Below are 548,172 nucleotides of genomic sequence, written 5' to 3'. Positions count from 1 at the left end.
GGTGGCCGCCGGAGCCACCCTTAAATCCTGAACCTAATCATCCTATTCATAATATTGACAATAATCAACAAATAAATGTGCCTTCTAAGCTATTAAACAATAGCGACTATTCCAAGATTTACGAAAATGTTGATAAAATGTGTGCAGAGATGTCGCAAAATAATGGAGTCTCAGATGAATTTCTGAATAGCAATAATAACAATGGCGTCCACGGAGACAATACAAATGGCGTCTCTGGAGATTTTACAAATGGCGTCCCTAAAGCCATTTCAACCGACTCAAATTTAGCAGCGTCATCAAGCAAACTTCAACAAATATTACAAAATGACAGCAACTGTTTCATCAAAGTATTAGAAAGGAGAAAGAGAGCTGGTGCAAACAACTCGCCATCCTCTTCTAAAAAACCAATGAACGCAAAAGACAACATGATGAATAACCGATTGAACTTGAATCAAGAACGAGACAACATTATAAACAACAGCAACAGATATAAGATTCTTCAAGATCAAGACAAAGACGATAGTAACATGGAGACTGAAGAGCAGACCAGCAGTCAAGATGCCCAACCCGCAGCCGTAGTTGAAAATCAAAAATGGTGCCCCTACATCTACATCACAGGTTTAAAATCTAGTGTTATACGTAACTTTATTTTATCCGATTTTGCTAGTGAAATTAATAATAATAAAGTAGTATTAAGAACTGACGGGTATGGTAGAGTTCAAGTCCGTGTCAAAAACCCTGATTTACATTCCGTCCTTTTTAACAATTTTAAAAAGTCAAAAAATGTGGAAGGCCACTCCTTCACTCCCAAATCCTTACGTACACAGAGAAAAATATGACCCGCTAAAAACTAACAGATTGCCATATTGTTTTACCTTCCATACATTTCATAAGGAAATCTTATTAAAATCAACGATTAATAAGGTTTTTTTAAGGAGATTTCTTATTATTTTTATAGAGAAAATCTTATTAAAATTTGACTGAAAAGTTGATTTTTTTTTGCAACTTAGCACTAGAACAAAAATCGCGATCAATATTTTCATGGCAGGTTGGTTCAGGTGGTAAGGTGGGTGACTAATGGTTTGAAGTCTCCAGTTCGATTCCCAGCCTGGTCATCGTTTTTTTTATTTTTTTGCAGATTTTAAAACAATAAGGAAAACCCGATTGTTTTAATAAGGTTTCCTTCTTGGATGAAAACCATAGAGAAATCTTATTGTTTTTGTTCTATTTTATGTGGTCTATTTTTCTCTGTGTAATCCATCCATTCTTCTCAAAGGCCTTGCAGGTTGTTTCCCTCCTTCAGATGTCAGAGAGGAATTACTTAGAATAGACAATTCACTAAATATTATTCAAATTAAACCCTTCACCACCAAGTGGTCGAAAGATAATAAATATGACTTAGATATTTTCCTATGTACAGTTAACAGCAATGAAGACATCGTTAAACTCAGAAAAATCAAAATTGTTTTACACCACAGAATTTGGTGGGACTCTATTAAAAGGGAGGGCCCGATTCAATGCTTTAATTGTCAAAGATTCGGACATGGTAGCAGATACTGTGCCTACGAGTCTCGTTGCGTTAAATGTGGGAAAAATCACGAAGCTAATCAAACCGAGGATTGCACAAATAAAGCAAATGATGAGGGTTCTCCCTCACAAGTCTTCTGTATTAACTGTGAGCAAGCAGGTCACCCAGCTAGCTTTAGCCAGTGTCCGAAAAGATTACTACATATTAAAAATCAAGAAATTAAAGCTGAATCTAGTAATACTATAAAAATTACACGTTTCGCTGAAGTTAACTCTTCAGCAACACCTTTTATTACATCAAACAACTCATATGCTGCTACAGCAAAAAAAGTTCTTCAGCCTAGAATATCTTTGCCTCGTAAATCTTCTGCTGGTGTTGGAGAATCCTCTATTTTTGGGGACTTCTTAAACGAATCAATCAAACTTTTCGGTGTCCCTATTAACATTCTGATTGGTAAGGTTAAATCCTTTTGGCCAGAGTATAAACAACTCAATGAACAAGACAAACCGGGGGCGTATCTCGGTTTCATTGCCTCTCTTTCACCATGAACATGAAAGCCCTCTCTATCAACATTAACTCGCTAATCTCTACAGAAAAATGTTCCGACCTGCGCCTTCTAATTGAAGACATTAGACCCACTGTGGTTCTTATACAAGAAACTCATTTAAAAACTTTTCATAGAAGATATTTTGATAACTATAAATTCATTAGAAATGATTCAGGTGTTGGGACTGGAGTTTTAATTAAAGACTCTATTCAACACTCAATCATACCCTTTAACAATAATGTTATTTCAGCCACAATTATTAGCATTCAATCTTATGATTCCCATGGTCAGTTAGATAAAATTGCTTTAGTTTCGATTTATATTCCAGGTAATTCTGGGCAATGTTTACAACAAGCTCTGGATGATCTGTTTGATGCGTTAACAGGTTACAGTCACTTTATTATTGGTGGTGACTTTAATTCCCGTCACCCTTTTTGGGGAGATAATGTCACCAACGTAAACGGCCACAACCTCTTTGATTGGTATCAGAATAACCTCTTTCGCACAGACATCACTTCGCCGGGCGAACCAACTTTTCCAAGGTCATCATCACATATTGATTTTTTTTTAACCTCTCCAAGTCTTACTTCTAGCTCTGTCCAGCAACAAAATTATTCTTGCGTCACTCTAGACGCCATCTCTGATCACTTTTCGGTTCTTTTAGCTTTAAACATCATCAATTTCAACCCCATTCCTGATATACAAGAGCACCCTATTTCATTTAAAAACACTAATTGGAACCACTGTAATAGAGAATTAGTAACTATTACCAATAGTCATTCCATCCCAAATGACGTTAATCTCTCAAATTTTGAAATAGATAATCAAATTGAATTTCTCACAAACGCCCTTAACACCTGTATGATTAACCACTCTTCTATTCAAAAAATCAGAAGCTCTTACAAAAACATTAGTTCAGACACCTTAAACTTTATGAAAACTAGAAAGATTTGGAAAAGGCAGTTGAAACGCATTTTCCATAGCAATGGAAACCGTTTAAACTCTAACTACCTAGAACTCTCTGCTCGTATTTCATGCTTAAGTAAAATCATTAAAGATAAAATTCGAATTGATCTCAACGAAAACCTTAAAACCAGACTTCGAAACCTTAAACCCTCACCTATGGTTTTTAAAGAAATAAATCAAATAACTGGCAGTAAAAATAAATCTAATCCATCTGAAATTCCAATTGTATTCAGAAACAGCACTCTTTCCACTGATTCCGAAAAAGTAATCGCTTTTCAAAATTTTTTCACTGATCTGTATTCAAATCAAAATCTTCGTATCAATCCGGTCACTGCTGTTGAAATAGCTACTTCAAAAAATGCATTTTTAGCTTGGAATAATAATCCAACCATCTCTTTCTTTTCAATAACTAACAAGTCTGATCTTCAATCTTCCAGTGAATTTGTTTCTACTGACTTTATCAAATCAACAATCATGAGTTTAAACAATAAAAAATCTTCTGGTCCTGACAAAATTTCAAATTTCTTTTTAAAAAAATGTTGTAATTCAATTTTAAAATTTTTGACTATTATCATTAACAATTGCCTAAATAATTTCTACTTCCCAAATATGTGGAAAGAGGCTATCCTTCTGCCAATCAAGAAAAAAGGTTCTTCCAATGATATTGAAAATTTTAGACCAATTTCACTTCTTTCCAACTTAGGGAAAATTCTTGAGAGAGCTATATACAGACAAATCGAAACCTTTTGCCAAGATAATAACATCATTCCAAACACCCAATTTGGGTTTAAGAAATTTCACTCTACGGAACACGCCATCATGTACCTCGAAAATATAATACTTGAAAACCTTCGAAAAAGAGAGTGCACTGTCACTTGCTCATTGGACTTAAAAAAAGCATTCGATTCAGTGTGGCATGATGGCCTTATTTCCAAAATGATTTCCCTGAATTTTCCAACTAACTCAATAAAAATCATTTCTAATTTCCTATCAAACAGATCTTTTAAAGTCAAAATTGGTTCGACCTTTTCAGAAGCTATTCAAATTTTCGCCGGGATCCCTCAAGGTTCCTTCTTGGTCCCCTTTTTATACAATATCTTCATTCATGATTTACCCTCTTCACTCGGACATTCACAAAGCATACAATACGCAGACGATACGGTTATTTTTGCCTCTTCTGAAAGACCTCACGATGCCCTGAATTTTATTAAAAGTCATGTCGAAAGACTTGTCGACTACTTTAACCACTGGGGCATATCCATCAATTATCAAAAAAGCGAGTTGATTTGTTTTAGAAACGCTTCCCCTCGTGGTCATCACTTAGCAGTGAGAGAAAGCAAGCAACTCAAACTTTTTATTAATGGAAATCTGATCCCACTTAAAAAACAGATAAAATATCTTGGAATTAACTTCCATGAGAGACTAAGAATGAACCCCCACGCTCGTATTGCTCTTAATAAAAGTAAAGCTGCAGCAGCCCAGCTTAAATTTCTCTTCAGATCTTCCTTTGTGGACAAAAGCACCAAACTCCTCCTATATAAAACACTTATCAGACCTATCCTCTCATACGGCTTCATTTCATGGTTTAAAATTTCTCCAACTGTAGCTAAAGAACTTCAAATATTCGAAAGATATGTCTTAAGATTCTGTATAAACAAACATAGACGACCAGGTGGAAAATGGTATAAAAATGCTATCATATATGGCGAGTCAAATACGATACCTTTACTCTCATACCTTTTCGACCTGGTTACGAAAAGAATTCGTTCTTTTAGTTATCATGACAACCCCCTGATTAGAAATGTATATACAGCTAATATTGAATTTGCCATTGAAGATAGGTATTATGCATCTCCAATTAGCTTGGCGAACCCCTCGTCTTCCCAATTATTTCAACTTCATGACAACGAATTCCTCTCTGACTTCTATGGGAGGGGCAATCCAAATGTATATAGAGGCTAATAGATGGAACTCAACTCATTCAAACACTTTTTGTGGCTTTTTTTTTAAATTAAAATGTTAACACACTTGAACAATTCCAGATCTCAAAAATTTTTTCTAAATAATGTACAAATTTTAAACTTTATGAAAATTCTAAATTATTTGCTTTATTTAACTAAATGAACAATGTACAAATTTTATGAAACTAAACTCTATACCATGTATAATGAAAAACTTATGTAATACCTTTTGTGGTATGATGCATTTATCGACTCGTGTCAATGAGGGGACTTTTGTGTCCTTTTTGGCACGAGTCGATATCTGCCTCTTGTTAATTTGTTAATTTTTTTTTATCTAGTTTTAAGTACTCAATCACAATATGTACATTCTGAAAAGTGCCCTGAGCAACACTTAAACACATATGTAACTAGTCAAGTTATTTACTATTTTTTCAAAAGATAATGTAAATCTTTTTATAAAAATTTGTATGTATGAGCTAGACCAATTCAAAGTCAGCAACAAAACCTAGTATAAGTTTTACTACTTTTATAAATCAAATGTTAAAAAAAAAGAAAGTCTCAATAAACTTAAATTGAATTGAATTGAAATAATTTTCTAAGTACGAATAATTTGCGGGTCACTCTGGCGTATGCGTATCATTTTGTTTTATATTGTAAAACTTCAACAGTTCACATTACTTTAATTAGTGGAAGTTTACCATTCGATAAAAGAACTATCAAAATGTGAATGGATTTGATAAGCTCATAATGTAACGGTATGTGAAAAAGTCTTTAATGAAAGTAAACTATTTCCTGAATTTCAAAATCACAAAACAAAACTGTTGAAATAATTTGGATATTTTATTTTTATTGCAATAAACAAAATTAAAACAAATAATTTTGAGCCTTAAAATTTCACAACTTAATTTCAACTTCAAGAGCAAAAGTAAGTTATTTTTTTTTTCTCTTTCTTTTAGAATGAACACAAAAAGAACAACAAACTGTCATCTGGTTTCATCGATATATAGACACACCGTAAATACTGTCAAAGTTGTCATTTATTATAATATCTTCGCCAGAAAAAAAAAAGTTTAAAGTCAATCCTTAACATGAAGCTGCTTTCATGCCACACATACGCAAAACTTTTTCGCACCCCCTAACTTTTCTATACATTGAAACCACGTTTCCCATCATGATGATGCCGTAAAATACTTCAACACCGCTCTAAGGCATATGCATAATATCCGTGCCGCTAACACCGCTCCGCCACAGCAGCTATGTGTAAACAGGATTTATATTTAAAGTTCTATTTAAATGCCAAATGTCTTGAATTTACATTAAAGTATTTTTCTTTTTCATCTCGCTCTTGCTTTTGGTGTCACACAAGGACCTCTTTCTATGTTTTAAACAATTACCTGCTTCAACAACAGGTAAAAAAGTTTGGATTTTATTTCCCTTCTCGCACATGTATTTATTTTTATATATTTTAGAGACTTTGAGAAACGAAGTGCAAAGTGTTTTCTGAAATTGAAATATTTCATGCGTGACGACGACGATGAGACATAAGGATATGTTGTACCTAGAAACCTACAAGAAGTATGAGTTGACGAAATTTAAACTTTTCGCACAAAAAAAAAACACTTTACACATGGAACCAAAAAAAAAAAAAAACAAGAAAAGCTGTTCAAAGTTGTGGCAACACACCTAATATAACATTCATGCTCCTGTCAAGACTCAAAGTTAAATTAAGAAAATCGTTCTTGTGCAACAGCATTCAATGAGAAAGACGATAAAGTTAATAACATGCATTCATTTTTTTAAATAAATAAAACTTAGTCATTTGTTATTTGAAAATATTAAAGATTTAAGAACTACCTATGTAAGTTTACATTTTCTCACAAAAATGACTTGAGACTTTTGATTTCTTGCAAAGTTTACTGACCAATTTTGTATTCTTTCATCCATCTTGGCCAACTTCGCAGAAATGAAAAACTTTCCTGCAAAAAAGTTTTGAGCTTGTCCAGGGTGTGCTGAAGAGCGATTTTTAAAGAACAGTGATAGAAGTGATATGAGCAGCAGTTATAAATAGCAGTTAATGGGTGATATGCATAAAAAGGTAGTGCTTACTTAAAGTAAAAGGTTAAAATACCTAAATACTATAAATTCTAGTAAAAGGTAAAATTCATAGTATTTACTTAATTTCGTGTGCATACAAAAAAGTACCTGCTAGCAGGCAAATACTTTTAGAGCCATTTTATTCACTATTCCTTAACTTGAAGGAAAATCCAAAGTTAGATAACTTTTGAGTTCACTATATAAAATCAAATAAAATAAAATAAATAAAATAAAATAAAATAAAATAAAATAAAATAAAATAAAATAAAATAAAATAAAATAAAATAAAATAAAATAAAATAAAATAAAATAAAATAAAATAAAATAAAATAAAATAAAATAAAATAAAATAAAATAAAATAAAATAAAATAAAATAAAATAAAATAAGATAAAATAAAAATAGAAAATATAAAATAGAAACAAACAACAATTTTTATCACAAACTTTTTTTCTATTTTGCATTCAACTTTACGCATTTATGTATATACGCACGTATACAATAAGGAATTCACTTCAAGAAATCACTACATTTATTTACATACTATATTTGAAAACAAAATATCGTTTTGAATTTTTTGAAAACAGAAAGGGTCTTCCATGTTATCATCTTTAGTAGGTGTTTGAATTAGGTACACGGCCGATTTTCCAAAAGAAGTATGTACATTATGTAATTTATTTTGATTAGTTTTTTCTTCTTTTGTTTGTGATATTTTAAGACTGACAACCTTTTGTAACAAAAATAAAATTTTAAAAATAACATTTTAAGTGGAGAATCTAAAGTTTGCTCGAAAACTTTTGATATTTTCGGAAGTTGAGAAAATCCAAAGTTAATTAATAGTCCGGTCAAATTAGACTAAAATAAGGGGGTCAGGTTACATTAATTCCCAGCAATTTGAAAATTGGTAGGATTGTTGAAAACACCATCATAAATTAAATCTAAAAAGTCCTCATCGATCCGAGGTCTGGAAAAAAATTTTAAACACCTGTGGTATAAAATAAATCTATAGAAACCTAAGTGGCCAACTTTCTTAAAAATATTCCCCTTAGACGAGAATATTTTTAAGAAAGTTGGCCATTTAGGTTTCTATAGATTTATTTTATATGACAGGTGTTTAAATTTTTTCATACAATACTTTTTTTACATTTTGCATCAAAAAACAGATTTCAAAAATTTTCTTACAAAAATGTGCAATAGCTATGTAGTTTTTAAAGCTTTTATGTACTCATACAATTATTGAAGAAAATGATAAAAAAAAAGAAATAATAAAATTCATTCATTCGTGGTTGTAGTGAACGAAAACATAAGATGATAAAATTTAAAATACACTGAACGAAAAAAAGCCAATATTTTATGAACTGGTTGCGATAGAACTTTTTTCTATCTGTTTTTAGAACAGTCATAGGTGTAGCTATCAGCCGTTTTAAGGTTGTCGATTCTCTATTGCACACCCTGTATATATTCAGACATAATCTAAACAAAAATTCCTAGGGAAATGGTTTCGGGAGAAGGGCCCCAATCGGAAAAAATGGCGATAATTTCCATTTTTTTTTTGCTTTCCCCATATTCTTAACCATTGAAGAACGAAAATCAAGCTCAAAAAATAATGAAATTTCAGGAACTTTTCAGTTAGGAGTTTTTTTTCAGAATAGGCCTGATTATGACGATTACAACTCAACTTCAACTTTTTGAATCGTTATACCTAAGAAACGGTGGGTCTTAGGAAAAAAAGTGTCATGACACTTTTTATATATAATAATCTGGTCTACAATTCTTGCGTTGAAAATTTTTTGATAAGACTTACCGTTTTGCTGAAAATCGTGAAAAACCAGTTTTTGTGACCTTTGACCCCCCGTAAATTTTTTTCCAGACCTCGGATCGATGAGGACTTTTTAGATTTAATTTATGATGGTGTTTTCAACAATCATAACAATTTTCAGCTTGCTGGGAATTAATGTAACCTCGAATGTCTAAATTGACCGGACTATAACTCTAGATTTGAAAATTTTAAGTTGAAAACGTCAACTATCAGTGAATAAAAACAAATTCCGAAGTTGAAACTAAATCCCAAAGTTGAGTTCAACTTCTAGTGAACAAAATCGCCCTTAGTAGATACTAAATTCATCCAAGTAAAAACTAAAATTCACCCAAAAATAATAATAATTATTTTTTTTAAATGATTGGTATTCGTTTCGTATTTAAGCCTAGATAATAGAATGTATGCAATTATCTTTGCTATCAGGTATGCAGCTGAAGCGAAATGAAAACTTTCTTACAGAACAAACACAACGAAATTGTAAACGAAAAAATTTTTTTCATCTTGGCCAAAATTCTTACCTATGCCCGAACATTTGGAAAAATTAAAATCATTTGTCACTAGCATTTAATTTTCCAAGTCATTTTACTTTGTATAAAAAAGAGTTTTTTTATTTGGAGACCAAGACAAATTTTAGTTTTGCTTTAGCAGCGTATACTACGCCTTACAAATAAATTGTTCTGAAAGTTTTACCGTGTTATCCAATACAAATTTTTACTTTTTCTTTAATTTGAGTTTGTGAACATCTGTTTGTGTTATTTTGTGAGTCAAAAGTAAACTTAACAGCAGCATTAAAAAATCGAAATCGATATAACAATCAGACATGACATGACGGCTCTAACAATTTTGTAAAAAAAAAAATCTAATGTTTGCACCGTAATTAACGGTATTTACCTTAGAACCGTTTTGTCGTAAACGACACCACCGATTTCAATAAAAAAAATTTGAACAAAAACGATTTATTGGCCTTAATATTAAAATAAGTCAAAATTTTTTTGGATAAAAAAAAGATCGAAATTTTGTATGAAAAATCTATTTTGAAAACGGCTCAATGAATTTTATTGAAACTTTATCTTTATTTATCAATTAATTTCTTCTTTTCAATGGTATACAATTTTTTTTGAAAAATTTGTAAACATTTTTATATGAAAAAAAAACTTCTTAAAAAAAAAAAAACCACCCTAGATTTCCAAATTTTTTTTCTAAAAATTCTTTGCGTTGCATTTAAAAAAACGTATATTACTTTTTTAAGATTGCGTCAAAATATGACTCAACACTCCTATTTATAGGTTTCATGGCTTCATAATTGCGGTTTTAAAACAAAAAAGTATATACTATCAATTTTACAAGTTGGCATTTTGTAACTTTGAAAAAATCTAGTAATACCTGAAGAAAAAAAGGTAGGTATGTACATACTAATTTTTATGTATACGGAATAAAGTATTTACTAAAAAAGTTCATCCAAAAAAGTAGTTACTACGACTGATAGTAAATACTTTATTTTTAGCATTTACTTGATTTTTATGCATAGCAAAAATAGCATATACTTGTAAAAGCATTTACAATTTTGTATGCATATCACCCAATGTTGCAAGTTACTCTTAAAATTTTCTTTCTGATTTGAAATATAATTGAAATTATGGAATACAAAATAAATGAAATTAAAGTGACCATTTTCGATATTTTTAATGAGAAATAACTCCCTGAATTTCTGGTATTTCAAATTGGTCTCCTCTTTTTCTCCTCTTTTTCGTAAATTTTTTCACAGTAAATTTTTCTCTACATCTTTGCTTTTTTCATCGTTTATCAAATTGTTACATAGAAGAACAGAATCCTCAGAATCCTAAAAAAGCAAAGAGAACATTTTCTGAAAACGAGCAGTGAAGTTACAAATAACAGAAAGCAGTTATACTTTATACATGTTGATCATTGTATAAAAAAAGAACACAATTAATTGGATTGGGTTATACTTTTGTAATGCTGTGGTCTGAGCAGTGAGCAGCGATATTGAAGAGCAACAATAGCAATTGTTCTCTGCTCAGTGGAAGAGCAGAGTGATTGATAGCAGCTATCGCAATAGCAGCTTCATCACTAAGCTTGTCCAATATTTTTTAAAAATTCCAAAAAACTTACCAACACTTTATGATGATGATGATGATGATGATGATGATATGAAGAACTTGAAAAAATACTCCCATGATATTCATTATTTATTATTTTTTTCTATGAAAAAGATACAACACTATCAACACAACTCAGGTAGAAGAAATTGAATTGAAAATTTAAATTGGAAAAGTTTGCATCGATTTGACAAACAGCAATACCAACAACAACAAAAAAAAACGCATTTCAGCATGCAGGAGCAGCTAAAGTTAAAGGAAGCATCGTTTTGGAAATCCATCCCTCTTACCCTCTACCCATTCAGTTCAAACCTCGCATCACTCCAACCGAACCAAAGATATACAACAGTTACAAATATTCTTGTGGTATATACGAATGAGAGAGTGTATCTCAACAAATCATCTTGTCATTGCGATTGTATCGAAAATTTATTGCAACTTTGGAGCATAAAATGGAGAAACATTTGCTGCACTTATGTTCTTTGTCAGGTGGATTTTCTACGAAATTTCAAGAAAAATAAAAAAACAAAAAACTTTCAAAACACAACGAAGACGACGAACAGCGACATTGCGTTGTAAGTTTTTCTTCGTGATATATTTTTAATGGAAAATGAAAATTTTTCGTCGTGTTGCAGCTTAAAAACTAACAAATAATAGTGGAAGATAGTTATGCAAATAGTTTGAAGGTAATGTTGAGCATATACTTAAAAAAAATTGTTTTTGTATTATTTCGAAATGTTTTGAGGTCTTGGTATAAAAGGGGTAAACTTTTTGGAAAAACGGAATTCAAGTGTGTCAATAAAACTTTTGTTAAACATTTTAATGCTCAGTAATGTGTTCGTGGAGAAACTGAAACTTATTGAGTTTCAAAATTGAAAGTTTTCTCTTTGTTTTTCTTTTGATTATTTTCGACGTAAATGGTTTATTTATATTTTGGAGGAAAATGTATAACTTTATGTTTCGTAGATTCGTTTTCGAGTTTGTAAATATCTAAGATCTTATTGAGGGAGGGGTCTTAATGATGTTTAATGGTCAGATAAAAATGATGTTAATATCCACAAAATGATCTCCATAACATATGTCCAATCGTTTGCTTTTTATACTTAAGCCTAAAATCCTATTCGCGCAACCAGAAATTTTTGAAGTGAAAACTTCTTTAGTATCGTAGTGATTTGAAACAAGATGAAACGAAAACGCAACACGACTTCAACTTGTTATAACTTTTTTGTTTTAATAGATAGATGAATGAAATTTGTACTGTAGATAATTAATAAATGTACAAAATTTCAATTAATTTCATATTCAAAATTCTGAGATAACGGTAAAAAGTTATCTTTTTCTTTACTCGTTATATCTTTTTATTTAGTGCACATACAAATTGATTTAAGTTTAATACGCATGCTGATAACATAACCTTTCATTTGATATATCACAATTAACTGTACAAGCTCTACAAGTTACACAATCTTAAATTGAAAAACTTGAAACATACCTCAAAACACCTGTGGAGATCTGTTGACGGTAACCAGTGTAGGAAGTACCGTAATATCAGCTTGAAATTTCCACATAGTTTTTTTCTAGGCATGGTAGAAATATGATTCATACGTCATATTAAAGGTGAAATAACCTTTCAGATGATATACAATTTACTAATAGGTTGTCATTTAAAAAAATATATTTAATGGTGTTAAAACAGAAAAAAGATTGATTTTTTTGCTTTTTTGATGAAAAGCGATTTGGTTTGAAAAAATAAGCTCTTTTTGTAGATGTTGTATAGACATGGACGGTATAAATATTTTGAGCTGAAACAATAAGCTTTCAGATGATATGAAATAAAATTAAAAATAGGTAGATTTTTTCTTTTTTTTACAAGAAAGTGTTTTTTTTAAGGTTTCACTTCTACCACTTGTGAATTGCACACATGACTTTTTTCTTAATTCAATAATTGAAAACAGTCTTATAATTTTCTAAAACAAAAAATTCAATTAAAGTGACATGTTTTTGTCCATTCATTGAACATTGACATTCTTTAAAGCGTTTTTAAATTTAATTTTCGATTGATAAATAGTTTTGCATACTTTTACCTGCACCTACCATGTAAAATATTAAACAACCTATGAAGTGGAGCTATGAAAATCATTTTACAGTTTTTCTCTAAGAAAAAAAAATATCACGCATACGCCAAAGTGACCCAGATTTACATTAAAAGATATATTTGATAATTTTCTTCCAATTTAAGAGACATACAACCAACATATTCAGGCATAAAGAAAATGAACAACTGAGTTCAGCACGTACTTGCTCTTATGGAGAAGTTTACTTACAATATTAAAGTTTTTGTAAAAATAATATTTTTATTTAAGAATATTTTTAATAACAGGTCTATTCTTAATACTTTCTACTTTAATCAGTTAACATTTCGGGTATGATTATACCCTTCTTCGGGACTCTTTTAAAATTAATATATCTTAAAAATAAATTTAAAGAAAATATATATGTACTTACAATTTTTGTTTAGCTCTTTTAAATATTTATCAGGCTTTTACGTCCTAAAATGACGTTTGTTCCATACAAAAACGTCATTTAAAAATTTAAAAGCCTTTTAAATGTTTATGAAATCGGTCATTAGTGTTTTATCTTTCATTTTATTTATTGAAGTTTTATTGTAAGTATAGATATTTTTTTTTTTTTCATTTATTTTTAAGGTATAATATTTTAAAGAGAGTCCTGAAGAAAAACTAATAAAAAACCTGCCCACATATGTAAAAGTAAAATTATTTTATTTAAAAGGTCACCAAAAACCAATAGTTAAACTATTTTTAACTTAATTTTGTAATAATTTTACTAAAAACAGAATAGCATAAAATTTGTTATTAATAGTACAAAAACATCTCTTTTAATGGTTTTAACCTCCCAACTTCTTAAATCACAAAGACTTTCATATACCAGTAGGTACCTACAACTTGTCTTAAAGTTTTGAGGCGTTTGCAAACGAACAGAGAATCGATTTCGGTAAAGTTACTTTAATTTTGAAATCTCTTTGCATATCAATTTGTATTTCAATACCCTCAAGAACTTCAAGCTGCCTGCCATCACCTTTTTTTAACATCATTGTTATACCTACATATTCTGAAAAAAATTTCATCTGAAAATAATAAATACCTTTCCATTATCCAATGATGCGAGATGAAAAATCGAACCCCGAAGTTTGTTTCCTGTTTATAAAATGGAGAAATGTAAAATCCTGAATGGTAATGGAGTTAATTTTGGGTTTCCATCAACCGAAAAAATAAAATACCACAGAAAAAAAAAAAATACCAACCGAAAAAAAAACACAAAATATATACAAAGCAGAAACAATTGGATCGAAATACAACAAATGAATACCATTAAATCCATGATATCCATGTGGTTGAAGGCTCTTGGATCCCTTTAGGAGGAAAATTTCGACGCAATTTCTGCGGGCGATCATTTCTCTCTCGACTCGAAGTTGCACGACATTTGAATATCTAATTCAATGACTTGGATTAAGCTCTGTGTGGCAATGGTGATGACGAAACAACCTAACCTTATATTACGGATGAGGAAGTATGTATTTGTATATAGTATTATCCCCGTGTTTATCTTGGAATGGAAGTCATCCTTATTTTGGGTTGACTGTTGACGACGATGATGGCGATGACTATGACACGAGGCCAAGGATAAATCCGTAAGCATTATATAGAACAAAGATTATTAGGAATTTATTTATGTGTGCAGAAGGAATCTCACTGCCATGTAGCATGAAGAAGTCCCATCAACAGATTGCAAATGATGACAGAACTTTGGTTAGATTTGAAAATCCTCTTAGAAATGGATTTAGGTCAAACGGATTACTTTTTGAAATCGAATGGTTTCAACTGTGGCTATTGGATAATCTTATAGGAGCATATTGGTTAAAGAATCTTTAAAGGACCCAGGAACTCGATAGTGAGTTTTAAATATGTTTTTGAGATAATTTCTTTGTGACACACTTTTTTAGACTAGATTTTTAAATCAGCATAACTTTTTACATAATCCTTTTAGGGCGATTTTGTTCACTATTGCTCAACTTGGAGCAAACTCTCAAGTTGACAAACTTGAGAGTTGACTTTAACTCGAGAGTTAAAACAAAAGTTGAGAATCTATGTTGTTCACTATTTTTTTCTTAACTCTCGAGTTTAAAAAACAAAAGTTGGCCAACTTTCAGTTTTGAAAATATCCCTGGGATATTTGTGACAGCAAAGACAAATAATGTCAGTTTATAATCATCTTTTTATGTTTTTGTCATCAGTTAGAATTTTAATTAAGTTTGTGTTTTATTTTTGGTGTTCAAAATGTCTAAGATTTTTTATTAGTACGATTGTACGTGCGCGCCGTTTTTCAAGAATTTCAAATTCAAATCATTTGATTGATTTGATAAAATTATATTATTTGTATGGCTGTCAGTAATATAAAATGCGGAGTAATTGAAATAAATGTAACTGGATAGATGTGAATAGCGTCGGAAATGGTCTTTAGCACCAGAAAAAAATAGTTTTTTCACAAAGAAATTTCTAAATTTGAAGGTTTTAATAACTGTACATTTTGATAATATGTACATAAGAAAATAAATAATGCAATTCTTTCTCTTTAAATTTGTCTTTGTTTTCGTTTTGTTTTTGCATCATATTTTTTTCTATGAATTTGTTCTTTTCCATGAGCAACATTTTATATCGATACCACTAAAAAGAAAATGTTATTTTTCGATTTTTTCCTTCGGAACATTAATTTTTATCACAATAACTGCCAACAAAATTTTGACAGAAAAATAAAAAAATAATAATTTTAAAGCAAACTCTCAAGTTTGGTCGGCAAACTTCTACTTTTTCCGGAAGTTGAGAAAACCGAAAGTTTATAAACTCTCGAGTTGAGAATCGAAAGTTAAAAACGTCAACTTTGCGTGAACAAAACAAAATCCAGAAGTTGAAGATAAAAATCCTCAAGTTATGCTCAACTTCTAGTGAACAAAATCACCCTTAATCATTGAAAAATTAAATCCGTTCTATGTTCGTGAAAAAAGTGCTAAAAATACAGAGTTCCTGCTAAGGACACACTGAATTTGGTAATTTATTGTCCGTTTTTGATTATTTTTTTGAGTCTTAGAAATTTTTAAAATGGCGTGGATGTGGTGCAGCCGTAGTTCGGTGGTTTACAAATTTTTGATCATGGTGCGGACGTGGTGCAGCGTTGGGTGGTGCGGCGCAATACAAATTTCTGATAATAGTGCGAACGTGAAGCAGCTTAGGTGCGGCGGTCAAAAATAGCTGCGGACGTGGTGCAACGGCGCACATTGTGACAAATCGCTCATCTAGCGGAATTTAATTAAAAAATCACTTGCAAGAATCTATGCAAAAGCCGGTTTTATGTGAAACTAATACCTTGTACTAAGTAAGTGTGATTCAATTTTTGTGTGGAGATAACGCAAACAAAAAATAACTGTTCTTAAAGTTGGAATTTGTTATTTTTTTTAGGTAAAATTGAGGTTTAAAGGTGCTTTGGTTACCATGGTTTTTTAAGTGTTTTTAATTTGTTATTGAAAATTTTGTGTGATTTTTATTAAATATAACACAGGAGCATATCAATTTAAGTAAAATCTCATTTCATATGATGTTCAATACCTTGCTATTTTGCTTAAAAGTTGAAAAATCGTGTTTTTTTGGGTTAATCTTTACATTAAATGGAGATAATTTAATATTATTCCGCATTATTCCATTGAAAATCCATATTAGTTTTAAAGCTTAATATATTGGCTTTCCTTTTGCATTTTAAGTGGCTGCGCATAACTGCGACACCCATACATTTTTTTTTTCATTTTCGAACTAGCCTTCCAGAAAAATAACTACTATGGAAAGAATCAAAAACAAAATTATAAGGATTGTAATGTTAATTTGAAACGTTTTTTGTGTTGATTTTTTTTGCCATTAACAGGTGTATTAAATGGTCTTTATTTTTGTTTTCTAAAAATAATTTTCGTAATTTTAAGACGCAAATTCTTGATGTTTGGATGTCTTAATCTAAAATTAAATTCCCTGCACCACCAGTGCTAACTCAATACTTACAGGGATATCTAATTTTTGTTTTTCAGGCACCTTAAACTTCCAACTAACTCTATGTGTTAAATTTCAAAGAGTGTTTTTGTTCATGCCAAAGTTATCGAAAATACCCAAAAAATAAAAATCTGATAAAAAAGTTGTTTCCTTATGTTTCAATTTTCTCAAAAACTAGAAGGCATTGGAACATATGGTTTTTAGTGATTGAAAAAGAATCAATTGAGACAGTTGGATGTATCAATCAATTCTGCATTGACATTCACAGTCTTAAAAAAAAATAGTATTCTATGTGTTTTTTGAAACTTTTTTTCCCCAAATTTTGACTTTGAAATCGATTATTTCAAAAACTTTTTGTTATAATAACTTGATTTAAAAATAACAATTTAGTATAAAACGTTAGCTTTTGAAAAAAGTATCATTCATAACTGTGAGTGTTGCCGTCATTTTAAAATATTTTTTTCTTTATTTTAAGTATTTTTTTTTTTTTTGAAAATTGCCCCTCCCTCTTAAACGGGGGGAGATCGACCCCCTCTCTGGTAGTAAAAAATGCTTGCATTTAACTCCTCTGCAAGAATACGTTACAATTTTTCACCTTCTGAGTTATCGAACTTTTGCCTAAAAATGACCCAAATTAAACCTCTTTTGGCTAAAAATATGAAAAAATATTAACAAAATTGTTGCTATAGGTCGTTTCAAATCAAAAGTCCCATGGAAAATTGAGCAAAAATAAAAAAAACTCATTCGCTTACTGGAAGTAAGCATTTACGAGGCAGCTGAACTTTTTCTAAAATTACTATAAAATAATGAAGAACAGTTCTTGATATCCCTATTTTAATTAATTGATCCGTCTGTGAGATTCACTGGGTAAGCCTCAGAAAGCGGAGGCAAGTCTCCCGGGCTTGCATCACTCGATATCCGCGGACAATACAAAAAAACATACAATTATTTAATTATTTATCATTTGAAGGCAGTTGGGATAACTTTGCCGAAGATATTGTTATAGGACTAGGTGAAGATGGACCAGAAATGTCCAGTTTATATCATAGCAATTTATAACTTAAAATTCTATTCACATCTTTTCATTTGTATAATTGGGCAGTAAATATCTTATTTTTATTTTTCAATTATTTTGGAGTCGTCACCATAGAAATCATTAATAAACAAATTCAGATTTTTCGTTTGCTAATTTTTTTCTCTAGCATTTCTTTCATTCAAACAAGCATGATTTGTTGTTATTTTTGAGTTGATTTGTCGCAATGAGCCAATAAAATTGAGTTTTTTGTTTATTTGTTCTCAATTTTATTGGAAGGGAGAAAATAAACTCTGAGTCAGGACTTTTGATTTGAAACGACCTATAATTACCTCCCGACGAAAGCGTATTTCGACGAAAATCCAATCAAAGTAGCGGAAGAATTTTCATTAAACACAAAAAAAAAAAAAAAATACAAAAATAAATGAAAAGGTCGCACTTACTTGCTTTTAGGTTAAAAGTTGGTTAGAATATTAAAGCTTTTTAAAAATGTATGAAGGATTTTTTTAAAGAAATTTAGAAATACAAAAATTAAAAATTGATATAGTTTGACCTTCAAACAAAGTATGCCATTTAATTTGTTTTGTAACACAGAATTTTAACCAAAAAAAAAAAAAAATTAAAATCCGTTTTTTTTTTTTAATATTGTTTTTTGTATACCTAATAACAATATTATGAAATAAAAAAGGAAATATTAATTTACACATAAAAACAAAGTTTTAATAAAATTCAAATTCAATAATTTAAAAAAAAATTGATTTTCCAAAAAAAAAAATTGATCTTTTTTAAAAAACCAAAAATATTTTTTTTAAGGTTTTTTTTTTTTTAATTTTAATGTTAGTATAAGAACTTTTTATATACAATTTTCATTAAAATCGAAAATCAGCTATTAAGGAATTAGTTCCATGGCAAGTACCATTAATAAAGGTCCAACAAATATTTTCCTTTTTTCAATAGTGCGGCCTTATTTTAAGCACTACATGATTTGTATCTAAGCAAAATTACCCTATTAAAAATGGAACTCCGCCGCACCGCCGCCGCACAGTGTGACAATCCGCTCATCTAGCGGAATTAAATTAATAGCGCTCACAGATTACAACTTTTCAAGGATTTTTTTTTGTTGAATTTATAACAAATATATACAAAATGAAATTTATAGGTCGTTTCAAATCAAAAGTCCTGACTCAGAGTTTATTTTCTCCCTTCCAATAAAATTGAGAACAAATAAACAAAAAACTCAATTTTATTGGCTCATTGCGACAAATCAACTCAAAAATAACAACAAATCATGCTTGTTTGAATGAAAGAAATGCTAGAGAAAAAAATTAGCAAACGAAAAATCTGAATTTGTTTATTAATGATTTCTATGGTGACGACTCCAAAATAATTGAAAAATAAAAATAAGATATTTACTGCCCAATTATACAAATGAAAAGATGTGAATAGAATTTTAAGTTATAAATTGCTATGATATAAACTGGACATTTCTGGTCCATCTTCACCTAGTCCTATAACAATATCTTCGGCAAAGTTATCCCAACTGCCTTCAAATGATAAATAATTAAATAATTGTATGTTTTTTTGTATTGTCCGCGGATATCGAGTGATGCAAGCCCGGGAGACTTGCCTCCGCTTTCTGAGGCTTACCCAGTGAATCTCACAGACGGATCAATTAATTAAAATAGGGATATCAAGAACTGTTCTTCATTATTTTATAGTAATTTTAGAAAAAGTTCAGCTGCCTCGTAAATGCTTACTTCCAGTAAGCGAATGAGTTTTTTTTATTTTTGCTCAATTTTCCATGGGACTTTTGATTTGAAACGACCTATAGTAGTATCTTACAATACAATCTATTTTGTTTTGACCTGACCTATTTACCAAGAAAGGTATTCCTGCAGAATGAGTTAATGTAAAAAGTTCGCTTAGTTCTTTTCATCATACAGTAAAAGTTGTTATAAACCACTTTCTCGCGACAAGCTGTAAGCTTTATCAATTAAATTCCTCTTTAACTTTGTAAGACCAAAAAAAAATAATTTTATTAATTTTTTTTAGTTATTTTTACATTATTTTCACATATTAACAAAATTAATTTTTTGTAGACTTAAGACAATTTTAGACTATTTTCCTATTCTCATTTTGTTCTTCTTCTTATTTCTGCCAACTCTTTTAGCTGGTAAAGTTTCTCGTTTTCTTCTTAGTTGATAGATCGATGTACCCTGATAAAAAAAATTAACTCAAACACAGATCACTTTTAAGGAATCACACATTGTTCAAAATTCACCTTATAAAATGGGATGAAATTACTATGAGAGTTTGATGGCTGCATAAAATTTCCAACCAAAGAAAAATTTTCATTTTTGCCACAGTTACTTTGCAATGCTACACTTTTACTTGCAAAAACTAAAATAATAAGATACACGACTACGACTTTCAAAAACATTCTGCTTGTGATGTGAAATAAAAATTTAGACTCAGCTTGTAACTTTAATATCCACAGGCTTTATAAACATTTTAAAGCTTGTAATGATTTTTCATCAAGAATTGAGAACAATACTTTCTAATAACCTGGAAAATACTGAACAAAAGTATTGTATTGATCGGAATTTTAATTAATTTTAAAATCAAAACCACACATTTTCCTTAATCTTTTTTCATCACTATATCATAAAAGACAATCAGTATTAAAATATAAAAGGCAAAATGAATGATGATAAAGATTGCTTCACAATAAAAAAGTGTAGTTACATTTTTTCAATCTGAAATATTTCATAATTTTTTTTTTTAATTTTGGTTACGTATACGCCATAGAAGACACAACATACTCCATACTGATGCTGATAATGATATACTGAGTGATCAAAAGATTTTGTCTTGTTGATGTCTAGAAGCAGTTTTGTTTAGTGTTTTAAATAAAGGCGAAAAAAAGTATGAAAATTAAATGATTTTGTAAATCTTAATTATATAAATACTCTCGAAATTTCTATATGTCGTTAAAATAACTCCTTCAAATGTATCCTCATAGTTAATCAAAATTGTATGTTCTTATAAAATCATCAAACAAATTCCCATATAGAAACCATCTTCTTACTAATTAAAATACAATTGTGAAATGAAGAGTAATGTAAACTTCTTGTGTTCTTACATTATGTACCTTTCATAATGTATAGATTATATAGAGTTAGGAGCTGAAGTTAATGGGATTCAACGGATAATGGAAACTATTAATTAAACACTCAAATGCATTCGACATAGTGTATTCCATTAGTTGAAGAGACATTGAAAGTAATTGTTATGCTTTATAGGAGTAAGGTATTTGGTAATCTATATGTATGTATACAAATGTTAACATCAATAATGTAAATGAATTATTGGGGAAATTGGGGTGATAGTCTAAGGATTAGATTAAAAACAAATAATATCACTATTGATATTACAAGCAATACAGAATTAACAACCATTAATATCTACACATCTCAATCTCAATTAAATCATACCAATAGAACTGCATTTAAATATTGACTGAATCACTGTGTATAAGGCTTATTTTCGTTTATAGTAGCTAACAACTTACTGAAAGACGTGCTCCAGGTTGTAAATAGGTGAAGGGTTTTATTTCTAATGGAGCAACCAATTTGGAAATACCCTTATCTGAGGATTGAAATTACTAGAGACACAAGATTTTATAAAATGCAGGTTACTTCTTTATTTTTTAGAGGAAACATATTTTTAATCAAATTTGAAAATTATTTTTAAAAGTTAATACAAAAACATAAGTAATTATTAATACTATTTAGCATTTATTTATAGTTATAACCTTTCCAGACTTTGTACGAAGTTGAACGGAACGACATGCTCTCTTTATCCTTGATGGTACACTCTCAACCGCGTCATTTAGTTCCTAAAATAAAATTAAAAAAAAAAAAAAACAATATTGGAAATAACTTATAATGAACATAATTCAATTTTGAGTCAATTCAATTTAATTTTTGAGAATTTCGAAAATTAGGCCTATGTAAATACACAATAAGCATCATTAAAAAACATAATATCTACTCACCTTTGGGCCTTGAACTAGATTAGACCTATCACTAATTATATCAGAGTGTTCTTGTTGTTCTTTTTGTTGTTGTCCTGAGCTTTCAACAGCACCTTGAACTGCTTTTTTTGGAATTACTAGTCGTGATTTTCTTGGTTCAGGTAAGGCGAAGACCACAGATAGAAAAGCCAACATAAATATTATTTTAAAAGACATTTTGTTGCTAGTTAATCTTGTTATAAGATATTTGTTAAAGTTTTGAATTTAACTGATAATTATCTACGATTTTGTATTCATTTTATACTCCTCAATTGTGAAATAAGCTTCGGTCGGTCACCAAAACAATAATGATAATGTAGATAAAAAGTTAATCAATGGTGATTTTAATTTTTGAAATTAACCGAATTTCCAGATATAATTTGTGTGGATTTTCTTTTGTTGTTGATAAAACGCATATTCATATTGGTAAGAAAATTTTTAACTGAAACAAATAATCAGAATCAATTAAGTCAATGAATAAATCAATGCATGCTGTGGAGAAATTTGTTTTCTCAACAACATTTATGTTGCCAAATCTACAAATGATTGTTTAACTCCCCTCATTTCCGCAGGCATATATTTTTGGTATGAATATCAATTTAATAGAGCATTTCGATATGCGTTATCAATGTAAATGTAGTTTAATGTTAAATTGATTTATTTATTTATTTATTTAACTCCTTAGGTAACAATGGTAAAACTTAAAAAATATTAATTTAATTGTATCATAAATTTTATAAGAAAAAAGTATTAAAAAGTGGTTTTAAATTTACGAAATCAATTTTTAAATGATTTTAATTTTCAAACTTTGTTGTAGGCCATTAAATTTCTTCTATAAAACAGAATTATTGTATTTTTTTTTTAATTGTTGCTGACGTTCTTATATTATTATTTTGTGTACAAAATTTGATCAAAAAAAATGATTTTTCAAAAAAAAATTAATTTTATTTTAAATCCAAAATTGATGTTTTTTTTTAATTTTTAAACTATAAAGTTACCTACCTAAACATATTCGAACAATATTTTCATGAAAACAGTTCTATGACGGTTTTCTAACGATTCAAAAAATATAAGATTTACTTCAAAAGTAATACCTTTTGTGCCACAGCACACTTTTTTTAAATCAAAATTGCTATTCCCTGTATAGGGAATCACCCAAAAACCTTCCAAAGGGTAGTGTAGAACTGGGTTACTTTTGCACAATTTTTAGTTTGCAGACCCTCTTGGGGCACTCTTGAACAGTGCTAAATCTTCGTCCTAAAATTATAATTTGATTTTGAGATCCGTTCTTTTAATTTAAACAAAAATTACATGATCACATTTTTTGCGGTTTAATAATTCATTTTACTTAATTAAGTAAATTAACTTAGAAAATAAAATTGCTTAGAACATCCATAAAATATCTTTAAAATCATCTGCACTATGGAAGGTTTTCGTGAAAAATGTGTTTGCATAGTTCTATTTTGAAATTATTATTTTCAAATTATAAGAACGAAAATTCAAGGAAGCTTACATATCTCAAGAACATTTAAAAAATGCAGCCCGATCGACTCAGTTGATAGTCCCTCCATAAAAAAACAATGAACTTTGTCCAAAAAAAAATAACAAGCAATGAATCAATATATAACTGGGGCCCTATTTTGTAAAACGATTATCGTTAAAACTACTTGGTTTTCGTTGAAATGCGACTACGTATTACGATAATCGTTTAACTTCAACGATCATTGACTTAATATATATGGACTGCTAGAAGTCAGCTAAGGTTGGTTCAACTTGTTTCTTGCCGATACTAGCACACTAACCAAAAGCGGAGAATAAGTGCAACTTTTTTGACAATCGATATTCGCGCTTAAAAATTTAAAAAAAAATTAACAAACGGAAAATATAAAAACAATTTTTTTCCAAACACTTTTTTTTATTAGTTTTTATTCAAATATTCATATATTCATTGACCTACTATATAAGGACTGCTAGTCGTTTGACTTTTCCATACAAAAATTGAAAAAAAAATGATTCCACATCTTTCTAGCTCTACTAGCGGTATAACCTTAGACGGCGAAAAGAGGAAACTTTTAGTGAATGACATCTGTCGTTAAAAGGTAGTGCTTTCTCTGTTTTTCTATATTTGTTCCTTTCGCACTTCGTCAAAAATGTTGCACTTATTCTCCGCTTTTTTTTAGGGCGCTAGTATCGCGAAGAAACAAGTGGAACCAACCTGAATATGCTTCTAGCAGTCCATATATATTAAGTCAATGCATATATTTATATATTTTAAGCACTAAACCACTAAAACGAAATAATTTAAATTAAAACACACAAAAAAAACCACACCGCCATGTTTGTTTATGTTTTGCGAAGTGCGAAAGGAACAAATAAGGAAAAACAGAGAAAGCACTACCTTTCGACAACCTATGTCACTCGTTAAAAATTTCCTCTTTTCGCCGTCTAAAGTTATACCGCTAGTAGAGCTAGAAAGAAGTGGAATCATTTTTTTTCAATTTTTGTATGGAAGAATCAAACGACTAGCAGTCCATATATAGTAGGTCAATGTCAACGATACTAGTTAATCTTAACGACTGCCATTTACCTATAGTTTAAATTTCGTTTTCGTTCAGCTGTCACAATATTTGTGTTTGCTGGTTGAATTCATGTGAGCCTCAAAAGCCTTTAGTTTGGCCAAAAGACTTTCTCGTTTTACATAATCGCTCTTTGTCTTGACTATCGTTTACTTAAGTATCGGTGATTTGCCGCTCGTTTCGTATTACGTAACAGACCCACTGGGAGGCTTTTCTCCCATTTTTAAAACCAATCCATTTAGTCCCACAAGTGGATCACTGGTAATAAAGCTGACATGTGCTAGAGATTTGAACCCCTCGATAGCTTAATCGTAGCAGCGCCAAAAAATGATTCAACAAAAAAAAACGTTTTAAAAAATTTTATTTTTAAAGTTTATTGAAATATCGTCGGTTTCATAAGAAAACCTCGTAGCTCCACTTTTTTTCAAAAATGACTTTTGAATGACATTCTTTAGAAAATATGTCAACGGAGGAACCCAGAAAATTTGGGGTCATTCCGAAAACTCTAAATAGACTTAAATTCAAATTTTGCACAGCGCGTTTCTTTCCAACTACTCTGTTGTTTGTTTACTCTTTTGTCTCTCCTGTAAAATTTTGATTTTGGGAGTTACGAGGTTTTCTCATGAGACCGACAATATGCAAGTTCAGTACGAAAGGGAATTAATGATGAATCTACAATATTTTTTAACCACCTCAAATTAAAAACAAAAATTATTATTAATACAAAAATATTTACAAATTTTATTTATAATAATAATTTTTTTTTTAAATAATTATATAATTTTTGAAATTGAATTAAAGCTCTATTTAACTTTTAAATTATATTTAATTTATCACAACATGCAAACTATCTAAAATGAATCATCTTTTCCCAATTCCACGGATGTTGATGCGAGTCGTTTTGCATTCAACTCTTCAAGCGATTTATAAATCTCAGCCAATTCATCTTTTGGTGGAGATTGACTCATGCTTTGACTCTGACTAGATTCGAATTCCATTGTATCATTGTGCTTAGACTTGGCTATGCTCAACATTTGCTGACGGCGATTTTCCAAAAGTTTTCGTTTCCTTAAAAAAAAGAGAAGAAAAAATAAGTTACTCAATTTAGATGCAGTTAATATGATACTAACTTATTTGGGCTCTTCTTAGTTTTTTCTCTCGCAGTAAACGTTGAAGCCCGTTTAGTTGTCTCCTTGCTGTTTTCTGTTGAAAGGCTTACTTTTGGCAGAGGAATCTGTTCTTTGATACTTTCAGATATTTCCAAAAAATCTTTGGAAAATGCATTGATGTGAGAGTAACGATTGTCAAAGACATCTTCATCAAATTCTTCCGTAGCTACCGTCTCTGTAATTATTAATTTAGACAAATGGAGAGAACATCAACTTGATTTTAAGAATTAACATACTTCTTTCTAAAACAGCGCCTTCAGCAATGTACTGTTTTATTTCAAGATCTTTCTTCTTGATGGTATTTTTCAGTTCCTTGATTTGTTCTGCCAAATAATGAATTGACATAAAAAGTGGATTCGTGATTATCTTTTGGAACTAAAAAGCGCAATGGTTTTATTAAACGAACTTCACACAATAGTCTTATGGGTCAAAATCATGGAGGTGGAAGATTTGATGTTCAGGCATATTTTTAAATCAAAACAACATTTAATTAGAGATTTTTTCTCATTTACCTACCAATTCCAATAATATGTTTACGTTATAAAAGTTTTCATTTCTTTTGTATTTCATCTAGTATACGAGTATACACCAAAAAAGCGTTCCGGGACATCTCAATGTCCATAACTCAAAAAGTGAAATTCATATGACTTAAAAGCACATTAAAGTCATTTTTAAGTATTTCTTTTCTTAACACGACTTATACACAATATCCCTTATAAATTTGTAAATCTCTTACAAAAAAATATTATTATTTATACATTCATCATTTAACGTAAAAATCGTGCTGCAAGCAGTTTTTTAAGTTGACATTATATAGATTTATCATTCCACACCTATTTTTATGGATAAATATAGTAAATGTATGTTATAAGTTAGTTTGAGTTTCATCAATTAACCGTCATTCCGGGAACGCTTTTTTTGCTGTATGCTTGGATTAAAATTTTATTTTTTGGTGATCAAAAGATCGTAGGATCAAAAATCTATGCCACCACAATATAATCTCAAAAATATTTCGTTTTACTTTGTGACATAAAAAATTTAAAATAAATTAAGGTCAAAATGTCATTTCCGGGAACGCTCTTAGAATCTGAATAAATAATGTAACATAATTCTGGATTTTTCGGGTATTTTAAATCAGTATTTGAAATTGTATTGAAAATTTTACAGACGTACATAATGTAGGTATATGGGTCAAAATACTATTTAGTGCTTAAAAGTTGTACCTTTGAAATTTCAATGATTATAAACTTCTTTTTCAAGACATTTTTTATTGAGTTTTAAAATATTTAAACAACAGCGAAAACAAACTATAAGAAATCAAGCCAGAACTATAAGAAAGCCATTAGGATAAAGATAAGTATACAAATTAAATATATAAGCAATTTTTATAACATTTTTTCTTAGAGTCCTGAGGAAAATTGTAAGCACAATCGAAACGTCGACAAAAAAGAAAAAGTAAAATCAAAATACAACCTGTAGCCAAAGAAGAAGATAACATTCATTATTGAATTCGATTTTTGTAAATTTTGCAAAAAAAAATAAAACTAGAAAAATGTTTCCAGAAAAGTTGTGTGGAAGAAAATTTTTTCACGTTAGAACGTTTACCAGTGTTTTAATTAACACAAGAGTGTTTGTTTAATGATATTTTAAAAGTTTCATTGAAAAAAAGTTAAATTATTTTATGTTTTTCAACTGTTCGAGAAAAGGAAACCAAATTTTACCGATTTACCTTACTCGAACACGTCTGTTCGGAAATAGGCAACAGTCATAAATTCGTGTTTTACTTTTTTACAACCAAATATGATTGCAAATTGAATCTTTTCAATTTTCTAATTTCAAGAACAGCAAAAAAATGAAAAACTCCTATTTTCGAACACCTTTTTCCTGGTGTTTCGAGAACGTGAAACTAAAAAAACTAAAGATTTCCTTTTTTCCAACACCCAGAGTTCGTTTAAATTAAGTTTAAGTTAAAATTAAGGTTTTTTGGCAAGAAAAGTGCCGTATTAAAATAAGAGGAAAGATTTTCTTAATTTCTTGCACCTAAACAAAGCATCTACTGTGCAAATGCATTCCCAAATAAAATTAAAAAAAAAATCCTTTTACATTAAAGTGAACATTTTTTTAAATTTTGTTTAATCTTTTGTTTAATTTTTAAGATAAATGCATTTTAAAGTTTTATAAGAATTCCTCCAAATCCAGTTTTATTTAATTCAAATATATTGGGATGCAATTTTTTTTTTTTAATAATAATATTTACACAAATAAAGTACCTACAAAATTTTAATTTTTAAGCGTATTTATAGCTGCGTTCCTTTGGAAATATTTATCTACTGCTTTGTACTTAAAGCTGCTTTGAACTACTTTTCAGTATAGCAAAAGTAGTTCAAAGTAGTTTTAAGTACTAAGCAGTAGATAAATATTTCCAAAGGAACGCAGCTTATATGTTTTTAGTGAGATATGTTATTTTAACCAAACTATTTTTCGTTCAAGAATAAGATTATTTCGAGTTGTGTCCTAGGTGTCAATATTGGAATTATTTTTTTTTTTTAAGAATTTTAATTTTTCGGCGATTAACTTTTGTATTTTAAACGAATCAATCGATTAAATTATTTTCCCGTCATTTCCGTCATTGATGAAAAAAGTTAAGGAACTGAGTTGTGCTGTTTTAACCAAACACTTATTTAAAAGTTTAAGAATTTTTGCTTGGTCAAAACAACACAAGTTGGAGTTATGCCATTATGATCAAACATAATTTTAGAAAAAGGAGTTAAGTGTGGTTAGGGCCATTGAATGTCTTTGGAACTAGTTTACTTAGAGTTATGCTGTTTAGACCAAACGAAAATAGATTTTTTTTAAATAGTTCTGCATACTTAACTCATTTTCGAAAAAAAAAAAAATGGACTTATGCTCTTAATACCAAACTCCATAGATATAATATATTATTTTGCTAGCCAATCAACTGCTATATTTATAGTTTTATGTTCCAATAAAATAAATTCGTTAAAAGGATTCAAATTTTGGCCCAAAAACATTTTTTTTTAGGGTAAACGACTTTTTAATTTTCGTGTTCGAAAACAGGAAACTCTATGTTCGGCTTTGTGTACGATAATACTAGGCAAAAATTATTGTTTTCAAATTTATCGTTTTTTTTACTGATAACACTGGTTTACAGCCAAAATGGACACTCAATCCCACTATTTTTTTTTCTTACCTAATTTGACCTCAAGAACTCGGAAATCACTTTAAAAAAAATTACGATGGATACGTTTTCGAGATATAATTTTTCAAAGATTCTTGTCGTTTTTTTGTCCAGCATACTTAGTATTCGGGCTATATCTTGAGTAGTAAACAACTAATCTGAACAGAAAAACCGGTTCCTGAAAGCTGATCAAATAAGCTACAAACACTGGAATAACTTTTTTGGGTCACTCCAAAAGTTTAAGTGCATTGTATCAAAACACTTAAAGGAAATTTTTGCAAAAAAAGAGTTTCTTACTGACATAAAAAATCTATATCTTGCGAATTATCGTAGTTTTATATTTTTTGTGTGTAGTACACTTTCTGGCAAATATAACAAGATAATTTTCTTCAAAATCTGTTTATAAGTTATAAAGATATGATAATTTTTGTAACGATCAATATTTTCGACTTTTTTTTTATTTTATGTGTTTTGGTCTATAACTTGAAAAGGAAGCCGAATATGAAAATTTTTATTAAGTAATTTTTTGTAGATAATTAAATTTCCTATCGATATGAAAAACTATTCGAAAAAGAGAAAAACATTACATTTTTGGTGTTTTTACTAAATAGTCTTTTTTTATCCTTTAAGCATTTATAGATATTGAACATGTAAAGGAAAAAAAAATACTTTATTTTTCAACATAATGGTCACAAAAATTGAATACGGCTAAAATTGGATAAAATATGGACTTTCAAAATCTACTGTTTTTGGTCTCTTTGAGCCATTTTTCTTTAACTTTAAAAAGTCGATTTTTTTAAGTGTTTTTGATACAATGCACTTAAACTTTTGGAGTGACCCAAAAAAGTTATTCCAGTGTTTGTTGCTTATTTGATCAGGATTTCAGGAAACGGTTTTTCTGTTCAGATTAGTTGTTTATTGCTCAAGATATAGCCCGAATACTAAGTACGCTGAAAAAAAAAACGACAAAAAAACTTTGAAAAATCATATGTATCTCGAAAACCTATCCATAAATATTTTTTTAGATACGATTTTCGAGTTTTCTGGGCTCAAATCTATACGAAAAGTATAACGGCACTTGGTGTCCCAAACATTTTTATATTTTTGTAAACTAGTGTAATTTCAATGAAAAAAATAATATTATCAGACATAAAAATATTTGAGTTTTTCTTTCAGAATAAATTCACATACAATTTGTAAAATCAGTTAAAGTATTTTTCACAACATGTTCTTTCTTCAAAGTCAATGTCCGTAAACTGTTCGGGAACCGGGAACTGGTGCCACTACCCTACATCATTCACATTGATACTATTTCTATAAAGACCCCTAAAGTCGTTTTGAAGAGATCACCACCATTTACTTTTTCTAGTACTAATTTTGAGGTTTTGAGGTAAATTAAAAAATACACAACTTTTCGAATGTTCATTAATCGTTTGTCCCCAATAGTGGTGCGTGACAAAACAAGGTTTTATTGTTTTTTGATAGTTTAAGATGTTAGGAAAAGCAACGGCTGAAATTATTTCAAAATGGGACCATAACTTTCCCATTTTTTTTTTTTTTTCTTGTAAAGAATTTTTTGAGGAAAAATTTACTTATTTTTTTCTTCATCAGAATAGGTACACCCTTGTTATCTTTAATGTTTTTGTGGATTTCGAACAAATTTACCATTAAAACAAATAACTGGACTTTCTTTAGTGTAATTAAATAATCATACTACCATTTTGAAAAACATTGGTGGATTAAAATCGCTAAATTTTGGCGAAAACACCTTGAGAAATAAAACAAACAATGAAGGATCCACAAGTACTGGTATGATTAAAAAAAATTACGAATTGTGGATATGCTCTATTCAGACTTCAGATAGAAACATTCCGGGGTAAAAAAAAATTAATGGTGGTAAAAAAAAATGCAAAAAAAAAACACTTTGACGAGTAAATTTATACATGTGCTACCAGTTTTGGTGGATTAACGACAAGAATAAAAGTGAAAAACGGTTGTTATTTGTAATTTTAGGACAGTAAATAGAATGGTCATTAGTTCCAATCTTTTAAAATGGCTGAATTTTGAAAAGATACCGTCACTAAACCAAGAACAGAATTGTATGCGTTTAAGGTTTTTGAAATTCCTTACCACATGAAAAGATGAGTGGCATTTCTTGTTATTTTTGGATTAACGAACTTTTAATTTTGATGTCCTTGATGAGTTAAACTATCAGTTTAACATTCTGCGAAAGGAGACACCATTTTAAGACCACCTTCATTGTTAAAAAAAGAAGTGTTAAGGCTTGGAAGAAAGTAATCTATTACAATAATACAAATAATGAATTTCAAACGTGAAGAATGGTCACAATTATTTGTAAATGAATATTCAAGAAACTTTTCCTCAATTCTCTGGTATTTGTGAACCAGTATATACTGAATTTTTCAACAGGACCGCGCCTCCTATCACAAAAAATGCTCTGTAAAATATTGGGAGGAAGTACAACTTTAGGAAGTAGTTCAGTATCTACCATAGAAAACAACCCTAAACATTGTTTAAAATGTATGGAAATGGCTAGCCCGTACTGATAAAACTTGTGATAGTCGATTTTCAGACAAAAATTTTTCCTAACCCACCATTTGACAATTTAGGGAAAAGATTCAGATAGTTTGCATAAAGAGATTTAACAATGCAATTTCTGGACAGTTTTGTTGTTTTTTTATGAATAAAAACGCAGCTATCTAAAAAAATAAAATAGGTAAATTACATTTTTAAAAAGAATTTGGTTTAAATTCATTTTATGGACCACTTTGACATCATTCTCTATGTGTACCTATTCTGATGAAACAAAAAAATAACTCAGTTTTTCGATGTGAAATGTTTTGCCATAGAGAAACAAGAAAAATAACCACACGTTTTGAATTATTTTTCCTACACTGTAAGGAAAAAACGAATACTGCAGGGGCGTATACAGGTTTGCTTCTTGGGGGGGGTCATGCCAATTTTTTTTTTTTTTTTCAAAAGTTTTGATAGCAGGCATAAACCTGAAAATGGGCTTTTTGAATTATTAAACATTAAAATTTGTGCGTCTTGCATTTCGAATCGAAAAGTTCCGAATGTAGTTCTAAAAATAACCAAACAAAAACGGTATGAGATTCGTTTAAGTTTAGCGTTAAGCCTTAAAGCCTAGAACGCTGCTGATGTGTAAAGAAATTTTTCGTCGGTCTCCACGAGGACAACGAAATGCTTGCGAAATCTGGACCGAAAAATACTCAAAAATTGCAAAACATAAATGAAAAAAAAGCAAACACGCATCGCAGAAAGACATGCAATGACAAAATGAACAACAAAAACAAACAAAAAAACTCAAAATGTCATTTTTCCACACAGAATGAATGTCCCCGGCAATTGTTTGTGTGCGAAAAAGAAGTTTAGACTTTCAATTTCGTTGTGCCGAACAGCGTGCTACAGAACGAAAAGTTGAACGAAATTTTTTGGTTTACCATTTCGTTGTTTCATTTTTGTATGGGATTTTTCGTTTCTTATCAGCAGCGTACTAGGCTTTAATTTTGACCAATTGAGGCTATCCTCTCCTAAAAATAAAATGTACTGTACGAGTACTTCGATTGAATAATTTGCCTTAAAACAAATTTTCATTGTTCATTGCTAGCCCAGAAAGTTAAAATAAAAATCGTTTTTACTTAATGACAGTTTTAACTTTTGAATTAAAAGTCTTCCTAACCTCAGGCAAACGAATCGCAAAGTTTTTTAAAAAAAATTGCATTTGAAAATATAATTTTTTTTAAATTTTGTTTTAAAATTGTATGGGAATTTAAAATACCTCTATAAAAATGGTAAAGACAAAAAAAATAATTTTGGCGATATTTTGGAATTCGTCCGTTTTCAGGTATTAATCAGCGGCTTACAATATAAAAAACATTCAGTTGTATTTATTAGATTAAGCCCTGCTTTTTCAATCGTCAGATAGACTATCAGAAGAATAAAGGTCACTATAAAAAAAAACTTTTATTCCTAGGAATAAGCTCTAACTTAGGTTTATCTAACTATTCAAAACATTAGCCCTAAGTGATATTTAATAATAATATTTAAATTGCCTTAGATAAGGTTGCTTACATTGCTTCTATAATTGGCTGGCCATTGATGATTAACAAATCGATAGTTGTTTCAAAAAATGCAACAGATCTAGCAAATTTAGTATGTACAAAATACTGTTATATTCTGTAAGCGAACAAAATTCACCAAATTTTATCAGACGAATGTATTGAACTGGAACATTGCAAAAAACTAAAAGATTTGAGAAATGATATCCTTCTTTAACATTTTGCCGATGACGAATTTTATCAACAGAATTGACCTCCACACAGCAAGGCCACAGAAAGCTTCCCTATTTAAAACATATTTTATTCACTTCATCATATAAAAAAATAGAAGATATGGCTGCTTCTTTTATTTGCTGGTAAGCAGTGTCTTGCCCTTAAGATATTATTTTTGTGTACCTACTAGATTCAATTTCTTTTAAAAAGCTTTGAATATAATACTTATCCGGATTTTGTTTCCATACAAAACTCTACAGCTCAACTAATATTATCGAACGAATCAAAATAATCCTAATCCAGCATAGCGTTCGCTAAAAATATGACCACATCCCCAAAATATGGTAAAATAGTTTGTTTGAATACCAAAAATTTTGTTTACTTTTAATTTTCGTTCATGTTCTAAAACTTCAACATTTTGAAAATAATCTTACTCAAGAGATTTCAGTATCACATAACAAATTCTTTTTTAAGTTCTGAGTTCTTGGGGGGGTCATGACCCCGTGAACCCCCCTCCCCCCCCCCCTTGTATACGCCGTTGGAATACTGAACATTTGAAAAGTTGTGTACTTATTCTGATGAAAAGGAGTGTATACATTTTTGTGCTCTGCTCATTCATGAGCCGACAAATTATGGCTAAAGCCAACATTTGACCATGAAATACTTATCATAAAACTAAGTCTGTTTTTTTAAGAATTCGGTCCTCGAAATTTCCCACCTCCATAATTTTGACCCTTATAATGGGGTCTCTTACTCACCTCATCTTTATGAAGAATTGTAAGATTCCATTCAAAGTTGAATGGACGCTCCATAATGTGATATTTGAGAATCACATTATTGCCATAGTCAGTAGCTTCAATGGACACTGTTGTTGGTTTGGCTGATTTAAGAGTGCTGATGACTGTTTCTTTGTCATAGTGGATTCGTTTGTTTAAGTTCTTTCTCATAAACAAAAATTAATGATAAATTGTTGTGAAATGTTAAATACATATTTATTTTATTGGAATTTACCTTTGATCTTTGAATAATTTCGCTGATGTTACAATTTTCAGACCAAATCTCTTTGAGATTGTATAAATAATATTTGAAGGTGTCTTCTTCGAAAGAACATTTGAAGAAGAAATTTTGTTCATTATTATTTTTTATTGCATGCCACATAATTTAATAAATTAATAACTATTTGAAACTTGGTATAAAAATTATTTAAGCTAAATTAAAATTGAATAGTGTTTATTTTGGTTTTGAGAATTTTGACATAATTCACGAATGACGTGGTGTTACGTTACGTTTTGACATTTTCTAGTAGGTACACAAACCAATGTAATATAAAGTGAACATGACGTAAATTAAGATATTGAACGCGTTCAAGGCTGAATGAAATTTTATTGTAATGCTACGTTTTCACCTTAGAGGATATAATAGGTGTGTTTTTTATTACCACCGGGCTTAACTGGACAAATAAAACGCAGTCGGGGCTAAGCAATTTACATGTTAAATACAACAACACCTTAGCTCCGTGGGCTTACTTGTTTAGCCCGGAGATTTCTCTGGGCTTAACTTTTTGAACAGTTTTAAATCTGAGCTACCAAACTATTTTTTTCAAAAATTGTTTAGAATTTGTTTAAAAACGTGAAAAATCACTTTTGGAATAACGAAACGTATTTAACTAGTTTTGGTAGCATACATTTTTGTGTCTCTTTGTAAAATTAACAAGAAAAATACAAGAAATACCCGAAAGCGAAAATATGACAACTCTAAATTTTTGTTGTTTTCGGAACATTCAATGTGCAGTGCTGCCAAGATTTCAGGTTAAGCCCCGAGGCGTTTTTTTTTGTCCAGTTAAGACCGGTGGTAATAAAAAAACACACCTAATATATGGAGTGCTAGTTCCTATACCTAATACATTGTAACGCCATATGCATGGATAGGGGTCGCTGCCTTCGTTTTTCAGTGCGAGGCCGGTTCCGCAGCTGTAAATAAACACGCGAACGAACTAACAGCACAACCACTCCATATATTATATCCTCTAAGGTTTTCACCAAATCCAAATCTAGATTTAGCACAGGGGATTTAGTAAACTGGATAAGATGATTTATATAAGTTTTTTTTTTAACACCTCTTCAAAAATCAGATCGTAATTTCAATATTTCTGGATAAAAAATACTAACAGCTCAATTTTCAGCTGTGTAGTGTGTACTGTAGAGTGAAACGTTTTTGGACTTTTCTTTCAGATCACTGCATGGAACATGCAGTGATCGACATTGCGACATGGCGACAAGGCGACATGGCGACAAGTGACAAGTTGACATGGCGACAAGGCGACATGACAAGGCGACATGGCGACATGACAATATGGTGACAAGGCGACATGGCGACATGGTGACAAGTAGACATGGCGACAAGGCGACAAAACGACATGGCGACATGGAGACAAAGCGACATGGCGACAAGGTGACAGGGTGACATGGCGACAAGGCGACAAAACGACATGGCGACATGGAGACAAGGCGACATGGCGACAAGGTGACATGGTGACATCGCGACATGGCGACAAGTGACAAGGTGGCATCCCGACAAACAATTTTGGTTCTATAAAGCTTTACAGATGCAATTGTTGCTTCTGTAAAGCATTATAGAAGCAAAATTGTTAGTAGGGATGGCGACATGGCAATATGGTGACAAGGCGACATGGCGAATTGCGACGGCGACAAGGCGACAAGTTGATATGGCGACAAGGTGACATGGCGACAAGGTGACATGGCAACATGGTGACATGGCAATATGGTGACAAGACGACATGGCGACAAGGCGACATGGTGACAAGGTGACAAGGCGACAAGGTGACATGGCGTCAAGGCAACATCCACTGTAATATCTTACTCTTTCGTAGTCAAGTCGAAAGTGATTTAATTCTAGTTTTGGCTCTCCTTTTATAGCCAGAAAACAATCAAAAAATATTAATTAATTACGAGGCTTTGAATTTTAGAAAATAAAAATAAATAATTATAAAAATTAAAATTAAAGTCAAAGGCGACATTGATTTCAAACTTATATAAAAATAAAATATAAAAATAATAGACAAAGACGGTACTGCATGCTAACAACAATAATGTGTTGTTACAAATCTACTTAGCTAAATCTCGGATTAAGCGTAGGTGGAAACATAGTATAACGCATTTTAAAATATGACGATGAACGAACATCTTGTTTCATTATTAAATAATGAAAATTGTTAGACAAGATAAAAAAAAATTCTGACAGTTAATGATATTTTTTTCAATAAAATAAATAATGTTTTATGAATAAATGTTATAATTCGTTTGCTCTTTGGCAAAGATAGTAAATTACATCATAAGTTTTTTGACTTGGGATCATCTCATCCCAAGAACCCAAGGTTCTCGTTTGTTTCTGTGACAGTGAGACACCCTGTATATTTTGTTAAAAAATTTTAAAGTTGCATTTAACCGAAATCATTTTTCTTATTAAAAACTTGCCAATATAAATTGGGAATCCCATTTGTCACACAAAAAAAATGATAAAGAACAAAACAAAGGATATTAAGCAATATTGTACAAAAAATCACACTCTGAAGGATAAGATCGTTGATCTGATCAGCTATAAAAGAAAAATACTTCCTATGTAAGCTATCAGTTGAATTAAAACTTTTTAACAAATAATTTTAAAAATTATAATTATTTACATATATCATCTTCAAAATGTCTTTTAAAATTATATTTATGTTGGCATTCCTTACTGTGGTTTTCGGGCTCCCAGAACCAAAGAAGACTGCAGTTGAGGTTTTAAAACAACCAATTAACAATATTGTAAAAAGTTCAGATAAACTTTGTAATAAAATTGTTAAAGCAAATGATGAACCCAAACTTGCTCAGGATCCCGAAGTGAGTATTATACATTTTGTGTGTATAAAAGACGAAAATTCTATTAAATAATGATCGTAATTTTTAGGCATTGAAGGAGGATCCGGTTAAGAGTGTTCCCTTATTGAGATACAGACGGGCATGCCGTTCCGTACAATTTAAAACAAAATCTGGAAAAGTTATAACTGTAAAGAAATGTTAAATATATAAATTATTAATTTTTTTCAATTTCAAATTTTACCTTGATAAAATCAATAATTATACTTTTTTTTTGAAAAAATAAATAAAATAAACTTTTTTAAGTATTATTCCAAATTTTTAAAATGTAAAGATTAAGGTGAATTTTTATTTTTGTATTTTCACATCGGTCACTTCCATTGTTTGCCTCATATTTCCCTGATAAGAAATTGTCACATATTGCAATAAATCAAATTAAATCGATTTTAAATTTTGTTTTTTTTTTTATTTTAATTCTTAGATTAAATATAGCGTTTCATATTTTGTTGTTGAAAATTTACAGAATGTGTGTGTGTTTTATATTTTTTTTTTTGTTTTTATGTTTTTTTTTTTGTTAAGAAAAAATACCTAACTTAAAATAAATAATAAATCTTATTAGCATCAGCCTCAAAATAATAAATTTAAACATTATTTTGTCTTTTTTTTTCTTGCCATTTTAAACCTAATTATGTTCATAATTATTAAGTGATAAATAAAAAAAAAAAAAACAAAAACATTATTCAACTTATTACCTATAACACAAATACACCATAATTAAATATAAATAATTATAATTATCAAAACATTTATTTTTTTAGATATTTATTTAATACGGTGTGGAATGTGGATAAATCTTTCAATTGTTGGTATTAGTTGATAAATTTCACCTCAACCAAACGTCTTTCAGATCACGCATTTTTAGATCTGGAAGAAACAAAAATATTTTTTTTTAATTAGAGAAAATAATAATTGTTTTTTTTCAGTTTTATAAAAGTTTTATAAAAATTTACAATGCATTTCTTGAAATAAGATAAATCCAATTTTATATATAATTAATAAAAAAAATTGTTAAATTAGATTGTTTTTCTTAAAAACAAAAAAAAATCCTTAATTTTGTTCATCCTCGTACCTTTAGTACATTTTTAAAAACTGTACAACATTAAGAGCAGGTAAAACAGTTCAAAAAGTCAATGCAATAAAAATGTATAAACAAATTTTTGAGGAACTTTTTCGTGAGAGAGAGAGGAAGACCATGTCAACGAAACAGTGAAAAAATTGTTTGTGGAATCTAAAGAAATCAAAATCAAAATTAAGTCAATACCATTACTCTAAGAAAAACTTATTGACGATTTTACGCAAAGGTTCTTAAATGTTCAGGTTCACTACCATAGTTAAAATAAGCTCATAACTGATGAAATTTGAGATGTGGGTTTTAGATTTAGATGAAGAAGGGACAAAGTCCTTAAAAATATTTTTGGTGGAAAACCTTCTTTTTTTTTGAAGAGTTGAGTTATTTTTTACAAAGGTATCACGTAACAGCTGTCATAAATTTTGTCAAATTTAAACTTGTTGAAGAAATTTTTTACTTATGGCGTTTTCGATTGGCTCTCCGGAAGCGTCCGGAATCATTCAGAAGCCTTCTGAAAGTGTTTTATTCGCACAAAACTGACAGACAGAACGCTTCTGAGAAGAGAAATTCTCTTCTCGATTTCAAAACAGAATCCAATCAAAAAGCACTAATACATATATACTCACATGTCAAATAAACACTCAATCATGTTTTTTATTGTTTTTCATTCACTTTTTTTTTTTTTTTTTTGAAATTAATTTGTTAATTTACTTTCAAACAATTCAATTATGCTTTTAAAATAAAAAATAATAAAAAACGTTTAAAAAACGAATTCCACATTAATTTGTTGAACATTAGGCACAATTTTCTTTTATGTCGTTTTCGATTGGAAACACTCAAGGATTCACTCATTCTGAAATCGAATAAAACAGTTTGAATCGCTTCCACTCAATTTTGTTTTTTTTTTTTGTTTATGTTTGTTTTTATTTGAAATTCAAAATGTCAAATATGGCATAGGATTTGAAAAATAATTTATATTAAAAGAAAATTGTGCCTAATGTTCAACAAATTAATGTGGAATTCGTTTTTTATACGTTTTTAAAATATTTTAAAAGCATAATTGAATTGTTTGAAAGTAAATTAACAAATTAATTTCAAAAAATAAAAAAAAAGTGAATGAAAAACAATAAAAAACATGATTGAGTGTTTATTTGACATGTGAGTATATATGTATTAGTGCTTTTTGATTGGATTCTGTTTTGAAATCTAGAAGAGAATTTCTCTTCTCAGAAGCGTTCTGTCTGTCAGTTTTGTGCAAATAAAACACTTTCAGAAGGCTTCTGAATGATTCCGGACGCTTCCGGAGAGCCAATCGAAAACGCCATTAATATAAATTATTTTTGAAATCCTATGCCATATTTGACATTTTGAATTTCAAATAAAAACAAACATAAACAAAAAAAAAACAAAATTGAGTGGAAGCGATTCAAACTGTTTTATTGGATTTCAGAATGAGTGAATCCTTGAGTGTTTCCAATCGAAAACGACATTAATGAGTTTTCAATTGAGTGGACGAAATTATCTTGATTGAAAAGAAAATTAGGAAATGTGTTTCATTTACAAAAACAAACAAGAATCTATCCAATCTATAAAAATTTTTTAAATGAAATAATGTTTTTTTTTTTTTGTGAAATAGGTCAAGCTCCAAAAAATGGTATATTCTTACGAGCTTTATTTAAAATTTTATACTTTCCAATGGAAATTACGAATTAAATATGTCTATGTGAAATGGTGTATTTTGAAGAGAAGAGAACATGTGTAATTTGAGGTTGGAATCAATGATCATCATGGATGAAAGGGTGTTTTTTTTATGGGAAAAAAATTGATGTGGTGCTTTAAAGAGAAGTTAAGAATAAAGAGACTTCATAATGTTTAAGAATTAAATACTTTATCATTGTCCTAAACTGCCCCTCGCCTTATATCTTCCACAATGGAAAGCAGTAAGGGAGCCGTCTTTGGTTGTCCAATTTTGTTGGATGATAGAAATTAATATGACAATTATGAACAATTACATAATATTAAAAATATGAAAATGATCATCAAAAAATTTTTTCACCCTATATGTTCTATACACCCTAGTGAACATTTCACTTTAAATTATTAAATTTTAAATTATTGATCTTAAACTACAGGGTGCAACAATGTTTTGAAGCTGAATTTCTTGAGACACTAAGCCTCAATTTATTTAATCAATTAAAGTTCCTTTTAAAAATTACAAAATTATAAAATTTCCTCTTTTAAATGGAGAATTTAAATTTAATAAAATGTGAATAATTGCAACTCTTTTTAATTTGCTTATAATTTCATTGTAATATCTTATTTAAATGATAGGTACTAGTAGCTAATGGCAATTGTTAAACGAGGGAGTTTAAGAGCTACGCAGTTCGATTGTGTCCTTATAATTTAATTGGAAGGTCCTAATATTTTTATTATTTTTGTGCATACAAAATTCACAACGCTCTTAAATAAAAAAAAAATGTTTTTATTGCCTTTCGTTATTTGGATTTAAGCAAAATGATTAATGGAGTATATAATTACCAGAGCGCTTATGTGGCCAAACAAGATCATACCGATTCATCATTGTTGTGCTAGGCCTACGATAATAATAAATAATATACGTATAAGACAATTTCGAAAAACTTAAAAATTAATCACTAACCTGTATGGATGTTTCAAACAGCCATATACTTCACGATACCGCCCATACAATGTTCCATATGATACTCCCAATAATTTTGCAGCTTTTTTCATTTCCAATTTTTTATTTTTTATTGCATCCAAGACCTACAAAAAAAACATCAAAAATCAAAATCATATTAACAAATTCACAAAACAATATCCTTACCCTTTTCGTAAATGGTTCCTCCCAGAACTGTGGTCTTCTCCCTGTCGACAAATATGCATCCATTTTAACCACATCATCCCATTGAGCCAATTCTTCAGATGTTAATTGTGTTTCAGACTCATCATTTTTACTATTACTCTGCTCATCAGTGTCTTGATCCTCTCCACCGAGCTCATTCAAATCCTGATCAATTGAATACTTTCTTTCATCTTCAACTGTGATTTCTTGTTCGGGTTCATTTTCTTGATCTGGATGTGACTCGTTATTTTGATAATATTCCGGCCCAGGACCGGTTACCGATTCTTGTGAAACGGATTTTTCCGTACTGTGTTGGGGTTCGGTATCCTCTGATTCAACATGCCGGTGTTGCCATTCAGTTGGTTCAGGGCTAACATGGATTGGTTCTTCAGTATCGCGGGGGGCTGAACGTTGTCGTTCTTCTACTTGTGGGGGTGGTGAATCAAGACGGGTTCGCACCTCCGGGTACATTAATTCACAATTAGGTGCAACATGTGACATTTTGGGGCTAAAAACGGAATCAATGGTTACATGGTTATTTTGTATTATGCAGGTTAGGGTGGGTCCAAAAAATCGAAAGTCTTTTTTTTATTTTATAGTCAAAAAATCTACATAAAAAATGTCTTAAATACTTTTTTCATTTTTAATTTTCAAAATTTTCTAATTCACTGGAAAGTCATTATTATCTAATTAGCAAGATGTATTGTTGTAAAAGCTTAAACGTTCTACAAACAAGTTTTGGGCTTAAAATTGATTGCTTTAACCGATTAGAAGATATTCGTATCCAAATAGCAATGCATACTTTTCAGTGAATTAGAATAAGAAAATTTTGAAAAGTAAAAAATATTTTTATATTTTTTTTAACTTTAACTCAAATATCTTTTAAATGGTTATACAAACGCAAAAAGTGTACAGGATATTTTTTATAGAACGTTCAATTTCCTACAAGAATATGAAAAAAAAATTTGATAAAAAGTCGATTTATTAAAAAAAAAAGATGTTTTTTAGTAGAAGATTGATGTAAAAATGGAAAATTGCGGAGGACATTCCCAGTAATATAAAAAGCTCATATTTGGTGAGTATATTTTAGAGATGTCTAGCAATCGATTTTTCCGAGTATAAAATTAAAAAAATAAAAAAAGAATTTCGATTTTTTTTTTACCCACCCTAATGGTTTTATATTGTGTTATTAAGGGAACACTTACGTGCTAAAAACATCATATGAATCATCTAATGGCGGACGACCTCTTTTCCTTTTTGGTCCAATATATTCGCCACCACTAGACGAGGGCATTGGTGTTAACATTGGCATACGCGGTGCTAACCTATTATTACTGCCCGATGATGGTGGCAAGGGTGACGAAGGCGGCCTACTATCATGATAATTATTTCGTGGCGGTGACCTTTGGTCATTGTGTGGAATGTTTTCTTGCATACGTGGATGATGGTCCATCATAACTGGGTCAGTCTCTTCATCCCTCCAGGAAACTTCGGCTAAACCTTTTATCTTAAGGTCATCGGCTGTTTTCAAAAGCGATGCCAAACTTGCCTGCAAAAATTAATTTATCAATTTTGTTTTATTTATAAATTAAAATGTTGAAAAGTTTTTTTTTTTTTTTCTTACATGTTCAACATTAATTTCTCCTTTATACATGAATTCAATTAAACATTTAACATCGGCAAATGTAACATCCTTTATTATTATTATTGGATCTCTTTCGCTGGCATAATTTGTTAATACTTGATCGAAAAATGTACTACACGCACATAAAACAACACGATGTGCCCGAATCAATTGTCCCTCACATGCTAGTGTCACATCACAGAAGCATCCACGATCTAACAAATGTGAGAACATTGTTTGTAAATTGCTGTGATGGTATTTCCATCGTAGACAATACTGTTGAGGCAACATTTTGATCTGAAATTCAAAGTAAAAATTGGGATTACAAATTAATACAAGAGAAAGATATCAAACAAAAAATTTATTTTTAGAAAAAACATTAAAAATTATTTTTTTTTTTGTAAATCCAAAATTGATATTTTTGAAAATATTTTTTAATTTTTAAATTAAGGTTAACATAACGTGTTCGTAGAAAATTTTTCAGAAATAAAGAAAACGGTTCTAAGGCAGTCACCTTTAGTAACAGTTCAAAAATATTTTTTGATTTCAAAATAATTACTTTATTTTCAGCAGTAGGTACACGAATTTTTTTTAACCCTTTCGGACCCAGCGTTACTCTCATGTAACATATTTTTAAAAATTCGTAAAAAATATTAAATTAAATAATTTTTAAGGTTTCGATGGCTTAATTGAAAGATAATAATGCCTAGTTACTGGATTAGTACAAAAAGTTAGTCAAAAATCATAACTTTAATTTTTTTTTATCAAAAAAGGGACTGAAATTTACATCCTAACAGCCGTTTTTGAGGTAAACAACTTTCAGTTCATATTGCTATCACCAAAATTAGTAGTTAAAAAAAAATGTTTCCTATAGAGTGAATCACTCAAATTCCTTAACTACCAAGTTTGATGCAAGTCGTTTCAGTGGTTTGGTAGCTAGAGACACACAGACAGACAGAAAGAATTGCGGGACAAACATTTTTGGCATTTTTCATCATCGTTATGTCATGTCTCATTGTAATTTCGAGTTCAAATTTTTTACGAATCATAAACCTGCCCTATTGTGTCTATATCGGAAGTAAAGAAGTTGTGTTAAAAATTGAGGTTTGTTTAAGAAATTTTAAGAGCATAACGAAACCAGAAAACAATCTTATAAGTTTTTCGACTTAGAAAACATGGTGACTGTGTGACACCCTGTATATATTTTATATGTATATTAGGTATATTCATATTTAAGATATTTTTCATTTTTGTTTTCTTGTTTATTAGATGTGCCCCAGAACCAAGGTTGTAAAAAGTATTTTAATGTTTAATGCACTCATCTACAAATTTAAAAAAAAAAATGCCCGACTCCCGACAAGAGCAACTCTTATTTTGAAAGTTTCTTGGAATATTAATGCTTTTTAAGAATTCATAAAATTAAGAAATTTAAAAACAAAAAGAAAATGATTTAAAAGTTGAAAAAAAATTCCTTTAAAAGGTTTTGACTTTTTTTTAATTTCTTGAACAAGGAAATTGAGAAATTTTTTTTTTTTTTAAATCTTAAGGCACTGTTTTTTGAAATATGTATTTTATTTTTAAAAAAAGCTTTCAACCACTTTTCAAAAACATGTGGGTACGCAATAAAAAGGACAATATTAATCAAAAATTCATTAGGCCGTTTAAAAAATTGATTTTGAGTTGCAATAAATATTTTTTTAATGCAATTTTTTTTATTTGCAATACTTTTTTTTAATTTCAAATGCATTTTTTAATTGATATTTTTATCTATTTATACCAAAAAATCCGAAAAGGGAAATCTTAAAATTCAAAGTACCTACCTAAATGATAAATAACGCTGGTTAGAATGAAAATCGCTTTTTTTGTCTTCCTCATCCAAACTCAAAGTTATTCAATTCAGGTTTTTGAAATACCGTAAACCGGTAAAAAATTTTTCAGGTCGGCGGACCCCTCTTAAGAATAAATTGAAATTATTATTATGTATAAGAATTGTTAAATTAACAGTAAGTTGAAAACATGTTTTTATAAGAATATTATTTATTAAAATGTTATTGAAAGTAGGTAGGTAAATTACATACATATCGTCGTTTTACATAGTTTTACTAATTTGAGGGTGCTCTTTCCGAATTTGAAAACCGTTTTGTCAAAAAAAAAAATTCATTCCGTAGATAATATAATTTAATGGGACATAGAACAATAAAAACAGGGAAGTAGCCTTTTGAAAATGAGCCCGGGAATTCTTGATTGTTCTAAGTCCCATCATATTTTGTTCTAAGTCCACTTTTTATTTAAGGAAAAAACGTACTTGTATAGGAATTGTTCTATGTCCAATTTTGGGTTTTTAGTTTAAAAAAATATTTAAAAATAGTATGCACCTACTAATGAGGTAAACTTGTATATTTTATTCAAGACAAAAGAAAAAACTTTATAAAAAAGATAACTTGAATGGCAACCGAGCAGAAAATTGTCGCTTTAAACCAATTTGAAACTTAAAAATCGTGCCCTGTAAAATTTGCTTTTTGTGACTTAGAACAATTTTGCTTTACGGCGACGATATGTAAGCAGTTAGTCCAATAATCAGAGTGATAGCTGGTTTTTTAATTCTTAAATTAAGTTCTACATGTGATACTAATTTATTTCAATACATATTTACATATTTTAGCTATAAGAAGATTTAAAAAAAGCTTTTTCACTTAAATATGAAGAAATTAATACTTTAATAGCTCTTTGCGATATTAACCCTCTGTAGGCACACCTCTTTTTTGTGACGTGATAGGCACACGGGTGCGAATATGGCTTCTACTTTTTCATGTCGCTAGAACTTTTTTATGTCTCATATTTTATAGAGAAAACGCATATGAAATTGATGTAGAATTTTCCGAGGAATTCGAATATTGTTTTCACAATAAAAAAAAAATGTATTTACACCATTATAAAGAGACTTTTTTGCACCCACTTTTTTGAAAAAATTGTAATTTTTTCATTTTTGTCGTGCCAAATTCGCACCCGTGTGCCGACAAAGGGTTAAAGTATATTGCTTTCTAGCATTTAACCAGAAAGAATGATGTCCTTAAATACAAGTTGAGCTGAGCAGTTCAAATGACAAATTTATTTCTTTCAGGAAAAAATTCATATTTTTCGCGAAGCTAGAAGAGTTAAAAAAGCACTTCGTTGCACTTTTGTAATTAAAACTCGATTCATGTATTTATAATTGAAAAGTGTAAAAATGGTATAGAATGGGAGTAAAGTGAGGAGTTAGTAAAGGTAATGTTCCTTTAGGAACAAAGTTAGTTGAGCGTCACATTGGAACAATGTTAAAGATATTATTGAAAAGCTGTCGCGGACCCACTGAAATTTTACGCGGACCCCCAGGGTCCGCTGACCACAGGTTGAGAACCGATGTACTAGTGGATATAGTTAAATGTAATTAATTGAAGTAAAATACCAAAAATGAAATGATTTAATTTTAAAATATGAGTTTGTTTAGATTGTTTATATAAAATAAATAATGCATTTATCTCTGAGTTTTTGGTTTATGCTGTTCGAAAATACTATTCATTGTTATATTAAATACCAAAAAATGTGTAAATACCAGCTTTACCTTATGTCTACATTAATTTTAAAAGCTTTTTTAATTTTGAAATAACCAAAGTTTAATTACATTTCAAAATTAAACAGTGTACAAAAATTTAACATAACACAGCCAGTTCTGAAGGGGTTTATTTTACAGTCTAAATTTTGTAATCTTTTATATACGTTATTTATTTGAGAAGATTGTTTTTCTTTTTTAATATTCTATCTTCAACCTGAACATAAGTAGTATAGAGACCTTTAACCTTTTTTGAGTTTCGGGCCAAACGTCATTATGGCAGAATTTGCTAGTGTTTTTTTTTTTTGTTATTATTATTTTACTTTAACGTTCAACGTTACCTCCGTTATATTAAACTTTTTTTATTTTTAATGGTATTTCTTATACAGCTATACTCTTATTAACATAGACTTTTTAAAGCCATATCTTCATTCTGCCAGAGGTTGCTGCTGCTTTTTTTAATATCCCTCGTTATACAATTTTTTTTTCCTTTTTGCTCTTTGCAAATTATAAAAAAAGGACGAGACATAATTTTTTTGAGAAAAATAAAATAAAAAAAAAAAGGAAAAATGAATAAGAAAATGCAAGCCCTTTGCCTTTGTCACATAAAATTAAAAAAGCAACAAAAAAAAAAAAAAGAAAATGTGTACCTCATCATCCCTTGAGAGCTAAAAATATATATGTATGGATAAAAAAAAGTACAAAAACAAATTGGGGCCATAAGAGGGAAAAGCTGCCAGCACATTTTTTTTTTTTTTATTTTCCTTTTATATTTTTTTTTTATTTTGGCTCCACATTACATTTTTCATTTTCATTTTATGTGAGACTTGCTATAAGGGTGAATTGTCGGGGGGTTCGAAGAGCAAAACGAAATATTTTCTGAAAAAAAAAAAAGATTTTTTTATTTTGTACAATTTTTCAACTCCCAACGCAATAGGGTGGTGGGTGATGGAATGGTAGTAGCAGCAAGGTGGGTGTTGGGTAATGGAGGCGGCTATTGGCACAGTGCTAAGTATGGGATGGTGAAGAATAGAATTTTTATGGAATTTTCTCATTTTTTATACAATTTTCTTTGGCAAAAAAAAAAATATTTCTACGGTGCTGCTGCTAGCTGGCCGGGTTGAGGATTTTTTTTATATTTTTTTATTTTTCATTTTATTTTTATATTTTTTTTCTGCACATAAAACACGTTTTTCATTTCAGAAAAATCGATACTTATATATAATTCTTTTTTTTTTTTTTTGTATTTTTTATGTTTAGAGGGGAATGGGTTTGGTTGGATTTTCTTTTTTTTTTCGACCGCTCTTAGTGGAAATTGAAAAATATCTGAATAAATTTTTGTGGCGCAAAAAAAAAAAGAAATTTTCTGTTTTTTTTGTGCAGGAAATACTAATTAAGAGCTTTTAAAAAATTAATTAACGAAAGAAACTCAAGGCAAAGGATAATGCTTCGTATATTAATGTCATGAGGAATATTTATAACAAAACGCTGCTTGGAAATTTCCGATTCCTATTTTTTTTATTATCAATGAGGTATATTTGTCTTTAAAATATGGAACATTGAAATAGGATAAGTTGAGGTTATTAAAATGTGAAATTGAAGTCGATGTTGTGGTCGACACAACACAACACAAATCCAAAAATGCTGAGCTTTGAGATTGTATATAGAAATACGACCAATTTTTCAAATTATTTCTTCACAATTTGCTATAGACAAATAAATTCATGTGAAGTACCTAATAAATAATGGAATAAAAACCATATCTCAAAATGAGCAGAATTTGTCAAGACCAAACACCAATTTTTTTATTTGTTAAAATAAGCACTTAGCTATATTTAAAGTTAAGTAAGGAACACATATTAATATAGATACACAAATTAAAACAAAAAAATAAACGAATTTATTTTTGTAAACAGTGCTAAGTTTTTCAAATAACTTTTTCAAAAAAGGCAAAACATTATACCAATTATGTGTCTGTCTGTCTCTATCTTGAGCTGAAGCGATTTACTTCAAACTTCGTAGTTAAAGGTTTTACTAGAGGGGAAATCGATATATTATTTTTAGAACCAAAACTAACGGTACTTGCCAAAACGTAAAAGACGTAACTGATTTCAACGAAAATTTTGCACAAAAACGTTGTAGCAGGAGTAGGTAATCATAATATTTTTTATTCAAAATTTTTCAAAAAAAAAAAAAAAAAAAATGGCGAAAATTTATAGTCAGTCTATTTAAGGGAATTAACATGACACTAGTTAACACCATTCTAACTTTCCTCTTACTTTTTTTTTAAGTTAGAATAGAAGATTGTTTTAAGAAAAAAAATGTATGTAATTAAAACAAAGCATACTTTAAAGCCAGAACTATAATTGTCGGATCGTCGGATGCAAACGGAGGGGAACAGCGCTCGCAACCGCACTCGACGGATGAAAACTTATCGAAAATACAAAGAAAACAACAACAATTGACAGTAGCTTCCGACTCCATCCGCCAATTATAGTTCTGGCTTAAGCCTACTATCATACTAAATTTGTTTTAGTTTCGAATTAAATCGGCATAATTTTTTTTTTTTTTTGATAAATCGATAAATCAATTTTATGAAACCGGATGAATGGATTTTTTTTAACATAATTTTTATGTGACCATTAAAAAATCGTATCTTTTTCCTATATATTGGCATATAAATTTTTTTTTTTTTTTTGAAAATTTGTGTACCTACCTAAAAAAAAATTTTTTTAAACGGTTTTGACCACTTTATTAAAAAAAAGAAATATTGTTAGAATACTTTGTAATATCAAACAAAATTTATGGCATACTTCATTTGGAGGTCAAAAGGACATAAATTGATGTTTTTTTTACATTTTTGAAAAACAAATTTTATATTATTCTGATGTTTTAATAAAATTTCTTATAAAATTAAATTGAAAATATATACATATTAGACCAGGGTCGATAATTTTTGAAACCAAAAAAAATCATAGTAGGATGAAACCCATTGGAAAAGGAGGTGAACATGATGAAAATTAAAGGAAAAATAAATTACGGGCGAGCCGAGTTCGGGAAGTGGGTGGGTTGAGTTTTTAATGGTAAAAAATGGTATATCTTGATTTCCGGCAAAACTACAAATCCTATAGAAAAAAGTTGTATGGCAAAGTTGTAGGTAATAAAAAGATCTACAACTTTTGTATCAACAATTTTTTCACATAACCTCAAAATGTATGTGAAAAATTCAAAAAACTGAGTTTTTGGTTTTTTATTTTTATCTTTTTCAAAAATAAAAATTTTTCTACGAAATTTGGTGAAAACTTACTCTATTATGTTCCGAATACACTGTAATTTATTTGATTTAAAACATTAATTTGTTCACCTTATTTTGACTTAATACCAAAAAAACACCCTAATTTTCAATCGAAAATTCACGTGTCAAAATATCAGCTTTTTTCAAAAAGTCGGTGGGCATTTCGTTCGTTAAAATGTCTTTTTTCTGATGGTGTAAAAAAAATTTTACATTAGTATACTATAGAACATGTTCTAGTAAAATTCAAAAAATGAAAAAAGCTTGAATTCGAAAAAAAATTTTTAACATTGTTTACAATTTTGGCCTATTTATTCAAATTTACACTTTAATTACTCAAAAAACGTAAGATTTCATGTAACATTGATTAATCTTACGTTTTTTGAGTAATTAAAGTGTAAATTTGAATAAATAGGCCAAAATTGTAAACAATGTCAAAAATTTTTTTTCGAATTCAAGCTTTTTTCATTTTTTGAATTTTACTAGAACATGTTCTATAGTATACTAATGTAAAATTTTTTTTACACCATCAGAAAATAGACATTTTAACGAACGAAATGCTTACCGACTTTTTGAAAAAAGCTGATATTTTGACACGTGAATTTTCGATTGAAAATTAGGGTGTTTTTTTGGTATTAAGTCAAAATAAGGTGAACAAATTAATATTTTAAATCAAATAAATTACAGTGTATTTGGGAAATAATAAGGTAAGTTTTCACCAAATTTCGTATAAAAATTTTTGTTTTTGAAAAAGATAAAAATAAAAAACCAAAAACTCGGTTTTTTGAACTTTTCACATAAATTTTGAGGTTATGTGAAAAAATTGTTGATACAAAAGTTGTAGATCTTTTTATTACCTACAACTTTGCTATACAACTTTTTTCTATAGGATTTGTAGTTTTGCCGGAAATCGAGATATACCATTTTTTACCATTAAAAACTCAACCCACCCACTTCCCGAACTCGGCTCGCCCGTAATTTATTTTTCCTTTCATTCTTATCATATTCCCCTCCTTTTCCAATGGGTTTCATCCTACTATGATTTTTTTGTACTTTTTAATGTTTTTGAAGGCATCGGCACTGGTCTATATATTTTTTTATTTTTAAAAGCTTTAGTACTATTTTTTAATATAAGAGCAAGTACGTGCATTTTTTTTTTATTAATCACTCACAGAGATTCATTGCAGTGATTAAAAAAAAAAATTATGAAGTTTACACTTACATTAGTGTGGTCCACGTTATAAGGCAAAAAAATAAACCATATAATTCATTACTTCAACACCCATTATTTTGCTACAGACATCAATACCAACATATGCTAAAAGTTTTAGCCCTCAAAAGTAAAAGGAAGAGGGCGCTCATCAGCATTGAAATATTAGACTTTGTTACCCTTAATACCTGATTATATCATATTAGGATTTGGCTTGGAGTTGGAATTTGGCTTAAACATGATAAGCACGCATGTTCCCGACAACCAAGTAAATGATTTTCATGTTTCTTTGGTTTTGAGTCACTAGCTCATATTTCATTGATTGATTCTGTTTTGTTTTAACTTTAAGCAAAAAATACTTACAGACGAATTTAATGAACAAAAATTATCTGTGAAAATATCACTTAACTATTGGGGTTTATGAAAGAAAAAACATATCATGAAAAACTTTACCACAACATAACTTAATTCACTTGATAAATCATAGAAAAAGTTAATTACAAGGCATGCGGACCCAGCTATAACAGCATCTGAGCAAAAACTTTAAGCCTGTTGAGCGCCCACCTACACTTTACCTAAAAAGCTGAAATTTCACGTGTGTAATACAAAACACATATGCAACCAATTTTTTAGTGGGGAACAACGGAAATGTAAAAACCAAAAAATTGGACCACCCTAACTTACATACATAATATGTACATAAATTCTTGCCCTATAACATGCTCAGGAAAAATTTTTTTGCTACCACCTTTATTTCAATTAAAAAAAAAAAAACAATCCTTAAAAACGCAATTTTTTCTAGCACCGAGATGGCTTCATAGACCCTTAAAAAGTGATATAATATTTATTTTTAACACAATTTCAAGGTAAATACACATTTTTTTCTTAATTTTTGATCCAGTAATTCTTTGAGTAACTGTAGGTACATTTTCAAAGCGAAATCGATAAAAAAAACTTATTTAAAAAGAAAAAAAAATAAATTAAAAAAATTGTAACATTCAGTTAATTTAAAAACAAAATAATGATAATACCATTAATAAAAGGTGTTACGAAATATCCGTTGTAATCTAGAAATTGATGAAAACAATAGCTACTTTCTGCCTATTGCCTTAAATCCAATACCGACCTATTCCATTCATAACTTAATAAAGTTGAATTGCTATTAATTTCAAGAAATGTGTTAACCCAATTGATTTATCGTTATCAAGTTACTCCCGAAAAATTTCATTATCTCCAACTATTATTATTATTACACGAATTACTATTTAATTTCACTGTGTTTGTTCGTAGGTACGCAATGTAATTGTATTTTAGTACCTAGGTATTTTTATAAAAAAAAAATTTACATCAATGCATAATCGTAGATGAAACTACAAAAGTTGCAAAATAAAAGTTCTCACCTACAGCAGAGTGAGTTTTTTTTTTTTTTTTTTGATATTAAAAATTAAAATTAACAGATGTCTCCTACAGAGGGTCATGAATTTATCAAAAAGAAATATAAATACAAAAAAAAAAAAAACATATAAATGCTTAATTGTCCACTTCATGTGTGTGGACCACACAGGGGACTTCCATTTCTTTGTGCAATTCATGGCCGATTCATTAATCATCGTCAACTCATAATGCAACTTAATAATCTTTCCAATATTTTTTCCAGTCGCATATACTTTTGCATGATGTTTTTTTTTTTTTTTCATAGCAATTGTTTCAGCTAGTAGAAATATGAGAAAAAAAAATCAAGAAAACTCTTGTAATTATTGCGCAGAATTGAAAGGATTTTTTATTCGAAAAGGAAGTTCAGACTGTAAACATAAATTGAACTGTCTTGCATTTCCTTTCCATTAAAATGGTTACTGATTTTATATGCTTTTGACATCGAGTAACCTACATAGTTTTTTCTTTGCAAAACCCAAAATGCCATATTTCAGCGCCTAAAATATATGTACTAAATACAAATTTATGATATTTCAAAATCTTAGTGCTTTTCATAACTACTAATGGATTTTTGAAGCTACTAGTCCAGTCAAGTTAGCTTAAAAAAGGCAAATAGCAAAATTAATTAAGTAAAAGCTTAAAATTGGTGGAGACCTAAAATAAGGCATTTAATTGAACATAGTAAAAGTCCTGACCTCTATCTCCAGGGCCGGATTGGCAATATGGAGAAAAATGGGCGCCAATCAAGAAAAAATTAAGCTAATAAAATTCTCTACAAAAAAGATCTTATTAATTTTTTTTCATATCTTGAGTGGTTTTTTTGTTATACAGCGGTAAACACAAAAAATATTGTCACTTGATAGTAGAAGATCCCGCCATGGGATGACCTACCTACCATCATCGTTATACCAGTTGAGAGTTATATTTAGGTAAAGGTAGTGTCTAAAGAAACAGTTTTAAAGGTTTTAACAAAATATTTTGTCAGAGAAAATTAAATTTAAAAATTTATACAGTGTGTCCCAAAAGTAATGGATCAAACGAAATATGCTGAAAGGCCAACTTTAGAGCTCTCAGAATTTGGTAACTTGTTCATCCCAAATTCTTACGGTTTTCGATTTAATGCAGTTTTGTGTGAAATTTCGAAAAATCCTGACTTCGCAACAGTACAAACAATTTTTAACAAACAATTCACCAAAAATCAGCACGAAAGGTATTTGGAATGATGTTTATGGTTTTAGAGAGCAAACATAAAATAACTTGACAACTATTTGCCAAATTTTTGATTTAACTTAGATTTTTTGCTTTTAGTGTTTTTTGGAAAAATTGCAAATTTTTTAATTTTTACATTTCAATACACTGTTTAACAAAAAAAATATTTTTCTCGTGGCCTAATACGTTTGTAGGGATTGAATATAAATATTATTAATTTCGTTTTTTTACTTTGCCGTCTTTGCAAATAACTGAGATATGATGAAAAAACTGGATTGGCGCCCCTTTTTGTCCATATTGCCAATCCGGCCCTGGAGGCAAAGGTCAGGACTTTATCTATGTTCAATAGTATGCCTCAACAATTTTCAGCTTTTACCTAATTAATTTAGTTATTTTTGCTAATTTGATTGGACTATACCTAGTTCCAATTTGTCACTTCTGATTTGGATGAAAAATTATTTCAAAATTAGTTGGTAGAATGAGGTGGTAGAATAAATCTGTAAATATATGTAGTTTTAAATTCACATAACAAAGTTCTTCTTTCCAACTCTTTTTTATTTTTTGTATTAATCATTACTTTTTCTTTTACAAGTGATTTAAATTACAAACTAAACATTGTTACTGTTAATGTTACATATAAAGTTCAAGTTGGTCTTTGCAAATTTCATCAGAATATGCAAAATAATTCTCGTGAATATTCCACATTGGTTTCAAATTTATTCCCAACACAAAAAAATAATAAAAAAAAAAAAAAAACAAAAAAACATACAAAAAAGTATTGATCAAATTTGAAGTTAAATTTATACACAGAATTTGGTGTTGTTTTTCCCTTAAAACTGTTCCCTATCTAAAAAAAAAATCATATTACGCTCATAAAGAACATCCTTTTTCCATTCCATATGAAATTTTTTTACTTTAATCTTTTTTTTTTTTCCTTTATATGTATGTATTTTCTGGCGTCAGTTTTATTTTTATTCTCTCTAAAAAAAAAAAAAAACTTGTACAAGGAACTTACATACATGCTGTTTTTTTTATTCTTTTTTTCATTTTCAGTTCCAAAAAAAAAAAACAAAAAAAAACTCTTTCCCTTGTTTCATACTCAACCCTGCTGCCTTCTTCGAAAACCTTCTAAATAAATTTACCTTCCTTTGCACATTTTTAATCTGAACCAAAAAAAAAAGGAACAAATAAAAATGAAAATACAGGCAAAAAAATATCCATCCATCCTCTGCGCTTGTTAGGTCGAAAGTGTCTCCTAACCCTTGGTATTACTAAAAAAAATATTAATTTTTTTTTCAACAAAAATAAAATACCTCTTCTATTTTGGTTTTTTTTTTCTAAATATCGATTTTTTCGAAGGGATGTGAATATTTTTAGCAATTGTAATTCAGTTATATTTTTGTACGAAGCCAAAAAGAGAGCAGCAAAAATCGACTGTAACATTACAAAAAAAAAAATAATAAAAAAATATTCGGTTGGTAAAAAAACTTAAAAGCATTTGAAAGACCATCCATCCATTGCGACGTACATATACATACGTATCTTACAGCTATGTACATATTTTGACCATTCTAAAGAATAAAAATGTATCTACCTAGCTTCAATTTTGAAATGTTATTCATGTTTCGTTCAGATTTCTGAAATAATGCCAATATTTTGAAAAAAAAGCTTAAGGCCAGGAACTTGCTTTTTTAAATATTCATTGTATAGAAGGAAAAATATAAATTTTAGCTAAAATTATTCAAAATTTCAAAACTACTTAATATAAACGAGTATATTATTGTTTTGTCATATTCAGAAAATCAATGACATACTATAAGATTGCTATAGTTTTTGGAAATGGCATCAAATGCTTTCTTGAAAAATACAGAAAATTGATGTCGTGTCAAATCGGAGAAAAATCAACATAAAATCAAAAAAAAAAAAAACTCTGATTTGTGTATTTTTTTAGAGGTTAAAAATAAAAGTGGTACAAAAGTATTGTCCCAAAATGGAGGTGCCATTTGAGCGATATAATTTATTCATAAAAATTTAAAGGACTAGTCAAATTGTTTTAGAAAGTTCTGATGTAGTTTTTTTATGTTATATGGGGGTTCTGAAAACGAAATTGAATTTATTTAACATTGTAACGGACAAAATAGACTTCGAATTTGGTTTCAGCGACTTAAAAAGCATATATTTAATATAGTCGCACTCCCAGACCAAAACAAAAAAAATTTTTTGAGGCTGTGACATTTTTTGAGGTTATCTTGAAAACCTGACCTGATGAGGCAAAATGGACTTTGGATTTGGATTAAGCGACCCTAAAAACTTATGAATTCCACTAAAAAATTACTCAAAACACAATATATAAAGTTATACTATCCCTTATAAAAGGTTTGAGATAGTCATCGAAAAAAAACCGTTATCTTAAAAACTGTCCATTTTTTTTACTTTCTGTCCATATCGACTTTTGATCAAGAGCTTCAAGAGAACAACAACAGGGGAGAAGGGGGTACATTTGACACTTAGTTTTTAAAGGTCTGTATTTTCGAAAACTGTTAATGTTTTCCAATGTTTTGTTTTGTATTTGATTTATTGACTATTCAAGATTATACTAGCATTAATTTTTTTTGTTTTACAACATTACAACATTTAAAAAAATTATGTTTTCTAAAAAAAGTCATTTTGTCAAAAGTGCCCCGATCCCGGGGCACTTTTGACTTTAAAAGGGGTACATTTGACAATGGTGGATTAAACCCCACATCGTGTGCATTAAATTTTTAAAACAATCAGTGGATCTTACACGTCTATTATTTAATTAGAAAATAAAAATACTTTTTTGGTTTTAAACAATATACACTCCCTGTTCAATAATCCGTGCCTACCACGGAGAAGAAGACTACCAACACACACATGACATGCCAACCAACAACACCAACCAACGATCGTGTGTGTTTCCTTATTCTTCCCTCCCTCTCTTCTCCTCAGTCGTAATAAGATCTTTCAATAAAGAGGACACGCAGTCCAATTAGAACAAATACAATGTGTTGTGTTTTATTTACATTATTTATTAATCATAAATTATACAGTCCACTATAAAGTTACTAATAGATTATTGTTCACGGTCCTTCGTAGCCCAATATTGAGCTATGCACCTCTAAAAGTATATTAAGGTTTTATTATAAATGTAGTGCCGTTAATAATAATGATAAAAAAAAAAAACATTTCTAATTGAAAAATAAACAACCACCATCAGCGGTGCTTTCGTGTTTGTCCAAGTGCAAGTGCGAAAAATGAATAAAAAAAAATAGAAAAACAAAGACAAAAAATTCTCTCGAGTTAAAAAAAAAAGGGAATTCAAATTCAAACAGAAAAACAAAGTAAAAAAAAAAAAAAAAAAAACAAAATACCTGTTCATGTTGTGCTAGTTTGGGATATTATTTTGGTGATAACTCACTGGGAGCAATACGAGTTGTACACGGATACGATCTAACAGCGGATAAGTGCTTGAAATTCATGGAAGCTGAAATAAGAGATGAAGCACAAAGGAAATCAACAGCTGATCTAGCTGTGGAGCCTGTTTCAACATGTTTCATGGAATGCATTATACATACATAGGTACATTCCTATGTGAAAAACATATGTAAGTTATATCTATCATGATTATAAACCAAACAAAACTTTTTTAATAACTATACCTTTACATACACATATCTAAAAACATATGTACATATATACCTGCAAAACAAAAAACAAAAAAAAAAACAAAAAATCATTATGTACCCCTACAGGTACATGAGACTGTTTTCCGACCAATACATTTTTTAATATTATTCCTACCTAGAAATAATAAATCAATCATCATACTACTATCGATATTCATTTCAATTTCATCATTTTCGTACTCAAACAATTTCCTGGGATAAATCATAAACATTTCTAAAACCATCCTTTAACTTTTCACCAAAAGTAAAAAGTAACCAAAGAGCAATAGAAATTATTTTCAATCCATAAATCTGCCCAAAATGACAGTATAGAATCGCAACGATTTGCAATTTTTTAAACATGTACATACATAGATAGGTATCTATCAAGCTACCTACCTTCAATTGTGCACACGACCGGTACATACATAATTATACAGTCAGATGATTATGCATTAAATGTACCTAATGGCTAAGGGATAAGCTAAGAAAACACACAATTTACCATATACATATTTTCATACAAAAAAAAATCATTACAAATTGGAATCACAAAAAGAGACATCGGCTTGTGAATTGTGATAGGTAATTTTCTTTATAGGTTATGTATGTTTGTGTCACTTGTGTGTCCTTTAAATTCTTATACATGGCTTGGCGCCTGTAGCAAAAAAAGGCAAAAGTGATAAGCTTTTCGCTACCTGCTTTATAAAGATCATTTGAATAGCTGAAATTCTAATATTTATTTCACAATTTCGCAATGCACGCAAATGATGCCTGTGTAGTAGGTATGTATCTTTTTACATGAGCAATTATCTTCTTCTTTCTTCACTAAATGGGATTGCATATTTTGTTATTTTTTTTTTGCGCAACTTAAGGTTTGTTATTGTTGTACTGATGGTCTGTTTTGGTGCAGCTGTTGGAATAAGAAATCCCGTTAGGTAATCTTTACTTCTCTTTTTTATGGATGTAGTAAGAATTTTGTTTTCGTCAGTCATTTAGGGTGTTGTTTGTGTCGCGTGTCACTACACATTACACTTTTGTTGTTGTTCGTTGAGATTGAGAATTGTTTAAATGGCGCAGGTAGCTTTGTTGCCCTTTTTCTTTCTTTCGGATGGATAGGTACGTCCAAGTTTTTAAATGTGACTGAAGAGTCTGGGTGCCTAAGCCTAGCAAATGCTAGATTGAATTAAAGTAATGCTAAATTGAATTATGTTTGAGCGGACGCATGGTTGTAGTTTGGCATTTATGCTTTTAAAAGGAAATAAAAATCCGTTGTAGTAGGTACGGTTTCTATCTGGGTATATAATTCATTTATAAATATAACAATAAGAAATAGGTACGCATATCAAGGTTGCGTTTTTATAAAAAGGATTTTTGTACATTACATACATCTATTACATACTTTGCACATGCACCTACATATATAATGTATTTATATACTATAAAGGATGAAACCGAAATAAAAAGGAGATAAATTTCATCAAGTTAAATTTCTTTTGGTGTACGTACCTATCTACCTACGCTTATTGTGCCCTCAATAAAAAAAAAAAAACAAAAACAAAAAAAACAAACAAAACCAAAAACATGGGTGGTAAATATGCACACTCTTAATCTATTTGCATCGATTTGTTGTTGTGGTATATGTCGTGCAGCTATTAAGAAAGTAAACCCGTTAGGTCATCTTTATTACCCTTTTAATTTGTATAGGTAGCAAGAGAGTTTTGTTTTCGTTTTCGTCAGTAATTTAAGGATGCGTTGCTTGTGTCGGGGTCACTTGAGTACACATTAAATAGTCTTTTTAATTTTATGGTTGTTTTTCGTTCAAATCGCGAATTGTTTTTATGGTGCAGGTACCTAGGAAGATTTGTTTTATTTTAGTGATGAGTCTGTGTACCTACAGAAGTGCCAAGTAACAACGTATATACATCTCCACACACAAAATATGCGATGAGATGATCGCGGATACAATAAGTAAAGTACCTACTAGGTCCCTATGAATCAAAACATAGCAAATAAAAATATCCACTGCCACGAATATCAATTAGGACCATCTCTCTTTGTCTATGTAGGTAGGTAGTAGGTACCTACATTGTCCAATTGTGGCAGGTTTGGCACATATAAAAAAAAAAAAAAAACAGAAAATTATAAAAAAAAAACATATCTACATTATGTACCTATTAAGAAAAACAAGAAGATTAATTTAAATAAATTTAAATTACAATTCTCACATTAAAATACCATTTTTGACCCGCCAAACTATTTGCGAGAAAATAGAAATAGCGGTTCTACACCAATGTGTATGAATATATCTATTTATTCGAGAATTTACCTACGCGCTACGCATTTGTCTATTTGTTTTGCAAAAGTATGTATGTAGCCCAATTCGTTTTTTGTGCGAACAATTTCCTTTCCTTTGTTTTAGGGTTTGTTGTTGTGAAGAATCTATGCAGCTTTTGAAATAGAAAATTCCGTTAGGTTGTTTATTGCCCTTTTTGTAGAAAAAGAATTTTCTCGTCATTGGTTCAGTCAAGTAGGTAGGCAGGCATACATTTGGTTGCACACCACACATTTTACTATACAGTAAGATCATTACCATTTTTTGTCGGCTCAGATTGAGAATTCGTGTTTGATGGTGTAGGAAGGTATTTTTGAGCGAAATTCTTTTATGAGGGAAGGAATCATAATCTTAGACAGCCACATCACAGGCAATTAAGAATTATTTTATGACACCTATTTGTATTTTATTTTCGTTCTGATTTAGGTAGGTTTCGTGGTGAGTTTGAAGTTCAGATGTGCCAAGGCTTAATTGAGTTGTGGTCATAATTCAATTACCTACTTAGGTACAAAGCCAATTGAAATACATTTTCCTATGTTATAGCGATTGATAGATAGTGGCTGTAAGCTTTTTCAGTTGTTGTATCTCCTTGGGTAGGATTTGGACACAAGACAATAAAAAATATATCACTTTTCTTAACAAAAACAAAGAAAAAAAAAAAAAAAAACCTTTAATGTTTTATAGTTTAAGGCTATAAAACTTTATGCAAATGTATTCATTTCGTTGTTTGAAGTAATGCATACAAAACTTGAGCGCTTGTACCTTATTTAAAAGCAAATCAAATAAAAAAAAAAAATCATGTGTGCAATTCACACGTGGTAGAAGTGAAACCTTAAAAAATCATTTTTCTTGCAAAAAAAAAAAAAAATAGAAAAAATCTACCTAGTTTTATTCTATCACCTATAAATCCAGGTTTTTTATATGACAACCTATATAAAATTTTATACCATGTGAAAGCTTATTGTTTCACCTTGTATAATGATGTATAATTCTTATTTCAAAAATGTCTACAAGAGAAGTTAGATTTTTTTTTAAAGTCAACCATGTCGAATTTCCAGACTGAGATTACGGTACTTCCTACACAGGTGTTTTGAGGTATTTTTCAATTTCAATTAAAGATTACATAACTTGTAGAGCACGTACCGTTATGTGTGATATATCAAATAAAAGGTTATGTTATCAGCATGCGTATTAAAGTTAAATCAAATTTGTATGTGGACTAGATCAAAAGATATAACGTGTGTTAGAAAAGAACATCTTTTTACCGTTATCTCCGAATTTTGAATATGAAATTAATTGAAATTTTGTACAATTATAATTTATTTAATTACCTATCTACAGTACAAATTTCATTCATCTGTCTATTAAAACAAAAAAGTTATAACCAGTTGAAGTCGTGTCGCGTTTTCGTTTCATCTTGTTTTAAATCACTACGATACTAAAGAAGTTTTCACTTCAAAAAAAAAAAAAAAAAAAAAAAAAAACAATAAAAAAACAAAAGCAAGCAATAATATTATAAAGACAACTGCCATATTTCACTACCTAAATCGTTTCTTGACCTAACTAAAGGTTTATCACACACTTATGCACTTAAAAGGAAGTGTATATGTTAAATTTCTGGGGTTAAGAAGAAAATTGTCTCAGAAGGAAATAAAACAACAAAAACTGCAAAGAGTCCGGAACAAGTAGGAAACCATTATACAATCACAGTTTCATATCATATCAAACGTTTAAATCGATAAATAAATTCTGAATGCACAAATAGTTGAACTCAATTAATTTTTCATTTGAAGGAACTCATATTTTTGTTAATAAAAGACTAACAATCAAAACAAAATAATTCATTTCATAAAAGAGGATTTGCCTATATAGAACTAGGAGTGTGAAAACACACATTCTTGCAGGAAAGTTGTTGCCTGCAAAGGATGCACTTTTGATATCTCTTACTGAGTGTGCGTTCTTACAAAACGCACATTCTTGCAGACAAGTTGTTACAAACGATAACATTTTGATTCGTATAATATATTCCAATTTTGAGTGTACGTTCGCAGGATGAATCATTTGTTAATGAGACAAAATTCATCCCAGCGTACATTCTTGCCGAAAAGCAGATCGCCTACATAAGGTGTCCTTTTCTCAATTCCATTTTGAGTGTACGTTCTTACAAAACGTACATTCTTACAAAAAAGCAGATCGCCTACATAGGGTGCCCTTTTCACAATTCAATTTTGAGTGTGCGTTCGCAGGATGAATCATTTGTTCAGAAGACAAAATTCATCCCGGCGTACATTCTAACATGAAACCAAGATGAAGCATTTGAGAGACTAAATTCAAACCAAAAACATCAGTTGATATCAAATGTTCAACAATACAAAACACTTCAAACACGTGTGTACATAATAAAAAAAATCAGTATCCATTAAAACTGCACAAGAAAAGGCAGCTACATCAGATCGATCGCACTCATTAAAAAAGGTTTAGGAATTGAAAAATACTAAATTTATAAGAAAAACAAAAGTTCTTCATCCACACCTATGCAAGAGACCTGTTCAATTAGTTATTTTCAAATCACACAAATTAACTTAGGAATTAAATCATTGGAAGTAGAGTCATAAAGCAAACTCAATAAACAAAATTCAACAAACTAAGCAAAATCAAATCATAAAAAATTTCAAAGAGTATCATGCAGAACAAAAATCCTAGTACATTTACATTTTACATCTATGTATGTATTTACTAACTTAAACTGTGTTATTTATGGGTTTATTGTGCAAGAGAAATATTAAAAAAAAAAAAATTTTTGGTACCTGTACATATATAAAATAAGGTACACAAGGTTGGTGTTCGGGGTTTGACTTTGGTGTTTTAGGTTGACTTTGGGTTGGGTAACTTTTTGACTTTGGGTTGGACTAGGAGTGTGCATCCACACAAGGTGCACATTCTTGCAGAAAAGGATCTACCTACAATGGGTAACCTTTTGACTTTGGGTTGGACTAGGAGTGTGCATCCACACGAGGTGCACATTCTTGCAGAAAAGGATCTACCTACAATGGGTAACCTTTTGACTTTGGGTGGGACTAGGAGTGTGCATCCACACGAGGTGCACATTCTTGCAGAAAAGGATCTACCTACAATGGGTAACCTTTTGACTTTGGGTTGGACTAGGAGTGTGCATCCACACGAGGTGCACATTCTTGCAGAAAAGGTATTACCTACAATGGGTAACCTTTTGACATTGGGTTGGACTAGGAGTGTGCATCCACACGAGGTGCACATTCTTGCAGAAAAGGATCTACCTACAATGGGTAACCTTTTGACATTGCAGAAAAGGACCTACCTACAATGGGTAACCTTTTGACGTTCAAGAAAAGGACCTACCTACAATGGGTAACCTTTTGACATTGGGTTGGACTAGGAGTGTGCATCCACACGAGGTGCACATTCTTGCAGAAAAGGATCTACCTACAATGGGTAACCTTTTGACATTGCAGAAAAGGACCTACCTACAATGGGTAACCCTTTGACGTTCAAGAAAAGGACCTACCTACAATGGGTAACCTTTTGACATTCAAGAAAAGGACCTACCTACAATGGGTAACCTTTTGACATTCAAGAAAAGGACCTACCTACAATGGGTAACCTTTTGACATTGCAGAAAAGGACCTACCTACAATGGGTAACCTTTTGACGTTCAAGAAAAGGACCTACCTACAATGGGTAACCTTTTGACATTCAAGAAAAGGACCTACCTACAATGGGTAACCTTTTGACATTCAAGAAAAGGACCTACCTACAATGGGTAACCTTTTGACATTGCAGAAAAGGACCTACCTACAATGGGTAACCTTTTGACATTCAAGAAAAGGACCTACCTACAATGGGTAACCTTTTGACATTCAAGAAAAGGACCTACCTACAATGGGTAACCTTTTGACATTCAAGAAAAGGACCTACCTACAATGGGTAACCTTTTGACATTGCAGAAAAGGACCTACCAACAATGGGTAACCTTTTGACGTTCAAGAAAAGGACCTACCTACAATGGGTAACCTTTTGACATTCAAGAAAAGGACCTACCTACAATGGGTAACCTTTTGACATTCAAGAAAAGGACCTACCTACAATGGGTAACCTTTTGACATTCAAGAAAAGGACCTACCTACAATGGGTAACCTTTTGACATTCAAGAAAAGGACCTACCTACAATGGGTAACCTTTTGACATTCAAGAAAAGGACCTACCTACAATGGGTAACCTTTTGACGTTCAAGAAAAGGACCTACCTACAATGGGTAACCTTTTGACATTCAAGAAAAGGACCTACCTACAATGGGTAACCTTTTGACATTCAAGAAAAGGACCTACCTACAATGGGTAACCTTTTGACATTCAAGAAAAGGACCTACCTACAATGGGTAACCTTTTGACATTCAAGAAAAGGACCTACCTACAATGGGTAACCTTTTGACATTGCAGAAAAGGACCTACCTACAATGGGTAACCTTTTGACGTTCAAGAAAAGGACCTACCTACAATGGGTAACCTTTTGACATTCAAGAAAAGAACCTACCTACAATGGGTAACCTTTTGACATTGCAGAAAAGGACCTACCTACAATGGGTAACCTTTTGACATTCAAGAAAAGGACCTACCTACAATGGGTAACCTTTTGACATTGCAGAAAAGGACCTACCTACAATGGGTAACCTTTTGACGTTCAAGAAAAGGACCTACCTACAATGGGTAACCTTTTGACGTTCAAGAAAAGGACCTACCTACAATGGGTAACCTTTTGACAATAAATTAGTATATACCCACAAGAGGCGCACGAGATAGAACGTAATTAAAAAAAAAAAAAAAAAAAATCGAAACATACACATTTCAAAAATACATTTATAAAATATATTCCTTCAAGTAGGAAGCATGACTAAATATTTTCTTCTTTATTTTCTTTTCTTTCCGAGCATTTCCAACACAGAGAAATGGCTGAGAAAGCCATATGAGACACGACACAGCTTTTTCAATTCTCTTGATTCTGTAGAATCAAAGTGGGCAGGGACATCTGTTCATAGGCAGATCAAACCCACAACACAAGCCACACAAAGCAGGATATCAATGGCAGCAAATGATTCCGTCAAATGCTGACATCTGGTCAGCAGCAGCAAGAACAACAAGAACCACAGCACAGCACAGCACCAACATGAGCTAGTGATTCATCAAAACCGTCAACAGAATACTGAATACACCAACAACTTTCAATAGCTCTTCAATTTTTACCACAAGAATGCAGCAGGATCTACAAGTTTTGCAAAATCATCAGCAAAATATTTGCAAAATAAAATGGATCAAGTTTTTCCTCACACAAATTAGAAAAATTTTCATCAAAAAGTTAAAGCACACACTGAAAACACTCCAAGAGTTTTGCAGCCATCCGTTTCACCAACAATAACAGTAGGATGCGACTGCGTAAACAGCTTTTACAACATCTAGCAGAATTGGTGGACCACATCGGAATCTCCAAATTATTCAGCAGACCTTCAGCCAGCAAGTCACAAGGTCTATATGAGCACTATGGCCACCATAAACATTACAAAATACCCGAATCGACTTGGTTTTTTTCATTGGCATATACACGCAGGGGCGCCAATGTTTTCCCAATGTCCTTGAGCAAATGCTATTCGGAAGGAGCCCCAAAGCAGAACCTCCAAAGCAGAACTTCAAGCAAAATAACAATCGGAAGATATTAAACCGAAGGTTTAAAGTGGGCAGGATGTTCAATAATCCGTGCCTACCACGGAGAAGAAGACTACCAACACACACATGACATGCCAACCAACAACACCAACCAACGATCGTGTGTGTTTCCTTATTCTTCCCTCCCTCTCTTCTCCTCAGTCGTAATAAGATCTTTCAATAAAGAGGACACGCAGTCCAATTAGAACAAATACAATGTGTTGTGTTTTATTTACATTATTTATTAATCATAAATTATACAGTCCACTATAAAGTTACTAATAGATTATTGTTCACTCCCCTTCAACTGAATAAGCACACAAATTTTCAAAGGTATTTTGTCGATTTTTTCCTAAGATTGATCTTTCATGTAACATTTGATGATGTTTACAGTTAGCTTACGATGTTGAGAAACCAAATCAGAAAGAATAATTCTCAAAGTACCTCTATTTCTTTTCGTGTTCTCTTACAAAGCGTCCCATATGGAAAAATGCAGTTTTTTTTTGCGTCAACTGAATAGACACACTGTCTTTCAAGGTCAATATCTTCGTTGTTTATGAGAGTTTTGAGGTGTTTGGCATACCAAATCAAAGGTTGAAATGTTCTCAGTTAGATTTTGTCATTTAATTAAAATTTAGTAGATTAAAAGCTTTGAATACTGTCGACAGAGCTTAAATTAATTTTTTAACGGAACAAGTACTGACCGGGTCTGCTATAGCTACCAAAATTGATCGGAGTTTTAGTGTGTTGCCTATTCGTACCTCAAAAATAAAAGTTCGTACAGGAAAAATATGAATTAAGGTAAAAAACGGCAAAAATAGCAGTTAATCGACGAGAAATTTTGAGATCTGCCTCCAATTCATTTGACTCTGGGGCAAAAATCAAACAAAAAGCTGGTGTTTCTGCAAGTGTTTCAACACTCCGCAGAGTAATTAACAGCACGGATCATTTTAACCCATTAAAAGTCCAAAAGAAACCAACTTTAAACAAGCAACAAAAAGGTATTCGTTTAGAATTTTCTAGACTCCATATGAGCTGGAAAAATGAGTGACGCAAAGTGGTTTTTTTCATTTGAAAAAAGTCAATTTTGATGGCCCCGATGACTTATAACCATCAAAATTGAACTTTTTCAAATGAGAAAAACCACTTTGCGTCACTCATTTTTCCAGCTCATATGGAGTCTAGAAAAAAACAAAAAACCCTAAAATATTTAAAAAAAATCTCTCCATTTAAATCTTAATCAAAATTAATCGATGTCGATTAACTTTTAAATAATTTATTAAATAAATAATTTCCCAAATTCAACGTAAAAATGTGCCCAAATTGCAAAAGTCAAAGGTGCCCCGAAGGAGCTTCATAACTGTTTTTCTTTTTTTTTCAATAACTAATACTATTTTTTTACAAAGCTGGTTTTAATTTACTTAACTTTAAGCATAGTGCTATCAAAATATTGATTCAGCATTGAAAAAACTTTTTATTAGGTTCAGAAATCGCTTACATACCGGTGGTCAAAAATAAGATCAGAAATACAGAAAACACGAAAACACGTGGTACTCCGCGAAAAGTTAACGAAAGACTGCAAAATTTCTTTAAATCAAACTAAGCTTCTTTCTTCATCCAAACTATTGTTAATAAAGGGCACGATCATACCGGAAAACGCAAAGTCAAATGTGCCCCGGTGTCAAATGTACCCCCGCTTACCCTACTAAAATTTCAGACAATTTCACCGAGGGCCACTTCACATACAAAATGTGCGGGGTCCTCTTCTAATATTTTTCAAAAAAAAAAAAATTTTGGTAGGTATGCCATTTTAAAGAAATAATTAATTTACACTCAAAAACTAAATTTCGAAATATTTCCCTAAGCTGTTTTCAAAAAAAATTTGGTTCTTATCTGTAAAATTATACACAAAAATGTTAATCAAAATCGTTAGAGCCGTTTTTGAAAAATGTATTTTTTATATTTCCGTTATATGACCTGTCAGTTACTTTTGGTCCTAAAAACAAAACTTCAATTTCTCCTCTAGGAAATCACCAAAGACTGTTTACAATCAAGTTCGTTCAGGTCAAAACTATTTAAGGATATGGTTCTGTAACTTTTTACTTGCGATATAGGTACTATATATCAAGTTATGCATTCCTTTAAAAAAAAAAAGTTGAGATAACATTTTTCCATGACATTACGATGGTAGACAATGCCAAAAAAGTGGGTCCTGGAAGTCCGTCTGTCTGTCTGTCTGTCAGTCTATCTGTCTGTATATGGAGCTACAGCCTAAACTGATGTCAAATTTGGTATGTAGCGTTATTTGGAGACTCTCCAGAGGGGTTTTGGAATTAATTTTTTTGGACCAAAAATAACGGTACTTGTCATATACCGATTTTAGTAAAATTGAAATATCTCAAAAACGGCTCCAAAGATTTTGTTTAAAAAATTCAAATAGTAGTTTTAAGCTAAGGTCTATTTTCTAATGAAAACATTTTTGTTTAAAAATCATTATTAACGGTACCTGCCATAGAACGGTTTTTTTTTCAAATCCGATTATCTCCGAAACTGCTTATTCGATTTCAACGAAACTTTTTGTGAAGAAGCATTTATATAATTTAAATATGAACAAAAAATTAAATTTCCAAAAAAATAATTTTTGGATTTTTAAAAAAATTTTGAAAATTTTTAAAAATCAAATTTTCGAAAACGGGACATTGAATTTTTTTGAAATTTTGTTTTAAGATGTTGACTAGTGATTTCTACAAAATGACATACATGAAAAATATTTGCATTAAAAAAATGTTATTGCAACTAAAAAATTTTGTTAAAAAAATATTTAAAGTTAAAAAAATTTCAATGCGAAATGTATATATTAAATATTTTTTTTTTCGGCGTATTTAAGTTATTTAAATATTCATTAATATTTAATATTTTGTACCCAAACTTACCCCACTTTCCCCTAAATGGACTCAGAGTATTGTAATAATATACCAAATAAAATAATAAATTCCAAAAATCAATTACTTATGAAACTTTTTTCCAATAAAGTGAAAAATTCTCCGAAAAAAAAACCTGTTAAATATTTTCTATAAAAATAAACTACGAATGTAGAAATTCCACTTACGGACTTGAATTTTTTTACAAAATTCAAAATAACAAGGTTAAACGAAGTGCACATTTTAATAACTTAATCAAATGAAAAAAAAAATAATAATAATAAATTCAAACTATGAATATTTTTCAACGGAACAGTAAAATAAAGTAACGAGAGAAAATATAAAAAAAAATTAAAAAAAAAAAAAACTTTATTTTGATTGTAAATTAAGCCGGAAAAAAAAATTCAGGCAAGATTCTCATTCAAGTCTTGTTTATTTTTTTATTCTATCTCCATAGGTAAGGTATTCGACGACGTTTTAACTAGCTTCTGTTCAATGCACCAGAGTATAAAAACACTCTTACATACGTATATTGTATATCTACAGGTTACACATTATATCTACACCATAAAAATGGCAATTTTTTTGTATCTAGATTTTTCCCAAAGAATTCACTTCAAATCAAAACAAAAACAAAAACAAAACAAAAAAATAAATAAATTTTTTTTATGAAGCTAGAACCTGTTGGGTACTTCCCTAGCTAGCTGGACCATCAACTCTTTGGTGGTGATGATGCAGCTCTTGACTCAACCAGATGCATTCCTATATTGCAAATAAAAAAAAAAAAAAAAAACAAAACAAAACAAAAAAAAAAAGCCACCGGAAAAGACGAGAATGCAAAAATTATTGAAGTCGAAGACAAAATTGTTTGAAGAAAAAAACAAAATCGAGCAAAACACTACGAGGTTTAGGAAAATTAAGATAAAAATAATAAAAAAAAATCTAACAAGACAAAAAATTGATAGATACCTTGCTGAAAATAATGGGGTATCTATAGCTACATGAATGCCAAAGATAGCTAGTAAATGAAATAAAAAATAATATAAAATGCACAACACGGTCGTACGTATTTGATTTAATCTGTAATGACTTTAAATTGGTTTTTCATTGAAATATGTAAAAACTAATAAAAAGTTATGTTTTTACATTTCTTTATTTTAGCACTTATAGCGAATAAAAACTCATTTAAAAAAAAAAAAAACAGATTTTCGAATAGGTAACATTAATGAAAATTTCTATAAAATAAAAAAATATTGAATTTGTAACTTTTTTAATTCTTTTTTTTTATCTACAGATGATTTGTACATAAAAGTTACGACAAAAAGTTAGAGCGCTTAATTTGGCTCGAAATTAAAAAAAAAAAAATGTATGGTAGGGCGTATTAGGGCTTAGGGGAGCCTTTATCATATTTTTCTTGTGCTTTCGAAAATTTTTAAAAATTAGGCAAAAATTGCTACAAAATAAAGGAAATACTTAAAATAACTTTCTATACCTTTATTTAAATTTCTTACCAAATCAAGTGGGTTTGATTAATAGGGTTTGAAAAATTTATTTATTGTATTCTTCTTGTGTTTAATCATTCTTTTCGAATAATTTATAAAAAAATGTCAAATACCCTATGCATTATTAAAAATAACAGAACAAGCAACAAACCAAAACAAAAACCTTAAAAAACATATTTTTTTTTAATATTCATGCGATTGGATTTTTGTATTTTACTTTTATTTTCTATTATAATTTATAACTACTATTAAATACCTACTAGGTATATTTGTATTGTTTTTTTTTTTTTCAATGCAAAAACAAAAGTAAGGACTCAAAAAAATAAATCAAAAACACTCGTTTAACAATTCTTACGAAAGTTACAAATAAAAGTTGCGGGTGTGACATTTGATATTTTGGATTAATATTATTAAACATTGTTGAAGTAAAAATATAAAAAAAAAAATATTAAATGAATTTGCCGCTATCATAGCTAGGGCACTACATAGATATATACAGCTACAATATTCAACGATGGGACGGATGAGATCATAATAAAGAACGATTAGAAAGTAAGGATCATTGAATTTTTTGCAAATCTTATTATGAAACAAAGGCTAAGGCAACTTTCTTGCCTAACTTGTTATTATGTCAATATGTGGTGGTTGAATAACAGCGTTGCATCAACAAAACAATACTCTTAAATCATTAAATTTTTAAACTCTTTCGACTATACATTTATTCTTCTTTAATATGTAATTAACTATGCACTTTTTATTTTGTTAAGCTTTATTTCATTTTGTTGCACCATTCAAGAACTCCGTCGATGTCATGTTGTTAGAAGAAATAGTCACTTGGGTTCTTTAAACCTTAAAGTCATCTGCATTTTTAACAATATAGAGATATCATTTAGAAAAAGATTATAAATAAAAGTGGCCCGATATGGTTTCCTTGTGGAACTGCAGATGAAACAACAATCTTTGACACCTTAATTTAATATGTTCGCAGACAATTTTATTTAAATAGTTTAGGAAAGCATGAAAGTTTTGCAATAAATTGATGATTCTCTGCGTTATTCTTGTTTCCAATTTTTTTGGTTAAAATCCACAAATAGTTGCCGAAACGAAGTATAGGTACCAAACGCTTTTTGGTTGACCAAATTTGTGTTTCTATTTACATCAAGCTCCTTCAGTTCAATCGAACCAAGGAAGATCTCCGACCAGCGTTGTGCAAATGTGCCCAATTGGGCCATTTGGCCCAAGAATTTATATTTTGGCCCCGTGCCCAGGGCCAACAGCAAATGGCCCCATTTAATGAAATTCTTTAATTAATACAGGCATTTTTACAAAATAAATTAGTTGTATTAACAATTTGATGATTTTTTAAGTAGTTATCGACTAAAGATCGATTGTCAAAATATTTTGCGAATGCATTCACTGAAGAGAAAGGACGACAAATGATATTTCTTCTCCTTTATCTTTATATCTAGTTTAAACCTGATTGATAAAGGCTTCTGAAGTATTCAGTATTTTTATTTCATTGGGAAAAAGACTAAAATGATTTTAAAAAGTTTATGGCAAAAAAAAAAAAAACAAAAACATTTAATAAAATCCAAAATAAATTAAATATATTAGATTGTTAAGAACCAATTTTCCTGGCCTAGTTCGGTAGTTCGGAAGCCCCGGTTGTTCGATCTTCATGAAAACAAATTTGGGGACTTTATTTATAAAGTTATATCTAACATAGAAGAAACAGTTTGGATCAAATAACTTATTCGGTCAAACCAATAGGCTGCGAGTTATAGATCAATTACAGTTTTCCAACATTGCGGAATTCGCCATTTGGTGATGAAATGATCCAAAGACCAGGGCTTAAGTTTTTCTATTACCTTCCTTTTATTAGACTATTATTATTTAGTGACCCTTTTTTGCGACCGTTTTGAGTTTCCCAACGGCAACACTGCTCAGCGTTACCGCTAAGCGACTTTAGTCGCTATAAGCAATAAGCGACCTTTTTGAAGCCTTAGCGACCAAGCGACGACTTTTTATTCAAAGCGACCTTTTCACCAATTTCATAATAGCGAAATTTCTAGAAATTGTATTTCTTTTTACCTCTGAATATTTAGAGCTTCAATTTCTTTTTTCGTTACGAAAGTATTCTGAACTTGTTCAGAGCGCGAATAAAATAACTGAGCAGACCGAGTTGAATGCTGAACACAAGCATTTAGCAAGTGATATTGAAAAAAAGAATTTCAAACAAATAAAATAATGGTGCAAAAGTGCAGTAGTCGGTCTAGTTTTTTTTTATTTTAATTTAAGTTTTAAATTTAATTTCTTGTTTCTGTAAAAGAAAATTTAAGGTAAATAGACAAATGTTCAGAGGCTATTCAGAGCGTGCTCCGAATGTTCTGGTTCTGTTCAGAGCTTTTTTCTGAATTGAAAAAGAAAAACGCCTACCCATAAACTCATCCATTTTACCTACCCACAACTTCAATTCAAACTCAAAGAACAAAAAGATGAAATTTTCAGTGAAATTGGAAAGGGAAAAAAATATATTGGGAAACTTGAAAGTCTTTTTTCATTTAATATTTTATCATTGTTCAAATTAAATGTTTCATACTTCAAATCTTAACGGTCCAAGCGTAGCGTCGAACTAAATTTAAGTTCCTAAAATGAAGACTGTTTTTTTTTGTTTCTAATTTTGTTATTTTTTTGTTGTTAATAAAAACTTTGTTTCAAGACAACTTGAGTTTATTTTTCTATGTAAAAACATATGAAAACCGTTTAGTGACCTTCTTTTTTAAATAGCGAATTCTTCGACAAAAAAGCTACTTTTTTTAAATTTTTTAGATTAGCGACTTTTAAAAATATAAACGGTAACGCTGACACTGCTTACTTGTATCTATAGACTATAGTACCTACTTATGTATGTATATATTTAGTTTGTGTTTAACTTATTAGAAAAAATAATTAAATAAACAAAATATACCTGGTTTATGTGTTTTGATATGTGTTTTAAAAAAAAATTTTTACATGAAAAATGAAATGGCCCCTAAAATGTTGAAATGGCCCCGAAAGTGGCCCCTTATATTTATTTTCCAAGAACAACGCTGTCTCCGACCCATTGAAGTTTTACAGATAATTTTGTCACATAACTGAGAATATAATGTAAAAAAATGAAATGTAAGTATAATATCATTAAATTCCGCATCATCCAAATTACACGCGAGTCAAAGTATTGGACCCCTGACCTAGCCTAACTAAACTATGGTTAACCCAGGTCATATGGAAAAATGTTTGTGAATTCATTCATCATGTCGGTAGATTAATATGCCTTTTTGTTAGAGGTTAGGAAGAACTTATGGAATTTGGGATCAAACTTAAACCAAAACCTTCAACTTAAACAAATTCAGTTGATTTATCTTAATTAGATTTATGAAAAATTTAAACGAAATATTTATTAATTGCCATTCCAATATTACTTACATTATCTTAATTTACAAATACCTATCAATTTAATTGGAAATTGATTACATAATCAAAAAAAAAATATTTCCAAAGGCCATTTCAAAGTTGAGTGTTCTGTAAGATTTTTGTTTTCATATTTTGAGATAAGATTTTGTTTTTGGTTTCATTCGAAACAAAAAAAAAAAAATCTCAGAATCTACCCATCCATATCCAACGCAAATTTTTTTTACCGCACTAATAAAAAAATAAATAAACAAAACAATAAGAAAACACTCGCGTGTATGAATTGTAAATAATGTGTGTGTGGTGTGTTAATTGAATATGATATTATTTTTTTAGAAGCCCTCACAAACAATGGAAACAAAACAGGTCACCGTAGATTTTTGGCGCTTTTTTTTTGTTATTTTTTATGAAATTCTGTTTTTGACTGTTTTTTTAATTTATTTTCGCTCTTGTTGTTGGTAGATAGGTTATAAGCTTTGTTTTTGTTCTCAAAAAAAAAAAAAAAAAAATACGAAAAGATTTTGTTCGAGATTTTAATCATGACGAAAAAAAAAATGATAAGCGATAACTAGCGATTATTTTTGGTAGCAAGTATTTTTTTTTTTTTTTTTGAAAAGTTACAATTTTGACAATTTAGATAGGTATTTGAGAATCCTATAAAATATGTTTAAAAAACATTAATATTTTTTTAACTGATTCCAGTAAAAAAAAAAAAACTCAATTTCTTGGTTTGGCATATTTTTACGGATGAATTGATAAATTGTACAGATCACGATGAAAATGAGGCGAAATAAGCAAAAATAATTTTTTGAATTTAAAAATAAAGAAATACTTAAAACTTAGAACAAGAAAACTATATTTCAATGTAAACATAATGTTAAAAATATTAAATACTAATGTTAAAAATAAATGTACTTTTTTTGTGCATTTCGTAGATATGAAACTAAAACCCATAAAAGCTCAAGGTGTGGCAAACGAAACGATTTTATGTTTCTTTTTTTTTTGCATGTAAAAACAAAACAGTATGATGTATAAAGTGCATTCGACCGTCAAGTACAGACAAAACTTAAAAAATACAGAAATATCTTTCTTTTTGCTGTTCTTTTTTTCAGACTGTCTCGTTTTAATTCTTGGGTATTGTATTTTTAGTAGATATACAACATTCCTCTTTGAAAAATTAAAAAAAAAAATATAAGAGGATACCAAAATAATAAAGGATATAAAAAATCAACCAAGAAATTTTATAGATTTCGAAGTGTTAATGCCTCACCAAATTTATAAAAGTTTGTGTTAAGACATCTAAAGGACTATTGTACACTTAAACAATGAAGAACGAATTTTTAAAATTAAACAAACAAAAAATATAGACAAAATCATGCATTTTCAATTTTCACATGAAATACACCGGGAATTTTCTGTTTCTATCAATCTTATTTTTAACGTCCTGTAGAAAAACTTTATTTCAATTAAAATTCGTAAAATATTGAGTTGAAATGAAAAAATATAAAAAGGGCAGATAAATATGTGTACTTAAGTGTAAAAGGGTTGGAAGGATGTTAAAATTCTAAAAATTAAAAAAAAAATGTATTTTCTTTTTTTTTAAATATATGTTTTAAAAAAATATTGGTATGACATTAATTATGAAATAAACATGAAAACAAATTTTCAAAATAATATTTTTCCGTTGTAATAGATTTTTCTTAAGTCCAAACATTTTTTTTTTAAGTTTTTCTTATTTTTTTTTTTCTGTGAGTCAAGGGGGTGTACCAATTTTCATATGGGGCTCCGAGAAATTAGGTCCCAGGAAATAAGGACCCAATAAAAAAATGAAATAAGGTCCCAAAAAAATACACACAAAACAACAACAACGAAATTTCTTAAATTTTGGGGTATTATTTCATTTTTTGAGGCCTTGTTTCATTTTGTTTTTGAGGCATAATTTCATTACGAAATAAGGCCCCCATGAAATTAGACCCCAACACTTATTTTGGGGCTTACTTTCATTTTATTTTAAAAACAATTTGGGGCTTTATTTAATTTTTTATAATTTACATAAAAATAATGCTATACTAAATTATCTTTCAAAAAAACTGTTGTAAGATTCCGCTTATGAAGGACCCACAATTGGCAAAGTACCGCATATTGTGGACTCCCTGTTGGTTTGCAGCAATATCTTTACATTGAAAAACATTAGTAAATAATAGAATAGCTGAAAAAATCGAGCGATTTTTAAGCTATTCTGTTACTTACTAATGCTTTTCAATGTAAAGATATTGCTGCAAACCAACAGGGAGTAACAGAAAAGCTGCAAGAAATTGAAAGGCATTAGTTTGCAGCACGATCTTAACATTGAAAAGCATTATTAAATAACACAATAGCTGAAAAAATCGCGCGATTTGCACGATGCCTTTTCATGTTAAGACCGTGTAGTAGCGATTTCTTGCAGCTATTCTGTTACTCCCTGATGGTTTGCAGTACGATGTTTACATTGGAAAGCATTAGAAAGTAACAGAATAGCTGAAAAATCGCGCGATTTCTTCAGCTATTCTAAAAATAAATTAATTATGAAAAAGAAAAATTGGGGTTTTATTTCATTTTTCTAAAAAAAGTTCAAACCAAGTTGGGACTTTATTTCATTTATTTTTGGGGCATTTTTTCATTTCGATGGGGCCTTGTTTCATTGGGGCATATTTTCATTATGAAAAAATACCCCAATTTGGGGCCTAATTTCATTTTTTTCTTTTGGGGCCTTATTTCCTGGGGCCTAATTTCGCGGAGCCCAATTTTCAACCTGGTGCACTTTTTTCGGCTATTTTGACCGGAGTATTATTTAAATTAATAAAAAAAAATATTTAAATAGACTCCATTTAAAGCCGTTTTCTTGGTAAGTGTTCGAAGACAGGTTATTAAAATTCTTACACAGCGTCCAACAGAAAAGATGAGTTGGGTAAATATAATTCCCACGAAAATACGACTTTATTTAAATCTGTAAAACTGTTAAACATTCAAAAACCCAAATTTTGGTAACTTGCCTCTCTCTATCTTCTTAAAGAATAGCTACGGAGTACCAAACACTTGAGCTTTGACATAAAACTTTCAAAATTTGAAAGTGAATATTTTTGGCTAACAAACTTTTTTGAAATAAAATCGATTTAAAAATTTAAGGAAGAAAAATGAGGAAGGGGGAATTGGCCAATATTGAAAAATATTATGACGGAACGCTCAAACATTTACTTTAGGATTTCCTCATTTCGTAAGTTAGTAAAATTTAATAATCGACTTCTCGGAAATCTGATAAATTCTAACTTAATTTATTCAAAGGAGTTTGTGTTGGAGGCTCTTTAAATCACAATTATTCAATAGGTCAAATAAAGCCAATTACTGGGGAAATTTCATATTTTTTTTTTATATAAAAATAGTTCTTGTGACAACAACCTATGATCAAAAAAATGCCTTCAAAAACTAAATATTTTCCCTAGATTTTCTATTGTTTACTTATTTTAAACGAAGGTTTTATTTTTTAAACACGCGATATAAAAACACAAAAAACTTGTTTCATAGTCATATATTCAAAAGAGTCACCTTGCACTTAAAAAATATATAAAAAAAAAAAAGCCCAGTATATAAGTTGGTTGTCAATTTATCATATTCATATACTGTTTTTATTATTTTTTTCTTTTTTTTTTCATTTCCTACAAAAATATGACAAAAAAATTTAGTTTCAAAATAAAAACAACAACAACAAGCTATAAAAAAAATAAAACCAAAAAAAAACGCACACATGAAATATACATACAAACAAACAAAAAAAAAACGACTCATTTTTCTTCGTCATAAAAAACGAAGGCTATTAACCAACAACCAACCCCCTCTTTCCCTTATTCAACACAGTAGTGTATGACCGGCAAAATACAACACACATATGCCTTTATTTTTTTTACTTGTTTTTTATTTTTTTTTTTTTTTTTTGTACCGTATATATTCATGCACATATTAAATTTATATGCATATACCTACATTGTATATAAAAAAAAAAAAAAACAACAATATAAAAACGGAAAAATAAAAAACCCACCCGGCCATCACTCGTCAGAGGTAATTTTTATTTTGAAATTACAAAAAAAAAAAAAAACATTTTTTTCTTCAAAAGACGATAACAAAGAAATGCAATTCAAAATGCAATGGAAAAATACATATACATATCGTAGTAGCGTAGTAAGGAAATTAATATTAAAAATAAAATTACAAAAAAAAACACAGTGAGTCAGTATATTGGAGGGTTCTAGAAAACGAAAACAGTTTGGGATAATCAATTTATTTTTTTTTTTTTTTTTTCATTTATGTAGTTAGCTTCCATGGAAAATTGTAGACGATTTATTAATTATGTGTAATTAATTAAAAATTTCAGTCTTATAAACATTTTTTTTAATGTTTTTGATTAATTAAAAATCTGCATATGAAAATTCAATGGAAAATTTGTTGGCCTCAAGCTTAAATTTAATGATGAACTCTATTCAAAGTGTACAGAGAGCTCGGAAAATTAAAATTTTTTATTTGCGAAAAGTACAAACAAGGATTACCCAAGTTCGTGCTTTCGTGCAAAACGACACTCAAGGATGAATGGGTTCATTTTTTCTAAACCTATTTTAATTTTGACATTGTTGATTGTTTACTTAAAAATTATTTTGTTTGATTTAGATATGTATTTAAAAAAAAAAATAAGAATAAAATAGATAACAATCCTAACACAATTTTTAAAAATTGTAGAAACAATTGCATTTTGTCAAGGAAATTCTATTTATAACCCGTTGCTGATGTGCGAATGTGTCTCTCCTTCAATTCAAAATCAACTCTTTTTTTAATAGAAAGCTGATTATAATAAAGGCTTTTTAAGTGATACCTATGGGTGTCCTTTTCATAAAATTAGTATGATTCTCACTAAATGGAATTTCAGCCTCTATTTTCTAAAAATCAAATATTTATTTTACAAGAGCATAAAAAGTAACTTAATTCAAATTTATTTTTATAAAAAAAAATTAAATTTCAATTGTAACGGGTGTGACACAGTTACATCATTTTTTGTTCCTGGTTGGTGTATTATTCACTATTTAACACCTCTAACAGCTTCAACTCCTAATGTATTTAGTCAGATATCATAAATAAATCTCAACCTTTTGAAAGGTTCTTTAATAACACTTATTTGTTGCCATTTTAAATAAAGGTCATAAAATAACCTTTATTTTAAAAAAAGGTCTGAGGGAAACCTTTGTTTAATATTTTTTTATGTTTCGGTCAACCAGTGAGATTTATCGCTGAGAGAAAAAAATAAATCTCATCTGCAAATTTATCAATTAGAACATCGGTCTCCTGAAATATTTGAAATGGCATTGTTTGGGCTTGTTGTTGTCGTCCCAGCATCTAAATTTAGGGTGCTGATTCCGAAAACAACATTATATTTTTACTTGCGATATAGGTACTATATATCAAGTTATGCATTCGTACAAAAAAAAAAAGTTGAGATAACATTTTTCCATGACATTACGATGGTAGACAATGCCAAAAAAGTGGGTCCCGGAAGTCCGTCTGTCTGTCTGTCTGTATAAGGAGCTACAGCCTAAACGGACGGACCGATTAATGTCAAACTTGGTATGTAGCGTTATTTGGCGACTCTCCAGAGGGGTTTTTGGAATTAACTTTTTTGGACCAAAAATAACGGTACTTGCCATATAACGATTTTAGTAAAATTGAAATATCTCGAAAACAGCTCCAACGATTTTGTTTAAAAAATTCAAATGTTAGTTTTAAGTAAAAGTCTATCTTTTAATGGAAAAATTTTTTTTTGAAAATCATTATTAACGGTACCTGCCATAGAACGGTTTTTTTCAAATCCGATTATCTCCGAAACTGCTTATTCGATTTCAACGAAACTTTTTGTGAAGAAGCATTTCTATAATTTAAATATAAACCAAAAATAAAATTTAAAAAAAAATAATTTTTGGATTTTAAAAAAAAATTTGAAAATTTTTTTTTTGAAAAATCAAATTTTCGAAAACGGGACATTGAATTTTTTTTGAAATTTTGTTTTTAGATGTTGGTTGGTAATTTCTACAAAATGGCATACCAATTTTATTTTAAAACTTTTTTTCCAAAAAATTATTTATAAAAAATTATTTTTTTTAAAAACGGCTCTAACGATTTTGAAAATTTTTTTTCTAAAAATGCATGTTAATATATCAATCAAAACTGCATACTTGTTTTGGAGGGCAATTTAATTTTAGATTTTATTTTATTTTTTTAAAAAACGAATTTTATTTTTTTTTTTTCCAAATTCCTATATAAAGTCTTAAAAATTAAGGCAACTTTAACTCTAAGAGCAAGTTCGTACGACCCAGCCGTGCATTTTATTTCTACTAGCTCTAGTTTTTAAATTATTCATACATGAAAAGGCATAGAAATTCATATAATTTTTTTGAAATAAATGATATTTCAATTATCCTAAAACACATTTTTCCAGATATTTAGAAAATGTTAATTTGATATTTAAAAAATATTAAATTGGTATTGGTTTTTTTTTCGGTGTAGTCAAAACACTTTAATCAAAAAAAAAATCCTTTATTGAATTCGGTTAAATATTTTTTTTTTTATTTAAGTGCTTGTTTTAGAAAATGGCAGTAGAATATTTCAAATTTAAAACTTGTTCCATTTGTTAAGTTGTAATATTCAGTCAAAAACAGAAGTGCTCCATAAGTTTTGCATTAATTTAGGTCTTTAAAGGAAATGTGCGCTTACCAAGCGACTTCTTCTAAATAGCCGAAATTTGCTGCGGTGCTTGTTTTTAACTAGTTCAACAATTAATGCGAGTTTGAATATTCTGTCGTTATTTGAATAGAATTAAGAGGGGTGTCGAAATTGTCCTGAGTTATTTCCTGTAAATAAGGGTTGTAATATTAACTTATTTCTAAGATATGTATATTGATTTTTTTTTAAATTTGTTGACACAAAGGGTACTTAACTTTTCACTATGACTAAGTTATGGAATATATTAATAAATATAACACATGAAAAAAAATTTAACAAGTCTGCTGACTAGACATTTCCTTTAATAGTTTCAAATCATAATAATGTGGCGAAAAAAAAATTGGAAAATAAAAGCATTTTTTATTACGAAAAAGTTTTAATAAGGTCATGTTAAAATTTTTTCAATAATTTTTTTTTTTTCAAAAATCTGAGTTTAATTACCATTTTTCAAAAACCCTTCATTGAATTTTCTTAATTTAAATTTTACAGTTATGAATAAGCTTCCAGCTTTTTAAAAATGTATATTTAATAATGTAGGTGTTGCCGTTGTGTTCAAATATTGTTTTTTTTTTTTTGTATTTGAAGTCAATTTATGAGAAAATAGCATCTATCGCTTTAACAATGGAAGATTGTCCCTCACTCCCATATATTTTGTTTCCGTTAATTTTCCAGAAAATCTTTTGGCATCAATTAATTTATGAAATTTAAGCAGAATTTTTGAAAACAATTTTTTGTTGTTCACAAAAATCCTGCAATTTTTAATCTATATATAAAAAAGAACATCAAAATCAGAGCTGTTCCCTAATATTGCCATTTTTTGAGCTTTAGTTACTCCACTAGTATCAAATCTCATAAAACTGTTTCAAAAAAAAAATAAAGCTGAGTTCCTATATTTGATTTAAAATAAGTGATTTTATTTCAATTTGAACTTCATTTTCATATAAAACAGTAGCTTACATAAAAGAAACAGATATTATAAAACAGGCGCTAAACTTTTTGTATTAAAAATATCTATGACTTGAGCCATCCTAACGTCGGTAACCCTAGTGAAACATTTACTTCATTTCTCACCAAAAAAAATCAACAGTTTAAATAAAAATCCAAAAGGTTAAAGTCTTATTTTAGATGAAATTTAATCGGGCATTTTTAAATTAAAAAAAAAGAATTTTTTAATTGATTATTTGATCGTTTGCAGTCTAAAACCGATTAAGAAGTCGTTAATAGACTTTGAGAGTCAAAACAAAAAATTTAAATAAAAACTTCAAATTGTTTCTTTTAAATAAAAATCCCGCCCCAAAAAAAACCAAAAACTGACTGTAACCTTAAAGAAAATAAAAAAAAAATTCCTAATAAATGTTTCCATTTCATAGAATTTTGAAATACTTACATCTTGTGGTTTTTCAATTTGATCATCAAAATAATGAATCATTAAATAATTCTTTTGTTATTTTAACACTGAAACTGGACAAACCCCTATGATAGATTTTAATCAACCAAGCTTGGGACCTAACTACCAAAGTACATGACAGCTTTTTAATATTCATTCGAAAAAAAAAACTACAAGAAAATTAATAAGAAAAACACTAAAGTTCCAGTTAATAGACTTACTAAAAAAAAATGAATTTAAACTAAGCAATTGTTTATACCTACATATATATTTTATAAATTTCCAGAAAAAATCCTCTTTTCTTGGTTATAAATAAATCTTTAAAAAATTAATGGTTTTTATAATGGCTGCCATAATTTTACAAAACTTAAATATAAAAAAAAAGTTATGTGAAATATTAAGTATTCCTTTTTTATTTTTTTTTTTAATAAATTTTTTAATTTTTTTTTAATTATTTTATTTTTTTCTTATTTATTTTTTTTACAAATAACTTTTTAAAATGATAAATAAATAAATAATAAATTCCCAAGAAAATGTTCAAAATTTATGAAAAAAAAGAACACCCTGAAACTTTATTTTAGTTATCATTACCATTTATCAATTTCTTAAATTTTTTTTATTTAAAATGAGTCTAAATATATCAACCGCACTGTATCTTAAATGACACAAAAAAAAAATATTCAGGGATAAAAAGCAACAAAACAAAATACACTTATCGATTTTTCTCGAAAAAGATATTTTTTCTAAGATAAGTGAGACAAAAATAAAAAAATAATAAAAAAGAAATGTATATCTACGAGCTTAAAACGAAAAAAAAATTAAACTATTTTAGAATAAAGTGCAAGATAAAAAAAAAATCAAAACATGTAATGTACTTCGCGCTGCGCGCCTTCTTCACTCATTGCATTCAAATTCAGAAGGCGGGAATTTTTTTTGTTTTTCCTTCACATGCATTATTTGAATTTATAATCATCTGAAAAGCCTTCAATTTAAATTGTAAAATACAAAAAAAAAATGGTTTTAAACTATACAAGCCACTTAAAAAAAAAATGAATTAAATTGACTTGAAATATGTATATTTACAAAACAGAAAAAAAAAATAAATACAAAAAACTTGCTTATATCGTTCGAAAGTAATTATCTTCTGGCACTTCACCACTTGATCCCCTTTGTTGACTATAACGTATTTTCTTTGTTACATTAATTTTTTTTTTGCGGTTTTTTTTTTTTTTTGTTATTTCCCCTTCGTGCAACTTGTTTTTTGTTTGTTTTTATTATTTTCTTTTTTTTTTTTTAATTATTACCAGCGATAGTCACATTTTTGATTCATGGAAAAAATTTATATAGACAAAAACAAGGGACTTTTTTTTATTGTTGAATTTCATCAATAAAAAAAATTTCAATATTGCCAGATGTTGAACTTATTTTAGATGCTGTTTCATTGTTTTCTTTTTATTTATTTAAATTTAAAATGTTTTTTTTTAGGAAAGTTAAAGGGAAAGAAATGACTAGGTCAAAGTTCAAGTATCAAGTCTCAAACATAAAGATACTGTCAAAATGATAAAAAAAAACTATTGCATTCCAATTTTCTCATGATTTAGAGAAAAGCTGGAAATATTTTCAGTGAAATAAATAAATAAAAGTTGAAAATTACGAATAAGAAAGACTTTTTTCATTCATTAATATTACAAATTAAAATAATCTTCATCTAATTCTAAACCAATGGAAACACTATTGTGTATCTCCTGTTCTTCATTCTTTGACATTAGTTGGATCTTAACTTACAAAAATAATTTTTTTAGGGTTTCGAATAAGCTTTTTATCCTCGGCAACAATAAAACAAAACATAAATCTAGATTCTAGATAATATCCCTCCTATAGAAATCAACGTGTTAATAAATCAAAACGTTATCCATTTGCATGTATTACTCAAAACTTCAATTTAATTTTTTTGGAAACTATAATTTTAGACTTAAGAAAACATCCCCTAAGATTTGACCTTGACGTAGTGGGGGTGCTTGACGTGCGATCGTCTTGCAACTCAGGTGTAGGAGCAACTCACAAACATAACTTGCCCAGGGGCGTACACTCCCTTGGGGCAAGCGGGGCGACGGACGCCACGGGGCCCCCGACCGACCTCAGGGCCCCCACTGGAGACAATGCAGAAAAGGAAACTGTTGGCATAAATTGAGTAACGAAGTAAATTAAAATGTATTTGAATCACTTCGGATACATGGGACCATGGGAGACAAATTATGTCATTCAGTGTAATGTATAATGCATTGGTAGCCACACAATATATATTGATTTGATAAAAAGGTTACGCCAGGGGGCCCCCAAAAATAATAAACTGCTTTTTTAAAAGAAAAATTATAATTTTATCTTAGGGCCCCAAAAAATATAACTTGAAAAATCTTTGCAACCACAGATAAAACATTAGAGGCCCTAAAAAAGCAAAAAACAACTTCAAGCCAGGGTCCTGCAGGGGCCCCAAATGCCTTTACTTCAGGACTTGTTTTTTAAATTAAATTACATTTATTGATGGATTACTAAATATTACTAAGGAGCCCCCAAAAATAAGACTTCGGGGATCCAAAAATATTATATGAAGGGTCCCAAAAAATAATTTTTCAGAAACCCCTTTAGTTGAGAGGCAATCAAATATTAATTTGATGGCCCCAAAATCTATTACTAAGGAGCCCAAAAATATTCATCAAATTTTCTGATGACATGACAAATATTATTTGAGGATCCTCAAAAGCTATTACTTCCGTGGTTCAAAATAATCAAATGGAAAATTCAATTCTAAGCTAAAAAAATGTATTTAAGGGGTCTCTAAATATTTAATTTTGGGGGCCCCCAGTACAAGTATTTACTACTTTTAAGATTGAAATTTTAAGTAAGTATAGCAAAGTGCATTACGAACATATTAAAACATTAAAATAAACCTAAAAATAAATAAGCCATACAAACAAAATTTATGGCGTATACGTACTTTTTTTGTATCTAAGGGGCCCACAAATATCAAAGGGGCCCCAAAATTTATTCTTGCCCCGGGGCCCCGACGACTCAACGTACGCCACCGAACTTAGCAAAACAAAAACTTTAATAGCGTTTTCGTTTGGGAATTCTAAGAAGCGTCCGGGACTGTCCGATCCGGAATGCCAAACGATCAGAGTTAGATACTTTTTTTTTATTCTGAAGTTTGGGTTTCTTTGTATTTGTGAAACATCAAATGCGAACGTCTGATGAAAGTTTTGTTTTGTTTATTTTTTTTTTATTATCATTAAGTTATCTATTTTTGTTTTCTTTCTTCACATTATTTTAATATAGTTTAAAGTTTGTGCATAGTTAAAAATCTTGAAATTGAGAAATGAATAACAAAGAATGACATTTCATTACTTTGACGTCTTAAGTGTTAACATGTGTGCGTGATTCTGGTTTTGATTCTGCCTCAAAATTCGGAATCGATTTTCTCTTTTTTTCAGAATTAGAACTGTCATTGAGTGCCAAACGATCAGTTTCAGAATCGTTCGGGAGAATTCCGGACAGTCCCGGACGACCAAACGAAAACGCTATAAGTTAGAAAGCTTGAAAATAAATAATGGAAAAAGCTATCAATTATGATATAGCCCAGTCAAATTAAACATTTCAAATGGGAAAAATTAGATCGTTTTTTTTTATAGGATATGGTAGAGGGGATCACTGAGAGCTTAAAACCAGTTTTTCGGGAAAATCGACCTTGAGCCAAAGCCGCCATCTTGGATTAAAGGTAAAACACGTTTTAGTGAATAACTCGGCCATTTTTGATTTTAGACAAAAATGAGACAGATAAAACTTGTAGAAAATTTTATTTTCTATAACTTTTATCTTAATAAATTTTTCTATATGACCCATATTTTTCGAGTTAATTTTAAAAAACTATACCTCTACTCAGCTTAAACTTTATACCCGATTTGATTATAGATTTTAAGATCAACGCAATATGGGAGTGTTTTTATATGTTTTTGGGGATGAGAAATCTAGCTGCAATGTTAATTTTTGCAAATTCTTGAAATTTGATAAACAAAAGGAAATATCTCAAAATCGGTAAGTGTCATTTTAAACAAAATGAGTAAATATTATAATTGATGTCCAGCAAGACAATTAAGTCTTTGAATTTTTCAAATCGGTTCAATTGTTTATAATAAAAGATTAAAAGAAAGAGTGAGTTGTAAACAATTGGTTATATCTTAGGCATTAATGAACCGATTTGAAAAATTCAAAGACTTAATTTTGTTTAAAATGACACTTACCGATTTTTAGATAGTTCCTTTTGTTTATAAAATTTCAAGAATATGCAAAAATTGCACCTAGATTTCTCATCCCCAAAAACATATAAAAACACTCCCATATTGCGTTGATCTTAAAATCGATAATCAAAGCGGGTATAAAGTTTTTTGTCAAAAATAAAAAAAATGGGCGCGTTATTCACTGAAAAGTGTTTTACCTTTAATCCAAGATAGCGGCTTTGGCTCAAGGTCGATTTTTCCGAAAAACTGGTTTAATGCTCTCAGTGATCCCCTCTACCGTCCTATAAAAAAATTTCAAGATCTAATTTTTTCCATTTCAGCTTAATTTTTTGTACATCCTTACTGGGCTAACATAAATCGGGCGGGTTGTACGCCAGGTTTCGACAGATATTGCGACGGCCTACCGGCAAACGTGTTATCTTATTCATTTTTTTTTAGGTTTTATGGTAACTTATTTGCAGGTTATTTGTTATTTCTATTTGAAACCAATGGCAGACAGATTTTTTTTTTAACTTTTCGTGAAATTACACAATCTTGAAGATCTGATCAATAGTATTTTTTTGCTGATTAATTTTTGTTGGATTAACTAAAGTAAAAAAATTAATAATAAAACATTCTTAGCAAGCTCATGCCATACACTGCTCGTCGATAGAATAGGTTCATCCTAAAGAAGAGTTTTTTTTACGATAAACCTACTTATGGATATTTCCATTGTAACGGGTATGACACAGTTACATAGATTTTTGTTCCTGTTTGGTTACTATTCACTAAATAAGTTATTAAATAACTTCAACACCTAATGTATTAAGTTAAGTTGTTAATATGTTTTTTTAAATCTCATTTTAAGATATTGGGCCACTTAATATTTTACCTAGAAGGGTGTTTATAACGATGCGCAGAAAGCAAATTAAATGAATTTTTGTGAAATTTGTGATTATTAGATGGCTCATGTACGTCCTCCTAGGTAAAATATTGATTGGCCCAAAATCTTTAAATGAGGTTAAGGGTTATATATATTGTATTAACAATCCTATTAATTTGATGCTTTTATCACAAGCTGCACAATTATTTTTCATACTAAAAAAAACACCCTTTAAACCCGAAATATTTTGATGGACATATTTTATTATTTTTTTCTATGGTAAATGAAACGTCGGTACAAAATTTTATCAGCCTACCACTTTTTTTCAAAGAGCAATTGGTAATATTCTGATTCTTAAAAATACCTTGAAATCATGTATCATATCAATAATAATGTTTCATTACCTATTCTATGATATGCAACAAAGCGAATGCAAGACAGAAAAACTCTTGTATCTTCTACCCTTCCGGATGGAATACAAGGTGCTAATCCGTCTTAAAATATATACCTAATATTTTAACAATTTATTTTTAATCAAATTCAGTTATCAATAAAATTCGATTCAGTTCGGGCCATTTAGCAAATCAACTGTTCCGTTCAATATTTTGCTCCTAAATATTGTTGTCTTTGTACTACATAAATTGGACACACTCCAATAAAGTGAAAGCAGTCCTCTTTTGATTCGAGGTTACACAACGTTCAGAAACGATCAAAACTTCCATTATAGGGTGCACCAGGTTAGCCCAGGGACCTCGCATCTGGTTTTAAATACAAGGGAGATTCGTTTGTAACTATGCAAGTCGCAAAAATAGTTATCAGCTATTAGATTAAAGTTGGGTTTTGAGTACAAGAATCTGCTGTCCGACTGCTGGGCTTCCGCTACAAGCAAAGCTCTCTGATTATCTTCAAACTTTTGTATTGTACGATACAACCGATCTTTTAATATAATTCTTTCGCATGGAATTATCTTCGTATCTTCTCCATAGATTTCGCCATTTCTTCATCCACCAATCATTATTTCGGATTTCATACTGCAGCATTTTTCGTACGAGTCGTGATTCGGAAAAGTCGAGCACTTTTAAAATATAGTCGGTTTGTGTTTTAAGAGTAGTAGTAAAAATTGTAGGTGAACCTGTTTCTAAGTAAAAAGCATAATTTGGAGTTTTTATTGGCAAGTTAAAAAATTTTTTGATGAAACTTTTTTCCATTTCTTCAAATTCATCGGTTCCCCATACTTTTAAAGCGTAACACAATATCGATTTAACGACTCAATCAAAAATTTTGTACTTTGTTGACAGACTAACGTGTTCATTGAATAAAACATTTTTACACGTTTATAAGTTTCTGGTAAGTTTTAGTTTTTTCTTCAAAATGAGTTTTGAAATCAAGTGTTGTATTAAGCTTTACTCCCAAATAAGTATATTCTCTCACAACATTAAGACGGTTAAGTCTTTAAAACCAATTATAGCTTTGTATTGAGTTACCCCGACTATTTCTTGAGAAAATCAATACCTTCGATTTATCTATCTTAATGTAAAAGTCCCCACTTTTCACAATGTCATCATTAATTTCTTTTACACTTTTCACAAAATATTCGTTAAATTTATTAGCAATCAGTTTGTTGCCTCTGGTTTTGGTTCCATCAATTTTAATCACATTTTTCTCTATTTTATCATTTCCTAAAACTAGTGACTTGATATACCTACATTGCTGCTAAAAATTTTAAAACTTAAAAATGGAACCAAATATAGTTTTAATATTTTTTCTAGGTCGTAAATATATGTTAAGGAATTCCAACAGAAAATAATGATCTTTAATACATACAAACATTTAAAAAATTGAAAAATTAATGAGAGTCAGAATTTCGGCTGTGAAAAACTAACCGGATTTTTTAATGTTTGTGTTCAAAATTAATATTTTGTTCAGAAACCTTGGTTTTTGAAGACTGCTCGGCACCAACGAGACTTGGAGTCGGCCAAATTAAATAAAATAGACAAGGAATATGCACGCAGTCATTTTTCAAAGCCACAAGTACGTTAGTTTCTGAGGTGTGCTTTCTTTTCACTGCTCGTCGCTTAAAGATAGCCCACAAATTTTCAATCGGGTTCAAGTCGGATAATTGTTACTGTTTTTCTAAGCAAGGAGTATTGTCTGCCCCAAACTACTGTTTTACGAGCTTTTAAGAATTTTTGGCATCATAACTTGCACGAAGAGCCAATGTAAAGATGTTTCTTTCTGCTTTTATGGAGTCATTATCGACTCCAACATCTCTCTATTCTTTAAATGATCCATTATTCCGTTGATTTGGTGTACGGCCAGAGCCTGAAGTTGAAAAAAAAAAAAAAAAAAAACCATCACTGATCCTCCGCTGTGTTCATGGTAGGGAGTATATTTTTTTGGTTTCAAACATGTGAATGTTTGAGCGCCTGGTTTCCATTTCACACAATTAAAAATTCCTTTTATCACTGAAAAAGATATTTTTCCGTTTTTTTATCGAGCAATTCAGATGATTTCTTGTAAATACAACCAGATGAAGTATTTTCATTATAATATTTAAAGTGTTTCTTAAGATCCTTTCATTGCCTCTCTTTTTAGGCAATGCTTACTATTATGGAATGGTGTTTTTCCGAACCGAGAGACATAAAGATACAAATTTCTCACACCCTTTCTTACTGTAATTGTAGTTCAAGTACAGATTAAGGCAGATTAATCTCCTCACCAATCGTTTAAGAAGTCGCATAAGGATCTTTTATCAAAAAACTCTTTATTTGCCTATCAGTTTTTAGGGCTATTTTGTGATGGGACCCACCAAAGTGATCTGATTCAACTGAATTTTGCCTTTTTACTGTTTGTTGATATAATACTCACTTGACGTTGCAATTTGCAACATCCCAAATGGATAACATTTTGTTTTATTTCGACTTGAAAGTGTTTTAAGACTTCGTAACGAATTGGATGTCTATAACGCGTTATTTTTCGTATTATATTTAATATTTTATACAATTCACAAAGCTAACAACTTTGTTTGTCTTTGCAAACAAAAATTTTAATGAAGTGATACTTAAAACCGTTATCTCAATACTGAGAATCGAAATCCTTGAAAAATTCGGTTAGTTTTTCACAGCCGAAATTCTGACTGCTTAATTTTTTCAATTTTTTAAATTTTTGTATGTATTAAAGATCATTATTTTTTGTTGAAATTGCGTAACTGATATATAAACGACCTAGAAAAAATATTAAAACAATATTTGGTTCCAGTTTTGAGTTATAAAATTTGCATTGATGAAAATGACAAAAAAAATCCGGAATGTTTTTAGCAGCACTGTACTTACTTCACTTTTTTTAAAGTGACTCTAACCTAGGGTTGCCATGCGTCCGTGTTCCGTGTTCTGTTCCAATATAATCAAAACTCAAAAATGTGCGTATGAGGTACTGCTACTGGTTAGTGAATTCTCTGACCAACAAAAATGTATTTTAATAAATTATTTAAATTTTATAATTTATTACAGTAGGTACCTTATTGTAAGACTCAAGGTGCAAAATTTTAAACGATTAAGAGCCGATTTTTCAATCTTCTAATAAACAGTCAGTTAACTGTTCAACGAATAAATTTATTAGGCTCATAAACAATCGGATAACAACATTGAATTTTTCAATCAAGAATAATTTATTCTACAGAGTAACAAAAAAAAAATTGTCAAATTCAAAAATATTCAAAACTAAACGTCATTTTTATTTATAATTGTTTTTGTTTTCTTGTGCTTCTCTGTATTTTTTGTCAAAATTATTTCAAAGCAGCTCTGACAATTGACACAGTATTTTTATTGAAATAATTCCTTAGAATAATTTTTATTCCTCTCTGAAAGAAGCAGATAGTTTTATTCATAGGAATAAGCTATATCTGCCTGTTGAAAAAATGATTTTTTCTCTATCAGGGGAATAAGTACTAACTGACTGTTTAACTGACTATTGAAAAATTGGCCCTAAGAAAAATATAAGGACGCTTAAGTAAGTTGCTAAGTCAAAAAGACCATTTCTTAACTTAAATAGTAACTTACTAAAAATTCTATTAGCATTTAACTAAGGGCCAATTTTTCAATAGTCAGTTAAACAGTCATTTAGTACTTATTCCTAAGGATAGAGAAAAAATCAATTTTTCAACAAGCAGATAGGGTAGAGTTGCCTATTTGCGGCCGTCTCCAGTTACCGGCCACCTTTCGGAAAATCGTTAAAACTAGTGATTTCAAAGGGGTTTATTCCAAATTTTCACTCGTATGCTTTTCTAACCTATAAGAGAACAGAATAAGAGCAAAATTTTGGAATAAACCCTACGAAATCCCTAATTATAACGATTATCCGAAAGGTGGCCGGAAACTGGAGACGGCCGAAAATAGGCAACACTACCCTATAGCTTATTCCTTAGAATAAAACTATCTGCTTCTTTCAGAGACGAATAAAAATTATTCTAAGTAATAATCTCAACAAAAATATTGTGTCAGTTGTCAAAGCTGTTTTGAAAGAATTTTGAAAAAAATACTGTGGAACACAAGAAAACAAAAACAATCATAAATAAAATTTAAAATTTTGAGCAATTGGATTTTAATGGAATTTAAAATTTTTTTTTACTGCAACTATGTACATTCTTTTGTAATATTAGCTAAAATTTGTACTTTTATTTTTTTTTTTTTGTGAAAAAAATAAGAAAAAAATGCTACGGGAACAAGGGTTAAAAATGTGATTTTTAGTTAAATTTTGAAAAGATTGTTCCGCTTTTTTTTTGTTTTCATAAAACTATGCATTCCTTTTGTCCTAGATTTGTACTCTTTTTTGTGTCCTTATTTGTCCGGGAAAGTCCGGGATTTTACATCTCGATTACTAGTTTCGTCAAAATATATATGGCAACCCTACTCTAACCAAATGAAACGGAGTGTCTAAATCTACATTCAAAAATTTAATCTTTTGATATCACAACGATTAGCTATCTGCTTTCATTCTACCTAACCTTTACAAACAATTATACACAAATACAAAAATAAACAGTAGGTACCAATAAAATAACTTACTAAGAACCTAGTTCTAATTTCCTACTATTTTATCTAAAATGGCAATACTGTTTAATTTATGATTATTCATCTTTTGTTTTTGTTACCTATTTCGCATCACTCCTGACGAAATAATAAATGAGTCTATTCTACGACATAAAAAACACAAAATAAAGTAAAAAAAAAGCAATCAAAATCACTCAGGCCCCCTTACAGTCTCACCCGCAACGCAATTATACCTATTTTCAACTACCTTAACCCCGAGCCCAGCCTACCATCGCCGATACCGACACCAAACACCGAACCGATCCGACAGAATACAACCCCATCTAACGCCCGCACTTCGCACTCCGCAATCGAACCGAAACCCCCTCCAAACAATCAGCAAAAACAAATCAAATCACACGCAAGGTGGTTGTTTTTGTTTACCAATTCCACACAACTTCTGAAAATCTGAACAAAAAAAAAAAAACATACAAAAAAAACAACCCCGCTTTAATATTTTCTTGTTTGTTTTATTTATTTATTCAATGCCAAATTAATTAAACTATAAATTTTTCTTTCATAAAAAAAAAATTTACTTAAAAAATTCACAAAAAAAATTGTTACTTACGTCTCAAAGTATTTTTTTCAAAAATCCAAAAAAAAAAAACAAATATTTTAATTAAACTCTGTTCGTTTACTTTTTTTTTATTGTTTATTTCACATACACATACAAGTCCAAAGATAAAAAAGTTAATTTTATTAATTTCACATCGAATAAGAAAAAAACAACAACCGAATTCAAAAAATTGAAGATGTTATTTATTTTTGAGTGAAATTTGAAAATAATACGACCCAGCACATCCGCAAAACAACTTGACACTACGAAAGAAAACTCAGCACTGGCGGAGGAAATAGGCAGCTGGCTGAAATTAATTATGAAAAACGTCAATAATCTTTTTTTTACTCACACTCCACTCCAACTTTTTCACTCATATACACAACACACTCTCTATAGCTCTAGCACAAGTATAGTGGGAACACTTTTTTGAAACGTGCGATTTTTGTTTTTTTTTTTGTTTGTGTTGTTTTTTTGAAAATGTGAAATACGGTACCTACACAGTGTCAGTGAGAAATACAAATACAACACACAAGTAAAAAAAAAAAAAAAACAGTTTTTACGGATATACACATTTATACATCCATATAAATTTGTGTGTTAATTTACTTTTGCATATGTATTGGTTTGCAAAATTTTCCGAAACTGTTATTTCTCTTTGGACTTTTCCACATTATTAAAACATACATATAAAAAGAGCACCGTAAAATAAGATAAGAGAATAGATTTTTGAAGATTTTCTTTTCACTTGGTATTCGTGGAAAGGGATATTTTTGGTTGGAATGGTATTTCTGAGGGTGATGTTGGACTAGGGAAATTTGTTTGTGTGGAATTCTTGAATGGAAATCAATACAAAATATTAGGGTTGCGTTTATATGACCCTCTTTAGATTTTTGAAATGAAATTTAGACAGATATTCTAGATATTTCATATTAGGGGTATTCAAATTATGCTTGTGTAGTTCGCGAACGAACTAGTTCAATGAACTAGTTCATCTTGGTGAACTACAGAACTTAGTTCACTTACCTAGTTCAATTTAGTTCGCGAATAGCGAAAAAGATTTGTTTCAACAAACTAAACAGCAACCTCAAGCAGTCGTAATATGACATTCCGAAACAGCTTGCGCTCACCTTACATTATCATTTTTTTAATATATTTTTTGGGTGAAAGGAAGTCCCATCTGAATAGGGAATTTTCAAATTTGGTCCTTGTCTCCTTGTCTTATACGACGACAGCGCCCATTTTAACCCAAAAGACGTTTAAAGAAGGGGTGCAGAAACTCAAACAAGAACAAAAAACAAGTAGCATTTTGGTCCTTGCATTACTATGATTTCCATGTAATGAAAGCAAAACGTACTTCTTCTGGACTTTTGTCAGGAACCAGAACGACAAGTATATGAACGAAATTAAGAATTTTTATAGAAAATAAAATATGTACATATCTGTTATTTTTAGGTTGTATTTGTTTTATTATGTAGAATGCGTCAATTTTACATAAATTTGGATACAGTTTGTACAAACCAGTTTTGTTTTTAATTCTAACAAAACCGGAGTGATTAAAATAAATTGAACTAAAATGAACTAGTTCAGAACTAGTTCATTAGTGTGATTTGAACTAAAGTGATCGATCACTCAAATGAACTAAAGTGCCCAACTCTAATTCAAATGGTCTTGTATCGTTGCAAAAGTGTAACATTTTCTTAAATTTAAACAGCCAAATATACAGACTACAACTTTATTACACTTTTGCAATACCCTAACCCTATTGCAAAAATAAAATACAAAATTTGCCTTTTGTAGTTGTGGTAGTAGAAAAATAAAATTTAGCAATTTTACACCTTTTCGTTGCACCGGATCGTGAATGTGTTTCTTTATTTTTTCCGAATATTCCAAAAACGTGGAACACGCCTATTTCGTTTCTTTATTCCTCGGAATATTCCGGATAAACTTTTTTATTGTTTCTTTATCCATTCCGGAATATTTGGAATGCATTCTTTTTATTCAAAGTCAGACCAGGAATTTATGGAATATTCTTTCACACATACGCAGTTGTGTGTAGGTTGTAGTGAGAAGCTGTCAGTTTTTCAACAAAAACAAAAAATTAAAATGCGCTCTAAAGCAATTTTTGCACATAAATAAATACAAATTGTGTAAAAAAATAATTAATTAATACAAAAGTTTTTATTCTAGGTAATTGTTTTTATTTCTCCATCTTATTCATGAAAAAAGAAATATAAGAGATAATAAAAGATGATTTTATATGTGTTTGTGTTTTAACTAAAAAATGTGGTTGAACAGCTGATTGACATTCTTTTTAAGCTATTTCTGTTTCTTTATTTTTGCGTTCTGGATTTTCTGGATAAACTATTTTGTTTCGCCGGTCTATTCTATTCCTTATTCGGAAAAAATAATGAAACACACTAATTATAAAGAATTGATAGGTGTCCCACCAAGTGAGACACAGTGAGCTCAGCTGAGAGCTCACTTTTTTTTTGGAGACGAAAATTGTTTGGATTCATTTCTCAGTTTTCTTTCTCTTTCTTCCATTTTTTTGTTCTTATTGCGCCTAAGTTTATTTTTTGGTGGTGTGCAGTTATAAAAGTGCTGCAAACATGAAAGACTTAATAAAAATTTTAAGAAAATGTTATTATTTTGAGTTTGCTTCACGAAATAATTTATTTTGAAATAATTTTTTGAAATATATTGGATTCATGTGAGAAATTTGTAGGTACCACAAAATCAGTTTGCTCTATTTCAAAATGACATTGAGCGCTCAGAGATTTTTTTCTTGGTGGGACGCGCCTTATATGAAAATAAATTAATGGGTTGAATCGTTTATTTTCAAAACATGATAAGTCCATTTTGAATAATTTTTGTCTCACACATAAAAGAGATGATATTATTTATTCTTACGAATTCAAATCTTAATTAATAAATACTTTATTATTTAAGGATAATATTTGTAATAAAAGAATAAAGGTTAAAGCCTTGTAATTAAGGCTCAAAAAGTGAAAAAGTACAAAAAAAGTTGAAAATTTTCAAATGCATTTTTGTATAGTTTTCCGGACTGGAAAATTAAAACAAATGATGCAGAAAGCTTATTTTTTGGCCTAAAAACAATTTGTATGCTCTTTTTCTAAAAGTGGTGTATGTAGTTAAGGCTTTAAACTCGGGTGTCCGAGGTTCGATTCCCGAAATTGGAATTGTTTTTTTTTTTTCTCAATAATCGTCAATAACTAAACGATAGTTAAATAGTCTTGTTTTTGGAGAATTTATTCGTTTTTGAATGCAATATTTGATTTTATAAAAGTGTTTGGGAATTTATTCCAGTCAACGATTAAATTGTAAACTCCACAAACAAACAAAAAAAATAATGATTTGATTTGTCTCTAAGTTGCCTTCTTATTCGTATCGTACCTATATAATTTTGAAAAATTTTGCTATAGTTGAACCAATATGAATTTTTTTAATGACCCAAAAGTCAAAACTTACATACATTGAATACAATTTTGGAAAATGCGTAAGGTGTTTTGTTACACATATTAAAATAATTTACTCTAACATTATGGTTATTTGTAAAAATTAATCATAATATTTTTTTTTTTGTTTGTGGAGTTTGCAAATTAATCGGTGATTGAAATAAATTAATAAACACTTTTAAAAAATCAAATATTGCATCCAAAAACGAATAAATCCTCAAAAAACGAGACCTATTTAGCTATCGTTTATTTATTGACGATTATTGAGAAAATAAAAAAAAAACAAAATTCCAATTTCGGAAATCGAACCTCGGACACCCGAGTAAGAGGCAACTACTAAATCACCTAGACCATCGGTTCTCAATCTGTGGTCTGCGGACCCCTGGGGGTCCTCAAAAAATTTTAGGGGGTCCGCGTCAGCTTTTCCATAAAGGCTTGGCCACACCGGAGGGTATGCGGTATAGCGGTAACGATATTTGTACTAAAAAAATTCCACACCTGAACGTTGATGTGTCAGTTTGGAATTTTTTTCATACAAGTACCCTCACCGCTACCCGTACCGCTACCGCATACCCTCCAGTGTGGCCAAGCCTTAAAGCATCAGAAAAACGTATTTAGCATTATTCTAATGTGACGCTCAACAAACTTTGTTCTTTTTATCTTTTTAACTAATTTCCTCGTATTGCATTTTCTTACCCCTCTCAATAATAAATACATGAATCTAATTTTAATTACTAAAGGATCACGAAGTGCTTTTCTATATGTATAATGTCATGGGCTTGCTGCCTACTGCCGGAGCGAAAACTAATTTTCTGCAAATTCAAAATTCTACCCCCTGCTAAATTCAATGATTTTTTCAAATATATTTTCCCACCGCTAGGGGTCACGGATTGCAATGCAAAAATGTATGTTTTCTGGCATTATATTTAAAAATGTTTCACTTCAGAGTTGGCACTAAAAAAAAATTATATAAAAAAAATTAAGGAAGTAAACTAAACTTTAAGGGGTAATAACACCTTGTAAACCACGAAATCGAGCGTCATTTTCATTAGGGTATAAAACAAAGAAGAAATATTATTTTCTTTTGGTGTTTGTTTAGTTTAATTAAGTATATTAATAGGTAACAGAATAGGCTAATGTTAAATTTTGTAATGATGTGAAATTTTTTAAATGGCGGTGTAGTTCAGGATGATAGTAAAATCCTGTGCTACCATCGGGCGACCAACTAACTCCTACAGTTTTTAACCGATTGGGCTGAAATTTTGTGTGGAGCTTAAAAATACTATTTTCTAGTGAAGTACGTAGGATTTTTTTGAAATATTAATTTTTAAAGAAATGGCATTAGTTTGAAAAAATTATTTCATTCCAAAAAACAAAATTCGTTGAAAAAAGACCATAAAATCGGTAAATTTTAATATTTCAAAAAAATCCTACGTACTTCACTTATATAATAAAATGATATAAGAAAAAAACAAATATTATTTTTTATACGCTTTTAAAAGTTGTTTTGAAGGATTCCATTTGTGGCAATCAACTCTATTTAACAATTCCTTGCAACTCATAATTGCATTTATTGTATTTACTTCCAATCTGTTTCGTTTTGTATCTTTCATAATAAAGAGTTGCGAAAAAACTCGTTCTGCCGCTGCGCTGCTGTGCGGAAGACTTAATAAAGCACTAACAAAATCCTTTTTCAGAGGGAAAAGTGTTTCATTAAGAGCATTTAAAAAAAAAAATATTTCTGACCAAAATTCTTCTATTTCTAATGAATTCGAAACCATAGTTTGGCTAAGTAGTGTTCGCCATTCCATATCGAGGTTTTCAATTTCATTTTCGTTAATCAAGTCGGGAATGGAAGAAATTATTGAAGTTGCACTTTCTGCTAAATTTAAATTTAAATGCCTTGAATATGTTTCAGAATTTCGTCATCAAAATCGATTCGCTGTGAAATTTGAGGTCTTATAATATTCTCGGCAAACACCTTTAAATTCAATTATTTCATTTATTTCAATTCAATTAATTTCAATCAGCTCGTTCACCAAACAAACCATTTTACCACGTTTACCTGGTTTCATGAATACCCTTAGAGAAAGCACAGACAGATTTCAGATTCTTTTGGCCAGAAATTCGGAAGAAGGGAAAATTGTTTCCTCTCTTGGGGCGCTCTTTTGTGTGAAAAACTACACAGTTTCAGAGTACCTAAACAAGAATTGAGTTTAAAATGTTGAGAAAAAGTAGAATTATTTCTGTTTTCGTTTCCAACTGTACGCTCGCCATTTTGTATGTAGCCATTTTGTGAGCTGCCATTTTGTACATACAAAATGTAAATAAAACCTTTTTCAAAATTCTGATCACAATGTGCACTGTTTACTGTGACCAGCGATGCCAACTGAGGCATAATTATGCCTTTTAGACATAATATTATTAGCTAAGGCATTGAGGCTAATTTTTTGCCAAAAAGGTATAATTTTTTCATTCCATTCTTGTTTTTATTTTAAAAGTTTCCAATAATTTTTTAAATCTTTTGGTAAATAAAAATACCAAAAATTATAATATTATAATAATATCTTTTATTCGACATTTTATTTACAGAATTTCTTTTTACCATTTATAACTCTTGGTAAGGTTAAATTTTTCGGAGAATTTCATCCTCACTAATCAATTTTATTAGAATTCTGAATCTGTAAAAAAGCAATTTTGTTTCTATAAAAAGGTCTAAAACGCTTGCAAATAGGCAAGTGAACAAAATTGGTGGCATTGGTGAACAAAATTGGTGGCATTGGTGAACAAAATTGGTCATTAATTTTTTTCCAATAATGTAAAGCAATAAATGAATTCCCTTGAAGAAAATAAGTTGCCCTTTCGTGACAAATAAGTAGCCTTAACATAATGTATAAAGCCTTAACTACATTGGCTCAAAAAGTGAAAAAGTACAAAAGTGAAAATTTTCAAACGCATTTTTGTATAGTTTTTCGGCCTGAAAAATTAAAACAAATGATGCAGAAAGCTTATTTTTTGGTCAAACAAACAATTTTTATACTCTTTTTCACAAAACAATTGCTCTAGCCAGAAAAAAAATATTTTCACTTTTGTACTTTTTCAAAAAGTGGTGAATGTAGCTAAGCCTTTAATCAATCAAATAAACATTTCGTTTTGTGTTCTTGCACTTTTTGTATATAATTTTTCGAACATTAACTAAGAAATCTAAATTGGGGCATAATTTAATTGAAAATGCATAATTTTTTCTCGAGTGAGGCATAATTTTGACTGAATGGGTTGACAACGCTGAGTGTGTATCTACTTGTTCAATTTTAAATATAAAAAAAAAACAGATTACTTTTTAAATTCAAAAAAAAAGTAAAAATCGTTTCACTTTACAAAAAAAAATCGAAATACCTACTTTCTCCCAAAGTAGTCTATGCTTAAAATTCCATCCATATATTTCCCATCATTTTAGAATTCCACACTCATTCCCACCATACATCCCTGCATTCATACGGAAGCTGCAATTTTTCACAAGAAAAGAAGAACAAAAAAAAGAAAACCGAAAAAAAGGGGATATTTTTTCCGCGAGGTAAATTTATCCACCATTTTCCTTAAATTCAGCCGTCTGTCAGTTTGGTGTTGCACGTCAACTTGCCAATCACGTCGTTTCTTTTTTCCTTTTTTTGCTTTTGCTGCCCCATTCGCCTGTTGTCTGTCGCACACACACATACACGAGAAAAAAAAACTTGAAAAAAAAACGAGCAGAAGAAAAAGAAAGCAGCGAAAAGGTCAGAACGAACGTAAAAAGAAAAAAACCTTAATCCATTCAATTTCGATAATTTCACATAAATTCAATTGAAAATTTAAAAAATTTTCTTTCCAAATTTCCAACAGCAAACACACCAAACAGGAAAAGGAATTTTTTTTTCACATTTCACATTTTTTGAGAAGATAGAAAAAAAAAAAAAAATTCCCACGAAACACACAAAGGATCAAAAGAGTTAGAAACGACTAGCAGCACTAACCTATAAAAAAAGAAAGAGAAGCAAAACACCATCATCATGTATTCGAATGGCTTCACCCATCATCCCCACCAGCCCCCATTCTATGGAGCACCTCGACCCGATCGACCATACGGTGCTGCCCGAAATAATCCCGGAGTTGGTGGTGGCAATGCCCAAGGAGCACCTCCAACCAATCTAAATGGTGATGCTTCAGCATCCGGACATTACAACAACGCCGCAATCGGCTATCCAGGTAATTATGGTGGCTTTCAGAATGCTCCCGCACGAGGAGGAGGAAATTACCAGGGAAATTCACCAGCAAATGGTGGAAACTATTATGGCGGCGGTGGTGGTGCGACTTTTCAACGAAAACCAAATTTCGTTCCACGCCCCAAGACCCAATTTAGCAACAACAATAATTTCCTTCAACAACAATCTATGTCGCATCATCAAATGAATTCCATTCCAATGGGTATGCTTTCCAAAGAGGAAAAAGCCGAGTTACAACGTGAAAAAGCTAAAAATCCTGGTCGTAATTTGGTCAAGCCCCAATGGGATAATTTACAACCTTTTCAAAAGAATTTTTATGTTCCACATCCTAATTCGATTGCTTTAAGTGAGCAAGGGGTTTCGGATTTGCGTAAAGATATGCAAATCACGGTTGTCGGCAATGCCGTTCCACATCCGATAACTAATTTTGAAGAATCATCTTTGCCCGAATACGCAATTCAAGAGATGATGCGTCAGGGTTTTACTAAGCCAACAGCTATTCAATCTCAAGGTTGGCCAATTGCGTTATCTGGTAGGGATTTGGTGGGAATTGCTCAGACTGGTTCTGGCAAGACTTTGGCTTATATGCTGCCAGCAATGGTTCATATTTCGAATCAGCCTCCTTTGCAGAGAGGAGAGGGACCGATTGCATTGGTTCTAGCGCCAACGCGTGAGTTGGCCCAGCAAATTCAGACTGTGGTTCGTGATTATGGATGTCAGGCAACTCCGCAGGAGATTCGTCATACTTGTATTTTTGGGGGAAGCTCAAAGGTGCCCCAAGCTCGTGATTTAGAGCGTGGAGTTGAGGTTGTCATAGCCACTCCGGGACGCTTGATTGATTTCCTTGAAAATCGCATTACTAATCTATCTCGTTGTACTTATTTAGTACTCGATGAAGCTGATCGTATGTTGGATATGGGTTTTGAACCTCAGATTCGTAAAATTATCGAACAAATTCGTCCTGATCGTCAAGTTGTTATGTGGTCAGCAACATGGCCAAAAGAAGTACAAGCGTTAGCTGAAGACTTTTTAACCGATTATATACAAATTAATATCGGTTCGTTAAATTTGGCTGCAAATCATAATATTCGACAGATTATTGATATTTGCCAAGAGGAAGAGAAACCACAGAAGATTGTTAATTTGCTTAAAGAAATTGGCCAGGCTATTACGACAAGTAAAATAATTATATTTGTGGAGACAAAGATTAAAGTTGAAGAGATCTTGCAAATAATTCGTAATGAAGGATATACAGCGACTTCGATACATGGTGATAAGTCACAGGCGGAGCGGGACTCTGTATTGAAGGATTTCCGCAATGGCAAATCGAATATATTGATTGCTACAGATGTGGCATCGCGTGGATTGGATGTTGAAGATTTGCAGTATGTTATTAATTATGATTATCCAAATTCATCGGAGAATTATGTGCATCGCATTGGACGTACAGGTGAGAAGTTGTTTTGTTTTCATATTTTTGTTTTTATTATTCAAGTTCAAATTGGACTTTATTTTATATTTCAAATGGGTGTGAGTTCTATTTCACGTTATACATATTATGAATATAAATGTTTTAGTTTTAAAGTTGGCAAAAGGTAAGAAAATTTCAATAATTTTAAGAATGCAAACTAAATACGCATTTAAATTGCAATTAGAAAAAAAAAAAACAAAAAATACTGCGCAAGTAAGTAGCAGTTAGTTAGTAATAATAAAATCTTTAATTTGACTGATTGAAAACAAAGCATGCAAATCGATCTGAAGTTTTTCCAAGGAAGTTGTTCCTAACTGTTCTCTTTGTTATTAAATGACATTGCTTAGGTATTTTTCAAAGTGGATTATTTTCTTTTTGGTTAGAACATAATTAATCTGATTTATGCAAATGGACACAATGGTGTATACTTTGTTTATCACGAACTAATTCAGCTAATGTAAAGTTCAGTATTTCTGTGCCTACTTTTGTAGTTTTTTAATTCAGTTCAAAATGAAATGAAAACAAATATTCCTTCTTATGTGACCTTTTTAGTAAAATGAATTATACTAGGGTATGATTGAAATAAAACTAACTCAAGAAAAGACCTATAGCCCACAAACCCTAGTATAATTGAAATGAAAACAGTATGTAGTTTTTTTTTAAGTTGAAGCTTTTTGAAGTTTTAGCTTTTTAAGGCAATTTTCACACTTTTCTTTTATTCTGATATAGGTTTTTCATAAATTATGCAGAATTTTGTTCAAATTCGAAATTTCTGAATAAAGAAATAATTTTGAACAAAATTTCTTATTATTTTAACGGGATAAAATTTATTGTTTTATAGCTAACGCAAATGCTTAAGTTACAAATCAAATTTTTAAATAACCACATTTTATAGGTAAATTAAATTACATATTAAGTTCCAAGATTTGTTCTTATTGTTTACTAGTTTTGATTTAAACGTATTCGTATGTGTCCGTCCCTATTGTGCATCATCCTGAGATCTATATCATTTTGTTTGATGTAGATCTCAAGAAAATGTACTGAAAAATGAGATAGGCCTTTAGCTCATTCTTTTTGCATATGAGCCATTGATCTATATTAAAAAAAAAAAGAATTTCCACCTTACAGTAACCAACAAGTTCATTGTATTTATTAAGCACTTTACTTCTATTGGGCAAAAATTATAAACCTTGTAAAGTGCGGACATAAATAAGACAAATGTATAATGTAAAATAAAAGTCTTCTTCTTACAAAGGAATTATTTATTAACAATTAGGTCAGAACTTGATAAAAAATGCACAAGGAATAAAAACATTTCAAAAATTTTCACAAAAAAAAATATATATAATAGATAACTTAATATTTATAGTTACAAGTAATTTGATTTCGTGCGCAAATAAATATTCTCACACTCCTCCTCATTTGCTTACCAAACCGCATTTTATTCATAAAAATCCAAGTCGAGATGAAGCAAGAGGTTTTGTATATTTTCTGAAGAACAGTATGTACTTACATAAAATGAAATCAACTTAATCCTTAAACAAAATGAGTTTTCGTATCTATATGCTTGGATCTATAACTTAACTTCTCCTCCTGAATCAACTTTTTCTTCGAACAAAGTAGTTGGAGTAGAATGTTCGCGGTGAAGAGATGAAAGAAGTCCTCTTAAACAAATCGCTTCAGACAAGGCGACATTCAGCTTACGTGCTGTATAATGAAACACAAGTTTGCTCTCTGCATGTCCAGCTTCCAGGTACTCCATTCAATAAGAAGATGTGAAACGAGTTCAATTTCGGGATGCTCGATCTTCTGTCCAATTTGCGTCTGCATAACGCATCAATTTTTCTTCATGATTTTTAATTCTGCTCGTATTGAGTATAATTGTCGAAGTTCCAAGAAGACATTCAAGAACTCGTCTTAGCTCTGTCCAATCTGTTTGACTTGGAAAACTTGTCATGCTAGCTAAAATCGAAACTAATGCAACAATATTATGTCGCATTTTAGTGGCTATATATGTAGAGCAAACTGCCAACTAACTTTTGGTATTTCCGTAATCATCAAAAAGTTTGTCAATGTATTGCTTCTGCCGAGTACAAAAATTCCCTTGACCGTCCTTTATTACCTCTAGTCCTAAGTAGTGATGTATGTGTCTTTAATATTTTTTATTTCAAAGTGAGATTTCAGCAGTTATTCTGTGTCTGCGATGCATTGCTTTGAAGTACTCGCAACGATGATGTCATCGACATATTTAAGAAGATAAATTGTTGTCTTGCCCTTTTTTCTTGTAAACAAACATCGATCTGATAAGCTCTGATGTCTGATCAAATCCGTTTCTAGTCAAAACTTCTGATATCGTTTGATTCCAAGAAAACGTTGCCTGCTTCAATCCATATAGACTTTTTTGAAGTTCACAAACAAGATGTCGATCATCAGATTGAAATCCAGGAGGCTGCTTCATATAAATGTCTTCATTTAACTTAATGTTTAAAAATGCTGACTTCGCATCAAAGTGCTTTACATTCATTTTTCGGTACGGCCAGTGAAGGCAAAATTCGGAAAGTGGCTTGTCTAACAATTGGAGCAAAGACTGTCATGGTTAGGTAAAATGGGCTGACAGTTGATGTTGTTACCGTCACACTTAGATCAATGTAGATCCCTTGTGATACCCTGAAGTGTTAAAACCTCATTAAAAAAGTGTAAACCTATGAATCCTATGGTTTGTCGAGCCATTTGGTAGACTTGACAAAGTTCAGTAGGCTGTTGCCTGACAGTTCTGATAGTTCTTCTAATTCATTAAAGAAGTAGTTCCCTAAAAATGTTTTTCTAGTGCGGCAGAGAGCTGGACATAGACAAAGAAGTGAGTGGTGTCTTCCTGTTCGTCCTCATTGCCGCAGCCTCTACATAGGTCATCTGTGCTAAGCCCTATTTTCTTTTTATGGTAGCCCAGTAGGTTATGTCCCGTTAAGATACCTATAAGGGATCTTAAGGAAGGTTTACTGAGTAGTAAGATCTTATTAGATTTTTTCTCGTCGTAATTCGGCCAAAGTTTCCTGGTGTGACCGCAGGTATCTAGGAGGTTCCATCTTTCATTGGTTTTTTGAAAAACATGTTTGACGATATTTCGTTTCATTTCACATTGTGGGATTCTGATGTCATGGTCTATGAGAGAAGGATCAAGTACAGAGCCTTCCTTTGAAGACTGTCACAATCAGTTCCAAATTTTTGTGCAACCATTCTTGCCTTAAATCGTCCAACTTTCCCTTCAACATCACGTTTAATCTTATAATATCCACTTGCAACCAACGATATTCGCATTTTCTGGAGGTGAGACTAGAATCCATGTCTTATTTTTATTTAAGCTAAGTATACACGTTTGCAAGGTATTAACATTGGCCGAACTTTCAAAGTCTTCTTATAGCAACCAATGAGCTGCCAATTATCAATTTTCTACCAAATGAAATTTTTTTGTTTATACGGTAGGTTCATTTTAACTAAAAAATTAGACAAATCATAGGAGAAAATCAGCTGACATCTGCGGCCAAGTTTTTTGTCAAAATTTAATGTTATTTAAACTTGTTTTCAATTCTCTCATTAGTTTTCTGTCAAAAACAGAAAACCGCATGCGAAAATGTTTTGTCGTTTTTCATGAATTGAAAAAAAAAACAAAACTCTTTTTCTCAATTACGAATACAAAATTATCTGCCAATATTAAAAATTGGATAATGTTGTTAGTAAGAACATCATCCAATGACCAATAAGGCAGCAATCGTTCAATAATTTGAAAATTAAAAAAATTGTGTGTTTAGAAGAGTTCATATGTACGATTGCAAGAAGTTTGACAATTTTTGGAAAGCCAATTGGGAAAAGATTGGATGTTTACATGGTTGATAGAAAATTGGTTAAAATTTGTTGCGAAAAATCGGCCAATATTATAAGACCTTCCAATCGTGCATACTTAACTTAAGCTTAAGATGTTGTCTGATTAACCAATACATCACATTTATATGACTGCATGCGAATACAGTCGTTGTTATTGTTCTAGAAACTGTAAATTCTATTTACTTTGCAAAATATCCCGTTTAGTCAAAGCAAAGTGTACATTGCTGCGGAAAAATTCAAGTATAAAAATTTATTACTTGCACTTGTGTATCTTTTTTTTTCTCATTAGGAATACGTACCCGAAAGCCCATAAGTGAAAATATTGATTTTTCGCATATAACATACAAATAACGCTTAAATCGAAACTTATTATTATATAAAATGGTCAAGTTAATTACTAATTAAACATGTTCTTCGTTAAAACCAAGATGCCGACTAAGACTAATACGATCTAGTGTGGTCGATACAATCAAGAATTGATAACATCTTATTTGATTCGATCGATGGTTTGCAATTGAACATTTTACGTCGTTTATCTTTGCTTACAAGAAAAATACCATAAAAAAAAACAACAAAAGCATTCTCACATTGTTGTTTTTAACCTCTTCAAAGTAAAATTTTACTCCTTAAATTCAGGTGGCCTGAATTCAACATGGCCAATATCAATAAGTTACATACTGGTAGTCAACAATTTTATCTAAAAATTATTGCTATTATTTTAGGGCGAAATTACAAAAACTTTGCGATTAAAACCGTGCATAATTTAATGCGAGCATCAAACTCAAGTAAATTAGAAAAAATTAATGTATAAAAAACATTCCATTCTTTTTATGTACTATAATAGCTGCGTTCCTTTGGGAACAGTATTTATCTACTTCTTAGTATTTTATACTGCTTTGAACTACTTTTTAAATAGAGAAATAGTAGATAGTAATTTTTTTCATATGCGAATATATGAAAAATCGGGGTAAACAAAATAAATCAGGGCATCAAGCTTATTTTTATCAAGAAACATAATTAAAATAACAGAAGTCATAGTTTTCTGTGTGTTCAATTACATACAATCTTACAGATTATGAATTAAAACTCCTAAGAAAATCCTCCGACCGAAATTTATGTAAATTTCGTTTTCGTCTAAACTCTAAACGAAAGATGATTCAAGTAAAAAGAGAACACAAATCTTTCGACGATTATGATGCATATCGCTCATTTACCTGAACACTGTAATAACTAAAAACAAAACTGGTTTTTCAGGAAAGGAGTTTTAAATTTAGTATCGATCTTTTTTTGTTTTTAAAAAGTTAATTTCTAAAACAACTAGTGCTTCTTTTCCGTCAGTTTAAAAAGCTAAGAAATGACTTTTTGCAGGATTAAAGATTACTTTATTCTAATAACTTCTGCATTAATAACTCAAAATTCGTGATTTTTGAGTTATGACAGTATTCAAGTAAATGAGTGATATATTAATTTCATTATATTTTCTAACCTTCTGTGTAAATGTGTTACGCTGTCAATTTATGTATATTAAAAACAAGATTTATAAAATTTTATTATACCATATTTGAAATTTTCATTCATTAATTTCATTAGTCAGCAATTCTGCCATGAACTTAACATCAAATGCGGAAAACAAAAACTCTTTGTTGACACACAGCAGATAAATTTCCTAAGTTATTTGTGATTCCCCGCGATGTTTAAGCTTCAGATAGAAATGGGATCAAGAGCAGTATATGCTTGTGATGCAACAACATATATGTATTCTACATTTATTTTTTGAGAAGCAATATTTCACTAAGTATTAACACTAGACTGATTCAAAAAAAATTTTTTTTTTCTTCAAAGCATTGTTGAAAATATTGTTGGAAATGACGAAAAAAAAATACTGCAAAGTTTCAGCGATTTAACTCTTACAAACTAATTTCCCAAAATTAGGGTAGTTTTCTTAATGTTATTTTTTGTCTTTAATTATAGGACGTTGCCAGCAATTGGGAACCTCTTACACCTTCTTTACACCAGACAATGCCAAGCAAGCACGTGAGTTGATCTCCGTTTTAGAAGAGGCTGGCCAGCAGGCCCCCTCAAATCTTGTCGAGCTCGCGCGTAATGCATCAAAGGGTGGCAGCAGCGGCAATGTGAAACGTTGGCAACAAAACCAACAACAACAACAGCAGCAAATGCAACGTAACAATCCGTTGAACTATCAAGCAAACAGACAACAGCAGCAGCAACAACAACAGCAAAAGACATTCCATACTGGTAACAACAATTCTTGGAATCAATCGCAGCAATGGCAAAACAATGGCATGGGCAACGCTGAACCACGGACAACATTCCGACCACAACGACCCATGCAACAACAACAGCCGCGTCCAATGCTAGGCGGCTATCATCACCAAGCGAATGGCGGCGGTTACATGCCCGGACCACCACCCCACATGTACCGACCACGCAGCCATCATCCTCAATTCATTCCAAATGGTAACCAACAACAGCAGCAGCAAATGCGCTACAATCAACAACAACAACAGCAGAAATCAATGTATGAGAAGGCCGGCGTCGATGGTGTTCAGGCCAATGGAAGCGGACAGCAGCAACAAGGACAGCAACAGCAACAGAACGCATATTCCCCATCGCATCACGCAAATGGAGGTGGCTCTGGGGAATACCCCAACAATGTATCCACACCACCATCGACAGCAATGTATGCAGCTCCAGCTCAGTCTCCACCAGCTGCAGCGTATATGTATGATGCAAGCGGTGTCATGGCATCAGCAGTAGCAGCTGCGGCCGCTGCAGCTGCCGCCGGAGCACCATTCGGATCGTATGCAACAGGAGCGCCACCACCACCACAATCTGGTGCGGTGTACTATCATCCCCAGTACGCTACGGTAAACCCGGCCGCTGCTGTAGCGGCAGCCGCAGCTGCAGCTGACGCCGCCGGCCTACAACAGTAGAGCGCCACTGGTTCAGAGCGACGAAAGCAGATTAATCTTTCTTTCCAATGAGTTCCATATTGTTTGCCGCATCCTCTAACCTTACCAAACCCCAAAAAAACCCATCCCCCTCTTTCTCTTAATGAAATCAAATTATCTTAATCAATTTTATTTCTCACATTTGTTATTTTGTTCATATTCTCTCTTTTTCTCTCACTCTTGTTTGTTAATTTTTTTTTCTCAGAGTTTTTTTTTTTTCATTTATATTTAATTTATTTATTAGTATTAAATTAAACAAAAACAAATCGGTAACTAAAAATCGCATTATTTACAAAAGCAAATACGTAAATTATTTCCATCCATATATACATACATTTTTGTTTTTGCTGCACGTGAAGCATTCGTTTTCGATAAATAATTGATAACCTCCTTCCGAGGAATTTCAAGTTTTTCGAAACTAGAATTTTTCTAAAAAATAAGTGACCAAGCATCTTTGACACATAATGTATTTACATATATTAGTTCTATCCAAAATTTATTTATCATTATATTATTGGAGAAATCGGAAATGTTTTTTTTTTTTTTTGTATATCTCTTTTTTTGGAGCGACTCCTCCGAATTATCAAAAAATGCTAATTTCAAATATGTAATGGTAAAATCTATTATATATTTTCCTTTTCTAGTTTTTAAAACTTTTTATATTAGTTTCTAGTAAAAAAAAACCATATAAACACGTATAAAAAATTTCTTCCGAAGCTGATGGTACATTACCATCTATTCGGTTGAACTTTTAAATCGCATTTCTCTTCCAACACAATTAATTATATATAAATAAAAATAAATACATTCGGAATAGAATTTCGAATGACACATTAAAATTCGAAATGAACAAACAAAACATATTTAAATTATGAAGCGAAAATGACTTATATTTTTAATTGTCATTTCTTTAGTTTTAAAAAACAAACAAAACAAAATTCTTTAAGCATTTTAGCCAATTCGGAGAGAACTCCGAATTGCGAGAAATAATTAAAAAAAAAGAAGAAAGAAGAAAAAAAAAAACGCAAAAAATCTCTCTGAAATTTATCGTTTTTCTTTACAAAAAAAAAAAGTTTATTTTTTTTTTTTTTTATATAAACATTAATTAATTTTTTTTTGTTTTTGTTTTACACGAATTTTTTCTGAGTAAACAAGAAGAAATGAAAACAAAAGAAGCTATCATTTCTCAAATTGAAGAAGATAAAATTTATTAATACTAAATAAATAACGCATAAGTATAAAGAAGAAAAGAGAAGAGGATAAAAAAGAAGTATGAAAAGAAAATTAAACAAGAATTATTTACTATTATATTATATATATAGATATATATATAATTTAAATACAAGTGAATATGTGAAGAATATTATATATAACCTATTCAAGAATTACACAAAAAAGAATTAATATACAACACATAATACACATTCAAAAAAATAAAAAAAGAAACAAAAAACAAAATATGAAGAACATGGATGAACATTTTAAAAATATTAATAACTTTGAAATGTGAATTGTAATGAAATAATTATTAAAACGTTCTCATATCTCTGGTTTTCTTTAAAAAAAAAAAACAAAATTATTTATATATTACAAGTTTTGTGATTCTGTTTCAGTGCTGTTCTGTTTTGCTGCTGTACTTGGTTCCGTTCCGTCGTTGGGGCTTGAATTCCACTTGAATCCACTTTAGTTTAGGTGCTTTAGGTACTACAATGACCACAGTAGAAGAAAACACTCATTCTCCTCCGGAATTCTTAGTTGGATTTCGAGAACTTAAGGATTATATTTGAGGTAAGTCTTGTTTTGTACCGATTATTTTGTTTACGAAATAATTTGTGTAGTTAAATTTTGTATTATAGTTTTCAGTCTTAACCAGTTTGTTCATTGGTGGATGACTTAATACCTATTTTTAAGCAACTATTCATTGCCATAGTCTCCACAAAGGAAACCTGAATACAAAATTTACATACGTTTACATAATTTGGACACAGTGATGAAAAATATCCTTAAGAGTCTGATTTTGTTAGCAATTTACAGAGCAGTATTCAAATTGAGTAAAAACATAAAAATAGAAGTTTTTATAAAACATGATATTTTGTAAACAGCAATAATATTTTTAATAAGTGCTTTCATTTGTTCGATTAATTTTTATATAATGTTAAAGCAAGTAGAATCCAACTGATTAATTGTACAAAATGATTTTTAATTATTCTCATAAAATAATATATAATGCAAATATTGATGTACATAAGGGTGGTCCTGATTCTTAATTTTGTTTAATGCATTCTAATTTTTTCCCGATCTGAATTTCATCTTTTAAGTTGCAGTAAATTTTTAAGTTACCTAAATTATTATTAATATAGCCGTGTATTTTGTACAACTCAGAAGTTACTCATTCTTTTCATTTTTACAATAAAATAAAAAAAAAATGAGTAGTTGCTGTGTTGTAGAAAAAACTGGGCTTATGAAGACAAATTAAGAAAACTAAAGACTTTTTTTATTAACAATTTTGAATTGAGACGGCTAATTTGTATAACTACAGTATCACCCTTATTAATATTTTTTGTTTGTGCTGAAAGAAATAATTTTTACAGAAAAAAAAAAATATTAAAAACATTGTACATACTTAATATTTATACAAAATTATGTTTGAATATTTCATAATTTGTGATTTTAATTGCGAATGTTTTCCATTTTCATACAAAGCTCAATTATTTGAATAGAAAACGAGAAAATAAAATCAAACATTGTATTTGAAAATTTATTCGAAGAAATTAACGAAGCAAAATATCAAAAATAAAAACTTAACACTTAAACAATTAAGTCAATTTTTGTTTGTATTTTGTTGCATCATATCTGAACATTTGGATACAAATGGATAAAATTAGTTAGAATTTTGTAGGGTCGTATAGTTTTTAACGATTTTTCAATTATGTAACATTTTGTGATTTTTTTTTTTTTTTTGAGAAGTTATGATTAACTTTTTCTTGAAAAAAAGCTCGTGGTTTATTTTAATTTATTTTTGGCTATACATTAGGATATCCTAATTTTAATGCTCATATAAAATTATTCACCAAGTTTCAATTCCCTATCTTTATGGTTTCCATACAAAATTGTATCTATAAATTACTTGTATTTTTGAAGTGTTTCATTTAAAATTTTGTTAACACTGCACAATTGTTACAAATATCTTCAGCACTTGAGAAGTGCACGAACAAATTAATTTTATTTCTTTAATGTTAAAAGAAACGTCAATATCATTTTTTCATGATAATGTTTGAAAAAAAAAGTCAGAAAAAAAGCTATCACGGAATCCATTGTAATTGTCATCATTTTGTTGGTTTTCATAACAAATCTACGATACAAATGGAATTCGTTATAAATTTATTAATTTTGACGAGTCTGAAAATGTAGTTTTCGTCATGCTGCCCATGGGGTGGTCAATCCACTGAAGCGATTGGGTTCAAACTTGGTTGTTAAGTGTTTTTGACAGAGGTCGAAAAAAATCTCAACCTTTTCAAAGATCTTTCAATTACACTTATCTCCTGAGATTTTTATTTATGATCTCTCAATAACCGCCGTATGAGCAACGGCGTATACAAGGGGGGGGTCACGGGGTCATGACCCCCCCCAAGAACTCAGAACTTAAAAAAGAATTTGTTATGTGATACTGAAATCTCTTGAGTAATATTATTTTTAAAATGTTGAAGTTTTAGAACATGAACGAAAATTAAAGGTAAAAAAAATTTTTGGTATTCAAACAAACTATTTTACCATCTTTTGGGGATGTGGTCATATTTTTAGCGAACGCTATGCTGGATTAGGATTATTTTGATTCGTTCGATAATATTAGTTGAGCTGTGCTGTAGAGTTTTGTATGGAAACAAAATCCGGATAAGTATTATATTCAAAGCTTTTTAAAAGAAATTGAATCTAGTAGGTACACAAAAATAATATCTTAAGGGCAAGACACTGCTTACCAGCAAATAAAAGAAGCAGTCATATCTTCTATTTTTTTATATGATGAAGTGAATAAAATATGTTTTAAATAGGGAAGCTTTCTGTGGCCTTGCTGTGTGGAGGTCAATTCTGTTGATAAAATTCGTCATCGGCAAAATGTTAAAGAAGGATATCATTTCTCAAATCTTTTTAGTTTTTTGCAATGTTCCAGTTCAATACATTCGTCTGATAAAATTTGGTGAATTTTGTTTGCTTACAGAATATAACAGTATTTTGTACATACTAAATTTGCTAGATCTGTTGCATTTTTTAAAACAACTATCGATTTGTTAATCATCAATGGCCAGCCAATTATAGAAGCAATGTAAGCAACCTTATCTAAGGCAATTTAAATATTATTATTAAATATCACTTAGGGCTAATTTTTTGAATAGTTAGATAAACCTAAGTTAGAGCTTATTCCTACGAATAAAAGTTTTTTTTTATAGTGACCTTTATTCTTCTGATAGTCTATCTGACGATTGAAAAAGCAGGGCTTAATCTAAAAAATACAACTGAATGTTTCTTATATTGTAAACCGCTGATTAATACCTGAAAACGGTTGAATTTCAAAATATCGCCAAAATTATTTTTTTTGTCTTTACTATTTTAATAGTGGTATTTTAAATTCCCATACAATTTTAAAACAAAATTTAAAAAAAAATTATATTTTCAATGCAATTTTTTTTACAAAACTGCGATTCGTTTGCCTGAGGTTAGGAAGACTTAATTCAAAAGTTAAAACTGTTATTAAGTAAAAACGATTTTTATTTTAACTTTCTGGGCTAGCGGAAAACAATGAACAGTTGTTTTAAGGAAAATTATTCAATCGAAGTACTCGTTCAGTACATTTTATTTTTAGGAGAGGATAGCCTCAATTGGTCAAAATTAAAGAATAGTGCGCTGCTAATAAGAAACGAAAAATCCCATACAAAAATGAAACAACGAAATGGTAAACCAAAAATTTCGTTCAACTTTTCGTTCTGTAGTACGCTGTTCGGCACAACGAAATTGAAAGTCTAAACTTCTTTTTCGCACACAAACAATTGCCGGGGACATTCATTGTGTGTGGAAAAATGACATTTTGAGTTTTTAATTGCTCTATAGGGCAAGTACTGTTTTCGTGTCGAAAAAAAAATTTGAGGTTTTAATCAAAACCAACATTACGATGATGGGGAATTCCAAAAAAGTGGGTCTCGCAATTCCGTCCGTGTTTCTGTACGTCTGTGCGTCCGTGCGGTTGTGCGTCCATCTGTACACATTTCCACAGATTAAACGGGTGGACGGCTTTTTTTCAAATTTGGTACAGATGATTTTTATGGAATTTTGAAAGTTGTTTTTTTTTTTTTGTTTTTTTGTATCTCCCTTAGAAAGTGTACCTCGCATACAAATTTTTCAATTCAAACCAAATAACTCGAAAACGGCTCTAACGATTTTGATTAAACTTTGCAAACGTAATATTCAAAGCAATTGCAATAGAACTGCATTTTTTCAAAAAAGTCAAATAAAAAAAACATTTTTTTTTTTCATTTAACAAAATTTTGCCCTAAATGTCGGCTCTTCCCCAACATCAACAAAATTTCTTTAATTCTATATAGAGGCAGCTTTTAAAATCTACAAGTAAACCAACATAAAAATGTTTTAAACTGCAAGAGCAAGTACGTGCGACCCCAGTCGTGCATTTTATTTTGTTTGTTTTTGTTGTTCATTTTGTCATTGCATGTCTTTCTGCGATGCGTGTTTGCTTTTTTTTCATTTATGTTTTGCAATTTTTGAGTATTTTTCGGTCCAGATTTCGCAAGCATTTCGTTGTACTCGTGGAGACCGACGAAAAATTTCGTTTCACATCAGCAGCGTTCTAGGCTTTAAGGTTTAACGCTAAACTTAAACGAATCTCATACCGTTTATATTGGTTATTTTTAGAACTATACATTCGGAACTTTTCGATTCGAAATGCAAGACGCACAAATTTTAATGTTTAATAATTCAAAAAGCCCATTTTCAGGTTTATGCCTGCTATCAAAACTTTGAAAAAAAAAAAAAAAATTGGCATGACCCCCCCCCAAGAAGCAAACCTGTATACGCCCCTGCGTATGAGAGAAAGAAAGATAATTAAAATAATTAATATTACCAATCAGTAAAGCCAGAACTATAATTGGAGGATGGAGTCGGAAGCTAATGTCAATTGTTGTTGTTTTCTTTGATTTTTCGATAAGTTTTCATCCGTCGAGTGCGGTTGCGAGCGCTTTTCCCTCCGTTTCATCCGACAATTATAGTTCTGGCTAAAGCCCTTGCAAATTTTCTGTGCCACCATATTATTTTTGAAAATTAAAATTAAAAGTCAACCAAAGACCGAAAAAAATGATTTTAGAAAAAATAAATTTAAATCACAGACTTAAACCTAAATATAAGTGGTTAATGTTTCAATATCTGGGGTGAGATTCTGTATGGCGAAAACGAACAAACGTTTTCGTGTGTGCGAAAGGTTTGATTCATACAACTTGAAAAACGAAAGAAATTGTTCTGTAGCTGTCACAAATTTTCTTTCGTTTTTCAAAAACGAACGATCGTTTTCGTTTCGTTTTTTATAGAATGTACCCCCTGTTTTTTGTTATTCGATTAGGAGAAAATTGACCAAAATTAACGGCACCTGTTTTCTTAATATCAACAAAAATTCTGATACAGAAATGTTTGCGTTGCCTTAATATTAACATTTCCCAAAGCTATTTAAATTTTTTTTTTTTAACTATGGTGTTATGTTTCGAAAAATAATTTCTTACCAATAGGGGTACTCACGATTCGATGCAAATGGTCTTGTATCGTTGCAAAAGTGTAACATTTTCTTACACTAATGTCGAATTCCTTTCAATAGTCTATTTAATAGACCCGAGCTCCAGAGCAAAAATAGAACAAATTCGTTCAAGACTTTTTATTGGCGATTATGATTCCTTGGCATACAAGAATACTCCAGCCAAAAGTGCTACTAAATCCGTTGGTGCATTTCTGAGAAAACGGCAACACTGGTCGGTTTTCAGTTTTTTTGATTTAACTCGAAAACCAAGCCTGACTTTGAAATGGTTCAAAGACACTTTTCATAGCAAATTAAATTTTCTGTCAAGTTAAGATGGTTAATAAATTTTAAAAATTATTTTTGACTAAAATTCTAACCTAAAATCAAAGAAAAAAAAGTTAAAAAATTGACAATTTTATTTTTTCTTACTAAATCAAGGGGCATTTTGTGTATGTAGCCGGGACGTCCAAACTTTGTACTAATGAAATAAAGTAGAGGTAAAATCCTTTGATAATATGCAATTTTAATTTTTTTTTGTCAAGAAACAACTTAAATGTACCTATTCAAAAATTAGCACTTTTTCTAAATTTCTGACTTTTTTAGTTAAAAGCAAGTTTTTAAAACTCGATAAAATCGTATTAATTGGTAACTTTTTGACTTTTAAAGTAAACATACTTCGAAGGATTGATTTAATATAAACTAAATATGGCAAACAAAAAAATTTATTTGCATCCTTATGGCCTTTTGTGCAATTTTGTGTATGTGCATTTTTATAAATACGGGTTGAATGGATGGACGGAGAGCCATTAGCTTTGGTCTATTGCATAGAAGAACATTTAAGACCAACTCTTTTACTGTTTTCAATGGCCTGAAAAACAATTCTTGAAAAATCTGCGACCAACGAAAAGTTTCTCTTGAAAAACGAAAACAATACTCTAATGAGTTTGAAACAAAATAGCTCAGGCAAATTAGTAAATCCAATTGCACTTTTCGCGGGATAAATTTTTTTCATGGAACGTATTTAGGTGAATGTCCTTATAGTAAAAGTGAATTTTTTGGGATGATAAGATATCGGGAACAGCCGCCATCTTGGAAAAGAGGTCGGTGCCGTTTTTATTTTATAACTCCATTTTTACTCATTTAAACCAAAAATGTCCAAGGATAGACTTATTATAAATTAAATTATCTAAAAAATGATATACAAGTGAATTCCGTGAACTGGTTAAATTCAATTTTATAGTCGGTCAAAGTCCAGGTTCTTCTCGCAAGGTTAAGACAATATGACATTTTTCCAAATATCTGAAGAACTTTTTATTTGTTTGGGATTTTCTTAAAGAATGAATTATAGCACTTTTAATTATCGATGAAATGAACCCTTTATTGTTTTTGTAACCATCACATTGCAGAAGCAACCAAACGTCGAAGTCATGATATACGATTTTTTAACTGAACATTTCAATAGTTCAAATAAACAATCAAAAATTAAACACAATAGTCTCGAAAACATAACGGCTTACACGCCTCATATCTTGAGTTATACTTATCGTAATGCTGAGATTGAGGTGTTCATGTTTAGGAAAAATGACAGGGCATCAGTTCTTATATTTAGAATTATAAATAATGTCACTTTAGCTTATTCACATTAATTGGAAAATTCACTTCATTTAAAACCTCGAAAACCATATAAAGGTTAACATTAAAGATTTCAAACTTTGAATTCAATATTTAGACGAATATAGTTAAAAAACTGTTTACTTATATTTTGGTTATGCCTCCATTTCAAAAATTTGCTCGATCTAATAGAAGAAAACTTGTTATTTTCTCACTTTTGACTAGTAGAATGTGAGCTTCGACGTTAGGTGGCTCATACATTATGTTGGTTACAGTTACGAGAAAGGGCTCATTTTATAGATATTTAAAAGTGCTATAATTCATTCTTTAAGAAAATCCCAAACAAATAAAAAGTTCTTCGGATATTTGAAAAAATGTCATATTGTCTTAACCTTGCGAGAAGAACATGGACTTTGACCGACTATAAAATTGAATTTAACTAGTTCACGGAATTCATTTGTATATCATTTTTTAGATAATTTAATTTATAATAAGTCTATCCTTGGACATTTTTGGTTTAAATGAGTAAAAATGGAGTTATAAAATAAAAACGGCACCGACCTCTTTTCCAAGATGGCGGCTGTTCCCGATATCTTATCATCCCAAAAAATTCACTTTTACTATAAGGACATTCACCTAAATACGTTCCATGAAAAAAATTTATCCCGCGAAAAGTGCAATTGGATTTACTAATTTGCCTGAGCTATTTTGTTTCAAACTCATTAGAGTATTGTTTTCGTTTTTCAAGAGAAACTTTTCGTTGGTCGCAGATTTTTCAAGAATTGTTTTTCAGGCCATTGAAAACAGTAAAAGAGTTGGTCTTAAATGTTCTTCTATGCAATAGACCAAAGCTAATGGCTCTCCGTCCATCCATTCAACCCGTATTTATAAAAATGCACATACACAAAATTGCACAAAAGGCCATAAGGATGCAAATAAATTTTTTTGTTTGCCATATTTAGTTTATATTAAATCAATCCTTCGAAGTATGTTTACTTTAAAAGTCAAAAAGTTACCAATTAATACGATTTTATCGAGTTTTAAAAACTTGCTTTTAACTAAAAAAGTCAGAAATTTAGAAAAAGTGCTAATTTTTGAATAGGTACATTTAAGTTGTTTCTTGACAAAAAAAAATTAAAATTGCATATTATCAAAGGATTTTACCTCTACTTTATTTCATTAGTACAAAGTTTGGACGTCCCGGCTACATACACAAAATGCCCCTTGATTTAGTAAGAAAAAATAAAATTGTCAATTTTTTAACTTTTTTTTCTTTGATTTTAGGTTAGAATTTTAGTCAAAAATAATTTTTAAAATTTATTAACCATCTTAACTTGACAGAAAATTTAATTTGCTATGAAAAGTGTCTTTGAACCATTTCAAAGTCAGGCTTGGTTTTCGAGTTAAATCAAAAAAACTGAAAACCGACCAGTGTTGCCGTTTTCTCAGAAATGCACCAACGGATTTAGTAGCACTTTTGGCTGGAGTATTCTTGTATGGCAAGGAATCATAATCAGCAATAAAAACTCTTGAACGAATTTGTTCCATCCAAAAGGGTCTATTCAATAGACTACAACAAAAAAAAATACAAATCGATCTCAATGCGTTAAACGTGTTGTAAACCATAGAGAAAGGAATACCGAGTGACGCGACTTCGGGGGGTTTTTCTCTTCGACCCTTCAAGCTGCAATGAGAGAAAAAACTCCACAGTGCTTATATGTGGTAGTTTTCCCATGCATTTTAAATGGCACCAACACATTCAACTGTGGAGTTTTGCTCAACAATTTAAGTGCCCAATAAGACGAATTAATTCATAAAGAGTAATCATGCCTATTACCGAAGACGCAGAAGCACTGCGGCGGGAATGAGATTCACTTTCGTCAGATTTCCTATTACTGAACTCTCCGTTGCGGAAGTGATAGAATGACATTTGACATACATATATCGGTAACAGTTTAGGGTGGTTTCGTGTATCGGTAATACAGTTTATCCCGGGGAGTTCACGGATTGAAATTTGATACTGTTGCGGATCGAGTAGATTCCCGGGGAGTGAATCACTGCTTCTTCGGTAATAGGCATGAATAATATGGTAAGTTGAGAGAGGGAATGAAAGTTTTGAGGGTTTTCAGTTTTTTGTCTCGTCGGTTTTTTTTTGCAAAAACCGGTTTAAACCGGGAGAACAAAAAAACCGGTTGACTGAAGCAAAAAAACCGAAACCGGTTTAAACCGGCCGGTTTTTGTTTTGACCACCAATCGCCTATTTCATCGCCTTGTCTTCATCAATAAAAGTGAGTTCTCACAACATGGAAAACTAGCTCGAAATTTGACAGAGAATGCACCAATTTTGACAATTATAGACCACTTTTTTAAATTTTTTTTTGGTGTTTCACTTACCAACTCTATAGGTAGGATGTAAACCCCGTCCTGTACTTCTTATTCAATGCTTGCCCTCAAATAAATAAATCCCAAATTCTAAGTTATTGGGCAGGTTCAGAAACGTTAGGGACTAAATATTTAGGTAATTTCTCGGACTCTGATTGGTCAACTGTCAAAAAAAATCCATCCAATTTAGGTAATTTTATTGGAAAGCTAACTGGAAAATTAGGCAAGAAAATTTTACCTAAAATTCTAGGAAAGTTTTTTTTGTCAACATGACAGCTGATTGTTTTCAATTATAGAATTTCGTTAGCAAAATTGAATTTATTTGTGTGAAAAACGAATTAAAAGTGCATTATCGGTTATAATAAATAATATTTATTTATTAAAGTAAAGTTAAATTCGGTGTTTGTCCCATGCGGTCTTAATTAAATTTCGAAATTTGACAATAACATCATATCCAAACTAATTTAGTCAATTAACGCAAATTTCGGTTCAGAAAATGACGTTGCTTAAATATTTAGTCCCTAATATTTCCTGAACGTGCCCATTCTCATTTTTATTCTATTATAGTGTAATGACTGCCTTAAGATCTTCCATTTATCTCAAGCAAATTTCCTTAAAAAAACACCTGTATCCAACAATGCCCCCACATTATCTGTCAAAAAAAATCCCTTTGTTTTTTTTTTTTTTTTTTTTGACAACTGACATTTTGCCACCCAGTTTGCCAAATAGAAATAATTTTTTTTTGTGTGAGATGAAAGAAAACTTTTAACTCTGCGTGCAGAAAATTTTAAACATATTTTTATCAAAATAACACAAATAACTTAAAAAAGTCTTTTTTATTAGACAATAAATTAAATACTACACTTATAAGAAATACATATAAATAAAAACGAAATTTGTAAATCTTCCCACCTTATAAAAATTTTTTAAACAAAAAAAAAAAATTTTACTATAAGCTACAAGTGCCCAAAGAACGACGACGACGATACGATTTAAAACAGATTGCTTATAATAAAATAAAACAAGATGGTAAAACTATATTCAATAAGTGTTTTTTACAAAGGACCCACTGAGGGTCGTCTCTTAAAGGCCGCCTACGATTTGCAATCATTTTCATTCTTCCAAAGAGGCGCTGTACAAGAATTTATGGGGTAAGAATGAGGGCTTAGCTTAAGAGATGACTAATTTACAAACTTATCGATTGAATCTTTTTCTTTTTTTTTGTATCGCATAAAGATTTGCATCTAAAACGATTGTCGAAAGAACTCAACCAGCCACTCGACAATCGGTCAAACAAGATGCTTACATGTGTCATGTTTATGTTCGAGCTGATAACCTGGGTGGTGTCTTAATTGCCGATCATGAATATCCACAACGAGTGGCGCATACCCTAATTACTAAGGTTCTCGATGAATTCGCTGCACGCATTCCGGCCGAACAATATCAATCTGGTGGCGAACCAGATGCCCACTTTGATTTCCCAACACTGCCTCAATATTTGGCAAAATATCAAGATCCCAAAGAAGCCGATGCAATGACTAAAATGCAAAATGATCTCGATGAAACCAAAATCATTCTTAAAAATACAATTGAAGCTGTGCTGGAGAGGGGGGAAAAGCTAGATGACATGGTTATTAAATCGGAGAATCTCTCATACCAAAGCAAAGCATTTTATAAGACGGCCAAGAAGACGAATGCATGTTGTAGTTTTAGCTAAGCAGAAAAATACTTTTCACAAAGATTTAATATGCAGCAATATACTCATTCTTCTCATTGTCTTCATAAGAGTCATATTTTTTGTTTTGCTTTTTTAAAATGATATATAATAAAATATTGTTGGATCCATATGCATTCCCTAGGGGCTTCACGGGCTTCACAATTAACTGCTTTGACGTTGAGCCTGGGTCTTATAATTACAAAAAAAATATATATATATTCATCGCTTTAAAAAAAATAATCAAATTATTTGTGTACATGTTCTTACACGACAACAACACAATAGTTGCTTTTTAGTAAAGTAAGTTTATGTTAAAACTTGAAACACCTTTTTATATATTATTTAGTTCTTTGAATTCTGCAAGGTATGACAATGTCGGATTATCACCCTAGGAACTAGGAGCTCTGAATGATGCTTAGAGCACTCAGTCTATGGACATTATGATTCTTGATTCAATGGTTTCTATTCTTTTAGGACCATAAAGCAGTCAGTAAATTTACAAGGATATTAGCTGCGTTCCTTTGAAAAATATTTATCTGCTGCTTAGTACTTCAAGCTGCTTTGAACTACTTTTCCAATAGAGCAAAAGTAGTTTAAAGTAATTTTTAGTACTAAGCAGTAGATAAATGTTCCCAAATGAACGCAGCTATTTTCAAATGATGTGTAAAGTATTTTGTTTAAGGGGTATCGACATTTTCTCCTAGAACTTCTGAGCAGTTAAGATTTGCGAACTGCCATTGCCATACCTTGTATTATAAATTCTACAAAGCAAAGATCACTTTAAAAGACATTACATCTACACAACACGTCACATACAAAAAATTGTAAATTTGTTGAATATACAAAATAAATTTCATTTTTGGTTAACCGAATTTAAGTCAGTTAGTCACTAAGTTTTTCTTTCTTTTATATAATACCTACAACATATTTTATAGATGTTAAAATTATTAAACAAAAGATATTCAACCCTTTCACGAATTCAATCACAATTCAAACTAAGTTACGATCCTAAAAATATTTATAAGTATATTTATAATACAAAATCTTATTTGAATTTGCATTACGAATAGATTATATAACGGTTTTACAGGATTAGAACTTAATTATAGCCCCGTTTTTTCTACAACTCAGTAACTAATTTTTGTTTATTTTATTTGCAAACAAAATAAATACCTAATTTACTTGTGTAATTTGTTTGTGTTTTGCATTAAAAATAAAAATGAGTAGGTAGCTACTGAGTTTTAGAAAAAACCAAGGTTTTTGTAATTCCGATAGGATTCGTGACAAATGCTGAATATTTGATATAAAAAAAAGGTGTAATTGAAAAGTGAAAGACTTAAAATTTATATAACCTAACATAAAATTATATTAGTCTAAATTTAAATAATAATAAATATAAATGTATTGGTGTGTTTATGTAAAGTAAGAAAGACCTTTTAAAAGAAAGTTAAAATTTGATGGGTAGCATAAATAAAATTATAAAAAAAAAACAAATATTTGAATTTGGCAATGCAATAAATAATAAACTTACTACTACCTATTACGTGTTGGAAGAAAAGTTTTTTTTTTCATTTTATCTTTGAAATTCTTATCTCTAGCTAAAGTTTAATTGCTTCATCTGATCTTATTTCTATGCAGCATTCTTATCTACATACATACAATGCGATTCACTTGATTGGGGGCATTATAATTGATTTTTAATTGCGGCCTAAATGTACTTTATATCAATTTATATATTCGTGGGAATATTCAAATGTGAGAAACTAATATCACATGACCAGATGATAGAGAATACAAACGAAGTGTTCTATTTGAAAAGATTTTACAGTACGATGGATCGATTTTATTTTTATTTTGTAATTCGGTCATTGGTACAAAGTTGTCCCCGCCATAAATGAAAACTGTAAATAAACCTAATTAAATTGTTTGAATAATTTCATTGAATAGTGTCCCAAATTTGATTAAAGAAAAACACTTTTTTTAACGTAAATTAAATGGTGAAAATAAAGTTACATAATTTTTCTTTAATTCACATTATAAATGAGTGTGAAATATCAACATAGATAAGTAATACTTGTCTTTAAAAAGATGTTCTAGATAAGATGTTAAGAAAAGTATGGAAATCGAAAATTTAGCAATTCTTGATTTCTAATCTACAATACCTTTGTTAAGATTAGTCGCTTTAAAAAAAATTGAAACGTAAAGTGTTTCTTGTTTGTTCGTTCCTGATGGGAAAAACTTTCTATCAATGCCTGAAATCTAGAATAAAATCAAAAATTAAATCAATCCACCCTACTCCACAGGCTTAACCTTATTTCAATGTTTGTAGGTATCCAATAAACTTTTGGGTTGCGACTTGCGAACCAAAGTTAAATAATGGTACATCAAAAATGATTGTTATTAGAAATTACTTTCATAAAACACTTTTTTAGTATTATTTTCGAATTTTTTTTTAACAGCTGAACCGATTTTAACAAAATTTTGATATAAAAAGATTTATAGGTTAATACAAAATAATTTGAATTTTTATAAATTTAAAAACTGTAGTTATTACAAATGTTATGAAATGCACGACTGGGGTCGTACGTGCTTTCTCAAGTTTGTTAAGATACTAAAAAATTCATAAAAGAAAAAAAAAATAATTTTAGAAGAATTTATTTTAAACTTAAAAAAGAGTATAAAATTTGTTTTAAAAGTACATAAAGATGTCTTCAAAAAATCTTTTTAAATGACATGAATGAGTCGATTCGGTGACCTATACGGTAAGCAAAAATTACCTATGAGTTAAAAAAGAAAAATGTCAACCTTGTTGACAACTTTGTCATACGAAGCGTAAATATTTAAGCTTAATTCCCTTTTGCATTTAAAATGATCAATTTCATTTCTTTTAGTCAATTTTAGTCATTTTTTTATATAATTTCCCCTTCCTCTTAAGAGGAGTGAGATAGACAACCTCCTCCCACTCTAAAGAAATTCTTTGTATATGGTATAAGGAGACAAGGCAATATCATTAGCGATTTCATTTTCATTCTTTTCTGCGCATCTGTACAAAATTTGCCAAATGGCGTTATAAGTTTTTGGAGTTTGATTTGTCCAAGTCAAAAGCAACAACAATTTCTAAGAAAAGTAACAACAATTTCAAGAGACAGCTTTCAAAAACTTAGGAAGTCATCTTTTTTTCTTTCATCTGAAAGTTATCGTTACTGAATATCTTCGCATGATATTACCTTGTCTCCTTATACCATGCCTCTATCTGACCCTTTAAATAGTCACATTTAACTATTTTAACCAATGATTTTAACAGTTAAAATTGACTAATTACTAGTTAATTAATATGGAAAATGCTTCGATTTTTAACTATAGGGCTGCAACAGAATCTGTCAAAGCCAAATCTGAAAACCCCGAGCTTGATGAACATGACAGATACAAATTTTAAATTTAATATAACACGAGTTTTAAATTAATTTTCGTATGAATTTATTATCTAAATTTTTTCTGACTGTTTAAAAGACTCTTGTTAAATTATTTTTTTTTTTTTTGTTAAAAAACATAACTTTATAGTTCCCAAATGGAAAAAACAAATGTCAAGTTCATCAAAGTGGACAGTTTGACGTTTGAGCACTTCTTGCTTAAAAGCCCTATTTAAAATAGTTATCTAGATTAAGTATAAAAATAGTTATGTATAGATATATGACTATTTTTTCTCTGAGTGTAGTAATCGTCATACTTTGACTTTTCGTTTAATAGGCCTCTTAAGCAAAAGTAATGTTAAACAATACGGCAATTTTTAACCCACGGATGTTAAGATATTTTTAATGACCGACCGACGCCGCACACTGGGGCCTACTATATGGGATGGATGCCCAAAAGTCCATTTCTTAAATTATAACTTTTACGTTTTTTTTTTTGTTTTATTTCATGAGAATATGTTCTTCCCTATCTATTTCTCAGCTTTATATTCATTTTGAAGTTTGTAGTTGTTGAATTCTTTTCCAATTACTCATCTTAATTGAATCATTTATTTTCAAAACATGATAAGTCCACTTTTTTTCAAAATTCGTTTTTTTGACTAAATTGTCACTCTGGGGATAACCACGTCTATCTTCAAAATAATGAAGTATCTACTCCATCTATATCCGATTTTACAGCTAAGCGAAATATTTTTTTAGTATCAAAAACAGGATAAGTCCCGGACTTATCATCTTTTGAAAATAAACAACAGCTTTTTTATGTGTAATTCTATATTAAGCTACTGGCTGAAAATCTTAAGTTTAAAGAGTCTTTAAAGTTAAAGAAGCACTCCGGACATTATATTTTAATCTCAAATACAATTTTGTGATAGACTGGGGATGAAAGCAAAATTGTGTACCCATTTTTAAACTAATTTCAAATCCGTTTATTTTCAAAGAATGATAAGTCCAAAAGCGTTTTAATTTTTTATCTTTTGAACTATCTATCCAAAAATTAAAAACGAAACTGTATTTTGTACCTAGGAAATAGTTCTAAAGAATATATTTTTTATAACTTTTGCTACACACATCAAAAGAAAATAGAACGTTTTTTTCTTCTCCTGCAAAATTTAAAATCATGGACTTATCATGTTTTGAAAGTAAATGATTCAATTGTTTATTTCAAGAAATCAAACACGAGTTTGCAACTTTGTTTCAAAACATTTATTTATAACGGTATAGTATTCGTTGACATAACACAAAGGAAAATGTTAAAAAACTAAAAATTATTTGTTTTCTCGCTCCAACCTTAAGGCAAGATTGGGAAACTTCAAATGTCAAAAAGCAAATGTCAAAGAGTCTAAAAATTTCAAATCTGTTTAAAATTTCTGCCTCTCGTTCTTACCATAAAGTGCGAGTGAGAAAAAACACAAACACGTCAAAATGAGTCGGTTGACTGAGGCCAATGTGAACACCGTCTTAAACATCTTTTTATTCATTATTAATTATATTTGTTTCACCCTGTACAACCAAAACAAAAACTAACAATGCCCCCCAACTGACATATGTCACTCTCCTCTTATCGCAACAAATCCCATGACTCATGCTACATAAAAAAAACTTGCATAATAATTATCGCAATTGCAAGTTGTGATTGTTGATATATAAAAAAAAAATCAAACAGGTGCATAGCGCATATTCCTCTCTCACCTCTTCTCATGGGCTTATGTGTCATGTGCATATGCAAAAAGTAAACAAAACTGCAAGTGCAACCTCTCTTATCACACTATCAGCAGTAGCTTTGTTTACTTGCGCGCCTCTTGGCATCCTTTTCATTTCAATTTTATTATTTATTCAACTCAAATAAAACTGAAAAAGCACCTACATCGACATCACCAACCATGCATGTGTAATCTCTCTCAAAACTATATAGAATCATCAGAAAAAGCTCCATGTCGGGGTAGAGTGCGCTAAGTGAGCGGTGTGCCAACGGTGCCGACTGCCGCCGCCGAGTCGATTTTTGCTAAAATTAAACATTTGAGGCAAAGACTCGTAGCTGCTTGCAGGGTACTCGGGACAAGTGCTGCCGCTGTTCGTACGTAGCTGGCCAAAAAGTAATAAAAATACATATATATAAATATAGATAAGATAAAATATATCTAGAATCTGTGAAAAAAATCACTCTTCTTAGTGCCTAATTTGCTCCTACTATCTTTTTTGTCCAAACATAGAAGAAATCATACCCCCGACTGTGATTTGTGCTATTTTAGAATAATTATGAATTATGTGATGTAAATTTCACAATAACCTGTGATTATTTTAAATCGAAGAAAAGTGAAAAAAAAAAGAAAATCAGAAAATGAGTGTCAAGGGACTCCCCCTCATAGTAGTTTGAGGTGCAAGGATTTTTTAAGTGAAAATTAAGTTCATAAATGGACTGCAGTAAAATCAATGTTGATGAACTGAGAATTGAATTTTCTTGATATAGCTAAAGCTATGTTGAAAAGAAAAAAAAAAAAGGAAAAATCCGGCAGTGTCGTCGTTTTGTAGCTGGTGTGTCGCTTGAATTTATTTTTGGAGCATACAGGCAAGCGTACACGCTCTTCTCCGCATATTTGAACTTTTCTTGTTTCTTCTCATTTCGGCTTTTTTTCTGTGTTCTGTAAAATGAAATGATCTTTAAATACAAATTGTTAAAGTGTTACCAGATGCAAACATTTTTAACATAAAAGCTTAGAAAAGAAAAATGTTTTTTACCTAATGTATAAATAGGGTAAATTATGCTATTGTTGGTTATCGGGAAATGGCAAACCAAATAAAAATAAGTTATAAGAGACGAAGTCGGTTTTTGCAACAGAATGCAATCGCTCCACTCTTCGCTCAATTATTATTCGCTCAAAAGTTGAACTTTTTTAAATTCATCATGTGTTTATTGTTTATTCGTTTTTATTTTTTCATTCTCAGTGGAACTATTTGTTTATAAGAATGAAAACTAATAAACACGAAATTATTTATCTATAGGCTTGGTCACACCGGATGCGGTAAGCGGTAGCGGTACGGGTAATTGTATGTACCCGTACCGCTACCGCATACCGCATCGTAGTGTGGTCAAGCCTTAAAATGTAAGAAAAGACGATTTTTTGGACGAGTGTGTGTCCGTAGTGTGACTGTATTCTGTTTACAGTTTAATTTGATTTTTTTTTGTTGAAAGACGACTTCTACACGAAGACGAAGACGTAGACGCACAAGATGCACATAAGAGCAAGTAAGGAGAAATCGATCTTTCTCTCTCCCTTGTTCTTATGTGCAATGTGCATCTTGTGCGTCTACGACAAAAGATTAAAGGCTTGGCCACACCGAAGGGTACATGAGGGAGCGGTGTTTACCCACACCGCTCCCTCATGTACCCTTCGGAAAATGATGTTCCAAACTGGAACATCAAAATTCAGCTGTGGAAATTTTTTCATACAATTACCCGAACCGCTACCACATGTACCCTTCGGTGTGGCCAAGCCTTGACTTCATAAGTAGAAAAGCATAAATTATTTTTTTGAAAATAAATTAACAAATTAATTTCGGAAAAAAAATTGAATGAAAAACAAAAAAAAAAGCAATGATTAATTGTTTCTTTGACATGCAAGTATTCATGTCTTAGTGCTTTTTCATTGGATTCTGATTTGAAATCGAAAAGAGAATTTCTCTTCTGAGAAGTGTTCTGCTTGTCATATTCGTGCCAATAAAACACTTTCAGAAGGCGTCTGAATAGAATCATGCTTTCGGACTGCCAATCGAAAACGACCTTAGATTTTAGTTTTTTAAAAATGTGTACATTTTCTTTCACAAAAAAAAAAAAAAGAACTACCAAGAGAAAAATGTGTATATTTATTTTTCCAGTTTTGAAAAAAGTGGCTATTGTAGATAATGTCGTTTTATTTTAAATCCACTGAGAGTACCTACACTTCTTTTAAAACTTTTTTTTGCACTTTTGTGATTTTGTATTCCTTTACGCCACAATATTGAAAAGGCTACAATAGGTGTGAGCTTGTGCATGTGAGCGAAAACGCAAAATTCTATATGACTGGCTATAAAAATCTACTTCCATTTACGTTCCATCACTCCAGAAAATAGGTTAATCCGAAGTACTCAGTAGAGTGAAGGAAAGCTACAACGTAAAGGGACATTTTGAACATATTTTCAATTCAATTTAGTTTATTGAACTTGTTATTTACAATTGACTTAAAATTAACTTATTTCTAAGATACATTGGTTGATATAAAATTTTGTTGGCACAGAAGGGGCCTAACCTTATACAATGACTAAGTTATAAAATATAAATAAATATTATAAATGGATAAACTTAATTTAAAAGGTCTGCAGACTAGGTTGTCCTCGGGGTGTTCAGACCCGGATGTCCAGTTGAGGGGTTGGTTGAGTTGGGTTGGTTAGATTGGCGTTTAGCCACGATAGTGTGCCGACTGGGTGTCGGCGTAAAAGTTAACTGCTTCTTCGTTGTCCATTGAAATTATGTGCTCATCCAGTATATCCAAAGCGCAAAGGTACCTAGGTTCCGGATGTCGTTGTTGGGCTATCATTCTTCTCATCAGCTGATTGGGGTGGTTGGCGATATTTCCTACAAGTATCTTCGCCGATCGCAGTAGATACTTGTCCAGTGGTATGATTTTTGCTTCCTCGTAGAGTCGCTTGTTGCTATAGTATTTTTGTCGCTGTCGATCGAAGTAAAGTCCGGTACGTAAAGGGACATGACACATTGTTTTCTGTAATCATTGAACGAAAGATCTATAATGTTTCAAATTAACTGAAAGCAAGAAATAAGTTTATAAAAACAGCTAAAAACAAAATCATATATGGAAAATTAGAATTTTGACGATTGTTTTTTATATTTCTTGAGAAATGGCAAACATGCTTTCAACTCCTCTATTGATGCGAAAATTTTGAAGGAATCCTCTATTTGTTCCCATTATTTTGTTGTTAAAGCCTGGTACGCTGCTCGCGCTAAATTTTAGCTCCCATACAAATTATCGAAAATTTTTAGCCAAGATAAAATGGATCCCATACAAGTTATCGATAACTTGTATAGGAATTTTATCTCAGCTAAAATTTAGCTAAACATTGTATGGAAGCTAAAATTTGTATGGGAGCTAAAATTTAGCGCGAGCAGCGTACCAGGCTTAAGGCCTTAATTTTAGCCGAGATAAAATCCCCATACAAGTTATCGATAGTTTGTATGGGTTCCATTTTAGCTCGGCGAAAATGTTTCGATAATTTGTATGGGAGCTAAATATTTATCTCGAACTGCGTACCAGGCCTAAGGTGTAAATTTTGCACTTTTTCACTTTAACAATGCGGCTAGGCTAGTTATTTTTTAAACAACAAATAACGGCTCTTTCATATAGCAATTTATGGAAACTAATTTTTTTCCAAAAATGTCCCTGCGATTTTAAATACAAAATTCGAGTGCTTAATTAATTAACAAAACTAATCGAACACAACAATAGCCGTATGTGAACTTCTCAATTTGATTCCAACAGAAGGTTTTCGAAATAATTTTTTTTTTTTAATGAAAAAAAAATTTTTCAACTAGGTATTTTTGTTCGGTACGAAAGCTAAAATTTCTGACCTGCCTTCTTTACTTATAATATTTTATTATTAATTACAATATTATAATAAATGAATCAAATTTATTAACGTGATGCGATCAGTTTTGATTTGTTCGCACATTTATTATGTAATTTCTTAATTAATTATAGGTACTGTGCAGGTTAGTACAAATTTTAAAACATCAATCTCAGCATTATACTGACGCAATTTGCACTACATAAAATAAAACCATATCCAAACTATTTCTAAAAATACACACACAGTAGGTAGTTGCTCGGGAGAGGAGAATTGAGTTTGGTGGTTTAATGGTATTTTAGTGAAATGACCACGTGTGAAGTTGAAGATTTATAAACAAACGAAAATAAATGTGTAATACCGGCGGCCGGCGGCGGCAGCGGAGACTACCGTTTGTAATACATTTTCTATCTTTACAATATAAACTTTCTATTTTCATGTAAAGATACACAAATGTACTCTTGGGGTCATTGACACATTCATAAATATTATTATATATGCATATGGTTGATACATTTCTGTATATTAAGTGATAAAGATTTTAGATTAAGCTACGAAAAATTAAAATTGTACAATTTAAAGTAGAATATGTACATATTTTGGCCTGTTTTTTTTTTTGTATTTTAGTTTAACCCCTTGTAGCCCCATGTGACATTTCTGTAACAAACCGAAAAAGATCGCCCAAAAGCAGAATAAAACATATTTTTATTCTTTTAAAGCTTCATACATAATCTTTAAGAATTGCTTTATCGAAATAATGCGCCATATTTCTAATAAATAGCACCAATAGTTTTAAATTGGCAGTCAATGTTGAAAGTTCGGCTTTTTTGGAAAACAAGCAAATTTATGTAAAAACTATGAAATTCAGAAAAAATATTTTTCGTGCATAAACTAACGGGGTTTTATTTTTGGATTTTAGGAATGCGCCTAAAAATAAATATTAGATAGCTTTTTGTTTGAATTTTTGCATTTATATACAAAATTAAATTATTTAAACTTTTTTTTTACTGCGTAAATTTCGAAATAACTAAGCAAATAATGAATTTATTGAATTTTAAAAAAATACGTGTTTTATTATAGCTAAAGCCCTTTCGATTTATATAATTAATTTTAAAATTTACGATGTTGGGTTACAAGGGGTTAAATTATTGTGATTTAACCAAATGTCAAGAGAATAAAATACAGTTGAGGTGCACGTTTGCTCTTAAAGTAAAAAAAAGATTATTTTGAGGAAGTAGCATTTTTTAAGGTAAACCAAAATTAACGGACATATTAATCACTTTGGATTTAGTTTGGATTAAAGTTAATTTTAATCCGATTTTCATAAATCCAAGGATATAATTTTTTGTTCATATTATTCACTCAAAAAAAGGTTATGTAATTATTCAATAAATTACATAAGTATAATTTGTATTTATCTTTACTTTTTCTTTGCAAAATACTTGACAAAACAACTGAACATTGTGCATATGAATTTTACATCTTTTACATATGTATTTATGAAGTTAAACAGACCCCCAGAGAGCAGTTTAAATGAGAATGGGCAAATTTGTATGGAACGCGGACGTTGCGCGGCCAAAAATGATTTTTGAAAATCATTGATGTATAGTTAAGTCATAAAAGTATTTTGCAAAAGTTTTTTCCCTATGACGTGCCTAACAAATGGATAAACTGCATTTTTGCATTCAACACTTTTTATCGATTTTCTCAATATTACAACTGTATTTTAAATGCAAACTGCTGAAGCTCTGTCATTTTTCCTGACCCTAAAGACCCTAACTTGAATATCCGACAAATAGAGACCAAAATATAACATTTATTAAACCACACTTTTGAATTTTTTTTTAGAGTTTTTTGTTCAATATTTTGTAAGCTTGAATCAATGAAAACTCTCAAAAAAAGTCTCGGTAGTGTTGGTTTAAAAAGCTTATATTAGCTGTGTTCCTTTGGCCTTAAGTATCTACTGCTATAAGTACTTCTGGTTGTATTCAACTCAATTTCTTCTATAGAAAAAATGTCTTTGAATGGATTTAGAAGAACTAAAAAGTAATTTGCTGAGCCCAAAGGTCCAAAGGAACACAGCCAATAAGAGTTCTTTTGGTCGGATATTCAAGATTAATGTCTTCAGGTTCAGAGAAAACGACAAAATACCCATTCTCCTTTATTTGGATTTAACGAGATTGGATTTAAAAAATTCGATTTAAGATTGGATTTAAGTTGTGAATATTATGGATTTGGATTTAATTGACATTTGAATTTCTTTACATCCAGATGTATTATTTAAACTAGTGAATAATATGGCCGTAAGAAAAATTTTGTTGGCTTAATTGTTCAATAAATAACGGCTTGTTGAAAGGTTTTCTCATAAACATATAATTGAGAAGATCAAGTTTTCATCTTACGGCATAGACACGGAGAAAGGGTCCAAAGGAAAGATGACTTTTTTTTTAAAGCGATTTTATTAAATAAGTATTGAACTAAAAAGTTAAACAAAACGTTAAGGAATTCAAATTGCAAAATCTTTCGTCCTAAGCTAACCTTTGAAATACGTATACTTTTTTTAAAACAACAACTGAGTGAGTAATTTGGAAATTATACAAAGCGATTTTTGAATAGATTTTTAAAAGACTAAAAATAACGGTACCTGTCATGTACCGATTTAAGAAAAGTATAATTTTCTCAAAATCGATTTTCAATGATTTTGTTGAAAATATATAATTTTTAAGACATTTTCTGTCTTACTAATGCAAATATATTTTTTTCGCAAATCATTAATATCGGTACTAGACATAGAATTGTTGTTTTCAATTCTTGATTCTTCACAAACGATTAGAAACTAGAAGAATTTTTTTTATACAAAAGCATTTATATGAAGCTTTAATAAGGTGACGCTCGAAGTCCAGGATTTAACTCGGCCCAAACTAACAAGCCTCATAAAATAAATGAAAAATAAAATTTGAAAAAAAAAAACATTTAAGTTAATTAATATAATATAATATTAACTTTGAATTCCTTTTTTTACAAAGTCAAATTTTTGAAAACGGAGATTAATTTTCTTTTGAAATTTTGGTTTAAAATGTTGAACAATGTTTACTACAATAGGGCATTCCAACTTAATTTAATTTCTTTTAATATTATGTATTATAAAAAAATAGTTAATTTGAGGTCTTTTGCCTTTGTTCAACTTTAAAAAAAAATCGGAAAAATTTAAGTGGTTCTCTGTGTGCATTCTTCCTCTACATAGCTCTTAACTAACAACCTATAGTGCGTCACATCAGCTTTCTTTTTATAGGGTACACTAATAAGTACATGAATGATTTTTTCATAAATTGATTTCATTTTATCAAAAACCTTTCATCAAATAAAAAAAAACCAAAACCTAATAATTTATTTTGCTTTTATTTTTCCTAAGGAAGTCATAATTTAAACGCACAAAAACGATTTAACGACACACAAAGCTAAAACATATCAACGCCATCATGGATCCCGAAGCATTTTTGGATATGGCCAACCAGGTCATAAAGCTTAAAATGTTTCCCTATTTTGATATTGCACACAGTTTATTAGCGGCATTAGCTGTACGCGAAGATTTGGGCGCCAATTCACAAGTATTCTCAAGGAAACATCCGCTTGCGTGTTGGTTGTCAACAATGTTGGTGATCTTTTCCGGTGGAATGGTTGCAAATGGACTCTTAGGTGAGCCAATTTTGGCGCCACTTAAAAATACACCACAGCTATTAGTCGGAACCGCAGTGTGGTAAGTTTGGTAAAGTTAGTTTTTTCGTTGATAATTGTTTAAAATTTGCTTATATTTTTTAAGGTATTTGGTCTTCTATACTCCATTTGACATTGGCTATAAAGTGGGAAAATTTCTGCCTATAAAACTTGTAGCTAGTGCTATGAAAGAGATCTACCGGGCTAAAAAGATATATGATGGAGTTTCACATGCAGCTAAATTGTATCCAAATGCTTGGATTATAATGATCATTATTGGAACACTAAAAGGAAACGGGGCCGGATTCACAAAACTTTTGGAGCGTCTTATTCGAGGCGCTTGGACCCCAACTGCTATGGAATTCATGCAGCCATCATTGTTAGTATTTCTTTTTTTATTTTATTTCAAGAAAACAAGTTAAACATTTTGTTCTTTAATTTAACTTATAGCTACACTAAAGCGTCAGTGGTTGCTTCAATTATCTTCGTTTTGGACAAAAAGACCGATTGGATCTCAGCGCCTCACGCTTTGGTCTACTTTGGTATTGTAATCTTCTTAGTGTACTTCAAGATGTCATCGATTTTGCTAGGAATCCATGATCCTTTCCTGCCATTTGAAAATTTGTTGTGTGCTATCTTCTTCGGAGGCATTTGGGATAGTTTGGCAAAGATTTTGGGTCGCGGCCAAGTAAAGGAGGGAGATTCTAAAGACGTAAAGAAGACCAATTAATTTTATTACTGACGATTGATTTTTTAAAACAAAGTGCAATTCTTTTTCTTTATATTTAATTTGGTTCTTCTTTAAATTTATTTTATATAATTTTAATATTTTGTATGTACAGCGCAGTCCTTGCCAGCTATTATATGTATTTTGTTTCTATATAAAAAAATTAAGTTACTAGCCCACACATTTTATCATATCTAGTCAAAAAGTGTCACTCTTACTGCTGGGCATTTTTAGTGGGTTAAGTGCCGAGCAGCGACAGTGACACTTTTTATTTTATTTTAATGTTCGTAAAAATTTTGTTTTCATTATAATTGTATTACTTTTTATATTTATGCGTTTTTTCAATTAAATATTTTAATTTTTGTTATTTGTAAATTTGTACGATAGTTGAAAATATTTCAATTTGAATTAATTATTAAGTAGCGAAACGATATTTTATGAATAAGCTCGACGTGTTTTTTTCTTTCGAAAGATTAAACAACAACAACAAAAAAACAAGAACAAAAAAACATATTTTTATCACACAAATATTATTTTATTGATTTAAAATTATATATTCGATTGTTTCGAAAAATTGATAATAAAATCATGTAAACAAATTTTTATTAAATAAAAAACAACAATTTTTGAGATACAAAAATTCCATTATTATTTATTTAATTTGACCCCAGTTTTCTTGCCGTATCATTGGATTTTTTTTGTGATATCCTTGCAGTTCAAGATCGATTCAAAGAAAGGTCTAAAATATTAAAATATTTTGTTCAACTACGATGTTACAAAACTAAAGGAAAACTTATAACATGTTGGCCTATAATAAATAATAAGGTAATCATCATTTCAAGCCGCTTGGGAAAACTCATCAGCTTTTCTGCCAAGGATGAAATTCAGTTTTAAGTCCCTCAAGTATACTCTGTACTTTGTTAGTTGTGGCTCCTCAGAAATTTGAGAATCAAAACGTGCAATTACCTTGCTACCAGATTGAATAATCCCATCAAAAGAATAAAATATAACGAAGTGGAACGAAAAAAAAACAATGGTAAAAGATCTCCACAAGAATTATTAAAGAATCGAGAGAATAATAGAATAAAAAGGACGACTTTGTGGCACGTTCTTGCTAATATAATAGAGGTTGCTTAGAATTTTAAGATTTTGTATAAAAAATGTAAAAGAATATTTTTAACTTTATCTTAAAAACAAAATAATTGCGAAAATATCGATTTAAAAGGTTTTAAAATCCAAAAATGTGTTTATGGAACAGTAGAAGTCATTTTTTTTTGCGAATCCTAATTTCTTCCTAAAGCCTGGTACGCTGTTCGCGCTAAATTTTAGCCGAGATAAAATTCCCATACAAGTTATCGATAATTTGTATGGGATCTATTTTAGCTCAGATAAAATTTTTCGATAATTTGTATGGGAGCTAAAATTTAGCGCGAGCAGCGTACCAGGCTTAACGTAGCAAAAATTGCAATTTGTGAATATGTTTCCTTCGAGATTGCGTAAGCATTTCGTTGTGCTCCTGAAGACCGACGAAAAATTTCGTTTCGCATTTCGAAGAGAGTACAAAAATTGTAATATTTGCAGAAAACCTTGATGAGAAAAGTCTAAAATCTAAAAAAAAACCATATGAACAGGGAAACCATTTTCTTAAGTTTTTTTTTTCACGAAATCAATAGGCGTATTCAAATTTCAAAGGTGTAAACTTTGGGTAAACCCATAAACAAAAAATACCAAGACTGGAAACTCGGCGGTCAACTGACGTTTGCCTACAGGCTGCTTGGTGTGGCGAATGTCGTGAACCTATCGTTGTGTTCGTGTCCGATGTGTGGTGAATGTCGTGAATCTATAAATGTGTGCGTGTTAACGTCATTTACGAACGTGGTGGCTTTCACATATATTCACAGACAGCAATGTACACAAAAGGGTTTTGGGGGGAAAGACGTACGAAAGTTTCCAGTCTTGGTATTTTTTGTTTATGGGTAAACCTAATGGTAATTAGCTGTCAAATCCTAACAAAACACCACCCACTTCACCACGTTTACCAAGAGTTTACACCGTTTCGTGAATACAATACAAAAGCAATGGGCAAAAAAAAAGATATCTTTTCACATACAATTTGATTGATCTTGATGATACTGTATACCTACAATTACACTGGTCAATAAGGTTTAAGTTAAGAAATCAAAATAAACTTTTCTATAAGTTTTTTGTGTGCTGAGCTCGAATCCGAAGTCAGAAAAATCTATCACATCACGTTTTTGAGATAGTCCCGTTCGAAAATTGAAAATGCCGCTTTTTGCCAGTTTTCGACGTTTCTTCTTAGGGTTTGGTTATTTGTTTAAGGGCCAATTTTTCAATAGTCAGATAAACCTCAGATAGATCTTATTCCTAGATCTTATTTTTTTATATTGACATTTATTCCTCTGGAAGTCTAAGTGACGATTGAAAAATCAGTGCTAAATTAAATTTGTAACGGTTTTCAAAAGAACTAAGTTTGTCTTTCTAAATCCGTTCAAATCTTTTTAATATCTCTTTTCTTCTTCGAAAAATCTTAAGTTGAAATCAACGTGTTTGGTATTTCTCATGTTCACTTGCTTTTAATAGCAAATCTCGAAAAGTTCTTAACCAATCGCTTTCAAATTTTGACACAACGTTTCATTTACATTCCTGTAAAAGAAAAGAAGGTATGATCACGCGAAAAAAGTCTGTATCGAGAACTGTTAGATGAAAGAAAAAAAAAAGATGGCTTCCTAAGTTTTTGACAGCTGCCCCATAGAGATTGTTGTTGTAAACAAATTTGTCTTGGATATTGTTGTTGCTTTTGACTTTGCCAAATTAAACGTCAAAAACTTATTATACTCCAAAATGGCGACTCTAATGATCATACCATCCCGACAAACAATTTTGGTTCTATAAAGCTTTACAGATGCAATTGTTGCTTCTATAAAGCATTATAGAAGCAAAATTGTTAATAGGGATCTCTTCTTATACCATGCGTTGTAGTTATATCTTTATTGGATTATAAAGTCAAAACATCCCAACTAACATTTCAGCTTCGGTTAAGGTATTACAAAAGCTACATTTCAGCTTCTTTAAAACTTTAGTAAGGTTGTTGGGCATTGAAAAAGGAGAATGTTATACAAGTTTGACACACTATAAGCATCTTAAACGAAGCTTTACCGAAGCTCTACCGAAGCTTTGAGATTTGACAGATAGCTCCGGAAGAGCTTGAATAGCTCTTTAATACATGTCTTATCGAAATTTAAAAAAAAAACTACAAAAACAAAAAAGAATTCTTTTTTAACTGGTTTTAAATCATGAATTTTATCTTTTGATCTGATATTATATATAACATTCCATTAGTTTTTAGTATATCTATTAATAATAATTTTAAAAGTATATCATTTTTTTACCACACCCAGGAATCGAACTTCGTATCTGCTTGGTGGTAGTCCATCACTCTACCCACTCGGCCATCCTAGTATATTCATTAATAAAATCAAAAACTTAATCAGTTCAAATAGCAAAAAAATGTCCGAGCTAAATTATTCAATGTCAAAACCAAAAAGTGTCCGAGCTAGATTATTTAATATCAAAACCAAAAATCAAATACAAAACTTGGTAATTTCTGTAAAGCTTTTATAAATTCATTAAACAGGCTTATCCGAAAAACAAGCTTTCTTCGTTTAAGTTTCTTTAAGAGTATTTAAACAACTTATTAGAAGTTGTTAAACAAGTCTGAACTTCTATAAGCAGTCAAATTCTGAAGCAAGCTCAATACAAGCTGTATACAAAGTAGATCCTGCGAGATTTCAATTTACAGAAGCTGTTGTGCTAGTTGGGATGGCCACTGGATCAAAATAGAAACTGATTTCTATATTCATCTCTTTCTCACCTACCTATATTTGTTCATTTCCCAACTCATGCTCTATATCTCTTATTTTTCTCCTTATCGACCAAACAAAGCCATCTGTTGACCAGAATAGGAACTAATTTTTGGTTCAGTAAAAATGTTCCCCATAGAAAACTGGATCAAGTCTTGTTTTTGTTTTACTTGTAAAATTGATCCATATTCATAAAAAAAAACAGATATTGTGGATCTGGATCAATTTTACACGTACAAAAAAAAAACATCATTTAATCCTGCTTTCTATCGCTGTCGTTATTATTGAATCAAAAATTATTTCATTTGTGGTCAACAGATAAGAGTTGGCGACTAAAAAAAATGAGAGGAAAAAGATGAAAATAAAAATTAGTTTTAATTTTTATCCAGATAGTTTTGTTATGAAATCATGATTTAACAATCTATATGGATCATTTATCATAAATCATAATAAAACGCAACTAATTTTGATTTCCGCAGTCCAATGAAACGATAATGCGAGCGAAACCTAAGAAAAAAGAATTTATAACCACAGTACACATAATAGCTGCGTTCCTTTGAAATTATTTATCTCCTTTTTAGTACTTAAAACTACTTTGAATTACTTTTGCTATACTGAAAAAGTAGATCAAAGCTGCTTTAAGTACTAAAAAGTAGATAAATATTTCCAAAGGAACGCAGCTAATAATAGCTGCGTTCCTTTGGAAATATTTATCTACTTTTTAGTACTTAAAGCTGCTTTGAACTACTTTTTCAGTATAGCAAAGTAGATCAAAGTAGTTTTAAGTACTAAAAAGTAAATAAATATTTCCAAAGGAACGCAGCTAATAGGTGTGTTTTTTATTACCACCGGTCTTAAGGCTTGGCCACACTGGAGGGTATGCGGTAGCGGTACGGGTAGCGGTGAGGGTACTTGTATGAAAAAAATTCCAAACTGACACATCAACGTTCAGGTGTGGAATTTTTTTAGTACAAATATCGTTACCGCTATACCGCATACCCTCCGGTGTGGCCAAGCCTTTAACTGGACAAAAAAAAATGCCTCGGGGCTTAACCTGAAATCTTGGCAGCACTGTATATTGAATGTTCCGAAAACAGCAGACACAACAAAAATTTAGAGTTGTCATATTTTTCGCAGTCGTCATTTTCTTGTATTTTTCATGTATGTTTTACAAAGAGATACAAAAATGTATGCTAGCAAAACTATTTTAATACATTTTGTCCTTCCAAACGTCAGTTTTCACGTTTTTAAACAAATTCTAAACAATTTATGAAAAAATTAGTTTGGTAGCACAGATTTAAAACTCTTCAAAAAGTTAAGCCCAGAGAAATCTCCGGGCTAAACAACTAAGCCCAAGGGGCTAAGGTGTTGTTGTATTTAACATGTAAATTGCTTAGCCCAGACTGCGTTTTTTTTTGTCCAGTTAAGACCGGTTGTAATAAAAAACACACCTAATGTGTTCTGTGATTTATAACAACGCTGACGTACCCTCTATCGATCGTCGCGCTACCTGGTGATAATTTCCCCAATTGACATTTCATTTGACAGACAAATAAATTTTCATATCTTGCATATATTTTTGTTTACACCGCCTTAATTTTCTTAAAAAAAACTGTGTTTTCTTCTCTTATTTATAATTTAAATTTAATTTCAATTAAATACAATATAAAATATATATAAAAATATAAAAAAAAATGGAAGTAGATTACGATGAAGAAGGTTGGCGTGGCCGTAGCAAACCGGGAGAAGATGAAGTAAGTCCCTAACAAAAAAAATAAATAAAACTTACACGTAGCTTATAATAAAAATATTTTGTTTATCAAGGAAATGCTCGAGGAAAACCCCCAAGAAACTATCCAAGAATGTCTTGAGAAATTCTTCACACCCGATTACATCATGGAACCAGGAATATTCACTCAATTAAAAAGATACTTCCAATCGGGCGGCAGTCCCGAAGAAGTCATTACAATGCTTTCAGAAAATTACAAAGCTGTCGCTCAAATGGCTAATTTATTAGCTGAATGGTTAATATTAGCTGGAGTCAAAGTAACGGATGTTCAAGCGATGGTTGAGAATCATTTAAAAGATATGATCTTAAAGACTTTCGATCCGAAAAAAGCCGATACAATTTTTACCGAAGAAGGTGAAACTCCGGATTGGTTGACGGAAATGATTGACCATCCGACATGGCGTTCATTGATTTATCGTTTAGCCGAAGAGTATCCAGATTGTTTAATGTTGAATTTTACAATTAAATTGATTTCCGATGCTGGATTTCAAAGTGAAATTACTTCAATATCGACGGCGGCTCAGCAAATTGAAGTCTTTTCGAGGGTTTTGAAAACTTCAATTACAAAGTTTTTAAATAATCCCGAAGATATACAGTCTGCTATTCAGGAATGTGCAAGAATGGTTTGTCATGGTCAGCATACTTATGTTTATAGTCAGGTTTTGGTTCAGGTTTTGTCACAAGAACCAAAAGGTGGATTTAATATGAAACGGCTGTCGCAGGAGATTACTAAATATGCCTTAACCAAGTAAGAGTGTCTTGAGAGTTTTTTTTAAATTTTATTTATAAATTTATTAGTAGTAAAAAGTTCAATATAAAATTACAAACAATAGATAAGGCATTCAGTACAATAATGGGTCAAGTCCACTTTTCTATAGGTTGCTTTAAAACAAAGCCTTAAATTAATTAATTGTTTCGTTTTACATCAAATGAAATTCTGGAGATATAAAGCTATTGATCTATAAAACATTTATTTCAAAAGGTCCTTTAGTTGATGAGAAAAAACTTCTCAAAGTTCAAAATAATGTCCAAAGGAGAATGGGCAAGTTTGTATGAAACGTGGACGTTACGCGGCCAGGAATGAAGTTGTTATTTATTGATGTAATTAAGGCTTACATATAGTGTGCAGAAGTTTCATCCTTGTGACGTTCTTCAAAAACGGATAAAATGCATTTTTGCATTTAACAATTTATATATATTGTCTCAATGTTAAAATTGTGTATTTTAAGTGCAAAATATGATACTCTGTCATTTTCCCTGACTCTGAAGACCTTTATCTTGAATATCCAACTATTAGAACCCAAACTATAAGCATTTTAAAACAACAATTTCAAGCTTTCTTTTACAGTTTTGTTGTTCAATTTTTTGTTAGTTTGAATTATTGTTTGAAAAGTTTCCAACAAAATCTTGAAGTTGTTGTCTTAAAAATCTTATATTATAAGTTTTATTGGTCAGATTTTCAAGATTAATGTCTTCAGACTCAGGTTAAGTGACAAAGCATTATATTTTTTGTTTCAAATAAAAATATAAATCAATTTGTCCTTCTTACATTGAACAATGCATTAAAAATACTTATACTGCATTATCTTGCATTCTTAATGCAATACAGCAAAAGGCCCATAGTAAAAGTTCTTCCTAAGTTATAGTTCTTTCATTTGATACCAATTTTATTAATGGCCGCTCAACGTCCAAAATGCCCATTCTCCTTTCAAATTGACTTGACACATTATTATTCTTTATGCCTCAGATATTAGCCAGTGCAAGAAACTTACTGCACGGGAACTTCCTTCACATGGGAAATAATATCAACTTCTGTAGTGGAGCTTATTCCCACTGAATGTGATAACTTACACTTTTTTGTGGGAACGAAATTCACTTTTCTGTGAAGTTATTACCCGCGGGAGGTTGCAAATAATTAAATAACACTTCTTAATACAGTATAAGCTGTTGTAATTTACTTTCGAGATTATAAAATTTAATGAAACCAAAAAAAAAAACTTGTCTTATGAGGTCTGTGGAAGTCCTTTTTACAAATGATTGGGCTAGCAAACAAATTACAGAGAGTTTTCAGAGAGTTTTTAAAACCGTTTTACTCTTTTTAATAATAAACCCGAGATCTTTTAAATGCATACTGCACGGAAAAAGTTACAAATAGAAAGATAGGAAAGAGGTTTCGTAATAATGCTAACATATTAAATGTTACTAACATTTAAGAAATACGTAACTAAGCCGATGAATTTATTCATGTTTAAAATAAATTAAGTTGGGGTTAGTAAACGCGAAGCGAAAAAAAAAATATTTCCCCGGGCTAATAGATGCGTGAAAATAGAAAAATCACACGAACTTGTTATTTTCACATCCCAAAATTGATTCTCCCGTGAGAAAATTTTTTTCCGCTTCGCGTTTGAACTTTGAGATTAAATTGCTGAAATGATCAGGAAGACGAATTAAATAAATGTCAATATTTTAATTATTACATACATATTTTATGCAATTTTTCAAAAACGTTTCAATTCGAAATTACTGTACGTGTTGTACATAGATGGAAAATTTATTCTATTTCTTCGAAATCACTCTTTGTGTCTAAGTCCTCCAAAGCAGTAAGCCTTCCTTATTTTGTTAGTATACAAGAAAGTAAACACATTCTTAAACTTGTAACAAATTTTTTTTTTTTTTTTTTGGAAAATAGCATAAAACTTACTATTTTTTTCACTGTGCTCAGGCTAAGGCTCTTCAAATCAAATTGTAAATGGGAAATTAATATCTTCACACAATTTTTTGATAAAATTATTTCTCACATTATTTCAGTGGGAATTATCCACAATCCACACCAGGAAAAAATGATATTATTTCCCATGTGAAGGTATTTTATATTATGTTTTATTTTCCCGGGATCCAGATCAGATCTGCGTTAAAACAAAAGCAGGATTTCACTTTGTTGTTGTAACGCAAAGTAATATTACCTAGATTATTTTTAGCTCACATCGACCAAAAATGAATTTTGTGTAACGTATATTGTCGATTCTTATCTCCGCTAAAAGGAGAGGTGCGAGCGTTATCGAACAAGTTTTGTTTTTACTTTAAACATACAAAAAATTGTTTCGTAATAAAAAAAAATTGAAAAATGGTACATTCCAATTAAATCGGGAATATTTAAAACACAAATTTTAAATAATCCAAGTTGTTTGGCAAACTAATTACCCCACTTGAAACTTAAACAATTTAAAAATAATTCCTATCTTCGTGACCTTTTTTTTGAATACAAATTCACTTAGGATTGAATTTGTACTTAAACCATTTACTTAAATTGTTTAATTTTGTAATTTAAAAACATTTTGGATGCAATTTTAATGATAGCATGCTTAAAAATGTGCATACTACATTCTATGAATAAATGAATGTCAATATTTATTTTTGCCTTTTTACTAGATTGATGCTTTGTACCTATAGACCAAGAGACGGCAACTTAAACTTCCAACATATTTTATTGACATATCAATTTAAAGTAATTTTTACTTTAAGCATAGATTTGAAAAACCGAGCTTAATGCCCACTTTTCACGAATCGATTTTAGCCCCACAATATGTCGCATGGCTAAAGTCGACTAGGATTTTTCTATGGGGATTGTCCCTTTAGTCACCTGCGGCTTACGTTCACACGAGTCTACTTATGCCGGAAAGATTCGCCGCACGGCAAAAATCGACACGTCAAAATTCGGCATTAAGCCTTAACTACATAGGCTTAAAAAGTAAAAAAGTGAAAATTTAGGAGCTGAAAAATTAAAATAAATGATGCTTATTTTTTAATCTTCATCAAAAAACAAAGTGGAAGTACCAAAATAAAAAAAAAGATTTGTTTAAACAATTTGTGTACTTTTATTACAAACTTACAGCGCTAGAGAGAAAAAAATATTTTCACTTTTGTAGATTTGCAAAAAAATTTGTAGTTAAGAAAAAATGTTCACTATAAATCAAAAAAGAGGTACTTATTTTAATTGAAAAAAAAAAAAAACAGACAAATGTCTTTTCTAACTATTAAACAAAATTTATAAACATACAATAATTATAAGTTCACCTAGAAATACAAAATTACAAATTACATGTTTTTGGACGTATACTTAAAAAGTTTGTAAAATTAAAAAAAAGTAGTTACATCAATTGCGTTTTCATCAACTTAATCCATCTCAATATATGAAGCCCTATTTATAAGGTTTTTAAAAAACCATTTTAAGGGTTTTCATATTCATGAAAAATTCTTTCTGTATTTTCAATTGATTATTATTATTTCAATTATTATTATTATTATTTAATCAAAAGTTTTTGTTTGGTTCAGTTTTCGTCTCAAGAAATGGGTTAAGAAAATTATTGGTGTAAAAAATGTTTGTCATTGATCTTTAGGAAAAAAGTCACTAAAACAGCAACACTGTTCGTTTGGATGGTTTGTTCGAATGGATCAAAGACGAATTTTAAATAAACCGTAATTAATCCTCTGTAGGCACACCTCTTTTTTGTGACGTGATATACACACGGGTGCGAATTTGGTTTATACTTTTTCATGTCGCTAGAACTTTTTTCGGTCACAATATTTTATAGAGAATCAAGTATGAAATTGATGTAGAATATTCCGAGGAATTCGAATATTGTTTTCACATTTCCGAAAAAAAAATATTTTCACCCTTATAAAGAGACATTTTTGTGACCGCATATTTGAAAAATCGTAATTTTTTTATTTTTGTCCTGCCAAATTCGCACCCGTGTGCCGCCAGAGGGTTAATTTAAAAAAAAAAAAAACATTTTTTGAATAATGAATTGAACAATGTTAACGATTTTTATAGAATGGAAACTACTTTCAAAAACAATATTGATTTAACATAAAATCTAAGTTCTAAAAATGTAAAAGTATAATTAACATAAGAATTAATAAATAACTTCAACATTACATTCTTACTTCTGTAGCAATCAAAATGTAACTCCTATTACAATGGCTTTGAACGGTTCAGCAACTTATCCACAGGCTTGTCAAGCTCTGTCCTCCATGCTCTCAAGAAACACCCTCAATCCAGCCGATATTACAGTTCTCTATCGGAATTACACGGCACAAGATCCACCTCCAATTGATTTGATCAGAGATCCTCAGTTTCTTGAGCTTTTGGTTGATTCTTTATTCAAACTTGGAGTCAAGATCAATCCAGAGCACAAGTCAAAGTACATATTCCTCTTGGCCTATGCATCGAGTGTTGTTGATACTCCGGTCAAAAAGAGGCCACAAACTGAACGTGTTCTCAATAAGGACGAGTTAAAGGCTACTATTCAAGCTATAGAAAAAGTACACACGATTTGCAACACCACAAAAGGATCTACGGAACTAATTGCTGAGTTGCAAACGCTTTACAATTGTATTAAGTGAGTTTGCTAACATATTAAGATTCCAAACATTATTTAACTGGACTATTTTGTAGATTTCCAGTCGTTGGAGTTGGTGTGATTCGATGGATTGAAAATACAGTCACAGAGCCTTCATATTTCAAACTAACTACGGACAGTTGTCCGACGCATTTGGCAATTCTTGATGAGGTTGCTTCTGTTCATGCCACTTTGCATTATCAGATTCTTCGGTTGCTGATTCGATTGTTCGAATCGAAACAAGACGAGCTGGAGATTCTCGTTCAGGTTTGTAAAAGAGAATCATAAATTTTTGTTTGCCATTTATCCCTTTTTCTCATTTTAGTTAGAAATGAAGAAAATGTTGTTGGATCGTATGGTGAATTTACTAACTCGTGGCTGTGTGGTTCCTGTAGTCAAGTACATTAAACAATGTTGTGCCAAAGGTGACACTGATATATCGTTGATTCGATATTTTGTTACTGAAGTCCTCGAGACCATTACACATCCTTATTCACCAGAATTTGTGCAATTATTTTTGCCTATGGTCGAGAATGAAGAAATCACCGGGACGATGAGAGGTGAGGGAGATAATGATCCGGTATCGGAATTTATTGGTAAGTATTTACTTTGAGATTATATTTTTTTTGGATTTTTGATAATTGTTTTTACTTTTCTTTCAGTACATTGCAAGGCGCATTATACAACAGTTTGATAAATGGAATTGGTAACAAATTTAATTGAAATGGAAAATAAAGACTTTTGGGAAAAGAACAAGAAGATTTTTTTAATTGGGTTGGTTGGTTGAAGGAAAAATAAATGCAAATTATTGTATAGTCAAGGTTATTTAATAATTGGTAGGCTATCCTATAATATATAAAAATTTCCAAGTCATGAATCTTCTTCGAATTTTCTTTTCAAATTCTATTCTATTATACGATTATTTGTTTTTCCTTGACTCAAATGAGTGCAACAGCGCACAACTCACAGGATAGAATTCGAATTCTCATGGCTAGTGACTTTTAGTTGAGTATTTTTTTAACTGGATGACTGGGATTAAAAGGAAAATTTGAGAAAACAAAGGTACACCAAAAATTGGGGATATTTTTGTTGTTGCTGGTTTAAATGATAAATTCTTTTCACGGGTCACATCTGTCATTAGCTGCTAATTGTAGCCGCTGACTGTTTGCAATATTTTGGGTTTTGCCAGTCATTGTGATTAAAACTTGCCATTGTCAGCTGGCACCAACAAATCATTTTTTTTTTGTTTTGTGTCCTACTCAACAGAAGAATAAATGTATTTTTACTTGCGATAAAGGCTTTATCTAGAATTACTTCCAACTTCGTTCTTAAGGGTTTTTGGTGCTTTTCTAGAAGAAGACTGATGTTTTTTTTTGAACCAAAATTAAAGGTACTTCCGATATGATAAAAATGGAAAAAGTAAAAAAAAAACAGATGTAATAAGGCCGTACTTTTGAAATTAAAAAAAAATTTATCGTTATGAGATGTATTTTTCGTGGAAACATTTTTTGGATGACTGACTTTTTCGTAAACGGCTGAACCGATTTCATTAGTTATGGCAAACCTGATTTCTGCAGGAGCTGTCAAGATGTAGAGGAAATAGAGTCCATTAAACATATGCTCTGCGATTGTCCAAACTCCAAACAAACCGATTCCGTTAATTCGGAAATAGGTTCGTGGGAGAAATAGACGCAGGTCCCTATGGCTAACATGAGAAAATTCATTTTAAAGAACAGGATGGTTCGTAAATGAGCCAGTCTTTGTAAACCGATAAAATAGCTTAGGAACATCAATGCAATTTTAATAAAGGGAATCACAATGGACCAATAGGCCCCCGTGTATGCAGCAGCTTAGCTGTGCACTACCCTATTTACCTAACCTAACCTATGGTAAAATTAAGTTAAATTAAGAAAATTAAATTTTTTTTTTAATATATAAATTTTTTGAAAAAAAGGAGCAATGAATTATTAAAAATTTATTTTCATGCATTTCTTTTTAATGAAAATACAATTTTTTTTGTGGGAATTTTTGAAAAAAGTTATATAAAGGAAAAAAACAAAACTATTTAAAAAAAACGGCGCTAACGATTTTCATTTTTTTATTTCTTAAAATTCTTTGTTATACAAGTATGTAATTAAATGAAATACTTCGTTTGGAGGATTAAATGATATTATTAAGAAGCTTTTGCAAACCAAATTTTATATTATTTTTAAAGTTTTTTTTACTGAATTGCCTAAAAAATTGCGTTTATATTTTTTTTAAAAAAGCTTTAATATTCCAAACAACTTTTAACATAAGAGCAAGTGGCGTTGATTTTATTTTTAAGTAATTAAAAAAAAGTCAATGCAGCAACTTCAACAGCCTGATAAACTAAGCACAGGAGTAAAAAAAATATTTAGGTGCTTGTCCAAAAAACAGTTAACTTTGAGAAAACAAATTAATTTTCCCGTTAGTAGAATATTCATAAATCATAACTGACCTTTTTGTCACAGTGGAGCTGTTAAGGGTCCAGTTAGGCATTTACTGACGGACAGACAGAACTGTTTGACCCAATTTTTTTTGGCATTTTCTATCATCGTGGCACCCAGTATTATTGGTCCCAAGAAACGAAATGAAAAAATCAACAACAATATTTGAAAACTACTCTAGGACCTATGTTGCTAATATGTATGCTAATGATGAAATGCAGCTGAAATATGTTTTGAAGCGAGGCAATGTAGGTTTTTTTTTTGAGTGGTTTCAGGTAAAAAGGATTTATTTTATTTGAACGACCACAGACATCAAATCGATTAAAGACTATTAAAATTTAAACATGTTCACTAACACTTCGTCACCTTTTACTTGTTAATAATAATGATTAAGTTGGTTATTTTTCGATTTGCTTTTTTCTTAAAGTGCCCTTCTTATTTTGAATGTAACTTTATACATTATGTCCGTTTAAACTTACACGGTCACTATGGCGTATGTGTAACCTTTTTTTTTTAACAATTTTTTATGAAAAAAAGAACCTTGTTGACTATTATCTGATGTAATGGTCAAATCGGTTGTCTAATTTTATTGTTTCAAAACCCTTTGGAGGGTATTGAAAAACTTGGTTGAACTCGTTTTCAAAAGCAGTTACAGAACAGATACCCATGCCAAGTGTATACTCCAAGAAAACGCCTTTTAGTGTAAATGCACTCGTAAAACAATAATTCCCTAATTTATTTTGTAAATCTTTAACACCCATAAACAAGCGATACCAATTCAAAGAACATCTCCGATAAGCTTTTTATGAAATGACATTTCAAATTTCTAAAAAAAAATTATTTATGAACTTCAAGATAACATAATGTAGCTCACAGATATACCAAAGGTGTATCAAAGATAAGATAAGTGTGATCAAGAGACCTGACGCAATATGAAGCAAGTCGTTTGCAAAAAGGAGAATTTTAGTTTTAGTGAGAAAATTTTAACAAAACGATGAAGTCCGGATATAAAGGTTTTATCAATCGATTTATTCAAATCGTTTACGTATTAATTTGTGATAATAATTACGCACAAAAAATGAATCGATTACATATTATTGTGTTATTCTTGCAAACGTACAAATTGAGTGGTATTGAATTGATAACTATGCATAACTATCGATAAAATGTGTAAACTTCAGGTAACTACCAAAGCAAAGTTGATAAAAAAGTTTAAAGAGGTGTTTTGGTAGTAGAAGCATTTGTTTTTTGGTTTCGTTTTCGGTTATGATAAGCTTCTTATCATACAAAATGTGTGATAGGAGCAATATGTGAAGGCTTTATTTTGATATATCGAAGATAACTATAGTACTGGCACAGCCATTATTGTTGAAATTGATAGAATGGACAGTTTTTCAATAGGTTTATGCAGAAACGGTTCTTCGTAAAAGCTATTGATATAGTTCGACGCATATATTTGAAGTTCGAAAATTTTTGATGGTCACGGTTGAATATTGTGTTTAATTAATTTTCTAATCAGTTTTAAGTCTGATGGTACCCATAAGACAGACAAATATTGAATTAAAGAAACGAATTCCTCGTAAGAAACGATATTAAGTGTAAAATAAAGGATTATATTAAACAAAAAAAAAAAACAGCGCTAACGCAGTAACAATGTCGGTAAGTGATATGTGTGTGAAGTAAAAATAAATAAAAGCTTATTTAGGGTACAATGGGTCTCACATATAATACCATGAAGCGTTTTTATAAGTCATGAAAGGACATTTGAAATCTATTACTCTGAAGCCATTGAGAATATGAAATGAAAACCAAAGTCCACTTCAAAGTGCTTATATGACTAAGCTGATAAGTGTTTGAAAAAAAAACTTCGAAATGGTTGATTCCGATTATATTTCGATGATTAAAAGAACACCTCGTTTAATTGTAAAAAGTAAATTTTAAAAGTTTGAAATATAATATAGGACTTGAGAGCTATTAAATTAAATTATTAAAAAAAAACAGACATTAAGCACTAGTGGACACATTATTGATTCTTTTTCTTTTTAATTGAAAACAATATAATTATAAAACGAAAAAGACTACTAAGGGAACACCATCAAATATTTAAAATATTTTACACGCTACGATTCGTGTTTTTTTCATTAAATAATTTTTATCTTAAAAATGAAAAAAGGTATACTCCTATCAAGACTGATAAAACTTCTACTCAAATTTATGTCTGGGTTCAAGTGTACTTGTGTTATTATTTTAGGTATTCGAATTGTAAAATATTTATTTTAAATTTTATGAAAATCGAATGTGAGGATTTTGAGATAAAAGATGGAACAGTGTTGCCATTAAGAAATTAAAAAGAAGCATAGTTTTAAGACTTGCTTACATTATATTCCAGTGTATTTTTGAACGTTTTTACTGGATAAGTATTCGAATGCGAAAAAGTTCGTTTCGGAATGCTGTCTCTATCTTAAGCTCTACCCTAAACTGCTGGAGCGATTTTCTCCAAACTTCGTAGTTAAGAGTTAAGAGTTTTTATTGATTTCTTAGAGGGGAAATTTAAATTTAAATTTAAATAAGAATGTGATGCTGATTCTAATTACACACATACGTCAAAAAATTATTGATTTTACGCATAGTTGGTTGAATTTTCACTTAAACGGTTAAAGTAAAACGAAACCTCATTTAAATAAAATGCACGACTGGGTCGCACGTACTTGCTCTTGTAGTTCACAGTATCTTTATCTTAAATATCTATTGGAAATTTAAGATTTTGTAGAAAAAAAAATCAAAAAAAAAAAAAAAACAAAAGTTTAAAAATTAAATTAAAAATTTTTTTTTTTCAAAAATGTTTTTAATAATATTTTTTTTTTAACATTTTATACCTAATGATCTCTGTAAATTTTAAATAAAATAACTAATGCTTTGATAAAATATATGAACTTAAAAAATATGTCAATTTTCGAAAAACGGCAACGCCATATTTCCATTCTCCGCATTTTTTGAGAAAAACTAAAAACGCAATTTTGTTGGAATCAATAAGAGTATTCCGCACACCAAATTTGATCAAAATCGTTAGAGCCGTTTTCGAGAAATTTGCAATACCTCGAAAAAGTTATATGGGAGGTATGCGTTAAAATGGAGATATTAAAAAAATAAAAAAGTAAAAATCATCTGTACCAAGTTTCAAGCAAATCCATCCATCCGTTTAGGCCCTAGCTCGATGTACAGATTTACGCACAGACGCACACACGCACAGACGCACAGACCGACGGACGGCATGACGAAAACCACTTTTTTGATCTTCTCCATCATCGTAATGTTGGTTTTGATTAAAACCTCGATTTTTTTTTTCTACACGAAACCAATACTTGCCCTATAGAGCAAGTAAAAAATCTTGATACACTGACTGATGAGATTCATTGTTTATGCTTAAAATAAATTTAATCTCTATTATCCTCAGACCGAACAAATTTTTTTTGTTCGGAATCACAAAACTTTTTTATTAACTATATGTAACTGCAGTCGATTCTTAATTCCGCTGAAGCAAATGGTCATTAGAACTGTGTCAGAGCGAAAAACTTGCCAATATCCTTTTTAAGTATTTTAAGAATTTAAAAATGTACCGAATATTAAATGGCCGAATATTCGGAGGCATCTCTAGTTTAAATTGGTACAAGGAGTGATAAGTTGTTTGATATAAATTGCGAGCGTTTGCAAGCAAGACAATTTTTTTGAAGAAATAAATTTGAACCATTATTAGGGTTTATAAAAAAAATTATTTCGCACAATTTTATATATAAAAACATTGAAAAAAGAAATTTTTTTCCCACTGAAATTTTGTAGCAAAAAATAGATATATTCTATTATATCAATTTAGTTCTAAATTAAATCGGGAATACTTAAAAATAAAAATTTTATATAATCCAAGTTGTTTGGCATGAGCTAATTTTCTAAATTGAAACAATTTGATAAATAGAAAGCTAAAAATATAACGAAATATTTTACATAGGTACTCTCTGAAATAAAAGGATAAGATATCGGAAAGACTTAAATAGATTTAACGGTAATATTTCAAAAACGAGATGTGATCGAATATTTTTGTCTCCGGATTCGAGTTCAGCAACCCTTTGAAAAAGTATAGTTTAGTCTCGACACCAAAAACCTTGTAGATAAATACTTGTGTTATTTAAAGGGTTCTTAAAAGAACATTTTAAGGTGTTTACATAGTGCTTTAGGAAATTATCAAAGAGTTAAAAATGGACCACAAAATTGTTGTTTTTCCTTATAAAAACTTCATCGACAGTTTCTTTAACGATACGAAATTGGTAGAGACTTTTAGGTAGATTTTCAGATAGGTAATTAAATTACTAAAATACACAAACAACCCATTTAGTACTGCAAATATCAAACTTGTAGGTATTTGTTTATACTATATCTTTTGATTTTCTGAAAAAAATTTCGGGAGGGGTTAAACCCCATAACCCCCCCCCCCCCCTTAAATACGGCTATGATCGTGGAATATGATCTAAATTATTTCTATGGAATACCATAATATCTAACATTTTTCCTTGGTTGATAAAATTTATTTATTATTTAATAAAAGGCGCCCACATTTTGATATGAAATTTTCTTTAACCTTTGGAAGAATAATTCTTATTGTTTAGTTATTATGTTCTTTTTTTTTCGATTCGTTTTCGATAGTTTTTGATTTACTATGTAGTTTTTTCTTGGAATATCAATTGTGTTATTGAATGGATTGATAAAAATGTCTCTCCAATAATCTAACAATCGCGATTTTATGATTTCCTCATAACTTTTCTTGGTTAGGTATAGCTTATCAAATTGTTGATAACATTATTAACTTTATGAGAGGTATTTGAAGTATTATAACAAATCAGGAGTTTAGTTTACGTTAAATTTCGAAAGGCGTTACCTTACTGCCGAATTCGTTTAGCGAGATTTTATCATTTTTTGCTTAAATCTTTAATTACAAACTAAAAATATACATCTCAAAATTATCATAAGTTCAATACAAATTAATACTTATACGGACCACTTCAATAAAACTGATAACTTAAAACAATAATGGAATATCGCTTCGATGAACAGGTAAAATGTTTGCAAATAAATAACATACAAAATCAAGTGATTAGGACAAAAATCACCCCTGTTTTGTTGATTATCAAGAAAAGATCCCAACATATAAGTCATGAGATTTTTGTAAATGTGACTTCGACTGAATGTTAAAAATATAATGCTCAAAGTCATGTGAAAAATGTCATGACTTAAAATTATCGATCTTATCTGCAGGAAAAACCATTACTGGAATACGTAGTAGCTTGATCCGAAATCATTTGACTATTTTATTGATAAATAAACTCAGCGAGTGCTGTTTGTATGGGAAGGATTGCTTTGTAACTTAAGCTGTGAACCATTGACAATAAAATATTTAGGTAAAAGGGATTTGTTAATATTAATATTTTCCTATGCATATTTTGACCATGAGCAAACACTTCTTTACTTTAAAATAAAAAAAATTTCTTAGAATTAGTTGATTATAAAACAAATGTTGATTTCACTTCACCAATAAGGGAGCGTCTTTTTAAGTTTAAGTAAACAAAAAAGTACACATGTAAAGAGGTAAAAAAAAAATAGCAATATCGAACGTATTATCATATGAAAGATAAGAGTTCGTAATCGATATTAATAAAAATGATTTCCATGAAGTTTGAGTTGAGGTAAATTCTATTTTTGAAATAAATTTAATAATAAATTATACATTTTCTGTTAGGTAGGTACTTTTTGTTTCTACTTTTCGGTATAATTTAGTTTTATTTTGATTTTTCTTAAATTGAACCCAATTATGTATACGATATTTTTTGAACTAATGCGTTTGGCATCATTCATAGGAGCTTAATTTTCTCCTACTCATGTTGATTGGAAGATTCATGGCTATTTGATCCTCCGAAAACCATAGAAAGCCGAGAATTAAAGTGTCCATCTGATATAAGGACGCATAAAGTGAAGCTATGAGATCACGTACATACTTAGATTTTGGCTACCTATACCTTTTCTCGGTGAAGAAAAAGTTTCATATTTTTTTGGTAATTTGTTGCTTCTTAGCTACGGACATTTTTTTTCCTCTGAAATTTTGATTTTGTTGCACCGCTGAGTTCATATGAACTTAGTGAATTATTTGAAAAAACACAATTATAATTGGTAATTAACAACCAGGGTTGTAAAAATATCAAATCAAAAAAAAAAAAAAACTTTTAAATTAAAAAAAAAAAAAATTATTGCCAAAAAAAAAAATTTGCATAAAAAAAATATTTGTTGCAAGTAAAAATATTTTGCATTAAAACAAATGTTATTGCAAATATTTGCAATAAAAATTAAATTTTTATTGCAAATAAAAATGCATTATCTAAACAAATTTTACTAACCTAACAAATTTTCTGCGTTGAACAAAAAATCAATGCAAAATGTGTGCATTAATATTTTTTTTTAATATTCGTAGAATTTGTTACAATTTTCACTATTTCATATTACATAAGCTATTTGCAATAAATATTTTATTTTAAATGCAAATATTGTTCAGTTGCAATTAAAATTTTGTTTTCAATGCAAATTTTTGTATTTGCAAAAAATATTTTTTTTTAAACAAACAAATGTATGAAAAGAAAATGATAATTAACAACCCTGATAACAATAAAACAGCCTTAACCCTCTGTAGGCACACCTCTTTTTTGCGAATTTGGTGTATACTTTTTCATGTCGCTAGAACTTTTTTCTGTCTCACTATTTTATAGAGAATCATATATGAAATTGATGTAGAATTTTCCAAGGAATTCGAATATTGTATTCACAATTTGAAAAAAAAGGTATTTTCACCCTTATAAAGACACTTTTTTGTGAACACCTTTTATTTTTGTCCTGCCAAATTCGCACCCGTGTGCCGACAGAGGGTTATGGTTTGTGTTTTCTTAAAGTTAAATTAAGCGTTTGGTTCTCTTTCAAAATGAGGTTTTTTTTAATCGTTATTTTGAATTTTCACCAAAATGAATAAACTAAAGAAAGTCCTTTCTTTTATTTATTTATTTTATTGGACCTTAATTCATTATTTATCAAATTAAATCAACACATCGAAATATTTGCCTTTAGTGGAGTAAGCTTAAAAAAATGTCAATATTAAAAAACCGTGCCTGACAGATCCGATTTTTTAAAAGTCGGCAATTAAAAATACTCTAACTTTTTCGCTATAAAAAATAATAGTCTTTCAAAATGTTTGGAGTATATATTCTAAGATGAATTCATAACAGAAAAAGGTCATATGTATCACAGCTTAGAAAAAATAAATACAACATTTTTGTTGAATTCTTTTAATAAAAAAAATTACAAACAATGTTTTCCTTTTTCTTTTGTTTCATTCTTCACTAATTCTAACAAAAAAATGCCGTTAAGAATATAGTAAGCCAAAATTATTCTATATTTTCCCATTTTTTTATTTCTTGTTATTTTTTTTATTTTTGCAACCAGCAGCACACGCGAGACATTATGGTATTGTTTATCTGATCGATAAACGGAGTACCTACTTTGGTGTCGCTGTTGCTGCTGCTGCGCCCAGAGATGATTCCCTTTAAATGGGGTGGTTGTCTGCTGTCTCCTTGTTCCTTTTTTTTTCTTTTATTTCATGGTTGAATTTCTCGTTTTAGTGTTCTTTTGTTTTCTTTCTAATTAAAAGAACTTTAGTTTGATTTTAATTGTATTTAACAAATTTTATTTAAAAGGTTTATTTTTTCTTATAATTTGTAACAGTTGGATTCTTTTTTTTTGTTGAGTTGAAATTTTACTTTATTTTTATTGAGGGCGAACTTGTGCCATTGGAGGAGAAAGATTGAATGAGGAAAAAATTAATGTCAGTAATGACTGAATAAAATGGCGGACAAAAAGGGAGGAAGGGCAGCCAACTGCCCGCCACAAAAAACACGACGAAACAATATTTGGTGATGCCAAATATTGTTTCGTCGGGGATTTTGTTTAAGGGTACGTTAACATTACTGCCCCCCCTTGGCGTAAGTCGCCAAAGAAATTTTAAAGCATTAAATTAAAAAAAAAATTATGATGATTGTGGTTTGGAAAAAAAATAAAAATGAAATTTGTTAACGGCGTGAGGCGCCCAAAAAACAAATTTGAAAAAAAAGAGTATTAATAAAGCTTATGTAATCCTTCAAACATATTGATTGGCATATTAATGTAAAAATTTTTAATGTTATAAAATATGATGTTGTTATTTAAAGGGCAAAACACAAAGTTTTACGACTGGGCGTCTAATGTCGCCGTATTGGGTTTTGAGCGTCGCCACCCTTACTCTTCCATCGACACCAGGGTGTACTTGTATTACACGACCAAGGCGCCATTCAGTGGGAGGAAGAATTTCATTTTGAACCACTACTAGGTCATTTACCTGGACGTTCTCTTGTGGCGATTGCCATTTATATCGTTGATGAAGTTCTTTGAGATATTCGTCTTTCCATCTACGACAAAATTGTTGTTGAAGGCATTTAAGTTTTTCCCATCGGTTAATATAAGACAAATCGACAAATTCCGAATTTCTTTCAGGAAACATTATGAGCGGACGTCCACAAAGAAAATGACCTGGAGTCAAAGCCAAGATGTCAGAGGAATTATTTGACATGGATGAAAGTGGACGCGAGTTTAAACACGCTTCAATACGAGCTAAAATTGTGGAAAATTCTTCAAATGTGAATCGTGCACTGGTCCCTAATCTTCTGAGGTGTTTCTTACAGCTTTTTACACCGGCCTCCCAAAGGCCTCCCATATGTGGGGCCCCAGGCGGAATAAAATTCCATTTAAGACCTTGAACACCATAAGCGGCACGAGTTTCTTGGGGAATAGTGTCGAGGAATTTCTTGAACTCTTTGCGTAAAATTGCATCGGCACCAGTAAAATTGGTACCGTTGTCCGAATAAACTTGCGAGGGCAAGCCCCGTCTTGCAGAAAATCGAGCAAATGAAGCCAAGAAAGCTTCAGACGAGAGGTCACTTACAGCCTCTAAATGTATAGCCTTCGTGGAGAAGCAGACAAACACACAGGCATAACCTTTGGTCATGCGGCAATTTCTTGCATTGAAACTCTTTATCACGAAAGGGCCCGCGAAATCAACCCCTGTAACAGTGAAAGTAGGAGAATAAGTGCATCTTTCAGGGGGCAAAGCAGCCATAAATTGCTTGCATAGTGCTTTTTTATTGATGACACACGTTTTACATTGGCGAATACAGAGCTTGATGAGATTTTGTAGTCTAGGGATCCAAAAACTTTGACGCAAGAGTCGTAACATTAAGGAATTGCCACCGTGCAAAGAAATTTCATGAATAAATTGAGTGAGGAGATACGAAAATCTAGCACTATGCGGCAGAATGAGTGGGTGTTTTTCATTGTAGGAAAGATCTGACTGAGATAGTCGACCATTAACCCTGAGAAGATTATCGGAGTCTAAGTATGGATTAAATGATATTAATGAGCTTTTGGGATGTACGGGTTTACCTTCTAACAACAATGAGTGTTCCTTTAAAAAATATCTTTTTTGAGAGATTAAAATTAAACGTGTTCTTACAAATTGCATTTCTTCAGAAGTTATATCGAGCGAAGTGTATCGAGTGTCTGACCTTTTTGAAAATTTATAGAAAAAACGGAATATGTAGCCAATGACACGCATAGCACGGGGTAACGATGAAAAACGATCAAGAATGTCTTCTGACACTTCTTGAACTACCAAGGAAACAACTGGTTTTTGTTCGAGGTCTTCGACGAGGGGGGCGACAGGAGAGATTACTGGCCAAAGAGGGATGGGTTGGCAAAGCCAAGAGGGGCCATTCCACCAAAAAGTGTTACACTTCAAATCTGAAGCCATTAAACCTCGAGTGGCTAAATCAGCTGGATTTTCAGCTGATTTCACGTGTCTCCAAGGGATGTTTCCAACATTTTCTAAAATTTCGCTAGTGCGATTTGCAATAAAAGTCTTCCAAACACAAGGTGGTTTCTTAAGCCAAGCTAATACGATCGACGAATCGGTCCATAAAAAGGTCTGGTATGCGTGGACAGGGAAACTTGAAACGTAAATTTTTACCATTTTGGAAAGTAGAAGTGCCCCACACAACTCAAGGCGTGGCAATGAGACAGATTTGATGGGTGAAACCCTTGATTTTGCACAGAGCAAGTGAGAAGAGAAAGTTCCGTTAGACTGACGAACGCTGATGTATAAAGTGGCGGCATATGCCTTTTCTGAGGAGTCACAAAAACCATGAAATTGGACTTCTGACGAGGGTGAATATTCTACCCAACGGGGTATTTCAATTTGTTTTATGTCATTTAACGATTCCGCAAAATTTTTCCAAATTTTAAACGAGTCAGATTGAAGAGGATCGTCCCAATCAGTATGCTCTGCCCAGATTTTTTGCATGAGCATTTTTGCAACTATCACAACGGGAGCTAACCAACCTGCAGGGTCAAAAATACGGCATATTTGAGAAAAAACTTCTCGTTTGGTGGGAGTTTCGGGTAAAACTATTGGTTGTATGGAAAAGTAGAAATTATCCCCCTTGGCATTCCAGCGTATCCCTAAGGTTTTTGTATTACTGTCAATGTCTAGCTTCAAAAAATTTTCATTCAAAATATGTTCTCGAGGCAAATGTTCGAGTAAACAGGGAGTGTTAGAAGTCCACTTCCGGAGTGGAAATCCTGCTGAATCGAGAAGACTGATAAGTTCAGATTGAGCTTTCATAGCGGAATGAATATTATGAGCGCCGGACAAAACGTCATCAACATAAATTTCTGACTGAAGTATTTTTGACGCGAGAGGGAAATCGGTTTTTCCAATTCTTGCCAATTCAAGTAGGGTACGGATAGCCAAGTAGGGGGCGCAATTTACGCCAAAAGTAACAGTGAGGAGTTCGAAATCTTCAATTTCTAAATGAGGAGAAGTGCGGAAAAGAATTCGTTGAAATGGAGTGTCCCGTGGGTTGACCAAAATTTGCCGGTACATTTTTTCTATGTCCGCATTAAACACATATTTATAAAATCGCCAGCGAATGATTAACGATGATAAGTCTTGTTGTAAAATCGGGCCAGGGTACAATAAATCATTTAAACTGACACCGTTTGACGAGGCATTGGACGCATTGAAGACGACACGTACTTTTGTCGAAGTACTTTCTGGTTTTATTACCGCATGATGCGGTAAATAAAATGACTTTACTTGACCTTCTTCAATACGCTCCAATGGAGTAACCTTTCTCATGTGATTTAGAGAAAGGTACTCAGAAATGACTTTTGAATATTGGGATTTCAAATTTTCTTTTGAGGCTAGAGATTTTTCAGTTCTAGAAAATTGTTTTAGGGCGATAAACCTAGAGTAACCTAAACCAGTCTTTGAAGTTTGTGGTTTAAAGGGGAGTCGGACAACAAACCTACCATCAGCGCGTCTAAAGGTGGTTGTTTTATACAATTCTTCACAGAAACAGTCTTCTTTAGAACGAATAATTGTAAAGGGCAGTTCTTCTAATTCCCAGAATCTGCGTACTTCATTGTTACATTGGCATGATTTGTTAACTGTTATGTTGAATGATTGAAACGACTCTGGAATTGGCCCCGACAATATCCAACCGAACATAGTATTTTGGGCAAGTAGTGAGTTAGAAATGTGTTTAATGCCATTACGGATGATGGATGGGTAAAGATCGGCACCAATCAGAAGATCCACCTGAGAGGACTTATTAAACGTTGGATCGGCCAATTGAAGGCCTTCAAAAATGGTAGGATCTACTACCGAGAAAGATGAACTTGGGAGGTTGTTAGTTAGTGTTTTAAGCACAATGGCGTTTGCTGAAACAGTGACTGGAGGGGGGTTAGCAGAAGTGATTAAAAAGGAACAAAGTTTCTTAGAAGTGATAGAGAGATTTCCACTGATTCCAGAAATTGTAGAATTTTTGTCGATATATGGCAAATTCAGACGTTTTTGCACAGCTGCCGAAATGAAAGATACTTCGGAACCTGGATCAATTAGTGCCCTTACGGTATACACTGTATCCAGTCCTACTATATTCACTAAGGCAGTAGCCAAAAGAATTCTTTTTCTAGAGGTCACCATGAAATTTTGATATGCAGCTTGAGGAATAAATGGTTGCGAAGAGGCAGAGATTTGAGGATTTTGAATAGCTTGTGATTGAGAAGTGGACTGTATATTTGAGTTTTGATTTTGAGCTGGAGTGGTATTGGGTGTAAGATGCAAAAGTGTATGGTGCCTTTTTTTGCAAAAACTGCAAGAATATTTGCTAGAACAAGTAGCCTTTTGATGACTAGTACCTAAGCAATTATTACACATTTTCTTTTCTCGAACTATTGCGATTCTGGATTGGATTGGTAAAGCCGAAAATTTAGGGCACTCATAGATGGTATGCTCTGCCGAGCAGATTTTGCACTTAGTTCCTCCCGCCTTCGCAAGAAAAGAATTGACTTTGCTTTGCTTTTGAAAATTGTTTTTCTTGGTGACTTGGAAATTCTGTGAAATTGGTTTTGAAGAAGTGGTATCTGAAATAGATTCTAAGGTCTGGAATCGTGAATTTAGGAATTTGTCTAATTTGTTCCAAGTTGGTACTTTTGTTGGATCTTCTAAAGATTGTTCCCAAAGAGATAATGTGGTTTTAGGCAGCCTATTGCAACAGGCGAACACAAGGATTGGGTCCCAATTTGTGGTATCGACTTGGTGAGCTTTAAGTGCGGCTAGAGAATCATTAATTTTACTTTGGAGGGTTCGAATAGATTTTGCGCTCTCTTCATGAACTGTAGGCAAGTTAAAAATGTTTTTGACCTGGTTGTTAACAAGAATACGAGTGTTCTCATATGTGGCACGCAAAGCTGCCCAGGCAAGTTCAAAACTAGCATTTGTTAAAGGAAACTGACTGACAGTCCTAAATGCCTCGTCTCTTGTCTTACAACGAAGATGGAATAGTTTTTCCACTTCACCTAACTTAGGGTGTTGAATATAAACCGCATCGAACATGTCGCGAAATGCAGGCCAAGAGATATAATCACCACGAAACACATCGGTATCACATGGTGGTAATTTGATACAATGAGAGGACCCGGATTTCTGTGGCATGTTGACAGTGGTAAACTCCTTAACAACAACAGGGTCAGGTTTTAGTTTGTTTTGGAACTCAAGAAACAATCCTAGGCAATTCACATAAGTTTCATTGCTGTTTCTGTACTTTGATTCTATTGCATCCATATCGAGGGGTTCTTCCTCTAGAGTAGGGATATAACGAGCACATTGAGCATATTTCTCTTTGACACTATTCCATAAATCTTTGAGTTCTGATTTTCGAGCTTCTAATGTCGTAATTGAATGGCTAGTTTCAGGCACTTCTTTTGCCGAAGCATGAAATTTGACAAGCAAATCTGCCGCAAAAATAAAATCGTCTAAATTTGACATGATCGATGAAAACGTGAATAAATTTTGTGTTTTAAGAATTAATTTGAAAAAACTTTCAAAAACAATTGAAACAAAAGAATTTTTCAAAATCTTATTGAGAAAACACAGGGGTTCTCAAAAGAACCTTGAAAAGGGAGAGCGACTGGGTGAAAACGTTAAGTTTTTGCGTTTTCAGAATTAATTTGAAAAAACTTTCAAAAAAATTCAAACAAAAGAATTTTTCAAAGTATAACTGTAAAAAGCAAGGGTTCTCAAAAGAACCTTGAAAAGGGAGAGCGACTGGGTGAAAACGTGAATAAGTTTTTGCGTTTTCAGAATTAATTTGAAAAAACTTTCAAAAAACAATTCAAACAAAAGAATTTTTCGCAGTATAATTGAGAAAAGCAAGGGTTCTCAAAAGAACCTTGAAATTTAAGAGTAACTGGGTGAAAACGTAAATAAGTTTTTTGCGTTTTCAGAATTAATTTGAAAAAACTTTCAAAAAACAATTCAAACAAAAGAATTTTTCGCAGTATAATTGAGAAAAGCAAGGGTTCTCAAAAGAACCTTGAAAATTAAGAGTGACTGGGTGAAAACGTGAATAAGTTTTTGCGTTTTCAGAATTAATTTGAAAAAACTTTCAAAAAACAATTTAAACAAAAGAATTTTTTAAAAAATCAATTCAAACAAAAAGAATTTTTCAAAGTATAACTGAAAAAGGCAAGGGTTCTCAAAAGAACCTTGAAAAGCGAGAGCGACTGGGTGAAAACGTTAATAAGTTTTTGCGTTTTCAGAATTAATTTGAAAAAACTTTCAAAAACAATTCAAACAAAAGAATTTTTCAAAGTCTAATTGAGAAAAGCAAGGGTTCTCAAAAGAACCTTGAAATTTAAGAGTAACTGGGTGAAAACGTAAATAAGTTTTTGCGTTTTCAGAATTAATTTGAAAAAACTTTCAAAAAAATAATTCAAACAAAAGAATTTTTCAAAGTCTAATTGAGAAAAGCAAGGGTTCTCAAAAGAACCTTAAAAGCGAGAGCGACTGGGTGAAAACGTTAATAAGTTTTTGCGTTTTCAGAATTAATTTGAAAAAACTTTCAAAAAAATAATTCAAACAAAAGAATTTTTCAAAGTCTAATTGAGAAAAGCAAGGGTTCTCAAAAGAACCTTGAAAATTAAGAGCGACTGGGTGAAAATGTTAAGTTTTTGCGTTTTCAGAATTAATTTGAAAAAACTTTCAAAAAAATTCAAACAAAAGAATTTTTCAAAGTATAACTGTAAAAAGCAAGGGTTCTCAAAAGAACCTTGAAAAGGGAGAGCGACTGGGTGAAAACGTGAATAAGTTTTTGCGTTTTCAGAATTAATTTGAAAAAACTTTCAAAAAACAATTCAAACAAAAGAATTTTTCGCAGTATAATTGAGAAAAGCAAGGGTTCTCAAAAGAACCTTGAAATTTAAGAGTAACTGGGTGAAAACGTAAATAAGTTTTTTGCGTTTTCAGAATTAATTTGAAAAAACTTTCAAAAAACAATTCAAACAAAAGAATTTTTCGCAGTATAATTGAGAAAAGCAAGGGTTCTCAAAAGAACCTTGAAAATTAAGAGTGACTGGGTGAAAACGTGAATAAGTTTTTGCGTTTTCAGAATTAATTTGAAAAAACTTTCAAAAAACAATTTAAACAAAAGAATTTTTTAAAAAATCAATTCAAACAAAAAGAATTTTTCAAAGTATAACTGAAAAAGGCAAGGGTTCTCAAAAGAACCTTGAAAAGCGAGAGCGACTGGGTGAAAACGTTAATAAGTTTTTGCGTTTTCAGAATTAATTTGAAAAAACTTTCAAAAACAATTCAAACAAAAGAATTTTTCAAAGTCTAATTGAGAAAAGCAAGGGTTCTCAAAAGAACCTTGAAATTTAAGAGTAACTGGGTGAAAACGTAAATAAGTTTTTGCGTTTTCAGAATTAATTTGAAAAAACTTTCAAAAAAATAATTCAAACAAAAGAATTTTTCAAAGTCTAATTGAGAAAAGCAAGGGTTCTCAAAAGAACCTTAAAAGCGAGAGCGACTGGGTGAAAACGTTAATAAGTTTTTGCGTTTTCAGAATTAATTTGAAAAAACTTTCAAAAAAATAATTCAAACAAAAGAATTTTTCAAAGTCTAATTGAGAAAAGCAAGGGTTCTCAAAAGAACCTTGAAAATTAAGAGCGACTGGGTGAAAACGTGGATAATTATCGGCGTTGTTCGAGAGAAAAAATATATTTGAAAAGTTAAAAGAAATGCACAAGTTCAAGATTAAAAAAATTTTTTCAAGAGATGAAATATGTTTAAATTCCCCAGGATCATTTATCGCAAATTTGTTGTTTTAAAGTTTCTTTACTTTTTTTGAAAAATAATCGTAAATTCGTAGAATTATTTTAAACAATGTGAAATAATTTATGAGTTCACAACGAACATTGAATATTTCATGTGAATGTGGAAACTGTAAATATTTTTTATTAAAAAAGCTTTGAAAAAAATCCCAAAAGAACTTAGGGACCAGCACAAGAATATAATGTGAGAAAAAACTACCAAAAATGAATAACAGTTCATATAAAAAACTGTAAATTATTAATCAAAATGAATAACAGTTCGAATAAAAAACTGTAAATTAAAAATCACGCTATAAATGCCAACACCAAAAACTTTTTACCGTTGCTGGGAGCACGAGCAGCACAAAGAATTTTTAGTTTGGTTCTCAAAAGAACCTTAAAAAAATGAAATGACTTTTTGAAAACGTTTTGCGTTTTTTTTGTCCAGTTAAATAACCTGGTGTGACTGGAGAAAATCTCAACAAACGAGATCGCGATACAATAAGAAAGAAAGAGAAAGAGTGTGACGCCACTTTTTCCCGTTGAAAAATTAAACGTAGGTATTATCTATGTATATTCCTATGTATTTATATATGTATATATGCCAATCAATATATAAAAAAAACCACAAAAACTTTACTTACTCTGTACATATTTTTGATGAATTTTTAGGTTGACTGCAACTGGTTCTGATGAGGATGCTGATTGTGTTTCCCACGTTGCGCCAATCGCAACAATGGCGTTTCAAAAAAACTTCCTTCTTCCCGTTGCACCAATCGAGGCAATGGTGATTTAGATTTGTTTGTTTTTTTTTTTTTTTTTATTGTGGCCCTCAGAAGAGCCTTTGAAAATTTTTGAGCGTTTCGTCGACTAAAGCGACGACGTTATGCACTTTTCTTATTTTGTTGAAGTGCGTGCACGTGGTTCTGGGTGTGGTCGCAGCACTTCGCTTATGTTGGACACCAATAGGTAATTTTGTAGGCGGTGGAGCACAAATCCGGCTCGAAGGACCAAATGTTTATCTGATCGATAAACGGAGTACCTACTTTGGTGTCGCTGTTGCTGCTGCTGCGCCCAGAGATGATTCCCTTTAAATGGGGTGGTTGTCTGCTGTCTCCTTGTTCCTTTTTTTTTCTTTTATTTCATGGTTGAATTTCTCGTTTTAGTGTTCTTTTGTTTTCTTTCTAATTAAAAGAACTTTAGTTTGATTTTAATTGTATTTAACAAATTTTATTTAAAAGGTTTATTTTTTCTTATAATTTGTAACAGTTGGATTCTTTTTTTTTGTTGAGTTGAAATTTTACTTTATTTTTATTGAGGGCGAACTTGTGCCATTGGAGGAGAAAGATTGAATGAGGAAAAAATTAATGTCAGTAATGACTGAATAAAATGGCGGACAAAAAGGGAGGAAGGGCAGCCAACTGCCCGCCACAAAAAACACGACGAAACAATATTTGGTGATGCCAAATATTGTTTCGTCGGGGATTTTGTTTAAGGGTACGTTAACAGGTATAATATTTTAAATAAAAGAACACTTACATTAACACTGCCATCATGTTCTCAGATTTCAGGTCGTACATGCATTTACCCTATTTACTGAAAAATTAAGCACAACAAATTTTGTGAATATAGTTTTAACCAAAATGTGAGTGTCCAGTTTTATTCTAAATATAAATTAAGAACTCAAGATTACGCGACTATATGTTTTGGAGACTTTTCTGTTGATTTTCTAGTTTGTTTGTTGAAATAAAACAAATATAGTCAACCTTTTGCACTTGATTTTCTGTAATTAAATGGTCTGAACATCGTCGATTTTTAACCTAACCTAAAACTTTTTTTTCATCCATCAATTTTGACCCGCAGAATTATCGGATCAAATTTTGTAAGTTAGCACGAAATCCATACCGAAAAAAATGTTTCGCATGAAAAATGGTTCAAAACTGACTAAAGCCTTGTTTTAAGATACATAGGCGCCAATTTTAAAGTCGATTTTCTCATCATTAAAACTTTAAATCATTTAATTTACCAAATTTGATCTCATTTAAAATGAAATAGACCAAACCTTTTTTTGTTTCATTTTTGGTGGCCGTTGAAGGAAATAAAAAAAAAAAAAACTATTCAATAGCACTTCAAGCCATTCAGCATTAGAACAAATGTGCCTTTCAGTTCTCTACATTTTTTTCTCATTGATTTCAATTGGATCAATTGAAATTCTATGCGTTTCAATCAAAACAAAAGAAAAAAACTACCCTATTATATGAGGCAGTAGTCAACTTCAAGCAAGCGTGTATCTTTACTTTAATTCAGATACACTCCAAAAAGAAAACCAAAAACGATCTTTAACTTTAGATACATTATTTTTATTTACTTCTACAGTTCAGATTCGGCCATGCATAGCTTCACATCGTGCTTACACCGAAAATAGTGAACGGGACACAAAAAAGAAATAATAGAAGAAGAAGTGTTGCGTTTCAGTTCTAGTGGGAGTTGGCTTTCTGGGAGCTCCCACTCGGGTAAATTTTTTTCAAATCAGCAAAATATCTATTACCAATTTAATTGCCTGACGTGTGCCGCGTGCCACCGGTTTCGAAAAATGCATTTTTAAAAATTTATTCATGATTGCTATTGTAGATATGACGTTCCTTTTAACCAAGTTGTGTTAATTAAAATCATAAATGGAATTCGCATTCAATTCGCGATATTCTGTTGGTGAGATGTGTGAAATTTTGTACAATCACTGCGATGATCATGCTATTGAACAGGTGGGAAACGACCTCTAACCAGGGCTTGTTACTCCCAAACATGTGCGAACAAATTGTGTAAATATTTTTAAAATTGCCTTTAAAAAAGTTCAAATACTCTTTTTATCAGTTGTTTTCTCCAATTGATCGCGGTTCAGTGCGATCAGATGAGAATTCATTCAAAGCTTTTATAAGTGCAATCGTACTACTAAAAAAAAAATAAGATCGGTTCTTTGGTAAAAGAAAATATTAAAATCGTTCAGTTTTTCATAATCTTTCATTTTATCAACAAATGCCCAACACGGTGCGAATTAATAAATTAAAATTTTTTTCGGAAATTAAAATTCTTTTTGCCATTGCATTTTCGATTAAGATTGATTTGATATAGTTCTTTTAATTTAAACAAATATTTTAATGTCATTGTTAAGATTATTACGTTTAAGTGTGATTGTGAAGTGATCAATTTTTGTTTGGAATCGATTGTGTGTAAATATGAATTTCATTGGAAGACATGATCACTTGAGTGGATATCGCCAAGTTAATAATACTGGGTATGGAATACCTTTATGGAATTTGCAGCCAGATGTGACTTCAGTAGAATTGCAGCCACTTAATTCCGATAGTAAAAATACAACGGTTGCATGGTCAAGGAAGGTAGGTTTTTTTATTTTTGGGATCTTGAAAAGCTATACAAGTAGGCCAAAAATTTCATAAATGCAATTATTACTTGCGCTTTATTGCAATAGAAAATATAAATTTGTTTTTAAATTGATATTTTGATAAACCCGAGTTAAACCATTGCTAAACAAAGCAATATTTTGGAAATTCATTCTTTCGTCTTTTGACAGTTTAAGAACCTTAACCGATAGACAGTAAACTTGTTCTTAGTTTTTTTTTTAAATCGCCTAGAAGGATTTAAAAAAAATTATAAGAACAAGAACTAAACATATTTAAAGCAAGTTCCACGGCATTTTCATTCAAAATCTAACGCTTTTCATCAAATGGGATTTTCATCATTTGAAGTGATTATATTTTACAATATTTATGTGCATTTGAAATTTGTTATACATTTTTAAAAAGTTATTCCGCACAGAAATGCGTATGGTATTTTGAAAATGTTAAAATTTGGATTTTTAGAAATGTAATAACTGAAACACTTAACATTCCTATAGATAATCAATAAATGACTACACGAACGACATTTCTTTGACAAAATATCTAGATTTGAACAGTTGCAGAATTTTTTTTATATTAAATGTTACAGTTTAAAAATGAAAAAAAAAAATATTACTCATACACCACAGTGTCCGTATAATTTTGTATATTCTAAAAATTGATTTTTATCGTACCTTCACTGAACTTAAAAATTTATTATTCACATTTCGAAACCTTTTTAAGTTGTTTTGTGCCTTCTTTTGAAATGAATCTTTTGAGTTTAACATATTTTTGATTTTTTACTGATAATTTAAATGATGTCAAAGGCCTTGCGAAGTTTTATATGTGTGCTTACATTACACTCTTATCAGAGTCTTTAATTTTTGTTGAGGTAGAAATTCTTCAACTTCTATTTATTGCATTGTTAACAGAAAGCAAAGAAATGGTCTGACAAAATTACAAGAAATAGCTTATTCTTATTTTTTGTATAGAAATGATGAAATTAAAATTTCCTGCCATTTTAAAGGGTAAAAATTTTCAATTTTCTTAGCTTTTTCCTTATTTGATTCTTTTAAAGGACCTGTTAACATACAATTTGGTATATATCAAATCCAATTGAAACTATAAATTTATTATATGTATACATACAATATACATAGGTAATAGATATAGTTACAAAGTCCTTTAAAAAAAAAAAACAACGATTCTGAATATTCCATAACATACTTGAAATCATCCATAAATTAAAAAATCAAAATATTAAAAAGTGTTGTTAAAAATATTTGTTAAGCTCACAAATCACTTCAATCTTGCGGTTATGGAAAAACAAGTTTTTTTTTGTGGCATAATTATCTTTTAACACGCCAAAACACAAAAAATGCATTTTTGGAACTTTGTTTTTGGTAATTTCTCATAGTTACCGTGAAAATTTTTGGACGAATTCAGTTTCTTGTTGTGGACTCTATAAACATAAAATAAGCCGCTTAAATCAATTACACCAGAACCTGACACTATAAATACTATTTGACTGATAGTGGAGTAACTAAAGCAAATTATTAGGGAACCCGGCCGAATAGCTCTGATTTTGACGATTTTTTTTTCAAACGTAGGTAATTAAAAATAATTTAAAGTCTATAGATTAAAAATTGCCGATGTTGACGTTTTTGAACAAAACCATTTTTTTTGCTTAAATTTCATAAAAAAAATGAAAGCAAAAGATTCCATAGGTAATTTAAGGAAAAAAATATGAGTGAGTAAGGTACAATCTTCCATCGTTTAAGCGATAAATGCAATTTTCTAACATTCTGACCTCGAACACAAAAAAAAAATATTTTAAAAACAACGGCAACACCTACAATATTTTAAAATACATTTTTAAAAAGCCAGAAGCTCATTCCTATCTCTAAAATTTAAATCCGCTAAATTTAATTAAGAGTTTTTGAAAAAATGGTCCTCAAACTCAGAATTAAAAAAAAAAAATGTTATTAAAAAAATTTAAAATGACTTTTTTCCAAACTTTTTCCAATAAAATATGAATTTATTTTTAAAAAATTTTTGGCCATAAATATTATCAGTTGAATTCCGAAGCAGAAAAGGTAATATATATCACACTTTTGAAAAAAAAAAAAAAATTAAAAATTACTTCAATTTCAATGGTTTTTTTTTTTTTTTATAAAAACTGAATTTTTGCATTGAAATAATTAATTTTCTCAAAGACTTTGGTAAATAAGAACTTAAAATTTTTGCTATTTAACTTTCAACAGTAAGGGTTATTAAATGAATAAAAAATAATTTTATGTTTAGATGTTGAACTTTAAAAAAAAGTAAGTAAAATTTTTTTTCAAAACTTTTATAAAAAAAAGTTTTTGGAAAATTAAATTTTTCATAAACAGTAATACATATGGACATTTACTTTTATAATTTCAAATCATAATAAATGCGGCCAAAAATATTTGAAAATAAATGCATTTTATATCACGAAAAATTTAAAAAACGACATGTTAAAATTTTTTCAATAATTTTTTTTTTTCAAAAATCTGAGTTCAGTTACCATTATTTCAAAATACCTTAATTCAATTAACTTAATTTTAATTTTAAAAATATGACTAGCCTTCTAGCTTTTTAAAAATGTATATTTAAATATTGTAGGTGTTGCCGTTGTGTTCAAATATTTTTTTTTTGTGTTTGAAGTCGATTAATAAGAAAATTGCATCTATCGCTTGAACGATGGAAGATTGTCCCTCACTCCCATATATTTTTTTTCCTTGAATTTCCTAGACAATCTTTTGGCATCAATTAATTTGTGAAATTTAAGAAAAATTTTTGAAAAAAAAAAATTTTTTTGTTCACAAAAATCTTCAATCAAATTAAAAAAATCAAAACGGCAACACCGGCAATTTTTAATCTATAGACTTTAAAGTATTTTTAATTACCGACGTTTGAAAGAAAAGATCATCAAAATCTAAGCTGTTCGGCCAGGTTCCCTAATATTGCCAATTTTTGAGATTTTGTTACTCTACTATGAACTATCATATGTATATAACGAAATTCGAATATGTAAATAAATATAGGTAAATGAAAAAAAAAAAAAAACAATTAAGATTTATCTTTTGAATGATTAAGAAAAACTTCGAAATTATTAATTCCATGAGATAATTTTTAACCCTTTCGAATCCAAGCTATTCAATATTAAAAAATATTTGTTCAGCATTATAGTGTCAAAAACCTCACAACTAAGAAATATCAATAGCAAATAGTTATGTTCCAAAATAATAAATAGCAAAACTAATGTGTTATTCTCATGTTACATGTAAATAACATAGGTACACTGCCTATGACCACCAAAAAAAGTCGGGCAACTGAGAAAATAACTTTTAATAGAACAATAATGTATGCTACTTCTTCTAAGCCAAAACACAAAACATTTTAACATTTTTTATATCTTTTTTTTTTTCAAAATTATGGCCATATATGTATAAAACAAAATTTTGAAATCAGTTTAGTTGTTTACTACAAAAAAATTGGTACACCGAAAAAAAATCAATATCAATTTAACATTTTTAAATGCCAACTTTTTTAAAAAATGCTAGAAGAAAAATGTGTTTTATGATAAATTAAAAATATCAAAACAATATTCTTATAATTTTTTTTTTTGGAAAATTTACTATCAATTAATCATATTATTTTTCATCTGTTTCATATTCCAAATTATTGAAAAATATTAAATTAAAAACTCTTAATTTGTACTGATTTAAAGGCGCTTTGTGTTTTTCCGAAGTAAAAGCTATGAATTTTTGGAGAAAATTTCATCGGCAATAAGATTTTACTCCACATAGTTTTGAAGAAAATAATAAAACAATTATAACACGTATAATAGAGAAAATAATATCACCATTATTATATTTATTCACTTTCAGTTATTCACTTTCAGTAATGTTTTGTTTCATTTTAAAGAAAGAAAATACTTAAATTAATAAAAAAGAAAAAGCAAGAAAAAGCATTTTTTAAGAAAAATAAAGAAAATACTTAAATTAATAAAAAAGAAAAAGAAAGAAATATCATAATAATAAACTGAAACTTAAAATGGAATCAATATTGATATTTAAATTGTCAAAGTAAAATTTTCATTATCAACCTAAAATAAAAAAATACCACCTGTCCAACACAAAAAAAAAAACACTTCACTTTTATCAAATTGTTCTAAACTGTTACACAGATTGTTTATACAAGGATTATATTTAAACAATGCCTACTCTCTTCATAATAAATCTAATAGCAAAGGAGATTGTCACTTTAATCAAATTACAAACTCCAATGGTCTCTTGAACAAAAAAATCAAAGTGTAAATTAAAAGAGCATAAAATCACTGGCCTCGCCATAGTAGACCTTTTGTCTGCTATTCAAATGTCTTCTACCATCATTCTTTAAACAGAATCTTTGTGTACATATTATAATTAAAAGCACTTAAGTAGTAAGTAATAATCTCAAGAGCCTTTTTTTTCTGTGTTTAAAAAATGACCCTAATAATAAATATTTCTTTTTTTTCTGTCTAGGGTACAAACAAAGAGTAGGTAAATAATACTTGACGTCGACGTTAAAGTATACTGTTTAAAGTGTTTCGAAAATTTGTTTTATATTTTTTTTCCCCACAAATAGAAATAGTAAAAAGTAAAAATTCTTGAGATGTTCATATTTTGAAAGAAGTTTCTATTATTAGAAAAAAAGATGTATTTTTTGTTCAACATTAAAGGTCTTAAAAAATTTTTCGAGGATTTTTGCAATTTATTTTTCCACAACACTGTTTATCAATGCTCCGATATGATTATTCAGCATTTTAAATTCTAAGTATAATCAAAAATACAAGGAAGAAAACAATATTGAATTGTCGGTGATTTCTTTACGATACAGAGGACCCAAGCATGGAAAATAAAAAAAAAAAAAAATATATGAAAAATATGCATTAGGAATGTGTCTGACAAGTTGTTCCAGCAACAACAAATTCTAGTGCTGTAATTGAAATGAAATCAAATAAATTCATAAAAATTGATTGAATCCACTTGAAGGCCAATGCCAATATTATAATTGTTGCAATTTATGTTTCGATAAAAAAATTGATTTTTTTTTTTTTTTCAAGATACAAAAAATAAAACACGGATATTAACAAGTATTGAAGTGACGCTCGTGTCTTTTATCAAAATTATTTGTTTACTTAAAGCGTGGTCAGGCAATATTGTTATCTGGAAGCAATATATTTTTATTTGCGTAAACGATATACATACACATATCGAAGAGTGCAGATGAACGAACGCACATTAGAATGACGTAATACGTATAAACTTGCCGGTGCAAAATGAAAGCTTTTTGTCTGGAACTTTGTTATCAGAAAACATGCGGTAGTGCACGGTATTTAGATATTTTAGCACTTCAATTCTAATTATAGATATAAATTTTTAACAAGAGTGTTGTAGTTACAACGATATTAGAAGTCTAGTTCTTGATAACATGCTTTTCAAATGTGTAACTTCCTGAGATAAAGAACTTGCTAAAAATTCGAACTTTACTAGGTATACCTTCTAAACGAAATACATTAGTAATTCTGTGCTTTGAAGATTTCCATTACGTAACTAACTGATGATTAAAAAAACGGGACTAAAAGAAGTTTTTGTATATTGGAAAATACTGAAAAAAATGCAAAAGATGTTGAACGTACCATCCAAATGGCTAAAATATGAACCTACTTAACTTTAGTTTTACAAATTCTAAGGTTTTTGCGCTTACCGTTTTAAATGATCTCAATTGTTACAAAAGTTATCAATTACCATCTTTACAATTTTGCAACACCTCACGATGACGCAGATTCGTACTAATCGGATAACTTCTGGTGTATTAAACTTTATTTCTGGTTTATTGAACAGTATTATGGTAAAATAACCTAGAAGTAGAGTTATTCCTGGCGTTACGTTTTCTTCGTGAGGTAAAAGTAATAGATTAATATATATAATAGATTTATACATGCGTATTAAATAGATTTAATACGCATGCTGATAACATAACCTTTTATTTGATATATCACACATAACGTTACGTGCTCTACAAGTTACACAATCTTAAATTGAAAAAAAAAAAAAAATTAAAAATACCTCAAAACCCCTGTGGAGATCTGTTGGCGATGACCAGCTACCAGTGTTAGACCGAGAGCCCACAGCAAATTTTGGGAGTGGAGGTATAACCAAAATGTGAGTATGCAGTTTTATAGCCTTATGCCTTCTTATAACGTATTCGAAAGTCTGGCAGCTTTAAATTACGGCTTTATATGGTTTTCGGGGGGTTAAACAACGCGAGTTTTCCAATTAATGTGAGAAGGCTAAGGAAGCAACAATTCACATTCTGAATAAAAGGAATGATGCTCTGTCATTTCCCCTAAGCCTCAATACCTCAATCTTGGTGATACGACAAATAGAAATCAAGATATAAGCTTTTTTTAACTAACCATATCAAATCTTTTCTTGGAGAGTTTTGAGTTCAAAATAACAAACAAAAAATTAAACAGAAAAGTCTCCAAAACAAAGTCGCTTAAAAAGCTTATATCTTGAGTTCTATTAATCGCATCGTCAAGATTGATGTCTTCAGGCTTAGAGAAAATAACAGAGTATCAGTTGCTTTATTAAAGAATTTGAAATAGTGTGAATTTAGCCTACTTATATGAATTGGAAAACTCACATTTTTCAACCCCCTGAAAACAATACAAAGCCGCGATTTAAAGCTGCCTGACTTTTGAATTCGTTATAAGAAGGCATAAGGCCATAAAACTGCATACTCACATTTTGGTTATACCTCCACTCCCAAAATTTGCTGTGGGCTCTTAGACTATGTAGGAAGAACCGTAATCTCAGTCTGGAAATTCGACATGGTTGACTTTAAAAAATTCTAACTTCTCTTGTAGACATCTTTGAAATAAGATTTCTACATCATTATACAAGGTGAAACAATAAGCTTTCACATGGTATAAAATTTTGTATAGGTTGTCAAACAAAAAAAATTGATTTAATAGCATGAGAACATAAAAATAAATGTTTTTTTGCTTTTTGGATGAAATTGCATCGAGTTTAAAAAAGGGATCGGGTCAAAATTCTGGCTTCAAAATTCTGCTTTTCAAAATTTTGCTTTTTTAACGAAAATTCTGTTTTTCAATATTTTGCTTTTTTTCTATTCTGCCAGCATTATACTTAAACAAAAAAATTCTGCCAATTCTGTTTTTTTTTTATAGCATATGTGCTGACTAAAGAAAAATACACCTCATTAATGTAATTCAACATTGGTACTTTCCTAACTTTTTTTGTTTAAGTGTCGAAAATATTTTTTAAAATGCATAGACTGACTTTCTTTCGAATAAAATCTATAACTTATTGGAACCGATGTTGTTTGATACAAAATATTCCCTTTCTTATTCAAATTTTTGATTATTCATCTTTATTTGATAAATTAAAAAAAAAAATTGAATTATTTTCGGAAATGTTTAGTATTAAAACAAAAATTAATATGCATTCAAAGAATGACAAATTATGTAGGTAAGTAATCAAATAAGCAGACAATTTATCAAGAATATGATTTTACAGAATTTTGCAAAAAATTAAAAAAGGGTTTGGAAAATGTTAAAAAGCGCGCGCTTTTTAACATTTTCCAAACCCTTTTTTAATTTTTTGCAGAATTTTGAAAAACAGAATTTTGAAAAGCAGAATTTTGAAAAACAGAATTTTGAAAAACAGAATTTTGAAAAGCAAAATTTTGAAAGCAGAATTTTGAAAGCAGAATTTTGACAAAAGAATTTTGACCCCGGCAGAATTTTGACCCCAACCCTTTAAAAAATTCTAGCTCTTTTTGTAGATGTCTCATACACCTGATTGATATATATATTTTGAGCTAAGACAATAAGCTTTCAGATGGTGTAAAAATTTGTATAGGTTGTTAGGGAAAAAAATGGATTTAATAGCGTGAGAAGATAAAAATACGTGTTTTTTCGCTTTTTTTGATGGAAATTGATCGAGTTCAAAAAATGCATAAAGCTCTCAACTAACTCTATTTGTAATAAATACATAAGATCTTTTTTGTTTATGATATTGTTAGTACCAAAGTTATCAAAACAGCAAAAATAAATTGCACGACTGGGGTCGCACGTACTTGCTCTTATGCTTAAAGTAACTATAATGTTAAAGCTTTTTATTCAAGAAATTTAAAATTCGATATTTTGAAGAAATTTCATAAGTAGTATAAAAAAATTAAATCTGTTTTTATAATTAATAAAACTCCGTTTTAAAATATCTTAAAAAAAAAAAACAAATATGCCATTTTATTTCTCGTATAAAAAGGTATTTTTAGAAAAAAAATTTTGAAAATTGTAGGAGCCGTTTTTTAAAAAAATAATTTTTTATATATAAAATTTTTTTAACATTTTTCAAAAAAAAAGTTGGTATGCCATTTTGAAGAAATAATTAATTTACACATAAAAACTAAATTTCAAAATTTTTCATTGATCCGTTTTCAAAAAATTGATTTTTCAAAAAAAAATTTTGAAATATTTTTTAAAAAACCAAAAATGCGTTTTTTGAAAATTTTCTAAAATTTTAATATTATCTTTACTTACACACTTTTGTATAAAAATTTTCATTTAAATCGGGTTAATTTTGTACGAGATATTCAGAAACGAAAAAAACCGTTCTATGACAGGTACCGTTAATAACGGTACAAAAAATATTTTTTTTATTTAAAAAGTTGGCCCTTATGTGTAGTATTACACACAAAAATTTTAATCAAAATCGTTAGAGCCGTTTTTGAAAAAAATTAACTTTTCTATTTCCGTTATATGGCAGGTACCGTTAGTTTTGGTCATAAAAAAAAAATTTCAATTTCCCCTCTAGGGAATCACCAAAAACTGCTAACTACCAAGTTTGAAGAAAATCACTTCACTCGTTTAGGCTGCAGCTCCAGATAGAGACAGACGGACAGACAGACAGACAGACAGACAGACAGACAGACAGACAGAATTGCCGGACCCACTTTTTTGGCATTCTCCATCATCGTAATGTCATGTAAAATTGTTATCTCGAGTTCGATTTTTTTTACGAATCCTAAACTTGCCCTATAGTACCTATATCGCAAGTAAAAATAAAAAATTGTTAATCTGTTTTTTTTTTGTTTCATTTTTCAATTTTCTCAAAAACAAGAAGGCATAGAAAATCAGCGAAGGTAGTTTTATTGTAATAGTAAATTTGTATTGAAATTAATGGTCATGACAAAAATAGTATTGAATGTGTTTTTTTTTTTTTAAATTTTGTATTGAAATTAATGGTCATGACAAAAATAGTATTGAATGTGTTTTTTTTTTTTAATTTGTTTCGCTAATTTTAACTTTGAGATCGATTATTTCAAAAACTATTAATTTTAATAACACTATTTAAAAATTAAAATAAATCCTTTAATTGTGGTTTTTGAAAAAATATCCTTCATAACTCTTAGTGTTGCCGTTGTTTTTTAATATTTTTTTTTAATATTAGGTTGTTTTTTAGAAAATTTCCCCTCCCGCCTAAACGGGGTTAGATAGACCCCCCCTCCGAAAGTAAAAAATACTTGTATTGAACCCTTCTACAAAATACAATTATCAAACCTCAGCGCCATACTTATCGTGCTCTCCCCTCACCCTGTTTTTTCTAATTTTTTTTATTGATTTTTCGTTCTAGTGAGGGAACGGTACGTCGGACAAAAAAACCTTATATGAGAAAAACATAGTTAATTAATAGTTCTTCAATTTTTATAACAAAATGTTAAAAAGCGCGCGCTTTTTAACATTTTCCAAACCCTTTTTTAATTTTTTGCAGAATTTTGAAAAACAGAATTTTGAAAAGCAGAATTTTGAAAAACAGAATTTTGAAAAACAGAATTTTGAAAAGCAAAATTTTGAAAGCAGAATTTTGAAAGCAGAATTTTGACCCCGGCAGAATTTTGACCCCAACCCTTTAAAAAATTCTAGCTCTTTTTGTAGATGTCTCATACACCTGATTGATATATATATTTTGAGCTAAGACAATAAGCTTTCAGATGGTGTAAAAATTTGTATAGGTTGTTAGGGAAAAAAATGGATTTAATAGCGTGAGAAGATAAAAATACGTGTTTTTTCGCTTTTTTTGATGGAAATTGATCGAGTTAAAAAAATGCTAGCTCTTTTTGTAGATGTCTCATAGACCTGATCGATATATATATTTTGATCTAAGACAATAAGCTTTCAGATGATATAAAATTTATATAGGTTGCCATATAAAAACATGGATTTGAAGGTGATATATAGAATAAAAATAGGTAGATTTTTTCTATTTTTTTTTTTTGCAAGAAAAATGATTTTTTAAGGTTTCACTTCTACCACGTGTGAATTGCACACATGATTTTTTTTCTTAGTGTACGTTTTTTGTAGTTAGTATTTGCTTCTTACTAACTACTAACACTGCACTAAGTGATGAGCCGGATAACACAGTTTAGTGTTGGCAAATGCCAACAATTTTTAGATTTTTTTTTATTGAATTTGTAGTTAAAAATCTGAAAAAAAATCTTGGACACGGTAGTGCCCAGCCAAGTTCTCTAGCAACTTTGGCAATACACCCTTATTTACAGGAAACAACTCAGTCCATTTTCGATCCCCCTCTAACTTCCACACCAAAGATGCCAGAAATTTCAAACTCGCTACATTTGTTAAGCTGGCCAAACCCAAATTCCTCACAAAATTTCAGCTTTTTACGATGAGTAGTTTCTAAAATATAGGACTTCAAAAATCGTGAAAACCGTAACTGACTCATTGACTCACTGACAGATCATCAAAATTATGGAGAACTTCCCGCTATCGTAGAAACTTGAAATTTTACATGGTGATAGGACTTGTGGTGTATACAAAGGAAAGAATCGAAAATTTGAGATTTTCAATTCAGGGGGCGTGGTAACCGCCCATTTTCGCCGAATTTTCATCAATTATTATAGAGCACTTCTGACTATCGTAGAATCTTAAAATTTGGTAGAATGGTAGAGCTGGTAGTTTATATAAAGGAAAAAAATTAAAATCTGTAAATTTCAACCAGGGGGCGTGGCAACCGCCCATTTCCGCTGAATTTTCATCAAATATTATAGAGTACTTCTGATTATCGTAGAATCTTGAAATTTGATAGAATGGTAGATCTGGTATTTAATACAAAAGAAAAAATTTAAAATTTGAGAATTTTAGACAAGGGGCGTGGTAAGCGCGCATTTTCTCTGAATTTTCATCAATTATAGAGATTTTAATTTCTACAGCAAAACCTTGCAAAAAGAAGTGAAATCACAACAAAATCATTACTGTTAAATAAAGAGCCAAGTTCTCCTATATTGAAATTATGCTGGCACAAAAAGTACTGAAATGTAAAAGTGTACCAAGTTCTAAAGCTTGGATTTAAATTTGTATAAATAAAATTTTGGCTGCATACTTGGCAATTTTTCAAATAGCTTTAAAAATCGGTAATTTAAAGTAAAATTGTCAAGTGAACCATCAAAATTTTATTGATAGAAATTTAAAGCCAAGCTTTAGAACTTGGTACACTTTTACATTTCAGTATGAACTCGACGATCGGACCCCGAAATTAGGCTTTTAATAACTAAATATAACTTTATTTTGTTGTTCCTATAACAAAAAATCCTATTTTTGCAGGTCAGAAATATCTAAGCCATAAAGTCTGGTTTATTGTTTTTTGTTAATTTGGTTGATTAAAGTTTATATTCTAGCTAAACTTGTCGTTTAATGTTTCCGGATGTGACGTTTTGACCATAAATGTTTTTTATTTTGTTATCTCACAATGTGAAAAGAAATATTTTTGAGATTATTATCTTAATGGCCTCAATTGTTGATCATAACCTTCCAAAACATAAAACGTTAAACTAAATTTATCTCAAAAAAAAAAAAAAAAAAAATAAAATAGAAGGATGTCATTACACCATTTTTTTTTTGTAAGGCAAGTATTATTTATATTATTATAAGTGGTTCAAAGAATAAAAATTTTACAATTTCAATTCATACAACCTAACACAATTCCGAGCATGAATGGTACCACATTGGCTTGCAAAAACATTACTTAATCTGTACCATAAACCATATCTACATTAAACTTTTCAAAGTTATCCATTAAAATTTTGTTTTTGGATATTAACTGTTTCATAACATTTTAAAGACTTCCAAATTTATTTCAACTCTCTCAGTGTAATCAATTTGTATATTTGATTTGTAATGAATGACCGAAGCTCAAAGAGATCCATCAAAAATAACAGTAACAAAAAAAAAAAAGCTTAACTATTTACATTTAAAAATTCCTAACTTTTAAAACTATCAGACTAACCTTCCGTGTCAAAAGACTAAACAAATACCAATTCACAAAGTTATAATTATTTTATTCTCACAGAGAATATAAGTTTTCGTATGAAACAGAACAGAACATCCAAAATATAATTTGACTTTAATGCGAAAACTTTCACTTTTTCGGTTCATGACCTGAAATTTTGTACATCAAGTACCTACCTTACTACGTTTTGTAAATTAGTTCTTTCAGCAGAATTTCATGTTTATTGTTAAATGGTCTGATGCCTAAGTTAATGATAGTGTCAGGGCTGTATTATGCTATTAAAGGGCCTTGAAACTGTTCCAATATTTCCTTTTAGAATGAAAATTTTGATACAACTTAAAATTTTTATAATTTGAATCTTCTGAATCCTTATAAATTTTTGACAAATGTTACCTTAAGAATTCTGATTTTTAAAGAATTTAAATAGGAAGATTTAAAATATTTAACAGATAATCGCTTCTGAATGACAGAAAAATAGCCAATTTGTCAGTCATAACATATATTAAAATTTAAACGCCATCAATTCAACAAAAATAACATTTTCATCGAAGATTTCAATCTAAAATGCAATTTAAAACCTAATTTTTCACGTTCCTCTCCAATGCTCAAGCTTCAAGCTTTATAGTTGCATCGATTTCGCATGGTTAGTTGTCACTTAATTGTTTGTTAAATAACAAATGAGGGAATTTTTTTTGAATAAATCTTAATTATTATATCTTAATGTCATTAGCCATTTCTAATTATTTGCATTTGCTTTGATTTATTTCTGTGACACTTTAAAAAATTCCAAACAATTTATGTAAAATTATTCACGATCGAAGATTTAAGCTTAAAGATCTTACCTACCGACCGGTACTCGATTTATAAACTTGTTGGGTTTTACATTTTTTGTACTTTGTTGTTGTTGTTTGAATTGAGAGGTTTTTACTGGAGTTCCACTGTTGAATTTCTTTGACCGTCCATTTAGTAATAGTTATGAGTTTGTATAAAGTAGTTTTGTTTAAACAACAACGTTGTAAAGATTGTCTTGTTTCATATATTTGAAGTGCACGTGCACTAAAGATATAAGTTAAAGAAAAATCTAAACTTTGAATTCAGTTCAATTGAATTTGAGCATTAGTGAATTTGTGAAAATTAGTGCAGTTTTCTGAAAAAAATTGTGATGCAATTTTTCGATTGGTTAACAAGTTTAATGTCACGCAAAAAATAAGTTCAACAAATCATATATTTTTGTAAGAGAAATCATATAGCTTCAACTTTAGCAAAGCCGAAGAGCTTACATATGAAACATCCGGTGAAATATAAATGCAAACTTTTTGAGCTGAAAGATGTCGTGAGTCATTTTTGATGTAAAAATATATTTTGGTTTAAGGTTTTTTTTTGTTGTGTGTTGTGTTTCTTTAGCTGCGACAAGGTTAGGTGATATGGTTTGAAAGTGATAATGGTAAAGCTTAAAAGCTCTATAAGAGCGTTAATAAACATAATATGGTGTAAGCAAGTAGACATAAACTTTCAATGTAATGAAGAACATGTCTTTGATAGTAGCTAGTTTTTCTGTATCAATCCGTTTTTAACTTCTAGTTAATAATAAAAAATATATTAAATGGAAATAACGTATTATATTTAGCTTTGTTTATGGGAATTCCCTGATGACCAGTTCTGACCTATAGAAAAATTATTCAGGTTTATTGATTCATAAATATTTATTTATTTTTCTTTGTACTGTAGTTTTTTTCTGTTTATTTTCAAGAATAAAACAAAGAATTGAATAAGTTAAAAATAAGATAGTTAAAAAGGATCTGAATTTGAAAAATGTTAGTGAGTGTAGCCAAATTAGTGGAAAAGTGGCGAAAAAATTTCAATATAGTTGAATCCACTTTAAATAAAATGCACGACTGTGTCACACGTACTTGCTTTTGCAGTTCAAAGCACTTTTATGTTAGTTTACTTGTAGAATTTGAGAGCTTCCTCTATATTAGTTTTTAATAAATTTGGTTGATGAAGGGGAAGAGTCGACATGGAGACCAAATTTTTGTTAAATATTTTGTTGTTGTTGAATTTTTTGAGAAAAACTAAAAATGCAGTTTTATTGCAATAACTGTGAATATTACGTATGCAAAGTGTAATCAAAGCCGTTTTAAATTTAATCAAAATCGTTAGATCCGTTTTTGAGAAAATTGCAATAACTCGAAAATTTTGTATGGGAGGCACGTTCTAAGCGAGATATTAAAAAACAAAAAAAAAAATCAACCTTGGAAATTACGAAAAAAAACATCTATGCCGAATTTCAAAAAAATCCGTCTACCACCTAGGCTGTAGTAACTTGTACAGATGGACGCACAGACCGACGCCACAGTGGGGCAGCCCCATATAGTGTGGTGATATAAAGGTTATTTTTTAAACTAAAGCTATGGGAAAAAAAGATCACGATTTCTAAACTTAACATTTGTTTTGTTCAAAGTCTTTGATTTATGTTTATTCATGCGGTTGAAGTTGAGAGTTTTAGAGAAAATATTCAGTTTTTAATAAGTAATAAAAAAGGTGTTCTTTTGTTAATTTGTTTAAACTCAAAATTATTTGAGAAAAAAATAAATGTTTGCCTAAAATATTTTTATTGAAATTTTGAGCATCAAAAAACGGTTTTTTTTAAAGAAAGTGCTTTTTTGATTTTATTAAAATAAATTACAAAATCATTCTTTTTTGACAATCATGCACTGATTACTTATAAACAATGTTTTTTTTTTAAAGTTGTTTTTTTTTTAAATTTTATTATAAGAAGTTTTGTGAAACAGGGCGATTTGTTATATACCTAAAGTTAGTGTTTTTGTTTTTTACTTTTTTTTTTATTAAAACATTTTTTAATTTAATTTATTATTAATTTTTTTTCGAATTAGAATTGATGCGGCTATAAGGTATTTTAAAAAAATCCCACCTCACTAAGCAAATTTGAAAAAAAAAAAAAAATAACTTGAACATCAAATTTGACATTTTTTTTTTCAAAGTTTTGACTTTGAAATTTTATTTCAAAAAAAGTATACGCGAAAACTACTTAAATCGAAAAGCATTTGAAAGAATACAAAATAAGCTTTCAAAAAAGCTATTGCACAGTATTCTATGTCTTTTTCTTGATTTTATGTATTTTTTTTTATTTAAGGTTAAATTTTCAGAAAATTGCCCCTCCCACCGAAACGAGGGGTGATACAGCCCCCTTCCCATACAATTTTTTTCTAAGGGTAAACTGAAGAACTATTTCTTAGAATAAAGTCCACTTTTTAAACAAAAAAAACATAATTCAAAATTATATATTTTGTCCCCTTACTTAATTTCCTGGAGAAAAATAAAAATTTCAATGGAAAAAAGTTCATAAAATTCAAGAAGTCTATTAACTTTAGTTACAAAACCAAATAAAGTGACAAAAAATGTCTTATTATTAGTAGAAGTAATTAATATCACAAATCGACCTATTCTGCCCCACTGTGACGGACGTCATGACTAAACCCACTTTTTTGGACTTCTCCATTATCGTTATGTTAGTTTTGATTAAAACCTCGAAATTTTTTTTGACACGAAACCAATACTTGCCCTATAAAGCAGTTAAAAAAGTATGTACAGTGAAGCGAAATTGGTGAAATGTTTTATCTATTTTTGAAAAAGACGTTTACTAGAAAAATAAAAAAAATAAAACGATCTCATTTATATAAATAACACTTACAAGTAGTTTAAACAACTTTTTAAAAAAAGGCAATACATTTTACCAATTTTGTTCGTCACTGTATAATAGAATCACACGTGTAGATAAGTTGTGACTGTCAAGGTCAAACCGATAGGGCGCTATATATAAAAAAGGACTATTGTAGGGTTTCATGATTTATAATACTCTCCATGAAAAAAAATATATATTTAAAACATATGCCATCTGATTATTATTATAATAAAATCGTGTCTGGGGAACACGTTTTTTTTTTTAACTTGTTATAGAAACATTGTCCAGTAATGTATTCATAAAAAAAGTTGAACTTAAGATAACAACCAAACGTGGCATTAAGTATTTATAGAGAAATGATAGAGAATTTCAAAAAGGGGGATTCTACAGTTTAAGCGGGATGGGTTGATTCAGTTCAAATTTTATTTGCAACGTGCCTGGAGAACTCTACAGAGATGTTATTGAAAAAGTAGCAAAAATAATGGTATACTATACCAATTTTTTACTTGCTCTTAATTTGTAAAAGATGTAAAGAGTTTTACAAAAAAAATAAAAAAAAAAAAATTAAGTATTTTTTTCTACTCAGGTTTTAATCAAAACCAACATTACGATGATGGAGAAGATCAAAAAAGTGGTTTTCGTCATGCCGTCCGTCGGTCTGTGGGTATGTGCATCCGTGCGTCTGTGCGTCCATCTGTACATCGAGCTAGGGCCTAAACGGATGGATGGATTTGCTTGAAACTTGGTACAGATGCTTTTTAGGTTATTCCCTAGGACCGTTTTTTTTAATTTTTTTAATATCTCCTTTTTAACGCATATCTCCCATATAACGTTTTCGAGGTATTGCAACTTTCTCGAAAACGGCTCTAACGATTTTGATTAAATTTGGTATACGTAATAGACTTATTGATTCTTACAGAACTGCGTTTTTAGTTTTTCTCAAAAAATGCGGAGAACGGAAATATGGCGTTGCCGTTTTTCAAAAATTGACATGTTTTTTAAGTTCATATATTTCATTAAAGCATAAGTCAATTTTATTCAAAACTTACAGACATCATAGGTATTGAAGTGTAAAATGTAAAAAAATTAAAAAAAAAAAGTTTTTCAAAAAATATTTTCAAAATTGATTTTTAACTTTCGATTTAATTTTTTGTTTTTATTTTTTTTTCCACAAAATCTTAAATTTCCAATAGATATTTAAGATAAAGATACTTTGAACTACAAGAACAAGTACGTGCGACCCAGTCGTGCATTTTATTTTTTATCAGAATACTCTGAAGAAGTGCATAATTTCCAATTTTGTCTTTGAGATCTAAAATTTGCCAATTATGGGCAGGCCATGAATGTCCATAAACTCATCTAAAAATTGCTCTTCAAAGATTTTCTATTGATGGGTTACAATACGGGAAAAGTACCAGCTACTTCATTAACTTATGTTATTGGTCTTAAAACCATTCCAATAACTGGTAACTGATTTCAGTCAGTACCTATATTTTTTCCTCAAAATCATCATAAAACTGCAGATCTTGCCCTAAAATTGGTTAAAAATTTCCGTAGCTCCATTTTATGCTCTATCACTCAATTTCTGGAGAACACTGCAAATGAATTCTTAACGTCGTCAGCGAAAAAAAGTCATCATAATGTAAATTATAACTCCGATGTGCCACATCGAAAAACTTTATTGAAAATTTCTCATAAGAATCTCTACAAAACAAAGATGTTTTAACATTTTTGATAAGCCCAGTAGAAAAATAATTTGCCTTAAATCGAACGAAAAATGTAGGCATTTAAAATAAAAGATACCATGTTTTAACTTAGGTTTCAAAGGTTTATAGATTTACTTTTTTCAAATATTTACTTATGAAGCGCAAACAATAAAAGGTCTAACATTGGTATTTAAACAGTTACATTAATAAATTCAAAGGTCTTTACAACATTTCTTATGTAAAAGCTCTTTCATTGCATCGACAACATTATAGATTTATGATTTACATTTACATTTTGGGAGCAAACACAAAATTTTACATTTGTATCTTTATCATAATACTTCTTTAAAAACTCTTTTGAACCAACTTTTAATTAAATTTCTTTATTACCTTAAAAAAAAACTTAATATATATTCTTTTTAATATTTTATATTTTCTGAAATTATAGTGTTAAGTGATTAATTTCCGATTGTATGTAGTGAGTTTTTAGTAAAAAAAAATGTAGCAAAAACGCTACAATTGTAGTAGAGGGCCAACACTGTCTGCAATACAAGCTCTATCTCCTACGAAATTTAATTCAGTAGTTTCTTAAATAAACTTAATATTATATTTTCCGATTTTTTTTAATTCGGTGCAGAAACCAACAACTCCTAAACTATCACAACTTTAAAACTAATAATTCTTACAAAAAACATAAATTTTATCGTAAAAGAAATTGAATAACCTTCTTGTTTTTTTTTTTTAATCTTTACAGGGATCTCGTGTCAACACAATCAACGATTGGTTACGAATTAAAATTGGTGGCGATGACAGTCTCAAAAAGAAGAAAAACAAAAAGCTTGAAACAAATCGTATTAAATCAACAAAATACACAATTATAACATTCCTGCCACAAAATCTTTTAGAACAATTTCGACGTATTGCTAATTTTTATTTTTTAATCATGACAATAATTTCATTACTTATCGGTGAGTATACAGAAATAAAATATACAAATACAAAAATTGTTATATCATTTATAAGTGAGTAAAAGTATTGTAAAATGATAAAAATTATAACAGTAGTTATAATTTACGATTTATAAAGACGATTTATAAAGACATTCTATAAAACTTATCATTTTGATTTATCATTCTAATAAAAAAACTATTGAAGGGAATTAATACAAGGTACTTACTATCTTACTACACTGAGAGAAATTTGTTGTCACAATTTGACCCATCTAATCTGCTAGTAAACAAATATTCTTTCACTAGTCAAATTCTGACGTTTAAAAATAAGAAAAATTGAAGGTACCTTCTATTCCCTGGCAAGGACTTTTTACCAAAATTAGTGTGTCCTCTTTGGAATCTTTTTATCTTTGAAATGTATGAACAAAACTTGTACCGAAATTCAACTGGAATACAAATTTGCATTTTAGTTCTGTTTCTGTTTGATTAGTTATTGCATTCGTCATCAGACTGCCTTAGCTTATGTCAGTTGCAGCTGTCAAAATAGCAACAAATGATATCAAACTCATTGAAATTGTATAAATACACTTCTAAGTCGTCTGTCTTTCCTATTTTAAGTCTTGGCCACCTGAAATCACATCTCATAGAATAAACTATCCAAGCTTTATTAAAAATCTTTAAAATCAAAACAAACAGATCGAATATTTGTAAACTAAAACAAAAGTGTCACTTTGGTGTCGTTCGTAGCCATTAAGTCACCCATGATCATCATCATTCGAGCATCGCAAGCTCTGTGTATTATTGATATTGAACCCAGGCATTTGCTCTCAATGTCAAAACTATTATCGAATGGGGCAAATATTTAATTTAATTGCAAAGAGCATTAAGTTAAAATATAAAACACATAACTGTTCTACATACATTCAATTTTTTGTATTTAACTATTAGACAAGTTCAATTCATTGGTTGCGTATATATTGGGGGCTTCCTCGTGTCACGTTCGGTTGGACACAAAAGAAATAAACAAAAGTATAAAAATTAATTGATTCAAGCTACAAAATATTGTATGATGGGGTACCCTAGTGCACGCTCTAGAGTGTGTCGCCCGAGTCGAGTCGAATCGAGTTCGAGTCTATTGATATAAATTGACGAGATACTAGAGAGTGTGTTGATTTATTGATTCGGTTGAGTTCGAGGTAATTGAAATTATATTTTTTATTATTATTAACCATTCGTCATTAAAAAGCAAAAAAAAAACCTACATTGAAGTATTTATTATTATTATAATAATATCTCCTCCGATAAGTTTTTTAAGCTTTGTTAGAAATTACTTGTTTTTTTGTTGTTAGCAAGTTGATTAGAGTTAACTTAAAAAATCATCAACAAATGCATTTATTAGTGCACCTACACCGATATTAAAGATTGCTAGAAAGATTTTCCTCTGTCCAACCCAATGTGACAACAAAAAAAAAAAAATATTGCATTGTTTGACATTTGTTTTTTTTTTTTTTTATTTTCTTGGAACAATTGCAACATTGATTCATTCAGACGTTGTGTAATCAGGGTACCGATACCGAGTTGTAAGACAAAAAAAAGTTACGTCATTATAAATCTATGAAAGAGAATGACATTTTTTTTTCCGAGCTTGAAGTTGAGACTCTTACAATTAGCATAGAATAGAAGATAGATATTGTTATTGTATTGAAGTGTAAAAAAAAGAATAGGAATCATTGTATTGTAAGGCAAACGTGCCGCAGATGATGGATATAATTTTTTGTTCGTTTTGATTTTTATGATTGTAAATCAATGTGACGACGACGACGTCTACAAGGAAGACAGAGGCGATGAGCAAGTTCAAGGGCGGTCTAATCAAACGGAACTAACACTTGAGTTTTGAGTTTATAAATAAAAATATAATTTGTTTTGATTTGATGAACAGAAGAATTTATTTATCGTTCTTTGAATTATTTATAAATATTGAGGAAATTGTGTTTAAGGGTTGGTTATTTGATCTATCCCTTGCACCTAAGGATTTCACTTTTATATGAATTCGGAAAGTTATACGGACTGTTTACTCTTTGTTTGAAAAGACAATTTATGCCTCATGTAAATGTTTGGTAAATAATTTTATCACCAAATTTGGGCAAATTTTACCAAAGGTTACCTGATTCAAGCGATGAATTAGTTTTGACTTATTTTGCTATCGTTTTATTAACTTTCAATTTGATGTTATTATTGCGATTTAAACAAGACGTTTTCAGATAGAATCTAAATTCTGCGTTTTAAAAACTTTCGTGACAGACTTATAACATCAAAAGATTCAGAAAGAAGTTTTCAAATTTGAAAAAAAAAGCTTTTAAATAACTCAAATATCAATAGCAATGATATTGGACATATAGAATTTGATATCGTACTGATAGAATTTTGAAAGAATATACGTAGGTTTTAAAAAAAAACCTACGGAAAATTGTTAGAAATTGTTTTTCGAATCGAATATCATGAGAACAGCCAATGGTATTGAAACATTTTATTCTGCACAGAATATAGACAGATATTTTAAAAACTTTCATTCTGAAAAAGGTATGAGATTTTTTTATACACAGGTACAACTTTTTTTTCAACGGCTCTACAGATTTACTTATTAATGTAATTGAAAATCGGATATTTAACATTGTAAACATCTGGCAGCAGGTAATGGAAACTATTTCATCCACAAATAAATGAATATACGAATTTTTTGATCTGAATATAGTATATGGGAATGGGAGGAGGATTCCAATCCAATTTTATTTAAAATTCATTTATTAGTGAATGGCAGAATTTGTATTGATTCCTGCAAATTTTTGCGGTTAGACTTATACCTACTTATGAGAGGTTTTTTTAAATTTTCAATTCATTTTTCCATGATTCCTATAATTCATTTGAAAGCGTTAAAGATGTGTTTAGCCATTTTTTGTTCTTCAACATTTCTAATAATTATCTTTTTTTTACGTACCTCACTTTGGCGGACACTTTGTGGCGGAATCAAAAAAAAATTTATCTCATTAATTGTAGCTAATTAAATGCTAATTTGTTGCACAAATCAAAAGTTTGTAGCTCGCATAGTTTTTGAATTATTGAATTTTCCGCTAAAATAAGTCTGAAGTTAGCGGACAAAATCTGAAATGATTGAAATTAATGAGTTTTGTTGACCTCCAAATTTGTAGCTTTTTAAATGCTTTTCAAATACATTAACTTGGTTTTTGTAGCTTGAACAGTTTTTTTGTTATTCAAAATTCCGCTAAAATAAGATTGAAGTTAGCGGACGAGAGTAAGAAAAATAATATTTTTTTTGATGCCCAAAATTGTAGCTAATTAAATGCTAATTTGTTGCGCAAAAATTAATTTTGTAGCTTCACCCAGTCATTTTTTATTGCAACTTAAAGTTTCAGAAGTGCACTTCCGGTTTGACGAGTCAGTGGAGACTTTTTTAAAAATTCACTTTTTTAAGTTTTTTCTTTTTCCATTAATTATAGCTTTTGAATAAATTATTTTTGTAACAAACCCCAATTTTGTAGCTCAAACCGTTTTTGAAATATTCAAGATTTTGTTTTAAAAACATAGCTCAAAAGTAACCTTTCAAAATCCAAAAAAATGCGAAATTCAAAAATTTTTTTTTGCACAAATTTGAAGTAACCTAGACTTAGATGAAATCCAAAAACCTTCGATTTTGTAGCTAGTTTAGTTTTTTTGTTATTCAATATTCCGCTAAAATAAGACTCAATTTCATATGTAACGGTCAAAATTTTCAAAAAAGTTGAATTTTTTAATTTTTTTCTTTTCTAGAAATTGTAGCTTTGCAAAACAAAATTTGTTGCACAAAAATTAATTTTGTAGCTCCTCTCAGTCATTTTCTATTTCAATTTGAAGTTTAAAAAGTGCACTTCCTGTGCGCTGTACCAACGGACGAAAATTTAAAAAAGTCTAATTTTTTTAGACAATTTGTATGGGAGCTAGTTTAAATCATGAATGCCTTAGGTATGGCATTCTTTGTTTTTTTTTTTTTTACATAAAAATTAGAATAAATACCGAATGATATTGAAATGGAGATCCAAATTTCTATGAAGTGGAATTTGACCGAATTTTATAAGTTTTTTTTTTAATCAGTTTTGGGACAATTTAAAACTGCCATATAAAATCGTTTGCAAATTTCATACAACCTTCGTATGCAAGCATATAATTTTATTATTAAGAGAAATAAGATCCAGCCTAACTTGCACCTTGGTCTGTTGAAAAAAATGGTAGTAAAGGAGAGATTCTAGGTATCAGGAAGTAAACATAAATGCTATAATTCTTCTTATTTTTATATTATATTTTATTAAATTATTTTGCGGCCCATACATATTTAGATCTTGTTGTTTTGGCCCCAATTAACCACTGAGTTTGACATGTCTGGTGTACACGGAACATACAGCGAATGATATCAAAATTTTCTTTGTTTTCGTATTATTATGTACCTAAAATGCATACAAAAAACAATATTTTCAGACTCAGTGGCCTATTTTGAAATTTGGTGTCCTGGGCCTGTACAAATTGCGGTCCCGTTCTTACAACAATGTTAATTAAAAAATATATTTTGTTTCTGAAAACCACTGTTTGACCAATTTCTTATTAACATTATCACAATTCACAGATTTTGCTAACTCAGCTTTTATGCTTAGCTTTTCAATCTTTCTTTGTTTATGCGGGTAAGTAGATTAAAACTGATAATGCTTTATTAAAAAAAAAAAACATTTTAGCTACATATATTAGAAAATTACCTCATAGTAATGAAAATTTTTTTAAGAATATCGCATTTTTACTCAGACAGCATTTAATTTTAGAACAAAATTGAATCTTAAAAAAAAAATAATAACAATTTAAAAATTGGAATTATACCTACCTAAATTTGTATTCCTAAAACAAACGGCCTCTGCAACAAAAAAAAATTAATAATAAAAAAAATTGATACTTTCATTTTTTTTTTTTGAATTCAATCTCGTAACACAGAAGATCGATTGGCTGTAAATGAGACATTATGCTAAATAACCTCAGTATTTGTGGTTAAAATAAAATGCACGACTGGGGTCGCACGTACTTGCTCTTATGCTTAAAGTAACTCTAATGTTAAAGCTTTTTATTCAATAAAATTAGGAAAAATTTGATATTTTCAAGAAATTTCATAGGTAGTGTAGAAAATAAAATCTGTTTTTATAATTAATTAAATACCATTTTAAATATGTCTTAAAATGAAAAACAAGTATGCCATTTTATTACTTGTATAAAAAGGTATTTTTAGAAAAAAAATTTCGAAAATCTTAGGAGCCGTTTTTTTTTTAAATAATTTTTTATATATAAAAAATTTCTCACATTTTTCAAAAAAATAGTTGGTATGCCATTTTGAAGAAATAATTAATTTACACATAAAAACTAAATTTCAAAATTTTTAATTGATCCGTTTTCGAAAAATTGATGTTCAAAAAAAAAATTTTGAAATATTTTTTAAAAATCCAAAAATGCGTTTTTTGAAAATTTTCTAAAATTTTAATATTACCTTTACTTAAACACTTTTGTATAAAAATTTTCATTAAAATCGGGTTAATGTTGTACGAGATATTCAGAAACGAAAAAAACCGTTCTATGACAGGTACCGTTAATAACGGTACAAAAAATATTTTTTTTATTAAAAAAGTTGGCTCTTATGTGTAGTACTACACACAAAAATTTTAATCAAAATCGTTAGAGCCGTTTTTGAAAAAAATTAACTTTTCTATTTCCGTTATATGGCAGGTACCGTTAGTTTTGGTCATAAAAAAAAAATTTCAATTTCCCCTCTAGGGAATCACCAAAAACTGCTAACTACCGAGTTTGAAGAAAATCACTTCACTCGTTTAGGCTGCAGCTCCAGATAGAGACAGACAGACAGACAGACAGACAGACAGACAGACAGACAGACAGACAGACAGACAGACAGACAGACAGACAGACAGACAGAATTGCCGGACCCACTTTTTTGGCATTCTCCATCATCGTAATGTCATGTAAAATTGTTATCTCGAGTTCGATTTTTTTTACGAATCCTAAACTTGCCCTAAAAAAAAATTGGTATACACCAAAATCCCACTTGGTGAGAATTGCAAAAAAAATCTAATAGCAGTTTGGCTTCCGGGAACAATAACATTTTTAGAAAGAGATAGTAAAACTGCATTTATTTTTTATGTTACTAGTGCTTTCGAATGGTTATATTTATTAAATTTTACTCAAAAATGTCGCGTAAAAAGGAATAGGTGGTGGTTTTATTTATGAAATAGGGTTGAGAAAATTTAACTTGCCGCCCCTGGATTATGGCCCTTTGCCTTAGAAAAATACACCCTTGGCCCGAGAACTTAAATTTGGTTTAATTTCTTGTGCAAAAAGTGCGATGATTATGGAGGTAAAACAAGGAAATCAATCTACCTAAGTTGATTCAGGGTTCAAGTAGGGTCAAAGAAGCACGGTTTAAATATTTGTACAAAAGAAGTAAAGTAATTTGAACTACAAGAAAAAGAATTTCGGTATATTAGCAGTTTTAGCATAAACTTGGATTTTTTAAATATACATGACACTTGAACAAGTGGTTAACTTTAGTTTAAGACCCATTTCAGAAGATGCAAATTTATTGAATGAAGGTCTTAATATTTGTGCAACTGGTCCTCAGTACGTTGCAATTTTTGCTAGACGCCAAATCATGATTTTTCAACTGATCCTCAAAAACACACTGAAATAATTGAGAATTATATTACTTCTGCTTGACATTTAAAGTAAGGTCTTTTTTTGTAAGTTTCACCCATTTCTTGTCATCTTTAATGAATCTCTTAGTTGATTTCTTCGCGTTTTTAAATGATTTTAATACCTTTTGGGGTAGCGTTTTTTGACTTGAAACTTCGTAAAAAAAGATAGATTTGTTAAGTACTATAAATAATAATTTATGTTCTATACTTATGTTTTATACTTTCCTTCTGTACACTCATTTATTTTTCTTGACCTAATCACTCTCTATTTTCTAGATAGTCCCGTCTCACCACTAACATCCCTCCTGCCGCTGGTTTTTGTGATATCTGTAACAGCAGCCAAACAAGGCTATGAAGATGTCCTTCGCTATAAAACCGACAACATTGTCAATTGTTCACCTGTAACAGTAATTCGAGATGGCAAAGAAACTCACATTGAGTGTCAACATGTCGAACCCGGTGATCTTGTTGTACTAAGTCGTGACTGTGATGTACCTTGTGATTTGGTATTAATGCGATCATCAGATCCACATGGAAAATGTTTCATTACAACTGCAAATCTTGATGGTGAGTCAAATCTAAAAACCTTGACAACACCACGTGAATTGCCCAATGTTGAAATAAATAAAATGCACAAACTTGGAATTATTGAATGCGAGTTCCCGAAGACTGATCTTTATAGTTTTAATGGAAAAATTGAGCTAACTTTGCCGGATCAAATGAGATTGTCACAGTTACAAAATCCAATTGATGTCAATCAACCAAGAGTTCTTCCTTTGACAGCTGAAAATGTTTTATTGAGAGGATCAAGGATAAAGAATACTGAATGTGTAATAGGGTGTGCAATTTACACAGGAATGACAACAAAATTGGCTTTAAATAGTCGATTGACAAGAAATAAGTCTTCTTCGAGTGAAGCTTACATAAATCGATTTTTATTGTTCATTCTTCTTGGAATGATCTTCATTGTGACAGTATTGTATTTTCTAAAAAGGTAAGTTTTTTTGATTATCTTGTTGGTAATATTGACTGCAATTACCCCAATCATTTCTTTGAAGATATTTTGAGATCTTTCGAGTTCCAAAGGCTACTTACTTGGGCCCAGCTATTGATACGTATAGTGTGAGAGCATTTCTTCAGGACTATTTATCCTTTCTCATTCTCTTCAACTATCTGATACCGATTTCTCTATATGTAACTATAGAAATGCATCGAGTTATTGGAGGATTCTTCATGGAATGGGATATTGATTTGTATGATGAACCAACTGATCAACCTTGTATTGTCAATACTTCAAACTTAAATGAAGAACTTGGACAGGTAAAATGATTGTTTGAAGGAAATTTACTGATTGTTAAAGCTTTTAATTTCTTTAGATCAATATTCTTTTTTCGGACAAAACTGGTACTTTGACAAAGAACGAAATGATCTTTCAGCAATGTTCAATAAATGGCAAGAAATTTGTTTACAAAAAGACCAAACTTCAAGAAGAATCGAGTGGAATTCTTTTGGACATCAATAAGTTTAATGTAAGTTATGGTTTTAGAAACTGGAAATACTGGAAGAAGTGTTCTGGCAAAGAATTGATCTTATTTAAGAGCTGAAACAATTATTAAATATTTCTAGAATGACCAGAAGAACTTCTTTCAAGGCTTAGCAGTTTGTCATACCGTCCAAGTTGCCGGGGACATGATCAACAATGAACCTCAAAATGGCACAAAAACGAAAAAGTACTCAATTGCTGAAATCACTGAAGAAAGTCACAATTCTAGCCAACAAAGTGATATCGATATTTCATTATCGACCAATCCTAATGGAAAAGAAACCATCAATAATAGTATTTTATCAGATGTCAACCCTTTATTAGATAGTACAAATAAACTAGAAAAACGAAAAAGACCCGAAGTTGTAAAAAGAAGTCCTCGTTTTGCTCGTCCACCTTCAAGAGTTCATCCAACAACAACAACAACGAATGAAGAAATCGATAATTTCCGTGAAACTTCGATAAATTATTCGAATTTTGCTGAAGACATTATTGCAGATCGTCCATATTCCTTGCCATTTACACGATCCATATCGGAATTTGATATTCCAGATCCAGCAACAAATTATAATGGCGGTCATCGGAGGACGCAATCTTATGGAGCTCCAGGAGCTTATATTACTAATCAAGGTATTTGTCAAGAAAATTAACATATTTTATGGATTTTTAGCTAAATTGGAGTTTTTTTTTTAACTTAGAAACCATTGTTAATCTTAGCCGATCACCAAGCACAATATCACGAGAGTCCTATGCAATGCCAAATTTTGTTTCAAGACAGCCATCGTTGTTGAGGAAAGAATCAGTTCGAAGGAAGAATGAGATTGAAAATTTTGTCGAGTAAGTTTAGATCGAAAAAGAATAGTGGTCCTAGTTAAAGAAGGGGTTGTTCAGAGAAGGTTACGTACCGAAGAATCTCCTGAATCTGATAGTCAGATAGGTGACGTTTCCTAATTCATAAGATTAAAGGTTAAAATTAGTGCCAGCTGCCAAATGATAGACAAGTTGATACGGAAAAAGTTGCAACTCTTTAAATGGTTACCCGAGTTTAAAGGAAAATTTTTCGTATATCTAATTTTGTTATATCTTTGATCGAGTACGAATTTTTTTTACAAAGGCAAACAAATGTCCAAATATTAAAAAAAAATTGATAACATAATATAAGGAGTGTAGTGTAGGAGTACAAATATGGCAGCCCTGTTCAAATGAAAAAAAAAAAATTGTATACGCTACACTGAACCAAATCCTTACGTAAATACAAAGAAAAAATTCGCTGAGCCAACGAAAATTTAATTAATATTCAGCCGATGAAAAATTAAATTGGCTCAACGAAATGGCTTTCATACGTTAATGAAGAACTTCGGCAACCCTACGCAATTGTAAAAAAACAGCTAAAAATACTAGTTTTTCTGACAAAATGCATGGCAGGCTAAATCATGCATCCGATTTTAGATAATACCCTCATCCATCTTAAGGTTTTGAACAAGTAATCGGCAACCCTGCTCGTATGCTATAAAATATTAAAAACACTTGTTTTTCGGTTAAAACGTGTAATATTTGATAGAGTAAAAGGCTAAACCATGTATACGATTCGGGCCATTTCTAAAATATAAGCGACAACCCTACGTAAACTCTAAAAACCACCAAAAATAATGTTTTTTCTGTCTAGATGTATGATATTTCGTAGAAATATAAGCTTAATTATGCATCTTTTATCTTAAAAATGTCGAGAATCATCTCTTAAATATGAACAAGTACTCGGCAACCCTACTTAAATACTAAAAATAACTTAAAACACTTATTTTGCAGGGAAAATGTATGTATGAATGTATTGTTTTAAGTATTTTAAGCAATTGTGTAGGGTTGCCGAATACTTGCTTAAATTTTAGAGATGGCAACAGATATTTTTAAGAAAGAAGAACTGGAATCTTATGTACCTATGGTTAAGCCCTTAACTCTATCAAATATCATACATTTTGGCTAAAAAACAAGTGTTTTTGGTGTTTTTTAGGGTTACCGAGTGGTTACCTACTTATAAAGGTGGGTCGAAAAACTTTTTTTTTCGTATTTTAAATAGTGAACACCCTCACATATTATTTTTTTAATATAACGGCCTCAGACAATTTTAATGAGCTAAATATAAAGTAAAATAAATTGTTCAAATTGGATAAGAACTTCCGGTCGCACGTGCATTTTGTTGAAAATGGCAAAATTCCTATTTTTACGATATTTTAAAGTATTATTAAATTAAATTATTATTTTTACCAAATGAGAAGTAAAAGTGAAGTTGAAGCTGAAGATCAAAAATCTGTTGGTCAAGAGGGCTTTGACTATTTATCATTCTCCTAGCCGCTCCGCCGCCGCACAGTGGTTCTTTTGGTGCTTTATAGTGTCAAAAAACATTTGTACTGCCATTTCTTAAACAAATATTATGAAATTTAGGACACTGAAGCATGATAAATACGAAAAATCTTCTTACATTTATTTATTCAAAATGGTGGTTCCAAAATGGCAGAATAAGCGATTACGGGATTTTCTTTTTCAAAACTGTATGCAAGCTAGAAATATAGGTAAATTGATGTAAAAAAAATTTCATATTCAATGAAAAAATAAAAAAAAAAATTAAAACAAAGACAAAAGGTACCAAAGTAGTAAAACGCACATTAAGACCTTTTTTCATCCTATTTCTTAAATGTTTTGTTTAAATTAGCAGATCGTTTTACATTTTTTTTTATTTATTTTCATAAACATATAGTTGAGAACGATATAACGTTAAACTAATAGCACAAAAAAGGTCTTTATGAGGTGCTACCCGACATTTTTAAGAAAGAAGAGTGTGTCACCTAAAATCAGATGCATGGTATAGTTTTTTAGTGTACAAAATTATACTTTTTTTAGTGTTTTTTTCATTTTAACAGAGTTGCCGTATTATTTTATAATTTTTTTTTTTACTATTTAAGCTTGGCATCTAAAAATGTCTTATTTGATCAAACTACGCATATATGACAATATATGATTTTTTCCTTTTAAATTAGTGATGCCTCATAGAAGTTTCCATTTTAAAGGTGGCACTCCTATTTTTGTCAACTTATTTTTCATTTGCCACTTATTTTAAGTTCAAACCTTATCAGCTAAGTAAGTCGACGTTCGCCACTTGACCCATAAGAACCTTTTTACTGACTGGGCTTTCCCCTCTATCCTTATTGTTGAAACCTTACAATTTTAAACCTTTTTTCTTCTTAATAGAATTCTTGATTATCAAGCTTCAAGCCCTGATGAAAAAGCCTTGGTAGAGGCTTGTGCTCACCTTGGACTTGTCTACTTGGGAGACGATGATGAAAGACTGAAAGTACGTTATTGTCCACCACACGTTGACTATTCTAGACCCTTTGGAGGTTCAAAAACTAGAGATCTGTTGTTCGATAGACTTCATGTTCTCGAATTCACTTCGGACCGCAAACGTATGAGTGTTATTGTTAAAGATGAAAATGGAACCAAGTGGATATATACAAAAGGAGCTGAAAGCTACATCTTTCCTTTGTGTGGAACTTCATCATCCCGACTGATAGAATTAACTGATAAACATATTAGTGATTTTGCCAAAAATGGTCTTCGAACTTTAGCTGTTGCAAGAAAACGAATAAGTGACGATGAGTATGGACAGTTTTTGGATGATTTAGTTGAAGCTAATACATCATTGGAGAATAGAAAACAATTAAGTGAAGAATGTTATGCTAAGATTGAACGAAGTAAGTTTGAGAAAAAACGGTCTTGATGGGAAATATTTGAACTCTGTGTATTTTTAGACCTTGATCTTCTTGGTGCAACTGCAGTTGAGGACGCTCTACAAGATGACGTTGCTGACACTTTAGTTTCTCTTCAAAAAGCTGGAATCAAAATTTGGGTCCTAACCGGGGATAAGATCGAAACGGCTTTAAACATAGCGCTGTCTTGTGGGCATATACCTGCCGGGGCTATGAAATACTTCATTGTGGAATGCGGTCGTAAAGAAGACCTTGAAGTTCATTTACAGACCCTAGAACGGGAGATCATTTTTGGATTAGGCAGACCCTGTGCCTTGTTAATCGATGGAAAAAGTCTAACAGTAGCTTTGAAAGAGCTTCCAGAAAAGTTTCGTGATGTTACAATTCGTTGTCAAGCAGTACTCTGCTGTCGCCTAAGCCCCCTGCAAAAGAGTGAAGTTGTATCATTGATTAAGACCTCAAGTCAAAATTACAACACAGCAGCAATTGGAGATGGAGCCAATGATGTTTCAATGATACAAGAAGCTCACATTGGTATTGGTATTATTGGCAAAGAAGGTCGACAAGCTGCCCGATGTGCGGACTTCGCTTTAGCCAGGTTTAACATGATCAAAAGGCTATTCCTAATGCATGGTCATTATCATACAACAAGACTGTCACATTTGGTGCTATATTTCTTCTATAAGAACATCTTATTCATGGGTTCTATGTTCTTCTTCCAATTCCACAATATGTTTTCTTCGCAGCCAGTTTATGATTCATGGTTTATGACTTTGTACAACGTTGGTTATACTTCGGTTCCGATATTTTTTATTTCATTAACTGAACAGCTGTTTACACAAGATGAATTAATGAGGTAAGTTCGATGGGGAAATAATGCCATATTATTCCCTATTTCAACTATTTTTTTTTCTTTTCAGTAAACCGGAACTTTACAGCCGAAATACAAACAATAAACAACTTCATTGGCCATACTTTCTTCAATGGGTTCTAGCTGCTGTTTATCATGCTACTATAATCTTCTATTTTGCCTTTTTCCTCTTTACAAATAATGATGTTTTATTGAATATTGGTCAAACAGCTGAAACTTCAGTTTTTGGAACACTTTTGATGCAGTTGGTTGTTGTTGTTGCAAATTTGAAATTGTGGCTTCAATCAAAGTATTACAGTTATTGGTTTATTGTGACGATATGGGGATCAATATTGCTCTTTGTTGTAACAACTTTGGCTTATAATTTCATTGATATGTAAGTAAACAGTCTTAAAGAAGCCTTAAAAAAGCTTTATAGAAATTTGTTAACAATTTTTTTTTTTAACTTTGTAGTCGTTATGATTCTGACATCTATTGGTCATACAACAAACTACTATGTTCCATACCATTATGGTTTTTGGTCATACTAACTGTTGTAACATGTTTAGCACCAGATTTTACAATACGTATATGTAAAGATGCCTTAAGAATGCCAAAGAGAAGTTTCTATCCGGGAACAAGAAGAATGAAAAAGCTGCGGGCAGCTAAAGCAGCTCAAAATACATATTTGTAGTGTTAAAATATGTACCTATGTTTTTAAGGATACAAAAATTTTGCGCTGTGCGCATGTAAATACAAAATATAGTATTTAAGTATAAATACCAAATCAGTGCCAAAAAAAACTATTTAAGTCGGGATAAATATTTATTTATATACACTACATTTAAATATATTTTATAAAGTAAAATGGTAGCACAATTTTTAAAAAGAGGCTTCAAATTTTCTAATGCAAAAAAATGAAAATAGTATTTTTTTGTAATTTGTATTCCCAAATACATATACATATGTAAGAGCAAAAATTATAGATTTTTGCTACATAAAACGTCCGTTTGTACCTCATTGTAAATAGTAACATTTTGACAAGAAAAAAAAAGGAAACCATAACAAATTAATATTAATAAAGTATTTTTATATTTTACAAAAATAAGTTAAATTTTATTGAACTTGCAACTTTTTTTTCAGGAGCTACTAAATTTACTTATATTTTTCGTATTACGTGTACAAATGTAAATTTATTAGTTAATAGGGTGTGTCACTTTTGTATAGCCGAAAAAAAGTACTCTAATTTTGTAATGTAATAATGGTCAAAAGTTTTATTAGGGTCTAAGGTTTAGTAATATGTAAAAAAAAATTATAATATCGTTCGTCTTTGGCTCGCTAAAATCGGTTGAAGTTGTTAAGAAAAAAAAAAAAAAAAACAATTTTATATGAAAAAATGATTTATTTTCCTTCGCTTATTATTTCGAAGCTTTTTTACTAAGTGTTCAATTCCAACAAATATAAGCTTAAAAGTGATCTTAGAATCCCCACGCTTATTTGAAAGATAATAACCTAAAGCTTAATCCAAATGAAGGATTTTTAAAAATTCCGTCATTTAATAGGGTAAACAGGGGTAAAACGGAAAGGATGAAATTTGGGCTAAAATCTAAACGCGAAGTTGTAGAGAGTTGATTTTTTTGCTAAAAATAGATGAGACTTATTTAAGAATAACTACATTTAAGAAAAAAATCTAAAAAATTTTTAAACTAAGCTATAACGCTTTGTTTGAACGTTGTACACGTGTTAAGGCTACGACAAAATGATGGTTTTGGGTAGGGAAAATTTTTTTTTGACAATTCTAAAGGTACAACTTTAAAGATGAGGAAAAAAAAGGCGTCTAATACGGATTTTTTTTTCAACACTCTGCGTTTCGAAATATGAATTTTTGAAAAACACCTTGTTTTTTAGGGGTATTTTTGGGTAGTTTTTGATTTTTAGCTTTTTTTTTTTAGCGTTCAAAAAATCTCAAACTTATAGGACATGAAGGTTTTACCCTACATGGAACATTGGAATCATTTAGTGAGTTTTGACTGAATAACGGAAGAAACGAGTTTTTAAAAAACACGTTTTTTTACCGTTTTTAACCGATAAATAGATAAATTAATAAAGTATGTAGAGTAATGATAGACCATGACCACGACTATATGTGTGCGAAGTTTCAATAATTTTCGTAAACAAAATTTTGAGATAACGGTAAAATAAAATTTTAGAATTCAACAGGTTATAACTTTTGACCAAGAGCAGATAGAAATGTTATTAAACTTTTATGAGCATCCTGATATAATTACCTTTCATTTGGTATATCACACATAACGTTAGACTAACTACAAGCTACACAATGTTAAATCAAGAAACTTGCGAAAAACCTCAAAACACCAACGGAGATCTGTACCGTAATCTCAGTCTGAAAATTCGACATGGTTGACTTTAAAAAATTCTAACTTCTCCTGTAGGCATCTTTGAAATGAGATTGATACGTCATATTAAAGGTGAAATAATAAGCTTTCACAATGTATAAAATTTTGTATAGGCTGTCAAACAAAAAAAAATTGATTCCATAGGCTGAGAACATAAAAATAAATGTTTTTTTTTGCTTTTTTTTAATGAAATTTCATCGAGTTCAAAAAATTCTATCTCTTTTTGTAGATGTCTCATAGACCTGATCGATATATATATTTTGAGCTAAGGCAATAAGATGGTGTAAAATTTGGAAAAAAATGGAATTAATGACGTGAGAAGATAAAAATTCATGTTTTTTTTGCTTTTTTGATGAAAATGATTGTTTTCAATAAATTATTTTTATACTTTTTGCGCATTGTAAAAATTTAAAAATTGTTTAATTCTTAAGAAGAAATACTTGGCTTTTAAATTGCATAATTTTTTTTGTAAGCTTTTGAAACAAAAAAATTAATATAATGAGAAAATAAAAAAGGTATTTTTTTTTTAGCTTTTTCTTGTAAATTATGATTGTTTGAAATAAGTAAACGCTTAAATTGACTCATTTTAAACAAAAGCACATAACCTGTTTTCTGACGACGTTATCAGAGTTATCGGCTTTACAGACAACCTCTTTTTTCATTAAAAATAAGTAAAAAGGTAAAAGTTTTTGAATAGGAGAACATACAATAAGACAATACAATCCAACGGTTTATGCTAAAGAAGATCCTAGAGGAGTTTTTAAATTCATGATCGCAATATTACCATGCCATTGAAGAATAGCAACCTAACAATACATAAATACAATCGCTTTATGTGCATCAACTATTAGATGGAAAGTATTAAAACATTTGCTCTTAAAAATGGTAAAGTGTTAAAATCTCTCTCAGATACACGTTGGGAAGCTCATGCTGCAGTCACTTATGCAATAATTAAGGTATTCTATATTTTAAATGATATTTCAGAATATAATTCACTTAGCCCTAGTTTGTTCACAGTCGATTATCTTTTAATCAAGGATTATTCCATACAAAATTCCTTGATTAAAAGATAATTGAGTGTGAACTAACCGGCCCTTAAAGGGGATGTCCGAAAATTTAAAAATAAAATAAACTCGAATTCGCTTCAATGCTTGTTATTTGGGACGATATTCTTCAAAGTTTGGCATAGCGAAAACGCGAATTTGTATAAATCATTTACCGATCCACGGAACCGCATCCGAAAATCAGTTTTGCCCCATCACGTCAGGTTTTCGAGATAACCTCAAAAAATGTCACGAAAAAAATATTTTTTTTCTCTGATCTGGATGTGCGAATATGTTAATCATATAGTTTTTGGACCACTGAATCCAGATTCGAAGTCAATTTTTTTTCTTTTCACATCAGGTTTCCGAGATATTCTCAAAAAATGTCAAAACAACAAAAAAAAAAGAAGTTCTTATCTGGGGTTTTGGCATTTTTTTGAGGATCGAGTTTGTAATTTGTATTTCAAGCGAAAAAAAAAATGAATTTTTTAAAACAAATTTTAGCTTTAAGAAATTTCAACATTTGATTTCTTTCATTAGATGCATTTTGAAAAAAAAAAAAAATAAAAACAAAAAAAAATTAAAAAAGCTAGAATTACAATTTGAAGTAAATCAAATCAATATCCAAAGTAAAATTTCATGCAATCCCATAAAAAAGAAAACTTATTTCCAAACAATATCAAAGACTCCAAAAATAAAGATTTTTGAGTGTTTTAAAGTTTCTGTATTTATTTCGTTAAAATTAAAAAAAAATGTCCAGCAGTCGTTTTTTGATAAAACAAGATTTTTTCGAAATTAATATTTTTACACCCTTTATCACGATTTAGCATTTACATAAATAAAACTCATTACTTTCACGTTAAATTCGTTACTTCTTTATTTTGATTTCAGCTTAAGTTTTATTTTTTTTTTAAATAATTTATTATTATAAGGTACCTTTATCTAAATAATATTTTTTTAAATTTATTATTATTTTGAGCAAGTAAATTCTTTCAAGACAAAAAAAAAAAAATATGTATGACATTCTAATGCAGTGTATAATAATATATTATGTAAATATTTTAAATAGGTTTTTGTATTTTGTTTTGCATATTTTAAAGTTTTACTACAGTATAACACATTTTCACATCTAAAAGAGACGAAAAAAATTAAAAAACAATTACTCCACTTAAAGTTTCAATGATATTATTATGTATGATATAATTTTTTGTTTAAAAATAAATAATACATTTTAATAATTTAATTTAATATTTAACAATTCACAGACACATTTATATATTTATATACTATTCAATAAATAATGTAGATTGATTTAGTTCAAGTCGAAAAATAGAACAATTTTCTTTCCTTGTTTTTATTTATGACAAAGGAAAGACTATTTAAATGTTTTTTTTTTTCTCTATAGTTTGTACATAAGTTTAATAATTTTATTATAGAAGAGGTAGAAGTAAATAAATTTATTTTTTTTTTGTATATTTTTATATTATTTATATTTAACAACAACATTTTTTGATTGTATAAAGTGATACATAACAATTTTTTCTCACATAAAGATTATGTAGTATTCTTTTAGGCGCCAAGTAATCGCTTAACTGTATATCCAGGTACGGAGTAAAAGAATAAAAGTAACATTAATGCTAAACCGGCAATTATTAGAGCCTTGAGTATAGCCCATTTGTAATTGTGCCAAACTATGTAACGAATCGATTTTAATGGATTCAAGAACCACATAAATGATGCATCTGGGCGGCTAAAATAAATTATATTAGAAAAAGTGTTATAGGAGCTTTTTTTTTTGACTTACTTTGGTTTCTCTAATGGATCCGGCTCATTACGTCCAAATCCAGCTGGATTCTGTTCAGCTTCTTCCTTGCTAAGCAAATGGAATTCAGCCTCGACTTTTCCAGTCAATTCCATTTCGTCATTTTGTTTCTTGATGAAGAAAGGCCACCAGCCTCGAACCCGCTTCTGTTTGAATATATTGATTGTGGGAACATTATCTGTCTTTAGCATATCCAGGGTGCAAAGTTTCGAGGACTTAGCTCCTCGAGGGAAACGGGTAAGATTGAAGGAAATAGCTCCTAAAATTATGCAACAATAATTACATTTTCACAATTTTCAGTGATTTCTACAAGCTTACCCAAGAAATCATCAGCAGAAAAGTGATCAGCATCCCAGACTTGCAATTCAAGACGAGCTGGGATCTTTACCTCTGTTTCGTCCCAGCTAAACAGAGATTCTCTTCTAGACAAGACTATTCTTTCTTCAGCTGCTAAATATTCGAAGGGATAGATAAAACGCCAATTGAAGTTTCCCTCACCCGTAAGAGATCGATAGTGGATATCAGTTGCCTGAATATCCTGGGGGCCTTTAAGCCATCTACAAAAACCCTAATTTAAAATGTGTTCCTAAAAAAAAAAAACACCCTTTAACTTACCCTTTGACATAAATATCTGACATCTTTTCACCCGTGAAGAATGCATCATCCTCCAGGACCACATCGTCAGTATTCCAAATGACAACTCTCAATTCGTAGGCTTTCGGTTTTCTTGGAGAAATGTCCACCGAAGGTCCTGGAAGGGGCATATCCATGGGGAACATATCAACCCACATTTCCAGCTTACCTTGTTCAATGCCCGGTTTATCCACATTGAACAGAGGTCGAGATTCGATGTGTTCCGGAACGATCTTAAAAAAAATTTTATAGGATACTTTTAGGAGCGCTAGACTTTTACTTACTTTGCATCCAATTTTCGGAATTTCACTCCATCGATGGAGCACAGCAAGAGCTAAATGTTCGTCACGATTTTTGCAAGTTGTGGGTCCGTTCCAAGCAATAACTTCTTCCTCGGAGAATGTCATACAATACTTCCCAATCGCTACTCGATCTTGGAAATAATGTGGTGAGTCTAACTTATTTTCTTTGCAAAGTTTGGAGAGAATTTGTGTTGGTTTCATGGGATCTCTCCATCGATTGTAGCCAGTACTGAAAAATTGGTTAAATTTGGCAATTTTACTGCTCCTAAAAGTATACTTTATATTCTTACTCTTCATATTTCATTGAAAGTCCGCAAGTTGCCCGATGTTTACTATAGAATCGATTTTCCAAATCGATTCGTGTCTCTCCAATCAGATCATCAGAACCAACTAAATCCCAATCAAATATTTGCACAGTCAACATGGAATCTTGTGGAAATGTTGCCTCAACCTCGAAACATTTTCCAAAAATCGGATTCAATTGTTTACTGACGTAATTTTCTTTATCGGAAATTCTTTTTCCACCCAAATGTAAAACAACATAAGGATCAGCTTTGCCATTCAAATCCATTGGATGTAAATCAGTTGCTTTTATAATATAAACTCGTACTAAAACATGCATCGGATCATTAGCGGGCAGGGAAGATGCAGTTGGTAGTTCCATTCCTTTTGGTAGGGGTAATTTGTATACTTTGATGGCTCCTTTGAAAAAACCAACAGTTCGATTTTCATCTTCCATTGAGTCGCCAGTTTTTTTGCCACGTAAAAGTGGAAATGCATGTAGCCATTCACGGAAGTAATTAAATTCGGGTTGAGCTTCCAATTCGTTGGGGAAGATCTGAAAGGAATTGTCATTTGATATCTGCAAAACAGTTTTGGATATATGTATATGAGTGAAATTTTGAACAAATATAACTGGAGAGTTATAAGATGCTTAAAAAAAGAACTCCAAGAGATAATTTTAGGAGAATATTAACGCTTTGGTGCAAGAGGTGGTATTTGATCTTAATAATAAGAAGGGATCTTAGAGCGATTGATAACTAAAATAAAATTATTCTTTCATCATTTTATGTGTAGTTTTAGATTATGTGCCGCTGAATTCAAATAAAAAATAAATGCACTTTTCAAAATGGTTTTACAATTTTCTTAAGGTGCCGACGCGATGCGTCGTGAACTATACAATAGTAAAAAATTATGAATTTTTCGTGACCTTTTGTTTAATAAATTAATTATATTCTCCGTAGACTTTGAAGATTATAATTTTTTTTGTCGAAGTTTCAGGAATGGTTATACGCCTTTTCAGGACTTTACAATAATACTTATCTTTAACGTTTTTAGTCAAGAGCTTTCTTAAGATTATGTTATTTACACAAAATATATCTAGGTACCTATTAAATGAAATTTTTTTTGTCTAAGTAAAACAACGTTTTAAATCTTTTTAGTCTTGGTGGTTAGTTTTCAAACCACTTTTTCAAAATTTTGTATCTTTTTTCCATGCCATCTATCGGATTCCTTTTTTGCATATATCCCCTTAGTATGCTTTTCACCTTAGTTCATGTTATTTTTTATTTTTTTTGAAACTGCATTTATTTGATAGTGAAAATTTTACAAATTTGACTTGGTTTTGCAAAAGGAAAAGACCTTCTTTGAAGTATTGCACAAAAACTATAGCTATTTTTATTTATTTCTTGTATTGAAAATGAAACATGATTTGTTTGTTAGACAAATTATAACGATAACTACAGGTTTTAACAACCATTTTTCTTTACAATAATAACGGTTTTTTAAAAAATTATATTTATTTTTCTAATCAAATAACCATAACAAATATAATCATAAACAAAAATTGTAAATTTGAATTTATTAATTTAAAGAGTTAAATGATTTGAGCTCAGAAAAAGTATGGAATTTGATTCATTTTATTAAGATGCATTTTTGGAATAATAAAATTCAAAATTGTGTTTTAAAAAACTATTTTTTTATAAATAATATTTTGAAAAAAAAAAACTTTTAAATTATGTTCGTATGCCATTTTGTAGCTATTAGGTACTTCTGCTTATCAACATATCAAATTTCATAAAAAAAATCAATGTCCCGTTTTTGAAAATTTGATTAAAAAAAATCAAAAATAAAAAACCTTGTAAAAACAAGCTGGAACTGGATAACTTGCGGAAATTTTTTAAAACTAATGCTTTTATCTGAAAAAATAAAAATTTCCCAACCACTGTTATCTTGTTTTCAGTACAAAGTATTTAAAAGTTTTAATACAAAAATCAAATCAGTCGTAAGAAGAAAAGTATTTGTGTCATTTTGTTTTAGAAAATATGTATGCTAAATTGTATGAGTAAGAACTACCACATAAATCTACAAGGTATCGATGCCGAAACAAGAAAATATTTTTCGACTTAGGCTCAGGTGCCCATGTTTAACGCTTGTGGCAGTTATTGTGGAATGCCTTGTTTATTATTTGTCTTATCTGCTTTTATTGGTACAAATGTACATCTCAAAGAGCAACACCATTGTCAACTACATACATATATCTTTTCATTAATGTGGTTCACTGCGACGTATGCGTAAAATTTTAGTCTGAAGTAAAAACTTAACAATTGATTAAAATTTCTTTGATACCCCAACTTACTTTACCAATTGATATTAATAAATCATTATTTTATAAACTTTTAAACGGAATGTTCTAATTTTTCACATTAATGGTGTAAAAATCTCAAAGCCAGTCTAAACTGCTATATTTTTTAATATTTAAACTGGAAGTTTGATATTTATATGTGGTTAGCTTTCTTGTTATTTATTTTTGCGTTTATAAGACTATCAAGAAGATAATTTTTTCCTGTAAAATACAAAATTTTTTGTTGCTCCCAATGCAAAAGTTATTCCATTAATAACAATGCAATTTTTCAATATGGTAAAAACTTAAAAAAAAAGAAGTACAACGTCTATTTTTTGTACATTTTTGGATAACAATACATGTATTTATATTACAGATTTAATTATATATTTTTTTTTACATCGTCCACAATATTTAAAGTTAAAAATGGTGCCGTAGATAACATAAAAATAATAATCATAATTTTTGTTTTTGTACAGGATCTTCAAGTAACAAGTAAAAAAGATTAAAAAAAAAAACAAAGTGAGTATAAAACACGAATTAAGGAATGATATGTAAAACTAGCGAAGATAAAATTTTGTATAATTATAAAGACAAGGAACAAATAAATTAGACTTAAAATAACGGTGCGGTAGAAACAAATTCAAAAACACGCTTTGGTTTAAAATAGTGTTTGTTTTCTAAAAATTTAAATTCAGTGGATAGGCCGAGTTGTTAGAACTAAAAGTGTAATAGAAATATAATTGCCAGTGGTCAAAATATTAAAAAACTTCAAAGTAAAGTTGTCAAAAGAAAATATGTCTTGAGGAATGTTGTTAATAATTTTTTTTTTATGTACAGTTTAATTATGTATAATTACCGCAAAATTGCTATCTGTGGTCGAATGTATGCTAGATGATGGCGGCTAAAAAATTATATGTATTTTTTTACTTAATTAAATGGATTAATTTAATTTACAAAAACAAAAAAAAAAAAAAAACATCACGATGGTCTTATTTTACATGAACAAATTTGTCTAAACCTCAAAAACGGTCTTAAAATTATTTACATCTTATGTTTTGAAATATTAAATTAAACAAATTAATATTCTCACCTTACAAACTGCAGTTTCATTAGTTACTATCGGTGTTCCTTTAGGTTCCTTTCTAGCTCGTTTCGGACTTAATTTATTAACAATCTTAGAACTCTTTACATTCAATTTTGGTTGTTTATCTTCCTTAGCTTGTATTAGAGCTGGTTTTGCCAGCTCCTTGTTTGAATCAATAAGCTTTTCATAAGACCAAAAGTACTTTGTCCACCAATCCTTATTATTCTCATCATCAGTATCGTATTCTTGAATGGGATCAATGGATGTAGACTTACGTTTTGGATGTTGTTTTTTGACCCTACAAAAAAAAAGTGTTTTAATGCTTAAAAGGCTTTGAGGAAATGTGAAAAACTTACATTTTCGTCACACAAGCAGCTCCATAAAGTGTCAAATTCTCACACGATGAATTCTTCGGCAAGTACAAATCCCTTGGCCCATTTGCTGTAATCCTTGGCATTTCACTCTCATTCCTATCTTGACTTGGTGATGGCAAAATTATATGTCCACCGATTGTCTTGTATTTTGTAAAATCTTCCTTAGGTGGTGGCTTATACATATATCTATGTATCGATGTGATTTGGTGGGTTCCGACGAGGGTATATCTGCCAAAAGATCGACAGTCTACACAACGAATGGTTATTGGTGGGGCATAGGTTTCTTCCAGAGGTAATTCCAATTCGATGGATTTCAACATGCTGGGGAAGTTGGGATTTTTTTTAGCATTTTGAATGATATTTGAGCTAAGAATCTTTCCAGAACATTCAACATCTATGCGGGGCTTATCGACAGACATAAAGTGGACCCTTTTAAGATCACGAAGACCCCAAAAAAGTACCTCCAATTTGAATTTAGCCAAATGAGGTCTCACTTCTTTCGGCACTGGGAATATTGTTCCCGGAGTTGGAGCTGACATTCTTTCTTTCTTTGGTTCTATTTGACTAATTTTGGGCTCTGTCATTCTTGGCATGTCATTCGAACCGATTTCAAGCATTTCAAAGGCTGCCAATAACTCACCAGCTTCATCAGGCCCTCGAACAATATCGAACCATTCAAGTGTCGGAGTAGTATAGACAGTATCTTTCAGCTTTACACGAGGCTTTGCAATAGCTCGACCAATAAACTCGGACTTTCCCACTTTGTCTTGATCATAAATCTCGATGATTATTGTGGGGGGATCTTTTTTGATTTCATCTTGAGCTCCATAAACAAGTACCTCTTCAAACACCAATAACTCATCCCAAGTAGGACTTAAAGTTTCTTCGATGACTTGAGTGGTTTTTGTAAATTCCGTAATGTACACTATTGCATAGGGATCACTTAAGCCTGACGCATCGGAGCCAATCAATGAACGGGCTTGATAGATATGAGCTCGAAGTTGAAAAGTCTAAAGAGGTTTAAAATTTTTCATAAAAGTCTTAAAAGCGGTTGACACTAGTGATGGGAACTATCGAATGATTTAAACTATCGAATAGTTCATTCATTTATTCATTCGATTAAAAACTATCCAATAAAAATATCGAATAAAAACTATCGGATAAAAACTATCGAATAAACTATAGAATAAACTATCGAATGAAAAAAAATATTGTTTAAGAAAACTATTCGAATGAGGAAACTGTCGTTTAAGGAAACTATTCGAATGAAAAAAACTATCGTTTAAGAAAACTATTTGAATGAGAAAACTATCGAATAAAAAACTATCGAATGAAAAACTATTCGAATGAAAATAGTAACTAAATGAATTAATGAATGAATGATTTAAAACTATCGAATGAATGAATATTTTACAACTATCGATAATTTGATAGTTTTTATTTGATAGTTCCCATCACTAGTTGACACTTTTAACTTTTACTGGCTTACATGCTTTTCCAAATAATGAATATGATTTGGAGCCATAGCTCTTGGTCGGTCGGCATTTCTCAATTCATGAGAAAGATCATATCCATGTGGTAGACCTTCGAAGAAATGCTCCTTGTGATTAACTATTCCTAACCAAAGAAAAATCGATAACTTTGCTTGGAGATACCAACTAGCAGAACCGGCAGCCTGTTTCCAGGGAAGCTATTAAACACAAAAGAGAGGAGACAAACATTAACCATTTAAACACCACGAGTGTAGAGCAACATCTCATATCACCACCTTACCCTCAGGAATAATGTTTGAACTTTGCCACAATGCACACCGCATTCTTCTTCTGTTTCCGAATAGATTAAATCTCTTGCGGATACTCTATGATAGGCTATACGTTTACCATTCGCAATCATCCATACGAATATATCTGGCAGGGAATGTTGTGGCTAGAGTTTATAGTTATAAGGTGTTTGGAAAAAAAAAAAATGAAGATAAAAGTTAGAAATGAGTTTTGGTTAATATAGGAGATAAAAAATAAAAGTTTTAACTCACATCATCAATCAAAAACTTTAATTTTTGTAAATAAGTTTTTGCCGTTTTGAAGCGTTCCTGAAGTGAACTACGGGTCACTAATGCACGCAAGTTACGTGCCATGTTTCCAAGGGATTCCTGCGAAATGGGTTTTGTTTGTTAGAAAGCATTTAAATGTAATAAAAAGAGGTGAAAAGTAGTTATTGTCAGAGCTATTTGAGATAGGCTTCTAAGGTCATTTTTTAACTTATGTTTCAAAAACATATTATTATAAGCTTAATATGCCTTAAATAAAAATTAACCAAAGTTTTAAATTAGCAGTAAGTGAAGCAACTAACAATTTTTGACTAAAATTTAAATTGAATTGTTAATTGGTAAGTTTTTTTTAACATTCTTGACAAGGATTCATTTCTGATAGTCAGTACAATGTAATGGTATGAGTATCAAAAGAGATTAAAAATCAAATTACAAATCAACATATTAAACCAACATTTATGAAAAAAAAACAACAATGTTTCGTTTTCGAAAATTTGATTTTTCAAAAAATCATAAAAAAAATCCATGAATGAACTTTTGTCGTTGCTATTGAGTTAATCGTTTGAGAGAAATTCACATACTAAAAAATACTGTTGAATGGCAAGTACTGTAAGTAAAATATTCGGCCTTCAAGTAACAAAAACTATGACCTTAAGACTTCTAAGATGTGAACTTATGAAAGAAAAAAGTGTTGATGCCGAATAAGAACTTTACGAAACAAAAACTATGAGAAATAATGAAGAAAAATAGCCTTCATAACGAATTGGGAACTTACGAAGCAAAAATTATGACCCTTAGACCGTTTTCAAGATGCGAATTTATGAAAGAAAAAATCTCCATGACGAATCCGGCCTTCTCGTAGCAAAAACTATGACCTTAGGACTTTATTTAAGATGCGAATTTATAAAAGTAAAAATTCTTCATGATGAATAAGGACTTCACGACAAAAGTATGACCTTAAAACCACTTCCAAGGTGCGAAATTATGAAAGAAAATAGTTTTAATAACGAATTAGGAACTCACGAAGCAAAAATTATGACCCTTACACCGTTTTCAAGATGCAAATTTATGAAAGAAAAAACTCTTCATGAGGAATTAGGACTTCGCGAAACAAAAACATGACCTTAAGAACACTTTTAAGATGCGGAATTATGAAAGAAAATAGTCTTCATAACGAATTAGAAACTCAGGAAGCAAAAATTATGACCCTTAGACCGTTTCCAGGATGCGAATTTATAAAATTAAAAAAAAAACTATGACCTTAAGACCTCTTTTAAGATTCGAATTTCTAAAAGAAAAAAGTCTTCATGACGAATTAGGACTTCCCGAAAAATCTGCATGACGAATTAGGATTTTACGAAACAAAAAGTATGACCTTAAGACTACTTTGAAGATGCGAAAATATAAAAGAAAATAGTCTTTTTAACGAATAAAGAACTCACAACTGAAACATTATGACCCTTCGACCGTTTTCAAGATGTGAATTTATAAAAGAAGAAAAAAAAAACTTACGACCTCTTTTAAGAAGCGAATTAATGAAAGAAAAAAGTTAATTAGGACTTCACGAAACAAAAAAATATGACCTTAAGACCTCTTTCAAAATGCAAAATTATGAAAGAAAATAGTCTTCATAACGAATGAGGAACTCAGGAAGCAAAAATTATGACCCTAAGACCGTTTTAAGATGCGAATTTATAAAAGAAAAAAAAAAAAAAAACTACGAACTTAAAATTTCTTTTAAGAAATGAATTAATGAAAGAAAAAAGTCTTCATGCCGAATTAGGACTTCACGAAACAAAAACTATGACCTTAAGACTACTTTGAAGATGCGGAAATATAAAAGAAAATAGTCTTTTTGACGAATAAAGAACTCACAACTGAAACATTATGACCCTTCGACCGTTTTCAAGATGTGAATTTATAAAAGAAGAAAAAAAAAAAACTTATGACCTCTTTTAAGAAGCGAATTAATGAAAGAAAAAAGTCTTCTTGACGAATTAGGACTTCACGAAACAAAAAGGAATAAGGAACTCACGAAACAAAAATTATGACCTTAAGACCACTTTCAAGATGCGAGTTTTAAAAGAAAAACTCTGCATGACGAATCCGGCCTTCAAGTAACAAAAACTATGACCATAAGACCTCTTTTAAGATGCGAAATTATGAAAGAAAATAGTCTTCATAACGAATTAGCAACTCATGAAGCCAAAATTTCCACTTTCAAGATGCGAAATTATGAAAGAAAAAAGTCTGCATGATGAATTCGGCTTTCACGTAACAAAAACTATGACCTTAAGACCTCTTAAAGATTCGAATTTATGAAAGAAAAAACTCTTCATGTTGAATTAGGACTTCACGAATTAAAATGTATGACCTTAAGACCACTTTAAAGATGCAAAATTATGAAAGAAAATGATCTTCATAACGAATTAGGAACTCACGAATCAAAAATTATGACCCGCTTTTAAGACCGCTTTTAAGAAGAATCCGGCCTTCAAGTTACAAAAACTATCACCTTAAGACCTCTTTTAAGATGCGAATTTATGAAAGAAAAATGTTTTCATGACGAATAAGGACTTCCCGAAACAAAAAATATGACCTTAAGACCACTTGAAAATTGAGAAAGTATGAAATATGAAGTCTTCATAACAAATTAGGAACTCACGAAGCAAAACTTATGACCATTAAACCGCTTTAAGATGCGAATTTATGAAAGAAAACAGTCTGCATAATGAATTTGGCATTCAAGTTCCAAAAACTATGAGCTTAAGACCACTTTAAAGATGCGAAATTATGAAAGAAAAAAGTCTGCATAACGAATTAGGAACTCTTGAAGCAAAAATTATGACTTTTAAGATGCGAAATTATCGAAGAAAATAGTCTTCATAACGAATTAGGAACTCACGAAGGAAAAATTATGACCTTAAGACCACTTTTATTATGCAAAATTATGAAAGAAAATGATCTTCATAACGAATTAGGAGCTCAGGATGCAAAAATTATAAACCTTAGAGCACTTTCAAGATGCGTATTTATGAAAGTAAAATGTCTGCATGATGAATCCGGCCTTTATGTACAATTTTTCAAGTAAAGTCATTTACTATTGTTTATGCATATCACCCATTGACCCTTGAAAAAATGATATTTCGACAACTAAGTTTTTTTTTTTATCTTTATCGATATCTTTTGAACAATTCAAAGAAAGAAAAGTGCGAGTACAACTGTTGCACGTGAAAAAGGTTATATGCTAATTATCCATAATTTCTATATTTGACGGTATTTATTTGGAACTTCATACTCACAATTTCCCGCTGACAGAGTTTCATTCGTTCTTTGTCCAATTTAGTATTTCCACTTCCGGGCCCTGCAAGATTAGTTTTCGTAATTGTCAAATATCGAACACATGATGCAGCCAATTCTTCTAGCGTCGTTCTAAGTCGCACATCTGATTTAGGGTCTTCATCTTCAATAAGTCTATGGGTTTCATTAAGACTATCTTCCTGTAAAATTGTATGAAATTCTAAATTATCAACTTGTTTCTAGAGCTGAAGTTACTAACTTACCATTTTATCAGCCATTTTCGATAACATATTACTATTATACATGCGTCTTCTCAAATCCGGCAAAGCACATCTCACATCCATACACGGTTTGTAATCCCAATAAGGCAAATAATAATGTGTTTTATTGTGACTTGTAGGCTTACAAGCATTTGTCGTACTACTATACGACGTACTATCTACTGTTTCCAATGTACCATCTTCATCATCGGTTGTAGTAAAACTTTCATTGTGTCCATCCAATGAATTACCAGCATTTCCCATACTCAGTTCAAAGAAAACCGTTCGATCACTAACCTTTTTATCAATCATTGAAGCTTCTAAAATAGTTCCAAATAGAAAGAATTCTTCACATTTCGAATATGATGATTCTGATATTGGATAACTTGGCTCAAGTTCAACATTTTTCTCTGTGGTAGGTTCAATATTGTCGGTAATTTCTGTTCGAATAGCAATAAGAAGTCTAGCTCGATAGCTTACACCTTCACCAAGACCTGTATTAAGATTTGAATGCTGATCTAAAAGAGTGTAATCTCTTGTGGAGCCATAAAGATGAATGAAAGAGGGTCCAAATGTTGGAAGAAATCCTTTTTCTCCATCGTTTGATATTTGCTTAAGGTCAATATAGTGAGTGCCAATGATTGAAGGCTTCATAGGATCTGCATCACGAAGTTGAATCTATAAAAGTGGACAAAAATATTTTTAAGACCCTAAGAAAGGGATATTTGTATGGGACAAAAAACCTTAATTCGCTGACATAAAGGTGGAAACATTTCTGTGAAGACCAATTGCTCATTCCAAACGGGGGCATAAGCGTTCTTTTTAACTGTTGTTTTACCCTAAAAGAATTATCAAATTTTAGAGGTCCTAGAAAAAAATTACTATCCTGCATTACTAACCATCAATCCAGCAAACGAAACCTGAACATAAGGACTAACCAAGTCTTTAGACTCGCCCGTAAGAGCTTTTTTAACATTTGCCATTATTGATGAATTCATTCTTGGCAGTCCATCGGCACGATAAATTTTTACTATAAATTTAGCTCGTTGTCTTTCGATAGGTACTCCATCTGGTAGAAGGAGATTTCTAAAAATAAATAAGCATATGAAGAATTAAGTTTTACTATTTTTAAGAGAGGATGGAAAAAAATCTTACGCTTCAATATCATCGGGATCCTTTTCGGATTTTTGAGGCACCTTAACTGTATCACCTTTACCTATTATTCCAATATCACATTTTAAATAACCTTTTGGACCACTGTAGAAATCATCCGGATCTGAGAGTAATGCCCATTTGTGGTAGAATTGATGATCTTAAGAGAAATAGTATATTTTTATAGTAAAGAGTGATTCAATTGAATTGATGTTTTGAGAAAGAGAAAACTTAAAACAGATCGTGCAGAAAAATAAGGAATGCAATTATTGAAGAATAAAATTCTTTGATATTTACCTGAATAATTGTTGAATTTTTTTAATTATTTTGTAACAAAATATTTAAAAGAAATTACACATCACATTGAAAAAGATCCGAATATATGCAATATTTAAAATGTAAAAAAAATGCAAAATAAAAGTAAATGAAGGCCTCTAAAAAAGAACTTCGAAACTCAAGTAATAAAATATTGTACTTGAAAAATGTGTACGACTATTGGAAATTCTATACATTATCAAATTCAAGATACCTAATGGTAATAAAAAATATATTTTGAAATAAAACACCGACTTCTTTCTCCTTGATGACATAGTAAGAATTGGACTGTATTCAAATGGTGCCATACTGGAAGCACAACTATTTCAAATAAAAACAAAATCATCGAAGTAGGTTCACCCAGTTGGAAGTAACAAACATAATATCTACAAAAAAAATCGAATTCAGTGAGAACCTCCTTGTTCATTTTTTAAACTTGGTGAAAACGTTTCTTTTACTTTAAGAACTAAAAATCTAAGTAGTATATATACAAAATTATCTTGAGTGAAAGGATGGGCTTTTAAGAGGGCAAAAACAGTACCCGAATGAAAATTGGTAAAAATATTTCATTTATAACTATTATAGGAATCTAAGCAGTCTATACCTACAAAAAATTTAAGGTTAAAGGGTGTTTTTTGTGGGAAATAAGGAAAACTCATAATGTTCCATAAAATCAAGGGTATAAAAGGTACCTTTACGAAATTTATCAAAAATATTGTGTTTTCATGTGAAAAGGTGATTTTTTTTTTAGATGTAGAGAAAATGTGGGTATATTGGAAAAACTAACTTATAATAGTGGTCAGTGGCGTATCCAGAAAAAAAATTTTTCAAAAATGTTTGATAAGGGAAATGTACTACAAATTTGTCTCTTTTTTATTCATCTTTGATCTAGGGGAAAAGCGCTGTGCTGCAGTACTGAAAGTCGTATAGTAGCATTTTACTGCTCCTGACAACTTCGTACTAATGTCTCCTTACACATTCAAAGTAGCTATTTTTAAAAGTTCTTGTATCCCAAACATTTTACACAAACAGCAAGGTGTTTAGTAATCTTTAAAAAAAAAAAACAATTTTTCGTTCGAACTTTTTCATGTGCTGAATTCAAAACTGTTTACAGATCTATTCCTATCACTTCTAGTTTTTGAGCTATAGCTACTCATCACTTTTTTCGGTATAAATGCCCATATTTCCTCAATTCGACCGAAAGTGAACTGTCATCACTTTTCAATTTCACGTGAAATTGATCTTCGATCGATTTCGAAAACTTCGAAAATGCTTCGAACTGTCAAAACTGAAGGATCATCCATTTTTTATTTTGTTTCTAAAGTTAAATTACTGCTACTTTGAACAGGGATGCGAGACATATGAAATATGTATAAGTGAAATGCAGAACATGGGCGATATTATTGCAAATTTTCAAAGAAAAATGAATTAGATAAAGTGTACCTAAAGCGAATGAGGTTGCAAACACAGAGGCATGATATTTCATACCTCATGTGTTTTATGTATTTTGTATTAAATTAACAACAAATAAACATTACAAAACAATAAAAATATAAGTTTTGATAATATTTTGTCCAAAAATTGGAGATTCATTGAAAAAGATACCAAGTTCACGAGCAGAAACAAAGCGAATTGAATTCGATCAGAAAATCGAAATGAGCGGAAAAATGTAGAACACCTAATTTCACTATCGGCAACGCAAGTGAATGCTCAAAAAGTGAAATGCAGAACGTAAAAGTCTCAAAAACTAATTTTCAATGAAATTCTTTTGATGTTTAATCCGAAATATATATTTTTTAATAATTATGTTCCTTTTTTAATACAAATCAGAAGCACAAACTGGAAATAAACCATTAGTTATGTTGACCACCAAGATATTGATATATAAAAAATTTGTATTTTGTATCTTTGAGAAAAATATTATTTTTGAAAAAATGTAATATATACTCAAAACAATAAAATACGACGTGATTGCATAAGAAGCTTTGCAAAATTTAACAGTGATGTAATTCGATGTCAAAACAACAAACAAATGATTTGAAGAAATCTGAATTCGACTAAAATCCTGAAAATCCCAAACCTCAACGTCAACTAAGGCACTTACTCAAACAAACACAAACAACCATTTTAGAATTTGGAGGGGGCTCGATCATTTGAGCTGCCTCTGAATCTCTACGATTTACGAAGAAGTTTCAGTTAATCATGTAGATTATGATGAAATCCCCCTCCCTCAATACTGATAGTGGTACACCATTAAAATTCAGTAATTATGTTACTTTCAAGATTGGAAACCAGAATCTAAAGTGTCTATAAGAATATCATGGTTAAAAGGGTGTTTTTTTTTATTTTTGAGTGAAACACAAATTGATGGGCCACCCTAATTAAATTTGTAAAAAACGTTGCATTTAGGATAGAAATCAAGAATAATTAATTTTCGTAAAACAAAATACGGTGAAAGGGTGTTTTTTTCGAAGCGGCAGTAAAATCTGTATTTGGTCCCAAAAGGAAATAAAAATAAGAAGAATTGCTAAATATGAATTGACTTTTAATCAGAAATTCTCCATCTCATCAAGTTGGAGTCAAAGTGTGTGGTGCAATTTCCTCAAGTTTTATTTGAACCGAGCTGTTTTGTAGCTCCATCAAAGAAAACGTTTGCACCTTAACGGTCACTGGCGGTCGTTATTAAAAAAACAAAATTGTCCCACAATTGCATCGGAAGAGCATTTGTAAACCCTAACTAACCTAAGTTACAAGCTGTTGCGTTGCATCCATTTTAGACAGTTTCAGTTATCAACAGTTTTCTCTTTCAAAATTGTTGATAGCTGCTGAGTAGGTATGTATTAAGTCAGGTAACACCTTTATTATAGAACCCTGCTATGCTGTCAACCCTTCAAGGGTAAGGAAAAATTCATTTATGCTGTGAATATCGGATTTCATTTGAAAGTTAATTTTGTAGTTCCAATTTTTTGTTATATTTAGCTTTATTCAAATAAGTTCCTTTCTTCGTGGACGTTAATAATTTCTAAAGTAATGAAACACTTTTATTTACGTTCATTTATATTTTCATCTATAACAGGTTTTATTATTGTTTAAGAAACCTTATAACTTTGACAGAATACTTCAACTGAACTTAAAAGAACAAGTATTTTATTGGTAACCTAAAATTAATGTTCAAATATCAATACAAAATTAAGCTTATCCATTATGTCGTATAACGTTTCACCTTACTACATTAATTTTCATTGAGAAATTTGACAGAAGCTCATCAAGACTCGTATTATTCGTAATTTGATCAAGGAACAAAAAAATTCAATATATTTTCAGCAACACTCAAAGTTACTTAATATCAATGAGTTCTGCTTTCGACAGAACTTTTTTTTTTTTTCTTTTATTTTTTTTTTGACAATCAACTTAATAACCATGTAATGGATATACTCTGTGATTACCAATTACGAAAAAAAAAAAACGGAAATATCATTAGAATGCTATAATTACCAATTAAATGACCATAAATTGATTAAGGTTAATTAGTTTTGAGTGTCTAAAATTTTGTGCTGTTTTATGGGTGGTAATAAAGCATCATTAAATTAACAGCCTTCCAGCAGCTGGAAGTGAATTGATTTTTGATTTTTTTTTTGACGACAAATTTCATTAAATACAGGATGAAGCAATGCTTTTTTTTATGGTAGGTAAAGTATTAGGTGGAATTTTAATTTTTTAAATGCGTTATAAGTCCTTAAATGCGTTAGTAAGTATTATGGTATATTGATTTTTTTATGCTTTTCAGCATAAAATAAAATTACCGATTTAGAGTTTTTACTATTGAATAATTTCTTGTTTTCACCTAAGTATTGTAGGTAGGAGTCAATAAGTGGTAAAAAAAGCATATAGTTATGGATATAGAGAAAACAGTTAAATTGATTATTTTTTAATATTTTTTGGAAATACAAAATCTACCAAAATCAATATTGAAAATGATATTGAAGCAGCGTTTAGTGAAATTATGTATATTTTTTAAAGCAAAAAATAGAAAAGGATAACAAAACATTCATGGAAATTATGAAAACACAAATTTATAAATTAAAAAGCATGCGTGTGGGTACAGTCAAACATGGAAATGTACTTTTTTTGATCTTGAATTGCACCTTTCATAACACCTTTGTAAAACAGAAACAAGAAGATGATTATTAACAACTAACTTTAAGATCAATTGATTTTTGGAGTTCAATAGACGTATATCTTTATTTTTAAAAAGCCAATTTTTTTTTACTGTCATAGAGTTGAAAAGTTATTATTATTTTAAAACATAAAAACTAGTTATTTACATTGTTTGATACTTCATATTAAAAAAAAAAAATGTCCTAGTGCCAAAAATTCACTTAATTTTTATAATTCTGAAATTCAACCCAATTTTCCCAGGGTATACGTAAATGAAGTAAGAAAGCGATTAAGTAACAAGTTTTTTTTATCGAAATACTCGTATGTACAAATTGGCTAACTTCACTCGGCTATCGAGCACTTTTTTTTACAAGCATTTCTTGAAAAAGTTATAATCAAATAATTTTTTTTAATATATCGAAAAAAATAACCAAAGAGTTCTTAACACATTTTTAATACAGCTAAATATTAAATTTTTTATTTTAACAAATTTAAAGTATTGCAAGTGCTTTTAATATTAGGTCTGCAAAGTTCAATCAAAATCGTTAGAGCCGTTTTTGACTAATTTGTGTGGGATTTACACTTTCTAAGCGAGATATAGAAAAAAAAAAACAACTTTCAGAATTCTTTAAAAATCATCTGTACCATATTTTAAGAAAATTCGTCCACCCGTTAAGGCTGTGGAGTTGTATACATGATGGACCCACAGACGGACGGGCGGAATTGCGAGACCCACTTTTTCGGACGTCTCCATTATCGTAATGTTGGTTTTGTTAAAACTACAAATTCTTGTTTCCGACACGAAACCATTTATACACGAAATACATGTACTGTGGCAAGAAATGTCTTCCTTTTAAAATAAAAAAAAAAAATATTTTCTTGAATCATTATTATAGAGGAATCTTCCATAGAACCAATTTCTTGATGTCTGTTTTCTTCGTAAATGACTCAACGGATTTCAACGAACATTTTTGTACCAAAGTATTTTATTAACCTAACTACAAATATAGAAGTTCTTTACCTGGATTCTTTTTTTCGAAAAAAAAAATCCTTGAAGCAATGATTTACTACAAATAGCTATGTATGTACATATATTAAATCTAATAATTAATATGTATAACCGCACTTTGCTGTAGAATTTTTTAAAGCTAGATAAACCAACATTCTGATGATGTGATGGTTATTTTTAAGAAATGAAAATTAATTGATGTAATTTTATTTTTAGCTCCTAGTTTGCAGAAGGATTTTCTTCTTGTCAATCACTAACATTTGGGAGGGTAAGAGTATTTTTTTTTCTAAACACTTTTACAAACACGAAGAAAGCAAACATTTTAAAATCGGCAACTCCTCTGAACTGCTCAATTTTCTTCAGGTGACTTTAATAATTCTACGTCAATGTCTATGCAATAACTTTACCTACCTATAAAAAAAAATTTTACCCTGGAACTGAAAATCATAATAATATATACCGCGTTTGACTGTACCATTTATTTTGCATTAACAATCAATTAAATAATATTTTTTCCTTACCTCTGTGAGCCCAAACAGTGGCAACATCTATTTTAAATGTGCCAATCATTTTATTAGGACGAAGGACACTTCGACTTTGTAACACCTAACGAGCTCCATTTAGTATTATTATTTTGTTTATTCATAAAGAGTTAAAGTACAACAAAAATATTTATTTCCAAAAAGAAGTAGAATAAAAGAAAGAGAGAAAAAAGAACAAATAAATAAATAAACATTAAGTTAAGAGCCAACAAACAAGAGAGAGATTTTATTTTCATTATTAAAAAAGAAAAAGATATTTCATTTTTTATTTATTTTAAATGGAAATTTTCAAGACACACACAAAAAAACACAAAAAGAAAAAGTAAAACATTAAAATTCATTATTCAGTGTACTTGCTCATGCACCCTACAAACAGGGATGGATTTATTCAAACTAGGGAATTAAGTTTTTAAAAAATTAAGTTAATTAATTAAGTTTTTGGAAAATGTTGAGATCCTTCAAACCTTTTTCAGTAAAAGATTAACTTTATCTTTGAGTTGTAAAAAATGTTTTGAAAAAATGGACTGAAAACTGAGCCTTACAAGTTTTTGGTTGAAATTTTTTTATCAACGACGTTGAATAAAACATTTGGCTAGAAAACTTCAATTTTCTATTGCAAAAGTGTAGCATACTTCCAGTAGCACATTCAATAGTATGTAATTTGACAGAAGTTATGTTAAATTTCTTGAAAGGCTTATCGTTAATTAATCCGCTACGGTACAAAAAACATCTGTTGCTTTTTCAGATGCAGAAGATACAAAGGTACCAACCTATGGATTTAAGATTACGAAGAAGTAGCATATTTTCTATCAAAAAAAATCTTTAGGGTTGATGTGTATCATTATGTGAAAATAAACTTTCAAAAATATAATAAATAAGAGGAATAAGGCATTGTAATCTTAAAAATGTGAAAATGTGTTTGTGTTTTCTAGAAGAGTGTCAATTTTAAGAAATAAATTGAATGTTTGGTTGAAGGTAAAATTGGAAAATGAATACAATTTTTTTTTTTGCTTTTCTGAGAAAATGTATGAGAGACATCAAGAGGTTAAGGAAACAAAAATTTAATTATCAAAATGAAAACATGTCTCAGTTTTTCGTACAAGAATAATAATGGATACTGTAATATTTTCCGCAGGCGTATAAAAGAGGACTTATCTGTGAGCTGCATAACAATCAGTTTGAAAATGTGAATGTGTGTGTGGGAGGCATGTGTGTGACTGCATTGGCCTTTAGGTGGCTTTTGTGATAGGATATAAAAAAACAAAAAAAAAAAAAGAAATTTATGATCTTTCTTTCTTTTATCCAGAATGTGTCAAATAATAGGCTGGAAATTTTATTGTAGGACATTTTATTTCAAATGTTCATAATTCAAACAGACACAATACTGAAGAGATTTCAATATTAAGAGTTAGATTAAGTTTTAAGAATTTTTGAGTAAAATGTTATCGGTATTAAATTGAAGTTAGAAGCTTTAAGTAAGCATGTAAGAATATTTTTTGTTAGACGGAAGAAATCGTATTTTGGTAAAATTACCAAATGACCCTAACCCTGAAAAGTCCATAGGACTTCAGCTCTTCAAAAAGATTATTTCGATTGAACACTCTTTAATGTTTTAAATGCACAACAAATTTAAATTGGTTTCATTATTTGGTAGTTAAAACTTAAGTTATTGCTTCACTAACAAGAATTTGTAAAAAAAAAAAAAAAATGTTGCTCATACGCCACAGTGACCGCTATAAGCAAACTTTGCAAACAAAATTAAACTTTTTCGAGTGTTCCCTGTCTTTTTAATGATAAAAAAAGACTGTATTGCTATGGCTTCGCATCAACAAAAATACAATTATAGATCGCACGGACTTGCTGATAGTTAAAACTTTTTATATAAAAGTTTGGTTAATGCAAGTTACAAAAAAATTAATTCTTCCTCTAAGAAAAAAAAAAAAATACCTCTTAAAAAATACTGAGGTCCAAAAAAGTACGCAACTTTTTTAAGATTAATATTTAAAAACGATTCTAACGATTTTTTCTAAAAATTCCCAACATTGAAATTTTCTTAGGACCAAAATAATGGTACTTGTCATATGACCAAATTGGAAAAGGTTTTTTTTCTCAAAAACGACTCTAACGATAAAAAATACACGTCGGAATTTTTGAATTGTGACACTTTCACAATGCCAAAAATACGATCTTTCAGGAAAAGTAAAATAAGAAAATCATAAACATTGAAACAGATGAATTTAGTTATGACACTTCTGCTGTCTAGCAGCGAGTTCTGCAGATAGAGTCACGCCATTTGGATGAATGTTGTTTGGCAAACTCGAATATCTATGTCTAGAATATCTACGTCTAAATTCAACGTGCGTTATAATCTGACAAATTGGTAAGGATGTTTTGACATAAAAAAAAAAAAGATTGGATTTTTATAATTGGGACTTGCCATAGAACCGTGTTCTTGATGAATCACTTTCTCGTAAGCAACACACACTACGTAGTAAAAACGTTTTAGTAGACTTTTTTTTCCAAAAAACCAAAACATTAAAATAAAAAAAAATTATTCATTTTTTTGAAAAATATTTTTTGTTGCGCATACGCCACAGTATGGTCACGGAATTTAAACTTTGAAAATTGAAACACAAATTACACTGGTCAAACTGGGGTAATTCATTGAAAACAAATTTGTAACGGTGAATATAAGAACAGATATTCTTCTTTCAAAAACTTTTTAAATTTTCCCGATATATCTTTTATTGCTCGAGATATCTTAAATTTCATTTAATAAACCCGAGAGAAACTAAACTTAATCTAAAGTTTAAGTCACTGGTCACAGAATTTTTGCCACAAGAGCCAAAATATACTTTTCGGAAGGTTTTTGGGTTGCTGAACTCAAATCCGCAGTCAGAAAAATTCTATTAGCCTCCGTTCTTTAAATATAACCGTTTAAAAAAAAACCTTTTTTCTGCATTTTATAACGGTAATATTTCAAGAACGAAGGCTAATTGAATTTTTCTGACTAGGGATTCGAATTCAGCAACCAAAAAACCTTCAGAAAAGTATATTTTGGTTCTTGTAACAAAAAAAATTTAATTTGGTTGGCCAGTGCTGTGTCTGAGTCAAAGACCGCAACTTAAATTTTAAATATCTCGGGCAGCAAAAGAGATATCGGAAAGATTTAAACATTTTTTGAAATAATAAGACCAGTTCTTATAGGCACCGTTACAAATTTATTCATTATGAACTACCCCACATAAAAACATAACCTCGAAAACAGCCAAAATGAAGTTTTTTGGCATTTTCTAACGGTAATATTTCAAAAACGGAGGCCAATAAAATTTCTGACTTCAGATTCGAGTTCAGCACATCCAAAACTACTAGAAAAGTATATTTTGGTTGTTGTTGCAAAAACCTTGTTGACCAGTGTTACTTTAAAGTTGAATTTAAATGTTTTTTTTCTTAAAATTTTTCATAAAAATCCTTAATCGCAGAAAAATCTGCTTTCTCGACATTAAACAAACGCTGTTCAAAAGGTAAGACATGTAATTAACCGATTCATATAATGGTTGGAGGTAGTTTTTGAAAAAAATTAAATTTTTCTTTTGAAAAATCAATGTTCGAAAATGCACAGTGAATTTCTTAAAAAATTTGGCCTGTCAAGTTTAAAAAATTTTTTTCTAATACTTTTAAAAAATAAGCGCTCCAACAATTTAAAATTTTTTTTTTCTTAAAAGTATTATTTTACAAGAAAATAAATTGAATACTTGGTTTGGAGTTTTAAAATATTTAAAAGGATGTTTTTTATATTTTAAAATTTTATATTATTTCTTAAGTTTTTTTTTTTAACATAGAAAAGTTCATTTCACAAAATTTAACCAAAATCGAACTCTTTTGTGAACGATATACATAAAACCAAAGAATTTTCGTATAGTGTAATGTGTGCGGCAGCTAAGTTCACGCACAAGAGATATAATTACCTCGAAAAATTATTTTTTGCCTCACAAGAAAATTGCAACCAGTCCCATCTATGAACTCTATTTCCTTTAAATCGTTGCCATTTTCAATGGAATTTCCCTTGTATGTAAAATATTAAATCCAGAAATTTAAAATCCATAGGTATGTCAGGACCTCGGATGCTAGTGTTATAGTAGATATATGCATTACTTTTTTCTGTTTTATTGTCTTAATTTTAATTTTACTAATTGAGGAAATCGTTGCAAAAAACCTCCCTAAGGAAATCTGAACGTAAATTGTCAAGAAAACTATGTGTAAAACTACATTGAAAAACAAACGAAAAACTTTTCCGTAGCAGCAACGATACATTTATCATTATTTTAAGTCCAACGAAAATTGCTTCTGCTTGGGTATTCGACCAACAGAAAAATATTAATTTAACAGTAAACACCTCACCACTAAAGGTTAAAGGTTCCTTGCAGCCAATTTCCAAATCAACAGATGGGCAAAATATCCTAAAGTTTTGTTTCACCCAAATTTTTTAATTAAAATTCTCAATTGGATTCATTTCAACAAATAAGTGTAACTACCAAAATGTGCTCAAAATGTATAATACATATTGTTAATGAACACGATTTTCAAATTAACACAAAAATTAGTGACTTAGAAAGAACCTAATTTTTTATGCATGGGTTAAATATGTTATCACCAATTTAATTACATTTTTTACAATCGATTTCATTTAAGTGTATTTTTTTATGGATTTTTGTATAGAATGTTTAAAAAATATGCTTCAACTTCATAAATCCAAATCTTTTTATCTGACCCCTCATTTGTTTTATTTTATTTTATTTATTTATTATTATTTTTTTTTTCAAAAAGCCCTAAGGTCCTTAGATTTTTCTTTAAAGTTGAACATAAAAAAAAAGTAGATAAATAACCTACTCTGTCGAAAACTTGTACAAGGTTAAACAAACAAAGACCATCCAAAAACCTGCCTTAAAAAATACATACTATTGGTATGTCGGTACTTGGTGTACACTTCTCAGCTTAATTGTTTATCTATGTATTATTAGCACAGCTGTGAATATTAAAATCTTATATCATTTAAAAGAAGAGAGTACACACAAAAAATTATTTATGAATTAAACTTGAAAAACAGACAAAAATATCATTCCCAAAAAAAGTACATAAAAATCATCTCACAGAAAACATCCATGTACACAAATACATACACAAATACACATACACACACATAAACATTCGACAAGGACATAAAAAGAAACAAAAATTTAAAAAAGAAGTATTCATCCAGTTTAAGGAAATCTTTAAAAAAGAAGGAATTAAATTTATGCCAAAAATACCATTTGCATCATAGACGGTCTTGAGATCAATCCGAAAATTACCAACAACTGTTCCGGAACGCAAGAATTTCCTCGAATGGATAACCTAAATATTTATATATAATACATACACAAGATGTACACACGCATAAAAATAAGTTAAATATAAAATTTCATGTTGTTTAAATTTGTTTTTTTTTATTTTCAAAAAAAAAAAAAAAAAACTGAAAAACAAAATCAATATTCAGGTAAAAGTTAAGTCCAGAATTTATGTTGTACAGTCTTGTGTATTCACTTAGTGGAAAATGTTTTTCATTAGGCTTTTTCACGGTAGGGAGAACAGAAATAAAAACAAAAGTCAGAAAAAAAAGTACAACAAAACAGGGAAAATAAGAAACAAGGAAACGCAAACTAGAGAACCATCACACTTTAGCCGTAGGTGACATAACAATGACCCTTAAAAAATGGTTACCGAAACCATTTCTCTCTCTTGCTACCCATTAAACTTTGTGTTTATTTTCAACAACCAACCAACAACTTCCTCTAAGTTCCTTCCTGTTTATGGTATAGCAGCATCAGAGCGTACCGTAACTTAAGTAGACAGATGATGTTACTGCAGACATTTTTATTATTATCTTTGTCTGGTGGGTGGTTAAAGAGGGGGCAGGGAGGAGAAAAACAGAAAAAAGAAACACATAAAAAAGAAAAACTTACTTCTTGTCCCCTACTGGAGGATGCCTCCAACCCATATCAAAAAGTAAAACTGGCTGGCAGTCTGCTTTGGCATTAAACCGATGGAACAGAAGGATATCCATCCAGGATTTTCCTCTTCTTTTTTTTTATGAAGAAGAAAAATTAATGGTTTGATGGATACGCTAAGTCGACTGACTTTGGATATTTCCGGTGAGGAGGAGAGAGAAAAAATTCAGTTTATCCTTGTTTGTGTGTGAATTCAGTTAGGATTGATAATAATTTTTTTTCCTCAAATAGATAAGTAGGTAGGTTATATGATTGACACAAAAGGTTACCCGAATTGAGGACTATAACAAATATCAACTTGGATTATGAATATGGCAAAATATGTTTGATGTCACTCAAATCTTTGTGTGTTTTTTTGTTTTAGATTAACAATGTCAATTATATGAAGGATTTCAAAAAAGAAACATTATGGTTATTTGACTGGCATATATAAAGGGCTTTTAGTGAAATCAATTGTGTATAGTTGATTGATTAACCAATAAAAGCTGTGATAGAAACTAATGAGGTTAGTCAATAAATTAGTGATTTCTAAGCATAAAGAGCTTATTTGGATAAGAGTTGGAAGTGTTTATGGTACCTTATCTCCAAAATCTAACAACTTGAATATATCTATACATATTAGGGTGTCCGTTATTTCCCAAAGTGATGTTTTCGGGGGAGACACCCCCTAGATCGAAAGTTTAGGGCCTAAATAAAGGGAATTTAGCAAAAACAAATTTTTTGGAGGTCATTAACCCGTGCCTCTAGGGCACGGAAATTTTTGCCGTTTTTATACGTTTAAATTTATTTTTCTCGAACTACAAAAGATATGTTTACAATATTTTTATTAAATTTTGTTTAAAAATTATTCACCTAAAAAATGACATCAAAAAAGTTGCAAACAAGAAAGGGTAAAGTATTTAATAATATTTATTTATTATAAAAACGGCAAAAATTTCAAATAGAAATTAAAAAAAATTAAAATTTTTGATTTATACACAAATTTTTGAATGCAATATTTGAAAAGAATTAAAAACCAATAAAACTGCATTTAAAATTATGTGATAGGTGAAAGCAAAAACTACGAAAACAGCTAATAATTTCAAAAAACGAAATAAAATATAAATAATAAAGTCTTATAAAGTCTTATAAATCGATGAACCATGGCAGCCACCACGAAAAAGTGACGCCATTTTCTAACGTTCCACTTGAAATTTTTAGCAGTGCGGCAAAAAATTTCAATTAAAAATTAAAAATAAACTATTATAGTCCGGTCAATTAGACATCCGAGGTTACATTTATTCCCAGCAAGCTGAAATTTGGTAGGATTGTTGGAAACACCATCATAAATTAAATCTAAAAAGTCCTCATCGATCCGAGACCTGGAAAAAAATTTACTCGGGGTCAAAGGTCACAAGAACTGATTTTTCACGATTTTCACCAAAATGGTTAGTCTTATCAAAAAAATTTCCGTGCAAGAATTGTAGACCAGATTATTATATATAAAAAGTGTCATGACAATTTTTTTCCTAAGACCCACCGTTTCTAAGGTATAACGATACAAAAAGTTGATGTTAAGTTGTAATAGTCATAATCAGACCTATTCTGAAAAAAGAACTCCCAACTGAAAAGTTCTTGAAATTTCATTATTTTTTTAGCTTGAATTTCGTACTTCGATGGTTAAGAATATGGGGAAAGCAAAAAAAAAAATGAAAATTTTCACCATTTTTCCGATTGGGGCCCTCCTCCCGAAACCATTTCCCTGGGAATTTTTGTTTAGAATAGGTCTGAATATATACAGGGTGTCCAATAGAGAATGGGTGTCCAATAGAGAATGGACAACCTTAAAAGTTCACTTAAGACCGTTCTAAAACCAGATTGAAAAAAGTTCTATCGCAACCAGTTCATAAAATATTGGCTTTTTTTTGTTCAGTGTATTTTAAATTTTATCATCTTATGTTTTCGTTCACTACAACCACGAATGAATGAATTTTATTTATTTCTTTTTTTTTATAATTTTCTGCAATAATTGGATAAGTACATAAACACTTTAAAAATTTCATAGCTATTGCACATTTTCCTTAAAAAAAACTTGAAATCTGTTTTTCGATGAAAATTGTAAAAAAAAGTATTTTATGAAAACTTTTAAACACCTGTGGTATAAATAAATCCATGGAAACCTAGGTGGCCAACTTTCTTAAAAATATTCTCTGGTTGGCTTTAAAAAATTCTAACTTTTTGTATAGGCATCGCAGAAATAAGATTGAAACGTCATATGAAAGGTGAAATTATAAGCTTTTACATTATATAAAATTTTTTATAGGTTGTCTAAAAAAAATTGATTCAATAGCGTGAGAACATAAAATTATATTTTTTTTTTTTGGTTTTTTTTGATGAAAATTGATCGAGTTTAAAAAATTCTAGCTCTTTTTGAAGATGCCTAATAGACATGATCGATATATATATTTTGAGCTGAAGCAATAAGCTTTCAGGTGATATAAAATTTATTATAGGTTGTTATATCAAAAAAATGAATTTTTGGGTGATGGAAATGATTTTTTCACTTTTTTCATAAGAAATGATTGTTTTTAATAAATTATTTTAATACTTTTTGCGCATTGTAAAAATTTAAAAATGGTTTTATTATTTAGAAGAAATATTTGGCTTTTTAATGGTATAATTTTTTTTGTAAGCTTTTAAAATAAAAAAATTAATATAATGAGAAAAGAAAAAAGGTAATTTGAAATAAATAAACGCTTCAATTGACTCATTTCAAACAAAATCACACAACCTGTTTTCTTATCACGTTATCACGTAAAATCATCGTCCGTAAACCGGCTTTACAGACAACCTCTTTTTATATTTAAATAAGAATCGTCGTAGCAAATGACTTTTTTGTGAAAAAATTTAGTTTTTGTTTTCTATGATTCTTGGGCTTCTCATCTCATTTATATAAATTTTGATTTTTTTTAGAACACCTTTGGATTATTTTTTGAGTAAGCTGAAATATTGAAAAATAAATGTTCTCATAATTTATTGGCACCTTATCCCTTTAAAGTTTTTAGAAGATTTATTTATTACTTCTGTTTATTTTTGGACCCAATTTACATTTTTATTTATGAACCAACAAAAATGAGTTTTGAGTTTATTTTTAAATATGAATTCAATTAACTCATTCATAAAATGACTCAGGAAATTGTTTGTAAAACATTTCTGAATTATTTAAAAACTTGAATACAAACGTTTGATTTTCTTAAGAAAAATTCATTAAAAATTTAAAACTTTCTCACAAACTCTTTATCAACAGAAATACATATAGATTTGCCAAAAAGGACTATCATAAGCTTCATTACATAGGAGAAAAAGGTATAAAAAGCCTTTTAAATTTTAAAAGTTAGTTATACGAATACCTTTTATAAGGTATATCTTTCTTACCTTTATAAGATTTGCATCTATTTAATTCTTCTTTTCCAATACGATATACCTTAAAAGGCCTTAAGCTGTTCGTCTCTCTTAAAAAGCAAACATTTTCCAACAAAATTCTTTGCCAAATGATTGATATTTTACTGTCCTTTTTTCTGTAGGTAAGTCAGGTAGAATTGAAATATAATTTCCGTTTGATATCATCGCTAGAAGTCTATTTAACATTTGGAACGAAGTATAGAAAATAAACCTTATTAAAATTTCATGCTCACTCTTCATCAAATTTTTTGGAACTTTATTTCAAATATTGTATAAGTTATCGATGTGAAAGAGAAGAAAGTTCATTTCCAGAAAAAAAAAAAACTCCTCCATCATCATCACCTAACTTTCTACCTCTTACCTCATTGTCTAGAATGAAAAATGAGTGTTTTGAATGTTGTGTCGTTTGGGAAAATTAAGTTCGAAGTACTTTTGAAATTTAAAAAGGGTTTATACTTTTTTGTTTGATGGAGTTCGAACAAAAATATAGAAAAAAAAAGAAAAATTTGTTTGTAGAGTTTCCCAATACATATAAAAGGACTTTAGCGTACATCTTTAGGAGGAAAAGTTTTACCTTATTTTTATTCTGTTTTGAGAGTAATGTTTTATTCCAAAATTTTGTATGTTACACAAATGAAGTAGCACCTTGAAGTTTGAATTGGTTGTTCAAAAAATTCGGTACAAAGTTCTTTGAAATATGGTTAAGAGTGCTTTATGTATTTCATTTTGTGTTTCTGCAGTTTGTATTTTGTTTTCACAAAGTTTGATATTCAATTCCACAATACATATATATGTACATAGATAACCAAGAATTGGTTTCTACGTTGTTGCTAATGGATTAAAAATTAACAGGAATAGATACATTAAGTCGTTTAATTGGAATTTAATAGGTGAAACCGGAGAATCGTAATAATCTTTTAAACAGGAGTTGTACCAAGAAAGTATTGGTTTGAGTTCGGATTCTTGGTCAAAGTGAATTCCTTTTTTTTCCCAATTAATGAGATAAGAGCAAATTTTTTCAATAGTCAGATAAACTCTAGAGAAGGCCTATGAATAAAAGTTTTTGTTATAGGTATTTCCGGATACTTTCGCCTTACAAATGCTTGCAAATTTTGGGAGATTTTTTGAAATAGTGTGTTGCATACCTTTGGGAGATTTATTCATAAGTTCTGAATTAGTAGTATAGGTATACTTTTGGGAAATCTGCATGTAATATTCTAATTAGGTTTCAAGAACACACACAATGTATATTTTTGTTATTATTTAGAACGAATCAATTTCATTAATATTAACCCTCTACTGCATGAATTATGATCGAAGTGATATAAAAATTTTTTTTTACAATTTTTTAGCTTTATTAGTTGTTGAAAAAAGGTATCACATAGAAATTTTTATTTTTTTACATATATATAATTTTTTGGAAACATAAACCATATATGGGTTAGTATGCACTCAAGGTATGTTTTGTAAAGTATGTTTTTATTACAATGGACTTTTCTTATTTATTCAAACTCTTTCTTTTATCATTGTAGCAGAAGAACACATTCCATTTTCTACACATTGTGTACGTCTGCAGTCCGCAAATTTGACATATTGGCTTTTTTTTTTGCCATTTAGGGATATGGTCGATGTTTCCAGTTGGCACTGAATTCAACGACTTTTGCCCTTGGTTGTTGTGAGTAATTTGAAGTTTCGGGATAAGATGGGGATGGACTTCTGTGACTTGTATAACCCCCTCCCCTTTGTTTTGTTCCATATCTGCTTTGATCACCTGCCAAAGTTGAATGTCGTCCTCTTTTTCGTGACATTGTAGGTTTTAAAGATTTGCATATAAGGGCTCGGAGATGGCTTGTTTGATGTTAAAAAGAGCCAGAATCTGAAGCTAGATCATCATCACTTCGAAAGCCATCACGAGTTATAGCATTTACACACTTATTTTTTCTATAGAAAGTCTTCGAATTAATTTAAAAAAAAAAAAATAAAAATCGTATAAAAATCATATAAAAATCAGTAATTTATGTCGCCAACGCATGATAACCCATATATGGTGTTTTGGAAAAAATGCCAAAAAAAGACAAAAATTATTATAAAAACAAAAAACAAACTTCGTAAACATTTAAAAGTATAATAAATACATACGAAACTTATTTTTAATTGGATGCAGCTTACTTGTTTATTATAAAAAAACACGGGAAAAGTACACACTTTTATTCACTGATTTGCACTTTACACATGCTCTTGAAACAATGAGTTTATTTCAGAATCACGACTCTCTTACTGATAATAAAAACCGATTTATTATAAAAAAATAGACGTAGTTTTATTATAGTTTTTTCTTTTTGACATTTGGTGCAATATAACGGAAATAAATCCATATGAAATCGATAAACCATATATGGGTTGGTATGCGGTAGAGGGTTGATATCAGCAGTTAAATAAGATGTACCATTTTATAGGTATACAATACTGTACATAACTCTTTGATGGAATTTGCATTTTTTGTAAGTTTTGTAAGTTTTGGATATAGCTGGCTAGGTACGCACATATGTATACCCAGTGTAAACTTAAATTAGCTCTAATTATTTAACTAAGCCTGTACAAAACTCGATTTTTGTTGTACAAAACTGTACAAAGCTCGTAGATAATTTTAGAATTTTTTTTTTTAATTTTGATACAATTTTAACCCTCTATAGCTTATATTAGACCACAGGTAACATATAGCTTAAACCTCCTTTTCTCCTACTCTTTTAAATATTTTCCGTTTTTAAGCATAGGATGTATTCCATGCTGTTATCTCCAAATCAAATACAAAAAACATGAAGAAATGGGCAACTCAATTGTTCTTACAGAGAAATCCCTTTAGTGAACTAATAATTTCTAAAAGTTGGAAGTGTGCTTTTTCTTAAAAATAATAAAAAATATTTTTTGGTTTATAAAGTGATTTTTTTTTTGTGAAAATCTATGTTCACAAGATAATTGTTTTTTGTAGTTCCTTATTGTTTTTTCTCTGTGAAGTGCCAATTTGGGTTTGTGTCCTGTAGGCTACATTGTGTTCAAACGGTATGAATACCTATCGCTAATATTTACTCAGGGTATTACTTTGTTTTGCGTCGCAAAAAGTGTAGATGGACTCGATTTTGATGATGATAGCTTGGCAGAACTCGATTTTGAGCCAGATTTCGAAGATTCTACTAAAGAAGATTTCGACATTGATATGGAAGATTAATTAGAGCGGTTTACATTACATTGCGGTGGAAGAGAAACAACTTGGAATTTATCTTTAGTTGCTAGCTTTTACTGGCGACGAGTAACTGAGCGGTGAATTTTAGACCTAAAAACGCCAAAACAGTTCTTTTTGTACCTATTTTCGTCAGATCACGCACACCGTGTGTGAAAAATGTGACGTCGTTTTATGCTAAACGAAAACAAAACATTTTTCACGAAATTTTCACCTGTGTTAACTGATATATTTTTTTTCTTTATTACTCATTGTTGCCTAGAAGCTACGTACCATTTCTTGTAACATAACTGAATAAATTATTATGATTTCAAAAAAATATAACTTACGTATTTTTTTAAATGAATATGACACTATATAATTGTGCAATTCTTTTTTTATTCTGAACTTATGAGTTATAGAGGGTTAAAAAATGTCCGTGATGAGGAAACGTTTCCCCAGCCCGGTACTTTCAATTGGCTATAACTTTAGTTGGACGCTTGTACAAAACTCGAATTTGGCTGTACAAAACTTTTGCATACTTTTTTTTTAATTTTGCGATAGGTCCGGGCTGGGGAAATGCACGTAATAAATGTCCTTTTTTCAATAAAAGTAAATCAATTGAAGAAGGACTATGATTATCTGATTATGATTAAATTAATTCCTCAATACTTCCGTTTCGTAGCTCTGCTTAGACCATAACAATCCCTCTTAGTTTCCATTTCATAACTCTACTAGTTCACTATACTTCAACATTTTTGCTGTGAAAATGATTTATTTATCTTGGCGCCCTCCAATGGTCAATTACTCAGTTACGGTTAATTTACTCTATCCGCAATTTCCTTGTTTGCTTGTTTACCTATTTAACGATACTTCAGTATGTGTGTGCTCCCTAGAGTAATTATATGGCCATAAATATAAAATCCTGTTACACTTAAATGACGTATTACACAAAGGACGATAAGGAAGAAAAATATAATCGTTGTAGGATAAAAGAACAGAAAGAAAAAATACATGTAGGAGACCAAATGAAATAGAATCTTTTCAAGGACATAAATAAACTCCACTCACTCACGTTTTCCACCACACCCAAACTCTCATACAAAACATTGACACATTTTCTTGTAGAACACAAAAAAAAAAAAATACTTAAAAATAAATCAAAAGAAACTAGATATTTTATGCTAAGGACTTTTACTCACCGACAGGGTTATAATCTTATCAAATAACATTACCGGTGGCATGTGGAAATCAAATACAAAATACTGAAATTACACAAGAAAAAAAAAGAAACAAGAAAAAGGTTTATTTTTTACGTCTTAACAATGATTTTGAGAAGCAGCAGCAAAAAGGACAGTAGGTGTATTGAACAAACCTCATTGAAATAAGGACAATTGGTGCTCTCTTTAACACTGGTGTACTTTTTTTGGTCTCCCACTTGAATGCACACTACTGGATCCATATTTAGACCTGGTAGTTGGCGGGCTTCGATGATTGTTATGCAAACTTGAAAGTCTTGGGACTTTAGATGATCTGCTGTGCGTGTCATTGCTTTAATCCTGTTGAGAATTTTATTTTTAGTTTTATATTTAAAAGGTTTTTATTTTTTTTTTTTTTTACATTTTTCCTTGATCAAAATTGGCAATATCTTCCACTTCACTAGATGCATTTGAGAGACCACTTTCATGACCACCATTTTGTTGATCTTCTTCGCCTTCGGTTGCTGAGAAAGTGTTCTGTGTTTGATCGGTATCCATTATCAAAGGTGATCTAAGTCAAACATAAATATTTGAATCAGAATTTATTAATAACAACTTAAATTGTTGTTGTTATTCGTTGAGGATAAGACTCATGTTTACGCCATCTAAATAAGTATGTTTGTACAAGTAAGCTTAAACTGCTACTTCTTGATACTCTGATTTGTTTTATATTTAATATTGAACAAAAAACTGAATAATGTTACGTATACGCCCGAGTGTACTTGTTTCTCAATACTACTTACGTGCAAACATTTGTAGATATAGGATTAATTTTTCAATGCAATATGGCAGAGTTGCTTCTAATGTGTTATCCACAACGTAAAAATATACTCATAACATAAAAACGTTCCAAAATGCGTCCAAAACGCGTTCAAAACGCTTCCAAAATGCGTGCAAAACGCTCCAAAAACTCGCCCAAAACGCGTCCGAAACGCGTCAAAAACGCTTCCAAAACACGCCCAAAATGCTTCAAAAACGCTTCTGAAACGCGTCAAAAATGCATTCAAAACGCGTCCGAAACGAGTACAGAACGCTTTTAAAACGCGCCCAAAATGCGTCCAAAACTCTTCTGAAACGCGCCCAAAACGCTTCTGAAACGCGTCCAAAGTGCGTCAAAAACGCTTCTGAAACACGTCCGAAACGCGTCAAAAATGCATCCGAAACGCGTCCGAAACGCGTCAAAAAGGCGTCCGAAACGCGTCCATATTTTTCTTAAAAACGGCTTAAACAATGTGATAGATACTTATGAAATTACATAAAAAAAATTTTTAGTTACCGATTTAAAAAAAAAAAAATTGTAAAGAAGTGGTTTAGTAATTGTATTGTAATACTAAAATTTGGAAAAAAATTTTCAAAAAAATATGTTTGGATATTTTGAAAAAAAAACCAAAACTTAAAAAAATTAAGATTTACAAAGTTAACAAAAATAAACTATGTACTATGCTATTATGGGGTAGTAAACTATAACAAAAAATTGTAAATATGGAGAAATTTTTTTTGCTGATTTTTTTACGGGCACAGTGATGAAAAGGTGCCAAACTGTAAATAGAACAATAATATAAAGTTTGGTTATAATCAGACTTTATCTTCTGCCTCCGGTTGCCCTGCCAAGTTCTCTATGAACTTTGGTCCTATAGCCTTAGGAAACTACTCAAGCCGTTTTCGAACCATTCTAACTTTTGTTTCAATAATGACAAACATTTCAAACTCGTTTTATTTGTTAACATAGTCCAAATCAAGCTCCTCAAAAACTTTCAGCTACGTAGGATTAGTAGTTTCTGAGAAAAAGGCTTTCAAAAATCGCAAAAAGAATAGCTGATTTACTCACTAACATACTAACTAACAAATGATAAAAATTATGGCAAACTTCTAGTTTTTATAGAAACTTGTTATGGTCATGGATCTTGAAGTACATACAAAGAAAACAAATTGAAAAATTGAGATTTTGCATTCAGGGGGCGTGGTAACCGCCCATTTTGGTAGAATTAATATCAATTATTAAAAAGTATACTTCTGAATTCCCTAAAATCTTGAAATTTGGTAGAATTTTAGTTAATGCAAAGGAAACATATTCAAACTTCAGATTTTCTGTATTGGAGGCGTGGTATCCCCTTAAAAAAAAAATAAAAGATACATATAAAATTTCATAAATTAATTAACAAGTCTAAGAAAAATGTAGTTTTGGTTTTTTTTAATTTCTCAAAAGCGACAAAACATTTTTGCATCCGGTTTTCTGTTTTCGCTTGAAAACAAATAAGAGCATTGAATTTTGAAAACTTAAATAGTACCTAATCACATAAAATTTTGAAAAAAAATTAGTTCGCAAATTAAAATTTTTTTTTTCAAAATTTTGATTTTAAAAATTAATTTTTCAAAAACTGTTTTATAAAACAGCTTTATTTAAAAGCAAAATAAAAAAGAGATTTTGGGCTCAACAAAAAGGTATAACATGTTGTTGTAGGTATAACGGTTGATTTTTAATAATATTTTTCCTAATGAAATCATTTTTTTAGAAAATTGTCCCTCTGGGGACATTTGGGGGCGAATATTAACCCCCTCCAAAACGATTTTTTTTTTGTCCCGACCCAACCTACACGCTTAAGCTTTTTGGCACATCCTTTTGAATAAGCTTGTATAAGAAATGAGATAATAATAAATTAAGCAAAGCGTATGTGGTTTTTAGGCAAAAATCAGTTTTTTTTCAAAAATGAAACCACAATCCGGAGGCACTTAGGCTTAAAATAATGAAATGAAATTTTACTTATAAGCTTACCGAACCATTTAGCACCTTTTAATCGCTGAGCCTCTTTGAAAATCCAAAAAATTGTATTTTGACCCACCCTAATGTAGGTACATGCAAAGGAGTCGTGTAGTCTTTTTTTTTTTTTTAAATAATCGGAAATCGGAAAAACAAAAAAGAAAGAAGAAAATTAAATAAGAAAATATTTTTTTGGACCATCATAAACGGTACTAACTTGCTATACAACCGTTTTCTTGAAGTCTGACCGATTTCAATGAAAATTTTTCGTATAAAAACGTTTTAGTAATTCTAACATTAAAATTAAGATAAATATTAAAAAAAAAATTTGCTCTGAATTTTTTTAAAAAAGTTCAATTTTTTTTTTCTGGAAAAAATCAATTTTTTTTTAAATCAGACCAATGAATTTTATTTGAACTTTGTTTTCATGTGTCAATTAAATATTCCTTAAAATGGCGTACCAATTTTTTTGTTTTGAAACATTTTTGAAAATTTTTATATAAAATAACTAAAAATAACTAATTAAATGGCATATTTGGTTTTGGATTTTTGATTTTCAATGACTTATAGAAGCTTTATTGTACACACCACCGCCTTTGTAACTTCAGTTAGTTGGGATTTCTTTGGGATTTCTCTAAACTAACAATAGACTAACAATCAATTCATGCATTATTCATCTATGTTCCGTAATACCGTTCAATTTTCGTCGCTAGCTCTTATATTATTCGGTGAAAAAAGATTTCGATTGATTATGCGTATGCCTACACCTTTCTAAAAACATACTTCTGAATTATTTCCCTTTCGACCATCGATCGGCTTCAAATGAATGTAGATTGTATTCAACATTTTGAAAACGAGAAATTTTTCATTTTTCACCAAAGTTCATAATATGAAAATAAAAATTAGGTTGAAAAGGATTTATTTGTTAGGTAGAAGGTATTGTAAAACCTCCCTCAAAACTCATTAAATGAGTTTTTAATAAATTTGTTTTCGTTATTTTTTAAACCAAATATTGCCTCTGGATTTATTTTGTTATTTTAAAATTATTATGTATGAATATTTAAATTTGAAATTCATGTTGGTGCATATTTTTTTATTAACCAACAAAAATATACACGTACACAATCCCTTATTTTACCTTTATTTTTTTGTGATTTATTTTTAATATAGTCCAATTTTCCTTAAACACAACATTAATTATGTATTCAATTAACATTTTGACCGAACGCACAAAATAGATATGTACATATATTCAATAAATGTGAACCTATATTTACAATATACAATCAGTAAGCTATGTATACTCAGCATCATGTGGAGATCGAAATATTTTGTAAATAAATGTCTATTGTAATTTCATATTCAATTTATCTAGACAATGGTGTGCACTGTACTGTGCATATTTAAGATGTAGGAAGGATTTAATTAATTCATCAAGAGTATAATATCTTTAAGTAAGGTCTTTGGTTACATTTAACCTTTGTTGTCTAGTCAAGTGAAATATCTAAATAATATTAAAAGAGGTGAGAAATATTTACCCTTTTGTCTGACAAAATGTGGTGGGGTAAAATGTTAATGTGCCAATAAAAGTCAAATTGTATGGTAATTTTTAAGATTCTATTTATAGATCTTGGAAAAATTATTATTTAGGTCAGTCAAATGAAAGTATTTCAATTAAAATAAAGTTTTTGATAACTCATGTTTTAATAACAGTAAGATGATAGGGAAATTATTTGTAAAGATTACAAAAAATATGAATAGAAAAATAGAATTAGAAAAACTATACTAGCATTAGCAATTAAAGGAACGAAAAGAATTCTTTTTTTTTTAATTATAATATTATGATAAAACAAAAGCAATTTGAAAGCAATTTTTTTTTGTACAAAATATTTATCAAAAATAGCGTAATTGCAAAATTTTTAGAAATATTCCTAAACCAAAATTTAAAATTTTTAAAATTTTTGTTTTAATTAATAAGTAAGTGGGAGCATTTTTCAGTTACAATTACTATTTTGAGGTTTAAGGTAACTTTTTGTTTGAGTTTTTTTTAGATTTTTTTAAATTTAAATATGAGTAATAAAAACACTAAAAAAGTCACGGATTTTTTTTTTTAAGTTTTGGCTGGTGAACAAAAAATTTTCAAAAAATACAAAAGTGCTGTTTTTTTATGAAGTATATTTTCTGTATGCTTATGGTAAAAGTTTTTTTTTTTTTTTTTTGATTTTTGTATAAAAAAATGATATAGTGAAAAATAAAAAAATGGATATTTATTTATGATATCTTTTTGAATGTTATCATTCGAAGAATTTTGAAAATATATATATCCCATAAAAATATTTAAATTTTTGCATTTTTATTTTGTACAAAAAAACAACGTTCCTTTTCAGATTTGAATTATAATAATTTTTAAATTCAAAACAAATTAGTTGACATGCGACAAGTTCTGGTGGGGCACAGAAAATAGGTAACTCAAAAATATTTTTTATCTGACAAAATTTAATTTGTTGGAACATATATCGGGAATCTTTATTTTTTTTTGATAAACTGCCCCGTTTCGAAGTTATTCAACTTTAAAATAAAAAAAATCATGTGTGCAATTCACACGTGGTAGAAGTGAAACCTTAAGAAATCATTTTTCTTGGAAAAAAAAAAAAACAAATAGAAAAAATCTACCTATTTTTATTCTATCACCTTCAAATCCATGTTTTTTATATGACAACCTATATACATTTTATATCATCTGAAAGCTTATTGTAAGAGCTCAAAATATATATATCGATTAGGTCTATGAGACATCTACAAAAAGAGCTAGAATTTTTCGAACTCGATCAATTTCCATCAAAAAAAGCGAAAAAACACGTATTTTTGTCTTCTCACGCTATTAAATGCATTTTTTTCCCTAACAACCTGTACAAATTTTTACACCATCTGAAAGCTTATTGTCTTAGCTCAAAATATATATATCGATCAGGTGTATGAGACATCTGCAAAAAGAGCTAAAATTTTTTAAACTCGATGAAATTTCATCCAAAAAGCAAAAAAAACATTTATTTTTATGTTCTCATGCTATTAAATCAATTTTTTTGTTTGACAACCTATAAAAAATTTTATACCATGTGAAAGCTTATTGTTTCACCTTGTATAATGATATATAAATCTTATTTCAAAGATGTCTACAAGAGAATTTAGAATTTTTTAAAGTCAACCATGTCGAATTTCCAGACTGAGATTACGGTACTTCCTACACTGGTAGCTGGTCATCGCCAACAGATCTCCACAGGTGTTTTGAGGTATTTTTAAATTTTTTCAATTTAAGATTGTGTAACTTGTAGAGTTAAATCAAATTTGTATGTGCACTAGATCTAAAGATATAACGTGTGTTGACAAAGAACATCTTTTTACCTTTATCTCCGAATTTTGAATATGAAATTAATTGAAATTTTGTACAATTATAATTTATTTAATTACCTATCTACAGCACAAATTTCATTCATCTATCTATTAAAACAAAAAAATTATAACAAGTTGAAGTCGTTTCATCTTGTTTCAAATCACTACGATACTAAAGAAGTTTTCACTTCAAAAAGATTGTGTAATTGTGTTTACAAAAGTATTTTAAATTTTTTTTTTTAATATTTAAATTTTCAAACATTTTTCAAAAAAAAGTTTCTTATGCAGTTCAAAATCAAAAAATTTATCAAAAAAAAAAAAAAATAATTGGCACATTAAAAAGAAAAATAAATAAAACACAATTTTAACATTCAAGTTAGTAAAACGTTTTCATAGAAAAATTTTAGTTGAATTCGGTTAAGCCGTTTGCTAGAAAGTTGGACAGAAAGAAAATTGTTATTATGGCACGTTCCGTTGATAAAAATATAATTTTTTTTTTTATATTGTAATGTAATTTTTGAAGAAATTTTTCGAAAAACGCTGCATCCTAATATGCTGAGAAAATACCTTCAACTTATTTCAAAATGCACCACCACAAAAATGATAGTGAAATAAAACTTTAGGCTCTATTTCTTATGTTTGACAAAACATAGAGTTTGTTTCGTCTAACGAATGCAAAACTTTTCCTATTATATCCATTTTTGTTGGAAAGGAGAAATGTATTGCAAACCGAAAGGAGAAACATTTCAAAGAAAGTTGAACATCAAAGTAAAACAACACGAACATAATATAAAGCACAAAAAAAAAAGGAATTAGCAAATATTTCTTAAAATCATACAAGAGAGATACCTAATATATCAGGATCCTAAGGATATAAGCACATATTCCAGAAATTCAAAGAACCAAAATACCTAATCATCTAAATTTAGAGAATATTTTTATATTTGTTTACATTGCAGGCATATAAAAACGCCTCAGACGAATTTCTTTCAGTAAGCGTTTATATTTCTTAAAAAAAAAACACATGTAATTTAAAAAGAACACCCAGAAATATGATGATGACAAGGATCAAGATCAAATAAAAATAAAGAAAAAACAAAAAATAAATAAAAAAATATAAAAAGAACATTACCACGTCAAGAAAAATGTTCTTTAGAGAAATGTAATCTCTATGTATGGTATCAAAAATTGTGACAGCAAATACACCGATGTGCTTTGCGTTGGTAATAAAACACGAAACTCTCTGAAGGGTGAAGAAATGTTCCCTTGTTTTCAAAAAATAAAAAAAAAAAACACACACTCGCAAAAAAAAAACAACGCGAGATGTGATACAGGAAATTGGAGTATTAGGGAAGGTTTAACATATCCATTTTGGAGCAGAGCTCAAATACCCATCAAAAAACCAAACTGAATATTCATGAAGTAATAGATACTCTCTCTGACATTTATAGCCATCAAAATGAATATCCTTGACCATATCGTCGTGTGTTATCATATCGATAGAAAGTATCACGACCTCATCCAATATTCATTAATTCTCAACTGCACTTTGCACTATGCAAAAAAACTAAAAACTAAATTCTCAATTTCAATTCAATCCCCCGAAACATAGTTTCATCATTTTTCGTAGAAACATAATTTTAAAATTTTTGCTTTCATGAATATTCTTGACCAAGTGTTTGACTACCAAACCCCCAGAAGGTAACTGAACTAAAATCAACACAAAATTTCAATTTTCTTTAAAAATTTAAAAAATAGTATAGTTAATTAAAACGTTGTGCCATTTTGCCTTAAAACCTGAAGTTTAAAAGTCAAGAGTGAAGGATATAAAGTGTGTCCTGTCCACAATTGGGTCAATGTTACAACCTTGGCTCTTAATACACATCCTTGGCATCGTGAACCTAACTCAAGGTAATCTCACATACACAAAAAAAAAGGTTAACACTTACCTGCCCTCATCTTCGGTACTGCTATCCCTTGATTGTGGAGGTGGTCGATGTTTTCCCAAACGCAGGACATTCCTCACAGTTCGCAAGGACATCTTCTTTTCCTTGGCTTGTGGAGTTCCTGGTGCACTGGCAACCGTTCCCCGTGTCCCGGTAGGTGATTTACCGAATTTGTCAAATTTCAATTCTGACTTATGATGACTGCTCGAGACCGCCGAATGCGAACTGCCAACGCCTTGGCCGGAGGACATAACGCGACGCAACAAGTGACGCTTTCGACTGATAAAGGAATCACTGTGTTCTAAGAGATGGGGAGTCACAATATTCACATTTACACTTTTTTTCTAACTATTTATTCGTAATAGATACAAAAGTATCTATAAATTATTATATCTATCTATCTACTTTTGAAGGCAAATAAGTTTAAGATAGAATCGAAAAAAAAAAGAAAAAAAAAACTTTTTTTTAACACACCTCGATGGAGACTACGCTCCAAATTCGCTATGTTCTGTTCAATGTCGAGAAGCATCTGTTGATCATCCTCGAGACTTTTACTGCTGCAGCTAATGTTGTGCTGCTCCTGTATCGGTCGAACCAGGTTCGTTGGTTCGAAATTACCAGCAGCATCATCTGGCGATATGTATTTGGCTTCGAATACAACAATTGCCTATGAAAGAGTTGTTGGTTGGAAGTACGCATGAAAAGAGAAAAAGAATGAAAAAAAATAGGAGAGAGAGAAGATGAGTATTTAGATGCAAGTGGAGAGATTTTTGATGATTCTTGTGGAGGATTTAGCTAAAAAGTAAATATTAAAATTATCTAATTTTTCAGAGTTAAATATTCTTTATGGGAATAAGAAAAATTACATGTTAAAAAAGAGAATTCAAAAACAGTTGTAATCGCAATTACGTCAATGTAAACAAAGCTTGATGAAAAATTTGAGCGGTTAAAGCGGTTTTTTTTTTTAAAACTTGTTGCTTTTAGGTTCTGCTAAAATTCCCACAGCAAAAATCTAATTTGTTAGATCCCAAAATTAATTGTTTATACGACCATTGCATCCCAAAATAAATAAAGTTTATATCAATTAAATATTCCTTTTCTTTTCGACTTTTTATGATAAACACTGAATATGTAAATGTTTTCGTGACAAATTATAAAATTTTAAAGGTCAAACACTATCAATAAAGGTTAAAAAAAAAACTAATTTATTTTGTTTTAATAGAAGAAAAAAAGTACGCATACACCACAGTGACCAATGAGATTACAAAATTTAAAAAAATAATCACAAGTTTTCTGTAGGGTAAAAAATAATATGAAATCTGATGACCTTTTATGATTATTTATTTATTTTTTAAATGATATATAATTTCGTGTGTGAACTGTAACATTTGGATTGCAAACAGTTTTTGAATGACATTAAACAAAATTTAGGATAAAAATAAACAAAAGTAAGACACGAAACCTTTCATCGCTAACTGTGACTACAAATATTATAAACATAAAATAAGAAACGATATTTTTTTATATGCACATAAAAACTTTCACATTTGAATGTATTAAGGGCGAAAAAGGCAAAGTTGTAACAATTAGAAAATATCTATACTAAAACTTTTTTTTTTTAAATAAATGCGTATTTTTTAAAAACACTGGTTTGCAAAATTTAACTACTTTTTTCTCCTTCAAATAATTTTTTGATATTATGAAAGATTAGACTTTCTTGAATCTAAATCTGGTTTCAGAAAAATTCTATCATTTACCATTTTTGTAAAAATGATTTTTGAAAAATGTGGGTAGTTTCTATAAAAAATCAACCTTTTAGATTTATTTGAACTCGTGGAAAATTAAAACTATTTGTAGCATTGAGCTCAAATTTGGAGGACTTATTCCGTAATATGGCCTATCGATTGACACCAAATATGTCCTTTTACATTAATGTTTACTCATATTTTATATTACATTATATTTAAAAAGTCAAATATGTAAAGAAAACCATAATAAAATAAATTAAACAAAATTTGTACGTGTTTTGTAATTTTACTATACTCATCAAAACAAAATAAGGGCCAAGTCTTATATTCAAATTATTTTGCGTTTTACAAAAGAAATCCCGTTGATGTTGATTAAGATTAATAAAACAATAAATATCTCATTTAATTTCATAAATTTGAATGCTATTATGCAAACAACACTTTATTTTTTAATTATTTTTCGTTTTTTATCACTTTTTAAGCTTAATTACACCTTGAATAAAATTTAATTTCAAAGTTTTAACAATGGTTATGTTGCTCAATATTGTTAGTTTAATAACGGGTATGTCCTCCTCTTTTCAAAACGCATTCTTGGAGTCTTGATGGCATGCTCCGAATAAGATGGTAGATGTTTTCATCCGGAATATCCTCCCAGCACCTTTTCAGCAATTGAATCAGCTGTTGTTGATTGTGTACGTCTTCTTCAGCTGCCCGGACTCGACGTTTTAATTGGTCCCAAAGGTGTTCGATGGGATTTAGATCGGGGCTGTAGGCAGGCCAATCCATTACCTCAATATCGGCTTCCTCCAGGGCAGTGATAGTCGCTCGGGCTGTGTGTGGTCGTGCATTATCCTGCATAAGGATGAAACCATCCACTGATCTTTGTGCAAACGAGATGATATACGGATTGACAATCCGTTGGATGTAACTTTGAGAAGTCAAGGCCTTCATTAAGAAAAACAAGGTCAGTTTTACCTTGTAAGCTGATACCAGCCCAGATCATTACATTAGGACCACCAAATCTGTCACTTTCATGAATGCAATTATCAGAAAATCTTTCTCCACTTCTTCTCCACACTCTTATACGCCGATCGTCACTAAAAAACTTTACTTTACACTCATCCGTGAAAAGCACCTTACGCCATTCCTCCGTATTCCATTGAAGATGTTGGCGTGCAAACCTTAAGCGAGTTGCACGATGAGTCCGGGTTAGTTTGATGCGCGTTACAGGTCTCCGCGAGCGTTGCTGATCTTCGTGTAAACGATTCCTAATGGTCTGGTCACTGACAAGGGTACCAGTAGTCCGGAGTAATCGGTTTTGTAATGCGCGCGCGGTCACAGTCCGATCTCGTCTCGCACTAAGTCGCACATACCGGTCCTCCTGAGCGGTGGTAGACCGAATTCTTCCTGAACCAGGACGACGGGATACACTCCCAGTCTCCTGATAACGGTTCCAAAGGTTTTGGATAGCTCGTCGTGAATATCCCAATTGTAAGGCCACGGAACGTTGGGACTGACCAGCCTCAAGCATCGTTACGGCCCTGGCAGCAGAAACAGTGTCCAAATGACGTCGGGACCCTGACATTTTACACTTTAATGATTAAATTACTCGTTAAACTTTTAAGAACAACCGAATCAGTTAAGAGAATTGACTTAAACTAGTCCAAAATCAATTATCAAAAATTCACCTTTTCACGATTTTAGACGCAATTAATTTAAACATACGCGGAAGACAAATAACACCTGAGACTTTAATTTAACTGTTAAATTAATACTGGAGAACAAAATGGCATTCTTAAAAAATTAATATCGGAATGAATTCTGGAAAAAATAACGGAAGAAGCAAAAATTTTCTCGTGGCCCTTATTTTGTTTTGAGTAGTATATTTACTATTTATCTATTTAGAAATATCTTATTTGTAATAAATCATTCGATAAAATGCCTTGTAAAGCTTCAGATTTGTTTCTCCTAGAAACAAAAGTATACTTTTCTTATAGTTTTTGATGTGCTGAGTTAGAATCCGAAGTCAAAAAAATTCTATCACGTGAGGATTTTAAGATATTCTCATTAAAGTATCACAAAATCAAGTTTTTTCTTAGAAAATCTCAATAAAAACTACTATATCTCACAAACCGGAGCTGACCGAAATTTTTTGAGTTCGGTTCGGATTCAAAATCAGCACACTAAAATCCATTAGAAAAGTATATTTGTGTTCTAGGGAAAAGATATATATATTAATTTTTAGAGATCAGTTTTTTTATGATAAGATATGCCAAAACTACTAAACTTACTTAAATTAAGATATCTCAGAGAAGAAAAGAGATATTGAGAAGATTGAAACTGAATTTGAAAGAAAAAAATAAATTCTTTTATAAACCGTAACAATTTTAATTGAAAAATATTACATTATGCCAAAATATTTCTTCGAAAATAGCAAAAAATGGGTTTTGAGATTTTCTAACGGGAATATCTAAAAAACGTGACGTGCTAGATCAATTCTGACTGAATTTTCGGAATCAGCATACAAAAATCCTTTAGAAAAGTATAGTTTAATTTAAAGGAGGATTTCCTTGCAGACCAGTGAAATAAAAAGATAAAGAGAGTTAAAATTCCTTACATTCAAGTTTTATTTAATTTTTAAAGCACAATAATCTTTAAATTAAAAATAAAATAATTACAATAATTGATAAACTTAAAGAAGAAATTGAAAGGTTATAAGACAAAAACAGTATTTTTTTTATTTTTTCTGTGTAGTTTGTTGTTTTTAACATAGTTAATTGCATACAAAAAAAACAGTATTTTTTATTTTATTTTTAATCTTTGTATTACTTTCCTAAGTTCAAAAAAATTCCTTTTTATATAATTTTAAACCAATATATTTTGAGGTAATTCCATATCTTTAAGGTCTAAATAAAGTTATGAAAAGGCATTTTATTCAACTTAGGAAGGCGATTCAAAGATTAAAAAATATAATATATATGAAAAACTTTGATGCAGGCTCCAGGTCAATATATTGACCTATTTGATATATATACTATTTAAAGAGGTCACTACAAAATTCCTATAATTAAAAAATATTTAAAAGTTCAACAAGACAAATATTCAATTTATAACAGTATTTTTTTTTAATACCAATGAATTGAATATTTAAAAAGCTTTTATACCTTTGTGTAACAACACATATTATTAAATAATTGAGTATTAGCTAAAAAGTTAAAAAAAGTAGTTTTGTAGTCACGCAAATTGCAATAAGATTTTTTTTGGTTATTCAAGATTCTGCTAAAACAAAAAAAAAAGCTATCATCTAAAGTAAAATTTTTCGAAGTTTACTGATAATTTTGTTTTATTTTTTCCAGAAATAGTAATAGTAGTTCTTGCATTAAAAAGCTATCTTCATGAAGCGAACCAGAGTTGTATTTTTCAAATTAAAAAATTAAAATAAATAAAATTCAACACTGGTTCGCACGTACTTGGTCTTATGAAAAAAAATTACTGCGAATGCTTTTTATGTAAAATTCATTTAGGTAAGGTTAATTTTAACAAAACATATTTTAAATGTTTTTAATCTCTTTACGTAAAATGCCTGTAATTTCTTGTACAAGACAGAATTCTAAGGAAAAAAATAGAAATATTTTTTTTTTTAATAATAACACTGGTCAACAAGGTTTTTGCCACAAGAACCAAAATATACTTTTCTAGTAGTTTTTGGGGTGCTGAATCCAAATCTGAAGACAGAAAAGTTTGATTGGCCTTCGTTTTTGAAATATTACCGTTAGAAAATGTCAAAAAACGTAATTTGGCTGTTTTCGAGGTTATGTTTTTATGTGGAGTAATTCATTATGAATAAATTTGTAACGTTGCCTATAAGAGCTAGTTTTATTCTTTCAAAAAATGTTTAAATCTTTCCGATATCTCTTTTATTGCCCGAGATACTTAAAATTTAAGTAGCGGTCTTTGAATCAAAAACAACACTGGCCAACCAAATTAAACTTTTTTTGCCACAAGAATACAAATATACTTTTCTAAAGGTTTTTGGCTTGCTGAACTCGAATTCACAATCAGAAAAATTCTATTAGCCTTCGGTCTTGAAATATTACCGTTATAAAATGCAAAAAAAGGGTTTTTTTTATAACGGTTATATTTCAAGAACTGAGGCTAATAGAATTTTTCCGATTGCGGATTTGAGTTCAGCAACTCGAAAACCTTCAGAAAAGTATATTTTGGTTCTTGTGGCAAAAATTCTGTGACCAGTGACTTTAACTTTAGATTAAGTTTAGTTTCTCTTTGGCTTATTAAATGAAACTTAAGATATCTCGAGCAATAAAAGAGATATCGGGAAAATTTAAACAGTTTTTGAAAGAAGAATATATTTTGTTGTAATAACCGTTACAAATTTGTTTATAATGCATTACCCCACATAAAAACAGAATCTCGAAAACAGCCAAAATGACGATTTTTAGCATTTTATAACGGTATTATTTAAAAAACGGAGGCCAATCAAATTTTTCTGACTTCAGATTCGGATTCAGCACCTCAAAAACTAATAGAAAAGTATATTTTGGTTCTTGTGGCAAAAAAAAAGTTAAATTTTGTTGACCAGTGTAATTTTTCAAACATTCAAAAAAATCGATAAAAAAAAAATGTCATTCAAAAGAGTTTTTTTTTAATTGTGTTTTTTGAAAATTCTATTTATTTTTAATTAAATGGTTATGAAAACGATTTTGTATAAAAAATTTGATTGAAGTAAATTAATTGTTTTACAGTTCAGGAATGAAGAAAATGGCTCTATGACATACGCAAAAAGGGTAACTAACCGTTTAAAATATAATATATATCTTATTTAAAAATGATTTAAAAATAAAGTAATTGAGTCACAAAATTTCGGAAAAAAATATTTTTTGTGAGGATATCTACGGGAAAAAATTTCACGAAAATGCTGAAAAGTCAATTTGATTTTATGGCACTTATAGCATGTTTCATTGTTTAAAACTGCTTCAAATCAATTTTATCCCAACTCACTTTTACTGAAAAAATTTAAGTAAGTTTTTTTTTGTTGGACTCTATGCTAAATTTTTTACTGACTGGCCTCACAAAAACATGGCTCAAGTTCAAGTGTCTAATAGTAGCAAGCAAAATCGGATCGCATCGCATTATTATGCTTAATTGTTTTTTCAGGTTAAAATTGCATTGTCTTTATTTATTTTATAAATTGATTTAAAGTTAATTACCTATTTCAATTTCAATTTTTTCTTTAAGACAATCAAATGTTTCGGTAGGCATACGAAGCACTACACTACGTTTCTGTTTGTAAACAAAAATGTTTCCTACACTATCCCTCTTTTTGTCTTTGTGTAGATAAAAGAAAACACAAATCATTCATAGTGAGAGAGAGCTCACTCTCTCCACCAAAAAAAAATCTCTAAAAAAAAGCTGCTGATTTGAAGCAACAAGCTGATGCGTATTTGAGTTGCGTGCATCCTTTTCAAACAATATCCAAACACACAATCAAACCAAAAAATGTAAAACACAAAAATGCTCTTCCGAGAACACAACAGAAACATCTTTCAAACCATCCAACAATGGTTACAAAGCAACAGTTGTTGGTTGCTTTGTGTCCTTGTATTCTAAGTCTTTACCATTAATTTAACGGTCTACTGGAAAAATTCTTGATACAAAAACTCGAGCGCCACCCATCTCCACCTAACCAACCTACATTTTTCTTGTCAGCCAAATTGTCGACGTAGAATTTGAAAAGGGACCACAAAAGAACAGTAGGGAAATAAGAATTCAGGGGCCTTGTTTTTAAAGTGGTTTGGAGGTCTTTTAAAAGCTTGGATGGGCTAAGATTTTTGAGGGTAGGGTTTTCTGTATTATCAAATTCGGAAGCAATACTTTTTGCATTAATAAGATATAATATTTAAGTGCATTTTTAGTGACGCCCCCTGAGATTGTCAGCCTTCAACTCCCCACACTTAGTCCGGGCGTAGCTTTTATTCAAGAGGAAACACTGAAGGAACAACATGCTGTTGGAAATAAAAGGACAAAAACCAGGTTTCTCTCATTGTCTGGTAAATGTTTTTTTGCCTGTTTTGTAGTCGTATTTTCCTCTCAAGCATATTTGATGATGGGAGGAGGAGTTGGTTTCCGTTCCACAGGATAACAAGCCTTATCTTTCGATATAGGCCGATGGTTCCCAGACATATACAAATATACACAAAAGAAAAAATATTATTTTCCCGGCTGTTTTTCTCCTTCACTACCCGTTACATTTAGAGAAAGATATTAAGTGGCCTCGAGGTTCGAGTCGATATGAGGTCGAAGCAAAATTTACATTATGGAAATAGTAGGATCTTCGAAGTTTCAACCAAAAAGTCATATTTTTTTTTTTTGTTTCTTAACAAAAACTTGGTTGGTTGTTGCCACCACAGTGCCCTATCCATTTTCACATTAACAACATGATGAGGATTTAGTGATTTTTGTTTGTGTATTGGCGAGGTATTGGGAAGTAGAATATGAAATTCAAGGTCTTATAATGAAAGTAAGCTGTTCAAAGTATTGAATTTAAATCAAAATATAAACGTTGGTTAACGTTGAGGCCTACAAAAAAAACTTTTCTTTGTTTGTTTGTGTTTTTCTTATTTTTAATTGAATTTGTTTCGAGTCACGAACGGTATTATTTTCTGATTCTTTGGTTGATCCTTTGAAAGAAATTTTGGATCATAGAGCAAAACAGATTGAAAAGATTTTGGAAATTGAAACAAATTACATGAGGATTTAAACTTAAAATTATATTGGTTTTTAAACTTGAACTTCATAACATTGAACTCATCAACACTTTTGGAGCTTACTTACGATTTTTTTGTTGTTAAATAAAATAATACCAAAAGATTTTCTAAGTAATTTACAAAAAAAAATATTTATGTATATAGGAGTAAGGGACACAAAAAAAAAATATTTTGAACACAATGGCAACACCTACAATATTTAAAAACACATTTTTAAAAAGCCATAAGCTCAATCCTATCTTTTAACTTTAAATCCACTGTATTTAATGAATAGTTTTTGAAAAAAAACTGTCAAACTCAGAATTCTGAAAAAAAAAATGATGTTACTAAAAAATTTTAAATTACGTTTTTTTAAAACTTTTTGGCCATAAACATTACCAGGAATAGGTAATATATGTGCCCATGATTATGAAAGTGGACTAAGTCACTTTTTGCATTGTTTAAAGAAAAACTTGCATAATAATTTTTGTATAACGATTTAATTATATTTCTTTTATAAAATCACTAGAGGAGCAATAAAGAAGTTTATTTACTGCAATTTCGGTTTCAAATAAACTTTATCCCTTAAATTATAATTATTTTTAGGCTAGATTTGATGGCATTTTTAGGAGTGACTTAGTCCACTTTCATAAATTAAGGGCACATACTTGCAGTTAAAAAAAAAATCAAAATTACTTCGATTTCGTTGGATTTTTTTTTGATAAAAACTGAATTTTTGAAATAATTGATTTTCTTTAAGGCTTTGACAAATAAGGCCTTCAAACTTTCGCTATTTAACCTTCAACAATAAGGGCTATTGAATAAAGAAAAAATAACTTTATATTTAAATGTTGAACTTCAAAAAAAAAAAAAAATTAACGTTCTTTTTTTAAAACTCATTAAAAAAAGTTCTTCGAAAATGAACTAGTTTTAATTTTTTTTTTCAGAAACTGTAATATTTCCTTTTATAATTTCGAATAATAATTTATGTGGCCAAAAAATTTAAAAAAATAAATTTATATTTTATTCTGAAAGATTTTTAAAAACTGCATGTTCACATTTTTTCAATAAAAATGTCATCTCAACTTTTTTTTTTTGTACGAATGCATAACTTGATATATGTGTCCCCTAGAATCAAAAACAATCTATTCCACTTTTTGTGAAAAATGAGTTAGAAACGCAGTTTATCTCAATTTTTCAACCTCTTTCTTTGAGTGTGGTTGAGCACTTTCAAAGTCAACTTGTTCCAGAGTTATACTTTATAGAAATATTACAGTTTGAATCAAAACGAATGTATTCCATATTTTTCACATTCTTTGAGAATCAAAACAACACTATTCCTGATATAAAGCAAAATAAAATTTTGCTAAGTTTCAAAACAAAACTATTCCTATGCATGACTTTCAAAACAATTCTATTCCAAAATAAATTATTAAATATTTTCGGAACACGCGTTGGGTGACAAAGGAAAGCACAGTCAGTTTAAAATCAAAAGTACATGTTTAATTCGATTCAGAAGTTTTTTTTTCAATAAAGCAGCAAAAAGTGCTTAGGAACGTTTTTTTTAAATAACTCAATAAAAGAAAAAGTGGAATAGATTGTTTTTGATTCTAGGGGGCACATATATCAAGTTATGCATTCGTACAAAAAAAAAAGTTGAGATGACATTTTTCCATGACATTACGATGGTAGACAATGCCAAAAAAGTGGGTCCCGGAAGTCCGTCTGTCTGTCTGTCTGTATAAGGAGCTAGAGCCTAAACGGATGGACCGATTGATGTCAAACTTGGTATGTAGCGTTATTTGGCGACTCTCCAGAGGGGTTTTTGGAATTAATTTTTTTGGACCAAAAATAACGGTACTCGTCATATACAGATTTCAGTAAAATTGAAGTATCTCGAAAACGGCTCCAACGATTTTGTTTAAAAAATTCAAATGTTAGTTTTAAGCTAAGGTCTATCTTTTAATGAAAAATTTTTGTTTTGAAAATCATTATTAACGGTACCTGCCATAGAACCGTTTTTTTTTTAAATCCGATTATCTCCGAAAGTGCTTATTGGATTTCAACGAAACTTTTTGTGAAGAAGCATTTATATAATTTAAATATAAAAATAAAATTTCCAAAAAAATAATTTTGGATTTTTAAAAAAATTTGAAATTTTGAAAATTTTATTTTCAAAAATCAAAGTTTCGAAAATGGGACATAGAATTTTTTTGAAATTTCGTTTTTAGATGTTGATTAGTGATTTCTACAAAATGGCATACCAGTTTTATTTTAAAACTTTTTTTTCCAAAACATTATTTATAAAAAATTAGTTTTTTAAAAAACGGCTCTAACGATTTTGAAAATTTTTTTTCTAAAAATGCATGTTAATATATCAATCAAAACTGCATGCTTGTCTTGTGGGGCAATATGATTTCAGATTTTATTATATTTTCTTTAAAAACCAATTTTATTTTTTTTTTTCAAATTTCTATATAAAAAGTCTTAAAAAATTAAGCAACTTTAACAGCAACATCGTGCGACCCAGTCGTGCATTTTATTTTGAAAACTTTGAAATTAAAGACCAGGTTTTCAAAAACACTTCATTCAATTTACTTAATTCTAAAGTTTAAATGTTTTTTTTTTTTTTATTTGAAGTCAATTTTTGATAAAATTGCATCTATAGCTAAAACTATGGAAGATTGTCCCTCGGTCCTATATATATTTTTTTCCTTTAATTTATCAGATAATCTTTTGGCAGCAATTAATTTATGAAATTTAATCAAATTTTTTTTTGTTCACAAAAATCTTTAATTAAATTTAAAAAAAAAAATTAATACGGCAACAGCGGCAATTTTTAACCTGTAGAGGTTAAAGTATTTTAATTTACTAACGTATGAAAAAAAGATAATTAAAATTGGAGCTGTTCGGACGGGTGGCCTAGTATTGCCTTTTTATGAGCTTTAGTTACTCCACCAAAATCATTTAAATAGATCTACGCAAAAAGATATTGGAAAGAGCATATTATTTCACAATTTGCATTACCAACATTAAAAGGGATTTTACCTGTTTAAAAAAAAGTACAAAAATTGAAACAAAGGATGTATAATAAATTGATCAATTTCTTAAATTAAAATCACCGTTGATTAACTTTTTATCTACATATTAATTATTTTGGGGGACCCACAGAATACTAGCTAGTTATCTTTTTTTTGAGAGGTATAAAATCAACGAAAGTTCGTATATATTTATCAGTTCAGTTGAAAGTTTTATCAAACGAGTGATAAGAATTATTTAGCATTGATAAAATGTCTCTTAAAATTATATTTATGTTGGCTTTTCTTACTATGGTCTTTGGATTGCCAGAACCAAGGAGATCAAAAATTGTAATTCCAAAGAAGGCAGTTCAAAGTGCTGTTGGAAATTCAGCAGAACTACCTAATAAAATTAGCGATGAAGTTAAACTTGTTAAAGGTCGCGAGGTAAATTATATAAAATGCGATAAAAAAATTGAAATGAGCATATTAAAATGATCAATTTTAATTTTAGGTAATAAATGATGCAGCAAAGATTGCACCATCTAGAATCAAAAGAGCTTGCCGTAACTGCACAGTTACATACAAAGTCTGGAAAAGTTATAACTATATATAAATGCTTAATATATTTGTATATTTTTGTTTTTTGTGAGTGAAAAATTAAAGGAAAATAAAGAACAATTTCTTTCGTTTTATATAAAATTTGGTTATTTTATTCCTCCAATTCTAAGTCATATATATGGCCTTTTTCAACAATATCATTCTAAATCAGAGACCAGAAATAACAGTCAACCTTTATTTTCAATTGGTTTTTCTCTGAGAGTTATCATTTTGCTTGAAATACGTTTCGGTTAAGGTTTGAGATTTATTTTTAAAAAATCAAAAATAAAGGTTATCGGTTGAGATTTTTACAAAAAAAATAAATGGAAAAGGTCAACCTTTAACCGTTATCGCTGAAAATAAATCAAAAATGGTCAATTCAAAGGAAAATGTCGAATATGTCAAGAATGTCTTTATATTGCAAAAATAAATATGAAAAGGATGTTTTTTCTAAGTTTATGTATTAAATAATGTTTGAGCTAAATAGACTCTCAAAGTTCTTTAAAGTCAAATTTTAAGACGAAAATGTGTTTTCCACTGTGATTTGAGTCGCTGGGACGACAAGCACAAAGAATGCAATTTCGAATATTTCAGGAGACCGATGTTCTAATATCTAGGTCAAAGCATTCATCTTCCAGAAGCGTTTTCGCCCGCCCAACTTCAAACGGCTATCTCTCGGAATTTTGAAAAAAATGAAAAAAAATTTATTGATGCCAAAAGGTAGCGGGGACTCCAACCTACATTTGGGTACAACTCTCATTCCTGTAGGTGCAGGCGTTCTCAAACCGGGAGCACTTAAAAGTAAAAAAAAGTTAAGCCCTATTCTGAAAAAAATAGGCATGATGTGGTTGTTTAACATGGAAGATGATTTCTAAAAAATCTGACAATGTGCAAAGCGTAGGCCCATGACACAAGCTATCATTTGGCATCACTTTCAAACGCGATTTTTTCGGAATTTTGAAAAAAAAAATCCAAAACCCGATTATACCACTATCGGGTAGCTGAGAATATAAGCTTTCATATGGCACCACTCCCATGTCTCTAAGAATTGATAAATTTGCAGATGAGATTTATTTTTTTCTCTTAGCGATAAATCTCACTGGTTGACCGAAACATACAAAAATACAAAATAAAGGTTTCTCTCAGACCTTGACCGAAATTTTTCTTTTTTTAAAAATAAAGGTTATTTTATGACGGGTATGGTTTGTTTCGCTTTTCTTATTTCGGTTTTTGGTTGTTTCGTCTTAGTCGATTCGCTATTTTATTGTTTCGTATTTTTGTTGTTTAGTTTTTTATTTACTTCGTTTTTCCTTATTTCGACAAAATTATACTTCGTTTTCTTATGACCTCGTTTTTAGTTTATTTTGTTATTGATTACTTCGTTTTTTCACTATTACGTTTTGGAATTAAGTCGCCTTTAGTTCACTTGGACTTTAATTATTTCGCCACCATTTGTTTCGCCCATTTTTTTGTGGATGTTAATAGCCTAAGGGCGTTAAAATTCGCGCGAATTTTAACGCCCTTAGTCTATTAAAATCCACAAAAAAATGGCGAAACAAATGGTGGCGAATAATTCGCGTCATTTTGAGTGCCTTTTAATTTTAAAAATGCTCAAAAAAGAAAAAAACAACGAATTCGTTACAATTTAAGGTAACAGATCTCTTATAGTATAAGGATTTGCTTATCTTTAATCCAAAAGTCTTCAAAGCCCAAAACAATCCACAAAACTGAAGACTTAAAGCGAAATGAACCTTGACAAAACAACTCATTGGACTTGTAATGAAAATGCGAAATAAATAAAAATCAAAAAGACACAAGGCGAAGTTATAGTTGGGCGAAGTGATCGAAATACGAAGTAAAAGAAAACCCAAATAAAGGATGGCGAACTAATCAAAAAAAATTGTGTCAAAAACGAAATAACAGAAATCGAAGTAAAAAAGGCTAAACAATAGGCACCCATTTTATGACCTTTATTGAAAATGGCGACAAATAAGAGTTATTAAGGAACCTTTCAAAAGGTTGAGATTTATTTCTGATCTCTGTTCTAAATTGTTTTTGTTGTTTTTTGTTAATTAAAAAAAAAGGATTCATAAGTTTTCTAAAAATATTTTTTGTGAAAGGGCTGTTTTTTTTGTATGGGTTGAGTTATGTTTGAGATAGGTATCGAAACATCTGACACACATTTTATTTATTAAAATTTGGTGAAAAAGATTCGTTTTTCATAAGGGTTAAGAATCTAAAAGGTCTACAAAATTATCTTGGATGAAAGGGTGTTTTTTTAAAGGAAATGATGAAATTTGGAATTACTACCACAAAAACTGGGACAAAATTTTACACCAACGAAAACCGGTACATATGTTTCATTTATAACAGAAACCAAGAATCTAAGCAGTCTATACAAATATTTAAGATAAAAGGGTGTTTTTTTTTTTTTGGGAAAAATTATCCTTATGAAATTTATTAAAAATTTCGTCATTCCCATGGGATTTACGAATAAAATAAGTTTATACATTTTTTCTTGTGAACGGGTGTTTTTGAAAAAGTGAGTAATACTAGAGTAATAATAGTGGTACAATATTGAAATTCAAAAAATTAAATTGACCTTTTTGCACCAATTACAGATTTTACTGATTCTTCGAAAAAAACACCATTCCACCCAATTTTTTCTTATAGACTTTTTTGATGCTTGGTTCTTATTCCAAAAGCAAACTTTTTGCCAAGTTTCATGAGTGTAACAATTTTGTTTTATTTGTTGATTTTATGTACTATTTTACCTGTACCTACTAGAATTGGAGGAATAAAATAACCAAATTTTTATAAAACGAAAGAAATTGTTCTTTATTTTTCCGACATTATAATTTCACTCACAAAAAATAATACAAATGTTTTTAGCATTTATTTATAAATAGTTATAAGTTTTCCAGATGTCATATGTAACTGTGCAGTTACGGCAAGCTCTTTTGATTCTAGATGGTGCAATCTTAGCTGCATCATTTATTACCTAAAATTAAAATTGATCATTTTAATATGCTCATTCCAATTTTTTTTATCGCATTTTAAATTATTTACCTCTCGACCTTGAACTAGTTTAACTTCATCTATTATTTTATTAGGCAGTTCTGCTGAACTTATAACAGCATTTTGAACTGCTTTCTTTGGAATTACAATTTTTGATCTCCTTGGTTCTGGCAATCCAAAGACGACAGTAAGAAAAGCCAACATAAATATAATTTTAAGAGACATTTTTTATCAATGCTATATAATTCTTATCACTCGTTTAATAAAACTTTCAACTGAACTGATAAATATTTACAAATTTTGGTTGGTTTTATACCTCTCAAAAAAGATATCTTCACAAAACAATAAATATGTAGATAAAAAGTTAATCAACGGTGATTTTAATTTAAAAAATTGATCAATTTACTAGACATCCTTTGTTTCGATGTTTTTTTTTTTTTTTTTTTTGTATAAACAGGTAAAATCCCTTTTAATGTTGGTAGTGGGAATTATTAAACAATATTCCCTTTCCAATATCTTTTTGCGTAAATCTATTGAAATTATTGTTGCTCAAAAAAAGGCAATATCGAGCCCTTCCTGCCAAAATATCGTAAGCAATATGGCGCATTAACAGCTATAGCTTTTTAAAATCCTACTTCTGATTGTAATGAATGAAACAGCAGAAGATAGAGTAAATTTTTGCCTTTTTAAAGATGTATAACTTAAAGGCTTGTCATGATAGCTGCCAAAATAATTTAAAACTGGTAAAATGTGATACAAAAAAACTTTGTATGACAATTTTTAGTAAAATATCTTCAGATACAATTTTGTAGGACATAATTTTTGCCTAAGACCTTCCATTTTAAAAATGAAAAATATTGTGATCTTTGACCCCTTATAATGGGACAAGCGGACAGAGGAAACTTTAGGACTTTTACAACTAAATAGTTGGATATTGACCACTGTTTTTAAATACAAAATTCATGCATTTTAATCCTCTTATAGTTTGAAATTTGATCATTTCCCTTATTTTCATTCAGAACTACAAAAATAAATTTTTAATGGGGGCCCTTTTCTCATGACCAATTAACCCCAATTCAGCCATGTATCATTTTCGATACATGTTTTAAATCCTTTTGCGATATCTTGACATTATCAAAAAAAAAAAAAAAATATATTAAATTTATTGGCTTCCTATGAACCCTGCCAAATTTCCAGAAGATCGACGCTATATGAAGCTTTTACAAAAATGGAACAGAATTGTGATGAAGATTGATGACTGATGACTGTTGTCTCACATCATATTACGTATATCAAGTTAAAGCTCCTTATATTAATCTACATAAATTCTTGCCACACGCTGTCAAAAACCTTTTCCATATAAACCGCAGAGATAGCCTCCGGTATTCTGCTGGTATTCCTACCTAACATCTTTGTTCCAATAACTGAAACTAACTCGTATACTCAGTTGCGTATTTCGCACATCTCTAAACAAATAAAACTTGGGTATTTTGTCATAATATTATTGTCCTCAAACCACTTTGACATTAGAGAGCCTTATTGATAACGTTATCCTTATCAAGTATCTCGTTGAAATTAAGGTAGGTATTTGTTATCTTTAACCAAATATACACACATACTAAAGGTTCTTTTGTTTGTATTAGAAATAGAGCATCAGCTCCAAAACAGAACAACCACATTTCGCCTTTGGGTTTTGTTGAAATAAAATGTGAGGGTTTTAGGGTTTTCTGTTTCGGATAGAAATATTTATATGGGGGAATTTGTTTGGATCTTTTTTTTTCAATTTCTTTTTTTTTTTTATTTGAGAATGGAGGAGGAAAATAACAGCCATTGGCTTTAAATTTATATAATTAACTTTATAGGTTGAGAAGATTAAAGTAAATGATAAAATTAGAACAACTTTTTTTAATGTCCTAAACAAAAACATGGGTGTGTTTGTATTGAAAATGATTTTTGATTACTTAATGTAAAAACTTAAATAACGTCAAGATTTCGTGAGTTTCATTTTTTTAAATGGCCTTAATTCTCAAACACCCATCGGATATGCTGTACTGAAAAAATTGATTACGTTTGTAAAAATCATTGCATACTAAGAGGCACTCATCAAGATTTGAAAAAAAAAAAATAAACAGAATTTCGTAATTGTGTGTCTTTCTAACTTGTCATCAAAGTAAAATAACAATAAATCCCAAGTAATTCAATCGTAAAAAATAAGAGTTTTTGGGAAACTTCAGAGTAGTTTGTTGATTTTTTAGGACCAAAGATAGAACAACTTGATATTTACTAAGTTTCATAACCATCGTAGAAACAAGACGCTTTCAACGATATCTCATTTGTCAAATCACGTTAAGTGGTTTAGAAGTTATGATGGAAGAGATGAACCTTACACACACATACCGGTCAAACACATAACCCTCCTTAAAAATATTTGGAAAAAAATTAGGTAATGATGAACTTTTCAACGTAAAACATTTTAAAAACAAAATCACAAACTTTCTAGTCTTTGAAACTTTTTCATGCAAAAATAAAAAAAAAATAATAAGAAAAGTTAAGCATTTATTTTTCAATTTAAATATTTAATCGAAAATATAAAAGAACACAAAAATACTATTTAAATAATCTTGGAAACAAAGCATGTACCTACAAAGCATGCAAATATATTTGTAAAATCATATAAATATGTCCTTTTTTACCCACAAAGAAAAAACAATGAGCTTATTTCAATTTAAAATTCTTCCGGAAAGTTTTAAACAAATGAAAACAAAACAGAAACAAAAAAAAAAAAACACATTTGAAAAATAAGTAACATATTCATGTATCCCACAAAGGAATAAAGGAAATCCTTAAAAACTCATCTGAAATTTTCATTTTTTTTTTATTTTGTGTGTCGTGTGTGTGTTTTTTGTATCTTTATTAAAGAAAAAAAACCTAAAAATATATGTAGATTGATGCAACAAGAAAAATAATAAAACATCATAACGTAAAATTTTGAAAACATTTGAAATAGCTAATTCCATTTTACTATGCAAAATTCTATTTTTTAACCCTTTCGGACCCAGCGTTACTCTCATGTAACATTTTTTTAAAAATTCGTAAAAAATATTAAATTAAACAATTTTTTAGGTTACGTTGGCTTAATTGAAAGATAATAATGCCTAGTTACTGGATTATTACAAAAAGTTAGTCAAATACCATACCTTTAATTTTTTTTTATCGAGAAAGGGACTGAAATTCACATTTTTTTTTTTTGCAAAAAAAATTGTTTTTATGGTCATAATTTTGAAAAAAAGATATAAAAAATGTTAATGCAGAAAGTGTTTTGTTATTTCGCTTAGAAAAAGAAGCATACATTATAGTTTCATAAAAAGTTTTTTTCTCAGTTCTTCGACTTTTTTTGGTGGTCATAGGCAGTGCATGTTACTTACATGTAACATGAGAAAAACACATTAGTTTTGCTATTTATTATTTTGGAAAATAACTTTTTGCTATTCATATTTCTTAGTTGTGATGTTTTTGCCCGATAATACCGAAAAAAAAACATTTTTTAATATTGATTTTCATAGCTTAGGCTCGAAAGTGTTAAGTGAAGTGGTATTTATTTTTATGTCAGTAAGAATGATACTTTTATTGTTTTACAGGTAATGAATGAAAACTTTTTGTTAAGCTAGAGCTGTAGCAAATCGTATGTATTCGTTACTAAAATGCGGGTATTCACTTCAGTAACGAGTAACGAAACGTTACTTTCTAAACAGTATCGTTACTCGTATGTTTCGTTACTGGGTACTGAAGTAACGAAACATACGAAACGTACGAGATACGAAACATACGAGTAACGACGCGATTCCAGTTTCAATACTAAATCCGATGTAAGAGATACGAAATGAAGTGATACACTCAATTTGTCGTATTTCGCATCTCGTGTCGGTATCGTAAACATAGTCAGAATACTAACTGCAGATAATTATCCGGAGTTTACTTTTGTCTCGATTAAAACAGTAGTGCCAAGGTTCAATAATCATTGTGTTATCGATAATTTATACAGAAATATCAAAAGAGACGTTTTTGTATTTTCTCTATTTGGCCGAAATATGTATATCCACGACGCAACCAATCTGTTTATGGCCTTGGTGTTAATGGTATTGATATTTAGCTTAAGAATGTACAAAAGTTTTTTGGTTTTTCAAAAAATTAGTTAATTTTCTGTGCAAAATTTTCAACACAAAAAAAAAGCAGAGAAAACGAGGTTTGAAAATCACTCTTAATAGAAAAAATAAATGAAAAATTGTTCGACATGGTTGTATTGAAGTGTTAATATTTCGAGATCTGCGCGTTGCACTTTTGAAATAAAGGTCTCTAAAGAATTGTGATAAGATTACTGAAAGAATATAAACAAAAAATTACCAAAGTTTTGTCTAAAAATTTGGAAAAAAATCAAAAAAGTTTCCACGTTTGATTAAAAAAAAAACGAAAAAAATTCAATATAGCTACCTTTAAACTCTTATTACATGAGAATGCCGCAACTAATTTTAATGTTTATGACCTTAAAATGTAGCTTAGATTATAGAAATTGTTATTGGTTTTTTTTCCAAAAAAAAATTTTTACAGCATTATACCAATGTACGAAACATACTTAAAATACCAAACATACGAAACGTATCAAATACATGAAATATACGAAACACACGAAGCATGCGAAAGTAACGAAAGTAACGAAACATGCGAAACACACGAAACATACGAAATATGCGAAAAATGCGAAAAATGCGAAACATACGAAAGTAACGAGTAACGATATTATTGATGCGGGTACTAGTATCAAAAGTAACGTATACATGCGGGTACTCATTTTGTCGTTACTTTTACAGCCCTATGTTAAGCTATAGACTTATTTCAAAAAATATCTTCATTAATTACACTAGTTTACAAAAAATAAAAATTGTTTGGACACCAAGTGCCGTTATGCTTTTCGTATAGATTTGAGCCCAGAAAACTCGAAAATCGTATCTAAAAAAATATAAGGATAGGTTTTCGAGATATGATTTTTCAAAGTTTTTTGTGGTTTATTTTTCAGCATTCTTAGTATTCGGGCTATATCTTGAGTAATAAACAACTAATCTGAACAAAAAAACCGGTTTCTGAAAGCTGATCAAATAAGCCAAAAACACTGGAATAACTTTTTTGGGTCACTCCAAAAGTTTAAGTGTATTGTATCAAAACACTTAAAAAAAATCGAATTTTTAAAGGAAATTTTTGCAAAAATAAAGAGTTTCTTACTGACATAAAAAATCTAAATCTTGCGAATCCTAAGTATGCTGAAAAAAAAACTTTGAAAAATCATATCTCGAAAACGTATCCATCGTAACTTTTTTTAAAGTGATTTCCAAATTCCTGAGATCAAAGTACGTAAGAAAAAAATAGTGGGATTGAGTGTCCATTTTGGCTGTAAACCAGTGTTACCTACGCCTTTCGATCTAACGAGATTTTCTTGGAAATGCTCCTGTTTGCTCTTATAAATTTTGGCGACAAAAATCATGTCAAAATGTATAAAATTTCTATGCATAGTTGGCAACTATATAACCATAAAATGCTCAGACTTGTTATAATTGTTTTTTTTTTTTTTTTTTTGACAATTTTTGAAATTCCTGTTAATCACCTTTATTGTGACCAACTACCAATGGATAATTGCTAATAAAAAAAAAGTATGCCATTTGATTTCTCGTAAAGCAAAAAATTTTAAGAATACAAAAATTTAAATATTTTTAAAAAAATATTTTTTTAAACATTAAAAAAAATTATGTACTATATCATTCTAAAATAATTAATAATCTAAACGTCAGATGAAAATTTCATTTACCGGTAAAAAAAAAACTATTTCTTAAAAAATCAAATCAAACGATTCTGTCGCTTACGAGTAATCTCACTTACCTATAAGAAAAATCGTTAATAACGATTAAAACAATTTTTTCTTATTTAAAAAGTATGACTTTAATTTGAACACAAAAAAATTGATAGTGAAATTTTTGAGAAATGGTAGGTTTTCCTTTTTTTTTAAATTTTTTTTTACTTAAGACATAAATTTTCATTGAAATCGGTTAAGTTGTTTACAAAAACTCAAAACCAATGACAGTTATCGTTAATATCGGTTCAAAAAAATAATAGTTTTACTTTTGAAAACATTTTATTTTATCAAAATCGTTATAGTCATTTTTGAAAAAAATTAATTTCTTTTTCATTTCCTTAATTTTGATCTGAAAAATTAAGATTTAATTCCATACAGACAGACAGAATTGCGATATCCACAATCATCGTAATGCCATTGTTCACTTATTTTCTAAATGTTTCTAAGAAGATGTGCCTTAATTTGCATTTGCATTAAATTTGCTTTGTAAAATATTCTCTTTTTCATAAAAAAATTGAAATTCCACTAGGTACTGTGCTGGGACCCATACTTTTCAACATTTATGTGTCCGACTTGCCTTCTCAAACAAAACAAAATACTAAACATATTTAAGCTGTAAAAAGTTTAATTTTGTGTATGTTTAAAGTAACATAATATGTTATGAAAATTAAATGAAAATATTATTTAACTGCACTAAAATGATTGAACAAAGAAATAAATATGTATGACCTGCAAATATATGATTACTCTCATTTTCTATAGTCTTCTAACTGCTTAATAGACTTCAAAATCAACTACAACTCAAAACATACTAAAACCTTAAAAATCACTGGAAAAGTATTTTATATTCATTCCAGGAATACAAAATCTCTGTGATTTGAAACACATTATCATATCTTTCATTTGTAGAAAAAAAAAAATTTTATTTTTTTTACAACGTTATTTCAAACAAAACACTCTTCCAATCACATACAACATACCTATAACATACCTATAAAACCCTTCCATTGAATCACGTTCTTTTTTTTTTTGTGTTATCAAATATTCAAGCTTCAAAGTCAATAACACAGCCATCTGAATAATATGCATGCTATCTCGTCTCTCGTATCTGTGCGGCTTTTTCTGAAAACAACCTCAAAATAGACCACACGAATATGGGTTTTGTCGTACGTGTGTAACATACAACAGAATGTAATAGCATTTATTTTTTTTTTTTTTTGTTGTATTCTATGAGATAATTTTGAATGTAAACCATAAAACTATGAGAATATACATTCACTTTTATGTTTTTTAAATAGTCTACACGTTTCTCGGAAGCTGCGTTATGATGATGGTCCATTAGTTAAACAAGAGAGAATTTTTTTTAGCTCGCAATATTATTTTTTTTTTATTCCTATCTATAGTAACTTTTTTTTATGTTTGAAAAAAAGAATGATAAACTTTACCCCAGATGGGACTCGAACCCACAATCCCCGGCTTAGGAGGCCGATGCCGTATCCATTGGGCCACTGGGGCGTTAACTTAATCTTTTATGAATAAAAATCCAAACCGATTGTTTGCATCTAATTAAAATTAGAATCACAAATAGATATTTCATCTAAACTAGTCACAGAAGGCTAAACAAAAATCAATAAATAAATTAAATCATTTGAATATCTATCGAAATTGAATTTAACTGAAAATGTATTCATTCGAGACGATTAAACTTTTTTATCTCAAATAACAAAAAAAAATATAAAGTAGGTACATTTTTTTTCAAACAAAAAAAAAAGTTCAACACCTATAATATTCCATAAAATTATTATAAAAGTTCAAGTATTTGATATAAAAATTCCACCCACCAACACATGAGTGGGATACAGAAATGAATTTCTAAATATAAATTCATCCAATATTCATTTTTATGTGGGGGACTTTTATAGGAGCTTTGATGGAGAATACTTGTTGTGTTAACTTTGAGCACATAGTGGCAACTGCCCCAGTGGCCCAATGGATACGGCATCGGCCTCCTAAGCCGGGGATTGTGGGTTCGAGTCCCATCTGGGGTAAAGAAATATGTTTTTTTTTATTATTATTATTTTTTTTTTTTAATTTGAGAAACCATTGGCAGTTGTAAGAAGATTTTTTGTTCTTTTATTAAATGGTTTTTTGAGAATAAAAAAATTAAATTTGCTATTTGGTATTTGTTGAAAAATTAAATGTTTTTCCCACATTATACATAATTATGGATACTGCAATGGGTTGGAAATATTCTGTGAAATTTTGTTAGGAAAAGTTCGTTGTTAGTTATGTTTTGGCTTGTAGGTGTAATTTATTTGATGAAATGTTTTTATTATTCTTATTTTGAAATCTTTATTTGTTAATATAACAATTTTTTATAATTTTCTAAATCAATGTACATTATATAATTTTGGTAGCTAAGTAATTCAAACAAATAAAAATAAATTTAAATGAGAAAAGTTGATTTCCTAGAATTTTTATTTTTAAATTGGTAGTTATGTTATTTTTTTGAATATTTATAGTTATTTTTGAATTATTAGTAAATTGACGCAATTTGAGGTAAAAAAAAGAAGTTTAACAAATTTTAAAAATAAATTTCCTCAAAAATTAAGTTTTCAACGATTTTTGTCAAAAATAAACTTCTATCGAACAAAGTAAAAAAAAAAAATCTTCAACAACAACAAATATTTTACCAAGTGTAAAATTAGAATTCGTAAAAAAATTTAACTAAAAATTAAGTCTATCTGTCTGTATGAATCTCAAGCTAAAGCCTTAGCCGTTGGAGCTTTTTTCTTTAAATTTAGTAGTTAACAGGTTTTTTTTTTTTAAACGGCTCAACACAGTAAATAAGGTTATACACGGTGGTCTTGAAAACGCGGCAGGTTTTATAAAAATGAACCCCAAAAGTAATGATGTAGATTTGTTCAAAATGATCTCAGGATTGCAAATTTGTAAATTTCAAAATCGTACCTGATCCCTTTTTTGAGTTACAGACATTTTACATATATACACGTGGGAGGGCATTTGGGAAAAAAAATTTAAACAAAAAACAAAAGCACATTATAATGTCCTATACCTTTTTGGAAAGCTAAAATACACTCCTTGCATTTGATGATTATTTGAAGTTGATTGAGTAAATAGTTTTTGAGAAATTTAATTTCAAAGTCAAAATTAAAAAAAAAAAATAATTTTTTGTATTTAAGTTAATTTTTTTTTAAATTTGAATTACAAGGTATAAGTTTTCAAAATTGAATGTTCTATTAAGTTTTTAGTCAAATCCTTAAAAATAGATGCAAATAACTATCCTAGTTTTTCAAAAATGGGAAAAAAGATAGGAACTTTTATATTTGTTTTATTTGTTCCTAAGGAAAAATTTGTATAATGGTTATTTAATGAACAGATTTGTAAGTTCTAATCAAACTTAGTGTAACTCAGAATCAACCCCAAGAACGAAGTGGTATTTTGCTCCTTTTTTGAGGTTTTTTTTTGTTCACTTTTGCTGTTTTTTGTAAATGTTTTTTTTTGCCATTTTTATAGTTTTGTATTTTTTTTTTTCATTTTTATATTTTTTTAAGTTATTTTTCAGGACTATTTTTGAAAGTTAAGAGTTATAATGTTACGTATAACCGAAAAACATCCCACATTACATAGATTTCATGACAGCTAAGGTCCTCATTGACCACAAAACCTTTTCTCGATTTTCATCGTGAGAGCCATTTTTCATGAATCCATGTTGACTTTTCGCGTTAATTTAAAAAAAGAAGACGTCCTGATCAGCATCGTGTTACAGTGACCTTTTTTCCATTTTATTTGAGGCTAATTTTTTATTTGAAAAAAAAAAAAAATTAAAAAAAGCTAAAAAAATGTGGAGAAAAGATACATTTTTCCTTAAATCTCGAAAACTAAGATACTTTTAAACATGCGGTTTTTTATTTTTGACTTAAAATCAATGAGAGCATTGATTTGTATAACAAAATTGTACCCTTTATTAAAAACAATTGAATAAAATAAACTGAAAGAAAAAAAAATATTTTTTTCTAAAATAATAACTTTAAAATTAAATTTCTCAAAAACTATGTACTCAATCAACTCCATATAAACATCAAATTCAAGGAGTATATTTTAGCTTTCCAAAAAGGTATAGGACATTATAATGTGCTTTTGTTTTTTGTTTAAATTTTTTTTCCCAAATGCCCTCCCGCGTGTATATATGTAAAATGCCTGTAACTCAAAAAAAGGATCAGGTACGATTTTGAAAAGAGTTTTGATACTATTCTAAAATTATTTGTAAACCGTTATTTTTGATTGATTCTAGAAATCCCCATGTACAAACTAAAAAAAAAAAAAAAAATGTATAAGTAGGTACAGAATTGTTTGAGTAACCGCAATATTAAATCTTATAAAAACACATTTTTGTATTAAAGCAAACAAAAAAACCAAAAAAATTTTATTTTGAAAATCAATTTTTTGAAAATGGGTTGATGGTTTTTGTTTTTTGAAAAATCGTTTTTGATTGTTGAACAATAATTTTTTATAAAAATTAAACACTAATTTTATTTAAAAATTAATATTTAAAAATAGGTCTCTGTCGGTTTTAAAAATTTTGTATCTAAAAATTCCTTTTTCATGCAAGAAATCAAATGGCAAATTTCGTTTTGTGATCACTTAAAACGCTGTTTAAGAAATTATAAAAACAAATTTCATATTATTTTGCATTTCTTATGAAATTCCTTATAAAACTATGTATATTTAATATGTTTTCTAAATTTTTAATAGCTATTAATTCACATAACGCTTAACGTTTTTACGTAAAAAAGTTTTGGAAAAATATATCTTAATAAACAACTGATGTATTGTACCTTTTTTAAAACTAGTCTGCTGTTAAGCGGAAGTTTTTTTTTTTGAAAAATTGATTTTCAAAATAAAACAAATTTGAAAATATAGGTCATCATTGAATTGGGACAGAAGTTCATTGTAGACTTATGTCCTATGAATCTATGTTCCTGCACCGCCGATTTTGTGATCAGAAACTTTTAAAATTAGTTTTAGAGCGTTTTATAAAAAATTAACCCAAAAACCGTGGTAAAATTGCATAAGTAACAGATATTTTTTTAAAATACTTTAATTGTTTTTTAGAAAAATAATTTTTAAAAGGGGTTGATGACTGTTTTTGAAATTTTCTTTTAAAGTGTTGATAAAATTTTATGGCACACGATTTTTTTTTTTAATATTAGAAAATGTTTATACATATAAAATTAAATTCTTTTCTACCTATTTCTTTTTCAATCAAAATCAAATGACTTACTAACTTCATTTTGTGGTTAAAACGCTACATAATTATGTGAACTATTTTGTTTTTTTTTTTTTTTAATTTCTTATCAAATTCCTTAAAACATCCAATTATTACACTGGTTTACAAGGGTTTTGTTGCCGAAACAAAAATATACTTTTCTAAAGGTTTTCGGTGTGCCGAACTTGAATCCGAAGTCAGAAACAACTAATCAGCTCCCGTTTTTGATGATTAGTCGTTTCTGACTTCCCGTTTTTTGAGATATTACCGTTAGAAAATGCAATAAAATGTTTTTTTGAGTTCTTCGGACCTTATTCTTTTGTATAAGAAAAATTGTTTGAGAATTTTTTGTTTCGGCAACAAAAAAAAAGTTTAATTTTGTTAACCAGTGTTATTGTTGCTTGTTTTTTTTTTTTGCACAAGAGCAAATAAGTTCGACCCAGTTGTGCATTTAATTTGTTAACTGGTAATTTTACAACCCTTTCTCTTGTCCTATTTTGTATTTATTTGTTAAAAAAAAATAACATTAAAATATCAAATATAAGGAAATATATCCCAGTCATTTGTTTTATTATTTCTCTATAAAAAAAAAACTATTTCACCAAAAAAAATTGTTTCAACAAACGTTGTTACAAACTTTGAATTCCACAAAATAAGTTCACACAATAAAACTTTTGTTGCAACAAAATGTAACCCATTCTAACTTTTTGATGAAATTGAAAACGAATGTAGCTACAACTACACAGAATTTGCATATTTTTAATTATGTATTCTATATTTTAAGTAGCAGAATGCCAATAAATAGAAGTTCTTGAAGACAAATTTCAAAACATTTAACTTTGTATCCCGCACACAGAAAGGAAAGTATAAATATGTAATGACTTTTGCTAACAGAGATTGTTTTGATTTGATATCAGATACACTTAATTTATGGGTTACATATAGAAAAAGAACATTCACAAAATACAACACTTACCTCGATTGGTCTGTTTGTGCTAAAATCCACCAGCTGGTCTTCAACACTTATGAATCCAGTCTCAATGAGTCCTGAAAGTTTATAATAACAACAATAAAAGACATTAGTTTATTTTTTTTTTTTTATCAACAAATCTTCAGACTATATCTCATAATGAGATTGAGAAAATTACTCCTGCAAACCTTGGTAGAATATGAAATCATATGTACAATTTTGAAGGACGAAAAAAATATAGGTTACAGCCACTTCTTGCATTAGAATAGGCTCCTTTTGTTAGTAATGAGGCCATTGTAATATGAGCACGCACAATGCTTCATTCCACTTTTTCATTTTGGCCACATTACTGTCAAAAAATTAAGATGTTACGTGCTCAATGTGAAAAATCAATTTTTACTGAAAAAGTTATAAGAGAGCTGAAAAATTCCACTTCAACAAAATATAATTTCTTTAAAACTCCTCACATGAATATAATAATGTCCACTTTGTATTCATTTCAAAAAAGAACATTATTATGTTGCTTGAAAAATATCATGATGATATGAAATGAATGAATGAATGAATTTTAACAAAACAAAGAGAAGAATTATTGAATAAAGAAACCCCAAACCCAAATCCATATTTCTTCACCCTCATCTCAACAAATCAGTTTTCAGTAAGCTTTTTAGTAAGAAAAGAAAAAAAAAAAGGTTAGGGTTATTCGAAGAAAGTTTTTTTTCTTCTCAAATTCAATCTTGAAAAGTTTTTATTATTTATTAAGGCCACAATTTGGTTGGATGTACTTGCTCACCTCGAGTTTTTGCACTTGCAAAATTCAACTATTGGCCACCATCTTGGATTTTGGTTTTTCTTCCAAATATCTCGGATAGTATTGAAAGGAAAATATTAAATTTTAAATTTGTATAATACGTCTTAAATTTTTAAAAGTATTTAAGGATTTAAAAATAATTTTCAAATTCATCGACCTTTCTTAATATACCTCTGTCGGCATACGGGTGCGAATTTGGCAGGACTAAAATGAAAAGTGGTCACAGAAAAGTGTCTTTATAAGGGTGAAAATACATTTTTTTGGAATTGTGAATACAGTATTCGAATTCCTCGGAAAATTCTACATCAATTTCATATATGATTCTCCATAAAATAGTGAGACCGAAAAAAGTTCTAGCGCCATGAAAAAGTATAAACCAAATTCGCAAAAAAGAGGTGTGCCTACAGAAGGATATGTATCGGCAATAATAAAAAATTTGTCATAGCATAAAATGTAGAAAATCTAATTTTCTATATTTATTTCTTCAAACATTTATTTTATAAGGCCAATACAAAGAAAGTGTTTAAAAAAAAAACTAAAATCTAAAATGGTGGCCAAGAGTTGAATTTTGCAAGTGTAAAAACTCCAAGTGTTTGTTGAACAATCATTTTCATTAAAAAACGACTTGAACCATTTTGATTAAAAAAGTACATGTAGGAAGCTACTGTTGAAAATAGGGTCTATTTTGATATAAAACAAATATTTTTTGGACAGTTATATGCTATAGCACCGTTTTCTTGATGTCTTACTTTACAATAAACGACGTAACCGATTTCAACGAAAATTTTTTTACAAAAAAGTTTAAGTAGGTAATCTCAATATGCATTATAATTAAAAAAATGTAAAAAAAATAATTTTTGATACAAAAAATCAACATTTTTTTTTGAAAAATCAATTTTTCGAAAACAGGTCAATGACTTTTTTTTGAAAATGTCGATTATTATTTCTTTTTATTCTGTATGACAATTTTTTTAAAAATAAAAAAAAATTATTGAAATTTAAATGTCAAAAATATCGGGTTTTCGCGTAAAACTCTTAAACATGGAAGGTTTTTAGAATTAGTGAAAATAATTTTTAATTTTAAAGCTCCGTATAATATTTTTTGACTAACTTTCTTTTATGAAATTAATTTTTCGGACAGTTAATTTTTCTATGCAAACACAATACTACCAATTTCTTTTTTTGTTGAAAACAATTTTGATTAAAATTTGACATTATTTTACCAAACCCATAACTAAGCCTTATAAAATTACTCCTATTATATCACAGTAAGTTTATAAATATAAAAAAAAATAATACGATTGCAAACGAAGCAAAGCAATCTTGGGGCAGGTATAGGTATAATATAATATTTTTGTTGGAATTTCTGATGTTATACTTACTGTGATATTTTGTTGGAAATGTTGAAAGAGGATTTCTTTTTCAAGATTGAAATAATATGTAGGTACGGCAAAGGGTATTATTTTAAAAGAAACTTAAAATGAGAAAAAAAAAATTATAAAAACTTTTAAATTGAAAAAAAAAAAAAGAATTATATTGAGATAGAGTTTTTTTTCTTTTACATGAGACATGAGATTCAACGAATTTGTTCATACGAACAAATACGTAGAATTGCCCCATCCCTTAGTTACATACATTCTACGGTACTGAAAGAATTAATGTTTTTAAATGTATGATCATCACTTTGATGAAAAGAAAAATTATTTCTTAAAACTAAATAGTTTGTTGATAATACAAACTTCAAAAACAAATGAACATCAATAATTCAGTATTTTATGTGGAGCACTTTAAAGAAAATCGAAAAGGGTCAAAATTACCATTGATCATTTTACTTAATAAAAAGATAATAAGTCTCAGAATAGTAATCGTGGGAGCCACTTTAATTTAAATAAAATGCACGACTGGGTCGCACGAACTTGCTCTTAGGGTTCAAGTTGCTAGAATTTTTAGGACTTTTTATATAGAAATTTAGTAAATGTAATAATTGTATAGATATAAAAACAAAAAATAAAAATAAAAAAAAAACACATCCAAATCTTTTTTCACAGGAATAAAACAACATCTGAAATCAAACAAGATGTAATTTTAGAATAAAAATTTCAAAATCGTTAATTCCGTTTTTTTTTAAACTAATTTTTTTTGTTTAATTTCTTGGAAAAATTATGTAAAATAAAATTTGTAGAAATCACTTATCAACATCTAAAACAAAATTGTCAAAAAAATTCAATGTCCCGTTTTCGAAAATTTGATTTTTCAAAAAACAATATTTTCAAATTTTTTTTCTTAAATCCAAAACTTGATATTTTTTCAAAATTTTATTTTTAGCTTATATTAGAGCTTATATTAATTTTGTTAAAATCGAATTAGTAGTTTCGGAGAAAATTGGATTTCAAAAAAATGGTTCTATGGTAGGTAAGTACTGTTCATAATGATTTTCAAAAAAAAAGGTTTTTTCATTAAAAGATAGAACTTGTCTTAAAACTTAGATTTATTTTTTTTTTTGAACAAAATCGTTGGAGCCGTTTTAAAAAAATTTTAACTTTACTAAAATTGGTATATGACAAGTAGATACCGTTATTTTTTGTCCAAGAATATCAATTTCAAAAAGCCCACTGGAGAGTCGGCAAATAACGCTACATACCAAGTTTGACATTTTAATCGATCCATCCGCTTAGGCTGTAGCTTCGTTTATAGACAGACAGACTGACAGACGGACAGACGGAATTCCGATACCCACTTTTTTGGCATTCATTGCAATATCATGGAAAATTGTTATCTCGATTATTTTTGTTGTACGAATGCATAACTTGATATAGTATAGTACCAATATCGCAAGTAAAAAATCTTGACAAAGATATCTCCTCCTAACACAATTAAAACATAGAAGTTTTGTAAGCGAAATGTCTTTGAAAAGGAAATATTGTGAACTTTTATGAATGGTGAACTTTTTCATTTCAAAGCCAGCGATTTACATTGGGTAACGGTGGCGTATACGTATTTTTTTTTTTTGGTTGAAAACATTGATATAGGATGCAAATATCTCATTATATCACAGTGTGAACAAATGTTGGAATTTGTGATGTGGTGATACTTTGATATTGCTGGGAATGTTGAGAGAGGATTGCTTTTTTAAGACTAAAAAGATACTACTATTTTACAGGAAACTTAAAATAATAAAACAATTTTTTTTTTGAATTAAAACAAAAGAATTTTTATAACTGTAAGCTTTTTTTAAAATATTAGCAAAAGATTTGAAATAAATTTATCATAAAATTTTAAAGTTCAAGTGACTTCAACTCCAAAGCGTTTCTCCCCGGTACGACAGTGGACTCATCAGTTAGATCTGTCGTACCCTTACCATTTAAATTAAAAATAATTTTCATTATTTCGTTCTTCGTTAAATTTATCATATAAGCCATGAGATTCATAGAATTTTTAAATGAGAAAAACACCGTAGAACTTCTACATCCCTTATTTACCTTCTAGAGTAGTTTTTCATGGAAAAATCATCACATAGAAATTTTTGCTTTTGTATTTCATAACGATTTTCAATAATTCGAAAAATAAAATTTTGACTACACAGAAAAAAATAGACCACATAAAATAGAACAAAAACAATAAGATTTCTCTATGGTTTTCATCCAAGAAGGAAACCTTATTAAAACAATCGGGTTTTCCTTATTGTTTTAAAATCTGCAAAAAAATAAAAAAAACCATGACCAGGCTGGGAATCGAACTGGAGACTTCAAATCATTAGTCGCCCACCTTACCACCTTACCACCTGAACCAACCTGCCATGAAAATATCGATCGCGATTTTTGTTCTACTGCTATGTTGCAAAAAAAATCAACTTTTCAGTCAAATTTTAATAAGATTTTCTCTATAAAAATAATAAGAAATCTCCTTAAAAAAACCTTATTAATCGTTGATTTTAATAAGATTTCCTTATGAAATGTATGGACGGTAAAACAATATGGCAATCTGTTAGTTTTTAGCGGGTCATATTTTTCTCTGTGAAGGTACAAAAGAAGGAAATAGTGGAATTTTTTCGGAGACAAAATAGAAAAGGATAGGTAGTAATACAGCCTAAATTGAAAATAACGTTGGCCACTTTGAGATAAGATTATAATGGAATTGACGGAAAACAGCATCCTGAATGTTTTCTTCTAGTCATATTTTTGAGATTTTTCATAATATATGTAATAGTGGGAATTCAAATCTCGAAAATTATTGCGTGTTGGTTGAAAACAAAAAAAGTACAAAATTATAAGTAGTGGGTTGTCTAATGAAAAAAAAACCACCACTTTAACATTTGCTACAATTTTTCCTTTTCCATGAGAAAAATGTATATAATTATTTTGTTCAAACTAAACTGAAACACTGTATAGTAAATTTCGTGGCCTTTAATAAACTCTGACGAGACAAAATGAATCATTAAGTTCTTGTTTCATTTTACATTACAGATATAATGAAATGGCAAAAGGACATTATACTTCAACTCTTTTGACAGGGAAATAATTCAAATTCTCCATTTACTTAATTGTTAATAAAAAGGAATGACTACTTTTTTTTTTAATTTGTTGTTTTTATAAAATGTCACATCAGTGACAGGCTGTTAAACTTTTAAACACTCAGCTTGACAAACAATCAACTTGACTGTATCAAGAAGTGTCAGTATCAATTGTGGAAGATGCAGAAATAGAAGAGAACACTTGTATGCTGTGTACACACCATAACTACTTTGCCTAGCAACCATTTTTATACTAGCACATTCATTGACCCAATTCCACCAACATCATCATTATCATCTTTATCGTTGTCAGTCGGTCGGTATCCTACATTGTGTGCCTTTGTATCCTTGCTTTAATGATTTTTCTTGTTTTTTTTTCTTTGTCATAGACTCCAACATCGACTAATAAAACCAGCCACTAACTAACCGTTTGATTGTGTGTATTTATACTGACCAGACCAACACCACCCAGAATCATTGCTATACTATGCCAACACTAACCCAGGTGTCTAATTGCATTTATACTATGTACTGGGTAGGCATGTGTACAATGTACATGTAGATTGCACAGGAATAGTGGATAAAAGAGGTAATAGTCTGGTGTGGGATTAATTAAATGCTTCAACAAGGACATTCATCCACACGATTAAGTCTTGGCCAAGTGTGTGGCATAAATAATTTACCCAACAACAACAAAACAAATATTGCGAAATATGGATGGAAAAAATGTATCTATTTTTGTGAACGACATCATTTATTTTATTAAAATGTTAATGTATTTCATCTTAAGTTGAGTTGTTTATAACTGAAACAATTTCTAGTCATGTCTAAATCGATGTTAGAGTTAACAAATCAAATTATGGTTAACAATACTTACTAATATTTTTGATAGTTTAGCGTTAAGAAAAAAAAAAAGCTTTTGGATTCCAAAGCTAAGGAATCAAATTGCTCAACTGAAATTTAATTTATATTCTTACAAAAAAATAATTATAATTAAGGTTCTTGGGTAGGTAGGTACTAGAATGTAATAAAATTAATTTTCGAAATACACATTTTTGGATTTTTAAACTAAAATTTCAATTAAATTGGAAACGAGCGGCTGAAATTAAGTTTTTTATTTATTTTTAATTTTTTGAAAAAATTGTTTAAAAATTTTAATTTATAAAAACAAAATTTCTATAATTACTTACATATGTGTGCAGTAAATGAACACAAAGTAATTGGAAACTTTAATTTCTGGTAAAAAATCATTTTAAACGGTCTTGAAATAATTATATAAAATTAATTTTAACCTGTTTTAACAATTTATTTTGAAATTCTTTGTTAAAAATAAAATTAATTCTTATTTTCTTCTTTCATCTTCGCGGTGCATTTTATTTTCTTGTGCATGCTACATCGTACTCGTATAAGCAAGTTCCATTTACCAATCCGTTGCAATTTAAAGCTTCAGAAGCAGGGTTTCTAGAATAGTTTTTTTTCTGACACTAGTTTTATTGATGGCCACAGAACGTTCACAATGCCCTACCACCTTTTTTCAAACTTTTATAAACAAATTTAATTCAGAAAATGATGCATTTTTAGTAAAAAAAAAAATCGTTAGCCATTTTTTAATGATCTTATCATTTTTTAGTTATTTTTGATCAACAACCATAATTTCAAAAATATTGCCCCATTTTCATATATTTGATTTCCCAAATAATTTTTTTTTTTTTTAATTTTATTTTTGATTTATGCTAAAATTATACAAATAATGTTTTTGTACTAAGAAGTTCGTTGAAATTGAATTGGTTATTATAGTCATTTTCACGGTTCTATACATGTACCTACCGTAAATACTGATTTTCGAAAAAAACTTTTCAACCTTGAATTTTCCCATAAAAATTTTTCAAAATATGCGAGGTACCTATCGTTACTTTTGACTTTGAAAAATTAATTTTAATAAAATCTCTGGAGAGTTAACAAAACAACACTACATAAAAATTTGATGTTGATCGGTCCATATTTTTGCCTGTACCTCCTTATACAGATAGACAAATGGACTTGGACTTACTTTTTTGCATTCTCTGTCATCACAATGTCATATGTATCTTATTGTTATCCCAATAGTTTTTTTTTCTACGAAGTCATAACTTGATATAAATGTACATTATGTTTGTACAAAAGTACAAAATTTCAAAAAAGTAAGTTTAAAGTACAAATTCCTTAACCTAGACAGACCTGACAAGAGTAAACGTCCTTGAACTTATTGATTTAAGCAGTGAAACGAATCTCAAGGGAAGTGGTTATAGTATTCGGCCAAAAAGATTTATCATAAGCATTTTACTAAATATTTTGTTCTTTTTTGTCGGCTACAGGTCTGATTTGAATATATATTTTTTACCTAGTTCTCGATCGACGTTTCGATTGTGGTTACAATCTTCTTCAGGATCTAAGAAAAATATTTCTAAAAATTGCTATTATAAATAAAATTTATACTTATCTTAAAGCTTTTATATCAATGGATTTCTTTTTATTCTTGTTTGATTTCTTGGTTATGTTAATATATTTCAAAACTCAAAAAAGGAAAATGTCTTGAAAAAGACGTTTTCAATCATCGAAATTTCAAAACATAAAAACTTTTTTTATCATTTGATAATTATTATATACAATTATATTACGTTTAAATATGGATTAGAAGTATGTATGAATTTAAAAACCCATAGCAGAATTGGGGTGAGTCATGTTAAAAATAAAAATACATTAATTTTCCCACTTAAGTGTAGAGAATTTGGACTGATTCCGGAATTCGTCCAGAACTCCACAAAAAACGCTTCAACGACACTTGATTTTGAAAATGAATACTTTGAAGAGGGTTTAAAAAGAAAACTTTCTTCAACTTCAAGGAAATATTCATTTGCTAATAACCTATTTTTGGTTTTGTTTTCTAAAATTGCCAATGATCTCTGTTGAGATTTGATTTGCGATTGCTTCAACGAAGTTGATATGTTAATTGGTTTTAAATAGTATTTCCTTGAAGTTGAAGAAAGTTTTAGTATGATAGTATTCATTCATAGCTGACCCGGCGGACTTCGTTCCGCCATTTCTCTTGTATTTATTTCTAATTTTTGACTCTGTAATTAGTTAATTTTCAAATGAAAAAGAGGATCAAAACTTGAAAAGTTCATAAAATGAGTTTAAAAATATTAACTTTTAAACTTTATGCAAAATACTCATGCATGCGCATGATTAAAACCTATATTTCCTATAAGTTTGAGATTTTTTGCAAACTTTTAAAAATTCCAAAAAAATAAAAGACTTCTCAAAAATGTATCTAAAAATTAGGTTGTTTTTCAAAAATTTTTATTTCAAAATACAGGGCTTATGAAAAAAATCCGTTTTAGACCCCTAATTTTTTTTTTTTAAATATCTTTCTCATGGTGTAACTCAAATTTCTGTGCAAAATTTTGCGTACATGTAATTAGTCTTTTGCCGAAGGTCTATGACTGCAAAAAAACCTTCACAACTTGGTTTTGAAATTTTTTTGAATTTTTTCAATACCTTTTTTAACTATTGAATAAATTTGTCTATCATTTAAAAAAAAAGTCAACTCTTTACGACTTACCGTTTAGAAAATAGCCTCTTTTTTCAATGTCGTGTTACCCTTACCTCTTATGCCTCTTTGATTTAAAAAAAAAATTAAGAAAATAAGTCAGTCGGTGTGGCCGGTTAGCGAACGTACACAAAACCAAACTTTAATATATATAATAGATTCCCCCCAAAAAAATTGAAAAATTAAATATTTCAAAAACTAGAGCTGCTAGAAAGAAACCAATATAACTCAAATCTATAAAATTAGATATAAATCTGTCTGGAAAATTTTTAAAAGTTGAAAATTGTTGGCCAATGTAATCATTTGTATAAAAAAAAAAAACAAAACCGACTTCCATGGATCAAAACTGAGTTTTATGATTTTTCTAATAGTTCCTATGGCCAGAACTGAACGACTGAAATGGGACCACATTGCAGCCACAAAAAGAATTATTAAAATTGGTTCACTTAGTGCAAAGTTATGAGGTAAAAAAAATACAGACGAATTGAATACCTCCTCCTTATTGGAAGTTGGTAAAAATAGAATCGACACCATTCAAATAGTATTACAAACTAATTCATGTTTTTTTAAGTGAATTCCTTTTTTTATAATGAAACAACATTGAAATTGAAATCCAAGCTTTTTACATTTTATTCGTACACATTTATTCGTACGCATTAATAATTTTATTATTTTTTCCTTTTTTTTTTTAAAAAACATTGTAGAACAAAACAAAACTCCGGATAAAACTTTAATTAGAGTTGAAATGCAATTTTATTTATTTTATTTTCATTGAAAGTTTTTTTGTAGCAAAAACTTCAATGAAAGTTTTTTTTGGTTGTATTTACCATAGTTTTGTTCGTCATATCTAGCATACTTCCTGTTTTTGCACTTGACCTACATTGTTTTAATAAAATACCAAAAAATAAAACACAAAAACAAAATAAGCAAAATACAAAAGGTGGTTGAGCTTTTGGGCGCATGCCAATGAACAGGGATGAAACTGAAGTAAAAAGTCGGCCTTTTGTATTAGCTCCTAACTCAACTGAAAAAATTTTGATAAAAAGAGGAATTGGAAGAAAATTTGAACAATTTTTCAACAAAACCATCAAAAAATCGTATGGAAAATTTTTTTAATGTGCTAGCTAATTTGATTGGATTTAAATTTTCAGTCTGAAGGATTAAAAAAAGGAGGAAATTTCACTAAAATCCGGGACTGTACAATAGTGAAGAGTACTTTTTAATGTCTAGGTGGGTTTTGTTCTGTATTTATATATTTATTTTTGCCTACACTTTAGGGAAATTGTGTTCTTTCTCTCTGTTGTATTTATATACACCAGGATGGCACAGCAGAACCAGTTGTTGCTGTTTCAGGCTGGCAGGCAGGAAGGATGCTTTATGTTTTCCCCATAGTCCCATGGTCCATGAGCTTTACATTTAGAGTTTTGCAATTGCGTTTTGTTCTATAGACCGACCCCAAAAAGAAAGATGTTCCGGAACATTTAATTTCCACTAATGGATGCGGTTAAGCTTTATACTCGCATTCAACACAGCAAACAGCTGCCAAGTTAAAAGGATGTAGGCAGAGGCACCTTTGTGATGTCTATATTTTTACCTGGTGCCCCTCTCTTTCATGCCTTTATCATTGACAAAGAGCAAATAGCTGTTCACTTGGATCATTTGTTATAATTTCCCATTCTTATGTTTTGTTGTGTTTATTAAATTTGTTCTCTTTTGTTTCATTTGAGATGGGTTTTATTTTTCAATATAAATAACGGTATATGTTTTGTTACTTTTGTGCTGTTGACGAGGCCTGAGGGGAATTCATATATATCCTTTTTTTGAATATATTTTGTTTCCTTGAATTTTGTATATTTTTCGATTTAAAGGAAATTTTTTTTTTTTTTTTTTTTTAATAAAAGGAAAATCGATTTATTGTCTTACCTTGCATCAAAATCACATATTGCCCAATACATTTACTGCTACTGCTTATCGTTCCGCTGCTTCCTTGTCGACTTGAACTTGTTGAGCCTAGAGCAGTTTTTAGTAATATTTTTGTGGTTTGCGTTCTTAGTTCCACAGTGAGGGTTTCCTCGGCTGTGGCTGGTCGGGCGAGGGGCCATATGAATGACTGGAAATAAAATTAAAATACAATTTTTTTTTTAAGAAATAATTTAAATTTAGTTTTATGTAAAAATATAAATATTCGAGAGGTATTATTTAAAACAATGGATTAAGAACTAACAGAAAATTAGGTCCTTATTAGAATTCCATTCAGTTCACAGTAAAGAGTGAAAATTGGAAACCTAATTTTTTTTTTCAGAAATCAAGTTATATTTCGTAATGAAAAATAGCCTCAAATTAATCGAATTAATGGGTAATGGAATATTTAAACTGGAATGCCTAAAAAGTGATAATGTTGTAGGTAGTGGGGTTGTTATTTTTGTTTTCTATTTTTATTCACTTTTTATAAAATTACCCTTCTCACCTATACCGGAGAAAAAAGAGCCCAAAACAATTGTTTTCCGCAAAAACCCTTATATACCAATCAGCATTTTTCATATTTTATGTCGATCAAGAAGAAGAAGAAAAATATTTTAAAATTGTGGCAACCCAATGTGTTCAACTTTGAAAAAAAAATCATGGCTACGACCCTGGTCGTTTCGACAAAATTTATAAAGAAGCGTTTAAGTAGAATTAAGAGCTTGCACACAGAGTTTCATGCGTCGTTAATTTATCATTGGAAAATGTCAAACAGAAAATTTTGAATACACAAATTTTTAAACTTTGATTAACTCTACAATTCATTCAAACCATTTACCCAAAATCAAATTTTTTTTTTCGATTAATAAGCATCAAAAATTGCGTCAATTTAAAAGTATTGCATTATAGACCGACTTTCTTAAGCACTCTTGCATAAACTGTGGTCGCCACTTTTGAGTTTTCAATTTTTTTTTTTTTTTTTTCAAAAAGTCAGTTCCGCTCAGTCGTTTAACTTATTTTTTGCCATATTGGTCATATTTGATTCAACGTTGTTAAAACGTACATGTTTAAAAGTTGAAACTTGAAAAATCATAACAAAATAGTAAATTTGTTATTGGATTTCAGCTTAAGTTACAGATTTGCAACTTTTCAACAGTAAGGTGTCCTGAAGTTGCGGCGGTCGTATTTTTTTTTAAAGTTATTTTTTTTTTTGAAAATTAAAACAACTTTAACTTAACGCTGTATACGAAATCACTTTTTCATAGAGTAATGGCGGTATACAGGGTGTCCCAAAATTTAACTTCGAAACGAAAACGGTTGATAGGGTAGTTGGTGAAGTTTATAAGAAAAATAATCAAACAAATCGCAACCATATATTTTATGAGTTAGTGCATTCGAAAAAAAAATCGAAAAAATGGTCACCTTGTGACGGTTTTTCATGTGCCGTGACTACAAATCTTAATTTTTCTCATTTTTTCTTTTGTAACGGAACCTTGAATAGCCCTGCTACCAAATGCATTCAAAAATTTTAACTCAGATGCATCAGTTTTAAAGCAAATATTACTTTTTTGCCCAACTAAGTACTAAATTTTTTTACATGACTCTAATTCAATGAACCGTAGTGTAAAAAAAATGCACTACGATGCTTCGGATAGTTGCCTAAATAGTTGGTGTGTTCAATTTTCTTTTCAGAATGGTATAACATTGTTGAGAATATTCCATAAATAACCGAGATACATTTTTGAAGTGAAAACTTCTTTAGTATCGTAGTGATTTGAAACAAGATGAAACGAAAACGCGACACGACTTCAACTTATTATAACTTTTTTGTTTTAATAGATAGATGAATGAAATTTGTACTGTAGATAGGTAATTAAATAAATTATAATTGTACAAAATTTCAATTAATTTTATATTCAAAATTAGGAGATAACGGTAAAAAGATGTTCTTTTCCAACACACGTTATATCTTTTGATCTAGTGCACATACAAATTTGATTTAACTTTAATACGCATGCTGATAACATAACCTTTTATTTGATATATCACACATAACGTTACGTACTCTACAAGTTACACAATCTTAAATTGAAAATTTAAAAATACCTCAAAACACCTGTGGAGATTTGTTGGCGATGACCAGCTACCAGTGTAGGAAGTACCGTAATCTCAGTGTGGAAATTCGACATGGTTGACTTTAAAAAATTCTAACTTCTCTTGTAGACATCTTTGAAATAAGATTTATTCATCATTATATAAGGTGAAACAATAAGCTTTCACATGGTATAAAATTTTGTATAGGTTTTCAAACAAAAAAAATTGATTTAATAGCATGAGAACATAAAAATAAACGTTTTTTTTTGCTTTTTGAATGAAATTTCATCGAGTTCAAAAAATTCTAGCTCTTTTTGTAGATGTCTCATAGACCTGATCGATATATATATATATTAGACAATAAGCTTTTAAATGATATAAAATTTATATAGGTTGTCATATAAAAAACATAGATTTGAAAGTGATAGAATTTTTCTATTTTTTTTTTTTTGCAAGAAAAATGATTTCTTAAGGTTTCACTTCTACCACGTGTGAATTGCACACATGATTTTTTTTTTTCTTAAGAAATCCGACTTTTTACTAGGTAATTTTTCCATATTATTTAAGTTTTTGTATTCTGAAAGGTTCTGAAAGGGAATATGTTATTTCAATTTCACAGTAAGACCGTTATTCTAAGCATTATCGTTTCCTTTTTAAATAATTTTATTTTTTAACATTGTACTGTGGGATTATGTTATGGGATTAATGCATTATATTGCTTCATATTACCGCAGTTATATTCAAAAACATATTTCCTATATTACTTCACGCAATGAATTTGAAAACAAAAGAAAATATCAGACTATGAAAAAAACGATTGAGATGGTTAAGTTCAAATTGTATGGCTTTTTAAAAGCAAAAACTATGTTCATAAGATTATACAACATTTAAAACCATGATACTAGAAGTAAAGTTAATAAGTTAGTTTTTCCACCTTCCTTTGAAAAAAAACCTAGGTGGTCCAAATTACCCACTAACGTTCTTGAGTTTTTTCAATGTTTATTTTTTGTAATTTTTTTTTATAAAGTGAATTTTTATTTGCGTTGTTTATTATTCATAAAAGTTATTTATAGAAATATCAATGGGAAAAAATTGAATTTATAAGTTTTAATATAAAAAATATAATTGGTGGTCCGTATTCACCGACCTTACTCTCATATTTGAAAGGCTTAAACCTGATGGGATACTATTTAAAATATTAAAATTATTCTGATTAAATGTTTTTGAATATTACTTATAGTTTTTGTAACAAAGAATTGGAAAAAAAAGTTTAAAATTTGATATTTATGAAATAAACTTTAGTTTTCCTCAAGTCAAATTGCAAATTTTTGATATAGGTTACTTAAAATATTTAATGAAGTATGCGAAAATTTGAAAAATCTTAAATTTGTAGTATTTGTACATTTTCAATACGCAATTGCTTTGAACAAAAGCTTTACATTCGCATTTAAATAATTCGTGACTTCTTAACTAAAAACTAAAGGTCAGAACTTGGAAATCTGATTAGATATTTCTCCTAACACTGTATAATTCTTTATATTTAAATGAAGAACAGTTCTTTTTCTTGACAAGCATTAATTTACATTTGGTTGCATGAGAAATCCCATTAATTTACTTTTGAGATATCCTGACACATGAAAAAGTCCTTTCTTTAGGTACTACTTATTTAACTATTCATCTTTAATTCGTTGTTTTATTTTATCTTAGTCTCAAGTACTTTAGCCTCATTCTCTTGCCTCCGAAAATAAAATGTCAAAACAAGAAAAAGACATCTTATTCAAAGACTTAACATTTTCCCCCATCAGCTTCCAATGCGAAAAGCCATTTCTTTTTCAAAGAAGCAACAAATTACATCTGCATCACATTAGAGAGCTTGAGTCAATTATGTCTTTTACTACCCTTAATAAAATTCTCAATATGAGCAGCATGCGAGAAGGGACATCCCTCTTAGACGTGCCATACGCTTTCTGTACAAAGTATAATCTTGTTTTCTATCTGCTTACTTTTACCATTGAGTATGGATTTTCTTGTAACTACACAATTTTCTGTAGTATTGTACATTTCCGGGACAAAACTCTTACACAGCCAAAAACACAGACAAAATAAAAAAAAAAAATAAATTATAATAAAAACAACACGCGAACAAAAACATCGCAGGCCTTAAGCAGACACAAATAATCTCACCTAACATCTTAAGGGCATTTTTCGTCCTTCGCAACAACAACAACAAAGAAAAAATAAAATAAAATACGGGTAATCCTGGAATTCCCTACACACGTTGTGGCAAGAGTTTGTTTATTCAGTTTTATATTCCCATTGAAATTGCAAAAACGACCAACAAAAAACACAGAGAGGAATCCGTGCAGCACGAATCATGAATGTGGCATAAAATTTTTACCACACCATATCGCAACAAACGGGAGGAAAGTAGGTGGATGTTAGTTTAAGGTTAGTGTCACCTTGGCCGAACTTCTTCGACCGGAACGTCTTCACTTTTATTTTTTTTTGGCAAAAAAAAAAATAGTCTCCTTTATGTAAGAGAAAGTTTGCGTGAGGAAAACCTGATGCTGCGTTATGTGTGTTCTGAGGAGCTTTAAGGATTTCGAAGAAATAATGGTGTAGCTCTGGAATAATGATGACAAGGAGTTTTTTTTTTTTTTTACTTTCGTTTACTTTTACTTCATAATAGAAGACCTTTCTGAGAAAATGATAAAATCAATAAACTGTGAGAAAAATATATAAACCATGTTGATTGAGTATAATAGAAGTTTCATTGCAGGACACTGATCCGAAAGTTTGTGTTTGGATGAGCGTGAATTTCGAATGAATGCCAACACACAAAAAAAAAGGGCTAATATTGACAATAAAATCAATGCTGTCAAAAAGGTCAACCTTCTTTTTGAGGTTATGGTTTTTTGGGGGATTTTAACTGGAATTTGATTGAACAAACAATATTTATAAAGCAGTAATCAATGCAAGGTATTTGGAAAGTAGAAGTTTTTGGTGACGGATCTTTTCAAGTTAAAGTTAAGGTATGGAAAGTTAGTTTATGTCTTCAATTATGCAAAGTGTGTTACAATGTCAATTTATTGTTGTTAAAAGAGAATCGTTTTCAATTGAAATTGAACTGAAGTAGTTGGAATCATTAACTGTTTTTCAAAGTCAACAAGTATTAGTATTACATAGTTCGAAATTTCGAATCTTTTGAAAGTTAAAATATTGTTCATAATTGAATTCAAATAATATGCTATTAGATTGAAGATTCTTGTAGGACCTGAAATCCAAAAAGTCAAGATATAGAAAGTCAGAGTAGTTAGAGATGCATAAAAGTCAAAATTGTAAAAAAAAAAACAAAAAAAATTCAAAATTAACAATAAGGGACATGGTTTTCGTTTCAGACACCTTTACAGTACATTTATATGTAAAATATCATATAAACAACTTTAATAAATACAAGGGACAGAGAAGTGTTTAAAAAGAGAATTTTTGTTAATGTCACTCATACGCCACAGTGACCCATTTTTTCATGTAATCTTTTCTTTTACTTCGACAATGATATATTTTTCCTTTTTACAGACCTTAAAAAGTATTGTAACTGCAAATTGATGCATTATTAAATTTATCAAGGAAAGTAAAGTCAACAAAATTCAGTAGCTCATTAGTGGAATACTAAAGCAAATTACTTCGATACACTTTTAGAATTCCATAAGAATCTTCTTTTTCATTTATTTGGTGTTATTTATTGATCATAACATTCCCAAATAAATGAAAAGGATAGTGGTAATTCCGTTACCTACCATAAAAAATATAAGTATGAAGCATTCGAACTCAGCAGCAGAATTTTTCCAGGACTATTATGTTTAAGGTCCTTATTTTTAAGTGACTTTAAGAAAGAGGCGGATATCTAATCGACTGTATTTTCTATTATGTTAGTTACCTCAAAAGTTTCGACAGGGGTGAACCGATTTGGATTATTCATGGAGTCTATGAGAAAAAAATTACACCATTAAAAAGCTTAAAAATGTTATTAAAGAATAAACCCATATTTTAATTTTTACAATGCACAAAAAGTATAAAAATAATTTATTCAATACAAACATTTTCATGAAAAAGCAAACAAAAATATTTATTTTTCTTCTAACACCATTAAATCCATTTTTTTTTTAAATTACAACCTATAACAAATTTTATATCAAATGAAAGCTTATTATTTCACCTTTTATATGACGCTTTAATCATATATCTACGATGCCTACCAAAAAAGGAAGAATTTTTTTAAGCCAGCCATGTCGAAATTTCAAACTTAGATTACGGTATTTCCTAAACTGGTGGCTGGTCATCGGCAACAAATCTTCACAGATGTTTTGAGGTATTTTTCAAGTTTTTAAATTAAAGATTGTATAACTTGTAGAGCACGTACCATTATGTGTGATATATCAAATGAAAGGTTATATTATTAGCATCCGTGCTCTCAATCAAAAGATATAACGTGTTTATAAAAAGAACATCTTTTTACCGTTATCTCAGAATTTTAAATATGAAATTAATTGAAATTTTGTACAATTATTATTATTTATTTAATTACCTATCTACTGTATAAATTTTATTCATATATCTATTAAAACAAAGAAGTAATGATCAATTGATTTTTCCTGTCCCATTTTCAAATTACTACGATACTATCACTTCAAAAACACAAAAGGTTATGAGTTTCAAAAATACAGTTTCTTCACTACATTTCATCGATTCACCACTTTGACATCGATTTTAGTTAAATGTAACAATTTTCTTAATTTAAATAAGGTACCATCATTCTAATTTACTATAGACTTTTTTTTATTTCCGTGGCAAAGACATAATTTTTTATAATTTTTTGGGATGTGTAATGGATTTAATTTTGTACTCAAAATTATTTTTATTAAAAAAAAAAGAATTTCAATTCGTTAATAAATGTTCGTTAATTTGTTTTTAACTTTTTTTTTTTTTAATTTCTTAACTCTAAATTTTGTCCAAAAATTAAAACCGCCAAACATTGAATGCTCTTCAAAAATCTTATTAGTACTTATGAAAATTTGTATTGATGATGGGTAAAAAGATTTTTTTTTTTGTTTAACAAACAATAAAAGAGTCTCAAAAAAATGTCTTACAATTTGATGTTAAAACAGTATTTGTTAGCCCAAAACAAAACATTATTGAATTATATTTTCAAAGCAACTCTGAAGTTTTACTGCCTTTAATAACATCCTCTTCTATTTTCAAATGGGGTTTAAGAAGGTTAAGGAAAACTTGGTATAAATGTTCATATCTTGAGCATTTTTAACCCACACGGGTGCGAATTTGGTTTATAATTTTTCATGTCGCTAGAACTTTTTTCGGTCACAATATTTTATAGAGAATCAAGTATGAAATTAATGTAGAATATTCCGAGGAATTTGAATATTGTATTCACAATTTCGAAAAAAAATATTTTCACCCTTATAAAGAGACTTTTTTGTGAACACTTTTTTGAAAAATCGTAATTTTTTTATTTTTGTCCTGCCAAATTCGCACCCGTGTGCCGACAGAGGGTTTAGATTGAAACTTAGCTCTTTCATTTGCATATAAAGTCAAATAAAATTCCAGCTAGCATCCATCTGAGCTTGAGAGCTGGAAACTGAGGAAATTTTGCAACAACTTTGGCCTGGTAGACAGTGCTACCTGCAAACTCTGCAATTAACAAGAAAAGACACCAAAGGTTTTGGTAACTGTAGAGCACTTATGTACCAATGACTACGGACACTTGAAACAAGCAGATTTAAAAAGAGAAATTCTATTTTTAGAAATACTCAAAATGCACAAAAATACCTTAAAGGTATCAGCTTTAAGACAGCCAGAGCTGTAAAAGAGAATACATTTTAGCAAAAGTTGGATGCATAAAATATTTATTTTACGTCGTAGTGCAATTACTATCATTAAAAATCATTCGTTTTCAGCCTAACTAAAATGTTAATGTTCAAACAACTTTTAATTAAAAAAGATATTATTTCATTGAATTATTATTATATTAAAATAATATTATTGTTTTTGGGCATATTTTCTCTTTCACTTACCTGATTTACGTCAATACTAGGTGAATTTGCATTTAGCTCCGATGTTATATGAGCAACGCCTGCAATCAGAATAAAAAATATATGTAAATTAAATTTCATTAATTGTTTTCAATAATATCTCATTAGCTAGTATGTATTTTATATCAAATTAAATATTTATAAGCAATTTATCAAAAAGATATTTATTTAATCAAAACAAATAAACGCAAAATAAAGGTAAAAATAAACAGATTTATTTTGGGAACAATTATTGAATCAATTTGTTTTAATTTATTATTTATTTATTTTTAGGTTGAAATATAAAGTGAATTGACTAAAAGAGTGATTTTATGGGAACAAACGAAAATGTTGTTTTATGAATTAAAATTCCATTTATAAAAATTTATTGTTTACTTTTGAACTTAAAAGCCAACAAAAACCTTTATGTACGTGCGAGTTAACATTAACCACGCATTATACATGATAGTAATTAATAGGTATTGATGTTTTATTTTCATATTAAAATAGAGGGTAGTTGTAGAAAAGAACATTTTAATGATTATTTCCAGATAATAAGTATAGCTTATGATAAAGATAATTATTATGTATACAATGTATATTATACAGACATGCATAAATTTATTACTTTTTTTGTGTAGTAGGTATAAATTATAAATACCTACATTCAAACTTTTACACGTGGTTGACAAGGGAGTGTCTAGTTTGAGACTATGATTAATGATTGAAATTTTGGAGGCCTTGTAAGTAGGCCTGTATCTCACAGAACCAAACTGCTTTATTGATGTTTTTTTTTATTTTTAAATGGGGTTAGGTTATCATTTAACTTTAACTGGAAAAATAACCAAGTTTTTTTGATCGTTGAAATACATTTTAACAGTTTTTTTTTTTAAATGCCCAAATACCTACTACATTGCATGCCTTCTACTACATTTTTTTTTTTTAATTCATCATTAATCATGAGAATACTTTTTTTCTTCATATAATGTAAAAATAAGAGCAGAACACCATTTGTCACACAAATCATATAATTAAACGGCGAGCATAGTTTTTGTGGTACAAATTACCGGGCCCCCAAAAACCGAAGGGGCATAAATTATACACGGAACGAAAGAGAATGACGCGTAGATGTGCAGAATCACATTTTTTTTACTTTTTATTAACCGAAATAACGAAATTAAACAAATTAAAATTCGATACAAAATAAAAAAAAAAACAAAAACAAAACAAAAACAACTGGAATTCTATTGGAAAATTTCCAATCCACTGGAATGAAATGTCATTCATGACTGAATGAATGAATGAAAGCATTCAGCGAAAATCAAAAAACATTAAGGTGGGTTCACATTGGTGCGTTGTTTTAAGATCGCACGTAAACTATGGTTAACTTTCATTGTTTTAGTTATCTAAGTTTAGAAAGTAAGATGTTTGTTTTATTACCATGAATTTTTTTGTTAAAATCGAATTCTATTAAAATCAAGTCTATTACTTTTGTAAACACTTTTGATACCAATGAAATCTATTTTCGTCCTTTTCTCTCTTGAAAGAACATAAGAATTTGTCAGCAATTACATGAAGCCTCAAGAGGCGCGACTCTTTTTAAACATAATGAGTGCAAAAGAGAAAAAAGATGAAAGAAAAAATTATCCGACCGGAGAGTCGTGGGTCGTGAGTCCGAGACTCTTTTTTGACGTTTCTTTTTCCACTTTTTCTTTTTTCAACATTCCCTCACATTTCTTTTTGCTTCTTCGTGCAATACAACAACAACAAATTTTAATTCAAAAGATAAATGTCAAATTTGAGTCCTTGACTCAAGAGGCATCGTGTAATAGTACGCGCCTCATAGAATGATTACACACCCGACAAACAATTTTGGTTCTATAAAGCTTTACAGATGCAATTGTTGCTTCTTTAAAGCATTATAGAAGCAAAATTGTTAGTAGGGCAGCCACACAAAAAAATATAAAAGTTCTGACCTGGGATTGCGACTAAATTTTTCATATAGTTTTTGGGTCGCTGAAACCGAATCCGAAGTCCGTTTTGCTCCATCACGTTAGGTTTTCGAGATAACCTCATAAAATGTCACGAAAACAAAAAATTTGTTTCTCTGATCTGGATGTGCGAATGTGTTAATCATATAGTTTTTGGATCACTGAATCAAGATTCGAAGTCAATTTCGCCCTATCACGTCAGGTTTCTGGGATATCCTAAAAAAAATGTCAAAACCAAAAAAACAAAAGTTTTTACCTGGGGTTGCGACTAAATTTTTCATATAGTTTTTGGGTCGCTGAAACCGAATCCGAAGTCTATTTTGGCGTATCACGTCAGGTTTTTGAAATATCCTCAAAAAATGTCTAAACTCAAAAAAAGTTCTTATCTGACATTTTTTGAGGATATCTCAAAAACCTGACATGATACGGAAAAATAGAGTTCGAATTCGGTTTTAGCAACCCAAAAACTATATGAAAAACTTAGACGCAACCCCAAATAAGAAATTTAGTTTTTTTGGTTTTGACATTTTTTGAGGATATCTCAGAAACCTGACGTGATAGGGCAAAATTGACTTCGAATCTGGATTCTGTGATCCAAAAACTATATGATTTACATATTCGCATATCCAGATCAGAGAAAAAATTTTTTTGTTTTTGTGACATTTTTTTAGGTTATCTAGAAACCTGACGTGATGGGGCAAAACGGACTCCAGATTCGGTTTCAGCGACCCAAAAACTATATGAAAAACTTAGTCGCAACCCCAGGTCAGAACTTTTTTTTTGTGGGTGTGTTATCAAAAGAAATTTCGAAAAAAGAGTCAAGCCTCTTGAGGCTTCATGTAATAGCTGACTTTGACAGTTCCTTTACCATTTTACCAAGTTTTCACTTTTAGACGTTTACATTTTTGCATAAAAGGCACTAATATTTTACCGACGCATGGCAAAGCGTTTTTCTTATGAGGTTCAGGGAAAACTAACAAAAACGTCTTTTTTGTTCCTTATCTACAATAACCTAAAAAGTGAAAAAAAAAGGGAAATTTACAAAATTAAATTTTTTTTATTTCTTTCTAGCGCTATTTGTTTTTGTTTATTGAAGCAAAAAATAAGCTTTTTGCATCATTATTTTTGGTTTGAAAAACAATTTTTGTAGTTTTTTTCCAAAAACAAATGGAGCTTGAAAAGAAATAAATTTTTTTTTACTTTTGTAAATTTCCCACTTTTTCACTTTTTAGGTCATTGTAGTTAAGCCTCAAGGCTTTAAAAGTATAACTACAACGGCAACTTTTTGCAAAAAGTCAAAAAGTGATAGATTCAAACTCATTTTATGACAGTTTTTACGACGACAAAATAAAAAATAATGATGCAAAAAGCTTATTTTTTGGTTTCAAAAAAAATGTTTGGTAGTTTTTTCCAAAAATTAAAAAAAAAACAAATATTGCTAGAAAGAAATAAAAAAAAAATTTAATTTTGTAAATTTCCCACTTTTTCACTTTTTAGGTCATTGTAGTTATGGTTTTAACATAAAAAAAAACGTTGTTGTGCGACGCAGTTGTCGTGGTAATGCCTTAAGAATTCATTTGTTTGATTAAAAAATGTCGCTTCTCACCACGGATTACCTTTTTACTACTGTATATTATGAAGATCTACACCTGAACGCACCTTTAATAAATGTGAACATATCTTTAATCATTATTAAGTGTCTGAACGCATTCATTAAAATTTTCCTGGAAGATTTGACATTTCTCAAACGTCAAGCTGAAAGTTTTCTTCGTATTGTTAATTTGAGAACACCAACTTCAAATAAAGAGTAAATTCTAATTGAATATCGTTTTTTTATTGCGGAAAAATATAAAATAAATAAAAAAAAACCATTTGCGATCAAAATATATTTTTTCCTGGCATAGTTATTGTGAAAAAGTCAAATTACTGTGACTTTTCTTCCCGTGATTGTCTTCAGGATATTTTGTCTCTGTAAAACGACAGCATACGGCCAAAATAATTAACTTTCTACTTCATCTTCACTCAGATCTTAATAAAATCTGCAATTTCCTATTGATTTTGATTTAATTGAATTTATATTACCGAAGAAAATAAACAAAATTATTGATCAAAGGAATCTCTGGTTTTATTTTGCAGAAGTTGTTTTGATTTCAGATTGACGTACGTGTTAAAATTGTTGTCAAAGGACACATACACAATCGCAAAAAGAACTCGGTCTGTTTTCATGTTCCTACAAGCTTAATGAAAAAAAAAATGGTGTGAATGACAAATTTGAGTGAAGTTGGTGGAGGTTGAATGATTGACGGATGGAATTTGAACGAATGGAACATGAAACAGGTTGAATTGAATTGAAATGCAAGGTGCAAACACAATGCCCTTAAGGAGATTACACTTTTCATTTTCTTTTTCGATATTTTTTTTACGTAGTTGAGCGTAGTTAAAACGTAGTTCAACAATATCTAAATCAGGCTTAAAATATATCAAAAAGTAGGTATATTATATATTCCTGTGTAAAAAGTGTAGTTAATCGTAAGAAAACAACAACAAATACTATAAAAAATAAAGAAACTATTTTGGTATTATTGTGTTCAAAATTGTTGCAAATAAAAAAAAAAAATAAAGAAATTGGCACTCGAATTTCGAGGGCTGGGTCGGCTAGTAAAATATTATTTGAAATCAAATAGTTGACAGTCTTTTGATTTGAAAATATGAAAAATGAATATGATGATTTGGCTTATGTCATTTTACTCAAATGAAATAATGAAAAGCCAACGAATTTTTAATTAAAATAATACCAAAAAGAAAGAACATAATATCTGAAAAAGTTCACAAAGATATTCGTAGTCCTCAAATTCCAAAAACTCCTTAACAGAGACTCCAAAGAACACTAACAAGAAAGTTTAAACTAAATTGACTCATCTGTTAAGGATGCACTTCTTTATATAGAATAACAGACCCTCGAAGATAAAAATAAAAATGAAGGTAAAAATAGAATTAAAATAAAAAAAAATATATAAAAATAAAATGCACGACTGGGGTCGCACGTACTTGCTCTTATGCTTAAAGCTTTTAATTCAAGAAAATTAGGGAAAATTTAAAATTTGATATTTTCAAGAAATTAAAAAGTGAATACAAAAGAAAATCTGTTTTTTATAATTAATTAAACACCGTTTTACGAAAAATCAAGTATGCCATTTTATTTCTTATATAAAAATGTATTTTTAGAAAAAAAATTTTGAAAATCGTTAGAGCGGTTTTTTAAAAAAATATTTTTTCATATACCTATAAAAATTTTCTAACATTTTTCAAAAAAAAAAGTTGGTATGTCATTTTGAAGAAATAATTAATTATCACATGAAAACGTAATTTCAAAATTTTTCACAAATCCGTTTTAAAAAAATTGATTTTTCAAAAAAAAATCTTGAAATATTTTTTAAAAATCCAAAAATGTATTTTTTGAAAATTTTCTAAAATTTTAATATTACATTTACTTAAACGCTTTTGTGTAAACATTTTGGTTTAAATCGGGTTAGTTTTGTACGAGATATTTAGAAACCAAAAAAACAGTTCTATGGCAGGTACCGTTTATAACGGTACAAAAAATATTTTTTTTATTTCGAAAGTTTGTTCTTATATGTAATACTATACACAAAAATTTTAAACAAAATCGTTAGAGCCATTTTCGAAAAAATTAGCTTTTCTATTTCCGTTATATGGAAGATACCGTTAGTTTTGGTCCTAAAGAAAATATCAATTTCCCCTCTAGAGAATCACCCAAGACTGTTAACTATCAAGTTTGAAGAGAATTGTTTTCAGTATTTGATAACGAATTTATTGAGGTAGTTTACTTTATCAATTTATCCCGTAATGAAACCCAAAGTCTTGAAAAAAATAGTATTCATTGTATTTTTTTAAACTTCTTTTTCACAATTGTTGACTTTGAAATCGATTATTCCGAAAACAACTGATTAAAATAACTTGATTTAAAAACTATAATTAAGTGTACAATTCTAGCTTTAGAAAAAGGTATCACTCATAACTGTAAGTGTTCCCATTTTTTTTTAATAATTTTTTGTATGATTTCTTAGAGAATTGCCCCTCCCGCCTAAAGGGTAGGACATAGACCCTCCCTTCTATAACAAAAAATGATTGTATTGAATACCTCTACTAAAAACCGTTTTCAATTCTCGGCGCCTAAGTTATCGTACTCGAGCCTTGCGTTGATATGAATTTTTCTCGATAAAAAACACGTTTACGGGGGGTATCTCGAAAAAGGAAGCTAATCCGATTTTGGTAAAAACGGATTATTATTGCTGAGGCCTTCAGGAACAAAGCCTCATCTTTAGTTTTTGTCGTCATTTTAGGTCAACCTTAAATTTGTTCAGGCTCACTGTGTGTTATCTCGAGTTCGATTTTTTCTTTGAATCCTAAACTTGCCCTATAGTACCTATATCGCAAGTAAAAATATATTTGTGTTAGTTTCACCATATATAACTTTAGATTAGAACGACTGAACCGATTTTCATGATGATTTACTTTTGGATTCGTTTTTGCCTCGGCTATTGGAAATGTAAAGTTGAAATCCCCTTATGAAAGTTTCAAGGCTATCTATGAGGTACCATAGAATCAAAAAGCGGAAAATTAAATTGTCGCGGGAATGAAGGCGCATATGAATTCTCAACACATGACAACCCTGACTCCTACCGCGATCTTCAGATATAAGGTGGCAACCCTAGTTAAATTTGTTCAGAAGTATTGAAATATAAGAAAATTTGAATTAAAAACTACTTCCTTTGCAATTATTGAATTGAAATTAAATATTCGTCTTCTTTTTTTTTTTTAATACAAAAAAAATTTAATTTTAACCATACTGTATCAAAAACGTAAACAAAAATGGAAGCCATTTTAAAAAAGGGCTAAATTTTTTTGTGTCTGAATTAAGGTTGATTGCTACCTGAAAAAATAGTTTTATAAAATTATTTTGGTTCAGAAAAATGTATTTGGTAACCTTTTTTTTTGATAAAAAAATAAAAATCTGAATTTACACTATTTTGAAGGCGCTTTGTGTTTTTTCGAAGTAAAATGTATAAATTACTGATAAAATTTGATCGGCAATAAGATTTTCCTTCACATAATTTGTGAAAAAAAAAAAAAAAAATAAATAAAAGAGATAATAACATCACCATTTATTATTTATGATAAGGACATAACTTTCAGAAATGTTTGGTTTCATTTTAAGATGTAAGAAAGAAAATACCTAAAATAATAAAAAAGAAAAAGAAAGAAACATCATTGTAATAAACTTAAACTCAGCACATATACAGGGTGTCCCAAAAGTAATGGATCAAACGAAGTATGCTAATAGGGGATCTTAAGGGCTCTCAGAATTTGGTAACTTGTTCATCCCAAATCCTTACGGTTTTCGATTTAATGCAATTCTTGTGAAATTTCGAAAAATCTCGACTTTGCAACAGTATTTTGCTTCCTGCTGCCATTATTGATTTTTGTTTTTTACAATTCTTTTACTAAAACATTGACAAAGAATTAGGAACAATTAATTAATCAAAATATTTTTTATTCCATAAGCCATTTCGATACAAATTAACTAACGGTTTCAAGTTTTATAAAAAATCAATTTTTAACTTTTATTTGAAAGCAACACCGCAAAAAAAATTTCTATGGTGTGAGAATGGTTTATTATTTTAAAAAGTTGCCCTGTTATTGTAGTTTTCAAAAATGTATAAAAGTTTCCAAAGTTGCAGTTAGATCGCAAAATATTACAATTTGAATTCAACAAAACAAGATTTTTCAAAGCAAAAATACAAACAAAAATAGAGGCTTTTGTTCAAAGAAAATTAAACAAATAACAGTTCGAGAAAATGTGTTTGTTTTGGTTGTTTTTTGCTCTGAAAAACCCTGTTTTGTTGAATTCAAATTGTAATATTTTGCGATCTAACTGCAACTTTGGAAACTTTTATACATTTTTGAAAACTACAATAACAGGGCAACTTTTTAAAATAATAAACCATTCTCACACCATAGAAATTTTTTTTGCGGTGTTGCTTTCAAATAAAAGTTAAAAATTGATTTTTTATAAAACTTGAAACCGTTAGTTAATTTGTATCGAAATGGCTTATGGAATAAAAAATATTTTGATTAATTAATTGTTCCTAATTCTTTGTCAATGTTTTAGTAAAAGAATTGTAAAAAACAAAAATCAATAATGGCAGCAGGAAGCAAAATACTGTTGCAAAGTCGAGATTTTTTGAAATTTCACAAGAATTGCATTAAATCGGAAACCGTAAGGATTTGGGATGAACAAGTTACCAAATTCTGAGAGCCCTTAAGATCCCCTATTAGCATACTTCGTTTGATCCATTACTTTTGGGACACCCTGTATAAGTTTTTATATAAACATATTAAATTTCAATAAATTAAAAAAAAAAATTGGTGTTAGTTACCTCATACCTATGTAACCCAAATTTTCGTATAAAATAAATTTTCGTTCAAAATTAACAGTGTACTTAGCTTAGGGTGGGTCAAAAAAATCAAAATTCTTTTTTTTTGATTTGGTACTCCGAAAAATCGATTGCTAGACACCTCTAGAATATACACACCAAATATGAGCTCTTTATATTAATGGGAAGGTCCTCCGCTTTGCAATTTTCCATTTTTACATCAAGCTTCTACTAAACAAAAATCATTTTTTTTGTTAATTAACTTTTTGGCAAATTTCTTTTCATATTCTTGTAGGAAATTGAACGCGCTACAAAAAAGGCCTTCTACACTTTTTTCGTTTAACTAACCGTTTAATAGATATTTGAGGTCCAAAAATCGAGAAAATCTTCAAAAATTTGTTTTTTGTTCTTAAAAAAATTCCTTGGCATCAAATTGATTGCTTTGACCGTTTAGAAGTTATTCGTATCCAAACCAATGGCCACTGATTTCAATAGTTTTCTTATGACCCGTATGCATTGCGATTTGGATACGAATATCTTTTAAATGGTTAAAGCAATCTATAGGATGCCAATAAATTTTTTGTAGAACGTTTAAGCCCCTACACGAATACATCTTGCTAACTTGATAATAATGAAATTTCAGTAAATTGGAAAATTTTGAAAAGTAAAAAATGTTTTTATAATTTCTTTTAACTTTGACTTCAAATATCTTTAGAATGGTTAGATTAATGAAAAAAGTTAACAAGACCTTTTTTGTGGAGCAATAAATTTCCTACAAGAATATGTGCGTTTAATTATTATAATTTTTCAATTTGTTACAACATTAAGAACAAAAAACAAATTTTGAAGGATTTTCTCGATTTTTGGACCTCAAATATCTATTAAACGGTTAGATAAACGAAAAAAGTGTAAAAGGTCTTTTTTATAGAGCGTTCAATTTCCTACAAGGATATTTAAAGAAATTTGCTAAAAAGTCGATTAAAAAAAAAAATAATTTTTTTTTTAGTATAAGCTTAATGTAAAAATCGAAAATTGCGAAGCGGAGGACCTTCCCATTAATATTAAAAGCTCATATTTGGTGTGTATATTCTAGAGGTCTAGCAATCGATTTTTGGGAGTACTAAATCAAAAAAAAAATTTCGATTTTTTTGACCCACCCTAACTTAGCTGCAAAAAAAAACTTTGGTAGTATGTATTTGTAAGAAAAAAAAGTATTGGGATGTCTTGTCTTTGTTAGTTTATATATTCTTTAACACAATGCAACAAAAATTGGGTGCTCTTAGGTGCTCTTTAGAGAATCGAGGGTAAATTAGTTTTTCACTTTCTGATAGAAAATACTCCTTACTTTATGCAACGTTTTTTATTTTTAAATTAAATTTACTGATGTTATTAGTGTATTTTATTTTGGGTGATCTTAATTAAGGTTGGGGAAGAGAGAAAAGAAACTGAGAATTGCGTATTAAGGATGAGGAAAAAAATTTGAGAAAAATATTGTCGACAGGCGGAGTACAGACCATTAATCAATTTTTTCAGTTTTTGGTAAAAAAATAAAAATAACAAAAACTAGGTTTATATTGTATTTTCTTGTAGGAATACTCATTTTAAACAGAAATAATAACAAAAACCACGAAAAATAATTATGGCCAGGTTTTTGATGACAATACTCCTATGTGCAACGTATGGCTGTCTTTAGTTGGCCTTTAAGATTATATGATACCACACTGCTAACAGACGCAGGTAGAACTTGAGGATTAGTCACACTTTTTCATCTCTGCAGCCAGTGTTTAAATTTTTATAAAACGTTATCACGTCAAAAAAAAAAAAAAAAATGTTTCATTTTCTTGATTTTGGATTTTTGGGAATTTTGTATCTATCTTTCTCGGTAATCATCATCTTGAAATTTAATTTCCAGTGATGCAGTTTTTTAAGTATACTTTAGATTTATTTGCGGAAAAGATTTGATGTCAATTTACGTTTGAATTCAATGTCGTTTTTCTATATATACCGGATCAGGAAGGACATTTAAACAAAATATCAATAAACATTTCAAAAAATGTCATCAATTATATCGCTAGAGATGTCAAAACTATCTTTAAGAAATATGAGTTTAAATACATTTTAATGCACTGTAAATAAAATATAAATGCCAGTTTAATGTCTTGTATTTATTATTTTTTTTTTTAAATAACTTTATTTTCTTTTTAAAACAAAAGTCAATTCACTAGAAAAACCAACTATTAAGAACACAGCATGCCTGCAGGACTCAAACAAATCATAATTCAGTTCCAATAGAATTTCATGCATGTATATTTACAATTGTATACGTGCATACAAAAAAATGTTTCATTAAACGAGACATTTAACTTCCTCTCAATGCTTTTTAAGGACATCATTTTTCAAAAAAATTTCTCGTATATAAAAATAATAATTTTTGGCCAAATTGATTCCTACTTCAATTCCGATTTTGCATGTGGCTTAGAGCAAAAAAATCTCAAGCATACCATTCGTCGTACCCATATGTGTTTTGCGGAAACAAAGTGAATACAAAATTATTCTATGTCTGCTACGTTCAAAGGAAAACTACCTCTCACATACCCATACTCGAACGTATTCTTAAAATTTGAAACCACTTTCTGGGACGACAACATTGCTTGCAATTCAATGGAAGTTTGTTTTACTTTTTTTTCTCAGAGAAAGAGTAGATACAAAAAAAAAAAAAACATTTCAATGATACTTACTACTTTTTAAATCATATTGATTTTTTCTGAAATCACTCTTGCGATAACTCCAATAAATATGTTTTATTCAAAAGAAGGAAGTCATTGGATAAATTGTTTGAAATCAATGTATCCAGGATATGGAATATATTTTAGAAAATCCTTGCTTTTTTGTCCTTGAAAATATTAAGTAAATGTCTTATATGTAACAAAACTATATTTTCTTTTTAACTTATGATTTATTAATAAACTTATTTTGCTTTTATTTAGTATTTAAACTTTTGCGAAGCAGCGCCAGCGTTTCAATTTATAATCTCAAATTACATTTCCGTTCATCATATTTAGCATTTATGTTCTCAAACCTCACACATTTGAAGTGAAAAATGAAAATTGGGTCATTTATACAGGGTGCCCCACAGTCAACGCCCCCAATCATTACCATTGTAACATGAAATCTTACTGTGTTTGAGTAATTAAAGTGTAAATTTTAATAAATAGCTCAAAATTGTAAATGATTAAAAATTTTCGAATTCAAGCTTATTCCATTTTTTGCATTTTCTAAGAACATTCAATATAGTATAGTAATGTTAATTTTTTTTTACACCATCAGCAAGTAGAGATTTTATCAAACAAAATGCTCACCTAATTTTTGAAAAAAGCTCATATTTTGACACGAGAATTTTCGATTTAAAATTAGGGTGTTTTTTTTTTTTTATATATGAAGTCAAAATATGGTGAAAAAATAAACTTTTTAATTCAAATAAATTAGAGTATATTTGGGACATTAATACCTAACCTATGGTATGTTTTCACCAAATTTCGTAGACAAAAACTTCATTTTTGAAAGAGATAAAAATAAAAAACCAAAAACTTAGTTATTTGAATTTTCACATAAACCATTAAAGAAAAATGATTAAAAAAGACCGAAAACAGTAGATTTTGAAAGTCCATATTTTATCCAATTTTAGCCGTATTCAATGTTTATGACCATTATATTGAAAGATAAAGTATTCTCTTTTCTCCTTTACATGTTTATTATATAAAAATGCTCATTTTTATCAAAAAACCAAAACCGACTTCCATGGATCAAAACTGGGTTTTATGGTTTTTCTCATAGTTTCTATCACCAGAACTAAACGAAATTGAAATGCAGCCACCAGCTTTCCAATACAAAAAGAATTATCAAAATTGGTTCACTTAGTCAAAAGTTATCATTTAACAAACATAAAAAAAAAGAATACAGACGAATTGAATACCTCCTCCTCTTTGGAAGTCGGTCAAAATAGACCATTTAGTAAAAACATCAAAAATTTCGGTTTTTTCTCCTTTTTTAATAATTTTTCTTAAGGTTTTTACAATATTTTAATTTCAATTTTTTTTTAAAGCATACATTTCGATAGAAAATTTAATTATCTACAAAAAATTACTTAATACAAATTTTCAAATTCGGCTTGCTTTTCAAGTTATAGACAAAAACTTAAAAAGTAACAGAAAAAGTCAAAAATATTGATCGTTACAAAAATAGTTTGTATCTTTATAGTTTATAAATAGATTTTAAATAAAAGTATCATTTTATCTTTGTCAGAAAGTGTTCTATACTTAAATTTCGATTCGAAAGATTTTGATTTTTTCTTTGAGTAGGTAATAACGTGACCCAGAAAAGTTGTTCTAGTGTTTCTTGCTTATTTACTCAGCTTTCAGGCGCTGACTTTTCTATTCAGATTAGTCGTTTATTACTCAAGATATAGCCCGAATACTAAGCCCCGATTTGTTCACACTCGATTATCTTTTAATCAAGGATTTTTGTATGGAATAAATCCTAGATTAAAAGATAATCGAGTGTGAACAAACCGGCCCTAAGTATGCCAGAAAAAAAAAACAACTACAAAAAACTTTGAAAAGTCATATCTCGAAAACGTATCGATCTTAATTTTTCTTAAAGTGATTTCCGAGTCCCTGTGGTCAAAGTACGTAAGAAAAAAATAGTGGGATTGAGTGTCCATTTTGGCTGTAAGCCAGTGAAATTAGTTTTTTTTTTTTTTTTAAATTCACTCAGGCCCAATTTATTGACTCTCCATTAAATTTTTAAAATCGACATTAAAAAAGATAATTTCAAAATTTAAAACAAAATTCAATTATTCAGTCTCTTTTAATAATTTTTTTGACATCATTAACTAGTTGAGCATTAAATTTAAAAGGCCTTTTAGAAAAAAAATATGTTTTCCAAGAAAATAAACTGGGCTGGGTGTAAACTGGGCTGAAAGTGAAAAAAAAAAACAACTTAAAAAACGAACAAAATTGCGTTTGATGGAGAAACGGTTTTACGTACAAGTTTTGAGACAAAAAAAAACTGTAATACATTTTTGATTGGTTATAATCTTACAAATCGGACGTAGTTTTGTAAAGATAAAGCCAGTTAACGGAAAACCGTCTTGAAAACAGTACGAAAACGAGAAAATTAACTCTTAACTTTTTCGACTTAAAATGACCTCAGGAATCCATGGTTTTTAATTTGGGACGGTGACTGGGGAACACCCTGTATTACTTTTCTTTTTTTGAAATAATTTGAATTCCCATTTCAACAAAAGCAAATTTATTTTCTCTCCTATTTGACGCATATTTCAAAACTTATCTTTCCCAAAAACTAAAAGACCATGATTATTGTTAATGACCAAGACCACATTTCTCTTGTTTATTGTTGGAAAATTATATTCAATGGAAATATAAGTACCTTCCTCAAAACTTATGCTTATGAAAGAGCCTTGGGGATAAACAAATAATATTTTCAGTTTATCCTTGTTTGTAAAAAGCTTTTTATAATATACTCTCTTACTCGCATTAAAACATCATATACAAAATCCTATTCATCTTTCAGATAACTGTCACACAGTTTTTACCCTCGAATAAATCCAAGTAGACGTTCATGCTTTTCTCTGTTGTATTAGAAATTATTGAAGGTATAAATATAATCCTTAAAAGTACCTTTCAAGAATGTTGTTTACTATTTTTGATCTTGCAATTACATATTTGAACAGGTTTCTTTTAAAAAAACTAAGAATTATAAGGCTTAAAACTTTAACTGTCAGCTGTTATAAGGGTTACCTGTACACAAATATGCGGGATTATATCTTCAAGATAATTTCTTTGAAAACAAAGTTTTTCTTTTCTAAAGTGTAAGGTTATGTAGCTTTTAATCAGTAACCTTTATAGAAAAATGCATCTTCCCAACCAACTTATATCAACTATCATTATGTCAAAAACTTATATCGAAACTGAGATGAGAGAAGAGAAAAATTAATTAAAAAGTTCAGTGGCTAATGGGGTTTAATGAATATATACTCGTATAGTCTGGGAGTGAAAATATCTTAAGGCTGTTGTTTTTGTATCAACAACTTACGACCTTCTGTGTAAGAAAATCGATAAAAGTGGCTTAAGGTGAATTTCTTATATTCAAGGCTTCTTAATGAAAATATTAAATGCTAAAAGTTTGACCTCTTTATTTCTAGATCAGTAAATATACATTTTTCTTGGCAACAAGAGGATAAGCGATTTTAAGTAGGCAATTATTTTATGGCTCAAGAGCATTTATAATGAATTTAATTTTAAGTTATTGTAAGCCCCTTATATTTAATAAAACTTAATCGAAAAAATGAAATGTAGAACCATAGTTTAAAAAAAGGTCTTTTTTTATTTCGAGGTACAGCCTAAGCCACTGTGGCGATTCGCTTCAAACTTGGTAGTTTAAGGTTTTTGGTGATTGCCTGGAGATATAGTTGAATTTGTTTAGGACCAAAATTAACGGTATTTGCCATCAGGGGCGTACCGTACACTCCCTTGACCTACAAACAATTTTGCTTCTATAAAGCTTTACACAAGCAACTATAACACCTGTAAAGCTTTATAGAAGCAAAATTGTCGGGTGGGGCAAGCGGGGCGGTGCCCCGGGGCCCCCGACCGACCTCAGGGCCCCCACTGGAGACAATGCAGAGAAGGAAACTGTTAGCATAAATTGAGTTACGAAGTAACCAGGGAGACAAATTATGTCATTCAGTGTAATGTATAATGCATTATTAGCCACACAATATATGTATATTGATTTTAAAAAAAGATTACCCCAGGGGACCCAAAAAAATAAACTGCTTTTTTAAAAGAAAAATTATAATTTTATCTTAGGGCCCCAAAAAATATTACTTGAAAAATCTTTGCCACCACAAATAATACATTAGGGGCCCCAAAAAAGCAAAAAAAATATTATTTGAGGATCCTCAAAAGTGGTTCAAAACAATCAAATGGAAAATTAAATATAAATTCAGGGGCCCCAACATAAATACATCAGGGCACAAAATAAAAACATTACGTTATTGGTGGCATTCCGAATATTACTTCAGAACAGAGGCCCCAATACCTATTAATTCTTGGCTCCAAGAAAATTATATTATATTTTAGGGGCCTCTAAGCACTTAATTTTGAGGCTTTAAAAATAATTTTTCAGAGGCCCCAAAATAAAAAAAATTATGTCTGATGATGGAAAATAAAATATGTATTTATTACTTCAGAACAGAGGCCCCAAGAACTATCAATTGTAAGCTAAAAAATTTTTATTTTAGGGGCCTCTAAATATTTAATTTTGGGGGACCCTAGTACAAGTGTTTACTACTTTTATGAGAGACATTTTAAGTAAGTATAGCAAAGTGCACTACGAACATATTAAAACATTAAAATAAACCTAAAAATAAATAAGCCATACAAAAAAAAAAACGTATGGCGTATACGTAATTTTTTTTTATAACTAAGAGGCCCCCAAATATCAAAGGGGCCCCAAAATTTAGTCTTACCCCGGGGTCCCAACTCAACGTACACCACTGTTTGCCATATGATCAAAACGGAAAAGTTTGTTTGTCTCAAAAACAGCTTAAAAGATTTTGATTAAGAAAATTTTTGGATTTAAAAAAAAAAAGTTCAAATTTTTGTGAAAAATCAATTTTTTGGAAATGGCGCAGTTAATTTTATTGAAACATTTTGTGTATGTGATTATTAATACTGTCCTTTTAATGGCGTACCAAATTTTTTTTGAGAAAAACTATTTTTGTCGAAATTTTTTTTTCTCAAAATTCCTCGTTGTACCTACAATAAATTAAATGGCATGATTCGTTTCAAGTTCAAAACCTTTAAAAGAGATGTTTTTGACTTTTGACTTTTAACCAAATTAAATATTAATTTTTAAGTTTTTTATTTCAAAATTTCTTAAGAAAAATCTTTTATGAATTTTTAAAAAGCTTTAATATTCCAAGGTACTTTTAGCATTAGAGCAAATACGTGCGAACCAGTCGTGCATTTTAATTAGGCATAGACTTATACCACTTTCAAATATAACACGACTCAATTATTTTTCCCATATGAGTAACTTGACATATTGCACCTTCATCTCACGCAAAAAAATTGGAAAATATTTCATTTGAGTACACAGTTGTTTCTTTAGTTTATTTAAAACCTTAAAAAAGTACCTACTTTAGCAAGAATTTACTCAAGTAATCAATTCGCTTGGTTGGTGTTTTTTTTTCAAGCTTTAACTTAACAATGTCATATTAAATAAAAATGACATCATAAATCTTCACTGAATGTTAATACATTTAACACCAAAGATTTTAGAAACCTTGAACACATGATAAAGTTCGTTCAATCCAGTCATCTGTTAAATTTCTTCTCGTCGTCATAACAAAAGTTAAAAAATAAATCTTCTTTTTTTTTGATTCATTCATCCTTTTTTTTCGTATCTAATAATTCTTATTTGCGATGTTCATTTTTATGTATTTTTTTTTTTTTTGAACATTCAATATTGAAAAATACCCTAATAACTGTGGGTGTTGTCTATATTGTGGCCGATAAAAAGAATTTCTTTTTTTTGGATTCCAACACCTTAGGGCATGCTGTGTGTGTATAGATACATATACTTTCTATTCAACTATCATACAATGTCCAACTTATACTCTGGACTCTATAGATTCAATATAAAGTCTGAAAAAGAGCTTGACTTTTATGAGAGTGAATACGAATATACGAGTATGTTTGGGAAAAAAATATTTGAAAAGATTCTATACTTCATGTCAGTGGCGTACGTTGAGTCGCCGGGGCCCCGGGGTAAGACTAAATTTTGGGGCCCCTTTGATATTTGGGGCCCCTTAGTTAAAAAAAAATTACGTACACGCCATAGGTTTTTTTTGTATGGCTTATTTATTTTTAGGTTTATTTTAATGTTTTAATATGTTCGTAATGCATTTTGCTATACTTACTTAAAATGTCTCTCATAAAAGTAGTAAACACTTGTACTAGGGGCCCCCAAAATTAAATATTTAGGGATCCCTAAAATAAAAATTTTTTTAGCTTAGAATTGATAGTTCTTGGGGCCTCTGTTCTGAAGTAATAAATACATATTCTATTTTCCATCATCAGACATATTTTTTTTTTATTTTGGGGCCCTTGAAAAATTATTTTTAGAGCCTCAAAATTAAGTGCTTAGAGGCCCCTAAAATATAATATAATTTTTTTGGAGCCAAGAATTAATAGGTATTGGGGCCTCTGTTCTGAAGTAATATTCGGAATGCCACCAATAACGTAATGTTTTTATTTTGGGCCCTGATGTATTTATGTTGGGGCCCCTGAATTTATATTTAATTTTCCATTTGATTGTTTTGAACCACTTTTGAAGATCCTCAAATAATATTTTTTTGCTTTTTTTGGGCCCCTAATGTATTATTTGTGGTGGCAAAGATTTTTCAAGTAATATTTTTTGGGGCCCTTAGATAAAATTATAATTTTTCTTTTAAAAAAGCAGTTTATTTTTTTTTGGGGCCCCTGTGGTAACTTTTTTTAAAATCAATATACATATATTGTGTGGCTACCAATGCATTATGCATTACACTGAATGACATAATTTGTCTCCCTGGTTACTTCGTAACTCAATTTATGCTTACAGTTTTTTTCCCTGCATTGTCTCCAGTGGGGGCCCTAGGGTCAGTCGGGGGCCCCGGGGCACCGCCCCGCTTGCCCCAAGGGAGTGTACGCCCCTGCTTCATGTATCCCAATTTTCCAATGCTATTTCTATATGCCTTTCAAAAAGATATCGTATTGAGAGGATGAATAGCTTTGGGATATAAAAATCACAACAAAGAGAAACATTTTTTTTTTCATATTGGCTGTGATAAGATAGGAATTTTTGCCATTCATTATTTTTATTACCTCGGTATATCGACCGAAATTTGATTTGAAAAAAATTATAAAAATTGAAGAATTTGAAATGATTTCATTGGAACGATAAGATGTGGGAAAGTCAATATTTCTTTAAATTCGAAAATGTGTTTCCACTTTTTCTGAGGTAGAAGAAACAATTACTTAGTTAAAATAGAAATTTTTAAAGCAAAACAAAAAACGAAATTTGGCCGCCGCACTACAGCCACACCACCGCCGTTTGACGGAAAATTTCGCCGAACCAAAGCCGCACTCTTTCATTTTATGTGTAAAAAAACATTTTTTGATCATGGTCCGGCGGATAAGAGTTTTTTCACTATGGCGCAGCTGTGGTACGGCGGCCAAAACCATGCGGCAGTGCTGCGGCGGCGGTGCACAGTGTGAAATTTTGCCAATCTAGCGTAACTTAATTCGTGGTTCCAAGTACACTTAATTTTTGCTATGAAAACGAGTTTGATTATGATAAATATGTATTTCTACAAGTGATTTATTGATTTTTAAACATAAATATCTGATTATAAGTCCGATATGTGGCATCCGAGTACTTTTGTACAAAAATAGATAGGGAAGAGCCGACATCGAGCAAACGATTTAGGGCGTTGTTTCTCTAAAGTCTAAACTATCTATATCTCGAAAACGAAGGGAGATATCGAAAAATTTTATTTAATCTTCTTGTCTTATATTATTATGAAGAATCTAAAAAACTAATTTGCGATTCACAAAAACGTGATTTACGATTTTTGAAAACATCGAAAAAACGTTTTTGCCCTATTAATCTGACCAAAAAAAAAAAAAATATTGTATTGGGGCCGCAGCTATTCACAAAAACCCTTAACGGATTCTGATAAATAGAATATTGAGCGGGGTCCTAAGCACCATCTCACGACGGATACATTTATGAAACGCTTGACGATGTCAGAACAAATAATTTAAATAAAGGGCCTAAGGTCTTGAAACAAAATAAAATTTTCTTTTATTTTAACTTTACAACAAATTTTTTCTTGTGGTTATCTCATAATAGAATACCAAAATATAATACAAAAAAATGTTTGTTCAGCTAACTTTGATAAATAACAAAATACGCAACGATTAGTTTCACTCGAAAAAATCAACTGGCTTCTCATATATTTTTGCTTATTTTAATTTTATGTTCATGGCCCTGCAGAACGCCGCATGCAGTTTTAATTTTTATTTCTTTGTTAACATTTCATTGTATGGAATTTAACCTTTCATTCTACATCAAAATATTTCTATTCGGAAGACTTCGAAATTTTAATTAAGTTCCACTAGATATGTAAAATTGCACAATGTGCGGGGCTGCGGCTGTGCTGCGGCGGTGGTGCGGTGGAATTGCATTTTTACTCTTGTTACTCTGTCACATACTTGATTTCTGATTTTTACTCTGGAACTTAAAAGAATTAGCAGCCTTAAACCCTTTTTTTTAAATCCTTCCACGTTTATTTGACAGGGTCCTTTCCCAACTTCACTAAAAATAAACTTTATAACTAATCTTTTTTCCTTGCGTAAAGAGTCCTTTCTCTATCGTTTACTGTGACAAAAGTGCAAGGTCATTCATCATTAGACGAATGAGACATTATATGTCGACAATCACCGGTGTCAACAAGACACACGAAGTAGTAAAGAAGAACACAATTTTTACTTGCTCAATAGGGCAAGTATTGGTTTCGTGTAAAAAAAAAAATTCGAGGTTTTAATCAAAACTAACATTACGATGATGGAGAAGCCCAAAAAAGTGGGTTTCGTCATGACGTCCGTCGGTCTGTGCGTCGGTGCGTCGGTGCGTCCGTGCGTCCATCTGTACAAGTAGCTACAGCCTAAACGAGTGGACGGATTTTCTTGAAATTTGGTATGGATGTTTTTTTCGTAATTTCCAAGGTTGGTTTTTTTTTGTTTTTTAATATCTCGCTTAGAACGTATACCTCCCATACAAAATTTTCGAGTTATTGCAATTTTATCGAAAACGGCTCTAACGATTTCGATTAAATTTAGCACACGTAATGCTGTATATAGTTCTAACATAACTGCGTTTTTAGTTTTTCTCAAAAAATACGGATAGTGGAAATATGGTCTTTAAATTTTTTAAATCGCGGATGTCGGCTCTTCCCGTACATTATTATGGAGTTATTGCAATTTTCTCAAAAATGGCTCTAAGGATTTTGATAAAATTTTGCATACGTAATATTGAAAGTAATTGCAGTAAAACTGCGTTTTTAGTTTTTCTCAAAAAAGTCAAGTCAAATAAAAAAAAATTTTATTTAACTAACATTTGGCCTCCATGCCGGCTCTTCCCCTACATCAACCAAATTTCTTAAAAATGTATATAGAGGCAGCTCTAATAACCTACAAGTAAGCTAACATAAAAGTGCTTTGAACTGCAAGAGCAAGTACGTGCGGCCCCAGTCGTGCATTTTATTTTTTTTTTTTTTGCTACTCTCAATGATGTCAGTCAACACGTTTTTATACTAAGGTAAGAAAAACTCTTGCAACAAAACACCATCAAGAAGAACCCCAAAGCTCGTTAGACACTCCATGCCTGAGTGACACTTACATCCGGTTGAGCAAATGCCACTTAAATTAAACCCGCATGGATACATGTGAATGTGAGTGAACACATCTTCAGTTATGTTTGTTTGTTGTTTTTTTTTGTTTTTGTTGTCAATGCTTTTTCCATACTCATGCCTTAGATAAACTTTTTACGTTTATGCACTTAAAAATACAGAAAGTACTGACAATTGGTATAGGTACTTATCATTCTGTTATTTTTTTTCTATGTTTCCCTATGTGACTTTATTTTTGCCTTTAAAGTTGTGTGTGTTTGTTTTTATTTTTTGTATAAAACAATTTAAAGCAACCTTTAACAAAGTTTAAAGTAATCCACACTTTGAAAAAGTTTCTCCTTTCCAGTAGATTTATTATTTGGATATTTTTAAACTGGGTCATACCTGTGTGCATTCAAAAATCAATGAAACTAACACCGTTCGTAGAGTGAACGTGTTGGGTACACACAGGAAAAGGAAATATAGCATGAGCACATGCAAGGTCCGTTTATGATTGAAGACAAGTCATGTATTTTTAATTTATAATAATCTGAGCTGAGAGGAAGTGTTACATTTTGAAAGAAATAATTTACACTTCGGACCAGGGAAAATTTGTATAGAAGAAAAGGAGTTGTGAAGTTATGTATGGACTTTTAGATTCAAAATTCTTTGTTGGATACAATTTGTATATATAATTTAAAAATTTCAATTTCTTAAGATAGATTTAAAATCGATTGCTATATTTTGAACTTTGATTATCCTGGTGAAAATTGAAAAACTGATAAGTACAAATAAAGAAATTTACTGCAAAAGCAAGTGATTTATTTATATTGACAAATTTTCAAACCAAACCCACTTTACAAATTACCAAAAAATTTATTTTTTTTTAAGTAACAAAAATTATATGCGTGGCCATATATTTTCTCTTATGTATATAACCAGTTACTTAGAACGTTAAAACTTTTTATACGAACAATAATAAAATAGTATTTTTAATTAAAGTACTGACCTATTTAAAATTAAATTAAAAAAATAAACATATATTTATTTTTAAATCTCATAATAATCGTTAAAAGGGGTTTTGACCTCCAAACAAAGTTTTCCCTTTGATTTTTGTATAAATAGTTGAGTAACTAAAGCAAATTATTAGGGAACCCGGCCGAACAGCTCTGATTTTGACAATTTTTTTTTTTAACGTAGGTAATTAAAAATACTTTAAAGTCAAAAGATTCTCTAGGTAATTTAAGGAAAATATATAAAAGGCAGTGTAAGGGACAATCTTCCATCGTTTAAGCGATAAATGCATTCTGACCTCAAACACAAAAAAATTATTTTGAAAACAAAAACAAAAACAAAAACAAAAACAAAAATTTAAATCCACTAAATTTAATCAAGACTTTTTGAAAAAATGGTCCTCAAACTCAGAATTAAAAAAAAAAAAATGTTATTAGAAAAATTTAAAATGACTTTTTTCCAAACTTTTTCTAATAAAATATGAATTTATTTAAAAAAAATTTTTGGCCATAAATATTATCAGTTGAACTTTAAATTTTTGCTATTTAACTTTCAACAGTAAGGGTTATTAAATGAATAAAAAATAATTTTATGTTTACATGTTGAACTTTAAATTAAAATAAGTTACATTTTTTTTCAAAACTTTTATTAAAAAAAGTTCTTCAAAAATGAAATACTTTTTAATTTTTTTCATAAACCGTAATGCATGTTGACATTTCCTTTTATAATTTGAAATCATAATAAATGCGGCCAAAAAAATTTGAAAATAAATGCATTTTATATTACGACCAAGTTTAAAAAACGACATGTTAAATTTTTTTCAATAATTTTTTTTTTTTTTCAAAAATCTGAGTTCAATTACCATTCTTTCAAAAGCCGTTCATTCAATTAACTTAATTTTAATTTACATATATGACCAAGCTTCTAGCTTTTAAAAAATGTATATTTGAATATTGTAGGTGTTGCCGTTGTGTTCAAATATTTTTTTTTGTGTTTGAAGTCAATTAATAAGAAAATTGCATCTATCGCTTGAACTATGGAAGATTGTCCCTCACTCCCTTATATTTCTTTTCCTTGAATTTTCTAGACAATCTTTTAGCATGAATTAATTTATGAAATTTAAGAACAATTTTTGAAAAAAATTTGTTTTTGTTCACAAAAATCTTCAATTAAATTTAAAAAATCAAAACGGCAACACCGGCAATTTTTAATCTATAGACTTTAAAGTATTTTTAATTACCGACGTTTGAAAAAAAAGATCATCAAAATCTAAGCTGTTCGGCCGGGTTCCCTATTATTGCCAATTTTTGAGCTTTAGTTACTCCACTAAAAAATAATAAAAAAATTAAACATAAAAATCTAAGACAAGAAAATTTCAAAATTGTAAGAGCCGTTTCTTAAGAGTAATTTGTGTATAAGAATTTTTAACTATTTGTCAAAAAAAAAAACAATTGTACGCCATTTAAATTAAATAATTAATGGACGCATACTGTAACGAAGTGTTACATTTCTCCTATATATACCCCCGGACTATATACATCGCTTCAATCTTAAAACTGTACGCCCGGACTATAAAATCGAAGCAACCGTACCAGCCGTACTATAAAGCGTACCAACCATCACCACACCACCGACAGCAACAACAACAACATCTTATTTAAGAATTAGTAGAATGTATAAGAAATTACTCTTTGTTTTATACGATTCACACTTACTTTAAGTAATAATATCAGTAAGTAGATGTAAGATTTGTATGAAAAATCGAGAATCGTCAACCTTCGAACTAGAGATGCGCAAAACAGTTCCAAAGCCGGAACGAACATGGAACGGTTGTTTTTTCGGTCGGAACTAGTTCCTGGAACTAGTTCCGCGGAACTATCAAGGATTTGAGTTTTTTCAGGAAAATGCATCGAAAAAAGAAATAGTATGATATTGAATATTTTTTCCTGATGGCCGTTTAAAGCGACCAGAAAAACTTAATATGTCAGTTGACACAAACTTAATCTACCTACTAGTTCCTGGAACTAGTTCCGCGGAACTATCAAGAATTTGAGTTTTTTTAAAGGAAAATGCATCAAAAAAAGAAATAGTATAATATTGAATATTTTTTACTGATGGAAGACATGGAACTGGAACTATTAATGTAGTTCCATGTCCGTGAGCATGATTCATAAGAGTGTAGTTGTGGTTTTGGTTTGTGAATTTTTGGCGCTTAGCTCGTACGCATCCATGTGTATTGGCTTTGGATGAGAATTCTATGACATGCGTGTGTGTATTGTGTATTCCAAACAGAGACATGTTCGCTTTCGTTTTGTTTCTTGTTCCTCTTCTTCTTTCTTTCTTTCTTTCTTTCTTTCTTTCTTTCTTTCTTTCTTTCTTTCTTTTGTGTGTGGCTGTGTCGGAACGATGGAACTGTTTAAATTAATTTTGTGGAACGAGTGGAACTAGTTCCGAGTGAGGAACTAGTTCCAGGAACTATTTGGCTCTGGAACTACCCATCTCTACTTCGAACAATAAAGAAGTAGTTCTCCCGCCGCTACTAAAGTTGAATAGCAACTTGGTTATGGTGCCTGTGGTTCAATTTTAATTAATTGTTCCTATTTTCAATAAAAGTTTTTTTTAGTTTTAATAAATAACTCTTTCACCCTCGTTAGGAGGCTGTGCTTTAGGGACTTAATTACTTCCCACTCATTTTGAGCCTGGGCTTTCGCCGAGAGTTATAGGTAGCGCTCTATTCACCCTCGTTAGGAGGTGTGCTTGGAATATTCCCTATCACCTTGGGCCTGGGCTAATTCCCACTCAAGGCAGGGCTTTTCTAATCAGAGCATGTAAGGATATATTATTATGTAATAAATGAAGAAAAAAATATAATAAATAAAAAAAAAATAAAAAAAGAATAAATAATTGTAAATAAGAAAGTAGTTAGTTGATTAAACGAATAAAGAACATTACTAATTGGAAAGAATTTGGTGTTTTCACTCTAACTGAGTTTTAAGATTGCTTTCCTCAGAACGAACCTTGGATTCCGGCGAGCTTACCTCAGCCTTTGAAAATAAAGCATCACAATACAATAAAAGTTTTAAAATTTTTGTTACCTTTAAAAAAATGATTTTTCAAAAGATTTTGATTTTTTTATAAATTCAAAAAAATGTGTTTCTAGAAAATTGTACTCATTTTTAATTTTAATGTTTAACAAACACTTTTGTATAAAAATTTCCGTTGAAAACGATTGAATCGTTTACGAGTTAACAAGAAATAAAGAAAACGTTTTTTATAAGAGCTGCCCTGAATAACGGTTCAAAAAATATTTGTCCTTATTAAAAATAACCTTATTTGCTTATTTAAAAACAAAGTTATTTATGTGATTTTACACTGAAAAATATATTTCAACTTAGGGGTCTCGTTAAAAGAGGTAAAAAAAAACCTGGATTTTTCTTCTTTTTTAGTTTAAGTTTTTTTTTTCCTTAAGAAAAGTTTTTTGGTAGTATTTATTTTGATTAATCTAATAGTTTTTTTTTAATACACCTTTCAAAAATCTGCTAAGTTGTTAAGCTTAAAAAAAACACACAACTTTTTAATACTTAGTTTAATAAAAATGTTATATTTAATACGCAGTTTTTAAAGAAAACTGACCTCAAAACAAACAATTAGCATCGGAAAGAATATCATTTAAAAAATATACATTAATAATGTATAAAATCTGAATAATAAAAATAAATCAACATTATTTAAACACAATTAGAAAGGATTACATTTTTTCTAAAAATTTAGACCTTAACGAAGTTTCTGACATAAGTATTATCAGACAAATTAGCGTTAATATGGGGCGAGGCAATTAAATTTTATCTAAATAATTGTGGGACACCCTATTTAACAAAAAAATCTTATAATTAAAAAGTGTATTAATCTTATTTGAATAAACAATACCTGCTACATATGTATATCTAACTTTTTTTGGAGTTTGTGCTGGAAAACGTTTACATTAACAATAACGTTACATTACATTTATTCGTAAATAATCCAATATCAAAACTTGTACTTTGCATTGTAAATTAAATTTAATGAACTCAAGGTAATATAATGGGAGATAATTCCAACTGGCTTCATTAATTGTATACAAAAAATTTTGTTAAACAACAAAAAATTGTAAAAAAAAATATTTCGCATACGCCACAGTGACCGATTTATTTTTTTTATTTTACATTAGTAGAATTAGAATAATATATAAATATAATAAGATTAACATGATCATAATACGAGATGTCTGTACGTGACTTCCTTCAAATTGACTAATGATTTTCATTGAATTTATTATGCATTTTTTTTTAAATTATTTGATCTGCAAAAAGATATTATTCCTGCAGAAAGTTTTTGAGCAATATCTAAAGTACCACGTGTCATCCAATTTTCTTCCTGGTTCAATTTAACTCACTTATGAGAATGTTTATTGAAAAATTATGTAGGACAACGTTTGGTTAAAGATCTTTTGAAAATTCGTATTTTTTTTAATTTCTAATAGAAGAATTTGACCTTTTAGATTCGATGCCTTTTTTGTACTTTAAGTTATGAATGTAACTATAGGTTTGAGTAATATAAATCTGATTTTGGAGTTCGGTTGATCAAATTTAAATCATTTAAAATAACTCATTTGAAAAAAAAAAGAAAAATTATCTATTGTAATTTTTTTTTTTTCATTTTTTTTTTTTTAAACCAAACAATTACAAACCTACAATTACCTAGCATTATAAACTATATAAACTTCAATCAGAATATAAAAACACTTAAATAACGCGTTTCAATAATAATGGAAACAAAGGAACTCCACCAAGTTGGTATGCTTTCAACAACAGACGACGACATTAATTATGCATCATTATTATTATCTCCAATCTATAATTATTGTATTGTTATATGCGAGTATATCTACAAAGGATATAAAAGACATAGGTATGATAGTAATAATTCTCTAATACTAAAGTGATGAGATGGATAATAAAGTAAAAGCAGTGATAAGATTTATGCGTACATATTTAATGTCCCCTTATTTATATTGTTTGTCCGTTTTTATTGTGATAAGTAATAATACAGACTGCTAACATAAAGGTGAGGGATGTAACATTTTTTGAATTTAAAAAAAAAAAAAAAATGCTTCAGCAACTTACCTCGAAATTCCACACGTCCTATTAGATTAGATTTGGTTTTTGGCAGATGAAACTGCACAATTTTTACTGTCAGAGACATTTTTTTTTATATTTACACTATCCGATGTACAAAGAAAAAAGACCTTCTCCCTTTTTGTCTAGGGTATTCATTAATAGTTTGACGTGATGCTACATCCTTATTAGCAGTTAAAGATTATAGAAGCAGTAATTGTTTCCTTCTGAAAATAAAAAAAAAGGAAATATTTCGTTAGAAATAAAATTGATTTATGAAATACCTACTTAAAAATTGTTTTATATTCCGAGTATGGAAAAGATACAAAAATAAACATAATTAATGTTAACCCTGGCAGTTGATCAATTATATTAAAATCCTTTTTAAATATTTCTGATTTATTAAGTCCAAATGTATTCACTCTCCATTATATTTAAGGACATCATTTAAAATAAGAAAACTGTCAAATCGCAAACAAAATTTAAAATTTCCTTTTTTAAACGGAGACTTTAATGTTTATGGAGTATGAATGAATAAATTGGGACTAAATCAATAGGTCCGTCAAGATAGCACCCACACCCCCAAATTTCCAAAATCTGAGTATGCAATAATTTGTTGCTAATTTGTTGCTAATTAGTTGCTCTAATCCCGAATTTGTTGCTCCACCCCTTCCCCCTCAAAATTGATGTGGAAGGTGTGGGTGCTATCTTGACGTCAAGATAGCACCCACACCCATTAAAAACTCAACATTTAAAAAAACTGAGTATGCAATAATTTGTTGCTAATTTGTTGCTAATTAGTTGCTCTAATCCCGAATTTGTTGCTCCAAGATTTGACCTTGAAATGCACTTTAACAGTTTTCTCAAAAAAGCTAAATTCCCTAAAAATTAACGCACAGCAACAAAAATGGTGTCAAATTAAAGGGCTTCTCAACACCTTTTCAAAAAGGTCTCATTCGACTTTTAAATCTATCTCCTTCATGTCCAAAATGCATTGTGGAACTTGTGGAACATATCAAAACGTCAAGATAGCACCCACACCAAGAAAAACTTACAAATTTAAAAAAATGAGTATGCAATAATTTGTTGCTAATTTGTTGCTAATTAGTTGCTCTAATCACGAATTTGTTGCTCCACCCCTTCCCCCTCAAAATTGATAGAAAGGGTGTGGGTGCTATCTTGACGTCAAGATAGCACCCACACCCCCCTATTTCCAAAATCTGAGTATGCAGGATTTTAGTAATAATTTGTTGCTAATTAGTTGCTCTAATCTAGAATTTGTTGCTCCATGATTTGACCATAAAATCGGCTGCAACAGATGCATTTTTTTGGAGACTTTTTATCTATAATTTTTTTCAAAAAACTAAAAATGCCAAATTAAAAACATGATTTCATGCTCTGCAAAAAGTAACATACAAATTTTCCATCACTTTCCATTCCAGTCTTATAGTCCAAAAACTAGTCAACTCTCGCCCCTAAAAACTATAAAAAACGGTGTGGGTGCTATCTTGACGTCAAGATAGCACCCACACCCCCCTATTTCCAAAATCTGAGTATGCAGGATTTTAGTGATAATTTGTTGCTAATTAGTTGCTCTAATATTGAATTTGTTGCTCCACGATTTGACCTTCAAATCGACTGCAACAGATGCAATATTTTGGAGACTTTTTATCCATACGCTTTTTCAAAAAACTAAAAACGCCAAATTGTAGACAGAATTTGTTGCTCTGCAAAAAGCTATTTTTAAATTTTCTATCACTACCCAATCCTCTCATACAGGAGAAAAAATTTTGCGATAACGTCATCTATCAAGCTGAGTACGCCACAACGAAAAATTGAAAATTTAAGTACGCATTAATTTGAAGATATTTTGTTGCTAATTTATTACCCTAATCTAGAATTTGTTGCTCCACGGTTTGACCTTTAAATCGGCTGCAACAGTTGCAATATATAGGTATATATAGCCTTATATAGGTATATTTTCAAAAATTAATGCTTTTTAAAAAGTTACATTTCCAATACTCAAGTATTCTTGCCCTTTCATAAGCCCTTAAAACGAGTACCTACCTATAGGTACGGAAGACGTTAAGTAAAACTCAACAGCAAAAACAAAGTTTATAAAGGTACCTACTAATGCCATTTAATTTCTCTATATTATAAAGACAGCTTTTCCGTTCCTATTTTACCATTAGGTACCTTACCTCAATTTCAAAAAATTAATTTGATTTAACGTATAAACATCTACCTACCTTTTTCAAAGATATCTTACAACAACGAACATCTATTAAAAGAAAAAATGTCTCCCATGTCCTAGCCTAGAAGAAACCTAGACATCTCTTGAAAACGATGCCTACCCCCAACATTTTTTTGTAATTCTTTTCATGGCTTTTTTACACTTTAAGTCTATCACTCTAGTTTTGGAGAGATGCATTTTACTAACTACCACTAAAGCAACCGAAAAACACAACTCAATGCTATTCAACTAATCAGGTTGCGATGCGACTATTTTTATTCTAAAAACAAACCAAATACATAAATGTGTTCATAGTTAGTAGGAATAATCGAGTGTGTATGCGTTGATTTAAATTTTGACTCCGCCCCCCACAGTCTGCTTTGATGAAAATAATACGAACGCACACCTTGAAATGTTTTTTCCTTAGTTGGTTTCAGACCTCTATGAAGGTATGATGTACGGTCGGTCTCTCGCTCGATTTAATAATTTATGACTTAGGTACCTACATAATTTATTATAGACACACCAAAAGGTAAGTTAGGTACGTATGTTTGTAGGGCCTTCCAGTTTATCTGGATTTATGCAATTTTTTGTGTTATGGTACCTATGTCGCTATGGGTCTTATGAAAAATGTTGCATATTTTTAGGGGAAAACTTTAAATTCAAAACCACTGAAAACCCGAATTGAAAATTTCTTGAATTTGTTGCTTCACAATTTGAACATTAAATGCACTTCAACACTACAAAAAATCTTAGGTAATTGCCTAAAAGGAAAAACTTTAAAATTTAAGAAAATATGTAAGCAGGTGTGCAGGAATTTGTTGATAATAATTAATTGCTCCAACAGATGCATTAGGTAGGTATTTTAAAGACTTTTTATCTATACCTACCTAATTTTAATTCAAAAAAACTAAAAATGCCAAATTATAGACATGAATTGAATTGATAGTTAGCACCTTCCTTCTTATGCAATAACTTCATTCCCCTTATGGTGAAGGCCTCAATCCCACATTACCGAACGTTTTCAAAATTGAAATTGAACTTAAAAATCTTTGGCACCGGGTACAAAGGTGTTAAGTCAGAAAAGGTAATTTTGAGGAAAATGAAATTGAAGTTTCAATTTTTGTTTGTAAATCTGAATAATATTATTTTGAAAAAGTAATGATGCAGAAACATTATCTATAAGATCTTTTTTAATATCCATATGCTGTTGACCGGAAAATGACCGTTCTTTAAAAAAAATTGTGTTGACTTAACACTCTAGAGCCATTTACCTAGTCTTCATAAATAAACTTGGTCCAAAGGTGTTAAGTCAAGAAAAATCTTTGTTTATATTGATAACAAAGCTTAATTTATAAAAGAAACTTGGAAATATCTACATATGTGATTAATTACCAATGTGAAAATTCTTTTTTAAAAAATATGTACCTAATATAATTCTGTAGAAAAATTGCTTTTCGTTTTCTGTCTTCCTCTTGACTTAACTCCTTATGATCAATTTATAAGAAAAATGATTTATTAAGGTATCACTTCTACCACGTTTGAATTACAAACATGTTTTTTTTTAAGATTTTGTCAAGCTAAATTATGTATACATGATATGCACAGCTGAGGTCTGCCAGACCAAAATTATTTTACTAATCATGTTAAAAATTACCACTGAAAGAATTTTAAGCCTTACAAGAGCTACCTTAGTCAAATGTGCCACTAGCTCTTGGACTATTATGTAACTTAGTTTTTGGGGTAACACAGTACATAATTTAGCTTGACAAAATCTTAAAAAAAAACATGTTTGTAATTCAAACGTGGTAGAAGTGATACCTTAATAAATCATTTTTCTTATAAATTGATCATAAGGAGTTAAGTCAAGAGGAAGACAGAAAACGAAAAGCCATTTTTCTACAGAATTATATTAGGGTAAATTAGGGCATTATGGCATACCTAAGCACAAACTCAAATAACTTTACTACGGACTACAATTTTTACTTCAATCATTTTTTTTAATTAAGTTTCATAAAAACGTAACATAAATAAATTATTTAAGAATACAAATTCAAGCTTTTTAACAAAAAATAAATTAAATTAAAAATAGTCCAAAAAAAACCATATTGCCCTATGTACGGGCAATATGGCGAACCCCATTTACTTCGGAACCCTTTACTTTTTTTACGTATATTCAGCATTTCTGAAATATAATTGTAAATAAGTTTCATAAAATTAACGTTAAATTGAGGTTATTTTCAAATTTAAAAAAATGCAGAGTTACTTTTGAAATTAGTTTTACATAAGGGCATTATGGCGCAGTCGGGTATAATATAGCGCCATAATGCCCTTATTGCATCTGCGCCATATTGCAAAATATACACATATTCACAAAACTCCAAAAACTAAACAAAATTCTGACTTCAGTTAAAATATAACAAGTGATATAACCAAACCAAAACTGTACTCTGCGTTTCACTCTTTACAACAAACACATGCACTGTATACTTACCGAGATGCACACAAACAAAAACAAAGCGATATTATATTGGAACCCAGAACCGGTATATTTTTTTTGTTTTCTTTTTTGTTTGGCACAAAAATAATAGCACTGACCTGCGATCGTCACAAGGCTAGTGTTCGACGAAGTCCAAAGTTTCTGCATTGGTTTTATTTAAATGCGAGTATTGGAAGTATGCTAGTTGAGAGGTGCGCCATAATGCCCGGTGCGCCATAATGCCCGAAGTTACCCTAGGTACATATTTTTTAAAAAAGAATTTTCACATTGGTAATTAATCACATATGTAGATATTTCCAAGTTTCTTTTATAAATTAAGCTTTGTTATCAATATAAACAAAGATTTTTCTTGACTTAACACCTTTGGACCAAGTTTATTTATGAAGACTAGGTAAATGGCTCTAGAGTGTTAAGTCAACACAATTTTTTTTAAAGAACGGTCATTTTCCGGTCAACAGCATATGGATATTAAAAAAGATCTTATAGATAATGTTTCTGCATCATTACTTTTTCAAAATAATATTATTCAGATTTACAAACAAAAATTGAAACTTCAATTTCATTTTCCTCAAAATTACCTTTTCTGACTTAACACCTTTGTACCCGGTGCCAAAGATTTTTAAGTTCAATTTCAATTTTGAAAACGTTCGGTAATGTGGGATTGAGGCCTTCACCATAAGGGGAATGAAGTTATTGCATAAGAAGGAAGGTGCTAACTATCAATTCAATTCATGTCTATAATTTGGCATTTTTAGTTTTTTTGAATTAAAATTAGGTAGGTATAGATAAAAAGTCTTTAAAATACCTACCTAATGCATCTGTTGGAGCAATTAATTATTATCAACAAATTCCTGCACACCTGCTTACATATTTTCTTAAATTTTAAAGTTTTTCCTTTTAGGCAATTACCTAAGATTTTTTGTAGTGTTGAAGTGCATTTAATGTTCAAATTGTGAAGCAACAAATTCAAGAAATTTTCAATTCGGGTTTTCAGTGGTTTTGAATTTAAAGTTTTCCCCTAAAAATATGCAACATTTTTCATAAGACCCATAGCGACATAGGTACCATAACACAAAAAATTGCATAAATCCAGATAAACTGGAAGGCCCTACAAACATACGTACCTAACTTACCTTTTGGTGTGTCTATAATAAATTATGTAGGTACCTAAGTCATAAATTATTAAATCGAGCGAGAGACCGACCGTACATCATACCTTCATAGAGGTCTGAAACCAACTAAGGAAAAAACATTTCAAGGTGTGCGTTCGTATTATTTTCATCAAAGCAGACTGTGGGGGGCGGAGTCAAAATTTAAATCAACGCATACACACTCGATTATTCCTACTAACTATGAACACATTTATGTATTTGGTTTGTTTTTAGAATAAAAATAGTCGCATCGCAACCTGATTAGTTGAATAGCATTGAGTTGTGTTTTTCGGTTGCTTTAGTGGTAGTTAGTAAAATGCATCTCTCCAAAACTAGAGTGATAGACTTAAAGTGTAAAAAAGCCATGAAAAGAATTACAAAAAAATGTTGGGGGTAGGCATCGTTTTCAAGAGATGTCTAGGTTTCTTCTAGGCTAGGACATGGGAGACATTTTTTCTTTTAATAGATGTTCGTTGTTGTAAGATATCTTTGAAAAAGGTAGGTAGATGTTTATACGTTAAATCAAATTAATTTTTTGAAATTGAGGTAAGGTACCTAATGGTAAAATAGGAACGGAAAAGCTGTCTTTATAATATAGAGAAATTAAATGGCATTAGTAGGTACCTTTATAAACTTTGTTTTTGCTGTTGAGTTTTACTTAACGTCTTCCGTACCTATAGGTAGGTACTCGTTTTAAGGGCTTATGAAAGGGCAAGAATACTTGAGTATTGGAAATGTAACTTTTTAAAAAGCATTAATTTTTGAAAATATACCTATATAAGGCTATATATACCTATATATTGCAACTGTTGCAGCCGATTTAAAGGTCAAACCGTGGAGCAACAAATTCTAGATTAGGGTAATAAATTAGCAACAAAATATCTTCAAATTAATGCGTACTTAAATTTTCAATTTTTCGTTGTGGCGTACTCAGCTTGATAGATGACGTTATCGCAAAATTTTTTCTCCTGTATGAGAGGATTGGGTAGTGATAGAAAATTTAAAAATAGCTTTTTGCAGAGCAACAAATTCTGTCTACAATTTGGCGTTTTTAGTTTTTTGAAAAAGCGTATGGATAAAAAGTCTCCAAAATATTGCATCTGTTGCAGTCGATTTGAAGGTCAAATCGTGGAGCAACAAATTCAATATTAGAGCAACTAATTAGCAACAAATTATCACTAAAATCCTGCATACTCAGATTTTGGAAATAGGGGGGTGTGGGTGCTATCTTGACGTCAAGATAGCACCCACACCGTTTTTTATAGTTTTTAGGGGCGAGAGTTGACTAGTTTTTGGACTATAAGACTGGAATGGAAAGTGATGGAAAATTTGTATGTTACTTTTTGCAGAGCATGAAATCATGTTTTTAATTTGGCATTTTTAGTTTTTTGAAAAAAATTATAGATAAAAAGTCTCCAAAAAAATGCATCTGTTGCAGCCGATTTTATGGTCAAATCATGGAGCAACAAATTCTAGATTAGAGCAACTAATTAGCAACAAATTATTACTAAAATCCTGCATACTCAGATTTTGGAAATAGGGGGGTGTGGGTGCTATCTTGACGTCAAGATAGCACCCACACCCTTTCTATCAATTTTGAGGGGGAAGGGGTGGAGCAACAAATTCGTGATTAGAGCAACTAATTAGCAACAAATTAGCAACAAATTATTGCATACTCATTTTTTTAAATTTGTAAGTTTTTCTTGGTGTGGGTGCTATCTTGACGTTTTGATATGTTCCACAAGTTCCACAATGCATTTTGGACATGAAGGAGATAGATTTAAAAGTCGAATGAGACCTTTTTGAAAAGGTGTTGAGAAGCCCTTTAATTTGACACCATTTTTGTTGCTGTGCGTTAATTTTTAGGGAATTTAGCTTTTTTGAGAAAACTGTTAAAGTGCATTTCAAGGTCAAATCTTGGAGCAACAAATTCGGGATTAGAGCAACTAATTAGCAACAAATTAGCAACAAATTATTGCATACTCAGTTTTTTTAAATGTTGAGTTTTTAATGGGTGTGGGTGCTATCTTGACGTCAAGATAGCACCCACACCTTCCACATCAATTTTGAGGGGGAAGGGGTGGAGCAACAAATTCGGGATTAGAGCAACTAATTAGCAACAAATTAGCAACAAATTATTGCATACTCAGATTTTGGAAATTTGGGGGTGTGGGTGCTATCTTGACGGACCTTAAATCAATTTATGAAGGTTCATTTCAAAGTTTCAAAAACACTTTTCATTGAATTTGTAACGAATAACTCAATCACATTTTTTATATTTCATTGCTTTCCTAATCCTTATTAATTATTACTCATTTTTTATTATTTGTTTAAATTTCTCTCTCTGGTACAAAAACAAAACTCACTTCAATTTATTTGAAAATAAATTTAATAAAACTCCTGCTCACCACATGATCCTTTATGAAAAATGAATATAATCAAAAGACATACAAAAATTATGTATGTCAACTTGTTTTATTTTCTTATGCAAAATATTTCAATTTCCGGTAAAAATAAAAATGAACAAAAAAAAATTATTTGACATTAATTTTATTTCGTTCTTGCCACAAAACCAATAATACCCCAACTGACACAACTCCAATTCATTTTAATACATTTATAAAGAATTTAAGTCGACAGAATACAAAATTATAAAATAAATTCATCCCATCATTCTTCTTTATCCTTTCAATATTTTATGTGTATGTTGTGTAAATGTAGGCGTTTGTTACTTTTCTTCTGTTAATTAAAATATCCTTATTGAATCATTCATTCTATCGCTGTCAATGAACCAAATAAAGAAAAAAATAATAATACTTACCATCTGTCAAATGTCCCTTCAAAATGTCCTTCAAAAATCTAATTTTGTGGAAAAATAAAAAAAAAAACATTTTGATGTGACATAAGCAGGTTCGGATCAAGGATTTTTTGTTAAGGAGAGCGAAAAATTTTGTAGATATAGTGTAGGTACATTTTTATTTTTAACAAATTCGACAAGGATTTTGTGGGTGTCTGCATTTATAACCAAATATACAATATATTATTTTTGTGGCATCCAAGTGTGAAGTAATTATAGAGAGCGGAAAATACATTTCTTTTGAAAAATGTTTGAAAAAATACTATTCCTCCTGCTTTGGAAATTATTTTTCACCTCAAATTTGGGTGCAATGAACCAAGACTCTGATTGACACAAGCAATCTCGATTGTTGAAAAAATATACTTGATAGTATATATCCTCCAAAGTGAAAGGTATTTCAAATAATCTACATCGTGAAACAATTTTTTGAAATAAAAAATTTAACAGTTTTGTAAAAAGGAAATAAAGAGAAAATAGAAGAATTTAACCCAGTGAGATGTTTCCAATCACTTGATTTACTAGTCAGATATTAAAATTTTTGAAAGTCATTTTCTAGAACCATCAATAAATTGGAAAAATGATGAAAGAGTAGTTTCATGAAACTTCATAGAGCGGGCGGCCACTGCAGAAACGCTCAACTCATCGAGCTAAAGAAAATTTCAAATTGGAAGTGAAAGAGGGCTATCAGTAGTTACGAAAACCACAGGTCTTCCCGTCCGTATCCTGGCACGATTGGCGCACCATGGCGCGGTAAAGTGCATTGTGTGTGCATCTCATAAAGCTAAAAGACGATATTGGTATCAAATTAAAGGTAATATTGTCATCTACCAAAATTCAGAAGTCGTCCAGTTGAATGTCTGTCAGTTTTGTCATGGTTTTAGTGGACGAGTTAAGGAGGTTTGTTGGTATCAAATCAAAGGTAAAACTAAGCACTTTCCATAGAAGTTTTTAAGCCATTTTGTTTATTGTTTTTTTTATCCATACAAAGTATTTTTAATATTAATAAAATATAAGGGTAAATTAGAGAAAATGTGCGAAGCAAATGTCGTTAATATTGACATTAAAAAATCAGTGATGTCAAAACAAGAGCAATAACATATTCTTTTAAAATTTAGAGGTCTGCCAGATCAAATCTTGAAATTTCACCCCGCAGCCTGGGGGAACGTTAGAATTGAAAAACGCTCCTAACCTAAAAACAGGCTGCATAACCTTACCTCCAATTGCTGAAAGGAGGCATTATTAGCTTTAATTTGAATTTGAATTTTAATTCCATAATTTTAAAGGGGCGCAGCGTATTATGAATTTTAGACTTTTTCCTGAAATATTCGTAGTTTTTCATGTACTTTTGGCTCGTTGTAAAGAATCTATCAAGCTTTTTCCAAAACACAGTTTTGTATTTAAATGCTAATGAGTCTTATTTTTATTTTATAGTGAAAAAAAGTTCATTAACTTAATAGCCCTCTTTCATTTCCAATTTGAAATTTTCTTTAGCTCAGGAAGTTGAGCGTTTTTGCAGTGTCCGCCCGGTCTATCATGTTACCCGAGTAAATAATACTTATGCACGCAGAAAAATAATGGACCTACCGAGAAGTGGGTTACATTAAATGTGTTAAAAATAACGTAGTCTTGGTTAAAAACTTCGTAGTTCTCGTTGCTAAAATCAACGTAGTCACCTCGGTTAAATTAAATTGTTTAAAATTACCATTTTAAAGGCTATTTTAACCGATAAACTTGTTTATATTGATGAAGAAACTCGGTTAAAATGTGAGATTTTATAAAAATTTAGTCGAGAAAGTGGGTAAGATTAAACAATTTTTAATAACCGAGTTGACTCGTGTAATTTTAACCGGGGTTAGTTTGCAGGTGCTATATTAACAATCTTTTCTGTTAATTTTAAACGAATTTTACGTTTATTAACATATCATTTTTCTCCGTGTGGGTTTGCAAGAAATTATTTTCTAAGATTCAGTAGCTTAAAATTTTGTGTTTTTCTTTATCATTTTAAATGTATAAATAGTATGAGTAAAATGTCTAATTGAGTAGAAAATTTCTATATACCTAATGCACTTTTTTAATTTTTTAAAAATATGAATCTCCTGAATCTCGCAAAGTCCAAAAAGTAGTTAAATAACTATTGTTAACACTTCGCTTTAATTATTAAAGATACATTTTTTTTGCTGGCTTGGGAACGTTAAAAAAAATTTCATTGCCTAACAACGGTTATTACCTACTAAAAAAAATAAAATGAACGACTATATTTTTAGTGGCTTTTGAGGGGCTGCATTCAAATTTAAATACAAAATTATGTTGCCATTAATTTAATTCAATTTCAACGACTTTTTTTTATATAGAAGCATTTATAATTAAAATTTTGTATACCTACCCAATTTTTTTTTTTGAAAACTTAAATTTTCGAAAACGGGACATTGAATTTTTTTGAAATTTTTGTTTTTGGATGTTGATAAGTTATTTTCTACAATATGGTTTATCAATTTTGTTTTTGAATTTTTTTTTTTTCAAAAAATATTTTTTAAAAATTAGTTTTTTTAAAAAATGCTCTAACGATTTTGAAATTTTTTTTCTCTAAAAATAGATCTTAATAAAAGAATGCAAATTGAATTTTTGTTGTGGAGCTCAATTTATTTTCAGATGTTGTTTTTTACCTCTGTTTTGTTTTTTTTTTCCAAAATTTACATATTTTTCTGTTAGTCGCGTATATTTCGTTAATAATATACATAATTGAAACAATTTTATGGTCATTTTTCTTGGTCATTTGTCATTTTTATTCTGATTACGTAATGTAAATTTTAAATTCTTAGCTAATATATACATACTTTGAACCACAAAAGCTAGATAATGGGTTGTATAAATGATGAGATTATGAGTAATCTCTGTAACATATGCAAAATCAAATTCTTTTGAGTTTATTTGAAGATTTCATCAATAAGTATAGTTAAAATTTCAGAAAAATAAATATACAGTTGACTCCCTCTAAGTCAAACTTTCAGGAGACTCGAAAATAGGTTCGAGTTAGAGGAAAGTTCGAGTTAGAGGGATTTATTTTATATTTTTTGTTCATTAAAAATGGTGAAAAAGTTCGACTTAGAGGGAAAGAGGGAGTTCGACTTAGAGGAAGTCGACTGTACTTTAAAACAAAATAATATGGTAAAAGTTGCTCTGAATGTAAAAATTTTTTATAGAATGAAAGAATAAATTAAAATTAATTTTATCATTAGTTTTGAGAGAAAATTAAAAAAAATTTTGTTATTACTTTTTTTTTTAAGTTACGAAAACTCCTCTTTAGCCTCCAAATAAGGTATGCCATTACAAACATAAAACATACAAAAAATCTTGAACCAAAAATCCGTCAAAAGATCATTTTGGATAACTTTTCCAAGTTAATCTCAAACATGAAAAAGAAAATTCCCATGAAAGTAAACTACTTCTGTGTAGAAGTTTAAGCGGGAGCAACAAATTTCTAAAAAATTACGAAAAATAAAAAACAAATATTAAAAAACAAAGGCAACATTTACAATTATGAATGATACCTTTTTCAAAAGCCAGAATTGTACACTTAATTTTAATTTTTAAATCAAATAATTTGAATTAATTGTGTTTCAAATAATCAATTTCAAAATCAAAATTTACGGAAAAAAGTTTTAAAAAACACATTGAATACTTTTTTTTATCAAGACTTTAAACTGCCTCAATTGATTCATCATCAAATACTGAAAACCATGTGCTTCTATACGCCTAAACGGGGGGAGATAGACCCCCGCCCTTTATATAGTAAAAAAATGATTGTATTGAAGTCCTCTACAAAAAACCAACTCTTGTCGCCTAGGTAATCGTACTCTTCCCACGCTTCATAATTAAAAAATTAAATTTGTAGGTATATACATATCTGTATATTTTAACATTCATTTATGTAAAAGTAGAAAAAAAAAGGAATTAAGATGAGTAAGTACTTATGTATTTATATTCATTGCCAATTTCGTATTCAAAATTCACTAAGGAAGTACCTACATTATATTCCCTTAAGTAACATGATTCTACTATTTTATATAGTATCCGCTCCTGAACCGGATGTTATAACTACATTAAAGGTGTCATAAAGGTTTGCAAAGGGTGACCCCTCAGTTTAGAATGCATTCGTTATAATTAAATTTGAATAATTTATTTTTTGATTGAATATTAATTGCGACGATATCTTTGTGTTTGTGTATAGGTAAGGTATTTATTTTCCATACATTGTGATGTGATATAAGGTCCTTGATGTCACAGTGTCACGCAATTTCACCCTCAAATTGACTATACACCTGAATTGTATTGAATTTCAAAACAAATGGAATAAAAAAAAGCAATCATGTTTGTGATGTGGCTGAATTAATTGTTTGTAGTATTGCACTATTCCAGACGTCACATAAATGCCAGTTAATTGTAAAGTGCAAGCAATTTGATGACAGGATTTATTTAATTTGTATTTTATTTTTTTTTTTACTTTGTTTCATTTTATATTGGATTTGGTTGAGTGGTTTTGGTTATGGTTTAATCATGGAGATTTCAATTACATTTTTAATAGTGATGGAGAATATAAAAAATTCATATGTATGTGAGTAATGAATGTTTTTATTATAAAGCAATCGGCTTCGCTCTTCGATGATCATAAAAATAAACTTGTGCTATTAAAAGACCACCAAGGTTTTTCTTAATGGATTCTCATTTTAAGTAATAATCCTGCTCTGAAGGTTGCCGCCTTATAGTTAAAGTGAGGATTGAAACGACAATAACATTTTTTAAAAGAAAACTTCTTTAGTATCGTAGTGATTTAAAGCATGATGAAACGAAAAAACGACAGTAAAAATTGGTGATCTATAATATTATAACACTGGTTAACAAAATTAAAGTTATTTTGTTTCCAAAACAAAAATATACTTTTTTGAAGGTTTTCGGTGTGCTGAACTCGAATCAGAAGTAAAAAAAAATTAATCAGCTCCGAATTTTTAAATATTACCGTTATAGAAAATGCTGTACTTCAGACCTTATTTTTTTATATAAGGAAAATTGTTTGAGCATATTTAGCAACGGTTTATATAAGAACTAAAGTAAAGAAGATATTGAAAAGATTTCAACAGGTTTTGAAAGATGGAAAACAATTCTTTTAGAAACCTTGTATATAAAAGAATAAATTCCGAAGTATTCAAAAAACTGTTTTTTTTTTTGCATTTTCTAACTGTAATATTTCAAAAACGGGAGCTGATTAGTTTTTTTCTGACTTCGGATTCGAGTTTAGCACATTGGAAACCTTCAGAAGAGTATATTTTTGTTTCGGCAACAAAACCCTTGTTAACCAGTGTATAATCTAATCTTAAACTATAGTATTCGACATAAAAATCGTGGGTATCTTATTTGTTAAGTATAAAAAACTTGAAAAAGAGCACTGAGAAGGTATTTTTCGATATTCAAAAATTTAATGAGTAAATAGGGGTAAAACGACATAGCAAAAAAAAAGTTGATTTTGAAGTGAAAACTTCTTTAGTATCGTAGTAATTTGAAACAAGATGAAATGAAAACCCGACACGAACATTCAACTTGTTATAACTTTTTTGTTTTAATAGATAGATGAATGAAATGTGCTGTAGATAGGTAATAAAATAAACTATAAAATGTATAAAATTTCAATTAATTTCATATTCAAAATTCTGAGATAACGGTAAAAAGATGTTCTTTTTCTACACACGTTATATCTTTTGATCTAGTGCACGTACAAATTTGATTTAACTTTAATACGCATGCTGATAACATAACCTTTTATTTGATATATCACACATAACGGTACGTGCTCTACAAGTTACATAATCTTAAATTGAAAAATACCCCAAAACATCTGTGGAGATCTGTTGCAGATGACCAGCCACCAGTGTAGGAAGTACCGTTATCTCAGCTTGAAATTTCGACATAGTTGGCTTTAAAAAATTCTTATTTTTTTCTAGACATGGTAGAAATATGATTCATACGTACGGTGACCATCCGTCCCGGTTTACCCGGGACTGTCCCGTATTTCTATAGCTTGTAAAGGGTTTTTATTTAAGAAAAACGGAACGTATAAGTGTCCCGTATTTTGTAATTTGTCCCGTGATTGTCCCGTATTTCCACATTCACTGGTTTTGTATTACAAAATTTTAAATACTTTGTACGGGAAAATAATTTTTTTCTAATTTTTCGAATAAAAGCATTAGTTTAAAAAAAAAAATTCGTCAACTATTTAGTTCCAGCTTGTGTTTGTCAGGTTAAAATGCCACACAAGAAAAAAAAAATTTTTTTTTTCGAGGAAAGAACCCAGCTAAATTTCAAAACTTTTAAGGACATATTCAAAATTGAAAAATAAAATTAAAATGCTAAGAAAACAGTTCACACAATTTTGATTAAAAAAATATTTTTTAGAAGTTATTAACAGTCCCCATTATAAAAAAGTTTTCTTGATTTCTGACTCATGAAAACTCATTTCATTATATTTATTTTTTGAAAAAACAATGTGTTCAAAACGATCCAACAAATTTTTTATTTGTCCCGGGTCTTGCTCCTAGAAATATGGTCACCGTATTCATACGTCATATAAAAGGTGAAATAACCTTTCAGATGATATAAAATTTACTATAGGTTATCATTTAAAAAAAAAATATATTTAATGGTGTTAAAAGAGAAAAAAGATTAATATTTTGGTTTTTTGATGAATAGTGATTTGGTTTGAAAAAAATAAGCTCTGTTTGTAGATGTTGTATAGACATGGACGATATAAATATTTTGAGCTGAAACAATAAGCTTTCAGATGATATAAAATTAATATAGGTTGTCATATAAAAAACATGCATGCATTTAAAGGAGGTAGAATACAAAATAGGTAGATGTTTTCTTTTTTTTTGCAAGACATTTTTTTTTTTTAAGGTTTCACTTCTACCACGTGTGAATTGCACACATGACTTTTTTTTTATCAATTACCTAATAATTTTATTATTATGTTAACAAGGGTGTTGAAAAAATTCTAAAAAAAAATTCTAACCCAAGTTATGAGAGGTTATTTAAAGGAGTAGTTTTGAGTTTTTTTTTTATTTTAAGAAAGAAAACAAAATTGATTTTTTCAATTTTTTTTTTTCAAGAAAAATGATGATTAACAAATCGCATTATTTGTTTTTGATATGCTTCTCATCATCGCCAACCTTCTAAATTATCTTATATCATGATAATTTATTGGTAATTTCAAATCCACACAGAAAGCTATTATAAAAATGTAACAACAAAGCAATTAAGATAAATATATATGTATATAAAATGTATGTAAGGTTAATCAGTTCCATTTATTCATTGTCAAGAGTTAAAATACAAAAAACTAATAAATACACACATATACAAAAGTTAATGATTTTTTGGCATGTTGAGTACTCATTCTCAAAAAAATTGAATCCTTGACTTGGTTATGAAAATTTGCATATTTAGCGCAACACTGCAATTAGACACATTAAACTTTCACACAAAAAACTCTACAAATGACTGTTAGATTTTATATATATTTTTATACTTTACATTGTACACTTACACACATGCATACATAAATGTACTACGAACTCACTTTTTGTTAATTAATGCAATTTTTTAACAAACTTTATTTCATGTGTATTGCTGGTTTATTTTAAATGTGTGCAGGATAAAATTTATAAGCCTCTCACACGAAACAAAAACAAAAAATAAGCATTTTACAGTATTTTTGTATGTTTTGTTGTACGAGTATATACGTGGGTGTGTTATGTGTATGCTTATTCACATTCTAGATATTGTGTGGTTTTTCTATATTTCGCATGCAACAACTGGGGTTTTTTTTAAATTCCATGTCATGTCACTTTTAGTTATTTTGACTTTTTCACAACCACTTGCTCTCATAGTTAAGTTGGTAATGTTGCAAAACTTACAGAAAGTAAATTCATAAATTTTTATGATTGATATTTACGTCAAATTTCAAACGTGAATAAAGTAAAGTTTCCTAAAATTCCCTCGCTAAGTTATTACTTAGTTCAGTCACTGGGGTCTTGTCTGCTAGCACCACGGGCGTGCGTGATGTATATCTAAGAGTTTCTGGAGAGAAATAAAAAAAATAGTATAGTTATGCCACTTTAAGAAAGATATTTTTTTTTTTAATCCAAAAAATATTTTTCCAAACCTTATTTTTTAATTGTATTAAAGCTTTATACAAATTTCTTTCAAATTAGATTAGCTGTTTAGGAGGAATTCAGAAATTAAAAATATAGGTTCTATTGCAGGTAGATACGAATAATGATTAATCGACAACAAAAACTTTTTTCACTAAAAGATACACATTTACCAAAACCAACCCTTTTTTTTTTGAAAGATTTATTTTTTGTTGAACAAAGTTTAACTTTTAGTTTATGTTTAGCAAATCAAAATGACAAAAAAAGTTTTCACGATTTGGATTAAAAAAAAAATATTTTTTGAACCCTTATAGAACCGTGACAAAGAACCGTTTTCTTGATTTCTGACTTTGTCGTAAGAGAAAAAAAGTTAAAAACTCATTGTTCGAGGTTAAAAACATTCTTTATCTTTCTATTTTAAAAAGTTAAGCAGAGAGCTATGAACTGTTTTGTAACTTTGTTTTTATATGTCAATTAATATATTATAGCCAGTTCACTATTTTTTAAAGAAAATTTTTGGATTTTTTTATTAAAAAAAAAACTATTAAAAAACAATTTTATCGATTAAAGTTTATATTTCTTAAAATTCTTCGTTGTATGAAAAATTACATATATGGCAAACTTTGTTTAGGTGTTAAAACCATTTTAAATATCAATTTAAAATCATTTTTTTCGTTTTATTATTTGCGATATAGGTACTATAGGGCAAGTTAAGGATTCGTAAAAAAAATCGAACTCGAGATAACAATTTTACATGACATAACGATGATGGAGAATGCCAAAAAAGTGGGTCCGGCAATTCTGTCTGTCTGTCTGTACCTCGATCTACCACCTAAACTAATGGAGCGATTTCCTTCAAACTTGGTAGTTAACAGTTTTGGGTGATTCCGTAGAGGACAAATTGAATTTTATTTTTTAGGACCAAAACTAACGGTACCTTTCATATAACGGAAATAGAAAAGTTAATTTTGTTTAAAAACGGGCTCTAACGATTTTGACTAAAATTTTTGTGTTACACACATAAAAGCTTCCTTTGGAAATAAAAAAAAAATTTGAACCGTTATTAACAGTACCTGCCATAGAATGGTTTTTTTGATTTATGAATTTCTCGTAAGCGACAAAACATATTTCGACCAAAATTTTTGTAACTATCGTTATTTAAAAAAATTAAAAATTTTTCAAAAAACACATTTTTGAATTTTTAAAAAATGTTTCAAATTTTTTTTTTTGAAAAATCAATTTTTTGGAAACGGGTTGGTAAAAAATTTTGAAATTCCGTTTTTATGTGTAAATTATTTATTTCTTCAAAATGGCATACCAACTTTTTTTTTTCAAAAATTTATATATAAAATTTATATATATAAAAAATTATTTTTTTAAAAAACGGCTCTAACGATTTTCGAAAAATTTTTTCTAAAAATTCCTTTTTATACAAAAAATAAAATGGCATACTTAGTTTTTTGTAAAAGATCATTTAAAACGGTATTTAATTATTTATAAAAAAAGATTTTATTTTTTTTTCCACTTATGAAATTCCGTGAAAATATCATATACCTTATTTTGTTCAATGAAAAGCTTTAACATTAGAGTAACTTTTACCATAAGAGCAAGTACGTGCGACCCCAGTCGTGTTATTTATTAAATTTCTTATAAAATTAAATTATAAATATTCTTTCAAAAAGTTTCACATAAAAACTTTAATATTCTAAGCAAAGAAAAGTTACGTGGGACTCAAGCCATCCATTTTATTTAACTGTGTTTCCGGGCGAGGCGATCTATTTTTTTTTTTTTTTTATTTCACGTCAAAAAGAATTCCATTGTATTTTGATTTTTTAATTATAAATAACTTTTTTTGAAAAACTATTTAACATTTTAAATAAGTCCTTAGCAAACTATATTAAACCTTTAACAGTTGTTGTTTCATACATTATCGAACATCAAAAATAATTGGCCATTAATAATATCAAACATCTTCGATGAATAATTTTCCTTCAATATAATATCTCATTTATCATCACCAACATCAATTGATTTCATATTCAAAAGCCACTATACTCATCTTCAACAATTGAAAGTACTAAGAGAGAACATTTTCAAATAAAAATAAAATGCACGACTGGGGCCGCACGTACTTGCTCTTGTAGTTCAAAGTATCTATATCTTAGATAACTATTGGAAATTAAATTTTTTTTCAAAACTTTTTAGATTTTTTTTTACACTTCTAAATGACAAGAAATATCTGTCTGCAAATTTTGAATAAAATTGGCTTAGCCTTTGATGAAATATACGACATTAACTAAAAAATACATCAATTTGGCAGAAAACGGCAACGCCATACCGTTCTAGGAAATTTTTGTGAAAAACTAAAAAAGCTGTTTTATTAGACTCATTAAGACTATAACGAATACCAAATTTAATCGAAATCGTTAGAGTCGTTTTCGAGAAAATTGCAATAACTCATTAACGATACACGGGAAGAGCCGACATTAGCGATTAAAAAAAAAGAAATTGTCATATTTCCACTATCCGTATTTTTTGAGAAAAACTAAAAACGCAGTTATATTAGATATACGTACAGCATTACTTGTGTCAAATTTAATCAAAATCGTTAGAGCCGTTTTCGAGAAATTTGCAATACCTCGAAAAGTTTGTATGGGAGGTATACGTTCTAGGCGAGATATTAAAAAACAAAAAAAAACAAACCTTGGAAATTACGAAATAATCATCTGTACCAAATTTCAAGAAAATTCGTCCACCTGTTTAGGCTGCAGCTTATTGTACACCTTTTTTTGACGACGCACAGACGCACAGACGCACAGACGCACCGACGCACAGACCGACGGACGTCATGACGAAAACCACTTTTTCAGACTTCTCCATTATCGTAATGTTAGTTTTGATTAAAACCTCGAATTATTTTTTTGACACGAAACCAATACTTGCCCTATAGAGCAAGTAAAAAATTCAATACCATACATATCCTGATTAATAATATATCAGAAAATATTCTGGTGCTGTACTTTCGTGTCTCTGACACAAAACTGCTCACCAAAACTTGTTTATTCAATATGATTTTCTTCTTTTTTTTTTTTGATTCACTGACACTGACACCGTACCCATGTTAAAGTAAACAAAATGTTGACAGAGGAAAAACTTCAAGCCAACGTGTTATCAATCTCATTGAAGTTGTAAATTTTTTTGTTTTCATAGAAAAAAGGAAAATGCTCTCGACACTCAATTTTCTCACTTTTTAAAAACACTCGAGTGAAAATGCTGCGTTTGAATTCGAAGACTGGAAAAGTGCTTCAAATCATGAATAATAAATTTTCGATTTTTTTTTTTTCAATCAATCGATATTTTCTATGGATGCTGTTCTTCTTCATTCATAACACAAAAATGCCCATTACACAATATTTTCCTATATTTTTTTAGCTACGGTCTTGACATTTTTTGTTGTTTTTTTTTTTTTGCGTAGGTTTAAAAATGAAAGCAAACAATTGACCGCATGAGGATAAGGATTTCATGTTGAAACTTATAACAATTGATCTATGGGGATGATTTTGTTTACAATGAAAAACAAATTTGAAGTTTAAATTAAAATTGACAACACGTTTATGGAGAAGACAAGGAAATGAGTTTTCTTTTAGACGATTTTCCTATCAAAATCTATTTTAGATTAGGTACATCTCTTGGAGCTTATACAAACCATTAAATCAACGTTTTTAAGTGGGACCAACAAAAATTAAAAAATGCCCACGTACATACAATTTGGTCGTAAATCCAATCAAAAATCTACAGATAAATCCGTGTGAAAGTTTGCGTAAGATATTGCCTGGATGGAACACATAAATGTCATAAGACGATAATCGAATTGTGATCTCTTGTTCGTTATAGCTATAACGCACTAGGAGCTTTTTAAAGATGGCTGTTAACATTGCTATTATGCTGAGATAATTATATTTAACAAAGTAAGACGATAACTCGCTTTATTTTAGATAAATAGAGTCAACTTTGAGAATTTTATTCTCAACATTTGAAATCACTGATTTCTAAGTTAACTAAAAATTCAATTAGCCCATTCTCATGTTTCGTTTATCAAAGTATAATCCGATAACTAGAACTTTATTTTCTTTGAAAATGGTGATCAAATTGAAAAAAAATGAAATATTTTTACGTGTTCGAACATTTTGGGCGAATTTTTCTGAAAATTCTTTTAAAGTTCTCAGAAACAGATAAAAATTATAAATGTGGGCGTGACAATCAGTAGATTTGGATACCATACTCTACAAAAAATACGTAGGTACTTAATACTGCATAATATTGATTGAGAAATAGGACGGCTTGAAATGCAAAAAAGTGCTTTCAATTTAATTTTTAAATTAATGTAAATAAAAAACTATTTAAAATAAAATAAATTGTAAACATTTTATTTCATCACACAATTCTCAATATTTTGTTTGAAATTCAATATACTGAAAAAAAAAAAAAATCATTTACATTTTTTAAATATAAAACTAAATAGCTATTATCAGTTCAACAAAAAATGCTGTAAAAATTTGTTTTATGATAATTAAAATATCAAAACAATATTTTTATTATCAGAAAGATATTTTAATATCAAACCAAAATGGCAATAACTGAACGAAATTGAAATGGGACCACACTGCAGACACCAGCTTTCCAATACAGAAAGAATTATCAAAATTGGTTCAATTAGTCCAAAGTTATGAGGTAACAAACGTTAAAAAAAAATAAAGACGAATTGAATACCTCCTCCTTTTTGGAAATCGGTGAAAAACACAACCGACTTCCATGAATCAAAACTGGGTTTTATTGTAAAATGTATTAATTACTGAGAAAATTTGATCGGTAATAAGATTTTACACATAGTTTGGTAAAAAATTATAAAAAAAATTAGGTATATCACATATAATAGAGAAAATAATATTACAATTATTATATTTATAAGGAATATTCACTTTCAGTAATGTTTTGTTTCATTTTAAAGAAAAACAAAAAATACTTAAATTAACAAAAAAAAAATAAAAATAAAAATAAAAAAATTTAATTATAAGAAACTCAAACGTAAATTATATAAAGTATACATATATCTAAAATATAATTATTATTATCAAATTATTTTTTTAGTGAACCAACTTTGTTTCCATTTGCAATTTTAATGGCCAAAATTATAGGAAACAAAATTAAATGGGCATTTTGTATGGTCACTTATAAAATAAATCATCGATAATGTACATGTACATTAGGGTGTCCGTTATTTCCCAAAGGGATGTTTTCGGGGGAGACACCCCCTAGATCGAAAGCTTAGGGCCTACATAAGGGGAATTTAGCAAAAAAACATTTTTTGGAGGTCATTAACCCGTGCCTCTAGGGTCATACTTTCCCTATACAAATTTGTATGGGAAATTTTTAACTCATACATAAATTTTTTTTTCTCTCGAGTTAAATCATATTTTTTTTTAATGTTTGATAATTCTGGTTGGAAAACAGTTACTTTAAAAGATCACATTCAAAATTTCCCGTTAAAATTTTTTTTTTATATTTTATTTCGGTTTTTTTAAATTATTAGCTGTTTTCGTAGTTTTTGCTTTCACCTATCACACAATTTTAAATGCAGTTTTATTGGTTTTTAATTCTTTTCAAATATTGCATTCAAAAATTTGTGAATAAATTAAACATTTAAATTTTTGAAATTTTTGCCGTTTTTATACGTTTAAATTTATTTTTCTCGAACTAAAAAAGATATTTTTACAATATTTTTATTGAATTTTGTTTAAAAATTATTCACCTAAAAAATTACATCAAAAAAGTTGCAAACAAGAAAGGGTAAAGTATTTAATAATATTTATTTATTATAAAAACGGCAAAAATTTCAAAAAAAAATTTCAAAAAATTCAAATTTTTGATTTATTCACAAAGTTTTGAATGCAATATTTGAAAAGAATTAAAAACCAATAAAACTGCATTTAAAATTGTGTGATAGGTGAAAGCAAAAACTACGAAAACTGCTAATAATTTAAAAAAAAACGAAATAAAATATAAAAAAAAATTTTAACGGGAAATTTTGAATGTGATCTTTTAAAGTAACTGTTTTCCAACCAGAATTATCAAACATTAAAAAAAATACATATGATTTAACTCGAGAGAAAAAAAATTTTATGTATGAGTTAAAAATTTCCCATACAAATTTGTATGGGGAAAGTATGAGCCTAGAGGCACGAATTAATGACCTCCAAAAAATTTTTCTTTGCTAAATTCCCCTTATTTAGGCCCTAAGCTTTCGATCTAGGGGGTGTCTCCCCCGAAAACATCACTTTGGGAAATAACGGACACCCTAATGTACATATTAAAGGAAAGGGTTGAAATTCTTTAAAAAGTACGCATACGCCCTAGTGCACCGAATTATTGAAAAGAATTGTTATCACTTGTCTCTAATTTTCTTTTTTATTAAAAAAAGATATTTTATCAGTTTTTAAAGCATTAATTGTTATATTAAGTGTATGTCTTTTTTGGCTTTGGTTTTATGAGAAACAGGTCGCAAAGTTGATTGCTTAATATATCAACCCGATAACTTAATTTTTTTTAAACATTTTTCAAAAAAAAAAATTTACAACTGCTCAAAGTACTTTTATGTTAATTTACTTGTAGATTTTAAGAGCTGCCTCTATATAAATTTGAAAGAATTTTTTTTTGAGGTTGGCGAAGAACCGACATTAAGGGCAAATTTTTTTATATGAAAAAAAAAATTGATTTGACTTTTTTTGGAAAAAAATGAAGAAGAAGAAGAAGCTTTGAATATAACGTACGTTTGCAAAGTTTAATCAAATTCGTTAAAGCCGTTTTTGAGTTATTTGGTTTAAATTGAAAAATTTGTATGAGAGGTACACTTTCTAAGCGAGTTATGTATAATAAAAAAAAACAACTTTTAGAATTCCATAAAAATCATCTGTACTAAATTTGAAGAAAATCCATTATTTGAGTTAAAATAAAAGTGAACAAACCTTGTTGTTATATCTATCTGATCAGTTGATTTTTTTTTTTTTTAATACATAGGTATTATTCAACCAAACTAATAGAACTCAATACCAGCTTTTTCTTAGTCTTTTCAAAGAACGCCTTGGGATCAAAAATGGTTCATGTCCTTTTTTTTACATCCAATTAAGAATTCGTTTTTCACCCCCATAAAGCATCAGCCACTTCATTTCTCTTAAAAAATTAAAAGAATTAAATTTCTCAAGAAATTTCTTTATTCGATTTTATTACAAAAAAAGAAATTCTGAAAAAGAATGATTTCGCAAGGAAATCACAGTACTTAAAAAAGGGCGAGTTGTAAAGGAACTTGTTTTAAGTTTTTGATAAATAAATCAAAGTTCAGAATTCACGTTCCTTCTCCAAATCCAGTAAAATGAAAGAAAAATATATTACATCTTAGAAACTTGAATCTTGAAACAAATAAAAGCCAAATATTTTCCTTTTTTTATACATAGGTATTTGAAACAATTTGCATTGCGATTCTCTCTCTCGACGTGTGGTTCTGACAACTTTTTTTTGAAACACATTCCGCATTCCCAGTCGTTGTATTGCAATTACTTTCAACTAACATAACTTAATTCCATTTACATTTATGACTTTGAGCGTCATCGTAAGTATTATGTCCTTGCTCCTCCCATGGCTATGCGCTTTCAAGGTTTCAAACAGGAAGCAAAGCTTAAACAAGACTGTGTAAAATTTTCCATCAAAGGAATTCCTTAAAATGAAGAAAGTAAAAGCAGAGAAAGCAGTTGATTCCAAAATTTCACCCAAACTCTGTAGATTCCTTTTTCATGCTGGTTTAGTTATCCAAGCATAATCAACCTTCAAGTTCTTATATGGTGTTATACGAGTACCTACATCTACGCTTTCACACTCAAAAGCACTGTTCTCATTTTTTATTAAGATGTTTTTTGTTTTTGCTGGAAAAGCGTATATTTATTTTCAAGTGTTCGCAACGGAGACGCACGGTTGGAATTGCAAAGAAGAGGAAAAAAAAATAAAACCATGCTGAAAGTATTTCTGTTTCATGGGATAAAAATAACTAAGCTTCTTTTATTTCAGACATCATGTATCAAAGTATATCTGAGGAGTTAACAATCTCAATCGTCTTACCATGGAATTTTTCTTGAATATTTACTTTTACACCTCTCCACATATTCACCGGGGATCTGCAAAATAATGTATGGCATCTTGAAGGAAGCAAAGATTCAATTACGTCATGTGTATCCCAAAAAACCCAAAATTATAAGCACACGATAAGTTAGGTGCAAGAAAAAAATTCAAACCACAATATGAGATTAAAAAAAAAAACACATTGTGGGTACAACAGTAAAGGGAATACGAAAATGATAAAATTTTAAATTTGATTAGGTACGTACAAGATTATACTCACAAAAAGTTTTATGTTTTGAAACATTAAAAAAAAAAAATGTTTTCTTAAGAAAGGCATTTTGTCAAAAGTGCCCCGGGCACTATTGACTTTAAAAGGGTTACATTTGGCTTAATCCAGCCCCATATCGTGTGCATTTTAATACTATTATCGGACTTTGAACATCCGTTATTTGTAGAAAAAAAGTAAATTTTTAGAAAATCAGTAAAAAAACAGTCCATTCAGATCTAAATTAAAAAAGGAAGATTGCAAAATTTCGTAACGTTTCTTTGCATAAAAATAAGCTTCTTCCTCCACCCAAACTTGTCTCTTTTAAGAGCGTGATATCAAAAAAAGCAAAGTCAAATGTGCCCCGGTATCAAATTTACCCCAGTTTACCATATTCAGTATATCTAACAAATTTTAGGTGTACCAACCTACTTAGTTTTGTAATAATCTCATCAATTTGTTAAGTCATCAAATATTTTACTGGACATAAATCACCATACCGTAATACACCCCACCTCAAGTCAAAAATGTTGTATTTCCCCCAATTTTTAAAATTTGAATATAATAATTTAAAAAAAAAGTGGTAATTCTGTAAAACGTACGCAAAAATATTGGCCAATCAAAGTAAAAAAAAATCAAATAAATAATAACGACAATTTGCTTCTTCTGTGCATCTATAAGTTAAGTCAGTAAAGTTGGACCAAAAAACTGTACGAAAATTCATGCCATTTAACCACTATAGAAAACCTTATTTTCTCAAAAACGACTTAAACGATTTCGATAAAAAAAATTGTACTGTCACAACAAAGTCATAGGTATTTTTGAAGTAAAACAAATGTTATTTGGCCTTTATTATAGGTTGGAACCATTTTTTCTAAATTTTAACAAAAAAAATTACAGAAACGTTTAAGAAACCGAAATATTAAAATCAAGCATTATTTTTAGATTACAGATTTTTTTTTTTAAATAAGGGGAACTAAACAAAAAATGTTATAATTCGTTGATAATAGTTTTTTATTTAAAGCAAGTCCTTTTTTTTATTCGTATTTATTGTTGTTTATTGTTTTTTTTTTTTTTTTTTATTTGTGTATTCTTTATTAAAGCCGCTTAAAGGATTTCACTTTTAGTTTTTTTATTTTTCTTACAATCTAAACCGCACTGTTTAAAAGCGCGGTTGGATCGTAAGCATGATTCATCGATAAGATGTTATCATGTTATAAAGAGCTACAGCCTAATCGGATGGGCAGATCTGCTTCAAACTTTGTATGTAGTATAGAGCAGTTTTTGTCATTATAACAATTTTGGAAAAGTTTAATTTTCTCAAAAACGGCTCCTACGATTTTTATTAAGAAAATCAAGTATTAGTTTTTAAATGAGGCCTAGCTTTTAATGAAAAAAATTGTTTTCAATGATCCTTATTAATGGTACCTACCATAGAACCGTTTTTTTTAATTTCAAATTATCTTACAAATTACTAGTTCAATTTTAAAGAATTTCTCCATGCAAAAACATTTATACTGCCCAAATATAAATCAAAAGCAAAATTTTGAAAAAATAATTTTTGGATTAAAAAAAAATTTGAAAACGTGACATTGAATTTTTTTGATATTTTGGTTCTTCGTGTTGATTAAAAGTTACTACAAAATGGCATACCAAATTTATTTTTAATTTTTTTTTTTTTTAAATTATTTATATAAAATTACTTTTTGAAAAAACGGCTCTTACGGTTTTGAATTTTTTTTTTCTTCTAAAAGTGTCTTTATTAAAGAAATTAAACTGAATACTTTTTTTGGAGCTAAATTATATGTATTTTTTATGTTTGAAGAACGAATTTTAAGATTTTTTTTATATACATTTAGATGCCAAAAGAGAGTGGGCATTTTGGCCCATTGGCAGGGAAAGTGCAGTGATGCATTTTATGTTTAAAAATGTATGTAATAAAACTCAGAAAAGCATACATTTTGACTAGATGCTCAATTGACTTGATTCAAAAACATTATAATAACTTTGTTTTGATGGACTAATCCATCAACTGCTCTAATTTTCAAAAAAAAATGCATTTATCGGTTTTTATGGATTTATGAAATGCAATACCAAAAAAATGTTTGAGTTTGTATATGATTTTCTGTACTTTGAAGTCGTGTGCGAAACTACCTTGTTGGTTTGAAAGTAATTTAAATATACGATGGTTGTGACTAATTTTTCAAAAATGCAAATCAAACTTTAAGTTATATTACTAATAAAATGTTGGAGTGAATTTAAACTCCAAACCATACCTTTTTTTGTTCTAAAAACACACACATGTAAAATAAGCTGTAATACATTTTTGACCATAAAATGCAACACTCCACCTTCCACGAGAAAGAGTTTTGTGTCCATTCAAAGGAATAATGCGCTCATCAGTACCTTTTATTTGATGTAAGTCTCAATGTGTTACATTTATTTTTGAGCATAATATGCACCACACCATAAAACAATACACTCATCGAGACCTTTCATTTGATGTATGTCACAATGTGTTACACCGATGGGCCACGTCCCATACAAAAGTGCCCAGTCTCCTTTGTAAATAAAAAGTTTTTAGTTCTAAGAGCAAGTTTTATTTTCTAAACAAAGTTGCAAGATAATTTCTTTACACAAAATTCCAGATAAAAATTAGTACCTGTGAATTAAAGTTATTATTATTCCTTACATTATTAAATAACATCTAAAAACGAAAGTTCAAAAATGTCAATGACATCGATCTTCTCGAAAAATTAATTTTCAAAACAAAATTATTTTTTTTTTTTTAAATCCAAAATAAACATTTTTTAGCAATATGTATAGAGAAATGTTCTCATAAGTATAAAAAAAACTGCATTGGTCGCTTCCTTTCTCCTTAACAAGAAATGTCTTAAAAAATTCATATAAAGGTACATACCTAGTTACTTTCTTAAAAAATACATGTATAATTTTTTCCCAAAATCTATATTTTTGAGAAAATTAACTTTTCCAAAATTGGTATGAATATGTTAGGTGACGGTATAATTGGTGATAGAAATTAATTTCAAAAACCCACGTTAGCTAGTCTCCAAAAACTATGTATATACCAAAAAAGCAAATGAATTCGTTTTCATGAAGCAAATCGCTTAGGCTGTAGCTGCGTATTCTATAATATGAAATCTCCTTCATTCACTTAATTTTTGATTCAGAAGGTAAACTTCATAACTACAATTTGAGTACTTATATAAAAACAGACGAGACTCAACATTTTTAGTGTCACGATTTACATTTCCCATTATCATGGTGCATATGTGAGTAATTTACGTACTTACTCTACATTCATCAGATGTAAAAGTAACAATCGGAAATTTTGTGTTGCGCAATAATTTGCCAGAAGTTGTAAATGGTAGCTGCAAATTAATTTGGATGTTAACTTGCCTTTCGTTTACTTCGGTTACCGGATGCTTTAGGAGTATTAAATCGACAGCATGTGTGTGTGCAATAACGATTGGGCTTCCTTTCATAAATAGGATTCTCTACATGGAAAAGTAATTGCTTTCGTTTTTCGCATGAGTTATAGTATCGGCCTTAAGCTGCTTGGCTCAGATAAATAAAATAAGCTCAAGAACTTAATATTCTCCATCGAGTAAATAATGGCCGAAGACGAGTATTGTTACAAAAAGATACAGTCTTGGTAGGATAATATTTATTTATGTTCCAATGTGGTTCTTTTATAGGTTTGGTTCGAGTGGAAAGAAAACTATTGTGGGTATGATTCTTTTTAGTTAATTTGGTGTGATAAATATATTCAATAATTTGTCTTCTTTTCTTGCAAACTATCCAAATGCAAAAATTTTTCCATTAAATTTATACAAGTTCCTTAGTTCTTCACTTTTATAAAAATATAGCAATAGCTAGAAGCTTTTTCTCTCTCTCAAATAATCCTTATATTAACTGTTCTAAAATTTTTTAATAAAAAGAACGTAAAACTTTATAATTTTTTCAAAAAATCTTTTAAATCGTTTTATGCCATTTTCATTGATAAATGTGATTTTTGGAAGTTTAACAGATCAGATTTTTTAATGCACAGCATTTACTAGTCTTTGGGCCGGAAGTTTTTTATATTCATTGACTGATTTATATTGCCTTTTTTCATAAAATGCACTCTTTTAATTTTTTAAGCTAAAAACTGAAAAAAGTGCAAAAACTTCGCAGTTTTTTTCGCACCACTCAGCAAGCACTGGTTTTTTGAAGCTGGATTCAAAATTGGTTTTAAAATAATGATATAATAATTTTTTGTTACCTAGGAGGTCTTAAATGACTGACCTATTAAATATTAGCAAATGTTTCGGAAGAGCGAGTTTGTAAAGAGCGGAGCTTTCTTACGATTATTCAAAATAATTAGTCAAGGTAGTACTCCGTGGTGCGATGATTAGTGTGATATGATGCTAGAGGTCTGGGTCCGAATCCTGACCTTCACCACCTAAAATTATTTTTATTCCGAGGTACCTACTGCCTCGGGGGTAAGGCCTCCGGGAGTATTATTGTAATGAAAAAGTTCATCTCTACTAAGCCATTCGGACGCTGTTTTAAATAGTAGGTCTCTTCCATTATCAAATTAATTAGACGCATGCAAGAATTGTTCAAAGTTGTAAGTCATTAGGCCCTGCACCTTCATTGGGTGTCATGCCACAAATTTCCAAATATTTTGGAATTTAAAAAATATGTATTTCAATTTTTTGTTTTTTTTTTTTGAAAAATAAATTTTTTGAAATGGGTTAGTGAAATATTTCGAGTTTTCGTCTTGAAGAAGTGTAAATTAATTTATTTCTTCAAAATGACATAGGTACCAACTTTTTTGTTGGAAAATGTTAGAAAATTAACAAAAAAATATTTTTTTAAAAAACGTAACTAATGATTTTAAAATTTTTTTCTAAAAATTCTTTATCATTTTTGACCTGATAACGTCTTATAAATCGATGAACCATGGCAGCCACCACAAAAAAGTGACGCCATTTTCTAACATTACACTCTCGCACTTTCGCAGTGCGGCAAAAAATTTCAATCAAAATTAAAAATAAACTATTAGAGATACAAAAATCTTCTATAGCTTATTTGAAAGATAATAACCTAAAGCTAAATCCATATGAAGGATTTTTAAAAATCGGTCATTTAATAGGACAAACAGGGGTAAAACGGAAAGATGAAATTTGGGCTAAAATCTAAACGCGAAGTAGCAGAGAATTGATTTTTTTGCTATAGATAGATGAAATTAATTTAAAAATAACTGCATTTAAGAAAAAATTCTAAAAAATTTTAAAACTAAGCTATAACGTTTTGTTTGAACGTTGTACACGCGTTGGGGCTATGACCAAATGATGATTTTGGGTAAAGGAAATTTTTTTTTAAATTCTAAAGATGCCAGGTGAAAGATGAGGGAAAAAAAATTAGGAGTCTGATACGGATTTTTTCCAACACTCTGCGTTTCGAAATATGAATTTTTGAAAAACACCCTGTTTTTTAGGGGTATTTTTGGGTAATTTTTGATTTTTAGCTTTTTTTTGGAGCGTTAAAAAAATCTCAAACTTATAGGACATGTAGGTTTTGGCTTTATACATACATGTGCAATCTTGGAATCGTTTAGTGAGTTTTGACTGAATAACCGAAGAAACAAGTTTTTAAAACACACGTTTGTTGACCGTTTTTAGCCGATTCTCATCGTTTTTTATTTTTATCTTAAGTATATGGAGTAATGATAGACCATGACCACGACTAAATGTGTGCGAAGTATCAATTTTTTTCGTAAGCACAATTTTGAGATAACGGTAAAATAAAATTTTAGAATTCAACAGGTTATAACTTTTGACCAAGAGCAGATAGAAATTTTATTAAACTTTTATGAGCATCCTGATACAATTACCTTTCATTTGGTATATCATACTTAACGGTAGACAAACTATAACCTACACAATGTTTAATCAAGAAACTTTCGAAAAACCTCAAAACACCAGTCGAGATATGTTGATCATGAACAGCCACCAGTGCAGTGTGGGAAGTACCGTAATCTCAGTCTGGAAATTCGACATGGTTGACTTTAAAAAATTCTAACTTCTCTTGTAGGCATCTTTGAAATGAGATTGATACGTCATATGAAAGGTGAAATAATAAGCTTTCACATTGTGTATATTTTTATAGGTTGTCAAACAAAAAAAAATTGATTCCATAGCCTGAGAACATAAAAATAAATGTTTTTTTTTTCTTTTTTTAATGAAATTTTATCGAGTTCAAAAAATTCTAGCTCTTTTTGTAGATGTCTCATAGACCTGATCGATATATATATTATAAGACAATAAGCTTTCAGATGGTATAAAATTTATAGGTTGTTAGAGAAAAAAATGGAATTAATGACGTGAGAAGATAATAATTCATGTTTTCTTTGCTTTTTTTTTTATGAAAATGATTGTTTTCAATAATTTATTTTTATACTTTATGCGCATTGTAAAAATTTAAAAATGGTTTTATTCTTAAGAAGAAATACTTGGCTTTTAAATTGCATAATTTTTTTTGTAAGCTTTTAAAATAAAAAAATTAATATAATGAGAAAATAAAAAAGGTATTTTTTTTAGCTTTTTCTTGTAAATTATGATTGTTTGAAAAAAGTAAACGCTTCAACTGACTAATTTTAAACAAAAGTACACAACCTGTTTTCTGAGGACGTTATCACGTAAAATTATCGTCCGTAAACCAGATTTACAGACAACCTCTTTTTTCTAAAAATTCTTTATCAATTTTTACATTATTAGAGAGGAAAGAAGATAAGAAATATTATAATTTTCCCAATTTTCTTGTATAAGAAGCTTCAAGATTAGAGCTTCTACTGGTAAGGTAAAGACAATACATTTTGAATATATATTTAAAGCATGTATTCAACTGTTAAACTTGTTGAGACACCGATTTTTAAGAAAGTGCACAAAAGGCAGAATTAAACATTGAAATAAGAGTATTCTTATTGAAAGACATAAGTTCGCTGATTTAGTTAAATAAATCAGTAGAAAACTGTATTAATGGTGGCAAACTATTAATGACCAAATAAGAAACAGTCAAAAGATCTTTTACTATATGCAAAATTCAATACGAATAGACAAAACAAAGAAAAACTGCACTAAAAGAAAACAGGCACATTTTGAGGAACTCACTCACCTTAAATCCCGAATTGATCTCTAAAAGCCTGGAGTTGTAAATGCAATCCTAAAAATTTCATTAGCAAAAGAACAATACGCATGAAGCTCAGATAAGACAATTTTGAAATCTTTACCAAATTGGAAAAAAATTAATCATAAAAAGAACAACTAAGTACGCTTAAGCTTATATCATTCTGAAACAATGTCTTAAGCACCGCATTCGAACAAATTTCTTTCTTTTCTCGATGAAACGGAAAAGAACTTTTATCGCCCCGTAAAAATTTGTTAAACTTTGTTTAACGTTTGTGTAGTTTTGTCAAAACATTTATTTTTATTTAAATTGCATGACCTTAATTTATACATAAGGATTATATTTTAGTTTAATCAAATGAGAATCTTTTGAAAAGAAACTTTTTACTTGCGATATAGGATCAAGTTATGCATTCGTACAAAAAAAAGTTGAGATAACATTTTTCCATGACATTACGATGGTAGACAATGCCAAAAAAGTGAGTCCCGGAAGTCCGTCTGTCTGTCTGTCTGTATAAGGAGCTACAGCCTAAACTTGGTATGTAGCGTTATTTGGCGACTCTCCAGAGGGGTTTTTGGAATTAATTTTTTTGGACCAAAAATAACGGTACTTGTCATATACCGATTTTAGTAAAATTGAAATATCTCAAAAACGGATCGTTAGTTTTAAGCTAAGGTCTATCTTATAATGAAAATTTTTTTTTTCGAAAATCATTATTAACGGTACCTGCCATAGAACCGTTTTTTTTTCAAATCCGATTATCTCCGAAACTGCCTATTCGATTTCAACGAAACTTATTGTGAAGAAGCATTTTTATAATTTAAATATAAACCAAAAATAATATTTCCAACAAAATGATTTTTGGATTTTTAAAACAAATTTGAAATTTTTTTTTTGAAAAATCAAATTTTCGAAAATGGGACATTGAATTTTTTTGAAATTTTGTTGTTAGATGTTGATTAGTGATTTCTACAAAATGGCATACCAATTTTATTTTAAAACTTTTTTTCCAAAAAATTATTTATAAAAAATTAGTTTTTTAAAAAACGGCTCTAACGATTTTGAAATTTTTTTTCTTAAAATGCATGTTATTATATCAATCAAAACCGCATTCTTGTTTTGGAGGGCAATTTGATTATAGATTTTATTTTATTTAAAAAAAAAAAAACGAATTTTATTTTTTTTCCAAATTTCTATATAAAAAGTCTTAAAAATTTAAGCAACTTTAACTCTAAGAGCAAGTTCGTGCGACCCAGTCGTGCATTTTATTTTCGTTGTAATAGGAACACAAAAGTATACATCAACATCCATTGAATTATATCCTATTTATAATTCATAACCTATGCCAAATTATGTTCGCATTCGTGCGTACAACAAATTTTCTAAACAAAACAATTTCCATAGTTTACACTGTGGTCAATTGAGTTAATTTTATTGGTTAATTATCCACTTGCTGTTGTATATACGTTAAAAAACTTTGCTAACTTTATTAAGACTAACGCATGACCAGGACAGAAAAAAAAGGATGTTGAGAACATTTTTGTTTTTCTACAAAAAGTTACCCTTATCCGCATTAATTGGGTTCAAAGCTCTTATGCACGAGTGAACAAATTGAATAAAAAAAAAAAACAAATTTACACTAGAGGGATGTGATTTAAGTGCTGTGAAATGGAAAATTGAGTGGCCTGTTTTTCTAGTTTGACTTGTAGGGTAATTGAGCTCATTGGGCTATATAATCTCTTGAATCTAGAAAGAACAATGATGGTTTGAAAAGTCTCCCGTATAAAATAAATTACTTTGATCATAAATAGAAGGTACTACCTGACTACTTATACGTGTAAAGGGACATTACAAAATATTGAGGTATCTTCTGAGTATGACAGTTGTTGAATTAATGGTTCACTGCTTCACGAGTAGAAATGTAGACAAAAAAAAAAAGTGTAGGCACTCAAAAGATAGAACTTTTTTAACGTAGGCAAATTTATTATTCTTAATAATGTGAGTCTTAAATTTCTTTTGTGTCAGAGAAAATGTCTGCTGTCGACGTAGTAACAAAAGGAGACTTTTGAAATTTTAATAAGATAAGAGAAAAAGTTTCGTCCATCAGGCATGTACCAACTTCTATTAATTAATTATTTATATGATTTGGATCTGTGTGAGACTTTAATGGAAATGTTGAAAGACACGTTATAAGGATTTGCATAGAATTTCAAGGTTATTTAAAGCTTGAATTAGAAAAATCTATTAATGTGGCTATTTATTAAATTTAAAGGATCATCCTTGAACAGGTTTGTAAAAATATCAATTGAAACAAAAAAAAAAATGCATTTGAAATATGTATTTGAAAAATATTGCAAACAAAAAAAAATGCATTAAAAAAAACAAGTTTTTGCTACTGAAAAATATTTGTATTGAAATAAAATTTTTATTGCAAATAAAATATTTCGCAAAAAACAAAAATTCATTGTAGTCCGGTCAATTTAGACATCCGAGGTTACATTAATTCCCAGCAAGCTGAAAATTGGTAGGATTGTTGGAAACACCATCATAAATTAAATCTAAAAAGTCCTCATCGATCCGAGGTGTGGAAAAAAATTTACGGGGGGTCAAAGGTCACAAAAACTGGTTTTTCACGATTTTCAGCAAAACGGTAAGTCTTATCAAAAAAATTTCAATGCAAGAATTGTAGACCAGATTATTATATATAAAAAGTGTCATAACACTTTTTTTCCTAAGACCCACCGTTTCTTAGGTATAACGATTCAAAAAATTGAAGTTGAGTCGAAATCGTCATAATCAGGCCTATTCTGAAAAAAATCTCCCAACTAGTTCTCCTAAAAGTTCCTAAAATTTCATTATTTTTTAGCTTGGATTTCGTTCTTCAATGGTTAAGAATATGGGGAAAGCAAAAAAAAATGGAAATTTTCACCATTTTTCCGATAGGGGCCCTTAGACGAGAATATTTTTAAGAAAGTTGGCCACTTAGGTTTCCATAGATTTATTTTATACCACAGGTGTTTAAAATTTTTCATAAAATACCTTTTTCACATTTTGCATCAAAAAACAGATTTCAAAATTTTTTTTACAAAAATGTGCAATAGCTGTGCAGTTTTTTAAGCATTTATGTACTCATACAATTATTGAAGAAAATTATAAAAAAAAGAAATAAATAAAATTCATTCATTCGTGGTTGTAGTGAACGAAAACATAAAATGATAAAATTTAAAATACACTGAACGAAAAAAAGCCAATATTTTATGAACTGGTTGTGATAGGACTTTTTTCTATCTGTTTTTAGAACAGTCATAAGAGTGGCTATCAGCCGCCTTAGGGTTATCCATTCTCTATCGGACACCCTGTATATGTGCAGACCTATTCTAAACAAAAATTCCCAGGGAAATTTGTTTCGGGAGAAGGGCCCCAATCGGGCAAATGGTGAAAATTTCCATTTTATTTTTCTTTCCCATATTCTTAACCATTGAAGGACGAAATTTAAGCAAAAAAACATAAAGAAATTTCAAGATCTTTTCAGTTGGGAGTTTTTTTCAGAATAGGCCTGATTATGAGGATTACAACTCAACTTCAACTTTTTGAATCGTTATACCTAAGAAACGGTGGGTTTCAGGAAAAAAAGTGTCATGACACTTTTTATATATAATGACCTGGTCTACAATTCTTGCATTGAAAATTTTTTGATAAGACTTACCGTTTTGCTGAAAATCGTGAAAAACCAGTTTTTGTGACCTTTGACCCCCCGTACATTTTTTTCCAGACCTCGGATCGATGAGGACTTTTTAGATTTAATTTATGATGGTGTTTTCAACAATCCTACCAATTTTCAGCTTGCTGGTAATTAATGTAACCTCAACCCCTTATTTTAGTCTAATTTGACCGGACTATTGCAAATATAAAATTTTCTGCATTGACAGAAAAAAAAAATTCAATATGTGCTTTAAATAGGTATATTTTTTTTTGTATATTCGTCGAATTTCTTAAAAGTTAGGAGAGTTGACCGTATATTAGCTAATTTAACTATAATATTTAACCAAATGTATGGTCAAATAGCCAAAATTGTAAAAAATTCGAAGAATATTAAACAAAAATATTTAATGCACAAATTTTGCATTGAATTTTTTTTTCAATGCAGAATAATTTTTTTAATGCAAAATATTTATATTTGCATTAAAAACTTTAATTTGAATGCAAAAATTTTTCAGTTGCAATAACATTTTTTTTTATTTGCAATAAATAATTTTTATTAATGCAAAAATTTTCAAGTTGCAAAAAATATTTTTAAATGAACATTTTTTCTCAGTTACAATAAATATTTTTTTTTTATGTAAAAATTTTTTATTTGCAATAATTTTTTTTTTTTTCATTTATAATGGAAAACAAATTCTTTAAAAAAATATTTATTTTTTACAACCCTGTCCTTGAAGCATTTTTTTACTATATGAAAAAGTATGCTCTAATGATTCCAGCTTTTTTTCCGACTTACAATTAGGTACCTAGAATTTTTTCCTTTTTTTGGTGCCTCAGGTTTTTTTAATTTAATTTAATTTAATATTTATCATTTTTAGCTTACCTATCTACCATAAAAAAACAAACAAAATGACTATGAATTTCAATCAATCAATTTGAAATACACCAAAAGCCATTTAATTTATTTTATTCGATGTTGTTTTGTTTTGTTTTGTTTGAATTAAAATATACAAACACAATTTACATTAAACAAATTATATATTATTGATTTTTTATCGGAAGTCAAAGTGAAACAGAGAGAGAGGAATACATTCAGGGAATACCTACCTAAAAGCTTATACAACCCCTATATCAACACTAATAAACAATTTAAATGTATAATATGTATAAAGGTAGAAAATGTACATCCGTAAATCTCCCCACAGACAACAATGAAATAACAAAACTATACAACTTCGAGTGCAATATCACAAAGCGAAAGCACATAGCACACATTCTCTCTTGGAAATAAAAATTCAATTTGAAATTCAATTATTTAAATTTTGCAAAACATCAGCATCAGCAACAGCGAAAAATGCTCTGAACATTTTCCCAGCTGCTGCTGTTATCTGAAGCATCATAGGAATATTCTTCCTTGCCACTTTGCAAATATTTTTGCCTCATTCCTCAAATAAAAAAAAAAAAAATAACATCCCAACGCAAAGCAAATGTTTCACAGGTATTATTTCCGTTTGATTCAACTAAGTACAAGAACAATATATACAAAACAAGACCCAATGTGGAGCATGGAGCCTTTTCTGTATAGGTAAGGTATTATAGTTTTACAATCTTTCAAGTATTATTACACCACCAACCCAACATCAATGGTGATAGAATAAGGCACGTATCAATGAGGGGGCTCTGGGAGAGTCAAAAATATCTAATTTTTGAATTGAATTATTTAGTATGAAATCTATAGTTACTGGGGTACTTGCTCTTATTGTTCAAATTATAATAATATTTACTAACCGTTGCTAATTTATTGATTTGATTATATCTATATCTAAAAATATACCTAAAAAAAAATTTTCTTATTTTGTTCCAATTTTTTTTTTTTTTTATTTTAGTACAAAAAATCATTTAAAAGGATAAGAAATATGTGCCTGTAAAGTTAAAAAAAAAATATTTCTAAAAATGTCAGTTTTCGAAAAAAAAGGCAATGGTTATATCTATGTATGTAGGGGAAGGTGGCCTAAAATGGCCCCCCTAGGGAAAATGTCCTATATCTCGAAAAACAGTAGCATTCAAACTTAAATGCTATATACTTTTCAAAGTTTAATATATTACTCTCACATTTTTTTCATTTGCGAGTTGAAAAAGTTTCAAAAAGTATTTAATTTTTTTAATTTTCAAGACGTCTACAAATTTCACTGATCAAATTTACCCGGGTAAAATGGCACACTGTCCAAACATACGTGATTTTAAATGCAAAATTGAGTCAAACGGGCTTCTTTTCCATTTTCTTGGAACAAGTGGTGCTTAATCCCCCCAGATCTTTCATCGAGTCATTCAAAACCCAGTTCATGTTGGTTGCTCGTCTCGTTTTTGTAGTTTTTGCAACTTTGAGTGATTTTGATGCTTTTTTCCAGGTTTTTGACAGAATCAAAATCAAGGGCTTTCCTCAGTCCAGGACTTCCTCTCTGTGCATCGTTCATAAATAGCAACTATTTTCACTTTAAAAAAATGAAAATGTGAAAAAAAATTTAAAATGACATGTGAAATAGGTATGCCATTTTACCCAGGCACTAAGTATGCCATTTTGCCCATTTTGAGTTTTTTCAATTTAATTTTTACACCAAAAAATTTAAAATCGTTTTAAACCAAATTATTTCAGTACATTATTAAGAAATACTTCATGCGTACACACAATAACTTCTTTTTCGAAAATACAATGTTTTTTATACTTTTCTTTTGAAAAAAAAATTTCACAAAATTTTAACGAGTGTACTTTTTGATGTGGATAGAGACCTGTCAAATTTCAAATAATGGCTTGAAGTTCCTGAAATTTCGTATATGTTGGTTTTGCCAGATAAACTAAAGAATCGCGTTCATAAAACTTTCTAATTATTTTCGATTTTCACGATTTCTAGCAAGGGGGCCATTTTACCTTGGGGTGCCATTTTAGGCCACTTTCCCCTACATATATCTAAAAATATACCTAAAAAAAAATTTTTCTTATTTTGTTCCAATTTTTTTTTAAATTTTAGTACAAAAAATCATTTAAAAGGATAAGAAATATGTGTCTGTAAAGTTAAAAAAAAAAATATTTCTAAAAATGTCAGTTTTCGAAAAAAAACGGCAAAGACACATTAATCGAAATCTTTCGAACTATTTCAAGAAAAATGCAATAAATCGAAAAATTTGGATGGGAGGTACAAATTCTTGGTGAGATTTAAAAAATAAATGTACCAAATTTCAAGGAAATCCGTCCACCCATTTAGGCTGCAGCTTCATGTACAGACGCAATAATAAATTAGTTCGTTTTTTGTTTTACCTTTTCCTTTTACAATTTACAATGTATATTTTTATTACTATGAAGTAGTAAAACATTTTTTTTTTTGATTTTTTACGGCTTATTTTTTCATATGAAAAGTTTGTAAACATTATTTTTTTGGGGATTTGAATATTTCAATTCAATTCTTAAAAATTTATTTCGAAATGGTTATGAAAAACTGTGTTGTTAACAAATAAAAAATACTGTTAAAACGGAATTAACCTAAATCCACATATCGAGTTCTGAAATTTACATAACATAACAAATTTAAGGAAATATAATTATGTATAGCTAGGAACAAGTATCTTAGTGAACAAAGGACATATTGTATATTTGAACAAACTGGTCTAGTGTCAAATGAAACTTTTGCTGGCGAAAATCATAAAAATTTTAAGCCACGAATGTCAAAAAATATTTTTTGAAAATCTTTGGAGAAAATTTTTTAAAATAAATATTTTCGAACATTTTTCACACCGAAAAAAAAAAAAACAATATCAATTTAACATTTTTTAAATATCAGCCAAAAATGCTCTATAAAATGTGTTTTATGATATTTAAAATGTTAAAACAACATTTTTATTATCAGGATGATATTTAAATGGCACATTTTGGAAATTTTTTTTGATATTTTACTATCATTTTTTCATATCAATTTCTCATTCCAAATTATTGAAAAGTATTAAATAAAAAATTCTTAATATGTACTAACTTAAAGGCGCTTTGTGTTTTTTCGAAGTAAAATGTATGATTTACTGAGAAAATTTGATCTACAATAAGATTTTACTTCACATAGTTTGGGAGAAAATAACAAAACAATTATATCACCTATAATAGAAAAAAATAATATCAATAAAGAATATCAATAAAGAATAAAGAATATTCCCTTTCAGTAATGTTTTGAAAAAAGAAAGAAAATTCTTAAAATAATAAAAATAATAAAAATGAAAAGGAAAGAAATAGGTTTCATTATAATAAAACCTAAAACGTAAAATCTAGTCAACAGTGATATTTTAATTGTCAAAGTGAAATTTTCACTATCCACTTAAACTTTAAAAAATGTCAAAATGATATTTTAACTGTCAAAGTGAAATTTTCACTATCCCACCTGAAATTAAAAAATGTCAAAATGATATGATAAAATATCAAAATTGATATTTTAATTGTTGGACGACTTTTGTCACTGAAAAATGTTAATTTGATAGCTGTTATTATCAAATTTTTTTTTCGGTGCAAAAAAAAAACTCATAAAACCAAAATTTCAAAAAATGTATGTGTACTGACCCGTTTTCAAAAAATTGATATTTCTTTCTTTCTTCAATTTGGCATTGCTGATTTCAAATTTGCCTTTATTTATGTTCTAGTAAATTCAGTTTGAGTGATACAGGTACTATCAAAATGCTTAAAAAGTAGCAAAAAATCGTTTATAGAGATTTTATCTTATAACAGAAACATCTCGAAAACGCGAGCTGATAGAAAAACTCTGATTCAAGTTCAGCACACCAAAAACCTTCGGAAAAGTTCATCAAACATACTAAAACGAAACCTTTGTTGCCAGTGTAGGTAGGTAATGGTTCAAAAAATATATTTTTTTATTTCAATAGCAGGATTTTTTCTTGAAAATTGTTGAGTCTTAAGGGCTTAACATAAAGTTGATGTTTTAGAAGTTTCACGAAAAACTAATTAAACGTAGCTAAATTATTCACAAACTAAAACGGTAATGTAGGAGAGAAGTACGCGCATTCTCCGTTACCATTTTTATCTGGGATTAATTTGGCTACGTTTGATGAGTGTTTCGTGAAATTTTAACAACATCGATTTTATGATGAACCCTTTAGTCTCACTTTTAAGAAAATTGATTGGTTTTTCAACGCGATAAACTGGAAACAGGTTTCGTTTCTATGGAATGACCAATTGGTCATAATATATGCGTCATGTGTGATTGTAGAAAGTAGTTTTCCTATTTTTTAATTTTCTCAACAACTAGAGGGCTTAACAACATATGGTTTTCAGTATTTGATAAGGAATTTATTGTGGTAGTTTACTTTATCGATTTAACCCGTATTGAAATCCATAGTCTTGACAAAAATAGTATTAAATGTGTTTTTTTCATACTTATTTTTCACAAATGTTGACTTTGAAATCGATTATTTCGAAATCCATTGATTAAAATAACTGGATTTAAAAACTCAAATTAAGTGTACAATTTTAGCTTTTGAAAAAGGTATCATTGATAACTGTAAGTGTTGCCGTTGTTTTTTTAATATATTTTTTAGTAGTTTTTTAGAAAATTACCCCTCCCGCCTAAAGGGGGGGACATAGACCCACCCTCCCATAACAAAAAATGATTGTATTAAATACCTCTACAAAATACAGTTTTCAATTCTCGGCGCCCAAGTTATCGTACTCGAGCCTTGTGCTGATATGAATTTTTCCCGAAAAAAAAACACGTTTACGGGGGGTATCTCGAAAAATTAAACTAATCCGATTTTGGTAAAAACGTATTATTATTGATGAGGCCTTCAGGAACAAAGCCTCATTTTTAGTTTTTGTCGTCATTTTAGGTCAACCTTAAACTTGTTCAGGCTCACTGTGCATGTGAAATAAAATTCATACATAAATACATAAAAGTCAAATACATAACGCTCTTTTCGGCTATTTTTGCTTTTGAAAAGTATGACTTGAAAAAGGGAATAGGTACCTACATAACTTTTCAACGAAATATATGAAGCAGTTATTAATTAAATTATCCCACGCCTCTTTCCCCCCCAGATACCGCACGCGCTGGGGTCCATTTACACCGAGTATGATGGCACTTGCGGTGGCTAGTCATATCGGCACTTAAATTAGAGTTTTTTGAAGAAAAAAAATAAACACGAGATAAGAGCGGGGCTGCTTATTACAAGCAGATACAAAATGTAAAAATAAATATGTAACTATATGGGAGCATGGGGAAACATACAACCATATAGAAAAAGAATTAAAATAAAGTATTAAATAAAGTTAAAATTTAAAAATAAGTAAAAAAAATTAAAAAAGTGTAGAAAAAAAAACAATAAATAAAATAAAAAAGCATGCTTATGCACTTGTTAGATCAGTAAAAAAAATAAAAAGTCCAGTTTCAGTTTCTCTTTTACTATTTCACTATTTACTAATCTTTACTAATCTTTAGGTCCAAGAGGGCTATGAAATACCATATAGTAGGTTTTTTTGTGTGATCTTGCTGTTATTACAATCAAAAATATTACAATTTTTATTAACATTCCTTAACATTCTCGTAATCGGTTCATTTTTGCCATAATCAGTTCTATGAAGAGCTTGATGAAATTGCGGGGTCGTTCTGAGAGAATAGGAACTTACGTTAAAACTAATTTGCTCGAGGAGGGTGGAGTTTTCAATTACATTACATAAAATTTGGTGTATGAAAATAACATCGGCAACTTCGCGACGTTTTTCTAAAGATTGTAAGTTAATGAGTTGCAAACGTTCTTGATAAGGGGGCAAGTTGAAATTATCAACCCACGGAAGTCCTCTTAAGGCAAAACGGAGGAATCTACGCTGTACTGCTTCAATTCTCTTGATGTGGACTTGGTGATAAGGGGACCAGACTTGGCTAGCATATTCAAGTAAAGGCCTCACAAACGTGGTATAAAGTGATTTCGTAACGTAAGGGTCAGAAAACTCTTTAGACCAGCGCTTGACGAAACCTAAAGCAGAATTAGCCCTAGATATAATATTGTCATAGTGGGATCTGAAGTTAAGTTCATTATCACAAATTACACCCAAATCCTTAATGGTTGTTACTCTTGAAACAATACATTCATTGATAAAATAGTCACGTGGTGGAGGACGGAGTCGTTTGCGGGAATATGTGATTGCTTGGCATTTTTCAACATTAAGATCTAAGTTATTTTTCTGACACCAAACAAAGAAATTGTCTAAATCAATTTGCAAAAGCAAAGGGTCGTTTGACGATGAAATTGTCCTAAAGATTTTCATATCATCTGCGTACGTAGAGACTTCACAATGCTGAATGACTGATTCTACGTCATTGATTGTCAAAATAAAAATTATGGGGCCTAAATGACTTCCTTGTGGGACGCCCGACTTTGCAATAAATGGATCTGAGATTGAAGATCTAAAAAGTACTTGATATTTACGATTATAAAGGTATGAATTCATCCATTGAATAAAACCGGGAGGAAATCCTAGAGCTTTAAGTTTAAACGATATAATTTTATGTGATATTCTATCAAACGCCTTGCTAAAGTCTGTAAAGGAAGGAAATTTAAAAAATCCTTTTCATATTGTCCTACTGAAGAAAAAGGTATTAATTTACAAAATTATTTGGATTAATTCTCAGCTTTTATCTCATCTTTGAACTAAAAATTTAATTCTTTCAAACTATTTTTTTTTTAGTCTTTTCCCAATTCTTTCCAGGAAGCACTTTTGTTTGAGTTTATTTTCCTAACCTTGTATTTTGTCATATACTTTCGCTATTATTTATTTACAAGGTACGAATAATGTGTTATACCAAACATACACACACATATACAGAAACACATTAACCTACATTCATAAGTTTCACCCTAAGGTCCTTAACAATTTGTGGCCAAAATCTCAGTGTTCATCCGATGGCATTTTCAAAATCAAATATTAATCTGAAAATATCGAAATATAAAAGAAAGAGAGAGAAGGCGATAGAGTACCTACATATTCCTACTGTTGTTTTATTCTATAAAATAGCTATCATTTGCGTAAAATTTCATCTCCTGTTTTGTCCTTTTTTGGCTGGAATGTGATTTAATAATTCATGTACCGGGTTGACCCAGATTTCGTTGGTAATAGGTCTTTGAATTTGAAAAAGTCAAATACCCTCGGGGAAAAGCATTTTCTCTCTGTTGCTCCAAATTAGAATCCATGATTTTTTTGTAGGTAGTCCTTTTTAAAATTGAAAAGTTTTTTTTTTTTTTGTTTTAAATTTAATTTTGTTGGGGCAAAAATTTAAAACAGAATCTTAAAAAAGAAGGACAATCAAGATTATTAAAAAAGTTTCAGGGGTTATCAAGTTTTTTCATTTTTTGTAAATGTAAATGGACACTTTTGATTTGATTGAGAGCCTCTTAATATTAATCCTCAAAGGATGTGGAATTTATTGTCGTTCGATGCAAAAATCGAAATATTTTCATAGGACATTCGGACGCACGATGATAGAGTGTGTTGGCGTTTTTTGATTGAAATATTACGTCAAGCTTTCATTACAACCGTCAATGTGTTGCAATCAATTGAAACCATGAAACAATGTCCTGCGTCATCTTTGTCACATTTCATTTTCAAATTGATAGGAATCTTTTATGGAAGACAGACATGGACTTTGAGCATCAGCTAGATACAAAGGCACGTTTGTCATGCAATTCGTTCGTCCTGGACATAGACATTTCAATTTTAACACACAACATGTTGAGGGTATTATTTTTAGATTCTCTGGTTTATGGTTGCCATGGATATTATTAATTGCGCTATTATTTCCTTAATTTTAATTGGCATTCAAAAGGGCCTATTCAATAGACTATATAAGGAGTTGACACAAACAATTGGATTTAAATATAAAACCCATATAAAATAAAAGAAAAAAAAAAAAACACAATATGTATTAATGTCTTGTAGTTTGTTTTTACTTAAAAAAAAAATTAATTTTTAGTGGAATGTCCTTAATTTGGAGGAACTAAGTACCTATTAAAAAAAAAAAAAACTTCAAAAGAATAAGCAGAATATAACAAAAATTGGGTTTTTAGAAGATAATTATTAAAAATGGTAAATTTAAATAAATTCTCGAGACAAAAATCAAAATGGCAACTCTATAAACTTTTCCAATATGTTCATTACTATAATATGGATACGAACCTATGGGAATAGAAGACCTTTCGAGATAATTAAATAAGTGTCAGTTCAGTCCCACTTTGATAATAGTCTCACAACATTATGATGGTGTTGAAGAGTTTTGTTAGACAAAAACTGAAAAGGCTTTTGAAACGGGTCAATTTAATGGTCTCTTCTCTATTCCCTAGATGTCAGTTAAAAGGTTGTCATTACTAATTTCAATCATCCATAAATAGGAATTTAAAATCATAACATGTAACTAAGGATTGAAGTATTTGAATGATTTTTGTGAACATTGTTTCAGTAATTTATATTGAGGTAAACTTTATTATCTTACCGAATAAACCTGATTGATTGGCATAGTGAACAAAATTTGAGGTGTTCCATTCATTGAGCGCGATAGCCGCTCATTAATTGGTGTGTAAAACAATTTCCACTTTTTTGGAAAATTATTTCAGGGTATTTCTCGATTTTTCCAGATTGTTCCAATTTAAAAAAAAGAAAAAAACCTAACTATTGTTTTTAATTGATTTTTTTAAAAGTTGTTTCTGGATTCTAGTGGTTCAAGTCGTTCCTAAAATTTTTTTCAAAATTTTGGATCTTAAAATAAAATATTTGGAATTTTAGAGGTCAAAAACAAAAAATATTGCTTCTTTTTTTCGTTTTTTTAAAGTTTTTATTTATTATATTTTTGTCAAAAAAGGTTATCAGTTGATGTTTTCTAAAATGTTCCAGACTATCGTTTCCTAATATGAAATTAGAAATACTTAGAAAACAAGTCCAAAATTAATTCATACAAAGAAGAATGCCCAAAAACAAACCAGCATTGACTTATTTTAAAGAATTTTGTGTGAATCTATCATATTTTTTAAGTGCCACGCATATTTTTACTTGCGCAACAGAGGAACTATTGAGCAAGATTGAAACAACAATGAAAAAAATTTCCAAGGTGGAGAATGCCAAAAAGTGGGTGTCGCAATTTTGTTTATCTGTCTCTTTCTCAAGCTTCATCCTAAGTTATTATTATTGAAGCAATTTGTTTCAGACATGGTAGTTAACCCTTTAGAACCCAAGCTATGAAAATCAATATTAAAAAATGTTTTTTTCGGTATTATCGGGTCAAAAACATCACAACTAAGAAATATGAATAGCAAAAAGTTATTTTCCAAAATAATAAATAGCAAAACTAATGTGTTTTTCTCATGTAATATGCACTGCCTATGACCACCAAAAAATGTCTAACTATAATGTGTGCTACTTCTTCTAAGCAAAAAAACAAAACAGTTTCTGCATTAACATTTTTTATATCTTTTTTTTTCAAAATTATGACCATATATAAAAAAAATTTTGTTTGCAAAAAAAAAAATGTGAATTCCGGTCCCTTTCTCGATAAAAAAAATTAAAGGTATGATATTTGACTAACTTTTTGTAATAATCCAGTAACAAGGCATTATTATCTTTCAATTAAGCCATCGTAACCTAAAAAATTGTTTAATTTAATATTTTTTACGAATTTTTAAAAAAATGTTACATGAGAGTAACGCTGGGTCCGAAAGGGTTAAGAGTTGGGGGTAATTCCCTAGAGAGAATATTGTTTTTTAAGGATCATTTGACCAAAATGAAAAAAAGTTTTTTTTTTTTGTAATGCCGCACATAAAATCCTACTTAAAAAATATTGAGTCGTTATTTACGGAGCCTGTCTGATTTCTAAGTTTCTCAAAGATTTTATGTTGTACAGAAAGACTTTAGGAACCTTTACTTAAAATTTTCAAAAATATCAATGATATCAATTTTTAATTTGAAACAATTTTTTTTTGTAAATCGATTTTTTCAAAACATTTTTTAGAAAAATTGTTAAAAGATGTTATTTAATCGGCAAAATGGAATACCTTTTGTTTTTTTAAACGGTTCCTTCAATATTAATAAAAAACTGTATTTGGAGGTTAAAAATAATTTTAAAGGTGTTTTTTAATTAATATAACAACTTTTATTACTTTTTTATATTTCTTTTAGAATTTTAACGAAATTTGAAGTAACTTCCTTAATTCTTTTTAATAGATATACATAGTATGTATTTTGTAAGAAAAAAATATTTTTTGTTGTAACTTGGTCAGAAAAATTTATTTTTACTTTTTTTTTTCTTTACATGTTTTGTGTTCTTTTATTCATAATTTGTTTCCTTCAAATAATTTTGTCAATTTCTATAGTGATATTTTTAGTTTATCATTGAATTTGAAGATTTTTTTAAATTTCCTTCTAGCCCGACTGTTACTTGTACACGATTTATTTCACTATAGATCAAATGCTTTACGATCTATTAAGGCTAATCTGATGTAGGTATGTATGTCAATGCCTTCTTTGAAATTCAATAATTTTTAAATTGTTTTTTTGGTTCAAAGCCATTCAAAAAGGATAAAGCCATTAAGAAAGATTTGTTTTTGCATTTTTTTGAAGTTATACTTCTTTAGCGGCGGTGAGCCATAAAAATTTACTTTTTGATTATGACGCGATCGATATCTCCGAGACTGATAATTGAGCAGCAGGGCTGTCGTTTCACCTTTAGAGTTGGCAGTACTCTAGTATTTAAAAATGCAGTACGTCGCAGTACGGCAAAAAAATAATCTTTTTTTTATCAAAAAACAAAACCGACTTCCATGGATCAAAAATGGGTTTTATGGTTTTTCTAATAGTTCCTATTGCTGTAACTAAACGAAATTGAAATGAGACTACATCGAAGCCACCAGCTATCCAATACAAAAAGAATTATCAAAATTGATTTACTCTGTCCAAAGTTATGCGGTAACAAACATAAAAAAAATATATATATATATATACAGACGAATTGAATACCTCCTCCTTTTTGGAAGTCGGTAAAAAATAGATTTAAATGTGATGGAAGAAACAAGCGATAGATTTTTTAGATTTTTTTTTCAAGAAAAATGAGTTTTTAAGGTTTCACTTCTACCACGTGTGAATTGCACACATGATTTTTGTTTTTTCCTTTATGCTTGAATTTTTTTTTTCTTAAAAAATTAGCCCTGGAAATTTGTATTAAGATTCTTAATTTAAAATTATAAAGGCTTTTTCATGCATAACCATTTTCAGGGAAGTCAGATTATCTTGGTTTAAGGTAAGGAGATCTAGCATTAAAAAATTTTTTAAGATCCCCATAAGCTGAGATTGTTAAAAAATTACGCTTTTTGATTATTTAATATAATAAAAAAAATATAAAACAAAAATAATAAAAATTAAAAATATTAAATGAAATTAATTTACATGTACTGAGTGAGAACTGAGAAGTATAACTTCAGTAGCGTGTACATGTGTTTTTTAAGTTAATTCTTAAAAATTAATATACTCTGATAAAAAAAAAACTTAAATTAAAAATGTTTAGACAAACTCTTTCATTCTTATGGAATAACTTCAGTTCTTAACCATTTCCAACCCATATCTAGCCCATTTAACTCTCTGAGAAAAAATTGATTTACTTCTATTCTAAAAATAGAAAGTATTTGTTTACTTTCATATCTTCTGTGTATGTACAAGTACATACAACCTATTTAAATGTAACAGGTAGCTACATCGTCTTTGTCCTTAATATAACTGACTATATCACATTACTTTTGTTCTTTATTCAGATACTCTTATAAAAATAAAAACTTAATGGAAACTAGCTACTCGTATAAACTGCTGCTAAAATTATACATACAACCAAACCACTATATAACAATAAATATTTATTCTTATTCTGCTATTATATTCAAAGTAACAAGCTTTTCTTTGAATTGTTCTACTATTTTCATAATAAAATCCTTCTTTTGTTTTTAACTACAATAAGAATTTAAATATCTCAACGGGGAAGACACACCCTCTCTTTACCTTGAGCAAAGAAAAATCTCATTATGTATTGTTTAAGTATTGTGTAAGCCATTTTTGAATGCCTAATTCCATTTAAGACGAAGAATCACACCTTACATAATCATAAAAGTTTCAAATTCCCAAAAAAAAACACAAAAAAAAAACAACAACAAAAAATGAAACAAAAACTTTTCTTAAGGCCAATTATGACAATTTCCTCATTTTGCGTGGTAGGTGAACCTTTCTTGACAGATAATATAAGAATATATTCAAAACACTGACCTTGTCACTTCAGAAAATTTTTTTGCAACCTAGTAACTTTGAAGAGCAAACAGGCAACGTCATACCTTATAATCCGTTGGGAAATTAAAGCCTCTTCCTCTTACCCTTTTCATTTGACTTGTTTTGGTACCTTTCCAAAAATTCATTCACAATGAACGCAGCCGATAGGAAAAGACTCGTTTCTTTTTTATCTAAACATAAAAATGCGTAAGACACCTCAACCTTTTCATCAAATTTAAACCCTAAGCTGCCCATTTTTTTTTCTTTACTCAGGAAGTTATAATTTATGCTTAAGGCAAAAAAAAAAAAGGATCAGAAATGTCAAAAACAAATACCATAAAGATGACACGGGCCCGAGACACTTTTATCCGTAAAACGGTTAGCAGGTATAAAACACCCGCCCTCGTCACAGTCGTCGTTAGAAGTTGTATAATTAGATTTTGTTGTTGTTCTTTTGAAGATGAAAATCTACAGGCTTTTGAATAGAATGACAACTCGTAAGGATAACAACTTAATTTAGTTAATTAGCAATATTTTTTTGAGCGTATAAAATGTCGTCAAGTAAGTTGTTGCCTGGCAGATGTCGGTCTTAATTTGTGTATATACGTTGCCTTTACACGTTACACCGTCTATACCCGTAGAAAAAAGGCATATCATTTGACGCATCTATCATCGACTAATTTAAATTGAAGAAGGGAAAATAGCAAAAAGTTGGAGAAAATTAAAATTGATGTTTAAAGTTTTGAATCCAAGAAAGTTTATGTGATGCTCATTCAAGGATTTCTTCAAAAGGATGTGATATTTGCATGTGTTTTTTATAAAGCAAGTTTGCTTGGATTTTTGTTATGATAAAGTTAGAAGGGAAGGTTATGATTTTGAACAAACTAGCTAACTAAAAAATGTTTAACTTGTGTAATGGAGTAATATGTTTTTTCTAAGTTGTAAAATAAATACAAAAAATTTATATAGTTTTGAAACTCAATTAAGTTTTGAAGAAAATATGAAATATCCATTTTAACGTTTTCGCTGCATTTTTTTTTTATCTTAATTCTAAAACACACTTTTAAAAATCGCTAGAATCATTTGACAAAAACAAAAAAAGAAAACAATTTTCAAAACAAAAAAAAAAACTGGTATGGCATTTTTAATCTTAAAATCAAATTTCAAAAGAAAAAAAAATAAATTGCACGACTGGGGTCGCACGTACTTGCTCTTATGCTTAAAGTAACTATAATGTTAAAGCTTTTTATTCAAGAAATTTAAAATTCGATATTTTGAAGAAATTTCATAAGTAGTATAAAAAAATTAAATCTGTTTTTATAATTAATAAAACTCCGTTTTAAAATATCTTAAAAAAAAAACAAATATGCCATTTTATTTCTCGTATAAAAAGGTATTTTTAGAAAAAAAATTTTGAAAATTGTAGGAGCCGTTTTTTAAAAAAATAATTTTTTATATATAAAATTTTTTTAACATTTTTCAAAAAAAAAGTTGGTATGCCATTTTAAAGAAATAATTAATTTACACATAAAAACTAAATTTAAAAATTTTTCATTGATCCGTTTTCAAAAAATTGATTTTTCAAAAAAAAATTTTGAAATATTTTTTAAAAAACCAAAAATGCGTTTTTTGAAAATTTTCTAAAATTTTAATATTATCTTTACTTACACACTTTTGTATAAAAATTTTCATTTAAATCGGGTTAATTTTGTAAGAGATATTCAGAAACGAAAAAAACCGTTCTATGACAGGTACCGTTAATAACGGTACAAAAAATATTTTTTTTATTTAAAAAGTTGGCCCTTATGTGTAGTATTACACACAAAAATTTTAATCAAAATCGTTAGAGCCGTTTTTGAAATAAATTAACTTTTCTATTTCCGTTATATGGCAGGTATCGTTAGTTTTGGTCATAAAAAAAAAATTTCAATTTCCCCTCTAGGGAATCACCAAAAACTGCTAACTACCAAGTTTGAAGAAAATCACTTCACTCGTTTAGGCTGCAGCTCCAGATAGAGACAGACGGACAGACAGACAGACAGACAGAATTGCCGGACCCACTTTTTTGGCATTCTCCATCATCGTAATGTCATGTAAAATTGTTATCTCGAGTTCGATTTTTTTTACGAATCCTAAACTTGCCCTATAGTACCTATATCGCAAGTAAAAATTGAAAAATTAATTAAAAAGAAATCATATGACACTTATAAAACAAATTTAGGTATGAAAATTTTTTCATGTAACGAAGTTGAGTTTTCTAATTATTCGGACCACGAAATTTTACACCTATATTATTTTGACCCATTTACCTACATTAAATTGCAACCAACAATAAAAAAAAAATTTTTTTAATTATTTTCACTCAATTTTAGTACCTGCTAAAAGAACATAAAAAAGTATCGCAGGTTAATAACATTTTTTTTTTTCAGAAAAGAATTATGTACCTTAAAAGTTAAATATTTTATCTGTATGTTTATTAAAAAAAAGGAAGCACTCACAAAAAAAAGTTTACGAGGTCATAAAATAAACATAATATAAATCATAACCGGGAAGAAAAAGAAATCTCAAATTACAGGACAAAAGTGTATTATGCTCTCTAACATAATAAAATTTTTATTTAATCAATATTTGTTCCAAAAGTGTAGAAAGGATATCCGAATCCAAAAGAGAATCTCTGAGAAATATTATCTTTCGTCCAAACAATGCAATGCAAAATCTTGTCGTAATTGAAATTATTGAAATAATTCTCTTAAAGCTACAAAACTTAATAAACAATTCCTTTATATATCCTTAAAGAGGATAGTCTTTTCTGTGAAAGTCAGAAGAAGTTAAAACAAAGTAATTTATGTAGGCAAGTACCTACCTTTCTAATCATTGTTGAACATAAAAAATAAATTGATTTATAATTTAATACATTTGGATATATTCATGAGATATCTGTTTTCAAGGTTTAATGAACATAAATATAGAGAGTAAAATTATTACGATGGCTCCTCTTATTACACAATGACACTGTGTAATACGTTTTCAGAATTTAAATATTGCTTTAAATAAGTCAATGTAAATTATCGTGCGAGAATAAATTCAATTGATTTTTTCAAATTTTTTATGAAGCACACATAATTCACTTTCCTCTAAAAACCAATGAATAAATGTAAAAGAGTACATTTACCCAATAAACGGTGAGAGTTGTTTTAAGAAATTTCAAATTTTTATTTACCTAAGAAAAATGTAAAAAAAAAATAGTACACATACGCCACAGTGACTGTTGAAAAAATCAAATGAGAATATTGATAGACTGAAACCAATTGTGTGTAAGGGCTTTTCTTTTTTTTTTTCGTCAAACCTTAAAGAAAACAGGTTATTAGAACATAATCTATTCTGCAATTCGATTCACGCGAAAGTCTTATGTAAGAGTGTTTTAAATGACGGTTTAATAATATAAATTAAAACAAACAATTTATCTTAAAAATTAATCTAATAGAGGGAGGCAATGATCTACTAGTGAGAGATAGTAAATCACGTGAATCGAAAAGCGCAATAATGGTAAATTTATGAAAATACGATAAAGAGATAAACACTAGTCAACAAAATTAAACTTTTTTTGCCACAAGAACCAAAATATACTTTTCTGAAGGTTTAAAACCTAGAAACCGTGAAAAAAGATAACGACCAAAAAATGGCAAAATTTCAAAATACCCAAAATATAGCAATAGCAACTAGCAAGTTACACCACTATAATAGTAAATTTTAAAATGTCCTAGTTTAGTTTTAAAAACTCTACGTTTGTTTTTTTTTTTATACTCAATCATTGAAACATAATATTTAATTAGTTTATGTTTAATAGATAGATCTTTAAGAAAAAATAATAAGGTTTAAAATAGTTTTAAGATCAAAAAAAAAAGTTATCCACATGAAATATTTTAGAAAAAAGAAAGAAAAAAGAGCAAAACTTAAAAAAAACTAAAGAAAAGTCATAATTTGACATTTTAAGAAATTTCATAAGAATTAAAAAAAATATATATAACAAAATTTGTTTTTATGTATAGTTAATTTTGACAACTTTTATTTTATTTTATTTTATTTTATTTTATTTTATTTTATTTTATTTTTTATTTTATTTTATTTTATTTTATTTTATTTTATTTTATTTTATTTTATTTTATTTTATTTTATTTTATTTTATTTTATTTTATTTTATTTTATTTTATTTTATTTTATTTTATTTTATTTTATTTTTTTTTTTTTTATTTTATTTTATTTTATTTTATTTTATTTTATTTTATTTTATTTTATTTTATTTTATTTTATTTTATTTTATTTTATTTTATTTTATTTTATTTTATTTTATTTTATTTTATTTTATTTTATTTTATTTTACCTGTAGCAAATCAAATATGTCATTTGTTTTCTTGAATAAATAAATAAATATTTAGAAAAAAGAAAATTTTAAAATAAAATTAGAGCTTTAAATAATTTTTAATATCATATACAATGGTCGGAAAAAGTATTTTGACAAAATGAACATTTTTCTAACTGATGAGAATAATCTGTATAACGGTTAAACATAAAATAAGGAAGTTGACGGTTATTTATTAAGTATATTATGGTGAATCTCACGATGGTCAATGGCAGTCATTTAGTTGGTATTATGCTTCGAGGCTGCATTTTTTGTATAAAAAGTACTAAATTTTGAGGGAAAAAAGTATTTTGACAAACGTTCTTTTTCAACGTTGGTAAGGTAAGGTAATGTATTATACGTGTTTCAAGCACGTATACAACTGACAGACTTGTTAAGGCCCCGGTTTGTAAAAAATTGGACAAAACGGCGGAACTTAACATTGAAATTAGTGCATCTTCTGTTGCAAGTCATAATTTCTGTGTGTCTGTTAAAAAATCTGTAGAGAATTGAATTTATCGCGGGAAACTAAAAATTACCAAATATACAAACACAAAAATATAATTATACTATTCAAAATTTACCACAAATGGACAAAAAACGAAAAAAATGCACTCAAAAAAATTGAAGCATTTTGAAGAATTCACTTTATCGCGGATTGTCTCCAAAAAGTCTGAATTTGGAAATGCCATTCTTTCATCAAAAACCTTGTAAGCTAAAGTACCCTTTGCATTGAGCTCGAAGAAGACAATTTTACCATGTTTATGGGAAGATAATACAGTATTTATCTCATAAAACAAAAATTGAAAAAAAAATTTAATTCTCAAAGGGACATGTTGTTGTGCTTTTCGCTTCTGGAACAAACTTTACCAAATTTTCACGGAGCTTCAACAGTTCCTTTTCGTTTCCCATATCATTGATATAGAAATTTGTGAGAATGTGGTCCATAAAAGTTTGTTTTTGAATGAAAGAAGCATACCAATATGTTCCTTTGAGAATTCAGTTTTTTTCAATTTTTCTTTTATGAGATAAATACTGTATTATCTTCCCATAAACATGGTAAAATTGTCTTCTTCGAGCTCAATGCAAAGGGTACTTTTGCTAACAAAGTTTTTGATGAAAGAATGGCATTTCCAAATTCAGATTTTTTGGAGTAAATCCGCGATAAAGTGAATTCTTCAAAATGCTTCAATTTTTCTTAGTGCATTTTTTGTCCATTTGTGGTAAATTTTGAATAGTATAATTATATTTTTGTGTTTGTATATTTGGTAATTTTTAATTTCCCGCGATAAATTCAGTTCTCCACAGATTTTTTAACAGACACACAGAAGTTATGACTTGCAACAGAAGATGCACTAATTTCAATGTTAAGTTCCGCCGTTTTGCCCAATTTTTTACAAATAGGGGCCTTAACAAGTCTGTCAGTTGTATACGTGCTTGAAACACGTAAAATGCATTACGTTACCTTACCAACGTTGAAAAAGAACGTTTGTCAAAATACTTTTTTCCCTCAAAAATTAATACTTTTTATACAAAAAATGCAGCCTCGAAGCATAATACCAACTAAATGACTGACATTGACCATCGTGAGATTCACCATAATATACTTAATAAATAACCGTCAACTTCCTTATTTTATGTTTAACCGTTACAGATTATTCTCATCAGTTAGAAAAATGTTCATTTTGTCAAAATACTTTTTCCGACTGTTGTATTCTTTTTTACTTGCGATATAGGTACTATAGGGCAAGTTTAGGATTCGTAAAAAAAATCGAACTCGAGATAACAATTTTACATGACATTACGATGATGGAGAATGCCAAAAAAGTGGGTCCGGCAATTCTGTCTGTCTGTCTGTCTGTCTGTCTGTCTGTCTGTCTGTCTGTCTGTCTGTCTGTCTGTCTGTCTGTCTGTCTCTATCTGGAGCTGCAGCCTAAACGAGTGAAGTGATTTTCTTCAAACTCGGTAGTTAGCAGTTTTTGGTGATTCCCTAGAGGGGAAATTGAAATTTTTTTTTTATGACCAAAACTAACGGTACCTGCCATATAACGGAAATAGAAAAGTTAATTTTTTTCAAAAACGGCTCTAACGATTTTGATTAAAATTTTTGTGTGTAGTACTACTCATAAGAGCCAACTTTTTTAATAAAAAAAATATTTTTTGTACCGTTATTAACGGTACCTGTCATAGAACGGTTTTTTTCGTTTCTGAATATCTCGTACAACATTAACCCGATTTTAATGAAAATTTTTATACAAAAGTGTTTAAGTAAAGGTAATATTAAAATTTTAGAAAATTTTCAAAAAACGCATTTTTGGATTTTTAAAAAATATTTCAAAATTTTTTTTTTGAAAATCAATTTTTCGAAAACGGATCAATTAAAAATTTTGAAATTTAGTTTTTATGTGTAAATTAATTATTTCTTCAAAATGGCATACCAACTATTTTTTTGAAAAATGTGAGAAATTTTTTATATATAAAAAATTATTTAAAAAAAAAAACGGCTCCTAAGATTTTCGAAATTTTTTTTCTAAAAATACCTTTTTATACAAGTAATAAAATGGCATACTTGTTTTTCATTTTAAGACATATTTAAAATGGTATTTAATTAATTATAAAAACAGATTTTATTTTCTACACTACCTATGAAATTTCTTGAAAATATCAAATTTTTCCTAATTTTATTGAATAAAAAGCTTTAACATTAGAGTTACTTTAAGCATAAGAGCAAGTACGTGCGACCCCAGTCGTGCATTTTATTATACAGGGTGTCCCAAAAGTAATGGATCAAACGAAATATGCTGATAGGCCAACTTATGGGCTCTCAGAATTTTGTAACTTGTTCATCCCAAATCCTTACGGTTTTCGATTTAATGCAGTTTTTATGAAATTTCGAAAAACCCCGACTTTGCATCAGTATTTTGCTTCCTCCGCTCATAATTGATTTTTGTTTTTTACAATTCTTCCTCTAAAACATTGCCTAATAATAAGAAATAATTAATTAATCAAAATATTTTTAATTTCATACCCCATTTTGCTGCAAACTAATTAACAGTTCCATGTTTTATAAAAACTCAATTTCTTACTTTTATTTCAGAGCAGCATCCCGAAAAAAATTTGTATGGTGTGATATTGGTTCATTATTTTAAAAACTTGCCGTGTTATTGCAGTTTTCAAAAATGTATACAAATTTTCAAAGTTGAAATTAGAACGAAAGATATTACAATTTAAATGCAACAAAACAGGGCTTTTCAGAGAAAAATAACAAACAAAAATCGAAACTTTTATTCAAAAAGAAATACACAAACAACAGTCGAGAAAATGTGTTTATTTTTCTTTGTTATTTTTCTCTGAAAAGCCCTGTTTTGTTGCATTTAAATTGTAATATCTTTCGTTCTAATTTCAACTTTGAAAATTTGTATACATTTTTGAAAACTGCAATAACACGGCAAGTTTTTAAAATAATGAACCAATATCACACCATACAAATTTTTTTCGGGATGCTGCTCTGAAATAAAAGTAAGAAATTGAGTTTTTATAAAACATGGAACTGTTAATTAGTTTGCAGCAAAATGGGGTATGAAATTAAAAATATTTTGATAAATTAATTATTTCTTATTATTAGGCAATGTTTTAGAGGAAGAATTGTAAAAAACAAAAATCAATTATGAGCGGAGGAAGCAAAATACTGATGCAAAGTCGGGGTTTTTCGAAATTTCACAAAAACTGCATTAAATCGAAAACCGTAAGGATTTGGGATGAACAAGTTACCAAATTCTGAGAGCCCATAAGTTGGCCTATCAGCATATTTCCTTTGATCCATTACTTTTGGGACACCCTGTATTATTAAATATACATACAAATAAAATTAAAAAATTGTAAACTATATTTTGAAGACATATTTTTTTGTTTTCTAACATTCAATCGACAAGTTATCAAAAAAAAAAAACAAAAAAATATTTAACAAAAATTTGCATTAAAAAAAAATTTAATGCGAAAAATATTTGTATTGAAAATAAAATTTGTTTGCAAATACAAATATTTTGCATTGAAAAAAATGTTATTGCAAATAAAAAAATTTCTGTTTTGATAAAAATAATTAATGCATTAAATTTGCATTTTTTGTTTGTTTTAATATTTCTGGAATTTCTTATAATTTTGGCTATTTCGCCTTTCATTTAGTTCTATATTATAGTTGAAATAGCTTATGTATGGTCAAATAGGCAAAATTGTAAGAAATTTCACTAATATAAAAAAAAAAATATTTAATACACATTTGATACGCATTTGAACATTTTTTTTTTCAAAGCAAAATTTTTTTTTCATTTGCATAACATTTTTTTTTAATGCAAAATATTTTTATTTTCATACAAATTTATTCAGTTGCAATAATTTTTTTGCAATGCAAGTTTTGATCTTGCAATACATATTTGTTTTTCTTATTGCAAATGCATTTGTTTTTAATTGATATTTAAACAAACCTGGTCAATGACAATTTCAATTTCCCTTCTATGGAATCTCCCAAAACTCAAAATATCTAAGTTTGAAGCATATGTTGTTAGAGGTTTCGGCTGTACCTCGAGAATATAAAGAGAAACACCGACATGTTTGATTTTTGTCTCGAGTTCTTTACGAATAGCATTAAAAAATTCTTCCCTAAATTTTTGTGGCACTAAAAAGCCACTTCAGGTTAAAATGTGTACCTATTGATGAAAATTCGATACCATCAGAATTTTCATACAAATCAATTTTTATGCTATCTCAGCCAAAAATTAAAAACAAATAACACAACTCAACAGCAGCACTATGGTCGTAGTTCAAGTTCGATATTGACTCATTTGGAAATTATTACTGAAGTTCACCATCATCGATTCCATGAAATTTTACTGCCATCGTCAGCTTGTGTCGTTGCCAGCCATGGCCAGCAAAGCAAGCTCAGCTATTCGTTCGTCTGCGGATAATTATTTATTTTAAAAAATGTTGAAGTAGCGAATTTTCCTTCTGCATGTATCGCGCTCATTGGAAAATTTTTAATAAAATTTTATATTTATTCAATTTATGTGCAGTCAAGTATTAATTTCGTTATTGATTATAATAATTTATGTAATTATGAGTCTATTAATTTTGTTCATTATTTCTTGTACCACACCAGCATTTGGCTCTGAAGTAAGTAAAATAATACTAAATTGCTATAAAGGAAAAACTTTTAAATTATTAACTTTTTTTTTTTAGGAAACTTATAAAGGTGTTCAAGATTACTTTAAGGCATCACAGATTCAATTACTTCATTCCATTGAAATAGCTAAAATAAAAATTGCCAATGTACACAATAGTTTCACTGGTCGTTTGGATGTTATTCATTATGAACAGCAGCTGATGTTAAATGATATCCATAAAGTAAATCAAAGTCTTATACCATTGCAGTCATTGAGTGTGAATCGAAAAAAATGTATTGAAAAGTTTGCATCCAAGTTTATGACTCGAATTGATGTCCAAAGACATTTTGAAATGTGTCGAGATAAAGCTAAACTCGAATTGGAATCTTTAACATCGAAAGCTAAAGAATCTATAAATTCAGCCGAAAAGTATGCAAATCAGAATTTTTTTGAAAATGTCAAAACTTGCAGTGATTTGCATGTGGAAAATGATACTGCTTTAGAATTGTGTTCTATGGAATATGTAAGTGTTGACTCTTAAGTCTGGTAAAGTTGAAAATATTATTTGAGTTTTTATTTTAGGTTGAATTAGCAACAGAAAATATAATGGATTACTTGGAAACTGCTCAGGAACAATTGGAAATGAGTGTATTTCGAACATCTGTTATTTCGCGTGATGCAGTTAGATGCACTTATAAAGTAACGAGTAAAGTTTTGAAGGATTTAGGCTCTTCGTTGAGGGATATTGATAGTTGTTACAGAGACTCCATTCTGGCTCAAATTGAAACTGAACAACAAATTGATGAAAATTCAAATACTATTAATGAGGAAGAATATCAGGAGGAATAATACAAGATTTGATTCTTTTTAAAGTATAGTTTTAAAGCTCCAAGAATAGAATTTTATTTCCTTATGATGACGATGCTGAATTTTCGTCGCTAGTTCTTAGTTTTTTTATAAGGACAATCAAAATGTAAAATTTTGTTATTATTTTTATTAATTTACATAAATTAAAAATAAATAAAAAAAAATACGACTCTAACGGTTTTCAAAACATTATTTCTAAACATTCTTTTTTCATAAAAAAAAAAACAAACAAATTGCATACTTTCAAACGCTCATGAAAACAAATATTATATATATTTTTTATAAAGTTCACATATTATGGAAAAAGTGACTAAAAGAAGATAAGATTTGCATTAATTTCAGAGCAATCTATGCTATTAACTAACTATTAATTAACTAAAAATATTACGAAAAGAACAATATAATTTGAAAGTTCAACCTTTATTTTATTAAATGCCAATAAAGTACAATAAAATGTGAAATTTTTGAAATTTTGTAAAAATAAAAAAAAAAAATAAAAACTAATAACAAAATCGTAAAAAAAAAGAAAAAAAAATTTTTAAATGAATTTAATTCAAAAAAGTTACGAGTTTTTGCTTTCTTAATCCATTTAGCATTTTTTTTTTAAATATTTTTTTTATAAATAATCATCAAAATTGATACATACATATGTTTATGAGAAACAATAACTAAAAATGTGAGTGTGGTATGAAGTTGAGAGTATTAGGTTGAAAAATACTTAACGGCTTGACTTTTGAATAAAAGAAAAATATTTCTTGAATCTTTATTAACGGCACTTGCCATGGATCGTTTTTTTTTTTTTTTTTGGTTTCTCGATACCTTAATCTTAAAAATTTTCGCTGAAGTCAAATTAGTCATATACCGAGACTAATTTGACTTCAGCGAAAATTTTCATTCAAAAGCGTTTAAGTAAACACACTATTAAATATGGTTTTAAAAAATTTTCAAAAAACACTCATTTTTGGAATTTAAAAAAAAATATTTTTTTATTTTTTTTTTTAAATCAATTTTTTGAAAACGGCTAGGTAAAGTAATTCGAAATTTTGTTTTTAAGTGTAATTTGATTATTTGTTTAAAATAAAAATACAAGTTTTTTTTTTTAATGAAAGTTTTTAGAAATAAAATTGTATCTTATTTTTTCTAATTTTGTATTGCATGAAGAGCTAGGAGCTTCTTTTAACATAAGATCAAGTACGTGGATCTAGTAGAGATTATTTAAATTCAATTACGCAAAATATTAAGAAAAATAAATCCATCAAAAGAGAAAAAAAATTATTTAAGATGGTTTTTACTTAAAATAAAAGCTTATTTTTATACATATTCTAATAAAAGAAAATGGCTCCGCTAAACTAGGCCCCATTAAAAAAATGAAATTAGACCCCAAAAAATACACACAAAACAACAACAATGAAATTTTTCAAATTTTTGGGTGTTATTTCATTTCTGGGTCGTTTTTTCATTTTGTTTTTTTTTTTTTTTTATTATTATGCCCCATTTACTTTCATTTTATTTTAAAAACAATTTGGGGCCTTATTTCACTTTCCATAATTAACATGAAAATGCTAAACTTAGTTGTCTTTCAAAAAAAAACTTTTGTGATATTCCGCTTATCAACGACCCAGAATTGTAAGTTACCGAATAGCTAAAAAACATTGTGCTGCAAACTTATGCTTTTCTATGTAAATATCGTGCAGTAAACAATCAGAGATCATTAAAAAAAAAAGCATTAGTAAGTACCAGCTGAAAAAATCGAACAACTGAGGAACAATTTTAGAAGTTCCGTCCATAAATTGGTTGGTTGGGGTGATATTTCATTACCTAAAATAATTTTATTTAATTATATGAAAAAGAAAAATTGGGGTTTTGTTTCATTTTTTTAAAAAGGTTCAAAACAAATTGGGGCTTTATTTCACTTATTTTTGGGGCATTTTTTCATTTCGATGGGGCCTTGTTGCATAGTTGCATTATAAAAAAATACCCCAATTTGGGGCCTTACTTCATTTTTCTTTTGGGGCCTAATTTCGCCTATAGCCAAGAAAATGATTTATTGATTGCGTTTTTTTATTAATTTTCGTATCAATTCTGTTAACAAAATTCGATTTTCGGTCCTATTGAAAAAATAACCTAATAACCGTGTTCCAAACTGATAAAACTATATTAGCAAGAAACGTGGAAATTTTTAATTTTCTGCAAATTAATTAAATTGTAATTTTAAATTCTAAACGCTTTGTTATTTAATGAGACATTTTGATTTAAAAAAAAGTAGGTTATAATAATAGATTTTGACTCGACAAAGGATAAATTAATCAAAATGTGTGTGTTTTTTTTTTAAGGTCCCCCATCAACCATCCAACGAAAACATAATTATTGAAATCATCTGTCTTTGAAAAACCCACTGAGCGAAAAATTAACATTAAGCCACGAAGGAATTTATGGTGGTTTTTTGTTCAATATGTCTACCTTCCTCATAAAGTGTGTGTGCGGTGGTGCTCTCTTGATGACAACCCGCACATAAATCATTCTAATGTCGACGTGTTTTTGGTTTACACAACTTTTATGAAAACCTACGGTCTCTTTGTGTGTGACATGTGATATAAAACAATGTAGCTCAATTCACAATTAAGCTTAACATTATTTTATAGCTATGCCATGTTGAACAATAAACCAAAACCAAAGGTACGTATCCTATATGTTAAATAAATCAGTAACATACATAAATTTTATAAAATGTAAAGAATGCATGGGTTTACGGGTGTTTCACAGTGAGTGTGTCACAGATTGTAGAAAATTTATTTGAAAAATTAAAAATTTAGTTTCTTTGACACAAAGCTCGTTTAGTATAGTCTGGATGATACGAACGACTTTTTAGTACCTTTGAGAGAAAATTTAATTTTTACAGTGTATTACCGACCTAAATCATACGTGCCTTCTCAAGTCCAAAAAAAAGTTGCAAGTTCTATCTCATCCCAAAAATGCTTCCATTTTAAAATTACTTACCATTATTTTCGGTCACTAGACTAGCACTCACATTGACAAAAGGACATTCATTACAACTATGTAATTTCTGACCCAAAATTCACTCAAAAATGTGTCTCTTGAAATATCCCTTGAATGACCCTTTCATTTTAAGATTTCTAAATAACTTCATTAAAGAGTAAAACGTTTTGATCTGGACTATTACTTCTTTCTCCCAATCACATCCATTAGCATAAGAAACCCCATAAAAAATTTACATTTAAAAAAGCATCACGTACTTCCATCAAGACTTTGCTCTTCACTCAACCTCATTTGAAAATTCTTCCAATGTGTGTCATTTGTACAGTCTAAATTTTAATATTACGGAAGGAAACCTGTTAACAAAAAAATAAACATTCCCAAAGAGACCAGAAAATCCAAAAAAGGATGTGTGATGTCACGTCAAATGACTGCTTTGCTAAGCTATAAGAATGACCTTGAATGTCTAAGAATATGGATAAAATGCTTACAATTTTGAAATAAGTGGTACTTTTATGTGTTGAAACTTAAAATTATGTTGCATGAATGAGTAATTGTGGAATTATATAAAAATGTTTGTATGTAAGTGTGTGATAAAAATGGTGGAAGTAAAAGGTTGGGGTTTGCTTAAAATGTGAGTCATGAAAGAGCGATTAATTTAGGGAGAGGGAACGTTTTCAAACTTCCTGTTGAATTTCAGTATACTTCAACCCTCTTGTACTTTTAAATTTTTAATACAAAAGTCTTTCAAAAGTTTGTTCAACATTTTCAGAAGGATTATGTCCTCCTTTTTCTCAATAACAGCTGCGTCATGATGCTTTTGTCGAAAATAGCTATTCTCGTATTTATTTTTGGTTAAGGATATTTTTTCAAACATTTTTAAACTTGAGGAAATAAAGTTTACACAAAAAAAAAGTGAAACCTTCAAAAATATTGATTGATACCTCGAACATAAAAATCAAAGCAAGTATCAAAGAAACTGTGAATAATCATGTGCAGGTGCATTGCAATATTTTAAATTTTTTATAGATTTTTTTTTAGAAAATTTGAATTTTGGCTGGGCATAGCATTGTTTTAAAAAAATATTGTAGATCAACAAATTATAAACCAACATATTAATAGACGTTTTAAGTAGTATTTTAATTAAGAATATAAATATTTTATGCAGATGGTCGAAGAAAGTGACAGAAAGTTTAAGTCAAAATTACATGAAAATTTAGATGTTAAAATATTAAATATTCACCTCCTGATAACTTAATTTAACTTCTAACAGTGAATATAATAATAGAAACAATTTTTTAAATCCATATGTTTTTCTTGAAAAAAACCGAAAAAAAATATTATTTTTATTTTGTTTAATTTAAGCCTCTTTTTTGTATAAAAAAGCTAAAGATTGAGATTTTATTTGTATCTGTTGGTTTTGTAAACAAAAGTTTAAACTTTTTGACACCAATCGTATTTTACAAAAATAGCGTTGCATAAAAAGTATAAAAATGATTTATTGAAAAAATATTTTTTCATTAAAAAAAGCGAAAAAAAAATGTTTTCTTCCATCACCTTTAAATCCATTTTTTTATATGACAGTCAATGAAAAATTTTATATCACATGAAAGCTCATTATTTCGGCTCTAAATATTTTCCTCAATCATGTCCGTACGATATCTACAAAAAAAGTTGAAATTTTTAAATACAATCAATTTTCATAAGAAAAAGCAATAAAAACAAACTTTTTTTCTACCATGACCTTTAGTCAATTTGTTTATAATAATGACAACAACATTAAATCTTATATCATCGAAAAGCATATTTCAGTTTTAATTATTTACCTGATTCGTTGAATGTCTACAAATAGAGTTACAATATTTTAAAGAGAACCATGTCAAAATTATAACTGATATGACGGTAGTTCCCTCACTATTTTTGTAGGTGTCGTATGGTACAGATATGGTTGAGGCATATTTCTTTCAAATGATATAAAATAGATATAATACAGGGTGTCCCAAAAGTAATGGATCAAACGAAATATGCTGATAGGCCAACTTTAGGGCTCTCAGAATTTGGTAACTTGTTCATCCCAAATCCTTACGGTTTTCGATTTAATGCAGTTTTTGTGAAATTTCGAAAAATCCCGACTTTGCAACAGTATTTTGCTTCCTCCGCTCATAATTGATTTTTGTTTTTTACAATTCTTTCACTAAAACATTGCCTAATAATAAGAAAAAATTAATTAATCAAAATATTTTTCATTTCATACGCCATTTTGCTGCAAATTAATTAACAGTTCCATGTTTTATAAAAACTCAATTTCTTTCTTTTATTTCAGAGCAACACCCTGAAAAAAGTTTGTATGGTGTGGAACTGGTTTATTATTTTGAAAATTTGTCGTGTTTTTGCAGTTTTCAAAAATGTATAAATGTTTCCAAAGTTGAAGTTAGAACTGAAGATATTACAATTTAAAAGCAACAAAACAGGGCTTTTCAGAGAAAAATAACAAAGAAAAATAAAAACGTTTTCTCGACTGTTGTTTGTTTATTTCTTTTTGAACAAAAGCCTCGATTTTTGTTTGTTATTTTGCTCTGAAAACGTCTGTTTTTTTGCATTCAAATTGTGATATCTTTAGTTCTAATTTCAACTTTGGAAATTTTTATACATTTTTGTAAACTGCAATAACACGACAAATTTTCAAAATAATGAACCAGTTCCACACCATACAAACTTTTTTCAGGGTGTTGCTCTGAAATAAAAGAAAGAAATTGAGTTTTTATAAAACATGGAACTGTTAATTAATTTGCAGCAAAATGGCGTATGAAATGAAAAATATTTTGATTAATTAATTTTTTCTTATTATTAGGCAATGTTTTAGTGAAAAAATTGTAAAAAACAAAAATCAATTATGAGCGGAGGAAGCAAAATACTGTTGCAAAGTCGGGATTTTTCGAAATTTCACAAAAACTGCATTAAATCGAAAACCGTAAGGATTTGGGATGAACAAGTTACCAAATTCTGAGAGCCCTAAAGTTTGCCTATCAGCATATTTCGTTTGATCCATTACTTTTGGGACACCCTGTATATAAAAAAATGGACCTAATTGTAATGGCAGAAAAAAACTTTTTTTTTTGATTTTGATGATAATTTATTACATTCTAGATGTCGTACAAACAAGATTGAGGTGAATATTGAAAGCTTAAATAATAAGCTTTTAGATGATATTAAATTTAGTATAGGTCGTCATGTAAAAATATTGACAATATGTTGTATAAAGAAAAAAAGTTATTTTTTTTTTTCGCTTTTTTCAAGGAAAATGTAAGGTTTCAAGTAATCATTTTTTCATTGTTTAATTCTTTAGCAGAAATGTAAGGCTTATTAAAGGTATAATTTTTTTTGTTTACTTTCGCATATAAAAAAATTGACATAGTGAGAAATGCTAATAGGTATTTAATTTAAATATATTTAATAAATTTTTTTCGCTTTTTTATATTATGTATATGAATAAGGGTGGTTGATTTGGTGGTGATTTTGTACGAAAATTCGATTGCTAGACACCTATAGAATATACGCACCAAATACGATTTTTTTAAAGCTCCTCCGCTTCGCAATTTTTCATATTTTCATCAAATTTCTACTAAAAAAAATCAATCATTTTTAGAAATTGAACTGAAAAAGGCCTTAAACTTTTTTTCGTTTATCTAACCGTTTAATAGATATTTGAGGTCCAAAAAACAAGAAAATCTTTTAATTTTGTAACAAATTGAAAAATTGTAAAAATCAAACGCGCAAGACATATTCTTGTAGGAAAAAGATTGTTCCACAAAAAAGGTCTTGCTAACTTTTTTCATTAATCTAACTATTCTAAAGATATTCGAGGTTTGACCTTTAAAATTATAAAAAAATTTTTTACATTTCAAAATTTTCTAATTTACTGAAAATTCATTATTATCAAGTTAGCAAGATGTATTCTTGTAGGGGCTTAAACGTTAATAAAAAATAAATTCATAATTATAATTACATATAAGTTGATAAAAAATATTATGCAAAAGCTTTACCGCGGCAGTCCCCGAGTGCCACAAATCTTTTTATTTCACGAATTCTTTTTGAAGCCCATTGGCGTTTATAAAGAATTTGTATTTCTATAGAAATCTCATCCCTCTTTGAAGCCTCTTTACTTGCTGAAGGCTTTTTAGATTTTGGAGTCCTTTTACTTTTTGAAGCCTTTCATCATTCTTTGAAGCCTTTTAAGGGAAGAGGGATATTTGTTTCATGAAGTTTCATCACTAACTGAAGCCTTTTCGCCTTTTTGCGTTGTGAATTAATTTATTTGATACCGAAACAGCACATTTCTGTCTTCATTTTATCTAGAAAAGTTATTTTAATCATAACTTCTAAAGCTCTTTAAATAAAATCCGATTTGCATTCTCTTGAAGGTTACTGTCTGTCTCCGTTGTGATTTTTGTATAATTTCGTTGCTTAAAAGCTGATTTTTGAGGCTTATAACATTTATCAAAAATTTATTTCGCTTTTGTTTCCATATAGTAACATAAATGAATTTCATTTGAAGGTTCTGTAATGCAATTGTAAAGGATTGGCTTTAGTAATAATTAAAAAAAAACTTAGGCATTGTATTTACTATGGCCAACATAAATGGATTTTGTGTGATATGGGTTTTTGGGAATTCACAAATTATTATTTCATATCAAATCAAAAGCAACTACATTGCATAGGGAATTCATCAAATTATAATAACCTTTTCAGGTCATGGCAAAACTTCATAGAATTTAGTCGGCCCATCATCATCAATGTGAAAATACTGAGTACAAACAAACTAGTACTGAAAGCATTGGTAATGTGTGAATGAATTTCAAAACTGCACCTTACTCTATTTTTTATGTCAATGCCATTCCTCTCCACTTGAAAAAAACATCATGTTTTATTCTTTTACACAAAAACAAAAATGCCAATTATTCACTTTCATTCCAAAGGAAGTGAAGCTTTTTGATGAAAATTCAAAAAAAGGGTAAAAATATACCCAGAAAACATCCTAGTAACATTGCAGCTTAAAGGATTAGCCTTAGGATTAGTTGTAAAAGAGAAAAAATGCTTAAAATTTTGAAGTGGGTAGAAAAGAAGAACTCGTACATATTCACTGGGAAAATTAATAAAAAAAAAAAATATGAAAAGAGGATTATGTTCTCCCGACTAATGGAAAGTACACAAACAAAGCTCATTCATCCTATGTAATTAACTATAAGGTTAATTATTATGTAGAATATTACGACGCGACGTTGTTTGGTTGTGGTGTATTTGAAGCCAAACAAAAGATACAAAATATTTAAATTTATTTCATTATATTTTCTTTAGAAATTTTTTAAAATTTAAATTTTTTCCCTGTCCTGTTAATGAGCTTTGACAAATAAGGTATATGGAAGAATCCTGCTTAGCCACTTGCTAGATACTAATAAGGTAATGCAATCTTAAAGAAAAAATTTAAGGCTCTTGAAATAATTTATCAATAGTTCATGATTTTGGGCAACAGGGAAGCTGTTGAATATTGCAATATTTTTACTTGACAAAACCACAAGAGTCGTTTTCGAGAGTAGATAACTTCTGTTTGTTGTTGATGTTAAAAAAAACATCACCACCTTAGACAAGAATCCACCAGAAATTTCTTACTATCATAGAAATCCAACTTTTACGATAAATATCACATAAATTTATACAAAAAGGTAGGTATGGGAAGTTTTTTAACAAAATTATTGTTTTTTATAGAAAGTCTTAAAAATTTTCACAATGAGTTACTTAATGTACATAAAGCTAACTAAATTAATTAATTAGTTTATAAATAATTATCACACGGATTAATATTTTTTGATAATATTCCATAAAGCTACTAAATTAATACAAAATCTGTATGATAAAGAAAAGATTTCCCACCAATTAATTTCCATATCCGAGAACAAAGTGAGCAAAATCATTTCAGTGCATGATCAACGCAATTAAGTTGTATTAAGACAATATTATATTAAAATACAATGGCCTTCAGAAAAAGGGGAAAAGCTGACAAAAAGTGATTTTTTCGATGTTTTAATCGCTTAAACTCAATTTTTGGATGAACATTTTTAAAGTTTAATAAGTTTTAAAATTAAAACCAATTATTAAAAAACAATTTAAACATACAATTACTATAAGTTAAATATTAAAACTGAAAATTCTTTTGATTTTAGTTCAACAATTTTTCCAACTTAACTCAATCATAACAAAATACTGCTGAAAGCACAATAAGAACTTGAATTCATTTAAAAAAGAGATATTAACGGAATCATACACTTATATTGTTTTTTAAGTATTAACACCTTAATTTCACACTTAGGATTGTTTTCGAAACCGGAAATCGCGAAAAATTATATAAACTGAAAAATTTGCGCAAATTTTTCATTTTATATAATTTTTCGGGTTTTCGGGATCCCATTCGGGATTTTGGGTTTTCGGGATTCTGAATTTTCGGGATTCTGGTTTTTCGGGATTTAGGGTTTTCGGGATTTTGGGTTTTCGGGATTTTGGGTTTTCGGGATTTCGGTTTTCGGGATTTTGTCCCCAATCCCACTTTTTTTTAGGACCCACAAATTTGAAATTTTGGATACTGGTTGACTCTTTGTTCAATTTTAATTTGGACATTCTGGAACTTGGTGTTCTATGATTTTTTTTTATATTTAAAAGCCTTATACATTTTTACACCTTTTTGACTGAAATTCTATCAATTTCATATTCACTCATGTAGCCAAAAGCATTCGGTTAAAAACCGTATCACTATTTTCCTTGAAACTATAACAGCTTACCTATATCTACAATAACACGACTATACGCAAGGATTATCTGTTGGACGACTAAGTTTTATGATATACACCGTAGGGGTATTTCATTTTCAACATCTGATGTTCCAATGAAGATTTAAGCTTCAGGACTAATTGCTTTTGAAAGTACCTACTACTCCTAAAAACAACATAACTCTAAGCTTTTTCACACACTTTGCAATAATAATTTTATAAACTGGCCTTTTCACAAAAATCTCCTTTTTTTAATGGGTCCTTGGTTATAGTAGTTTTGGTTGGGTTGTGTGTGTTAATTTAGAATTTATGTTATTTTTGTCACCTCTCCTGTTGTGGATGTTATTTGTTTCTAATTAAGTCGAAAAATTAAAATCATAACAATTAAGTTAAGTACTTCTTTATTGCAATACGAAGTTATTATTATTATATAGCCAGCAGGCTTTTATCGACGGGTGCATTGAAATCAATTGAAGTATAATTTTCAAAAAGCGGGAAATATATGCCGCTCGACATAAATCGAAAATCAATGAAAATGAAAATAAAAATAAGAGGTAAGAGCATGTGTTTGTCTGCGAGGGCCAAAGTTGTACCACCTACAACACAACATCATGATGTGAAACTTTTGTTTGCTTTTAATGCTTGTGGGAATACGAATGTACACATTAATGTGTACATATTGGGAATTTGGGTCCTTTTCGGATGGATGACATGGGAATTAAATTATAAATGCAACATTGGAGCTGTAGATTTTGATTTTGTATTGAAAGTATTGTTTTTCTTTTTCGAAGAATAAATTGATTTTTTGATTTTATTTTTTTTTTTATTTATTTTTATTTGTTTTGTTTACCCAATTAAAAATTTATTTGCAATTTTATTTGTACTTTTGTGAAAAGTAAAGTAAAAAAAAAATTCATAATCAAAGTCATGAACTTTTTTGTTTTTATTTTATTGAATGGTTTTATTTTTACTTTTGATTTTTTTTTAATAAAATATGAACTTATTATTTTATTCTCATGTAGAATATGTTAATTTAATGTTTGTATGTGTGTTGTGTATATACTTAAGGGTAAAATAAATTCAAATAATTTTGTGACTGGGTTCGACCCTTAAAAAAGGTCTATCATCTAATTTTGGCGGGAGACAGCAGGCAGGTGAAGGTCGACAAATATGAAAGTGAAAAAAAAAAACATACAACATGTTGCCGCATCAGTGCATAATTAGTCTAAGTCCGTAAACTAAAATTACAAACAATCTATGTTTTTTTGGTACACTATGGTGTCTACTTTTTTGGAGAAAATATAATTATGGGCGCTTTCATAAATGCATGGTTGCGCAAGTCTGACGAATGCAAAGCTTTCATTAATGCAAATGACAAATGTCAGGTGTTCATAAATGCAAAACGCAAATATTTGCAGCGCAAATGTGCAAATGAAAAAATTCTCATGCGCAATGAATTTAAACTTAAAGAAAGAAGAAACATGACGTAAAAGATGATACAGCTTTTCTTTGTTTCTCAATTCTGTCAAAATATTAATTGGAAATTCAAAGTTCAAGTCAAAATAACAAAAATAGCCGCGAATTTCTTGGATATAATAAATTTGTAAATATTGACAGAAATGTTTTAAAAAAAGTTTTTTTTCTTAAAGGATGGAATAAAGATAATATATTGTTATTTTGGAGAAGAGGCTGAATTGCAACTTAAAATATTTGACAAATGACGCAAATCAGAAAAAGTGTTCATAAATTCAAAGTAAAATACATGAGCAAATAGTTTTTCTGACATTAGTCTGATCGCAAATGACCGCATGTAAACAAAGCAACCATGCAATTATGAAAGCACCCTATGTTAAAAATGAACTTATTTCAGCATTAAAAAGATATATGAGCCCTTAAAAATGCTAAATGATGGAAGGATAACCTAGGATTACTTATTATTACGTAAAATTTTGTTAAAATTACATTTTCCGAAAATGTTCAAATATTTTTTTTTTTTTTTTGTTTCAATTTGGGAGATTATTTGAATTCTAAGGCGAAAAGATTATAAAAAGGCAGGAGTAATAAACTCTAGCAGATAATGCACATGTATTAAGATTGTTATCTCTGCGTTTTATTTTCAATAAAAACGCCCTGAAGATGAGGTTACCTCGAAATTATAGGTAGTGGCAAATTAAAAATAAAAATGGAGTTTTTATTGAAAATAAAAGGAAGTAATACAACCACAAAATATAAAGATAATTTTTAATTTATTTTAGTTTTCAAAATTTAATAATTACAACATTTAATTTATTTAAAATTTGATTTTAAATTATTCGCGAGGAGTTTCGGATTAGTAATCCATTAATGATTTTTTTAACGCTGTTTCGAGTTGCTGTCACATTACAATAAAGCTATCATTTCATATCATAAACCATGTGAATTTTAATAAAAGTTTGTATTGTTATAAAAAAAACAACGTTTTTTTAAAATTAGGTCACTGTGGCGAATACTTAATTTTTTTTTAAATATTAAATTTAATCTGTAATTATATACATATTTCTAGTTTTAATAGTATTTCATAAGTTTCGAAACTTCAAATTAAACATTAAATTGCCTTTGAAAGGTATGTCTATTAAATCGTTATACATTGTTTAAAAGTCCAATAATAGTGCTAAGACTTTTAATTGGCTGATTTGTTTCAGTAGTATATAGGTATAGAATTTGTATTATAAAGCCAATCTTCATTTATTTATGTTTTCTTCACAAAAGGTTTATTTTAGTTTTGGTTTCTATGACAAATAGAATTTTTAGACCCATTACATAAACATATATTTAAGGAATTGAAATTTACTACAGAATTTACCCCCTCCTCGAGAAAAACAAAAACATTTTCACACAAAATAATTTTTTGTTTATGTTCCCACAATAAATCTAATGATATTTTCAAGAAAATTATGATAAATTAGGTTTTCCTGGAAATACTCATTTATAAGTCAAGAAACAAAGTCATATTCATGATTTATTTTGTTAGTTTTTTGAAATCAAAACAAATGCTTTAATAACAACATGATAAGGTTGGTTTGTTTAATAAATTCATGCTAAATTTTAAATGAATACATTATTAACTTTTTTGTGCCTAAGAAGTATAAAATCATTGAAAGATCAAAAATATATTTTTACTACAAATGGATTGCAGTTAAACGAGAATTGCATTTTTGCATTTTAGCATTCTTAAAAGGAGCTTGATAAATAAGTTTTAATGGTTTTAAAAATATTCTAAGTAAAAGTAACGACAAAGTGAATATCCGCATTAATACATTAGTTTTGGTTCTGGTACACGTATAAAGAATATCATTGTCCTTACTTTCGTATTTTTAGTACATTTCGTGCATTTCGTAAGATTCGTATGTTTTTTGTTTTTAGTATGTTTTGTTCATTTGGTATTGGTATGGTACGATATATGTTTGGTAGAGTTGTAGTAAATCGTATGTATTCGTTACGAGTAACGAATAACGAGTAACGAAACGTTACTTTCTAAATAGTATCGTCACTCGCATGTTTCGTTACTGGTAACGAAACATACGAGATACGAAACATACGAGTAACGACCCCATTCCAATTTCAATACTAAATCATCCGATATATGAGATACGAAACAAAGTGATACACTCAATTTGTCGCATTTAGCATCTCGTATCGATATCGTTACCGTAGTCGGAATGCTAACTCCAGATAATTATCTATAGTTTACTTTTGTCTCGATAAAAACAGTAGTGCCAAGGTATAGTTGTGTTATCGATAATAATTTATACAGAAATATCAAAAGAAACGTTTTAGTATTTTATCTATGTGGCCGAAATATACCCATGCCGCAACCAATGTGCACAGAGAAAAAATAAGGCAGGGATGACTATGCTTCTGGTATATTTAACTTTATTTCTGGTGTATTCAACTTTATTCTGATTAAATATACTAGAAGTAAAGTTATCCCTGGCGTTATGTTTTCTCCGTGTGTTTATGACCTTTTTGTTATTGGTCTTGAAATGTTGCTTAAGAATGTACAAAAGTGTTTTGGTTTTTGAAAAAATTTATTTATTTTCAGTGGTTTGAAAAAAACTCTCAATAGAAAAGAAAATGAAAAATTGTTCGACATGGTTGTATTGAAGTGTTAATATTCCGAGATCTGCGCTATGTAGTTTTGAAATAAAGGTCTCTAAAGAATTTTGATAAGATTACTGAACGAATATAAGCAAAAAAAATAAAAAAAAATTACACGTTTGATTAAAAAAAATCGGAAAAAAATCAGTATAGCTACCTTCAAACTCTTATAACATGAGAACGCCGCAACTTAAATTAATGTTTTAGGCTTTAAAATGTAGCTTAGAATATACAAATTGTTTTTGGTTTTTTTCAAAAAAAAAAATTTTTTACCCTTATACCCACATACGAAACATACTTAAAATACCAAACATACGAAATGTATCAAACACATGAAATATACGAAATGTACGAAGCGTACGAAGCATGCGAAAGTAACGAAAGTAACGAAACATACGAAACATTCGAAACACACGAAACATATACGAAATATACGAAAAATACGAAGCATGCGAAAGTAACGAGTAACGATATTATTGATGCGGGTACTAGTATCAAAAGTAACGTATACATGCGGGTACTCATTTTGTCGTTACTTTTACAGCCCTAATGTTTGGTACTTAAGATATTATATTTAATTTTTTTTTTTTAGTATTGTTTGCACTATAGAATTAGAAAAGAACGAAAACAGAAAAGACATCTAAAAAAGTATTTAAAAGATCCGTTTTGAACATTTACATTATGTAAATACAAATTAAAAATTAGCTAAATTCTAACATTTAGTTCCAAATTTAATAATTCGTTTTGGTAAACGCTGCTTTTAATACTATTCATATTCTAAAAAATGTGTGTCGACCGCACATTTAATCATTTTTTGTTGTCATAAGATATGAATGAAATTAGTAATTTTTTCCAAAAGCAGATCTCACGATTTCAAATTAAAATAAATAGTGCACTGCGTCATAAAAGTTCCTACTTTTGAATAATATAAAATATTTTTGGTACCTGTCATTGAACCGATTTTTCGATTTCTGATTTTCTCGTAAACTATTCAACTGATTTAAACGAAAGTTTTTGTAGGAAAAACAAAGCAGATATCATATTAACCCTCTGTCGGCACACGGGTGCGAATTTGGCAGGACAAAAATGAAAAGTGGTCACAGAAAAGTGTCTTTATAAGGGTGAAAGTACATTTTTTTTTTTTTGAATTGTGAATACAGTATTCGAATTCCTCGGTAAATTCTACATCAATATCATGTTCTAGCGCCATGAAAAAGTGTAAACCAAATTCGAAAAAAAGAGGTGCCTACAGAGGGTTAAATTAAGAAAAACATAAAAAAATTGGATTTTTAATAATATATTCATTTTTTTTTTAATCCAGTTTTTGAAATCAGACCATTAAACTTTATTGAAATTTTGTTTTTAAGTGTCCATTAATTTTTCCTTTTTAAAGGCATACCAAATTTTTTTTTGAAATTTTTGAAAACTTTTATATTAAAAGAAAAAAAATTTTTTTAAGGGCTCCAACAATTTAAGAAACAGTTTTTTTTTTTATTACTTTTCACACCAGAAATATAAAATCATACTTTTTTTGAAGATCAAATCGTTCCAAAAAATGTTTTTGTAATTTAAAAAAATAGTTTAATATGTCGTTCTTTCTAGGAGTTCTATTGGGTTGGGGTCGAAATTCTGTATGGGCCAAAATTCTGTATTTTAAAATTCTGTAAATTCAAAATTCTGTATTTTAAAATTCTGTAAATTCAAAATTCTGTATTTTAAAATTCTGTAAATTCAAAATTCTGTATTTTAAAATTCTGTAAATTCAAAATTCTGTATTCTAAAATTCTGGATTTCAAAATTCTATATTCCAAAATTCTGTACTCCAAAATGCTGTAAATAATAAAAGAAAAATTGTTTTGATAATGAAAAAAGTGCGCACTTTTTTCATTATCAAAACAATTTTTCTTTTATCATTTACAGCATTTTGGAGTACAGAATTTTGATATTTTCTATGCAGAACCTTGAAACAGTTTGCGTTCGACAGTTTAAGTTAAGTGTTATGAGTTAATCGTGATATACAGGGTGTCCCAAAAGTAATGGATCAGACGAAATATGTTGATAGGCCTACTTAAGGGCTCTCAGAATTTGGTAACTTGTTCATCCCAAATCCTTACGATCTTCGATTTAATGCAATTCTTGTGAAATTTCGAAAAATCCCTACTTTGCAACAGTATTTTGCTTCTTGCGCCCACTATTGATTTTTGTTTTTTTTTAAATTCTTTTACAAAAACATTGCCAAATAATTAGGAACAATTTATTAATCAAAATATTTTTTATTCCATACGCCATTTCGCTGCAAATTAACTAACAGTTTCAAATTTTATAAAAAATCAATTTCTAACTTTTATTTGAAATCAACACCGCAAAAAAAATTAGTTCGGTGTGCGGATGGTTTATTATTTTAAAAAGTTGCCCTGTTATTGTACTTTTCAAAAAAGTATAAAAGTTTCCAAAGTTGCAGTTAGATCGCAAAATATTACAATTTGAATTCAACAAAACAGGGTTTTTCAGAGCAAAAATACAAACAAAAATAAAGGCTTTTATTGAAAGAAAAATAAACAAATAACAGTTCGAGGAAATTTATTTATTTTTGGTTGTTTTTGTTCTGAAAAACCCTGTTTTGTTGAATTCAAATTGTAATATTTTGCGATCTAACTGCAACTTTGGAAACTTTTATACTTTTTTGAAAACTACAATAACAGGGCAACTTTTTAAAATAATAAACCATTCTCACAACTTACAATTTTTTTTTGTGGTGTTGCTCTCAAATAAAAGTTAGAATTTGATTTTTTATAAAACTTGAAACTGTTAGTTAATTTGCAGCGAAATGGCGTATGGAACAAAAAATATTTTGATTAATTAATTGTTCCTAATTATTTGGCAATGTTTTTGTAAAAGAATTTGAAAAAACAAAAATCAATAATGGGTGCCAAGAAGCAAAATACTGTTGCAAAGTAGGGATTTTTCGAAATTTCACAAGAATTGCATTGAATCGAAAACCGCAAGGATTTGGGATGAACAAGTTACCAAATTTTGAGAGCCCTTAAGTCGGCATATCAGCATATTTCGTTTGATCCATTACTTTTGGGACACCCTGTATAATGAATTCAGAAAAATGGAAAATATTAAGTTATTAAAACCTAATAAAGGAAAGGATAAATTGTGTGTCGATGGTTTTATGTTTAATAACGAAGAAAGAACAACTTACAAAAAAAAAAAACACATGGAAAATGAAATATTTTTTTAATGAAAAATCTCGGAAAATTTTTCGGAAAATAAGGTACTTAACTCAAATTAGTCATGCACTTAATAATTCCATTCAAATTTTTTCGAATTTTTTGAGAAAAATGAAATTCAAGCCAGCAGAACATGAAAATCTCGGAAAAATTATCGGAAAATAGAGCGCTTAATTCAAATTAGTCGAACATTCAATAATTATTTATGTCCAATTTTTTCGAAAAATTGGAATTAAAAAAAAAAAAAAAAAAAAACAAATTCAAGTTAGTAGAACATGAATTTGTATGGAAAATGAAAATATTTTTTTTTTAATGGAAAATCTCGAAAATTTTTTTCGAAAATTGAGTACTTAACTCAAAGCACTTAATTATTCAAGATAATTAAAAAAAAAAATAGGATTTCGAAGATCACAGAAAAAAAATTATTTTTGGAATTTATGTTTGGCACCTAAATATTAAACCAAACCCGAATTTTGTACAGTTTAAGGCATTTTCTGGTAATTGCTCTGCTAACTTTAAATCGAGTTAGCAGAACATTAAGTTTTTCCAAAAGTAGGGGAGCACTTGATATAATTTTGGGGTACTTGCTCTGCTTACTTGAGGGACATGTTTTAATGTAAAGATTTAGAATTACAGAATTTTTAAAAGCAGAATAATGGATTTGCAGAATTTTGAAAAACAGAATTTTGGATTTACAGAATTTTGAAATACAGAATAATAGAAAAGCAGAATAATGGAATACAGAATTATGTTCATACAGAATTTTTTCTTCAGATACAGAATTTTGGTCATACAGAATTTTGGAATACAGAATAACGACCCGTTCCCAGTTCTATTTTGTATTCTTATTACAATTTAAGCACTTAAAAGCACAATTTACAAGCACTTTTACACAAAAATTGTAAAATAATAAACAAATTTTGGTGCACCAATTTTTAAATATGTACCTAGAAATTGATATATTTTTTTAAGTCAAGTTTTTGAAACAAGTATTTTTCCAGTTTATTTTATTCAAAATTAGACGATCATAAACATGACACCTATTTAAACCTGTGCCAAGATAGAAATTATTAAGCGGGTAGAACGTCTGTTATGAGTATTTTTCCAATCATGGAGACAAGGGCGCCTGAATCCAACGAATTTTTGATCTATTTTCAGGAAATTAGTACTTTCAGTACTCATGCTCTCAGAAAACCCGCCAACTTGTCAAACTGATAGATGAAAGTATTCGACATGACCGATGACCATGGCTTGGAATAATTATTATATTGATATGTATGAATAGTTAACCTTTCACTCAAAAATCTGCTGTGACCTTTTACACTAGAATAATGCAATCGAGTGCGAAAATTTTAAAAATTTTATCTCTATTATGCAAAAAATTTTATTTATTCACAATTTCACACGAGTTTTGGATTATATCAAGATTGCTTGTGGCACTACCCTGCTTATAGCAGATAAAACCATTTCTAATAAGCACGAGTTTTGTATGCAGTTATTTTTGGTAAGTATTATAAAAACCACTGAACTTCTATATAGACATTTTAAGGTTTGATGAAAAACTCGAAAGTTTTTGAAACAAAATTTAAAATTTAATAATTAAAGAAACTAAGATGAAAAGAATAACTAACTAACTAACTTTCCTTTGTTCAAATCTTAAACGTGTGGCACCTTTGCAATAGACAATGTATCTAAAATATTTTTTACGCACGTTCACAATTTGTCAATTTATCTTTCACCCTTAATTGACAACCACTTCAAAAACTTCGACACAACACACATCAAAATATAAACGAGACCTACTTAAATTTTTTATAGGTAAACCCCATAAATTCGTTGATCATGAAAAACAGTTTTTTTCTTCTACAACCAAAAAGTGTGAGTTACTCATGCATAAGATATATATATATAGGACATCACATTATATTGACATTGCTGCTGTCTTCGACGTTTCCTTTCATAAATCATTCAAAAAAATATAAAACGTTTAAAAGAAAAAAAAATCCCAAAAAATGCTTCACTACTTTTTAAATATCCAAAAGCCTCTCTGTGTTTTATGAAATCTCCTTCAACTTTTTTTTATCCTCAACGTAAAAATGTTAAACTTTTTCACTTTACAGCTGTGCTCACTTTCGTAAAGATGACTTGAAGCAGAAGAAAAAAGAAAAAAAGAAACAAACTCCTTTGCTATCATCACAAATTAAATCGGCATCACTTTTGTTGACCTTGAGTGTGCATCAAGCCCAAAGAACTCCAGAAGCTTTTTTTTTCTTCCTTCTTCATTTTGCATTTTTTTTTTTTAACTAAAAAAAACTGCACATGGAAAAGGAGTGTAATACCCACACACACACACTCTCATAAATACAAACAAACTAGCAACAACTCTTTAATATTAATTGCACATTTAAATGTCTATCCAATTTCCTCTTCTTTCAACTTTTTCGTTTTACACACAACACACAACTTTTTTGAAGGTTTAAGCTCTTCGTGTATCTCTCCCAGAAGGACCATTTCAAAAAATTGTTTCATTTTGGCCTTCATGCTTGACCAAGAACAAAACAACCTGAGGTCAAGTGTATGTTGTTGTATAATACTTGTAGAAAACTCTGAGAGGCAATTTTCGTCAACGACCGACGTAGTTTTGAAAACAAAAAATGGTAAATACAAGTCCTATTTTATATCCTTATTCCTTTATTTTATATATGAAAAAGGAATACAACACAAAAGCCCATTCAGGCGAAAGGATCAATCCAAAAAATTTTTGATGAAGACAAAACAAATGGGAAATCATTTTTGTTATCCTTGATTGTCAAAAGGACCCATTAAATAGACATCATCACACACATGAGTAACTTCATGTCTCTGTTAAAATAGGAAATTTCCTTTAATTTTCCTGCTGAATGTCCTTGAAAACAGATTGTCTCTAGAATTCAAAAAAGGGACGACGAAATTCAAGCTAAATTAATTATAATTTTAGGAAAATCTCTTCCCACATTCCACCAGAATATTGTCCTGCTGGTTAGAAAGGATAATTATGGCGATGACGTTTTAGAGAATATCTATGCATAAGGTAGGAAACTTACTTTATCCTTTTTCCATCAGCGCCACAATGTTACGTGGTTCTGGTTAGTATAATCCTTTTTCTGGTGAATCAAATAATGTGGATATCCTTTTTCACTTAAATTTTTGTGTTATTTTTGTTGTTGTGGTTGGTTTTAAATCATTAATTTTCTTTTAACTTATGTTGCATGATGATGGGTGGAAACAACTTAGCGCTCATTAATTCAAAGCACATTTCACAATTTCACATCGCTAACGAGCTTTTCATTTTTTTGGGTAATTTTACAGAAAATAAATGAAAACAAAAAAAAAAAACTCAAACAAAATAAATACTGTAAAAACCACTTTCGCACCAGTTATCAAAAGCAGCAGGCAGCCAGGATCAAACACTAGGGTTTTTCAAACAACACTTTTTTGATGGGAGAGAGATGGGGTACAGACACAAACACACACACAGAGATATTTAACACAAATCTACTTCTTATACAAGATTAAACAGATTATCCTCTTAACTGACGACTGGTCCTTTTGCTTTGAAAGGAATACTTTACAGGATGAAATCGAACTCGGAACTGAATTGGATTTAAGGCCAGTAAGGGTATTTATTAAGTTTTTTGTTCAAGGAAAAGCTTTGTATCCAGAAGTTGTAACATGTGTTGTGAATGAAAAAAGGACCTTTTTTTTTTGGTTATGAGAGGAGCTTTTTTTCTTCTTCCTCATTTGAGTGTAAATAGATTTTAGTACTTAGTACTAAGAGTTTTGTACTAAAAAATGAAATTGAGTTGTATTGTAGAGAGACCGGTGTATCATTTGTTGACGCACTCGAGATGGCGGGATTAAAATGATACTTTTTTTTTTGTTGTTTTCTTTGTTTTGTAAACAAAAACGCACATGGTCTTTGTGATTGGGAAGGTTGAGGACTTTCGAGTAGAGTGGTATTGAATGTATATTTAACCTATATATTTCCTCTTGCTTTATTGAGGTTTAGTGGATTGTTTCGTTTGAATCTTTTGTTTTTGTGTTATTAATTGATATTGAATATATTTGAAGGGGGTTGTCTTTTTGTTTTTGTGTTTTCTGTTTATTATAGTTTAAGGTCAATTTGATGTCCTTGAGAAGTTTAAAAATTAGTGAGGAGGAAATGTTGATTTATGTTGTTTTACTCTTTGTGTTTGTTCTATTTTAAAATTTTAGAAAACTTCACATATGGCTTTGAATTGGCTTCAGTTTTAATTAAAGACTGAAAAGTGGGGATATTATGTATAACTATGTAATTAAGTTAAGTTTAACCTTACTTATAACGAAAAAGAAAAGTTCTTCCCATTTTTGAGAAATACATTAACATTTAATTTTTTTTTTCTTATAATTTGTTTTTGGTGTACATTTGCCGAGAAAGTTAAATGGTTTTTTATTTTATTGCTGAGCGAAACATTTCTTTTGTAATTTTAAGTTGAATTTTCAATTGAGAAAAAATGTTACACATACACCACAGTGACCTACTTTAACCATGATATATATAGCAGGCTTTATCTTATACAAATTCTTTAATTTTAAATATTGAGGTATAAAATGAAATTAGTTACAACAAACACTATTTCAACACAATTCCAATTTAATGTATCTACCTATATGGACGTTCAGAATAATAAATGGGTCAAATCCATATGTAATTTGTGCATTATTATATATGTATCATTTTTTTCTGTTGAATGTTAAAAAGGCCTTAAATGTCATCTGAAAAGTGGATAATATCTCGCATTCTAAATTTAAGTAATCTGTTAAATTTGTTTATTATTAATTTTACTTTTTTATGAGTAAATAAAAAAAAATCATGTTTGATATATTTTTATGTTTATAGACCAATTCTTACAATGCAATAAAAATTCTTCAATGATTTGAATTTTTTAAACAAATAAAAATAATTACCTGTAAGACAATACCTACTTTTAAATTCAAATTAGTGATAGTTATAAGTTTATAGAAAACACATTTTCCCTGTTTATGTTTATTATTCGGTGCTGTTGTTAGGTGTTGTTTTGTGAAATTTCTAAACAGATATCTTTTGTAAGAGATGAAAATGAAACAAATTATTTTCTAAAACACCATCCCCAAAGCCATTTTGAGAGGCCAAAAGTTAGAAAATTATTATTTTTTCTGAATTTCGTCACCAAAAGTAGCATTTGACGTTATAGACCGAGAGCCAGCGACCTAAAGTTTGCAGGTAATTGCTTAGTATTCAGCCATATGAAATATGTTTAAGGACATCCCCAGGCATGTTACTGCAAAAAAAAAGTCTAGTCAGCCGTGGCAAAAACGGTCTGCCAAGCATTTGAATGTGAAAAAAATTTTAAATTAAGAACTCGACCTTAAATAAAAAAAAAAATATTTAAAGAGAACGGCAACACTTACAAAACTAAACGATACCTTTTTTTAAAGGTAAAAAGTTATACTATCTTCAAGTTTTTATATAAATGTTTTTTGATGAATAGTTTTTGAAACAAAAAATTTCAAACACAAAATTTTGAAAAAAAAATTCAAAAAAAGTTCAAACAGTTTTTTTTTTCAAAAAATCTACCTAATAAAGTATTATTTTTTTTTTATTTTAATTTCTCTTATATATTTTGAGTCAAACACCGAAAACTAAAATTCAAAATCTCTTTTACTTTTTGAGAAAACTGAAAATTACCAAACCTTCTATTTTTTCACCAACGCCAAAATTACGGCTATTAATTATGTCTTTCAGAAAGGAATTAAGATGTTCACGGGTTTTATTACAGGAATCGTTCAATGGGTTATAAAAAAGATAAAACCGAGGAGTGCTATTAAATGAGAGGGTGGGAACCTTTTTGGTTTTTTCAATATATCTCGTATACAAAGCATAATTTTGAGATATTGTTCTTAACAAATTTTGTAGAGAATTAAATTTCCTATAATAATAATGTTTTTTAAAAATTGATAAAAAAAATTTCTTTACCAAAACAGTCAAAACTAATAAAAAATAAATTAAAAAAAATCAATTTTTTTAGTTTTTTTACTTTTTTGGTTGTGTCCAGCGACCTAAAGTTTGCAGGTAATTGCTTAGTATTCAGAGTCATACCAATTTAAAGTCTTCACCGAGTTATATAAGAAACCGCGGCCGTATATGTTGCGAACATGTAAAAAATTTGTCATGAAAAGTTCAAAATGTTTTTATTCCAAAAAATCTACACAATTAAGTAATAATTTTTTTTCCAATTCTTATTTCACTTATATATTTTGAGTCAAACACCGAAAACTAGAAGTCAAAATCTCTTTTACTTTTTGAGAAAACTGAAAATTCAGAAAAATTCCCTGAGAATACTGATCCCGAACAAAAAAACACAGTTTTCCATATTTTTAGTTTTTTCAAAAAGTAAAAGAGATTTTGACTTCTAGTTTTCGGTATTTGACTCAAAATATATAAGTGAAATAAGAATTGGAAAAAAAATTATTACTTAATTGTGTAGAGTTTTTGGAATAAAAACTGTTTGAACTTTTTTTTAATTTTTTTTTTTCAAAATTTTGTGTTTGAAATTTTTTGTTTCAAAAACTGTTCATCAAAAAACATTTATTTAAAAACCAGAAGATAGTATAGCTTTTTACCTTTAAAAAAAGGTATCGTTTAGTTTTGTAAGTGTTGCCGTTCTCTTTAAATATTTTTTTTTTTTATTTAAGGTCGAGTTCTTAATTTAAAATTTTTTTCACATTCAAATGCTTGGCAGACCGTTTTTGCCACGGCTGACTAGACTTTTTTTTTGCAGTAACATGCCTGGGGATGTCCTTAAACATATTTCATATGGCTGAATACTAAGCAATTACCTGCAAACTTTAGGTCGCTGGCTCTCGGTCTATTAGGTCAAATGCTTTATAACCGTTGTTAAGTAAGATATTTAAAAAAATCCACAAAAGTTTTTTTAAATTTTAGTCCTAAATGCGAAAATAAGAGATATTAAAAAATTAGTAAACTGAAAAATCAATCCTAAAAATTCGTTTTTCAGAATAACAATTAAGTATTTTTCACTGTTTTGAAAAAAAAAAAAAAAAACAGTGGATGAAAAAAAATATCGTAGAATATCCAATAATTAACATTTTACTTCCGACATTTTTATAAAATTTTTTGTTAAATTTTAAAAGATAAAAATAAAAAAATAGTTTTTGACTTTTTTCTCTATAACTTTGAGGTTATGTAATAATATAATCTTAAAAAATGCTGTTGGTGTTTTAATTATCTTAAACTCTTTGATATCAATTTTTTCCATAAGAGGTTTAATTTTTCCAGAAATCGTTAAAAAAAGGTGTTTTAAATACCACTCTTCACCTTTTCTATCGGATTAAATTGATTTTTTTCCCCTTATGCTCACCATTACTCCTAAATTTTCTTTTCACTCTTATCTTATAATTATAATATAATTAAGAGGACAACAATAGCTTCCTATTTTGTTAGCCATTTGCAATATAATAAGGCAAGACATAATAATTAATTCTTTACCGAAGGACCGAGATATTCGAAAAAAACAATTTTTTGGGTTTCATCGCACTTTTTTTACTTGTGTTCATTTTTCAATTGCTGATGAGCAATCTGTGGTGTGTGGTGGTAACGAGTTAATTTTTTCTATGAAATGCAGTAAACTAAAAGTACTTCAAAATCAATTAGCAAAAACTTTTTTTCGAAATAATGACAAAAAAGTATTTTTTAAGAACATAAATTTGACTTTAACTGACTGCCATTTTGTATTTACTCACTTAAATAAATTATCAATACGAAAATTAAAAAAAAAAGGAAATCTTCTACCATTTATCTCATCACATTTGAAAGCTCATTATTTAATTTCTTTAAAAAATTTATCAATTTTTTTTAAATAAATCAATGCTCTTAACTATCATTTTAAAAATCTAAAAAAGCATTCTTTTGCCCAAATTAGCTCAATTCCATGAGAAATTTTTGAAATAATAATAAAAAAAAAAAAACTTATATTCAAGCTTACTCATCGTCATCAGTAATCAATTTGTATGCATGCAAATTTTGACGAGGGCGAAAAAATCATTTTAATTAAAATTCCATTTAAAATTTACAAATATTTATTTTTATGAACATAAATTTCCAAAAATAGAGTATCATCCTTAATATAATGTCTATTTCCTAAAATTTTATGTGGAATATAAAAGAATTGATTGCTTTGGAATTCGTCACTTTTTCTTCGCACTACAACTGTTTTTACATAATCTTGAACACCAGTTGGATCAGTATTTTGATCACGTATCAGAACATCAGCCTGTAGCTTACACGGCCATGTTAAGAGTGGGTCATATTCTCCTGGAATAACATTCAAGCAGGCAATTATATTTCGTCCTTTCCAAGAACCTTTACCATTAAGGTACATTTCAACCTAAAATTCAAAATTAAAAAAAAAAAAATTTCAATATAATTTAAATCAGGTATTTCTGAATAACTTACCCTTAGAGTATATCCATAAGACTTATTGCAAAAGATTGGACTTTGCAAAACGGTATCGTGTTGTTTTGCTTCATCGAACTTCTTTTGAAAATCACTGATACGCCAAAGAAGATGTCCTTTGAATTATAACAAAATCAAAAAGGTTTTAAGAAAAGAAATCTTTAAAACTGTCAATATTGTACCTTTAGTATTCTGAATTGAATACATTTTATACTGCGACATCAAATTAACCTCCAAATCTGAAAGGCTCTGCATTGTGTGATGTAAGGCTTTGTCCACATCCCTCACAAGTTTTTCTAATTTCTCACATTTATCTTCAGTCTCGCAAACTATATTTTTCATGCTCTTAATTTCGTAGTCCATTTTCAATTGTTTTGCACTAACTTCGGTATTGCCGGCATAACGAGTCTTAAGATCGCTACTGAGCTCGTGAACAAACAATTCTAATTGTTTGAAATTTAATCTGAAATCAATTTTTGTTTAATTAAAAAAAAAATTAATTTAAATATTATTTTAAATTTATACTTGAAGCTATTTTCCTGTTCCATAACATTTTCGTCTAATTTTATTAAGGATTCTGTTATTCTATTTTGTGATCTCTTTGTTTCCATTGTAAGGTCTGAAATTTCCTTTTCCAACTGGTTTATGGAATTTTCAAGGTCAGTTTTTATAGTCTTGGAAAATAAATAAAAATCAAATATTTGAACAAAAAAAAAAAAGTAAAAAGAAAATCGTCGTACTTGTGTCAAATCGTAATTATACCGAAAATCATGTTGACACTCTTCGATAGCTGCAATTCGTAGCTCAGATTCTTGGTTTATGAGTTTTTGTAGTCGTCCCATAATTTGATCGGTTTCCTGATTCCATTCATCTGAAACCTAAAAAATTATTAACAAGGTATTATCAAATAAATGCAAAAATGTATAAATTAATGTACATAATATTGAAGAAAAAAATTATTTTAATAGTATTGTGAAAAACTCAAGGAATTTTTATTGGAACCGAGTAGAACAGCTTTGATTAAATTTTTTTCTTTATTTTTTATAAATAATAGTAACTCCTGAATGGCACGAAAAATAAATATGCATGTCCAGTAAATTTCAAAGATAAATTTAATTTTTTCGAAAAAAAATATTTTTTTTTCTTTAAAATTCTGGAAAATAAGTGGGAGAGCTATGATCCCCTCGAGATCGTGATCATAACAGCGCTGATTTAATTTCTATTAGGTATGACAAGGAATTTTTTGAAATTTTTGTTTAACCTTTAGAATCGGAAAGTCGTTACACAAAAGTAATTTTTGTATCAATAAAAATTTTTTATTAACCCCTTGTAACCCAAGATCGTAAACTTTAAAATAAATAATGTCAATGGATTGGCCTATACCTATACACGTATTTTGTTTTTAAATTCAATAGATTCATTACACGGTGTTACAAAAATGAGGTTTCAAGATATACACGCTTTGTAGAGCTAGTCGCACGAAACGGTATTTGAAAAGTCCCTAACGGTTTTTTTGACCTTCATATATTGAAAAAAATTTGGCTTCGTCAAATTTTTACCCATTTTCGATTTTACAGTTTCTGATAGGAGATAAATATACCTTTTCAACAATGTATAAAAAACTCGGTTAAACCACCTAGAATTTATAAGCTGTCAAAGTTCAAAAATTCCATTTTTTTCGTCATTTACCTAACTTCGACATCAAATTAAAGTACATATTTTCACAACAACATGCTGTTTTAAAAATATATTTTATGAAAATCAGTTCAAAATTGGATTAGAAAAAAAAATTTTACGATTTCAACCCAGATACAGAAATTCGAACGTTTAGGCACCCAACAAAAATGTTATTTTGGCACGTAGTACGATAACTTGGGCGCCAGGATTTGATAAAGGTTTTTTGTAGAGGAGTTCAATACAATCATTTTTTACTATGGGAAGGGGGCCTGTGTCCCCCCTTTAGGAGGGAGAGGCAATTTTCTAAAAAAAAATATTAAAATAAAAAGAAATTTATTAAAAAACAACGGCAACACTTACAGTTATAAGTGATACCATTTCCGAAGGGGAGAGTTGTATATTTAATTTTAATTTTAAAATCAATATATTTCAACCAATAGTTTTTTTTTAAATAATCGATATCAAAGTTAAAAATAGTCGAAACAAAATTTTTCAAAACTCACTAAGTTCTAGGTTTTGAGGAAATTGAAAAATAATTTTATCAGATAGGGTCAATGTGGGTAAATGTAAACAATTTCATGTCTTTTTTTTCTTCCGACTTTAGATTTTTATATGTTTTCACGGAACAACTTGAATGGTATCTTCAAATGCAAATATGAAATGATGGCACTTCTTCTTTATAAATATAAACAAATATTTCCCAAATTGTTTACATTACTGTCAAATATGGCATGTTTACAAATACCCCACCATGTTTGTGTTTTTTTACAAATTTGGGGTAAATGTAAACGGTGGTTTAAAATTTAGAATTTCCCCTTTATCATATGGATAACAACTTGAAAAACGTTCAAGAAGGTATTTGACAAAAACTTTTTCAAATTCCAATAAAAGTTTTTGTTTTCTTCCTTTGATTCTTTATATAGGCGCCCAATATGCATCCTGAGCAGCTCCGAACGTCAGATTTTTTGTTTTTTTACGTCAGAGACCGATTTTGCAACATCATCCACTGAAAATGATGGTGTTGGCTACTTTAAAATGTGACTCCGCGGCACTTTAGCAATAGTAATTGACTTAAAATACGTTATTTTTATTAAAACCAATAATTTCAGCAAAATTATATGTTTATATTTACCCCCAGAATACGTTGTTTACATTTACCCATTATGAAAAATATTCTGGGGTAAATGTAAACACATGCAAATCGACATAAATGTCCTGTATTTTAAAATTTGCTTGTATCACATAGAATCTACATCAAAATTAAAACCAAAAAAGTATTTGCAAATTATACTGACTTAATTGAATCTGCAAAAATATTTAATTTTTCTGAAAGACTAACGACTTGTTTGGCACTTTAAAAAATTATCTTTCACGGAAAATACGCTCGTGGAATGAATTCTCTCTTGACAGCAATGAGCTTGACGTATAAGTTAAAAGATACATGCGTCCGCGATTTGTACTTATGTATGCATCAAAGAGATTTAACTGAAGCTTGTTATGAGCCATGTTTTCATTTACCCCTGTTTACATTTACCCACATTGACCCTACATATTTCTTTTTTCAAATTATTTTTTTTTTTTATTTTTAAATTTCCTCAAAATCTAGAAGGCATAGAAACATATAGTTTTCACTATTCGATAAGGAATCAATTGAGGGAGTTTTTTGTGTGAGTCAATTTTTTATTAAAATTAACAAATAATTATTTACTAAGTTATTACGATATTAAGGGAGTAAAAAAAATAATTTTAAATAATTTATTTTTATATACAAATGCAAAAACTCAAACAAAAAACTATCTAATATATTATTTTTTAAAACACTTTTGTTTTATCCAGAAAAATATTTCTTTCTGAATTTTCAAAAAAAAGCCCAATTTTCAACATTAACTGCCAATTAAAAACTATTGGTGCCATTTATTAGAAATATGGCGTACTATTTGTATTTCGATAAAGCAATACTTAAAGATTATGTTAGAAGCTTCAATAGAAAAAAAAAATGTAGGTAGTTTGTACAGCTTTTGTGCGATCTTTTTCGGTTTGTTACAGAAATGTCACATGGGGCTACAAGGGGTTAAAAATATACTAAAAAAAAATTAAATTGGTATGCCATTTATTATCAAACAAATTCATCAACCTTTTTCAAGAAATCGATTTTTAGTTTCTTTGATGTTTGCTATATTGTAATATTATTGTAATTAAATCAATTAAGTCTTTTAAGAAAAAGTAAAAAAACAACAAACAAAAAATTCTGTACACGCCCGTTTTTCCAATTTTTCTAAAGCCAATATATTTGCATGGGTAAAAAACCTATTTTATTGAATCAAGCCCCTATTTATTCATTCTTCATTATTAGAATATACGAAATATTTTTGTTTGAAGGCAATATTGTGTAGCAGAACTAACTTTTTAGTGCATACTGAGCACTTTCATTCATTTTCAAACTGATTAAGAGAGCGACTAATCTGTCGGCCGATAGAAAGGCTGTAGTGTGCGGGAGCTCTTATGGTGTGTGATGGCTAAATGGAACCTAAATAAGTTTTTCGAAAAAGGTTCAGTGAATTTTTTTTTTTGCTAAACAAAAAAGTTTTCTGAAACGATAAAAAAATATTTTTTATATACAGAAAACTTGTTTGGTAGGCAATTAATAAAATCACTTATCCTTTTTCAAAAAACTTATTTAGGTTCCATTTAGCCACACTCAATTTAATTTAAAGTGAACTCCCCCCCCCCCCCCCCCAAAAAAAAAAAAAAAAACAAAACAAAACGAACCAAAAATACGAGTATTTTAAATTTTTTTAAACTACGTATTAACGATAGTTTTTTTAAATTTCTTTAAGAAAATATTTGAAAACCCAAACAATTGGTACATTGGTTTTTTTGAATTTTCAATACGAACACTTTTCACTTTTTTACACCCTGTCAAAAACTCTTTAAAAAAAATTAATTTTTTTGTACCCTTGCATTTTTCCACTAGTGTAATGTTAAAGCTTTTTATTGAACAAAATTAGGAAAAATTTTATATTTTTTTTTTTTAATTTCATAAGTAAAAGTAAAAAAATAAACTCTTATTTTATAATTCATTAAACACGGATTTTAATGATCTTCAGCACAAAACCAAGTATTTAATTTCTCTTAAAAAAATTAAAATCGTCAGACATTTTTCAAAAAAAATAATAAAAATATATTATTCAACACATAAAAACGAGATTTCTATAAAATTCATCAAAAAATTCATATAAATGTAATTGATTTTTCAAAAAAAAAAATATTGAAATAGCTATTTTTTAAAAACCCACAAATGTGTTTTTTGAAAATTTTGTAAAATTTCAATATAAAGTTAAAACAAATCTTACTGTAAATTGAATCGTTTATTTCAGAAACGACATAAGTCCATGAGCATAAACTTTTCAGGAGCAACAAAAAACTGTTTTTTACTTAAAATTCCACAACACTTCAAATTTTGAGTACCTATGCCGAGTTATAATCTAGCCTAAGATGCATTAAGAAACCTTCAAAATATAAACTTTTTTTTAGGTCTTTGCGGGTTTTTAAGCCTTTAAAGTCGGTGGACTTATGTCGTTTCTGAAATAAACGAAATTTTTGTGGCTAAACTTTTGTTTTTATTTAGCTATAGTTTTTGAACCGTACTTTCGATTTTAATAAATTAAATAGCAGTAGATAGAGTAAATCTTTACCTTTTTATAGATGTATAACTTAAAGGCTTGCGTGTCATGATGTTTGCCAAAATAATTTAAAACTGGTAAAAAGTCATGTATTTAACAGTCAAAAATGTTGTCACCGGGTAAAAATTTTCCATATATTTTGAACACTTTTCTTTCAGTTTTCGTATTTTGAGGGGTCTGACATACTTAATTTTTTTTCAGAAGATGAATAACTATACATAAATGAGAAATTTCCAAAAAAAAAATTTTTGGAAAAAGTGGACTTATGCTGTTTCTGAAATAAACGATTCAATTTAAATTTACGCGGATGACGAAATGACAGCACAACTAGAAACTAAGTTCACTTGGAAATTATTGTCCTCCGAATTGTTCAAAGTTGAAATATGTATAGTTGATTTTTTTTTTCTCAATGCCATAACTTCTACTCTGCTTGGTAGGCCATGAGCCCTTTTTATGTCAGTAAAATTATAGTAAAAGTCCAATTTTTCGCAAATTGAGCATCAAACTCTTAGAAGAGCAGCATTGCAGCCACAAAGATCTACTTTACAAATATTTTCATGAACAATCTTTTTTACTAAAACAATGTTGAAATAATGTTAAAAACCTATTGGTAGGTAGGTATCAAACCACAAACGCAAGTACTTACGACTGAGTCGTGTTGTTTTATTTTTAATCCACAAACACCTAATTAACCAAACAAAAAATAAATAAAGTAAACACATCCAAAATGAAATTTGAAAAAAAAAAAAATTCCCCTCTCACATTTAACAGATGTTTTTCGATTTTTCGTTGTTTTTGTTTACAAAGTACCCAAAAAAAAATTGGTTAGAAATTTCATTGACAGTAATATTTTCGTGTCATTTTTATGTTGAAAATAATTTTCATTACAAAAATGCACCTTTTTTTAACTCTTCTTACCTGATTTTGTTTCCTTAAACTTCCCACATCCGTTATCAAATGTAACCTCTGTCGAATTTCTTCGTTTAGAACAGATCTCAATGCAGAAATATCCTGTTCTAGCATCTCAATTCTACTTTCCATTGTTCCATCTAATCCATTCGAGGTTAAAGTTCGCATATTCAATTTGGGACAATCTCTCAGATGTGACCGCATTTTCTTTCTTTGAATGTAAGCTGAGCATCCATTGGGACATGGTTCCAGTACTTGACCACAATGAATCAAGTGTTCCTAAGGGGGAACAAAATTGTACGAATTTCTTGTATTAAAGGGCGTTTCATTCGATAGTAGCACAACAATAAAAATGTATCTTATCGAAGTGAAATACCAAAATGATAAGACTTAGGCTTTTAATTGCAATATACCTTGAAAGTTTGTGATTCCAACCATTCGTTGCAGAAGTAACACGAGGTTTTTTCGTATTTAATAACCGTCCTTATGGGAAGTTCTTCCTCGTCGTGAGAATTCATTTCAAATATCCTATAATGGTTAACCCATTCCCCGTATTATTGTGTTAAAGGGGTTTTGTTGCGCGGGTACACGTCTATTTGACTTAACTTATCTGTCGAAATACGTGACTTATCTGGAGCAATTTTTTCGAAATACTAAAATAATGAATTTTCTATTAGCTTTTGATAGCAGCAGAGGGAACTTTTGGTATTATTTGTTCTCGTATAGCTCCAACTCTTTCTTACTTATACTTTCATTCTCTTCAGCATTTTTGTTTGATAACAGACAGATACTTACTCTTTTTTAGAGGTTTGTTATCTTAACTCCTGTTCTAGATACGATGAAATGAAACGGTATAGAGGTTTATTGTTATTATTGGTTTGGAATAGTTTTTTTTTTTTTTATTGGAAATGATGAAAAATGTATTTGTTTAACCGATTGGAAATCGATGGTTTTTTTATCTACGATCCCTTTTGTTTACACATAGAAAAATATGATAGATCCATATTCGTAGAGGTAGGTTGAATCGGCAAGTGGATTGATATGATTTTATAAATAGAGTACATTCATAAAGCACACACATAATTGTGACTCATATAATTCAACCTGTGTTGATATGGAAAAGGTAAACAAATATTACCAATTTGATAAGAAAAAATTGTAAGCAATATAGCCCGGAATAAACGCATATTTTATAGTCTGGAAGAAAGAGTTGAATATTATAAAAGTTTAAAGTGTTGAGAAATATTCAAGTTTATTTAGTGTTTTTTTTGCAGTTGAGTACGGCTGCCGAGTACTTGTTAGTATTTTGGAGATGGCACCTATAACATTTTTCACATTGTCAATTAAAGTTTAATATGGAAAATGAGAATTTTTTTTATGGAAAATTTTTCGGAAAATCAAATCAAATTAGGTAAATTTTTAAGGTAATGTGAGAAAACAATTTTTTTTTGTTTTTCGTAAACGACAAATAAAATAAAAATATTTTTGGAGAAAGAAAATTTTTTGTAAATTTGTTTGGATTTTAGAGCACTTTATTAAGACTTTCAAACTATACCAAACCTGATTTTCATACTAACAATTTAAGGCACTCTCTGATAATAATTGGTTTGCTTACTTTAAATTAAGTTAGCAGGACATTAATTTTTTCCAAAACTAGAGGACCAATAATTTAATTTTGTGGTACTTAACTAGAATTTAATTAGTTCTTAAAGGTCCAATAACAATACTTATGTTCTGCTACTCTTTCCCTGCTAACCTAAGTACAAGCTTGTGCGACTATTAGAGACGTATTTAAAAACAAATCTTACACCTACACACACATTTTTTTATGCCGTTTTGAAAAAATAAATCAAACAAAATTGCAAGAAAATTAGTGGACCCATTCTTAATAAAATTGATTTTGCAAACTTAAATTTTTTTTGTTGAAAATGGTTGAGGAGTTATTTGAAACGTAAACTTTTTTTGCAAAAGTACTGATAAATACTTTAATCAATTAGAACCATTTTTTTTTTTTTTAAGTTAAAAAAAAGTAATAAATAATAAAAGAAAAAAAAAAACTACCTCTTAAACAAAAATGAAGTCCAAATGAAGAACGCAGTGTGATTTTATTTATTAAGGAAAAAATAAGTTCAACATTAGGGAGAAAGTCCAAAATCAAATAACGATTCTATGTCAGGTATAGGTATCATAAACAAACATTTTTAAATATAAACTCACTAACTATCTAAAAACAAATTAAAAAAAAAAAAACAAAAATATTTATTGTAAATACAAAAATTCGAATTAAAAAAAAAATTGCATTAAAAAAAATATTTATTGCAACTAAAAACATTTTGCATTAAAAACAAAAATGTTATTTCAAATGAACAAAATTTGCATTGAAAATAAAAAATAAAAATATTTTGCATTAAAAAAAAAAAACCTTGCAAATAAAAAAGATTTAATTCAAACTGTGTCCATTAAATATTTTTTATTGCGGTATAGTTACTATACCTATATGTATCTTTTCAAACTTGGTATGTAGAAGTTTTTGGACCAAAAACAACGTACCTACTTAAACATTAGACCAGTGCCAATAATTTTTGAAAATAAAAAAATTATTAGCAGCATATGGGTGGTGGGAAAATTTAGGATAAATGGTATATGAAAGGGGAAAAATAAATTGCCCACAAAAAAATTGGGGGAGAGGGGATTGGTGGGCGAAAAAGTGGGGTGGGTGTCAAAAATCATGGTTTTTTACGATTTCTGTCAAAACTAGACGTCCTATCGATAAAAGTCAAATGCAAAAGTTCTAGGTAGTCTAAATGTCTACAACTTTTACTCAAACAATTTTTTTCTATAACCTCAAAAATATTGGAAAAAATGCAAAAATACGATTTTTTTATTTTTTATTTTTATCTTTTACAAAAATTGTTGGATTTTAACAAAACTTGGTTAAAAACTACTTTGTTATGTTTTCTATCTATTAGTCACTATGAGTTGGAGCAAATAGTTAATGAGGTCAGTGGGGCAATAAATGAGGCGTTCGAACTCAGTTGCCCTATAAAGCCCATGAAAAGACAGAAAGATGCACCTTGGTGGAACAAAAATCTGTCAAAACTAAGATCCAGTGTAAGAAAACTCTTTAATGAGGCGAAAAGAACCGGAGAGTGGAATCAGTACAGGACAGAACTGACTAACTACAGCAAAGAAATAAGAAGAGTCAAAAGAAACAGTTTTAGGACCTTCTGTGAGAGTATCTCCTCTACTCCTGCTGCAGCAAGACTGCATAAAGCACTAGCAAAAGAAAAAACTATAAAATCGCTAGCTCTGCGTAAACCGGACGGCAGTTTTACTGAAAACGAAGAGCAAAAGTCAACACTGTTACTAAACACTCATTTTCCGGGAAGCTCTCCACTGATAGGCCTCCAAATAGAGAGAATACCTCCTATGCCTAATCGTGAAGACTGGAAGATAGCTTCAACTATCTGTTCAGGAAATAGGATTGAATGGGCAATAAATACCTTTCAACCCTTCAAGTCACCCGGAGTGGATGGCATCTTTCCCGCACTTCTACAAAAAGGGAAAGAAGAATTAATGCCACAGCTAATTAGCATTCTGCGAAGCAGCGTAGCACTTGGGTATATACCAAGTCTGTGGAGAAGAGCTAAAGTAATTTTCATTCCCAAAATAGGAAAGAAGGATACAACCCATCCAAAGTCATTCAGGCCAATAAGCTTAACATCTTTCCTACTGAAGACATTGGAAAAATTAATTGACAACTTCATAAGATCAGAAGTACTCATAAAAATGCCTCTGAATAATCGCCAACATGCCTACAGGGCAGGTAAGTCAACAGAAACTGCTCTATACGAACTAACGAACACCGTACAAAAAGCATTAAATGTTAAAGAAACTGCACTATGCGCCTTCCTAGATATAGAGGGGGCCTTCGATAACACCTCTCATGAATCAGTATCTAAGGCTCTTGTAAGAAAGTGTGTTCCGGCCACCATTACAAAATGGATAGAGAAAATGTTGAGCACAAGAACGGCAGAGGCAACTACAGGTGTAACAACACAGAAAATCATCACAACAAGAGGATGTCCACAGGGAGGGGTTTTATCACCCTTGCTGTGGAGCCTTGTAGTGGATGAATTACTGGAACATCTTACATCCCTGGGTATTCGATGTCTTGGTTTTGCTGACGATATTGTAATAACCGCCTACGGGAAGTTCGAGGAGACCCTTTGCGATATCATCCAAAGAGGACTTTCAGCTACAAGTAAATGGTGTTTAACGGTGGGGCTAAATATCAACCCAGCAAAAACTACAATTGTACCATTCACAAGGAAACGGCTTTTGCCTCATATCAGACCTATCCAGCTAGCTGGTAAGGTCATTGAACTAAAGAGAGAGGTAAAATATCTAGGTATCACACTAGACAGTAAACTCCTCTGGAATAAACACTTAGAAATAACAGTCGGGAAAGCCACAAAAGCCCTTATGATATGCCGAAGACTGGCAAATAAATCATGGGGGTGCAAACCAAATATCCTAAGGTGGATGTATACCATGATGGTGAGACCCATTATCACCTACGGTGCGGTTGTTTGGCACAAAAGAACCGAACTAGTTACAACTAAAAAGACATTAAACAAAGTTCAAAGATTGGCCTGCTTATGCATTACTGGCTCAATGAGAACTTGCCCTACAGCAGCAATGGAAGTCATCCTCCACTTAACACCACTCCATGAAGTAATAAGTAGTACTGCTAACGGAACAATCTTGAGATTTGCAAAAGAGGGAACTGGTACGGGCAAGAGTATTGGTCTCAAAGAAAGGGACTCAATATCGAACACCACAGTTAAAAACCTCCTTGACATCCCAAGAGATTGCATGATCAAGAAATACAACTTTGAGAAAAACTTTCAAACACAGTTTAGTAGCAAGGCAAAGTGGGTAAGTGAATCCACGAACTACACTTTCAATGCAAACGCCATCAAGTGGTACACTGATGGATCGAGAACAGCTGATGGAACTGGAGCAGGAATATTTGGGCCTAGAACCAAAATTTCCATTCCAATGGGACAGTTTCCTAGCATTTTTCAAGCGGAAATCAACGCTATAGATAAATGCGCAGAACGTAATCTCGAAAGAAAATACAAAAACCAAAACATTGCCATCATGTCTGATAGCCAGGCCGCACTTAAAGCTATAAACTCATACGCCATCAACTCCAAACTCGTATGGGAATGTGTGAAGAAGCTGAACGAGCTTGGCAAGGCAAATAAAATAACACTGTACTGGGTTCCCGGACATGTTGGAGTACAAGGGAACGAAGTAGCAGACTCCTTAGCAAAAGCAGGTGCAACCGCACCTCTTATGGGCCCAGAACCATATTGCGGAATTGGAGACAGCACGATCAAACAAATGATAAAAACCGATGAGGAGGCCAAACGAACTAAAATTTGGAAAGAGACTCCTAAACTCAGACAGGCGAAATCACTACTTGGGAATTACAACCAAAAAAGATTTAAAACCTGCATTAACCTGAGTAGAAACAACCTGAGAATAATAACAGGGATCCTTACAGGCCACTGCAAGCTGAGAAAACACCTCAACAACATTGGCCTGGCAGACAGTGCCACCTGTAGATTCTGCAACAATAATGAAGAGACGCCAGAACACATACTGGGCAACTGTGAAGCACTAATGCACAGTCGACACAGATACCTGGGCCAGCACCAGGTAACAAGTAAAGATCTACCGTCGATAGAAATACTCCAGTTAATCAAATACCTAAAAAGTATCAAACTGGAGACTGTACTGTAAGTAGTTAATTGCAGCCAAATTTGGGGGCACAATAGACCTTTAAGGTCGCAGTGCAACTTTCCCCCACAACACATTCATTCATTCATTCATTCATCTATTAGAAATGTTTTTTGAGCAAAAAGTGAATTTTTGGATTTTTGACGAATTTAATTTGAAAAAAATAGTCTATTTTTCAATCAAAAAAGTTACCTAACAAATTTTTGATTTTTGAAAAGTTTGGAATGAAATTATTTAAATTCAAACCTATTATTTAAGATTGTGTGGAAAAACTATACTTTTGTTTAGAAAATATTGAGAAAAATTGAAAAAAACAAAAAAACGATTTTTAAGATCGATTTTTCCGTAAATGACAGTAATATTGGCGAGAAATAATTTTCCATAGAAACTAAATTATACTTTTCTAATGGCCTTTGACCTTCTTAATTTGAATCTAGCATTAGAATAGCTCTACCGTGAAAAGCCTATTTTTCAATCAAAAAAGTTACCGAACAAAATTTTGATTTTTGAAAAGTTTGGAATGAAATTATTTAAATTAAAACCTATTATTTAAGATTGTGTGGAAAAACTAGACTTTTGTTTAGAAAATATTGAGAAAAATTGAAAAAAACAAAAAAACGATTTTTAAGATCGATTTTTCCGTAAATGACAGTAATATTGGCGAGAAATAATTTTCCATAGAAACTAAATTATACTTTTCTAATGGCCTTTGACCTTCTTAATTTGAATCTAGCATTAGAATAGCTGTACCGTGAAAAGTTTTTTAAGATATTGAGTTTTGAACGTCTAAAACACTATTTTTGTGATGCTTTGCATGGTAATATCTCAAAAACGTGATGTGATAAAAATTTTCTGACTTCGGATTCGAGCTCAGCGCACAAAAAACCATTAGAAAAATATACTTTGATTTCTATAAAAAAAACTTTTTGACTAGTGAATTCGAACAAGGCATTCGATTTTTTCTTCCCTGTTCGATTTTTACAGAAATCGTAAAAAACCATGATTTTTGACACCCACCCCACTTTTTCGACCACCCACCCCCTTTCCCCCAATTTTTTTGTGGGCAATTTATTTTTCCCCTTTCATATACCATTTATCCTAAATTTTCCCAACACCCTTAAGCTGCTAATAATTTGTTCAACTTTTGCCCTCTGAAAACCGGATTGGCACTGGTCTACATGTCATATACAAATTTTTGGAAAAATAAATTTTTCTCAAAAAGAGCTATAGCTCAGGGAAATTAGTCAAAATATGGGCATGAAATCGCATTTTTCGCGGGACAAATTTTTTTTCATAAAATGTGTTCGGGTGGTTGTCCTTATCACAAAAGTCAATTTGTTGGGATAATTGGAGGTTGGGAACAGCCGCCATCTTGGAAAAGAGATTGGTATCGTTTTTATTGAATAGCTCCATTGTTATTCGTTTTAACAAAAAATGACAAAGGTAAGACTTATTAACAATAAAATTATCTAAGAAATGATATACAAAACAATTCCGTGAGTTGATTAAATAAAATTTTATAGTTGCTCAAGGTGCGGGTTTGTATCGCAAGGTTGGGACAAAATGACATTTTTTCATATATCTGACGAACTTTTGATTTGTTTGGATAATTCTTTATGAATGAATTGTTGTACTTATAATTACCTATAAAATGAGCCCACAATCGTTATTGTCACCATCGTATTGTAGAAGTAATCTAACTCCGAATCTCTCCATGTACTAGTCAAAAGTAAGAAAAAAGCTGTTTTTTTGCTAGTAGGCCGAGAAAATTTTGGGAGTAGAGGTAAAACCAAAATATAAGTACGCAGTTTTGCAGCCATACGCGTGTTAATATCGATTTCAAAGGTCTGACAACTCTAATTTTGTGCTTTATACAGTTTTTGGGGGGTTAAATAACGTAAGTTTTCCAGTTAATGTGAATGGGCTAAATTTATACTATTTGAAATTATAAATATACAAGCTGATGCTCTATTATTTTTCCTAAATCTGGACACCTCAATCTCGGCTATGGGGTTAATAGAACTCACGATATAAGCTTTTTTAACTAACCATATCAGGCTTTTCAATTCAAATAAACAAACAAAAATCTAAACAAAAAAAGCTTCTAAAACATAATCGTATAAACGGCTTATATATAGTTCTATTGGTCACATCCTCAAGATTGGGGTGTTCAGATTTAGGAAAAATAATAGAGCATCAGCTTGTATATTTATAATTTCAAATAGTATAAATTTAGCCCATTCACATTAACTGGAAAACTTACGTTATTTAACCCCCCAAAAACTGTATAAAGCACAAAATTAGAGTTGTCAGACCTTTGAAATCGATATTAACACGCGTATGGCTGCAAAACTGCGTACTTATATTTTGGTTGTACCTCTACTCCCAAAATTTTCTCGGCCTACTAGCAAAAAAACAGCTTTTTTCTTACTTTTGACTAGTACATGGAGAGTTTCGGAGTTAGATTACTTCTACAATACGATGGTGACAATAACGATTGTGGGCTCATTTTATAGGTAATTATAAGTACAACAATTCATTCATAAAGAATTATCCAAACAAATCAAAAGTTCGTCAGATATATGAAAAAATGTCATTTTGTCCCAACCTTGCGATACAAACCCGCACTTTGACCAACTATAAAATTTTATTTAATCAACTCATGGAATTGTTTTGTATATCATTTCTTAGATAATTTTATTGTTAATAAGTCTTACCTTTGTCATTTTTTGTTAAAATGAATAACAATGGAGCTATTCAATAAAAACGATACCAATCTCTTTTTCAAGATGGCGGCTGTTCCCAACCTCCAATAATCCCAACAAATTGACTTTTATGATAAGGACAACCACCCGAACACATTTCATGAAAAAAATTTTGTCCCGCGAAAAATGCGATTTAAATTACTAATTTCCCTGGGCTACTATTAGGATTTGAATTAAAAAATTCAAGTTTTTAGACAAGGTTTATCATTTAATGAAAAAAAGTTTTTTCAAAAATCGTTATTAACGGTACCTCCCATAGAACCGTTTTTTTAAATTTCTGACTATCTCCCAAATAAACAGTTCAATTTTAACAAATTTTCTTATGCAAAAGCATTGATATTGCCACAATATAAATCAAAAACAAAATTTTGAAAAAAAATTATTTTAGGATTTACATTTTTTTTTGTTTGAAAAATCTAATTTTGGAAAACGTGACATTGAATTTGTTTGAAATTTTAGTGTTTGATGTCGATTAGTAGTTGCTACCAACTTTATTTAAAATTTTTTTTTCATTTCATTGAATATGTTGTTTTTTTATAGAACGTATTTTATATTTTTTTTTTCATAAATGTATATTAACCAAATTTGTATATAAAAAGTCTTAAAAATGTTAGCAAGTTGAGTTTTTTTTATTATGTAGAAATTTGGTGAATGTATATTAGGGTGTGTCACTTTGGTATGGCCGAAAAAAAGTACCCTTATTTTGCAATGTAATAGTGCTCAAAAGTTTTATTAGGGTCTAAGGTTTAATAATATGTAAAAAAAAAATTATAATATCGTTCGTCTTGGGCTCGCTCAAATCGGTTTAAGTTTAAAAAAAAACATACCTATATGTATTTAAAAAATCTCAAAAAATTCAAATTTTTTCGATTTCTTCGAGCCAAAGATATTAATTCAAATGAAAATTGTAAACGCAGGATTTATTTTTGATAAGTAATGCAACTTTTAAAATCTATTACATTTGAAAATTAGATACTTTAGCATTTTGACACACCCTAATGTATATGAAAAAAAAAATAAAAAAAACTAAATTTCTTTTTTGAAATAAAAAAAGAAAACATCATCGCATATAAAATTGGGCTTTGTTCTGGAGTTTAATCTCTATTATTAAGGTGCATTTTTTTGTAATCCCTTTTATTAAGGTGCATTAAAAAAAAAAATATTTTTAAAATCGTCAGAGTTAAAAAATAAAATCTTTATGAATATTAAAAAACAATTGAAAACGAAATTGGTAGGTAGGTAAGATACCTACCTGTGCCATTTTGCAGCAGTTATTAATAAACACTCAAAATCTACATTTCAAAAAATTCAATTTCCCGTTTTCGAAAATTTGATTCTTGAAAAAAAAATTTCAAAACTCTTTTAAGAATTCAAAAATAGTTTTTTTTCAATCCCATTCTTTTTTTTAAATTTTGGTTTTGATCTAAAGTCGGTATATTAAAGCCAGATAAAAACATTTGCAAATGTAAAACTGTTTAAAAACTTGATACTTTTTTATCGTGAATAGTTATTAAATCATTTTAACTGTCAAAGCTCATCAAACATTTTGTTGCTGCTTTTATTTGTTTAGGGAAGAAATATTTGCTTCAAAAGTGTTGAAATTTTCCGAAAAACCTGTACATTTGTGCCCTTGATTATGAAAGTAGGATATTAAGACACTTTTTGCATAGTTTCGCGAAAAAAAATTTAATAATTATATATGAATGTTCTTATAGAATGTCTGCGTATTTACTTCAAATTTTATTACACAAGAATTTCAATACAATGTTTCGTAGATTTTATTTTAGATGTTTTTTCAATGCTCTTTGATATAAACAGACTTTTCTAAGTAAATTAATTAATTTCTCAAAAAGTCGGAGGCGATTTTTAAAAATTCATTTTTAAAACCAAAAAATATAAAAAGAAATATATGAAAATTTTGGAAAAAGATTAATAATCTCTAATTTTTTCCAAAAAAAAAGTCATAAAAAAGACTGCCATGTTTTGAAACTAATTTTAAATATTCACATGAACCCCTCACCTCACAACAGTTTTATCACTTACATTAATCTGAAGTTTTAATTTGCACCTTTTGTTTTATCTTTGTAGGTACAACTAAGTTTTTGAGTTAAATAACACACGTCTGTAACAATAACAAACCCCGAATGTAAATCATTGCATTCGAATAAAAAAAAAACATTTTTTTTATAAACATTCATATATTTATTTCTTAATTAATTGTAATGTCTTTAGAATAGAAACCAGTAAAAATATACAATACATAGCTTTTGTTTGTTCTGTATACATTTATATAAAAAGTGAAAAATTACATAAAGCTAATTTATATTTTATAGTATAATTGGATGTTTTATTTAAATACTATTCTCTTTTCCAGCTCAAACATTTAAATTTAACAATTAATAATTTCTTAATTTTTATTAGTAGGACAATATATACCAAAAAGAATACATAAATTACAAGGCAAAAGAGATTTTATTTAAATTTAAATTTGAACATTTAACATTCAGAAGCTGAATTCGAGATTTCAAAAAGAATAACAAAAATGATTTTATATTTTTCAAGGAAATTTGTGATGATCTTGATTTTTTTAGGATGATCTTTGTTCTCCAATTAAAGCATACAAAGCATGTTTGTAGTGCCCTGATGTGTCACCCTAATAAAATCAAGAAAGTTAAAAAAAAGTTCAAAGATTTTTTAAATAAAAGTTTCATACCTTAATCCAGCTTTTAAGACTCTTTCCATATAAACCCTCGAATGCAGCTTTGATGTCTTGCATATCGATCTGTAAGATTGAACAAAATTTAATCAAAAATCTTTAAAAATTCTTGAACCTCAAGCCCTTACTTCACATCGTGTGATTATCACACGAATCAATTGTTTATCATTTGTTCCAAGTCCAGCCATACTCTTGTAAAGGCGTGATGCAAAATATTCGGCCTTGTTTGTAACGCATTTGTAAATTGCCAAAAGTCCATCTTGAATGTCACCAGAAAATTCATTTTTAATTGCCTTTTCCAAAGTATGTCCTGTCATGTTCATGTATTCTTGGAAAATCTTTAAAAAAAACATACAAATTAAAACTCTATTCAGTTTGAAAATAATTCAAGGATCATACCAATCTTAATTGATGATAATTCCTTTGGCACAAAATCATGTTAAATGTACTCTCATCAGTACCAACACGCAGCTCACCAGCTTTCAACAATTCTCTGGCATCGTTTTGAGCACCTTCAGGATCAACATGTCCACTTTCATCTCTGGATGCGGTGCATAGGGAAACCAAAAGTCTCTTGAAATTACCAGAAGTTTCTGATTTCAATTCAGATTCCAAATGAGCACCGTACACTGAAAAAAATTAAATCCTTAGTTCATTCATATTAAAGTTTAAACATTTTTCCTTACTTCTTAAATATTGATTTTTAATTGTATGGATCTCCATATTCGAAAGAGTACACAGAATTTCAACAAGGACATCTTCATCGGTACCAATACCTTTCATTGCATCACACATTTCGTGACAGTAGAAATCAACAATTGGACGTAGAAGACCAACTAAGAGTTTCTGGAAATTGCCACTTGTCTCTGATTTTATATCTTCGACGAGGTCCTTTCCAAAATGTGTTTTGTATTGGCGTTGAATTTCCTATAAAATGAACGATGAAGCAAAATTAGAAATAAAACGATGGCAACCCTTGAAGGTAAAGCTTTTAAAGTTTAGCAAAAGTTTATCGAATTTTAGTTGAGACAACAACCATATTCACAATGGAAAGTTTTTTTTTATTTTTTTATTGAAGTTTGTAGTTTTTGATTTTACCTGTCTTTGGTCATTTGTGCGTCTGCAAATAATTTCAATTAAGGTATTTTCATCAGTACCAAAACCTTTCATTGCTTTTCTTAGGTCATGGGCATCTTTGACGGGATCAAAATTTTGAGCTGGATGAACAGTTGGAGTTCCCTGAGGAATATAAGAAGCAAATATACATAGATTAATTAAAAACAAAACCATATAAATTAAATATCAGAAATTAATTGAACTCAACGCCTACGCATAATAACTTTATATAGCGTTCGTACAATTGATAAATTATTATCTATATTTAGTTTCTAGTGACATTAATCTAATCATTATTGGATATTGTTTAAATTTTGTTTTTTTTTATTTTATTCAAAATCTAATTGGAATTCAAAACGTGGCATTCGTGTTAGCAAATATTATTTCAAGAAAGGCTCAAAAATACTTTGGAATTTTTGTTTTTAAGAGGAGGTTGGTCCACTACAAAACTTATAATTTCTATTAATAGAGCTTTTTAAGCATTCTTTGTGATAATTGGTATGTTACTCTGTTTTTTAGTTGAAGTTAAAGTTTGCTGGTACTCAACTACTGTCATTTAGTTTTAAATTAGTTGAGAAAACGATCTGAATATCAAACATCAAATCAATTTTTTTTTAATTTCATTGCTAATGCACCAAACACACATTTAATTACGTAAAGGTATTTTAGAATTATTTGACTTAAAAATTCGGTAAATCTGTAAAAATTAATAGACAATTTTCAAAAAATGGCCAACATCTTGAGGACTATAAGAAGTGCAAGAAAAAATGATTTAAAAAATCTTTAGCCAATTAATAATAATCCTCGATATCATTTAAACTACAAAATTGGCAGAGAAATTTAATTGTAAAAATTTAAATCGATAAAATCGGTTTTTAAAGATAAATCTTTTTTCTATATAAAGCTTTTAGAAAAATTAAATCTAGAAACTGGATTTCCTCCTAAAAAATTATTTCATGAGTAGATACTACTCGGAAGAAAGCCAAAATAGCAGAAAATGTATGCTTCAAGTTTAAAAAAGTAAAATAAAATTTACGACTGCTTAGAATGTTAAGCTGTTTATATAGAGTAAAAGAATAATTTTAATTCAATTTTATCATTTATTTTTATACATATTTAGATATGTGAAAATTAGTCGAATCTAATTTTGCACTCGAACATTGTTGTCAAGGTAATGAATTTTCAACTTTGTTTCAATCCCAGTAGATTATTACGCATTATATGAAAAATAAAAAAAATTAAATTGTGTCTCCAGAAAGGAATAAAATCTTAGCTTAGCTGAGTTAACAAAACTAAAAGTTACTGTAATTTAAAATAATGAGCACAAATTATTTCGGCTTGTTGTAACTCTTTAAATAAATTATAGCCATTGATAGCCAGGGGGAATAAGCTAAGCAAATTAGTAGCTTCAAAATCACTGGAATAGGTGCGATTTTAGATTGCGTGACCGCTGCCTTACCGCATTTGTGAGATAAGTACAGACAAAAATTGTATTATTATTATTACTATACAATGTTTTTATGCTTACAGTTAGTTTTGCCAGTGGCTTTATTTTTGCAGTGGCTTTATTTTTGCTGTTTGCTTTCCAATTAAATTCGCACATTTGCGATAAAATTAGGTATTTACAACTGCGATACTGCTTTACTGAGTTACCATAAAAAACAAATTGGTCACCCAGTTAAAAATTTCCAATCTTGTTGTGTTAAATTAAGAAAAAAAAACTTATTGTTTGTAGGTACCAGTGCGTTATTTGTGTTACCAGTTATTTTAAAAATTTCTGATAATATCTGGGCTTTTGTTTTCTTAAAAATATTTTAGCTCAATATTTATCGGTTTTTCATAAAAAGTTTAACCTTCTAACTGAAATATGAACTAGTTTTTTTTCTATTATTCCTGCTTTTTAAGAAAATTTGAAATTTTTGGCAACACAATATTAACTTGTTTAAAACTTATTTTTCTGTTATTTTACTTAAGGGGAGATAAAAGTTTTAGTTGCCAGTGGCTTTATTTTTGCAGTGGCTTTATTTTTGCTGTTTGCTTTCCAATTAAATTCGCACATTTGCGATAAAATTAGGTATTTACAACTGCGATACTGCTTTACTGAGTTACCATAAAAAACAAATTGGTCACCCAGTTAAAAATTTCCAATCTTGTTGTGTTAAATTAAGAAAAAAAAACTTATTGTTTGTAGGTACCAGTGCGTTATTTGTGTTACCAGTTATTTTGAAAAATTTCTGATAATATCTGGGCTTTTGTTTTCTTAAAAATATTTTAGCTCAATATTTATCGGTTTTTCATAAAAAGTTTAAACTTCTAACTGAAATATGAACTAGTTTTTTTTCTATTATTCCTGCTTTTTAAGAAAATTTGAAATTTTTGGCAACACAATATTAACTTGTTTAAAACTTATTTTTCTGTTATTTTACTTAAGGGGAGATAAAAGTTTTAGTTTAAACTGCCTTTATTATAAGATTTTATAAATAAAATTTTTAGGAAGGTGTTTAAACTGTCATAATTAAAGAAATACCATTCCAACATCGCTGCAAATTTTGATATATTTATAACTAAAACTAGACAAAATTCAAAAATATTTCATCTTATTTTCAGTCAATGGTTATTAGGGTGTGTCAAAATGCTAAAGTATGGAATTTTCAAATGTAATAACTCTTAAAAGCATTGCTTATCAAAATTAAATCCTGCGTTTAAAAGTTTCATTTTAATTAATGTCTTTGGCTCGCTCTAAATATAGGAATAAATCGAAGAAATTTGGATTTTTAAGATTTTTGATATATAGGCAAGTTTTTTTTTTAACTGCGAAGTTTGGATACAAAAACAAATATATTTAATTTTTTAAGGCTTTTACGTGGAAGATAATTCCAAGAATTTGTTGGAATTGAACACTAAGTAAAGAAGCTTCGAAATAATAAGCGAAGGTAAGAAAAATCATTTTTTCATATATAAAATCGTTTTTTTTTCTTAACAACTTCAATCGATTTGAGCGAGCCAAAGACGAACGATATTACCTATAATTTTTTTTTTTACATATTATTAACATTAAACCTTAGACCCTAATAAAACTTTTGACCACTATTACCTACATTGCAAAATTAGAGTAGTTTTTTTTCGGCACACCCTAATGGTTATTGAACAGTCATGTTAGATAGAGCTACCAAGTGAACCTAAGCAATGAGTAACGCTCCAAAGCGTTAGCAGGATTAAAAATGTCAAACACTCTGTGTGACGAGGTCTTTATAACTTTTTGTTTGGCTTCAACCAATAAATATTTTATGACTTAAACGTGATTCCATTAAAAAAGATAGTATAAAATTTAACGTATAATTCAGTCTTAATTTTTAAATTAATATTTGTATGGGTTGGATTTTAATGCGTTTTGACACTAAAACATGTAACAAAAATGTGAAAATATTATTGTATCCCTCTTAAATTGTTAATCGATCAAACAATATAAAATAATTTGTAACTATCTTTGGGGTCACATGTTACAAAATACACATCTGTTACTAAACCAGATAAAACTAACAAAACAATATACAACCTAATTAAAACTTTTTTTGATCATTATGCGGATATCTTATAAAACATTTATTATTATTTTTTTTTTTCTTTTACGTTTTTTTTTCTACAAAGCTGTCAATTCGAAAGAAGAAAAGAATTACTGTAATTATTTCAATTGCATGATAAAGGCAAAATATATTTCATTTTTTTTCTATTTGCGATCGCAAACATCGTCATCGTGTCAAGTATAAAAATGATGATTAAATATATACAAAAACCGAGCAGAGAACGATGTATGCATACGATAAATCTATTGTCCGTCAATAAAAAGCGAAAATAAAATTGCAACAAAAAAAAAAAAATAAATAAATAAAAACACAGTATTACAAGCTAAAGTGAGAAAATGTATAGGTACACAAGCAATTTTAAGCTTTCAAAAATGTACAAAAAATAAATAAACACACATACTCGGCCATTGGACATGAAACCGATTTCCTGTTTCCGTTTTTTGTTTATTATTATTTTTTTTTTTTTTGGTGAGTTTGCGAGAAAAGTTGTTAGTTAGATAAAAAATTTAAAAATAATTTAATTGAAAGAGAGTAAAAAAAAATTTATATTAAAACAATCCAAGACACAAACCTCTTTTCGGACAATACTCTGCCGATTGTTCATTTCGCCGAAACACTTGGCCAAACCGGTTGTCGCGGTATTATTCCCACCTGGCGTCACATGTGCATGCGGTGGATATGCAGGTTGTGCTGATGGTTGCATCGGATATGGAGGTTGATTGTGGGATGGGATCTGGGAGGAGGACGGAGGATATCCTTGATGATGATGATGTCCAGAGTGACTAGGAGATGGACCAGGAACAGGAGCCGGAGGATACGGTGTTGATGAATGAGTTGGAGGAGGATAAGGAGTTGGCGAATTTGTAGAGCTCGGGGGATATGGCGCATGATACTGTTGCTGTGGGTTATGTGGGAAAGATGAACCAGGATATGGTGGATGATGGGCAACAGGAGCTGCTTGACCATAACTTGGATAGGGAGCATTATTAATTGGCTGACTTGGATACGGATAGGAGGGACCAGTTGGATAGGGAGCATTATTTGATTGTTGGGATGGTGATGGATAGCCACCATGAGTTGGTGGCTGAGTTGATGGTTGCGTCCATCCAGCACCGAAAGGTGCACTCGGATTCGGTGACTGGTATTGGTTTTGGGGTGGAGTCGGTTGTGATCTACCCGAGCCCTACAAATTCAATATATATATATAGAATAAGGTGGTGTTAAGTATTTTTTATGATTATATTACATGATGGTAGTTTTTTTTTTTTTAATTTTGAAATTTTATATTTTAACATTGTGTTATTTTGAATGGACAGAATACAAAAAAAAAAAATATTTAACTAAGTGAAATTTTTTGATAACTGTTTGCAGAAGGGCAGCTAGAAAATAAGCTCTAGAAATGCAGGTGTTTGTAAAATTTTTTGATAATTTTTTCAAGCACGGTCGAGCAATTGATTACTCTTGAAAAAGTAGATAGTTTTGCTCCAAAACTATGACAAGGAAACGTCAAGGGGAAAAGGAAGGCGAGGATAATGGGGAAAATGGGATGCACGGATAGTAGTTATGAGATGTTTCATTGAATTTGTGTGACAGCATAGTTCTTATGTTCTCAAAATTCCTCATGTTGTTTTAGTGATGAACATATTAAAAAAGCTACACCTGCAAGCAATTCCTTGACAATTTTAAGATTAAGCAAATTTTTTTTACAGAGTTTTAATTTTAATACCGATAAAAGTCCTAAGTTTAATTTTGAAATCTGTAATAACTAATTTCTTCATTCTTGCCCTACTGTCAATTTACTTTAAAACTAAAGTTAGAGCTCGGAAGAAACTTGATTGATCGAACAGTAAAAACTATATGTTTCTATGTCTTCTAGTTTTTGAGAAAATTGAAAAATTATTTTATCAGATTTTTCTTTTTTCAAAATATTTTTTGTTTTTATTTGTTTTTATTTTTCCATTTTCTCATAAACTAGAAGACATAGAAACATATAGTTTTCACTGTTCGATTAGGAATCAATTGAGGCAGTTTTCTGTGTGAGTAATTTTTTTACTAAAATTCACAGTCTGGACAAAAATAGTATAAAATGAGTTTTAAAAAAATTTTGTTCGCCTATTTTTAAATTTGAAATCGATTATTTCAAAAACTATTGGTTATATTATATTGATTTAAAAATTAAAATCAAATGTACAATTTTGCCTTTCGGAAATAGTATAATTTATTACTGTAAGTGTTGCTGTTGTTTTTTAATAATTTTTTTTTATTTTGATAATTTTTTTTTTTTAGAAAAATGCCCCTCCCACCTAAACGGGGAGAGATAGACCCCCTCCCAAAGAAAAAAATGCTTGTATTGAGCTCCTCTACAAAAACCCTTTATCAAATCCTGGCGCCCAAGTTATCCTACTACGTGCCGAAACAACATTTTTGTTCTATACCTAAAAGTTCGAATTTCTGTATCTGGGTTGAAATCGAAAATTTTTTTTTTTCTAAGCCAATTTTGAAGTGATTTTCATAAAAAATACCTCGATTGATTGGGAAATAAATATAATTTTAGAATATATTTTTTAAATAGCATGTTGTTTTGAAAACACATACTTTAAATTGATGCCGAAGTTGGGCAAATGACAAAAAAAAATGTAATTTTTGAACTTTGACAGCTTATAAATTCTAAGTGGTTTAACCGAGTTACATGTTTGATACATTGTTGAAAAGGTATATTTATCTTCTATCAAAAACTGTAAAAAAATCGAAAATGGGTAAAAAATTGACGAAGCTAGAATTTTTTCAATAGGTGAAGGTCCAAAAAACCGTTTTTTGCCCGTAACTCCAGATTTTGGGGGTGTTAGGGGATTTTCAAATAGCGTTTCGTAATCAGTGCGACTAGCTCTACAAAACCTGATAGGTCTCCTCCCGCGTATATTTTGAAACCTCATTTTTGTAAAACCGTGTTATTAATATTTTTGGACAAAAAAAGATTAATTTTCTCAAAAACAGCTTCTACGATTTTGATTAAAAAATTTAAAATAACAGTTTTTAGACAAGGTATATCTTAAATGAAAAATGTTTTTTTTTTTTTCTTCAAAAATCATTATTAACGGTTCCTCTCATTGAAGTATTTTCTAAAATTTTCTATCTCCCAAATAATTTGTTCATTTTAAACAAATTTTTTATGCTCAACATTTAAATTAAAATGTTGAAAAAAAAAAATTTTTGGATAGGTATTTTAAATTTTTTCCTTTTTTTTTTAATTTTTTTGTATTTTTTATTAGAAATTAGTATTTTTGTAACGGCTCTAACGATTTTGAAATATTGTTTGATTAAATGAATCTTAATTTTTAAGAAGCATATTTTTCTTGGAGCTCAATTTCATTTGAAGAACGAATTTTATTTTCATACACATTTACCAAATTTGTATATAAAAAGTCTTGAGTTCTAAGAGCAAGTCCCCGTGCGACCAAGTCGTATATTTTATTTTTTTTTACAAAATAAAATTTTGGAAAATGGAACATTATTATTTTTTTTTTTTAATTTTAATTTAATGTGTGAATAACACTGGTCAGCAAAATTAATTTTTTTTTGCCACAAGGACCAAAATATACCTTTCTGAAGTTTTTAGGGGACTGAACTTGAATTGAAATTTGACTAAAACCGTTAATAAAAACATTTAAACCATTAAGTAATTTTAACTCTTAGATCAATTTCGAGCGACACACTCGTGCATTTTATTTCTTAACAGTTCAGTACAGATGCGGTCGGCACTTGGAAATTCAAAAGATTTTTTTTTTTAAAGTAAGTTTTCTTGTTCAAAAGAGCTTCCGACTTTATTCATGATTTTTAAAAGTTAAGTCTAAAGTGTAATAGTTTTCACTTTTTTTCACAAGAAAATTGCAGTCGCAGAAGTTAAAACTGATTTTTGACTGTATCTTATAAATCTACCCCCGTATTTAAAAACTTTGTATAACTTTAAACAAATGCTTAAATTTGGAAAATGTGGTCAAAAACCTTGTATAGCTGTCAAACTTAACTGCGAATAATGTGATTTTTGTTTTTATTAAAAAAAGTATATTTCCAACAATTTGAAAAAAGTTATACCGTTATTAAACAAATGTTATTCACTTGGAATTAATTCTGAAGGTCCTAAAGTATTGCGAGAAATATTCCACTATAATATTAAAATCGTACTAAAAATCTCTTTAATTGCATAGAAATTTAACGGAGTTATTTATAAGCCCTTGATTGTGAGTTATTTATGGACACTATCTCAAACTAATTTGTCTATTTTTGTAAATATCTTCTTATCTATTACGAAATAATATCTTTCCCCATCCCCTTTCAAAAGTTTATAAATATTATTGCGCTTAGTTATCTAAAAAGTGTTTTATCAGATTACAAAGGTGAATGAAAAACAATTCAAAGCTGTAAGAGTTCTCATCGTAAATATTTTCAGCGACTTTAGATAGTGTCAATTTGAATTATACTGTCACAACAAAACAAAAACTAAAAACTAAACACACTTTGCTGTCACTGATCTCACACAATCTGGATTTTCTGAAATTCATGTGAGTCACATTTTTATAGAAAACTTACATCTGATGATGATAATTGATGTGAGACAGAATTTAAATGCCGGCCGGTTTGTATAAATACCTTCAATTTCAATATAATGCGTAATGTATGTGGAAAATTAATCTTTTTACGTCAGAAATCGCGTCTTTGACGTCATTTTGTGACGTTTTTCATCTGGTCAGGTTAATAGTAAATTAATTTGAGACTGAAATAACTTTATTGAGATGGTGATTCAGTTCATTTTGCATCATTTTTTTTTTGTATATTAAGTATGTCACACTCAAATTAACACAATGTTTTTTTTTTTTTTATTATTTTTTGTTTTCATTTTTTATTGAATTCTAGATAATGATTTGTCCAAAATTGGTTTGTGTACGAAATTGGTTTGTTTAACTAGAAAAATGTTAGTAAGTAAATCTACGTAAATAAATAAAAAGAAAACATTTCAAAGTTCAACAACTGATTTGTACTTACGAATGGATACATTTTGGTTTGTTTTTGTTTAATGGATTTGATTGGAGAAATTGAAATTTGTCTTTTTAATCTGAAAAATATAAAAAAAAAAACATATTTTAGTTTAGAACAGATATATTGTTGATTTAAGATAACACACTTTTAAAACAGATAAAATTCTTCAAATTTTTTTGAGCGTTTATTTTTGTTTATTCAAAAATTTACATTAAAAGTTTAAATGATTTAGATATTTGTAATTAAAGTTGCTTAAATTTTTAAGACTTTTTATATAGAAATTTGAAAAAAAAAAATAAAATTCGTTTTTTAATAAAATAAAATAAAATCTGAAATTAAATTGCCCTCCAAAACAAGTATGCAGTTTTGATTGATATATTAACGTGTATTTTTAGAAAAAAAATTTTCAAAATCGTTGAGCCGTTTTTTAAAAAACAATTTTTTAAAAATAATTTTTTGGAAAAAAAGTTTTAACATAAAATTGTAATGCCATTTTGTAGAAATCACTAATCTATATCTAAAAACAAAATTTCAAAAAAATTCAATGTCCCGTTTTCGAAAATTTGATTTAAAAAAAAAAAACAAATTTCAATTTTTTTTGAAAAATCCAAAAATTACTTTTTTGAAATTTTTTTTTGTTTATATTTAAACTATATAAATGCTCCTTCACAAAAAGTTTCGTTGAAATCGAATAAGAAGTTTCATAGATATACGAATTAGAAAAACAACGGCTCTATGGCAGGTACCGTTAATAATGATTTTCAAAAAAAATTTTCATTGAAATATAGACCTTAGCTTAAAACTAACATTTGATTTTTTTAAACAAAATCGTTAGAGCCGTTTTCGAGATATTTCAATTTTACTAAAATCGGTATATGACAAGTACCGCTATTTTTGGTCCAAAAAAATTAATTCCAAAAACCAATCTGGAGAGTCGCCAAATAACGCTACATACCAAGTTTGACATTAATCGGTCCATCCGTTTAGGCTGTAGCTCCTTATACAGACAGACAGACAGACGGACTTCCGGGACCCACTTTTTTGGCATTCTCTACCATCGTAATGTCATGGAAAAATGTTATCTCAACTTTTTTTTGTACGAAGGCATAACTTGATATATAGTAGGCATAGGTACCTATATCGCAAGTACAAATTATTTTCGTCTGACATGAATGAATTTAACTTCATTAAATTTAATTTCATTTCGTTGACACTTTTGATGGATAAAATATGTTATTGATGGTCAAAGGAATAATTAAATTATTTAACTCATTTGAATGAAAAACTTACTGTTTTTTATGAGTTAATTAGGTTATTGATTTTTTAATGAGATCCAATAAAAATTAATTGTTCCTCTGAGAAAAAACTTCCCCTCATCAATTTTATTTTCATTTATTATTTATTAACTATACCTAATGTATAATTTTCTATTAGTAAAAAAAGAGAAGTTGAATCTTTGGGTTCATTTTCTAACCGACTTTGACATAGCGAATATGGTATAAAAATAATGTATGTCCATATCTGCAGTATTAATTTTTTTGATGCACTTTTATTATTATAACATAAATAAACGAAGGAAATTTTGACTAAGCATTGCTATTCTAATTACATTTTCACCCCTCCCAAACAAGACAAAAAATAGAATAAAAAAATGTATGCATAAATGTATCAATATTTTTTAAAAATATTTACCTTTGCCTTTTTTTATAAAACAATTAATAGAAAATTTAAAATAAATTGAAAATATCAAAACACGATTTAAAAAAAAATGGATTTAAAAAATCAAGTATTAAAGTTCAAAAATTTGTCTGTACATTTTCCTTTTATATCACACCTACTGTAGCAACTTTCTAGTTCCAAAACTTTATTTTTTTTTTTTTTTTTTTTAGGAAGATATACAAACAACTCTTAATTTTCATTAAATCTTGTATCACGTGATTTCATTTGCATAAATAAATCATCTTTACTTTCCGCACTACTAGCTTTGAAAGGGGATTTCGCTAAAAGTAACCTTGAACTGTGGTGGTGTAGTATATTTTTGACAGATAAAACACCCATTTAGAATAATTAAAAATACCCTGCAGGAAAAGACTGACATTCTTCCAAAGTATTGTTGACATTTTTATCACATGAAATCGTCCATATATCAAAAATTAATCAAGTTCAAGCGAAATTTTTTTTTAGTTGATACCAAACTCATATCCATCACCAAATTCAAATTCAAAAAAAAATAAAATACAAACAGAATATGAATACATTAAAATATGTGACATGTTCCAATATCTCAACTACGCAAACTCAAACAAAAATTTCATTTTAATTCTTTATGACAACGAATAAATAAAATTCCGCCTGGGATAGACTAATAGTCTAACAGAAGCACATGTTATCTTGCTTAGCTCTAAACAAGGTGACAATAATTTAGCTTTTAGCACCAAGAAGAAGCAACAAGTGGTTTCGATGGCACACTCGCACTTCCGAAGAAAAAATCCAACCTAAATGAAAGTCCCCAATAAGTCGAGGTCGACTGACGACAACGACATTATGGGCACATTTTGTTGTTGTTTTTTCTTCTTTAGAAATTTCTCTTGATACATTCAACCGAATTTCCCCAGTGACGCCACTTTTGCTACTAAATTACTATTTCTAGACGAACTGCAGAGAGGGTAATGGCACAACTAGACGACTATTTGGCGGGCACCCAACATAGATCTTTATAACAAAAAAAAAAATAAACAACAAGAATAAAAAGTAAGAAGATACATATTTATTTCTATGTACACAAAATAGATACATGGTTATCTGTTGTTGTATTTTTGTAGGTATATAAATTCTTTGAAATAATAGGCTTTAGAAAAAAAAAAAAAAAAATAGGTAAGTATTGACTTTGAAGATGATTTTTATATTTATTTTTGCTTAATTTTTTCATTCACCATTCATTTTATCTTCTTACATAGACTTGTTATTTTATTTGTATATCAAACAAAAACAATCAATTGTAATGTTTAAGAAGAAAATTAAAAGTGTTTTTCATCGGAAAGATGAAGTCATCACTGAAAAATAAATTAACAGTCAGTTGGAGAGGAAAATTGTTTATACAAAAAAGAGTAGGTACATCTAAAAGAATTAAGTTAGGATTTTTAATGATTAATCCATTTGTAGCATATATTTTCAAAAAATTCTTCATCTTTAAAATTTTTTTTTCTGTCTCTCAACAAAACATTCATTTTTGACGTGAGTGTTAAATTGTATCCGTCACAAATATGAAATTTTTGCGTGCAAAAAAAAAAACATATACACATGCACATATAATACACAAGCATTTTGGCGCGTGTATGTATGTTGTATACATGACAAAATTTTGTACAACATCAATTAATTTGATAAATAGTATTTGGTATACAAATAATATGGCCCTTATTTTAATAAAGTCAAAGTTTAAGTGCAGGAGTAAATAATACTATCTAATAAAATGAGTATAAGAAAATCTCACATATGTTTTAAGAATTTGAATGTGTATTTCTATAGAACTGTTTAATCGATAAATATTGATTTTATCAGTACGTACTCCTGTACTAAAACAATGAAACAGAAAATTTTTGCCGGCTGTATACCAAAATACTATCAAATTGTAGATTGACGCATTTTTTTGTTTTGTTTTAAAAAAAAGAATATTCTTTTTAACTATGTTTATTCAAGTTTTACTAAGCTACCTATTTAGCTTCTTATGTTAAAGTAATTATATATTCTTATAATTTGTATTAAAAATAAAAGTTAACGGTGGCGTATACGTAACATTTTTTTTTTTTTACATTTCATAATTTATTTCCAATTAGAGATACACATACATTTATTCCAACCCGAAACTAAAACAACACTTTGTAAAAATGCAAAGCAGCGTTTTAAAAGAAAACTTGGAATAATTTTAAGTTCCAAACAAAATACACAACTAAAAATTTTCAGTATGGGAAAAATAAAATTTTCAAAAAATCGTCGGGCCACCCCTTACTTTGGTTCCACATCCTATTGGTAACATACTGCTGAATTTTCAGCCTCCTATGTTGTATGTTGGGTGCTGATCGATATTTAAAAATTGTATTTTTTTTTTGGGAAAAAGTAAAAAAAATATTTTTTTTATATATTTTTAAGTTTTAAATAGCTTGAAAATTGTTTTTGTAGTACTTATTCTAAAAAAAGACATTGAAATAATAATAATAATAATTTCTGACTCCATTTTCAAGTAAATTTAGTCAACAGGTAGTACAAAGACTTTTTATTTGCACCTTTTGCTTGTTAACCCTTTCGAACCCAAGCTATGAAAATCAATATTAAAAAATGTTTTTTCAGTATTATCGTGTCGAAAACATCACAACTAAGAAATATGAATAGTAAAAAGTTATTTTCCAAAATAATAAATAGCAAAACTAATGTGTTACTCTCATTTTACATGTAAGTAACATGCACTGCCTATGACCAATAAAAAAAATCGGACAACTGAGAAAATAACTTTTTATGAAACTATAATTTTTTTCAAAATTATGACCATAAAAAAAAATGTGAATTTCAATCCCTTTTTCGATAAAAAAAATTAAAGGTATGTTATTTGACTAATGTTTTGTAATAATCCAGTAACTAGACATTATTATCTTTCAAATAAGCCATAAGCCTAAAAAATTATTTAATTTAATATTTTTTACGAATTTTTAAAAATATGTTACATGAGAGTAACGCTGGGTCCGAAAGGGTTAATTGTTATAATTATTAATTATTGCTCACATTTTTTTCGGAAAAAAAAATATTTGATAGATATTATGTCTACGTATTAAGACAAGTAAAACTTAATAATATATTTGCTTTTCAAAAAAAGTGAAACAAAAAATCAAGCGTACGTATACAAAACCTAAACATTCAACTGTTATAAGCATACTCTTCCGCTTAAGGTAGCGAATTGAAACTTCAAAATGTTAATGTAATAAATAAGTGGAACAAATTTCGAAAAAAAAAATAGTTTTTTGACCACCCTAATGTTTATTCAAGTATTCCTAAGCTACCAATTTAGCTTTTATAATTCAGTAATAAAAGTGCCTTTTAATTTGAATTAAAAAAAAATAAATAGTAACGATGGTGTATTCGTAACATTTATGTATATTAGGTTTTAGGTATATAGGTACATTGATTGCTACCCGAAACTAGCACATTACATTGTACTTTTAAGCAACTTTATCATCAAAGAAAAAATAAAACCTGCGTTTTAAAGGAAAACTTGGAATAATTTTAAGTTCCAAACAAAATTCACAGTAAAAACGTCCTATTGAATAAGATTTATTTTATTTTTTTTGGTGCTTTGTTTCGGAAATACATAAAATTTTCTAAAAAATTGAGCACCTAAGATTAATTTTACATACTACATACATACTGTCTCTCAAAGTTTGAAGATTTCCCATAAAATAACACTTGAGTTTTTATTTCTAAAATTTGTGTAATATTAGTAGAGTAACTAAAGCAAATTATTAGGGAACCCGGCCGAACAGCTCTGATTTTGACGATTTTTTTTCCAAACGTAGGTAATTAAAAATACTTTAAAGTCTATAGATTAAAAATTGCCGGTGTTGCCGTATTGTTTTTTAAAATTAAAATTAAATTTTTTTTTAACAAAACCATTTTTTTGCTTAAAATTCATAAAACAAATGATAGCAAAAGATTCTCTAGGTAATTTAAGGAAAATATATAAAAGGCAGTAAGGGACAATCTTCCATCGTTTAAGCGATAAATGCAATTTTCTAACATTCTGACCTCAAACACAAAAAAATATTTTGAAAACAACGGCAACACCTAAAATATTTTAAAATACATTTTTAAAAAGCCAGAAGCTCATTCTTATCTCTTAAATTTAAATCCACTAAATTTAATCAAGACTTTTTGAAAAAATGGTCCTCAAACTCAGAATTAAAAAAAAAATATTATTAGAAAAATTTAAAATGACTTTTTTAAATATTATCAGTTGAATTTCGAAGCAAAAAAGGTACAATATATCACACCTTTTGAAAAAAAAAAAAAATGAAAAATTACTTCAATTTCAATGGTTTTTTTAATTAAAACTGAATTTTTGCATTGAAATAATTAATTTTCTCAAAGACTGTGGTAAATAGGAACTTTAAATTTTTGCTATTTAATTTTCAACAGTAAGGGTTATTAAATGAATTAAAAATAATTTTATGTTTAGATGTTGAACTTTAAGTTACATTTTTTTTCAAAACTAAAAATTAAAAAAAGTTCTTCGAAAATGAAATACTTTTTAATTTTTTTCATAAACCGTAATACATATTGACATTTCCTTTTATAATTTGAAATCATAATAAATGCGGCCAAAAAAATTTGAAAATAAATGCATTTTATATTACGACCAAGTTTAAAAAACGACATGTCAAAATTTTTTCAATAATTTTTTTTTTTTCAAAAATCTGAGTTCAGTTACCATTCTTTCAAAACCCTTAATTCAATTAGCTTAATTTTAATTTTACATATATGACTAAGCTTCTAGCTTTTAAAAAATGTATATTTGAATATTGTAGGTGTTGCCGTTGTGTCCAAATATTTTTTTTTGTGTTTGAAGTCAATTAATAAGAAAATTGCATCTATCGCTTGAACTATGGAAGATTGTCCCTCACTCCCATATATAATTTTTCCTTGAATTTCCTAGACAATCTTTTGGCATCAATTAATTTATGAAATTTACGAAAAAATTTTGAAAAAAAATTGTTTTTGTTCACAAAAATCTTCAATTAAATTTAAAAACTCAAAACGGCAACACCGGCAATTTTTAATCTATAGACTTTAAAGTATTTTTAATTACCAACGTTTGAAAAAAAAGATCATCAAAATCGAAGCTGTTCGGCCGGGTTCCCTAATATTGCCAATTTTTGAGCTTTAGTTACTCCACTATAACTCAGATGCATTTTATGCTATTTCAAAATAAAAAAAAAAAAAAAATAATAATAATAATAATAATAATAATAATACATTGTTCAACGCAAATACATGCGACCTAGTCGTGTATTTCTTTTTTTATTTAAAGTCATTTTTAAGAAAATTGCTTCCCAAATGATGAAATACTGCCCCCTATTTCAATATGTGTTAATTTGCAAAAAAAAACAAACAACTTCCAATTGTTTCGGAGGCGTATAAGTAACTTTTTTAATACAATTTGTCATTTATTTCCATTTAAGGTAGGTATAATATAACTCCAACTCGAAACAGTGAAGATATTTAGAGATAGATTATGTACTCTATTATCTTTTGGTTGGATTAAAACTCATGGTTTGCCAATTGCAAAAAAAAAGAGAAAAGAAAAGTGCAAAGCTGCGTTTTTAAAAGCATTTATAATAATTTTAAGATCCAAAAGAAAATAAACAAATTCATGACGTTTGTATCTTGACGGTGGGGCCTTCTTCAATTTAATGTGACATCATGGAGAATGTAACCAGCAAAAGACCAAGACTTTTTCAACGATACCTCATTTGTCAAATTATGATAAGTAGTTAAGCAGTAACTGTGGAACAGATGAAATATTCCTCAATAAATTCTAAAAAACTAGTTTACTAAGTTTTTAGACTTTATAATTGAAATACAAGTTATGAGCTGTAAGTTTCCCAGAGGAATATGTTTCCACTTTGCAGAATTAAATTGTATGGCTAGAATTTTTTTTTGTGTAAACATCTTAGCTTTCCAGTATGGTGGATGACAATGCTCAAAAATTATTATATTTGAAAGTGTAGTTTACATAGTGTGACATCTATGTTTGTTATGTTTACATATCACTCGTGTCGTGACTGATGAGTCACAGGTCTCGCAATATATTTTATAATTTGAATTTTACAATTTACTGTTGCGACAACTTTTTACAATAAGTCAAAGTTAGAAATAAATGACTATGAAAAAGGTTTTTTCTCATTCAAACGTTAACATACTCACAACGTAGAAACTTTGTAACTATTTATGTTATTATTTTGTGATTAACTTGAGCTCAATATAAGTATGTGGGATTCCTAACAGGTGGTAGGCAACCTATACGTTTTTCTTGTTTATCCATGCAATTACGCATTAAATGCCTCCAGTTTCGATAAATAAGTACCTAGTATTAAAAATGTAACATGTAGAAAAAAAAAACTTTATTCCAGAATTTATACAAACAAAAAACTAAATGAAATACCCAAACCTCTACCGGTCTTGATAGTGATATTATATTTTTCTTGTTTCTTTATTTTATTTATTATTTTCGTTTCTCTGCATTTCAAGTTCTCATATCGCGGATTATTCTTTCTCCTCAACTTGAAATGAAATCTACATAATTCTTTTTGCCTTTCTTTGTTGTTTGTTTTCACATTCTATTTACTAACATCTAGAATTTCTTAATTTTCTTCATAAATAATTAAATTTAAAATTTCAAGACACACCTTTGTTTTTTTTAAGTTGTAAACAGCAACTTTTCAAATATAGGTAATTAGATATTTTAATAGACCACTTAGAGAGAACTTTCACTTCTCGCTTGCACTAACTAACTCTTGTTGGGAATATTAAGTTCTGTCTGATTGGAAAGCACTCAACATGCACTTGCAATTCTTATAAAATTAAAATGATTAAAATTGGAATACAAAAGAGGAACGTTTAACTACAAACGGAACACGAACACAACTGAATTGTTGAATGTGAAATGATGTAGTTAGAGCCGGTGTCTTTGGAATATGGTGGTGTTACAATAACGGTTTTAAAGTTTGTCATTGTGAACCAATCTCAAAAAGCTTTTATTCAAGTTTTATTTAACTTTACGTTACCGTAGCGTTAAGTAACGTAAAAGTTCAATAAAAAGAAGGTACTGCCAGAAATAAATAGTATGACTTTCTGATAAGAAAAATAGTAGGTTCATGAAAAAATTTAAGCGTTAAAAAAAAAACAAAAAACAATTTTATTTCTAATGCACGTACCCGGCGTACAGGAAGTGCTAAAACTTTTGGGTTTTACCTGGGTTTTAATTATTTTTTTTTTTTTTGTGAACCAATACAGTTTTTACTTGCGTAGGTATAGGTACTACATTTTAGAACAAAAATATGTTTAAGATTAATTTTGTCAAAAACGGCTCCAACGATTTCGTTGAAATAATTCAAATATGTACCTATACCTAATAGTTTTTAGACAAAAGGGATGATATGCATAAAAAGTAGTAAATACTTTTAATTTACTAATACTAAATACCAAGAGTTAGAAAGCATTAACTAGTTTTGATATGTACAAAATGTTAATTGGAAAAGTTGGTACCTGCTTAACATTTTTTTCTAGCAAAAGCATTTACTATTTTGTATGCATATCACCCTTCTTATTCGAAAATCATTATTAACAGTAGGTACCTACTTATGAACCTGCCATAGAACCTTTTTTTTTTTTTTTTTTCTAAAATCTGAACAACGTTATCAATTTCAACAAAAATTATTATAAGAAACAAAAAAAAATAAAAAAAATAAATGATATCTTTTGTTTTTTGAAAATCAAATTTTCGAAAATGAGACATTGAATTTTTTTGAAAATTTTTAATAATTGATACAATTGAATGGAATATCGACTTAAAAAAATTTTTTTTAAATTAGTAAAAAACAACTTTTTTTTTAACGGCCCAAACATGTACATTAGGGTGTGTCACTTTTGTATGGCCGAAAAAAGTAGGTACCTACTCTAATTTTGCAATGTAATAGTGCTCAAAAGTTTAATTAGGGTCTAAGGTTTAATAATATGTAAAAAAAATTCATAATATCATTCGTCTTTGGCTCGCTCAAATCGGTTGAAGTTGTTAGGAAAAAAACGATTTTATATGAAAAAATGTATTTTTTCCTTCGCATATTATTTCGCAGCTTCTTTACTAAGTGTTCAATTCCAACATATATAAGCTTAAAAGTTTTTTCTTATAAAGATATATATTTATTATATTTGTTTTTGTATTCAAACGGCGCAGTTGAAAAAAAAAACATTTATTTCAAAAATCTCTAAAAATTCAAACTTCTTCGATTTCTTCCTATTTTTTGAGCGAGCCAAAGATATTAATTAAAATGAAAATTGTAAACGCAGCATTTATTTTTGATAAGTAATGTAACTTTTAAAAGCTATTACATTTGGAAATTCCATACTTTAGCATTTTGACACACCCTAATGTACATAGGTAATAAGAAATTTTTTTTTCTAAAAATTTAAAAGCTTTAAGATGTTGTTTCTTTCCTTTTAAAACTTATTTTTTTTTTCCATAATATTCTACATAATGTTCATATTTATCAAATTTGTATACTTATATAAAGTTTAAAAAAACTAAGCACCTTTTTTTATTTATTTTTTTTTTTTAGAATTATGAAAAGCAGAATTTGAAAAACTGAATTTTGAAAAGACGAATTTAGAATAAAGAATTTAGACCTCGGTAGAATTTTGACTCCAACTCCATGCAAATACAGAATTTTGGCCGTATAGAATTTCGGAATATAGAATAAAGAACCGTTTCCACTTTTTTAGGTAGCAAATAAATGTATCGATATAAAAGTCAAACGAAAAGTACATTTTACGTAATATTTTATTTTCTTGAACTGCAATCTGAAGTAATATAATTGTCAAAAAAAAAAAAAAAAATCGTCACTAAAATTTTGATTTGGAATTAGCTCACGATTTCTTTGGGAATGTATGGTTTAGTTCAAAGTCAGTTTTCACTGATTACACCGGCACACAAAATAAAAAAGTGTCATGTACCAGGAACCAGACCTATCTTTCTATATGTTTTTGGGCACGCTGAATCCGAATTTCAAGTCCGTTTGGCCCTGTCCCTTACTAAAAAAAGTAAGTTTTTTGCCTTTTTTGGGGTCTTTTTTACATTTTTCTCAAAACTGGAGGGTGACCGGGCAAAACGGACTTGAAATTCGGATTCAGCGGCATGTCGCGACATGTCGCTTTCATCCCCGGCACATAAAAAAAAAAGTTTCATGTACCAGGAACCAGACCTAACTTTCTATATGTTTTTGGACCCGCTGAATTCAAATTTCAAGTCCGTTTTGCCCGAACACCCTTCAGTTTTGAGAAAAATGCAAAAAACTCAAAAAAAAAAAGCATAAAAATTAAAACAAAATGCAGTCACAGCTCAAAAGTGGAGGGTGACCAGGCCAAACGGACTTGAAATTCGGATTCATCGTGTCCAGAAACATATAGAAAGATGGGTCTGGTTTCTGGTACATGACACTTTTTTTTCTTTTGTGTGCCGGTGTTATTATTTTTATTACTTATAAAACCAAAATTCCAAAAAAGTTCGATTTTCGAAATTTTATTTTTAAAAAATGAATTATTTGTATTTTTGTTTTTAATATTTTAAACTATGTTAAATGTCATATTAAAATTAATAAATTGTAATAAATTCACAATTAAAAAAAAAGTTTAGTTTTAAATAAGGTGCGGTTAATAAAGATTTTGAAAAAAATATCAAAAAATTAATCTGGAAGGTATATAAAATAACACTTGAATTTTTATATAAAATTTGTATGAGCTGTTTTTGAGAAAAAAAATATTTAAAATTGGCAGGTATATATTCCAAAAATTTTCTCAGATTAAAAATGTGTATGTGATTTAAACATTTCTTTATGTTTTGACTCAATTATTATTTTTTTTTTTTTTGTAAAAAATTTGGAATCAGTGATTTTCCGAAAAAAAATACTATTAAAAAAAAAAAGAAAACACTTCTGTTAAATATTTGCTTGAAATCTTTCGGATGGCCTGTTGAATTGTGATTGTGAGATGTGTATGATTATTAACCAATTAAATACTGTGGTAAGGACGTGTTGTTCGTTTTCCAAAAAAAGAAAATATCAACAGTTTTTGAAGCAAACATTATTTGACTTTTCTCATTCATAGCAATTTAATTTAACTGGTTTAAAGTTTACCAATGTTTGTTTTAAAATAAAACAGACAACACGAATAACAGATTTCCTTTATTTCTGATAACATTAATAAGTTAACATTAAAGAAAACATAGAAATATAATTTTAATATTATTTGTATGCCTCCGTGTCACATCAATCTTATAAATCAGGTCGTGTCTTCTTCTCTGATGTTTCTAAAACTGATTGAATCCTTCTTTTTAATATTATTCAAAAACTTGCGCGTTTTCTAAACTGTAGCTTGATTAAACAAGTTTTATAAAGCTTAGAAAAATAATCTTACTGACGATATTGAAAGTTATCTCTATCTCGACCGTCAAATGAATGGTGTGAAAGTTTTGATTTAAAATGAGCTACATCAGCTAATCTTCCGACATTTTTGATATTTCTGTTATCTATCAAAGATGATCGAACTTGAACCAATCTGGGCTGAAAAAATAAAATAAAGATTCACATTTGAAAAATCTATAAATATTACCAACCTTCAAATAATTATCCGTTTTCTTTTTCTTCCTTGTCAATATATCTCGAATCGGTCTTAAAATTAAATAATAGAAAACTTCAACAACTGATATCAAACTGAATCCAGTAAAAAGTCCAAGAAGACCACCCGTACTTGCTTAAAATGAAAGAATTTCTATAATAAAACTGGATATAAAATTTTGAACTTATTTCTTACATAAAAACTGTGTCAATCCAATAAAACTATATCGCATATTTCCATGATAAACATTTTCTTCATAATAAAAATGCACCACAGCAATATTCTCTTTGATGTATTCGTTTGAAAAATTCTTACCATTTTCAGCGTTCAAAAAATTAACTGCATATCCACCCATTGTAAGTGGAGCAGCAAAAGTTGTTGCTTTGTAGGTCAAATCAAAACATCCTGGTAGACATTTTGTTTTGCATTTGTCCTTAACAACAATTGAAGTGTCTTTGATTGAGGTTAGGCAGGCGAAATCTTTTAGTCTGCATTCGGATACGTTTGGAAACATCTGAGGCAAATGATATGGAACACATCCGCAGTATTTGAAATACAACTGCGAATCACACTCACGTTCACAGTTACGATGGGAGTATTGCAAGTAGTAATGCAGTTTACTGTCAGAATTAAAGTGACATTGACGGTCTCGCTGACGTAAGCCTCGCATATCATCTGAGGCTTCGGTTTGTACAGCCTCTAAACGGAACTTTGTTTCATAGCCAAGCTGAACGGGCAGACCAGTTTCTTTGACAAATGGAGTTTCGATTGGATTGTGAAGAACAATCTAGAAATACATAGATGTAGTACATTATGTGTTCTATGTTGCTTATTTTATGTTCTATTTTCGATTTTAAAGTTCTATGTTTTTTATTTTATATTTTCATTCTATGTTGCTGTCCTGTGTCCTAATTGTACGTTCTGTATTCTATATCAGTTATTCTATGTTTTATATTCAATGTTCTATGTTCTATGTTTTGCTATATTTAGTGTGAACATTTTTGTTTTACGTTCTATGTTCTAAATACATAATGTGTTCTCTAACCTATGTTCTATTTTCTATGTTCTATATTCCATGTTCTACGTTTTTTTCTTCGTTCTACGATTTAAATTCTATGATCTATGTTCGTTGTTCTCTTCTTATGCTCAATGAATTTTGTCTCCTTTGTCTTATATTCTATGTTCTTAATAATATGTTCATTTGTTCATGTCCTATGTTCTATATTGCATGTTCTTTACTTAAAATTCTATGTTCTTCGATTTACATTTTATATTCTAGATTCTATGTTCTTCGATCGAAGTTGTAAATTCTTGGTTCTATCTTATTTTTTCTTTGTTCAATGTTTACTGTTCTATGTTTTTTTTGTTTTTCGTTCTATATTCTACATTCTCGGTTCTATACTTTGTGTTCTAAAGAATTACCTTAAATCCAGGACCCATTGTTGAAGAACAATAATAATCGTTCATTTCTGCATCAAACATTATTGAAAGTGCCATTGAAAACCCAGTTCCAGAAGCAACCCTTGGATAGTATTTTGGTGGAAGATTTTGTTGATAGCCAGTTTCTGGATTCCAATAAACTGGTACTCTTCCATCAGTTGCCGTCAAGTCACGAAGATTTGGATAGGGACTTAACAAAAAAAAAAAAAACTAAACTAACTTAAATTTATAAAATCAAAAAAAATCTTACTCTTTTTTGTACAAAAATGATGGATGTACAGAATTAAATAAGCAACAAAGTCCTTCATCAGTTAAGACTGGACGGAAAAAATCAGAACAATTTTGATAAATTCCACCCATGCGACAGGATCTCATCATTCCTTCACAATCTTGAACGTGCTATAAGATGAAATTAAAAAAATATGAATACAGATGCAACTAATTTAAAACCAATTTGAAACCAATTTGAAACCCATTTGCAATTTATTTGAAACTGATTTAGAACTATTTTTCAATATGAATGAGATTAGAATCTGAAAATATAGCATATGTGATGTATACATTCCACTATGCAACTAATTTGCAACTATATACCAACCGATTTGAAATTCACTTGCAATCAATTTAAAACTTACTAACTAATAAACTTACATGCGAAATAAAATCCGAGAACAATTGGGTTTCTGGCTGGGGCAAAGTCTTGTACTGGCTAAAATTTGTATCGTCTCGAAGGCAGATCATTTGAAGAAGACCATAAGGTATTGGATCTGGATCCCTGAAATAAAAAAAAAAAAGATTTTGAGAAGTGAAAAATTCAATTTTCTGGACATTTATACTTTTCCTTGTAATGTTCAACTCGTCCTTTGATAACTTGATTCATATTGCAAACTGTTATGGCAGGAAATGGAATCTTATGAATATAAGCTGGATGTGGACTTATTCCAATTATTACAGGAGTATTTTGCCAGGACATGTATGTATTCCTTATAAGTTGAGTCAAGACACCCACAGATACCAAAAGAGCAGTTAGAAATAAAAGTCTGAAGTTTCTTGTTAGTGTTTGCTCAAAATCAAGAAAAATAACGAATTATACTGACCTCTCCCATAATTGAAGACTTCGATTGCCAATATATTTTAATGCATGCAATGCAGTTTCTCTACAAAAATCCTGGAGAGTATTATCGAAATATTCAAAAATTTGGTTAGACTTTTTCTTAGGTTCCATGGTTTATTTTCTCCTGATACGGCCAGGCCGATGACTAGCTACTTTTAAAATGCGATACATCGTAATGGACTTTTTGCTTTTAAACTTTCGAGGTTGTTTCGTTAAGCGTCGTAATTGTGTTTTAAATACCATCTTATGAATAAAATTGGCCTTCATTTCGAGTAAATAAATTGATTAGTTTTTTTTTGTTTTTTAAGAAAAGGGAGCAATCATGACTATTCATTTCGGATCTTTTTGTGGATAAAATCGTATTGATTAAATTGGTCAACATACATATGTACATCTGTCCATATATTACCTAAATCAAAAATCTAATTACTTATACAAATGCTTAACTCTTATCACAAATGTATGTTGTAAAAGCAATGACATACAAATTGTAGGAGTAGGTGAACATTTTCGTATTTGGTTTATACATGTTTTTAATTTCTTTAAGGGCCAATTTTTCAATAGAGTCAGATAAACCTCATTTAGAGCTTATTTCTAGGAATACAAGTTTTTTTTATATTGACATTTATTCTTCTGATAGTCTAACTGACGATTGAAAAAAAAATCAGGACTAAAGATATGTACTTTCAATTATTATCATTTCTACGAATAAATTAGAAATTATTTTCTCATAATTCGTCGTTTCCATTTTCGCAAAAAAAAAAAAGTATTTAACAAAACAATTTTCTTTCCAAACAAGAAAAAAGAGCGGTTTTTACATTCTACGCTATGGATGGCAATTACAAAGGTAGAGAATACATAGAAAGTGGTTCCCGTAGTTTTGTCTGTGTGTCTGAAGCAATTTGTTTTAAATGTAGTAATAAAGGGTTTTGGGCGAAACGGTTTTAAGAAAATTAGTTTTCTCAAAAACGAATCTAACGATTTTGATTACATTTTTTATGTGAGCTGCGGAAAATATTTTTCCATCTTTTCTTAACGATATCTCCTGTCATAGAACCGTTTTCTTCATTTCGGAACTACTCGTAAACGATTAAAGCGATTTTAATGAAACTTTTTATTTGGTAGCGTTTTAAAAAAATGTCTAAAAAAAAGTTTTAAACTTTTTTTAAAAAATCATTTTTTTGAAAACAGGTCTGTGAAATATTTGGAAATTTTGTTTTGAAGTGCTGATTAATTTTAATTTTAGAACAACACACAAAAATTTAGTTTTAATATTTGTTCAAATTTTTCATATCTAAAAAACTATTCAATATATAAATTGCTGCAGTGGTTTTTCTAAATGAGATTTTTCGGTTCGGTTCAAAGTGGTTTTTGAGTTCATGAAATCAACTTTTGCATGTTTTCTTTTCATTTTCTTATGAAATTCTTTTTATAAAATGAAAATTGTGAAGGAAAAATTGCTATGCAAGAAATTAAATGGCTAGCAACGAATTTTTAGAAAAAAAAATTTCAAAATCGTTAGAATGAATTATGAACGAAATGATATAAAATTTTTTCTTACAATTTTTTAGCTTTTTTAGGGGTTGAAAAAGGGTATCACATAAATACACTAGCCCAAAAAATTAAGGGAACAAAAAAAAATTGTGATTTTTTTTAGTGATTTTTGAAAGGCTGTATCTCAGTAAAAAATGATCGCATCATGACAAAATAAAAAGCATGTGAAAGCTCTTTTCTTCTAGTTTCAGGATTAAATGTTAAAATATTTTCTTTCTAACGGTAAAATAGCTAAATTGTTGGAACTGTTCAAAAACCAAAATTTTCCAATTTTTTTTCGTTTTTACTGTTCCCCTAAGAAAGTGGGAAAATTTGTTCTGATAAAATGATTACTATTTTTAAAAAGGCTATTTATTTGGCTTTAAAATTCATTTTGGTTCAAACTTCTACGATTTTTTTTAACTGCAATATAAGTCATCAAACCAAAAACCATACTTTTGACTTTGACTATCAATTTCTCAACAAGGGATCACTGTACAGAACATTCAAGGACACATTTAAAAACTTCATTCAATTCTCTACAAAGGAATTAAGTTTGCTTTGTTAAACAAAATGTTTTCTTATGTTTGAGATTAATTTAGAAAAGCTATCAAAATAGGCATTTTTACGGTTTTTTAGAAAATTTACCGCTATTTTATTTCTATGGGTGATAAAATTAAACTAAGGCTTAGTTATTGAAGCTTCGTATACCTGTAATTAGTATGCAAAGTTTCAGACTTATTCATTAAGCAGTTTTTCTGTTGTGAGGGTTTGAACTTTTGAGATGAAATAAAACACCATATTTCTGCAGGTCTAAATAACTTACTTCTTGTAACTTTTTTATGGGCAAATTCAAATTCTTTTGAGTTTATTTGATAATTTTATTGAAAAATATCGTTTAAATTTAAGATAAACCAAGGAAAAATTAAAAGTTTAAAAAAAAATTAAATTTTGAAAAAAAAAGCTTTTTATACCATTCTTGGTTACTTTTTCTAATTTTGAAATTTTTTTGTTTTTCCTTGGCTTATCTTAAATTTAGACGATATTTTTCAATAAAATTATTAGTATGCATTCAAGGTATGTTTTGTAAAGCATATTTTTATTACAATGGACTCTTCTTATTCATGGAATTTATTCAAACTCTTTCTTTTATCATTGTAGCAGAAGAACACATTCCATTTTCTACACATTGTGTACGTCTTCATTCCGCAAATTTTACAAATTGGCTTTTTTTTTGCCATTCAGGTGTATCTTATATTCGAATTCGTTAGTATTTTTGTATTTAAGACATGTGACAACAGACAAGTAGCGTTAGTTTTAAATTTCAATCTCTGCTCATGGGAATTATGTAAAACCCTTACCAAAAAATTTCTATTTAAAGAAATTGAGACACCAATTTTCTGTATATCCCTAAACAAATACTCCTCGTCATTATAATACACCTAATTATACATTCTATTATTTCATGATGTAAAAAACCAATTAAAAACTAATTAGTTAAAAAATAAAACAAACTGTATTTTCAATTTTCAGACTAGACAAAATTTATGCCATCAATAAGTCCTCAGAACCTTTTAACCTCTTGAAGAAATTAAGTCATTAATGGAAACAGTTCGGTCAAAAGTTTATTTAAGTATCATCAAAGTCCGAAGTGCTCTTGTTCACACATTTACTAATTTATGTCGAAATAGTGCTCTTCATGGTTTTAAATATATTGGTGACCAAAGACTTTCTCTTTGTGAAAGGCATGTACATTACTTGTAGAAGATTTAAAAAATATTTTTAAAATCTTTTTTCGTTAAAGGTTGTTTTCCTGTCATCATTTGTTGCCATTTTTATCTTCGTCATCGTTCTAATAACTCATATCTATACAATCTGGGAGACTACACCGTTTATAGTTGGAATGAAATCGAGTCCTATATTAATTCACAAATATCCTTTTCCAGCTTTGATAATTTGTAATGTTAATCAAGCTAGAGCTAGTAAAGTTGCTAATATTTCAAGGTAATCTCAAATACCTACAACCTACTCGTAGTTTCAAGACGTTTTTTTATAAAGATACATTTTTTTAGAAATTCTGTCGAATATTCAATGCTTCAAACTCTTTGTTCGAGATCAACTGACCAACAGGATCCTACTGAATTCGAAGAAATTCGAAATCAAACCTTATTTGAAAAATTCATACAAGAAGTGAGAATTTGTTAAACTTTAGATAAGATATTAATGGACTTTTAATCTTGTAGACAGCTCATCCATGTGAAAGACTTTTGATGTCCTGTCAATTTGGTAAAATTGTTAAAAGCTGTTCTGACATATTTAGACCAGTTCTTACGGATGAAGGACAATGTTGCGTATTCAACTCTATGCATCCATCTTTTATTTATAAAAAGTGAGCTCCAATCTTGGTTTACTAGAAATTGGTTTATACCAATGAGTATCAGTTTGCTGATTGGTATAAACTGGTATAAATCATTGAAATTCTATAACGAGTAAGGTTTTAAACTGAAATTCTTTGCAGAATGGAGGAATTTGAAGGCTTCATTCAGCTTGATGGGGCTGCTGGTGTCGATTGGGACCCAGAAGATGGATATCAGTCAAACTTACCAAAGCTCTTCTATCCACGAGCTGCATTTGGTATATAGTGATTATTTTTTTCAGCTTTGAATAGTGATTTATATCCTTATAGGGACTGGCATAAGCATGGGTTTGACAATAGTTGTCAATGCTGAGATTGATGAATACTTTTGCAGTTCAAGAAATGGACCTGGATTCAAGGTATCTACAAAATTCTAAGGTCTCAAAGACTTCAGTATTCAACCTTTCCAGCTTCTCCTTCACAATCCGATGGAAATACATTCACTTCGTGAAAATGGTCTTTATGTCGAAACTGGATCGTTCTGAAGCCAGCCACGACTTGCATGATCTAAGCATTGAAAAACGTCAATGTATTTTCAAAAGCGAAAGACGACTCAAATATTTCAGAACATATTCAAGACGTAATTGTGAAATTGAATGTCAAGTTGAAAAGACAGCTACATTTTGTGGATGTGTTAGTTATTTTTTACCTAAAACTTGGAAATTCTTACCAGCTTGTGGGTTGAAAGATTTACTTTGTCAAAAATATAGACGACAAGAATGTAAAGATAAATGTATGCAAGGATGTTTTGACATATTTTATAATCCATCAAAGTTTACTATACCTTTGACATCGGGCTTCTTCATGCTTCTTATTTGAAGGAAAATATTGCTGTTATACATTTTTATTATAAATTTTCGGATTTTGCTGGGATAATGAGAACAAGTTATGGCGGTTTTACTGAGTTTTTATGTAAGAACATATTTAATTTTTAAGATTTTTTTTAAATAGAAGATAATTCTTTATTTAAAGCCAAAACTGGAGGACTGATTGGACTTCTTGGATTTAGCCTTATATCTGTGGTAGAAATATTATATTTTTTAGGATTAAAGCCTATAGGCTACTTATTAAGAGGGCTAAGAAAAAATTCAAGCAATATGAGGGTAAGATTTGGTGTAATTCCTGAAATTGATATTTTTGTAACAGTCTTGATATTTAAGGTTTTTCGACGGAAGAAAGCTGCTTCTCAAGTGACAATGAGTGCTGGAGCAATATCCGAGGACCAACATCAAAGTGTTTACCAACGTTACAGTCGCACTTAAGATATTTTGTTAAAATTAAATTAATAAAGAAGTTGAAGTCAATTAATTAAATTTATTATTTCGCCTAATATTATGCAAGGGCTCTGATAAAAAAAATAGAAATCTTGGTGATTTTATATGGTTACGAATGTTTTTCCTGCAGATGAAAATAATGAACATCATATTCTGGGAAAGTTCTAGGGCTGCCTTAAAAAAATTTAACACTTAGGTAATAAGGTTAACATGATTTCTAAATATTTTTTGTTTGCATGTCGACCAACTTAAAAAATGACAAAATGTTAATCGTAATGAATTATGTACGTATAGTGGTATGGTGCTCTCAAAGATTCAAATACTATTGTTCAGAGGTCTACTTGACTCCGTTCAATGTAAAGGAGCCATTTACTCATAAGTTATTTAAATACAAAGCAAAAAATCGTCCAAAATATAAAAAAAAATGTATGTGTTACATTTTAAGATAAAATTATTACTTCGAAACTTATTCAGTCTGTTTTATTTTTAAATTAATTTCTTTAAAAAAATAGTTTTTGAAAAATAAATTTTCGAACACTAAATTTGGAAAAAACCACTTTTTTTTTTGCTAACTTTGTATGTTTTTACAAATACCTATGCCAGGATGTTAGGCGGCAAATCTATTACGCTTTGCTCAACTCGAACACTCAAATTCAAGTTTTCTAAGAACTTTTAAAAAGTTACACATACATAAAGTCGAAAAGTAGCAAATTACTCAAGTAGCACGTATACTCATTGTTATAGTAAAAGTTACTTAGAAAATTGAAGGTTTTTAATTTAAAAATTCACAAAAGAAAAAAAATTAAATTTAATTATGTAAGAAAAAATCACACTGGTTTTAAAATGACAAAAACATCTTTTTAAAAAGTTTCAACTTCCCAACATAGTAGGCCTTTTAATACATATCTTGTATAAGAAAGAATTTTCAGAGCCTACTTTTTTTTGAAAATATAAGTTTGCAAAATTTTTTCAAAAAACTTTTGTATACAATTCTAAAGAAACTATTAGTGAACAAATAAAAAAAAAAAACTCATCAACCCGTTTTCCAATAAAGAAATCAATAACCTACGATTCTGGATTTTTTGAAAATTTTTCTAAATTTTAATATGAAAGTAGGTATGTATACCTACAAAATTTTAATACCAACGATTTTGTATGAGAACATTTCATTTAAATCGAGAGGTAGGCCTGACATCAAGATAACGATTGTATGATACGAACCGTTAAAAATTATTGTTTTCAAAAGTAGGATCAAATTTGTCAGAGCCTACCCGACAAACAATTTTGGTTCTATAAAGCTTTACAGATGCAATTATAGCTTCTGTAAAGCATTATAGAAGCAAAATTGTTAGTAGCGTATACAGAGATTTTAAGTCAAAATCGTTAGAGCCGGGGAAATTGGGAAGGAAATCAACTTTAGAATAGTGGACTTAACTCCTATGCTTGTTGGGAATCTTATCCCGAAAAAATGTGTGGTTATTGTTCCTTTTGAATATAAAATTAGATCCTATTTTCATCAAGACTTAATTAAATAAGAAGAACAAAGCTATCGTAATTTTATTTGAATTTTTTACAGAATTTTGAAAATCACCACTTATTTAGAAATGGGTTTTATTTCCTTTTAAATTTGGAACTAATTTCCGCGGGGTTTTTTTTATCTTTTTCTCATAGCTTCAAATTCCAATTTTTAATCTAAATACAGTCCTTTCATTTCTTGTATTTGAAACCGTTAAATCGGGCTAGACAAGGTACAGCTTAGTTAAAAAAAAAACGGTTGGCATTGATGCCTGTTTTACGACTTTATATAATGCTTAGCGGACCGTTCTCGGAACGTTATTGATCCTCTTAGACCTTAGAGTATGCAATGTCAAAATTTTTTTAACTTCTTTAGTGCGTTTAAAAAAAACGTTTTTTCGTATTTCTGAATTATATCATAGTTTATTCAAAAAAGGTAACGGTTATTCAACCGTAACCTCTTATTAGGACTTAGTGGTACCTTATTAGGACCTGCTGAAAAAAATGTGTTTGATATTTTTCTAAAGAATTAATTTCTGCATTTTAAAACGGCTATAACACACCTAATATTCAATTTTAAGTCAATAATTAATACAAATTATGTTCCTCCTTGTTTTTAGTCAAGCTACTTTCTGTAGAATTTTTACCAGTTGAAAACTCATGCTTTTTAAATGTTGTTTTAAAAGCTTTTAAATTATGGTCTTTTTGTCAAATTAGTTTTTTTAAGGAAAAACAAATACTGATGAGCTGGAAATGTTAAGTTTCAATAGAAGAAAAAAATCAACAACCAACCCTTCATCAAATGTTTCTGAAATCTAATATTTTAATTGTTACCCTTTTAACCTTTTTTTTATGGAATCCATCAAATCAAAATAACAACAAACCATTATAAAATAGGTTAATTGCTGACCGCAATTTTTGTGTGTGTAGTTTTACTATGAAAACTACAATAAATACCAAATCTTTTAGAGCGTGACACAATTCATTAAGATTGAAGAAGAAAAAAAAAAAAAAAACAGCAAAAAGGTTTCTACAAGTATCCATAAAACGCAAGCATTGCAAAAAGCAATCAATGTCCATGAAAAATCAGATATCTATCCTGGATTATATACCTTTTAACCTAAATTCTAAACACAGAAGCACTCAGGAACGGATATCCGACTCGGTTATATTCCTGACCTAGTTTTTTTTTTCTTACCTCTACTAACCGACAGTTTCTAATAGGTCCACACCATGTATAAAAGCTAAACAAAGTATTAACTTGTAACTTTATAATCTATCAGTTTATTGCTCTCTTTTTGAAAAATTACAGAAAAAAAAAGAAAACAAATCAATGGAAATAAGGTGCAGTATTAGAAAACTGATTTCTTACAAAAAAAAAACTATAATAACGTTGACCCAGTACTGTTTGACATGGCAGTACGTGGAACTGCATGTTGCTGTCATTATTTGCATGATATAGGGTCAGTGATCCCTTTTTTTGTTCCTTTACGGTGCAATTAGGGGAGTTTAATGTATAATTTTGCTGCAGAAAAAAGTAGGAATACTCCAGAGAAAAAATGGACGTAATTGAAGTGTTTGTTGTCCAGATAAGGAATATTGTGTTTTAAAATGATTTTAAAAATCCAGGTCATTTATGCAAATATGTGTTCGTAACTAGGAATTTAAAATTAATCTGTAACAAAAAAAAAAAACTTTCTTACTTTAATATATTATATGCATGTGAAAAAGGATTCTTTCATTAGAATGGCTTTTATACACAAAAGTTACTAATACAATAACAATAAAATCAGATTTAAGTCAAACATTTCTCGCGATAGAAATTATAAATTATAAACTGTCCATTACTTTGGAATGGCCGTTGCTCCTGCTGAAAGTTATTTGTTGAAAGTTCCTGGGAACATTACCTAAAGCTTTTAAATAAATTCATAAGAGAATTTTCTTATGTTTAAAAAAAAAGTTAAATAAGTAAATACCTACATATACTAAGTTTGGTGTTAAGTTAGTAAATCATCTCTTTAAATGATTTTGATATCGAAACGAAGTATGGCAATTTATTTTCTGTAAGACTTAGAATTTTTAAAAAAATAATTTTGAAAAATATTAGGGCCGTTTTTTTTTCGCCATTCAAAAGAAGTTATAAATCGACATCGACAATCGAGTTTCAATAAAATACTTAAATTAGTCCTTTTTCAAAAAATTTATAAAAAAAATAAAATAAATTGAATTATTTTTAATCCAGAAACAATTTTTTTTGAATATATTTCTTAGTTACATCGAAATTAGAGTTACTCAAACCTTTTTTGTATAAACATTTTCTTTGAAATCGGTCATAACGTTTATACAAGAAAGTCAGACATAAAAATCGGTTCTCTTTTAAACACCACATAGAGGGCCAAATTTTTAAAGTCGTTGCGATTTTCATATTTCGCGTATGCAAAATAGGATTAGCAAAGATTGAAATTTCAAAATCTGTCGAAGGCAGAGCCGGCTTTAGGAGGGGGGCAGCCTGGGCCGTCGCCCAGGGGCGCAAGAATTGAGGGGCGCCGCAGGCGTCCCGAACTTTTACAAAAGTTATATAAATAACGAAGTCTTTCCAATCGATGTCTTATTTTTTTTTACATTCACAAAGGCGCCCCAATTTTTTTCTATTTTACATTTTCAACGGCGCTCGTATTGTTTGTCCTAAACTTTTGGAAGAATGAAGGCGCCCCCCAATTTTGGGTTAATTTATTTGGCTTCCGGAAGGCCAATGGTGTCCAAAATCTTCGTTCATCTTTGAAGAACAAGGCGCCCCAATTTCTTTTGAAAGACTAAAGCAATCCTTATATTCCTCCTACCAATTTAATTTTTCAAAGGTGCCCCTATAATAATGAATAAGGAAAGAGAAGGGAGACGGACAGAATCCCGAAATTAAAAATCCAGAAAGCCCAAAATCCAGAAACCCCTAAATTCCGAAAACCCAAAAACACAAAATCCCGAAAACCCACAATCCCAAAATCCCGCAAACCCAAAATCCAGAAATGCCAAAAACTGACAGCTTCTCCATTTCTCATAAAAACTACGTTTGTGTGTGAGAATAAGTCATTTCAATTAACTGTGAAAAAAATCAGAGTTTCTCGGGTTTTCATTTTACATCGAACACCTCAGAGCTTTAGTTTCATCAGCGAACATCGAACACAGAGGAAATAACTCTGGTTGAAAAAGGAGCTACAAAAAACGCTTGACAACGAATTCGGAGCGACCCAGAGTGCCCTAGAGCTCACAACGAACAAACCAAATACTTATAAATACAGATATTAAATTTTAGAATTGGGTGGAAGCGATTCAAAGTTTTTTATTGGATTTCAGAATGAGTGAATCATTGAGTAATTCCAATCGAAAACGACATTAATGTACCTAGTTGAAAAAGTTTTTGAAAAAATATTGTTCAAATAAAACCAACTGTACCTAATCTTTAAATGTGTTTAAACAAAAAAGTCAGAGATAAAGGTAGTCTTGTCAATTGAGCCTAAATGACATGAATAATACATTTTTTTTTAAGTTAACCTTTTTAAGTTAATACACTGCACATTTTTAATAAATGCATTAACAAGTATATGAGAGGTAAGACATAATCTGCTATTGCTTTTTTTCGTGATTTTAAAAAATTGTTTTTAGATGAATTTTTTTTTAGAGGCGCCACTTGCAATCTTGCCCAGGGGCGCCGGTAGTGCTTAAACCGGCACTGGTCGAAGGACTCTGCTTAAAGGTAGTCAAAGTGTCCTTATTTTTAATATCAAAGTAATTTTTACTTGCGATATAGGTACTATAGGTATATCAAGTTATGCATTTGTACAAAAAAAAAAGTTGAGATAACATTTTTCCATAACATTACGATGATAGAGAATGGCAAAAAAGTGGGTCATGGAAGTCCGCCTGTCTGTCAGTTAGTCTGTCTGTCTGTGAAAAGCTTCAACCTGAACGGATGGACTGATTAACATCAAACTTGGTATGTAGCGTTTTTTGGCGACTCTTTCATAAATCGATTTTAGTAAAAATGAATTTGCTCGAAAATGGGTCCAACGATTTTGTTTAAAGAATTCAAATAAAAGTTTTATGACAAGGTCTATCTTTAAATGAAATTTTTTTTTTTGAAAGTCATTATTAACGGTCCCTGACATAGAATCGATTTTTTTAAATTCGATTTGTACCGATACTACCTATTCGATTTCAACGAAACTTTTTGTAAAGTTCTATAATTTTAATACAAGCCAAAAATAAAATTTTGAAAAAATTAATTTCGAAAACGGGACATTGAATTTTTTGAAATTTTGTGTGCAGATGTTGATTAGTGATTTCTACTAAATGGCATACCAATTTGTTTTTAAAACTTTTTCCCAAAAAATTATTTATAAAAAATTAGTTTTTTTTTAAAAACGGCTCTTACGATTTTGAAATTTGTTTTTTATATTTTATATTATTTTTTTTTTTTTAACGAATTTTATTTTTTTTTCTGTACCCATATGGTAGGTACCTACATTTTCCAAATTTCTATATAAAAAGTCCTAAAAATTTAAGCAACTTGAACTCTAAGAGCAAGTTCGTGCGACCCAGTCGTGCATTTTATTTTACCGGGTTAGCTAATATTGGAAGCTTCAAAAACTGTAAGAAATTTCAAAATCAGTCAAACGATTCGGCTGGGAAAAAGAACCATTCCATTTTGGTCCAAGTAGGCTAAATTCCTTTTTTCCGAATTCTCTATCATCCTAATGCCATGACAGATTGTTATCTCGAGTTTCCTAATTCTAGAATTTATTGGCTCTTAAGTCATCATATTTGGAACTATCTACTAACTGCTAGAAAATTTAACTAAATGAGGTACTCCATGTAGGTAACCTTTTCTGACACATCGCTCGTCATATCGCAAGCGATTTTTCCGTAAACGACAACAAATTTCCTATTCGTTCGTACTACTTATTGAAAAAATTAACGTTAAAGGTAAATAATCGTTACTTGACATAGGTACACCACAACCGTTTTTTGAATTTTTTTTACAAGGATCTTTTTGTTGTTTCAATTTTAAAATGAAGGAAAATTAGAAAAAAATATTTTTGGATTTAAAAAAAAAGTTTCAAAACTTTTTTTGAAAAATCAATATTTTGATAGCGAACGAATGAATTTCATTGAAACTTTGTTTTTATGTGTCAATTAATATTTTTATTTAATAGCATAACAATTTCTTTTTTTTTTAAGTTTTTGATTTTTTTTTTAATTAAAAAAACGTTTATAAACGTTTAAATAAAAAATTCTAAAAATGGCTACTTTCTAATACAATAAATAAAATGTCATACTTCATTTTGAAGTTAATACCATTTACGTCGATGTTTTTGTAACCTCTAACCAAATTTTATATTAGTTTAAAGTTTTTTTATTTTTTAATTTCTTATAAAAATCTTTTTTAATTTTTAATCTATAGGTAATTTTCCAAGCAACTTTTAACATTAAGAGCAAGTACGCGAACCAGAAATGCATTTTATTATTATTTTGCTTACAATAAAGTTGCGGAAAGGGTTCAATGTTAAAAAGTAACAAGGAATTTATTTATAATTCAATTTTTTATAAAATGAAGGTCAAATCATTACAAGGAAAACCAAAACAAATTTAAACACAAAGTGAGTGGTTTTATACAGTGTTTTGTTTTTCTTGTTGTTATATTTGCGGGAAACATTAAAAAACAATTAGTAAGTACCTACTTACTACTTGCGCAATTAGTAAATAAAATACCATTCTTGTTTATATATTATTACACTGTAAAATGTATTTTCTGAAAAAATCAATTAGTTTATGTATAACTCAATATTCTATTTCAAACAAAAACACAAACAAAAAAAAACCTTCACACGCATTTCAACTGAAAAATATTAAATCATTGAACAACAATATTAACCTTTGAGTAGATAAAACAAAAATTTCAAGTGCTGCTAATTGTGCGCATTCAATTAAAATAATTCTCACCCTATTTATTTTCGATTGAAATCTAAATCTTTTTTTTAGTTCAAAAAAGTAAAAAGATCCAAATGGCTTTTATCCAAAATCAAAATCTCCCATCAATAAACTACATTGATCTTTCTTTTCTTCTCTATAAGTGCGAGTACATAGAAGAAAATTTATGGAAAACTTCAAAAATTCTATTTTAAGTGTTATATGTCAAAAAATATAAAGAAAATGCCAATCGAAATTTGTATAAAAAGTACAATACTGTGAAAAAGTTTTTTTGCAAACTATATACTCAAAATGAGCCATAACTCATTCATATCACACTTAAAGAAACTAGTGACAGTTTTTAGTGATTTGTGATCAATTTGCTCCACATCACTGTAACATCCGCTCATCTTCTTAATATAAAATTGTTTTTTTAATATCTTCTCATATCGACACCTATAGACTCCCATAAATCCTCTTCTTTATTTTTTCAACTTTTTTTTGTGTTGGAATTGGAATCAAATAAAACAAAAAACAAAAAAAAAAAAAAAACTCGAAATAAACAAACTTAGCGATGACTAAGTAAACGCACATAAAAATGAAAATTAGATCTTCTATGAGAAAATACAAACCAAGGCAAATTCCAGAAGTCTTGTTTTTTGTTCGATGTCTTTTCTGAGAATTATCTGTTTTTTAGGGTGGGTGGGGAGTTGGTGGTGAAAAGGGCAAGAATTCCAGAGAATCCCTTCGCATATAAATTAGCCACTTCACGAGCTATAAACACTAAACAATTGAAGCAAGAAGAAGGCAAACTCTTTCATCGTTACAAAGTGTGTTGAAAGGGCAGGTTGGGGTGTTGAAATGTTTATTAACATTCTGCGGTATTTGATTATGGCATATTCATCCTCCAATTGGCCATTCTACACCAGTTTGACAAACGGAACGTGCCATATGTTTTCATTCCACTTGCAACTGCAAGTTAGTGTACCACACCCACGACAAGAGCGTCAACATTGGTATGAATATGTTCTCGACCCAGAGTCCAGAAGTCTTGAAAAGGGGCTAAGAAGAAAGGGGTAAGAAAAATGCGCGTAAATGTAAACAAAAACATTTCACTTTACAAAAATTTTTCTCAAGATCTCGAACAAGAGAGAAATATTGAGTTCCATAACTAAATACAAAACATTTTTTTTTTTTTTAAACAAATTCACACAGAAGATTGCACCCACTCAAAAAAAAAATTAAGAAAAAAAAAATTGTATAGAAAAGAGTCTTTTTTCTTGGAGGTCTTGTCTGATCTGTTTGCTAGCAGAGCAATCAGTCATGATCTGGGAGCGCGCTCGTAATTCACGTGTTTCCACATTTAAAAGTCTATGAATAAAAAAAAAAATAATAACAAAACAAAGTTATTAAACGGTTCTTGATCTTTAATTTGGGACAACAACGACGGACGCGAGACGTTGTAGATCATTGATTCGGTACAATAGTCAAGAATTTATGTTTTTTTTTTTTATGCGGTGTCATTATTCCATATTAAATATTTTGTATGAGAAGTTTTTTGATTAAAAACAAAAAATTGTGATTGTGGATGATTTCATAATAAAAAGTGGTTTGGTGCATGGAAGATAAATCTGCAGCTTTTTTGTATAGGCGTTTTATAAAAAGAGGTTGGTTTTGTTTCAGGGACATTGAGTTCAAATGATTTATGTGCGGGTGTTAAAAAAATTAAATACCTATGATTTTTAATGAATAAAAACAAAAAAATAATAATTGATTGGATTGGATTTGCAGTAGGAAGTGATACATTTAATTATTTCTTAATAGTGGATTATCTTATACAAAATTGAGTAAAAGAGTGTGGTAACCTCCTAAATAATGAAATAACAAATTAATTGAAAACAATTAATCATCTGTTCAATGAATAAGTTTATTAAAAGAGTTTGTTGTTTAAATAAATCATATAACTTAACAACAGTGTTATTTATTATAAAGGGTCAACAAATGGTCAGTCACACTTGAAAGTTTTTAGTGTTTTGAATATGGGGAATTCCGTGAGAAAATTGATCAAAAAAATTAGAATACTTCTACTTCTAGTTTTGATATAATTAAGCTTTAACACTTAATATTTTCAATTCAAAGGCTATGTTTTAAAAATAAGAACAATTTATGTACTTTCGATAACATTATTTCAGGAATGCCAATCAGTATAATTTTTGATATTTTTTACATTAACGTCTTTATCATTTTAATGTTTGGAACTTCTTAGAGAAAAATGATTACATTTTATTTTGTTTAAAACTGTTCTTAAAAAAAATGTTTTTTTGCAGAACAATTCACACGTAACTTACCCTGGACCTTAGTATAACTCGTTTTTTTCATATAAAGTAAATTTATTTGTTTCATACTTTTTCGTGGAGATTTTGTGAGAACATGTCAATCATCAAAATATCTCTTCATTTCTCCCACCCGTGACAGTCTTCTGGCTAATTATATACATACATTAATATAAATACTGTTGCTTTAGTGAAAGTCTTTGAAATTTTTTTACAATTATGAACTTGAAAGGGACACATTTGAAATAATTTGAGCTCAAAAAAAATTCGATTTCTTTTATTAAAATGCATTTATAAAAAAAATCAAAATCGGTACACCCGTTTTAAAAAATTGGTTATTTTTATAAATATTTTTAAAAACAATTTTAATAATTCAGTCTCACACTTCCGAAAATTTGATTTTTCAAAAAATATTGTTTTTTTTTTCAATCCAAATTTTTTTTTTAAATTTCAATTTTGATTTTAAAAAGCTTCTGCATTAAAATTTTCGTTGAAATTTTATTATAGTTGTCTAGTTCAGACAAGGTCCATTTTTTGATGAAACAAGATTTTTCGAAAATCGTTATTGACTACCTCCCATAAAACCATTTTGTTAGAATTTTTCTTAAACAACTTTAATTAAAATGGATTTTTATACAAAACTTGAATTTTTTTTTTTGAAAAATCAAACTGTCGGATATTGAATATTTTGAAAATTTTGCTGTTTGGTGTTGATATAATCAATTATTGAAGACATCAGAAGAAGAAGAGGTTAAGAGAAATATTTGAAACTTTTAATTTTTTCTAGCAGATAAAAGCGTCAAATTTTGGTGCTATCGGCATTTATCTAGAGTCATTACTTTAGTAGTTATCTTTAGATCTTTTTTCTAAATCTGTCTCATTTTGATACAAAAAGTTGTAAGCCAAAAACTGTAAACGATGATTACTGAAAACCACAAATTTAGCAAAATCGAGAAAATGGTCACCCTGAGACGCTTTTTCATGTGCTAGAGGTATAACATGAGTTTGTTTTTAAAAACGGCTGTAAGGCTATAAGGATTATTTTTTTAACTACATCTAAATAAAAGAAATCAAGTTTCATACAATTTTTGGAGCTCAAATTCATTTAATATGTTTTTCTTTTCTCCAAACTACGAATTTTATATTTTAATTTTCTTTTTTTTTATACTACATAATAAGGTTGTTCAAGATTGTATGGGGAAAATTTAATTTCAAAAAGTCGTTGGGCCTGTTTGTCTGACTGTGTCTGTCTGTTTTCTGTCCCTATCTCGAGTTGCAGCCTGGCATCCTATCTCGAGTTGCAGCCTAAACCACTGAAGCAAATTATGTACTTCAAACTTTATAATTAAGAGTTTTTGGTTAAGAATTGGAAACAGTTTTTTTGAAGTCTGACTTTCAGAAAATTTTTTTTTTGGTTAAAAAAAACAATCCATTTTTTTATCAGTTTTTTGTAAAATCTTTTTATAGGTGTTTTTGTAGTTTTAAATTCAATTTTTTATTTTAGGTACATTTCTTATACAAATCAATTAAAATCATTCTTTATGAAGTTGAGAAAAAACTTTATAATTCTCAGTAACGACTTTTATGTTTTTTTTTTTTGTAATTTATTTTATTTTCATATTGGTAACTGCATCAACCAAATTTTGTATGAAGAAAAAGTCTAAGAAATTTTAGCAATTTATTTTTTGTACGAATGTATTACTTGGTACATATATTAGCAATCTCGCAAGTAAAAGATCATGTTTCCAAAACGATCTTTTTTTTCTATACTACACCATAATCTACAAAAAGTGTGTGATGCGAAGATTGAACTAAAATGTATGTTATTTAATTTGTTTTTCTATTCATTTCTAAATTCAATATTGGAAAATTTTCTAATTAGGAAGAACCTCTTAAAAATGGCCTGAAAAAAAATTAAATTTTTGCATTAATTCGATTTTATTTGTTCTATGTTCCACTGTATGCAGACGATATTTATTATCTGAGACATACTGGCACTATGATTATCTTACATTGTGATTATACTCAATTTCTTTTAAGGGTTAATGCTACTATACCAGTAATTAAATCAACTTTGAACTCATTAAAAACGGAAAGTACAAAACACCAAGATTTTTCTTACCAATTGATTTAAAATTATTGTACGCTTATCATTTTTCACTACAATTTTTTTGATGCATATTGTGCATTTAATGACATGTGCGCTGTCTAAATTGAAAATAATTGATAAGTCAACGACTTAAATAAAAAAAACACAGTACATCTTTGTGACCATAGTTTTCTAAATGCATGCTATTCTTGAAATTATCAATGAAATGCATTTTATTTTGAGACATTTTATCGCAATAACTCTTGTGGTATTATCAACAAAAAAAATTATCATGAACCCAAATTTCACTCTAATTGCATGATAAACTCTTTTTCAAATATAAATATGTAAGGGACGATGGATTCTTATCGCACAATAAGTGGACACTCATCACAAACATTTATACCGCAAAAGAAAAGTAAAGATAAACATTTCTAAGAAAAACAACTAAAATATGACTAAAATTAAATAAATTATTCAAAATGCTGATTCATTACATATGCAAGTAAAGTCAGCTTGTGGAAAAAAGAGCTTGTTAAAAATGAAAGCCTATAATGAAGTACCTTGTTGAATTCATAAAAAAACAATTAAAACCCAATTGATTTTCAAATCGACTTATAGATAAGTAGTTCTATCAGAGAATATTAGATAAAATAGGTATATCAGAAAAAAAATCATATTACTTAACCGAAAGAAAATTTATTTTTCAAAATAATTTATTAGATTTTATTATAGTCTAAAATTTTTTGAGTTTTTTTGATTTAACTTAGTTTTTTTGGTCCTGTATATTTTAAAAGAATTGCAAATTTTTACATTTCAATTGCTCTAAAACTTAAAAAAGAATAGTTACAAAGGTTTTAGTTTAGAAACAACTCAATGAATATGTCTTAAACATAACTTAATTTCCTTTTGTTCAATTCATATTTTTAATTTTAAGAAAAATGTATTTTTCTTTTAAGAACAGAATAAAATTTTCTATGTAGATACGTGGTTCAAGCAGAAACGGGACGATATACTCTAGCTTCGTCAATTTTTAAACGATTTTCATAAAAAATAAGAAACTTGATTACAATTTAATATTGTTTCAAAAATTAGCAAAACTCACATTTTTTAGTTCAAAAGTATGCTAAAAATCGATGTTCAAGTGGAGAAAAAACACTATTTTTAAAATTCTTTAATATATAAATTCAATGTGCCCTACAAAATGTATAAGGTCAGTAGAAAAATATTTTCAAACTTCGTTTTTGAAGTTATACTTCTTATGGGAGGGTGGGTATGAAAATTTACTTTTTGCCAAAAATTGGTCTCAAGCGGTTTAGCTTCCAGGAGCGTTCAAAGATTCGGGGATTTTTCGAAAAAAAAATTTACCCCAACTTTCAAACGCGATTTTCTCGGAATTTTGAAAAAAATCGAAAAACCGGATTATACCACTATCGGCTAGCTGAGAATATAAGCTTTCATATGGCACCACTCCCCTGTCTCTAGATCAAAGCGTTCCAACGCCTATATCGCGGAATTTTGAAGAAAATTAAAATAAAATTTTTGATGCCAAAAGATAGCGGGGACTCTAACCTACATTTGGGTACAACTCCTATTCCTGTAGGTCCACGCGTTCTCAAACCGGGAGAACTTAAAAGTAAAAAAAAAAAATAGGCGCGATTCTGAAAAAAAAGGCATGATGTGGTGGTTTAACATGGAAGGCGATTTTTAAAAAATCTGATAATGTGCAAAGCGTAGGCCCATGACACAAGCTATCATTTGGCATCACTCAGAAAAATTGCTCTAAAGCGGTTTAGCTTCCAGGAGCGTTTAAAGATTCGGGAATTTTTCGAAAAAAAAATTTACCCCAACTTTCAAAACCGATTTTCTCGGAATTTTGAAAAAAGTCGAAAAACCGGATTCTACCGGAATTTTTTTTTTTATGATAAAAAAAGAAATATTTTACTAAAAAAATAGAAATATATTTACTATCAAAAACACCAAGAGAAAAGATCACGAAAAATTATCTGTCTTATTTATAAAAATATCTATGTGTTAAAATAATTCCATTAATAACTAGAACCAAACATCTTAAGCTATGGTGTTTTATAAAAGTTTAAAATATCTTCATATTTCATTATACTTTCCAAATAAAAATCAATGTATCCTCTCACCCATCACAGCTCAGCTCAGCTCACTTTACCTTAGCTCACCCAACAGCTCAGCTCAACCATCAGCTCACTTTCAGCTCAGCTCAAATGAGTTAACCATATATAGTACGTTCTGAACCGCACAACATGAGTAAAGTTCACAGATTAAATTGAAAACTACATGGACGCAAGGAGGATGAAAGAATTAATTTATTGTTCACTTGATAAAAATGTAAAAAACGAAGTGTGGATTAATTAATTTAATAATAGAAATTAAAAATATCAAATGAAATTCATTTATATATGTATACTGAATGAGAAGTATAACTTCAGTCGAGTGTACATGTGTACACACACTCTTTTTTTTTTTTCGTAAAACAGTGTATTGAAATGTAAAAATATGTAATTCTTCTAAAAAACACAGAAGCCAAAAACTAAGTTAAATCAAAAATTTGGCAGATACGTGTCAAGTTATTTTCTTTTTGCACTCTAATAACATAAACATTATTTGTATTTCAAATACCTCTCTTGCTGGTTTTTGGTGTATTATTTCTCAAACAGGGGCGTACACTTCCTTGGGGCAAGCGGGGCGGTGCCCCGGGGCCCCCGAACGACCCCATAGCATAAATTGAGTTACGAAGTAAATTAAAATGTATTTGAATCACTTCGGATACAAGGGAGACAAATTATGTCATTCAGTGTAATGTATAATGCATTGGTAGCCACACAATATATATTGTGTTAAAACTGCTTTTTTAAAAGAAAAAGTATAATTTTATCTTAGGGCCCCAAAAAATATTACTTGAAAAATCTTTGCAACCACAAATAATACATTAGGGGCCCCAAAAAAGCAAACAAAGTTTTGTTAATGACATACCAAATATTACTTCAAGTCAATACATTTGGGGCCCCCAAAAAAGCAAACAACTTCATGCCAAGGGTCCCAAAAGCCTTTACTTCAGGGCTTCAAAAAAAAATTGTTTTTTTTTATCAAATTACATTTGTTGATAGATTACTAAATATTACTTTAAGAGCCCCAAAAAATATGACTTCGGGGCTCCAAAAATATTATATGAAGGGTCCCAAAAATTTATTTTTCAGGAACCCCGTTAGTTGAGAGGCAATCAAATATTAACTTGGGGCCCCCAAAATCTATTACTAAAGAGCCCAAAATTATTTATCAAATTTTCTGATGGCATGACAAATAATATTATTTGAGGATCCTCAAAAGCTATTACTTCAGTGGTTCAAAACATTCAAATGGAAAATTTAATATCAATTCAGGGGCCCCAACATAATAGCGTTTTCTCGAAATGAACTTTTTTGAGTTGAGTAAATACATCAGGACCCAAAATAAAAACATTATGTTATTGGTGGCGTTCCGAATATTACTTCAGGACAGAGGCCCCAATACCTATTAATTCTTGGCTACAAAAAAATTATATTATATTTTAGGGGCCTCTAAGCACTTAATTGTGAGGCCCCAAAAATAATTTTTCAGGGGCCCCAAATGAATTAAACTATGTTTGATGATGGAAAATCAAATGTGTACATATTACTTCAGAACAGAGGCCCCAAGAACTATCAATTCTAAGCTTAAAAACAATTTATTTTAGGGGCTTCTTAATATTAAATTTTGGGGGCCCCTAGTACAAGTATTTACTACTTTTAAGATAGACATTTGAAGAAGTATAGCAAAGTGCATAATGAACATAATAAAACATTAAAAAAAAACCTAAAAATAAATAAGCCAAAAAAAATGTATGGCGTATACGTACTTTTTTTTGTATCTAAGGGGCCCCGGTGACTCAACGTACGCCACTGTTTTCAAACATCGTTTTCCACGGTTTTGACTTTTAAACGTTCATATCTTGAGTTGCAGATTTTTCACATCTTTCGTTTGTATGTGTGACTTTTTTATAATTAACAATATAATCAATTCTAGTTCCAATCTTTTTTCTACCGCTTCTACTACGTAATTAAAAAATCAAAGAATGAATTTCTACTTTAAAAATGTAAGTGTAAAAATGTCTTATGATTTTTTCTCATTTTTTAATTGAAAACTCGAAAAAAAAAACATTTTACTTACCAAGTTGTTATAATTTCCTCACTTCATTAATGAATTCCAATAAAAACCCTCATTTAACCACATTAATCTATACACATCTGTGTTAATATTCCTATTCGAATCCAATTATAAGTCGTAAACTTATCATCAAACTAAATGAATTAATGGATCTCATTTTGGCGAAAAATCTCCACTCCATCATAAAAACCCCTCCTACGTCTGATGCAACCGACTCCAACTGTTGCTTATTTTATACTCACAATCATCTCATTAATAAAAATTTTCTAGACTTTATATCGCTACTTTATATTTAGCAAAGAAAATCCTTCATTAAATTTTTATATTCATTCCCCATAGAAGCATCCGTCATTCGTCAGATAGTATTCATAGAAGCATATTGTAGTAAGGTACCTTATAAGTGTTGTTATCGTGTGTCCCATATGAATGATACATATAAATAGTCGACTTTTAACTGACAGAGAACGATGCGATTTCGTCATTGTTTCATTCGCAATTTCACTTCCCCCAACCACCCACCCCCAACCCTCTCTCACAATCTCACTCAAGTTTAACTAGAAAATAAAAATAACCGCCCCAATAATATCTATGTCACCCCTTAATCTAACCCAATTTTCGTTCTATGCAAAACTAGAAAGAAAAAAACAACAACAAAGCAAAAACACATAAAAGATACTTTATATAGTGTGATAGATAGTTTACCGCCTTTTGTTTCTCCACAACAAACTTAGTTTCGCGACACAAAAAAATTCGCATTTCCTTAGGAGGTAGCTTCACTATACGAGTAGTTATTACACAGAAAGTGTACATTGCATTGTTAAGTATAAACTAACCGCTCCGAAATCTGTCATTTAAACCGCTAAAAGCGTGCATGACAAAGCCAAAAATGATTAAACTTGACGCTTGTGGATCAAGCTATGACATGCGTTTAATTGAATTTTTATTGTCTCTAATGAGACATGCGAAACTGAATATTTTTCAAGTCAAGCCAACCAAACAATCAAGAAAATAAGACAGCTTTCCTTGGGTCTTGTTCCTTATAAGGATATCAGCATACACGGTCTTGTATATCTTTATCCATCCATACTGCGAACTTCATGCGATGGCCTACCTTTGAGAGATTTTTTGTTATAATGTTCTGATTCTTCGATTCTGCCTGCCTGCGCTATGCGCGAACTTCCCGTTAACGCGCGTGTACGTGTACTTGTATGCCTACGGAGTAGCATACACTTTCTATATTATTTTATGTGTAGGAGAGATTGGGAGAAAATTGAATGAATAGTTTTATTTACATTTTTTTTGTTTTATTTTTTTTTTTGTGGGAAATTTAAAAAAAAATGTATTTAATGTTTTAGGTGTAGCAAAGTTAAATTAAAAAAAACTTTCCAAAAATCATTTTTGGTTAATCAAAAATATCATTTTTTTCAAACTTTGTTTCTATGCGTCTATTAAAATTTTCTTTTGAATGGCATACAAAGCTTTTTCTTTAAATTTTCTCTTAGACATTTTTTCTAAATAAAATGCTTGGTCACACGTATGTACTTGCTCTTATACAAAAACACCTTTTAGCCCCTCACCTAAGCTAAGCCCTAATGAAAAGAGAATCTTGCAATCAGGGTTGTAAAAAAAAAAACAATTTTATTGCAAGTAAAAAATATAAAAAAAAATTTGCGTTAAATAAAAAAAGTTTATTGAAAAAAAAATTCCTTGTTGAAAAAAAAATGAATGCAAAATATGTGATTAAATATTTTTTTAAAATATTAATCGAATTTCTTACAATTTGGCGCATTGCTTTTTTTTTCAATGCAGACAATTTTTTGTTTCCAATACCTAACATTTTTTTTTTCTATGCAAAATATTTTTTTTCAATGCAAATATTTTTCAGTTGCAATAAAATTTTTTTTTTAATGCAAATTTTCTTACTTGCAACAAATATTTGTTGTTTAATGCAAATATTTTTCAGTTGCAATACAAATTTTGATTAATACAATAAATGTTTTTTTTTATGCAAATTTTGTTTTAGTTGCAATACAATTTTTTTTTCCAATTTCAAGTGAACAAAAAATTTCACAGTCGTTTGTTTTTTTTTATAAAAATTTTCAAACTTAAAAAAACTAAAATAGTAAGCCATTTTAAAAAAATATTCATCGACACAAAATAACAAAGTTTAAAAAAAAATTCATTTTTATGTCGAGTCGTTTTAGAGTCGTTTACGAGAAAATCAGAAATAAACAAAACTGTTCTATGGCATGTGTCGTTAAAAACTGTCCAAAAATATTTTTTTTATCCAAAATTGGCAATTTTTTCATCGAAAAATAATACGAAGCTAAGAATCATCTGTTAAATTTTCATTGCATTTTTTTACACTACAACATCTAAAATTTTTACTGTGACAAAAAGGTTGCAATGTTATGATTAAAATTGTGAGCGATCAACTGCACGTATAGAAACACAGACGCAAAAAGTATAGCTAATGCAACTGGCTTTCTCCTCATAAATAAAAACGAAAATTTGAATTTTAGGACTAAGGCTATACTGCCCATAATCTCGTAAGGGACCTAACTACAAAATTTTCGATTTTGATTAATTTTTGCGTATTTGGAGTTAGGGCATTGTCTCTGATTTATTCTAATTTATTTTTTTAGTCTAGGTCTCTAAATAAGTCAGAAAATCCCACAAAAAATTAAAATTGTTTGTATTATTGGATTTAGTGTTTCCCTCTACAACTCAGAATCATGAAAAATGTAGTTAGGGCCCTTTCGAGATTATGGGCAGTATAGTTCTGCACCGATGCGACTACATGAGAACAGAAAACTATTTAGAAAATAATTAAAATAGATGGTTTTGAACTACAAACATGGTAAGCCTTTGATTTTTCCTATTAAGTAGGTTTTTGTCATTGGCAATGCATACGGAAACTCCAAGGATTTTAGTATTTTATTGAACATTTTCTGTTAAAAATCTGTCTTAAAAGTAATTTAAAATTTTTTTTGCCGATTACACAGATCCAATTATTAATTCTTCTTGAAGCAGGTGCAATCCACTGAAAAATGGAAGTTTTTTTGTACGTTCAATTTTCATAGATATTCAGCAATATATTTTCACTTAATTGACAAAATATACCATTTGTGTAGTCTTACAGTTCATTAGACATCATATGTGCCCATAATTATGAAAGTGGACTAAGTCACTCCTAAAAATGGCATCAAGTCTAGCCTAAAAATAATTATTTTTTAAGGGGTAAAGTTTATTTGAAAGCTAAATTGCAGTAAATAAACTTCTTTATTGCTCCTCTAGTGATTTCATAAAAGAAATATAATTAAATCGTTATAAGAAAATTATTATGTAAATTTTTCTTCAAACAATGCAAAAAGTGACTTAGTCCACTTTCATAATCATGGGCACATATATTACCGAGGTTTAAAAGATTACTGAAGCATTTCATTTTCTATACAACTTCGTGCCTAATTTTTCTTGTAGATTTCTTACAAGAAATTTATGCTTAGTGGTTAAAATATGAAGAAAAATCGATTGCATTATTTTTGACATTTTCTTTCACCAATAGATAATAGCAAAAGTTTTCAACACCATCTTAAAGTAATTGGTACAACTAAAAAATGTGACATCGGTATTTTAAAACAAAATTTTTAGTTTGAAAATACATGAGTATTGTTTCGAAAAAAAATTATTATTTTGTTTCAAGCTTAGAGCTTATTCCCAGGAATAAAAGTTTTTTTTAGATTGACATTTATTATTCTGATAGTCTAACTGACGATTGAAAAATCAGGGCTTAATTACCTAAACTTATTCGAAACTTAAAAACGTCTATTTTACAAAAATTTTTCAAAATCAAAACTATTTTTGTTAAAATTGAAAAGCCAAAAATTTAGTTTATGGCACTTTTTTAAAGGAGGTTACGTAAAAAATGATCAACATAATATTGTAATTTTTGATTTAAACTACAACCCTTACCTATAATTTTTGTTTCGATGAAAGGTATTCTCTTGAGAGAAATCGTAAGAAATCCTAGTTTTTCAACCCGTTTCTCCCCCCCCCCCCCCTCCCTTCGGGACTTCTAGTATTCTGTTGCGATCTAATCGATTTTTTCGCCTTATAATATTAATCATTATTTTCTACATCAATAATTTTCTGCTAACATTTTTTCATTAAATTTATTTGCACTCGGGTACAAATATTGCAAATTATAGGGTCTAATATTCTATCAAAAGACAGCAGACCAGACATACGACATAGTAATTTAATATGATTCTCAAGCAACGATTTGTCGTAAGTTAAAATAAACACACACCAGGACATTGTCCCCAATAAAGTCTTTTATAACTATTCTCAAACAAAAAATCTACCCCATTTTCCCCTATCTAATATATTCCCACGAATGTAGTATCTATACAAACTATGACTACACGACACTGTATGGTTACTTTTTTTCCATCAGCTAACCATACAGTCCGAGCAATTTTCCACAATTAGTTAGCCTCCAGCTACGATTGAGTGTTGCGCCGTCATCATCATCATCAATTCACAACAAGCCAGTATAGTCGAGTCTATTGGACTTGAAGTATTTTACTATCTTGTTAGATAAATTTCAAAAAAAAAAAAAATTAAAAAAAAAAAAAATATCAAAAGAATCTCAGTACTCCTACTTAAAAAAAAAATAATAATAATAATTACAATATAAACAGTCTGGCTGGATATATCTAATAACGAAAAAAAAAGAGATACAGACGGTCAAAATATAGATTCGATTCGGATTCAAAAGTATCCCATCCATCAATCTAGAGTGTGTGTTGCGGTCTCGCAAATTAAAAGTATCTATCTATCTTTCTAACTACACGCACTCGTTTATTTGAAACCGGTGCTGCTGCTGGAGGTGCCTGCTGTTGCTGCTGCTGGATCCGGATAAAAATATAGACGACACAGACACTGGTGGGTTGATTGGGGTCGTAGCGTGAAGTGAAATAGATTAAGATGCACTTAACGTGTCGGTCGGGTCGGGAAAAAAATCGGAACTTGATTGTGTAATTTAGGTAGTAATTCATCTTGAATCTTGCACATCAATTGTTAATTATTTAAAAATTGTTTATGTGATTTATCGATAAACAGAAAAAAAAACATTCTTTTGACGCATTCCAATCCAGGAGGTGATACCTGTTTTTTTTTTTTTTTGTTTATCTTTTGTTGAAATTTAAGCAAAAGCTAAAGTGGAACAGTGGCCTTTTGTTTTCGAAATAGTCTTTCCGGTTCAAAGGGATATAGCATCTTTCATCTTTCTTGGAATGTAACGTATAATAATTTCCATTTCAAAATTTAAGTGCAAATTTGTTCTCACATCATTGTCAGTCGTTTATAGTGGAAAAACCATAAATCTTTGTATGAATTGTTTTTTTGTTTCTTTTTTTTTTATTTCATCTTTTTTTTGTAACGGAAATTCAAAAATCAAATGCACGCACAGGCAAAAGTATTCTTATGCAGTTTTTTTTACGACAACATCCGTTTGCTTTAAAATGTGATGCAAAAGATACTTTGTGTTGAGTATTTTTTTTTTTAAGATTTCATTTGCTTAGATTGTGCGTTACATTTTAAGTGGATGCAAGTTTTTTTTTTTCATTTAAATAAAATTTAATGAAAGAACGTTAGGTTTTGAAAGTATTTTAGTGTTGAAAAGTTTTTTTGCACCTTGGTTAGTAACATATTTTTGTGAGTGAAAAAAAATCAGTTAAATTAGTGGAAAATTTTTGTTATTTTTTTTTTTAATTTTTAAATCTCAAAAGAAAAAACATTTTTGCTCCCCTAGAAATTGCCGAACTAAACCTATTTTTCAATTTGTTTTATTTAAACTGTGGGACAAGTGATAGTGGTGTTATGTTAGTCAAATGTAAAAATTTCGTTTTTTACTTTGACCTTGGAATATAATTTAAAATAATAGAAACTGACTTTGATTATACTGTGAGTAAGCTTTGGATTAAGTTAAGCAGATAATTGAGCAATATATCGCCTGTATGAATAAAAGTTTCTTCTGTAAAATATTGGAAAATTTAATTTTTGGTTCTAATTTGTGTCGAGAAAGGATTCAAAATCAAATATCCAGATATTATTTTAAAAGTTTCAAATCACGATTTCAAGATTCAGTGATAGAGAATTCTTATTCTGTTATGCTGAAGTGATACAGAAATTTGTAATTGCATTGCTGAATAAAATCAAGGCAGACTCAAACTTATAAGCGTTACGTTATTTTATGCAATTTTCAGACCGCTAGAATTTGTTCTAATTAATATGCATTTAAAAAATTAGTCTGTGCTACGAATAACAAGTTAAAATAAATAAGTTAAAGGTTATCTATGAAATCATTATGAAATCATTGCAATTAACTACACAATTAAAAAAAAGATAATTACTCGAATAGTATTTATTTTGTAAGTTAAAAACAATGTCAAATTTATCTTGACAGTTAAATTTTGAAAATGATTAGTGCAACTTTTTTTTTAAATTTCATTTATGAAGATGTACCTATTCTTAAGCCAACACTATGCATTGAAACTAAAAATGAAAAAAATAGAGGTTAAAAGGTTTTTCAAGTTTTCAAATAATTTTAATTTTTAACTCTCTCAAATTTGTTTTTGATATATTTACTTTTCTTTCTTTAAATTTAGCGTTAAAGTCGTTTAAAAAAAAATTCTTACAAATATATTTAAAAAAAAAGAAAAAAGATATTAAAAATGTTTTTACCACCACCTTGCAATAATTATGGAAAAAAGATTTAAGCTACAATTTCCCAGAAAATGTATTCTTTTTATTTTTAATTTTTTTAATTGGCAGTTTTTTTTTGAGAATTTTTTAAAAATAATAGGAAAACCAGCCAATTTATTTTGAAATAAATAATATTTCGTTTACTCTCGTCCGATATTTATGACTTCCAATTTTATTATTTTTTTTGTTATTGTTTAAGCTTTATGTATGTTAAAAGCTACTCATCTTTATGTTCAAATTGATTCGGTCATTAAAGAAAAAGTTAGATAATAAAAATTATAATAGAAATATTATAGGTTCTATTTCATAAATGCTACGTTCATAATAATAATAATAATAATAATAATAATAATAATAATAATAATAATAATAATAATAATAATAATAATAATAATAATAATAATAATAATAATAATAATAATAATAATAATAATAATAATAATAATAATAATAATAATAATAATAATAATAATAATAATAATAATAATAATAATAATAATAATAATAATAATAATAATAATAATAATAATAATAATAATAATAATAATAATAATAATAATAATAATAATAATAATAATAATAATAATAATAATAATAATAATAATAATAATAATAATAATAATAATAATAATAATAATAATAATAATAATAATAATAATAATAATAATAATAATAATAATAATAATAATAATAATAATAATAATAATAATAATAATAATAATAATAATAATAATAATAAGGACTTAGGGAGTTTTCATTGGAGGACGACTATATGTTCGATAATGTATTTTGTTATCTCAATTGTGCAATTGCATGGAGTAACACCACTTTTATTCATTGCTCACTCACAGTTTCGATAAAAAAAACTTAATGATCAAGAATAACACTGGCCAACAATTTTCAACTTTTTAAAATTTTCCAGAAATATTTATATCAAATTTTATAGATTTGCGTTCAGTAAGCTCAAAAATAATATTGTTTTCTTTCAAGCAGCTCTAGTTTTTGAAATATTTAATTTTTCAGTTTTGTGGAAATATTCATACTAAGTTTTTCTTATTTTGAGCGTTTATTTAAATTTTCCAGAAAAATTTATATTAAATTCAATGTATTTTGAGTCAGTAAACCTAAAAATCCCATTAATTTTTTTCTAGGACCTCTATTTTTTGAAATATTTTAGTTTTTCACATTTTGGGGGAAATTTCATACTATTTTTTTAGATTTAATTATTACAAGCGCTTGGTAAGCTTTGTCGGAAATATTAACTTCGAATGTAATGTATTTCGGTTCAGTAAGTAAAATAAAAATATAAAAAAAAAAATTTTTATAAGTAAGAAAAAATTTAACAAAAAAAAAAATTGTATGAATTTCTATGCCTTTTCATGTATGAATAATTTTAAAACTAGAGCTGCTAGAAAAAAAACGAAAAAAACGTTATTTTTGTAATCAGCACCCTTAATTTAGTTAGAAATGATAAACAACGCCCTGGAAAATTTTTGTGTGTTGGGCAGTATAGGTAATTGAAAATTTCAGTACTTGCCATTGCCATATGACAAACTGGGAAAGCTTGTTTTTTTTTCTAAAAAAAAATGGCTCCCACGATTTTGAATACAAAAATATGTCCACTGCAGAAAATTATAGGTCCTTATTTTTACCGAATTATTTAAGAAAAATTCTAAATAATTCTTAACAAGAAATTAATAGACCAGTGCCGATGCCTTCAAAAACATTAAAAAGTACAAAAAAATCATAGTAGGATGAAACCCATTGGAAAAGGAGGGGAATATGATAAGAATGAAAGGAAAAATAAATTACGGGCAAGCCGAGTTCGGGAAGTGGGTGGGTTAAGTTTTTAGTGGTAAAAAATGGTATATCTCGATTTCCGGCAAAACTACAAATCCTATAGAAAAAAGTTGTATGGCAAAGTTGTAGGTAATAAAAAGATCTACAACTTTTGTATCAACAATTTTTTCACATAACCTCAAAATTTATGTGAAAAATTCAAAAAACCGAGTTTTTGGTTTCTTATTTTTATCTTTTTCAAAAACAAACATTTTTCTACGAAATTTGGTGAAAACTTACCTTATTATGTCTCAAATACACTGTAATTTATTTGATTTAAAATATTAATTTGTTCACCTTATTTTGACTTAATACCAAAAAAACACCCTAATTTTCAATCGAAAATTCACGTGTCAAAATATCAGCTTTTTTCAAAAAGTCGGTGGGCATTTCGTTCGTTAAAATGTCTATTTTCTGATGGTGTAAAAAAAATTGTACATTAGTATACTATAGAACATGTTCTAGTAAAATTCAAAAAATGAAAAAAGCTTGAATTCGAAAAAAAATTTTTATCATTGTTTACAATTTTGGCCTATTTATTCAAATTTACACTTTAATTACTCAAAAAACGTAAGATTTCATGTAACATTGATTAATCTTACGTTTTGTGAGTAATTAAAGTGTAAATTTGAATAAATAGGCCAAAATTGTAAACAATGATAAAAATTTTTTTCGAATTCAAGCTTTTTTCATTTTTTGAATTTTACTAGAACATGTTCTATAGTATACTAATGTACAATTTTTTTTACACCATCAGAAAATAGACATTTTAACGAACGAAATGCCCACCGACTTTTTGAAAAAAGCTGATATTTTGACACGTGAATTTTCGATTGAAAATTAGGGTGTTTTTTTGGTATTAAGTCAAAATAAGGTGAACAAATTAATATTTTAAATCAAATAAATTACAGTGTATTTGAGACATAATAAGGTAAGTTTTCACCAAATTTCGTAGAAAAATTTTTGTTTTTGAAAAAGATAAAAATAAAAAACCAAAAACTCGGTTTTTTTAATTTTTCACATAAATTTTGAGGTTATGTGAAAAAATTGTTGATACAAAAGTTGTAGACCTTTTTATTACCTACAACTTTGCCATACAACTTTTTTCTATAGGATTTGTAGTTTTGCCGGAAATCGAGATATACCATTTTTTACCACTAAAAACTCAACCCACCCACTTCCCGAACTCGGCTCGCCCGTAATTTATTTTTCCTTTAATTTTCATCATATTCACCTCCTTTTCCAATGGGTTTCATTCTACTATGATTTTTTTTGGTTTCAAAAATTATCGACCCTGGTCTATAAAAAGATTACTTTGTTCGGAATTGAAAACATTTAAAAAGATATTTTTGTAATTTAAAAAAAAAATGTATGGTTTTGTTACATACTCTTATCCTGCTTTGTCATATTATTAAAAAATTATCTACGCTCATTTAATTCTTAATTCGATTAACTAAACATATATCTCCGAATATCTACTTTGTGTAACTTTTTATTCGTTGAGTTAAGAAAGAATACAAAAATGTGGGGTCATCTCCCGGCTCCCGCTTTAAAGTTACGGGCTTATATTTTAATATCTTCAACCTCCTCCGCCTCTTTGAAAAGTTAGCTGAAACGAAATGCATGCGCGTTTCCAAGAATAACCCACAATATTAACAATGCAGCACAATTTGTTGGTCGATTATGATTTTCAGGCTTAGATATACTGAACAACAAAGTTTCTAATTTCCTTATCCTTAAAATAAAGACCGATATCTATAAAAAGATTGAATGAAAGTGAAACGTTTTTCCGGTAAACATAACTATCATACTTCAATGTCTGACAATATGGTTGAAATTTATTTCAACTTTTATACATTTTTATCGTCATTTCACACAACTGCTTGTTTGAAACCGTATCTGTGGGCAACACATTCCTGAGAATAATATAATATCAAACAAATTGGTGTGGTTTAAAATTTGATATTTTCAAATTTAACTGAAAATCATAGTTTGTATTCAAAAAAATAATAAGACAACCCTTTTACATGCTGCACATTAACCTATATGAAGGGGGAGTGAACTCGAGCAAATCCATAAACTTAATCCTTACAAAGTTATGTAAATATACCAACAAAAATCAATAAAATTTCCTGTTTATTTCAAGGACATCATGTCATCATGTGTGAATATACTTTATTACAATACATATTTCTTTATTGTTGTCTTAAGGGATTCCAATGGTCTTTTTTTAATTTTTTTTTATTAACAACAATAAGTGACTAGTTAACCACCCTTCTGCTATATTTATTCATGCTATTCAGTTAGTTGTGCTGACGTATACATAATAATTTATTTTCTTGACCATATGGAAGGTAACTTTTAAACAATAAAAAATTAATTTGGTTTAGAAAATGGTCAAATGTAGGTAATAAAAATAAAATAAACTTTAACATTTCAAAAACGTAAAATTATGAAAATAATATTATTGAATTGTCGTCAAAATCTTTATAGTCAATCTATAATTGATATATGTTTTGTCTAAAAATAACTCGTTGCTGTAGGTACCTTTAGGTATGTTATTATTGAATTTAATATTCTATCGATCCATGTCTCCTACAACAACTACCGGCTCATGCACTTTTTATTATTACTTTCATTGCTAAAAAAGGGTTATATTCATAGCGGGAAAGAGTTAATAAAAGGCATTTGAAAGTGGTTAATTAAAAAAAAAAAAGTTTGAACTTTATTTTGAATTTTTTCCAAAACTTAATCGGTGTTGAAATGAAATGATCCAATTTTAGGGACTAAAATATTCATTTTTATTCTAAGCTTTATAATCCAGTCAAATAAGGGTTTAACCTCGGAATGAATGTTAGTAGAAATTTTTTTTGCTCAATATCTTCCTTTTGCCATTCTATAACATATCTCAAAAGTCTAGAAAAATCTCATGTCCGCTTGTCGCGATTTCAAGGTCAAATCGCGAAATGGAGATTTTCAAAATTAGCAAAAATAGGCTATGGTATTATATACACATATGATACATGATTTCAAGGTATTTTTTAATGCTGATTCCAAAAAATCTAAAACTAAGACAATCTGACGTCTCTGGAAAAAGTTATACCTGTTTTTCATCTGTCAACTCATATTATTATAACAGTTGCAAACTTACTGCCGAAAAACCCTGAAAAGTTATGGTAGAAGAACCAAATTTTGCATGAAGATTTTAGAATCCATCATTATTAAAAATCAAAACAATCCCTTACAAAAAATATATATACCTACGAAATAATGGTATTTTTTGATGGAGGGGCAAATTTTAGGATATGCACTAAAGAAGATTCTTGTTCATCTTAGGAATAAGTGCGATAGGCTAATTTTTTCATTTTAATCTTTGTTTGGATATTCTTTAACTACCCGCAAAAATCTAGAAAAATCTCATGTCCGCAAGTCCTAATTTTCTTGGTTTGAAGATAAGGTGCAGATTTTAAAAAATTGAAAAACTACACTTCAGATATTTGTGTCAGATCAACATGAATAAGGTGCATTACTTTTCAGGGATGGTCAGGTTGACTTGTTTGTGAGTTTTGTTGGAATAAGTGTTAAAAAATACCTTTAAATCATGTCGCTTATGTTGGTATACATATAAAAATTTAAACTTTTCTTATTAATTTTTTAAAATCTGCACCTTATTTTCAAACCAAGAAAATTAGGACTTGCGGACATGAGATTTTTTTAGATTTTTGAGGGTAGTTAAAGAATATCCAAACAAAGATTAAAATGAAAAAATTAGCCTATTAGCACTTATTCCTAAGATGAACAAGAATCTTCTTTAGTGCATATCCTAAAATTTGCCCCTCCATCAAAAAATACCATTATTTCGTAGGTATATATATTTTTTGTAATGGATTGTTTTGGTTTTTAATAATGATGGATTCTAAAATCTTCATGCAAAATTTTGGTTCATCTACCATAACTTTTAAGGGTTTTTCGGCAGTAAGTTTGCAACTGTTATAATAATATGAGTTGACAGATGAAAAACAGGTATAACTTTTTCCAGAGACGTCAGATTGTCTTGATTTTAGATTTTTTGGAATCAGCATTAAAAAATACCTTGACATCATGTATCATATGTGTATATAGTACCATAGCCTATTTCTGCTAATTTTGAAAATCTCCATTTCGCGATTTGACCTTGAAATCGCGACAAGCGGACATGAGATTTTTCTAGACTTTTGAGATATGTTATAGAATGGCAAAAGGAAGATATTGAGCAAAAAAAATTTCTACTAACATTCATTCCGAGATTTACCCCTTTTTTCTCCTTATTTTACTGTATTATTAAGATTAAAAAAAATTCATAGAAAATAATTTATATTTTATCAGAATATTAAACAATTTTTTTTTTTTATATTGAAATTGTTGAAATCAGATCAAAAAACACTAAAGCACATTTTGAATAATTGTTAACAGCAAAACGTAATAGCTAATGACTTTTTATTTTGTTAAAGTAACTACCTCTTTATGAATGACTTGCAGTTTTGTTACTCAGTAATTATCACTTAAAAATTGCAGGTGAACAATAGTGCAATTACTATTTTTTTAAAACCACCCATTAACGATATTATCAAGTTTTACCGATTCAGTTGTTCTTATTAACCAATTTTCTTTTTAAAAATAAAAAAAAAAAAAAATGGTGACAAGTCATTATTTTTCTCATTTTACCCAGTTGATTTTTAATTACAATTTTTTCTTTGATTTCAGTATAAAATAAAACAAAATTAAGACAATGGCTCTGGGGGATGATGATGATAATAAGATGCCATTGAAGGATCGAACTTGCAATGATGAGGACACAGACTTGAATATGACAGCCGAGACTAGACTTGAACAAAGGTATAATTATAATAATTATAATACAGTTAATAAGTATTATCCTTTTTGTCCTAAAAATATATCCCAAACAAATTTATTAATCAATAAAATTATAATTGATAGAGAATACCCATAACAGAATACAACCGAAAATAGGCAAATGTAATTATTTATTGTGATTATTTCGGAGTAAAGTAAGTTTAGAGTAAGGAAGTAAGGAAAGGGATAAAGTGTATAAAACAAATAATTAATTTATAGGTAGTTTTAGAGATTTAATTTAACTAAAATGACAGATCTAGTGGCATTAGGAAATGCTATTATTATTACAAAAACTACAAAATTCTCTATGCTTTAGGACATAACTATTTAACACCTTTTCTTCCTTAAAAAAAATTACATACATCATAATTTGTTCTATGTGCATTTTTTTGTGTTAGTTGTACTTTTCAACAATTATACGAACAATTCATTTAAGTTTCATTTAAAATTGCTGCATTATTAATTGGTTAGATTTTATCGGCAGGTAGCTAATAGAAATAAATTATAACACCAACTATGAGTTTGTGATCTTAAATCATATATATAATAGTACAGAAAGTGAGGTTTATAATTCTTTATGACATTATTTTGCGAATAAACACGAAAATAATATTAAAAAAAAAAATAAAATAACAAACTTCTCAAATAGGTACAGCGGAATTTTTATAAACAAAAATACTCATTTTGTCCTGATTCAAATGAAAATGACCATTGCTTTTTTTACTGTTATTAACGAAACCTGCCATTGAACCGGTTATTTTGATTTTGTTTGTAAATGACCTAACCAATTTCAACTAAATATTTTGTATAAAAAAATATAGTTTGAATTTAAAACCCAAGATAAAATTTCCAAAATTGGTTTAAAAAAATTATTTATTTTTCCATTTGTGAATGCTGCAAAAAGTTTTAACATTCATAGCATTTTTAACACAAAATCAAGCACGTACGATCCAGCATCCAGTCGTGAATTTTACTCTTCGATGATAAAGTATTTTCACAAGTTAGTTCCTGACACACCCTAGTATTTAGTTATTTTTCTTTGGACACGCGGGCGTATGCGTACTTTTTTAATTCATGAATTTAAACCTTCAAATCTGTTTTTTTTTTTAATGTTGGCCATTCACTTAAGTAGTAAATAATTTAAGGCGTTTAAGTTTCAAACTGACACATTAATGGCATTTCATTTCATATAAAATTACGGAGGATGTCTGTTGCAATGCATTGCTTACAAAAAAAAAAATTAAATAAAATTACTTATATCAAAATGAAATACGGTTTTTGCACCTGAAACCTACCTTTTTGTGCGTTCAATTATAAATCAAAATCGGATGCATGCACATTAGACTGATTCAAAAAAATTTGTTTTTGTTTTGTTCAAAGCATTACCGAAAATATTGTTGGAAATGACGAAAATAATACTGTAAAAGTTTCAGCCCTTAATATTAACATTAAGTACCGTGTCGCATCGCAAATTTCTATTTACCATATGATTTACATGGGAAAGATTGTGTTTTTGAGTTTGGAATTTTATAACTTTTAATCATTTTTTTGTATAAAATTGAATGCTCTACAGAAAAGCTCTTAATATTTTTTTTGATAAACTGCCCCGTTCCGAAGTTATTCAACTTTAAAATATAAAATGTAATTTTTTATTAGGTTTTTTTCAAAAATTTGGCAAACTTTTCGAATATTGTATGTTGTGTTTTGGTTTCACAGACCCTTTTATATAACTCTCAAACCCCTAATTCTATCATATTAGATTTCTTCAATAAATTCTTATTATTCATTTTTTCAACTAAAAATTAATTTAATTAATTTTTCGCGTCGGTTTTTTTTTTATTTTATAAATGCAATTTTGTAGAGCGTTCAATTTTATACAAGAAAATGTTTAAATCTAGCCTTTTTGATGAACCATTAAAAAGTTATAAAACTCCATACTCAAAAACACAATCCTTCCCAAGTAAATCATATGGGAAATAGAAATTTTGCGATGCGGCGGCGGTACTTAATGTTAATATTAAGGGCTGAAACTTTTACAGTATTTTTTTTTTCGTCATTTCCAACGATATTTTCGGTAATGCTTTGAACAAAAAAAAATTTTTTTTGAATCAGTCTAATGCACATATAATGTAAGAAAGACCAAAATGCTCGGAATCAAAAACTATTTTTTGATTGTACTAAGACTACAAAGCATATGTATACAAAAATTCAATGCAATCGGTTTAGTCGTTTAAGAGAAAGTAAGATAATATATTCAAAAAAAATGGTTCTTTCGGAGGAACCGCTCCATATTGATTTTTTGCAAAATCTTTTTTCATTATCAAATATGTTATGAAAACATATAGGACATCGTCGGCACAAAGCCAAAACCGCGAATCAACAAAGTTGTAGTTTTGAGAAAAAAGGCTTCAAATTTTTGGAAACTCTTGCAATCTTATGAAAACTCGTGCAACGGAAATTGATAGTTTAGGCTTCTAGGCAACAGATGGAGGATCGGGTCGACACAGTGAATAGAGGAACCGATAAATGCATTGAAAATAAAAAAAAACTTTGCCAGATACCTTAGTTTTTCCAATAAGTTTTCAAAGTAATTACCACAGCTAATAGAACTCCAAAAAAATAAAAACCAAACGGTTAAAATTACTATAAAAAAAAAATGTGACGAGATTCTCGGTACTTTGAGGGTCCCGAAGTATAATCTTATTTTCGGAATATGTCGAAAGTCTGAACTAAGTTATATCAACTGTAAGTTGCCATTATTTAACTCTCCTCATAAAACGGGTTTAATAACTCTTTTTCTTAAGAAAAGTTCAAAAATTATAAGATTCATGGATATTTTTTTATTCAAAAAGCGCGCTGGTCCACAAAATGTCATTTTTTTTTTGTTGAAAAATTACATGCTTTGGTTTAATATGAGAGGAAGATAACGGTTATTTAATTATCGACAAAAAAATTTAATTCAAATCTACAGAAAATTACTGAAAACAGTTCAAGAAAATTCCTTCAGCGCCAAATATTATGATCTTTTGATAGATACAGACATTCATCCGCTTTTATTTCGCATTCTCTAAAATCATGTCAAATATTAATCATGATAACAAGAATTTTAACAATCTAACAAACGTTTAACTAAGACAATGACCTTAACAAAATTGTCCAAAAACATTAAATAGTTTTTTTTTTAGGTGTACAATACATAGTAAACTATAATAATACAAGTAATTAAATGATTGTATGTAAGTACATAATCCTCAATTCTTCTACTATCCTTCCATACAGCGTATTTTGGTCATCAAGTTGGTAAAAAAATGTTAACAAGAAATACTTTCTAATAAATAATATAATCTTAGCTAAGACATTCCTAAAAACATGACTTCTCCGACTATAAAACATATATCAATAAACATGCACAAGAAAGTTAATTGATCAATCAGATAAGTTATGAACTTTCTTAGTACATTCGTTAATTAGATTTTAACACGATATACCTACACCTCTCACATGCCTTCAATCTGGGCTTAAAGTTTTGTCGACAATACTGGCTTGCTAATGAATGGCAGAACGGATAAGTTGTAAGGCAAAAAAAAAAAAAAAATCACACAACAAGTAGGTAGTATTTGTTGTTAAGCTGATTTAAGCCGGAGAAGCTTTTTTAAAAGCCTCGATCGTAAAGATCAGTCTTTCTGTGGCAATCATCATTAACGTATATTATAAGAGTCAATGATACTGCACTGATCTTTATAATTATTTTCTTTTTTTGTATAAAATTATTTTTTATTTAAAAATTTGGGAATTCTAATGTTAATTTATTTAAGGTTTTAGTGATCCAAATTTATATACTATTTGTTGACCATAAAGCGGTATTGAGATGTGGTAATTTTAGTGAACATCTGCGATGAACTCATGCACGACAATAAATTATTTATTACGTGCTTAAAATAATTAATCACACTTTTAATAGCTCTAATCATGATTTTACGCATAAATTTATTGCAAGAAAAAAAAAGTTATAAATAATTTATTTTTTATTTTTAGGCGAGAAAATATCCTAAAATGGATGAAACGACTGACAATAGCTCTAATCATATTGATTGGAGTCTTTTTACTCGGCTATATGTTCTGGAATCTAACTTTCAGTGGTAAGTTTGCAATTAATGATGTATAATTAGATGAAGTAGGTACTTTTTATACTTTCATCTCAAAAACTTATGAAGAGATTTATACTCTCTTTATACAAGAAAGTACTAACAAAATTACGAAATGACATAAATATATTATGTTTAACAGTTTGTAAATATTTTATAGATGCCAAAGAGCCGAAACTTGTTGTGGAAGATGTTCATATTGCGTCCTTAAATGATGGTGGAGTGGTGGTTCCGATGAGAGATGCTGAATCGGTACCGGCTACAACAATAACAATACCGACAACATTGAAACCAGATTCTCGAGATAATTCAATTAAAAATATACCAGAAGTAACGACAAAAGCTGCTGAAGTGCCTTCTCTTGAAGAATTTGAGTCTAAATTGGGTGTTTATGAAAAAGCGGCTGTTTGTTCAGATAGTGGCATTTGCAGTAAAGTCGGCAGGTAAGTGTCATTGAAGAAGCTTTATAGGTTTTTTGTGCAAAGTGGAACAAAAACAACTAGGCCGTAGCTAGAACAAAATTCATCAAGGGGCAGTTTTGTGAAATCATATTTTGGTGGGTGACCTTTTCTAAAGGAGTAAAGTTTTTTGTGAAACAATATTCATTTAACCTTTAAAATACTTCGATCAATTTAAGGGGTACAAAAAAACACCTTTATCAAGAAGTATTCTCCTTAGCTACGCACATGGCAATATTTATTCTTGTGAAGTTCATTAAGCAAATCGTACCTTGAAGACAAACAAATAAAAATCTCTATTTACACAATCATTCCACAAGATTATTGACCTTTAATTCTGCAGATTCAAAAAAAATGTTTTTGATTTTGGTAAATCCACTGAACAGCATGAGGCTATTTTAAAAATCAAATTGCAATTAATTTAATTTTTATTTGAAAACGTGTGAAAATAAAAACTTTTCACTTTTCATTTCAAACTGGTGGATGGGTGAGATCATGTGGTATTGATTAACCAACAAGTCATTTGATTTTTTTCAGAATTTGTGTAGGCGAAATTCGACAAGAAAAAAAAAACTATCAATCTGAAACTTAATAATAATAAATCCATCGATCAGGAATTGTTGTACAATTCAATATAAAAATACTGCAAAACATTATGTGTACTTCGATCCGGTTTTTATTTAATAATTTTAAAAGAACCAGAAATGTTGTTTGGAAATGAATTCAATGTCCAAATAATTTAGCGTCAAAAAAAAAGAAAAAAAATAGCATTATTGGAAGTTGTTTACAGTTCAAATAGTAATGCCAATGTCAAAACAAAAAAAACAACCACTAAAACTTAGTTTTGCATTTTTTTCTTTTGAAACAAAATATATAAATAGAATTAAATTTTAAGCTAAATTGGGTTCACATGTTTGGGGAATTATTTAAGAAACTAATTGTGGTCTCACATATTTCGGGGAAAGTTTTTTTTTTACAAGATGAAATAACATAAAACATAACATGTGGGAAAAAAAAGCTTTAAAATTTATTTTTGATTATTTTGTTGAATGAAAATGTATTTTCTTAAAAACATAACTATAAGTTGGAAACGGCGAGAAAATCTGTTTGTGATGTTAAGGAATTTTTTTAATGACGTGGTTTTAAGGTGATTCCCCTGAGAAGAAACGGAAATAGTTATAAGTGCCGAAATTGTATTTGGTAATAGTTTTAAATGCTTAGAAATTTTTTTGTCCATTTTTTATTGGGCAAAAAGAATGAGTTTTTTGAGAAAAAAAAAAACAAAATAAATTAAAACTTATGTCTTACGATGATGGAAACGGTCAAGAAAAAGAATCCATCGGTTCCATCTGCACATCCAGAAAGTGCCTATATTTTGAGCAATGTATTAAAAGATTTTTAAAAAATTTAGTTTTAAAGAAAATTTCTGCAAAAAAAAACTTTATTACTGAAAGAAAAGAAGAAAAAATCAAAATCTTTCAAATCCTCATAGTTTTAAGAAAAAATGGTTCAAAAAGACCTAAAACAGTAGATTTTGAAAGCCCATATTCTATCCAATTTTAGCCGTATTCAATTTTTGTGACCATTCTGTTGAAAGATAAAGTATCTTCTAATATCTATAAATGCTCAAATGATAAAAGTAGACTATTTAGTAAAAACATCAAAAATTTCGTTTTTTCTCTTTTATGAATAGTTTATCTTAAGTTTTTTACAATATTTCAGTTTTAATTTTTTAAAGGATACACATCGATAGGAAATTTAATAATCTACAAAAAATTACTAAATACAAATTTTCAAATTCGGCTTGCTTTTCAAGTTATAGACAAAAACTCAAAAAGTAACAGACAAAGTCGAAAATACTGATCGTTACACAAATGGTCATATCTTTATAATTTATTCATTAAAAAATTATTATCTTTTCATTTTTGCCAGAAAGTGTACTATACACAATAAACTTAAAACTATGATAGTGGAGTAACTAAAGCTAAAAAGTTGGCAATATTAGAAAACCCGGCCGAACAGCTTAGATTTTGAAAATCTTTTTTTCAAACGTAGGTAATTAAAAATACTTTAAAGTCTTTAGATTAAAAATTGCCGGTGTTGCCGTTTTGATTTTTTAAATTTTTGTGAACAAAGAAAAATTTTTCAAAAATTTTGCTTAAATTTCATAAATTAATTGATGCCAAAAGATTGTCTAGGAAATTCAAGGAAAGACAAAATACATGGGAGTGAGGGACAATCTTTCATCGTTCAATTCATTAAAATTAAAATAAAGTTGATTGAATGAAGGGCTTTTGAAAGAATTCTAATTGAACTAAGATTTTTGAAAAAAAAAAAATTATTGATAACATTTTAAGATGTCGTTTTAAAAACTTTTTTCGTATTATAAAATCGTTTATTTTCAATTTTTTTTGGCCACATTTATTATGATTTGATATTATAAAAGGACTTGTCAAAATGTTTTACGGTTTACGAAAAAAATTAAAAAGTATATCATTTTCGAAGAAATTTTTGTTAATAGAAGTTTTGAAAAAAATTTAACTTATTTTCTTTTTAAAGTTCAACATTTAAATATTAAGTTATTTTTAATTCATTCAATACCCTTATTGTTGAAAGTTAAGTAGCAAAAGCTTTAAGTTCTTATTTGCCAAAGTCTTTGAGAAATTTAATTATTTCAATGCAAAAATTCAGTTTTTATCAAGAAAATCCCATGAAATTGAAGTAATTTTTATATTTTTTTTTAAACTGTAATATATATAACCTTTTCCTCTTCGGAATTCAACTGATAAAATTTATGGCCAAAAAAAATTTTCTAAATAAATTCATATTTTACTACGAAAAAAAGCCATTTAAAATTTTTTAATAAGGTTTTTTTTTCCAAAATTTTGAGTTGAGGACTATTCTTTCTAAAACTCTTGATTAAATTTAGTGGATTAAAATTTTACAGATAAAAATGAGATTCTGGCTTTTTAAAAACGTGTGTGTAAATATTGTAGGTGTTGCCGTTGTATTCAAAATATTTTTTTTGTGTTTGAAGTCAGTTTGTGAGAAAATTGCATTTATCGCTTAAACGATGGAAGAATGTCCCTTGCTCCCTTATATTTTTTCTCCTTAAATTACCAAAAGGATCTTTTGCTATCATTTGTTTTATAAAATTTAAGGAAAACAAATGGTTTTGTTCAAAAAAATTTAATTTTAATTTTAATTTTAAAAGACAATACGGCAACATCCGCAATTTTTAATCTATAGACTTTAAAGTATTTTTAATTACCTACGTTTGATAAAAAAAAAATCTTCAAAATCAGAGCTATTCAGCCGGGTTCCCTAATAATTTGCTTTAGTTACTTTACTATAACTAGACTTTTTCTTTTAGAATTTGTATTCAGTATGATAGAGCAGTTTTGATTTAATTGTGCAGAGCGGTTCAATGTTTCCCGTTGAGAAAATCCAGAATTTCATTTGTTGTAAAAACAGCTTTTCAAAGATATAATTTTCTCAGTTTTATTATGACCAATATTTCATGGTGCATTTCTATAGTCATTTGTTATATCAAACTTACATAATATTATTTCAAAATACAGGGCCTATGAAAAAAATCCGTTTTAGACCCCTAATTTTTTTTTTAATATCTTTCTCATGCGTAGGGGGAAGTGGTCACCCTTCGTACAGTGAGCTTAAAACAAAAACTAAACGGTATTCAAACACTTGCTTACTAGTGTGCATAGACATAGTAGGCGCCGAGCTGCTAGATAAATTTTGAATCCTAAGTGCAACGGATTCGGTCGCCACAAGACTTTTAGTGTTTTTTAGTGCTCTGAGTAATTTTTTTATGTACATTTGATGTCATGTTGTGTTTAAGTTAAGTATGTTTTTGGCTTAACAGTAATGAAGAATTGTTGTTTAAAGTGTTAAATTTGTGTTTTAATTATAAATATTGCAAAATCTCAGTACATTTTTTCAAAAATCGATTTTTCTGCATTATGTACAGCTTGGGGAGCATTCGTACAGTCAAACATGGGGTACATTCGTACGCATACGTATGCCCGCCAGTAAATTTTCTTGAGCAGATAACAATCAAAACACGGAGTTACAGTTTTATTGAAATGAAATTTAAACCTCTATAATAAGTTTTTCGCATTCTATAGTAAATTAAGGTTGGTATTTTTATATATGTAAATAATAATTTGTTTCAGAATCGTCGAATCGTGAAAAATTGAGTTTTTTATTTGTTTTTGTTTTTTTCTGAGTCAAGTTCAATTAATTAATAAATTAATAAGTAATTAAATGTTTTAAAACTCAAATTTGGCATTTGACAAATCAAAAGTTAGTCAAATTAACGTTTTAAATATCCTGTACGAATGTACCCCATGTGCTGTACGAAGGTACCCCACGGGTGGGGAGGATTCGTACAAAAATATAATCCCAGTAAAATGGCTATAACTATTTAAGCCTTTGACTTAGAAGTGTCAAATTTTTTTGTAAAGTGTAATAATATACATATTACAAATAAAGTCCATTTTCTCGAAGCTGGAGTGAGTAAATAAATAACTAAAAATAAATAAGTAAAAACTGTACGAAGGGTGACCACTTCCCCCTACCTCTAATTAGTCTTTTGTCGAAGGTCTATGACTGCAAGAAAATCTTCACGACTTGGTTTTGAAATTTTTTTAGTTTTTTCAGTACCTTTTTTAACTATTGAATAAATTTGTCTATCATTAAAAAAAAAGTCAACGCTTTACGACTTACCGTTTAAAAAATAACCTCATTTTTTCAATGTCGTGTTACCCCTATTTACCCTATAAAATCTAAAATTTTGTTTGCCTTAAACCTTCTCCTCTTATGACTCTTTGATTTAAAAAAAAATTAAGAAAATAAGTCAGGCCGGTTAGCGAACGTACACAAAACCAAACTTTAATATATATAATATAGATTAGTTTTCATATTGAACAAATGTTACGTATACACCACAGTCACCCCTTAACAAAAAATGGTGTAGATGAAATTCTCAATCGATCTAAAACACAAAGGTATCAAATAAAAGCCAATGAAAGAACTAACATATCCAAATATTATTTACTAATTGGCCCGGAAAACGTTGTCCTACCGCTTTTGGTAGTACGATGATTTTTAATAGTACGATGTGAAGAAGTGTTTATTTGGTTTTATGAACGATGTTACTTATTATAAAATTTTCTATCAATTTTTAATTTAACCGAATTTTAAACACTTCAAAACTACCTGTAATTTATTTGGTCAGAAAGCAGTTGCTTAAATATCACTTAAAAAACGAAAAAAAAAAAAACAAATACAAAATTTTCTGCATTGAAAATAAAAACAAAAATTTGTTTTAATATTCGTCAAGAAGGGTGTAATTACGCCCTAAACGTCGACGAAATATTAAATCACAAGACAGGCCTACACCCCACTTAGGATCATAATTTAATTTTTATTAAATTTTTTTTTAATGCAAGGTATTTTTTTTTTTTTTACAATAAAAATTTTATTTTCAATGCAAATGTTCTGTAGTTGCAATAACATTTTTTTTAATGCAAAATTTTTTTATTTGCAATTAATAATTTTTTTTTTATTTCAAATGCATTTTTTGGCAAGTGATATTTTTAGAACCCTGATTCAGAACTAGTAAACTAAGGAAAGCAAGATCAATTCACAGTGATTGCTGGTTTTTTATTTCCATCAGGACCCTTAAATTCATGTCTTCAGTATAAACTTATTTATTCTTCTTAATTAAAATTTTACAATATTCAGAGTATTAACATTTCTTCTTTCTTCTATTTCAGTGACATAATCAAACGTGGTGGCAATGCCGTTGATTCCGTTCTATCTGTTCTCCTTTGCAATGGTATCGTCACAATGCAAAGTATGGGCATTGGAGGTGGTTTTATAATGAATGTTTTCATTAAAAAAGACAATCGTGCTTATACAATCGATGCCCGAGAAGTTGCACCATTTAACGCCCACGAAAGTATGTTTGTTAAACAACCATCAGCATCATTGAGCTCACCCGAAGCAATAGCAGTTCCTGGCGAAGTTATGGGCTATTATCAAGCTCATACTCGTTTTGGTTCATTGCCATGGAAACAGATCATAGAACCAGCGATCAAAATTTGCGAAGAAGGTTTTATTATGTCAGAACATCAATTTGGTGCTTTGGGCCTTAAACCATCGGTTAAGAATGATACTCTTTTGAGGTAAGCTGGCACAAATTTTCATCATCTTTTGGTTTCTTATGGTAAACTTTTTTTTAGATCAGCTTTTGTCAATAATGCTACCGGTGAATTCCATGAGATGGGTTCCAAAATTATGCCACCACGAGAACTTTGTCAGACTTATGTCAATCTTTCTAAAAACGGTCCATTGGACTTTTATAATGGTTCGATAGCTAAGGATATTGCTGCTGACTTAAAAGACTTGGGAAGTATTGTAACTGCTGATGATCTCGAGGCTTATAGTGCTGATTTTGTAAGCTCGATTTCAATGCCTTTGGGAAGAGACACCCTGTATGCGGTTCCACCAGTTGGTAGTGGTTCCGTTGTGGCACATATATTGAGCATTTTGAATGGTTACAATCTTACCAAAGACAGTTTTTCAAATGAAACCACAAAGGCTTTGTTCTTACATCGAATGGCTGAAGCATTCAAGTTTGGATTTGCAAAACGGTGGGAACTTAGTGACATGAGATTTAATGATGAGCTCAGAGATGTAAGTTTTCGAAAGTCTCAAAAACATGATATTTGATTTATTTTTGGTTTCTAAATTTTTCAAAAGCTTGTAAGTCAACTAACCTCAACCGACTTTGGAGAAGAACTAAGAAAAAAGATAAATGATTCAGCTACAAGTGATAATAATGAGTTTTATGGAGCAAGATTTTCCTCTAAAGATGACTTTGGAACTTCACACATTTCAGTGTTAGCACCAAATGGTGATGCAGTTTCTGTAACAAGTTCTGTAAATCATTAGTATGTATTATATCCCTTTCCGTATCTTCCCTCTTCTTAATCAATTTTTTTCAGCTTTGGAGCAGGATTCACTGGAAAACGTACTGGAATTTTATTCAATAGTGGAATGGATGATTTCTCCACTCCAGGGGTACCAAATCAATTTGATTTACCTCCAGCACCATCGAATTTTATTGAACCGCAAAAACGTGCAATGTCTTCGATGTCACCAATGATCTTGACAAATAGCACAGGTCATGTGAAGCTTGTTATTGGATCAGCTGGTGGTTCGAAAATTATTACAGCTGTAGCGCAGATTATTGCGAGAGTGGTTTGGTTTGGAGAAGATATTAAAACCGCAATTGATGCGCCAAGAATTCATCATCAGCTGATACCAAATATTTTGAGCTATGAGAATGAGAGTTTAGAGGTAAGAAAGAAGCAACTTCTTAGAAATATGTGTTGTATGATTTTTTTTTAATGTTTAAAAGTTTGATATTTAGTGAGCTCCAATAATTGAACAAATTATCAATTTCAACGAAATTAAAATATCATTATTTTAAGTAGTAAAAACAACAACAACTTCAAAAAAAAATTCTATTAGATTTTCAAAAAGATAGAAATTACTTAAAAAAACAAATTTTTGAAAACCCTGGTTTACTCATGTGTGTAAACCAGGGTCTTAAAAGTCAGATTACAAGTATAGGATTCGAAAATAACCGAGTTTGAGATAATATGAGGTATGGAGAGTGCTACAGCCAAAACTTCAGAAGCCATTTGTTTCAAAAATTGTAATTAAGTGAGATTAAGAGTTTCAGGTTGTTGTCTAGTCTATAGGGCAAATTGGATCAAAATAAGCGGTACGTGACGTATGACCAAAATGGAAGAGATTGTTTTTCTCTTTAACGGCTTTCACAATTTTGTTCAAAAAATATACATAAGCTCCTACTTCTCAAATTTAAAAATATTTTTTGAACCGTTGGGTACCAAACATTTTTTTGAATTTTGAATAAATTCATACTTTTTTTTCTAAAAAATCGACTTTTTGAAAAGAGAACCATGACTTATTTTGAAACTTTCTGTCGGTTAGTGGGCATAGCAATTTTTTTCAAAAAATATATTTAAGGTAAAAACTGTTTTAAAATATTTTTTTCTAAAAATTGTTTTTAATACAAGAAATTAAAAAACATACTTGAATTGAAGTTAAAAACATTTAATAATATGTTTTTGTAATTTTCTAAACAAATTTGGTATTTGGTTTGGTTAAATTTTTTGTATAAGTAAATTAAATGCATTTTTTAAAGAGTTCTTACATAAAAAGCTTTAATATTCTAATTGTTTGATTTTCAGAATTATTTTTTAAAGGAGGTATTTTTTACAATTCATGTGTAGGTATACTAGACTGATTCAAAAAAAATTTTTTTTTTTTTTGTTCAAAGCATTGTTGAAAATATTGTTTGAAATGACGAAAAAAAATACTGTAAAAGTTTCAGCCCTTAATGTTAACATTTAGTACCGCCGCATCGAAAATTTCTATTTCCCATACGATTTGTATGGGAAAGATTGTGTATATGTGTTTAGAATTTTTTATCTTTTTAATGGTTCATCAAAAAGGCTAGATTTAATCATTTTCTTGTATAAAATTGAACGCTCTACAAAATTGCATTTATAAAATTTAAAAAAAACCGACGCGAAAAATTGATTAAAATAATTTTAAGTTGAAAAAATGAATACTTCGAATTTATTGAAGAAATCTAATATGATAGTATTAGGGGTTTGAGAGTTATATAAAAGGATCTGTGAAACCAAATCACAACGTAGAATACAAATACTTGAAAATTTTGCCAAATTTTTTGAAAAACCTAATAATTTCGTCAAAAAATCGGAAAAAAATGAGAAAAAACTACTTTTTATATTTTAAAGTTGAATAACTTCGAAACGCGGGGGTAAATCAAAAAAATTAATAAGAGCTTTTTTGTAGAGCGGACAATTTTATAAAAGAAAATGATTTTGTCAAGCCTTTTGGATGAACCATTAAAAATATAAAAAATTCAAACAAGTCTAGGAACACACATGCGATTTTGGTCGCACGATTATTCAGTCGCAAAAATGGATTACAAGAATTTCAATACCTGCTTCCAAAAAATAGCAGCAATTAAAAATTTGAAAACTGTCCCCACAGTCATTGAAATCTCTGTGATCTATTTTGCGATTGAATAGTCGCGTTATAAAAATCGCATGTGTGTTCCTAGCCTTAAATGAAATTTCTTATTTATTTGAGCGTTCCAGGAAAACTTTTGTAAAAACTGTCCTTAGGTGCCCACTTCTCCCCTACCTACCTTTGCATGTACTCTAATTTTGATATTTGTCACATAAATTCTAGGAAAAAGGTTAGGTGGGGTTACCGCCTTGATAAATTATTTTTTTTTTCTAAAAAAAAAAAAAACATACTAAACGTTTTTCTCTTTACATTTTTCGTCTGGAGATAATTATATCTTTAGCTGTCAGTTTTTTGTATGCTCATTAAATTATTTAACAAAGTACGTAGATTAAAAATAATTTATTTTCTGAAGAAAAACCATCATTAAGCATCCTTAAGGAATTTTTGTTTACAATTTCTAAAATGTTGATGAGTCTATTTAATTTTAATCAATTTTATTTTATCTTTCCAGAGCATAGCCAAGCTTTTAGAAGCTAAAGGACACAAAACAGTACGTTTTCTTGGTAGAGGATCAACAATGTGTGGAATAGCACAAAATCGAACGGCCATTTATGCGAATGCAGATTTTCGTAAAAGAGGTGGAATAGATGGTTTTTAGGAAAAAAAAAAACAACAAATATCCATCATCACTTGTAGTGTGTACACAATTCTTATACACAACAACAATTTTTTTGTACAAAGTAAAAAAAAAAAATGTGAAAAAAAACTCATTAAACATCCCAATCACACAAAAATCCATAATATGCCGGATTATTTTTTTGGAATTTAAACTCTATAAAAATGAGATGATTGACATTAAAAAAAGGACACAAATTATTATCTAGTTAAAAAATAAAAAAAAAAATCGCCTTAAATATAATTATTTATAAAATTAGATTATATACAATATATTATATATACCTGTAACAAGTATTTTGTTTGGTTGTTAATTTTCTCATTATTTCTCTATTTTTTTTATATAACAATCTTTATCCCAACAGTGCTATATTATATTTATCAATATTTTTTTTGTAATTTATTATTATTTTTTTTGTATTACAAATCGAATAAAATAAAAAAAAAAATAACACAAAAATACAGTTTGAAAACCAATGGATGAAGTTTTATTTTTTCTATATAAAATGCGTTTACACGTGATTTATTTATTTCTGCGCATGACTTAGGTTTGACAGACATTAATTTGACAGCAAAATTTATTTATTTTTTCATTGAAATAAACAAAAAATGATAGGAAAATTCATACAAATATTTTGGAAATGGTGGAAAAGAAAAATTAAGGACATTTTGGATAATAAAAGGTTTTTTAACGACTAAACTTTTTTGCTTTAAAATTCTGCAGTATTTGCTTTTTTTTCTTCTCAGGAGGTTAACTCTTGTTCTTGTATTCTTAGTAGCTTTGATTGGAATATGTTTGAACCAAGTCCAAAAACTCAAACAAAAAGAACACAAATGCAAAGGTACAAAGCCTAAATCTGCAGAACCTCCTGCGTTACGATATCCTCCCGATACCGAAATTCCTTTACCACCTTCTCCATCGATCTTACATGTGTTTGAAAAAGCTGCAGTTTGTTCAGACAGTGATGTCTGCAGTCGGATTGGAAGGTAAGCTAAAGTTTCTCCTAACTTCTTCAAAAGTTAAAAAAGTATTGAAATATCTCAGAGATATCCTTCAACAAGGTGGAAATGCTGTAGATTCAGCATTGGCAACTCTAGCTTGCAATGGTTTGGTTACCATGCAAAGTATGGGTATTGGAGGTGGATTCATAATGAATGTATTTCAACATTCCAAAAATCACTCTTCCACAATAATTGCTCGTGAAACAGCTCCAAAAGCAATTAAATTCGAACACTTTTCCACAAAAAATAGCAAAGATTCAAACCTTCAAGGACCAATTTCTATAGCAGTTCCTGGAGAAGTTATGGGTTATGAAGTGGCACACAAAAAATTTGGTTCACTTCCATGGAATCGAATACTTCAACCAACTATTGAAATTTGTGAAAAAGGATTTCAACTATCAAAACATCAATGGGATTCGTTATTCTTTAATCCACGAATAAGAAATGATCCATATTTGAGGTAAAGACACATTCAATAGTTCATTTCATGGATTTTTATTTAAAATTCTTTAGAGAAATGTTTGTGAACAAATCAACAGGTGAATACAATCGAGTGGGTTCGATTGTTCATCCGCCAAGACAACTTTGTGAGACTTATCGAATTTTATCCGAAAATGGTTCACAGGATTTTTACAATGGAAACTTGGCTGAAATGATTGCAAAAGATCTTAGAGATATGGGAAGCATTATTTCGCTTGATGATTTGAAAAACTATCAAGCTGAGATTTTGGATTCTGTTCACTTAAATTTGGGATCCGATGTATTACATTTGGTTCCACCAGTTGGCAGTGGTGTTGTTATTGGTCAAGTAATGAATATTCTGAAAGGATACAATTTCGACAAAAAGAAAGTTCATAGTGAAAAAATATTAATTCATCGGATTATCGAAGCTTTGAAATTTGGATTTGCTAGTCGATGGAAACTTGGAGATCCTAATTTCAATGATCATCAAGAAGAGGTAGGGTTTGAGAAAGACTCGAGAAAGAGTTGAAGTAATAGCTTTGTTTAAAGGTTTTGGCGGAAATGCTTTCATCTGAATTGGCTGATGCTTTGAGGTTAAAAATTAATGACAAAATGACTCACAGTGATGCCAATTATTATGGAGGTGAATCTGAACCAGTGAATGAATATGGAACTGGACATTTATCTGTTTTGGCTCCGAATGGTGATGCTGTGTCGATAACAAGTACAATTCATTATTAGTAAGTATTAACAAAGTTTTGCTTACAATAAGTTGCATGGTGGATAGGGACAAGGGAAGATATGAATGTTAAGAAATTTTTCGTTTTTTTTTTAATTCACACGAAATTCGTGACGAAACATTGATTAAAGTTGATCATTCATAAACATAGCGGATATTTTGAGGTTTGAGGTTAAGTTTGTCGTCTTATTTTTTTTGTAATCCATGCTAATAGATGAAGTGAAAAAAGGCAATCAAATTAATAAACTTTTTTTTATCAACGTGACGTAAGACTTCACTACAGTGCTTTTTCTTTTTTTTCAGTTTCGGTGCACTCTGTGGGGAAATTTTTTTAATTTCGTTGCAAACATGATTTTTGAGTGTGCTTAAAATTCAAAATTAATGTTTTAACTGGAAATATGGAAATATTTTAAGCTTCATTAGTTGAAAAGCATTTTTTTAAATCGATCGAAAAATTCGACAAATACTGTCAGTCAAAGTTGTTTTATTTATGCAAATTTTCACAGTTTTGGGTTTGAAAAATAACACTGGTTAAGCCAAAATGGATACTCAGTCAAACTATTTTTTTCTAATGTACTTTGACCTCAGGGACTCGGAAATCAATCTAAAAAAATTACGATGGATGCGTTTTCGAGATATGATTTTTCAAAGTTTTTTCTCGTTGTTTATTCCAGCCTACTAAGTATTCGGGCTATATCTTGAGTAATAAATGAATAATCTGAAAAGAAAAGCCAGTGTCTAAAAGCTGAGTAAATAAGCAACAAACACTTGAACAACTTTTCTGGGTCACTCCAGATGTTTAAGTGCAATGTATTAAAAAAAATCGATTTTTTGAGGAAATTATTGCAAAAAAAAATTTTGCATATTACACTTTTTAGCAGAGATAAAAAGATAATTTTCTTCAAAATCTATGGATAAATTATAAGGTTATGACGATTTTTGTAACGATCAATATTTTCGACGTTTACTGTTCCTTTTTGAGTTTTTGTCTATAACGTCTATAAAGCAAGCCGAATTTGAAAATTTTTATTAAGTACTTTTTGCATATAATTAAATTTTCTATCGATATATATCCTTTTAATAAAATTAAAAATTGGAATATTGTAAAAAAAACTTAAGAAAAACTATTCAAAAAAGAGAAAAAAACGAAATTTTTTATGTTCTTACTATGGTCTGTTTTTATCATTCGAGCATTTATAGATATTGAACATGTAAAGGAGAAAAGAAAATACTTTATCTTTTAACATAATGGTCACAAAACTTGAATACGGCTAAAAATGGATAAAATATGCACTTTCAAAATCTAGTTTTTTTGGTGTTTTTGAACCATTTTTCCTTAACACATATTTTAAAAAAATGGTGTTCAGCAAATATAAAACCACTTAATGCAAGAAATATTTTCAAACTTAGCAAATATAAAGCTAGAACTACATCGAAACACAAAGTGAAAAAAAGTTTAAAAAGTAAACAAAAGTACAAAAAAACAAAAACAAATTCATTGATGTGACATTTAAAAATTTTAATTATTTGAAAAATAAGAAACTTTTTTAGTTTTTTTCACTTTGTGTTTCTATGTAGTTCAGGCTTAAAACATTGAAAACAAAAAGTAAATTTGGAACATTTTATAAAATAAAAAAATAGTTTCGGTCTTCTTCTTCCTTTTTTTTTTCTCGGCGCTGTTATGATCTCGATGTCGAGGGGATCATAACTATCCCACATATCTGCTTCACACTAGTGATCCGTCTGTGGGGTTCGCCGGGTTGACCTCAGAAATCGGCGGAGAGCCTCCCGGTTTTGTATAGTTCCATTTCTAAGGCCAACTGAATGCTGGTGTTTTTGCATTTGCTTGTACCAGGAGTTTTTAGGCCTACCTTTCTTTTTATTTCGTGTTGGAACGTTGTATGATATTGCTTTTTTGACGGGGTTCTCAGGATCTCTCCTTTGAACATGGCAATACCAACTGAGTCGGTCGTGTTCAATTTTTTGGGAGATGGTGTTTTTAACATGAAGGCTTCCTCGGATCTTCGTACTTCTAATTTTATCAAGCTTTGTTACTCCTGCTGTCATACGAAGCAAATAGTTTCGGTATTTAGGATAAACGATATCATATAAGATTATTTTTTTTAGAAAATAGAGGTATAAATTTATAAGAATAAAAAAAATACAAAACTCCTAATTACAACTCCTAAAATGTGTTGAAGAAAAATGGTTCAAAAAGCACTAGATTTTGAAAATTTTAGCCAAACTAATTTTATGTAGCCTGTTTTTATAATGAAGTGTTTTGTCTATGGAATTCATGACTGTAAAATTTTCAGACCGGTGCACAGTGGTCGATTTTGAGTCACTAGGTGGACTTTATTCTTTTGTATGTCTTACTGGCTTTGAACATTATTTTTAATGTGATAACGTCTTACAAATCGATGAACCCTGGTCTCCCGTTCTTCCCGTGCCTGTTAGCTGTTTTTTCACCTTAGCTGCTATATTCATTATCAATGTACAGCTTAAACTATTACACTGGTTTATAAGGGTTATTTTTCCGAAACAAAAATAAACTTTTCTGGAGGTTTTCGGTGTCCTGAACTCGAATCCGAAGTTAAAAAAAATTAATCAGCTCCCGTTTTTGAAATATTACCGTTAGAAGATGCAAAAAAACGTTTTTTTTGGGTACTTCGGACCTTATTCTTTTATATAAGGAAAATTGTTTGAACATTTTTAGTAACGGTTTCTATAAGAACTGTTTTCCATCTTTCAATGCCTGTTTAAATCTTTCTGATGTCTTTTTTATTTCCCGAGATATCCTTAATGGGAAAAAATATTTCTTTTTCCCAAATTTTTGACCATTTTCGAGCCCTTTTGACCGTTTTTATTTATATCTTTTTCGTTTTGATAGATATATTAATCAAATTAATAAAAGCCAGGACTATATTTGTGCAAAATTTCAATCATTTTCATAGTCCCATTTTTGAGATAACCGTAAAAAGATGGTCTTTTTTTTGACACGTAATATCTTTCTACATAGAGCATTTTTAAATTTGATTTATTTTTAGTTTGAAAAGATATAATATAACCTTTCATTTCATATATCACACATAACAGTTCATGCTCTACAAGCTTGACAATCTTGAACAATGTCCTTCCGTAAAAAAATGGTCACCTTAAAAAGAGCGGATTGGTACCTGAAAGAGACGAAAAAAATAGTTTGCGGCGGTTTTCGGCACTTAATTTTAGCATCAAATTAAAGGTAATGATTCAAACTACAAAATATAAAAAATTCACGATGGCACTCTTCGGCACTTTTTTTTAACCGTCCAAGAAGTAAAAAACAAACATCTGAGAACTATCAAAAAAATGCCTTACAACATTCAGTTAATAGAAATAGAATCCGACTATTTTTTTCCAAAAAACAAATTGAATTTAAAAATACATAGGGGAAAGGTGCGAACAGTGAGACAGTGCAAACAGTGAGACAATCCATTTTTCTCTTTTCTGAAAATAAGCACAGTAACGCTAGTTTGGGTCAAAACGTTTATTTCCCCGTCTGCGTCTTTTAATTTTGTCCCGACTAAATTAAAGCTGTCCATTTTCCTACACCGTAAAATATCAACCAAAATCAGGTGAAAGTAGTTTTTGGAGTGTTATAAAAGGAGTGTATAACACAAAAAAATCTGGTTAGTGGACAGAACTTTTTTTACATATGTATTATATTTATATGTTCTGTCATAAAAAAATATCATGTAATTAGAATTCCTTCTCGTTTTTTCTAATTTTATATTTTTCCGAAAAATGACAAAAAGTAAACAGTGAGACATTTTGTAAAAGCAAACAGTGAGACATAGATTTTTTAAAAAGCAAACAGTGAGACATATAAATTTAAAAAAAAATTTATTATTTTAGCATGACTTCAATATAATTTCGAAGTGTTTTTTCTTTCATTTTTTTTGGGCTTTTTGTTATTTTTATTTGAAAAAATGGGTTAAAGTAACATAAATTAATTAATTATGTACTTGTCAATTACCTAATTATTTGACATTTTCGTAAATTTATTTTTCATCTAAGAATGTCTCACTGATCGCAACCCTTGCAAACAGTGAGACGTTTTGACTTTTTCTACATTTTAGTCCAATGTGATGCTCTCATTCATTCTTTAACTACAAGATTTTTTGCAACATTAAGATAAAATGTGTCTTAAACTGTCTTCAAAGTTTTGTTAAGCTATCTTGAAAACATTCTAAGATATACAAATTTGAAAAAAAGGTGTCTCACTGTCCGCCACCTTCCCCTACCACTAGCATTTTCTGACATTTTTTGTTCAACTCAATTACTCACTTTTATCATAAACTATCACTTTGTAAACACTTGTTAATTCGAGGACGTTAAAATAGAGAGTGAGCAAATCATGAATGATTACATTGAGATGCTTCCCATGAATAAAATAACGGAATCAAAAAATTATTTTTGTTGTTTTTTGTTGTTTAAGAATATTTACTTTCGGCCTAACGGTATTTTTTAAGTTGACAACAACCTTTTTTTTTCGACTTTTGACCAGCTACGATGTACTGAATCGACCAGTGTGCGGTGCAATACTTAAATGTTTGCGTCGAGGAATAACATGAAATTCTTAACTTTATGGCAAAAGCCCCATCTTGCATAAATATAGAAGCTCCGATCGTCTGGTTATTACGTAAAGGGCAGTTTTTTTCTTTCGTAGAAGACCAGACGAGCAGAGCTATTCACAGTATGTTATTCCAACTTTTTTTAAGTCAATCCGTATCTACATGATAAGTGTAAGTAAATGAGACATTTCGAGAAAAACTTTAAAAATTCAGCAACATGAAAAATTGAATTTTTTTCGCTTTGGCCTAATAATATGGCAAGGTACTATAATTTTTGAAAAACTAGTTTATCAAAATAAAATTAATATAATTAAATGAACGAAAGGGTGAATTTTCGGAATTTTGACATATTTTAACAATCATTTTTTCTCTGCATCTTAAACAAACTACATACTTAGCCTCGGAAAAAGTTTATCCGAATCCACACACCAAAATTTCACCAAAGAAAAATTTTAAATTCAACACACATTTATACATTTATTTTAAAATCTTTGATTTATTGGATTTGTCTTCGCTCCGAATAGAAAAATATTAATATCTATGCCTAACAAATTTTTTCAGATCTTATAAGATTCCTTGTTGACTTTAGTAATGGAAAAATAGAAAGTAGTAAAGTATTTCACCCTTAAAATTATTTTTCAGCAGGTACCTACCTACCTACAATTTTCTTAAAAAAAAAAATATTAAAGGAAACAATATGAACCGGAAAGATGACAAGCAGGTATACAATAACATTTGTTTGCTTTTGAAAAAAAAAGAAACCTTATCTCCTTAGAGATCCTTATTTAGGAAGAGGTAGATTGTATGCTGTATGTGCTGGCCTGCATAAAACATTTTCCCTTTTTTTTGTAATGTTGGGTTTCCCATTTCCTTTTCATTTGAAATATCGTTAAATAGTCCAAGAGCTAGTGGCACATTTGACTAAGGTAGCTCTTTTAAGGCTAAAAATTCTTACAGTGGTTATTTTTAGCACGCTAAGTAAAAAAATCTTGGTCTGGCAGGCCACAGCGGTGCACATCATATATATATATGACCTTGAAAGTGTAAAAAAAATTAAAAAAAAAAAGTTGCTCTTTTAAGGCTGAAATTTTTATAGAATTTAGTTTACCCATCGAGAAGATAAAAAAAAAAATTGCCAGACTTTTTTGAGGTGCACAAGTGCCTGCCAGACCAACTTAAAGGTGCGCATTTTACATGCATTATACCAAACTTTATTCTGTAAAGTCGAAATTTATATATGTGTTTGTCTAAGCGATTTCAAGAGGAACTGTGCAATTACAGCCGGTTCTGGCCAATATAAGTCCTAGTTAGGTGAGTGGAAAGATGCAACTTTCTAAAAAATGACTTAAAATCAAAAAAAAAATATTTAAAAACAACGGCAACACTTACAGGTATGAGAGATACTTTTTTTAAAAGCTTAAGTTGTACACTTAATTCTAAATTTTAAATCAAAGTATTTAAGTCAATCGTTTTTTAAATAACCAATTTTAAAGTCGAATTTAGGGAAAAAAAAACTTAAAAAAAAAATATTGAATAATAAAATTGTCAAGACTGTGAATTAAGACCAAAATTGAGTGATACAGAAAATTGCTCTAATAAATTTCCTATCAAACACTGAAAACTATATGTCTCTACGACTTCTAGTTTTTGAGAAAATTGAAAAATAAGAAAATATGAAAAAAATATTAAAAATATAAATAAAAAAATAAAAATCTGATACAAAAATGGTTTTCTTATTTTTCAATTATCTCAAAAACTAGAAGACGTAGAGACATATAGTTTTCAGTGTTTGATAGGAAATTTATTAGAGCAATGTTCTGTATCTTTCAATTTTGGTCTTAATTCACAGTCTTGACAATTTTATTATTCAATGTTTTTTTTTTAAGTTTTTTTTTCCCTAAATTCGACTTTAAAATTGGTTATTTAAAAAACGATTGACTTAAATACTTTGATTTAAAATTTAGAATTAAGTGTACAACTTAAGCTTTTAAAAAAAGTATCTCTCATACCTGTAAGTGTTGCCGTTGTTTTTAAATATTTTTTTTTTATTTTAAGTCATTTTTTAGAAAGTTGCATCTTTCCACTCACCTAACTAGGACTTATATTGGCCAGAACCGGCTGTAATTGCACAGTTCCTCTTGAAATCGCTTAGACAAACACATATATAAATTTCGACTTTACAGAATAAAGTTTGGTATAATGCATGTAAAATGCGCACCTTTAAGTTGGTCTGGCAGGCACTTGTGCACCTCAAAAAAGTCTGGCAATTTTTTTTTTTATCTTCTCGATGGGTAAACTAAATTCTATAAAAATTTCAGCCTTAAAAGAGCAACTTTTTTTTTTTAATTTTTTTTACACTTTCAAGGTCATACATATATATGATGTGCACCGCTGTGGCCTGCCAGACCAAGATTTTTTTACTTAGCGTGCTAAAAATAACCACTGTAAGAATTTTTAGCCTTAAAAGAGCTACCTTAGTCAAATGTGCCACTGGCTCTCCTACTAAAAGTATTTGTAGGTATCTTATTCTGTTTGTTTATAAAGATCTTCACGTACATAAATACATAAATTAAAAATGCAAGTTGTTTGTTCTTTTATATTCAACGTTGTATAATCAATAGAAATTCAAAATTACAATAATTTAAGTACAATATATATTTCCTTAAATAAATTGTTTTCTATATTCTTTTCCATCTGCTTCCTTTGACTTACAAACATTAGATATCCGCATTTTGTCCTTATCATTATGAATGTAAATAATTTAATCAATTATAACATCATATATCTAAAAAAAGAAGATAAAATACATTAAAATGGATAAAATTCATAATAACTTTTTTTTGTTTTTTATATTTACATCCTCAATGCCTTCTTTAGTTTCGAATTGTAAACCAATTTCATCTGTATCACTTGAAGTAAGCGGAATAATATAATGTCCAGGCATTTCTTTCAAATCATCATTTGTCAAAAAATCGTATTTTGGTGGTAAGAATACGCTAACACCATCCAATTTCATAACAATTTTTTCTCCCAAACCGGTGTCAATTTTCCAGGCATCGTTAATTAAAAACGGCTGCATATCCAGATTAAGTTCTTGCAAGGTTATAGATTCATTAACACTCAAAACCATATTTTTTTATTTTAATATTGCACTCACGAAAGAGTTTACAATTTAATTATTTATTTCAAATTTAATTTTTTTTCCAATAAATTTCGACAATGTTTCACTACTATCAGTAAAACAGTTCTTTTCCAACTATTTTATTCAACAGTTGAATGAGGTATGAGAAGACAAATAAAACTAGGTATACCATGGGCAACAAGCAATCAACAAAAAAAAACCCAAACACATAAAGTTAAATATATGGGTTTTTTTTAACAGACACGTAGCCAGGGAGGAAGCTTGAGGGGATGAAGCCCCCTCCAAAACTATTTTCAGATACAAATTATAATATGCGGGCCAAAAATCTTTATGATCCTTAATTTTGCAGACAATTTGTCTCTTGAGGTTTGGACAGCCACCAAAGTCCCAAAACTCGTCTGATTTTGAAAAATTAAACGCCAATCGCTTCGATTAATCAAAATCTAGGGGCTATATTTGTCAGTTTTTTTTAATAGTCTTAACAAAAAAGTTATTGCCAAAATATGTACGCAAAAAAACATAAAAAAAAATATTTTTAAAAATTTTGGACTCGTCACCACTGTAATAATGGACTGATTTTCATAAAATAAATGGCAATCGCTTTTTTGTTAGGCAAGATAAAAAAAAACTAAAAAATTTCGCCCCTAGATTTTGATTAATCGAAGCGTTTGCCATTTATTTTTTTGAAAATGGGTCCATTATTACAGTTGTGACGAAAGTCCAAAATTTTTTTAATACTTTTTTGTTTTTTTTTTTGCGTTTTTTGGCCAAAACTTTTTTTGTTAAGATAAATAAAAAAAAAAAACTAAAAAATATCGCCCCTAGATTTTTATTTAACGAAGCGATTGGCATTTAAGTTTTGCAAATCAGACGAGTTTTGCGACTTTGGTGGCTGTCCAAACCTCAGTAGACAAATTGTCTGCAAAGTTCAGGATCAAGAAATCTTTTTGAAAGTACGAGAAAATTCCAAAAAAAATTTCAGAAATACTTTGCAATTCTTTATAGAACTTCAAAGGGCTTTTTTCATGAGTTTTGTTAAAACAAGACAATTCCTTGAAACAAAAAAAATATGGATTTTCGTTTTTCTTCTTTTCTCTGTCTTTCTTATACTGTTTTGTAATAAAATACAGTCAAAACTTATATCTTTTTTAAAATATTGGACTGGTGTATTCAAAATTTGTCAAAAATCCAAACCCCTTAAAAAAAATTTAAGTTTTTTGTTTAAAGATTTTCTCGACAGATTTTTGACCAAGCCGCCCAAGGAAACAATATGCTGACTACGGGACTGCCTTTCAGATGTTTTATTGTATTTCTTTCTTTCTTTTCTTCCTTGAGATAACAGGTCATCTTACAGGATTGATTCTTTTTACAAATTTCATTGTGCGTCATGTTTGGAATTCTGAAGGTTCCCACACTTAGAAAAATCCGTTCCTCTCAATTTCTTGCGAACGAATTACCTACAGCACATACAAATTTCCAGGACTTAGTGAAAAGGATATCTTTTATTATGCACCTTTCTCCCTTACCAACATTATATTCTTATTATGCTTTGTGTGGGTTTTTTCATGTAGGATTAGAGGTTAGGTAGCTCAGTAAATGTGTGGAAAAATATAACTGAAAAGTTCATACTAACATTATAATGTTTTATTATATCACGTTTCATTGTTATCCCATCATAAGATCGAATTTGTATAGGTATATATGTACATATCAGCGTTTCCGTTAATAAAATTTGAAATGTCTGTAAAAAAAGGCGCTTTCCAAACAAAAACGTCGTAAAACTTAGTAAATAGAGAAAAGTGGCATTTTTTGTCGAAAAAGTCGTTATTTTGAAAAACGGTCGCCCAACCTTTTAAATTTGAAATAATTCTCCTTTACATCTTCTCAAAGTGTACCAAGTTATTTTTTGTGTGCTAAAAAATATTAACGCATGAAATGCATTTTCTTTTTTATCTCTACAAGAAGTATTTTAAATTAAGTATTAAAACATTCATAATCAAAAATTTGAAAAAAAAAAGAGGCGGTACATTCCACACTGGTGGCTGTTCATGATCAACAGATGTCCACAGGTGTTTTGAGGTATTTCGCAAGTTTTTTAATTTAACATTGTGTAGCTTGTAGTGACTGTACAGTTATGTGTGATATACCAAATGAAAGGTAACATCATCAGGATGCTCAATAGAGTTAAATAAAATTTGTATTTACTTTAGATCAAAAGATATAACCTGTTGAAAAATAGAACTTTATTTTAACGTAATCTCGAACTTGTGACAATAAAATTGATTGAAATTTTGTACAAATATAGTCCTGTTTATTATCTATCTACGATATAAATTTCATTTATTTATTTGTTGAAAAAAAAGATAAAAACAAAAAACGGTTAAAAACGGTCAAAAAACTTGGGACAAAAAAAAATTGTCTTTCCCGTTATTCGGTCAAAAATCATTTTAAAATACCAGTTTTTTGCACATGTATGCGCACGACATGTTCTATAAGTTTGAAATTTTTTGAACGCTACGAAAAAGTAGGTGTTTCTCAAAAATTCATATTTCGGAACCCAGAGACTTAAAAAAAATCCGTATTAGACCCCTAACTTTTTTTTTTATTATCTCTCGAATGCGTTTTTTTAGATTGTCAAAAAAATTTCGCCTGTCTATAATCACTACTTAGTTAAAGGTCTACTTCATGTTTTAGTTTTAGAAAACCATTAATTACTTGGTTTTGAAATTTTTTAGAATTTTTTCAATGCCATTGTCAGTCTTGCAATAAACTTATCTATCGATTAAAAAAAAAAAACAACAACTCTTAACATTGTCGCGTTTAGAAAATAGCCAATTTTTTGCAATTTCGTTTTACCCCTATTTAACCATGGTTCATCGATTTATAAGACGTTATCACGTCAAAAAAAATCAGTGCGGGGAATTTACGCCCACTTTTTACTTGCTATGTAGGTATAGAGCAAGTATTGGTTTAATCAAAGCCAACATAAAGATTATTCAGAAGCATTAAAAAGCGATTTTTGTCATAGTATGTCCATCTCTGTACAATGTATATCGAGCTAAAGCGTAAACTGATCGATGTGTTGTTCGAAACTTGGTAGAGATGAATTTTGCATAATTTCCATGAAATTTTTTTTAGTAATTTTCCTTTGATATCTCCCATAAAATGTTTTTGAGGTATTGCAATTTGAAAACGAATTTAACGATTCCGATTAAATTTGGTGTACCTACGGATGCTTTAGTAAATACTTTGAGTTAATCACATATTAAGGGTGAAACAATTTTTTTTATTAACAGATAGATAGCTATTTCGTATCATTTTTAAGAGTTAAATGTATTTAAAATTTCAACAAAAAAAAAAACAATTTTTCAAAAAAAAAAAAAAATCTTGTTAACCTCGATTTTAAAACATTTAATTTCTAATTATTATCTAAGATATACATATGTATATTTTTTTCCATCTGCTTCCTTACACTTTACAACGTCATTACCTGCGTCCTTCCTTATCAGTAAGTAAGTAATTCATTCATTCAATTGTAAATATCTAAAAGAAGATAAAACACAATGGATAACATTTGTAATAATATTTTTTTTTGTTTTTATATTTACATCTTCAATGCCTTCTCTTGATTCGAATTGTAAATGACTTGAACCAAGCGGAATAACATAATGTCCTGGCATTTCTTTCACATCATCATTTGTCAAATTGATATTGTATTCTGGTGGTAAGAATACGCTAACACCATCCAATTTCATAACAATTTTTTCTCCCAAACCGGTGTCAATTTTCCAGGCATCGGTAATTAAAATCGGCAGCAAATGCATACTCAGATTAAATTCTTGTAGGGTTATAGGTTCATTAACTCTCAAAACCATTTTTTTTATTTTAATATTTCACGCAATTCAATTTTTTCCACTAAATTTCGACAATCTTTCACTACTATCTGCAAAACAATTCTTTTCCAACTATTGTATTCAACAGTTGAATCTTGAATGAGGAATGAGAAGACGCATAAAACCATACTATGGGCAACAAGCAATCAACGAAAAAACCCGAAACACATAAAATATTCCCTTTCAGCAGCACCGTAGCCAGAGAGGAAGCTTAAGGGGACTGAAGACCATCTCTCCGAAATGATTTGCAAATACAAATTTTAACAAGTCCCAAAAATCTTTTAATAATGCATAGGAGAAAATTTCAAAAATTATTTTTAAAATACTTTGCAATACTTTAAACAGAACTTCAAAGTTCTTAATTCAAGAGCTCCTTATTGAACGTTCTAAACGCTTTCAATTTATGTAAAAACCAAAAAATTCCTTGATGCAAAAAACTAAAAGAATTTAGTGATCCTCTTTTCTCCGCTTTTAGCTATACGGTTCTGAGATAAAATAAAGTAAAAACTTCTCTGTTTTTTAAGATGTTGGACCAATGTTTACAAAATTGTTCAAAAGTTCTTGACTGTTAAATAAAATTTTTTGTTTTTTTTTGTTTATGAGGAAATTAAAACAAAAAAAAATAAAACAAAACGGGTAGTTTATTTTTTTGTTTGAAAAATTTCTCGTCAGATTTTGGACCAAACCCCCTCCGAAAAAAATATCCTGGCTACGGGCCTGGCTTACAGATGTTTTATTGTTTTTTGTGAGTGAGTGCGTAAGTGAAGTAAATATTTTTTGTGAGTGAGTGCGTAAGTGAAGTAAATATACTGGTTAGCTTGTCACGCTTCATTTAGCATTCAATTAAAATAAGTCAATACCATAACATTCATGCAGTAAGGATAAGGATAGTGAAATAATCGGACAAACTTTTTAAATCATGGTTTATTCTTGATTCTCTATATAAATTTAAGAGCACGTCATGTTTGATCTTCTGAAGATTCCCACACTTAGAAAAATCCCTTCCTCTCAATTTTTTAAGAACGAATTGTAGCGCATTGCACATACAAATTTCCAGGACTTGGCGAAAAGGATATCTTATTATGCTTCTTTCTTCCTTATCTACTTTATATTCTTATTATGTTTTGAGAGGAAAAGGACCACAAAAGTGTAGGTTTTTCATGTTTGTAACTACCAGTAAGGTTAGAGGTTAGGTAACTCAGTAAATGGTGTGTGGAAAAAAAACTGAAAAGTACACACAATATCAATATATCACGTTTCATTGTTATCCCATCAAGATCGAATTTGTACATAAATCAGATTTTCTGTTAAAAAAAAAAATCATGTGTGCAATTCACACGTGGTAGAAGTGAAACCTTAAAAAATCATTTTTCTTGCAAAAAAAAAAAAAAAAAATAGAAAAAATCTACCTATTTTTATTCTATCACCTTCAAATCCATGTTTTTATATGACAACCTTTATACGTTTTATATCATCTGAAAGCTTATTGTCTAAGCTCAAAATATATATATCGATCAATTCTATGAGACATCTACAAAAAGAGCTTTTTATGTTCTCATGCTATTAATTCAATTTTTTTGTTTGACAACCTATAAAAAATTTTATACCATGTGAAAGCTTATTGTTTCACCTTGTATAATGATGTATAAATCTTATTTCAAAGACGTCTACAAGAGAAGTTAGAATTTTTTTAAAGTCAACCATGTCGAATTTCCAGACTGAGATTACGGTACTTCCTACACTGGTGGCTGGTCATGCCAACAGATCTCCACAGGTGTTTTGAGGTATGTTTCAATTTTTTCAATTTAAGATTGTGTAACTTGTAGAGCACGTACCGTTATGTGTGATATATCAAATAAAGGGTTATGTTATCAGCATGCGTATTAAAGTTAAATCAAATTTGTATGTGCACTAGATCAAAAGATATAACGTATGTTGGAAAAGAACATCTTTTTACCGTTATCTCCGAATTTTGAATATGAAATTAATTGAAATTTTCTACAATTATAATTTATTTAATTACCTATCTACAGTACAAATTTCATTCATCTATCTATTAAAACAAAAAAGTTATAACAAGTTGAAGTCGTGTCGCGTTTTCGTTTCATCTTGTTTCAAATCACTACGATACTAAAGAAGTTTTCACTTCAAAAAATTTGAAAGGTCGGTAAAAAAAAGGGGATTTCCGATCAAAAACGTGTTAAAACTTAGTAAAACGAGAAAAGTTGCAATTTCTGTTGAAAAAGTCGTTATCTTGAAAAAAAAAAAAAACGGTCGCCCAACATTTTAGAGTTGAAATAATTCTCCTTCAAATCTTCTAAATGTGTACCTATTTATTTTGTGTGTATTAAAAAATATTAACGCATGAAATTCATTGGCAAGTATTGGTTAAGTGTCGAAAAAATTCGAGGTTTAATCAAACCGAACAAAACGATTATTCATAATTTATTTTGTTTCACCGTATGTCCATAGCTAGGGCGTAAACTGATCGATGAATTTGTTTGAAATTTGATACAAATGAATTTTGCATAATTTCCATGAAATTATCTTTTTAATATTTCCTTTGATATCTCCCATATAACATTTTTGAGGCATTCCATTTTTCTCAAAAACGACTTTAACGATTTCGATTAAATTTGGTGATCAAATGCTTTTAGTAAATATAATAAAACTGCGTTTTTAGTTTTTCCTAAAAAAAAAATTGGATAACGCAAATATGGCGTCGCTGTTTTAAGCGAAAGACATTTAAGTTAATCTATTATATTTCCTTAAAATCTGGACCAATTTTTTTGTATTTAAAGATAGATATTTCTTATCATTTTTAAGGGTAAAAAATAAAAAAACAAAATTTATTCTTGTTAATCTCGATTTTTTATTTTCTAATAACTTCACCAAAACCTTTAATTTCTAATGTTTATCTAAGATATAGTTACATGAGCAAGTACGTGCGACTTAGTCAGTCATTTTATTTAATACCTCTTGCTAAAAAAAGTGAACCTCCTCATACACAATTTTCGAGTTATTGTAATTTTCGAAAACGGTTCTATTTGTTTGTGCTTGGAATTTACTAAGATATTATCTTTTTTTTTTGTAAGTAAATTTTTCTTGCTGTAATGAGTTTATTATTTCTTCTGACAACAATTTAATATGTCCCAGATGTTTTGACCCTTGTTAGAAAAACAAAAATTTACATAAATCCCAGGGAACAGAATTTTTGGATATTTACTGTGAGAAAATACCCAATTTAAGTACCTCATATGAACAAATTACAATACATTAATTGATATTCATTTAGAAACTTTTTTTCATGTTGGTATGCTTCATTACTTCCAAAACTATATTTTATGGAGCCATAAAATTTCTTTTCCACGGACCGCCGATATTCGGTCCATAAAACTTTGTTTCCCATGGAAAGAGGTATACCGACATAACATGTTTTTTGGGAATATCCATCTCCTCAATTTGGTTGTATAAGAGGTAGGTAAAAATAGTAAAGATACCAAAAATTTTTTTTTTAAATAATTCCATTTCCAACTTCAAACCCTTAGGGGTAATCAAATCATGTCTGTTTAACAGAAACACTGAGTAAGGAAGAATTCACCGAAATTATATCTCGCACCAAAAGGTGCACTAGTTTCAATGTTCAGTTCTTCCGTATTTCCCATACTTTTTTTTTTACAAATTGGAGCCTCACAGTGTGCCTGAACAAATTTAAGGTTGACCTAAAATGACGACAAAAACTAAAGATGAGGCTTTGTTCCTGAAGGCCTCAGCAATAATAATCAACGCAAGGCTCGAGTACGATAACTTAGGCGCCGAGAATTGAAAACGGTTTTTTGTAGAGGTATACTTTACAATCATTTTTTGTTTTGTGAGGGAGGGTCTATGTCCCCCCTTTTAGGCGGGAAGGGCAATTTTCTAAAAAAAAATCATTAAAAAAATTATTAAAAAACAAAGGCAACACTTACAGTTATCAATGATACCTTTTTCAAAAGCTAGAATTGTATTCTTAATTATAGTTTTTAAATCAAGTTTTTTTAATCAGTTGTTTTCGAAATAATCGATTTCAAAGTCAACAATTATGAAAAAGGAGTTCAAAATAATACATTGAATACTATTTTTTTCAAGATTATGTATTTTAATACGGGATAAATTGATAAAAATAAATTACCTCAACGAATTCCTTATCTAATACTGAAAAACATATGTTTCTATGCCTTCTAGAAAAATAGGAAAACTACAGATATTCTTCTTTCAAAAACTGTTTAAAATTTCCCGACATCTCTTTTATTTCTCGAGATATCTTAAGTTTCAGTTAGTAAGCTAAAGAGAAACTAAATTTAATCTAAATTTTAAGTCCCTGGAAGCATAAAATCAGTTCTTATAGATACCGTTATAAATTTTTTCATAATGAATTACCCCACATAAAAACATAACTTCGAAAACAGGCAAAATGACGTTTAATATTTCAAAAACGGAAGCCAATAAAATTTTTCTGATTCGAGTTCAGCATATCAAAAACATAGAGAAAAGTATATTTTGGTTCTTGTGGCAAAAACCTTGTTGACCAGTATAATTTCTAAAAAATGTCATTCCAGTTTTATTTTTTCAAAAAATTATTTATAAAAAACTTGTTTTTTAAAAAACGGCTCCAACGATTTTGAAATTTTTACACTGAAATTATATATCTTGCAAGTTGCAACAAAACAAAAGATACAATTATTTCAATGTTTTGTTTTGCTGTTTCGACCACTTTTTTACAAATCGGATCATAAATAAGTAAAAATAGTTTGATAAAATGTAAATACCTGACCTTACCAACATTGAAAAATAAATCTTGTCAAATACCTACTTTTTTCACTCAAAAATTAGCAGTTCTAATATATACAAAAACAGCAACGTCGAAGCAAAAAGGGTTCTACTCTTACGACTGTTTTTGATCATCATGAAATGTTCATCTGTCAAAATAATTTTGAAGAAATAAAAAACAGAACAAAGATATTTTAAGTAAATAAATTCAGGTATACATATACATAATGTAGTTTACTTAAAATTTGTTTTATTATTATTTTGTCTATGTTATTTGTAATTTTAGAATAACTTATTTTATCAGCATCATTATGTTATTAAACTAAGCTCTGAATACTAAGGAAATGTCTTCATTTTCATCATCATCATATGCACCAAATATCTGAAAGCAATATAAAATAAATAAAATTAATAATATTTTTACAAAATATGTATTTTTTTTATTTCATTTACCTCCTGAATTTCTTTTATTGTTTTTCTGAAAATTAAATCATTTCCAGTTACGCTCATCCAATATCCAGGTAATTCTTTAAAATTATCCTCTGTTACATATTTGTTATTAAATGGAAAAAGAACTCTAGCCTTATCCGTCAATTGCAAGATAAATTTTTCTCCAAGAGGAGTGTCAATTTTCCAGGCATCTTCAATTTGATAATTAGCAATTTCGAGGTCATGAAGACTTAAATAAGGGTTTTGCATCAAAACCATATTTTTAGAGTTTTGGTAGCTTTAGTTCACGGCTTAATATGGTTTAGGGGTTAAAAAAAATTACGATTGATAAAACTGTAAGTTTTTGAAGTTAAAATTTTTCTTTAAACAACAAAAGCAGTGCAAAAACAACAAAAACACTTAAGTTTTATTGAAATCAACAAATTATCACAGTATTTTTGAAATCATTTAAAGTTAAAAAAACATTAACAACCAACAATATTATTCAACAGTTGAATGAAGAATGAACAGCGCGTTCCGATGAAATAAACCAAGCCACATACAATATCGGTTTTTCTCAATGTGTTTTGTGAATGAGTGCGTACCGTCAACAAAATATGGATGTATAACATTGAAGAATGCGTTGATTCTCAGAACCACTTTGAAAATACATAGCTCTCAATATCTTGAAATCGATTAAGATAAAATTTAATGGACAACATTTATTAAAATGTTAATAATTTTTGTTTGTAAGACATTTTCAAAATCCATAAAGATTATATTGATTATTATTAAGTGGTTTTCAGTTTTTGAGCTATAGAAGTGTCCCAAGAGGGCTATTTTTGGAATATGCGTTGGAATAGAATGGAAATGAATAGTGTTCTTATTACAACGAACACATTTTTAGATGCATGCCTGATAAAAAATCATATTATGTAATGACGGTTTATTTAAAAAAATAAAATTGTTTAGAATTCAAATTTTTTAAATTTCCAGGATGTCCATTTTTGAAGACATCGTTCATCCTTCATTATGTCTCTTTTTTTTTATTTTTTTAAGTAACAAATTGGTGTTTTACAAAGACTTATACTAGTACTACAATTGATAGCTTCAGATCTCTACACCATTCGGATCACATTTACAATGCAACATTTTTTTGGAATTTTATGGAAAAATTTTGAGCAAACTAATAATCAGGGTTGTAAAAAATCATTTTATTTTCAATGCAATAGTTTTCCATTACAAAATTTAAAAAACTGTTGCAAATTAAAAATTTTTACATTACAAAAAATATATATTGAAACTGAAAAAATCTTCCTCAAATTATATGTCACAAATCAAGAAATCGCAGCTTTGTTTATTTATTCTGAGGCGCCAGTGCCGGATTAACCATGTCATGGGCCTCTAGGCAAAATAATTCTTGGGCCCTTTTCCTATGCTTTTTCAATATCATAAGCTATTTTTAAGTTAGGTTAGAAATTTGTGCAGGTAACTTACTAGAGACTCGGATATAATCTGGTGTCCTATCATGTCATTTTATAAATGTAAACTAAAAGTTTTGAAATAACTATAATAAATATTGTAGTGATATCTCAACAAAAAAATTTAAGCAACTTGATGGTTCACAGATAATTTTTATTAACGATAAGTTATTAGAAAATATATTAGATTCAAAAGGTATAAGTAGGTATACCTATCCCGACTTTTCAAGAGTCGATTTTAACCACATGATATGTCTCACGGCTTAAGTCGACTAGGACTCTAGTATGGGGATTGTCACTTTAGTCGCGTGCGGCTTACGTTCACACGACTCGACTGACGCCAAAAAGCTTCGCCGCACGGCGAAAATCGACTCGTTATAAGTCGGCATTACGGTTTCATTATAAAACTGGAAAGAGAAATCATACGAAAAAGTTTCAATTTTGATTTTATTATTATTATAGACAAGGCAAATTACACAAAACAGAGATCCGCAAAACAGTTCCAAAGCCGGAACGAACATGGAACGGTTCTTTTTTCGGTCGGAACAAGTTCCTGGAACTAGTTCCGCGGAACTATCTAGAATTTTAGTTTTTTTTCAGGAAAATGCATCAAAAAAAGAAATAGTATGATATTGAATATTTTTTCCTGATGGCCGTTTAAAGCGGCCAGAAAAACTTATGTCAGTTGAAACAAACTTAATCTACCTTTTAAAGCGGCCAGAAAAACGTATGTCGGTTGACACAAACTTAATCTACCTACTAGTTCCTGGAACTAGTTCCGCGGAACTATCTAGAATTTAAGTTTTTTTTTCAATAAAATGCATCAAAATAAGAAATAGTATGAATTTGAATATTTTTTCCTGATCCTGGAACTGGAACTATTAATGTAGTTCCATGTCCGTGAGCATGATTCATAAGAAAGTAGTTGTGGTTTTGGTTTGTGAATTTTTGGCGCTCAACTCGTTCGCATCCATGTGTGTTGGCTTTGGATGAGAATTCTTTGACATGCGTGTGTGTATTGTGTATTTCAAACAGAGACAGAGATATATTCGCATTCGTTTTGTTTCTTGTTACTCTTCTTCTTTCTTTCTTTTGTGTGTGGCTGTGTCTGAACGATGGAACTGTTTAAATTAATTTTGGGGAACTAGTGGAACTAGTTCCGAGTGAGGAACTAGTTCCAGGAACTATTTGGCTCCGGAACTATACATCACTAGTCTGAAACACATCTGAAACGCGTCCAAAACGCGTCTGAAACGCGTCCGAAACGCGTCCAAAACGCGTCTGAAACGCGTCCAAAACGCGTCCAAAACGCGTCTGAAACGCGTCCGAAACGCTTGCAAAACACATTTGAAACGCGTCCGAAACGCTATTTGTTATTTGTGAAAACTATTTTCTCTAAACAATATCTACCACACAAATTCTTCGGCACGCCACAAAAATTTATTTCCACCATCAAAATGCACAGCCTCAGCCTTGTGCATTTAGAAAAAAAAGTAATACAAAAATGATACAAAAACAACCACCAATTGATTTGGAAAATAAAGGTATGCTGATTATAAAATTGATAAATTATAAAGTTGTTGATTTTTCTGTCTTTTAGTGGCGATCAATTCCAGACATCATTGACTGAGTTTACAGCAGCTTCAGCCTTGAGCATTTAGAAAAAAAAAATCAAAACAAGATACAAAAACTACCACCAAAGTGCAGACTGCAGACGCAGAGTATTTTTTTCTTTTTCATTTTTTTCAAAACTGGCCAGGCCTCAGTCGCGTGCCCAAGGATCTTTTTTTTAAGTGTATTTTGTTTTCAAAAAAAAAAAAAACTATTTTGTGTTTTTCCAATAAAATATTAAATAATAGTTTAAAAGAATTGTTTGTTTGTTTTGAAGATTTTTTTATTTTCAGATGAAATTAAAATATGGATTTTAGCAGTACGGATATAAACCCATGAAAGTGCTCCAAATAAGTACTTTAAAAGTACAAGTTTCAGTGCTTTTTCTGTAGGTAAAAAAGTACTGGAAAATGTACATCAGGACCACTTCCAGAAGTGCTTCGCTGATGCACTTTTGAAGTACATTTGTCTGTACTATTAATGGAGGGGAAATTTATTTCATCTTGCATGCAAGAAAGAGATAGCTGCTTCACGTATTCTTATATACAGAAAGTATACAACTGATTTTTTTCCCGAGCTCCTATCTTTTTTCAGTGGAAAAGAAGTACTTCTTTTACGTACATATTTCACCGGTTTTTTCTGTAGTTCTGCGTTTGCTGGGAAAACACATCTGAAAAGCGTCCGAAACGGGTCCGAAACGCGTCCGAAACGCGTCCGAAACGCGTCCAAAACGCATCCAAAACGCGTCCTAAACGCGTTTGAAACGCGTTCAAAACGCGTGTGGGTGGTTTAGTTTTTTTTTTAATTGATAACACTGGTCAACAAGGTTTTTGCCACAAGAACCAAAATATACTTTCCTAGTAGTGTTGGATGTGTTGAACTCGAATCTGAAGTCAAAATTTTTTTATTGGCATCCGTTTTTGAAATATTACCGTTAGAAAATGCCAAAAAACGTCATTTTGGCTGTTTTCGAAGTTATGTTTTTATTTGGGGTAATTCATTATGAATAAATTTGTAACGGTGCCTATACATATTAACTTCTAACTTCTCTGCATGCACAATCTCAGATTTTTCTGACATATTATCTGATTGCAACATAAAGAGCTTTAATGGCACCATCTCGTTACTAAACTCTGGTTCGATGTCGTTGGAATAATATTCGAATAGACCAGTATTTGTCTTGGTATTTAAACGTGATATATTTTGAGCTGACTGTTCTGCAGGGTTGATTTTCCATTTTTCCCTAATCAAAAATAAGGAAAAAAAACAGGAAAAAATCCCTCAATCTGGCATCGCTGGGTTGGGCCCTTCAGGATGGGATGGGAGTCATAATTCATTATAAACACATGTATATTAAGGGTACCCAAAACCCCTTTAGTGCGCGCTCATTATAAAAAAAAAAAAAAAAAAATAGAAGATCAGTGGTAGAAGTAGAAGATCATATGGTAATTATAGTACTAGATCAACTCATGAGTAAACTACCACCTCCAATGGAACGGGGCTAATGTTTAATGATTTGCAAACGTTTTTTTATTCTTCTTTTTTCTTATTTTTACAAATACAAATGTAATGCTGTTTTTTATTGAAGGTACAACTCCAAGAAATTTTGTTTGTTCGTAGTCGGGGCGAGGGGCCCCTAGCTGAAGTGGGGCCCCTAGGCAGCTGCCTAGTTTGCCTTGAGGCTAATCCGGCACTGTGAGGCGCTAATACTGTCCGAAGACCGCAGTAAACGTTGAATAAATAAACGAACAAAGGTATTAAACAAAAGAAAATTGAATCACCAACAAAGATGAATGAAAAGACGTTTTGTTGTATTTTCAAATATAAATACATATAAACAATTTTAAAATTATGATCCTAAGTGGGCTGTAGGTCTGTCTTGATAATTTTAATATTTCGTCGACGTTTCGGGCGTGATTACACCCTTCTTCAGGACTCTAAAGTAAAAATTTTTTTCTAAAAATACTAAAAAAATCTAAATTAAAATCTATACTTACAATATTATAAAATAATAAATTTTAAGATATTTCTTAAAATTTGTTTTGGTAAATTTTCTGGTATCTCTTTTTTATTTCTTATATTTTTGTCACGAAAATAGGATAAATTTTTATAAACAATTTTATTAATAAAATAATTGAGAAATTTAAATTACGTTAAATGAAATGCGTTGGCAACCATAAACTGCGTTGAACTATTTTTGTAAAATATTTAGACGCTTTGAAGAAAACGTCGTAAATAATAAAAAATAGTTAAACGATTTAAGGTTGGCTTATAATTAAAGCCCCTCCCCCTGGTGTGATACTTTTTTGAGAACGTTAGCGCTAGGCAACCTTTGCTCAATGAAATATCAAAGAAGAGTGATTTGCTTTGAATTAAGCTCTGTCTTTTATATGATTTTTGAAATAGTTTTAAATCAATGAAATATATGATTACAAACACAAATTTTATTTAAAAGTTATTAAACATGAAGTATTAATTTACAATATTGAACATTGAAATGAGAATAATATGAATTAACAGTAAATGGATGTCTTATAAATTGAAATTAAAAAAATCTGAAAATTATGTTTTTGAAAGAAATCAAGAAAACGGTTCTATGACAGGAACAGTAGATATTAATAAGGGTTAAAAAAATTAATTTTGCAATCAAGTGTCAGTAATCCTTTTTCAATTAATTCATCAAAATCATAGGTACCTACATTTTTGACAACTGTTTTTCAAAGACTATTTTTGGCAACGGATTTGGAATCAGTGATTTTGAAAGTCCTTTTAAGCCACTGATAAAGAGCGTGAGGCACAATGCAGAACGGTATCTTCATTTTAGTAAAAAAAAGTTTTCAGGTCATCTTCGTAAAACCGACGTTACATAAAAAAAAAACTGTAATTGTTTCAACCTTTTGCCAAAAACCAACTTTTGATTAAAAGCTAGAATAGAGCAACATTTTAAAATTCGGACACTTTCAACGAGACCTACAAAACGTGCCAGTTCCTTTCAAATTTGCTTGACAGAAAAACTATCTTGCTATGTAGTATAGTTTTTTGCGGATTGTAGGTACCGTTGAATTTTTGGAATTAATTTTTTTTTTTTCCAAAAATACCAATTACCATTTTAAGAAACGTATAATTTTCTCAAAAAAACGCTAATATTTGTTAAAACAAGTTCAAGTGTTAGTTTTTAAACACTGTGAGGTCTTTTTATGAAAACATTTATGGCTGATTTAATTTCAACGAAATTTTGACTACAAAATTATTTATGTTATTTTAAGTTTAAAAAGTTTAAAAGTATTTAAGTATTGGATTTAAAAAATAAATGGATTTTTTTTTAATTAACTTTCGAAAAGGGAAAATTAATGTTTTTTTTTCAAATTTTGGATTAAGGTGTAGATTAATGTCTACTACGAACTTTATTATTAGGTATTATTTTTTTCAAAAGTAATTTATACAAAATTAGTTTTTTTTTAAATTGGCTCACAAGATTTTGAATCTATTTCCACAAGATTTTGAAACCTTACAATAAAATCGTAGATCTCTCAAATATTTAAACTCGTCTTTTTTGAACTGAATTTAAATTAAGTTTATCTTAATGAAAATATTTGGAAACACGTCCAGGTGCTCTATATTTTCGGAGGCCCCTGTATTTCGGGAGTCTGTATCTGTGATGCTGCTGATACTGTGTTGCTCAGTTTCCTAAAGATATTTCCATCTCTGTCTCATTCAGAAATCATAATCTTTTTTTGTTTATTTTCAGTTTCGGCTCAGCAATCATGGGCAAACGAACAGGGATCCTCTTTAACAGTGCTATGGGTGATTTTTCAATTACAGGTCAGCAAAATTATTTCTCTCTTCCACCATCGAAAGCAAATCTTGTCGAACCAAATAAACGTCCAATGTCATCAATGGCTCCAACGATAGTTACAAATGTCAAAGGAGATGTCAAACTTGTTATAGGTGGCGCTGGTGGACCGAAAATTATCTCAGCTTTAGTTAATATTTTACTACGAATTTTGTGGTTGGGTAATGATGTGAAACAAGCAATTGATGCACCAAGATTTCATCATCAATTGATACCAAATTTCTTTGAATATGAATTTGGAATGTTAAAGGTAAGAAATAAAATAAAATTGATACGTTTGGACAGGAAATTCCCCCATTTGCAAATCAAATTCACCTTTTGTAAAATATTAATAGATTTCCTCATTGTTTTTGTTTATGAAAGATTGATATCAAATAGTGCAAATTAGATGATTTGAAGTCTAAACGTTTTTATTTTTGTACAAAAGTTGAACTTGATTTGCAAATCGGATAAAAATTGGTAATAATTCCAAAACTTTAAATTTTTTCTTCTGACTTTTTTAAGGACGTTGTTGATGACCTTGAAAAAATGGGCCATAAAACCCTGCGCTACCGAGAACGTGGTTCGGCATTTTGTGGAATTATGAAAAATGAAACAGCTGTCTATGCAAATGTGGACTTTAGAAAACTTGGAGGTGTATTTGGGTTTTAACGTTCCAAAAGTTAATTAGTTTTAGGAAATAAAATAAAATTAATTTGCACAAGAAAGAAACTTTGAAATTTTTTTATTTTCAAATAACAATTAAAACAGTTTATTATTTTCAAAAAGGTAATAGATTTTCTAACTTATGTATGGAAAAACTTCATCATTTGAAGCAATGTCACGGTTATTAAAAAATTGTTGTAAATACCAAGCATTTTTCTTTTCAGTTGGCCAATTTTTGATATTTCCCATACGAATTGGTTTTCTAGCCTTAATAGGAGTCATCCAAACGTTGTTGTTTCTCAACTAGAAGACAAAGGAAAACATTGATTTAAACTTAAAAGTGTTAAGAGGAAATATTACATTTCTTTCTGACTTCCGTTTCTGACGTTTTTTAGTTCTTCGATCACAATGTGGACGCAGGACTATAAAGTACAAGATTTCAATCACAGAAAAGAAACTAAATCCCATAAAAAGTCCCAAAAGTCCTCCAATATTAGCTGAAACTCAAATTTCTAATTCTTAGGTACCAAAAATATTTTTCACCAATATTTACACAAAAACTCAGTAAATCCGAAAATCTCTCCCTTCGTAGTGCTACGAAATACATTTGTCAAATAGTAAAAATGTATTATTGTAACATCCTGAACATCTGCCATTAATTCAGCTGGATAATCATCATTCGTTATAAAATCTCCATTAACCATTTTTGTCGCTGTCACTGTGGGATTATAGCTCAACTCAAAACATGCTGGCAAACATGAATCACACGAATAATTTCCACTTGATGATTGAATTTCACTTTGTATCAATTTTGTACAGCGGTTGTCTTTGGGACCACAAATTTTTGTATCTGGATCGATTTTGGGCAGGTAATACAAAATGCAACCGCAATGTTCGAAAATTATCTGAGCTTCACATTCGAGTTGACAGTTTTTACGGGAATAAGTTCGATAGAAGATGAGATTGCCTTCGTCAGAGAATAAACATTGACGGATTTTGGTGCTAATTCCACGAATTTGCGGTACAGCTGTTTGATATTGTGGGTCAATTGATATGCGACTTTCACGACCAGCTGTTATGAGGAAGCCAAAGCTGCTGATTTTTGGTTGTTCAGCAGGGTTATGAACAAGAACCTAAATAAAAATAATAGGCAAGTTTTGTGTGAAAAAGCTGGTCTAGTAATCGATTGCTTTCTTCTTCTGACTTGCTTATTGATTAGAAATTACCTTGAACCCAATACTTTTTGAAGAACTGCAATAATATTCCGAGGCTGATGCATTTAGGACCACAGTTAAACCCATTTGGCTGCCTGTTCCTGCAGCTATTCTTGGATAAAACTTCGGAGGCAAACTGTTGCTAAATCCTTTTTCAGGTGTCCAATCGATTGGAACAAAATCATCAACAAAACTTGCGGTAAATCGTGCGTCATCTCTGTGAAAATTAAATATAGTAAACCTTAAGTGCAGTTTTAAAAATCATAGAAATGATAGCTAGGATTTTTGTAAGCTAAAACTAAATGTTTACACAGAATAAAATAATTGAACTTACGAATAATTCCTCATGAGAAAGAGTGGATCGAGAGCATTAAACGTACAACAAAGTCCTTCATCAGTCAAAACAGGATCGAAAATTTGAATGCAGCTTTCTGGTTTTGAGCCGAAACGACAGTAAGCAAGCATTGCTTCACATGGCTGAGCTACCTATGAATTTCCATAAACCAAAAAATTCTTATTATTATAATTTTACGTTATAAAAATTCACTAACCCGGTGAAAAAACAGTTAAAATAAACAGCAAATACAAAAACTACTAAGAAGTTTCAATAAAACAAAAAAAAAAACAAAATAATACATTATCTCATCATTTATCTTGTTATAAAGGTGTGTTATGAAAATTTTTTTGGAAAATTAATTTTCAAAATCAAAATTTTTAAAAAAGAAACTTTTTTTAAGTTTTATGTGCCTAATTAAGTACCAACTAATTTAGTTTGCAAAATTCATGATTTTATTATTTCTTTTCAAGCCAAAACATAAAACAAGATTCAAAAATATCTTTTCGTTTTCGAGAAATTACAAAAAAAAAAACAAACAAAATTATTCTTTTACAAAACTACTAATAAGAAAAAAATTCATTTTACTGCTTTAAGACTCATATAGCTTAACAAGTCCAGCCTCGTAAAAACAAAAAATCATTTTTTTTTTTAAATTTTGATTTTGAAAATTAATTTTTCAGAAACTATTCATAAAGAATCTTTTTTAAAAATAAAATTATAGGCGAGGATTTTGTCTTTACAAAATCACTTTATTGTAGGTGTAACCGATTGGAATAGACCTAATTGATTCTAAATACAATAAGTTGTTATTTCATCATAGTGCATTACGTTTGGACCATTACGTTTGGGTCACTTAGCATATAAGACTTTGATTTTTTTTTTAACTTGTGATAAAATGCAAGACTGAGTCGCACAAACTTACTCTTTTGGTAAAATTTGATTAAAGTGTAATACAAAATTTTTAAGTTAACATTTGTTAGAATAATTTTAGTTCAATTTTATTATTAAAACAAAAATTAAAAAAATGTTTTTAAAATTATGAAAACACTTTTTAAAATACGTTCTTTACTTTGTGATGGAATCAAAAAAATTAATCTCATTAATTGTTGCTAAAGAATCGGAAACTATTAAAAACTTTCCAATTCCATAAACTTCGATCTTATGGGCTAAACAGTTTTTTGTTTTTCAAAGTTATATTAAATAAGACTGAAGATAGCGGACTAAAATAGGAAAATTATAATTTTTTTGATGTCCAAAATTATATAGATAGCTAGTTAATTGCTTTTTGTCCCAGTCGATTTTTATTTCAACTTAAAGTTTCAGAGTTGCACTTCCGGTTTGATCACGCCAGTATATTATTCAAGAATAACTTTTTTAAATTTATTATTTTTTCAGTAATTGTAACTTTTCAAATGAAAATTTTTGATGCAAGTACCAATATTGTACTTCAAACACTCTTTTTAAAATGTTTAAGGTTTTGTTTAAAAAGTATGCTTTCAAAATGCAAAATTAAAAAAAAAATTTGAAGAAATTTGAAGTAAACTAAACCCAGATTAAGCGTTAAAACCTCGATTTTATAGTTCTATCACTTTTCTTGATATTCTAGATTCCGCTAAAATAAGACGAAACCTCATTAATGTAACGGTCAAAATTTTCAAAAAATTTGCATTTTTAAATTTAATTTCTAGAAATTGTAGCTTTGGAAAAAAGTTTTTTTGCCAAAAAATTAATTTTGTCGCTATGATTTTTTAAACTTTTGAAAATTGAAATTTTTAAGAATTGAACATTGAATTTTTAAAAAATTATTTTTAATTAATTACTAGGTAATAAAAAATGCCATACCAACTTTAAAAATATATTATTTATACAATATTTTTTTTTTTTAATTTTTAAACATCTCGAACAAATTTCACTTTCATTTTTTTCATGTTCATTTTACGTTTTTAAATTTTTTTTGTTATAAATACGGTTCAAAATTGGGTTGGGGTCAAAATTCTGCCGGGGTCAAAATTCTTTTGTCAAAATTCTGCTTTCAAAATTCTGCTTTACAAAATTCTGCTTTCAAAATTCTGCTTTTCAAAATTCTGTTTTTCAAAATTCTGTTTTTCAAAATTCTGCTGTTCATAATTCTGCTTTTCAAAATTCTGCAAAAAATTAAAAAAGGGTTTGGGAAATGTTAAAAAGCGCGCGCTTTTTAACATTTTCCAAACCCTTTTTTAATTTTTTGCAGAATTTTGAAAAGCAGAATTATGAACAGCAGAATTTTGAAAAACAGAATTTTGAAAAACAGAATTTTGAAAATCTGTAAAATCATCTTTTTGAAAAATTATCTGCTTATTTGATTACTTACCTACATAATTTGTCATTTTTTAAATGCGAATTAATTTTTGTTTTATAAATGAATAAATTTGAAAATATTAAGAAAAGGTTTTTAATATTAAACATTTCCGAAAATAACTAAAAATTTATTAATTTATCAAATAAAGATGAATATTCAAAAATTTGAATAAGAAAAGGAATATACAACATCGGTTCCAATTAGTATACATATTTTATTTGAAAGAAAGTCAGTATATGCATTTCAAAAAATATTTGCGACACTTAAATAAAAAAATTTAGGAAAGTACCAATGTTGAATTACATTAATGAGGTGTATTTTTCTTTAGCCAGCGCATATGCTATAAAAAAAAAACAGAATTAGCAGAATTTTTTTGTTCAAATATAATGCTGGCAGAATTTTGAAAAGCAGAATTTTAAAAAGCAGAATTTTGAAAAACAGAATAGAAAAAAAGCAGAATTTTGAAAAACAGAATTTTCGCTGAAAAAGCAGAATTTTGAAGCCAGAATTTTGACCCGATCCCTTCAAAATTGGACCTATTTCAAAACATTTTTATATTCGAGTTTTTTTTTTAAATAATTTTTTTTATTATTTTCAAAAATGTTTGTATTAAAGGAGTATAGGTTAGGTACTTACCCTCATAAGAAGAAGTTTAAAATTTTTCCATGATAATTGTCCAAAAAGTGAATTAACCTTATTATCCTTGGCGCAAAGGCTCATTAGAAGAGTGTAATTTAATGTTGATCTTAAATTAAATCAACATAGTTTGTTCTTTGTTTCATCAAAAAAAATAGAAGAAGAACATTTTTAAACTCATACCTATCTACTTCCTCCACACGGCTTTTTAAAGCCTTATTCAAGCTGCAAATTGTAACTGCCGGAAATGGTATGGTTGTTATCAAAGTCGGCTGGGGACTTGTTGTTATTATTATTGGCGAATCAGTCCATTTATTATAAATATTTGATATGAAAAATGCCGAACATAAAATTACAAAAACAAATGATAATCCAAAAAATGATCTAAAATATACAAAAAAACAACATTTTTTTCAGATTATACGAGTACACTTAAGTTTTTTTTGGGGAAAAAAGTTAACCTTTCAAAAACTGTAATTTTATCATCAGCAATGTACTTTAACCCATGTAAAGTTGAATTTAATAAAAAATCCCGAATATTATTCTTAAGACCCACATAAAATCTACTATTTTCTTCTTCATCACTTTTATTCTGCAGGACCTCACTTTTTTTATCCTGAACCTTTTCACACATTTTAATTCGTTTTCCAACTAAACTGCATTTCTTAATTTTCCAGTCTTAAATACACGACTAAAAATTAATTTAATATTCACTTCCGTGGATCACATCAAATGTCAAAACGATAAAAGAAGGATAATCAGGATATTTTGTTGACAAACAAACAAGCAATCACTTCATAAAAAAGGACTAACATGCATTTTGCTGCAACAAATCCATTAGTTTATTACACAAAAATCTAACAACTGTGTGACAATAATAAAATTTGCAATTTATTTCATAGGCCAGTCATTATGTCGGAAAAAACGGCTTAGAAATGCAAAATGACCGAGAAAGCTACATTTTGGATATGTTGTAGGGGATGCTTAAAAAAGCTTAACTTGAATTTTTCGACCAAGATTTCCTATGAGCTATTTCCGCAATAACTTTTTTGACAATAACTCGGCTATCCTTCGAGATACGAAAATTTTACAAGCAGCTTTTTTGTAGCTTTTACCATGTTCTACAATTCATGCATGCACATTTTTTGCGTATCATGAACCGTTTTCGACATATCGATCAAAAAGGTCAAAAATGTATGATATGCGATTTGTTTTTTGACATTATCTATTTTTTGGTCATGAATATCCAAAAAAATATTTAAATCAAATTTGTAGACACTGTTCAGACCTACAATTTCGTATTTTTATTTATTTTTTTTGACATTAAAAAAAACATGAATGATTGTTTTTTTTTCACAACCGAACGAGCGGCTTTCTTAGCGGTTGGTGCGGACTAAACGACTTTGCGGCCGGCTGGAGGTGGTAATTTTATTCCAAAAAAAATAAAATACAACACGAAATTGTAGGTCTGAACAGGTTTTAATATTTTTTTGTAAATTCGTCACCAAAAAATAGATAATGTCAAAAAACAAATCGCATATCGTAAATTTTTTACTTTTTTGATCGATATCTCGAAAACGGTTCATGATACGCAAAAAATGTGTATGCATGAATTGTAGAACATGGTAAAAGCTACAAAAAAGCTGCTTGTAAAATTTTCGTATCTCGAAGGATAGCCGAGTTATTGTCAAAAAAGTTATTGCGGAAATAGCTCATAGGAAATCTTGGTCGAAAACTTCAAGTTAAGCTTTTTTAAGCATCCCCTACAACATATCCAAAATGTAGCTTTCTCGGTCATTTTGCATTTCCAAATGTATAAAATGACTGGACTATCACTAAACATGTGAATGAGGTGGTGCTTATTTAAAATCCTTCCTCAAGGATTGTGATATTGTGCCAATATTTTGTAGCCGTTGGTGTTCTTGGTCTTGCTTGTTGGTGGGAATTATTTTATTAGTTGCCATTGTTGTCGATGGTAGATGAACTAATCTTGATCTATAATTGTAGTTTCTTTTGTTTGAAGTGTAATCGAGTAGTTGTAGTCTTGTTTGCTGCTGTTGTTGTTGTTGTTGTTGGCGTGTTTGAGGGTCATCCTATAAATGAGGGTTAATCGATGATAATGGTTAACATGATAGAGCAATATAATCATATGAATTGTTATGGTTGTTACTTTTTTTATGCTTTGAATAGAAGTTTTGCGTAGATGACGATGGAGAAATCGACGAAGTGGTCGTATGAAGGCGAAATAGACTAGCTCGGCAAGTGAAATAAAGCTGAAGCCCATAAATAGACCCATTAAACCACCAGTGTTTGCTGGTAAAAAATAAAATAAAAATTAATTTTGTAAGTAGGTAGGTACATATGTATGTATATTGTCTTAGTGTTGCATTTTAAACTTAAAATTTTACACTTAAAAAACTTAATTTTTGAAAAGATTTGTTGATGATTAAAAAACAGTGCCTATTGACCTTCACATCCATTTTGCTTTGAGCACATGTAGTGGTAGGTATACAGTAGTTCTGATTTAAAGGACAGTCATCCAGCTTTGATACAATTATAAAAGTTGATAACGGGTATAAAGATTTAAAGCTGTAAATTTTCCATTCACTATACCGCTATTTAAAATATCTACATCTCGCTCATATACTCGTAAGAGTTTATTCAAATAAATTTCGTCCGTCAAATGAAAAACTGAATTTCAAAAATAAATTCGAAACATAAAAAATGACTCAATTAGACTCACAAAAATTTTAGAATCGCTGATTTTTTTAGAAAAATATTCTTCATTATGTCGCACATATTAAACCTAAATTTCAAATGATTGATTTTTTTTTATTGAAAAGTTTGATTTTGATTAATATTTAAGAAAAAAATCATTGAAATAGAACAAGTCAGAAATAAAAAAATTGGGGTAGCTTCGTTAGCTCTGCTGGTTTGTGTGTAATGACTAATGACGCATACCAACGAGGTCGTACTTTTTAAATATTAAATATTGAGGGTTTATATTTCGGATTTTTTGGTAAAAAAAAAAACAACCAACGAATTTTTTCAAACTTTAGTATTAAGCCTTGTAGTTAACCCAAAAAGTAAAAAAGTATAAAGTAAAAATTTTCAAATTTCTACGAAGGATTTTCGCATCCGGTTTTCTATTTTTGACTAATAACTAATTGACTTTTGAACGTTCCATAATTTGGCGGACACTTTGTGGTGGATACATAAAAAAAAATATTATCAGTAATATGTAGCTGATTTGTTGCCCGAACCAAAAATTTGAACCCCGCATGTTTTGTGAGTTCATGTCTGAAGCTGGTGGAAAAAATCTGATATGATTAAAAACGATTGGTTTGGCTGGCATCCAAGTTTTTTTTAGCTAGATATTTGTAAACTCCATAAACTTCGTTTTTAAAGCCTCAACAGCTTTTGATTTAGTTTGAAGAAAATAAGAAAATTATTATTTTTTTTAGTGTTCAAAATTATTGCTAATTAAATGCTTAATTGCTGCACAAAATTTAATTTTGTGGGCACCCCTGAGTCTTTTTTTATTTAAATTTTAAGTTCAAAAAGTGCACTTCCGGTTTGCTTATACATATGTAGGTCCAGTGGAGACACTTTGAAAAATAAAAAAAAATAAAAAATAACTTTTATTTTTTTTTTCTTTTGTCAGTAATCAGTAATTTTGAAAACAAAATTTTAGGTGAAGAGTCCAAATTTTTAGTTCAAACACTTATTGAAATATGAGTTTTGTTAAAAAAAAATTTTCAAAATCCAACAAAATTCGAAATTTTTGTTATTAGCCCAGGGAAATTAGTAATTTAAATCGCATTTTTCGCGGGACAAAATTTTTTTCATGGAATGTGTTCGGGTGGTTGCCCTTATCATAAAAGTCAATTTGTTGGGAAAATTGGAGGTTGGGAACAGCCGCCATCTTGGAAAAGAGATTGGTATCGTTTTTATTGAATAGCTCCATTGTTATTCATTTTAACAAAAACTGACAAAGGTAAGACTTATCAACAATAAAATTATCTAAAAAATGATATACAAAACAATTCCGTGAGTTGATTAAATAAAATTTTACAGTTGGTCAAAGTGCGGGTTTATATCGCAAGGTTGGGACAAAATGACATTTGTTCATATATCTGACGAACTTTTGATTTGTTTGGATAATTCTTCAAGAATGAATTATAGTACTTATAATTACCTATAAAATGAGCCCACAATCGTTATTGTAACCATCGTATTGTAGAAGTAATCCAACTCCGAAACTCTCCATGTACTAGTCAAAAGTGAGAAAAAAGCTAGTTTTTTGCTAGTAGGCCGAGAAAATTTTGGGAGTAGAGGTTTAACCAAAATACAAGTACGCAGTTTTGCAGCCATACGCGTGTTAATGTCGATTTCAAAGGTCTGACAACTCTAATTTTGTGCTTTATACGGTTTTTGGGGGGTTAAATAACGTAAGTTTTCCAATTAACGAGAATGGGCTAAATTTATACTATTTGAAATTATAAATATACAAGCTGATGCTCTTTTGTTTTTCCTAAATCTAGACACCCCAATCTTGAGGATGTGACCAATAGAACTCAAGATATAAGCCGTTTATACGATTATGTTTAGAGGCTTTTTTGTTTCGATTTTTGTTTGTTTATTTGAATTGAAAAGCCTGATATGGTTAGTTAAAAAAGCTTATATCGTGAGTTAAATTAACCCCATAGCAAAGATTGGGGTGTCTAGATTTAGGAAAAACAAAAGAGCATCAGCTTGTATATTTATAATTTCAAATAGTATAAATTTAGCCCATTCTCGTTAATTGGAAAACTTACGTTATTTAACCCCCCAAAAACCGTATAAAGCACAAAATTAGAGTTGTCAGACCTTTGAAATCGACATTAACACGCGTATGGCTGCAAAACTGCGTACTTGTATTTTGGTTAAACCTCTACTCCCAAAATTTTCTCGGCCTACTAGCAAAAAACTAGCTTTTTTCTCACTTTTGACTAGTACATGGAGAGTTTCGGAGTTGGATTACTTCTACAATACGATGGTTACAATAACGATGGTGGGCTCATTTTATAGGTAATTATAAGTACTATAATTCATTCTTGAAGAATTATCCAAACAAATCAAAAGTTCGTCAGATATATGAACAAATGTCATTTTGTCCCAACCTTGCGATATAAACCCGCACTTTGACCAACTGTAAAATTTTATTTAATCAACTCACGGAATTGTTTTGTATATCATTTTTTAGATAATTTTATTGTTGATAAGTCTTACCTTTGTCAGTTCGTCGCCTGAGAATTGTTTTGTCGTATACGCCAATTTTGGAATTTTGGGAAATCGCATTTTAAGGTTTGAGCTTTTATAAAAAAAAAACTGGCCGATAGATTTTTTTCAATTTTTAATAGAATATTTTGTGCGATATCTTCTTCATATTTATGTTGTCAAAATTGTCACATCTATTTTAGTTTTCAAATTATCAAGGTTTTTATCCAAAATCAGTTTGTCGTAAACGCCACCAAAATCAACTTTTTTTCCATCCCGTACACGTACGACAAAGTAGGCGCACGTACAACATTCCAATACTAAAAAATAAATAAAAAAATGTTCACAGTTCGTTTTTATTTATTAATTAAACATTTAAAAAATAGTTTCTTATTACATAGAAGTAGTATTGGTTTGACTTAGAGGCTCAATTATTAAAATAAATAGATTTAAAATAAAGAAAAACCAAAAAATATGACCATAAACATAAAAAAAAAATTAAAAAATGTCTTAACAAAAAATAAAAGTCATCCTTTGGCTATGAAATATGAAAGAAATAAAATAAAAATAAACCAAGTTTGGTTAAATTAATAAATTAATATATGGTCATAAATAAAAGTAAATTAAATAAATATCAAACTAAAGAATTTATTCTAATTTTTTGATTTGAATAACGCTTCATAATATTCTTGGTCTGATTTAGGCATAAATATGAAAAGGCTTTTAATATCAATAATCTTATCCTTAGTTATCGAGTTAGATTTTTTAGTAATTTGAAGACATTGGCTGAACAAATTTACAGGAGTTGCTATGGTAGACTTTTTATATGTTTTAAATATTGATGAGCTTTTATATTCCACTTTTCTACCGCTCGCTTTATAAAATAGTGTAAAAGTATCATCAGTATCATCAATTTGCAAAACAATAACGCAAATTTAGCGAAGAACAATGGCGCCTTCAAAAAATAATTTTCGACCAGCAGGTGTTTTTTGTGAGCGGGTGCAATAACAAAACTCACAGCAACCCTTTTTCGCTTCGTTCACGACAACGCGTGAACGAAGAGGCGCCACGGGCTCGGCGCCCACGACTACAGTCGACTTGTTGTCTTGAACGAAGCGGCGCCCGCGACCGACGGTCGACTTCTTGATCTTGTGTTCGATAGAAGATCAACAAGTGTACATATTTATAAGCGGTACTTGCGACCGAGGATGAGGTCAAGTATCTAGCGGCAGGAACAAACGACAAGAACCATGACAAAATTAAATACAACATTTGAGATGTCTCTCAGATGCACTTTTTTCTTCCTTGCACCTCTAGGAATAGTGCAAAACCTCAAGTAGCGCAAAGCTTAATGCAGCCCTTAGTTTTTAAATTCGTTGTCCTTATAGCACATGAAGTCCTTATTTTCAATAAATACTTTTCTAGTAGATTTATTATATTTGTTTATATTCTATTTGGGTCATATATCTACATACATGTAAGACAAAACAAGTTCGAAATTTTCTACCCTATCTGTTTTGTACGACGTACGACAAACCAATACTGAAGAAAAAAAAGCTGAAAAATACATAGAATTTTTGTCGTAAACGCCAAAAGTTGGCGCTTACGACAAACCAAAGCTAATCCGATGCTTATTTTGTGGATATACGACAAAATGCACACTAATTATCTCAGTAACGGTAAACGATAGGACAAATCTGATAACAGAAATGAAAAGAGAACGTTCTAAAACCTATTACTACATACCCAGTTTAAAAAAGTGCATTTTGGCGTTTACGACAAAACAACTCTCGGGCGACGAGTTTTTGTTAAAATGAATAACAATGGAGCTATTCAATAAAAACGATACCAATCTCTTTTCCAAGATGGCGGCTGTTCCCAACCTCCAATTTTCCCAACAAATTGACTTTTATGATAAGGGCAACCACCCGAACACATTCCATGAAAAAAATTTTGTCCCGCGAAAAATGCGATTTCATGCCCATATTTTGACTAATTTCCCTGAGCTATATATATAATTTTGAAGTAGGTACCATAGAAACATCGATTTTGTAACTGACTAGTTTTCTGGGTGACTGATTTACTCCAAACTTGGTATATAGCGTTTTTAGAAATCCTACAGAGGGGTTTTTAGTAATAAATTTATTTGAATCAAAAATAACGCAACCTGTCACATACACTTTTAAAGTAGACAGACCTCGAGGGATTGATTTAACATAAACTAAGTATGACAAACAAAAAAAATTATTTGCATCCGAACCTTATGGCTTTGTGTACAATTTTTTGTACCTATGTGTATACTTTTATAAATACCGATCGAATGGGCGGAGCGACAGTTTATTGCATAGAAAAACTTTTAATACTTACTTTTTAACAACTATTTTGAATGGCTTAAATAACATTTAATGTCAAATTAACGCCCAACGAAAAGTTTCTCTTTAAAAACGTGAAAAAACCAAAAAAAATTAAACTAAATTGTTTGGCAAAGTGTGAGTAATAACACTGTGCTACAAAATAAAATAAAAAAAAAAAGAGTGTGTGTACACATTAGAGTGACCGCAAGAAATCGATTTTCGAAATTTGGTCGGGGGAACCCCATATAATGTTCCGCCTTTGCAGATTTTTAGATAGCCAAAATTTCAGCTCGATTGGATAACTCTAAATGGTGCCGACACTCGCTCAAAGTATCAAAAATCTCTGTTTTTTCACTGTTTTTCGAAGAAAATTAGCTCTAGCTCCCAAACAGATCGGGTTATTTTCACTTTTTATATATTTAATTAAAGGTAGTGTTGCTACACATAATTCAGATGCTAAATTTGTTTAGTTTTACTAAAAAAGAAAAATTTTGTCATCAATTTAAATTTTCAGTACTTACCTCAAAAAGAGCTGAAGTGCAAACTCGATTTAAAATGAAACTTTTTTTTTAAACTGTTTTATTTAAAAAAACGAAACATTTAACAGAATTCTAAGGCTGTGTGTGAATTGCGTTAAATAGTTAACACTGTGTGAGGTGAACAAAAAAATTTCAGCTGTATGGCTTATTGTTTAATATTTTTCTCTGCCTCTTTTCTGCTATGAAACTCCTTTTTAATAAAAAAAAAAAAAAAACAAAACAAAACCATCACACGGCCTAAAAAACAAAAAAAATAACATCGTGTTACATTTCTTATACATAATTAATGAAGTAAATACTAAAAAAATTTAATCAACAGATTTACAAAGTAGTTTTGGAAGCATCAGGATACAATTTTCGGCACTCACTGACTACTTGAAGTAGGTATATATTGTTTTTGTTCCTCATCTTTAGTTAAAAGGTTATTAAAATCCGTTATTAATTTGACTCCTCTTTCTGTCATGTCATTTACGACTGATTGCACTTTTTTAAAGCCTTCTTTAAAATGCGGGTTTTCGGGCCAAAGATTTGGAGGTTCTTTGAGAAAACTTTTGTGTATATTTTCAATCGGCTGAAAAAGTTCAATGTTTCTTTGTTCACAATATTTTTTAACCCTGCTGTGACAAATTGTTCATCTTCATGTGTCTGTAGCTTTGGATTTACTATTTTGTTGGTTTCCGTTTCACTGGTTTTCAAAATTATGTTGGCCGTTTCTAATTTGGTTCGCCATCTGGTAAAGTTAGGTCAAAGAACGCCAGACCTGCCTGCTCTGAACTCAAATACCATAAATGGTTTGAGAATTTAGCAAGAGCCTTCTCTGAAATATCTTTATCTATCTTGCGGTATTCAATGCAATTACGCAAAAGATCAAGATCTTGTTTAGGAGCCAGATAAGCTCTTTGGGCATTAAACCAAGCAAAAGTTTCTTCTATTGTAGCTATAATTATGCGAGAAGCATTTCTATCAGATGCCTTACATCGATCCAATAACAAAGAAAGTTTCATTGTTAATAGCTCTTTCACCCCACGACTATACCTCATACTTTTGCTACCCGAGGGCCCAGAGATAGAGAAACATCCATTCTATCCCAATCCGCAGAATAAAACAGTTAAAAAAAAGTTTAATTTTAAATCGAGTTTGCACTTCAGCTCTTTTTGTGGTAAGTACTGAAAATTTAAATTGATGACAATATTTTTCTTTTTTAGTAAATTAAACAAATTAAGCATCTGAATTATGTGTAACAACACTACCTTTAATTAAATATATAAAAAGTGAAAATAACCCGATCTGTTTGGGAGCTAGAGCTAATTTTCTTCGAAAAACAGTGAAAAAACAGAGATTTTTGATACTTTGAGCGAGTGTCGGCACCATTTAGAGTTATCCAATCGAGCTGAAATTTTGCCTATCTAAAAATCTGCAAAGGCGGAACATTTTATGGGGTTCCCCCGAAAAAAATTCGACAAAAAATTTTTTCTATGGGAGTTGCGGTCACTCTAGTACACATGTACACGCGACTGAAGTTATACTTCTCATTCAGTATACGTAAATGAATTTCATTTGATATTTTTAATTTCTATTATGAAGTAATTAATCCACACTTAGTTTTTTTACATTTTTATCAAGTGAACAATAAATTAATTCTTTCATCCTCCTTGAGTCCATGTAATTTTCAATTTATTCTGTGAAATTTACTCATGTTGCGCGGTTCAGAACGTACGGCATATGGTTAACGAAAGTAAATGAATTGCGCATAAAATGTGCGATATGGTAATTTTATGAGAATTGTGTGTGCTTCAGCACTAGTAGTAGCAATATGGAACTTGCAGGGTTGCTACAAAGCTCAAAAGTTAGCTGAGCTCAGCTCACAGCCCAGCTCAAATTTTGAGCTAGCTCACTTTTGAGCTATGTACCATAGCTCAGCTCATTTGAGCTGAGCTGAAAGTGAGCTGAGCTGATGGTTGAGCTGAGCTGTTGGGTAAGCTGAGCTGTCGGTGAGCTGAGCTGTTGGGTGAGCTAAGGTAAAGTGAGCTGAGCTGAGCTGTGATGGGTAAGGGGATACATTGATTTTTATTTGGAGAGTATAATGAAATATGAAGATATTTTAAACTTTTATAAAACATCATAGCTTAAGATGTTTGGTTCTAGTTATTAAGGAATTATTTTAACACATGGATATTTTTATAAATAAAACAGATAATTTTTCGTGATCTTTTTTCTTGGTTTTTTTAATAGTAAATATATTTCTATTTTTTTAGTAAAATATTTCTTTTTTTATCATAAAAAAAATTCCGGTACAATCCGGTTTTTCGATTTTTTTCAAAATTCTGAGAAAATCGCTTTTGAAAGTTGGGGTAAAATTTTTTTTCGAAAAATCCCCGAATCTTTGAATGCTCCTGGAAGCTAAGCCGCTTGAGAGCAATTTTTGGGAGTGATGCCAAATGATAGCTTGTGTCATGAGCCTACGCTTTGCACATTGTCAGATTTTTAAAAAATCGCCTTCCATGTTAAACCGCCACATCATGCCTATTTTTTCAGAATCGTGCCTATTTTTTTTTTACTTTTAAGTTCTCCCGGTTTGAGAACGCGTGGACCTACAGGGATGGGATTTGTACCCAAATGTAGGTTAGAGTCCCCGCTACCTTTTGGCAACAAACATTTTATTTTCATTTTCTTCAAAATTCCGCGATATAGGCGTTGGAACGCTTTGATCTAGAGACAGGGGAGTGGTGCCATATGAAAGCTTATATTCTCAGCTACCCGATAGTGGTATAATCCGGTTTTTCGATTTTTTTCAAAATTCTGAGAAAATCGCGTTTGAAAGTTGGGGTAAATTTTTTTTTCGAAAAATCCCCGAATCTTTGAATGCTCCTGGAAGCTAAGCCGCTTGAGAGCAATTTTTGGGAGTGATGCCAAATGATAGCTTGTGTCATGGGCCTACACTTTGCACATTGTCAGATTTTTAAAAAATCGCCTTCCATGTTAAACCGCCACATCATGCCTATTTTTTCAGAATCGTGCCTATTTTTTTTTTACTTTTAAGTTCTCCCGGTTTGAGAACGCGTGGACCTACAGGGATGGGATTTGTACCCAAATGTAGGTTAGAGTCCCCGCTACCTTTTGGCAACAAACATTTTATTTTCATTTTCTTCAAAATTCCGCGATATAGGCGTTGGAACGCTTTGATCTAGAGACAGGGGAGTGGTGCCATATGAAAGCTTATATTCTCAGCTACCCGATAGTGGTATAATCCGGTTTTTCGATTTTTTTCAAAATTCTGAGAAAATCGCGTTTGAAAGTTGGGGTAAAATTTTTTTTCGAAAAATCCCCGAATCTTTGAATGCTCCTGGAAGCTAAGCCGCTTGAGAGCAATTTTTGGGAGTGATGCCAAATGATAGCTTGTGTCATGAGCCTACGCTTTGCACATTGTCAGATTTTTAAAAAATCGCCTTCCATGTTAAACCGCCACATCATGCCTATTTTTTCAGAATCGTGCCTATTTTTTTTGAAGTTATACTTCTTATGGGAGGGTGGGTATGAAAATTTACTTTTTGACAAGAATGTCAAAGGGATTATGACGCGATCACCCTGGGTAGCAGGGCTGTGGTTTCACCTTTAGAGTAGGCAGTACTTTAGTATTTAAAAATGCAGTACGCCGCAGTACGGCAAACATAAAACACACAACACGTGTCAAGTTACATGTTTCATGTGGCAAGTTGTATGTGGCAAGTTGCGTGTGGCAAGTTGCATGTGGCAAGCTGCATGTGGCAAGTTGCATGTGGGAAGTTGCATGTGTTAATTTCCATGTGGCAAGTTGCCAGAGTTGCAAAAAGCTCACATTTTATCTCAGCTCACAGCTCAGCTCAAATTTGAGCTAGGTACCATAGCTTAGCTCATTTGAGCTGAGCTGAAAGTGAGCGCCCCAACTTCCGACGCCTATATCTCGGAATTTTGAAGAAAATGAAAAAAAAATGTTTGATGCCAAAAGGTAGAGGGGACTCTAACCTACATTTGGGTACAACTCTCATCCCTGTAGGTCCACGCGTTCTCAAACCGGGAGAACTTAAAAGCAAAAAAAAAAATAGGCACCATTCTGAAAAAACAGGCATGATGTGGCGGTTTAACATGGAAGGCGATTTTTTAAAAATCTGACAATGTGCAAAGCGAAGGCCCATGACACAAGCTATCATTTGGCATCTCTCCCAAAAATTGCTCTCAAGCGGTTTAGCTTCCAGGAGCATTCAAAGATTCGGGGATTTTTCGAAAAAAAATTTTACCCCAACTTTCAAACGAGATTTTCTCAGAATTTTGAAAAAAATCGAAAAACCGGATTATACCACTATCGGGTAGCTGAGAATATAAGCTTTCATATGGCACCACTCCCCTGTCTCTAGATCAAAGCGTTCCAACGCCTATATCGCGGAATTTTGAAGAAAATGAAAATAAAATGTTTGTTGCCAAAAGGTAGCGGGGACTCTAACCTACATTTGGGTACAAATCCCATCCCTGTAGGTCCACGCGTTCTCAAACCGGGAGAACTTAAAAGTAAAAAAAAAATAGGCACGATTCTGAAAAAATAGGCATGATGTGGCGGTTTAACATGGAAGGCGATTTTTTAAAAATCTGACAATGTGCAAAGTGTAGGCCCATGACACAAGCTATCATTTGGCATCACTCCCAAAAATTGCTCTCAAGCGGCTTAGCTTCCAGGAGCATTCAAAGATTCGGGGATTTTTCGAAAAAAAATTTTACCCCAACTTTCAAACGCGATTTTCTCAGAATTTTGAAAAAAATCGAAAAACCGGATTATACCACTATCGGGTAGCTGAGAATATAAGCTTTCATATGGCACCACTCCCCTGTCTCTAGATCAAAGCGTTCCAACGCCTATATCGCGGAATTTTGAAGAAAATGAAAATAAAATGTTTGTTGCCAAAAGGTAGCGGGGACTCTAACCTACATTTGGGTACAAATCCCATCCCTGTAGGTCCACGCGTTCTCAAACCGGGAGAACTTAAAATTAAAAAAAAAATAGGCACGATTCTGAAAAAATAGGCATGATGTGGCGGTTTAACATGGAAGGCGATTTTTTAAAAATCTGACAATGTGCAAAGTGTAGGCCCATGACACAAGCTATCATTTGGCATCACTCCCAAAAATTGCTCTCAAGTGGTTTAGCTTCCAGGAGCATTCAAAGATTCGGGGATTTTTCGAAAAAAAATTTTACCCCAACTTTCAAACGCGATTTTCTCAGAATTTTGAAAAAAATCGAAAAACCGGATTATACCACTATCGGGTAGCTGAGAATATAAGCTTTCATATGGCACCACTCCCCTGTCTCTAGATCAAAGCGTTCCAACGCCTATATCGCGGAATTTTGAAGAAAATGAAAATAAAATGTTTGTTGCCAAAAGGTAGCGGGGACTCTAACCTACATTTGGGTACAAATCCCATCCCTGTAGGTCCACGCGTTCTCAAACCGGGAGAACTTAAAATTAAAAAAAAAAATAGGCACGATTCTGAAAAAATAGGCATGATGTGGCGGTTTAACATGGAAGGCGATTTTTTAAAAATCTGACAATGTGCAAAGTGTAGGCCCATGACACAAGCTATCATTTGGCATCACTCCCAAAAATTGCTCTCAAGTGGTTTAGCTTCCAGGAGCATTCAAAGATTCGGGGATTTTTCGAAAAAAAATTTTACCCCAACTTTCAAACGCGATTTTCTCAGAATTTTGAAAAAAATCGAAAAACCGGATTATACCACTATCGGGTAGCTGAGAATATAAGCTTTCATATGGCACCACTCCCCTGTCTCTAGATCAAAGCGTTCCAACGCCTATATCGCGGAATTTTGAAGAAAATGAAAATAAAATGTTTGTTGCCAAAAGGTAGCGGGGACTCTAACCTACATTTGGGTACAAATCCCATCCCTGTAGGTCCACGCGTTCTCAAACCGGGAGAGCTTAAAAGTTAAAAAAAAAATAGGCACGATTCTGAAAAAATAGGCATGATGTGGCGGTTTAACATGGAAGGCGATTTTTTAAAAATCTGACAATGTGCAAAGCGTAGGCTCATGACACAAACTATCATTTGGCATCACTCCCAAAAATTGCTCTCAAGCGGTTTAGCTTCCAGGAGCGTTCAAAGATTCAGGTATTTTTCGAAAAAAAATTTTACCCCAACTTTCAAACGCGAATTTCTCGGAATTTTGAAAAAAAGTCGAAAAACCGGATTGTACCGGAATTTTTTTTATGATAAAAAAAGAAATATTTTACTAAAAAAATAGAAATATATTTACTATTAAAAAAACCAAGAGAAAAGATCACGAAAAATTATCTGTTTTATTTATAAAAATATTCATGTGTTAAAATAATTACATTAATATATTATTAGTTATAACTAGAACCAAACATCTTAAGCTATGGTGTTTTATAAAAGTTTAAAATATCTTCATATTTCATTATACTTTCCAAATAAAAATCAATGTATCCTCTCACCCATCACAGCTCAGCTCAGCTCACTTTACCTTAGCTCACCCAACAGCTCAGCTCAGCTCACCGAAAACTCAGCTCACCCAACAGCCTAGCTCAACCATCAGCTCAGCTCACTTTCAGCTCAGCTCAAATGAGCTGAGCTAGGGTACATAGCTCAAAAGTGAGCTAGCTTAAAATTTGAGCTGAGCTGTGAGCTGAGCTCAGCTCACTTTTGAGCTTTGTAGCAACCCTGCAAATTGCCTATTGCTACTACTAGTGCTGAATCATAAAATTACCATATCGCACATTTTATGCGCAATTCATTTACTTTCGTTAAGCATATACCGTACGTTCTGAACCGCACAACATGAGTAAATTTCACAGAATAAATTGAAAACTACATGGACGCAAGAGGATGAAAGAATTAATTTATTGTTCACTTGATAAAAATGTAAAAAACGAATAGTGGATTAATTAATTTAATAATAGAAATTAAAAATATCAAATGAAATTCATTTACATATACTGAATGAGAAGTATAACTTCAGTCGCGTGTACATGTGTACACACACTCTTTTTTTTTACTTTTAAGTTCTCCCGGTTTGAGAACGCGTGGACCTACAGGGATAAGAGTTGTACCCAAATGTAGGTTTGAGTCCCCGCTACCTTTTGGCATCAAAAATTTTTTTTTTCATTTTCTTCAAAATTCCGAGATATAGGCGTTGGAAGTTGGGGGCGCTCACTTTCAGCTCAGCTCAAATGAGCTGAGCTATGGTAAATAGCGCAAAAGTGAGCTAGCTCAAATTTGAGCTGAGCTGTGGGCTGAGCTGAAATGTGAGCTTTTTGCAACCCTGGCAACTTGCCACATGGAAATTACCACATGCAACTTGTCACATGCAACTTCCCACATGCAACTTGCCACACGCAACTTGCCACATGCAACTAACCACACGCAACTTGCCACATGCAGCCTGCCACATGCAACTTGCCACACTCAACTTGCCACATACAACTTGCCACATGCAACTTGCCACATGCAACTTGCCACATACAACTTGCCACATGTAACTTGCAACGTGTTGTGTGTTTTATGTTTGCCGTACTGCGGCGTACTGCATTTTTAAATACTAAAGTACTGACTACTCTAAAGGTGAAACGACATCCCTGCTACCCAGGGTGATCGCGTCATAATCCCTTTGACATTCTTGTCAAAAAGTGAATTTTCATTCTCACCCTCCCATAAGAAGTATAACTTCAAAAATACACCCGAGAAATAACATAGTGTAGGCTGTTCGTATGGTCGAATAATGCATACAAATATTTTTGTTATATTTTTGGAACCCTCCATTTTTTTTTTATTTACAACAAACCATTTTTACAGACCTTACGATGTAATCTATCAATATTTCAGTCATTTTTCTAACAACTCTCAATATGTTATATGTTTTTGGAAAGAGGATTTGATGTATATAAGTCTATTGTTTAAACAAATTTTTAATGTTTTTTAATTTTTTGACATTACATAATAATGAACACCCTATTGTGCACCTTGCAATTCACATCATGAAAAGCCACATTTTCTATTTACGAAAAAATAGCATAGATTCCTCAGTTTTGGTCAAATTCAATAAAAAATACGCCAATTTGTGCCTAAATAATGTATATTCTTTCAGAATATAAGCTTAATTTATTTTTTTGTTTGTATTATTTTGCAAAAAAAATTGGGTAAAGTTGAAAAAATTGGGAAAAAAATCACTTTTTCAAGATTTGTGGGATAAAAACCTACACTTAATTTGTTTAAACAATAGACTTATATAAATCATTCAAAAGGTCTGGAAATCCTCTTTCCAAAAACATATAACATATTGAGAGTTGTAAGAAAAATGACTGAAATATTGATAGATTACATCGTAAGGTCTGTAAAAATGGTTTTTTGTAAATAAAAAAAATGGAGGGTTCCAAAAATATAAAAAAAATATTTTTATGCATTATTCAACCATACGAACAGCCTACACTATGTTATTTCTCGGGTGTATTTTCAGTGTCGCACCGTGTAATTATTGCATTGTACTGATTTTTTGACCCTCGAGGTCTGTGGAAACTTGCTTTTAACTAAAAAATTCAAAAATATAGAAAAACTGCTAATTTTTGAAAAGTTACAATTCAGTCGTTTAAAAAAAAAAATTTTAATTGCATATTATCAAAGGATTTTAACGCTGCTTTATTTAATTAGTACAAAGTTGGGACGTACCGGCTTCATACACGAAATACCCCTTGATTTAGTAAAAAAAAAAATAAAATCCTCATTTTTTTTAACCTTTTTTCATTGATTTTAGGTTAGAATTTCAGTCAAAAATAATTTTAAAATTTTTTTAATCATCTTAACTAGATAGAAAATTTAATTTGTTATGAATAGTGTCTTTGAAACATTTTAAAGTTAGGGTTGGTTTTCGAATTAAAAAATTAAGCTGAAAACCGGTATAAAATGCAGTTTAACGACGGCAAAACGGGTTGTCAGAAGTGGTAAACATTTGAGGAGAACAAAACTTCGCAAAAATTACCACTTTACAAACCACGAACAGAAACTCACCTCCAATAAAAAAAAAAAATTGTCGTGAAAGTCGAATTTGCTATTTCCTCATACAAAACTTTTTATCTGCAATTTCAAACAGAGTTTTTTTTACTATTGGAGGTGAGTTTCTGTTCGTGGTTTGTAAAGTGGTAATTTTTGCGAAGTTTTGTTCTCCTCAAATGTTTACCACTTCTGACAACCCGTTTTGCCGTCGTTAAACTGCATTTTATACCGGTTTTCAGCTTAATTTTTAGCTCGAAGTCATGCTATTCTGATCATTGCACATCTATCGGCCCATGTTGTGACTGAGTTACATCGACTTTTAATGTTGTTTCTATACCCTTGGATATTGCGCAAATAACTGCTTACTAAATTTTACTTGTGTTTGTTTCTGTCCAAATGCATCGTTGGTTTCAGTCTAATTCAAAGGCTTCTTTTATTTTCCACATTTTTTCCGCGCCTAAAGATTTTTCACGACCCGTTTTCATCCTTACATTTTATACACAATCAGATTTATTGACAGACACAATTTTGAGTCCAACAGACCCATGCAACTCATCATTTATTAACATTTTTGCTTTTGAACCTATTCAGATGAGCCAAAAAATATGCTTGATTTTATGACTAGATTTGGTCTAGCTACCGTGTGAGAAGAACGGTAAGCCCCAAGACAATTTTTTTTCTCCTAAACTAAGCGCATAAAGATGTTCTCTCGTTACATACATAAAAAAGATGTGCCATTGCATTAAATACCAAGACAGGCCAAATGTAAAATGAACCAAAATGTGAACCTATTCAGATGAGCGGCAGTGTATTTATCAAAAATTAATTTTTGGATTTTTAAAAAAATATTTTTTTTCTTGTTTGAAATCTCAAATTTTCGAAAGCGGGACAGTATTTTTTTTAAATTTTGGTTTAAGGTATTAATAAACAATTTTTTTTATTGATGTGTCGAAAAACAAACCAAACTTAAATAGAATTATAATAATTTTTGATTTTTTTTAACTTCAGGTGAAATCTATTTTTTAATATACATATACATTACCTACCTAAACAAAGTTTTTTGGGATTCGAGTTAAAAAAAAAAACCTTAAGAAAATTTGTATTTTTACTTACATAAAAAATCCGTAATCCCAATGAACTGCGTCTTCACACTACTCCTAAATGTATTCTCCTTAAAATACATATGTGCAACTGCGATATTCTGCGATGCATATTCATTACTCATATTTTGTATTAATTGTTGTCTAATAGAAAATCCTTTATGCGATATTGGTGCTAAGAAAAAATCCGGTAAAAATGTCAAATCAAAACAACTTGGTAGACAATAATCATGACATTCCATTTCTTGTACATCTCGAACATACGACCGTTTCATAACACCTTCAACGCATGGCTTCTCTTTAATTCCACATTTGCTAACATTAGGAAAGAGTTTAGGCATGTAAAAAGTTACACAATTACAACTTTTAACTAGCAATTTAGCGTCACATTCCATTTCACAATTTCGTTTTGTATAGAATCGATAGTAGATCAATTTGGATTCGTCATTAAAAATACACTGACGGTATTCTTTACGTATCGAGCGTAATTCTGTACCAGCTTCCGATTTGACTGGCATAATGCGCATTTTCGTTTCAAAGCCAGCTTGGAGAAGCAGGCCAGTTTCTCGAAGCTGTGGAGTTTCTGTTGGACTGTGAAGGGAAATCTAAAAAAAGGGCTGTTGTCAATCAATGAAATTGGAAAAAAGGTTCCTAACCTTAAAACCAGGTCCACTCGCAGATGAACAATAATACTCCTCCAAATCAGCATTTAGAATTATCGTGAGCCCAAGAGACTCACCTGTTCCAGTAGCAACACGGGGAAAAAATTTCCTAGGCATCAATTTTGGGTATCCTTTTTCGGGATCCCAATCAACGGGAACGGTACCATCAGTGTTTGAGAAATCATTATGACTTGTCGTTGGACTAATACAACAATTTTTACTTGTAGTTTCCTGGACCGATATCAAAATAATTACCTCATATTGTCATGTTGAAAATACATAAAAGCTGGATGAACAGTATTAAATGAACAACAGAGTCCTTCGTCTGTCAAAATTGGCTGAAAAATATCATCGCAGTTGTAATCTATTCCACCAAATCGACATTCCAGCAGCATTTCGCCACAAGGTTGAGAGACCTTTAAAAAGATAGTGAAAGTTTGGCCTTAAAAGGGTTTTTCATAATGAGCCCTTGGCTTTTAATGAAGGGTCAAGGAGTGTTAACTTCGGGAAAAGGGTCTTTTTTTTCTGAGTCGCTAAATATTTTACCATAAATACTTACTTGCTCAATAAAATCCTCAAGAATTGTCCAATCTGTGACCGCATCAGCATATTTTGAGGAAACTTCGCGATTGCAAAGAAGTTGCAACATGGAATGTTCAAGGCTATCACTAAATACAAAATCAAATTTTAATTAGTTACAAAAGTCTTTTAATAATAATTTGATTTAAGTACTTTTTAAATTTTTGTGCTTTAGTCTTCAAAGCTTGATTTAAATTACAAATTGTTACTGCTGGAAATGGTGATTTTGTAATGAAAGTTGGAACAGCATTTAAACCAACAATAACTGGAGTATTTTTCCATTTTGAATAGACATTTGATATAAAATAAGCCGCTGTTAAAACCACAAAAACGAATGAAAAGAAGAAGAAAATTCTTTCCAAAGTGCTCAAGTCCTTCTCCACAATGTATTTAAGTCCATGAAGTGTTGTATTTCTGCAGAATTCTTCAGCGTTTGCAGTACAAAGTGCTCGAGCTTTAGAAGCACGTCGTCTTCGAGTATGACTTCTCATTGCAATGGAAGAAGTTAAATAGAAATGTAACAAATTGCAGTTACAAAAATCGTTATAACCTCATTTAAATAAGTACTTTGAAATTGATGTTTAATTACAGAGGAAGAATGATTAAAGGGTTGGGGGACCTTTAATTCTTACACGAAATTGTTCAGAACTCGTAAAACAATAGAATTAAATGTTTTAATCACATGTACTGTTTCAATTTAAGTTAAAGTATTTGTCCAGTAGTTGTTCCTTAACTCATGAAGATTTACTATAGGTACTATTACTATTTTAATTTTTTACGACCGTTCTTTGTGAACCATTAAAAATGGTAATTCCACCCAAGCAACAATTTACTACCTCGGTAGCTAAATTAAATAAATAAGTAAAAATATTACTTAGAATTACCGCGTTTATAAAATGGCTATAAACTGGTTATCTTGTAACTGTGGGTAAATTTTCGGTAAAAATTAACATGAAAATCAACCCAAAGTTCATTTCTGGTAATTGTGTATCTTTTTTCTCTGTAATTTAAGACCCTAGGTTCTATATAGGCTTTAAAATTAATTTTTCAACCATAGGTTTTAAATCAGGTCTATTTTTACCAATAATTAACTTTTTTCTCAATTTTTTGGTTAATTTACAACCAATTCTAGCCCTGAAGTTCAAAACGAGCTTCAAAATAACTGAATTTATAAGTTAAAAATAAAAATTAAATATTTTAATTTGTTGGCTAAAAAATTACCAATTTTATTACTAATGAAAAAATGGTTATAAAAAAGCTTATTTTATTGGTAATAATGCAACCAAATTTGTTTTGGATGTGAAATTGGTTTTTAAATAAATTGTTTTACTGGTTCCAATGTAACCAATTCAATTTCGGATAAGAAATCGGTTTTGAATTCACCTGTTTTACTGGTTTTTATTTTACTTATTTTATTTAAAATGTAAATTTGTAATAAAAAAACCTCAATTTTGTGGTAAAAATGTTTTCTTTTTTATTTAAGTTTAAAAATTACTGTTTTTTAACTCATGTCGTTGGTTTTTTCGTTATAAATTATCCCGTTTAAAACCAAGTTGTTAGCAAGTATTTTATTTGAAAAAATTACCAATTTTTATGACAAGTTTCGATTTCATAACATTTTTTTTTTTCCCAGAAAATATAATTTCTTATACTACGAAATAATGAAAGAAATGTGTTTTAAAAATTTCAAAAATATTTTTTTTTAACAAATTCTGTTTTCAAAAGCTACAAATTTTCACCTAAATTATCGATACCTAGTTTCAATATTATTCATCTAGAAACTCAGTAATAATCCAACTCATAACTTTACTCAACAACAAACAATTTACCAGCTAGACCACGCATACACACGACACAATCCTTTCATCTCGCTCTTTCTCTTGTTTTTTTTTCAGTTGGTTTTCGTTTTCGTTTTTTTTTTTATTGAATAAAGTGTTTTGTCGTAGCGTGGGTAAAATTTTTACCTTTTTTTAACCAACGCGCCATATTTTGTTTCTATTTTGGTAATTCTGCTACTTATTTTTTACTATCGTTATACAGAATTGGTAGTTTAATTACATACATACAAAACTGCGACAGCGAGTATATAGTTTTTTTCTTCATTTTGTTGCTGGTTAGTGGAGGGGAGAGGAGCGTGGAAGAGGAAGAGTCGATAAGGCAGCAAGACTACCATACCGTGACAGGAACATCTGGAAAACGAAAGAGGAACACCAGGAAAAAGGGAAAGAGTGTCTACTCCCGAGAACTTGGCCTGCTTGCTATGCGCAGCGTCAGCTCGTCGGATGTGGGGGGGGATCTTGTTCCCGGAAGTAAACGTCACCAGCAGCCAAAAACATAGATCAGGTCGGTTTACTGAAACAAAAACTCAAAATCGACACGGACGGACGTTCACCACCCCTAGGGCACTGCCGGTGTTATTGCAGTGTGGCCTTTTACCCACCCAACCATGAGAATCCTCGGCCATTTTGGATTCTCCCAAATACGTTGTCGTTCCAGTGCAAATCAGGTCCTTACCATCGTTGAAAATCGGCTACCATCGGCACCCCTGAAAATTTCTTCAAAACCACATGATGGCTTCATTTTCATGAAACCAAAACAAAACCCCCAAAAAGATTTCTTTTTTCGACCTTTGGCGTCATTGAAGCTTATT

The 548,172-nt window shown here is 29.4% G+C and overlaps 19 protein-coding genes, 2 non-coding genes and 1 pseudogene across 34 annotated transcripts; 10 read left to right on the top strand and 12 right to left on the bottom strand.

Annotated features, from left to right (window-relative positions):
• Positions 1–21,898: 21,898 nt before the first annotated feature.
• Positions 21,899–22,704, bottom strand: LOC129908718 (uncharacterized). Its single transcript, XM_055985442.1, has 2 exons — positions 22,229–22,704; positions 21,899–22,069 (listed from the first exon to the last, which is right to left on the bottom strand). The coding sequence occupies exons 1-2, from the start codon at positions 22,421–22,423 to the stop codon at positions 21,962–21,964; spliced, it is 303 nt and encodes a 100-aa protein (XP_055841417.1). The 5' UTR covers positions 22,424–22,704; the 3' UTR covers positions 21,899–21,961.
• A 2,872-nt stretch (positions 22,705–25,576) lies between these two features.
• LOC129912294 (non-homologous end-joining factor 1-like) lies at positions 25,577–34,752 on the bottom strand. The gene is made up of 5 exons (XM_055990500.1): positions 34,515–34,752; positions 34,262–34,441; positions 26,228–26,366; positions 25,953–26,166; positions 25,577–25,890 (listed from the first exon to the last, which is right to left on the bottom strand). The coding sequence occupies exons 1-5, from the start codon at positions 34,659–34,661 to the stop codon at positions 25,674–25,676; spliced, it is 897 nt and encodes a 298-aa protein (XP_055846475.1). The 5' UTR covers positions 34,662–34,752; the 3' UTR covers positions 25,577–25,673.
• A 3,344-nt stretch (positions 34,753–38,096) lies between these two features.
• On the bottom strand, positions 38,097–92,707 carry LOC129912293 (protein bric-a-brac 1). Of its 2 annotated transcripts, XM_055990497.1 has the most exons (7): positions 92,689–92,707; positions 42,995–43,291; positions 42,576–42,919; positions 41,353–41,878; positions 41,167–41,291; positions 41,046–41,101; positions 38,101–38,302 (listed from the first exon to the last, which is right to left on the bottom strand). In XM_055990497.1, exons 2-7 carry the CDS (start codon positions 43,283–43,285, stop codon positions 38,262–38,264), a joined length of 1,383 nt encoding a protein of 460 aa, XP_055846472.1. In that variant the 5' UTR covers positions 43,286–43,291; positions 92,689–92,707; the 3' UTR covers positions 38,101–38,261. The 2 variants fall into 2 exon arrangements, with proteins under 2 accessions (XP_055846473.1, XP_055846472.1); XM_055990498.1 differs by lacking the exons at positions 41,046–41,101; positions 92,689–92,707 and having other exon boundaries at positions 38,097–38,302.
• A 6,513-nt stretch (positions 92,708–99,220) lies between these two features.
• On the top strand, positions 99,221–109,934 carry LOC129912292 (uncharacterized). Of its 2 annotated transcripts, none has more exons than XM_055990496.1 (3): positions 99,221–99,389; positions 99,695–101,524; positions 107,396–109,934. In XM_055990496.1, exons 2-3 carry the CDS (start codon positions 99,862–99,864, stop codon positions 108,376–108,378), a joined length of 2,646 nt encoding a protein of 881 aa, XP_055846471.1. In that variant the 5' UTR covers positions 99,221–99,389; positions 99,695–99,861; the 3' UTR covers positions 108,379–109,934. The 2 variants fall into 2 exon arrangements, with proteins under 2 accessions (XP_055846471.1, XP_055846470.1); XM_055990495.1 differs by lacking the exon at positions 99,221–99,389 and adding an exon at positions 99,412–99,588.
• Positions 109,935–119,903: 9,969 nt separating this feature from the next.
• LOC129912295 (synaptobrevin homolog YKT6) lies at positions 119,904–122,451 on the top strand. Its single transcript, XM_055990501.1, has 2 exons — positions 119,904–120,327; positions 120,413–122,451. Exons 1-2 carry the CDS (start codon positions 120,203–120,205, stop codon positions 120,891–120,893), a joined length of 606 nt encoding a protein of 201 aa, XP_055846476.1. The 5' UTR covers positions 119,904–120,202; the 3' UTR covers positions 120,894–122,451.
• Positions 122,452–126,026: 3,575 nt separating this feature from the next.
• Positions 126,027–135,038, top strand: LOC129910756 (trimeric intracellular cation channel type 1B.1). 2 transcript variants are annotated; one of them, XM_055988263.1, is made up of 4 exons: positions 126,027–126,456; positions 133,389–133,733; positions 133,797–134,069; positions 134,141–135,036. In XM_055988263.1, the coding sequence occupies exons 2-4, from the start codon at positions 133,456–133,458 to the stop codon at positions 134,418–134,420; spliced, it is 831 nt and encodes a 276-aa protein (XP_055844238.1). In that variant the 5' UTR covers positions 126,027–126,456; positions 133,389–133,455; the 3' UTR covers positions 134,421–135,036. The 2 variants fall into 2 exon arrangements, with proteins under 2 accessions (XP_055844238.1, XP_055844239.1); XM_055988264.1 differs by lacking the exon at positions 126,027–126,456 and having other exon boundaries at positions 134,141–135,038.
• A 4,827-nt stretch (positions 135,039–139,865) lies between these two features.
• Positions 139,866–146,248, top strand: LOC129911448 (negative elongation factor D). The gene is made up of 6 exons (XM_055989259.1): positions 139,866–140,052; positions 140,123–140,835; positions 145,043–145,489; positions 145,546–145,756; positions 145,815–146,085; positions 146,152–146,248. Exons 1-6 carry the CDS (start codon positions 139,993–139,995, stop codon positions 146,181–146,183), a joined length of 1,734 nt encoding a protein of 577 aa, XP_055845234.1. The 5' UTR covers positions 139,866–139,992; the 3' UTR covers positions 146,184–146,248.
• A 9,990-nt stretch (positions 146,249–156,238) lies between these two features.
• On the bottom strand, positions 156,239–161,461 carry LOC129909613 (uncharacterized). The gene has a single exon (XM_055986686.1). It carries the CDS (start codon positions 161,459–161,461, stop codon positions 156,239–156,241), a length of 5,223 nt encoding a protein of 1,740 aa, XP_055842661.1.
• A 4,054-nt stretch (positions 161,462–165,515) lies between these two features.
• Positions 165,516–199,744, top strand: LOC129908561 (phospholipid-transporting ATPase IF). The gene is made up of 11 exons (XM_055985155.1): positions 165,516–167,180; positions 185,748–185,961; positions 193,008–193,725; positions 193,790–194,051; positions 194,108–194,260; positions 194,358–194,904; positions 194,973–195,111; positions 197,518–198,020; positions 198,078–198,891; positions 198,956–199,282; positions 199,360–199,744. Exons 1-11 carry the CDS (start codon positions 167,019–167,021, stop codon positions 199,577–199,579), a joined length of 4,059 nt encoding a protein of 1,352 aa, XP_055841130.1. The 5' UTR covers positions 165,516–167,018; the 3' UTR covers positions 199,580–199,744.
• A 3,877-nt stretch (positions 199,745–203,621) lies between these two features.
• LOC129911835 (otoferlin-like) lies at positions 203,622–398,347 on the bottom strand. 3 transcript variants are annotated; one of them, XM_055989798.1, is made up of 28 exons: positions 397,811–398,347; positions 317,531–317,748; positions 290,389–290,447; positions 282,167–282,353; positions 271,340–271,410; positions 244,502–244,694; positions 244,031–244,328; positions 236,295–236,444; positions 236,050–236,233; positions 235,877–235,939; positions 227,279–227,363; positions 215,949–216,105; positions 215,693–215,879; positions 215,537–215,632; positions 214,797–215,471; positions 214,536–214,733; positions 211,219–211,335; positions 210,960–211,112; positions 210,676–210,876; positions 209,169–210,196; positions 208,819–209,110; positions 208,585–208,629; positions 205,393–205,940; positions 205,085–205,331; positions 204,783–205,033; positions 204,486–204,724; positions 204,150–204,426; positions 203,622–204,095 (listed from the first exon to the last, which is right to left on the bottom strand). In XM_055989798.1, the coding sequence occupies exons 2-28, from the start codon at positions 317,607–317,609 to the stop codon at positions 203,915–203,917; spliced, it is 6,261 nt and encodes a 2,086-aa protein (XP_055845773.1). In that variant the 5' UTR covers positions 317,610–317,748; positions 397,811–398,347; the 3' UTR covers positions 203,622–203,914. The 3 variants fall into 3 exon arrangements, with proteins under 3 accessions (XP_055845773.1, XP_055845774.1, XP_055845775.1); XM_055989799.1 differs by lacking the exon at positions 227,279–227,363 and adding an exon at positions 221,949–222,033; XM_055989800.1 differs by lacking the exons at positions 208,585–208,629; positions 227,279–227,363 and adding an exon at positions 221,949–222,033.
• Trnar-ccu (transfer RNA arginine (anticodon CCU)) lies at positions 266,516–266,588 on the bottom strand. Its single transcript has one exon. It is a non-coding gene; the product is annotated as a tRNA-Arg (tRNA).
• On the top strand, positions 267,049–267,121 carry Trnar-ccu (transfer RNA arginine (anticodon CCU)). The gene has a single exon. It is a non-coding gene; the product is annotated as a tRNA-Arg (tRNA).
• On the top strand, positions 368,324–494,881 carry LOC129911836 (glutathione hydrolase 1 proenzyme-like). 7 transcript variants are annotated; one of them, XM_055989804.1, is made up of 9 exons: positions 368,324–368,344; positions 480,234–480,365; positions 484,419–484,522; positions 484,671–484,971; positions 490,785–491,195; positions 491,253–491,706; positions 491,773–491,963; positions 492,018–492,372; positions 494,615–494,873. In XM_055989804.1, exons 2-9 carry the CDS (start codon positions 480,259–480,261, stop codon positions 494,759–494,761), a joined length of 2,070 nt encoding a protein of 689 aa, XP_055845779.1. In that variant the 5' UTR covers positions 368,324–368,344; positions 480,234–480,258; the 3' UTR covers positions 494,762–494,873. The 7 variants fall into 7 exon arrangements, with proteins under 7 accessions (XP_055845779.1, XP_055845778.1, XP_055845777.1 ...); XM_055989803.1 differs by lacking the exon at positions 368,324–368,344 and adding an exon at positions 459,618–459,724; XM_055989802.1 differs by lacking the exon at positions 368,324–368,344 and adding an exon at positions 459,800–459,913.
• Positions 376,083–377,783, top strand: LOC129911841 (uncharacterized). Its single transcript, XM_055989814.1, has 3 exons — positions 376,083–376,685; positions 376,752–377,198; positions 377,258–377,783. The coding sequence occupies exons 1-3, from the start codon at positions 376,578–376,580 to the stop codon at positions 377,522–377,524; spliced, it is 822 nt and encodes a 273-aa protein (XP_055845789.1). The 5' UTR covers positions 376,083–376,577; the 3' UTR covers positions 377,525–377,783.
• LOC129911840 (TNF receptor-associated factor 5) lies at positions 402,867–410,194 on the bottom strand. Its single transcript, XM_055989813.1, has 7 exons — positions 409,943–410,194; positions 409,539–409,808; positions 404,001–404,138; positions 403,786–403,934; positions 403,443–403,723; positions 403,261–403,376; positions 402,867–403,192 (listed from the first exon to the last, which is right to left on the bottom strand). The coding sequence occupies exons 1-7, from the start codon at positions 410,045–410,047 to the stop codon at positions 402,875–402,877; spliced, it is 1,377 nt and encodes a 458-aa protein (XP_055845788.1). The 5' UTR covers positions 410,048–410,194; the 3' UTR covers positions 402,867–402,874.
• LOC129911838 (annexin B11) lies at positions 420,371–439,257 on the bottom strand. 2 transcript variants are annotated; one of them, XM_055989808.1, is made up of 9 exons: positions 439,009–439,257; positions 430,562–430,631; positions 426,093–426,704; positions 421,920–422,060; positions 421,508–421,748; positions 421,221–421,450; positions 420,950–421,159; positions 420,819–420,887; positions 420,371–420,758 (listed from the first exon to the last, which is right to left on the bottom strand). In XM_055989808.1, the coding sequence occupies exons 2-9, from the start codon at positions 430,571–430,573 to the stop codon at positions 420,693–420,695; spliced, it is 1,581 nt and encodes a 526-aa protein (XP_055845783.1). In that variant the 5' UTR covers positions 430,574–430,631; positions 439,009–439,257; the 3' UTR covers positions 420,371–420,692. The 2 variants fall into 2 exon arrangements, with proteins under 2 accessions (XP_055845783.1, XP_055845784.1); XM_055989809.1 differs by lacking the exon at positions 426,093–426,704 and having other exon boundaries at positions 439,009–439,254.
• On the bottom strand, positions 442,540–445,657 carry LOC129911839 (pickpocket protein 28-like). Of its 2 annotated transcripts, XM_055989810.1 has the most exons (8): positions 445,267–445,657; positions 445,082–445,205; positions 444,681–444,829; positions 444,413–444,620; positions 443,186–443,777; positions 442,989–443,125; positions 442,790–442,935; positions 442,540–442,740 (listed from the first exon to the last, which is right to left on the bottom strand). In XM_055989810.1, exons 1-8 carry the CDS (start codon positions 445,401–445,403, stop codon positions 442,713–442,715), a joined length of 1,521 nt encoding a protein of 506 aa, XP_055845785.1. In that variant the 5' UTR covers positions 445,404–445,657; the 3' UTR covers positions 442,540–442,712. The 2 variants fall into 2 exon arrangements, with proteins under 2 accessions (XP_055845785.1, XP_055845787.1); XM_055989812.1 differs by having other exon boundaries at positions 442,540–442,935.
• Positions 448,680–450,755, top strand: LOC129909612 (pickpocket protein 28-like; annotated as a pseudogene).
• A 464-nt stretch (positions 494,882–495,345) lies between the features above and the next one.
• Positions 495,346–521,465, top strand: LOC129911843 (glutathione hydrolase 1 proenzyme-like). Its single transcript, XM_055989816.1, has 7 exons — positions 495,346–495,461; positions 495,526–495,765; positions 495,824–496,240; positions 496,294–496,738; positions 496,792–496,982; positions 520,708–521,062; positions 521,317–521,465. The coding sequence occupies exons 1-7, from the start codon at positions 495,388–495,390 to the stop codon at positions 521,461–521,463; spliced, it is 1,869 nt and encodes a 622-aa protein (XP_055845791.1). The 5' UTR covers positions 495,346–495,387; the 3' UTR covers positions 521,464–521,465.
• Positions 513,524–514,313, bottom strand: LOC129911842 (uncharacterized). Its single transcript, XM_055989815.1, has 2 exons — positions 513,892–514,313; positions 513,524–513,820 (listed from the first exon to the last, which is right to left on the bottom strand). Exons 1-2 carry the CDS (start codon positions 514,144–514,146, stop codon positions 513,761–513,763), a joined length of 315 nt encoding a protein of 104 aa, XP_055845790.1. The 5' UTR covers positions 514,147–514,313; the 3' UTR covers positions 513,524–513,760.
• Positions 521,466–521,592: 127 nt separating the features above from the next.
• LOC129909611 (pickpocket protein 28-like) lies at positions 521,593–526,874 on the bottom strand. Its single transcript, XM_055986685.1, has 8 exons — positions 526,444–526,874; positions 526,166–526,366; positions 525,983–526,091; positions 523,006–523,157; positions 522,684–522,888; positions 522,011–522,590; positions 521,818–521,879; positions 521,593–521,760 (listed from the first exon to the last, which is right to left on the bottom strand). The coding sequence occupies exons 1-8, from the start codon at positions 526,614–526,616 to the stop codon at positions 521,593–521,595; spliced, it is 1,650 nt and encodes a 549-aa protein (XP_055842660.1). The 5' UTR covers positions 526,617–526,874.
• Positions 526,875–527,820: 946 nt separating this feature from the next.
• Positions 527,821–546,112, bottom strand: LOC129910878 (pickpocket protein 28-like). Its single transcript, XM_055988466.1, has 7 exons — positions 545,676–546,112; positions 545,503–545,611; positions 545,199–545,359; positions 544,938–545,133; positions 544,295–544,886; positions 528,153–528,295; positions 527,821–528,075 (listed from the first exon to the last, which is right to left on the bottom strand). Exons 1-7 carry the CDS (start codon positions 546,011–546,013, stop codon positions 527,842–527,844), a joined length of 1,773 nt encoding a protein of 590 aa, XP_055844441.1. The 5' UTR covers positions 546,014–546,112; the 3' UTR covers positions 527,821–527,841.
• Positions 546,113–548,172: the final 2,060 nt, after the last annotated feature.

This window comes from Episyrphus balteatus, chromosome 2, assembly GCF_945859705.1.
Source record: "Episyrphus balteatus chromosome 2, idEpiBalt1.1, whole genome shotgun sequence".
In the NCBI taxonomy this organism is placed as follows: domain Eukaryota; kingdom Metazoa; phylum Arthropoda; class Insecta; order Diptera; family Syrphidae; genus Episyrphus; species Episyrphus balteatus.
The sequence above is the reverse complement of the archived record's forward strand: the minus strand, read 5'-3'. Positions and strand labels throughout refer to the sequence as shown.

Bases quoted from the DNA above. Each gene is read 5' to 3' on its own strand.
- LOC129908718 (XM_055985442.1), bottom strand. From the start codon at position 22,423: ATGTCTTTTAAAATAATATTTATGTTGGCTTTTCTATCTGTGGTCTTC. The intron at 22,070-22,228 runs GTGAGTAGATAT...ATTTTATTTTAG, and splicing joins ATCTAGTTCAAGGCCCAAAG to GAACTAAATGACGCGGTTGA.
- LOC129912294 (XM_055990500.1), bottom strand. From the start codon at position 34,661: ATGTGGCATGCAATAAAAAATAATAATGAACAAAATTTCTTCTTCAAA. The intron at 26,367-34,261 runs GTGAGTAAGAGA...TGCGCTTTTTAG, and splicing joins CAATTCTTCATAAAGATGAG to TTCCAAAAGATAATCACGAA. The intron at 26,167-26,227 runs GTATGTTAATTC...TAATAATTACAG, and splicing joins AGGCGCTGTTTTAGAAAGAA to AGACGGTAGCTACGGAAGAA.
- LOC129912293 (XM_055990497.1), bottom strand. From the start codon at position 43,285: ATGTTGCCTCAACAGTATTGTCTACGATGGAAATACCATCACAGCAAT. The intron at 42,920-42,994 runs GTAAGAAAAAAA...TAATTTTTGCAG, and splicing joins GAGAAATTAATGTTGAACAT to GCAAGTTTGGCATCGCTTTT. The intron at 41,292-41,352 runs GTAAGGATATTG...TTTTTTTTGTAG, and splicing joins AGGAACCATTTACGAAAAGG to GTCTTGGATGCAATAAAAAA.
- LOC129912292 (XM_055990496.1), top strand. From the start codon at position 99,862: ATGTATTCGAATGGCTTCACCCATCATCCCCACCAGCCCCCATTCTAT. The intron at 101,525-107,395 runs GTGAGAAGTTGT...CTTTAATTATAG, and splicing joins GCATCGCATTGGACGTACAG to GACGTTGCCAGCAATTGGGA.
- LOC129912295 (XM_055990501.1), top strand. From the start codon at position 120,203: ATGGTAAAACTATATTCAATAAGTGTTTTTTACAAAGGACCCACTGAG. The intron at 120,328-120,412 runs GTAAGAATGAGG...TATCGCATAAAG, and splicing joins GCTGTACAAGAATTTATGGG to ATTTGCATCTAAAACGATTG.
- LOC129910756 (XM_055988264.1), top strand. From the start codon at position 133,456: ATGGATCCCGAAGCATTTTTGGATATGGCCAACCAGGTCATAAAGCTT. The intron at 133,734-133,796 runs GTAAGTTTGGTA...ATATTTTTTAAG, and splicing joins TTAGTCGGAACCGCAGTGTG to GTATTTGGTCTTCTATACTC. The intron at 134,070-134,140 runs GTTAGTATTTCT...TTTAACTTATAG, and splicing joins GAATTCATGCAGCCATCATT to CTACACTAAAGCGTCAGTGG.
- LOC129911448 (XM_055989259.1), top strand. From the start codon at position 139,993: ATGGAAGTAGATTACGATGAAGAAGGTTGGCGTGGCCGTAGCAAACCG. The intron at 145,490-145,545 runs GTGAGTTTGCTA...ACTATTTTGTAG, and splicing joins ACGCTTTACAATTGTATTAA to ATTTCCAGTCGTTGGAGTTG. The intron at 145,757-145,814 runs GTTTGTAAAAGA...TTCTCATTTTAG, and splicing joins AGCTGGAGATTCTCGTTCAG to TTAGAAATGAAGAAAATGTT.
- LOC129909613 (XM_055986686.1), bottom strand. From the start codon at position 161,461: ATGTCAAATTTAGACGATTTTATTTTTGCGGCAGATTTGCTTGTCAAA.
- LOC129908561 (XM_055985155.1), top strand. From the start codon at position 167,019: ATGAATTTCATTGGAAGACATGATCACTTGAGTGGATATCGCCAAGTT. The intron at 194,905-194,972 runs GTATTTGTCAAG...TTTTTAACTTAG, and splicing joins AGCTTATATTACTAATCAAG to AAACCATTGTTAATCTTAGC. The intron at 198,021-198,077 runs GTAAGTTTGAGA...GTGTATTTTTAG, and splicing joins TTATGCTAAGATTGAACGAA to ACCTTGATCTTCTTGGTGCA.
- LOC129911835 (XM_055989798.1), bottom strand. From the start codon at position 317,609: ATGTCTCTGACAGTAAAAATTGTGCAGTTTCATCTGCCAAAAACCAAA. The intron at 205,034-205,084 runs GTAAGTAAAAGT...ATTTTTTTTAAG, and splicing joins TTCCGAAAATTGGATGCAAA to ATCGTTCCGGAACACATCGA. The intron at 204,427-204,485 runs GTAAGCTTGTAG...GCATAATTTTAG, and splicing joins TTCTGCTGATGATTTCTTGG to GAGCTATTTCCTTCAATCTT.
- LOC129911841 (XM_055989814.1), top strand. From the start codon at position 376,578: ATGTGCAGTCAAGTATTAATTTCGTTATTGATTATAATAATTTATGTA. The intron at 376,686-376,751 runs GTAAGTAAAATA...TTTTTTTTTTAG, and splicing joins CACCAGCATTTGGCTCTGAA to GAAACTTATAAAGGTGTTCA. The intron at 377,199-377,257 runs GTAAGTGTTGAC...TTTTTATTTTAG, and splicing joins AATTGTGTTCTATGGAATAT to GTTGAATTAGCAACAGAAAA.
- LOC129911840 (XM_055989813.1), bottom strand. From the start codon at position 410,047: ATGAATTCTCACGACGAGGAAGAACTTCCCATAAGGACGGTTATTAAA. The intron at 404,139-409,538 runs GTAAGAAGAGTT...ATAATTTTTTAG, and splicing joins GTTTAAGGAAACAAAATCAG to GTTTCAGATGAATGGAATCA. The intron at 403,377-403,442 runs GTACAATATTGA...TATAATTCAAAG, and splicing joins TTCAATTCAGAATACTAAAG to GACATCTTCTTTGGCGTATC.
- LOC129911838 (XM_055989808.1), bottom strand. The intron at 421,160-421,220 runs GTATGATCCTTG...TTTTTTTTAAAG, and splicing joins ATTATCATCAATTAAGATTG to ATTTTCCAAGAATACATGAA. The intron at 420,759-420,818 runs GTATGAAACTTT...TGATTTTATTAG, and splicing joins GTCTTAAAAGCTGGATTAAG to GGTGACACATCAGGGCACTA.
- LOC129911839 (XM_055989810.1), bottom strand. From the start codon at position 445,403: ATGTCCTGGCAAAATACTCCTGTAATAATTGGAATAAGTCCACATCCA. The intron at 444,830-445,081 runs GTAAGTTTATTA...TTCATCTTATAG, and splicing joins TCTCGGATTTTATTTCGCAT to CACGTTCAAGATTGTGAAGG. The intron at 443,126-443,185 runs GTAAGAAATAAG...TTTCATTTTAAG, and splicing joins TGGATTGACACAGTTTTTAT to CAAGTACGGGTGGTCTTCTT.
- LOC129911836 (XM_055989804.1), top strand. From the start codon at position 480,259: ATGGCTCTGGGGGATGATGATGATAATAAGATGCCATTGAAGGATCGA. The intron at 484,972-490,784 runs GTAAGTGTCATT...CTTCTATTTCAG, and splicing joins ATTTGCAGTAAAGTCGGCAG to TGACATAATCAAACGTGGTG. The intron at 491,964-492,017 runs GTATGTATTATA...AATTTTTTTCAG, and splicing joins ACAAGTTCTGTAAATCATTA to CTTTGGAGCAGGATTCACTG.
- LOC129911843 (XM_055989816.1), top strand. From the start codon at position 495,388: ATGATAGGAAAATTCATACAAATATTTTGGAAATGGTGGAAAAGAAAA. The intron at 495,766-495,823 runs GTAAGCTAAAGT...GAAATATCTCAG, and splicing joins GTCTGCAGTCGGATTGGAAG to AGATATCCTTCAACAAGGTG. The intron at 496,241-496,293 runs GTAAAGACACAT...AAAATTCTTTAG, and splicing joins AGAAATGATCCATATTTGAG to AGAAATGTTTGTGAACAAAT.
- LOC129911842 (XM_055989815.1), bottom strand. From the start codon at position 514,146: ATGGTTTTGATGCAAAACCCTTATTTAAGTCTTCATGACCTCGAAATT. The intron at 513,821-513,891 runs GTAAATGAAATA...TATTGCTTTCAG, and splicing joins CAATAAAAGAAATTCAGGAG to ATATTTGGTGCATATGATGA.
- LOC129909611 (XM_055986685.1), bottom strand. From the start codon at position 526,616: ATGTGTGAAAAGGTTCAGGATAAAAAAAGTGAGGTCCTGCAGAATAAA. The intron at 526,367-526,443 runs GTTAACTTTTTT...TGTATATTTTAG, and splicing joins AAAATTACAGTTTTTGAAAG to ATCATTTTTTGGATTATCAT. The intron at 522,591-522,683 runs GTAATTTCTAAT...ATTTTTATTTAG, and splicing joins CAAAAAGTATTGGGTTCAAG to GTTCTTGTTCATAACCCTGC.
- LOC129910878 (XM_055988466.1), bottom strand. From the start codon at position 546,013: ATGAGAAGTCATACTCGAAGACGACGTGCTTCTAAAGCTCGAGCACTT. The intron at 545,360-545,502 runs GTAAGTATTTAT...ATCTTTTTAAAG, and splicing joins TTGAGGATTTTATTGAGCAA to GTCTCTCAACCTTGTGGCGA. The intron at 544,887-544,937 runs GTTAGGAACCTT...CCCTTTTTTTAG, and splicing joins CGAGTGGACCTGGTTTTAAG to ATTTCCCTTCACAGTCCAAC.